Genomic DNA, 576716 nt, shown 5'->3' on the forward strand with positions numbered 1-576716 from the left:
GCACTCTGATTTTTAAAGGCTCTATTTTTTCCCCCTCCCGAGGCATCGTTATTAATAAAGAGGCGAATAGGCCTCTGCGCCGCCAACCGAGCAAGTGAGGAAATGCGGGCCCGCAGCCCTGGCCCGCGCGCGGATCCCGCGTCCGCCCCACGCCCCGCCACTGGCCCGAGAACAGAGCGTGTGCCGCGCGCTGCCGCCGCCAGGAGGCGCCCGAGCCCCGCGCTCCCGAGCGTCTCTGCGCCCCGGGCCCGGCCGAGCCCAGGAGGCAGCTGCGCATCAGCGGAAGCGCGGCCCGGGTCAGAGCCGGGTGAGGGGGCCAGGCGGCGGCGACGGCTCGAAATCCTGGGGAGAGCCGCGAGTCAGACGGCGGCGGATGCGCGGCTGCCTGAGAGGTGCGAGCGGACCTGTCCTCGGCTGTGGCTTTCCCGCCGTGCCCCTCCTCCACGTGCGTACCGCCGCCCGTCCCCGCCCCGGTTTCCATAGTGTTTGGGCACAGACCACAGCCGACTGGTCCAGGCGCCAGGGCGCGCGGTCTCCACGATCTCAGGGCCCCTGGCGGCGTCGGCCCGGCGGTGGACGCCGGGAGAGCGGTGCTGCAAAGGCCGGGGAGTGGGCGCCCGCGTGGGGAGGCGGCCCGGGAAGCGCGGGAGAGATGCGGAGGAGGGACCCGGTTTTGGTGCAGGTTTGCGGGGCAGTGGTTCTGGGAAGGAAAGACCCTCGCCTCCCGCCCGCCCTGGATGTGGGTCCTGCCAGACCCCCAACTCCTGCGGTTCCCCGCCTGGGAGCGGGGCAGGGGCACCGTCCAGCCGCCAGGGGGAGACGCCGCGCCAACCCCGACCGTGGGGTCCGGCCCGGGAGGCAAGAACCCCTCCCACACAGCAGAGCACCCAGGGCAACTCCCCACTCAGTGCTGAGGCCTCAGCTAGGGTGCGGGGGTGTCCGGGAATGGAAGGGACACTAGGGTGTGGGCGCCTCTCGCCTGGTGCCTGGTGCCTTTCTGAGAGGCTGGGCGTAGGGCAGCGGGTAGGGGACAAGGGAGTGACATTCCTCAAGGTCTTCCCCACAACAAAAGTAGGGTCTGCAGTTCCCGCGTGGTTCGTTGTTGGGTGGAACCGCTTCGCATCAAATGTATCGTGGCTCCAAACACTGACCCCTTTACTTTCCGAAGCCTCCGCTTCAAAACCAGCTGGCAGTGGGCCGGTGAGGGCGTCTGCAGTAGCCAGGCTTTCCGCGGGGCGGCGCGGTTGGATAAGAAAAGGCTTTCCGGCTGAGCAGTGGAGCGCAGCTCCGACACCTGCGGGATTCGAGATGTCCCCGCGAGGTGTCCTCTACCCCAGGGCTGCATTCCCCAAATAATGAAAACTCTCTGCTCTTGCACTTGGCGCCTGGAGTGCGATGAAGAGGCTGAAGGTATCCAGCCCAGCCCTTCTCCCCTCCCTCCTCAGGCTGCTAATGTGACATGTGTGTAACTGTCACCCTACGCAGGACGTGGAACACTTCCACCATCCCAAAATGTTCCCTTCTAATGGAATAACGTGTTCTGTCCTAACAAAAGAATAGATAGGTATCAACTGAAAGCTGCAGATGAAAAATCCTGTCCTCCCTTTGTTGCTCGTGGTATTTTTACCTTTCTTCATAAAATGGTACAAAAAAAGCCCCAGGTCGCTGACCCCAGCCTCTCTTGCACCTGAAGACAATGATCATCACTGCTCCCACATACCGAGCACCTTCTAGGGCAGGCGCCTTCTCCCTGCTTCTCATTGTCTAATCAGATCATCATAGCCAAGCTGTCCTTCTGCAGAGGAGCCTGTTTCAGAGAAGTTACGCACCTGATCTCATAATCAAGCCAGTGTTCTGACAAAAGCATCCTGGGAGCAGAGGTAGGATCTACCAGGACGTCCTCTCCTATTCCAGAATAGGGGGCAGGGGTGAGGGAGGACAAAGATTCCCTCCCACTCTACAGAAAGCAGTTGGGTGGCTTCACCAGGTGGATTCTGACAGCTCTTCTTTGGCAGCCAGTGCCCAGGTCCCGGCCTGGGTGGTGAGGGCTGGGCCAACCCCTTGGCATCCTCGGGGAAACCTGCACACCAGCATCTCCACTGGGTGTCAAGAGGCCATCCCAGCCAGCACGTGTCCCCTGAGAACTGAGGGGGAGTAGCCTGGGAGTCCACCTGAGGGGCACACTCTGGAACCTGTTCTCACTCCTGGGCCCGGGCTTTCCATGATCTCGATGGCATGAGCAACTCCCCTCTCCCCCCAGGATGATAAGGAGTACAAGAAAAATTGATTTTTAAATTGCCAACTGATCTTACCACTGTAATTAAATGATTACTTTTTTATCTAATGTGGGGAAAGATAAATAAGCTAACATGTTCTTTTGGGTATAGTGTTTCCCTAATCTGAGAGATTTGCTTTTTTTTGTTTTTTGTTTTTTTTTTTTTTTTACAGGATCTCACTCTGACACCCAGGCTGTAGTGCAGTGATGCTATCATAGCTCATTGCAGCCTTGAACTCCTGGGCTCAAAAGAGCTTCCTGCCTCAGCCTTCCCAAGAGCTGGGACCACAGGCGTGCACCACCATGCCCAGCTACTTTTTATTTTTGTGTAGCAATGTGGTCTCACTATGTTTCCCAGGTTGGTCTCAAACTCCTGGCCTCAAGCTATCACCTGGGCCTCCCACAGCACTGGGATTACAAATATGAACCACTGTGCCCAACCACAAGAATTATTAAGTATGTACTTCCACGTCTCTCCATGTTTCTTTGACTCTGCAAGCTACAAAATAAAAGAATTGCCTCATCAGCCTCTGTAGGGGAAGGTGAATTGTATGGAATGGGTATGAAATGAAGGATAGTGAGATGTAGAAGGTAAACAAAAGGAATCAGCTTTTTGCGTCTGTGATGGAGGATCTGATACTTGATGGTCTGATCACAAGGCACCTCTCAGAAATCTCCAGTCCTCACCCAGTGAGCAGCCAGCTGCTTGAGCAGAGAGAGCCGTGGCTGGAACTCCTGCTCTGTGACTGGGGAGGAGGCAGAGCTTGCGCAGGACGCAGCTGCTTCCCACAGCCCTTGCGCACTCCCTCTTCCCTTGTGCCGGCTTCCCACTGCCAGCATCTGCAAGTCTCTGCCTGGAGGCGGAGCACGAGGCTGCTGGGCCCCTTAGACAGGTGGCTAGTGCTGAGGAGTTCATGGTCTTCACCCAGTTTCAGGGGGAGATTGCAGGATATACAGCCCAGCTTCCTGGCTCCAGATGGAACAACCCTGAGACATGTGCACCATTTCCCACAGGCCCCCAGTGGGACTGAGCCCTAGTTGCCTTCAGCTGCAGTCTGCTCATTACCACTTCCTGTGTTGATTTTTTTCCCTTCACTTTCTCATTTTTCCATTTCCTTGTTGGTCCCAATTAATTACTTGCACATGAATCTTTGTCTCAGGGTCTACATCTGGAGGAGCCCAAAGGCATGGACACGGGCTCTTCCTCTGCCTTTACCTTAGACCTAGCATTGGTCTCCAGAGGTCACTCGGGACTTAATGGCCTCTTTCCCCATGTTTACACACCTTTCTGTGCTAAGTAGGGTTTTTGGGTGGCAAGAGGGCAGTTAGCACGGGGAACTATGTAGCGAGGGACATGGAGACTGAACAGCAGCCGGCCCATCACTCTGGTTCCTCGTGGCCAAGCCTGGGACGCACAGCTGCCCTTGTGCAGGTCCAGAACCATGGCTCTTCCTCCCTCAGGAGCCATCCTCAAAGCCAGTGACTTTGTCTTTTCCCATCACAAAGGAGCTCCCAGAATGTGGCAGTCCCCCTTCCTAGAGGGAGAATATGACTGGGTCAGGGAGGCACCTCTGGTTTGCAGACACCCCATTGGTCAGGTTCGGTGTCCAAAACACCTGAGGGGCAAGGGTTCCTGAAAGTCCAGCCCACATGGTTACTTTTGACTTGGACACTCAAGGCACAGGGACACATGACACAGGCACAGGGTGTAACAACTATGTGCAGAAAGAGCCACTCTCATTCCTCAGAAGAGCCTGTGGAGGTGGAGTGGCTGAGCCATGTGCCCCAAACTGCTTTGAAGTCCTAACCCCTATGTTAAAATATGACCATATTTAGAGTTAAGGCCTTTAAAGAGCTAAGTGGTTAAAATGAAGTCATGAGGTAGGCCCTACTTCAGTGTGACTGGTGTCCTTGTAAGAAAACAGGGTTCAGACACACAGAGGGGAGAGCATGTGAGGACATGGGGAGGAGATGCCACCTGCAAGCCAAGGAAAGAGACAGAAGAAACCGGCCCGCCCGACACCTTGATCCTAGGCTTCCAGCTTCCAGAACTGTAAGAAAATACATTTCTGTTGTTTAAGCCACCTGGTGTTACAGTTCTATCTTGAATTTCTCTCTGCTTTAGACCTTTCTGTTTTGTTTTTTAGTCTAAGTGCTATTGAAAAGTGCAGAGAAGATGGAATGCAGGCCCCTAGAGACAGGATGGAATGAAATTGCAGTACGTGTCTGCCTCCTGCTCGGCACACGCCCTTGGTGCCCACTGGTCCGTCTCACTGCTGACTGGCATCTCGAAGAAGCGGGCAGATTGCACAGAGGCAGCTCTTTCCTCCAAAGCTGCAACATGGTGCATGAAGTCCTCAGATTTGGGAACGCATCCAGGCACTTGAGCTCAAACATACAGTTCTGCTCTAAGACATCACAGGTGAAAAAAATCCACAAAGGTGAGCTTTCCCCCTGGAGACCGCGAGGATCTCCTCAGGAACAAGGAGAAATGTTGCAGCCAGGTATGGAGGCTTCCATGTTTTATGGTCAGGGTCGTGATGGAGCTGCTTCCGCTGCAGGTAGGAATCCACCACGTTGTTCTCCCTGATGCCTGCTGGCACCTTTCCTTCTTCAGTCTCACCACTCTGAAACAGCATGCTTGCGAGCACCGTGGGATGATCCGGACGTTCAGGATTGCGGACGATCCTGTTCTTCCTGTCTGTGAGGTGGGCAGATTAGGAACGTCCAGGTCTAGCTTGAATTTCACGTCCAGCCATTGGCTGCCACCACGGTCGGGGGCTCCTGCACATGGATGGCCGTTTCCCCTCCCAGGAGCAGGCAGGTGGCCAGCAGCCCCAGAACGCTCTGGACACCTGTCTCCATAGGCTTGGATGACATGATGATGCTCTCTGTGCCTTTGAGGATGGCGCCCTAGGTCTTTGTATAGTAAATCCCACCTTGTCCTCTAGTTGAAACAGCCATTTCCCAAATTCCAATCTGATGAAATCCTGTTCTTCCTTCCCTCGAGTTTCTCTAGGCCTCCTGTGGACTCCCAGGATGTGAAGTCAGCATTCCCTTGAGACTTTTGGGAACATATAAGCACACTGCCCAAAGTCCACCTAACTCCAAGTGTATCCTGTAGAACCAGTGTTCTAATTCCTAATTTTAAAGATCTTACAGGACACAGGGTGTGTGTAAAAAGCCTGCTGCAAACCAGAATGCTTGATTTGAGTATTAATGAGATGGAGGAAAGAAGCTGTGAGTGCAGATGATGAATCCCTAAGTAAGTGACTCCAGAGCCAAAGGTGTTCTTCACACAGAGAGAATTACTGTACCAGGGAAGGAGCTCAGACTCAGCTGGACAAGCCCTGAGGGGACAGCTGTGTCCCAGTCTGGCCAGGAGGGTTTGGGTCTCTGGGCACATGCCTCGTGTCTGCTTGATTCTCCTCCAGCCGAGTTCTACACAGATGAGTTGCGCTCATTCTTGCCTCCCCAAGGCCTAGATCAGAGTTCCTCAAGCTTTGGGATGCAAACAGATCACCTGGGATTTTCATAAAATGCAGATTCATGTTCAGCAGCCCCAGCGTTCTGCATTTCTCACGGGCTCCACGGGCTGCTGACGCTGCTGGGGCACGACCATACTTTGGGTGGCAAGGGCTTGGCAAGCAATTCCAGGTGTCGCCTTTGAGATGGGCTGCTATCGCACTGTCAGTAGGTAGCTGCCACAGTGACAGCCACTCCAGAGCAAGGGGGCAAAACCTCTTGAAAAGGGTCCTTGAATCATTTGGGAAGTAACCCATATGAGTAAAAAGTAATCAAAAAGTATGTTGGATATTAGAGCCAGAGGAACTGTTAGCATCATTTTGTAATGACTCCCTCCACGAGTTTTCCAGATGAGGAAACTGACAAAGCTGGGTGGCCTGTGGCTGAGGAGCGAGACGCCCAGCGAGGTCTCCCTGCTGCACTCCCGTGCACTTCCACAGTGATACCCTGCTGAGACACACAGGAAATGTTGAACGTAACTGTCTTTAAAATTAAGACTGTGACTGTCCTGAACATTTACAAAGCACAAACCATGAGAAAAAGGCCTGTACCAGAAAACAGAAGATGGCTTTTGTCCATGTGCAACCTCGGACAAGTTAGTTACTTAATGGTGCTCTCTGAGCCTGTTTCCCCACTGGTTACAGAAAAGGCTACGCCTGCCCTTCCTAATTCAAAGGGCACGGCAGGGAGGTAGGTAGTTAATGTGCTGAACCACTTCAAAACGGTGGAGCTGAATTCACGGTGGGAACACTGTCACACACACCTTTTCATTACAAGGATGTTGGTGGGCTGAGGGAGGTGGAGAGAGGCCTGATGATGGGAGGCAAAGGGGTGGGCTGGGGGGCAGGGGAAGGAGGAAGCCAGAGAGACAGGCCCAGGCTAGGCTCCGAAGTCAGCAGGTGAGCGAGGTAGAGAACTAGCAGCACACTGTCTGGATATTTGCAGGGATGGAAATGTACTGCGTGTGTGCTCTCCAATGTGGCAGCCACTAGCCACATGTGACTGTCAAGCACTGAATATGTAGCTAGTGTGATTGAGGAACTGATTTTTAATTTTTTTAATTGTTTGTTATTAATTTCCATTTAAATAGCCACGTGTCCAGTGGCTCCTGTAGCAAAGATCTAGATCATTTGTTTGAAGCAGTAAAAGGAGAAGTGTGAATACCCTCTTCTTACCTCCTGTAACATGCTGATTAACTTCATTGCAATTAACCACCATTCACAGGTCTTCAGCTGCTCTGTGGAACCTCAGCCCACTCTGAAATGAACAGCCACTGTGGCAGGGGTTACTGAATGGGCTGGGAGCGGCAATGAAGAGTCATCTCTTCACACACTCTTTATGCCCTCAATCAAAAATGCCTCAGGCTGTGTAAAATTCCATAAATAATAAAGAGATTTTTTTTTAATATGAGTCTTGATTGATTCCTTACTCTGTATCTGTCTGGAATTGGGGTGGGGGGAGGCAAAGAGGGGGGCTGAAAGCACTCAGAAATGGCCATTACTGCTAGCTGGAGGGAAGAATGAAGCCACCTTCCAGAGGTTCTTAACCCTTTGTGCCCCACGGGCCCCTTTGCCAGGCTAAAGAATTCTATAGAACCCTTCTCAGAAGAATGAGTTTAGGTTATAAAGTAAATTAGATTAAGATATAATTCTATCCCTTGGGAATGAGGGACTGCAGATTAAGGACTCTTACCCTAAGAAGAATGATGACGTCCCTTTGCTTAGGCACCCCGGCCCCTCCCCTACCAGCTGCCTTTTGTGCCAACGCTGGATGAGTTGAGGAGAGGACTAACCAGGACTTCTCCCTTTCTTGGGAGATGTGCCATGGAAGGCAGAGGACTGCTCTCTGTGTCAGAGTACCTGTGGTCACTGTGGGCTGTGACACAGTGAGACAACAGAAAGAACCATATTGGAGGAACAGTATTGGGGGTAGCATTTTGGTCTTAATGGACATATAGGCTGGGTGAGGGGCTAAGAGATGGGCTGCAGCATTTGCTCTTATGTTAACCCTTCCCCACTCCCATCTCACTCCTTTCTGTGAACATAATGGCATTTCATAAAATTTGGGATACTGTCAGCAACAGGAGAAAATAATTTAGCAAGGCAAATTAAAGTACCACTCTCGATGAAAACACCCTTTTAAAGTTTACCATCCTGATCCTGTGCAATTAGACAAAGGAATTATGAACACTGCTGTCCAGCACCTTCCCTAGACACCCTGGGTGAAATGAAAGAAGTTCTGGTGGAGACTTGGCTGGTCAGGCTGGAGAGGCTGCCTGTGCAGGGGCTGCAGAAACAATGACCGACCTGGGTTAATTAATCAAATGAGGAAGTGGATGAAAATCCCTGTTGCAGTCGTAACCCAGAGGGTTCACATGCAGAGCCCCACAGCATAAACAAGGCAATCCACACTTGTCTGAATCCTTACTGTTAATGAGTATAAAGTTGGAAGATCATGTTCTGATTTGAGTTCAACTATGTGGCTGAAAAGTATGAGAAGACAATACTAAAGATTGCTTTAATAAAAATACCAGAACAAAAAACTGGTAATGTTATATGTAACAGGAAGTTATCCATTCTTTTATTATTTTTACTTTTTGTTTCTCCAACATTTAAAATATATGCATTTATGCCACAATATAACCTTCACGAATTCTGATAAGGCTGGGCTTAAAAGCAAATTTATTTCTTTAAATATTCTAATACCCCATCAATTTAAAAGGTTCTTCAGATTTTACAAGGCATGAAAGTTATTCAAATAGAATTTGGATGAATATTTTAATGACTGCTTAGTAATGGAATGAAGCTATTCATTCATCGTTGTGGCATATACTAAAAACATACCTTTGCATTTAATATCAACATTTTAGAGATCTCTGCTGAAAATTTCAGTGAAATCTGTTTCTGAAATGCATTATGGGCCATTTCCTCTTCATAAAAGTAACACGATATGCCATACCGTTTTGTATACAATAAAACTCTTAATAAGCATTAAAAATATGTGTCCTTTCTGAGGTAAATAAACAATTTAAATGCAGTGCGAATAACCACCAGGATTAAAAGCAGTCTCTGAGGAGTAGGATGAGGCCATTTAAACTGCTAATTTTGTGCCTCCTACATTGTTTGAATGTCTACTTCTACATCCAAAACTCCAACAATAATGATGAACAAGAATAGCTAACATGTGTCTTTTCAGTTAATCAGAAAAATAAAAGGCAGTGATTTGAGACATAAAATTCTGAAACTATTCGAGATGACTTTTTAATATGAACAAAAATTCCTGCCTTTTATATCAGACTTCAGAAAATAAAGGATATTACTAAGCAAAACCTACCCATCTTTTAAAAATTGGATTATCTGGCCGGGCACTGACTCACGCCTGTAATCCCAGCACTTTGGGAGGCCAAGGCAGGTGGATCACCTGAGGTCAGGAGTTTAAGACCAGCCTGGCCAACACAGTGAAACCCCGTATCTACCAAAAATACAAAATTTAGCCAGATGTGGTGGCTCATGCCTGTAATCCCAGTTACCCGGGAGGCTGAGGCAGGAGAATTGCTTGAACCCTGGAGGCGGAGGTTGCAGTGAGCTGACATCACACCACTGCATTCCAGCCTGGGCAACAGACAAAGCAAGACTCCCTCTCAAAAAAAAAAAAAGGATTATTTATTCTTAATAATTCCAAACTCTCTAAAGATCACCCAATAATTGATTATACTCTTGAAAAATTGCAGTTTGAACTATTTAGATGAAATTTAAGGAGGCTGACCCTTTTCTCTTCATTTACTGTGTACAATCGTTTTCACCCTAAGACGAGGAAGTGGTCCCCAGCTTACTTAAAGCAAAACAGTGCCCCTTCCCCCTCGCCACCAGCTGCCCTCTTGGTCTTTCCTTATCTGTTAGCAGCACAGCCTTATCTTCAGGCTCATAAGCTGACAAAATATTTCAAGGACATCTGCATTCATAGGACTGGTTAATTTCTTCTCCATCATTCCCCTCCAAGTCCAGGCAAAGCATTGAGCACAGCACTGAGCTGCAAAGCACTGAGTACAGCACCTGTCTGTTGTGGGTGTTTAGTACAAATCACCTCCCTTATTATCTTCCTATTACTACCATTAAAATTATTTGAATGTGAAGTACCGGTTTAAAAGTCCTGGTCGGCCAGGCACGGTGGCTCACATCTGTAAATCCCAGCATTTTAAGAGGCCGAGGCGGGCGGATCACCTGAGGTCAGAAGTTCGAGACCAGCCTGGCCAACATGGTGAAACCCCATCTCTACTAAAAATACAAAAAATTAGCTGGGCATGGTAGCACACACCTGTAATCTCAGCTACTCAGGAGGCTGAGGCATGAGAATCACTTGAACCTGGGAGGCAGAGGTTGCAGTGAGCCGTGATCGTACCACTGCACTCCAGTCTGGGTGACAGAGGGAGACTCTGTCTCAAAAATAAAATAAAGTCCCAGATCTGTGATCAACTAACCTGCGTTTATGTTCTGAGGAATACTGGACTATATTAATGTGATTGTTCACACAAAGCCTTTAGCATGGTTTCTGGTTAAGTAACCTCTCAATAAGTATCAGCTAATTTTATTAATAACAGGTACCAGTTAGTCTTCTTTAGTTTTTTCCACCAGTCTTGGCTGGTTCTACATATTGTTTCAAAAAACCTTTGTAAATGTGGTTTTATACATTCTTGCTTTAAAACATGACTGGCGGTTCACTACCATTCACTTCTCTGGCTGGGTGCTTGCCCCTGCCACCTATTTCTCCACTAAAGGCCTAGAACAGCCTTCTGACTTAGCCCAAAAAAGCTTTCCATCTACCCTAAACGAACTACACCTCTTTCCTATCGTGGTGCCCAGTTTCTAGGTTTCCTTTCAATTAATGGAGGGGTTTAGTCCTGTGCATCCACCCCACTCCTCAGCTTGGCTGGTGGTGACTCAAGGGCAGAATCCGAGTCCCAGTCCTAGTAGGCACTCAGTGTTCACTGTTGCTGATGAAATAAAATGAGGAAATGCTACAAAGCCCACAAAGCATGGTAGAAATGAAAGGTGTTAATTAAAATGTCACTTTTACATAAGTTATGAATCATCACGGTCAGGTGACTCTGAAGTGCATTAACAAGGAATCCAGGATCCTTCCAGGTGATGATCCGTCTTTCTTCCTGGCATTTGTCACCTAATGAATCTTGAATGTGGAGCCTGTGAGAGCTCTGGTTTAATAAGGATCCAAGTAACAGGCTGTACTCAGCTCTCCTGAAAAAGCAGAGGAGAGAAGTGGCCTCCGAAAAGCCCCGGACCAACGCTGTGGAAAGCAAAGGAGTTTCTCAAATAAAAATACACACCCACACCAGTCTCCCCAATGTCAGTACCTTAGTGACTCTTAAAACTTCTTAATCAGGATGTATGAGCCTTTGTATATTTTTCTCTCTGGAGTTAAGGCAGCCTTATTTTTAATTTTTTAAAAAGATATATATTTCTTTTATTTTTTTTTCTCACCTATAATGCCAAATTCGATAACAAAGACAGCTTTAACCAAAGAAAAACACCACTAGGTTTTCTACAATGCTTTTAAAAGTCAGGATTTAGGATCTGCTACAAAAAGATGTCAGCTGGACAAATATACAGTTCTTTTCCACATACCCATAATTATGTCTTATAGTATGCTAGTGAATGTTTACTTTCATAATATCGATGGTACATTTTGTCAACAGGACAAGCTTTGATTTTTTTATTTTTTTATTTTTTGGTATTTCAATTATTCCATTAAGGTAGGAAGAATCTCTTTTGAATAGTTCTGAATCATAATTCCTTTTTTAAAAAAAAAATCGAGTTTATGGCTTCATATCTGCCAGGCCAATTAAACCTGCCAAAACAATTCTCTATATTTGGAGACTTCCTGCTGAAAAGGACACTTCTAAATTCTTTTTTCTTTAACTTCATATTTTGAAATTATTTTAGACTTATAGAAAACTACAAAAAACAGCTCAAAGGGTTTCCATCTACCCTTCACCCAGACTCCTCAAATATTAACGTATCGACATAGCCATTGTGTGACTGTCAAAACCAGGAGGTTAACTCTGGTGTGATCCTGCTAGCTACAGACATTACTTGGATTTCTCCGGTTTCCCCACTGCTGTCCTTCTGGCCGAGGACCAACTCCAGGACCCCTCTTTCCATTCAGTTGTATCTCCTCATTTCCTCTCCAATCTGGGACAGTCCCTCAGTCTTCCCTTACCTTTCATGACCCCGAAACTTGTGAAGAGTACTGGTCAGTTACCTTGTAAATGTCTTTCCGTTTGGGTCTATCCGACGTTTACTCTGACTGAGAGTAAACTGTGCATTTTTTTTTTTTTTTTTGTAAGAATACCACAGAAGTGATATTGGGCTCCTCTCAGTACATGATATCGGGGTGTATGATGTTAATGTCGTATCACTGGTGATATTAACCTTGATCGGTTGAATACGGTGCTATCTGTCTGGTTTCTCCACCCTATGGTTACTATTTTTCCTCTTTGTAGTTAGCAAATATCTTAGGATGTGGTACTTAGATCATGAAAATAGCCTGTTCCTCTTCAAACTTTTACCCTCTGGTTTTAGCATCTATTGATGGATTTTGGCTGCAGTAATTATTAGTGTGGCATTGGCCTATTGGTAGTTTTGTATTTCCTTCCTTTGCAAGGACCCTTTTGGATAGACCAGATGGTTTTCAAAACAGGGTTCATGTTCTCGAAGATTTCTTCTTAATGGTAACTTCCAAAGATGTTAAAAGCTATCCCAAGGTCAGCTCTGGGCATCTATTTACTTCCCCACACCCCAACAATTGTTCACAGTTGAAGTTTGGTCTTCATACTTAAAATGTGCTATCTGTATCTCTATAGGTATTTTAGTGTTCATTACCTGGAATCTTCTTCCAAAGGATACAGCAACCTGTCCTCAAAACAAATAAGACCATACCAAAGGTGGCCACAGACCTCTGCTTTGTCCTGTTTCTAGGACGGCACTGACCATCCATGTTCAATTAGAGTACCTTATTCTCTGATGGGTGTCCCAGAAGAAACATGGCCCATGTACAATGAGGGCTGTTTACCCAAGAGATGGAGGACTGAGCAATCTTCCATCCTAAAGTATAAGAGACTGTGAAAGGGTCAAGGCTGCCCAAGAACTATGAGTTATTCAAAATCCACAAGGAAAATAATAATGGCCATGATTTTCATGAGACGACATTTGGAAACAAGGAGATTAAGAAAAGCGTTGCTCAAAACAGGAGCTGCCCAACCCAGGTGAAATCCAAAGTCTTAATTCTGAAGCAATCCCCATGCTGTCCAAGTTATCCGTACCTGGCCAGGTGAGCTCTCAATACCAAGACAGGGAGTGCTGTGGATGCTGATTTAACTCCCAGTATCGTAAAATGGGGCTTTGTTTTTACAGCCTTTATGATGAGGAGTACTGGAGTCACAACAAGTCAATTTTAGATGATAACTGCTCATGACTCATTAACAGAAAATGAATTTTAATAATCATAGTTCACATTTGTTGAGTATTTACTATGTTCAGGTACTGTTGTAAGTGCTTTCTGTGTATTAACTCATTCAGTCCTGACAGTGTCTCTATGTGGTAGGTCCTACTTACTGCAACCATTTTACAGATGGGAAAACAGCATCGTGGAAAGGTTTAAGTTAAGCCTAATATTACACAGTAAGTAGCAGGCTTGGGATTCAGATCCGTGCTGTCTAAAGCTCAAGCTAGTATCTTCACCTTCTTGCTCTACTGGCTACAAAATTAATGACTCATTTAGTAGTATCAAATAAAAGGCAAATGCTATCTTTCGTAATGTGAAATGTCAGAGAGGTTGCTTAGAAAAATCACCACCAGCCACCATCTGTCAATCTACAGTCCAATCTTAGCTGTTACGATTACATCTCACAGACATCATATGTCGCTATTAGGGAGCAGGCAGCTCATCTGGGCCACAATGAAGGCAGGAAGCAAAGGTACCTCTCATACCTGAGTGCATACTTACCTGAAACCCAACTCCCATCCCTTCCTTCCCCACCTGCCTTCCATCGGGGAAGGGAATGGGGATCAGAATGGATCCATTTATCATCAGCACTCTACGTGCTAGGCAGCTCCAGAGAAAGCTAATCTCAGCTAACGTAAGAACTCTTTTCTTCATTTCTTTTTTTTCTTTTCCTTTTTTCAAAGATGGGTCTTGCTATGTCTCCCAGACTAGGGTTCAGCTGCTATTCACAGGCGCAATCATAGCTCACTGAAGCCTGGAACTCCTGGGCTCAAGTGATCCTTCTGACCCTCAGTGTCTGGTGTAGTTGGGACTATAGGCGTGAGCCACTGTGTCCACTCATGATGAATCTTTTAGTGAAAGTAAGCCTCGAAGCAAAGAAGAGGTGTTTTAATATCATCTCTGGGTAATTCTAGAAAAAAAGTAAGTCAAAGTAATGCTACTAGAAGAAATAGGTTTTCTTTATGTCAGACTGGAGTCTTTGGAAGAAAGTGACTAGGCCCTGGCTGTGGCTAGTGTGTTTTTGAGAAAATTCGAGCAGCTGCAGCATCGCTCTCAAGGAGTGAAAATGGAAAGGGCAGCACATCCCAGCCCATAGAACCACAGCTGGTGCTGCCCTCATTCTCGGAGCAACAGAATCCCGGGCAGGGAGAGCAATTCCAACATCCAAATGAAGAAAAAGCCACTAGAGTTTGTAAGAAAGAAAGGGGAATTGAAATCTGGGACTCCTTTTCTTCTAGGAAGGTGGCAAGTGTCCTAAGGGAGATGGTGGATAAAAGGAGACATTTAAAAGTGTCAGAGACTTAAAAGTGGGGAGAGGAAGGCACTCTGCCCTATTCTTCAAAGCGTTCTATAGAACTGTCACCTACATTTCCACTCCTGTTTCTTTCAAATTTTTTATTCCTCCCAGAATAGCAGCTCTCTGAGGTGTCAGGAGGAAAACAGTATTGAATTACATTGAAATGTAAATAACTGCAGGACTCAGTCTCCTACAGATCTTGGCATTTCAGAGGAGGATAAAGAGTCTCTATTTGGTTGGATTCCAGGCATGGTCATAAGTGAAGACCATGTATGTGATGTGTAGATGGTTACGGGCAGAATACACCAACACAGAGAGACAGCAGCTCTGTGCAAGGACCTTTCCTCAAGCTCCAGCTTCACGCCCCTAGTTATTACTGCTTTTCCTGAGCTTCCTTTCCTCTCCACTGCATTGACTCAGATCTCTTCACTGTCTCTCATACGTGCAGGGGCACCAGTAGCTTTTGGGCTGGGCTTTGGAGGCATGGAGGTACAGCAGCACAGTGACATTCTTCGTATGGTTGACTGATTTTTAATTCAGGTGTTCTGGTTATACGTTGATGCTTAACAAATCAACTGACATTTCATGGCATAAAACACCATTTGACTCTGCACACAGATTTTGCAGGCCAGGAGTTCAGGTAGGGCATAGTAGAGACAGTTTCTCTTTGATTCTCAGTGTCTGGGTCCTCAGACAATCCAAGCGGGAGGCTAGAGCCAGAGTGCTGGAGGAATCACCTCCAAGAGGGCTTCTTCATTCCCATGTGTGTCACTGAGCTGGGAAAGCTAAAAGTGGGCTCAGATCAGACTGTCATGGACTATCAACCGGATGACTACATGTGCCTTTCCCAGCATGGTGGTCTTAGAGTAATTGAATGTCTTACCTGGGCATCTTAGGGTTCAAAATCAAAGATTCTCCAAGGAAAAGATAGAAGCTTTATGACTTTTTATGACTTGGTCTTGATCACAATGTAACATTTCTTCCACACTCTATTGGTCAAAGCAGTCCACCCAGATTTAAAGAGAGAAGATAGGTCCCACCATGCTATGGTCTTAATATGTCCCTCGAAATTTATACGTTGGAACCTAAAATCCAATGAGAGAGTATTAAGAAGCGGAGCTTTCAGAAGGTTAAGTCATGTGGGCAGAGCCCTTGTGGCTGAGATTACGACCCTTACAAAGGCTTGAGGAACGGGCATGCACTCTTCCTCTCTTCCACTGCACAAGGACACAGCACTCATCCCATCGGGAGGATACAGCAACACGGCACCATCTCGGAAGCAGAAACAGAGTCCTCACCACACACCAAACTTGCTGGTGCCCTGGTCTTAGGCTTCCCAGCCTCCCAAACTGTGAGAAACAAATTTCTGTTCTTCATACATTACCCAGGCTCAGATATTTTTTTAATAGCAGCACAAATAGACTAAGACACAACTCTTGATGAAAGGAGGTTTAAAGAATTTGCAGCTGCATTTTAAAGCTACCACAATCGGGTCCTTATTGAAACCAAAGACTGCCTCTGCCACGTTTATTTCCCATGAAAATTTTCCAGGAAGCTATTTAAAATACTGCTCTGGCTACATTCAAGTGGTTCCTAAACTATAGTGTGTATAAGAATCACTTAGGAGCTTGTGAAAAGTGCACATGCCTAGGCTCCACTCCCACAGTTTCTGTCTTATGGGTCTGCTTATCACCTGTAACCTGCACCCAGATCAATTTGATGCTTCTCTTTATCGTTTGTACCCTTTCCCCTGCCCCTCTTAACTGATTCAGAAGTTATACAACCTGTTTCTATTCTTTTAGTGGAAACTGAAATTTTATCTTGTACATCAATAAAGTGTTACACTAATATCTTCATCAATAAAGTGTTACACTAATATCTTAACATTTCTCCTTTAATACTTTAGAACATTACTCTGATCACCCATTTCTCAAATGAAATCCTGTTGATGTTTAATATTTTAGTGCTATACATTTTGGATTCCAGTCCTGCCACAGACCCTGTTGAGTGCCCTGCCATATCTCCCCAGTCGAGCCCGGAAGTCACAAGCAGCTTCAGTGGACAGTTCTTACACACACTGATGGTTGCCTGTCTCAAGCACCTGCATGTCTCTTCTGAGGGTTTTCACTGATTGCAGGAGCATATTCTGCAGGCCAGAAAAGCTGACACCAAAAGGCAATGCTTAGTCAATAAGAAAGAGCAGATGGTAGATAAATGCCCCAACTTCTCCACTCTTTGGTGAGAAAATTCTGAAATGCTCAACATACAGATTTTCAGAGAATTGCCAGTGGGGTTGAGCCCTGTTGTCAGCAGCAAGCAGTTACTTGCTCATTGATGCACCTTCTCTTTTCTTCCTTTCTGTCATGGACCAAATGTTTGTGTATCTCTCTGAAATTTGTATGTTGAGATCCTAACTCCCAGTGTGATGCTATTAGCAAGTGCGGCCTTTGGGAGGTGATTAGGTGAATAGAATTAGTGTCCTTATAAAAAGACACAAGAACACTCTCTCTCCTTCTCTCTGCTCTCTGCCACATTAGGTACAACCAGAAGTCAGCTGTCTTCCATCCAGAAGTGGGTCCCCACCAGAACCTGGCCACTCCGGCCCTGTAATCTTAAACTTCCAGCTTTCAGAAAAGTGAGAAATAAATTTCTGTTGTTTGTAAACTACCCAGTCTATGGTACTTTGTTACGACAACTAAATTTTAATATTTTTCTTGAATAATGCTTTAGAACATTTAACTCTGATCACCCACTTCTCAACTGAACCCCTACTTTGTTTACCATTTTAGTGTTATACATTTCGGATTCCAGTCCTACCACAGATGCTATTGAGTGACCTGCTGTATCTCCCCAGTTGAGCCTGGAAGTCACCAGCAGCTTCAGTGGACAGCTCTTACACATATTGTTGGTTTCCTGTCTCAAGACTAAGACGCTTCACTCCCCTATTGATGCTTCCTGGCATCACTTCCCAAATAAAGGATTTGTATCTAAATATTTGTCTTGGGGTCTGCTTGGGGAAGAACCTGAACTAAGACAGGCCCCATAGATAGATAGAACTTTGTATTTTAAGTAGAACAAACTTTGGCCTGGCGGGGTGGCTCACGCCTGTAATCCCAGCACTTTAGGAGACCCAGGCAGGTGGATCACGAGGTCAAGAGAGCAAGACCATCCTGGTCAACGTGGTGAAACCCCGTCTCTACTAAAAATACAAAAATCAGCTGGGCATGGTGGTGCACGCCTGTAGTCCCAGCTACGTGGGAGGCTGAGGCAGGAGAATTGCTTGAACCCCAGAGGCGGAGGTTGCAGTGAGCTAAGGTCGCGCCATTGCACTCCAGCCTGGGTAGCAAGAGTGAAACTCCGCCTCAAAAAAAAAAAAAAAAGAACAAACTTTAGATGTACCATGCTTACTAAATTCATTACTCATCTTTTCTTCTTCTATCTCCGACATTTCTTCTAGTTTCATTTTCCTTCTTAAAGAATATGCTTTGGTGGAAAACTCTAAAGGGGCGATTCTGAACCACTCATCTAGCAGTGGCATGTTCCCCGTCCCACTGTTACGTATTCTGCAACGAAGATTTTTGTAGATTCCTTCTCTCGGTGCCTCCATGAGGAGTATAGGAGCAAGGACATCTTTGTACAGAGTGTCCTGCCATACTTCGTAGCTACAAAACTGGCTAAAATCCAAAAGCCAACTTTGGGTAAGCCCTCTTCAGAGATGTTTGTGAAGTCAGCAATTAAAACAGCAGGCCTGCAATCATGAACCAATGGACACCTGATCCATGCTCTTATGGGCTCAATAATCTCAATCCTGCCTTCTTAAATTTATTTTAAAATAACCATGGATATAAACAAGTCTACACGGGCTCAGTATCTGAAGAAAGCCAAGAAGAACTAAGCATTGATGACTGCGTTGTAACTCGGCCAGATGTTCCAGCCTATGCATGTTCACCACAAGGCACCCTGCTGGTCTTGAAAATCTGAAGTTCTCGTTTCAATAGTTATTAACATGACTAAATGTTATCTTAATTAAGAGGAAAACAGAAGTTACTTTTAGGGGTTTCTGCCATGTATTCTGGATACTACCAGAGGTAATTTTGAGGTTTAATATAAATGCTCATATCAAAGGAATATATAACTAATATTGTCAAGAACAGCTAATAGAAAGGAATACTTTTATAACAAATCACAGAATGATAGACTCAAACATAAAACTCAGCAGTTTCATCTGCTCCAAAATGCCATGATCATTATTCCTGTATTTTCTCTGAAACTGATTATAAAAAGCAATGTCCAGCTACTCTTATGTTTTTGACACTTTGAAGAAATGGAGATTAATTGATTTTATTTGTTTGACACACTACAATTTCCAAAGATCTCTTTAAGGTTTTATAAAATATTGTTCCAGTTTGTTCATGTATATGGAATTGTTCTTTATCAAGGGTAGCTAATGACACAAAAATAATTATGATATATGGAATTATTTCTGACACATGAAACCCCCTAATGCTTTCTTGTAATGCATATGTCTTCTCAATTTAAATGTATATAAATATCAAAGCTATATGGTATTATTTATAAAGATAAAGGGGCCTAAGTGTACATTGAGACTGGCAGCCATCTGTGGTACCACTGAAACCCTGACCCAGAAAAGTGGCCTGCTTGGACACCCAGCCTTCTTTGTTTCTGCATTGAACCAATATTGCTCACACATGTGACACAGGCTAGTCTTATAAAAGTAATGACATCATAGAAAAGGCATTATAATTTTTAAATTAGTCCTCTCTAGGTAGGTACTAATAGAATTAGTTTTAATAAAGCATGCTGTAACCATGGTATACAACAAAAATACATTACTTTAGTGACTGAAATTAAGGCCATATTTACACTGACTTAATATAAGACTGACTTTTATCCTGCTTCATAATTTGTATGGGGAACTCACCAAGAAAGAATTCAATACTGTGAAATGTGCAACAAGAAGATTGGCCTTTACCTAGACTGTGGTTCCTAAGCTCTGATGTTTAAGCACCAGTAGATTTGTATTTAAAAAAAAAAAATTGAGGCCTTAGTTTCTGGCTTTTAATTTTGCCAGCTAAGGACACAAAATAAAAACAAACAAAACAAATAACTATCTGCTATAGCACATTATGTGAAAGAAAATATATCTTAGCCCCTAAAATTAGGAAGAATATAAGCTCAGAATAAAGGTTGTCATTTAAATTGAAAAAATATAGCTTTATGAAAAAAATATGCTTTAGCAATGTTTTGATGACTGTCTGGTTTAGTTTTTTGTATGTGTCTTTATCTCATGTCCTTTCTTGAAGGATATTTTTTCTGCATGTAGAATTCTAGGTTGGTACTTACTTTCTTTATTCTGGCTTCCGTTGCTGATGTGAAATATACCGTATATTCCGCCATTACTTTTTTGGTGATCTAACTTTTGGTCTTCTCTTGGTCTTCAGGATTCTGCAGTTCCACTATAACTTGTTTAAGTATGTTTTTCCTTTTATTTATCTCAGTATGTAAGAGTTTCATTTTCTATACCTGTAGATTAATATCTTTCATCAGTTTCAGAAAGTTCTTAGGCACAATTTCTTCAAATATTACCTCTCATTCTTTCTATTATCACTTCTGGAATTCTGACTAGATATCTGTTACATCTTCTCATTTTATCTTTATCTCTTGTTCATGCAAGGGTAACTCACTCATGTACCTCTCAAGCCCAAATCTTGCTCTAGAAATTCAGATTTCCTATTTCTGATTCTATAAGATGTATATTCCTGAAGAGCCCATTGACTCCTCAAGTCAACATCTCCCCCACAGTCCAGCCTCTTGCTGTATTACCTTTTATATTTTTTATTGAAATAAAATTCACATAACAAAATTAAACATTTTAAAGTTTTACAATTCAGCGATATTTAGCACATTTGGAATGTTTATGCAACCACCACACCCGTCTAGTTGTAAGATATTTTCACCACTCCAAAAGGTAAGCCCATATTCATTAAACATTCAATCTCTACTTCTCACTTTCTCCTGGCTCACTAGTCTGTTTTCTATCTCTATGGATTTACTAATTATAGACATTTCATATAAACAGAATCATACAATATGTGGCCTTTTATGTATAATTTCTTTCATTTAGTTTAATGTTTTTAGGGTTCATCCATAGTGTAGCATGTATCAGTCCTTTTTACAGTTGAATAATATTCTATTGGATATACATACTACATTTTGTTGATTCATTAATCTGTTGAACACTTGCGTTGTTTCATTTGAGTATTGTTGATAGTGTTGCTATGTTCATTCATGTACAAGTATCTGAGTACTTCTTTGCTATTCTTTTGGGTCTATATCTAGAAGTAGAATGCTGAACCATAGGGTAACTTTTAATTTTTTGAGGAACTACCATACTTTTTTCCGAGGAACTACCATATTTTTTTTCCATAGTGGCTGCACCATTTTGATTCCTACCAGCAATACACAAGTGTTCCAATTTCTTCACATCTTTGCTAATACTTATTTCATTTTTTAAAGACCAACTTAGTGGATGTAAAATGGCATCTGGTTGTGGTTTTACTTTGCACTTCCCTAATGGCTAATGATTTGAGGATCTTTTCATGTGCTTATTGCCAATGGGATGTAGGCAAAAGTGACAGTGCCCCAGTTCCAAGCAGACAATTTTTAAAATATTGGAATTTCTGCCAGTATTTTTGAACTCCTACCCATTGCCACAAGAGAGTGTGTCCAGGGTAGCCATTGATCTCCCATCACAGGTCCCAGAATGAAAGACAAAGACCCACAAGCGAGAGCAGAGCCATTGCAGATCTCATCACAGATCGGGCAAGAAAAACAAATATTTGTTTTTGTGAACCACTGAAATTTTGGGGTAATTTGTTAAGCCACATAATCACAGAAAAGATGAATAATACTGTGAAGTAAAATTTGTGCGAAGCCACTGATTTGGATTCCTGCACTAAGTCTAGCAGATCAGATCAATACGGTCTTCTTCTGTTTCCTGAGACTTGGTACCCTAGTTACAAAGAAGAAAGATAAAGTGAAAGGGATCCCCATTTCAAAGGATGAAATGTGTCAGTCACCAGCGCTAGCCCCAGGAGAAAATCCTGTGTGAAGAACATAACCCAATAGACCAGAGGAATAGTAGTATCAAATATTCCATTCAAATCTTCCTTTTCTCTCCTTTGTAAATATTCGCAAGCATTTTGAGTTAGCTGTGTTTCTTTGAGAAAGAAATGCATTGCTTTGGGTTCATCCTTTGACACAAAGCATCCCTAGCAGCATGGCTGCATATAGAGAAGCAGTGATGAGATAGTCAGAGGAGAAGGATGTTGAAGCCCATGCAAGCAGCATCAAGTCCATCAAGATGCATTTGTAGAACTTGATAGCATTCTTGGGAATAACTAGGAATACAACATAAAAGGAACTAATGAAAGATAAGGACTTTCTGCTGAAGATGGGATTTCAGATATTATTACCAGTATTAAAGGGGAGGATGGTCCTTGAAGGATGAAGAGAGAACAAAGAGACGCTTATTTATTTCTCAACTTTTTAAAAGTTTAATATTCACCCACAAAAAGAACATACATAATAAGTATATGGCTTGATGCACTTTCACAAAGTGAACACACCTATGAAACTGGCATCGAGATGAAATTTGTCTAACCCACAGCCCACAGGCTGCATGCCACCCAGAATGGCTTTGAATGCAGTCCGATACAAATTCGTACACTTTCTTAAAACATTATGAGATTATTTTGCTGTTTTCTTTTGTTCCTCAGCTATTGTTAGTGTATTTTATATGTAGACCAAGATAATTCTTCTTTCAATATGGCCCAGGGGAGCCAAAAGGCTGGACACCCCTGCCTGAAACAGAACATTCCCAGCACCTCCTGAAGCCCCCACATTGTGCCTCCTCTCAGTCACTACCCACCCAAGAATAACCACTATCCTGACCTCTAACAGCATAGATTCGTCTTGCTGGGGTTTTATAAGTGGAATTATACAGTGTATATTTTATTGTGCCTAGCTGAAATTCAAGATTATAATCATGAGATTCCCCTGTATAATTCCATGTAGTTGTAATTCATGGCATTCTCATTGCTAAATTCCTTATGTGAATACCTTCAATTTATTTATCTATTGTACTGTAGGTGGGCATTTAGGTAGATTCCAGTTTGGGATTTCTGAACTGCTTTTACTCACAACTCTACTGACACAAAATGTGTTAGCTCTTGTCATACCACCAACCAGTTCTACAATTCTCTGGCACCAAACTGGGTGTCCTACAATTCAATTCTGGACACTACTTAGAGTGTTAGTGTCAGACTCTCCAGGTTTAGGCACTCAGTCCCACAAGACTGTCTTCACTTCAGAGGCCAGTCATAAGTATTATGTGCTCAGGCTACCCATGCTACTCTCTGACTTGGCTACAAAGTTGGGGGTTCCCAAAACATCCAGTCCTTTTCAGGTTCAATAATTTGCCAGAACTCACAGCACCCAGGAAATAACCTTACTTACTACTATCAGATTATAAAGGATACAACTCAAGAACAGCCAAATGGAAGACATGCATAGGGCAAAGCATGAAAGAAGCAGATGCATGGAGATTCCATGCCCTCTCCAGACACACACCCTACCTGCCCTTCGATGTGTCCACCAACCCGGAAGCTCTCCAAATCCTGTTGTTTAGGGAGTTTTACAGAGGTTTTACTACATAGATATGATTAAGTCATTGGCCGTTGGTGATGGACCTTAATCTCCAGCTCATCTTCCCTCCCTGGAAGTCTGGGAGTGGGGCTGAAAGTTCCAATTCTATAATCATATGGTTGGTTGTTCTGGCAACCGGCCCTCATCATGAAGCTGTCTTGGGCTCTCACCAAAAATGACTTTATTAACATAAACTCAGGTATGGTTGAAAGGGGCATGTTATGAATAACTGAAGATACGCCTATCACCCCTATCATGCAGAAAAGTTCAAGGTTTTTATAAGCTCTGTGTCAGGAACTGACGACAAAGACCAAATAAATATTTCTTACTGTAGCACAAGATGATTATGAATATTGTCGTTTGGGTGTCTTTTTTTTTTTTTTTTTTTTGAGACAGAGTGTTGCTCTGTTACCAAGGTTGGAGTACAGTGGCGGTAGCATGGTCTTGGCTCACTGCAGCCTTAACACCCCCCCGGGCTCAAGTGATTCTCCCACCTCAGCCTCCTGAGTAGCTGGGACTACAGGCATGTGCCTAGCCTAATGCCTAGCTAATTTTTGTGTTTTTTGTAGAAATGGGATTTTGCCATGTTGCCCAGGCTGATCTCGAACTCCTGGGCTCAAGTAATCCACATACTTTGGCCTCCCAAAGTGCTGGGATTACAGAAGTGAGCCACCACTCCCAGTCAAATATTGTTTTTATAAACATTCTAGTTTATGTATTTTGTTGGACCGATGTACACATTTCAGTTGTATATATACCTAGGAGTGGAATTTCTGGATTTGCTTAGGTTTTAAAATATCACCTACTTCCAAAAGGAATTTTTAACTAAAACAAAAATAAGTCACACATACAATAAAATTCAAAAGTATTTGAAAAATTAAAAAATACACTTCCTTCTTTAAGAAGTGTATTTTTATATATGCCAACAAGAAATTAACTATTGTCTCCAAATACGGTTCACCTTGCTTTTTTTAGTCAAAGAACTAAAACAAACCCTATCTCTAAATGAATTTCTGACCTGTATCATTTTCCTTCTCTCTGAAGAACTTCTTTTAACATTTCTTGTAAAGCAGGTATACTGGCAACAAATGCCCTCAATTTCTGTTTATCTGAGAAAGTCCTTCTCTTTCACTTTGGAAGGATAATTTCTCAAGGCACAGAATTCTAGGTTAGTGTGTTTTTTTTTTCCTCTCAGCATTTTAATTATTTCACTACACACTCCTCTTGCTTGCATGGTTTCTGAGGAGAAGTGTAATGTAATTTTATCTTTGCTACTCTGGAGGAAAGGTATTTTTTTTCCTTCTGGTTTCTTTTGGGATTTTATTCTTTATCCTTGATTTTCTGTAGTTTGAAAATCGTATGCTTTGGTGTAGTTTTGTAGCATTTATCCTGCTTGGTGTTCTCTGAGCTTTCTGGGTCTGTGGTTTGGTTATTGACATTAATTTGGGGGAAATTCTCAATTGTTGTTTAGAGTACTATTCTCTTTTTTCCGGTCACTCTTTCCTCTCCTTCTGGTATCTCTATTATGTGTATGCTACACCTTTTGTAGTTGTCCCACAGTTCCTGAATATCCTGTTCTTTTGTTTTTTCTTCTCTTTGCTTTTTAGTTTTGGAGGTTTCTATTGAGATATCCTCAAGCTCAAACATTTTCTCTTCAGCCATGTCCAGTCTACTAATTTGTCCATCAAGAGCATTCTGGATTTCTATTACAGTGAATTGTTTTCACCTCTAGCACTTCTTTTTGGTTCTTTTTTTTCTTTTATTTATTTATTTATTTTTTTAAGATGGGGTTTCACCGTGATGGCCAGGCTGGTCTTGAACTCCTGACCTCAGGTGATCCACCCACCTCGGCCTCCTAAAGTGCTAGGATTACAGGCGTGAGCCACCGCGCCTGGCCTTCTTTTTGGTTCTTATTAGAATTCCCATCTCTCTGCTTACATTGCCCATCTGTTTTTGCATGCTGTCTACTTTAGTCATTAGAACCCCTTAGGATATTCATCATAGTTGTTTCAAATTCCTGGTCTGATAGTTCCAACATCCCTGCAATATTTGAGTCGGGTTTTGATGTTGCTTCTGTCTTTTCAAACTGTGTTTTTTGCCTTTTAGTATGTCTTGTAATTTTTCTTCATGGCTGGACATGATGTACTGGGTAAAAGAAACTGCTGTAAATATGCCTTTAGTAATGTGGTGGTGAGGTGGGGGAGGGGAAGCATTCTATAATCCTACCATCAGTTCTCAGTCTTTTTTGAGTTTGTACCTCTGGACTGTGAACTTCATACCTTCTTCTCAGCAGTTTTTGGTTTTATTTTGTTTTTTTTTTTTCTTTCTCCTCCCCAACTTAGTTTGGGTAAGCTAGCTAGAGGGGGCTGGAGGTGAGTGTCTACCTCCCTACTCCCTGTGGAAGGCTAGAGGCGGCTGGAGTTCGGTGTTTCCTTTCCCCATAGCATTTAGGTTCTATAAAACCCCAGCAGGTTAGACTCCGGTTAAATAGTTTCTTCTGTAGAAATATCATCAGGAAGAACAGAATGCTCTGGTGTATTTCCAAGTGACTCTTTTTTTGTTGTTGTTCCCCTAACGGAAGCATGAAGGAATTCTTCTTTGCTCTTCACTGTGAGATCTCATAGAACTCCAGAAGGTAAAATCCTTAAGTGCGTTCAACACACCCCATGACAGGATCTTCCTAGCATTTGTTGACTCTCAGACTTGTCCACACTGAGCCTCCAGCAATTGTCAATTATTGTTCAGATTTCCCACAGCACTGGTTCCATAGAGGTTGCTGCTCATGGGTTTCTGCTGTGGCTCTGATAAGTGGCGATGCTCTGTATTTGCCTGTCAGTCCCTCCAATTTGGGAGACAGTAGTTTGTCCTGTGACTCACTTCTCTTATGGATCTAAGAAGAGTTGTTAAGTTTTTGATTTGTTCAGCCTTTTTTTTTTCTAGGTACTTATCTGCATATATGGTCATTACCCAAGTAGGTATCAGATTTAATCAATGCGTGTTGAAACTGAGTGCTTCAGAAGTGTATTAATAGTAATAAATACATTATACATTCTCATAATTAGACCACATATGGCTCTACTTGTCTTTCTTTGCATATTTGTTTCATTATTCACTTATTAATTCTCTTCTAAAGAAAAGACCCAGTTTAATACCTATATGGTAAATGATATTATAGTAGAAGTTCGAATTATTTGGGATTTTATTCTTAGGCTGTTGAGGTTTGTTCAGCTTTTTATTTGTAGGACAAAGTAGAGACTTCCAAGTTTCTTACATTCTCAGCAAGGAGCAGCCTACTATATAAACTGTATAGTGACTATGAGGTTGTCCCCTTTATGCCAAATAAGTTCTCACACCATAAACTTCAATAATATTTTACCTTAAAATAATACAGTAACAGGTCTATATTTGCTTTAGTAGTATTGTTCCATGAAGTAAGTACAATTTTGTAATTTACCTTTTTCCATCACATAATAGATTGCAAATATTCTCCAAGTTTTTTTTTTTTTTTTGAGATGGAGTCTCGCACTGTCTCCCGGGCTGGAGTGCAGTGGTACAATCTCAGTTCATTGCAACCTCTGCCTCCCAGGTTCAAGAGTTTCTCCTGCCTCAGCCTCCCGAGTAGCTGGGATTACAGGCATCCACCACCATGCCCAGCTAATTTTTTGTATTTTTAGTAAAGATGGGGTTTCACCATGTTGGCCAGGCTGGTCTTGAACTCCTGACCTTGTGATTCACCTGCCTCTGCCTCCCAAAGTGCTGTAGTGCAGTGGTGAGATCATAGCTTATTGCAGCCTCTGACTTCTGGGCTCAAGCAATCCTCCCACCTCAGCCTCCTGAATAGCTGGAATTACAGGTGCAAGCCACCATACCTGGCAAATTTCCCAAGTTTTCACACCAATGTTTTCTAATAGCTGCACCAAGTTTAATTCATTCTGACACTGGATGTTTAAGTTGCTTCCAATTCTGAGGCCAAGGTAAACCAAAGCTCTACTGCAGTTAACACAAGGCTCACTGGGGAGGATGGGTGAGCAGAATGAGCCCAAGTTCCCTGTGCATCTCCGGAGGACCCACCTTTTCAATGGTAACTTCATTCAGAGAAGAAGATGCACTGCCCGAGATACCTGTCCTGAAAAACCCCTGTCAGGTTCTTGTCAGTCAAATCCATTGCAAATTTTAATGCAACAGTTGTAAAAAATTGTATTCTGAGAACTATTCTGTGTGTAACAAGCTCCATAGTCTACTAAAGACAGAGAATCTAATATTTCACATAGATAATACCTATCATATCCATGTGATACCTATCAAAGTCCATGTCTTCTGACACAGCAGTTCTCTCAATTTGGGACATTCATTTAGCAGATATCATCACCCTTCTTCTAAATATGACACATGTGTGAGGTTGTTCTCAGTAGCACTGTTGTTAAAAGCAACCAGAGTGCCCACCAACATACACTAATTAGATAAATGCTGGCAGGTTCTTAAAATGCAATATCATACTGCTTTTAAAAAAAGAATGAGGCTGCCTTTGAACTAATGTGGAAAAATCTTCAAGATATATTATGAAGTATAAAAGTGAAAGTTGAAGTACTCTAGTATGCTGCCTTACAGGATGTCTCTTATACTTGTTTGCATTTACATAAAACATCCACGTAGAACATCGATAACAGTGACTGCCTACAGGGGGAAGTGAGAGCTGGGAAAGAGGTAGAAGGGGAAAATTCACTGAATATCCTTTTCGGTAAATTACTTCCTTTGAGATAAATGATATTTTCTGTTTAAAAATAAAGTCCCCGATTTTTCAAATGAGGGTGTACTTTTTACAAATAATTATTGGTACTGTGCAGTACTTGTGCAGTTTGTTACTCTACATTTGCTATATTCAAAACATAGAGTAATCAGGGAGAAGAAAAATCGTGAATTGTTACTCCATAACCAAAGCGTGTTAGAATATAAAGGTATACACACAACTGCATGTGCATACTTACACATACATCTTTAACTATGCCAACCCCCTTGAGAAAATTAAAATGTTATTAGTTACCAGGACCCTGAATCATGGACTGATGGGAATGGAGGCATCCTGGTTACAACAAATTCTCCAGTACTTCCATAAAATCATTGACAAACCAAAAAAAAAAAAAAAAAAAAAGACCATGAACAAAATATAAGTAAATTTAGCACTAAACATTTGTAAAACATGGGGGGAAAGGATTAACTATGAAAATATCTACACTGAAAACTTTGATCCATATAGCAGATCCAGGTGGTGGTTTGTTGAAAAGACATAGCGGTGGAATAAATTGTCTTAGTCCATTTTGTGCTGCTGTAACAGAATACCTGAAACTTGGTAATTTTAAAACAATAGAAATTTATTTTCCCACCGCTCTGGAGACTGGGAATTCCAAGATCAAGACACCAGAATTTGGTGTCTGATGAGGGCCTTCTTGCTGCATCTTCACATGGCAGAAGGTAGATGGTAAAAGAGCGAGTTAGCTGAATGCTGCATGAAGCCTATTGTATAACGGCCTTAATTCCATTAAGGAAGAAAAAGCCTTCATGGCCTGATAACCTTTAAAGGCCCAACCGCTTAATACTATCACATTAGCAACATCTGAATTTTGGAAGGGACACATTCAAACCATAGCAGTGTAACTCTTTGGAGGGTGTTCTGACAGGAAGCAAAGAAAAGCAAGCTGTTCTTGTCCAAGGTGATACGAGAGACAGATGATTCATCCACACTGCTCAATACCATGCAGACACAAACCGGAGGCCAAATGATAAAGAACTGACAACACCAATAGGCAAAAACAACCACATCACAACTGCAGGTCCAGGGTGAGAATGAAGCACTTTCCTTCCTCAAAAGAAACTAAATAATTCATGATGACTATGCAACTAGATAAAGTACAGGTGTTCAGAGGAAGCATGAACATAACTGTTGATAACTGGGCAAAGGGGAGGGTCTTTTTAGGCATGACATGAAAATCAGGAGTCCCCCACTAAAATTTCTGGTTGTAAATTTCTCTTTGTAATTTTGTCATGTTTTGCTTTATTTCAAGGCCGTGTTGTTAGGAACGTATAGTTCCTGAATTTTATATCCTTGTTGTAGATGATAACCTTTATCATCATACCTATCTATGTTTTCACTGTAATTCTTTGGCATGATTGCTACATGAGCTTTCTTTTGGTCAATACTTGCATGGTAAGTCTTTGTCCTTTTTCATCTTGATTTGTGTACTAGGATTGCTAAAATATTTGAACTGATATCTACCACCTTCTATTTTATGTTTACTATCCTTTCATGTTTATCTTTGCTTTTCTTCTTTTGTGTCTTCTGTTGTATTGCTAACATTTTACATATTCCCTCCTTTGATTGTCTGCTCATTTGAAAGCTTTATTTATTTATTTATTTATTTATTTATTTATTTATTTATTTATTTATTTTGAGACAGAGTCTTACTCTATCGCCCAGGCTAGAGCACAGTGGTGCCATCTTAGCTTACTTCAGCCTCCACCTTCCGGGTTCAAAGGAGTCTTGTGCCTCAACCTCCTGAGTAGCTGGGATTACAGGCACACACCACCACAGCTGGCTAATTTTTGTAGTTTTTTAGTAGAGACAGGGTTTCACTGTATTGGTCAGGCTGGTCTTGAACTCCTGACCTCAAGTGATCTGACTGCCTTGGCCTCCCAAAGTACTGAGATTACAGGCATGAGCCACCACACTCAGCTGAAAGCTTTATTCTTTTAATGGTAGCCCTTCAAATATTACCATTCACAATTATCTGTCCATTTTCAACAGTTATTCAATATGTCTCATTTCCTACAGACCACAATGACTTTAGCATATTTTATCCATTAAATACTACTCAACACTCTTTTCCTCACATTGTCATTGTTTAGAATTTGAGTTTTACCCTTCTTACACCCCAAAAGAGATTTCTCTTTTTTAGTTTCACACTCAATAAATAGTTAATTTTACCAATATACTTTACGAATTGACTATACATAATCACTTTTGTTTCTGATAGCCCATGATCTCCTGTGATTTTTTTTTTTTTTTTTTTTTTTTTTTTTTTTTTTTTTTTTTTTTTTTTGAGACGGAGTCTCACTCTGTTGCCAAGGCTGGAGTGCAATGGCACCATCTCGGTACTGCAACCTCCCCCTCCCGGGTTCAAGCAATTCTTCTGCCTCAGCCTCCTGAGTAGCTCAGACTACAGGCATGTGCTACCATGCCCGGTTAATTTTTATATTTTTAGTAGAGACAGGGATTCACCACATTGGCCAGGCTGGTCTGGAACTCTTGACCACCTCTTGATCTGCCTGCCTTGGCCTCCCAAAGTGCTGGGATTATAGGGGTGAGCCGCAGCGCCCAGCCAGTATCTTTTTGTAAAATTTGCTCAAGTATATCTTTAAAAAAATGCTATTTTAGAGAGAATCTGAAAATAATATCCGTATGACTAAAAGTATTTTTATTTTGCCTTCATTCTTGAAAGATAGGTAAACACTTATTTTTTCCTCAACATCTTGAAAATATTGCTCTGTTGTCCTTGACATTTATTGTAGCAATGAGAACTCTGCTCGGTTTAGCCACAGTTCTGAATGGGAAGCAGGCGATTCCCTCAACCCTGCCCTCAATACCCTTTATAAAGTAAGACAAAATTGTATCCAGTAAAATGCATAGGTCTTAAGTATGTAATTGGGTATGTTTTGATAAATGTCTACATCTATGTAACCCCTCCCTAATGAAGACCTAAAATGTCTCTATCACTCGGGAGTCAGAACCAGTGTACTTTAGGACTGTTGGTTCATCCTTGCTCTTCTGCAACCTCATTATGATAGGTCTAAGTGATTTATTTTTATTTATTCTTTCTGGAGTTGACTTGAGGACATGTGGCTTCTCTCAAATTCTGGAAAATTTTAAGCTATCACCCCTTTAAAGTTGTTCCTCTTCCATAACCTACATTCACTTCTGTATTCCTTATTTGATGACTGTTGGAGTCATTTAGTCTATCATCTATATCTCAACTAATCTTGCATATAGATGTGTCTGACATATAAAATGATTTTAAAGTCTTTCTCTCTGTTCCATATCTGAGTGAAATCCTTACTTTTAGCTTTCAATTCACTGATTTTTCTTCTCTTTATTTAATTTTTTCATATAAGGAACAACATGGATTAATCTCAAAATCATTATGTTGAATGAAAAAAGCCAGACATAAAAGAACACACATTGTATGATTCCATTTATATAAAGCTTAGAAGCAGGCAAAGAGTAATTTATAAGGGTAAAAGTCGGAGTAGTTGTTAACTCTGGTGGAAGTCTTAATGAATTGGGAAGGAACCTGAGAACCTTCTAGGGTAAGGTTCCATTCCACTCCAGACAGGAAATGTTCCCTGTCTGGAATGGAATGGTGGTTATACGTGTGAATGGTTGCAGATATATATATATAGTTTGTGGAGCTATAAACATAAAATTATGCACTGTATGTTAGAGGAAGAAGGAAGGAAGGAAGGGAGGGAGGGAGGGAGGGAGGGGGAAGAGGAAAGAAAGAGAAAAGAAAAAGGAAAGGAGGGAGGGAGGAATGGAGGGAGGAAGAGAGGATATGAGAGAGAGAGAGAACGAACCAAAGCCAGAAATATGTCACCTCTTAGCCCCTGAGGCTGCTAGGAGTGGTAGATTCAGTAATCCATGTCCTAAATAAGCAGTGAGGTGCTAAAAAAAATGGACTAATCTGAAAACAGGAGATGTATAGGCTATTATAAAAGCACTGGGCCTCATAAATACCCCCAAAGGTAATGACAGGGACCTCATTTATCAAGTGGCCAGAAAGAAAACAGAATTGGTTCGTTCATTTCCTATACAACCATTTGAAATTCATACTTATTGCCACTGAATGTAAGCAACACTGGCTCTGTACTAACAGTGCTCTCTTATGCTGCAGCAAGCTCACATTTGCCAGGGGCTGAAATAGGTGCCATGAGATGATCTGCTGCCCCTGCTCCTGCTGCCACTGCTTCAGAAGCAATATAAAAGCATAGCAATAAGGATTAGGTCTGTCTGGGAATGACAGAAAACCCTAAATGACAGTAGCATTTTGTGATGGTTAATTGTATGGGTCAACTTGACCGGGATAAGGGATGCCCAGATAGCTGGTAAAACATTATTGCTGGGCATGCCTGTGAGGGTGTTCCTGGAAAAGGTTGGCATCTCAATTGAATAGGCTGAATAAGGAAAATTCCTCTCACCAGTATGGGTGAGAATTATCAAATCTGTTGAAGGTGGAGAAGGGTGAATTTACTTCTGTCTGAGCTGGAGCATCTGTTTTCTCTTGCTCTTTAGCATTTGTACTCCCAGTTCTCAGGTCTTCAGACATGAATCAGGACTAAACTTTGGACTCAGATCGAATACCTACCGGCTTTCCTGATTCTCCAGCTTGAAGATGACAAATCATAACACTTCTTAGCCTCCATAATCATGAACCAATTTCTGTAACCTCTCTTTCTCCCTCTCTCTTTATATAAAGATGTATGTGCATTTGTGTATAGTCAGCCTTCAGCATGTGTAGATTCAATTAACTTCAGATTAAAAACTTTGCAAAAAACTGCATCTCTATTGAACACATGTAGACATTTTTTCCTTGTCTTTATGCCCTAAACAATACAGTTAGCAATTATTTACACAGCATTGACTTTCTATTATGTATTACAAGTAATCTAAAGATGATTTAAAGTATATGGGAAAGGGGCCAGACTTGGTGGCTCATGCCTGTAATGTCAGCACTCTGGAAGGCTGAGGGGGCGGACCACCTGAGGTCAGGAGTTCAAGACCAGCCTGACCAACACAGTGAAACCCCATCTCTACTAAAAATACAAAACTTAGCCGGGTGTGGTGGTGCCTTCCTGTAGTCCCAGCTACTTGGGAGGCTGAGGCAGGAGAATCACTTTAACTCGGGAGATGGATGCTGCATTGAGCCGAGATTGCGCCACTGCATGCCAGCCTGGACAATAAAGCATCTCAAAACAAAAAGTTATATGGGAAGATGTAAATAGGATGTATATACGTTACATGCAAATGCTATGCCATTTTATATCAGGGACTTGAGCACCTACATATTTTCTTACCCACGGGAGGTCCAGAAACCAATCTCCTGTGGATACTAAGGGACAAATGTATATATCCTATAACCAATAGGAAATGTGTGTGTGTGTGTGTGTGCACATGTGAGTGTGTGTGTTTCCTATTGGTCTGTTTCTCCGGAGAACCCTGAATAATACACTTATATAAGATAGAAATTATTTTTCTCTCTCGAAAAATGGAGGTATACAGTTCAGGACTGGCAAGGCAGCTCTGCAAAGTCATCAGAAACCTGGCTCTCTGAAGTTGTCTGTTCTACCATCTCTAGAATGACCACTTTTCTCATGATGGCAGTTGGAGGCTTAGCCACTCACATCTACATTCCAAACTAGCTGGGGAAGTAAGGAATAAAAAAAGATGTGCCTCTGCTCTTCAAGACACATCAAACACTTCTGCTTTAAACTCATTGGCCAAAACCTAGTCACATGGTTCAGTCACCTAGCTGGGACATCGGAAAATGTCGCCTTTTAGTGGATAATATGTTTGTCCTAAATAAAGTCAAGGTTCTATTAATATTACAGGAAGAAGGAAAGAAGAGATTGTGCTAGGCACGCAGCAGTCTTCAACAGAAATCAATAGACACATGAAGAATTCACAGTCATTTCCTCCACAACACATATTTTTGTACATGAATAATGAGTTTGATATATTTTTAAATACTGTTTGTGGCTGTCCATATTGAGAAAAGATGGTAATTATTATGAAAGCTGCTAATTATTGTTTTGCACTTAAAGTCAGTCTGTATAGTTGAAGCCAGGCAAATAATTGAGGCAATCAATTTGTTTACAGTATTGAGAAGCTGGATGTGGTGGCTCACGCCTGTAATCCCAGCACTTTGGGATGCCAAGGTAGGCGGATTACCTGAGGTCGGGAGTTCAAGACCAGTCTGACCAACATGGAGAAACCCCGTCTCTATTAAAAATACAAAATTAACCAGGCATGGTGGAGCATGCCTGTAATCCCAGCTACTCGGGAGGCTGAGGCAGGAGAATCGCTTGAACCTCAGAGGCGGAGGTTGTAGTGAGCCAAGATTGAGCCATTGCACTCCAGCCTGAAGGATGGAAGGATAGCAGAAGGATTATTTGTTGCAGAAGGATTACTTGTCTTTGGTGAACTCAGTGGAGAATTGAAAGTAAATTTGTTTAAACGATAGTAGAGTTTAGAATAGGCATAACAGAAGAATCATAAATAACCACGACTGAAATGTAAACTACAGCCAAATCTAAGCTTGCTCTTTGTCTAAGGATTGCATCCTTGAGGAAGGAGGGAGAATCAGTTTCTTGATTTGGGTTTTTTTAAACCATATTATGAGTCACTAGGAGAACAAGTGGGTTCTATTTAATAGGCATGTCCAAAGCAACATGACCATCATTTCAAAGCTACATTTCCCTGCATGAGCCTTCAAAAGTGGGGGAATGTCAGAGTTTTACTGATTTTGAACCTCACTATCGCCAAATCCTACTTCTTCCCCAAATGCATAGAAATAAGATAGCCTTGGACCTTAATAACACTTTTTTCTTAAAAAACATTTTTTACTGGCTGGGCACAATGGCTCATGTCTGTAGTCCCAGCACTTTGGGAGGCCAAGATGAGAGGATCACTTGAGGCCAGGAGGTAGAAGCTGCAGTGAGCTATGATTGTGCCACTGCCCTCCAGCCTGTGTGTCAGAGCAACCCTGCCAAAAAACATTTTGAAAGGGTGATATAAGTAGGTGGTACACTTTCTCTCAAATTATAGGAAAATAATGAAAATGAAGCCTTCCTCATACACTGTTTATCTTTAATCCCTCAATCCATTTGAGGTAAGTGGGGTGTCTTGTTCTTTGTGATACAAATTATCCAAAATGTACTGAAATATTAAATAATTCTTTGCATTGTTTGGTTTTTAAGATTTTGTGAGTACTGACATAAAAACGTAGAGATTATTTTCTCAATATTGTTTTTTTTCTTTTTTCTGAGATGGAGTTTCGCTGTTGTTGCCTCCCATCTTGGCCTCCCAAAGTGCTGGGGCTACAGACATGAGCCATTGTGCCCAGCCAGTAAAAAAAAAAAATTAAGAAAAAAGTGTTATTAAGGTCCAAGGCTATCTTATTTCTACGCATTTGGGGAAGAAGTGGGATTTGGGGATAGTGAGGTTCAAAATCAGTAAAACTCTGACATTCCCCCACTTTTGAAGGCTCATGCAGGGAAATGTAGCTTTGAAATGATGGTCATGTTGCTTTGGCCATGCTTGTTACTTTAAATAGAACCCACTTGTTCTCCTAGTGACTCGTAATATGGTTTAAGAAAAACCCAAATCAAGAAACTGATTCTGCCTCCTTCCTCAAGGATGCAATCCTTAGACAAAGAGCAAGCTTAGATTTGGCTGTAGTTTACATTTCAGTCGTGGTTATTTATGATTCTTCTGTTATGCCTATTCTAAACTCTACTATCGTTTAAACAAATTTACTTTCAATTCTCCACTGAGTTCACCAAAGACAAATAATCCTTCTGCAACTGGCAGGGCTGAAGATTAAGCCACCCTGGGCAATTAAGCGTATCCCAAGGTTCAGCTGGTATGCTGTAGTTTACATTCATTACAGCCATTTAGCAAGGTTCGACAGCTTTTTATGCCCCTGCTCTGAAGGAGGATTTGTATCCTTCATTAGCATTCTTGCATTCGGCTAGGATGTTGTGGCATAGACCACTGTCAGGCTGAGTCCCAGCATTACGAGATTAGGGCTGCAAATTTCACCCTTCTGCCACTAGTGGAACCCTCTAGGACGTGGCCTCTGTAACCAGCCGTGGCAGCTTTTAAAGGGAAAGCTGGAGTGTGCACCAATTAGAAAGTATAAACAACCAGGGTTGATTATCATGGCTATTCAATTTGAAATTGGGAATTCAGTTTTGAATCAGGACCAAAATGGGTACAAAAGAACTTAATAAGGATCTCCAATGTGGTGTCCTTAAAAAAAAAAAAAAAAAAAAGAGGTTCCAAATATGGTAGGAATATGGCATATCAGTTAAATATTGCTGCCTAATAAACATCCTCAAAAGAAATCTCAGCAGCATTCAACAATAAGAACCTCAACAGCTCGCAGATCTTTGGGTAGGATGAGCAGTATAGGTGACTAAAACTGGGCTCACTCACAGATCTGGGCATCAATCAATCCAGCCTGGGCTCGGCCAAGATGACTGAGCTCTGCTTCACATGACTCTCAACCTCCCGGTACTGGCTGGTTAGCCTGGCCCGTTCTTCTGATGATAATGATAGAGGCAAAAGAGCAAGACTTCACAAGTGCTGTCCCAGCTCTTTCTTTGTTATCTGCTGATATCCCACCAGCCAAAACAAGTCAGGTGTGCAAAAGCACATCCCCTCTTTGTAAAGTTGCATGACAAAGGACACAGATTCAGAAACGGATGAAAAATTTAATGCAATCTGCTAGATGGGACAAAGAGACTTGAAAATATTCATCTGATTAACCCATTTATGCCTGAGGTTGCAATTTTTTGAATTTGAAAAATCAGACCTTGGCAATGACCTTGAGCAGTAGGATATAAATAGCTCCCACATGCTTAGCGTTCCAATAATAGAACATTAGGCATAAATAGTTGAAGAATGAAGACAGAAAATGAGTTAATGAACAATTAGGTCCTTCATTGAAAAAGTTGCTAAGACTGCCGGCTATGTTCAATACCTGAAGAATCCTGAAATAGTACAGTTGAAACTGAATTTAGGGTCCTCTAGATCATTGGTTCTCAGCCTTTGTGAAGTCTGTATTCTTTAAATATATGCATAAACACACATTTTACAAGCATTCTGTGGACTCTCTGAAAGCCATCTGTGAGCCCCTTGGAAATCCATAAACCCACTGTTACAGGTGGAGAAGCTGAGTTACATTATGATTTATGCTCAGAGAGATCTTTCAGCTAGTGTGAAAACTGCATTTAGTTTAATTTGGTGTTGTATCAAAGTGAATATAAGCCAGACAATAGTTCACTGCTTAAGAACCTCCTAAAGCATTCCTTCACATAGCGTAAAACTCGTACTCCTTACTATGGCCTTCAAGGCTCTCCAAGGCCTGACCCCTGCCCACATTCACAAGCTTGCTTTCCCTCTTGCATCAGCATCTGGCCAGACAGGATTCTGTGCTGTTTCTTGCAGTTGCCAAGTTTGGGGCTTGTTCAATTGCTATTCCCTCTGCCTGGGATGTTCCTTTCCTGCCGATTCACACTTCTCTCTCCCTTGCTTCATTTAGGATTCTGTACAAATAAAGGCCTTCTCGGAACATGACATTTAAAATGCCACCCCTCCATCACTCTTGCTTTATTTATAATTTGGGCCATTTATTCTTTTTTCCCTACCCCTGTGGTGGATACAACTACCTGAGCATAGGGACTTGATTTATTTGTTCCTCCACATAGCCCCAGCATCTAGCACCAAGACTGAAACAGAGCAGTCACTTGAGTAGGTCTTAAGTGAGTAAATTGACATGTTACACTATAAGATATATATCCACAGAGAAACCCAGAGATGAAAATATACCAGAATACATTCTACAACCAAATTGTAAGAGATTTCATACAGCTCTGTCTTGCAAAGAAAGTGGAACCCTTCTACTAGGTTTCTGAATGGTTTTCATTTAAGAATCTTAATGTTTAACTTCAAATAATAACAATTCATCAAATAAAATAATTAGCCATGGCTAATTAGCCCTACCAAGGATTTTGTAGGGTTTTTATTACTTAGTAATAGATCCATTGGTGCAGGTGGGGATGTTGTTTGAAATAAAGCTTTCTAGCAAAAACTTGTAATTGACTGGTCAATGGGTGTGTTTGTTTCTTTACAGGTGGGCACCATAACATAAGGCTTAGTTTCTTGGTGAGCAGCTTTCTTCCATATAACCAGCCTAAGATTTGGAGCATCTTATAAAACACTGAATGGATGACGAGTTGGCTGTGAGGAGGTTATAAGCTGTCCTAAGCAGTGATTTATGGAGGCTCTGATTTCAGAGGTTAACAAAGATTTGCTTTAGGTTTATGCGCCGTTTTCCAAAGTCATTCTGAACTGACAGATAAATGTGTAGCCCTCTTTGCTGGTGCCTTTTATGGGTAGGTGCAGCTGGATGAAAATCAGCCACAAAAGAGATCCCAGTGTTATCATTAATGGTGACTGTGTAACAGATGTTGTCTACATATTAGGGGAGGCTGCTTAATTTGCCTCTTGCAAACATGAAGCCTCTTAAAACTATTATGTACTAAACATTGTCTGGAAAATTTCATTCTATTTTAACACAATCCTCCTTTAGTAAGAACAGCAGTTTGGAATTAAAAGAATAAAAGAAAGACTCAAATGAAGGAATACTATGTGCATGACATTTGTGTTTATCATGATTACAGTGAAGAGATGAAAAAAAAAAAAAGACATTACGGTATTGCCAAGGGAAAATACACGTATTAAAGACAAAAGTCTAAATGAATAGGTACTGAGCAAGTGATGAGAAATTAGGGCGGAGATGGGCTTTTGCCTCCTGTCATTTACAAGCAAGCATCCCCATCGACTTACTGCCTAGGAAGAACAGAGTAGGTGACAAAGAGTTAGAGATCTTGCCCATAATGGTAGGAAAGTGATTTCATTCCACTCACCATCTGGTCAGCTCAGCTTATTTTTCAGGCAAAAGATTAGTTGTTTGTTAGGTGCATTAAACCCCAATTCTCTACAAAGCCCACCTCCCCCGCCCCCCCCACACACACAGAGTTGTGATAGTCCTACACCATTTTTCTCTACCTTTTCTTCTCTCTAAAAATATGCATGAATTTCATTTTCATTTTAGAGAGACTTTGGGGAGTTTATCATGCATATGATAACACAAATGGCTTTCACTTTTTTCTCAGTAAATAAAAGAAGGCTTTCATAAGACCATAAAAAGAAGGTTGTGTATAGGACAGCTGTACATTGGTATAATCATTTTGGAAAGATATTTGGCAATTTTTTCAAGAATTAAAACGACTTCAAACATTGTGCCCCAAACTTCACTTTGGAGAATCTGCTCTTTAAAAGTTCAAAACAATAAAATGGCACATCATAAACATACATTTTATAATAGCAAAAATGGCATTTTTATAATAGTAAAATGGAGGCAAACTCAAATTCTTACATTAGGTTATATTTAAACAAATTATTATAAGTTACCTAACAAAATAATTTCAGCCATTAAAATTATAGATATGAATCCCTTATAACATGAAGACATTTATGCTACATACTAAATTTTTAAAAGGAATGAAAAATTGCACATAGATAATTTGTATCCCTGTAAAATATGAATATGAAAAAAATCTGTAGGGAAATATGCCATTAAGATAAATATTTTTGTAAAAAAAAAAAGAAAAAGAAAAAGGCAGCTATAGAATGACAGCATGTTGTAGCCGAAGAGTAATTGTTTCCCTCAGCAAGCACCAGCTACTGTATTTTAGAAGTGGTTTCCTGCATATCAAATTACTTTACTAAGTGCTTATCATTACTGGAAATTCTCCTCCCCCAGCCATATATTTTCAGATTAGTCATTAGATTATCAGTATAAATAAAAAGGTAAATGTTTGCATCAGCACTCATTTTAACACTAAAATGGCAAGTTTGTTTCTCCTCTTGATTTAGAGGGCCAAGGTGTAGAAGTCTTTCCATCCTATTCCCAAGGAACCTCCAGATTCTCAGAACAAAGATAGTATGGGAGAACTGAAGCAATAAAATGTCCTGCAATGTTTTATGTAAATTAATTCCCCAACACAGTGGTTTCAGGGTGTGTCATTGCAATATATACTCAATAAATACCTTTTCACTGTGGAATCCTTCCTGTATTCTAAGTGGAGAGAGGTTGGTTGACCTAAAAGATTAATAAAGACCTCCAGAACTACTTGAACTTTTGGGACCAGTACAAAATACTTGGGGTCCACAGGTCCCAGGCATTATCACTGGCTGCCAAGGAGCACCACAAGTTGGGGTCAGGGAATATCTGTGAACTTACAGATATCCAGCTTTAAAGTCAAATGTAACCTTCCAAAAATTTTTAAACATTGTTGTCAATGCCACATTGCTCATGTACTGTAAAATAATTTACCTGAGATATACCTTTATTTTATAATTAATCCCTGCCACAATGAGATGAGAAACCCCTAGTTTAAAACAAAACCTTTGTGCCACCAGTAGACCAAGCTGAATGTAAAATTATCCGGGATGAGGGGAGGAAAACCGCCTCTGCTCTATGCCCAGCGTAGGCCTGGATTTTGGTTGTTTCAAAAGCATCAGGTGTATTCCCTGCCCTCAAAGACTTTCGAATCTTGTAGAGGGACACAACGTGTGGGTAACTGATGCAGCAAATGGTCTCTACTTAGCAGGCAATAGACAGAAACTGGTGTCTATTTCTCTAGCCTCTGCTTCCAATTTGGCCACATCAGATCCGTTGTTGTAGTCCTCATCTTAGGCCTATCAGAGAACTTCTCCTCTAGTTGCTTTTGGTTATTAAATTCAGACCATAGAATTCCATTGAAATATCCTTTCCTCCTGTCCCCAGTGTGAGCTTCAACAGAGACCCCGACTGTATGGAGTGTAGGGGAATGGGATACACAGGGTTGGAAAAGGATGTTGGGATGAGGAGAGACGGAAGAATCTTGTCTCCTTCCTCAGCTGGCAGCAGTTGGCATTCTCTCTCCCCTGAAGTCTTTCCTGCCCTGGCTGCCAGTGCCTGGCCCTAAGGCCCCCAACAAGGCAGGCTCGATGTATCAGCTCTCCTAGGATATGTGGATAATTTGGGGAAGATCCAGCAGCAGTACCTCCTAAAGTTCCCTGCCGTGGGAGAACCACCTTGCTAAGAACAGTCATCATTCTCCCTTCTTGCAGGCCCTCTCTCTATTGGAGTCCTACGGAAGCCCCCTATGAACCCTCAGCACTCCCACTCCCCCATAGGGAGGAAGAGGATAACCCAACCCTGCTAACCTTCCCCTTCTCCAGAGCCCACTCTCCCCTCCCAGAGTCCTCCTGATGAAGAGATGAGAGGTAGGCTGCTTGTAGGAGTGTTTGCTGAGCTATTTCTGCCACCTCTTGGGTGACATGCGGAGGGGAGGTTCTGGCTTTAGTTGTTAGCTGCTTTCTTAAAATTATAACATTGGTTCCCAACCTTGGTTGCTCATTAGAATCATTTTGGGGAGTTTTAAAAACTACCAATGCCTGGGCTGGCCCACCCCATGCCAGTGATAGCAGAGTCTTGGGGGATGGGCCTAGAAGATGGGCAATTTTTCAAGAAAGGTGGTTTGAATCTGCAGTCAGGACCCAGAGCAACTACAGCATAAATATTTAGAGCAGAGGTTCTCAGCATTAGCTGCACATTGGATTAACCAGAGGGTTTTGAAAGTATACATGCTGGGTCCTCCTCCAGAGATTTTGATGTCATTGGCTGAGCACTTCCACTGCTGTGGGAGCTCCTGTTTTCTGTAGCTGACATCACAGAATCCCAGGATAAGGCTCCAGCGAGGAGAGGATCTTCAGGCCACAGAGGGCACCTAGGCCTGGTGTACCTCAGCAGCTCTGTACAACCTGAGTTTCATCTCCAGGAGCTTCTCCAACAATCCTCTTTCACCTTTATGCCCACCTTCTGCCCACCCAGCCGCTTCGGTCATACACTGGTCTGAAAAATAAATCTTCCCATCAAACTGCCTGGTAAGGCTTTTAGCTTATTGTGATAAGGAAGATTAAAAATACAGGCTGTACTAATAAAAAGAAATTTCATGTCATCCTTGGTTTACCTTAACACAAGTTAAGAACAGAGGAACTCTGTCTTGGGACATCACGGGTCTAGTCTACCTATAGTGCACACGTGCTACCCTCACAAACACTCAGAAATGATATTAAATTTTGGTCTGAGTTTTCCAATATTATCTTTTTTTTTTTCAGCTTACTCTAAAACAAATCCATTTAACAACTTTTCTGGAGGTTTCCGGTGGCAAATTATAAAGAAAATCTAAAAAGGTGCTGGATGGGAGTCAAGCTTGTGAATGCCTTTCATCTTTCCTTCTCTTCTTTTATTAAAATTTTGTTCAACCTCCAAAACTCCCCTTCACCTCCTTCTTGTAGCCATTCCTGACATCTCTTGCTTATGAACTCCTATTGCTACTAAATTCAAAATCTCAAACATTAATACACATATTTTGTGTATGTGTCCATATTTTTCTACATACATGAAACCGAATGTTAAGCAGGAACTTCTTTGTTGCACTAGAATCAATGGCTGGAGAAAACAGATTCTAAGTCTCAGGCTGGGCTACATCAGGATGTCTTGGGTCTCTCACAAGCCATCAGGTGCTCATGCAAAGGTCAGAGGCCTCAGCCAGACTTCTGGAAGATCTGGAGAGGAACATTCCGACACTGGCAAAGTGACTTTTTATCTGACAGACTCATCTGCTTTGGTCATAGAATCAGCACTTCTCAGGCAATGTGAGAATATGATCTAGGAGAGCAGTGGCCTCAGGGTGAAGGGCCCAGTACTGGGGGACAGGGAGAGGAAAGTGGAATTCAACAGCTGCGGACCCTGAGTCGTTGAAAACACAACCAGAATCCTCCCAGAAAAAAACTCCGCAGTGGCCTTTTGACACAGAGGGCCTTTAAGAGCAAAACTCAGTCATTCAGACTATAGATGAGTAAGAACAGGAGTGACAGCATTTATGTCCCCCGCAAAAACAAATTTTCATCTCCATAATGCGCAACTGTAGCCTAAAGATGCCAAAGACGTCTCTCCTTCAAGGAAAGAGTGAAGAAATGAAGTAGCTTCCACATTCCAGGCAAGATGCTAAGGATTTTCACAAATGTTATCACACTTAATTTCCACATCAATCCTTTTAGCATAAATATTAATATTCCTGTTTTCACAGCCAAAGAAACAAAGGCTCAGAAAAGTTAAGTAATTTGCTGACAACAGAGATGGGATTTGAACCGAGATCTGAACCTACATCCCTTAAGCCCACTTCAACTCCCAGTTTCCTTGGGGGGTCTCAAGTTACTCCTTTTATTCTTTCTAAAGTTTCAGGTAAAATACATATCCACAGTGTCTCCCATCCTTGTTCAGGTTACCGGGAGAGACCCAGGGCAGTGAATTTCCCAGCATTGGACAGCAGGCCTGGAGGGGCACATTGTCTGCATTTCATCCTGGCAAAAGGACAGCAGGCCAAGAATAAAGGACACTAGTGAACAGGAAAGTTGGGGATATTAGCAAACGTGTCCATTTGGGTGATGCCATTATTTATGTTGTCATGCTGTTACCCAGTTTAAAAATAAACTTTATTATGAAAATTTTCAACCACTCAAAAGAATGTATAACAAAGCTCCAAACACTCATTATGCAATTTCCACAGTTACCTAGATGCTGCCACATTTGCTTCATCTATCCCTCTTTCTTGCTGAACTGTTTTAAAGCAAATCCCAGACATGTCATCTCACCTCTCTGTGATATAATACACTTCTCTTAAAAACTACAAATATTTTGTTATGTAATCACAATGCCATTATTAGATCTCAAAAAAAGGTATAATACTTGACAGGTCTGAGACTCAGGTGAGGTAAGCAAGGCACCTAGGGCATGAAACTGAAAGAAGCATTTCTCCCTCGGCTATGCCAATGCAGGATCAGTGCCGCCTTAAAGTTTGTACCACAAAGCACCTTGTGTGCCTCACAGGACCAGTTCTGTTATTTGGTACTCAGTCCATAATTATATTTCCCCTATTGTTTCAAAATTTTCTTTCTACACTTTGTTGTTCAAATCAGGATTCAAAAAAAACCCAACTCTTCCTTAGGGTTGCCATGTATCCATGCCTTTCATTTAGGACGATCTTCACCCCCTTCCTTTCCAGATACTGATTTTTTGCAGATACTGGGTCACATTCTGCATTTGTGTCTTTACTGATACTTTTTTTTTTTTAATTGCATTTTAGGTTTTGGGGTACATGTGAAAAACATGCAAGGTTGTTGCATAGGTGCATACGTGGCAGTATGATTTGCTGCCTCCCTCCCCTTCACCTATATCTGGCATTTCTCCCCATGCTATCCCTCCCCAACTCCCCACACCCCCGCTATCCCCCCTCCCCCCCCAACAGACCCCCGTGTATAGTGCTCCCCTCCCTGTGTCCATGTGTTCTCCTTGTTCAACACCCGCCTATGAGTGAGAACATGTGATGCTGGAGAGGATGTGGAGAAATAGGAACACTTTTACACTGTTGGTGGGAGTGTAAATTAGTTCAACCACTGTGGAAAACAGTGTGGCGATTCCTCAAGGACCTAGAAATAGAAATTCCATTTGACCCAGCAATCCCATTACTGGGCATATATCCAAACGATTATAAATCGTTCTACTATAAGGACACATGCACACGAATGTTCATTGCAGCACAGTTTACAATAGCAAAGACCTGGAACCAGCCCAAATGCCCATCGATGATAGACTGGACAGGAAAAATGTGGCACATATACACCATGGAATATTATGCAGCCATTAAAAACGAGGAGTTCACATCCTTCGTAGGGACATGGATGAACCTGGAAAACATCATTCTCAGCAAACTGACACAAGATACTTTTTTTTTAATTGATTTCTCTCTTCTCTGTATTTCCTATGAGTCTGCAGTATATGGTGCTAGAAATACATTCAACTAACTATATGCCTACTTTTTAGAAAATATTTACTTCATCTATTATTTTTATTTTTGGTATAAAATTGCCCACAGCAATGTTTTCTAAGTCATGTTCTCTGCATCTGTAATTATATACCTTTTCTCATTTCCAACAGATCTCTGTTTTATAACCACAATTCTATTTTATTAATATTTCAAAGAATCAGCTTTGAATTTCACTGAACTACTCTTCTGGGTTCTTTCATCTTTTTTATTTTTTATTTATTTATTTTTTGAGATGGAGTCTTGCTCTGATGCCCAGGCTGGAGTGCAATGGCACCATCTCAGCTCACTGCAACCTTCACCTCCAGGGTTCAAGCAATTCTCCTGACTCAGCCTCTTGAGTACTTAGGATTATAGGCACATGGCTAATTTTTGTATTTTTGTAGAGATGGGGTTTCACAATGTTAGTCAGGCTGTACGAACTCCTGACCTCAGGTGATCCACCCACCTTGACCTCCCAAAGTGCTGGGATTACAGGCATGAGCCACTGCACCCGGCCCTTTTTACATTTTTAATTATGTTCATCATTTCCTTTTCTCTGTTTTGCTGCCTGACACCTCACAGAAGTACGGACAGGTTGGCCAGGCTCCCTCCAGTTCTAACCAGAAGTAGTTTTGCCCAGGACTCTCTGAACAGGTGCACCCATTCTATAGTAGGCCTCCCTAAGAATATCTTGGGATATTCCTCAATTTCACTTGTTTTCCACTTTTCAAGGATTCATCGTTGTTCCAGTTACTGCATACAAACTATTTCAAACTTGATGGCTTAAAACAATAACAATTATTTTTTTGCTCAGGAATCTGCAATGATGTGAAGTTGGACAGAAACAGGTCAGCTCTGCTCCATGTGGCATCACCTGGGAAAGTGTTACTGAGTACTGGGGATCTGCTCTTAGATGGCTCATTCACATGGTTGGTAGCATGGTAGAGGTTATCATCAGTTAAGAGTTCAACTGGAGCTGTGGGCCAGGGGTCTTGGGTCCTCTCCACAGGCTGTTTGGGCTTCCTCACAACATGGAGACTCTGTTCTCTCCAAGAGAACAAAGCAGAAGTATGTGACATTTTTATGACCTCTCAGACATAAATAACATCCGTTATACTATCTCTATTGGTTGACTCACAGAAATCTATCCAGGTTAAGTAGATGGGGGGAACGTCAAGATCACATTGTAGCACACAGGAAGGGAGATATTATAGCCAATGCAATCTGCCACTCATTACCACTGATATTTTTCTGTTTGCCACTACCATTGTGACTTTACATTAAATAAAACTTGCAGCTATTTCTGGGAGCAGGAGAATGTATTGATCAGTAATTTCATATTATTTTCTCTTTCTGATTGGAACTTTTCAAACAATTTATAATCATTTATTAAAGCTTATTAATGAGCTATTAGATGAGATTTTTTTGAGGCTTGGCTAAGTAGGTCTCAGACCTTACTCCCTTAAGCACTATGGATTAGCACTTTCTTCTTAAAGATGAGTAAGGTCTCTTTTGTGGCTGACACATGGGTTTTCTTTCCAATGGAGAGGAATGGAGAAGCAGCCCAGAAGTTTAGAGGTCACAGACACAAAGATTATGTTTCTGCCATGAATGATCAGAAACACAGTTTGAGACTGTACAGCTGAGCAGCAAGGAGCACAGTAACTGTGTTTGTCCATAGGGAATAGGCAGCCATTTTCCTTTATCTTCCTGCTGATAAGTCTCTGTGTGCCCCTCCCCTAGGCCCATTTTCCACCCTTCTCCACCCTGCTCTGCTCTGTGCCTGGGAAGTCTGACCTCTCTGTGACATATGCTCTGGCCTCCTGTGCCCCTCTGGCTTCCAGTTGGGAGATGAGGGAGCTGGAAGAGAAAGGAGCTGGGCTATTTATTCTCCCTTCAAAACTTCCTCTATCTGTGGTTAAAGAGAAAATCTAGAAGAAGGGAAAAAAGGAAATATAACTTTTTAAAAGTGAATCGCAATGAGATCCTTCATACCCTTAAATTTCATTAAATATTTTTTAAACCTATGGTTTACTAAAGTTGATACCTGGGTATACCTTTGTCTTTAATGAGAATTCTTATTTTTAGTCTAGATTTAAATATAGCCTATATAGTTAACTTATTAAATAGAATTCAAAGAAGTATGAATAGGTACATGGAAACTTTTAAGTGTTAACTGGGACTATGTGCATGGCTGTAAAATTTGCAAACAATTACAATTTCAATTTTCAAAAATTTGATATTTGGTAAACTACAAAAATTAGGTTGCATTTCTAATGAACTACATAACGGAACTTGCTGATATGAAGATAATGTAATACTGCTGTGAACAACTCTGTATTTCTTACTGCATTTCTGATTATTTCTCAGTATACACACCTAAAAGAGGAATTACCAGGTCCAAGGCTATAATAAACTTCTTCCTGCCCTTGGTCCACACTGTCAAATCCTCTTCCAGGTTGGCTGTACCAATTTGTGTTCCCACCAGCCATGATGAGATCCCCAGCCCCAACACATCCTCAGTGGCATCATCAATTTTCAGTCTTTTCTAATTTTATAAGCAAAGTGGTTTCTCATCGCTGTTTTAGTGGATATTTCTTTCATTATGAATGAGTCTGAATTTTTTCACAAACTTATTTGACATTTAGGTTTATTTTTCAAAATTACCTATTGTTCTTTGTCCATGTGTCTATAGGGATTCTAGTGCCATCATACTGGAAGTCACAAGTCACAAATTTTATTTTATTTTCTTTTCTTTACTTTTTTTTTCTTCTCTTTTTTGAAACAGAGTCTCACTCTGTTGCCCAGGCTAAAGTGCAGTAGCATGATCTTGGCTTACTGCAGCCTCCGCCTCCCAGGTTCAAGCCATCACGCCTGGCTATTTTTTGTATTTTTAGTAGAGACAGGGTTTCCCCACATTGCCCAGGCTGGTCTCAAACTCCTGGCCTCAAGTGATTCACCTGTCTCAGCCTCCCAAAGTGTTGTGATTACAGGTGTGAGCCACTACCCCCAGCCTGGATGTCATAAATTTTCATACCTTCTGTTTACTTTTTAGTACTCACAGAGATAAAAGTTTATAAACTCAAAAATGCTGATCTTTTTCTTTGTGATTATTTTCATTAGTTTTATGCTTAGAAAGTTTCTCCTCTTCTAGAGATTGGTTAAATATTCATCAAAATTTTTTCCAAATATTATTACTTTTTTACATTTAATCCTAAATGTATCTAAAATTTACATAAGATGTTTTTGTTTGTTTTTGAGATAGAGTCTCACTCTGTCACTCAGGCTGGAGTGCAGTGGCACGATCTCGGCTCACTGCAGCCTCCACCTTTCAGGTTCAAGTGATTCTCCTCCCGAGAATCCTGAGTAGCTGGGATTACAGGTGCACACCACCACGCCAGGCTAATTTCTGTATTTTTAGTAGAGACAGGGTTTCACCATGTGGTCAGGCTGGTCTTGAACTCCTGACCTTGTGATCCCCCTGCCTCAGCCTCCCAAAGTGCTGATATTACAGGAATGAGTCGCCGCACCTGGCCCATTGGATGTTTTTTTATTTCCATAGGTTTTTGGGGAACAGGTGGTATTTGCTTACATGAATAAGTTCTTTAGGGATTTTGGTGTACCCATCACCTGAGAAGTATACACTGCACCCAATCCCTCACTCCATTCCCACACTTTCACCTGAATCCCCAAAGTCCACTGCATTATTCTTATAAAATTTACATAAGATTTTGGCAAAGAAGGAAAAACTATGCTTTCCACCAAATAGCTTGCCAATTTTCTCAAAACATTTATTAAATTACTTGCCTTTTACCTATTGATCTGTGATGCTTCTCTAATCAAATCTGTTTGGAGGCTATCTATTCTGCTACATTTATTTGGTTCTTTTTATACGTTAATCACCCTGTTTTAAATACTATAGCTTTAATGCATGCTTTTACATGTTATTTAATAAGTGATATCCCATCACTGCCTTTAAAATATCTGCCTTTTCTCTTTCTCAGGTGAACTTTAGAATTATTTTCTAAAAGTCCTCAAAAACAAACCTTAAATTGTATTAAGTAAGTTATCTAATTTGAGAAGAATTGGGTCCCATTACCCAATTTAGCCATCCTTCCCAGAAACACAAGTGTCTTCATTTACTGGAGGTTTCTTTAATATCTTTTTTATTGCTGAGATTTCTTGCTAAGATTAGATTTATTTTTTAAATGGAGTGTGCTAATCCTGTTAACGATAATATTTTCAAATTAGATGTTATATGAATTGTCTTCAAGTGCTCAAAAGGATCAGTTAATTTGTTTTCCTGGCTGTTGTGCATGTGTGTATTTCCATATTAATTTCAATTATACCACCTCTAATTACTACTTTTAGGTCCTATCTATACAGGCAAACTATAATGAAGAAACAAACTCAAGACCAAAATAAAAATTACATGGCTATTTCAGATAAAAGGGAAAGAAAGAAGAGTGCTGCTTTTTGAATTGGATCCTTGGTACAGGTCTTACATCAGCTTTCCCTAAATAGACAAAGCACATTAAAACAAACTACTTAACTTTGTAATGGTTATTCTAGTTTACTATGAATTCATCTGTGCAGAATGTGAAAGGGTAAATGTTCACAGTGCTTGTTGCACATAGCTTTTCTCCACACTTCTTGGTTTCTGATACTAATTTGTCTGTCAAATAGTTTCAGAAGCATTTGGGTTTTGGCTTATTTGGACTGGCTGAATCAAATCTCAATTAATCTGGCTCCCTGTTATTAAAGTCACCAAAGAATCCTCCATAATTCAAGGATTCATATGAAAACATAACATTTTATGTATGTTTGCTATTATCGTATTGTATGAGAAATGCTCCCAAATGATTTTGTTTCAGAGTGACTCATTTTCTCTTGAATTTGGGATTGATACTGGTGATTTCTTCGTCTCATTCTCAGAGAACAGTTGTTAATATTGAATACATTTGTGTCATCACTACCTTATTTATAAAATAGGTGTATGAATTGCATTTCAAAATAAAAAAAATCGAAAAACATCTTTTAACTCTAGAAAATATTAGAAAGTTATATTAGAAAGTTTTCCAAATGCAGAACACTTTGCTGAAGATGACATGAGATTAATAAAAATAATGCAATGTGCCACCTAAGAGAAAATATTTTATAGATAACATTAGTTCTCAATCCCGAATGTTTGTAAGTGTACATAACCCAACATATGTGAAACTTAATTGCCACAGACATTCTCCCATATGTCTCTCAGTCTACATTTGAATTTTCTACTTGGAGTCTCAGAAAATTGCAATTCTTTCCTGATTAAGTAGCTGAGTGTGGTCAGTGATTTTTTAAGTTTTTCAACTATTTGCTTAAGTTCCACTTCAGGCACACCATGATCAACCTCTGAATCAACTTTCCCGTTTTCCTGCAGCAAATGCTTTCTGAAGGATGCTCATGAGGCCTCCATCACATCTGCTTCAGAGAGCACTGAACATCAAGCTATCTGACCTAAGTTCTGGAGAGTTGGACACTGCTTGATAGGTAGGAGTCCAGTAATACATTTTTCATCCAGGAGACTAAGTAATTCTTTTGAAGAATTTTAAAGAGGCCAAGCCACACAGGGATCCTTGTGACAGCTTAATTGACAAGCAGCTCTCCAACCAGATTGAAATTCCAAATCATCTTTCAGCATTTGTCATATTGATCAATAACATTTTGAATATCTGTGACTAGTTTTCTGAATTTCACCTTCACAAAATTCTGTCCATGAGGAATTCTTTTTCTTTCCCTTAACTTCAACCCACAGTCCCTGCCCCCTCCAGTAATATATAAATTTTTTTTCAATAATAACAGTGTTTTGGCAATTGGTTGCTTTTTTAAAGTACACATTATAGATCGAAGAATAGAGTACATATGTTTTCTTACAGCCAGGAAACAGATAATCTGTTATCATTACTTGGAGTACATTGACAGACTTTTGTCTATGCTGCATAAATTTTTGAGAAGAAACTAGAGAAATTAAATATTCAAAGAGGTAAAAATAAGAATCTTCCATGTAATTGCAGGAATCTTAAGGACAGAAAGAACTACAGGTCCTCTTTGAGGACTACAACTTTCCAGATATTATAACTACAAGTTAATTTATAAACAATTTCAGAATTAAAAACATCTTGGGAGACAGGCACGGTGGCTCACGCCTATAATCCCAGCACTTTGGAAAGCTGAGGCAGGTGGATCACTTGAGGTCAAGAATTCGAGAACAGCCTGGCCAACATAGTGAAACCCTGTCTTTACTAAAAATGCAAAAATTAACCAGGTGAGGTGGCGCATGTCTGTAATCTCAGCTACTTGAGAGGCTGAAGCAGGAGAATCGCTTGAGCCTGGGAGGCAGAGGTTGCAGTGAGCCAAGATCGTACCACTGCACCCCAGCCTGGACAACACTGCAAGACTCCGTCTCAAAACACACACACACACACACACACACACACACACACACACACACATCTTCTTAGGGTCTCGTCATCAAAATCATCAAGATTCACAAACATGTGTGCTATAGTGTTTCCTATGTGTTAGCCCCTGTGATTAATATTCACATGGATTAACTCGTTTAAGCCATATTTTTATTTTCTTAGGAAGATGCTATTATTATTTTACTTTGTAGATGAGGAGAAGGTTAAGCTATTTCCTGTAGGAAGTGGCAGCTGACATATAAGCCCAGAATGGATCCCTGAGCACTCGGTCTTCATCACTCACTATATTATCCTGCTTTCTGTCCTTGAGCTTCAGCCAGGAATCAATCTTTGAATCTCCTTTTCCTCCACCACCTCTATTCAGTTACTTATTGAGTCCCATTGATTCTAACTTGGCTCTCAAAACTGCCCATGCATGGCTCTCAAATTTCCATCCTCTCAATGACTGAGCTTGCACCAGCACACATCATCTTTCTCTTCCACGACGTCTACTGCCTCCCCACCTCAGTCTCTCTCCATTCTAATCAACCCTCTGTACTGGCAAGAGCAAGAACCAAACAAGACCAGGTTCCCCTTTCCAAAAGCAGAGATGTGACCATGCCATTCTCCACTAATGGCAGGCTAAAATTTCAAGTTTCCATCTTGCCAAAGATTGTTCAAAGTTCTTAATGTTCAGGTTACAACCCACCTGAATCTGCCATTCCTTCCCGTGAGCCCTATGTCCAGTAATCCAGGATTACCCCAAATTACCCACACAAATCAGGGACTTTCCTGCCCCTGCATCTTCACTCCAATTCTTCCCTTTATTGAAATGTCCTCTCTGGCACAAACAAATAGAAAAACATTCCATGCTCATGGATAGGAAGAATCAATACCATAAAAAAGAAATTTATAGATTCAATGCTATTCCCATTAAACTACCATTGACATTCTTCACAGAATTAGGAAAAAACTATTTTAAAATTCATATGGAATCAAAAAAGAGCCCAAATAGCCAAGACAATCCTAAGCAAAAAGAACAAAGCTGGATGCATCATGCTATCTGACTTCAAATTATACTACAAGGCTACAGTAACCAAAACAACACAATTCTGGTACAAAAATAGACACATAGACCAATGGAGCAGAATAGAGAACTCAGAAACAAAACCACATGCCTTCAACCATCTGATCTTTGACAAACCTGACAAAAACAAGCAATGGGGAAAGGATATCCTATTCAATATATGGTGCTGACAGAACTGGCTAGCCATATACAGAAAATTGAAACTGGACTCCTTCATTACACCATATACGAAAATTAACTCAAGATGAATTAAAGACTTAAATTAAAACCCTAAAACTATAAAAACCCTAAAAGATAACCTAGGCAATACCCTTCTAGACATAGAAATGGGCAAAGATTTCATGATGAAAACACCAAAAGTAATTGCAACAAAAGCAAAAATTGATGAACGGCATCTAAATAAACTAAAAACTTTATGCACAGCAAAAGAAAACTATCATCAGAGTGAACAGACACCTACAGAATGGGAGAAAATGTGTGCGATCTATCTATCTGACAAACGTCTATTATCCAGAGTCTATAAGGAACTTAAACAAATTTACAAGAAATAAACAACCCATAGACACATCTCAAAAGAAGACATTCATGTGGCCTACAAACATGAAAAAAAAGGTCAACATCGCTGATCATCAGAGAAATGCAAATCAAAACCACGGTGAGATACCATCTCACTCCAGTCAGAATGGCAATTATTAAAAAGCCAAGAAACAACAGATGCTGGTGAGGTTGTAGAGAAAAGGGAATGCTTTTACACTGTTGGGGGGAGTGTAAATTAGTTTAACCATTGTGGAAGACAGTGTGGTGATTTCTCAAGGATCTATTAGCAGAAATACCATTTGACTCAGCAATCCCATTACTGAGTATCCACCCAAAGGAATATAAATCATTCTATTATAAAGACACATGCACATGTATGTTCATTGCAGCACTGTTCACAATAGAAAAGACATGGAATCAACCCAGATACCCATCAATGATAGCCTGGATAAAGAAAATGTGGTACATATACACCATGGAATACTATGCAGCCATAAAAAGAGACGTGATCATGTCCTTTGCAGGGACATGGGTGGAGCTGGAAGCCATTATCCTGAGTTAACTAACACAGGAACAGAAATCCATACATTTCATGTTCTCATTGGTAAGTGGGATCTGAATGATGAGAACACATGGACACATGGAGGGACAGCACACACTGGGGCCTGTCAGTGGGGTGGGAGGAAGGAGAGCATCAGGAACAATAGCTAACGGATGCCGGGCTTAATACCTAGGTGATGGGTTGATCTGTGCTGCAAACCACCATGGCACACATTTACCTACATAACAAGGCAGCACATTCTGCACATGTACCCTGGAACTTAAAATAAAAGTTGAAGAAAAAAAAGAAATGTCCTCTCCTTTGTCCTACCTCTGATTCCTATTTTCTGCTAGTTGATAGCCTACACTTTCTTCAAGACCCTGCTCAAGTGCCATCTCCTTTGCAAAGCCTTCTTTGACTCCCCAAGTTGGAAGTTCTTGCTCTCATAAGACTTTCTACAGACCCACACTACTTTGTTCAGAGTTCAGAAATGTAAAATGCTCTGAAAACTAAAAGTTTTTTGTAATTTTGATGCAAACTTTTTTGGTGGCCTGACTAATCTGAACTGACAGATATGAGACTCTTTGTAGTAAATAGAGATATTTATGCTTCACTTTAGAAATATTGGCTTTACTTTAGAAATCAAAATTGGGTTTGATTACTGCATTCTGGCCCAGATCTCACTGGGGAGTTATGTAAAATATAGCATATATAGCATATTGCCTTAAATTCTGAATTTCGTAACACTTCTGCCTCAAGGCTTCCAGATGAGGGATTGTGGACCTACACTTAGCACTCACCACAGTATTTGGCACTAAAGTTAGTTATCTAATTCACTGCTCACCCAAAGGCAGGAATTATGATAGTTTCACCTCCACAGGACCAGGCATACATGTGGCTGACATCACCACATGCTTTATGGAAAGCAATGAGGAGGATCAGGTCTCAGTGAACCTCGGTACCTCCTCCATTCCCACTGCTCTCTCCCAAGTAGTTAAACCTAGCCCTGGCTCTTGCTCAAGTTCCAGAACCACATTATCAATAGCCTAATGGTAAGCTTCTCATGGATGTTTCCAACTTTACCCAAATTATCTTATTATCCCTCTCCCTTCAAACCATCTCCTCCTTCTTTGGGAATTTCACTAAAATTCCTAACCATTTATTCTTGCTTCCAACTGCAAGACTCATTTAACTCTTCTTTTTTCCTCCTTCCCTCTGCCAGCCCATTCTCTCCTCCACCCTTAGCCTCTAACAGGGGCTGGGTCTGGCTGGCTAGAGACCTGCCCAAGTAGCTGGTACTAATGACACCATCCAGTCTCTTACTGGATGGTGGCCCACATTTTTTAGCATGAGAGTCAGAGCCCTTCCCCATCCAGGGGCAGTGTGTCTTCTGGCTTTACCTCTACAACTTCCCTAGTGCTCCCTCCACTCCAGTTACACTCGGCTTCTCACTGGGTGGCAGACAGATTGTACCATCTCATTCCCTCACTCTTCTTCACGTGCTGTCCTTTCTACACTCCCCTAGTCCTTCATCTGATGATCCTACTCATTTCTCAAGGCCCAGTTTAAATATCACTTCCATTATCAAGTCTTTCTTTATCCTTCCTATGAGATTTAATTGAACCATATTTAATCCTCTGTACTCCCACAGCACTTGATTTGAATTGCTGTTTTGATGCCATCTGCAAACTAAAGGATAGCCTGGTTAGTGGCATACATACCTGTCTGTTCCTTCAAATTTTAAACTCCTAAGAGGCAGGGCTATGTGTGATTTAGTTTTTTGATTTCCAGCAACTCCCAAGCACATCATAGGCTGTCAAAAGATGTTTAAAAGGACTTTCATTTCTGCATGCTGCAATTACATTGGTTGCCCTGAGGCATCTCTAGCAAAGTCCGCCAATCTTATTTGAAGTGCCTTTGTTGTTAGCCCAATTACAGCGCTTCACTCTTTTCTACTGCTCATTTTCAGTTGGTTCCATACATAAAGGCTTGGCTTCCAGTTTGCTTAAAAGTCTTTCCTGACCTGAGTCCTGTCTGGTATCTTGCACTATCCTGACGTTCCACCTTCCTTTTCCTGCTGTCTTCCCTGGAAACTGACATTTTGGAAGAGGTAGGATTATACCCTCACTTGCAAGAATGGTAGAGGCAATCACTGAATTCTCTCCAAAGACTTTCATCCTATTCTTTTGTCCCCATTCTCCAGCCTCTGCCAGGCGAGCTGTGCTCTGCACTGGGTGTGACCCTGTGGGCTGCACGGCCACTGTATTTAAGATCCTTGAGAGACCTCACAAAGCATCCAGTATAAAGTCTTCAACTTGCAGGTGAGAAAACTGAGACTTGAAGAGGTAAGCAGACTTGTCTAAGGTCACTTAGGCAGTTGGCGGCAGCCTTTTGAGCCCACTGCTTTTTCTACTTTACATCACCTCTGTTAAAAGAGCTTCCCAGGCCAGGCACAGTGGCTCACACCTGTAATTCCAGCTGTTTGGGAGGCAGAGGTGGGCAGATTGCTTGGGCTCAGGAGTTTGAGACCAGCCTGAGCAACATGGTGAAACTCCGTCTCTACAAAAAAATAACAAAAATTAGCTGAGTGTGGTGTCGTGTGCCTGTAGTCCCAGCTAGTTGAGAGGCTGAGGTGGGAGGACGGCTTGAGATCAGGAGGTGAAGATGGCAGTGAGTCAACATCGGACCACGGTACTCCAGCCTGAGCAACGGAGCCAGATCCTGTCTCAAAAAAAAAAAAAAGCTTCCCGTATCATCACTCATCATTTTGAAACAGTCTTCAAATAAAAGCCTATTTCAGGCCAGGTGTAGTGTGGCTCACGTCTGTAATCCCAGCACTTTGGGAGGCCAAAGCAGGCAGATTACAAGGTCAAGAGATAGAGACCATCCTGGCCAACATGGTGAAACCCCGTCTCTACTAAAAATACAAAAATCAGCTGGGCATGGTGACACCTACCTATATTCCCAGCTACTCAGGAGGCTGAGGCAGGAGAATCGCTTGAACCCAGGAGGCAGAGGTTGCAGTGAGCCGAGATTGCGCCACTGCACTCCAGCCTGGCAACAGAGTAAGACTCTGTCTCAAAAAAAAGCCTATTTCACAGCCCTAGCTCATCTTATTCAGTAACAGGCAGTCATGTTCTAATTTTTGATTGCTGAATATATTCTATTTCTTCATGTTTGCTAAGTAGGTTTTCATGTATTTGTAAATAACACAGGACAATGTCTCACATATGGAAACTAAATATTGACCTCTATTTTGGCAGATAATTGTAAAATAATAACCACCTGAGGAAAAAAAGTCACATATAATTTTCTATGCCGTATTGTCTTCAATAACACTGGATTTGATTAACATGAAAAAAGGACACCAAAGCTGAAATGAGAAATAATGCTATTTACATACTGGTTTGTTTGTATGTCCTCAAAGACACTGTTGTGCAGCACAATTTCAATGATTGTCACAAAATTGGTAGTTCTCAGCAGCACCTAAGATGCTCCATTGACCTGATTGTTCCTGGAATTCATTATAAAAGAAAGATAAGGATAATTTTCATGGGATTATTGTCAAGCATCTGACTGTATAAGCAACTACAATTTTCAGGTGTTTTCTGAGCATAAAAGCATAGCAAACAGAAAGCAGTGATTAGGAAGAAATTCACAAAACATGTTATAGTCAAACCTCTTTGCATGTTTCTGTATTTGTTCTGTCTTCATTAAAATTAAAAAATCAGGCAGGGCACAGTGGCTCAAGCCTGTAATCCCAGCACTATGGGAGGCTGAGGTGGGCAGATCACTTGAGGTCAGGAGTTGGAGACCAGCCCAGCCAAAATGGTGAATCCCCATGTCTACTAAAAAATACACAATTACCCAGGCATGGTGGCAGGTGCCTGTAGTCCCAGCTACTCGGGGGATGAGGCACGAGAATCGCTTGAACTCAGGAGGCAGAGGTTGCAGTGAGCCAAAATTGCACCACCACACTCCAGTCTGGGTGACAAGATCCAAACTCCATCTCAGGGAAAAAAAAAAATTAATCTAAAAATAAAAGAAGACAGAAACTGTTACTTTTTGGTTTCACCTTTACTTAATACTACCTTCCCAAAGATCATGTAAATGTTCTTTCTACTTCTTGTATTTGGCATGTGTTAAGTGCTTTATTTTAAAAAATTCTTCTAAACAATCCATGAGCCATTTCCAAAATAAAATGTGCTCCCCAGCTTCTAAAAGAAGTATATCCAACTACAAACAGAAGTTTAATGATGCCTAATATGAGTCTAATTATACAACCATTCATGTGATGATACACCTCCCTCACTCTACAGCAGGGTGTCCAATCTTTTGGCTTCCCTGGGCCACACTGGAAGAAGAAAAATTGTCTTGGGCCACACATAAAATACACTAACCCTAGCGATAACTGATGAGCTAAAAAAAAAAAAAAAAAAAAAAAAATCACAAAAAAGTCTCATAATGTTTTAGAAAGTTTACAAATTCGTGTTGGACCACATTCGAAGCCTCCCTGGGCCACATGCAACCCATGAGCCGCAGGTTGGATGAGCTTGCTCTACAGTAGATGCCATTAAACACTAATGGTTTGGTGTGGTTTCTTCCAGTAGCAGTGCCCCTTTTAAATGAAATTCTCCTCATTTTGTGTTTGTCTGATATTTCCTTGAGACTAGACTGAAAATATTCTAATGACTGTTAGAGTGAGAAGCCTCTGAAAATACTCAGCTAGAATACTGCACAGGTGATGTCTTGTCCTTCTCAGGATATTGCATTTGAAGGCACACAGTGTCTGTCTTCCCCTTAATTGGTGCTGTTAATTTTGATCACCTGGGCAAGATGTTGCTCACATTTCTCCACTGATTAATTACTGGGGTTTAATTTTCTCCTAGTAATTAATAAGCAGTCTGTGAGGAGACACTTTAAGACCATACAAATATACAGTTCCTCACCAAAATTTCCCCCTAGATTTAGCACCCATTAATGATTCTTGCCTGATCTCATCTTTACCATAATTATTGAAAAATGATGATTTTCCAACTCCTATACTCCCTCCACATTTACAACTCAGCATTCTATTGCAAGCAAAAGACCTTCCTTTGCCTCTGTTTATTAATCCATCTATTATCAGCAGGGAATAATGATTCCTACTTAGAAAAATTCATTACTATACTTAATTATTTTGGTCCTCAAATTGTTCCAGAGTTGGCCAATGGGAACTATGCAAGGCCGGCTCTTGTGTCCTTGTGATGTGACTCATCATTTGTTTGAGCACTACCTTATTTGCTGGCATAACAAGGTGCTTAGGTGCTTCAGGATCATCTCGCAGTTACCCTGCCCCAGCCCTGGAATCAGCCATTTCTCCATAAAGCCCTGGTCCTTTTAATGGAAAATAATAGTATTAGAGACCAAGATTTAGGCTGTAGGTGTGCTCATTGCTATTGGGACTTCTTCGCTTCTTGGGCCTTGTAGGGGAAAGAGCTAGGAAATATATGTATTTACATATATATATATATATGTATTTATATATATATATGTAAACATACATATGCATACAACACACACACATATATACACATACCTATATATTTACTAATGCACATAAACATGCACATACCTATTTTAGAAATCGTGAGTTTACACCAATAATTCCAATTCCAATTCATCTCTACAGGGTTATTCCTTGCTTTATCTTGTTCCATATTTATATAGTTCTTCTCCCACAGTGAGAATCCTGGCTCCTAACAACATTAACACATTCGCTTATTTGCTCAATTTGAGAATATATCCAAAATGGATTCAAAACTGAGCAAGACACTTTTGACCAGATTACTTTTCAGCATTCCTCAAATTCAACAGATGCTTCCTATCAGAATCTGCTTTTATTGTAAGGTAGATGGAGAAAACTAAAACAGACAAAACTATCCAAGTTTCACCTACCAAAAGATATAATACCTGAAAAGAGGTAGGAGGGTACTTTTTTTTTTTTTTTTTTTAAGACAGGGACTTCTCTGTAATGCTTATGTCAAAATCTAAATGTCTGCAGAGCCTAAGGTGAGGGGAAGGCAATGAGCTGAGAATTTTATAACAAGCTAAGATGTATAAAGGCAACATAGAGTTACACTACAGAGGCCCAAAATGTACCATCCGTATACTCTTCTTTAAAAACAAATAAACAGCTACTCGGGAGGCTGAGGCAGAAGAATCGCTTGAACCCAGGAGGCAGAGGTTGCAGTGAGCCGAGATTGCGCCACTGCACTCCAGCCTGGTGACAGAGCAAGACTCCATCTCAAAAACAACAAAAAAAAACACATAAAGACACAAATATAGAACCAGCTGCATATTAAAATTTAGTATATGATAAAGGCAGCATCTTAGCTGCTTTAGGAGCAGAGAGGTATTTGATTTTAGGACTACTAGGCAGTCATATGGAAAAGTTTTTAATTGAATCTATTCTTCACGCTATGCATCAAAATAAATTATAAATTTATGGATGATTTCAATCTAAAAAATACGAAACATATAAATACTAGAAAAAAAACATGAATATCTCTATAACCCAGGAGTAAGGTTCTGATTTAAAAATTCAGAAAGGATAAGGGAAAGATATTAATTACCCCAAAATAAAAATTAAAAGCTTTACATGTCAAAAATACCATTAGCAAAGTAAAAAGACAAATGACAAACTGGGAAAATATTTTTGCTATTTACATCAAGGCACAGGGTTGACATCCTATGCAGAAAGAGCTTACAGACATAAAGAAGAAAAATGCCAATGCCCTTTTAGAAAAATGGGCCAGGAAAATGAACAGAAAATTTCAGAAAAAGAAATTCAAATGGTTTGTAACCATATAAAAAGATGCTCAACTTCACAATAAAAAAATACAAATTAAAACAATACTGAAATACTAGTTCTCATTTATCAGACTGACAAAAATTACAAAGGATGACCACACACTGTTGGCAAGTCTGTCTCATTCATTGATGGGTGATGAGAATAAAAACGGCACAATCCATTTGGAGGAGAATTTGGGAGCATGTAGCAGAATTACATATGTAGTTACCTTTGAGCCAGCAATTCCATTTAAAATACATATTGGCAAACCCACAAAATGATATATGCTATTCATTGCAGCATCATTTCTAATAGCAAAAGACCGGAAACAAATTTCTCTCAGTAGCGGACTAGTTGAATAAATTTGGCACATCTATACAATGGAGTACCATGCAGCTATTTAAAAGAATGGAGCCGGACTTGTGACTCTGTAATCTCAACATTTTGGAAGCCTGAGGCAGGAGGGTTATTTGAGGCAAGGAGTTTGAGACCAACCTAGATAACACAGGGAGACCTTGCCTCTACCAAAAAAATTTTTTTTTCATTAGCCAGGTACAGTAGTGCATGCCTGTCATCCTAGCTAACTGGGAGGCTGAGATATAAGGATAGCTTGAGCCCAAGAGTTTGATGCTGCAGTGAGCTATGTTTGCACCCACTGCACTCCAGCCTGGGCAACAGAGTGAGACCCTGTCTCAGAGAGAGAGAGAGAGAGAGAGAGAAAGAGAGAATATGGGAAATATATCTATATCTCTATAGAGTGATTTCTAGGATATGTTAGATTAAAAAAAAAGTAAAAATAAGTGTGTATAGTATACTTCCATTTATATAGAGAGGATATATGGATGGATGGATGATAGATAGAGAGATAGGCAGATACACATATATAGTCATATATGAACACTGACTGTATATTTTATATCACTGATTATTACTTTAATATCTGATAATATAGAGTATTATGGGTTTTTTAAAATATATATATATACCTTAAAAAAGAAGCATTAGAAGGTATACTGCAGTAGAACAAGAAATCAGGGGGGAAAGCAGAGCTAAAAAAATAGAGAAGTAGAACAGAAATGCAAAAGTCTTTAAAATGTATGAAATCCATTATTTTGTAAAAAGGATAATGCATCATAACAAAGTAAGATTTATCCCAATAAGGCAAAATTGGTTTAATATTCTTTAAAAATCAACATAATTCACCACATTGATAGAATAAAGGGGAAAACCAGGCCAGGCACCGTGGCTCATGCCTATAATCCCAGAACTTTGGGAAACTGAGTCAGCGGATCACTTGAGCTCAGGAGTTTGAGACCAGCCTGGCCAACATGGCAAAACCCTGTGTCTACAAAAAATTAGCCAGGTGTGGTGGCGCATGCCCGTAGTCCCAGCTACTCCAGAGGCTGAGTCACAAGAATCCCTAGCTTGAGCTCACAAAGGTTGTAGTGAGCCAAGATTGCACCACTGCACTCCAGCCTGGGTGACAGAGTAAGACCCCATCTCAAAAAAACAACAAAAAAAGAATAAACAAGAAAACCATATGCCTAAAAAGCATTTGACAAAATTCAACATTTATTGAAGATAAAAACTCACGGCAACCTAGAATTAGAAGAAAACTTTCTCAAAATGATAAAGGGCACCAGGAAAAGAAAAGTATAGCTAACATAATACTTACTAGTGAATGACTGAATGCCTTGCCCCTAAGCTTGGAAATAAAGCAAGGCTGTTTACTTTCATCACTTCTATTCAATATTGAGCCCTTATCCTTGCTATAAGTCACGAAAATGAAATAAAAGCAAAGAGATTGAAAAAAAAGAAATAACATTATATTCACAAATAAGATCATATATGTAAAAAATACCAAAGGAATCTACCAAAATACCCTAGAACTAGTAAATGAACTTAGCAAGATCACAGGACACAAGGTAAATATGCACAAGTCAATTGTATTTTTATATACTAACAACAAACAATCCAAAAATTAAATTTAAAATATATTATTTATAATAGCAACAAAACTATAACATATTTAGAGATACATTTAAATCTATGGAATACATACACACTGAAAACATTACTGGTAAAAATAAAGAAGACCTAAATAATGTTCATGAATTGCAAAACTCAATATTGTCAGAATGATAGTTCTCTGTAAATTCGTCTATAAGTGCAACATAATTGCAATCAAAACCTCTGTGGACTGTTTTGTTGAAATGCAGCATGTCTACTGAATGACTCTAGGCCCCTTGGGATTTTACACAACCCAAAGATCACTCTCAAAGAAAGTTGTATAATATTTGTAATCTGCCAAGCAGACACTCAATGAGAATATGACATTATTTGAAATACTTTTTTCCACCTTATATTAACTCTAAATTTTTGCTGAGAGAACTTGAGCTCACACCTAAATGATGTTGCTTTCCTTTGTCAGACAGACAAGTAAATTCACCTTATATTAAGGGGAGGAAAAGAGAGAAAGAGGTGACGGTATATGGATTGGTAGTTTATACTGTAACAAACTGAAATGGAATTCAAAATGTTGGTTATATCCAGCCCTTTGAGAGGCCAAGGCAGGTGGATCACTTGAGGCCAGGAGTTATACTGTAATAAACTGAAATGGAATTCAAAATGTTTGGTTATATCCAGCACTTTAGGAGGCCAAGGCAGGTCGATCACTTGAGGTCAGAAGTTTGAGACCAGCCTGGCCAGCATGGTGAAACCTCATGTCTAACAAAAATACCAAAGAATTAGACAGGCATGGTGACACCCACCTGTAATCCCAGCTACTCCAGTGTCTGAGGTACAAGAATTGTTTGAACCCAGAAGGCAGAGGTTGCAGTGAGCCAAGATTACACCAGTGCACTCCAGCCTGGGCAACAGAGTGAGACTTGCCTCAAAAAAAAAAAAAAAAAAAAAAGTTTGGTTATAAAACCAAAATTAAATGTAAATTATGTTATATATATTATGTTATATATGTTATATATATTACCATAATGAAAAGAGAAAAAATGTTAATCTTTTAAATTTATTTAAAAATTTAAAAATCTATAATGCAAATAAAATTATGCAACCACCCTTCACACAAATTATAATAAAATATAAAGTAAAAATGTACCAATTATTTGAATCTAAAACTCAGTACCATAAAAACAGAAATGAGGAGACAGAGGAATAAAATTATGCCAAATCTCTTGCTTGAAATACATATTTTCTTCTGTCTCTGAAGACTATAGAAATACGGGTTAAATACTATTTGTGGAAACTTAAAGGTAATCATTAGCAGAATTTAAAACAGAATATATTACTTTTTAATCACTGAAGAAGAATGCAAAATATGTAGTACACACACAGAGAACTATCTACAAAAAGCAAAAGCAAAAAAAAGATAAAAACCAGGAAACACAAAACAAAATGACAGAAGCAAGACAAGGTATACAAGTTATAATAATTATTATCAATTATAATAATTAAAATACATTAAAAGACAAATTCTTTGATTCAGTAACAACAATGTGATATCACAAATGCTAAAGATCAGGCCAGTGTCCATCAGACAGATTCAAAGAATAAAAAAGCAGGGGTACAATACTAATATCAAACAGATTAGTATTAAATATTAAATGGGCAAAGAATATCAGAGCAAATAAAAGAATACAATTCAAAATGAATTAGCTGCATGAACCTGTAATTTCTAAATAGAATTGCATCAAAACATACAAAAGTTATATATTTGTATCTTGCAGTTGCAAGAATAAATTTACCAGTTTTCATATGAGCAGGACAGCAGGAGGTAGAATAGGAGCAAGGAAAGAATCTTTTCTGATTCTCCCTCTAACTCTGAGAGATCAAATAAACAAAAATTAACTAACATAGGTCAGGTTCCCTGGAAACAGACTCTGAGACTGAGATTGTGTTTCATTTAAGAGTACTCTCAGGAATAACACCTGTAAGGGAATGGTGGCAATAGGATTGGCACAAAGGGAACTTCAACAAAGGCGTCAGTAGAGCCTACAGGGAGCTCTGGAGCCAATGTGGTGCTTCAAAAAATGTCCCCATTGAGGCAAGGAGGGCAGACCTTTGTATTCCTGTATCTATCAACCAGTCATTGGATGTAGACTCCCCCCAGGGACGAGGCTTAACACTTCTGATGACAACTTCTGGGGAGAGATTCAGCTCTGAGCTGAGTAACCAGGACTATAATAGTACTGTTCTCAAGAAAAGAAGCAGGAGCCAGAATCAAATGAGGCCCATTGGATCAGAATAAAACATATGGAAGAGAAGTGAACTGAGCATAAATTCCTGATTATTCTGATATACTTCTTCCAATCCAAATCAGAAGCATTGAAATCTATCTGAATAATATAAAGTTTGGTTTAAATGATAAACATCAAGCTTTTTACTTTAAAAACAGAACTTACCTTCTTATCCAGCATTCAGGAAACATTTATAAAATTCGATCAAGTATTTAGGTTATAGATAATACTTAAATACCTTAAAAGCATATTCTCTACAATGTTGAGGTGGAAGCAATAATCATAAAAGTTATAAGAGAATAACTAATCAGTAAAAAATTTTAAGTTGAGCCCAAAATAATAAAGCTAAAGTCAAAATGACAAAGAGAAATGGAGTTACTATTCCTAACAAAAGGTGCTAAGAAATTAAAAAGGAAATGAATAAACACCTTAATAGAAACAAAAAAAATTAACAGACAATTCAGAAAAATAAAGACTACTCATCACTACTTAATATGTTAAATATGTTGGGATTCACTTAAAAATTTTTAAATGAAAATGAAATAATATCAAGATACATTTTTTGCTTATTGGTTTGATAAAGATTAAAATGATTGAAAACTCCATTGCTGTCCAGTCAGTCCCCTGCAAGGATGGGGAAAGAGGATCTAAATTGGACCATCTTCCTGGAAAGCAGTTTGACATTTGAATAAAAATATGCATAACATTTTACTCAGCAATTCTACTTTAATTTATCCTTTTGTTGCAGCTTTTTAAAAGTTGAAGTATAATTTACGTATAGCTGTGAAATTTACCCTTTTTTATGTACTAGTTTTGACAAACCACAATACAGCACAGTTGATTACCCTTCCTTTCAAATTTCCTCATTTTCCTGCTTTCTAGTCAAACCCTTCCCCCAATCTTACCACTGATCCGTTGTCTGTCACTAGGCTGTCACCTTTTCCAGAATGTCATATAATGGAATCATATAAGATGTAGACTTTTGGGGCTAGCTTCTTTCACTTAGTATACTACATTTGAAATCCATCCATGTGGTTGTATGTATTTCACCACACAGATGTATCAGTTTGTTTATACATTACCCAATTGAAGAATATTTGGGTTGTTTCCAGTTTCTGACAATTGAATAACCTTTTTCTTTTATGGATTGTTATAGCTAAGAAATCTTTGCCTAACCAAAGATGACAACAATTTTTTTCTGTTTTCTTCCAGAAGTTTTATAGTTTCAGGTTTTATATCTATTTAGGGCTATGGTCTACTTTGTGTTCACTTTTTATTTCTTTCATCAGTGTTTTACAGTTGTAAGCATACAGATCCTATACAGAGTTTGTGAGGTTTATATTTGAAAATCTCATTTTTGGTGTGATTTTGATGTCAACTTCTAATTATTCATTGCTAGTATACAGAAATATAATTATGTTTGCATATTGACTTTATATCCTATTACCTTGCTAAACTCACTCATTAGTTCTAGTAGCTTTTTTGAAGATTCCTTGAGATTTTCTATGTAGTCAATTATGTTATCTGCAAACAAACACAGTTTTATTTCTTCCTTACCAAGCTATAAGGTTTTTTTTATTTCTTGTTCTTGCCTTTTTGCATTGGCCAAGATGTCCAGCATGTTAAATATGAGCAGTGAGTGGACTTCCTTGCCACATTCCCAACATTAGGCGAAAAGTACTCTTTTTATCTTTTATCATCAAATGTGATGTTACTGGCAGATTTTTTGTAGAGATGCTTTTTGTCAAGTTGAGGAAGTTCCCTTCTAGTCCTAGTTTTCTGAGAGTTTTTTTTTTTAATCATGAATGGCTGTTGAATTTTGTCAAATTCTCTTTCTGCATCTATTGGGATGATCATGTACTTTTTCTTCTTTCATTTGTTGACAAGGCAAGTTAATTACATCAATTGATTTTTTAAATATTGAACTAATCTCATTCAAATTCATAGCTTTGTTATGATGTTTTATAAGGCTTGAAAAGGAATAAGTAAAATATTCCTTATTCACAGACAATATGATTATATGTATGGAAATTTTAAACAAACATACAATAAGTTATTAGTGAATTTAGCAAATTTGCTGGATTTGACATATTTATATATGACTATATTTATATATAATCATTAGCAAATGAAAATTTAAAAATATACCTTATACAATAACATTAAAAATTATATTCCTAGAAGTAAATCACACAAAAGATGTATAAGAAGAGCCTTATAAAGTAAACTATAAAACATCATTGAGAGACTAAACAAGGAAAGAAACACACCATGTTTAGGATTTGAAAACTCAGCATCATAAATATGGTGATTCTTCTAAATTGATCTACAGAATCAATTCAGTCCCAAACAAAATTTCAAAAACTTTTTTTAAGAAGTTAACAAAGTGATTCTAAAATTTACATGGAAATGTGTAGGACCAAGAATAGACAGGATAATCTTGAAGAAGAACAAAGTAGGAGGACTTAATCAGGTATCCAAACTTATTATAAAGTTACAGTAAATAAGACAGTGTGGTATTGGTTCATGGAAAGACAAATAGATTAATGGAATAGAATAGAATTCAGAGAGAGGGATCTAAGATGGCTGAATAGGAACAGCTCTGGAGTGCAGTTCCCAGAGAGAATGTAGAGGATGAGTGATCACCGCATTTCCAAAGAAGTTTTTACTGCCCACAGACCAGGAGATTCCCTGGCAGAAAAGCACCACAAGTCTCCATCACAGCTGTTTCAGCCCATGCAGCAGGTCTCCACACAAAAACTCAAATGAATCTGGGCAGCCGTTTCAACTAGCGCCTGGAACACCTGGGAGACAGAGTCGCCCATTGAACTGAAAAAAAGGGGGCTAAAACAGGGAGCCAGGTGATGTGGCTCAGTGGGTCCCACCCCCACAAAGACCAGCAATCTGAAACACTCTGGATTGAGAGTTTCACAGCAAGCACAGCTGGACCCAGGACGGTTCAGCTTTGTTAGGGGAAGGGCATCCGCCATTACTGAGGCAGTCCGCCATTACTGAGGCAGTCCACCATTACAGAGACAGTCCACCATTACAAAGACAGTCCACCATTACTGAGGCAGATCACCATTACCAAGGCAGTTCTAACTATACCTCTATAAACAAAACCACAAGGAAGTTCACACAGCAGCTGGGCAGAGCCCAGAGCAACTCAGCAATGCCTCTGCCGGCAGACTGTGACTAGGCTAACTCCACACTGGGCAGGGCATCTCTGAAAAAAGGCAGCAGCATTTCAGGAACTTATAAATAAAGCCCCACATTCTCAGGACAGAGCAACTGGGAAAAAAAGGCAGTTATGAGTTCTGCTGCAGCAGACTTAAATATACCTGACCAGCAGCTCTGAACAGAACAATGGAGCTCACAGCTCAGCACTTGAGCTCCTGTAAGGGACAGACTGTCTCCTCAAGCAGCTCCCCAACCCCTGTATATCCAAGAGACACCTCATAAACAAGAGCTCAAGCTAACATCTGGCAGGTATCCTTCTGGGACAAAGATAACAAAAGAAGAAACTGGCAGCAACCCTTACTGTTCTGCAGCTGCCGCAGGTAATCCCCAGGCAAGGAGGGTCTGGAGTGGACCTCCAACAGACCTACAGCAAAGGGGCCTGACTGTTAGAAGGAAAATTAAGAAACAGAAATAAATAACCTCATCATCAACAAAAAGGACATCCACTCAGAGAACCCATCCAAAAGTCACCAACTACAAAGACCACAGGTAGATAAATCCACAAAGATCAGAAGAAACCAGTGCAAAAAGGATGAAAACACCCAAAACCAGAATGCTTCTCCTCTTCCAAGGGATCACAACTCCTCAACAGCAAGGGAACAAGGCTGGGTGGAGAATGAGTCTGATGAGTTGACAGAAACGGGCTTCAGAAAGTGGGTAATAACAAACTTCTCTGAACTAAAAGAACATGTTCTAACCCAATGCAAAGAAACTAAGAACCTCGAAAAAAGGTTTGAAGAAATGCTAACGAGAATAAACAGCTTAGAGAAGAATATAAATGAATTGATGGAGCTGAAAAACATAACATGAGAACTTCGCGAAGCATACACAAGTTTCAATAGCTGAATCGACCAAGCAGAAGAAAGTATATCAGAGACTGAAGATCAACTCAATGAAATAAAACGAGAAGGCAAAATTAGAGAAAAAAGAGTAAAAAGAAATGAACAAAGTCTCCAAGAAATATGAGATAATGTAAAAAGACCTAATCTATGTTTGATAGGTGTACCTGAAGGTGATGGAGAGAATGAATCCAAGCTGGAAAATACTCTTCAGGATATTATCCAGGAAAACTTCCCCAACCTAGCAAGGCAGGCCAATATTCAAGTCCAGGAAATACAGAGAACACCACAAAGATATTCCTCAAGAAGAGCAACCCCAAGGCACATAATCGTCAGATTCACCAGGGTTGAAATGAAGGAGAAAATGATAAGGGCAGCCAGAGAGAAAGGTCAGGTTACCCACAAAGGGAAGCCCATCAGACTCACAGCAGATCTCTTGACAGAAACCCTACAAGCCAGAAGAGAGTGGGGGCCAATATTCAACATCCTTAAAGAAAAGAACTTTTCACCTAGAATTTCACATCCAGCCAAACTAAGCTTCATAAACGAAGAAGAAAGAAAATCCTTTATGAACAAGCAATTGCTCAGAGATTTCATCACCACTAGGCCTGCCTTACAAGAGATCCTGAAAGAAGCACTAAACAAGGAAAGGAACAACCAGTACCAACCACTCCAAAAACGTACCAAATGGTAAAGAGCATCAACGCAACAAAGAAACTGCGTCAACTAATGGGCAAAACAACCAGCTAGCATCAAAATGGCAGGATCAAATTCATACATAACAATATTAACCTTAAATGTAAATGGGCTAAATACCCCAATCAAAACACACAGACTGGCAAATTGGATAAAAAGTCAAAACCCATCTGTGTGCTATATCCAGGAAACCCATCTCACATGCCAGGATACAATAGGCTCAAAATAAAGTGATGGATGAAGATTTACCAAGCAAATGGAGAGCAAGAAAAAGCAGGAGTTGCAATCCTAGTCTCTGATAAAATAGACTTTAAACCAACAAAGATCAAAAGAGACAAAGAAGGGCATTACATAATGGTAAAAGGATCAAGGCAACAAGAAGAGCTAACAATCCTAAATATATACGCACCCAATACAGGAACACCCAGATACATAAGGCAAGTTCTTAACGACCTACAAGGAGACTTAGACTCCCATACGACAATAGTGGGAGACTTTAGCACTCCACTGTCAATATTAGACAGATCAAGACAGAAAATTAACAAGGATATCCAGGACTTGAACTCAGATCTGGACCAAGAAAACCTAATAGACATTTACAGAACTCTCCACCCCAATCCACAGAATACACATTATTCTTGGCACCACATCACACCTACTCTAAAATTGACCACATAATTGGAAGTCAATCACTCCTCAGCAAATGCAAAAGAATGAAAATCATAACAAACAGTCTCTCAGACCACAGTGTAATCAAATTATAACTCAGGATTAAGAAACTAACTCAGAACCACACAACTTCATGGAAACTGAACAATCTGGTTCTTGAATGTTGACTGGATAAACAATGAAATGAAGGTAGAAATAAAGATGTTCTTCAAAACCAATGAGAATGAGGACACAATGTACCAGAATCTCTAAGACACATTTAAAGCAGTGTCTTAAGGGAAATTTATAGCAATAAACACCCATATGAGAAGCAAGGAAAGATCTAAAATCAACACCCTATCATAAAATTGAAAGAGCTAGAGGAGCAAGATCAAAAAAACTCAAAAGCTAGCAGAAGACAAGAAATAACTAAGATCAGAGCAGAACTGAAGGAGATAGAGACACAAAAAACACTTCAAAAAATTAATAAATCCATGACCTGGTTTTTGGAAAAGATCAACAAAATAGACCACTAGCCAGATTAATAAAAAAGAAAAGGGAGAAGAATCAAATAGATGCAATAAAAAATGATAAAGGGGATATCACCACTGATTCCACAGAAATACAAACTACCATCAGAGATTACTACAAACAACTCTATGCACATAAACCAGTAAACCTGGAAGAAATGGATATGATCCTGGACACTTGTACTCTCTGAAGCCTAAACCAGGAAGTCGAAACCCTGAATAGACCAATAACAAAGGCTGAAGTTGGGGCAGCAATTAATAGCCTACGAACCCAAAAAAGCCCAGGTCCAGACAGGTTTACAGCCGAATTCTACCAGACATACAAAGAGGAGCTGGTACCACTCCTTCTGAAACTATTCCAAACAGTCCAAAAAGAGAAAATCCTTCCCAAATCATTTTATGAGACCAACATCATCCTGATACCAAAACCCGGCAGAGACTCAACAAAAAAAGAAAACTTCAGGCCAATATCCATGATGAACATAGATGCAAAAATCTTCAACAAAATACTGGCAAACCAATTGCAACAGCCCATCAAAAAGCTTATCCATCACGATCAAATAGACTTCACCCCAAGGGTGAAGGGGATGCAAGGCTGGTTCAACATACGCAAGTCTATAAACATAATTCACCACACAAACAGAGCCAAAGACAAAAACCACATGATGATCTCAATAGATCCAGAGGAGGCCTTCGACAAAATTCAACAGCCCTTTATGCTAAAAACTCTCAGTAAACTAGGTATTGACAGAATGTATCTCAAAATAATAAAAGCTATTTATGACAAACCCACAGCCAATATCATACTGAATGGGCAAAAATTGGAAGAATTCCCTTTGAAATCTGGCACTAGACAAGGATGCCCTCTTTCACCACTCCTGTTCAATATAGTATTGAAAGTTCTAACCAGAGCAATCAGGCAAGAAAAAGAAATAAAGGATATTCAATCAGGAAAGGAGGAAGTCAAATTCTCTCTATTTGCAGACAACATGATTGTATATTTAGAAAACCCCATTGTCTGACCCCAACATCTCCTAAAACTGATAAGCAACTTCAGCAAAGTCTCAGGATACAAAATCATTGTGCAGAATCACAAGCTTTCCTATACACTAATAACAGACTTAAAGAGAGCCAAATAAATAATGAACTGCCATTCACAATTGCTACAAAGAGAATAAAATACCTAGGAATACAACTAACAAAGGATGTAAAAGACCTCTTAAAGGAGAACTACAAACCACTGCTCAACAAAATAAGAGAGGACACAAACAGATGGAGAAACATTCCATGCTCATGGCTGAGAAGAATCAATATTGTGAAAAAGTAATGCCCAAAGTAATTTATAGAATCAATGCTATCCCCATCAAGCTACCTATGACCCTCTTCACAGAACTGGGAAAAAACATCTTAAACTTCATATGGAACCAAAAGAGAGCCCGCATAGCCAAGTCAATTCTAAGCAAAAAGAACAAAGCGGGAGGCATCATGTTACCTGACTTCAAACTATACTACAAGTCTACAGTAATCAAAACAGCATGGTACTGGTACCAAAACAGAGATATGGACCAATGGAACAGGACAGAGGCCTCAGAGGCAGTGCCACACATCTACAACCATCTGATCTTTGACAAACCTGACAAAAACAAGCAATGGGGAAAGGATTCCCTGTTTAATAAATGGTGTTGGGAAAACTGGTTAGCCATGTGCAGAAAGCAGAAACTGGACCCCTTCCTGACACCTTACACTAAAATTAACTCCAGATGGATTAAAGACTTAAACATAAGATCTAACACCATAAAAATCCTAGAAGAAAACCTAGGCAAAACCATTCAGGCCATAGGCATAGGCAAGGACTTCATGATTAAAACACCAAAAGCATTGGCAACAAAAGCCAAAATAGACAAATGGGATCTAATTAAACTCCTGAGCTTCTGCACAGCAAAAGAAACAATCATTAGAGTGAACTGGCAACCAACAGAATGGGAAAAAAGTTTTGCAATCTACCCATCTGACAAAGGGCTAATACCCAGAATCTACAAAGAACTAAAACAGATTTAAAAGAAAAAAACAAATAAACCCATTCAAAAGTGGGCAAAGGATATGAACAGACACTTTTCAAAATAAGACATATATGAGGCCATCAAACATATGAAAAAATGCTCATCGTCACTGGTCATTAGAGAAATGCAAATCAAAACCACATTGAGATACCATCTCACACCAGTCAGAATGGCAATCATTAAAAAATCTGGAGACAACAGATGCTGGAGAGGATGTGGAGAAATAGGAACACTTTTACACTGTTGGTGGTAGTGTACATTAGTTCAACCATTGTGGAAGACAGTGTGGCAATTCCTCAAGGACCTAGAAATAGAAATTCCATTTGACCCAGCAATCCCATTACTGGGTATATAGCCAAAGGATTATAAATCATTGTATTATGAAGACACATGCATACATATGTTCATTGCAGTACTGTTTACAATAGCAAAGGCCTAGAACCAATCCAAGTGCCTATCGATGATAGACTGGACAGGGAAAATGTGGCATATATACACCATGGAATATATGCAGCCATAAAAAACGAGGAGTTCGCATCCTTTGTAGGCACATGGATGAATCTGGAAACCATCATTCTCAGCAAACTGACACAAGAACAGAAAATCAAACACCGCCTGTTCTTACTCATAGGTGGGTGTTGAATAACGAGAACAAATGGACACAGGGAGGGGAGCATCACACACTGGGGTCTGTTGGAAGGGACTAGTGAAGGGACAGCAGGGGTAGGGAGTTGGGAGGGATAACATGGGGAGAAATGCCAGATATAGGTGACAGAGATGGAGGCAGCAAACCACATTGCCACGTATGTACCTGTGCAACAATCCTGCATGTTCTGCACATGTATCCCAGAACCTAAAGTGCAATTATACATATATATATATATATATATATGTTTAAAAAAAAAAAAAGAATTCAGAGAGAGACCCAAGCCTATACAGACATTTGATTTGTGACAAAGTAGGCAAGACAAAGAAAAGAAAGGATGGTATTTCCATGGTTAATTTTTACAAATTTGTGTTCTAGTATTTGTCATGCTGTACTATAAACTGGAACAATCTATTCAGGGGAAGAAACTGGATTTTACTCATATTGCATAACACTAACTGCTAACACAAGCTCTGGCATATACCAGGTGCTTAATAAGTGTTTACAGCAGGCCGGGTGTGGTGGTTCAAGTCTGTAATCCCAGCACTTTGGGAGACCAAAGCAGGTGGATCGCCTGAGGTCAGTAGTTTGATATCAGCCTGGCCAACATGGCAAAACCCCATTTCTACTAAAAATACAAAAAAATTAGCTGGGCGTGGTGGCACATGCCTGTAATCCCAGCTACTTGGGAGACTGTGGCATGAGAATTGCTTGTACCTGGGAGGTGGATGTTGCAGTGAGCCAATATGGTGCCACTGCACTGCATTCTGGGTGACAGAGTTAGACTTTGTCTCAAAAACAAAAATGTTGATAGCAAATGGCCAAAGCACTAAGGAGAGACCACGTGAAGCTGCATGTCTTAGGGGTCCTATGCTGTTCCACTAATTGGCAACTAGGCAGTGATCAATCAAAATGATAGCAGGAGGATACTGCATTCGTCAGTGCTCTGAATCTATTTGACCCATAACACTACTGCCACTGTCATCATCAGAGAGAATACAACTGACTTCTTAACATCCACACACAAACTTCAGACCACATAAGTGTTCTGTGACTAATTTCCCCTTCTAGAGTAACCTGATTTCACCTTGTAAGTGAGAAAAGAGGGCATAAGGAGTATAATTCTCTCTGCATCTCAGTCCTAGCACAACAGGAACATTCATTTTATAACTTGCCTAGAGACATGAGAAACAGGGTGTTCCAATCCATGGAGAAGTCCCACAATGGAGCCATCTCTATCTTTTCAGGCAGGAAATTAATACCATAATTCTTCTCTCTATGGTTTATCACCACATATAAAAGCCATCTTTCAACATCAGTATGAGAATAGTACCTAATAGGTCTCAAAATGCAGAAACAGTTGTTCAGGACAAAGCAGAATTTAAAATAACCAATTTTTAAAACAGTATTTGGATATCCTTTATATAAAAAATAGGACTGGGTGTGATAGCTCATAGCTATAATCCCAACACTTTGGAGGCCAAGGCATGAGGATTGCTGGAGGCCAGGAGTTCAAGACTAACCTGGATAACATAGTTAGATCTTGTATTTACAAAAAAAAAATTGTTTTAATTAGCCAAGTGTGGTGGCATGAACCTGTATTCCCAGTTACTCAGGAGACTAGATGGCTAGACAGGAGAATTGCTTGAACCCAGGAGTTTGAGACTGCAGGGAGCTATGACTGCACCACTTCACTCCAGACTGGGCAATAAAATGAGACCCTGTCTCACAAAAAAAAAAAAAAAAAAAAAGCTGGTCAAAGTTTAGAAAAAAATTATTGAGAAGGTGATTTCACATAATGGGGTGGGGTTGTGGTCTTTAATATTTTTAGAATATAGCATCTTGGCTTGTCATGGTTTGACTTACTTTTTTTTTTTCTTTGAGATGGAGTTTTGCTCTGTTGCCCAGGCTGGAACGCAGTGGTGCGATCTCAGCTCACTGCAACCTTGGTCTCACAGGTTCAAGTGATTCTCCTGTCTCAGCCTCCCAAGTAGCTGGGATTACAGGTGTGTGCTTCCACACCTGGCTGATTTTTATATTTTTAGTAGAGACAAGGTTTCGCCATGTTGGCCAGGCTGGGTTGGAACTCCTGACCTCAGGCGATCCACCCACCTCGGCCACCCAAAGTGCTGGGATTACAGGCATGAGCCACCGCACCTGGCTGACTTACATTTTTCAAAACTTTTCTGATGGGTTTATCAGGACATTAAATGCATTTTACATTTATGATGTTTTCAACTAATGGTGAGTTTATTGAGACATAACCACATCATAAGTCAAGGAGCATTTGTATTCATTTTTTAATTACCAGTTAGTCAGGGTTGTCCATAGAAACAGAACCAAAAGGAGATGTATACACACACACACACACACACACACATATCGCAGCTCCCACGAGTCAATTCCTATATATATATGAATGAATTGTGTGTGTGTGTATATATATGTATATATACTATATATATAGTGTGTGTGTATATATATATACACATATATATTCCTATATATATGGTGTGTATATATACGTATATATATACACACACACACACAATTCATATATATATATAGGAATTGACTCATGTGGGACTCGTGTGTGTCAACATGTGTGTAATATATATGTATATATATACACACACACATATTGACTCATATATATATACACGAGTCAATTTCTATATATATACATATGAATTGTGTGTGTGCATGTATATATATGTGTGTGTATATATATATATACACACACACAATTCATATGCATATATGTAGGAATTGACTCATGTGGGAGCTGGAGATATATGTGTATGTGAGTGTGTGTGTGTGTGTATATATATACACACACACAATTCATTGTCTGAAATCTGCAGACCAGGCTGGAGGCAGAACTCCTTCCTCTGGGGACCTCGCTCTTTTCTCATAAGGTCTTTAACTGATTAGACGAGGCCCACTTACATTATGGAGCATAAGTCCATAATTTAGCATAGTCCATTATGGCCTACTTACATTATGCTTAGCTCAAAGTCTACTGATTTAAGTGTTAATTGATCTAAATAATACCTTTACAGCAACACCTAGACTGGTGTTTAACCAAACAACTGGGCACCATGGCTTAGTCAAGTTGATACATAAAATTAGCTATTATAAAGTTTTAGAATCTTTAGTATGAATTCCATGTATTAGAAACATGAAAACATCATGCCACTCCTAATTCCAGCCATTCCAAATGCTTTAAGATGCCTTGCAATCACATGCTGAAATCTGATTCACTGACCAAGAGGAATATGTAACTACTTACTAATACAGCATCCCCTGAACATGGTTCCATGATTTATTCAGGCCTCTTGAAGGATAATAGGAACATTCTAATGGTAAATGAGAACAATATTTGACATTGCCATACTTTCTTATGAACTTAAGCATAAACTACAACATTAAATACTAACGTTGGAAGATCATCAGATTGTATTGAAGTTTAACATTTTATGAGACTGACGTGCTGCCAACTGTGCCAACAGGATGATTGAAGTTTAACTTTTTAGATACTTGTTTTGGGGAAATTATGTCTGATAACATCATGATCACACTATTATAGCATTATTTCATCATCATGTTAGTATCATGTTTATTTTCATAAGGAACAAGATATCGTTGTCTTTCAATAGTTAACATGTAGGTATACTGAATATAATTTTGACAGAAGATTATAATAATTACATTGGTCATATTACAGTATAGGTTCTGTCAGGATTGTACAGTAATTGCTGAAATTTTTCTGAGTTCAGAGCTTACTGATTTAATTCCATTTGACTTAGAAAGCAAATCTAATCCATGTTAATGCTGACATTACAATTTCTTTGCATATTCCTACTGAGTTTCTAGTTTTAAGTACAAAAAGTATCACTCATGACTTGAAAATTATTGCCCCTATTTTAAGGAAAATTTTGGCCAATATTTTCCAGGAAAGCTGGATCAAAGATTGTTACTTTCCTATTTTTAATTTTTCAGAGCTTTCTACATTAATAATTTTTATTTCTGCCAAATATGTCTATCAAAGAAATCTCTCAACCTCATGAACTTGATCTCAAGTGTGAAATTCCTGTTGCTCTCTCAGAAATCTCTGGTTTGGAATTCTAACAAGCAGAGAAATGGAATAAAAAGGATTTCTGCAGTGAAAGGCACTTGAATAATGCCTTAACAATGAAAGCAAACCATTTGAATATATAACAAAAACCTATGTAGGAAACATGGATCAAAGGATTTAAAAAGACAAAGTAGTATAGAAAAAAATAACAGAATACTTATCATTTAAAAACAAATAACTACAAATGGAATTTATGACACAAGAGCCTGGTATATGACAAGCTTTACAGAATGCAAAAGTTAATCACATAGCATAGCATTAAGTGGTGAAAAATGAGTAATATTTGATTCTTCAGTTTTGCCAACCCGATCATTCGGGCCTTGAAAATTAGTATTGAACATGGAGTCCAATTTATCTCAAACTAAAAATGGTCACAAAGATATATGTAGTTAATCTAAGTCAAAGAACCCACTGAACTCAAATGGCCATTTATACTCTCAACAAAAGTAGGCATATCTAAGAAATAAATTTTCTGCTATGCCAGTTTGTACTGATCAAAGTGGTTACCAAGAAAGACAGAAAATCTGAAAAGCAAGCAGTCAAGAGCAGCAACTGCTGCCTAAAGAGCGAGAATAAGATTACTGACAATGATGGAATGGTTTCATGAGGAAATGAGAAAATCACATATCAACGAATGGAATTTTCACAAAGGAAAATAGCCACAGTTTACCCAGCTTTGATACTCTGTATGCTAGAAATAAACGCATTGCTGACATCTGATTCATAGGACATTGGTAACTAAATCACCAAGTAACGAAAAAACTCAGGGGACAGGCATTATTGTTAGAGGAGTATAAGGTAGTTGTACGTCCACGTGGTTGAGAGAGTCATTTAAAATCTGTCTCAAAATAAAAGTCCAGGCCATCCAGGTGCCTCAGTGTAGGTGTGATCGACACCTACATCATGATTATTTAAAGCTCCTGACACAAATGTTGAACAATGAAAACACATGGACACAAGGAGGGGAGCATCACACACTAGGTTCTGTAGCGGGGAAATAGGGGAAGGACAGCGGGGGGTGGGGAGTTGGGGAGAGATAGCATGGGGAGAAATGCCAGATGTAGGTGATGGGAAGGAAGGTAGCACATCACACTTCCATGTGTGTACCTATGCAACAATCTTGCATGTTCTTCACATGTACCCCAAAACCTAAAATGCAATTAAAAAAATGGTTGGTTGTGTGTCTCTGGCTATTAGCAACTACATAAACATGGGTGTAAAGTAGCACTTTGTGGGAGTGAACTCTCCCATATACCAGTGCTCCCACCCTTCAGCACTTGAAGGAGCCTAAGGATATGTCAATGTAACTGCTCAGTGACTGGCATTTATAAGGAGTCTAACTCTGGTTTTTGACATCTGACTGCTATCTGCTTTTGAGCCTCACCCTCCCGCTGCCACTCTGCCCCATAACTGGGTAAGCTGATAAGAAAGCCTGGGGGCAGGCCAGGTGCCGTGGCTCACAGCTGCAATCCCAGCCCTTCGGGAGGCTAAGGAAGGAAGATCACCAGATTAGGAGATTGAGACCATCCTGGCTAACACGGTGAAACCCCATCTCTACTAAAAATACAAAAAATTAGCCGGGCATGGTGGCACACATCTGTAGTCCCAGCTACTCAGGAGGCTGAGGCAGGAGAATCGCTTGAACCTGGAAGGCGGAGGTTGCAGTGAGCCGAGATCACATCACTGCATTCCAGCCTGGGCAACAGAGCAACACTCCATCTCAATTAAAAAAAAAAAAAAAAAAAAAAGAAAGGAAAAAAAGAAAGCCTGAGAGCTTCCTCCTTTGGCACTGGGTTAAGATTCCAACCATGCAAACCAATGCCTGCCTACAGGAACCCTTTCTCCAGCCCTAGTCACAATCCCAATAAAATCCCTAGCCAGGCTCTCCTTTCCTGCCCTCTCAAGCCACTTGAGACTAGCTTGGGATGCCTGCTCTGCTCTCTCCAGAGACCTTAATTATGTACATAATTAACCTTTTCACACTCTGTTGGTGTGTGTGTGTGTGTGTGTGTGTGTGGTTCATCAGTCTCAACATCTGAAACAAATTTTGAGAGGGTGTCCATTCTGTTTCTCAGAATGGCTAAAATAGTAATTAAAAACATATTGCTTAGCCAGGCTTCTTTCCCTTTATGCAGAAAAATCTAGCCCGACTTGTTAGTGGCTTACAGATTATAAAGCTGGTATAGATTTGATTAAGGCTGGAAATAAAAGGTTTGTTCAACTTAATAACAAGAGAATCACAAGTTCTACTTCTCACTTTTTAATGAAACACTTGAGGTAATTGTGTAAACCTCTGTGTAGACACACCAATGTCATCAAACTAGGCTCTAGGTTCTACCTAGTTTCTTTGGTGTTCATAAGATTCCAGATCTGCCAGAAGGTGACTTCAGATTACCCTTCTGCCATTTACAGGGGAAGTCATTCTACCATAATCATCCTCATAACAAGACAGATCCTCCATGTTTAAAGGATTTTAAAAAAACCATTTGGAGCAATAAAGACATTTAAATATTTTTATACTATTTGATCAGAAAAAGAATGAAAAACTAAAAGCTACAAAGAAACTACAACAGATTTAGTTGCATAAAAATTTCAAAGTCCATTTAGTAAAAGACGTTAGAATAAAAATTAAAAAACAAATAGCAAACTGAGGGAAATATCTGTAATGTATACACAAAACAAAGAGTTAACATATATCCTATATAAAGAACTCTTACAAAGCAACACAGAAAAGATGAACACCACAGTGAAAAAAGATATGAGCAGATAATGATGGAAAACATCTAAATGACTATTAAGTATATTAAGTAATGCTCAGTCCTATGAATAATTACAGAAATGCAAATGGAAACAATAAAATATCATGTTTTCACTGGTATGGGTATGGTCTTAGGCAGACGAAAAAGAAGGCTAAAGTTCATTGCTAGCAAGTATGTGGGGGAAAAGCTGATCCTTATGTACAGCTGGTGAGAGCATAAATGGTGCTACTTTTCTAAAGGGTAGTGTTATCAAAATGAAAGTTCTATCAGTTCCACTTCTAAGAAAATCATTTTTCAGGTGCACAAAACTATGTATACACTGATGTCCATGGGACCATTGCTCACAGCATCTGAAAACTGTAGCAACAAGAACAAGTCAATAAGGACCTGGTGAAGTAAACCATGCTAGAACTATACAATGAAATTTCATGCAGTGAGACACGAAAAATGCCATTAATATAGGAGTATATGAACAGAAGCCTACAGTATGTAGTATCACTCCCTGTATGTAAAAAAGGGAAATGTATAAAAGAGTCTAGAAGATTACATACCACATTTTTAAATAGCTGCTTACAGCTATTCCATTCGTGTCACTCATGTCCTGGGAAAGAGAGCAAGGGGAGGCATGACTATATGCCCTGGGATCATTTGCACAAGTGTCCCCCTGTAAGACAGAGACCTGGCAAGCCAGACCGAGTGATGGAGCCTGAAGGTTAAAGCAGCCCCCAGCTGGCTTCTGCTTGAAGGGGAAGAAAGAGAACTAAGGGGAAAGACAGATGTTCTCCAATTACAGGAGTCCCTATAAATAAGGTACTATAAGCACAATGAGTGTGGATGACTGAATGGGAGGCTTAGAATACATTTCATTTAGCACCTCAGCTAGTTATTACTGGCTGTAATGCTCTCAAGAGGGTCTGTTGTAACAGTGTGGTGGACTGGGGAGGAGGGAGTGTTGCAAAGTATTGAGGAACTCTGTAAACCTCCAAGCCTGGCATAATGAGTTGTGCTCTGACCTCAGCAAAGGGGTGATAAGGAGGACTACTCACTTTATCAGGGAGACAGGGAAATGACATCGAAAGGGCAATAACTTGCCTTTTGTGAGTCATCCAAGAGTGTTGGGACAGAGTCCCTTCAGAGGCACACTCCACAAGCAGTCAATTGGAAGAGGGGCCAAGGGCTTTAGCAAACAGGAAACACCACAGTGTAGTGAAGGCAACCTGGTGTGACCCCCAGCAAGTGCAGGAATGTTCCTATCTGTAAGCCCAGCTCCAATTTATTGGAATGTGGTGCTGAGTCATGTGCATGATACAGAGTGGGAGACAGTTTCAGTCTGTGAAGAGTGCCAGGGCAGAGATGAAAGTTACCAAAGCCGCAGAAAGCTGCCCAATGGTCCTTTGAGAATAAGAGCCACTGGGAAATAGAACAGATGAGATCAGGGTTCCCAGGATGGATCAAGGTGAAAAACTTCCCCTCTCATTCCTCTCCCCCAATAGCCATGGCTATGCCCAGGAGTGACTAATGCAGAATTCTAGATCCTGGAGGTAGACGGAGGGGCATAGTTTTGGTAGTTGGTGCTCTTCCTCTACTCCCTGCACCATCACTGCCAGTAGAGACAAAATCTACCTACAACTAAGTATAAGTTTGGAGAGAAAGAGCATCTTAGAAATAAATTATCTGGTGGACTACAGCTTTTGTCAAAGGAACCAAGGAAATCGTGCTTTGGATGTAGGCAAGGAAAAAGTCAGGGTACCCCCAATCTTGATGCCCACTTTGTAATTCAGACTCAGGGCAGGCAAGATGAAAAGATGAAGTTAGACAAAAACAAAGACTCTTTTACTAGGAGGTCAGAGAAATAACCACCTCTACTTTCCTAGTAATGTTTTCTTCTTAACTATTTTAAACATTGAAACGGATTTTCCAGAAACTAGAAAGTAATTATGGGACCAGAGACAACTCCTGACAAGGATGGCATAAATGGTTTCATTGTGACATCTGAAATATTTTCACATGACAGGTTTAAACATGTTAACATTCTCATTTCATTATACTGGCAACATAATTAGTTTCAGGATATAAGTACTGAAGGTGTTGATCCAAATGTAATCTCTGTATTTTAGCTCTGAGATATAAATGTCAATGAGTTACAGTTGTCTGCAGCATTTTAAAAAGTCAAAAATATAGAAATATACTTTATACTTTTTTGGCATGTCACAGCCCAAGTAAGTAGTGAAATAGTGATGACAGTGTTAGATCTTAACCACACTAATGAATTTAAAATCTGTGAGGTTTATAGACATACAGATCAATGAAATAAAAGAGAGAGCTCAGAAATTTTTGGTGTACACATATATTGTCAATTGATTTTCAGCAAAGACAAAAAGACAATTCAACAAATGGTGCCCAAATAATTGGACATTCATGTGCAAAAGAAGGAAGGAGAGAAAGAAAAGAAACTAGATCAACACTTCCTCACACTCTACATGAAAATTGACTCAAAATGGGTCATAGACCTAAGAATAAAATCTAAAACTTTAAGACACCTAGAAAAGGGTGAATTTGAGGGTTTAATGAAAATATTCTTTGTTTTTACTATGGTGATGATCACATGACAATACACAGTTCAAAATTTATTGAACTGAATATTTTTTAAAAGTGAATTTTAATGTATGTAAATTATATATTAATTTAAAAGTTTTCAATGGCCAAGTGTGGTGGCTTACGCCAAGGTGGATGGATCACTTGAGGTTAGGAGCTTGAAACCAGCCTGACCAACATGGTGAAACTCCATCTCTACTAAAAATACAAAAATATAAAAATTAGCTGGGTGTGGTGGCACATGCCTGTAATCCCAGCTACTCGTGAGGCAGGAGAATCACTTGAGCCCAGGAGGCAGAAGTTGCAGTGAGCCGAGATCGTGCCACTGCACTACAGCCTAGGCAACACAGTGAGAATCTGTCTCAAAAATAAACAAAATAAAATATTTCAAAATTGTAGTGTTAATAAAGGGATCAATTTACATAAAACCAATCAACTCTGCCACTAGCCATCAAATGTGACCTGGGCAAATACTTAAGTTTTAGGGCTCAGTTCTTTAATTAGTATGCTTAAGTCAATATAAGTAGCATCTGGAACACAGAAATATATTCACAAATATATATTGGATTGATTATAATAAGGAAAACACTGAATTATATACAATTTAGAAAATATTAACTATAAAAAATTCAGAAATACTATTACCTCAAAATCCTATTTCTTAGCCCTTGCAAACAACTTTTAAAAGAGTTGCTTTTTTTTAAAACCTTTGGGAACATAAATATTTCTTTTTTCTTTTTTTATTATACTTTAAGTTCTGGGTACATGTGGAGAACGTGCAGGTTTGTTACGTAGGTATACATGTGCCATGGTGGTTTGCTGCACCCATCAACCCATCATCTACATTAGGTATTTCTCCTAATGCTATCCCTCTCCATGGTCCCCACCCCCAACAGGCCCCAGTGTGTGATGTTTCCCTCCCTGTGTCCATGTGTTCTCATTGTTCAACTCCCACTTATGAGTGAGAACATGCAGTGTTTGGTTTTCTGTTCTTGTGTTAGTTTGCTGAGAATGATGGTTTCCAGCTTCATCCATGTCCCTGCAAAGGACATGAACTCATTCTTTTTATGGCTGCATAGTATTCCATGGTATATATATGTCATATTTTCTTTATCCAGTCTAGCAACCCAATGATGGGCATTTGGGCTGGTTCCAAGTCTTCGCTATTGCGAATAGTGCTGCAATAAACATACATGTGCATGTGTCTTTATATCTGAATGGTTTATAATCCTTTGGGTATATATCCAGTAATGGGATTGCTGGGTCAAATGGTATTTCTAGTTCTAGATCCCTGGGGAATCGTCACACCGTCTTCCATAATGGTTGAACTAATTTACACTCCCACCAACAGTGTAAAAACTTTCCTATGGCTCCACATCTTCTCCAGCATCTGTTGTTTCCTGACTTTTTAATGATCACCATTTTAACTGGCATGAGATGGTATCTCAATGTGGTTTTGATTTGCATTTCTCTAATAACCAGTGATAATGAGCTTTTATTCATATGTCTGTTGGCTGCATAAAGGTCTTCTTTCGAGAAGTGTCTGTTCATATCCTTCACCCACTTTTTGATGGGGTTGTTCGGTTTTTTTCTTGTAAATTTGTTTAAGTTCTTTGTAGATTCTAGACATTAGCCCTTTGTCAGATGGATAGACAGAAAAAAATTTCTCCCATTCTGTAGGTTGCCTGGGGAACATAAATATTTCTTCAAAATAAAACAGTAAGATCTAAAACAACCATTCAAGGTTTTCCCCTCTTTCATCATTAACAATAAAGCTTCCAGTGTGAAAAGCAATACGAAGTTCCCATACCATGCACAAGCTCTGTATTTTCAAAAAGCTTGCTACACATAGCAGTTTCCCAGCAATGTAGATAAATTCTAAGACACTTTAGGCCTGTCTCTTCCCTGCACAAAAGCTCCTGCAGAAGGAGAAAGTTGGCTTCTTTGGGGGTTGTGTACAGGCATATTCCTGCTCTTTGCCTTATAGACACACCTGTGAGCAATTTCCCTCTAGCCCAGCACTATACAGAAATGCATAGTTGGTGGCTGAGGTCTCCAAAGTCTTGTTAGGAGCATAGCTATGGGCTGGTCTGGTCTGGTCACATGTGTATAATCTCTTGCTGTGGAGAAGCTCCAAGCCTAACCTCCCCTGCAAACCTGAAATGCAGCTCAGGACACATCAGCTTCCTCAAAGGCCATCACCATTATCAATGGGTAAGTGGATTTAAACACTATTTAGACAAAAATTTGGACAAGAAGTAGACTTTTTCTCCTTAGGGAAATTTAAATAACACCTTGCAATCTGGAGAGACAGGTGAATCCAGAGAGTTACAGCCAGCAACTGTTGATTTGGAACAGAAGTGCTAGAGTCTTAATCTGGAAGAAACACTTAAATGGTGAGTGATGAATTGCTGGAGGCTGAGGGTGGACTAGTGTGAGAGTGAGAAACTTGTAGAGGATGCAGCCTTGGGATGGGGGAGTGTTGTGGGGGTTTCCAGAAATCCCACCAGGTTCTTGCAGTAAAAAGCCAGGAAAGAGCCCCTCTAAGGCTCTGTCAGGGGAATGAAAAAGTGACAACTGTGAAATACACCAAGAGCATTCCCCTACAAATGCTCACCCTCAAGGGAGAAGCACTGTACCAGAGATTTGCCCCATCTGGGGAAAGAACACTTCTCCAACTCCAACTCCAGCTAGTCTTTCTGACTCTCCAAAGGGCATAGGAGGTAAGAAACACTTGTGAAGATCACATCCAGGAACACAGACCCATGAAAAGACTAAGATTTCATCATTAGAATGAGAGTTCCATAATCATAAACATGACTTATAAGCAAGATCATATAATTCTATAATCATAAAATCATAAGATTAAAGAACTTTTAATCTCAACCATAAATTTAAGAGTTCTATATCACTGTAAGATTATAGAACTCCCCCACATGTTACCACTAGACCAGCAGGGCACCAGTATGATGGCAGAGGGTTATAACTGAAAGAGTTGCAAGATTCAGAAGGCAAAGAGGCAGAGTATGCCTGGCATGTCCATGGGGTAAAGAGAATAACAGCCTGACTAGATCAAAATATGTAACCTGGAAGTAGGATGGCTAGGAAATAGTCATCCACAGAGAGATATTACTGGAACCATAAGAACACTGAATTTGCTGAATATAAAGCAGGGGAATGAAATTCCTCTGTAAAATATTGGCTATTCACTTCCCATAACCAATGAGATTGCTATGATGGCAAAGTGTCCAGAATGTGGAAGCGAAGTGGCAGAGCCAATTGCACCCATCCTCTCCCTGCTGGATATTCAGAAAAAGTGGAGAGAGGGAAGGATGGTGGCAGCAACCAGTAGAATCTATCAATCAAAAGCTTGAGGTCTATTGCTGATCAGGATATGAAGGGCTCAGTTTTGAAATCAGTCATTATAAGGGGCAAAATAGGAAGAGGAGTCAATATAGGAACCACAGAATGAGCATGAAGCAGTCCCAGATGCTAAGGAAGTTTTCCAGAAAGCAGAGATGATCCTCAAAGCAATAAATCTTTCTATGGGTGCAGATCCACTGATATACTAATGTTACTTCTCAGCTATCTCCTTTGATCCTGGAGCCCACATGGAGCCCACTGCTACCAACACTGGTCACCTCACCCATCCAAGCAGTGAGGCTGCCTCATGCCTGTATGCAATGCACAGGGGCCCAAGAACTGGCCCACCTGGAGCCTGACACCTGGGACCAACCTACCTGGTACCCACTGCCTCCACCATCAGCGAATCTGCCTCCTCTAGCAGAGGAGATGCTCCCCACCCACATGTGCCCCTCAGGGGCCCAAACCCCAACCCATTCAATTTGTCCTCAGCAGACAAACAATCACAGCTTCTACAATCACAGCCTAAGCCACTGAGAGACTTGTGGATATTGCTGACACTGATTACAACATATGGAGAAATCATATGGAGACTACCCTACTGCACTCAACCAAACCAAAGCCAGAGTATCATAACCAACCAACACTATAGATACATCTGCAGAAAACAGTATCATAACCAACCAACACTAAAGATACATCTCATAGGTCTTTCCCTATGAGAGCTACTCCATAAAATTGGAAGAAGTGACTGCACATATATCAACATAGGGACAAAGGAAACATGAAAAAGCAAGAAAACATGACATCACCAAAGGAACACAATAATTTTCCAAAACAGATCCCAAAGAAAATGAAATGTATTAAATATCTTTTAAAAATTCAAAATAATGCCTGGTCAAGATCATGAAACCCTGTCTCTACTGAAAATACAAAATTTAGCCAGATGTGGTGGCAGGCATCTGTAATTCCAGCTACTAGGGAGGCTGAGGCAGGAGAATTGCTTGAACCCAGGTGGCAGATGTTACAGTGAGCTGAGATCACACTACTGCACTCCAGCCTGAGTGATAGAGACTCCATCTCAAAAAATAATAATAATAATAATAATAATAATAATAATAATAATATTAAGGAAATTCAGGAAGATAGAAGAGAACACAGACAGACAATACAAGAAAAGCAGGAAGACAAATTCATGATCTAAGTGAGAAGTTCAACAGAAGTAGAAATCATTAAACAAAAAAAAAATCTTAGAAATGAAATATTCAATGAATGAAATAAAAGTACAATTAAGAGATTCAACAACAGACTAGATCAAACAGAAGAAAGAAAAACAAAACAGAATAGAATAAGGAGAATGTGAGGGCAATCTGGCTGTGACATCTGTCACCCTGCTAGTCATCAGGGCTGATCGGTCCAATCTGGCGAGGCAGGTGTCCTTCCTCCCTCACCACTCCATGTGTGTCCCTCCCTTCATGCTTGGTTGAAGAAGATGACCTTCCCCAATAGAGGAGGACCATTATTTAGCCAAGGGTATACAAGTAGCTGTGCTACCCACTAGAACCTCCAAACAAGTTATCAAGGATGAAGAAAGCCTATGTAACATATGGGACACCATTAAGTGAACAAATAATCCAGAAAGGGAAGAGATAGGAAAAGGCATAGAAAATCTATTTAATGAAAGAGGTTAGGTGCGGTGGCTCACACCTGTAATTTTAGAAATTTGGGAGGCTAAGGCAGGAGGATCACATGATCCCAAGAGCTCAAGACAAACCTAAGCAACATAGGGAGACCCCATGCTATGATCTGGCTCTGTGTCCCCATCCAAATCTCATGTTGAATTGATCCCAAGTGTTGGATATGGGGCCTGGTGGGATGTGATTGGGTCATGGGGGCAGATTTTCCCCTTGCTGTTCTCATGATAGTGAGTTCCCACAAGATCTGGTTGCTTAAAAGTGTGTAGCACTTCCCCCTTCACTCTCTCTTCTGGTCCACCCTGTGAGGATTATGCCGGCTTCCCCTTCACTTTCCACTATGATTGTAAGTCTCCTGAGGCCTCCCCAGCCATGTCTCCTCTACAGCCTGTAGAACTGTGAGTCAATAAAACCTCTTTTCTCCATAAATTACCCAGTCTCAAGTATGTCTTTTTTTTTTTTTTTTATTGCATTTTAGGTTTTGGGGTACATGTGAAAAACATGCAAAGTTGTTGCATAGGTGCATTCATGGCAGTGTGATTTGCTGCCTCCCTCCCCCTCACCCATATCTGGCATTTCTCCCCATGCTATCCCTCCCCAACTCCCCCCCCGCTGTCCCCCCCACTCCCCCGCAACAGACCCCCGTGTATAGTGCTCCCCTCCCTGTGTCCATGTGTTCTCCTTGTTCAACACCCTCCTATGAGTGAGAACATGTGGTGTTTGGTTTTGTGTTCTTGTGTCAGTTTGCTGAGAATGATGGTTTCCAGGTTCATCCATGTCCCTACAAAGGACGTGAACTCCTCATTTTTAATGGCTGCATAATATTCCATGGTGTATATGTGCCACATTTTTCCTGTCCAGTCTATCATCGATGGGCATTTGGGTTGGTTTCAGGTCTTTGCTATTGTAAACTGTGCTGCAATGAACATTCGTGTGCATGTGTCCTTATAGTAGAACGATTTATAATCCTTTGGATATATGCCCAGTAATGGGATTGCTGGGTCAAATGGAATTTCTATTTCTAGGTCCTTGAGGAATCGCCACACTGTTTTCCACAGTGGTTGAACTAATTTACACTCCCACCAACAGTGTAAAAGTGTTCCTATTTCTCCACATCCTCTCCAGCATCTATTTTCTCCAGATTTTTTAATGATCGCCATTCTAACTGGCGTGAGATGGTATCTCAATGTAGTTTTGATTTGCATTTCTCTAATGACCAGTGATGATGAGCATTTTTTCATATGTTTGTTGGCCTCTTGTATGTCTTCTTTTGTAAAGTATCTGTTCATATCCTTCGCCCATTTTTGAATGGGCTTGTTTGTTTTTTTCTTGTAAATCTTTTTTAGCTCGTTGTAAATTCTGGATATCAGCCCTTTGTCAGATGGGTAGGCTGCAAAAATTTTTTCCCATTCTGTTGGTTGCCGATTCACTCTATTGACTGTTTCTTTTGCCGTGCAGAAGCTGTGGAGTTTGATTAGGTCCCATTTGTCTATTTTGGCTTTTGTTGCCAATGCTTTTGGTGTTTTGGTCATAAAGTCCTTGCCTACGCCTATGTCCTGAATGGTTTTGCCTAGGTTTCCTTCTAGTGTTTTTATGGTGTTAGGCCTTATGTTTAAGTCTTTAATCCATCTGGAGTCAATTTTAGTGTAAGGTGTCAGGAAGGGGTCGAGTTTCTGCTTTCTGCATATGGTTAGCCAGTTTTCCCAACACCACTTATTGAACAGGGAATCCTTTCCCCATTGCTTGTTTTTATCAGGTTTGTCAAAGATCGGGTGGTTGTAGATATGTTGTGTCGCCTCCGACGCCTCTGTTCTGTTCCATTGGTCTATATCTCTGTTTTGGTACCAGTACCATGCTGTTTTGATTACCGTAGCCTTGTAGTAGAGTTTGAAGTCCGGTAGTGTGATGCCTCCTGCTTTGTTCTTTTTGCTTAGAATTGACTTGGCTATGCGGGCTCTCTTTTGGTTCCATATGAAGTTTAAGGTGGTTTTTTCCAGTTCTGTGAAGAAGGTCATTGGTAGCTTGATGGGGATAGCGTTGAATCTGTAAATTACTTTGGGCAGTATGGCCATTTTCACGATATTAATTCTTCCTAACCATGAACATGGAATGTTTCTCCATCTGTTTGTGTCCTCTCTTATTTCGTTGAGCAATGGTTTGTAGTTCTCCTTGAAGAGGTCCTTTACGTTCCTTGTTAGTTGTATTCCTAGGTATTTTATGTCTTTATAGCAATGTGAGAATGAATCAATACAGAAAATTGGTACAAGAAAAGTGGGGCATTGATATAAAGATGCTTGAAAATGCGGAAGTGACTTTGGAACTGGGTTATGGGCAGAGACTGGAACAGTTTGGAGGGATCAGAAGAAGACAGGAAGATGGGAGAAAGTTTGGAATTCCTAGAGACTTGCTGAATGGCCATGACCACTATGCTGACAGTGATATGGGCAGTGGAGTCCAGGCTGAGATGGTCTCAGATGGAGATTAGGAACTTATTGGGAACTGGAGTAAAGGTCACACTTGGTATGCTTTAGCAAAGAGACTGGTGGCATTGGGCCCCTGCTCTAGAGATCTAGGAAACTTTGAACTTGAGAGAGATTATTTAGGGTATCTGGCAGAAGAAATTTCTAAGCAACAAAGCATTCAAGATCTGGCCTGGCTTCTTCTAAAAGCCTGCACTCATTTTCATAAACAAAGAAATGACCTGAAACTATAACTCATATTTAAAAGAGAAGCAAAGCATAAAAGTTTGGGAAATTCACAGTCTGACCATGCAGTAGAAAAGAAAAAACCATTTGCTGAGGAAAAATTCAAGGCTGCAGAAATTTGCCTAAATAAACAAGAGCCAAGGCAATGGAGAAAATGCCTCCAGGGCATTTCAAAGACCTTCACAGCAGCCCATCCCATCACAGGCCTGCAGGTCTAGAAGGGAAAAATGGGTTTTTGGGCCAGACCTAGGGCACTGCTGCTCTGTGCAGCCTCAAGACATGGCACCCTGAATCTCAGCCACTCTAGTTCCAGCCATGGCTAAAAGGATCAGAGTACAGCTTGGGCCATGCCTTCAGAGGGTGCAAGCCCAAAGCCTTGGTGATTTCCACATGGCGTTGGGCCTGCAGCTGAGCAGAAGGCAAGAGTTGAGGTCTGGGAGCCTCTGCCCAGATTTCAGAGGATGTATGGAAATGCATAGATGTTCAAGCAGAAATCAGCTGCAGGGGTGGACCCCTTATAAAGAACCTCTACTAGGGTAATGCAGAGGGGAAGTTTGAGGTTGGAGCCCCCACACAGAGTCCCCACTGGGACACTGTCTAGTGGAGCTATGAGAAGAGGGTCACTGTCTTCCAGACCCCAGAATGGTAGATCCACTGACAGCTTGCACCATGTGCTTGGAAAAGTTCACAGGCTCTCAGCACCAGCCTGTGAAAGCAGCAGTGGGGATGTACTCTGCAGAGCAATAGGAGCAAAGCTGCCCAAGACCTTGGGAGCCTACTGCTTGCATCAGCATGCCCTAGATGTGAGACATGGAGTCCCAGGAGATTATTTTGGAGCTTTAGGATTTAATGACTGCTCTGCTGGGTTTCAGACTTGGATGGGGCATGTAACCCTTTTGTTTTGGCCAATTTCTCCCTTTTGGAATGGGAGCTTTTACCTAATACCTGTACCCTCACTGTATCTTGGAAGCAACTAACTTGTTTTTTTATTTTACAGGCTCATAGGCAGAAGGGACTTGTTTTGTCTCAGATAAGATTTTGGACTTGGACTTTTGAGTTAAGGTTAGAATGAGCTGAGATTTCAGGACACTGTTGGAAAAGCAGGATTGTGTTTTGAAATGTGAGAAGGACATTTGAGGTCTGGGAGGGGGCAGGGAAAAATGCGAGGTTTGGGAGGGGCCAGGGGCAGAATGATAAGGTTTGGCTCTGTGTCCCCACCCAAATCTCATGTTGAATTGCTTTCGAGGTGGGGCCAAGCTTTGGAGGTGGGGCCTGGTGGAAGATGATTGGATCACAGGGATGAATTTCCCCCCTTGCTGTTCTCATGATAGTGAGTTCTCACAGATCTGGCTTATTTAAAAGTGTGTAGCACTCCCCCACTTCACTCTCTCTCTCTCTCTCTCCTGCTTCCCCATGCGAAGATTGTGCTTACCTCCCCTTCACCTTCTGCCATGACTGTAAGTATCCTGAGGCCTCCTCAACCCTCCCATCTGTACAACCTGTGAAACTGTAAGTCAGTTAAACCTCTTTTCTTCATAAATTACCCAGTCTCAACTATGTTTTTGTACCCGTGTGAGAATAGACTAATAGACCCCATCTCCACTAAAAATATTTTAAAAATTAGCCTGGCATGGTGGCACACAGCTGTAGTCCCAGCTACTCAGGAGGCTGAAGCAAGAGGATCACTTGAGCCTAAGAGGTCAAGGCTTCAGTGAGTTGTGAACACACCACTGCACTTCAGCAGCAGAGAGAGAGAAAGAGAGAGAGAGAGAAGGAAGAAGAAGAAAAGAAAGAGAGAGGAGGAGGAGGAAGAAAAGAAGGGGGAGGAGGAAGAAAAGAAGAAGGAGGAGGAGAAGAGAGAAAGGGAAGGGAAAAGAAGGGAAAAGTGGAGGAGAAGAGGGGAAGGAAGGGAAGGGGAGGGGAGGGAAGTGGAGAAGAGGGTAAGGGAAAGGAAGGGGGAAGGGGGAAGAGGGAGGAGGAGGAAAGGAAAGGGGAGAGGAGAGGGGAGGGGAGGGGAGGAAAGAAAACCTATTCGATAAAATACCTAAAAACTTCCCAAATCTTGAGAGCAATATAAACATCCAGATACAAAAACTAAAATATCTCCAAATAGCCTCCCAAAATCCTCTCTGAAGCACATGATAATTAAACTGTCAAAAGTCTAAGTTGGGGTACAGATGTAGTGACTCATATCCGTGAGTCCAGTGCTTTGGGAGACTGAGGCAGAAGGATCACTTGAGGCCAGGAGTTCAAGGATAGCCTAGACAACATCGTAATATCCCGTCTCTACAAAAAATAAAAATAAAAATTAGGTCAGGTGTGGTGGCTCACGCCTGTAATCCCGGCACATTGGGAGGCCAAGGCAGGCAGATTACTTGAGGCCAAGAGTTTGAAACCAGCCTGCCCAACACTGCAAAACCCTGTCTCTACTAAAAAATATTTTAAAAATTAGCTGGGAGTGGTTGTGCATGCCTGTAATCCCAGCTACTTAAGAAACTGAGGCACGAGAATTGCTTGAACCCAGGAGGCAGAGGTTGCAGTGCACTGACATCACGCCATTGCATTCCAGCCTGAGAAAGAAAAAGGAATCAAATGTTATCACTATAGAAAGCCACCAAACTGCAAAGATAAGCAATAAGAAGATAGGCATGATGGTTCATGCCTATAAACCCAGCTATATGGGAGGCCACTGCAGGAGAATCACTTGAGCCCAGGAATTGGAGATAAGCCTGGGCAACATTGTGAGACCTCATTTACACACACACAAGAGTGAGAGACTCTGTCTCAAAAGAAAAAGAAAGAAGAAAAAAGAAAGAAAGAAAGAAAGAAAGAGAATTAACCAGGGTGTGGTGTGTGGTGGCTGAGGTGGAATGATCCCTTGAGCCCAGGAGTTCAAGGCTGCAGTGAGCTATGATTATGCCACTGCACTCTCGTCTGTGAAACACAGTGAGACACTGTCTCTGAAGAGTAAAAAATAAAAGTTAAGACAAAAAAAAAAAGAGAGAATTCTAAAAACAGTAAGAGAAAAGCATCAAGTCACATATAAGGGAATCTCCATCAGACCAACAGTGGATTTCTCAGCAGAAACCTCACAGGCCAGGAGAGAATGAGATAATCTATTCAATCTCTTGAAAGAAAAAACCTGCTAGTCAAGAATATTACACCTAGCAAAGATATCCTTCATAAATAAAGGAGAAATAAAGTATTTTCCAGACAATTAAAAACTGAGGGAAGTCATCATCACTAGACTGGCCCTACAATAAATAATCAAGGAAGTTCTACATGTGGAAGTGAAAGGAAGGTATGTGCCATCATGAAAACACACAAAAGTACAACATTCACTGGTAGTATAGATACACAAATGAGAAAGAAAAAGGAATCAAATGTTATCACTATAGAAAGTCACCAAACTGCAAAGGTAAGCAATAAGAAGACAGGCATGATGGCTCATGCCTAAAAACCCAGCTATATGGGAGGCCACTGCAGGAGAATCACTTGAGCCCAGGAGTTGGATATCAGCCTGGGCAACATTGTGAGACCTCATTTACACACATGCACACATACACAAACAAATTAGCTGCATGGGGTGGTATGTGTCTATGATTCTAGCTACTCAGGAGGCTGTGGTGGGAGGATTGCTTGAGCCCAGGAGGTTGAGGCTGCAATGAGCCATAACTATGCCACTGTATTCCAGCCTGGGCAATACAGCAAGGCCCTATCTCCAAAACAGTAATAAAAATAATAATAAATAGCAAGCAGAGAAGAAGAAAGTATTTTCAAAGTATATTCAAAATGACAGGAGTAAGTCCTCATCTATTAATAACAACCATTTAAATCCCCCAATTAAAAGAAATTGGCTGACTAAAAGAATGAAAAATGAGACTCAACTATATGCTGCCTACAAGTAACTCATTTCACCTGTACAAACACAAAAAGACTGAAAGTGAAGGAACTGAAAAAGATATTTGATGCAAACAGAAACCAAAAGCATACAAGAATAGCTATATTTATGTAATACAAAATAGATTCTAAGTAAAAAAAAAAAAAACCATAAGAGACAAGATAATTATATAATGATAAAGAAACCAATTCAGCAAGAAGATATAACAATTTTAAATATGTATGCACCCAATACCAGAGCATCCAGATATATAAAGCAAATATTATTGAGAGATAGGCCCCAAAATAGGAAGTTAGGGACTGTAGCACCCTACTTTAAGAACTAGACAAATTATCCAGACAGAAAATTAACAAAGAAACTGCACTTAAACCACTCTATGGACCCAATGGACCTAACAGGAAATTACCAAACATTTCATCTAGTAGCTGCAGAATACATTATTCTTTTTTTTTTTTTTTTGAATTTGTTTTTATTATACTTTAAGTTCTGGGGTACATATGCAGAATATGCAGGTTTGTTACTTAGGTATACATGTACCATGGTGGTTTGCTGCACCTATCAATCTGTCATCTACATTAGGTGTTTCTCCTAATGATATCCCTCCCCTTGACCTCTACCCCCAACAGACCTGTGTGTGATGTTCCCCTCCCTGTGTCCATGTGTTCTCATTGTTCAACTCCCACTTATGAGTGAGAACACACAGTGTTTGGTTTTCTGTTCCTGTGTTAGTTTGCTGAGAATGATGGTTTCCAACTTCATCCATGTGCATGTGTCTTTACATATGAACGATTTATAATACTTTTGGTATATACCCAGTAATGGGATTGCTGGGTCAAATGGCATTTCTGGTTCTAGATCGCTAAGGAATTGCACATTGTCTTCCACAATGATTGAACTAACGTACACTCACACCAACAGTGTAAAAGCACTCCTATTTCTCCACATCCTCTCCAGCATCTGTTGTTTCCTGACTTTTTAATGATCGCAATTCTAACTGTCATGAGATGGTATCTCATTGTGGTTTGATTTGCATTTCTCTAATAACCAGTGATGATGAGCTGTTTTTCATATGTTTGTTGGCTGCATAAATGTCTTTTTTGAGAAGTACCTGTTCATATCCTTTACCCAATTTTTGACGTTTTTTTCTTGTAAATTTGTTTAAGTTCTTTGTAGATTCTGGATTTAGCCCTTTGTCAGATGGATAAGTTGCAAAAATTTTCTCCCATTCTATAGGTTGCCTGTTCACTCTGGTGATAGTCTTTCCTTGCTGTGCAGAAGTTCTTTCGTTTATTTAGATCCCATTTGTCTATTTTGGCTTTTGTTGTCAATGCTTTTGGTGTTTTAGTCATGAAGTCTTTGCCCATGCCTATGTCCTGAATGGTATTGCCTAGGTTTTCTTCTAAGGTTTTTATGGTTTTAGGTCTTACATTTAAGTCTTAATCCATCATGAGTTAAGTTTTGTATAATGTGTAAGGAAGGGGTCCAGTTTCAGTTTTCTGCATATGGCTAGCCAGTTTTCCCAGTGCCATTTATTAAATAGGGAATCCAAGGCTGGGCACGGTGGCTCACCCTTGTAATCCCAGCATTTTGAGAGGCTAAGGTGGGTGAATCATGAGGTCAAGAGATCAAGACCATCCTGGCCAACATGACCAAAACCTGTCTCTACTAAAAATACAAAAATTAGCTGGGCATGGTCGTGTGTGCCTGTAGTCCCAGCTCCTCAGGAGGCTGAGGAGGAGACTCACTTGAACCTGGGAGGTGGAGGTTGCAGGGAGCCAAGATCACCTTACTGCATTCCAGCCTGGTGATGGAGTGAGACTCCATCTTAAAAAAAAGTGGGGGAATCCTTTCCCCATTGCTTGTTTTTGTCAGGTTTGTCAAAGATCAGAGGGTTGTAAATGTGTGGTGTTATTTCTAAGGCTTCTGTTCTGTTCCATTGGTCTACATATCTGTTTTGGTACCAGTGCCATGCTGTTTTGGTTACTGTAGAGTTGTAGTATAGTTTGAAGTCAGGTAGCATGATACCTCCAGCTTTGCTCTTTTTGCTTAGGATTGTCTTGGCTATATGGGCTCTTTTTTGGTTCAGTATTACATTTAAACTAGTTTTTTCTAATTCTGAGAAAAAAGCCAATGGTAGCTTATTGGGAATAGCATTAAATCTAAAAATTACTTTGGGCACATGGCCATTTTCATGATATTGATTCTTCCTTTGCATGAGCATGGAATGTTTTTACATTTGTTTGTGTCATCTCTTATTTCCTTGAGCAGTGGTTTGTAGTTCTCCTTAAAGAGGTCCTTCACATCCCTTGTAAGTTGCATTCCTAGGCATTTTATTCTCTTTGTAGCAATTGTGAATGGGAATTCACTCATGATATGGCTCTCTGTTTGTCTATTACTGGTGTATAGGAATGTTCATGATTTTTGCACGTTGATTTTGTATCCTGAGACTTTGCTTAAGTTGCTTATCAGCTTAAGGAGTTTTTGGGCTGAGACAATGGGGTTTTCTAAATATACAATCATGTCATCTGCAAACAGAGACAATTTGACTTCCTCTCTCCCTATTTAATTACCCTGTATTTTCTTTCTCTTGCCTGATTGCCGTGGCCAGAACTTCCAATACTATGTTGAATAGGAGTGGTGAGAGAGGACATCCTTGTCTAGTGCTGGTTTTCAAAAGGAATGCTTCCAGCTTTTGCCCATTCAGTATAATATTGGCTGTGGGTTTGTCATAAACATACCATCTCTTTTTATTTTGAGATACATTCTGTCAGTACCTAGTTGATTATTTTTAGCGAAGCAGTGTTGAATTTTATAGAAGACCTTTTCTGCATCTGTTGAGATAATCATTTAGTTTTTGTCATTGGTTCTGTTTATGTGATGGATTATAGCTTTTGATTTGCATATGCTGAACCAGACTTGCATCCCAGGGATGAAATCAACTTCATCGTGGTGGATAAGCTTTTAATGTGCTGCTGGATTTGGTTTGCCAGTATTTTATTGAGGATTTTTGCATTGATGTTAATCAGGAATATTGGCCTTAAATTTTCTTTCTTTGTTGTGTCTCTGCCAGGTTTTGGTATCAGGATGGTGCTGGCCTCATAAAATGAGTTAGAGAGGAGTCCTTTTTTTCCTACTGTCTGAAATACTTTCAGAAGGTATGGTACCAGCTCCTCTTTGTACCTCTGGTAGAATTCAGCTGTGAATCCATCTGGTCCTGGGCTTTTTTTGGTTTGTAGGCTATTAATTACGACCTCAATTTCAGAACTTGTTACTGGTCTATTCAGGGATTCAACTTCTTCCTGGTTTAGTCTTGAAAGGGTGTATATGTCCAGGAACTTACTCTTTTCTTCTAGATTTTCTAGTTTATTTGCGTAGAAGTGTGTATAGTATTCTCTGATGGTAGTTTGTATTTTTGTAGGATCAGTGGTGATATCCTCTATCATTTTTTATTGTATCTGTTTGAATTTTCCCTCTTTTCTTCTTTATTAGTCTGGCTAGCAGTCTATCTATTTTGCTAATCTTTAAAAAAAAAAAAACCCAGTTACTAAATTCATTGATTTTCTTAAAGGGTTTTTTTTTTAATTGCATTTTACGTTTGGGGGTACATGTGAAAAACATGCAAGATTGTTGCATAGGTGCATACGTGGCAGTGTGATTTGCTGCCTTCCTCCCCTTCACCTATATGTGGCATTTCTCCCCATGCTATCTCTCCCCAACTCCCCACCCCCCGCTGTCCCCCCCACTTCCCCCAACAGACCCCAGTGTATAGTGCTCCCCTCCCTGTGTCCATGTGTTCCCATTGTTCAACACCCATCTATGAGTGAGAACATGCGATGTTTGATTTTGTGTTGTGTCAGTTTGCTGAGAATGATGGTTTCCAGGTTCATCCATGTCCCTACAAAGGACGCGAACTCATCATCTTTGATGGCTGCATAATATTCCATGGTGTATATGTGCCACATTTTTCCTGTCCAGTCTATCATCGATGGGCATTTGGGTTGGTTTCAGGTCTTTGCTATTGTAAACTGTGCTGCAATGAACATTCATGTGCATGTGTCCTTATGGTAGAACGATTTATAATCCTTTGGATATATACTCAGTAATGGGATTGCTGGGTCAAATGGAATTTCTATTTCTAGGTCCTTGAGGAATCGCCACACTGTCTTCCACAATGGTTGAACTAATTTACACTCCTACCAACAGTGTAAAAGTGTTCCTATTTCTCCACATCCTCTCCAGCATCTGTTGTCTCCAGACTTTTTTTTTTTTTATTGCATTTTAGGTTTTGGGGTACATGTGAAAAACATGCAAGGTTGTTGCATAGGTGCATATGTGGCAGTGTGATTTGCTGCCCTCCTCCCCCTCACCTATATGTGGCATCTCTCCCCATGCCATCTCTCCCCGACTCCCCACCCACTGCTGTCCCCCCAACTCCCCCCAACAGACCCCAGTGTATAGTGCTCCCCTCCCTGTGTCCATGTGTTCCCATTGTTCAATACCCGTCTATGAGCGACAATATGTGATGTTTGATTTTGTGTTCTTGTGTCAGTTTGCTGAGAATGACAGTTTCGAGGTTTGTCCATGTCCCTACAAAGGATGCGAACTCATCATTTTTGATGGCTGCATAATATTCTATGGTGTATATGTGCCACATTTTTCCTGTGCAGCCTATCACCGATGGCATTTGGGTTGGTTCCAGGTCTTTGCTATTGTAAATTGTGCTGCAATGAACATTCGTGTGCATGTGTCCTTATAGTAGAACGATTTATAATCCTTTGGATATATGCCCAGTAATGAGATTGCTGGGTCAAATGGAATTTCTATTTCTAGGTCCTTGAGGAATCACCACACTGTCTTCCATAATGGTTGAACTAATTTACACTCCCACCAACAGTGTAAAAGTGTTCCTATTTCTCCACATCCTTCCCAGCATCTGTTGTCTCCAGATTTTTTAATGATCTCCATTCTAACTGGCATGAGATGGTATCTCAATGTAGTTTTGATTTGCATTTCTCTAATGACCAGTGATGATGAGCATTTTTTCATGTGCTTGTTGGCCTCATGTATGTCTTCTTTTGTAAAGTATCTGTTCATATCCTTCACCTATTTTTGAATGGGCTTGTTTTTTTCTTGCAAATCTGTTTTAGTTCATTGTAAATTCTGGATGCCAGCCCTTTGTCAGATGGGTAGGCTGCAAAAATTTTTTCCCATTCTCTTGGTTGCCGATTCACTTTATTGACTGTTTCTTTCACTGTGCAGAAGCTGTGAAGTTTGATTAGGTCCCATTTGTCTATTTTGGCTTTTGTCATCAATGCTTTTGGTGTTTTGGTCAAAAAGTCCTTGCCTACGCCTATGTCCTGAATGGTTTTGCCTAGGTTTTCTTCTAGGGTTTTTATGGTGTTAGGTCTTATGTTTAAGTCTTTGATCCATCTGGAGTTAATTTTAGTGTAAGGTGTCAGGAAGGGGTCCAGTTTCTGCTTTCTGCATATGGCTAGCCAGTTTTCCCAACACCACTTATTAAACAGGGAATCCTTTCCCCATTGCTTGTTTTTATCAGGTTTGTCAAAGATCTGATGGTTGTAGATATGTTGTTTTGCCTCCAATGCCTCTGTTCTGTTCCACTGGTCTATATCTCTGTTTTGGTACCGGTACCATGCTGTTTTGATTACTGTAGCCTTGTAGTATAGTTTGATGTCCGGTAGTGTGATGCCTCCGGCTTTATTCTTTTTGCTTAGAATTGACTTGTCTATGCGGGCTCTCTTTTGGTTCCATATGAAGTTTAAGGTGGTATTTTCCAGTTCTGTGAAGAAGTTCATTGGTAGCTTGATGGGGATAGTGTTGAATCTGTAAATTACTTTGGGCAGTATGGCCATTTTCACGATATTGATTCTTCCTAACCATGAACATGGAATGTTTCTCCATCTGTTTGTGTCCTCTCTTATTTCGTTGAGCAGTGGTTTGTAGTTCTGCTTCAAGAGGTCCTTTACGTTCCTTGTTAGTTGTATTCCTAGTTATTTTATTCTCTTTGTAGCAATTGTGAATGGCAGTTCGTTCTTGATTTGGCTCTCTTTAAGTCTGTTATTGGTGTATAGGAATGCATGTGATTTTTGCACATTGATTTTGTATCCTGAGACTTTGCTGAAGTTGCTTATCAGTTTCAGGAGATTTTGGGCTGAGATGATGGGGTCTTCCAGATATACAATCATGTCGTCTGCAAATAGAGACAATTTGACTTCCTCCTTTCCTAATTGAATACCCTTTATTTCTTTTTCTTGCCTGATTGCTCTGGCTAGAACTTCCAGTACTATATTGAATAGGAGTGGTGAGAGAGGGCATCCTTGTCTAGTGCCCGATTTCAAAGGGAATGCTTCCAGTTTTTGCCCATTCGGTATGATATTGGCTGTTGGTTTGTCGTAAATAGCTTTTATTATTTTAAGATACGTTACGTCGATACCTAGTTTATTGAGGGTTTTTAGCATAAAGGGCTGTTGAATTTTGTTGAAGGCCTTCTTTGCATCAATTGAGATAATCATGTGGTTTTTGTCTTTGGTTCTGTTTATGTGGTGAATTACATTTATAGACTTGCGTATATTGAACCAGCCTTGCATCCTCAGGATGAATCCTACTTGATCATGGTGGATAAGCTTTTTGATGTGCTGTTGCAATCGGCTTGCCAGTATTTTATTGAAGATTTTTGCATCTATGTTCATCATGGATGTTGGCCTGTAGTTTTCTTTTCTTGTTGAGTCTCTGCCAGGTTTTGGTATCAGGATGATGTTGGTCTCATAAAATGATTTGGGAAGGATTCCCTTTTTGGATTATTTGGAACAGTTTCAGAAGGAATGGTACAAGTTCCGCTTTGTATGTCTGGTAGAATTCGGCTGTGAACCCATCTGGACCTGGGCTTTTTTTGGGTGGTAGGCTCTTAATTGCTGCCTCAACTTCAGACCTTGTTATTGGTCTATTCAAGGTTTCAACTTCTTCCTTGTTTAGGCTTTGGAGGAGGCAACTGTCCAGGAATTTATCCATTTCTTCCAGGTTTTCTAGTTTATGTGCATAGAGTTGTTTGTAATAATCTCTGATGATGGTTTGAATTTCTGTGGAATTTGTGGTGATATGCCCTTTATCATTTTTTATTGCATCTGTTTGGTTACTCTCTCTTTTCTTTTTTATTAATCTGGCTAGTGGTCTGTGTATTTTGTTGATCATTTCAAAAAACCAGCTCCTGGATTTATTGATACTTTGAAGGGTTTTTTGTGTCTCTATCTCCTTCAGTTCTGCTTTGATCTTAGTTATTTCTTGTCTTCTGCTAGGTTTTGAGTTTTTTTAATCTTGCTCCTCTAGCTCTTTCAATTTTGACGATAGGGTGTCAATTTTAGATCTCTCCTTTCTTCTCATGTGAGCACTTATTGCTATTTATTTTCCTCTAGAGACTGCTTTAAATGTGTCCCAGAGATTCTGGTATATGGTGTCTTCATTCTCATTGGTTTCGAAGAACATCTTTACTTCTGCCTTCATTTCATTGCTTATCCAGTCCACATTCAAGAGAAAGTTGTTCAGTTTCCATGAAGCTGTGCAGTTCTGGGTTGGTTTCTGAATTCTGAGTTCTAACTTGATTGCACTGTGGTCTGAGAGACTGTTTGTTATGGTTTCCGTTCTTTTGCATTTGCTGAGGAGTGATTTACCTCCAATTATGTGGTCAATTTTAGAGTAGGTGTGATGTGGTGCTGAGAAGAATGTATAATCTGTGGATTTGGGGTGGAGAGTTCTGTAAATGTCTATTAGGTTTGCTTGGTCCAGGTCTGAGTTCAAGTCCTGGATATCCTTGTTAATTTTCTGTCTCGTTGATCTAATATTGACAATGGTGTGTTGAAGTCTCCCACTATTATTGTGTGGGAGTCTAAGTCTCTTTGTAAGTCATTAAGAACTTGCCTTATGTATCTGGGTGCTCCTGTATTAGGTGCATATATATTTAGTATCGTTAGCTCTTCTTATTACATTGATCCTTTTACCATTATGTAATGTCCTTCTTTGTCTCATTTGATCTTTGTTGCTTTAAAGTCTATTTTATCGGAGATGAGAATTGCAACTCCTGCTTTTTTTTGCTCTCCATTTGCTTGGTAAATCTTCCTCCATCCCTTTATTTTGAGCCTTTGTGTATCCTTGCATGTGAGATGGGTTTCCTGGATACAGCACACTGATGGGTTTTGGCTTTTTATCCAATTTGCCAGTCTGTGTCTTTTGATTGGGGCATTTAGTCCATTTATGTTTAGGGTTAATATGGTTATGTGTGAATTTGATCCTGCCATCTTGATGCTAGCCAGCTGTTTTGCCCATTGGTTGATGCAGATTCTTCATTGTGTTGATGCTCTTTATCATTTCATGTGTTTTTGGAGCGGCTGGTACTGGTTGTTCTTTTCTATGTGTAGTGCCTCTTTCAGGAGCTCTTGTAAAGCTGATCTGGTGGTGATGAAATCTCTGAGTACTTGCTTGTTCACAAAGGATTTTATTTTTCCTTCACTTATGAAGCTTAGTTTGGCTGGATATGAAATTCTGGGTTGAAAGTTCTTTTCTTTAAGGATGTTGAATATTGGCCCCCACTCTCTTCTGGCTTGTAGGGTTTCTGTCAAGAGATCTGCTGTGAGTCTGATGGGCTTCCCTTTGTGGGTAACCTGACCTTTCTCTCTGGCTTCCCTTAGCATTTTCTCCTTCATTTCAACCTGGTGAATCTGACGATTATGTGCCTTGGGGTTGCTCTTCTTGAGGAATATCTTTGTGGTGTTCTCTGTATTTCCTGGACTTGTATATTGGCCTGCCTTGCTAGGTTGGGTAAATTTTCCTGGATAATATCCTGAAGAGTATTTTCCAGCTTGGATTCATTCTCTTCGTCACATTCAGGTACACCTATCAAACGTAGATTAGGTCTTTTCACATAGTCCCATATTTCTTGTTGACTTTGTTCATTTCTTTTTACCATGTTTTCTCTAATCTTGCCTTCTTGTTTTATTTCATTGAGTTGATCTTCGACCTCTGATATCCTTTCTTCTGCTTGGTCAATTCGGCTGTTGAAACTTGTGCATGCTTCGCAAAGTTCTCGTGTTGCTTTTCAGCTCCATCAATTCACTTATATTCCTCTCTAAGTTGTCCATTCTCGTTAGCATTTCGTCAAATCTTTTTTCAATGTTCTTAGTTTCTTTGCATTGGGTTAGAACATGTTCTTTTAGCTCACAGAAGTTTCTAATTATCCACTTTCTGAAGGCTGATTCTGTCATTTCATCACACTCATTCTCCATCCAGTCTTGTTCCCTTACTGATGAGGAGTTGTGATCCCTTGTAGGAGGAGAGGTGTTCTGGTTTCGGGTGTTTTCATCCTTTTTGCGCTGGTTTCTCCCCATCTTTGTGGATTTATCCACCTGTCAGCTTTGCAGTTGTTGACTTTCTGATTGGGTCTCTGAGTGGACGTTCTGTTTGTTGTTGATGAAGTTATTTCTGTTTCTTAGTTTTCCTTTTAACTGTCTGGCCTCTCTGCTGTAGGACTGCTGAGGTCCACTCCAGGCCCTGCTTGCCTGGGGATCACTTGCAGCAGCTGCCGAACAGTAAAGGTTGCTACCAGTTTCTTCTTCTGCTTTGTCCCAGAAGGATATCTGCCAAATGTCAGTCTGAGCTCTCCTTTATGAGGTGACTCTTTGGATATACAGGGGTCGGGAGCTGCTTGAGGAAACAGTCCTTTATATTAGCTCAGTTGCTGAGCTGTGAGCCCCGTTGTTCATTCAGAGCTGCTGGGCTGGTAAATTTAACTCTGCAGCAGCAGAACTCATAAACCCCCCCTTTTTTTTTTCCCAGGTGTTCTGTCCCAGGGAGTTACGGCTTTATGAGTTTCCGCTGTACTGCTGCCTTTTTTTTTCTTCAGGGCTGCCCTGCCCACAAGGAGGCAGCCTAGTCCCTCTCAGCCTGCAGAGGCTTCGCTGAGCTGCTGTGGGCTCTGCCCAGCTGCTGTGTGAACTTCCCTGCAGTCTTGTTTATATGGGTGTAGTTAGAGCTGCTTCCGCAATGTTGGCCCACCTCTGTAATCACAGACTTTCTCTGTAATGGTAGGTTGCCGCAGCAACGGCAGGCAGTCTCAGTAATGGCAGACGCCCCTCCCCCACAGAGCTGGACCATCCCAGGTTCAGCTGTGCTTGCTGTGAAACTCTCAACCCAGAGTGTTTCCAATTGCTGTTTTTTTTTGTTTTTGTTTTTGTGGGGGTGGGACCAGCCGGGCCTGATCTCCTGGCTCCCTGCCTCAGAGCCTTTTATTTTTTCGTTGAATGGTCAGCCCTCTCCCAGGTGTCATAGTCACCTGTTGAATAGGCACTGGGATCTGTGTGATTTCCTGTGTGGTGACCCACTGTGCTGCTGAAACCACAGCTCTGAGATTCGTGGCGCTTTTTTTGCCTGGGAATCTCCTGGCCTGGCTCCCTGTTTCAGCTCCCCTTGCTGGCTAAGTGGGAACACAGTCTCGTTTACTCTGCACCAAGAGTGGCTGCGCTGGGGCGCAGGCAAAACAGCCGCGCCGGCCAAAACAGCCGCACTGGCAACCCGTGTCGCTCCTCCGCCTGCGAATCTCCTGGTCTGTGGGCAACAAAATTCCGTCTGGAAATGCGGTGTCCACTCACCCTCTGCACTTTCACTCGGAGCTGCAATCCTGAACTGGATCTAACCAGCCATCTTGGAACTCCTCCCTCTTAAAGGGTTTTTCATGTCTCTGTCTCCTTCAGTTCTGCTCTTAATTATTTCTTGTCTTCTGCTACCTCTTGAATTTGTTTGCTCTTGCTTCTCTAGTTCTTTTAATTGTGATTTTAGGGTGTCAATTTTAGATATTTCCCACTTCCTCATGTGGGCATTTAGTTCTATAAATTTCCCTCTAAACAGTGCTTTAGCTGTGTCCCTGAGATTCTAGTACATCATGTCTTTGTTCTCATTGGTTTCAAAGAACGTCTTTATTTCTGCCTTAATTTCGTTATTTACCCAGTAGTCATTCAGGAGCATGTTGTGCAGTTTTGAATGAATTTCTTAATTCTTTGTTCTAATTTGATTGCACTGTGGTCTGAGAGACTGCTATGATTTCTGTTCTTTTGCATTTGCTGAGGACTGTTTTACTTCCAATTATGTGGTCAATTTTAGAATAAGTTTGATACAGTGCTTAGAAATATGTATATTCTGTTGATTTGGGGTCAAGAGTTCTGTAGATGTCTATTAGGACCACTTGGTCCAGAGATGAGTTCAAGTCCTAAATATCCTTGTTAATTTTCTGTCTTGTTGATCTGTCTAATATTGACAGTCAGGTGCTAAAGTCTCTGACTATTATTGTGTGGGAGTTTAAGTCTCTTTGTAGATCTCTAAGAACTTGTTTATGAATCTGGGTGCTCCTGTATTGGGTGCATACATATTTAGGATAGTTAGCCCTTCTTGTTGCATTGATCCTTTTACCATTATATAATGTCCTTGTCTTTTTTGATCTTTGTTGGTTTAAAATGTTTTATCAGAGACTAGAATTGCAAACCCAGCTTTTTTTTCTTTTTTTAACTTTCCATTCGCTTGGTAAATATTCCTCCATCCTTTTATTTTGAGCCTATGTGTGTCTTTGCACATGAGATGGGTCTCCTGAATACAGCACACCAATGGGTCTTAACTCTATCCAATTTGCCAGTCTGTGTCTTTTAATTGAGGAATTTAGCCCATTTACATTTAAGATTAATATTGTTGTGTATGAATTTGATCCTGTCACTATGCTAGCTGGTTATTTTGCATACTAGTTGATGCAGTTTCTTCATAGTGTAGCTGGCCTTTACACTGTAGCATGCTTTTGCAGGGGCTGATACCAGTTTTTCCTTTCCATAATTAGTGCTTCCTTCAGAAGGTCATTAAGGGTGGCCTGGTGATGACAAAATCCCTTGGCATTTGCTTGTCTGTAAAGGATTTTATTTCTTCTTTGCCTATGAAGCTTAGTTTGGCTGGATATAAAATTCCGGGTTGAAATCCTACAAGACAGAAGGGAGTGGGGACCAATATTCAACATTCTTTTCTTTAAGAATATTCTTTGATGTTGAATATTGGCCCCTACTCCCTTCTGGCTTATAGGTTTTCTGTTAGTCAGATGGGCTCCCCTTTCTGAGTACCCTGAACCTGACCTTTCTCACTGGCTGCCCTTAACATTTTTTCCTTTATTTCAACCTTGGTGAATCTGACAATTATGTCTTCAGGTTGCTCTTCTTGAGGAGTATATTTGTGGTGTTCTCTGTATTTCCTGAATTTGAATGTTGGCCTGTCTTGCTAGGTTAGGGAAGTTCTCCTAGATAATATCCTGAAGTGTGTTTTCCGACTTGGTTCTATTCTCCCCATCACTCTCAGGTACACCAATCTAATGTAGGTTTGGTCTTCTCACATAGTCCCATATGTCTTGGAGGCTTTGTTAGCTCCTTTTCATTCTTTTTTCTCTAATCTTGTCTTCATGCTTTATTTCATTAAATTGATATTCAGTGTCTGATATCCTTTCTTCCACTTAATAGATTCAGCTATTAGTACTTGTGTATGCTTCATGAAGTTTTTGTGCTGTGTTTTTCAGCTCCATCAGGTCATTTATGTTCTTTTTTAAACTGGTTATTCTAGTTAGCAGTTCCAGTAACCTTTTATCAAGGTTCTTAACTTCTTGCATTGGGTTAGAACATGCCCCTTTAGCTCAGAGGAGTTTGTTATTACCCACTTTCTGAAGCCTACTTCTGTCAATTCATCAAACTCATTCTCTGTCCAGTTTTGTTCCCTTGCTGGCAAGGAGTTGTGAACCTTTGGAGGAGAAGAGACCTTCTGGTTTTTTAAATTTTCAGCCTTTTTTGTGCTGGTTTTTCCTCATCTTCGTGGATTTATCTATCTTTGATCTTTGATGTTGGCGATTTTCAGATGAGGTTTTTGCGTGGGCATCCTTTTTGTTGTTGATGATGTTATTGCTTTTTGTTTGTTAGTTTTCCTTCTACCAGTCTGGTCCCTCTTCTGCAAGTCTGCTGGAATTTGCTGGAGGTCCACTCCATACCCTGTTTGCCTGAGTGTCACCAGTGAAGGCTACAGAAGAGGAAAGAATGCTGCCTGCTCCCTCCTCTGGAAGCTTCATCCCAGAGGGGCATCCACCAGATGCCAGTTGGAGCTCTACTGTATGAGGTGTCTGTCAATCCCTGCTGGGAGATGTCTCCCAGTCAAGAGGCACAAGGGTCAGGGAACCACTTGAGGAGGCAGTCGTCTGTGTCAGCAGAGCTCAAGCACTGTGCTGGGGAATCCACTGTTCTCTTCAGAGCTGGCAGGTAGGAATGTTTAATTCTGCTGAAGCTGCGCCCACAGCCACCCCTTTCCTCAGGTGCTCTATCCCAGGGAGATGGGAGTTTTATCTATAAGCCCCTGACTGGGGCTGCTGCCTTTCTTTCAGAGATGCCCTGCCCAGAGAGGAGGAATCTAGAGAGGCAGTCCAGCTACAGCAGCTTTTCTGGGCTGTGGTGGGTTCTGCCCAGTTCAAACTTCCTGGAGGCTCTGTTTACACTGTGAGGGGAAAATCACCTACTCAAGTCTCAGTGGATGCCCCTTCCCTCACCAAGCTCAAGTGTCTCAGGTTAACTTCAGACTGCTGTGCTGGCAGCAAGAATTTCAAGCCAATGGATCTTAGCTTGCTGGGCTCCATGGGGGTGGGATCCGCTTAACAAGACCACTTGGCTCCCTGGCTTAAGCCCCCTTTCTAGGGGAGTGAATGGTTCTCTCTTGCTGGCATTCCAGATGCCACTGGGTATGAAAAAAAAAAACTCCTGCAACTAGCTCAATGTCTGCCCAAATGGCTGCCCAGTTTTGTACTTGAAACTCAGGGCTCTGGTGGTGTAGGCACCCAAGGGAATCTCCTGGTCTATGGGTTGCAAAGACCATGAGAAAAGCATAGTATCTAGGCCAGATAGCACTATCCCTTATGCCACAGTCCCTCATAGCTTCCCCTGGCTAGGGGAAGGAGTTCCCCAACCCCTTGTGCTTCCCAGGTGAGGCAATGCCTCACGCTGCTTCTGCTCACCCTCTGTGAGCTACACCCACTGTCTAACCAGTCCCAATGAGATGAACCAGGTACCTCAGTTGAAAATGCAGAAATCACCTGCCTTCTGATTTGGTCTCACTGGGAGCTGCAGATTGGAGCGGTTCCTATTCGGCCATCTTACCAGCCACAGAATACACATTTCTCTTATCAGTACATGGAACATTCTCAAGGACAGACCACATGTTAGGCCACAAAACTAGCCTCAACAAATTTTCAAAAAGTGAAATCATATCAATTATCTTCTCAGATCACAATGGAATAAAACTAGAAATCAATAGCAAGGAGAACTTTAGAAACTTTACAACTACATAGAAATTAAATATGCTCTTGAATGACCAATGAGTCTGTGAAGAAACTAAGAAGAAAATCAAAAACTTTCTTAAGAGAAATGAAAATAGAAACACAACATACCAAAACCTATGGGATACAGCAAAAGCAGTGCTAAGAGAAAAGTTTATAGCAATAAACATCTACATAAAAAAAGTAGAAATATTTCAAACAAACCACCTAATGATGTACTTTAAGAAAGTAGTAAAGCAAGGGAAAACCAAAGACAAAATTAATAAAAATAAAAACATAATAAAGATCAAGCAACAGCCTAGGCAACATAGTGAGACCTCATCTCTACAAAATATCAAAATAAAAATAAATTAACCAGGCATGGTGGCACATGTCTGTAGTCCCATGATCCCAAGCTATTCAGGAGGCTAAGGTGAGAGGATCACTTGAGCCTAGGAGGTCAAGTCTACAGTGAGCCATGATTGTGCCACTCCACTGTGGCCCTGGTAACAGAACAAGAGCCTGTCTAAAAAAAAGAGGTGGGGGGGGACAAAAAAGATCAATGAAACAAAAAAATAAACAAAATCTGTAAACCATTGGCTAGACAATGAAAAGAAGAGAGAAAACCCAAATAAATAAAATCAGAAACAAAAAAAGATAAATTAGAACTGATACCACAGAAATAGAAAGATCATTAAAGACTATTAATAACTATATTCCAAAAAACTGTAAAACCTAAAGGAAACAGATAAATCCTGTATACATATAACCTACCAAGAAGAAATAGAAAGCCTAAACAGACCAACAAAGACAAACTGTTCAGAGAAGAACTAAAACCAATTCTTCTGAAACTATTCCAAAAGATGAGCAGGGAATTTGTCTTAATTCATTCTATAATGCCAGCATTACCCTGATACCAAAACAAGACAAGGACACAACCAAAAAAGAAAACTACAGGCCAATATCCCTGATGAACATAGATGAAAAGTCCTCAACAAAATACTAGCAAACCAAATCCAACAGCACATCAAAAAGATAATACATCACAATCAGGTAGGATTTATATCAGGGATGCAAAGATGGCTCAATATATGCAAATCAGTAAATGTGATACCTCTCACCAATAGAGTGGAGGACAAAACCTTATGATCAACAGATGCACAAAAAAATAAGTTTTAACATCCCTTCATGATAAAACTCTGAACAAATTATGTATAGAAGGAACATACCTACACAATAAAAGTTATATATGACAAACCCACAGCTAACATCAGACTGAACATGGAAAAGCTGAAAACTCTTCCTGTAAGAACTTGAACAAGACAAGGATGCCCACTTTCATCACTCTTATTCAACGTAGTACTGAATGTTCTAGCCAAAGCAATTAGGCAAGAGAAATAAATAAAAGGCATCCAAATTGGAAAAAAAGAAGTCAAATTGTCCCTTTGCAGACAACATGATCTCATAGATAGAAAAAACTAAAGACTCCACCAAAAAACTCCTAAAACTAGTAAATGAATTTAGTAAAGTTGCAAAATAGAAAATCAACATACAAAAATCAGTAGAGTTTCTACACACCAATAATGAATTATCTGAAAAGAAATCAAGAAAGCAATCCCATTTACAATTGCTACCTAAAAATACTTGGGAAGAAATTTAATCAAGGAGGTGAAAGATCTCCATAATGAAAACATCAAAACATTAATGAAAAAAATTAAAGAGGATACAAAAACATGGAAAGACATCCCATGCCCATAGACTGGAAAAATTAATAATGTTAAAATGATCATACTACCCCAAGCAATCTACAGATTCAATACAATCTCTATCAAACTATCAATGACATTCTTCGCAGAAATTTGTTAATCCTAAAATATATGTGAAACCAGAAAAGACAAGTAGCCAAATCACTTCTGAGCAAAAAGTACAAAGCTAGAGGCATTACACTACTTGACTTTAGAATATATTACAAAGCTATATTAACCTAAACAGCATGGTATTTGTATAAAAACAGACATATAGACCAATGGGGCAGAAAAGAGAAACCAGAAATAAATCCACATATTTACAGCAAAATTACATATTTTCAACAAAGGTATCAAGAATAGACACTGAGAAAAGGATACCTTCTTCACTAAGTGGTGCTGGGAAAACTGAATATCCATATGCAGAAGAATAAAACTGGACTCCTATCTCTTACCATATACAAAAATCAACACAAAATGAATTAAAAACTTAAGTAAGACCCAAAAGTATAAAGCTACTAGAAGAAAACATAGGAGAAATGCCTCAGGATAATGGTCTAGGCAAAGATTTTATGGGTAAGTCTTTTATGAGTAAGCACAGGCAACAAAAAACAGAAATAGGCAAATGGTATTACCTCAAACTAAAAAGCTTCTGCACAGCAAAGGAAACAACAGAGTGAACAGACAACTTGTAGAATGGGAGAAAATATTTGCAAACTATATACATGACAGAGTACTAATATCCAGAATATATAAGGAACTCAATAGCAAAAAACCTAATAATCCAAATAAAAACTTGACAAAATAGAAAGATAAATACCACATGTTCTCACTCATACAGGAGCTAAAAAGTTGTGCTCACAGAAGTAGAGAGTAGAATTGTTGTTATTAGAGGCTGGGAAAGGCAGGGGTAGGAAGATGTTGGTTAACAGATACAAAATTACAGCTAGATAGAAGGAATAAGTCCTAGTGCTCTGTAGCACTGCAGAAGGAATATGGTTAACAATAATTTGTGGTATATTTTCAAACAGCTAGAAGATTTTGAATGTTCTCAACACAAAGAAATAGATAAATGTTTGAGGTGAGATATGTTAGTTATCCTGATTTGGTCATTGCACATTGTATTTTGATAATTGTACATGTATTGAAATATCACTGTATCTCATAAATAGGTCCAATTATGAGGTGTTACCTGAAAAAAAAAAAAGAAAAAATATATATACTTTTGGGACATACAAAAAAGGAGAAAGGAATGATAAAAGAAATAATAAAGCAAATATTTTCTAGAATTGCTATGACAGGTGATTTCATCTCTTACTTAAACCTATTTAATCTAAACTCACATTTTTATTGATGAGAAAACTAAGATTCAGAAGGGTTAAGTGAAATTTGCCACCAAATTTTAGTTTGGTAGAATAGGATTCAACTGAAATCCACCAAACTTTTTTTTTTTTTCCGGATGGAGTCTTGCTCTGTCACCCAGCAGGCTGGAGTGCAGTGGTGCAGTCTTGGCTCACTGCAACCTCCGCCTCCTGGGTTCAAGCGATTCTCCTGCCTCAGACTCCCAAGTAGCTGGGACTACAGGCATGTGCCACGACAGCTAATTTTTGTATTTTTAGTAGAGAGAGATTTTCACCATGTTGGCCAGCTGGTCTCAAACTCCTGACCTTAGGTGATCCACCCACCTCGGCCTCCAAAAGTGCTGGGATCACTGGCGTGAGCTACTATACCTGGCCTGAGGTCCATCTAATTCTAAAGCATAATTGCTTTTTACTAAAGCATGTTCCTCTCAAGGAAAAGTAATAAGGATAAAAATAAAACTATGTTAGTGTGTAGGCTAAAATTTTCAGCTTGAATACTTATATATAATAGTGGTTTTTCTGGGTGTTATTTTCAGGGGACTTTCCCCTCACAGTTTATACATTTCTTGGTTACTTTTATTTTCTTTTTGGTTGTTTAAATGAGCAACAGTATTTTTTGTAAGTAAAAGAGTATTAAAGAAATATTAAAGTACTTAGTAAAACTGAATTTGGACTGGTAAAAACCTTTTAAATTATTATCTGGTGTTGGTGAGAGATTTAGGGAGAAAAGTCATACACTGGTAGCATGCAAACTAAGTCTTTTTAGAGGGCACTTTGGCAACCTCTACACCGATGTATAATAAATTTATCCTCTGACTGCCTGGACGCAGTGGCTCTCACCTATAATCCCAGCACTTTGGGAAGCTGATGTGGGAGGATAACTTGAAGTCAGGAGCTCGAGACCAGCCTGGTCAAAATAGCAAGACCCCCATCTCTACAAAAACTAAAAGTATTAGCAGAGCATGGCAGCATGCACCATGTATTGGCTACTCTGAGTAGTATTGGCTACTCTGGAGGCTGAGCGGGGAGGATTCCTGAAGTCCAAGTGTTCAAGGTTATAGAGAGTTATGATTGAGCCACTGCCCTCCAGCCTGGGCAACAGAGCAAGACTCCGTCTCTAAACAACAACAACAAAAAACTGACCCTTTGGTCCAATTTTAATTCTAGAAATCTATCCTGCAGAAATTTCCAAACCCATACACAAAGATCTGTATGTTCACTGCAATACCATTTATAATAGAAAGGAAGAAAAGAACTAAAGAACAAAAGAATGAAGAGAGAAAGAAAAAGAACAACTCCTTAGTGGGGAACTGGTTAAATAACTTACAGTAAAACCATATTATGGAATATAAATAATCATTAGAAAGAATGATGAAGATCAACTGGGCACAGTGGCTCACATTTTAATCCCAGCAATTTGGGAGGCTGAGGTGGATCACTTGAGTCCAGGAGTTCGAAACTAGCCTGGGCAACATAGGGAGATGTTGTCTCTATAAAAAAATATATATATTAGCCAGGTATGATGGTGCACACCTGTAGTTCCAGCTACTTGGAAAGCTAAGGTAGGAGGATCACTTGAGCCAGGAGGTCAAGGCTGCAGTGAGTTGAGATCACACCACACTCAGAGCAAGTAGACCTGGGCAACAGGAGACCCTATCTCAAAAAAAACAAAGAATTATGAAGATGTGCACTGCTGTGAAAACATGTATTTGTACTGACAAGGAACATATGTATAGGTACTGATGTGGAAACTGAAAAGTGTAAATATATGTTACTGATACACAAATAAAACTATAACATATGTATGGGTGTATATACACACAGATATATAGACATATAAAGAAAGACCTAGAAAAACAAAAAATACCCTCTTAATAGTGATTGTTCCTAGAAACAGGTGTGAGATTGGGTATATGTATAAGTGACTTTTCTCTTTTACTCTTGCAGAGGTTGACCCACATTTTCTGTAAAGGGCTAGTAATTAAATATTTTAGGCTTGTGGGCTATACAACCTCTTGCAATTACTCAACTATGCTACCGTAGCAAGAAAGCAGTCATAGACAAAGGATTGCAAGTGTGTTCACTAAAACTTTATTTATGAACACTGATATTTGAATTTCATAGGATTTTCAGACATCATGAAATATTATTAGTCATCTAATTTTTTTCAACCATTAAAAAATAGAAAGGCCACTCTTAGCTCCTGGGCTCTACAAAAACAGGTGCTGAGCCAGATTTGGCCTGCGGGTCATAGTTTTCTGATCCCTACTCTAGAACTATGCTGCTCAATACAGTACCCATGACTGGCACACCACTACTGAGCACTTTAAGTGTGGCTAGTCCAAACTGAGATGTCTAGTAAGTATAAAATTACAAAGACTTAGTATAAAAAGCAAACCTTCTTAATTTTGAGTATATTGTTTATGAAAATAATATTTTGGAAATACTGGGTTAAATAAAATTTATTTTTATTTTTAAATTAGAGATGGGGGGGTCTCACTATGTTGACCAGGCTGTTCTCCAACTCCTGGCCTCAATCCTCCCATATTAGCCTCCCAAAGTGCTGGGATTACAGGCATGAGCCACTGTGCCAAGCCTAAATATATTTCTATTTAATATCACCTATTTTTAAAATCATGTTTACTGTAGCTACTAGAAAATTTTGAACTATAATTGTGGTTCACGTTTTTCTACTGGATAGCATTGCTCTATACATATACATATTCACATTATTTGAACTGTTTTAAAACAAGCTTTTATTTATCACCTCAGTAATTTTAACAATATTGAGTTAATGATAATCAATGCCAGTGTTCTACAAATATTTGTAACTCACTGTATCTGAGAAACTATATTATTCAATTTTCTAAGAAAATTATTTCAAGCCAGGCATGGTGGCTTATGCCTATAATCCCAACACTTTGGGAGGCCAAGGTGATGGATTGCTTGAGCTCAGGAGTATGACTAGCCTGGGCAACATGGCAAAACATGTCTCTACAAAATATACAAAAAATTAGCAGGGTATGGTGGCACCAGCCTGTAGTCCCAGCTACTCAGAGGCTGAGGTGGGAGGATTGCTTGAGCCTGGGAGGTGCAGGTTGCAGTAAGCTGTGATTGTGCCACGCTGCACTCCTGCCTGGGAGACACAGCGAGACCCTATCTCAAAGAAAAGAAAAAAGCAAAAAAGAAAATTACTTCATTACTGTAGTACCTAGAGGAAAAAACACCTTTTATCACTTCTCCATTAACTCTACTCTAGCCACTTGAAACTTCCAAACCTGCTGTCCTTAAAAATAAAATGTGATACCAGTTAGAAAGCTGTCTTATAGGAAGATCCAAGATGGGTGATCACTAGCAGCTCGGGCACCTAGCTCCCAGTGAAAGCACAGAGAACGAGAGGATGCCACACTTTCAGATGAATATTTGTTGCTCACGGACCAAGAGATTCCCAGCGAAGGAGCCCCACGGGTCACCAGGGCGACTCTTGTGGCCGGTGCGGCGGTTTAGCTGGCGCCTCAGAGCGGCAGTTCTTGATGCAGAGTCCGGAGATTCCCGGGCAGAAAAGCACCATCAATCTTAACACCGCTGTTTTGGCCGGCGCAGTGGATTGCTCAGATTTCGGCGCTGGGAATCAAAAAGTTGGACGTCCACTCAGAGACCTAGTTAGAAAGTCAGTAATTACAAAGACAACAGACGGATAAATATATAATGAAGGGAAGAAAGCAGCCTAAAAAGGCAGAGAATACTCAAAATCAGAATGCCTCTCCCTCTACAGGGGATCGCAATTCCTCATCAGTAACGGAACAAGGCTTAATAGATTACGAGTGTGTTCCAATAACAGAAGCAGGTTTCAAAATGTGGGTGATAAGAAACTTCCATGAATTAAAAGAACTTGTTCTAACCCAATGCAAAGAAACTAAGAACCTTGAAAAAAGGTTTGACGAAATGCTAACGAGAATGGACAATTTAGAGAGGAACATAAGTGAATTGATGGAGCTGAAAAACACAACACAAGAACTTCGCGAAGTATGCACAAGTTTAAACAGTCGAATTGATCAAGCAGAAGAAAGGATATCAGAAGTTGAGGACCAGCTCAGTGAAATGAAACGAGAAGACAAGATTGGAGAAAAAAGGATAAAAAGGAATGAGCAAAGCCTCCAGGAAATATGGGACTATGTGAAAAGACCTAATTTACATTTGATAGGTGTACCTGAATGTGATGAAGAGAATGAATCCAAGTTGGAAAATACTCTTCAGGATATCATTCAGGAAAATTTTCCCAACCTAGCAAAGCAGGGTAATATTCAACTCCAGGTAATACAGAGAACACCACAAAGATATTCTTCAAGAAGACCAACCCCAAGGCACATACTCGCCAGATTTATTAGGGTTGAAATGAAGGAGAAAATACTAAGGGCAGCCAGAGAGAAAGGTCAGGTTACCCATAAAGGGAAACCTATCAGACTTACAGCAGATCTCTCAGCAGAAACCCTACAAGCTAGAAAAGAGTGGGAACCAATATTTAACATCCTTAAAGAAAAGAACTTTCGACCCAGAATTTCCTATCCAGCCAAACTAAGCTTTATGAGCGAAGGAAAAATTAAATCTTTTGCAAACAAACAAGTACTTAGAGACTTCACCACCACCAGGCCTGCTTTACGAGAGCTTCTGAGAGAAGCACTATACATATAAAGGAACAACCAATATCAGCCTTTCCAAAAATATATCAAAAAGCAAGAACATTAACACAATGAAAAATTTACATCAACTAATGGGCAAAACAGCCAGCTAGCATCAAATACCAGTATTAAACTTATATATATTCTAATTGGATAAAAAGCCAAAACCCACTGGTATGCTGCATCCAGACTCATCTTACATGCAACAATACACAAAGACTCAAAACAAAGAGAAGGAGGAAGATTTACCGACCAGAGAGTAAAAATAAACAAATAAACAAAAAGCAGGAGATGCAATTCTCGCCTCTGATAAAGTAGACTTTAAAGCAACAAAGATCAAAAGAGGCAAAGAAGGACATTACATAACGGCAAAAGGATTAATGTAACAAGAAGAGCTAAGGATTCTATAGATCAACGAGACAGAAAATTAACAAGGACATTCAGGACTTGAACTCAGACCCGGAACAAGTAAACTTAATAAACATTTATAGAACTCTCCACTTCAAATACACAAAACATACATTACCACCTCACACCTATTCCAAAAGTGACTACATAATTGGAAGTAAATCACTCCTCAGTAATCGCATAGCATTTCATAGGTTTAAATGAAATATTGGTTGGGTGTTTGTTTATTTTCTTCCCTTATTTCTTCCTGACTACATCATTAAGTATAATTATCAGTATAAAAGAGGTTTTCAAAACTCATTACTAAATTGCATTCTAGCCTGGGCAAGAAAGCAATACTCCCATTCTCTCTCTCTCTTTCTTTTCCTTTTTCCTCTTCTTCATTCTTTTTCTTTCTTTCTTTCTAAAAAAAAAAAAAATGTATACAAAACAAATATATCCAATTAAAATTGTCATCAAAATCATCTGGCAAAGTAAGAATGGTCTCATTAACAAGAGCTACCCAAAAATAGCACAAATCAGGCTGGGCACAGTGGCTCATGCCTGTAATCCCAGCACTCTGGGAGGCTGAGGTGGGCAGATCACTTGAGTTACTAATATTGAGTTAAAATAATTAGGAGTTTGAGACCAGCCTGGCCGACATGGTGAAACCCCATCTCTACTAAAAATACAAAAATTAGCAGGGTGTGGTAGTGGGTGCCTGTAATTTCAACTACTCAGGAGGCTGAGGCAGGATAATCACTTGAACCCAGGAGGTGGGGGTTGCAAGTGAGCCAAGATTACACCACTGCACTCCAGCCTGATGACAGAGTGAGACTCCATCTGAAAAAAAAAAAAAAAAAAGCATAAATCATCATCTATTAACCTTGTAGAGATGCAGGGAAGCAGCCATAAATAACTTTAAGATTTTTCACCCCTACTTAGAAGATTTTTACATTTGAACTCACTGACAATGTTGATGACACTTAAGTTCTCTTCTATTGTACCTATTAAATGAGATAAACACATAAAGCTGATGAAAGTACCTAGCATGTTAGTAAAAGATTAATAAATATAAGTAATTTTTATAATTTTTGCCTTATCTCCACCTTACAAATGGGATGTGTTCTGAAATGTTCATTAGTAAGTCAACTGTTTAGAATTTGACATGCATTTTCATTTAGATAAATATATATATATACACAGGATATATTCGCATGAACATAAACATCTAATTTCAAATAGTATATAAAAGTACATACAGTAATACATATTATGCATACATGTCTTAGTCCATTTGCTATAAAGGAATACCTTAGTCTGTTGCTCTAAAGGAATACCTGAGGCTGGGCAATTTATAAATAAAAGAGGTTTATTTAGCTCACAGTTCTGTAGATTGTACAAGCAGCATGGTGCCACCATCTACTTCTGGTGAGGGCTTCAGAGTGCTTCCATTAATGATGGAAGGTGAAGGAGGGCAGGCATTGCATGGCAAGAGAAAGCAAGAGAGAGAGAGAAGAGGGTGCTGCCAGATTCTTTTAAACAATCAGATCTTGCAAGAACTAAAGGAAGCAGTCACTCACCATCAGGAGGAGGGCACCATGCCCTTCACGAGGGATGCCTCCCCACAACCCAAGTATCTCCCACCAGGCCCCACCTCCAACATTGGGGATCAAATTTTAACATGAGATTTGGAGGGGTCAAGCATCCAAACTACATCAATATATATTTTAAAAATACTGTTCAAGGTCAGGATATGAATGCGAGGAATAAGTTTATTTTCTCTAATACCAGAGGGGGACCTTCCCCAATTTTCTCAAGCACTAAGACAATCTTAAGCATAATCACTAGATTAATTCTTAGTTAATATATGTGTTCATTCTAAATCTTTTTGCTCTGGAGGATTTTTTTTTAGTATAAAAAGGAGAAAACATAGGTAGAATAATATAATATTCTCATATTTGGAGACTTTGTGGGAAGGAACTAGAGTTATCGTTTGTCATCGAAGAACTGATCTAGGACTGTTACCTTCAAATCATGGTGACATATTTAGCCTTACTATCAGAACTTTCTAATAACCAGGATATCAAACGATGTCATGGTTTCTATGAAGTCATTTTTTTTTTAAGTATGAAGGATTCCTGAATCAGAAGGCTACAAACCTGAACCATGTTATTTTGTTCCTACATCTTAGAGTCCTTAATCGAGATGATTCGATGTTGAGGTCTCAAACATTTTAGGAATGGCCACTACAATAAGCCAATATTTAAAAATAATTCCATCTGCTATAGAACTATTAGGATGTTTATATTCAGTGCTCCCTCCATGAAGCCCCCCATGACAAATTTTTTTTAGAGCTGAGTGTTAGGAAAATGCCATTTTCCTTGAGGAATGTTGAGTGTATGTGTGTGTGTATTGGGAGGCTGTTCTTCCTAAAAGCAAGGAAAATATAACTGGCTTTTTCAATTGACCACGAGGAAGCTTACAGTCAAAGGTGAGGCTCAACTATAGGAATTCAGTAGGCTTTATAGCCTGTTGATGGTTTTTCAACTCATAACTTCCTACTCTTTTTTAAAATCCTTACTTATGAGGTCCTGGGTCTTACTAAATGTTTAAAGTGCACAAATACATTTATTTATAAACTGCCTCAGATTTTTTTATGAATCAAAGCAGAGGAAGAATATAAGTTTTTCTTTTTTGCCTTACGTAGGTCCTCTTGAGTCTCTGTGTCAAAATATCTATGTGAGAGAGATACACCTTGCTTGAACATATGGAAACAGGACAATCCACATACAGGAAACTAAGGACAATTCATGATTAGACTTTCTTGGGCATGAAACGTGTTTGATCTTCATAAGTGTGTTTACCTGTATCATTTATTACCTATAAATACAATCATGTGTGCATATTAAATATACAGAACATCCTCCATTTTTCCTTTAACATGGGTACAGAAGCCCTGATTTGTTCATGCAATATCCATGAATAATCTCTTTATGCCACATAAATTTTTTTTTCATGAGCAGAGCACTTAAACAACAATTTTACCTACTAAACCTGGGTTTTATGTGATGATTTCAGAGAGCACTGGAAACCCCAGGTTTCTCTTCAATCCTCCAGTTCTTTAGAAAGCAATTTCTAACCCACCAGTTCTACCACCCTTTTAATCTCTATAAATTGTTGGTAAGATCTGCATCAAGGCATTCTGCCATCAATTATGTTCACAACAGTAGCTCAATCATATATGCACTATCACTGATCATTCTGAAGAAATACTGCACTTAAAAGAACCAACTCTAAATCATCATACATTTCATTCCAGCAGGTGTAGCTAAGAAATAAAAATAATTATATATGCCACAATATTTATACAAAAATAAAATTTCATGTAATACTTTCCATTCAGATCTTTCAGAGTATTTTGTTTATATGTTTGTAATAGTATAGATATAAAGAATGTACTGAAACAATGGCCTTGTATTCTATTATCCAAATCCTAGAACAATATGCACAACATTCAACCTTAATATATTCTTTACAGTTCAAGATTTATTTCTTCATTAAAAAGTGAACTTTAAAAAATATAAATTTGCGACCATGTATGGTAGCACATACCTGTAATCCCAGCTACTTGGGAGACTAAGGCAGGAAAATCACTTGAACTAGGGAGATGGAGATTGCAGTGAGCTGACATGGCGCCATCGTACTCCAGCCTGGGCAACAAGATCTAAATTCCATCTCAAAAAAAAAAATTATTTGTGTGTGCGTGTGTGTGTGTGTTTAAATCAAATATATATATACACACACAATATATATTTGATTTGAAATTTTTTTAATGTTTTTAAAAATCACTCATTGAAGTTTGCCATTTTTTATGGTTTAGTTTTTTAAAAATTCGTCTTTGATATCTAGCATATGCCTTTTATTTTTGAAGAGGTAATCTACTCTAAATGTTCTATGTTTCTTCTGTTAGATAATTATACATTTTTAAAGACATACTACATGCCAATGATAAGCTGCTTTCATTTAAGCTGATTCTGATTTTCTCAAGCAATTCTCATTTCTCTGGCTTGGTATTTTGGGCCAAATTCCAATGGCTTGTGGTTTATGACATTTTTGTGTTATTTCCATTTCTAAAAGTAAAAACACCAGTTTGAATCACCTTTTCAATATTACCCCTACATAATTTCCTATACAGTGATAAGATCAAACTTCCTTTTACATTTAGTACTTCACTTTTAAAAACTTTATAATACACCCTAGATTTACTAGAGTCAGATCCCACAATTTATTTCATAAACTGGGTATTTTGGGGCAATATTCAGTAATTTTCAAGTCCATCTGACACATTTGTTGTGGTTTAAGGCTCTCATTTTGTTAGGTTTTTTGATTTTTGGTTTTCTTATTTGAGAAAATAGATTAATGAAATTGTTTCATATTAAGCTTTTTAATGCAAATTATTAAGCAATAATTAAATTGCTTAAAATCTACCAAAACTTTTATTGGTTCATGAAGTAAACATTAGCCTATTGCTTCCTTTTAAGAACAATTCTCAACCTACAATTCAGACAGATACATACGAATACAAATATCTGCCAATTATCCCCTCAACATTAGTACACAGAAGAACAAAAGGGGACAAAATTGGGCAAATTATTCTCTAATTACTATATTGTCATAGCTGTTCCTTCTAAAATGTACACAGTAAAACTTTTTATTAACAAATCCAACAACCTAATAATCCATTTATCAAAACATCAAAAATTGGAGTTCTCCTTCAAGTAAGTGATGGTGGCAACAAAAAACACAATTATGTAGCCCAGATGTTAAAAACTGATACCTTCCTTGATAATTACAAATTAACTTGTAAATGTAAGATGATACATCTTTAATGAGAGTTGTAGGAGAAAAAGAGTTTACATTAAATTCACTTTTGACAGTATGTGAGAAGAAAGTTATAAAACAATGTATTTTTAAAAGCTTTGTGTATTTAATTAGGTAGTGTTGGAAACATGGTAGAACACTTAGAAAAACTAACTCCTCACACAAAATAACCAACAGAAATATAGTTTTGCTTAAAATTCAAAAGATTCTTTTTTTCCCATAAAAGCCATTTAATGACATTCCAAAACATCTAAAAAATGTTGTTCAATGGGAATACCACTATGTTCTAAAATATTTTAAACTTTCCATATAAGAAAAATATACAAGTAAACTTGTCATTCAGAAATAAAAATTGTATTTCAATATTGCCATGGTTTTTCCTATACTTGTATTATTACTCTAAAAAATAATTTTTAACATAGAAAAATTTAAATTTGTAGCTCAAGCTCCTAATCCTAGGGTGAAAGAATTGGGCATACTGGATAATTTCTCTATTTTTACTCCCCTGTTATACCTCAATGTTATTCTCTACTCTGATTGTTAAAAACTAGTGTTACCAGCTTGGCCCTAGAAGGGGAGGTTTCTTGTTTGTTTTTAGGGGGATGGAAGGAGGAATCATTTCACTGGACCACATAATAATGATAATTTTGACAACAAAATGTCTTCATCACCTACCATTCATTCTCACACTGTACTAATAATTGTGTTTAGTTTAAAATGTGTTCATTGGTCCCAATTATCACTGGTCAGAAAACAATTTTCAATCTAAAATATCTAAATCTCAGGAAAAGAGTTACAAGATTTTTTTAAGAGTAATCTGCAAGGAGTTTGTATTTTGTGAAGAAAATATGAAAGGACTACTGTGTCACAGAGAAATAACAAAGCCTTATAAATGCAAGTGTAAAATTACCATAAGAAATGTAAAATAATTGAAATGAACATTATTGGGAAAAGGCCTATAGAGGGACTAAAAAGAAATGAGAATCAGATTTCAGAAACTGATGAAATTAGCAAAATAAAATAATTCAAACAAACTTTGTGTTTCACCTCTATGGCAGTTTTATTTCCTCTTTATAACCTCAAATTTTGTGGATATGTCGTAAGTTTCTCGACTCCTCCCAGGTCCCTTCCAGGGTGAGACCCACTGTTCGCTGAGCTTCTGTCTGCCAACAGCAAATCCCAACGGCAGAAGGCTCTTTTAGAATTTTTTTTGCTAAATATTTTTGGCGCTAAGGCTATCTAACACATCAGAGATTTTCAATAAATACCACATTTTTGCCAGAAAGCCAAGAGAATGCTTTGTTTCGAAAAAATTTGTCTTTTTGTCTAGAACAATTTTCTATATCTATCATAGTCCATTTTAGTCTATTTTCAATGTTGTAATGTGTGAAACTATAAAAACCTAAATTATGAAAGGCAAGGTACCAAATCACACAGAACATGCTATCCTTTGTGTGTAAAATGGTAGTGTGCTTCTAGATGGACAGGCTATTCTAAAAGACACAGGTAACACCAAATGCCTCTGAGGGGAAGAACAGGGAGCATGAGAACCATCTCTTTTCACTGTATTCCCCTAGGTAGTATTTGCATTTTATTCTATTTTTTAATTTTATTATTTTACTGAGTGCCAGCATTTTTTTAAAGGAAAACAATGAGAAAACACTCCTGAGAAATACATTTCCTGCGAAATGCCGTTTAGTCAGTAATATTTAAGAGTCTACTAAGTATAAATTTCCACACATAACTTAGGTATGCAATAATCTGATGAAATGAATACAAAGCTTCAATGGAATATCGATTGGGTTTTGTGTCTACATGTAACTGTACATATATATCCTTCAGACTACATCTATTTTCAGAATCATCCACAGACATCCAAATAGTGTTTCCGGCATGAAGATATGTAATTTCTAGAATGAGATACAAATAATTGACGGGGAGAAATGTCAAAGACTGTAGATTTTTCTTCCCCAGGACTATTCACCTATAGTAAAGGAATACGATTTGGGTTATCAAGTTGCTAACCAGTCAGAAAGGGACTCTCTGCAGAGAACCTTCAGATATGATAAAGTACTTTTTTAAAAAATTTAAAGATGGAAGTATTCTAGATGTACGTGCACTTGTAACAGGACCCAATGCAGTTGAAAAACAAAATAAGCAAAAACTGTAGCACAACCACTTGATGTAAACTGCTATGTCAAAGTTCTATAAAGAAAATTACATGAGATTAAATGTATAGCCTGAAAACAATAATCATCTGGAAAAAATTAAAATTGTAAACACCTTTCAATTTGGCCAACTAATCAATATGGAGATTATGATCATGGATTTCATTTTTGAAATATATTTGAACTTGAAAAACAAAATATAATGGTTCACAAATAACTTTTACATTCACAGATGTTATAACAATTATTTTTTACTTACCCCTGTTGTCTCTGAGAAACGTTTGAAATGACTTTCTACTATTTTTTATTTAAGCTAATACAGACAAGTAAACAATACAATTTAAACCAAAAACAAAATCCAAACTGTAGTTTTCAGAAGGATCTCAGCAATTGTTTAAATACATACATAAATGCTTCTTTGTGAATCATTTTTTTTAAGTAGGTAATTCCAGTGCAGGTGAGGATGAAGACCTAGCCCAAATGTTTCAAGTTCAGAAAAGACCTGTAAAAGTAGCATCATGTTAAAACTGTAGCAATATTAATCTTGCTAAGTCAATACTGATGTCTGCAAACATTTCTTGTAACCTTGCATTTTATTCTGATATTAAAGCATTACTCTGAACATTCGTCTGTCACTTCCTTCCCATAAGTGACCTATGGCTTTTTCCCCCCTAGAAAGGGCAGATCCTTTGCAAAACTAAACTGAAATGAACAAAACAATGATTTAAATAATAATAAAACCATAGAGAACAGTTCCATCAAAGGGCTAAAACCAAACAGAAAAAGGAATATGTAATACTGTTGTTGCCTTCAAGACATGTACTGTCAGGTTAAACTTAAATCATTTTCACACACCTAAAACAAAGTACTGCTTAAGAAAGCACTCTCCGTGTTTTTCTTTCTCTTGCTCCAGTTTCCACCAAAACTTAAAAATTATATCTTCATTTCCCCGTTACCATTATTTTTGCTGCAAGATTGTTTTCAAAATTTAATCAATATGCTTTGCACAGTTCTTTTGTCTTATTCTTTGTCTTGTTCAGTATTTAGTAGAGAGTTCATAATGTCTAAATTCTTTGCTATTTGGGTAAAATTGCAAGTCAAAGGATGACAATATTTTAACAATCTGTTTATGGTTTTGTATTTTTCCAGAGAAACTACAATTTTTCACCCGATTTCTGCATCCATTTTCATGTCGCTTGAACAGGTTATATTTTTCCCGCAACAACAAAAAGACCCATTACGAACAATTAGAAATACTTGGAAGTTTTGATGTTTTGTCTTTTTCTTCTTTTTGATCATGGTAGTGATAGGAGAATAAACTTAAGTCAGAGATATTTACTGAGAGGAGGAGAAAAAGAACACACAAAGGGAAAGAAAACAGTAAAAACAATTTTATAAGTGCAAACTGAATATGAAACATTTTAGGAAAGAAAATTGTTCCCCTTTTGGAGATTGAAAGCCTTGTTCAATCTCCATCCCCGCAGAGGAAAAACAGAATACTTACAAGTTAGCATCTGGGTATTTGTCAGTGTATGAGTGTTTTCTCTCTTCTTTGGGCTTGGATACTTCGAGCTAATTTGGAAGTGCCCGTTTGGTTGCCCACAAAATGATGTTTAAGGATCTAAAGATGCATAAATTAGGGAGCCCTACAATGGCAAAGGACGGTCATTGTACCTCCTCTCTTTATGCGCTCTTACGGTGGGACCCAAGAGCTTTTTTTTTTTTTTTTTTTTTTTTTAACACTTTAGGTGATGGAGCGAATGAGGGGCTGGTAGCCGGAAAGGACGAAGCAAGCCCCCACAACACCCTCCCCCCAAACTCAGCAATTCTACCGGACTTTGCTGCAAAGTCATTTTAGAAAACTGCGGTCTGGACAGGGCCAGGCGCGGAGTCCTTCAAATCCAGCCTCGACGCCAGCCTCCAAATTTCTATTTCTGGTGCTCCAGGGCTAGCATAACGGCCCGGATGGAGGCGCGAAGGATAGGAAAAGCAACAGGGAGTGATCTTTCCAAGAAACACCCAACTACCCCTTTTACCTTTTTTGCCTCCATTATGGAGAGGGGGTGGGGGGGAAGAGAAAAAGATGTCAATGACCATTGTTTGCTCGTTTGGGATGTTGCTCCGCCCCCCGAGTCTGTCGTAAACCTGGCGCCGGACTAAAATAAACCCCAGATCCCGCAGCCCCGGGGGCTCGCCGAGCCGCCGACTCCTCGTCACAGGCGCAGCCGCCGCGGCTGAGGTGGCGGCGACGAGCGGCCGCCACGTCCCGCCGGCGCGCGCCCCGGGCCCCCGTACCTGGCCGCCCGCCGAGCCATGTCGTTGAGCCCAAAGCACACGACGCCCTTCTCCGTGTCGGACATCCTGAGCCCCATCGAGGAGACCTACAAGAAGTTCGGCGGCGCAATGGACGGCGCGCCGCCCGGCCTGGGGGCGCCCTTGGGGGCCGCGGCGGCCGCCGCCGCCTACCGCGCACCGCCACCCGGGCCCTCCTCGCAGGCGGCGGCCGTGGCGGGCATGCAGCCCCCTCACGCCATGGCGGGGCACAACGCGGCTGCCGCGGCAGCAGCGGCGGCGGCGGCGGCGGCGGCGGCCGCCACCTACCACATGCCGCCGGGCGTCTCACAGTTCCCGCACGGCGCCATGGGCGGCTACTGCAACGGCGGCCTCGGCAACATGGGCGAGCTGCCCGCCTACACGGACGGCATGCGGGGTGGCGCGGCCACCGGCTGGTACGGCGCCAACCCGGACCCGCGCTACTCGTCAAGTGAGCGGGGCCAGGAGCGCGGGGCTGCGGGCAGGCGGGCGGCGCAGGCGTTTCCCGCCACAGCCGCGGGGGCGCGAGACTGGGTGCGCACAGTTTAGGCGGTCCTGGGCCGGGCGGGCGCGCGGGGCGTCCTGGGACGCCGCCTGGGACGCGCGGGGTTTCCTGGGCCCCTGGGCGCGCGGGGGGTCCTGGGACCTGATTGGCGACGCGGGCGGGGTCCTGGGACCCGATGAGGGAGCGCGGTGCTCTGGGATCCGCCGAGGGCGCGCGGGGCGTGCTGGGGCCGGGGGTCGCGGCGCTCAGGGGGTTCTGGGATCCAGCAGGGGCCCGGCGGCGTCGCGGCTGCCGGGGCGTGAAGAGAGCGGCGGCTGGACCGGCTCCCAGCGGGCTTGGAGCTCACGCGCCTTCCCCCTTGGGCCTCTTCCCCAGTCTCCAGGTTCATGGGGCCGTCGGCGGGCGTGAACGTGGCCGGGATGGGGTCACTGACCGGCATCGCGGACGCCGCCAAGTCGCTGGCGCCGCTACACGCGGCGGCGGCGGCGGCAGCCGCTCCGCGAAGGAAGCGCCGCGTGCTGTTCTCGCAGGCGCAGGTCTACGAGCTGGAGCGGCGCTTCAAGCAGCAGAAGTACCTGTCGGCGCCCGAGCGCGAGCACCTGGCCAGCATGATCCACCTGACGCCCACGCAGGTCAAGATCTGGTTCCAGAACCACCGCTACAAGATGAAGCGACAGGCCAAGGACAAAGCGGCGCAGCAGCTGCAGCAGGAGGGCGGCCTGGGCCCGCCGCCGCCTCCGCCGCCGTCGCCGCGCCGCGTGGCGGTGCCCGTGCTGGTCAAGGACGGCAAGCCGTGCCAGAACGGTGCCAGCACGCCCACCCCCGGCCAGGCCGGCCCGCAGCAGCCGGCCCCGACGCCTGCGCCCGAGCTGGAGGAGCTGTCGCCCAGCCCGCCCGCGCTGCACGGCCCGGCGGGCAGCCTGGCGGCCCTGGACGCGGCCGCCGGGGAGTACGGCGGTGGCGTCCTGGGCGCCAACCTGCTCTATGGCAGGACGTGGTGATAGCGCGGGCGTCCCCGGGCTAGGTCCTGGTGCGGCCGAAGGGTCTGCGAGAAACTGCTAGAACGGATGGGGGAGGCATGCAGAAACTGACTCGCGCGTGTAAACGGCGATCGAAAACGAACCGGTCTCAGAGAGGGGCAAGCTGTGAACCTCTTTGCTGGGGGCGGGGGAGAGCGACAGCCCCAAAACCGAGTTGTGTAACATCTTGCTACGAGGCTTTGAAGTGGTGACTTTCTCCTTCTAGAAGTTCTTAAATGACGCGAAAAGCTGGAGAAGTTCACACGGCGTTCAAAAAAACCACAGCTCTCAAAGTTTGTTGGCGTTTGTAACTCTAAAAATCAACCCAGCTTTAACAATGAGTCTTTTTTGAAGTGGAATTTATCTTGGGAGATTAATTTTCGAAGGGCCCCCTAAGTGCAATTTCATTAATGTTTGATTGAAAGTAAATTGAATTGTAGCTCAAGGTCGATCATGCACATAGCAACATTATTGCAGAGGAATTATTGCCATTTAGGTAATAGAGCAATGGAATCAAAATAATCAAAATACTGATTATATGGATTGATGGAGCTTTTTAAATTTAATGCTGATTTCAAAATGTTTTGATCATTATTTGGCAAATGAGTGTGTGTTACCCTAAAAGAGGATCTCCCCCCCAAAGATGCAGCTCACCATAAGAAAGAAAGGTTGTATGCTATTTGTATATGCAATCAGGTCTCCCAAAATCAAATGAAAAAATAACCCTATCCTTCTGTAGACATGGCATTTACTCTTTTTGAGGTACTTTCTTGTCTGAATTTGAATACCTTGATAAAGTACTAGAACAAACAAGTAAAATTCCTAAAATTAACATCAATTAATCTGTATTCAAAGCATGTCAAGAAGAGAGTAAGGTGATTTATTGAATTGTAATGAAGATATAAGGAATAAGTAACTCAAATATTTGTCATTTTTCCACCACATTTAGAACTTAGGAGTTGCACTGGTTTTGTTGGTGTTTTATTGTACAAATAATGTATTTACTCTTTAATATGCCAATTTATATTTCCTATGTTTCAAATGGATATTTAAATATAACTTAAAAGAAACTTAAGTACTTTTTTCTAAAAGTCAAGTGGTCATTTCTTTTTCATTAAGTTTATACAAGGCTTGATGTGTTTTTAAAATACTAGTTGGCATGATGTGACAACACAGCTCAGTTTACTCAGAAATGACTGGCATCGGAGTAAAAATACTAAAAGCTGAAGAATGTGTGCTTATAAAATTAATGAAAATTAAAGAAATAACACAGATAAAGCATGATTTGCAAATGATCAAAACAATTACCGGAGACCCCAAACCTCTTCTACATTTGAAATTTTAGAATTACAGCTTGGGGCTGAAACATTGTGGTTCACTTCATTGTTGGAGCATTTTTCTGAATGTGCAACATGAATTCATAAGAAGGAAGTTAAAGTTGCACGTTTTCTAGGCTCTATATAGTAATTACTTTAAACTCCAGTTTCTTTCACAGAGGGAGAAAAAACACTAAAGAAGCAAGGGAATCTCTATCAAGGGGCTGTAAAAGAATTTTTAGATAATGAGATCTAATTTTTAAAACATTTTATGTAAGAACAAATAATTTGAACAAATTTGTATGAAAATGGTACAATACACCCCAGGAAATTCAACTTGCGGTTTTGGGGGTATATTAATAGAAGTGACTTTAGAAATGTTAACTAAGCTAGCAAAACTATTACTGATGTGCCAGATTTCAAAATGTTTTATATTAGGTTGATTCCCTCACAATAGTACTATAATTCTGAAATTTTACTTCTAGAAAACGTTCTAAAAGTCCACATGGTTTGCAGTATTTGTTGTTACAGTCCAATACCTACAAAAACAACAGCTTATAGTCCAAGGGTTCCAGGTAACATTTAAAGAAAATGAGTCTTAATGGACAGTTTATTTCTGGAACAAAAAATCTTTTAGACTGAAGAAGTGCACATTCTTTCAAAAATATGTCACCATTAAGAAGAAACAACTTTTATATACAATATTTTCTGAAAGTGTATTTTGTGTGGGCATATCTTTTTCCTTTCAGCATATCTTTAAACAGGGAAAAAAAAAAAAAACCCAAGCCAGAAATAATTGCTGCAAAGGGCTTAACATTCTACACCCAAAGACTTACTGAGTGTATGTGTGTATATCCTGAAATTAGGGAAAGGTTTGATTCCTGAAACTTAAAATAGAAATATTTTTACCATAGAATCCCACCTTCTGAATAGTGCAAAACAAGAGCTGTTTTCTTCTTTTTGCAATTAGTGTTTTGCAAATCTTTTATAAAAACACAAACGGCCAGACTAGGTGAAACTCATTAACTGAAGAGGAGGATAAGTGTCTCCACAACCAACAGGGAGGACTGGCGCAGGGTCTGAGTGGAACAAAGGCCCCTCAAAGTTTGGCAGAGGCCACAGCAAACCTGTTTCAAAAATGCTTACTCTGCAGATGTGACCTTTTCCTAAATGTTTTTGGGTTTTACAACAATTTAACTTATCTTTTCCAATTGAGGCATGGAAAACCAAAACCCAGAATCAAAGTTGCAGAGAGGAACAGAAGAATTAATTGCAGGTACTTTTCTGTAATCTGTGTTGGGATGTAAATTGAAGTGCTGTGTGTGTGTGCAGTTTTGAAGGACACAAGAAGGGTGTTTTGTATATGGAAGGATGGGGGTGTAACCGAGTTGTCGTCTATTTAAGTTTGCTTAGAACTAAAACCTAATGGTCAGAACAAGTAGTCAGACTTCTATCAACACAGATGTTGTGTTCAAACTCCATTCGGCTAGCGACTGTTTACTTTCAATTTAAAACAAATCAGACAATCCTGTTCACTAAATGCAAGCTCCTTCCATACACTTGCTTTGTTAACTGCGTTGAATACTGTTGATTTTAAAAGACTTTTAAGAACAAATTTGTGAGCCATAATTATATAAAGACCTATCAATTGGATTTTTAGATGTGAATTTGTGCCAAAGAGAAAATAATGCATTATGTGGTGGCAACACAAATTTCAGACACAGTTCAAAGCATGGATAATACTTTCTCACTGCTTACCATAACACTAATGTGTTAATGAAACCCTGTATGTTAATTATTTGAGTACAGTCTTTTGAAACACTATTACTTGTTATCCTGCAACCCAGTGAGAGAACGACGATACATTTTATAAAATATAAATACCCTTTCACTACTAATGGGATTTGGTGAACATCTGGGGAAGTTTCAAAGAAGATGCCTAGACTGGTGAACTGCATTCACATCCCATAAGGAATTCACACTCTCCAGTAAGCATGGAGATAACTGTGATTTCAAGATCGCTTTTGTTTTTAAGTTTAGAGGTAATGAAAGTTTCTGGGAGAGATGAGTTTTGTTTTCGCTTTAGAATGTTTACCTGCAATAGAATGAAATGCCTTTCGTTTTTTAAAATTCCATGTAATCGTCAGTAATTGTTTAGGTGACTTCTAAAAAAAAGTTTAGGAACATTGCCTAAATTTAAGCTGTGCAAACTATTTTGCAGTAGTGAACAGCTGTATTCCTATTTCACACACATCAGTTAACACCTGTTCTCTTTTGGCCCTTATTTCGTAAATACGGCATGGAGAAACACCACAGGAGGAGTGCTTTAGTGAGTGGAGGAGAAATCCATCGAGAAAGGGCCGTTTGCTAGTTCATTCGTTTGTTGACCTTTTTCCTGATGGGAAATAGTAGAGCAGTCGATCACCAGGAATACAGTCTGGCGGGATCGCAGCTCCAGGACCCTTTCAGGGTGGGCAGGAGGCGTCAGTCAGCAGGACGGAGCCAGAGCGCCGCTCCGCAGTCTAGGAATAAGGGACTCTAAGTTTGACTCTTCAGGGAATGTCTAGGCTTTAGATTTCTAAGCACTGTGAGGACCATGAGGAGGGTGCGCCGAGGGGTGGGGGAAGGAGCTTTCCGCGCCAAGCCTGTGCGTGCGGCCGGCTCGCGGGAGGGGCAGCCGGGAGGTCTGCGGGCTGGGCCCGTCGGCGAGGGAGCCGCCAGGGAGACTCAGACGCCGGGCGCGTGCCCCACGTGCAAGGGTTTGGCGCTTCCCGACCCTGCTGGGAGAAAACTGAGCCAAGCACCTAGTACCTGAGCTCTGAGCAGCCTGCGGGTCCCGGGTGCAGCCACCATCTACCCCCACCCGCGGCTGCGAGGTCGCCGCGCCCCGGGCCCTTCTATTCGGTCCAGGAGCGCCCCGCCTCAAAGCGTCCGGTAAAGGGAGTGCTGGGCCACCAGCCTCACCCGGCCAGTTCCTGGCATCCCACGTCATCCTACGAAAATTAACCTATCGCTCATTACACCCAATTTGCCTTTGTAACGCTAAATGGCAATCTAAAGCCAGTGTGTAGACGGCTTTGTACATTAACATACATTACCCCATTTGATATTTAAAAAGAGAAGACAATTGCTCATTACGGGCCCTTAACACCACAGTAGTCAGGCTGTTTCCAGGTTCTAAGATTTTTTTTTTTTTTAAGAACTTTAATAAGAGACCCTGAAAAAATGTGTTTAAAGAGAATATAATCGCGTACAAGTAACTATTTAAAATTGGCCCAATTACTTTATTTTTACATAAAAATTTGGAGGAGGTATGTACAGCTTTGAACATTTCACATAAAGCTCTAAAAAACCTTTTACTTATTGAAATGAACAAGGCATTTTCCTGGAAGATTCCAACGTGGAGACAAGTTGGAAAGAGATGAAGACTAAGGATGGAGAGAAAGAAGCAAAGGTGAAGGAACGGAGCAGGGTCTAAAGCTGGCTCAGCGAGCTGGCAGGGACCCCTCAGAGAACACCTGCCTGTTCTGCAGAACACACCTACCATCTTCAATTTCTCCATCAGGTCTTGTGCTCAGACGTCTTCCAAACAGTGCTTTAAACCTTGTCAAAAACTGAATCAGTCTCAAGATAGCTTAAAATAGAACTAAGCCAAAACTAAAGATCTGAGAATATAGAGTGGAACTGTTGGTTTTGACTATGAACTATGAATAGTAAAGCATTTATTGCCGAGCGCGGTGGCTCACACCTGTAATCCCTGCACTTTGGGAGGCCGAGGTGGGCCTCGTCAAGAAATCGAGACCATCCTGGCCAACATGGTTAAACTCCATCTCTACTAATACAAAAAAATTTAGCACTCCAGCCTGGCGACAGAGCGAGACTCGGCTCAAAAAAAAAAAAAAAAAAAAAAAATTTATAAACTCCCTTCGAATATGCAATGCTTTACTGAGATAGCTATATACATTTTTATTTGAGAGAAAAACTTACAGAGAAATTTAATAGAAGACATTATTACTTGTTCACTGAAGTCGCTATGTAAGCGTTGTACTGGTAATTCCTAATGGAGGGACTGTCTCAACAATAAAGGATCCTGCTTTGGTCACCCATCATTAGCAATGAACTCAATAGCTACAAAACACCTTCCTACTCAAGGTTAAGGTGAGATTTCCTTCCCCCACAAAGTTTAACAAGTATGCTTCAGTTGAAAATTAAAGCAAAAATGTCCTAAGTCAGAAGGTCAAAGAGAAACTTTACCTCACAATCTTAGGCTAGGAGGGAAAAACTGAAACAAAGCAAGTCTTTATACATGTATCTAAATTTCTTTTGGCAATCAAATGAAAATGCATATGTAAGTACTGTATGTGAACTCCAAACACACATTTGAACAATTTATAGTGTGCTTGGTAGCAAGAAAAAACATGAGTACAAATTGCAATCTAATGAAATAACAAAAAATATGCTAAGGAACATAGACTATTTGACCATTAATTAAAATCTGTCAACTTGAAGATTTAAATCAAATCCTTAAAACTGGAGCACAAGTCTATATTAAATTTGTAAAAATGTAAATAAGTTATCTCACAAAGACTTTTTAGTTAGCCAGACCAGTCACTGACATACCAATACAACAAAATTAACGCTTTTGTTACGTCTTGCTGACCCTATTTTTTAAATCTACTTCTTCATTGACTTTATTGTCTTTTGTTTTGGACATGTGACTGCAGAAATCGTTTTCTGCAAATTTAGTTTTAAAACACCGTGCTTGGTCAAGATTTTCAAAGGTGAAATACTGCAAAAGAACAAGAACACAAGAACAGAGTTTTAAAAGTTTAACTTTATTTTTTTACTAAAGTCCAGTCCAGAAATTTCTGTAAGACAAGTACATTAATGAAACGTTTCCAAAGAAATACTGAACAATATATACTCTAGTTTGCTGAGGGTTCCAGCTCAAGAGTTCAAACCTAATTCTTGTGCAATAAAAATCAGCATGGATCTTAGATCTAGAATACACTGTGTTTTGAAATCCACAGCTGGCTTCATTTTTAATCATAATGAAAAACCAGTACTCCTCTTCCATCAAATGTGTTTTATAAGCAATAATAAATTCAGATCCACTGTATTATGCAACATACATCTTTGGAAAGCAACATAAACAGTGTGATCAGATCAGTAGAAATATACACAGTTAAAAGAAATACACAAAGTACTGTAGTTTTATTAAAAACTACTACTTGAGAAAGAAATCTTTCCACAAATAGCATAAAACTGGAGAATGATGAAAGGATCTGGGAAAGCTTTACAAAAGCTTAATTCCAATTGTATCTTCCTGAGGGTGGTGGCAAAGGGTATTTCCTTCCTTCTCTGGGATACCCCTGAAAATAAACGAAAGAGTTTTATTTTCTGGACCAATACTCCTGCAAGTCAGTTAATTTTACACTTCCATGGAAAAACACATCATAAGGAAGCTGAGTATGTGTTAAAGGTACAGCACGTGGAAAGGCCCATAAACAGGTGCCTTGATCCAGAGCTTTAACACAAACTTGCTGCAAAATTAGAGGCCAGCACAAATGCTGTTACTGAAAACGAAACAAAAAAACCTTAACAATCACAAATGAACTACAGTGTTTTGTATAAACAATGTGTACAGACAATGGTTCTCAATTTTCCCATCACCCTAGCAGTAGTAATTCAAGTCACATTGTGGTAAGATACCGACATCAATTTAGACTTACTACACAAGGAAAGTAACTTTGCTTTAACCAAGGCAAAAGCTTGCTAAGTCAGTTAAAGCCACATGAGCAATTTTTAGGGATTTTTTTTTTAATTTAGCAATAAAGAGTAGGGCATTAAGTGATACATTAAGGTTATTACACAATCCATTAGCGGTGACCTTTATAACATATCCTAGTATGCTTGCAAATAACATTTCTGTGTAACATAAGATAAACATGACACCTCTTCATTTTAAGTCCCTTTCTAGGCCTCTAAGGGTTTTGAAATGAAACCCCGCTCCCACCTCATTTTGCCACCCAGAGAGCGCTTCAGTACTTTAAATACGAACATGTGCAGACTCTTAAGGCCAGAATGTAGGCTAAGGCCTTGTTTGGTCACATAAAACTTTACTAAAAATACAATGAAGTAATGATTCTACGTTTTTAACAACAAACGTCTGCAATTTAATAGTGCTTCAACAACTGTAATGTAATAAAAAGTATCTCTGTGGAAAAAAGACTTGAGAAAGAAGAAATGTTATTTTCAAAAAGTCCTAAAATAATAATAAATTTACCAATTGGTTTCTATCTTCGAAGTAAATGAGAATTTTACCTCCTGTAACAGCAGAGAGTTCCTTTAAAGGGAAGATCTCCAAGGAGGGAGGAAATGGATGAACTGGGGTCAGCAGTCTAGGCAGTCAGCCCCAGCTCTGCTGACCAACTAACTGTGTGAGGTTTTCAGGGTGTCAGCTCCTGTCTTGGAAAATGAGGTAACTAGACTACACATTCTCCAGGGTTTCTTCCAGTTACAAATATGTCCTCACTTCAAAAATGCTCATCACTGAAATTGCCTACTGCTACCTAACCCCATAGTAATATAAAGAGCCTTAATTCACTGATAGGATTTTTAGAAGTCTTGGGTGGAAAAAGTTCAAACCAAAATTCTATAAACTGATTTAAATAAACTGTAACAAAATCTTCTCAAAAGACATTAACTATTTGCAATTTTCTTGTAAGGTGGACATATTTTTAAGAATACATCAAAAAAAGTATAAAAATGTGTGCCTTATCTGTGAGAAGAGAAGTCTTACTAATTAATATGTGAAGCACTGCAAAAGGCCTGGAGGCAATACCAGGTAAGCAATTTAAAAACCACTTCAAATCACTGCAGGTGCCAAACTCCATAAACATTACACTCTGAATCATAGCATTCCCATCTTGTTCTCTAGTAAGGATTTCATTAAGAGCATGTAAATACTGGCCAGGGTGTCAAATTGCTGGAGTAAATTATGTCAAATAGACCTCAGTCTTAAATGCTGCTAAAACTGGATGCTGTAAATAGAAGGAAATGAAGCTTACATATACTTCATTTTGTAATATTCACAAATATACTATATAAATTTGTCTAGGTATTATGATATTCATTCAGTGATACAGCTGCTTACATTGAGAAGAAAAATATGTGAAAGATTATCAAGCAGAGATTTCTTTTATAAGGAAGGATAGCAGATGAATCAAGATAGGGGACTTCTAAAATGAATAAAGACAACAGCTGAAAAAGTAGATAGACTCTTACTTTCAGCTCCCAAAAAACATCACTCATCATGAGGGATCTAGTTTCTCCTAAAGAACAATCTCCTTAAAGGAAAAACAATGTGTTTTGGTGACTTACTGTATTTGGAGGACTAATTATCACTGACTGCTAAGATTCAGAGGGCTTTGGGGTTAGAAATTCTTCGGCATCTTCAAGGCATATAACCTATTTGGTGAGGCAGGTATTCAACGCATATACGTTTTTTATGATAGGCCAAGTTCAGCCAGGCTACTCTAATATCTTCTCCAGAAATGTTAGTAAGAAAATACGGATTCCTGAGAGGCTTGTTTAAATAAAAGGTGAGCAGTATGCTTTTCATCCCACAGCCCATTTACCTGTCTCCCTCCACGATCATCTCGTCTGGGTGGATACCCACCAGGCCCAGTTAGCATCTGGTACTGGTTTGGCTGGAAGGCTGCATTTTGGGTTTGCAGCATCCGGTTCCATGGCAGCAGGGGTTCAGCCCCAACGCCTCTGTGGAAAAGTACCAGGTTAACATCAGTAGCCATGCCTATTTTATAGCACAAAGCCTAAAATCAGTAGGTATCATCCTCAAATTTTTATACAATCCAATTTGCCTGGATTTATCACATAAAATGCAGAATATCCAAATGGCCTTTGTGTCCCTTATATCCAGTATAATCTAACATGTTTCATGAAGCATCAGCATTTATTACAATGGATGTTTAAACTCCACCGAGAAGTTCTGCGTTTTAAAAATTATTTTGTTCATTTTCAATTGGAAAATTTCCTTTTTAGTCACTTAAAGATTTAGACCCAAGATCACCAGGTTGGCTACATTTAAGATGCTATCCAAAGAGTAAACATGTACAAGACAGGAGAATGAAGCTTTATTTTCAAAAATGTCCAGACTCATTCTTGGATCCATTCTTTCTAGTTAATTGCAGGTTGCAAATGAATTCTTACTGCTGAGTATTTTGAATCCAGGGTAGGGGACTTGGCTGTTTTTTCCCATCCATTATTCTGTTCAATATGTCAGAAGGTCTGATTGGGAGGAAACCTTTTCAAGTTCTATTGATGCAGCTTTCAATTGACCACGGTGACCTAGCAACATGAGCACTAATTGGCATGGGCTGACTGGCATTTGGTGTACAGTTTACATGGGAACACAGACTCAACGGCTATTATAACCCAGTTTGCTGTCCCAGATTACTAGTCGAAAGAAATGTTTTAATTGTCTTCAAGTGCCTATTTTAACTTTGCAGATGCAAAGCAACAGGTATAATATACTAAATCATAACTTAATTAAAAACTGTCATATAAACAATGTAGCAAGCATACACCTTCAAAGGCAATCACCTTTTAAGACTTAACTTTCTCCTTAAGGCACTTTCCATAACTTCCATTTTATGGAATTCACTACAAAGAACAGAGGCAAATGCTCCAGTATATTTTAACATTAGAAGCTTTGAGGCTACTGACCATGTTAGGAGGAATTCAATAAAACTTTAAATTCATTTTAGTGCTGACTAGCTGGTAACCAGTTATAACCATATCAGCATAAGAATTTCACTTCCGAGGTCTTAGGGAAAAAAAGCCCGGTACTGGGCTCATTGGGTAAAGCATTCTTCTCACACCTATTCAAGCCTGAATCCAACCTTTCTGCCCCCACTCTCCTCCCTTCACTTGGAGCTTGCCTTCTTTATATTAAAACAACACCAAAGATAATTATTTTTGTGTGATGGCTTGAAGAGAAGAACTGCTCTCTAAAGAACTCTAGAAAGGCTAAAGCTTTTCTTTACAGTTGGTAGCTGAAACCACAGCTCTATTAACAATATAAATAATTCAGAATACAATTAAAAAAGTATCTCAGAAAGAAAATGCATACGGCTAGGGATTTTAATTATTTTTCAGGATAATTACTAGCAAAAACATATTTTAGCAAGGATGCCTCATCTGTTTTAGCAAAAACAGCTCCATGTGCAGAGACAGGAATGGTCTCTCCAGTTTCTGCAGGAGTGAAGGGCTAAGGTTTGTGCTGTAACCAGTCTCATCAAAACTGGGCCAATTAATGCAAAACCCAAAGGCTAAAAATGCAATTCACATCTTATATTAACTGTGATCAGTTTTTCTTTCAAGTCTTACAATAATAAAATTCACTCAATTGAGTTTTAGGAAGATCTGCTGGCATAAATAATATACATTATAAATGCAATTCAACTATTTTATGTTCCAAAAAGTAGGTTAAGAACAAAGCCACAGTTTAAAAACAGAAAGTTCTCCTTTTTATTTGAATTACTTATACTGTTTTTGACAAAGATAATTTTTGTGAAAAAAAATTATCAATAATTAAAATTAAACAGAAGAACAAAGCAACAATGTCATGTACTACCCTCTTCTGACTTTTATGACAGAAAGACCTTTATTTTCCACAAGTTTATCATATGTGTAGACTAATTATATAATTTGCAAAAAAATCTGGGATGGAAGCACAGAGACTGACACACCCTAACTTTTAAAAATTAGCAGTTAGGCCAGGCACAGTGGCTCAGCCTGCAATCCCAGCACTCCAGGAGGCAGGGCAGGCAGATCACTTCAGCCCAGGAATTAGAGACCACCCTGAGCAGCATGCTGAAACTGCATCTCTAATAAAAAAAATACAAAAATTAGCCACACATGGTGGTGTGGGCCTGTAGTCCCAGCTACCTGGGAGGCTGAGGCACGAGAATTGCTCGAACCTGGGAGGCAGAGGCTGCAGTGAGCCAAGATCATGCCACTGCACTCCAGCCTGGGCAAGAGAGTGAGACCTTTTCTCAATTAATCAATCAATCAATAAAAATTCGAAGTTAATAACTAAGACAACTTATTTGAGCCATTGGGCATTGGAGATGGCAACAATATTCTTAAGTTTCCAAATTACTGTTTTGAAAAGTTACTGGTGATATGAAGTAATTACTATCAATCTGGATATTTTAAATGTATATATATGGTAAAATAAAGAGTTTTCAAATATTTGTCATGATTGAGTTTAACACCCATAGGTAAAAAACTAAATGGTTGACTTGCAGATGACAGAAGAAGAGAGGTCTCCACTGACAAGAAGAACCCAAACAATGTGGCAGAACTCAAGTCACAAAGGGAACTCCAATACTGGGCATCTATTAATTCTAGGCTGTGCCGGTGTGGGGAGGATGTTCCTGTTGTAATTTTACTACTTGATATATAGATTAAATACACTGTCTTAAGGTAGAAAATTATTCAAGAAATGCAATGTCATTTAAAAAAAGACACTCAAAATTCTTTTTTAATAAGACTCTCAACAAACACTCAGAATAGTGCCGTGGAAACATACTCAACTACAGGCTGGTAAAACCTAGTTGTGGAGTGAAATGGTGTATTTCTTAAATGTCTGTGATGTAAAACTTTTAAGATAGAACTCTATTATGCTCACATTTACCTTTTGATTTCAGGCAGGATTTTAGTATTTAACTAAAACTACAACAAAAAACATCCTCACAAAACTTGTCCCTAACCTTCTGGGTTCATAAAGTCAGTAGGGTGGAATAAGAACAAAACCTGATGGACAGGAGGGCAAGGGAAGGGACAATGATGATGATCTTAGGAAAACTTTTAATGCGAACCGAGGGAAGGAAAGCTGTTTGGGGCCTCAGAAGTGGAAACAGATCCTTTACTTCCTTTGAAGTCCCTACATCTTTATATTATGTTCTGAGTAAATATTCTGATGAGTTTTGTTCCAGTGAAAAGTTTCTTGGTAAAGAATGGCACAAAAGAGTGACCTTAGGTAAGCTGCTGAACTTCTGTGTGCCTCACTTTCTTCCTTTGCAAAAATCTAAAAATAACAGCATCTACTTCAGTGCATTGTAGGGAGGAATAAGTGAAATCATTCTTACTAAAGGATGTTAACACAGTGTTAACATTTTGTAAGCAGACAAACATTCATGATTATTCATACGGAAAGTGAGCAATAAGATAGGGAAACCAAGTATATAGTTTGGGAAACATTTACCCCTTACTCATTTAATTGTTGCTTAGAATTGGTGCTACTGAAGAAAATGAAACACACACTGTGTTCTTTCAGAACATACACTAAAAACAAAACATTACACACATTGCTAGTACTATTATTTAATAAGACTTGCACTAAGCTGATACTATTAGTAAACACTGAATAACACGATTCCTTTTATCTTGTTAAAGAAAACAGTGAAATGAAGTTTTGGAGTCTCTAAAGAGTTACAAAGTTTTCTTAAAAGGGGAGCTGCATTTAGAACCCCATATATAAAAACACTTTATTCATTTCAGATGTGAACAGATTAGAGACTGTTAACATGGCAGAGACCAAGAGAATAAAACAGATTAAGACTGGGAAGGCAAAACCTTCATGAAATGATATACTTTAAAGCTGGCCTTTAAAAATTATTCTACAGATGTTTAATTATTCATAATGTGCCTAGCTGTTTTATCATATAGAGTCCATCTGACTTAGAGGCACACAACTTATCAATGAAGAAATACATGTTAAACATCCCTTGTTATTAAACCATGTCACATTCTTCCCAATCCATGGTACTTATTAGACTGCAGATCCCATAATCCTCTTCTGAGTCCCTTCTGCATTTAATTCAGTTCAGTCTTAAGTAGTTAAAGAAACTGTTTTCAGTGGCAACTAATAACTACTGACCTACAGTGACACTGCCCTACAATAGGCTTGTCAGCCTTGAAAAAGTTGTACCAAAGAAGCTGATTAGGACTTCAAGAGGTTTGTAGCAAGAATCAATGGTTGGTCTGTACTAACGCTGCACTGCCCGCACAGAAATGATAAAAGTGGAACACCATTAGTTATGCCTCATTAAGCTGCACAACCCTTCTAAAAAGAAATTTGTTTAGCCTGACCAAAACCTAATACAGTTTTAAGCTGTGTTGCATTTTTCAGGGCATCTCAAAAGCATCAATAAAATAAAGGCCAAGAACCAAGAAAAGTAGGAAAGTATATTAAACACGAGTCTTAAAGTATTAGCTATGTATTTTCCTAAAGGATAGGTATGAGGGAAATTGTTTTTGGTGGGAAAAAGTACATTTCAAACCAGAGCTTTTAGCTTCCATAAAACCCATAAACCCCAAATGTTGGTGTGAGAAAGTATTTAAAAGTCATGTCTGCTTTAATATTACCTGTCAAACCTTTGCTGCTGGAAAAGGGGAGGAGGACCTCGCCAGGAATCCTGGGGCCTCATATCTGGAAAAGAAACAGAAAAGGGTTAAGAAGATTTTTCAAAGTAACCAATATTCAACTACTCATACATTTTATAATTAAAAGTTCTTGAAAAGAATCTGAGAAAGACTGCAAACCAAATAAACCAGTATCATAACAACACACACCACAAATGTAAAAAGCAACAAGGTCAGCAAATTTTTAGTATTTTTCCTTTGATAAAATAGTTTTAGTAACCCCTGGCCACTAAACTCACACAATCCTCTTGCTCTCTCTCTCTCTGTGTGTGTGTATGTGTGTATTATACACCGTTTTTACATTTATATTTTAAATGCTGTATAAAAGGTTTAGCTCTTTTTCATAAACAGAATACAAACTGAATTAATAGTATCTACAACAGAAATCCTGAACTTTTCCTTCTGAAGGCATAAATTGCTATCATTAATGTAAAGCACAGTACACACAATCTCTCCAACACAAACCAAGTGAACACATTAATGAAGGGACCACCCACTTCTCCATCTTTTCTGATAGTCTTCTTGTAACACAAAGCTGAACTAGCAACATCATCTCACTAGAAGAAACAGTTAAATGGCTCCTGCTCTTTTATATAAACTGACGGATAAATGGGATGAAAGAAACATCTGGACCTATCTATATCAACGAACCAGAACTTGCAGTCACCTCACCTTCAGCGGGGTCTGCTGTGACCTAATTAAAATTGCTGGCTCCAGAAGTTGTCTAATGAGTTCAGCGTGCGAGGACAGTAACCTCCTCTAGACTCCCGAGACCAAGGACAACAAGGCTTACCATAATGTATTCAGGCTCACATTTTAATAGAAATACAAACTAGAAAAATGCTTTTCAAAATTACTTTCTTAAAGAAGAGATGAAAGCTTATCTCTGGTTAGAAACCAAAAATATATACAGTTTTTACTTAAGAAAGAGAGAAAGAAAGAAAGAAAAAAGTAGAATCATGCTTTAAAAACGCCATGACCAAGAACACAGAACCAGTAAAATATCTGGCTGTGCAGAATGATTCTAACGCACAACTGGCAACCTCAGCCCTGGGCTTCCTTCCCATCTCGACATGATGAGAAGGCCAGAGTGAAGAAAGTTTTCCGTATGTGGACAAACTACCTGAAGAGGGGGCAGCCATCTGCAGCTGCCACAGCCCACCCACACTTCAGTCCATGGCCAGCTGGAAAAGTTTCCTGCAGTCATACCGATGGGAGCCAAACCCACCTCTCTCAGAAAGGTACAGGAAGCCCTTCACCAGTGGTCACTTTCAGGCAGATTCCCATTGTGAATTAAAAGAATCTTTAATCAATTAGAATTAAGTTCCTTTTTTATCTCTTAAAAGTCAAACTACTAGCAGTCAAACTGAGTAACAATGCAGAGGATGCTGATCACCACACCCTCCACAGAAAACAGAGGAAGAAAGTTCCCCACTCTAGGCCCAGAGTAAGTTCTGGGTCATTACTACAGACTATACACTAACAGAAAATCAATTTTCTGAAGAGGTAAAAGTAAAAAATTCTTACAATAATAGTAAAAACTTCATTTGTATGATTTATTTCTATGGGAAAACTTAAGATATATATTTGCATATATGACTTTCGATGAGTTACCATTTGTGAGAAAGTAATCTACTGAAAGTAAAATCAATGTTTGACCCACTTTTTCAAAATATCATGCATAAAATTAGTTCAGTGAGAATCAGTTAAAATGTTCCCAGAAGTATTTCATTTTAGTGCCTTTATATATACAAAATTTGCAAATATAACATAAGGCAAAAGAAATATTTTCTTCCGGACCTCTGTCTACCTCTGTACTTCACATGCCCCAGAATCCCTGCGGTTACCCTGGAAACACACCCTTTTTTCCCATTAAGACTTAATTCCATATTGTGGTTGCCTCATGTCTCTTTAGGTTTTTTTTCCCCCAGAAGCCCATTTTCATATTCCATCTTTATGTATGTTTTAATCACAGTATACCACATTCTCCATGGTATTCATGAAAGCTTCCACAGTGGCTCCCTAATAAATTTAAAATTGAATGAAGACAATACAAAGATATATCTACATTAAGCGAAACCTTCAGAAACACTTAACCTAATGTTTTAAGAAAAATAAAGATGGGGAAAAAAACTTAAATATTTTCTCCTAGAAACTGTGTGAATGGAGATGAAGCCATCACCACCCATAATATATATTCATTAGATTTAAACATGCTTTTTTTAGATTAAGCACAGTAATATTTTTAAGTAGAACTATAACGTAAAGTTTACTAAGTATAAATGCTTTTTTTCAGAGGAGGAAATACTCCTTAATTGTCTAACTTATACACCCTGAAGTATCTTAAAAAACAGCAAACGTTCTGAAGATATGACTTCTAGTGTGCCGGGTGCCTCTCCAATTTCCATTTTCTCTCTCTCACCTCCAGGACAATTTTTTTTCCACATAAACTCAGTACATACAAAAATTACAGTTTTTTGTTAAAACCTACGCAAATTTTCTCAAAGTTTCAATAAACTCTGATGCAATTATTAAAATACCCCTTGTTTTCAATCCAAAAAGAAAAATAAAAAGGCTCCAAGAAATACTTCAAGGCTACTTTTAACCAAATTTCTTCATATGGCTCTTAGTAACATATATAGCCTGGAAGTATTCATAAAGCAGAAATATTTCCTGGCTGATCAGTAATGAAGTAGATGGTAAAACAAACTTATTATCATTCATTTGTATGGCTCTAACAGGAGATCTATTTGAGAGGAAGAAAAAAAATTGTGAGATAGTGAATTGCACTTCAGAAAGGTACAGGCTAGAGTGGAAAAATGATGGTTAATTTTTTCCTTTGGTCTTTAAAAACTTATCCCTTTTCTAGAGCTCTAAGGCCACGTAAACCAAGCTTTGCCCATAGCTTCTGAAGTGACAATTTACCTAATCAGTATGGCAATCACAGAAAAGATCCCATGTTTACTGATTGTACTAATCAAAAATCACTTTTCAATGCAGCTAATGGACAAGTTTACAGACTAAAATGAAGAGAAGTCACATTTAAGGTTCTCTGGGCTACAAAAACCAAATGCTTTATTCAGACTGAGTACTCAGGGCTACACTCGACTCCAACAAGTTATCAGTATTCAGATAATTACTCATCAGCCAAAAACTGACACATCAAAGGCAAATCAAACACCAACAATAAGAAACACCCACAGCAGACACTTGACAGAGTTGTCAGTTTGACCAAACAGCCCTTCTTGAGTACAATTTCATACTACATGAAGATAATAATTATGATACTAAAAATATTTCAGATCGAATAAATGGCTTAGATCTCAGTTTTACTAAAATAAGCTATTTGACTAAATTTTAAAGTTCAAAATTCTATGAAAGGAAAGATGATCTTTTATCACTTATTTAATACTTTCATAGTACTTACTCTGTACAAGGTAGTATTTTAAGTGCTTAGCTACTTAAATTCATTTAGTCCGGTTATTCTGTGTGATAAGTAGTCTTATCCTCTATACTATTTTTGAGATGAGAAACTGGGGCAAGGACCAAACCTATCAGAGGTCACACAGCTATTAAGGATCAGAGTGAGGCCAGGGGCTATGTTCTCATAACCACTCTCCACTACACTGTGCAATTTCAAAGTTTCACAGGCATTTATGCTGTCAGTTGAGATGGCACTTCATGTTAATTTATTTCAGAAGAAGCAGAGAAGAACCACCCATGATTTTGTGCTTCCTAATAGCGAGCTCAGAAACTTAGGGTTTCAACAAGGCAGGATGGGAGGTTTAACAACTACACTCAACATCTTAAAGGTTTACAACTTAACATTATTACTCATATCCAATTAGGATAGGAAAGAAAAATAATACACACATTTTAGTTGTAAGCATCTAGGCAAATACAGGATTTATAGAGAAAAAATAAGAAAAGGTCTTGGCTAAAACACTGGAATCTCTGCTCTTTTTAAAAGGATAATACTACCCCTCAAAATTTGGCATTTAAAAGAAAATATAAACAGAAGGGATCCAATAAAAATTAGAAAAGGATATAGATAGATACGGATGAATGGATGAAAGATTGATACAAGGGTAAGGATTAGTTCTACATAAATACTGAATCAAGGTAACAAGATAAAAATGTCAGAAGTGTTAATGACAGTAACCTAAAAGAAAATAAAAACCAAATCATAGGTCAGACACAGTGGCTCACGACCATAATCCCAACACTCTCGGAGGCTGAAGTGGGCGGATCACTTGAGGCCAGGAGTTTGAGACCAGCCTGGCCAATGTGGCAAAACCCTGACTTTACTAAAAATACAACAATTAGCTGGGTGTGGTGGTGGATACTTGTAATCCCAGCTACTTGGGAGGCTAAGGTAGGAGACTCACTTGAACCCGGAAGGCAGAGGTGCAGTGAGCCAAGATTGCACCACTGCACTCCAGCCTGAGCAGCAGAGCAAGACTGTGTCAAAAAAAACCCCACAAAAAACAAAAACAAAACAAAACAAAAGAAAACAAAAATCGTATGTTGGACTATGTGTAATGATATTGGGGAAACATCACAAAACATCGGATTTCTTTTCTTCATCTTCTGCAGCATCTGCCTGAGCTTACCGTACTTTAATGACCATTCTAGATCAGGCTATACATTGCTTATCCAATACATTTCTTACAAAATTATCAGGGAATGACTCATTTGTGAAATGACATGGTTGCCTTCTAGGAAGTCCAACCTCTTAACCCAAGCCTTCCAAGGTTTTCTTACAACCAAGTGCAATTAAAATCCATTAACCTATTCAAATCTTTTTTGAGCTTTTACACGTCTGGCTTATATGCAGACAATCCCCGTATTTCTCTCCAACTAGGTCCTCTCTGTCTTGAGCAAAAACCTGACTCCTATTACTACCTACCACAGATGCCTTTAATGTCTTTCAGGCACTTTGACTTCCACAAAATCACTCATCACATTCTTTCATATTCCTTCACCCTCCTGGGTTTCCAAACTCTGTGAAAAGCCTCAGTAAGCACCCAGGCATCCAGAGTGGACACATATGGCTCTTCATTCCCTTCTCCCTCTCCTCCTCCCTCTTCATATTCATTTATCCAGACTTTCGGCCTTCTCTTCTTCCCACCTTCCAGACTTTGGATCTACTCTGCCATAGTACCAGACATTCATCATCTCTCCTTAACCCACAGTGCTGTGATTCTAGAATGGAGATGTACCTGGTTCATTCTTCTGCTGGTTTTTAAAAGCTCATAAACAAACAGACTAGTGAGTGCCCAAATTAAATCAGCAAGCAACAAGAACAGCCAACTTATGAGGAAAAAAAACTGGTCAGTAAAAATATGACCAAAGCAGGAACTGAAAAAAAAAAATCACATCTTAAAACAAAGACACATTATTCCTCATCAAATTAGCAAGAACTTTTATTTTATTTTAAAGAGACAGGGTCTTGCTCTGTTACCCAGGCTGGAGGGCAGTGGCGCTATCATAGGTCACTGTAGCCTCAAACTCCAGGCTCAACCAAACCTGCTGCCACAGCCTCCTGAGTAGCTGAGATTACAGGATACCACCATGCTTGGTTAAATTTGTGCTTAGATTAGAGGTGTGAGACACTGCAATTGGCCAAGAACTTTTAAAAAAATAACACCTGGTACTGGTGGGAGTGGGATATTAGACACTCTTACATGCTATTATAGGAAGTATAAATTGGTATACTCTTATTTGGAGGCTGTGGTGATACTGACCAGAAGTCCAGATATTCACCATACCTTCTGATCCAGCAATACCATTTCTAGAAATTTAGCCTGCAGTTAAGAAATATATTTTTAAAAGATTATTAGACGAGCCCAATACATTAAAAAATAATAATAAGCAATATACTTCTAAATAATCCATGGTACAAAATGAAACAAAATAAAAATGAGAAAATACTATGAACTAAGTGATAATAAATATGTGAGACAAAGCTTTGTGGGATAAGGCTAAAGTGATTAGAGGGAAATCTGTAACACTGAAGTGCATATATTAGAAAAGACTAAACTACCTAAGTCTCCATCTCAAAAACCTGAAAAAGAATACCAATTTAATCCCCTCAAAAGTAGAAGAGAATAATGAAGACAAAAGCAGAAATCAAAAGAAAACAAAGGTACATGGGAGGAGGGAAAAGAAAAAAAAAATTCAACAAAACAAAAGGTTAGTTCAATGGGAGAAAAAACAATAAAATTAAATAGGTTCTAAAAAAAAAATTAAATAGATTCTAGCAACACTAATCAAGAAAAGAGTGACTGTACATTACCAGCATCAGCACTTAATTTTGAAATCTTACAGTCATTAAAAACATATTTAAAAATCTTAGGAACAATTTCTGGCAATAATTTTGGAATTTTAGAATGGGCACATTTCTGCCAAATATAAAAAAAGAACTTATCAAAATCAACATAAGAATTACTGAAAAATCTGAAAAGCCAGTATTAAAAATTTTGAATCCATAATTAAAAACCTTTTCATAAAGGAATCTCTAAGTCCAACTGGCTTGATGATTGAATTCTTCTAAAAATTAAGAAATCACAACAATCTTATGATAATCCATACAGAGAACAAAAATTTAGAAAGCATTTTCTAACTTGTTTTATAAGGCCAGCCAGAAAAAAACCCTAACCCAGAACATGCAAAAAAGGAAAAGTAATAAAACTAATCTCTCTCATAACACATAGATTTAAAAAATACCACCATACATTGACACATAGAATGTAGTGACATATAAAAAGGATGATATATTTCAGAAATCAGGTTTACTCCAGAAATGCCATGTTGGTTTAACACTTGAAAATCAATCAGTGTAATTTACCATACTAACACAAGAAAGAAAAAACAAACAAAACCCCCAGGTTTTGGAGGAAAAAAGCATCTGATAAAATTTAATACCCACTAGAAACAAAGAATAGAAGAACTTCCTCAATCTGATAAATGTTATCTACAAAAAAACAAACAAAAACACTGCAGCAAACATCATATTCAATGATGAAATAGTAAAAGTTTCCCCCTTAAAACTGATTGGGAATGAAATGAGTATATCTATCATCATCACTTCTATTAATTATGAGCGGTCCTAGCTAAGGAAATAAAGAAAAAAAAAAAAAACCACAAAAGGCATTAAGATTAGAAAATAAAACTGGTCACTACTTGGAGATGACATAATTGTAAACATAAAAAATTTCAAAAGAGCATACACACTATTAGGAGAAATGAATCTACTAAGGATGTCAGATACAAATCTCCAAAAATCAACTTTATTTCTATATACAAACAAGCAATTAGAAAATGATAGATATTTAAGATATACTATTACTTAAAACATCAAAACACATCAATTATATAGTAATAATTCTTTTTGTACTTAATTTTTTATTGTGATGATTTCAGACTGAAAAGTTGTACAAGCTAAGTACAAAGAATTCCCACATCCCCTTCACCCACATTCCCTAAATGCTGGCATAAAAATTATACTGACTGATTTTCAAATGTTAAACTAACACGGCATTTCTAGAGTAAACTTAATTTCTGGAATATAACATCCTTTTTATATTCATCATATAACACCAATAAAAAAGCAAAAATGCAAATTGCCAAGTGGAAAGAGATATTTCCAATATAAAACTACCCTCATAACCACAATATAAGAATGCCTACAAAACAAACAGACAAAACCTGGTTTAAAAAAACCAGACAGGACCTAGAAATACAAATTCTATTTGACCCAGCAATCCCATTACTGGGTATATACCCAAAGAACTATAAATCATTCTACTGTAAAGACACATGCACACATATGTTCACTGCAGCCCTGTGTACAATAGCAAAGACCTGGAACCAACCCAAATGCCCATCAATGCTAGACTGGACAAAGAAAACGTGGTACATATACACCATGGAATACTATGCAGCAATAAAAAATGATGAGTTCGTGTCCTTTGTAGGGGCTTGGATGAATCTGGAAACCATCATTCTCAGCAAACTGACACAGGAACAGAAAGCCAAACACCACATGTTCTACTCATAGGTGGGTACTGAACAGTGAGAACACGTGGACTGAGGGAGAGGAGCATCACACACTGGGGGCAGTTGTGGGGGCTAGGGGAGAGACAGCAGGGGGTGGGGAAAGATAACATGGGGAGAAATGTCAGATACAGTATGCAGCAAAAATTAAATTAATTAATTAATTAAAATTTAGATTAAAAAAAAAAAAAAAACAGAGAAACCTGGAACACTACATCACACAAAAATATCCAAATGGTCAATAAGCATTTTTTTTAAATGCTCAACTGGGAAGATGCTAACTGAAAGCTCAGTGAGATACCACTCCCTGCTTAGTCAAATGGCTAAAAGTGAAAAGCCTGGTAACACCAAGGATTGGCTACAACATGAAACAAACAGAACTCTCCTAAACTGCCATGGGAGTGTAAATTCATACTAACTGAATGTAATTTGGGAAATGTGTCTGGCACTTTCATTCACTAAAGCTGAACATACACACTATTGCAATTCCATTCCTGTGGAGTACATATCCATTATGAGTGTTTACGTATGTGCATCGAAGGATACACAAGTTTCACAGCAGTCCAATCCAGTGATCCCAAACAAGAAACCAACCCAAATGCTATTCCTACTGGATAGGTAAATAAATGGTGACATAGTCCTGTGATTCAACACTATAAGCAACAAAAATAGATGAACTGCCGGGCACAATGGCTCATGCATGTAATCCCAACGCTTTGAGAGGCCGAAGCAGGTGGATCACAAGGTCAGGTGTTAGAGACCAGCCTGGCCAATGTGGTGAAACCCCATCTCTACTAAAAATACAAAAATTAGCCAGGCATAGTGGCACACACCTGTAATCCCAACTACTCGGGAGGCTGAGGCAGAATTGCTTGAGCCCAGGAGGAGGAGGTTGCAATGAGCCAACATTGCACCACTGTACTCCAGTCTGGGCGACAGAGCAAGACTGTCTCGGGTGACAAAAAAAAAAAAAAAAAGACAACGGATGAACTATTGCTACAAGCCATATAAACCTCAGAAACAAAGATTGAAAAAAAGAAGGCAGAAACAAAGATTGAAAAAAAGAAGGCAAGCTTTTAAAAGCGTAGCATGTAATAGCTTTTTAAACTATTAGGTAAAGTTTAAAAAAACCAAAAAGGTGATATATGATACTATGATACTGCAGTAAGGATAGCGGTTCCCTTTAATGGGCTGAGGGTAGTGCCTGGGAAAGAACTCATCAGTCCTTTAGCTTCTGAGGACTGATGCATTTCTACTGGATCTGAATGGTGGATACATAAGTATGTCCATTTCATAAACACTAAACTGTATAGTTCAATTTGGTACTTTATATATGTTACACTTCAGTAAAAAGTATATGTAAAAACACATGTATAATAACCTAATTTTCAAAACTTGCACACATGAAATAATGAAAAGAAACACTGCTTATTTCAGGACTGTGGAATTATGTGTGTTTTTTATGTTTTATTGCTACATGCCACATTTTATTCAATTAACATGTACTGCAGTTAAAGATATATTTTTAAATCACTAAAAATATTTTTAAAATTAGCTTTCCTCCCCTCATAATCTTTTCCAATGTATGCTCCCAATCTAATTTTGTATCAGTTATGCTATGCTTAATATCACCCAAATACTTGCCATGTACTTCAAAGCTCATTATTTTCTCTCAGCCTAGAGTAACCCAAATTCCTCACTTCTTGGCTCAATTTAAATATCACATGATTGCTGATTTTTTTGTCCATAAACTTTTTCACTCCTCCTATCCCCTTTGAAAAGATGTTAAATGTCATTAGAGTCCCAGCACTAATCCTGAGGTAACTCAATGTTTACAAATCATGAGGCAGAGGGTACTTGTTTCTTGCTCTAAATCAATCCCTACTTTACAAACCGTATCTCCCAATTTTTCATGATATAATTTAAATAAAGATATTCTAACTGGCATAGATTCTAATTAAAGTCTGTTTGTAAGTATTTTGTACTTTGCAAGTACACATTAACTCTAAAAACAGCCACAATGGCAATTAAGGAGTTATCTAACCAAAGTAATATTAGTAAAAGTAGAGAAGGATTCCACTATTCGAAATAAAGTGCACAGATGCAAACAAGAGTTGTCTATTTCCAAAGAAGGCAGATTAAGAACTATAGAACTGCAGGCCCCTAGGGCATGAAATTCTCTCCTCTGCTGTAAAGCTAATAAATAAAAAAAGAACCTTCTGGCTTCTTTCTTTCTGTTATTATTGGAATAGGATCTTGCAGGCTAGAAGCAGAAGGCCATGGTATCCATATGAATGGTAAAGAGCCGTAAGAAAAAAGAAAATGATAAGGAATATGTCAATAAACAGCTGACTTTAAAAATATGTTGGATATGCTTTGACCATTTATTGGTAAAATCTCACAGCAAAGTTCACTCAAAATGATTACTCTCCTGTTGTACACAGTATGACTTGATACTGAATATACAGAAATACCTAGAAATGTTATTTGCTAAATCTTAGGGAAAACAGCTGATAACCACTGCACGAATCAGATTCCCACAGGACCATTAACTCTGTACTCCTTCTGTGCTTCACTGAATAGAAGTTTAATTTTCATGATAGAGTCTCACAAAGCTCCATTCAGTGTCATTAAGCCATGCAGCAAAGCTATGCTGCTGGAGAGAGGGGCAGAGAGAAAGTGAGTAACACTAAAAACCGAGGGCTTTGAAAGAGTAAGACCTATAGAACTAATATCTTCTTGAGTAGTACATCAAAAAAATATGGACTTCTGGTTGGTAACTTAACTGGCATTAAAACAGTGCTAGGTGCATAGCACAAATATTTCCCATCCATTTAACCTGGCATGTTCTTTAATAAGTACAGCTTCGGTTTAAAAACAGTTCTGATGGATATGTATAACAAACTATCACTCCATTGTTTTTTTTTTAATTAAATTTTTATGAAATATTTCAAACATTCAGAAAAAATTGTTTTAATGATATGACACTCAGATTTAACAAATGTGAGCATTCTGTCACACTGTTTCTTCTCCTCCATGCTGCCCTTGTAGCAACCAGACAACCAGAAATAGACAAACAAAGCCTTCATGAAGACATTCATTTTGAAACGTTGGCACGACTTACACTTCTTTGATAAGCAGGTATAACAATGGAGCTTAAAAATAACATTAAATGGGAATACAATTTAAAATTAATGAAAAATGTAGAAGTCTTAACATTCAACTATTTTTTCCCTTTCCCACTGCAATCCAAATGCCATGTTAATTATTTTTGTGGTCAACATTTCTGACCTGTCCACAAAAGAGGTTATCAGGGGTTAAGGAAAGACTCAAGTTTCCCAGAACTATAGGGTTAAAGATATAGTCTACCTAAAGCAGTGCCTGGCTGTACTGTAGGTAGTATGGAGATATAATTTGGATCAAAAAAGGGACACTTTGTCTTTCAGGCAACTAAGTGATGACAATCCATATCTATTGCACCTGATTTAATTATACTTGTATTAATGAAATACATTGCAATCATTTCCACATACTTCTTTTGCCTGTGTTAACTGAGAATCAGATTTGTAAGTGAAGATTAAGGAAGAAATCCAAATTATCTTATTCAGCTAACTATATATATTCAAGATGAAAGACAGACCCAGAATAATCAAAGTTACCCTAAGCAAAAGGAACAAAACCGGAATAATCACATTACCTGACTTCAAATTATACTACAGAGCAGTAGTAACCACAACAGTATGGTACTGGCATAAGAACCGATAACATAGACCATTGGAACATAATAGAGAACTCAGAAATAAATCCATACATCTACAGTGAACTCATTTTTGACAAAGAAACCAAGAACATACACTGAGGAAAGGACAGTCTCTTCAATAAATGGTGCTGGGAAAACTGGATATATGCAGAAGAATGAGACTAGAATTTTATCTCTCACCATATAGAAAAATCAAATAAAAATAGTTTATAAAGACTTAAATCTATGGAACTACTACAATAAAACTTTGGGAAAAATCTCTAGGATATTGGTCTGGGCAAACATTTCTTGAGCAATACCCAACTAGTGCAGGCAACCAAAGGAAAACTGAACACATAGGATCACATCAAGTTAAAAACCTTCTACACAGCAAAGGAAACAATCAGTAAAGTGAAGAGACAACCCATGGAATGGGAGAAATATCTGCAAACTATCCATTTGGCAAAGGATTAATAACTAGAATATGTAAAGAGCTCAAACAACTCTATGGGAAAAAAAATCTAATAATCTGATTTTAAAGTGGGCAAAAGATCTGAATAGACATTTCTCAAAAGAAGACATTCAAATGGCGAACAGGTATATAAAAAGTTGCTCAACATCATTGATCATCAGAGAAATGAAAATCAAAACTACAATGAGATATCATCTTGACCCTGTTAAAATGGCTTTTATCCAAAAGACAGGCAATAACAAATGCTGGTGAAGAAATGGGAACCCTCACAGATCACTGGTAGGAATCTAAATTAGTACAACCCAATATGGAACAATTTGGAAGATCCTCAAAAAAATAAAACTAGAGCTACCATATGATCCAGCAATCCTTAAAGCCAGGTATATATACACCCCATAAAAGGGAAATGGAAATCAGTACATCAAGAAGACAACTGCACTCCCACAATTACTCCAGCACTATTCACAGTAACCAAAATTTGGAAGCTACCTAAGTGTCCAAAAACAGATGAATGATAAAGAAAATGTGATACATCTACACAAAGGAGTACTGTTCAGCCACAAAAAAGAATGAGATCTTACCACCTGTAACAACATGAATGGAACTGGAGGTCATCATGTCAAGTCAAACAAGTCAAGCACAGAAAGACAAACTTTGCATGTTCTCACTATTTGTGGGAACTACAAATTAAAACAATCGAACTCATGGAGACAAAGAGTAGAAGGAGGGTTACCAGAGTCTGGGAAGGGTAGTGGGGGAAGAGCTGGGGAGGGAAGGATGGGTAATGGGTATCAAAAAATAGTTAGAGGCTAGGCACAGTGGCTAAAGCCTATAATCCCAGCACTTTGGGAGGCCAACGTGGGCAGATAATGAGGTCAAGAGATAGAGACCATCCTGGCCAACATGGCAAAACCTCATCTCTACTAAAAACACAAAAATTAGCTGGGCATGGTGGCACGCACCTGTAGTCCCAGCTACTCAGGAGGTTGAGACAGGAGAATTGCTTGAACCCGGGAGGCGGAGGTTGCAGTGAGCTGAGATAGTGCCACTGCATTCCAGCCTGGCGACAAAGCGAGACTCCATCTCAAAAAAAAGTTAGAAACGATAAGATCTAGTATTTGATAGCACAGCACTTAAAAATAACTAAAAGAATATAATTGAATTGTTTCTAACACAAAGAATACACGCTAGCGGTGATGGATACCCCATCTACCCTGATGTAGTTATTACTAATTGTATGCCTGTATCAAAATATCTCATGTATCCCATAAATATATACAGCTACAATGTACCTGCAAAAATAAAGATGAGTATATGAAAGATTTTGCATAAGGTATTCTCTTACAACTCTTCTAGCTTACATGTTTTTAAAAGTTCACTGCACTGATAAAACCAATCTTTTTCAGCAATGAAGATTAGAAACCAACCTTTGCTGTGATATTTAATTTATAATGTAAAATAACCGATTAGTAAAAGCTTACTTGACATAAGTTTTGGAATCTGGGCTTGTCCTCTCAACAGCGGCCTGTATAAGTTTCCCTGGTAAGTCCCAGGTGGTGGTGCAGCATTGCTGTAAATGCCAGTTCCTGAGCCTCTTGGCATAACATGGCTATAAAAGGACCCCACACAAGAAAAAAAATTATATAGTGATATACCCATTATAACACAGCTGACACAAATAAAACAAACAAATGCTCACAGCCATATCTTCACTAACAGATCTGATTAAGATAATACAAAAAGAAGGTTTATAATTAAAGCTGGAAACTACATAATGGTAATAGTGACAGTAAATGTTCATCTGTCACACCAAGACTCTTAATTGATAATCATTTAAATACTTACAACTCACATCATACAAAAAATAAACTTGAATGTTTTTCTTTTTTTGCCTTATATTTCAGTTTTTTCCTTAAGGATCCATGTTCTTGCTATCACTGTATACATGACTACTCTATATCTTGCTTTTTAAATTTCCTGTATCAAATATTTACCTGTATCTTTTCTTCACCTTCATAACTGAAACACATACACCTATAGAATACTTCACTATGTTGATGTCTTATACTTTACTAAACCATTTCTCTCATTTCGTACTACTGGTATAGATTACAATGCAATAGAAATACTTGGGCATATAACTATGCTCATCTAAAATTATTTCCTCAGTACAAATCCAAGAAGTAAGAATTTGGATCAAAGGTTAAGAGTATCTTCTGAACTCACAACTCTATTTAGAGGAAATACTATGTTGCTTTCCAAAACAGCTGAAATAATGCAAAAAGTTATCTTAAGACGATTTTAAAACTACATTTCTTTTACTGCTACTAAGAATGAAGACTTTCCAAAACGGTAACAGCTAACGTTTACATAGGGTAGTTTCTAGGGCACGACCTAAGCACTTGACAGGTATTAGGCTCACTATAATTCTTACAACTTCATAATTTTAAGAATATGTAGGCATAATTACTGTCTCCACTTCAGACATAAAGAAATGGAGGCATAGAGTGGTTCAGTAAAGTACACAAATATATTAAGCGGTTAAAAAAAAAAAAAAGGTATCTGAATCCAGACATTTAAGATATAAAGCCCATGTTCTCAATCACTCTGCCAAACTATCCTCTTAATATCTGCTGTATAAATTACATGCAGACGGTGACCTTCTGCCTACATCACTTTTTGAATCTTAAGGTTTCCCCACTAATTGGAAATGTCTTATTTATAAGTTGTAATTATTAATGCATGAATCCTAACTCAATATTATGGCAACTCTGTTGTTCTTTTTATACCAGCTTTACCTGTTATTTCAAATACAAGTCCCCTTTCTCTATAGTATCTTCTACAGCTAGGAAAACAGCCAATTAGATAACTAATAAGGGCAAAGGATAAAAATCAGAAATTCACAGAAGAGGAAATACAAATGACTAATAAACATATTAAAAGATAATTGCAGGGAAATGCCAATTCAAGCAACTGTGAGATGACACTCTTCAAACACTAGGCAAAGAAAACTTTAAGAGACTGGAGGCTTCTATACTGGTTAACACTTGAAAAAGACTCTCCATCACACAATAATTAATTCAGCTAAAACTTTCTTGAGGGTAAAGAGGAGGTTTCATTCCCTTGAAATAACAATCAGAAAAATAGTAAAACGTCTTAGAGAAAATAATAGAATACTCGTGCAACACATACAGCAACATATAAATGGAGAAGTGAATTTTTAAAAAGAAAAGCAGAGCAGTATCAAAGTTATTAAAATATCTACAAAACAGTTGTATTTTGTGGTCTGTTAGATATTTGTGGCGTACAGTAATGTGCTGTCCAAAATGCCTGTTTAGGTTTTAAAGATGGAGCTCCACTCTGCTTGGTTTTAAGTATGTAAGCAATGTTATGAGAGGTCACAGTAGTTGGCGGTGGTCAGATATGGTGGTGAGACAAAAATATACATGGGAAACAAACTCAGTATTTTCCTAAAGTTAAAAAAAAATGATGGCATAAATACTGACTTATTTTGTGGGATGACTCAGAAAAAGTGAAATACATAAGGGCTAGAAACTGACAACTCACCCCAAAGTCCTGAAGGCTGCCTGATCCAGGTGCACAGGCCTCCGGTCACGGTTAAAGCCAAGCTGGGGCTTCCACTGCCGTCCATTGCTGGATTTTTCCCAGTCATGAGGTTTCAACACTGCTGATGGCTTTCTGACCATTTAGAAAGACAACTTTTAGTAACAGAATGAAAAGCACTTGTACAAAACAAACCTAGGTAATTTACTGTTGTTACCTTGCTCCTGGAAGCATTACAGCTTTAAAAATGTAATCTTCGGCAAACTGTGGGTCTTTAAAATTAATACTGGAAAAGAACAATAAACAATTTAATTATCTGATTATATTAGCCTATCTTAATTATCATGTAGACTGAGGTATTTTTCATGTTTAAGTCCTCTCCAAAAATTATTTTAGTTAATGGATTTGCCAAATGGCTAAATATCTTCCTCACCAAACTGTCTCTAATTCCTGGTACATATAACCTTCAGGTAACTTTCTCTGTGAGAAAAGTCATATTCTAGCTAACTGCTGGTGATGACAGAGACATAACAGACATTGGCCCAACTCAAATTTCGATGTGGTATTGTAGACAGGTGGAAGAGGTTTATAACAACAAAAAATAAAAATTGCCTTTCATTTTGTCCAGTCCATGGCAAAGACCCCTAGCATCTTGAGGCGGATTAGCTCCTATTTTAATAAAGAAAAGATGGATATACCAATAGAAACATTTTTGCAAAATAAAAAAATGTACACAGATAGCTAAGAGATCTACGGGGGGCAGCTATAAAAAATATTAAACTTCGCAGTTGGACCCGTGTACCCTTCTCTCCTAATATGTGATTTTTAAATAATAAAATAGTTTTCACAATTTGAAAACTACATAAATACACTTTTTGATTTTGAGACAGGGTCTCACTCTGTTGCCCAGGCTGGAGTGCAGTGGCACACTCACAGCTCACGGATACAGCCTCAACCTCCCAGGCTCAGCAATTCTCACTTTAGCCTCCCTCACAGTTGGGACTACAGGTATGCAACACCATGCCTGGCTAACTTTTGTATGTTTTGTAGACATGGGGTTTTCCCACATTGTCCAGGCTGGTCTTAAACTCCTAGACTCAAAAGATCCACCCACCTCAGCTTCTCAAAGCGCTAGGATTACAGACATGAGCCACCGCACCCGGCCAATATGCCAATTTTTAAAAGCTATATACTCAGACTTTAAGTATAAGCTGGGTCAAACTTCTTTTCTGGTAGTGATGGCAGTGGTAGTGGTATATATGTGTGTGTACCTATCCCAGAGGTTGGTAAGTACCTAACACTGTCTTCTGACACAGCGATGCTTCTTCCAGGACTCTGGTTATAAATCTTAAGATTTATACTTAAGGATGCTTATAACACTATTATTCACAATGTTTGAAAGACTGTAAAACCCAAGTGTATGAATAATAGTGGACTGGTTAAAAAACTATAGAGTTTTTCCTTTTTAGGAGAACTCAGATAATATTTTAAAAAATTTAGTTAACAGAATACTTAATGACATGGGAAATATATATATATATCCAACAGACTAGATATATTCATCAATAGATTATCAGTGCTTTTTCTCTGTAAGTTAGTAACTTGTTTCCTTTTTAAAAATATATTTTTCAAAATTCCTCCAATGATTATACTTACAGTTAGTTTAAAAGGTTTTATTGACCTGGTGGACAACTGCCACTTTAACTAGAGTCCATCGGCTTTACAGAAATTTTCATGTAAAATATGAAGTACACAAAAATGGATTCACTCATGGTAATAAATATACCATGAGCTCAAGAACAGCTGAACAATACTTATTACTCAATTGGTTCTTCGTACAACTCATTCTTCACTGGCAACTGTCTTTAGCTCAGATTTTCTCTACTGGCAAGATGGCACAGGGCAGGGCAAGGTAGGACAGGCAGTGACAAAGGTTTAAGAGGATGACAGAGAAAATGGTAGTTAAGTATTTGGGCTCATTAGGGCTTTGCAGATAAAAAGTCAAGAGAGAAAACTGGTAATAAAGCAAGACTTGCAAATAAAGTGTTCTGAAGCAGGTATCTGTGTTTCAGCGGGGCTTTTTTAGCAGTTTGCCAAATTGTTAGACTATCTATTGCATGCATGGTTCATGGTGGGAGGGGGGATTATGCACATTACCAGGCATCAAGCCTGCCTCCCCTTCTAATAAGGGAAATAAGGAAGAAAGTGGAAAATGCAACAACAGGCACAGAAAAGATGCTGAGTCAAAGCATGTGTGTATACACACCTTCCATACAAACATCTTTGTCAGTGTAGGCTAAAGGTGTGTGTGTGTACTCGGGGGAGGGGAGAAGGGAATTATTTCACCTGAGGAAGGAAAATATCATCCAAGAGAGGCTGCGGTTTAAGACGAGACAGGATTGGTTACAGGATGGCAGTGCAAACAAATGGAACAAAGATATGGAAAGGGGTCCCAGGACCAAGAACAGCTCAGTTTTACTGGAGCAGCCCTTCTCAACGGAGATGTGGTGGAAGGGAATTAAGCCCTACTGAGTACATTCTCAGTTCTCCCAAGGAAAAAACATAGCTAGTATCATTCTAGAGACACAGGACACAAACTGATAACGTATAATCTGATACATATAACAGATGCTTTAAGTTCTCAAGGCAGAATTCTCCCATGGAACTCCAGTTGAGAAGGGCTAGATTAGAGTAAAAATGCATATGAGCTGAAGTGGGCAGGAAGAAAGCGTAACTGAAGCAGGTTATAGTCATGGAGGGTTTGTGTGAGTATAATGTGATGCCTTTCCAAGTAGTCAATAAGGAAGTAAAAGTGATCAAAGACCATTTCAGAAAGAACAACCCAGCAGCAGTATACAAGAGAGCAGAGGGACACCCATAAAGAGGTCACCAACACAGTCTAAGCAACAGTCTTCAACACACATCTTGGATAGGAATGTTGGGAAAGTAAATAAAATGGTAAGGGTGGAACTAGAACGGAGATGGAGCTCAGATGAAGATCTGCAACTCATGCACACAAAGACCTGAAACTAAGAAAACAAAGGAAATAACCAAGATAATAAACTCGCAGGGAGAAGAGAAAATCCCAGGGTCACAGAGATAATCACTTTTGCAGGAGAACGGTTAGAAGACATTTAATAAGATAGCTGAAACTAAACTTTGAGAAAACAAATCCATTTATTTGCCAATTACTCCCTAATAAAATTGTTTTAAAAGTTCCATTATTCATGCTCATGCTCTGAAAGGGAAAAACTTTCCTTCCAAGACAATAGGACAATCTCCAAGATCATCCCTACTTTCTCTCAGAACCACACTCAACAAAAGGATCTATACACTTAGTACAGTACAAACCATTAGGAGATGGAAAAGGAGTATCTAAAAGTAAGTTTGTAAGTTTCCATTCAAAGACAAGGACACTATTTATGATATTAAAGGATTAAATCATTTTTCCCTTGGATCTCTGAGAACAATTTGAAGACATACTCTCCTAAAATGGGTTAAGCTTTCAAGGGTTGAAAGATTTTTCATATTTTAATTTGTTCCCAAAAATGTACACTAAGATCTCTTATGTTGTTAGAAATGTATTCCTCCAATGTGATAAAAGCCATGACTTAAACAAACTTCCTAAAAGTCAAACACACAGACTAAGCAAGAACCCATTAGGCAAAGACTGAAAAGGTAACTTTTTATATGAATCCAAACTTTTGAAGGTCTTTATTTTTTTTCATGTGTATGTCATTTAAACTCCATCCTCAGAAGCAAAAGGCATTACTTGTGGAGAGTTTATCTGGCAGAGGGAAAGTAGCAGTAACACTGAGGTAAGGAGAGAAGCACCCTCACGCGAGCTCTGAGAAGCAGAGGAAGCAAATGAGTTAACCAAGCAGCCTATGAACTCAACAGGCTGCCCAGCTGAGTTAAGAGATTTGTGTTTAGATTTATATAGCTTCATCTAATTCTGTAAACTGAAGTATTTTTAAACAATAGCATTTTTATCCACGCTTTCCAAATGCAGATGAAACACTGTTGACTCATCAAGCTTTTATGTACCAGACCAGCTTTCCCCTGGTAGCATAACAGATTCTTTCCTTGACAGGTAAACTCCTCACTATTTTAATCACTTGTCTTCATAAACACACCAAGGGCAAAGTAAGTAAAAATTTAAAACCTAAGCATGGTCGAAAATAAGGAAACTGAACAGTGTTTTTATTTATATCACAAGTAGCACTTTCAGCACTGTTGGTAACAAGAAAATATTGTAGCAAAGGCTCAATAGAAAAGGAATGGAATGTGGAACACCTTTTTTCTGATTCACTTGAAGAATTATCCTTAGAAATGCTATTTTAAGTATTATTGTTAGAGAGTGCTAGCACACCTCACAAAGAAAGCAGAAAACTCCAAATATCGTTTCATTTTTATCCTACCTTTCCCTGATACATGCCATAATTAATGCTGAATTGGCAAAGGCAAACTGAATGCAGAGGAAGAATTTCATGACTCATATACTTGACATTTTAAAACATTTAAAGAGTTTATAGGATTGTGACATTCTATCAGAAGAGGTTAACCAGTTCACCATCCCGTAACGTACTGCAAGCAGTGAAAGTGAAACCCTGTCAACTGTTTCCCACCATCAAATCCACTGCTGACTGCATGTATTCCACTTCCTTCGGGCTTTGGATTTTGAGTTATCTACTTGCCAAGCATTAGCCTTGCAAATGCTCCAGAAATAGTTACTTCAAAATATCCATTTCCATACACATTCACATTAAAACAAAAAATCTCCTTGAAGAGATAAAACATTCTATACCTTGTCTGATTCATCCAAAAGTGAATATGAAAAGTCTGAGAAACACTTCTCTGAAAAAAAAAAAGGTTAGGCTCTTCAAAGACTTTGGCAAACACTGGTTTCAACACTATGAACAACTGAGCTTTTTTCATATGGGTTTAGAACTATGCTAGGTACTATGAGAAAAAGAAAACCTAATGACACTACTGCTGGAAACAACATATATAAAAACTATATAAATTATGCTTTAGAAGAAAAGCAATAAACAGCAGACTATGGGCAGGTGGAGGAAAGAAAGGAAGAGCACTCCAAACAACAGGAGGAAGGGGTGGAAGTCAAAGGAGTATGGAAGGGATCAGCCTGGGCAGGAAGGAAACATCCTGAGGAACTGGGGGTTCAGTTACAGAGTCAGGGCCCTGCCAAGGTGGGTCAGGCCTTGAAAAAGCAAAAGCACACAAGTGTGTGCACCTACCCTCCAGATGACAGACTGGGAGGAAAACTCTTCTGATTTTAAAGTCATATGCAGAAGCTAATATGTTGAGTAATTTATGGAATTAGAAATGGGAAAAAAACTATGATCTCCCAGGTTAGAGCTGACTATAGTCTCTAAGGGTCTGTTTACGAATTTAAGGGACTTCAACAACCTGTATAACATACTTTCTGAGCACTATAGATAAGAACGAATGCAACGGGAAGAACTTACCTAAACTCAACTTGAGGAAACAATTTCTTAAATATCAAATGGGATACTAGATGTATTTAAATAAGGAAGGGGGAAAAAATGCCAGGGGTCAAAAGAGAAATAAATGGCAATTGATACTGGTGAGTATATTTTGAGATTTTTTTAATCTGAAAATTGTAAGTTAAAGTTATAAAGCAAATATAACACTGGAACATACAAGCCCTAAAACAAGCACGTAAAAATCTGCTATAAAACTGGATCTCAGCGTCAACATTGCCCTTCAGAGAAAACACTGAAAATTACTTTTACCTAAGGGAAAAATTAACATTGGTCTCCCATAAGTCTTCAGCAAATTAACCTAATTTAATTGATTTTATTATAAAGTTATTTTCAAAATATACCTGAATATGCATTTAGATCTGGGATTTGTTTTATAATTTTTTTATTTTTGAGATGGAGTCTTGCTCTGTTGCCCAGGCTGGATTGCAGTGGCATGATCTTAGCTCACTGCAGCCTGTCTCCCAGGTTCAAGCATTCAAGAGATTCTCTCATCTCAGCCTCCCAAGCAGATGAGATTACAGGCGTGCACCACCACCAGACAGAACAGTGGAATTAATTAGCCTGAAGCGCCAATACTTTAAGGCAAGCCAGAGATCCCAAGGGTTAACACAGTGTTCACAGTGAATCTGTCAGAGCCAGATTGTTTGTGATACATCTAGGAGCCTGGCTAATTTTTTGTGCTTTTAGTAGAGACGGGTTTTTACCATGTTGGCCAGGCTAGTCTCGAACGCCTGACCTCACGTAATCCACCCACCCTGGCCTCCCAAAGTGCTGGAATTACAGGTGTGAGCCACCGTGCCCAGCCTGTTTTATAAATTTAATAATCTTGTGAACATAGTGTGCACCAAATACCAACGGCCCCTTTAGGCTCAAAAACAACCAACCAGCATCATCATCAACCAAACAAAAATTCCAAAATGTGTCCGTTAATTCTGTAACTCTCCTCTGGGCAAGGCTCCCTATCCTAATTAGAAAGTTATGTAGAATTAACTATTTCTAGAGGACTAGGCAGGAAGGCCCTTGGATATATGCAGAAAAATTGAGAAGCACAAGCAAACATGTGACAATCCAAACACAGAACCATGGAATTAATATGCCTGAAGCGCCAATGCTTTAAGGCAAACCAGAGACCCCAAGGGTTAAAACACAGTGTTCACACTGAATCTGTCAGAGCCAGATTGTTTGTGATGGGTTTAGGAGCATGGCTTTCAATTCTTCTGTACCCACCCTTAACAAAAGAGCACAAAGACAAAGAACCAGGATAGGTGTAAAGATAAACAAAAAATTATATGTAAAGATAAACATAAGCAACTCATCCAGAAAGATTTTTCAAATTCACAATAGTTTTCTTTAAATAAAAGCCTTTCTAGAATGGCAATCATTTACTACCTGAATCCATTAAAGACAGGAAATAAACATGTTTATACTTCACAAAGGGAAATCTAAAGAAAACCTAAAATATTTCCTGAGAGGGAGAGAAACAAAAAAGGATGGAAAAGGGAGATTCAGGATTAGCAGGCTTTTATCAAATTCTTGAAAACCTGAGATGCGTTTGCTTTAGTCTTGCCTAAAGATTAGAGAAAATGAAAACTAAACTCTGCCATGATAATCTGTCATTATATTATACAAGTGAGTAGTCAACTTGTTGGATTAAACAGTCATATTACATTTTATATTATTTTTACTCAATAGAAAACGATGTCAGCACTGAAGAACTGAGATATAAATTAGTTTTCCAGAGAAGAAATTAGCCATTTAAGCTTATAATTGCTAATACAAATTTTCACAATTACATTCTATGTCATCTTAACTAAAACATACTACAGAATATTTTTGTTTTCAATCTCTGCAAGGCCATGATTATAAACATAATTAAAACAGTTTGTTGCAGTACAAGGAAGCTGTGTGAATCTTTAGGGTGTAGAGTTCTGTTTGCTCCAATATAACAAACTGCTAGATACTCCTACTCTTTACCTCCCACTTGCCTAATCCAGGAAGAATTACAGGTTGTCATGGGAAACCAGAAAACAGATAAGCAAGCATGTTAAATCAGTAACCTTAACAATACACATAATTTAAAGTCAAGAGGCTCTGCTCTAAGGTCTGCAACACAGGGACTCTCCAATCTCAAAGCAGTGGTGGATTAACAGCTGCCATTTCCTTGTGAATCAGAGGTCTTTTAAAATGGATTTGCAAGTTCAGAGCTGTGTTCCGGGTGAATGCCACAAATTTTGGAAAACTTACCTGACTACAGTGTTCTGTGTCAGATCCCTTAACATAGGAACAGGAGAACACACTATTCTAAAAGGAAACAAGAAAAAAACATCTATCTGTAAACTGCAACCTTTTAGGTAAGTGGAAATAATTTGTTGCTATGTTAGAAAAGAGATTAGGATGCACTAACAAAAAAAATAAAACCATTTTTATCTTAAAAAAAAAGTACCATATAAATGAAATGGTTAACTATCAGCCATAAAGCATTCAATCTCATTAGTACTCAAAGAACTGCGACTATAAACCACAATATGTCAATGAGCATCCACCAGATTGATAGAAATTAGAGTTGTGACAAGGGTTTGCCAAAATGTAGAGCAACAAGATCTCTCACAAACTGCCACTGGGATCATAACACAGTGTAACCACCTTGAAAAACCACCTAGAAATATTACCTAGAAAAAAAAAATGAAGATACACATACTCTATGGCCAGCAGTTCCATTCCTGGAAATCTACCCTTGAGATGTGGTTCACAAACTCGGGTCTCAGAACCCTTTTACTCTCTTAACTCTCAAAGGGCTTTTGTTTATAGTGGTTATATTTATGAACATTTATCCATTAAAAACTATGACTAAGAAATTTTTAAAATACTAAATTAAAGATAACCCTACATGTTAATATAAATAACATTCTTATGAAAAGCTATTTTTTACAAAGCGAAACAAAAATAAATGCTGTTGTACACTTTTGAAAATCTCATTAATATCTGGTTAGTATCTTTTTAACAGCTAGATACTCTCCTCTGCTTCTATCTCTTGGGAAGCCTCTGGCAAAGTCCACTCGAGAAAGAAAGTGTCAGAAAAGCAAGTAACACCATAGCATCTTAGTATCAGTATGAAAAGAGTTTTGACCTTCGGGATATCCTGAAAGGGACTCCCAGAGCTCCCTGCACAAGGTGATACAGCTACTTTGAAGAGCTGCACTTTGAATCCAAGCCTTTTTAAGTCAGCCAGGTTTTGTCTTATTTTAAATACAATTTTCTCACTATTATTAGAAAATAAACATTTAGACAAGGAAAAAATGCTAACTAAACTTCCTTCCAGTCACCTTAATGATATGCAAATGAAACTTACTGATCTGGAAGAATGGCTTCTTCATCCAAAGAAAACTTTCCTTGAATCCCATGACATAGTTCAGGGGGTACATCCACTGGCTGTGGAAAAATGTATTCCTGATCTTATATGCAAAGAATGGAAAATTGGGACTCAAGCAGATTCTTGAGGGTTCAAAGCAGCATCATTCATAAGAGCCAAAAGGCAGAAACAACCCAAATATTTACCAATAGATAAATGGATAAAAATGTACACATACGAATAGAGTATTATTCAGCCATAAAACAAGTATGAAATGCTGATACATGCTATAACATGAAGGAACCTTGAAAGCATTACGCTAAATGAAATAAGCCAGACACAAAGCCAATACAAAATACTGTATGACTTCACTTATATGAAGTATCAAGAACAGAGGTATCAAATTCATAGAGGTAGAAAGTAAAAGAAAAGTTACCAGAGGCTGAGAAGGGCAGAATGAGGAGATATTTAATATTATTTAAAAGGGAGAGTAATTCTATTTGGAAAGATGAAAAGTTCTGAAAAAGTGGGATGGTTATACAACACTGTAGCCACAGCATTAAAACCACTTAAAAATGGTTTATAAAATGGTTTAATGATGGTAAATTTTATGTTTTGCATATTTTACCAAAATGTAAAAAAACATTTCTAATTAACCAAATTGCATAACATACTTAAAAATGCTTAACAATGGTAAATTTTATGTTAGGTATATTCTACCAAAATGTAAAAAAAGTACATTTCTAATTAACCAAATTGCGTAACATACCTCTGTGGAACCTGTCTGGTACTGCTCTAAAATGAAGTCATGGAGTGGGTGATGTTTCCCCACAAATAAGACATCACCTCCAAGGCTGTTTCTTCTGGCTAGGGAGAAATAAAAGAATGAGACCTCCATATAAAAAAGTTGTATCTGCAAGACCAATTTTTTTTTTCTTTCTTTTTTATTTTTATTATAGTTTAAGTTCTGGGGTACATGTGCAGATAGTGAAATACTGTTACACAGGTATATACATGCCATGGTGGTTCTGCAAGACCAATTTTTATGAGTATAAAACAAGAGAAAGCATCTAAGTTTTAACAACTTAATTATAAAATTTATGAAAAAGAATTTTAAAGTGATAGGTTAGACAGAAGTTCTAGTATTTGATAGTACTGTAGGGAAATTAGTTAATAATTTATTACATATTTCAAAATAGCCATAAGAAAAAAACTGTAATGTTCCCAACACAAGAAAAGATAAATATTTGAGGTGGTGGATATTCCAATTACCCTATTTTGATCATCACATATTATATATAGGTATCAAACTATTACATGGACCCCAAAAATGTGTATAATTATATCAATTTAAAAACTTTTTAAAAATTATAGTGATAGACCTAAATGTGTGATGTGCCTCTATGGGGAAAAAAAAATTTTAACAAAAAGGTTTCAAAAAGATCAATAATTATCAGGAAAAAAAAAAAAACACTGAAATATATATGAATATATTAAGAGATAAAGGGTAATGTTTTCTTACTTATAATGAACTCATTTTCTTAGTATAAGAAATATATAATCATTCCCTGAGGAAACATAAACAAACTGTATCATTTAATGAAAAGATTGTTCTAAAGACAGTTGATACAGAAATTGTTTCTATAGGCTTATTATAATAGTATTTAACTTTTCAACAGAGCCCAGCTTTGCAATTTCCCAATATGAATACTTTTTACTGTCAGTACGAATTACAAAATGCCACCTTTTATGTCACATTTCAAGTTAGCACTCTAAGGGCAAATGCTTTTGTTTCACTCTAACCTTTCAAGCAAAGTAGTTATTATTGGGGGAAAGGGGTAAGTAGGGGAGACGGCAGATGGAGAGAATGAATAATGTCTTCCCAACAGGCGAAAAATACTTTCGTGTGTGCACGTCATATAAGAATCAAAACCTTAAAGGATATTATTTAAGCACTGCTTTTTTAAAAATTTAAAAATACTTTTTAAGTTAAAACATTTTATTTAAGTACTATTTAACTTACAGATAATGAATTAAGAAGTAAAGTAAACGTCTGTAATAAGGAAATAAAATCAATGATTTATGCCCCCTTTATGGAAAATTTGACAAATGTGGGGGGGAAGGTCTAATTTTATACAGAAATGTAAAGTGTATATTACACAGATCAATGTTGACTAAGAAGTATAATTCTTACTCTCTTCTGGAGTGAGGTCTGGGTATACCTCTTCTAGGGCAGCTCGTAGCCTTCGCTCATCCACGAATGGCAAGAGAGCAACACCTGGAAAAACAAGTGCACATGAACCACTCCTAATACCGGGATCACCTAAATTCCAACTTATCATTGGTCAAAATAAATGTTTCTAGTAGACTGTCCTTGCTGATATGAAAACATGTTGGAACTAAACTCTTATTGTCTCATTAAGCCAAAACTCAGATGCTACTCTTTTCCATGTGGCAGAAGAAAAAATTCTACATATTTTCCATTCTTAAAATCGCTTATATGGAAAATCATGTTTTCTGAATCTTAACTCCATGGTGATAAAAATTTTTAACAAATGAACAAATGGCTATCTGGATACCAGTGTATGTTCTCACTTTAGTTACTAAGCCGCCCCCAGGCAAGCCAGTTACTCTCCCTAGGACCTGAACATGTCCTTTCATCTTTCTAGTACTTGGTTTCACATCTTTTGTAAAATCAGAGCATTTCAACTAAAATACTCAATTCTGTTCAACCAGAGTGCACAGATCTCCTCCTGCTCTGAAATTCCACAGTATTCTTTTTTTATTTTAAAGCCTACTAATTAATTTATATATAAAAAAGACTTTAAAGACTTGCTTAAATAACTTGGGGGCAGGGGATAGAACAGAGGCTATTCATTTGGGGCTTAAAACGATCCTCTGGAGTATGATGAAAGTAAGGGCACTTATTTGGACCTACATGCATAATTTTTAAAGAAGCACATCACTAATACAATATTATAAGAAAAATATACAAAGTTATCGAAGCATATATATTTTCTGCTATACACAGTATAAGCATTTTGGCTAAATAAAAATTTTAAGATATATAGCAAAGACAAATGCTAAATAGTGTTAGATAATTCTGAAACTACTGCTACTCAAAACCACTGTATTTGTGATTATTCCTTTTAAAATTATGAGAAATGAAAAGGTTTCCAAGTCTTAATTATTTAGCTACTGCATTTTCAAAGTTAGGAAACATGTTCAATTTTACTACCTAATAAGAGAATTTTTTTTTTCTTTTTATAGAGTCTCACTCTGTCACCCGGATTGGAGTGCAGTGGCATGATCATTGCTCACTGCAGCCTCAAACTCCCAGGCTCAAGCAATCGTCCATTTCAGCCTCCTGAGTAGCTGGGACTACAGGCACATGCCACCAGGAGACCGGGCTAATTTTTAGAGTTTTTTGTAGAGATGGGGTCTCCTTTTGTTACCAAGGCTGGTCTTAAGCTCCTTGCTTCAAGCAATCCTCCCAACTTGGCCTCCCAAAGTGCTGGGAGATTCCAGGGATGAGCCACTGCACCTGATCTTTTTTTATTTTTTTAAAGGTAAAAAGAAATTAAGTTCTAGTATGAATTTTGAATGGACTAAAAAAGTGATTTCAAGGATTTGAATACCTAACATGTGAGTCAGGCTATTTCAATTACTGGTAAACACCTGAACAAAAACATAGGAAACTGCTCAAATATTTAGTCATACACTTAAGAGAAATATATCAAGGGAAAACTACAGCATTATCTAGCTTGTTTTCTACCCATTACATTTAGGATATAAATATATACATATCTGTATACATATGTATATGTCCTACCCATTACATTTATAAATATATAATATATAAAGCCATTTTAAGAATTATATATATAAAAGACTTTACTACATTATTGATTCCAGAAACTAAATCCAATCAGTTAACAATGTGAAATGCTACTCAACAGCAAAAAAGTTACTAAGCAATAAATTAGCTCTACTGGCCAGAGTAGAAAGGAATGCCTTATATCCAGATATGATAGAAATAGAGTGAGCTGATAGCAAACATGAGTATAGCAGCTACTGTTTTCTGAACACTTCTTATGTTACATGCGTTATCTCAATGAATTCTTTCAATACCCAGAGGGAGCCCAAATAGTGGTAATAACCTAGCTATTACACAGTCACTTCAAATGTGAGCTGTAGCATCAGACATTCTGAGTTCAAGTCTTAACTCTGCCACTGTGTTACTTGATGAAATTACCTAAATTCTCTATTCTTATATAAAATACGCAGGAATCAAAACTACTATGCTATGTATTTATATAGTACTAAGCAAACTGACAGAAACAATATTGCTTTTAAACTACACATATTGGGCCAGATGCAGTGGCTCAGGCCTGTAATCCTAGCACTTTGGGAGGCTGAGGTGGGTGGATCACCTGAGGATAGGAGTTCAAGACCAGACTGGCTATCATGGCAAAACTCCATCTCTACTAAAAACAAAAAAAAATTAGCCAGATGTGGTAGCACACACCTGTAATCCCAGCTACTCAGGAGGCTGAGAGAGGAGAACTGCTTGAACCTGGGAGACGGAGGTTGCAGTGAGCCGAGATCATGCAGAGCAAGACTCTGTCTTTAAAAAAAAAATTACATATAATGTTGATAAGCATGCATTCAAAAAATGTTGACGTACCTAGATATATTTTACCTTCTATTATTTTAAGATGTACTCAACCCAGGCAAGAACTTAACTAAGTATTATCATTACTTTCTCTAGTTTTAAAAACATGTATAAGGAAGAAACTGTATTTCCCAACAGTACTAAATTTTACCTCAGAAAATAATGTTCTCATTACTGAACTAAGTAAAAATATTTATATAAAATATTGCATAAAATATAAAAATATTTGAGGTCAAAATTTAAACCTATCCTAAAATTAATAGGAAATCTCAAAGGACCTTGAATAAGAATAAAGTTGGAAGACACAATTTCTGACTTCAAAACTCACTACAAAGCTATAGTAATTAAAACAGTATAGCACTGGCATAAGGACAAACACATACTCAATGGACTAGAATAGAGAGCCCAGAAATAAACCCCATAAAATATGGTCAATTCATTTTCAACAAGAGTGCCAACTTACTCAATGGGGGAAAGAATGGTCTTTTCAACAAGCAGTGCAGGAAAATTTGATATGCACATGCAAAAGAATGTAGTTGGACCATTACCTTACACCATATACAAAAATTAATTCAAAATGGATCACAGACGTAAATATACGAGCTAAAACTATAAAAGTTTTAGAAGTAAACACAGGGAGAAAGATTCATGATGTTGGATTTGGTAAAGATTTCTTGGATATGACACCAAAAGCACAGGAAACAACAAAGAAGATAAACTTCATTTCATCAAAATAAAAAACTTTTGTGATGATAAGACATCATCACAGGGTGAAAAGATATCCACAGAGTGAGAAAAAATATATGCAAATCATATATCCAATAAAAGACTGATGTCTAGAATATATAAAAAAATTTCTGTAATGCAACAACAAAATCAACCCAATTCAAAATTGGGCAAAGGACTTGAATAGACATTTCACCAAAGATGATGTAGAAATGGCCAAAAAGCACATGAAATGATGGTCAGTAACATCAATCATTAGGGAAATGCAAATTGCCACCACAATGAAATATCATTCACACCCATTAGCATGGTTATTACTAATAAAAACAAAATAACAAATGTTAGAGAGGATGTGAAGAAATCTGAACTCTTGTGCATTATCTCACTTTTCCCCTAGAGATAAGTTATACTGAATATATTCCATCAGTAAGAGAAATAATATATACCACAACGACAGAGTTGACAAGTCATCTTCATGTTTATATATTTAATTATTTACTTAATAAACTCAGGTAAGGATTTAATAATTTACTTATTTAACAAACACAAAAATATTATATGCTTCTTACTTAATTTACTTAGTATTTTTACTTTACATCCCTCATTGTCCTATGAATCTTCTCTCTCTACTTTAATCAAGACATCCTCTACAAAGCACCTTGAAAAACCCAAATCTCCAATCCATTTACATGTAATAATACATGACCATAAAGCAAAAAACACTTACATAACCTCAATGGGGTACATTTCCCATGATCATTCTACTGAAGTGATATGATATTCTGCTACTCCATAAATCAAGTCAATGCTAAAAACTCATAATTTTTCAACTTGTAAATTATATTATTTATTCCCCTTTGTTTCAAGATTATCTGTGAATCATTTTACTGGCCATTCCAACCACAGGGAACAATAATCAAGGAAAGAATGAAAATATAATTTTACCAAATGTGCTTATTACCCTAGGAAAATGTATGGTGGAAGAAAAGGTTAAATAATTTGCTGCAGGAGGGCTTTAGTGTGAAACAACAGCTGGTTTATTGTGTAAGAGAGATTTCTTCATTGTATTTTACATTCAATCATCATCATATATTGGCCAAGTGGTGAACAGCACCTAAAAGTTAGTACTAATTTTATATAGCTATTCTTACAAAATTTTTTAATAGAATGAAAAAGTAGTAGAAAAAGTAATGATCAGCGTCAAGTATTTAAACTAAATAAAAGTTTCTAGCATATTTTTCAGAAGTTTCCATGGAGTATTCAGAAATCTCCACATGGACACTACTGTGTTTCTGTATTTCTCAGCAATCCCGAAAGTTGTTAATGAGTTACTGACTGAATATAACAAGCCCCATTAATTAATCACAAAGGAAACAAAAGATATAATTATCAATCTATTTCAACCCAATTGCTGCTTCTAAGAATGCTGTTGGATACAATGAGTTCTAAATTTCTCTTCAAAGAATCAGTATGTCACTATGTTCAGTTCTTTGTCCCCCATTTTTAAGTTTAACTTCCTCGTAGTTTCAGTAAACAACCTTTTCCACCAGTTCTTATCAACAGTTCACATCTGTTCCCCTGGTCCCCTGCTCCATCCTGACTCAGCCTGGCCACTTGTTCGTCCTTACTCATCTTGGTCACCTGCTTTGACTTGAGTTACCCCTGGTCACCTGCTCTGACCTGAGTCAACTTTAGTTAGCTGTTCCATAACTAGTTTTCCCACCAAATCGCTCACCCCGCCACTCTGGCTCATACCCCTGCTCTCTTTAAAATAGCCAGTCGGAATTAGCTTAGACTGTGCAGTCTAACCCTAGCCAATAGGGGAACGACACAGCAATAGGGGCTGAGTCAAGGATAAAAACCTCTTCCCCTCCCCTGTTCAGGTGTGCACTCACCATTGCTCCATCCATGAGATGCACCCTTCTATAGAAGTAAATTGCCTTGCTGAGAGAATTTGTATTTGAGTGCTATTTCTTTTGTGGCATCAAAATTTTACATGTAACAATTTGGTGGCCCATACAGGGAAAAGCTGTTCCCCTCTGGGTAGTCTTGGGTCCTCTCTCATTAGGAGACACATCTTGCTGCCTCATTGCAGTGGCCTCAGGAGTAAGGAATCAAGAACCACCTGGTGTGACAAACAAGTCCGGACTCAGCAACGTGGGGAAAAAAAAAGGCTTACGAATACCAGGGCAACTAGGCAACTCTGTGCACAGACCAAGGAAAGAAAAGCCATGGGGGCAGTAAAGTATTCCTTGGTTGGAATAAACCTCCAATGGTAGGGGAGGTGAGAAATTTCCAGTAAGGGAAATTGAACCTCACCCTAAAACCATCAAGATGGGGAATACCCCAAGCAAGACAGGGAGCAAAAAGGATAAGGATGGTAACAAGGCTATCCCCCTTGGTAGCTCCCTAGGTCTCATGTAAAAGACTAGAAGGATAATGAAAGGATTAAACATAAGAAAAAGCAACAAATGATAAAATATTCCTGTTTTATTTGGACTCAGGGACCCATCCTCCACCCTCAATCTTCTGGCCAAAGTCTGGATTGAATGAGGATGTAATGTGTCACCTTCTAATCTGTTAACAATAAAAATCCAGTGTCTCAAAAAGAACTGGACTATGCTCTTTGCTGGATGCAGGGACCTGTTCTTTTTCCCTTAAAAACAAATAGGGAAGAATCCAATCTGTCACCTCAAAATGAAAAGTCAGAGGAGCCAATTCCCATGCCTAAAGACTCCAGTCCATGGGATCCCCTAGATTATCTTCCCCCACTCAGTGCCCCCAATCCTTCCCCTCAAGCGGCTGCTGACACCTCAGATCCCATTCCAAATCCTCTGCTCACGTTCTCTCTCCTCCTTATAACCCTGATTCTTGGGAATTACCATCCCATGAGCCTGTTCCGTCCCAACCTAAACACCCCTTCTCTAAAAGGACTCTAGCATGAGGTAGAACATAAAAAAGATATTCAAAATTTCCCATTTCCCTCCACACCTAAAGAGTCGGGCCCCGACTCTCTTCCCTTTGAAAGAGGTACCACAAGGAGAGGGAACCATTGGCTTTGTAAATGCTCCCTTAACCAGTTCAGAAGTCCAAAAATTTTAAAAGGAGCTTAAGCCACTACTAGATGACCCTTACGGAGTGGCAGATTAAACTGATCAACTCTTAGGTCCTTAGTTATACACTTGAGTCGAGTTATATACGTCTTGGGCATCCTCTTTTCAGGGGAAGAAAGGAATATGATTCGTAGAGCTGCTATGGCAGTTTGGGAACATGAGCATCCTCCCGCTCAACATGTTCCTACTGCAGACCAGAAACTCCCTGCCTGAGACCCCCAGTGGGATAATAACAACGAGGATCACTGGGAAAACATGCCAGACCTAAGGGAGATGATAATAAAGGAAATTCAGGAATCAGTACCCCAAACCCAAAATCTTTCTAAAGCATCTGATATACAACAGGAAAAGGATGAAGGGTCCGTAAGATTCCTAGATAGACTGAGGAAGCAAATCAGGCAATATGCAGGCCTCAATTTGGACAATCCCCTTGGGAAGGAATGTTGAAACTCCAATTTGTCACTAAAAGTTAGCCAGACATCTCAAAAACATTACAAAAGATAGAATATTGTGAAGACCATCCCCCCACCCCTGCTGCCCAAGTGAGCTTCTCCGGGAAGCTCAGAAGGTGTATGTGAGAAGGGATGAAGAAAAGCAGAAACAAAAGGCAAAACTTATGTTACCCACCTTCCAACAGATGGCTCCAAACCAATGTATTCTAAACAGAGCTTCCAGGGAGCCAGAAACTATAAGCAGTCCAAACCCTTCTTTAAAGGACCCCAGCCTCAATCTGGAGGACCAAAGCCCTTGTTTTTACCAGACCCCTTGAAGAGTATGGGGGAGCAAGATCAAAGAATCCCAGAACTAAGAGGGAGGAAGGGTAAGACAGATGCTACAGATATGGAAGAACAGGTCACTTCAAGCAAGAACGTCCTAATCTAAGAAAGGAGAAAGAAGCCCTTTCACTCATGACTTTCGAGGAAGGGTATGGAGGTCAGGGGCTCTGTCTTTTTTACCTTGAGTCCCACCAGGAGCCCTTGATAAATTTAGAGTTGGGACATAACATGAGCTTATGACCTTTTTAGCCAATTCAGGGCCGCTCACTCCTGTTTGTTTCCCCTGTCTAATGTCTGCTCCTCAAAAGAACTTTTAGTCTCTAGGGTAAAAGGGGAAGGATTTAAAACAAAAATTTTAGGAAGCACAGAAGTCAGATACCAGGATCGCTCAGCAACTACTCAGTTCTTGTTAATCCCTGAAGCACGGAGTAATTTACTGGGGAGGGATTTAATGTTAAAGTTAGGCATAGGTCTACAAGTCAGCCCAAGAGGATTCCTCACCTCATTAAATCTACTCACCACTGCAAATGAAATATATATTAATCCTAATGTCTGGTCCAAAGAAGGGAACCGAGGGAAACTCCGAGTTCCTCCAATCCACATCAAGCTAAATACCCCTGGAGAAGTAGTAAGAAGAAAGCAATACCCCATTTCCCTAGAGGGCAGGAGAGCGTTGAAAACTATCATTGAAGACCTTATCAAAGACAAGCCTCTCAAGTCCTGTATGTCCTTATGGCACCCCAAAACTGCCAGTTAAGAAATTGGACGGGTCATACAGCTGGTACAGGACCTCAGAGCTATCAACCAAATAGCCCAGACTACCCATCCTGCTGTCTCTAATCCCTACACCATTCTCAGCAAGATGCCATATAATCATCAATGGTTTATTGTAATAGATTTAAAGCATGCTTTTTGGGCCTGTCCCTGGCTGAAGATAGCTGAGATATACTTGCTTAAGAGCAGAAACAACAATACTGATGAACAGTCTTGCCTCAAGGGTTCATAGACTCCCCTAATCTTTTTGGCCAAATTTTAGAACAAGTATTAGAAAAAGTTGTCATACCAGAGCAAATGTGTCTTCTCCAGTACGTGGATGATCTTCTTATATGTGGTGAAGATATAGAGAAGGTAACTGACTTCTCTACACATATTCTTAACCATCTGCACTTTGAGGGACTACAAGTCTCAAATAGAAAGCTTCAGTATGTAGAACCCAAAGTTAAATATTTAGGCCACTTAACCACTGAATAAGTGCAGGCAAACAAAGAATAGGGCCTGAAAGAGTTGAGGGAATCCTGTCCCTACCCTTGACTCAAACTAAACAATAACTCTGGAAATGTTTAGGGTTCATTGGAAACTACCGTTTATGGACTGACTCATATGCACTACACAGTAAACTGTTATATCAAAAACTTGCCCAGGAGAAGCCTAACCGTCTCCTGTGGACTTCTGAGGAAGTTGATCAAGTCGAGGAGCTGAAAGAAAGGCTCATAATCACCCGTTTTAGCCTTAACCTCCCTGGAAACGCCATTCCACCTTTTTCTCGACAGTGGAGTAGCTTTAGGAATGCTTACTCAAGAACACAGAGAACGCCGGCAGCCCATGGCCTTCCTATCAAAGGTCTTAGATCCAGTCACTTGTGGATGGTCTCAATGCATACAATCCCTCGAGGCCACGGCAATATTAGTAGAAGCAAGCAGAAAGCTAACTTTTGGAGGAAAACTGACAGTAAGCACAACTCACCAAGTTAGAATCAAAAAGCAGGGAGATGGCTTACTGACTCAAGAATCTTTAAGGGTGAGGCCATTCTGTTAGAAAAAGATGATTTAACATTACCACTGATGATTTACTCAACTCAGCAGGTTTCCTAACAGGGAATCCAAAGATAAGGAGAGAGCACACATGTTTACATTTAACTGATTACCATACAAAGGTTCAACCAGACCTAGTCCTTCAGAACTGGACAGCACTTATTGATAGACAGTTCCTCCTGGGTGATTGAGGGGAAAAGACACAATGAGTATTCAATAACTGATGGAGACTCTTGTAGAAACAGAGTCAGGAAAACTGCCTAACAGTTGGTCTGCTCAAACGTGTGAACTGTTTGCACTCAGCCAAGCTTTAAAGTACTTACAGAACCAAGAAGGAACCATCTATACTGATTCCAAGTATGCCTTTGGAGTGGCCCACACATTTGGAACAATTTGGACTAAACAAGGTCTCATTAATACTAAAGGTAAAGACCTTGTTCACAAGGAGCTAATCACCCAAGTATTGAATAATCTTCAATTGCTGGAAGAAATAGCTATTGTCCATGATCCTGGAGACCAGAAATGCCTTTCTTTTGAAAGCTGAGGAAATAACCTAGCAGAACCACCAAACAGGCTGCTGATTCTTCTGAAATGTGTATTTTTCACTTAACTCCCTACCTCTCTCCTCCTACTGTAATCCCCATTTTCTCTTCCACTGAAAAAGAAAAACTAATTTAAATAGGTGCTAAAGAGAATTCAGAAGGAAAATGGATATTGCCAGACCAGAGAAAAATGTTGTCTAAACCCCTTATGAGGGAAATCTTATCCCATGACATCAAGGGACCCATTGGGGGGCCCCAGGCCATGTGTGATACAATTTTCAGAGTTTACGGTTATATGGGAATGTATACCTTGGCCACACAGGTTACAGATAGTCGGTTAGTATGTAAGAAAACTAATAAGCAAACCATAAAAAGATTACCCCTCAGGGGAAGGAATCCAGGCTTAAGGCCATTCCAAAGCATCCAAGTTGATTACACAGAAATGCCTCCAATAGGTCATCTAAAGTATTTACTAGTGATAGTAGATAACTTCACTTACTGGGTCGAAGCTATCCACTTTTCAAATGCAACAGCCAATAATGTAGTCAAGGCCCTAGTTGAAAATTAGTAACCAGGTTTGGACTAATAGAAAATACTGACTCAGACAATGGAACTCATTTCACCGCACACATCATTAAAAAGCTATCCCAAACATTTGACATTAAGATGGGAATACCATACTCCCGGGCACTCACCTTCATCAGGGAGAGTAGAAAGAATGAGTCAGACTTTAAAGAACCACTTAACCAAATCAGTCTTAGAGACTCAGTTGATTGACAAAGTGCCTTCCTATTGTCCTGCTGAGAATCTGAACTGCTGCGGAAAGATATTGGTGTTTCTCCTTAGGAGATGCTCTACGGATTGCCTTATTTACACTCCACTGCCGACATTCCTACCTTTGAAACAAAAGATCAGTTCCTTACAAATTATATACTTGGTCTATCTTCTACTTTCTCTTCTCTTAAAACTAAAGGTCTCTTAGCACAGGCACTGCCCCTGAAGTTCTTGGTGAATCAACATCAGCCTGGGGATCACGTCCTCATCAAAAGCTGGAAAGAAGAGAAGCTCGAGCCAGCCTGGAAAGGACCTTATTTAGTGCTCCTAACTACTGAAACCTCATTCCAGATGGCGAAGAGAGGATGGACCCATCACACCTGAGTCAAGAAAGCACCGCCCCCTCTGAAGTCATGGGCCATAGTTCCAGGAGAAAACCCTACCAAACTAAAGCTGAGAAAAATTTAGCTCTTTCATCTAGTCTATTACTCTTTCTTCTCTCCTGGCTCTATTGCTGATCATCCAGTTATTAATGTAACCAAGTCAATTTCGCCTCAAGCTATTACATTTGACGCTTGCCTTGTTATACCCTGTGGACACCTGTCAAGTCAAAGACAGCTCTCCACCTCAGAAAAGTACCTCTGTCCTTCCTGACTCTCCTCAGACTGGACATTAGTGAATTGGGATCATTTAGTCTGGGAAGATTTCGATGAAGACCCCATTATCAAGCGGGAATCTTGCCTCCGACCCCTATATAGAGTTTTTGTGCCATAGTTGGTCCAATGTTCTATGGACCACTAAAGAGCGAGGAGGGACTGCCCCAATCAGCAATTGTAATTTCCTAAAACCATACATTCATTTTATTAAAGGAACAGCTTCCTCTGTCAGCTAAATCAGTGTAATCCTATACAGGTTATCATCTCAAACCCTCAAAGTTCTCCCCCTTCTTATCTAAGCTGGTTCCCTTCTTCAAGTTGGTTTTATGGTACAGGGGCTGAGGTTTCAGGAAAAGAACCTATCAGAACCTCTGAAATATGTTTCATTGACCCCTCATTGCCTATACTGTCCTCTAAGCCTGCTTCTAAAACCTCTCATAACAAAAACAATTGTTTCTCTTCCATCTAATGAGAAGATCAAGGTAGCTATTGTAGAAGTTAAAGATTTAAAACAAACTTTGGCAGTTGAGACAGGATAGCAAGATGCAAATGTCTGGTTGGAATGGATCAAATATTCCATCTGCACGTTAAACAAAAGCAAATGTTATGTTTGTGTGCATGGCAGGCCAAAGGCCCAGACTGTCCCCTTTCCATTAGGATAGTCTTCTTCTAATCGACCAGGCATGGGCTGTATGGTAGCTCTTTTCCAGGATTCCACAGCCTAGGGTAGCACCTCAGACCAAACTCTCTGCTATATCCCAAAGTTCGACACCCTGCGGGTCAGCCCCTGAGGGCCATCCAGCTTCCATCTCCCTACACTAAGTTCACTTCATGTCTCTCACAACAAGGAGGAAACTTAGCGTTCCCTGGAGACCCAAAGGGATGCAGTGAGCTTAAGACTTTTCAAGAGCTTACCAATCAGTCAGCCCTTGTTCATCCCCAAGCAGATGTGTAGTGGTATTGTGGTGGACTTTTACTAGACACTCTGCCAAGTAACTGGAGCGGCACTTGTGCTCTAGTCCAATCGGCTATCCCTTTCACTGTGGCATTTCATCAACCAGAGGAAGAAAAAATAAAATGTCATAAAGCAAAAGAAGCCCCTTATGGGTCTTTTTGATTCTCAAGTCTATTTAGATGCAATTACAGTCCCAAAAGGAGTACCAGGTAAATTTAAAGCCCACGATTAAATAGCTGCAGGATTTGAGTCAGTATTTTGGTGGGTGACAGTTAATAAAAACGTAGATTGGATAAATTACATTTATTACAACCAACAGTGGTTTATTAACTACACTAGAGATGCTGTTAAAGGAATAGCTGAGCAATTAGGGGCTACTAGCCAGATGGCTTGGGAAAACAAAATAGCCTTAGACACGATATTAGCAGAAAGAGGAGGAGTTTGCATCATGATTAAAACTCACTATTGTCTGTCGGGGAGAGACCCAAGATGGCTGATCACTAGCAGCTCGGGCTCCTAGCTCCCAGTGAAAGCGCAGAGAACGAGAGGACGCCACACTTTCAGATGAATATTTGTTGCTCACGGACCAGGAGATTCCCAGCAGAGGAGCCCCACGTGTCGCCAGGGTGACTTTTGTGGCCGGCACGGCGGTTTTGCTGGCGCCTTAGCGCGCCAGTTTTTGGTGCAGAGTCCGGAAATTCCCGGGCAGAAAAGCACCATCAATCTTAACACCACTATTTTGACTGGCGCAGTGGACTGCTCAGATTTCGGAGCTGGGAATCAACAAGTTGGACGTCTGCTCAGAGACCTAGTTAGAAAGTCGGTAATTACAAAGACAACAGACGGATAAATATATAATGAAGGGAAGAAATCAGCGTAAAAAGGCAGAGAATACTCAAAATCAGAATGCCTCTTCCTCTACAGGGGATTGCAATTCCTCATCAGTAACGGAACAAGGCTTAATAGATTACGAGTGTGTTCCAATAACAGAAGCAGGCTTCAAAACGTGGGTGATAAGAAACTTCTGTGAATTAAAAGAACTTGTTCTAACCCAAAGCAAAGAAACTAAGAATCTTGAAAAAAGGTTTGACGAAATGTTAACGAGAATGGACAATTTAGAGAGGAATATAAGTGAATTGATGGAGCTGAAACACACAACACGAGAACTTCGCAAAGCATGCACAAGTTTAAACAGTCGAATTGATCAAGTAGAAGAAAGGACATCAGAAGTCGAGAACCAGCTCAGTGAAATGAAATGAGAAGACAAGATTGGAGAAAAAAGAATAAAAAGGAATGAGCAAAGTCTCCAGGAAATATGGGACTATGTGAAAAGACCTAATTTACGTTTGATAGGTATACCTGAATGTGATGAAGAGAATGAATCCAAGTTGGAAAATACTCTTCAAAATATCATTCAGGAAAACTTTCCCAACCTGGCAAGGCAGGGTAATATTCAACTCCAGGTAATACAGAGAACACCACAAAGATATTCTTCAAGAAGACCAACCCCAAGGCACATAATCGCCAGATTTATTAGGGTTGAAATGAAGGAGAAAATACTAAGGGCAGCCAGAGAGAAAGGTCAGGTTACCCATAAAGGGAAACCTATCAGACTTACAGCAGATCTCTCAGCAGAAACCCTACAAGCCAGAAAAGAGTGGGGACCAATATTTAACATCCTTAAAGAAAAGAACTTTCAACCCAGAATTTCCTATCCAGCCAAACTAAGCTTTATAATCGAAGGAAAAATTAAATCCTTTGCGAACAAACAAGTACTTAGAGAGTTCACCACCACCAGGCCTGCTTTACAAGAGCTTCTGAAAGAAGCACTATACATATAAAGGAACAACCAATATCAGCCTTTCCAAAAATATATCAAAAAGAAAAGAACATTAACACAACGAAAAATTTACACTAACTAATGGGCAAAACAGCCAGCTAGCATCAAATGCTAGTATTAAAGTTATATATATTCTAATTGGATAAAAAGCCAAAACCCATTGCTATGCTGCATCCAGACCCATCTCACATGCAACGATACACAAAGACTCAAAACAAAGAGAAGGAGGAACATTTATCAACCAATTAGAGAGTAAAAATAAACAAATAAAAAGCAGGAGATGCAATTCTCGCCTCTGATAAAGTAGTCTTTAAAGTAACAAAGAGCAAAAGAGGCAAAGAAGGACATTACATAATGGCAAAAGGATCAATGTAACAAGAAGAGCTAACGATTTTATAGATCAACGAGACAGAAAATTAACAAGGACATGCAGGACTTGAACTCAGACCCGGAACAAGTAAACTTAATAAACATTTATAGAACTCTCCACTTCAAATACATAAAACATACATTACCACCTCACACCTATTCCATAAGTGACTATATAATTGGAAGTAAATCACTCCTCAGTAATCGCATAGCATTTCATAGGTTTAAATGAAATATTGGTCGGCTGCTCGTTTGTTACTTTCTTCCCTTATTCCTTCCTGTTTACATCAAGTATAATTATTGGTATAAAAGAGGTTTTCAATACCCATTACTAAACTGCATTCTAGCCTGGGCAAGAAAGCAATACTCCCATTCTCTCTCTTTCTCTTCCTTTTTCCTCCTCTTCTTTATTCTTTTTCTTTCTTTCAAAAAAAAAAAAAAAATTCCAATATATGCAGTATGCCTGACACATAGTAGGCCTTCAGTCAATATAAAAAAAAATAAAAATAAAAATAAAACTCACTATTGTACCTTCATCCCAAACAATACTGCCCCTTATGGAAGTATAAAAAAGGCATTGCAAGGTCTAATGGCTGTCCAATGAGTTAGCCAGTAACTCAGGGGTAAATAACCCCTTCACAGGGTGGCTAGGAAAATGGTTTAGTAAATGGAAAGGAATGACAGCCTCAATTCTTACTTCTCTCACAGCCGTAGTGGGTGTACTCATTCTTGTAGGGTGTTGTATCATACCATGTATCCATGGGTTAGCGCAGAGACTCAAAGAAGCAACATTTACTAAAACCTCCCTTAACTATCCCTCCACCTTATTCAGAGAAGCTTCTTCTTTTAGAAAATCAAGCAGAACAACTAAGCCAAGACATGTTAAGGAAGTCTGAAGAGAAAGCTGTAAAGAAAATTCACAAGGAAATGAGTTCTAAATTTCTCTTCAAAGAATCAGTATGTCAGTATGTTCAGTCCTTTGTCCTCTATTTTCAAAGTTTAACTTCCTTGTACTTTCAGTAAACAGCCTTTTCTTTTTTATTTATTTATTTAAGATGGGGTTTCACCATGATGGCCAGGCTAGTCTTGAACTTCTGAACTCAGGTGATCCACCCACCTCAGCCTCCCAAGGTGCTGGATTACAGGCGTGAGCCACCACGCCTGGCCTGTAAACAGCCTTTTCTACCAGGTCTAATCAGTAGTTCTCATCTGTTCCCCTTGACCTGAGTCACCCATGGTCAACTGATCTAACCTTGAGTCACCTTTAATTACCTGTACCATAACGTACCATAACTGATTTTCCCACCAAACCACTTACCCCGCCACTCTGGCTCATATCCCTGCTCTCTCAAAAATAGCCAGTCAGAATTAGCTTAGATTGTGAGGTCTAACCCTAACCAACAGGGGAATGACACAGCGGTAGGGGCTGCATCAGGGATAAAAACCTCTTCCCCTCCCCTGTTCAAGTGTGCGCTCACCATTGCTCCATCTGTGAGACGCACCCTTCTATAGATGTAAATTACCTTGTTGAGACAATCTATATTCGAGTGTTATTTCTTTTGCAGCACTGAAATTTCACATGTAACGATGTTATAATTAAATTTACTACTAATCATTGCTAATCCCAAGTTGGATGGAGAAATATCAACATTTCACATACAATTCTTACAATATTTACCTTTTTAAATATTTATTTATGAGACAGGGCCTCATTCTGTCCCCCAGGTTGTAGTGCAGTGGCAGTCAAAGCTCACTGCAGCCTAGACCTCCCAGACTCAAGTGATCCTCCCATGTCAGCCTTCCAAGTAGATGGGACTACAGGTGTGAGCCACCACACCACACTAATTTTTGTATTTTTTTGTAGAGATGAGATTTCACTATGATGCCCGGGCTAAATATTTATCTTTTACAGAATTCTTTCATTTCAAAAATTATGTTTACAGTTTTACCAGAAAAGAACATCTAAATTTTACCTTGCCATGCATATTTCTTCCCATTCAAATCAATAGCAAAATCTTCAGGATAGAAGTCAATTATACTAGAATCCTGTATCGGGGAGAAAAGTAAAGAATTGAAACAGAAGTCACACATCTGTTATAAAGAATTTGATAGGACTTTCATTCAAGTTACAAGACCTGATGAGAAAATAAAGCGTATTTCTTTTAAAAAATGTTAAGACATATTAGGTCATTAATCGCAAATATACTAAAACAAAATGAACAATTTATTTTAAAAGATGAAAAGGAAAAGCATTATTATAGAAGAATTTTAGAACTGACAACTATGGGCCACGGACAGGCAGACAGTAAAGGGTTTACATACTCTAACATTTCCTATTTCCTTGCTGGGTCTCACTCCTTCTAGCTAGCATATAAAACAAGTTCACAGGTGACCTGGTGTAAGGTAGTCTCCTTATCTCTGGTGGCTACAATATACGGCTGGAATAAATAAAATTAACGTCTTACAGGTAGCCAGAGAACAAAATGGCTGTTATAAAAATTTCTCCCAAAAACAAACTGATTTTATTTACTGTGCAGGGACAAAGAAAGCAAGAAAAATATGTGTATGTGGAGTAAAAAACATGCAAAAAACTCAAAATACTTTGTTTCTGTACTTCACTATTTTAACTATCCTGTCACCCACACACTCAAAATACAGAGACTCACGGGATCACTCATAAGCTTCCGCCATGATGGAGGTAGAAAATTACCACTTGCAGCTGGAAAAACTCCCATAAGTTGTTCCAGTGGTTTAAACTGCAAAAATAAAAAAGTTAAATACCCAAGATTATTATCTAATCCAAAATTCTGTAAATTTTATGACTAAATAATTAAGCTTACCGGTTTTGTACCCTTCTCAAAATCAGATGGCATGTCTGCAATGCCTTCAAAGTCTGAAGCAAATGGTGCATAATGAAATGGATAATACCACTTCCAGGAAGCACAGCCCTAGAAAGATTAAGAAATAACAACAAAAAGGAAAAGCTATGTTAATGATGGAGACAATTAAAAAAAACAAAAATGAGACTGTTAACCTATAATATTCTATTTATAAAACACATGACTTCTGGCATATATTCCAAATACTATCTTTTCCATGACTCCTAAAAACTGTTTAAGTTTGAAGTTTTTAATTCATATCAATGGCTCTTTGACTTTAAAAATACTGCAAAGCATCTTTGAAAAATCAGTAGTTAATGTCAAACTTTATATTCACAAACAGAATCTGGTGAAGATTTTTATCTTTAAAATACATAGTGACATTTCTTTCCATCTCTAGAGCTACCATCATCAAATAAAACCAACAGCAGTCACAGTTGACATTTACTGAGCACGTAAGGTGGTTAGAGACATTATTGGAACAGTGGCTGAGAGTAAAATAGCCACGAGTTTCATTTTACAATTCACCATTATATTTTCACATGACAACTTTCTTTTGACTATAAAAACGTGAGTAAACACACCAAAAGAAAACAAAAGCAAGTTATACTCACAGAAAAGAGAGATCTAAGATGTGTTCTGACCGTGTCTAGTGAATTTAAATCTTGATAGTAGGAGTAAAACATGCAAACAGTGTACTTAACAGTCAATACTCAGTGCACTGTGCAACTTTCTACTTGTCAACAAACTTCATCTATTCCCAGGTCATACCAAATTTGATCTGGTTTGCTCTCTAAGCACAAAACCAGATATTAGCTATCAGTGTTAACAATCCTCAGTATGTCTACCTAATCTCTCACCAATCTGACATCTCAATTATTAAAAGGTAGAATACAGGTTATTCCAGTTAGAATGCACTTCATGTGTCATCGCTATATTATGAAGATGGTAGTATTCAAATTCCTTTAGAATTCTTACTGATATTTTTCAGGCTTTGTCCTTTTTTCAGTCATTTAGTGACTGTCAATTAATTACTCAGTTATTTTTAAACTCCAATTTAAAAAGCACTAAACTCTGATCATCTTAAAGACAAAGTACAGTCAACCACATTACTTAATGTTGAAAATACTTTTAACAAAAATTAGCTTTGTTTATATACTAATACCTAAGAAGCTTCAAAGTCTCCACCAACATTTACAATTATGAACCTCTGAACAGAAAACTTTAAAAAATGAGCCTGGGTTTGTTTTCAGAATACAGCTCAATAATATCTATTATTATAGAAATTACTAGGCCAGGCATGGTGGCTCACGTCTGTAATGCCAGCACTTTGGGAAGCCGAGGCGGGTGGATCACAAGGTCAGGAGTTTGAGACCAGCCTGACCAAATACAAAAATTAGCCAGGTGTGGTGGCATGCGCCTCTAATCTCAGCTACTCAGGAGGCTAAGTAAGGCAGGAGATGCTTAAATCTGGGAGGCAGAGGTTGCAGTGAGCTAAGATTGCACCACTGCACTCCAGCCTGGGCAACAGAGCAAGACTCCATCTCAAAAAAAAAAAAAAAAGAAAAGAAATTAGTATCTTTCTTAAAATACTGACTACAAATTCAGAGGAAAATATTCTTTTTGTACCTGGTAATAATATCTAAGAACCCAGCAAAGTCCTTCAACGTAAGACTGCACAACTTTTCGACGGAATTTCTCATCAGCCGCATCTACATCAAATTTGTTCTTGTAGTACCGCTGCTTCCAGCCAGCTTCCCATAACCTAAAACCAGGCACAGCTCATTTATGCTGAATTAACACACCTTCAGTAACAGTCTGTCTACCAATTTACACCCCAATTCACTTTATACTTAGTATCCAGGGGAAATAGGAAAAGTCAAACAGTCATGCTAACACAGATTCATTTCATTCTTTTTCATTATTTCTAAAAAGTCTAATTTCATAGGATTTATTATCAATTTAAAGACAGTTAAACACTAACATCCCAATCACTGATTCTGTTAAGACCATTATAAAACCACATTTAAAAAAATGTTATTGAAAAAGATACAGAACACGTTTGCTCAAATTTTAATACTGCTTTACATGTTTCTTTGTACAATTCTAAAGCTACATTTTAAGATTCAAATATTGAAGATATTTTATATAGTTCAAGTTTCTTAGTTTGTTAAAATATATTTAAACTATACAAAGAGTCAACTAAATTACTTAAGACTGCACAGGTAACTTTTTTAAATATAAAAAATAATTTATAAAAGAATAATCTAGACATTAGGCAGAAATTATGTGTATACCTACTCTCTCTATCCTTGCTTGGGCCTTATCCCTCTTTCAGCTAAGAGCTGTTGATGGCTTAAGGAAAGGAGATAGAGATATATATAGAGAGACATACACATTCTATATCTCTATATATCTATGTATACATATACACACACAAACATATGTATGTTATGGTAAAATCTAGAAGCAGGTCAAAGAATCCACTAAATTATCATTCATCACTGAAAATACAATGTGACCAACCACATTTTCACCCAATACATTGTGTTTTTTTAAGAATCCATTTCTTATTCTTTAAGGTTTAACATTTAAGAAACACGAAGAAGCCAAAGAACACTTTTAAAAACATCAGAACAGATCAAGAACATCAAGATGATTCTCCATTTAGGCCTCTTTTCCACGTATCAGATTTCAAATATTAATTGCAGTCATGTTTCAGAATATACCATATCAATTGTAATATACCCCTCCCACAATACAAAGGATTCAGACAACAATTAGAAATATCCCCTTATCCATAAGGTAGATTATCACTATTTTACAGAAAATATGAATGAAAAAATGCTAAAAGCCCCAAGCATTTTTTGGTAGAGGCATTTCCACTCTGATTATCCTCAGCACCAGGATTAAACAATAAAATACTAAACAAATCAAGTTACCTATTAAACTAGTATTGATCATGATGGCTACATAGTAAACAAAACCAAAGACATGCTCTAAGGGGAAAAGCCAAAGTACAGAAAGTAGAGGACAGAAACTAAAGATATACAGAGGAAATGTTCGATCACAAGTAGACATGGATCTGATATCAAAGGATGTTAGAAAAATGCAGAACCGCACATGACCCTTGCAAAGTTTAATCATAAACACAAATCACACACTTTCCATGTCCTGTAAAAGAAGCATGAGCTGTAGGTGACTACTGTCTTGTTTACCTTTGAAATAGATCGTTTTCCTAAATTCTTAATGAGCTACAATTATTGAGATTGTTGGCCTTTTGCACTTGGAGCCCACGGTTCAAATCTGGATTTAATTACATGAGAGGTTGTTAATCTTATTATATAATGATCTCAAACTTCAGGATGAATTAAAGAACCAGCTTCCTATTATAAATTTGAAGTATACAGTTAAAGGGAAACTCCTTTGTCATGAAATATAATTGTGCATATGCAAGTTTGTGGTTTTTAAAAAACATACATATTGATCTCTTAACAGAATGATTTCTGCATATTTCATTTTGAGGAAGAACTTTTTCAATTGAGAAGATTAAAGCAAACTAAATTAAGTGTCTAAGTACTAACTGAACTTTCTAGGTTAAGCAGCTTGAAAATTTAATCAGTCTCCAAACAGCAACATTCAGATCACATAGTCAGAGCTAACACCTCATGTCTAGCCGATCTTGTGCCTGGTCTCAGAGGGAAAAGTGGATTGGAGGACGAAAGCCCGCACGCATACTAATCTAGACACTTAGGTTTAACAGCTATAGCTTACCCATCTCTCTGGAATTTACTGACTTTTCTAACCCTCCACATTAATTACTGGTGGATAAAAAGATCATAGGCAAGCATCTGAAGGCACTGCTGCTCTAAGCTAAATAGCATTAATTAGACTGCATCTATTTCAGCAATTTGCTAACAAAGTGCTACCAAAAAATGGCTTCACCTGACGTTATCCTCTGGCTCAGGTTCACTGTCGCTGTCTTCTGCTTTTCGCTTAATTCCTCCTATTGGAGATGGGGAGCCATCAGATGTGAAACTCGTATTAGGAGATACTGAAGGACTCTGCAATTATAGAAGAAGGATTTCATTACTCATTTTACCTAAGAAGGTATATCCAGCTACCACTACTTAACCGTGTTTTACAGTAACATTTTTAAAGCTACTATGTAGATATGATAAACATATTTAGAAAGTACAGAGACTGATCTTGCTCCATTCCACTTTCCCTCAAAAGAAATAATGTAATACCCAAACTTCCTATGCTTAAACTGAAAAGAATTACCATTATTAGGGACAAAAAAAAAAATGTTTCTGAAGAAAAAAGTTTTCATTCTATAGATTTTTAAAAATTATACTACTTGAATTTTATTTTCCTTTGATGGTTCACAATCATTTGTGACAATCAATTGCAACAATTCCTGTTAGGAATTCACAATCATTTTCCACCTACCAAATGGCAAAGCTATGAGGGAAAAAATATACATATAACATATATTTTTTATATATGTATAGTTCTATATTATCTATAAAATGTATTACCTATATAGCATATAATATATAACAATATAGATGCAATAATATATAAAATAGTCAATGCTGGTGAGAATGCAGTTAAATGGTTAAGTGTTCGACCTAGTTACCACTGTGAAAAGCAAGTTTAATGAGACTGTGTTAAGTTATTTTATATGTTCTGTTTTAAAAATCAATCTAAAAATAAAAATCTATTAGTCGTCTTAGAAAAATACAGATTTTATTGATATTTCAAAGACTCAGCTGTCACTTTAAATTCAGTATTATCTTCCCTTTGTACCTAACTCAATTAACATTAATAGGTTAATTTTAATTAACTTATTTTAATATAACCCTAACATATTTTAATATTTAATTAAAATTTAAAAGAAAATCTTCTGCAACTTTAGTTCATTAGGCTAAAGGACAAAATCATCAAAAACATAAGTGGCAGAAACATTTCCACAGTAAACTTTTTCCTCTGTTACTCACAGTATTATTAGATATTTCAAGTAACTGAATTGTTTTAAAACTGAGAGCACAGAAGGTCATTTCAATGATATAACAATTACAATAACCACAGCATAAATGCAGTTCATTCCACAGGTCAAGAAAACTTAATACGAAATCATATATCACATAGAGCTTAGAGCATTTCTCTTTTAAAAACATATAACATCAATGTTATTCATGAAAAGGTACAGATAATATTGTAAAAAAACAAAAACCAATAAAAATAAATACAGGAAGGCACTGTTGTACTTGGAAAACAAGGTAGGTATTTTTAGTTAGACAGATCTAAGTCTAAAATTCCAAATTCAACCTTTACTGGGTGTGTGGCCTTGAACAATTTATTACTTAACCTCTGTGAGCCTCATCTTAAAATGGGGATGACACTGTTCTGTTTCCTTACATGTTATTGCAAGGATTAAATGCACCAATACATGTGAAAGATTACTGGCATGCTGCCTCCCTGGTGCATGGTGGTTAACCATTCAGTAAGTAATCACTATTGTTTTCCCACCGAACACTAATCCATTTGGATTAAATTATGAGAGCGACACTCCCATTAATTGTCTATATACAGAGAAGCTGTGTAAAAAGCAAACTTAAACAAAATTAATTCTTGACTAACAAGATATAAACTCTATCTTTAGAAAACAAAAATAATAATATACTTTCTAGAAAAAAAAGCTGTTCACCATTTAATGTTAAATCTCCGCTGCTCTGCCTCTACCAACAAAAATATTTTCTGAACATACAAGATTCATAGAAATTCATTCAAATTTCTTGAGCTGTTTTTTAATCAAATTAGATATAAAGAAACCATACTGAAGAATACTAAATATAAAACCACATATATAAGGAAACAGAAGCTATTTATTAAAACACTAAGAATGTTAATCATCAGTAGACAAGTACTAGAGACTACAACCCAACAGCTCAGAAAAATAAAACAACAGAAATCCCTAACTTTAATGGCTCCCTTTAAATGAACTGGTAATTTGGCTTCATAATTTCCTTAAATTTAGAACATTCTAGGTGAAAATCCCGCTTTGCAAAGATTCAAATTCCACATCTCCTCTATATAGAAATAATTGTGGCAGAGGAGTTAATTAAGACAGAATCAAAGAAGCAACCTCATCACCAATCTCCCCATTACTACTCCCCTGGCAAATGTTATTGATCAACAGTCTGGTCCTATGGGCCTAATCCTACAGCACCTGAAGATAACACTGGAATCCTTCTTGAAGCAACCAGAGCTGGCAAAGTTTAAACCTACCTGCCTCCCAAGATTTAAAAAAAAATATTCTATCAACAGAGCATTTGACAACAACAGTCACTCTCAGTTCTGCTCTGTAGGGATGGTAGTCAGTAAAATCTCGAATGATGGTCATCAGCTATTCCTGTTCCAAATGAGCATCAATAGGATAACTAACAGAATAACAACAATATCCAAGTTTATTCGATTTTCTTGGATATATCATATAAAAAGTGTATGTTCTTTCCTCTACTGTTAGATCAAGGTCTGTGTCCTCAGCCCTGCTACTGTCCCACTGGGTGCTGTGAAAGCTCATGGTCTATTTCCACTACAACAGGAAGGTGGTGGACAAAGTACAGCCTTGCAGGATAGGTGGATTTGCTTCTGGAGTTTGGATTACAAAGTTCAAATATGGAAGAATACCACAAGGCAAATAAATGCATACAGTTGCTGAGTTCACAAACAGGGAGCAGTCAGAGTTTAAATAGTAAGGGCTACCTTAAGATATTTATTCAGATCTATTCCATTCTGAATTGGAGAGCCAGAGTTTATGCCTAAGGAATACCATTTTGCAAAATGCTCACAACTACCCATTGAAGGAAAGGGGAAATAAGGGAATAAAACCCATCCTCCTCCTCTTGCCCCAGCTTTGAGACACATGGATGTCCCCTAAGGAGCTTCTAGCACCATCCATCACTCTATTATTTGGAGAAAGGGGAACCAGTGTGTGGTTCATCTGCATTACAAAAACACTGCAACCACTTAACTTACTTTTGAGACAGGGTCTCACTCTGTCACCCAGACTGGAATTAGTGATCTCTTTATATTCGAATGCATCAACAATCCCACGTGCTTTTCTTTCACATCATTTGGATATTTTTACATTGATAAAGATGGACTTAACAGAGTTAAAAATACCCTGAGGCAAAGCAATTAAGAAAACTATAAAACAAAACTCCAGGCTGTGAAAAATTTCATACACACACACCCCTACAAGAGGTATGTGATATTCACTACTCTTAAACGTCACATAAAAGTAAGCCACTTACAGAGTTATTCTGCATCCTCATTTCATAGGCTGCTTGTCTCGGATTATTGGCTACTTGAGAACTTGGTGAATTTCTTGAACCCAAAGCATGAGGAGTTAATATTCCAGTAGGAGTGAAAGCTGGTTGATCTCTCTAACATAAACGGAAATGATAGTAGACTTTAAAATTAAATCATAATGCAGTTAGATGACAGAAAGAAAAGCGGGCAATGGAATAAAATCCTAACTGTAAGCACTTTACTAAACTCACTAAAAGACCAAATCATCTTCATTAACATTACAAGGGTGTCTACACTGTGATGGTAATTTATACTTTCTGAACAATAGCCTATAATACTTAATAACTCAGCCCTAAAAGTACATATAATCATTGTCCTGAAACATAAAATCTATTCATATCTCATTATGCTAATCCCTACTGCTTATTTACAATTTCAGAAAACATTCAAGACACAATATTAGGCACATAAAAACAGTATCAGGATTTAGGTTAAAAAAAAAAAAGTTTAGTTTGAGTTATACTTAGGAAATACAATTTTTTTTTTCCCTGAGATGGAGTCTCACTCTGTTGCCCAGGCTGGAATGCAGTGGTGCGATCTCCACTCACTGCAACCTCTGCCTCCCAAGTTCAAGCAATCCTCTCACCTCAGCCTCCCAAGTAGCTGGAATTACAGGTGCACACCACCACACCTGGTTAATTGTTATGGAAATACAACTTTTATTTACCCCTCACCTTGCTAGAATTTAACTCTTTATTTCTAATTAGATATGATTAAAGCTAACATAGGATAGTCCTGACTGACTGATAAAAGATACTGACTGAAAGAAAATAATATATCAGTAGAAACCAAATATCCTCTGCCCAGTCTAAATGATTTTGAACCCACTACAACAATAAATAACTCTACTTTCCTCCTTTCTTGTTTCCTGAAATTGCTTAATTCTAACAAAACGCAGTAAAAGGCAGTCCCTAAACTCCACAAGCTTGAAACCCTAATAGCAAAGACAAGAAAACAAGAACTAAAGAAGTTAAATGACTATAAAGCATTATGCAATCAAGTAAGAAAACAAGTATCATAGGTAGGAACCACCAGAGTTAAAATAAAGGATTGCTCAACCTGTACTATGAGCATAACCAAGAAGGGAGGCCTTGTAGAAAAGGTAAGATGCAAGTGAGCTGCAAAGTCAGAAATCCATTCAGAGATACCAAATGAAGGCAACACTCTTAGCAGGGACATGGTATACTTAGAAGACAACAGGAGATATGCTGAATGGCTGGAATTCAACCAGATGACAGTGTACCCTGAACACCAAACTAAGACAGAATTGGATTCTGAAGGGATTAAGGAGTCAGTGGTGCTTTTAGAACAGAGAAACAAGTTTAGTGTGTTGTGTTCTAAGAAAGATTAATCTGACAAAGATGTAGAAATAAGAGTACAGTAACTTTCAAGAGGATACAGAAGACCATTTTTACTTAAAAAACAATACTTGACTGCTGTAAAACCATTCAAATAGCTAAGTGCCACCCACCTCTCACCACTCAAGTGTATCTCCTTCAGACACCAGAGCCTAGACGACCTTCTTTAAAATAGACACCAGTGTTCTTTCTACAGGTAAAAGGGCAACTGGGAGGACATTTATGACCCTGACCAAGTCCTACTGGATAAGGAATAAAGCTACTGTAATAAACACATTGTAAAATTATGCTATTACCAATCTCATGAAATTAATCACAACTCACCTTCATTCTCTTTCTTTTTTCTTTCTGTCGTCTTCTAAAACTGTCCTAAAAGTGTAAAATCCACATATTCTGTCATATAATTACACAAATATGTCAGAGTTAAGCATTACCAGGAATGATTTGGAAGACAACTTAAGTTTTAAAGGACAACCCCAGAAATCTAGGTACATGATTAAACTAGGCAATAAGACTAAATATTCAAAATGCTGCATCAGAACTTTAAAATGGAAGAAAGACTGAATTTAGATACAATTTAGTTGTTCTTCATAATTCTGACCAGAAAGCTTTTGAATCATTTCAGGAAAATGCAAAACTATTACAAAGACCCTTGGTTTTATCCTGAAGCAAACAGGCTGTAAAAAGGGAGAAGATACAAATAAATTTTTTTAAAAAACCTCAACAATTCTTAAAGTTTAGTTGAATGTAGTTAATAACTAAGGTAATTTTTTTAAAAAACAGCAAGACAATTTAGACTCTGTTACCTAAAAAGGGCTCTTACTCTGTAGAATGCATGACACAATAGAGAAAAGAGAGAAGTGGGAGTCTATGCAAACATAATCCGCCACCCCTGCCAGCTTCCAAAAACATCAATCTAGTGAAAAAAAGGAAGGAAATTCAGAGGTATGCACAGCTTACTACTGTGGGCCAATTTAATTCACAGGAGAGGGTCCAGCCTACATTGATTCTTTCCCCGCCCCAACTCATTTCCAAAATGCAGCCATGGTTTCAACTGGACATAATTTTGTGTTCATCTTGTTTAACCTACTAACTCTGGGCCATTTGCAGGCCTCCCATGCCGATGCCCACGTTTCCCTGAGTATCAAGGAACTGAAATGAGCTAGGGTGGCTGCAGCTGCCAATGCAGCCTAAAACAGGGGCCAATGGGTACCACACTAAAGGTCATCCTAGTAGGTGCACTGCCAAGTCATTCCTACCAACTGCAATATAAGGCCTTAAGGAAATATGAAATTGATGCTTTCTGCCAGGCAAACAGCTGAATGCTGGATACATAAGTTTCCTACTCTGACATGGAGCTCAGGTGATCAATGGTAGTTGATCTAAAACCTCCTCTGATATAGAAAACACTGATTTATTTAATCAAGCTTCTGTCCCATCTTCAGTGAAACTTCTCTTGTGTAGGTCACCAATGACCTGCAGATTATGAAATCCATTAGTCAGTTTTCAGTCCTTATCTGACCAGGATTCTTTCTTCCTGGGGTCAGTCTTCACTTGGCTTCCAATAGACTACACTCACCTGATCTCCTTCCCTCTTGCTATACTCCTTAACTCCCCAACCTTTTAATTCATTTATGCCAGAGGCTGCAATTTTTTTCTATGAAAAATCAGACCTTGGTGATGACCTTGAGCAGTATGACATAAATAACTCCCACAAGCTTATTGTTCCAATAATGGAACACTGGGCATAAACGGGTTAATGCTGGTGCTCCCCTCGGCCCAGTACTTGGGACCTCTCCACTTCTCTCTTCCCATGGGAGTCATCACCAAGTCTCATGGCTTTAAACACCATCTACATGCTGATGACTCCCCAACCAGGGCCTCTCCATACTCAGCATCTTCATTTAATTATCTCAAACTTCCTATGTCCAAATCCCCACCCCACCTTTGCACCTTCCAGTCTTTCCATGAAGGTTGCTCAGAACATCTTTCAGTCTTCTGATGCCTTTCCTTCTCTTACACTGTTTTTAACCCATTAGCCAATCTCACTGGTTCTACCTTCAAAACATGTTCAGACTCCAACTGCCTTTGATCATCTCCACTGCTACTATCCAGGCTCCCTTGGATTACTACAAAAAAGGCTCCTCACTGGGCTGGGCTCACTGCTTTGACCTTTCCCTCAATACAGTCATTTCAACATGGCAGCTAGAATGATCCTTTTACAGTATGTATCAAATCTTGTCACTTCTCTACTCAAAACCTTACACTGATGCACAATGAAAGCTACAGCCCTATGATGACCTGTTGGGTCCTACCAGATTGGGCCCTCCATCTTCTTTCTGATTTCATCTCCTACTGCTTTTCCTTTGCCTCCTCTACTCCTTCCACACTGGCTCCTTGGTATTCTGTGAACATCCTGGGTATGCTCCTGCCCCAGAGCCTTGGCACTGGTGATTCCCTCTGTCTGCAACATGCTTCCTGCAAACATCTGCAGTGTGCCCCCTCACATCCTTTATGTCTTCAATCAAAGTCAGCCGTCAGTGAGGCCTTTTTCGTCACCTTTTCTAGAAGTGTAATGCCCAACCTCTCCCTTCCCAGATGCTTCCTCACCTGCTTTAGTTTTCTTGGTGGCACTTATTGTCTAACACTTAACAAGGTTTACTTAGTTACTGTGTTTATCTTCCAGCTCTTCCAAAAGAATGTAAGCTCCATTAGGGCAGGGATTTCTATCTGCTTTTTTGTTTTTTTGTCTGTATCACTAGCACTCAGAACACCATCTGGCACATTTAACAAATAATTGCTTGTTTGAAACAAGCAAACACTTAACAAATAATTGCTTAATAAACGAACATTCCCAAGGTAAAAGGCAAACATCAAAGCTCATATAATAAAAAACACCACATTTCTTGCCTAAATGTTCAACTTTAATAACAATTCTTTTTTTTTTTTTTTTTGAGATGGAGTCTCACTCTGTCACACAGGCTGCAGTGCAGTGGCATGATCTCGGCTCACTGCAGCATCCACCTCCCAGGTTCAAGCAATGCTCCTGCCTCTGCCTCCAGAGCAGCTGGGATTACAGGCGCCCATCACCACACCCAGCTAATTTTTGTATTTTTAGTAGAGATGGGGTTTCACCATGTTGGCCAGGCTGGTCTTGAGCTCCTAACCTCAGGTCATCTGCCCGCCTTGGCCTCCCAAAGTGCTGGGATTACAGGATGAATCACCATGAATAGACAGTAACAAATATTAATGTATTCCTTTTCTACCATTTGTTCTGCTGGTCTGTTAAATGCCTATCTCTAAGGGTGGGAGTCACACACAAACAGAAGACCACCTGGGTGGACCTTATGGATCTCTCCTTTTTTTGTGCTATGAACTCCTTTGGAAACCTGTCAAATGCCGGGGACATACTTCCCAGAAAAAATATATATACCCAGAAACTTTCCTATTGCATTTCTGAGGATTTCCCCTGATGTCCAATCATGCTGAAGGACACTGTATGACTTCAGGGACACCAACAAAGATCCAAAGCTTTAAAATGCCCTCTCCTGCCAGGCCAGTTGAAAATCATATTAATTAAATCTGTAACACTATGGTATCTACTAAATCCCATACTTCCTCTTCTAATGCCAACTTATGGTGCAGAGTCTGCTAAAGAGACGTTAGAAGGCTGTTGTAACTCAAGGTTTTTAAACCAAGAGGTGCACAGTATGTAGCAGCAGACAAAGGGATGCCACCATAATTGTTGAAAACTTAGTTAAAAATGTCTGTTCCAATTGACATCTGATCTTCCAGACAAAGCTAGTTCTGTAATTTGAATTCTATATGCAAAACCTCTTGACAGCACATAAAAACATTACCAAGTACTGAAGGCTTTTGGTAAGTGCTTACAGTTGGAAAGAATGCTTACAGTCAACTGACTATGTTACATAAAAATAGACACCCAAAGCTCTAAAAATAAGAGATCACTAGCTACAGTATAAAAAGCTGATGAAAACAGAAAATAAGATTCAATAACACATTTCAATGTGTTGGGAGACCATGGAACAATGCAGCACTAATAATGTTGTTATCTGCTTAAAATAGCCACATGACTTTTACGAAATTAGTTTCTGAAAAGATTTCCTTACTGTTTCTAAGAAACTATTATCTGCTCATTTTGCCCACTGCTGGCCTCCCTTGCTACACCCCGCAATCACCCTCCAAACACTCTGCCTCCAGGCTGCTGTCCCTCTACTCCTATCAGCTCACCAAGGGGCTCCCAAACCTTGTCCACAGACGAAGTGCCTGTCCATCTCACTGTGACCCTTTGAGCAGTACCAATGGCTTCCCTTCTCTTCAGGAATTTCCTTCTACCTCTCTAGAACTGGCTCCTCTTTCTCCTTAAATGTCCATGGTTCCCAACCCAAATGCCCATCGATGATAGACTGGACAGGGAAAATGTGGCACATATACACCATGGAATATTATGCAGCCATCAAAAACGATGAGTTTGTGTCCTTTGTAGGGACATGGATGAACCTGGAAACCATCATTCTCAGCAAACTGACACAAGAACAGAAAATCAAACACCGCATGTTCTCACTCATAGGCGGGTGTTGAACAATGAGAACACACGGACACAGGGAGGGAAGCACTACACACTGGGGTCTGTTGGGGGGAAATAGGGGAGGGACAGCGTGGGGTTGGGAGTTGGGGAGAGAGAGTATGGGGAGAAATGCCAGATATAGATGAAGGGGAGGAAGGCAGCAAATCACACTGTCACGTGTGTACCTATGCAACAATTTTGCATGTTCTTCACATGTACCCCAAAACCTAAAATGCAATAAAAAAAAAAAAGTCCATGGTTCCCTAGGCTTCTGTTAAAGGTACTTTTACTCCATTACAAGCTCCCAGGAAGTTCAATTTCATACTCATAATTTCAAGGACCTTCCATCAGTTAATGGTTCTCAAATCTCTTTTCAAAAGACTTCTGCCCTGAGCTTTATACATATTCAACTGCTTAATGAACTTTTCTCTTCTCAGGTGACCTGTTGCAACTCACATTGAACATCTCCAAAATGAAACCCAATTTCTACTTTGTCCCCACCCCAACCCATTCTACCCCTTCTGCTTGCTACTTAGTAAACGGCACCAGCAAACTCCTAACTGCCCAAGCCAGAACCTGGACTTTGCATGTAAGCACTCACCCATAATATACAATCAATTTTCAAATGCTTTGCTATTTTATTTCCTTTTTGTGTTTCAATTTCTTAAGAGATGCAGCTCTCCACAGATCGTACATTCTCCCAACCCTCTGCCCTGGCTTATATAATACAACCCACAATCCCTACATTATAAATTCTTCTTAACCTGTCTTCCTGCTTTCAAAACACGGCAGCCACTAGTTCAATCCCAACAGTCTTCCAGACTTAGAACCCACATTTGAAATCCTATTAATTAGAAATGTGTTTAGATTTATATTCTGATTATGAAGACAGAAAAAACATTACAATGCAACTTAAACAGGGTACAATACACAGTTCCACACAGCAAGCAACACAACCTTTATAAAATAAAGCACTGACCGCTCATGATTACATTAGTGTTGACACACCATAATGATATAAAAACACACTCAAAGAGATTAAAAGTAATCACAGGATCATCATAGCCTATTAGAGACAGGAGCAATTTTAGCTACTGCAATAGAAACACTTTACCTCATCATCCTTTCTTTTTTTAAAAATGCTATCCTCAACTTCACCAACTGCTAACATGATCATCTGTACTCTTTGCAGATTGACATAACCACTTTCTGTAAGGTAACCCTGTAAGTAATAAAATATATGTAAAATGATCTTCTTGTAAAAGCAAATACTTCTGTTTTGAAATTAATCAAGAGTGAACTTACCCCAGTTTTGTGTACCACATTTTTGTATATGTTAACCAAACGGTCAATCGCGCCTTCCCTGTCAGCAGGAGACAAACATTATGCGTTAGAACCAGTAGGCAGAGTAAAGTCAAGAAGCCTAAAACAGCAGTTTAAAAAAATACACAAATGCACATACCTAATCTCTAATGATGGCAAGTGAGGGAGGAAGTCATTTCCCACAAAGAAGCACATGAAAACCCAGTCATCAATGCTCCTTTCAACATCAAATGTGAATGGTAGGCTGGCCATGGTGAGTTCTCTTTCCAAATACTACAACCAAAAAGGAATGCTGCCATTACAGCTATCAAAGGCACCCTGCTTTAGAGTGCTGATTTCAATGATTATTGCTACATACCTCACGAAGAACATTAAGCCGAAGGAAGATAAACTCTCCTTCTGCACAAGGAAGACTATCGGCAAGTTCATCATGCTGCAAGAATAAGAATGAAGATTCATCAAGCCTACTCTAAGCCCAGTAACTTTTTCCAACCAAGCAAATTTTAAGGCTTTTTCTAATGCAAGATCCATTTTAATATCACAAGTATTAAATTTTAAAAAGCTCGTCAAACCATTTTAAAATAAAAATTAACCATAAAATCAACCACACCTAGACCATGAGTCAGCAAACGTTTTCTGCAAAGGGCGAGACAGTAAATTATTTTGGCTACTGGGGGACATATATGATCTCTGTAGAATAGCCTTTCATGTTTTGTTTTTACCAACACTTTAAAAATGTGAAAAATATTCTTAGCTCACAGGCCAAATCTGTTTGCCCACCTATACTCAACCAATGAGTACCACTTCCCTGTGAACAGATGTGCATAGATACATGATACTGTCTTTGTTGTATTATATATCTGAAATCATACACTATATTTATCTTTTTTCACTTAACAATGTCTTTGAAAGAGGCATCATATTCTTTTTTCCCCCCTCATAAACTGTATGACTCAAGAGGCACCATATTATTGAAACAGAAGCCCCTTTAAAGGGGACTAGACATAACCAAGTAAACCTAAAATACATAAAGAGTGGGAGTAACTTAAAAGTCTCAAGAAGTTGTAGTTTCTGTTAAGAATAACTATTTCAAACAACTTTCACAAACAAATTACAAGCTATGGGCATTATTATCAATGGGAACTAAGGCTCATATAGATACAGGTGATGTCAGAAAAAGTGCTAGTAGAAAGGATGTGTGTGTGCATGTTTTGAACGCAGGTTTATTTTAAAGTGCTTTAATAGACACGTCTCTGTGAAGGGTAACAAGCACATAAAAAGCTAATCAACACAATCTTCTCTTTATCCATTTTAAAAACAAGGAAACTTAAATATTTAAGGCTATTTTATTGTATACTTTAAAATGGTTGAAATGGTATTTTATGTCATATACATTTTACAATAGATTTTTTTTTTCTTAATGAGAACTACCATCTCGAAGTTATTACCTTTCCCTTCTTTTCTCTTGGCAAACCTTCACAATCCTTGACTTCATGTCCAAACTGATTACAAAGACCACATGGTTTGGGCTTGTTTGGTTTGAATTCTTCTCTAATAATGGTAAAGTTGGGTTCATGTGTGGCAAGGCCAAGCATAATGAGATCAGCTATCAATTGTCAATGAGAAAAACACCAAACAGTGAGTACTCTGAGGATTCTTACCATAACTAAACTACTGAGATACCAACACAAAGAAAAGCCCAAATCAGCACCCAAATGAGCAGCAAAGCCCCAAAGCCTAACACTTCCTGGCAGTTTCCAGTTAATAGGAAGTCCTCCCGATACGTGGACCTACCACAAAGACGGCCACTAAGGATTAAACACTTGGGAAATTTTCTATTTTAAAGGTATGAGGAGTTAAAAAGTTGAAAAATGTAAAATAAAGAAAAAAATTAAAGATTAGTGATCACAGATTAAACAGCAACTCAATACTAGTTCCTTGTTGAACATAAAATAAGGCATTTTGGAACTTGCAGGCAACCATGAATAATCCATTACTGCACACCAACCCATCAACTTGCTATGGTTTAATCCAAGAGAAGTAAATCCCAAAGAAGAAACTTACCATCTGCTCCACATAAACAATGATGAGTATTTGGGTCATGGTTAGGCTGGGCTAAACAAGAGAGAAACACATATTTATATTAACATATACCACAAGAATATCGCTTCATATCAAATATTTTCTATTCAGTGGTCTTTTAAAAATAAAACATATAATCAAATATTGATAAATAAGATTTACCTCTTTGTCTTCTAATGTAATCCATGATTTTATGTTCTCCTTCACCAGGAGCACTAGCATCAGATAAAATAACCTATAAAAAAATTTTGCAATTTTTTTATGTATACCTCTAATTGAGGTAGTTGTCTCAAACCTAAAACCTAACACTTTTAGCTTATCCCCAATTTTCTATAGGCACAAAAATCAAAAGAATTATATGTCTCAAGAAAAACTGAGATAGTGTTATGGGAAATTTTTCTGAATAAGGTGGTGTGTGTGTGTGTGTGTGTGTGTGTGTGTGTGTAAAACTGAAATAGTGTTATGGGAAAATTTTCTAAATAAGGTAAGGGTGAGTGTGTGTGTGTGTGTGTGTGTGTGCATGTGTATGTCTTCAAAACGACTTCATTGATTAACTTACTACATGGAATGGAAAAGAATGCAATGTCTGGGCCAGACCTGGCCATCAGAAAAACTGATCATTCACAAGTTCCTACTGTTTTCACTACTATGCAAGAATATCGCGCTGAACCATATGTGCCCCAAGAATAATCAATAACAGATATCTATTAAATATAATTTACCACTTCTAATTAAAAGGGAAGCCAGCTTATGGATCTAAAATTATATACAAGTTCATTTAAATATTACTTAAATATCTGGGAACACAGCCATTTAAGGCAGCCCCATAATTTACTAATCTTGCTGTATTTTGATATGTAATAACGGAAATTTCCATTTAAAAATTACTTTTCTATATATGTTTTTAAAATTATGAATCCCATTTTATGGCTTCATAGTGATATAAGAGGACAAAATTGGCTTTAAAAGAAAATTCAGTTATCTAAAACTTAACTATGCAAGGGTACCCCATCTCCAATAAACCTGGAAGCTTTTCTTTCCTCTGACAGTCAACTAACATTTTATGGGGAAGAGCAGAAAAATAAATAATGTCAGTCATATCGAAGTACAGCCTCAAATGATCACCCTAATCTTTCTGAAGTATCAAAATGTGAAACTTACTGTCAAATTTTTCCATCCAGGGTCATTATTTAAACGATCAGCTATATAATAGCGAAGGCATTTAGCAAGATTGTCCATGAATTCAGTTCCCTAAAATGACAGAAAGAAATAAATTAACCTATCATTTAAGAGTTAGCAATAGCTAGCAAAGTATGAGACTACTTACCGGTGTAATACAGTTGCTGTCAAATCTTTCTTTTATTTCTTCTGGAGGAAGAAAGCCACCTAGAGAAAAGAGGCAACGTTTTGTTCTCCCCATAAAGAGTGGGGTAAATTATTCAACATTAAGCCAGAACAACAAAAACAAAAAGTTCAAATACAAAAGAAAGTAAAGTCCTTTGCAAGGGACACCTGTGGGGGGGGGGGGAAGTAAAGTCTTGTCATCTGAGGAACAATGTTCCCCCATTAGGAAGAAAATAAGACGCCATCTCTCAAATTTAAATTATTAATATTTGAGACAGAATCTTATTCTGTCACCCACGCTGGAGTGCAGTAGTGTAATCTTGGCTCAGTGCAACCTCTGCCTTCCCAGGTTCAAGCAATTCTCCTGTCCCAGCCTCCCGAAACACTAGGTTACAGGTACCTGCCACCATGCCTAGCTAATTTTTGTGTTTTTAGTAGAGATGGGGTTTCGTCATGTTGGCCAGGCTGGTCTCAAACTCCTGACCTCCAGTGATCAGCCCTCCTCAGCCTCCCAAAGTGCTGTGATTAAGCCACCACATTCGGCCTTTTAAATTATGTTTAAAAGACTGTAAAGTAATATATGGTACACAAAAGATACTACATTGTTACATAAAAATTATAAAGTTCTACACTCTGCAAGAGGATAATACACACACACACACACACACACACACACACACACACCCCAGTTAGGGGCCATATTTTTGATAATAGTTCCTAAAATAAAGGTGCCTTAGAAAAATAAAATTTTAAATGCCAAGTTCATCATAGATTTGCAGGATAAGAAATATAATTATCAGGTAGAGGAATATAAAAATCCCATTTTTTCCCTCTATATCACTATTAGCTGCTTCTCAAGAAACAAATATATTTCATCACATCTTCAAAAAAGAAGACATTCTTAAAATCAGAAACATTGTTATAAATACAAACAATTTTTACAGTCTTAATTATAAGTTGCGGCTAAAAGAACTATATACTTGTACACTTCCAGCAAAATTAAAGTAATATAAAATTTACTGTAATTACAGGACTGAGCTGACTATATTATGTCAACTTTTTTCAACTGCAGAGTGCAATTATCTGGAGCCAAGACATTATGGCTTTTCCAGTCTATTATTCACCCTTACATAGTAGAACACCAAACAAACCACCCTGCTACAACCATACCCTAACTCACACACAGGTGTGGTAGCAGAGAACCAGTCTCAACTGGCATCAACATTCCCTGACTTGCCTTTCTGAGGCTTAGTCAATTTCTACCCACGTAGTCATCAAGAATTTTAAGGTTTTGGGAAACTGCAAAAATGACGACAACCCACCCCAACCCCTCCAAACCTGAAGGAATCCTGAGTACTGTGCCTGCTCCATCAACCTATATTAAAAGTATGCAAATGACTTGGCAACAGCCTGTAAATGTGGATCGAATCATCTTTGGCTTCCCCAGATATCCTCTGAGTTTCAAAAAGTAAGCAAGCCAAAGCGGATTTGAGGAAAATGTTTACAGAACTATAGCTTTCTGACAACTGCCACAGAGAAAAGTAGTAAAAACTACTTACTGTATTTCTATTTTACAGAGACATAAATGTTTGTTAAAGAGCTACAGTGGCCCTGAAAGGGGCTGACAATCCACACTCTTCACCAGAATTCCCTATTCCCAAGGCTCACTTTTACTGGAGAGTTTGAAAATAAACAAGCCTATTAAGCCTATTGGTGGGATTTCATGAACTACTTTTCCTCAACAGTGAATACTGGATATTCTGAGATCTTCATTAAATTTAAAGCTTATCTATTTGTAAGAAAAATAGATATTATCTATTTTTTGTAAGAAAAATTCAACTTCAAGATGCATATTCTTTACCTTTTGCCAGTATTTCTTCCCTGACTCGCTGCTTCTCAACTGCTGCTTCCATTCCTTCTTTTGATGCTCTGAACCTTCTTGAACGCTGCTGGTTCATTTTAGCACGTGGTGCCTGAAAACACATTTCACATTCCGCATGAAATATGGAATACGTGAATTTGTGAGTATTTTGGAATGTGAATATTCTAAAATATTCACAAATAAATCTGAACATTATTTTGAATCAGTTGTTCTTATAAAAGTAGTACACTAAAATGGAAGAAAGGTAATTAATGTGTCTAATAATCCTTTCATGACAGATACCAGATCCCGATAACTTAAATTTGGACCAAGAACCTAAAAGCTGAGCTCAATCAGGTCAATGAGTGCCATGTCAAATGGACAAATATCCTATGAAGCCCTAGCACTTGTACTGCAAGGCCACCCAGTCTAACACCAGTTCCCCTGGGTTAGGGTACTCCAAGAAAGCAAGCTCACTTTACTGTAAAGACCCAGAGAGCATTTGATGAGCAGTTACTACTGAACTAAGATCAGAAAGACCCTCCCTATGTCCACATTTAAAAGGAAGAATGGTCTCCAATGGGATCCACAATGTCTCACGAAAGCAACAGAAAACTATTTATCTGCAGAATCTCTGTGCACTTCTATTTCCCACAACAAGGTTTATAATTATCACTCTGTCTTTTCAATAAGGCATAGCAGTTAGAAAAGGAACAATGCTTTAACCAAAAGTTAAATCACTCTAACCAAATGTAATTTCACTAGAAAAGCCCAAATAAAGTAAACTGGATTGTAAGATTTTGGAAGTTACTCAACTGAGTTTTGAGGTTGGAAGAAACTGGAATATCCTGTTTACATCTAAACATAAGTTACCTAATATTCTCTTTAAACAGTTGCCTTTTCTGTAGAATGAGACCATCTAATACAGCCCTCTCAAGTACCAAGTTCTGTATCTACATATACATATAAACAAAAAAAAGTGTGTATAAACATGTACATGCACATATGCATATAAATGTGTACATATTTTATACTTGATGCAGCAGAAAGAGCATACTGGAGTAAAGTTAAAAATTTTCTTCAAAAAAAATTAGCTGAATATAAATTGAAATGTGCTCTAAACAAGACATATTCCTGTTCTTTTTACTCTTTACTCCATTTTAACTGCAACTCAGCAAGTTAACAGGTGGCTAAGATTTTTCACTGAGTAAAAGGAATCTCACAAAAAAATTAATCTTGGATTCCAAGTTCTCTGGATTTCCAAAATTATTCCATTAGCCACTAGGGCATACTAAAATTAAAAGAAATAATCTACCTGCACATAGCTAAATAAACTTAAGAGTTGTATCTTACCTTAATTTTCCTTACACCCCTAACAGTTTCCTGATCATTTATAAAAGGAGCTACTTGGTATTCCTATCATAGGTCAGTAACTTACTCCTCTCAAATCATTTTCATGACTACCCACTGCCTATAGGATACAATCCAAACTCCAGATGGTGGCATGTAAGGCTTTCTCAACCTTTTGCTATACTTCCCTTCTCAATTCAAAGCACCTGTAGCTGCCAAAACATGTCAGTGTGGTCAAAGGCATGAAAAGTATGTTTACCTGCCACATTTGAGAAATCTGGAAGGTCCTCCCTCCCCAAACCCTGTCCCATCGATCCACCACCACCATCCCCCTAATCTCCCAATTATTCTTCATTGTTAAAGAAATGGAACAAAAGTCACCTCTTCTCTATTTCCTAACTTCCTTAGTAGCACTGACTTCCTCTTCCCTCAACACCCTGAATGTATTATCTAGTGCTTATAATGTCTATAAATAACTAAGCTCACTCATTTATCTATGCCTCCCCCACTAAGCCAGAAGTTCAAAACCAAGGGCAGTCGCCAACATCCCCAGTATTTCACAGTACTGAGCACAAAATAAGCATACATAAAAATCTGAAAGAATGACTTAAGGATGAGGCTTTCTATCTCAAGTTCATCACTGTCAAAGTTTTTCATTATTTAGCTGACTCTCCTTCTAGACACTGGGAAGACAGCAACAACCAAATGGAGGCTTCTAAGTTAATTATTTTAGCACTTACCACTCCATCTATTGCCATGTAGAGAAGTCGTCTTGGTCTTACAATACTGAAAAGTCTGTCAATGTACTCAAAAATTGCAACCATCATTTCATCTTCATTTTTTGGTGCTGGTCTATAAGGACAAGCAAACAATGTAATATAACATAGTGTTTCCTCTGTGATTTGCTATATCAGTGACAAAAACAGGTTACGTACTTGTCTTCAGGATGAGTACAGGGATGGATGATTCCATTCATATCCAAATACAGATTATCAAACTCCACATCATTTGGATTAGGTTTACTGGCATCAACTGGAATCTTTACACCATTGCATTCTTTTGGCTATGAGGAAGTGATAATAGTAGTTTGTTCAAGTTTAAAAATGACAGATCTTAGGCTCAGTATGAACTTGTGTTTCATTACTGAACTGGAAATAAAACACTTCAAGTAACCTTTAAATTTTATAAGAAGTTATTTTATTCCTTAAAGCAAACTGAAGCAGATATTTTATCTGTAGGAGGTGGATGGCTTCTAACACAAGTTATTTTTAACAATGTAGGAGATGTTTAGAAAATTCCCAAATCATTCGGGTTGTCCAAGTGAGAGATCATGGGAGTCATCTTAAAATTCATTTCCCTCACCACCCACATCAGTTAGTCCTGTCAAAGTACCGTAAAAAAAAGCTTATCTACTTCATCATCTTTCATTCCCACAACCATGAACAAGAAATTACCATCTCTAACCTAAAAGAGCACAACAACCTTCATCTAGACTGCCCCACCTCTAGACTCTCTGTTCTTCAGCTCACTTTCTGCATTATCAGAGTTCTCTTTCTAAAACATAAAAGTGTGCATCTTAATCTTACCTAATTTTTCTAATGATTCTCACAGCAGGTGTTGACCAATGAGCCTGGACCTTTCCTAATCTTCTATCCTGCCATACTATTGTTAAGGCCCACTTACTCTCTTTTAAGTTCCTTTTGATTTCTCAATGTCTTCACATGATGCTTCTTTCAGAATGCCTTCTTCCTCCCTTGCCAACACCCACTTCCTGAAATCTTATTAATTTCCAAGGTCTAGACTCAGATCAAATGTCACTCACTTTATAATACCTTGTACATATCTTCCAAGAAATTAATTGTTCCTTCTGAATTTCTTCATAATTTTGCTTATTCACTTGTAGCATTTCCACTGTTTCACAATTAATTTGTCAATCTATCGCAGCTACACTGAGTTCTTCAAAAGGGCTTACTCACTGCCAGAGATACTCAATTAATGTTTTTGTAAATGTTACTATCTTTTTCTCTTCCAGTGCTTCAGCAAAAGATTAAGACTATGAGATCTAACTTTTATTATTAACAGTAAAAGTCACTTAAAAAATAAGTTCCCCAAACACATACAAAGCATCACTTGTAACAGCAAAAACTGTAAGCAATTTAAAAGCCTATCATGTACACAATACATCAAGGACGAACCTCAAAAACATTATGTTAAGTGAAAAAAGCCAGTCATAAAGTACCACTACTATATAATCCCAATTATATGAAAAGTCTAAAATAGACATGTTTGCAAATATAGAAAGTAGATTAATGGTTGCTTCAGGTAAAGGTGGAGAGAGGGGAGGGAGATGGGTGGCAACTGCTAATTACTTTTGAGAATAAAGACGTTCTAAAATCAGATAATAGTGATGACTGCACAACTCTGTAAATATACTAAAAACCACTGAATCATATACTTTCTGCAGGTCAATTTCATGAGATACAAATTACATCTCAACAAAGCTGTTAGAAAAAGAAATAAAAATTTTAAATCAGGCATGGTGGTATGTGCCTGTAGTCCCAGTTACTTTAGAGGCTGAGGTGGGAGGATTGCTTGAGGCCAGGAGTTCAAGGCTGCCGTGAGCTATGATCACACCACTGTACACCAGCCTGGGCAAGAGAATAAGATCTCATCTCTTAAACAAATAAACAGATCAACTTAATTAGAGGAGAGGAAAAAAGCCCATCAGGAAAAGAATAAACTTATATAACATCCATATACTTACTTGCAAGACGCAAGTGAAACTGGAAGAGCTAAAGCTAGATGGTCACAAATATACTGCCAAGCCAAAAAAACAAGAACATATACAGTATACCATTTACAGAAAGTTATGAATAGATAAGAAAGCATTCAATATTGTTCAGGGATGAATACATATGCAATGAAAGGACGGTGAAAAGCAAAGGAATGATAAACACCAACTTCAGGATACTGACTACTTTCGAGAAGGAATCAAGAGAATGCGACTGGGCTTCAAGTTGCATTTAGAATTGCAGGGAAAGAAGAACAAAAAAGATTTAAGGCAGAACAAGAAGCGATTAGACAATGCTCTGTACATATATGCTGCAAATCAAGAAAAAAGGCTTGATCAGAAGCAGTGAGTGGAATAAATGGTAAAGAAGAAAGCAGGTCAATTCTTGGGTGTGGGGGGTGAGAGTCTATAGAAAAAGATTGGACGACTCTAAAATTAAAACAAATTCTATGATGGCAAGAGGCTCTCTGCCTCTCCAACTCTATACCCCGAAGTCCATATCTACCATCATCCTGTCCAAGCGGCCACCCCACTCAGAAAAATCATCAAAACTCATTCTTTGTGCCCCCCAGGACAGTAAATATTTCACACCTGCTGGCCATATAATCTCAGCTACAACTAGTATCTGGAACATGGCTGTACTCCAATAAAACCTGACTCACAAAAACAGGACATCACTAGCAGACTAATCCCCACCCTGGTGCCTAGCGCAAGAAAAGGCACAGCTCTTCATATGGAGTATAGCTACATGAGAATTTCTACTTCCACTACCTAGAAAAAAATCAAGTGGATCCTAATTTTAAGAAAAGGGCTCCAGGTATTCCCAATAAGAAAACTGAATATATTTTCCCTCAGGCATACTGTAGACATGCCCAACACTTACTATATAACTTCAGAATTCCTTTCAACAAGAGAAAATTTTGATGCTCAACAAAGGAACTCACTCCTCAAGAACCTTGTCCAATGCTATACCAACATGTTTCCTCTTCAGTTAGAGAGAGAGCCTTAATCAAAGGACAGCTAAAAGGAGAGCCACTCTGAACCCTAAAACCAGTGTATTTCAAGTAATGATTTTTAATTATTTTTTGGATTCCACAGGTAACAGACTGAGCACACACTGCAGTCTTCTGTTTCTACCCCAAGACCACATGAAAGACCAAACAAACAAACAAATCTACTGTATAACTATGATGGAAAACCACAAGCAGAACTTCTGTGGCTGAGAAGTGATGAGGGATGGCTCAAATATGGGGAAGCAATAGCCCTAAGTGAAGATGAGTGCAGTACCTCCAACATGTGAGAAGAGATACGCTGCCAACGGTGGGCTAACACAAGAGGGCTCCAGGCCCAGAGAGGAGACTCAAGGGACAGCTTCAGGATGATCCATCACCACCAGTCACAGGAACAGCCAGGTGGGCCAACTCCTGCCCTCTCCTCTCCCTCCATCCACCCAGGTTCCATGTGAGCCAGGCAACTTGAGAAAGGAGCTCCCAGACAATGTGAGAGCTTGGGTTAGAAAGGCAGTGCAGTGCCCTGGCTGAGTAGCAATTCCCAGGAAGGAACAGAGAGCACTGGCAGTCAAGGTCGCTCTGCCTAGCAGGAAGCCTGCTCCTTTGTGACATCATGGATAAAGGAGGGGATATATCTATTCCAAATAGGCAGTTGGGATTTCATTCTATTTGTTGCATGACAATGCCAAGAAATCAAGATAAAGTATTTAAAGATGTAAATATAACATAAATATACAAAGTGATGTCTGTATAAAAATACATTACGCAGGTTTTGAAGTAAATGGCTAAAATGAATTTCATGCCAACCTACTGTTCCAGTCAACCTTATAAGGAGAAACCACTACCAATAGCTCAGTAGATGCATTATTTTGTTTAAACCTACTAAAGATTTATTTAACAGCAGCATTAGAAAAACCATGAAATCATGTCTGACGTTTCAGGGCAAGAGCAGTATCCCACTGATGGAAGTCATATGCCAAACCATACAACCCGGTTTTAGATTTCCCTTAAAGCAGCTTGGAACTATGAAAAGAAATTCAAAACATGGGTGATACTTTAGACATTAATGGCCAAAGGGCTAATGAAAAATTTAAATTACAGTATTTTGCTTAAAAATTCAACCTATAAGATATTTTAACGCTGTGGGTGATTAGTATTTTTTCAAGTTGTACATGTGTTAGATCTTCATTTTTATACAGTTATTATATGATGTTAGTGAATGAGGAGTAATAATTACCGCTAATATTTATGGAGCACTTAACGTGATAAGCACTGTTACAAGGGTTTTTACTCATGGATTATTCCATTCTATCCTCACAACAACCTTGTGAGGTCTGGAGTATCCCACTTAGAATTGTGAACACAAATGCTTAGAGAGGTTAAGTGGCTTTTCCAAAGTCACACTACTGCCAGGTTCAGGAATTAGGATTTAAAACCATGACTCAGAGCTGGTACCCTAATAAGTATGTTAGACAAATTAATTGTTAATTTCACTAGATTGAAAGTGATGTGTGCTGAGGTCTATAGCAAGTACTACAGAGGATACAAAATAGGCAAGGTGTGTGAAATTGATTATCATTGCCTACATAAAATCTTATTAGATTTGCAAAAGAAAGCACAAAGGAGAAACAGAGGAATAAAAATGACATGAGACACACAGAAAACAAAAAGTAAAATGTAACTCCAACTATATCAATAATTACATTAAAATGTGAATGGATCAAACAATCCAACAAAAAGGTAGCTTGTCAAAGTGGATTTTAAAAGCATGACCCAATTATGTGTTATCTACAGGAGATACACCTGAGATTCAAAGACCCAACAGAGTAAAAGTAAATGGATGAGAAAAGATAATCATGCAGACAGCAACCACAGAAAGCTGGAGTGGCTATACTGATATCAGATAAAACAGACTAAACAAACAAAAAATGATACTGAAGGTAAAGAGGGTCATTTTACAATGATAAAAAGTAAATCCATCAAGAAAAAGATGTAATAGTTAAAAATACAGACACACCTAATAATAGAAGACCAAAATACAGAAAACAGGACGAGGCAATTCAACAATGACAACTGGAGACATCAATACGCCACCTTCAATAATAGAACAAAACAGAAGATCAATATAAAAGTGGAAGACTTGAACAACACTATCAACGGAGATCTAACAGATGTTTACAACACAATCCACCTAACAATAGAATATACATTCTCAAGTGCACATGAAATATGCTCTCAAAAAATTTAAAAGCATAGAAATAATACAAAGTACATTCTCTGACCACAACAAAATAAAATTAGAAACCAGTAAGAGAAAAAAATTGGCAAATTCACAATTATGTGGAAATTAAATAACACAGTCCTAAATAACCAAGGGGTCTAGGAAGAAATCAAAAGGGAAATCAGAAAATACTTTGGGATCAATACAAATAAAGACACAATATATGACATATTACAGAATACATATAAAGCAGTGTTCAGATGGAAATTATAGGTGCAAATGCTTAGATTAAGAAGTATCTCTTCAGAAGTATTTGGCTTTGAAAAAAATTAGTTAAAAAAAAATCTCAAATCAATTTACCTAACTTTCCACCTTAAGACCCCAAAAGAAAGTAAACTAAACCTAAAGCAAGCAGAAAGAACGAAATAAAACATTAGAGCAGAAATTAACAAAATGAGAATAGAAAAACAATAGAGAAAAATCAATGAAACCAATAAAGCTAATTCTTCAAAAAGATCAACAAAACCGACAAACCTTCAGCTAGGTGGATGAAAGGGAAAAGACTCAAGTTACTAGAATCAGAGACGACAGACAGGACACTACTGCCAACTTATAGAAACAGAAGGATTATAAAGAAATACTATGAATAATCATCTACCAACAAATTAAACAACTTAGATGAAATGGACAGATTACTAGAAAGACACAAACTACCAAAAATGATTCAAGAAGGATAATCTGAATAAACCTGTAACAAGTTAAAAAGATTAAATCAGTAATCCAAAAACTACCCACAAAGAAAAGTTCAAGCCTAAATGGCTTCACTGCTGAATTACACCAGACATTCAAAAGAATAATTTAGTATGAATTCTTCATGAACTCTTCCCAATACATTTTATTGGGTCAGTATGACCAATACCAAGACCACACAAAAACATAAAAGAAAAAAATGCAGACCAGCATCTCTTATGAGCATGGATGCAAAAATCCTCAACAAAATACAGTCAGTACTCCGTATGTGTCAATTCTACATCTGCAGAATAGACCAATCATGGATCAAAAATATTCAGGAAAAAAAATGGACAGTTGTGTCGGTACTAAACATGTGCAGACCTTTTCTTGTCATTATTTCCCAAATGATACAGCATAACAACTATTCACATGGCATTTACATTGTACCAGGTATTTAAATAACCTAGAGATGATTTAAAATATACAAGAAGATGTGCATAGATTATATACAAATACTACATTATATAACAGAGATTTGAGCCTCCGTTGATTCTGGCATCCACAGGAGGTCCTGGAACCAATCCCTCACAGATACTGAGAGATGAATGGATGAGCAAACAGAAGCCAGCAATATATTTTTAAAAATTATACACTATGACCAAGTAGGATTTATCCTAGAAATTCAAAGTTGCTTGAATATCCAAAAACCAATCAATGCAACACATCATATTAACAGATTGCAAAGCAAAATGGCATTATCATCTTAGTACACACAGAAAAAGCATTTGAAAAATCCAACACTCATGATTTAAAAAAATACTCAAGTAGAAACAGAAGGGAAATTCTCAACATAAAAGGCATCTGCAAAAACAAAAGCAAAACCCAACAGTTAACATCATACTTGGTGGTTAAAGCTTGAAAGCTTTCCCTCTTAAAATTAGGAATAAGACAAAGATGTCTGCTCTTGCCACTTCTATTCTGGTGGTTCCAGCCAGCGCAATTAGGCAAGAAAAAGAAAACTTATTAGTATAGAAAGAAAGACGAAAAGAAAGAAAGACAGAAAGACAGAAAAGAAAGGAAGGAAGGAAGGAAGGAAGGAAAGGAAAGGAAAGGAAAGAAAGACAGACAAAGACAGAAAGAGAGAAAGAGAAAGAAAGAAATTAAACTATATTTGCACATGACGTGGTTTTGTATATAGAAAATACTAAGGAATTCACTAGAAAATTATTAGAATATATGACTTCAGCAAGATTACAGGATACAAAATCAATATATAAAAATCAATTGAATTTCTATACACTTGCAATGAATATTCCAAAAATAAAATTAAAACATTCTACCCACAATAGTATCCAAAACTAGGGCTAAATCTAACAAATATATGCAAAATTTGTATTTTGAAAACTACAAAACATTGTTGACAAAAATGAAAATAGCTCTAAATAAATAGAAAGCAAGCCATATTCATAGAACAGAAGACTCAACATTAAGATGACAATACTCCCCAAACTGACTGACTAATTCAATGCAATCTGTACCAGAATCCCAGCTGACTTATTTGTAGAATCTGACAAGCTGTTTCTAAAATTTCATATAAAATTGCAAGGCACCCATAATAGCCAAAATAATCCTGGAAAAGAATAAAGTAGAATTCATACTCTATTTCCTGATTTCAAAACTTACTACAAAGCAACAGTAATCAAGACTGTGTGGTACTGGCACAAAGATAAACATTTAGATCAATGGAATGGAATTGAGTCCAGAAATAAATTCACGTAGCTATTATTAGCTGATTTTTGACAAGGTGTCAAGATCACTTAATGGGGAAAAAAACAACAAATGGCGTAGAACAACCGGAGACCCAATGGAAGAAAGCAAAGCTGCACAATTACTTCACACTTAAACTCAACTCAACTCAACTCATGCACCTACATTTAAGAGCTAAAACTATAAAACTCTTTGGAAAAACAAGTGTAAATCTTTGTGACCTTGAATTTGGCAATGGAATTCTTAGATATGCCACCAAAAGCACAAACGGTAAAAGAAAAAAAAAACAGATGAACTGCACTTCATCATCAAAATTTTAAACTTTTTTTTTTTTTTTTTTTTTTGAGATGGAGTTTTGCTGCCCAGGCTGAAGAGCAATGGTACAATCTCAGCTCACTGCAACCTCTGCCTCCCAGGTTCAGGCAATTCTCCTGTCTCAGTCTCCCGAGCAGCTGGGATTACAGGTGCCCACCACCACGCCCAGCTAATTTTTTGTATTTTTAGTAGAGACAGGGTTTCACCAGGTTGGCCCGGCTGGTCTTGAACTCCTCTTCTCAAGTGATCTGCCTGCCTCAGCCTCCCAAAGTGCTGGGATTACAAGCGTGAGCCACCAAGCCCGACCACAATTTTAAACTTTTATTCTTCAAAGGACATCATCAAGAAAGTGGAAAGACAATCCACAGAATGTGGGAAAATATTTGCAAATCATTTATTTCATAAGGGACTTATATTCAGAACATATTTTTAAAAACTCTTATAATTCAGTAATAGGAAAACTCAATTTTAAAAGGGCACAGAGGCCAGGCATGGTCGCTCATGCCTGTAATCCCAACACTTTGGGAGGCTGAGGCAGGTAGATCATCTGAGCTCACAAGTTCAAGACCAGCCTGGGCAATATGGCAAAACCCCATCTCTACCCAAAATACAAAATGTTAGCCAGGCATGGTGGTACCTGCCTATAGTCTCAGCTACTCAGGAGGCTGAGGTGGGAGGATAACTTGACCCTGGGAGATGGAGGTTGCGGTGAGCCAACACTGTGCCACTGCACTCCAGCCTGGGTAACAACAGTGAGACCCCATCTCAACAAAAGGGGGGAGAAGAGACAAAGAACGTAAATAGACATTTCTCCAAAAGATACACAAATGGCCAGTAAGCACATGACAAGATGCTCAACATCACAGTCATCAGGAAAATGCAAATCAAAACCACAGGAGATATCACATCACACACCACCAAAATGGCTAAAGCCAAGTCAGATAACAAGTGTTAGCAAGTGTGCGATAGCTCTTTGGCTGGCTTTGGACTAATTCAGTTCTCTTCCTTTTTTTGCTTATAGTTCTCAAAAGTGACTGTAGAATGTGGTAGGAATGCAATACCCTGAAATAGGGAAGAACTGCCTGAAAACGTCCAGCCTTGCTCCTCTCTCTTCCAGAAATGTAACATCGTGAGTGAGGGCACAACTGCCCAGGACAAGATGGGCTTTGTTCCTTTCACCCCCTGGAAGCAGGAAGTTTTTCAAAGATTAGCCCAACGTATCACATGAACCCTGAGGTGTATAACCCAGAGTGGGCTGCCTTTTGTGCTTCCTCAGCTGCCATGCAAGTGCAGCACTTGTAGCACTATCTGCCCTGGGCATCTTTCCTGAGCCATGGGGGACTCCTTCAGAATCAATCAATCCTAGGTTTCTGTTGTCCTTTACTGTCTATTTGTAAATAATAAACCCTATTCATGTAACATTGTATATGGATGTCCTTGTCTTACCAGACTCAGAGAAGTTGGTAAGCAGCACACAGTAAACCTGCTTCACAACAAAAATGTGGAAAAATTGGAACCCTCCTCATACACTACTGGTAGGAATATAAAACAGTGCAATCACTTGAGGTTAGGAGTTCAAGACCAGTAGGTAACACAGGGAAATCCCATCACTTAAAAAAAAAAAAAAAGATTAGCCAAGCATGGTGACACATGCCTACAGTCCTAGCCATTTGGGAGACTGAGGCAAGAGAATCACTTGAACCCAGGAGTTCAAGGCTGCAGTGAGCTACGATCACACCATTGTACTCCAGCCTGGGCAACAGATCAAGAACTTGTCTCAAATAAATAATATAGTGAAGCAAATGTGGGAAAGCAGCTGGTAGTTCTTCAAATGATTGAACCATATAATCCAGCAACTCTACCCCTAGGTATATACCGAGAAAAATGAGAACATATCCACAGAGAAACATTTACATTAATGTTTAAAACAGCATTATTCATAATAGTCAAAAGATGGAAACAGTTCAAATGTTCATCAACAGACAAATGGATGAACAAAATGTGGTATATCCACACAATGGCACATTACTTGGCCATAAGCAAATAATAAAGTACTGATACATGTTACAACATGGGTGAATTTTGAAAACATAATGCTAAGTGAAAGAAGCTAGCCAGAAGTAACCATATACTACAGACTCTTCGCATGTGAAAGTCCAGACTTGGAATATCTATACAGATACAGATTAGTGGTTGCTTAAAGCTGGGAGAAAAGGGGACAGCAGATAGACGAACAATAGCTAAAGGGTACAAGTTTCCTTTCAAGGTGATTAAAATGTTATAAAATTGACTGTGGTGATGGATGTACACATCTGTAAATATGCCAAAAATCACTGAGTTGTACACTTTAAACAGGTGAATTTTATTGTATATAAATCATCTCAACAAAGCTGTTTAAAGAATGTGGTAACCAGCTCCAAAAAATGATCATATTGGAGAAAATAGAATGTACGGTCAAGAATAAATTTTTTTCTCCCTTCCCTCAGAGTGATGCCTGTCACAAAAGAATACTCAATGAAATAGAAGGAAGACAGAAAAGAGGCAGTGGAGGAAACCTGGATTTCATTACATGAAAACAGTAAGACCATAACTATACACTACAATGCAGTGTTACCAAGAGTTAGACTCAAAAACATCTCTGCCTTTACTTGGACACATAAACTACTAAAAATTAATTTACCAAATAAAATTCTGAAATCAGATTTTCTGAATAGATGCCATTTAGCAAATGCTTCTGTTCCAGGAATGTAAATGGTATGAATACATCTAATCCACACAACCACCCTCTGTGATACATACATAGCTAATCTTCATTATTCATGAATCCCATATTTGCAAATATGTCTACTCATTGAAACTTATTTTTAACTCCAAAATTAATAATCATGTCAATTTCGCAGTCATTTGTGGACATGCGCAGATCAACGAAAAATTGAGTCACCCAACACACACATTCCCAGCTGATAACAAACGAGGATACACAAGGAGGTCTGCATGAGCCAAGCAGTTAAAGTGTACAAAGTGAAGAAGCTGATGACTGAATCAGTAAAGAGTACTTAATAAGGGAGCAAAGAAAATAAAATGAAATCGTAAGAAACAACCCAAAAGAAGGCATAAGACTTAAGAAATGTAAACAATGAACAGATGAGACAGAAAACAAATAGTAAGATGACAGATTTGAATCTAACCATATCAATAATCTTTTTTTTTTTTTTTGAGACAGAGGGTAAGAAATGGGAAAGTTCTTCTTCAAAGTTTCTATCTTAGACTACATTATAAGGAGTTATGATCTCTTGCTCTATGGTCATTATCCACTATTAGCATAAACATATACCCATGTATATATATTCTCTAAATCAGCTACGTCTTAAATCAACTACCTTGACTCAATCCAGCATATCTGAACAGAACTGGGCAAGCTCCAAACCCTGATGCATGCCATTCCTTATCTGGAAACCCTCCTGACCTTCTCCTGACTAGCTTCCTCTTCTTCTTCATCTTCTTTCGCCTTGTCTATCCAGGAAATTTCCAAGTTTTTAGCCAATTGGGTGAAGCATAGAATATGAGGTCCCTTCCAGCCAATGAAAACTGAACACAGCAGTAGGGCAATTGCATCAGGTTATGAAAGTTATAAATATCCCTGCCTCCTTTGTTCAGGTGTGCTTTTGTGGCAAGGCTGCCAGCCAGTTGCACCCTTCCTGCAGGAAGTAAACTAGCCTTGCTGAGTAATCCATTGTCTCGGTGTCAACTTTTCCAGACGTTATAAACCCATTTCCAACACAATGCCTCGCTCTTTTGACCAGGCTGGAGTACAGTAGTGTGATCTCAGCTCATTGCAACCTCTGTTTCCTGGGTTTAAGCGATTCTTGTGCCTCAGCCTCCTGAGTAGCTGGGATTACAGGTGTGTGCCAACACGCCCAGCTAATTCTTTTTTTGTTATTTTTTTTAGTAGAGATGGGGTTCTGCCATGTTGTCCGGGCCGCTCTTGAACTCCTGGCCTCAAGTGATCCATCTTCCAAGGGCTAGGATTACAGGTGTGAGCCAACGTGCCTGGCCATGAATAATCATTTTAAATATAAATGTTCTAAATGGCCCAATTACAAAGCAGACTAGAAAAACAGTTTAGTGGTTCCTCAAAATGCTAAACGAAGAATTACTGCATGATCCGATGATTCCACTCATAGGTACATACTCAAAAAAAAATTGAAAGCAGGGACTAAAAAAGACACTTGTACACCAATGTGTAAAGTAGTGTTATTCACAATAGCCTAAAAGTAGAACTAAACAAAGTGTCCAGAGTGTGACATATGCATACAATGGGAGTATCATTGAGCTTTAAAAAGGAATGAAATTCTGAGACACACAACATGGACAAGCCTTGAAAAGGCTATGCTAACAGAAATAAGCCAGACACAAAAGGAAAAATATTATTATTTCATTTACATAAGGTAACTAGAATATGCAAATTTATAAAGATAGAAGGGGGGACAAGGAGTTACTGTTTAACGAGTAGAGTTTCTGTTTCGGATAATAAAATTGTTTTGGAAATGAACAGTGGTGACAGTGGCACAACAATGTGAGACATACTTGGTTCCACTGAATTGTACACTTACAAACAGTCAAAATGGTAATTTTATGTTATGTAGGTTTTACCCCAAATAAAAGGGGGGAGAGATTCTCAAACTGTATTAAAAAGCAAGAAACTGTATAAAAAAGCAAGACCCAACTGTCATGTTACCTACAAAAACGTCCACTTAAACATAGAGATGAAAACAGGCTAAGATAAAGGGATAGAAAAAAATATACCATGCTTGGCGCGTGCCTGTAATTCCAGCTACTCAGGAGGCTGAGGCAGGAGAATTGCCTGAACCCAGGAGGCGGAGGTTGCGGTGAGCCGAGATCGTGCCATTGCGCTCTAGCCTGGGTAACAAGAGCGATACTCCGTCTCAAAAAAAAAAAAAAAAAAAAAATGCACCATGCTGACACTAGCCAAAATAACTGGCTGTATTAATGACAAATAAAACAGATTTCTAAGCAAAGACTATTAACCAAGAATAATGAAGGTCATTTCATAAAGATAAGTGTATTATATTCATCAAAAAACTAGAACAACGTTAAGCATTTTCGTACCTAATAAAAGAGCTTCAAAATACAAGGAGCAAAAAACAATATAACTGAAAGGAGAAACAGAAAACCCAAAAATTAGAGTCAAAATTTCACAGCAGCAGAAAATATATCCTTTTCAAATATATAAAACATTTATGGAGACCATATTCTGAACTAGTCTGATAAAGTTTGACAGAACTCAAATTATGTGATGATCTCTGATAAGGGAATTAAATTAAAAATCACTAACAGAAAAAAATACCTGGAAAATCTCCCATGTGTGTGAAAACTAAGGAACACTCTTAAATAACCACTGGGCCAAAGGGTGTTTTAGAATATATTTTTAAATGAATGAATACATAACATGTCAATATTTGTGGCACACTATTTAAACAATATCTACAAAGCAATTTATGGCACTCAAGATCAGAGAAGAAATGTCTCAAAACAATGACCTCAGCTTCTACCTTAATAAACAAGGAAGAGAAAAACAAGTTAAACCCAAAGTAAGCATAGCAAAGAAATAAATATAAGCGCAGAATCGAAGAAATAGAAAACAGAAAAACAAAAGAGAAAATTAATGAAACCAAAAGCTAGTTATCTGAGAACAATCTAGCCAGGCTGATAATGGGACAAAAGAAAAAGGGTAGAGTTACAAGTATCAGGAATGAAAGAGGTAACTAACATCACTACATATTCTAACAATTTCAAAAGGATAGTAAGTTAATTGTGAGGAAGAAAAAAGAAAGAAGTAAAAGCAGGATTGAAAACATTTTAATAACAAAAAACAAGGATAGTAAGAAAATACTATCAACAACTTTATGTCAGCCAATTTGACTACTTAGAATCAGGGGTGTCCAATCTTTTGGCTTCCCTGGGCCACTCTGGAAGAATTGTCTTGGGCCACTAATACAAATGATAGTTGATGAGCTAAAAAAAATAAGAGGTCTGTGCATAAATCTCATGATGTTTTAAGAAAGCTGACAAATTTGTGTTGGGCCGCATCCAAAGCATCCTGGGCTGCACGCAGCTCGCAGGCCACAGGTTGTACAAGCTTGACTTAGAGCAAATGGACAAAATCTGTGAAAGATACAAACTACAAAAGCTCATTAAAAAAAAAAAAAAAAAAAAAGAGGTAACCTCAATAGTTCTAGATCTACTAAAGAAACTTAATTTGCAACTGAAAGCCTTCCCATAAAACTTCAAGTCCAGATGGTTTCACTGGTAAATTCTATCAAATATTTTAGGAAGAAACAATACTAACTCTACACAAACTCTTCCAGAAAACTGAAGGAACTCAATTTGAGGCCAACATTATTCTGACATCTAAACTAGACATTACAAGAATGCTACAAATATCTTTTGTGAAGAGAGACATAAAAATTCTCAAGAAAACTTTAGCAAACTGGATTCAACAGTATATAAAAATAATACATGACCAACTGGGATTTATCCAAGGAATGCAGGGTGGGTTTAGCATTTAAAGACCGATAATTCACCATATGATTACACCAAAAAATGGAAACCACAGAATGAACTAAAACTATAAAACTCTAAAACACAGGAGACCTTGGCTTTGACAAAGGATTTCTTAAATACAAAACGCAGAAATATAAAGAGAAAAAAATTAATAAATCAGACTTTATTAAAATTTTTAAATGTTTGCTCTCAAGACATGTTAAGAAGTAAAAAGACAAGCCACAGATTAAAAGAAAATATTTGCAAAAGCTGTATCAAAGTAAGGACTTCTATCTAGTATATGTAACAAATGTTACATTTAAGTAAGACAAGTGAAGGTAACAATGGGCAAAAGATCTGAACAGATGCTTCACCTCACATGTGATGATATACAAAAGGCAAATAAGCACCTGAGGGAAATGCAAGTTAAAACTACAATACGATAACAAACAGTACAATGAAATACCTAAAACTAAAAGGACCAACTTATATCAAGTGTTGGTGAGGAAGCTGAGCAACTGGAACCCTGATATGCTGCTGATGCCAATGTAAAATACGACAATGGGTGAATTTCAAAATAATTATGCTGAATGAAAGTAACTAAGGCAAAAAAAAAAAATGAGTATTTACTATATAATCTCCTTTATAAAATTATAGAAAATGAAAACTTTAATCTATAGAGTCAGAAAGCAAATCAGTGGTTGACAAAAGACAGGTGGCAGAGAGGGATGGTAGAGAGGACTACAAAAGGGCAGAAGGAATGTTTTAGAGGTGATCTTCACTGTCTTGGTTGTGCTGGTTTCACGAATGTCTGCATTGTATTAAATTGTACACTTTAAGCCCAGGAGTTTGAGGCTGTAGTGAGCCGTGACTGCACACTACATTCCAGCCTGGTGGCAGAGCAAGATGCCACCTCTAAAAAAAGTTTTTTAAAAAAACTGTACACTTTAATTACCTGCAGTTTATTCTATGTCAAGTATACCTCAACAAAGCTGCAAAAAGGCCAATTGTTGGGGGAGGGGAAGGGAAAGCCAGAGAATGAGAGAGAAAAATAAAAATACATGTGTCGGCAGGACACTGGGGCTCACGCTTGTAATCCCAGTACTTTGGGAGGTTCAGGTGGGCGGATCACAAGGTCAAGAGATCCGAGACCACCCTGGCTAACAGACTGAAACCGCTGTAGGGCTGTTGGGCCCCACAGGGTTGTGCGGTGTCCCTTAAGCTGTGCTGAAGTGCAGGATTTGAGAAGTAAAGAGACAGGACACTGAAGAACTGGTGAAGAGCATCTGGACTTGGGGGACCACGCCACGTATGAGTGCAGACAGGTGAGGCCCCGAACGCACAGAAGTGTCTGTATTTATTAGGTACAGGCGGTAGGAAGGGTTTTAAGTGAGGTTATCATCTATAGGCTTAGTAATAGGGCATACATAATCACGTGAGTCACAAGCAAGGGGGCCAACCCATTATGTCGCCTGGGCAGAGAGGGGGGCCATGCTATGCACAACAGTAAAGGGTCATGTACAAAAAAGGGGTCCACCCCCATTAGGTCACCAAGGCAAGGAGGTGGGCTGTGTGCAACAGGTATCGTGCGTAACACTTTTTATCTGGGGGCTGGAGACTTCAAAGGATTTCTAATAGAAGGATACTGTAAGCCAATGCAGTGGGAGCTGACAGACCTGTGCTCTTAAGATATTTATGGGAGGATGATTTGAGCTAGCACAGAAGCAAGAAAAGAATGACAGGGTGTATAGCCACTGTGACTGGGCACACCAGAGGGGTTCTTCTACCTCGGTTATTTTCAGGATCTCAGGCCTGAGGTCTACTTTCCACAGGAACTGGATGCAAGGTACTACAACTCCTTTATCAGGAGGAGAGGCTCTTGCTCCAAGCCTGCCATACAGCATATGCCCTTTCAGGCAGGACGCCACCGCCTGGGTCTTTGGTTCTTGTCCTGGTCTGGCTGTTTTCCCATGTATTGCTTCTATTCTGTGACTGCTCTAGGCATTCCTCCTACTACAACCTACTATATGGTTATACAGAAGGACTATATAAATCAGCACTAAATGTGTCAGTACAGCTCCGACTACAATACCTATATGATTATATAGAAAGATTATATGGAACTAAGTATGATTATATATATAAGCTAGCTATAGTAAGCAGTGAGTTATACTTTAGGCACTAATTGTGCCCGGGGTCTGCACAGTTCTCCTTCCTCTGTGCCCATGGAGGGTATTACCCACAAACCCCGTCTCCACTAAAAATAAAAAAAATTAGCTGGGCATGGCGGTGCGTGCTTGTAGTCCCAGCTACTCGGGAGGCTGAGGCAGGAGAATCGGAAGTGACAATGGGCCGAGACTGCGCCACTGCACTATAGCCTGGGTGACACACCGATACTGCATCTCAAAAAAAAAAAAAAAAAAAAAAAAAATACATGAGTCTAGGAGGACCAGTATCCTGAGTCTGAAAAGGGAACAGAAAAAGGTCAAGAAATAATCAAAGAGCATTCCTAAAAGTGAAGAACATTAAGAATCCGACTCAAAGAGTGAGCCACGTACTAATCAAAATGAATCTAAATTTAAAATACATACCTAGGTACCTAATAATGAAAGTTTACACTATCAAAAAAAACTTTTTAAAATCCAGAAAGAAAAACTGATCACAAAAGAATGAAAGAATACATGCATTAAAATTAAGGCCTTCTGGTTTCTACACCAGCTCTGACATTTAACAGCTGAGTGACCTTGGGTATGATACTCAACCCTGCTGTGTTTCCATTTTCTCATCTGTAATAATAATAACAACAATAAATATAATATTTTTTTTTTAGATGGAGTCTCACTTTGTCACCAGACTGGAGTGCAGTGGTGAGATCTTGGCTCACTGCAACCTCTACCTCCCAGGTTCAAGCAATTCTCCTGCCTCAGCCTCCCAAGTAGCTGGGACTACAGAACCGTGTCACTATGCCCAGCTAATTTTTGTATTTTTAGTAGAGACAGGGTTTCCCCATGTTGGCCAGGATGGTCTCGATCTTTTGACCTCTTGATCCACCCGTCTCAGCCTCCCAAAGTTCTGGGATTACAACACTGAACCCAGTCAATAAACATAACAATAATTATAACATAATAACATTATTGGTGGTCCCTAAATATCATGCTTCTATTATTTTTACGTAATAAAAATAATTATAACAGCAGGAGTCATGTGGTTTTGAGGATCAAACAAGTTAATAAAGTGTTTAAAACAACGGTAAGTGCTTTATAAGTGCTGGTTAAATAAATATATCACATTAACACCAAACTTGTCAGCAACAATACTAGATGAGAGAATACAAAAGAACAAATTCTTTCAAAGTTTTGAGGGAACCTAATATTAAAACTCGAATTACTGGCCCAGCGTGGTGGTTCACACCTGTAATCCCAGCTACTTGGGAGGCTGATGCAGGAGAACAGCTTGAACCCAGGAGGTGGACGATGCAGTGAGCCGAGATCACACCACTGCACTCGGGCCTGAATTAACAGTGCTAGACTCTGTCTCAAAAAATAAAAAAAAAAAAAAAAAAAAAAAAAAAACACCTCAAATTCCATGCCTAGCTAATGATCATTCACATGTATAAGGGTAGAATGGAGCTATTTTGGGGCCTACAACGACTCAGAAATCTCACAGTCCACACAGCATTTCTTAAGAATTAAGAATAAAAGCTAAGGAAAGGATTTAAATGAAGAAAGATGGGCCGGGCGCCATGCCTCATGCCTGTAATCCCAGCACAAGGGAGGCCCAGACAGGCGGATCACGGGAGGTCAGGATAGTTAGAGACCAGCATGGCCAACATGGCAAAACCTGGTATCTACCAAAAATAAAAAAATAAAAAGGCCAGGTGCAGTGGCTCATGCCTGTAATCTCAGCGCTTCGGGAGGCTGAGGCAGGCAGATCTCCTGAGATCCGGAGTTCGAGACCAGCCTGGCCAACATGGCAAAACTCCATCTCTACTGAAAAAAAAAAGTAGACCTGGTGGTTTATGTCTGTAGTCCCAGTTGTTCAGGAGGCTGAGGCAGGAGAATCACTTGAACCAAGGAGGCAGAGGTTGCAGTGAGCCCATATCGAGCCACTGCACTCCAGCCTAAGAGACAGAACAAGATTCTGTCTCTAAATAAATAAATAAAGGAAGAAAGATGATGATGATTCAGAAAACAATACCTCCTAGTGAAGAAAAATATAATAGTAATAATAATAAAATCCCAGATGCAGCTTTCCAGCAAGCCTACAGAATCGCCAGGTATGACAGCGACAAAAATAAATAAGACAAAAATAAATAAGAAGAAGATGACTTGACTGATACCTGGTAAAATAGAGTTTGGGTGCAGAAAGACGTAAAGTGGAAAAAGAAAGGCAACCTCAGAAAAAAGACAAAAGCAGCACACACAAAAAAAAACAGAATCACAGTACATAACCGGAATCCACACCTGGAATAAAAACGGCATATTACTTAGTTAAAAAGCTTACCAATAGAAAAAAATACAGTGATTTACTCCATTAAAAGTATAGAGGGAGGGCTAAATAAGTGACTAAAACCTCTATTACAGCTAGAATTCAACAGATGTAAAACTTATAAAATGTAAGTATGATATTCAGAGACAGAACCAACACAGTCAAAGGTGAAGAAATGGGATGGGAAGGAGTAGTTTTACAAAGGAAACACAAGCATTCGATTTAGCAGTTGCTCTTTGAGAAAAACACAAGAAATAGTGGGAATGTCACCAAAACAAGGCTTTTGGTTCCTCCTTGTACAGAAGCCAAGAAAGTTTAAAAAAAAAGAAAGAAAAAAGAAGTTCACAGTGACAGGCGAGCACTGCCTTCAAAAACCAAGGAGTGTGCATGATGTGCCCCCGAACCTTTCCGGGGAGAAATTCCAATTAAGAGTACAAAATCGAATTCGCACGAAATGACGAAGACAAGAAAAACAAAACTCAATGATGGCCAAAAGTCTAATATATTAGCTAACAACAAAAACTGTACTGCTCGAGTACATCCAGTAATCTTGAAAATTTCAACAAGCACCCACCCTATCCAGTAGTCAGGGCACAGAGAGAAGGGCTAACTTCTCAGAATTCTATAGAGCTCGTCCTAGACCACACATGCTGCTTTCGAAAAGCTCGCCGACAGGGATTCTTTTTTAAAGCTGTTAAAAAGCTGGCCTCAGAATCCGTGCACCCTTAATCTGCTAGCTCAACCGACCTGGCGCGCATTGCTCAAAAACTACAGCCTCTGAACCTCTTCCGAGACCCAAAATGCGCGGTCTCCGGAGGAAACAAAGCAGTGGGCGGGGCCTTCCGGTGCCGGGAAAAAGCTGGCAGGCAAGGAGCGGCCCTTCTGCTAGTTGGAACCGGCTAAGCCCTTGCCCCGCCGAAGGTCCCGAATCCCTCACCGCCGGGGTCCTGAATCCCACTGCCCGCATCTCACCGCATGTGGGGCTGCGACTGCTCGCGGGGCTGGCAGCGGGGCGCGAGCTTCAGCAAGGCTACCCGGGGGCAGGTGGCGGAGCCCAAGGGCCGCGGCCTAGAAGTGCCGGGGCCCCCGGCTGGAGCGTGGCGGCAGCCTGTCGCCTCCTCACCTTCTCTTCCACGCAGTTGACTATGATGGACGGGTACTTGCGGCTGAGCCAGCGGAAGAACGCCGGGACTCCCATAGCAGCACACGGCTGGAGGCGGCGACCTGCCGGCTGACGAGCGTAACCAAAGAGACGAGAGCAGCGGCTGCGAGCACCAGCACTTCCTCCCACGTGCACGCGGGCGACCGGAGGTGACGTCACGGCGCCGCTGCCGGGGAAGCTGGGAAGGAGGCTCGGCTGGGTGAGGGAGCGGCGGAAAAGGGCGTTGCCGGGCTGCTCGTGGGAGGTGGGAGTCCCGCGCGGACCGAGTGGTAAAAGTTGCGGCTCGCCCTCGGTGGTCCCAGCCCCGGAGCGCGAGGCCGAGCGCGTCTGAGTCACGGGAGCTCAGGGCGACTGCTCTGCCGCGGCTCCACCAGGATCTCCCCAGCCCCAGCCCTCCGGCTCCCTGGGCACGGAATTCCGCGCTCTGCAGACCCCGGGGGAACTCTCCCTTGCCCGTTTGGTCACCTCTTTTTTTGAAGAATATGTCTTCTTTTGCCTCCATTGTCACCTGTCTCAATCTAGGGTAGAATCGAAGCATCCAGACTCACTCGTTATTTCCATTTCCTGGTTTCTCCCGGTTTTGTGCCACAGTACGTACCCCGACTATCAAAAGGAGCATTTTAAAGTATTTTACAGTAATAATGACTGGTTTGCAGAAATAATTTGCTTGTTATTTATGCAAATAAATAATTGTAATAGTTATCGAATGAAATGTTGCCGGCATTTAGCATCTTCAGCTACATTTATGGGTGTAAAGTAATTGCTAATGTGATTCTCTAGCGTTTACTGAGCGTTTACAGTGTACCAAGGCATGACTAAGGGATTGTCCTATGTAATCATCACTTGAGCCTTGTGAGGGTACTGTTACCACCCTCGTGTAAATGATAAGAAAGCCACTTAGCTTGTTTCAGTTCAAGCAAAGGTCATTTTTAATTCTTCCTCGTTCTAACGTGATACTTTTATCGTTTGTTTTCTGGTCGCAAATGAATTTTTTTCATATGGAAGGATAGGTCTGGAAGAGGAGGTGTATGTGTCCGTTTGCTCAAGCTTGGAAGTCTCCCTGAATCCCCTCTTGGTTTGACACACATCACACTCAATGTTGAATGCTCACCTCAAGAGGCCTCTGTGAAGGTACTTCTCCAAGTTACCTGGCAGGCAGTATTTATTGTCCCCTCCTCTGTGGTCTGATGATTACTTTGTTTAAACTACTGATGTGGAAATTAGAGAAGTTGTCATCCCATATTTTACTTAAGGATAGCCAAAACTATTCCAGAGTATTATGTCTACGGTGAAATTCCTCCTTTTACCAGAAACAGCCTGTCTGGTTTCCCTGGGAGGTGCTGTTGTAGGAACATGCACACCATAGGCTGTTCAGGGATAGAGAGCTGGCCAAGTTGAGCCATTTACAATCGTTAACCAGCATTTTTGGGGGGTTTTGTTTTGTTTTATTTTTGTTTTTTGAGACGGAGTCTTGCTCTGTCACCCAGGCTGGAGTGCAGTGGCAGGATCTCGGCTCACTGCAGTCTCCACCTCCTGGGTTTAAGCTATTCTCCTGCCTCAGCCTCCCAAGTAGCTGGGATTAGAGGAACCTGCCACCACGGCCCACTGATTTTTGTGTTTTTATTAGAAATGGTGTTTTACCATGTTGGTCAGGCTGGTCTCAAACTCTTAAGCCTAGGTGATCCTACCACCTCGGCCTACTAAAGTGTTGAGATTACAGGTATGAGCCACTGCACCCAGCCTTAACCAGCATTTCTGAGCTTTGAACCATAAGAAATTTAAAACTATCTTTCCAGTGGGTAAACACTAAAAGATAAGGATTGGGATTTGTTGCCAATCAGCAATGAGAGAAGCAGGGTTAATTCCCTGGTTCCAGTTAAATCCCTCTCTTCCTGCCGTTTGATTAAGTCTGTCTTTTGATTCTGTGAGCCAAAAAAGTTTCCTTTTGCCCTAAGCTGGCTTGGGCTAAATTCTTACCCCTTGCAAAGGAAAGAGTTCAGTAACAAAATTTGGGGAGTGCAAGCTAATTCACTTGGGTAGTGAAATTGGTTTGCGTAGAAGTACAAAAATTGGAGTTTTGGCACTCAGAAAAGGGGAGGGTAAAAGAAGAAACTTGAAAGGTGGCAGGAGGGTATGGACTAAGTATTGTGACACCTTCCCTGGCCCAATGTATTCAGTAAAGCCTGTCAGACTCAGGTTTGGTATGGATTTTTCATGTAGAAATCAAAGGAAAAGTCTCCAGTTGGGGTCACTGGTCTGGAACCACCACGGGGTGGACAACATAACAGAGCTCTAGAAGCAGAAGAGGTGAGAAGAATTTATTAGTGTTAAAAATTAGCAGGAAGGCCAGATGTGGTGGCTCACATCTGTAATCCTAGCAAATAGGGAGGCTAAGACAGGAGAATCACTTGAGCCCAAGAATTTAAGGCTGCAGCGAGCTATGATTGCACCACTGTCCTCCAGCCTGGGTGACAGAAGAGACACTATCTCAAAAAAAGAAAGAAAGAAAGAAAAATTACCAGAAATATTGAACCTGACTTTGGACTTCTGCAGGCTGAGAACCCAGAGGTTTTGAAACATTTTTGCCTAGATCTCAAAGGGGGAGAGGAAGGCCACAGCTGATATCTGGATTATGATATGAAAAATACATAGAAACTATGATGTTTTAAAATATCCATCAATTCATTTTTAAGCCCCATTAACAATGTAATTATCATAGAAAAAAAATCTCAATTTTTTTTTGCCTACTGTTCGTCCCTCAATTACCAAGTGCTTCCTTTCCCTCTTTGTCGTTACAAAACTCACTGTGAATAACCTAATGTATTTAAAACAGTAATTTAGTTGAGATAAACATTTTTAATCAGTAGAGTAAAGCAGATTCCCCTCCATAATGTGGGTGGGTCGCATTTAATCAGTTGAAGTCCTGAATAGAACAAAAAGACTGGCCCCCATGCAAGAGGGAATTCTTTAGCCAACTGCCTTGAGATTTAATCTACCTCCTGAGTCCTGAATCTGCTGGCCTACACTGCAAATTTGTACTTGCCAGTCTGTATAATTATGTGAGCCAAATCCTTATAATAAATTTCTTTGTATATGCACACCTGTTGATATCTCTAGAGAATACTGACCACTACAGATTCTGGTACTGGAAGTGGTTCAAGTGGAACAGAATCTTAGGGATGCATTTTTGCATTTGGTTCTGAGGTTTCAGGAAGTGGTTCTCTAATCTGATTAGATTAAAGACAGGAATGACTGTTTCTGGAAGTAAATAAAACACCGATAGCCTTATGGCATCATGAAGTAATAGAAATATACAAAATAGGCCGGGTGTGGTGGCTCACGCCTGTAATCCCAGCACTTTGGGAGGCCAAGGCAGGCAGATTACCTGAGGTCGGGAGTTTGAGACCAGCCTGACCAACATGGAGAAACCCTGTCTCTACTAAAAATAAAAAATCAGTTGGTCATGGTTCACATGACTGGAATCCCAGCTACTTGGAATGCTGAGGCAAGAGAATCGCTTGAATCTGGGAAGCAGAGGTTGTGGTGAGCCAAGATCATGCTGTCATACTCCAGCCTGGGTGACAAGAGTGAAACTCTGCTCAAAAAGAAAAGAAATACACAAAATATTACCAATTGGATAATCCTCATCAAAACTAAAAAGAAGCAGGATCTGGATGACCATGCATATGATACTTTATAACATATTTTTCAAAATAACAAGTATAGGATTGGTTGTCCCTAATGTTACTGGACAAAATGGGAAAAGAAAGGATGAGCTCAGGGATTCAAATTGCCAGCTAAAGTATAATATAAGTGACCTGAAACTTTCTGCCCTGAAGAAGACCCTTATCTCCAGTAGCTGCAGTGCCAAGATTGTTAAAAATCAACTCCGAATCACATCCTGTAAGTGGCTGAATTAAAATGCAGATTGATTTCTCTACTTTGCAGGTTGTCTACTTCTAAAGTGAGGGCATTGATTGGGAATGAATAGGATCCTGAAAGTTGGAATGGGAGCGTATGGGAAGACCTTGATGGCCCTGGGGATACTGAGTCCCTAAATTCCAGTGAGTCATCTTTGTCAGTAGAAGCAGTTTCTCCACTCCAGTAGATGTATCCTCTCCACCCCGACCTGAGGGAACTAACCTTTTATTGCTTAAGGCTAATCATGACCTCCCTGATGCACTTGGAAGCAAGACAATGCTGATTCTCCTCAGGGCACATCCCCATTACCTCTCTTGGCTTCTAGAACTATAACTAGACTCAAGTCCTAGCAGTCCCAAAAGGTTAGGCACAAAATGTGATCCACGAGTCATACTACATTCCAAAAGTACTACTTGAGTTTTCTAATTTAGTCAGAAATCCAGGGAATATGTGCGGGAATGGATATTAAAGGTGTGGGATAAAGATGGAAGAAACATAAAATTAAATCAGGCTGAATGTATTGATAGGGGCCAATTGAGCACCATTTTTGCATTTAATGTTGCAACTCAGGGAGTTAGTGCTATATAACTGATTGGTTGGTTGACTGAAACATGGACCAGAAGGTGGACCACAATGAGTGAGTGAGAAATGCCAGGCCTACCTTGATTTAATGTAGAGAAGAGGAAACTCAAGCCTGGTTTATAGGTGTTTCTGCATGATGTGCAGGTACCACCTGAAAGTGGACACTGCAGCACTACAGCACCTGAAACTGACCTCCCATGAGCAAGAATGGAATCTGCCAGCAGACGTACCTCTTCCCTGGGTCTCCAGCCTGCCAGCCTACCCCATCAGATTTTGGACTCATCAAGCCCCCACAATCATGTGAGCCAATTTCTTCAAATAAAACGTTCTCATATCCTGTTGGTCCTGTTTTTCAGGAGAATTCTAATGCATTTTCAAGATGCATCACCTCTCTAAGCTTCAGTTTCTTCATCTGTAAACTGAGGATCATAGACTTCATAGGTTTTCTCTGAAGATTCAGTGATACCATGCCCAGTGCATAGCCCAAAACCTGCTAAGATCCAGGAAGTGATCACCATTGTATGGCTATCTGTTGTGTTTCACACTGCTTTGAAGAAGCCTCACAATTTTATTAGCATGTTCTACTTAAAGTATTTTGGACAATTTAATAATCTAGCAGAGCCTCATTTTGTCACTCCCCATCTAGTATTAACTTTCTTTTTTTTTTCTTTTTTTATTCAAATAGGGTCTTTCTCTGTAACCCAGGTGGAAGTGCAGTGGCGCGATGCACCCTCCACCTCCCAGACGCAAGCAATCCTCCCGCCTCAGCCTTCCAAGTAGCTGGGACTACAGGCATGCCACCACACCGCTATAGTGTTAACTTTCTAATATTGAATATGTCTTCATTTTTCCGCATTTATATTTCCTGCTTGTTCTCACTTTGCTGAGTTTACGCTCCTAGTCTTCCCACCACGTTTTTGCCAGTTCAAATTCTACTCATTCAAATTATCTCATCCCCTCTTCTCCATAAAGTCTGTCCTAGCACATGAGCCCAAACTGGTTCTTGCCCACTCTCATCTTCCACATCACTCCTGACTCTTTTCGTACATAGTATTGTGTCTTACATTATTTCCTATTTCGTTTGCGAACATTCTTTTTCCACTAATACTCCAAGATAAGGTAGGCTTTGCTGCAGTAACAAGTAATGCCTGAAACCTCATTAGCTTAGTTTATGTGGTATCAGGCTAATCTCCAGAGCTGTCCTCCATATGGTGACTCAGGAATCCTGCTGCTTTTATCCTGGAATTCTGCCAGCTCAACATGACTACCACAGTCACTACCAAAAGGGAAGATAAGGCAGGAGGGCTGCACTAGGTGTTTTTATGGGCCAGGCTTCTTGGTGACTTATATCTACTGACCCAAACCCAGTCACATGGCCCCAACCCTACTGCAGGAGAGACTGGAAAAGGGTCTGAGTGCTTAAGAATAGGAAAAGGAAATAGGATTGGTGAGCACATAGCCTTGTCTCTGCCACTCTCTGTAGCTCCAAATCAAACTACTAAATACTAGTGTAAGATCCCTAGTCTTCACTACTTACCTTGGGCACCGTAAGTAAAATAAGTTACTAAGAGCCTACCATCAGTAGCGAGGACAAAATATAACCACAAAATATGAACTATTAATAAGTCACAGTTTGATCGATAATAAACAAGTCTCCCTCTGCAGTGTATGATTAAAATCCCAGATGAATTGCACAGATAATAATTGCTACAGAAACTTAGGAAAAAAGTAGAGCTCTTGTCATCTAATGAGATAAAAAATGGCAAGGAGAAAGTATCAGAATGATGCTGAGTCTCGTAATACTAAGATTTGGTTGGAAATAAGGAGGTGTGAAAGGGGACACTGAAGGTTCCTTGGAGGTGAGGACATGTCTTTGTATTTTGTGGTGGGCACCCAATAGGTACTCAATAAATTTAATACTCTTGTTGAATTTAATTCTTAGAGCAGTAGTTCTCAAAGTGTGATTCAGAGACCCCAACGGCCTCAGAGACTCTTTCAGAGGGTCTGTGAGATCAAAACTATTTTCATCATAATATTAGGATGTTATTTACCATTTTTGCTGTCATTCTTAAGTATAACAGTGAAATTTTTCAGAGGCTCTGTGACATGCGATATCAGCAAATTGAATCAGAAGCAGATGTGACAATCCAGTTGTCTTCTATCAAGCCAGACATTAAAAAGATTTCCAAAAATGTAGAACAGTGCCAATATTCTCACGAATCTTTTCTGTGAAAATATTTTTCAGTGAATTAATAAATTTATATTTCTAAATTTTCTCAGGTTTGGTTTCTAACATAGTAAAAGTTAATAGATATAATCCACTTAAACAAAAGCTCTATGGGATTTTAAGAGTATAAACGAGTCCTCAGACCAAAAATTTGAGAACCTCTGTCTTAGAATGTAAAACTGGAAATGGAATCTATGAGTTTCTCCTCCTAGAACCCATCCCAAAGTTAATTTTTCACATTTCCAGGATTTTGTTATATCCTTGTTATAAATCTTGTTATATCCTTGTTATAGATCTTGTCTCAAATGTTCCTTGTTACCTAAAACAGTCTGCAGTCATTATTACCAAGTATAATTCACAGGTACAAATGAACACGACACTAGCCTCAATAAACGTACATTGATAAACATAGATTAATTCTGGTTTGGTGCAGTGGTTCACAACTATAATCCCAGCACTTTAGGAGGCTGAGGTGGGTGGATCACTTGAGCTCAGGAGTTTGAGACCAGCTTGGACAACATGGCAAAATCCCATCTCTACAAAAAATGCAAAAATTGCCAGGCATGGTGACACATACTCAGCTACTCAGAAGGCTGAGGCAGGAGGATAGCTTGAGCCTAGAAGGTCAAGGTTGCAGTGAGCCGAGATTGTGCCAGTGCACTCCAGCCTGGGCAACTGAGCAAGACCCTGCCTCAAATTAAAAAAAAAAAAAAAAGGCCGGGCGCGGTGGCTCAAGCCTGTAATCCCAGCACTTTGGGAGGCCGAGGCGGGTGGATCACGAGGTCAAGAGATCGAGACCATCCTGGTCAACATTGTGAAACCCCGTCTCTACTAATACAAAAAAATTAGCTGGGCACGGTGGCGCGTGCCTGTAATCCCAGCTATTCAGGAGGCTGAGGCAGGAGAATTGCCTGAACCCAGGAGGTGGAGGTTGCGGTGAGCTGAGATCGCGCCATTGCACTCCAGCCTGGGTAACAAGAGCGAGACTCCGTCTCAAAAAAAAAAAAAAAAAAAAAAAAGTAAAGATTATTTCATTCTAAACTTTCTCAATCTATGTTCATGCCGTAAGTCAGCCAAAAACATTTTGTGAGTAGTATATCCAAAAATAGGTGAAAAGGAGGTTCTGAGGTCAAATAACTTTGAGAATTCTGGATTAAATTGGGCTAAACAGACTATATTTCTGCAACCATCTTAGACCCTTTATGATTGCCCATTTCTAAATCTCTAACCATGAAAATCCTTTTTCATAAACCATTTAGTGGGCCTTGTATACCTCAGATACTGAAATGTATACGTGTATATACAATGCTACTGACCATCTAAATCCATACTTGTTATTACATGGATTTAGATGACAAATCCCATGCTCTAAACCGTAACTCCAAGCAACCAAAGCCTGCTAGAACATGATTTGCTTGTAAGGCAGGTACAAGGTGTCCTAGATCATTACTATGAAAGGATCTTCCTACATTTCATTCCCTAATATGACATTTGAGAAAATTCTGGCAGATTTCTGTTAAAGGCCACAGGTTGTATTGTCCCTTAAAGGAAAAGACAGGGAGTTGACAGGAGCCACGTTTCAAAGAGCTGAACAGTAGTAATTCCCTCTGTGGGTATAAATAGAAGCTGGATGGAAAAGACTTCGTTTAAAGGATAATAAAGTGTAAAGCACTCTGAGAAGGGTTGAAGTTAAGACCTAACCCTACAAGCTGATAAGCAGGCCCAGACTTTTATTTATAGTGACATGAGTGACATTTATCTGCCTTTCACTAGAACATGTAATCCACTTGTCAAGGTGTGTCTTAAATGGAGACCTGATCTCTGGTCAGAGTTGACAGGCTTCAAATACAAATGCTACTGCCCTGGCTGAAATTCCTGAATGGCAAAAAAAAAAAAAAAAAAAAAAAAAACCTACAACAACATTGAGATATAAAATCATGGGATGGGGTAATTATATCAATTCAATTTCATTTTGCCTCACAGAGGACTTTTTCTGAAGAGGATCTTGGCTTTGTGATAGAAGAATGATCTGTCAGTTAAAGGAGGAGTGGAATGAATTAAGGGGTTCACCAACCACAATACCTCCCTACTTAGTCCCTAGGTGCAATCATAATAGAATTGTAGGTTTCTCTTCCTTACCCCAAATTGTTAACCCAGTCCAGTTTTAGGAATTGAAAATTGGTGAATCAAGAACATCTGCAAAAACTGCCTAGTTGCTATAGTTAAGGAACTATGGGAGGCCTAGGGTACAGGACTCTCTTAAGGAACTTATGTTCTAGATACAAAATAAGGCATAAGCACATTTGAAATGAACTAGCAGTAAGCAATTTGAATAATAGTCCAAGGGAAAAGAGACCATAGCTATTTACATATAAATTAAACAAACAGAACTTACTATAAGAGCACAAAAGAGGGAAAGATGGAAAGGTTCTGTGGGTAGGGACTCAAGCAAGAATTTGTGGAGGAAGTGGGATTTGAACAGGCCTTGATGGAAGAGTAAAATAAATAAGACCTCTAAAATAATGTATCATTCATTAACTCCAGGCCATGGTGGACCTACTCCCCCACCTCTCTCTCTCTCTCTCTTTCTCTCTGCCTCTTTCTCTACTACTTGTCCATAGGTTTCTTTGGCCAGTTAATCCGTTTTGCCACCGATTGTTCCAAAGTGCAGGGCCTTGTGCTATGGCTCTGAACCTCAGCTTTGTACCAAATCATAAACACTTTAGGAAAGTCTCTTCTGTTTCCTCCCCTTGGCCTTGTGTAAAGCTTTGCCCAAATATAGTTCTCTTTTTTTATAACCAATCAACTTTATTGTAGTATAATTTGCACATATTAAAACATCCATTTTAAGTATACGGTTCAATTAGTTTTGACAAACGTATACACTTGGGCAACCACCACTGCAATCTCAGTATAAAATAATTTTGTCACCTCAGAAGGTCTCTTCTGCTTCTTTGTGGTGGAAATTCCCTCCCCAGCCCTACCTTCAGGTGACCATTGATCTGCTTTTTGTCCCTATACATTAGTTTCATTAGAGTTTCATGGAAATTAAGTTATGCTATTTATAGTCTTTTTATTTGGCTATATTAAGTATAATGTTTTTGAGATTCACCCATGTTGTGTAAATCAGTAGGGATTTTTTGTTTTTGTTTTTGTTTTTGCTGTGTGATATCTCATTGTATAGATGTAACACAATTTCTTTACCTAGTTACCCATGGATGGATATTTGGGCTATCGAACTTCTGGAATAAAGCTAGTATAAAAATTTATATACAAGTCTTTTTTTGGAAGTACATTTTTGTTTCTTTGGAAAAAATACCTAGGAGTAAAGGTTGCATGATAGTGTATATTTAACTTTGTAAAAAACTACCAAATTGTTTTCCAAAGTACTTGTCCCATTTTTCCTAAATATCTGCTTGGTGATTATAGGACTGGCCTGCATGAGCATTACTGCCATTGTCAAAAACTGTGGAAGCCTCTCTGGTTATCTGTAGGGGGGAATTCACACTCCTCAGTCTAGCTTCCTTGGCTCTCTACTGTCTGCTCTTATTTCACTTTCCAGACTTGGCCTTCCACTGACCTGGTAAATGTTTGCTTCACTTGCTCACTCACCATTGAACCACTTGCTTGTCCACAACTGAGCCATACGTCACAGTGCTTCCGGGGCTGCAAGTGGACTTAGCCTGGCCTGGTGCTGTCTTTTTGCCTGGCTTTCCAGGTGGCCAGTGACACACAATGACCAACCAAAAGGTTAGGGTTAGGAACAACAGGATCTTCAATGGGACCTGGGTTAGGCATCAGCATGGATATGCGACTCACTACATTCTTAAGATGAATTTCACAGACATTATCCATCTTGAAATTTTATTTGTCTCTAAGGAGAGTCATACCAACATGTTTCTAAGATTTTGGAAATCTTTTTTTTTTTTTTTGAGACAGTTTTGCTCTGGTTGCACAGGCTGGAGTGCAGTGGTGAGATCTCAGCTCACTGCAACCTCTGCCTCCCAGGTTCAAGTGATTCTCCTGCCTTAGCCTCCCAAGTAGCTGGGATTACAGGTGCATGCCACCACACCCGACTGATTTTTTTATTTTTAGTAGAGCTGGGATTTCACCATGTTGACCAGGCTGGTCTTGAACTCCCGACCTCAGATGATCCACCCACCTTAGCCTCCCAAAGTTCTGAGATTACAGGTGTGCGCCATCTCGCCCAGCCAGAAATCTTGTTTTTTGAAAGGAGGGGAGTACAGAAGGCATTCCCTCTTCAAAGATTCATTCAACAAATATTTGGTGAGCATCTACGTGGGCGATACAAACATGTACTGTCTCTGCAGGATGGCCGAGAGTTACTGCAGTTGAAAAGGGAGGAAACCAGCAGAAGATCTTAGAGACCCTGAAGAAACTAAGTGGACTGATGTGATTTTAACTGAAGCACAAACTGGAAAATTGGAATGTACAGTTCATGACAATTACAAAGAAGAAGAAAAAGAAAAATGCAACCCACCCTGAAGTCTGTGCCTATTAGTAGCATCGTCATGGGCAAGATTTGGTTCCGTAATGTCTCCTGGGCTCATCTGTGGTTTCTTCAAGGTAATGCTGGTCATGAAGATGAAAACAAGATAGGAAAGGGTGACGGGAGAAGAATTACGCATTTTTAAAATCACCAATGGCCAATTTTGCTTAGTAAGACGATATCAATTTGAAGGTGAAAATACATTAGGAATTTCGTATACAATATGTGCAAGCATCATTTCTCATTTCTTCTGTTTTTTAAAACCTGAGTGCACTGTGAATCCCCATACTCTTTTCTGAAATGAATCTTCCACCTGGACTAGTGTGTTTCTTTGTCCTAACATGTGTTACTTAAATAGAGTCAGTCAGTAAACTTGAATAAGAACTAAAACAGGGAATTGGACATTTGTGTTATGCAAAAATCAGTCATTATCTGGCTATGGTTGACAATGTGGGAGCTGCTTATACTCTAGAATTTAGTGCAGCACAATAGAAAAATGCCTTAAATTAATTAGTGCTCTCAGAAATGTAACATAGGTAAGGATCAAAAAGCTTTTCTTCCAGTGAATGGCAGGAACATGTTTCTATCTATTTATCATGGAATCACTTGCTTAAAGAGAACCAGCTTAGAAATCACTACCTTTTCCAGAGAGCACTTTAGCATATAGTTAGGAAAAAGGGGGATATTATGACACCCAAAGATGAGGAATATTTTTATGTGGCTGATCCCACCACCAAAGGTAAATCAAATGACCTAAAACTCCAAAGAAAATGCATTTTCCTTCTATCGAGTGCAAAGGGAACCCTCAAAATGTGAACCTGGCTTTTAACATCCAATTCAGAGTAAGTGTCATTTCTGACATCTCATTCGTTTCTATCTAACTGCACTGCCAGGCTAGGAACACTCCTTTCCTAAAAGATGCTGCACTGGGCAGGGGAGGCAGCCCTCCTGCAGCAGACCAAGAGCCTGGAGCTCTTGCTAGTGACTCACGTCATGTGGCCTGTCTTCTAAGCCTGTTGTGTGGCCTTGAACGAACCTCTCATCTCCTTTAGATTTTCACCCAGAAAACGAGAAGCTAAATGAAGCCACCTCTAAGGAGCCTTCCAGCTATCATGGGTCAGGATGAGATGTTCTCTCCCTTGTCTGAATGCATGTGACATTGGTGATCTGCATTTAACACACTGATAACTGTGTTATTTCTCAATGGTCTGATTGTCACTTGTTTGCAGCGTGTAGGCTCTGCCTCCCTTCCTGGAGTTACTTCATTCGTTTAATTACCTTCGACAAATCCTGACTGAGCAGCTGATGTGCACCAGATGTGGTTGTAGGTGCTGGGTGGACAGCACAAACTGCCTGCTCATCTAGATTTTACAGTCTTCTTGGGGTGGCAGGTGGGGGAGAGAGAGGGACAGCAATCAGGTGGAAAAGACAATATGTCATGCTGTGACGGGTTGTGATAGGTGCTATGAACTAAATAAAACAGGGCAAAGGGATGGCAAGTAACTGTGGCCTGGGGACTCTATTTTGGGGTCAGGGAAGGCCTTTTTTTTTTTTTTTGAGACAGGGACTTGCTTTGTCACCCAGACTGTAGTGCAGTGGTGCAATCACAGCTCACTGCAGAGTCGACCTCCTGGGCTCAAGCCATCCTCACACATCCTGAGTACCTGGACTGAGGCATGCACCACCATCCTCTACTACATTAAAAAATATATATTTTTTGGTAGAGATGAGGTCTTGCTTTGTTGCCCAGGCTGGTTTCAAACTCCTGGGCTCAAGCAATTTTCCTGCCTCGGCCTCCCAAAGTGCTGGGGTTTCAGGTGTAAGCCACTCTACATGGCCCATTTTTCGATTTTTATTTATTTATTTATTTAGATATGGAGTCTCACTCTGTCTCCCAGGCTGGAGTGCAGTGGCGCAATCTTGGCTCACTGCAGCCTCCACATCCCAAGATCAAGTGATTCTTCTGCCTCAGCTCCTGAGTAGCTGGGACTACAGGTGCCCACTATCCTGCCCAGCTAATTTTTGTATTTTTAGTAGACATGGGTTTCAACACGTTGGCCAGGCTGGTCTCAAACTCCTGACCTCAAGTGATCCACCTGCTTCAGCCTCCCAAACTTCTGGGATTACAGACATGAGCCACCATACCCAGTCCCATTTTTCTGTTGTTTAAATTGGAGTATAGCTGATCTACCATATGATGCACAGTTCTTAAGTGTTCAGTTGATAACCTGTGACAATTGTACAGACCTGTGGTGATTTTAAAACATGTCTGAAAATTCTATGAGACTGTTCCCATCTTTCCCACTGTTTCCATCCCATCCATTTTATTTTATTTTATTTTTTGAGACGGAGTCTCACTTTGTTACCAAGGCTGGAGTGCAGTGGCACAATCTTGCTCACTGCAAACTTCACCTCCCAGATTCCAGCAATTTTCCCTCCCCAGCCTCCCAAGTAGTTGGGACTACAGGTGCACACCAGCATGCCCAGCTAATTTTTTTGTATTTTTAGTAGAGACGGTGTTTCACCATATTGGTCAGGCTGGTCTTGAACTCCTGACCTCAGGTGATCCACCCACCACAGCCCCCAAAGTGCTGGGATTATAGGCGTGAGCCCCCATGCCCAGCCCCATCGCTTGATTTTAGACTGGCCTTGGTGACTTGATGTCAATGCATACAGTGTGGCAGAAGGGGCGTGATGTGATTTCTAAGACTAGGTTAGACAAACAAAACAGCTTCCACCTGGCACATGCTTGCCTGTGCTTTCTCTCTCTCTCTCTTTCTCTCTCTTTCTCTCTCTCTCCACCCCCGCCCCCACCAACCTCATGCTTATCCTCAGAACCCACACAACTGCACTGTGAGGAAACCAAGTGACCCCAGACAGGCTATGTGTAGGTAGGTGTTCTAGCCACAGCCGAAGTCAGCCAACAGCTAACACCAACCGCCAAATATGGGAATAAACGAGGCTTTGGATAATTGAAGCCCATAGCCTTCAAGTTTTCTAGCTGAGACCCCAGACATCACAGAACACTCTGTCCCCACTGTGCCTGTCCAAGTTTCTATACTGCAGAAATCCCCACATAATAAATAATGGTTTTCTTCAACTAAGTTTGGGAGCAATTTGTTACGCAGCAATAGATAACAGCAAAAAAATCTGTGTAGTTGACACCCCAAATGTAGAACATTTTCATTATCCCAGAAAGTTCCCTTAGGCCCTTTCCAGTCAATTTCTCCTCCACCCAGAGACACCGCATTCTTCTTCTACTGGCATTAATTAGTTTTGCTTATTCTAGAGAGGAAAGGCCCTTTGGACAAAATGCTGTTTGATTGGATGCCTGTGAGAAGTAAGGAAGTGATTATGCATGTCAAGGTCCATGGGATCCAAGCAGAGGAAACAGCCACTGCCAGGGCCCCCAGACAGGAATGTGAATGGTGAGGTTGAGAAACAGTGGAGAATAGCATGGACTACATGGAGTGAGCACGAGAGAAAGGCCAGGAGAAGGGGCAAGGATCAGATTAGGCTTTCTAATTTGCCAGGAGAGGAGAAGCTGTTCATGAGCTATAAGATTTATGTTTTGTTTTTGTAGGTTTTTTTTCTTGAGACAGGGTCTTGCTTTGTCACCCAGGCTGCAGCAGAGTGGTGTGATCGGAGTTCACTGTAGTCTCAAACTCCTGGGCTCAAGTGATCCTCCTGCCTCAGTCTCCAGAGTAGCTGGGATTATAGTGGTGCACCACTGTGCCTGGCTAATTTAAAAGAAAAAATTTTTTTGTAGAAATGGTGTCTTACTATGTTGCCTAGGATGGTCTTAAACTCCCAGGCTCAAACAATCATACCTCCTTGGCCTCCCAAAGTGCTGGGATTAGATTACAGGCATGAGCCACCATACCTAACCAGGAATTTATGGTTTTAAAAGGAAGTCTCTAGAAGTTATGTGGGGTAATGGTGGAAGCAGAGAGGCCTGTGTGGTGGATGAATGATGACCACAAATTCTTTGCCACTCTTTTCCATTGAAAGGTGGATACTATTTCTCATTACTTAACTTTGAACAGATCCTGTGACTGCTTTGACTAAAGGAATATACAGAAGTGACTCCCTACTCTGTGATTTAAGAAATACGCAGTTTTGGGCGGGCACAGTGGCTCATGCCTTTAATCCCAGCACTTTGGGAGGCTGAGGTGGGCAGATCACGAAGTCAAGAGGTTGAGACCATCCTGGCCAACATGGTGAAACCCCGTTTCTACTACAATACAAAAAATTAGCCAGGCATGGTGGTGGGTACCTGTAGTCCCAAACTACTTGGGAGCCTGAGGCAGGGGAATTGCTTGAGCCAGGGACGTGGAGGTTGCAGTGAGCTGAGATTAAGCCACTGCACTCCAGCCTGGTGACAGAGCAAGACTCTGTCTCAAAACAAAAAAGAAAAGAAAAGAAAAGAAAAAAAATCCAGTTTCCCTTTCAGTGCCTGGAATGTTCCCACTTAGAACCTACCCACCACGCTGTGAGGAAGCCCAAGCAGTTATGTGGAAAGGTGAGAACCAGGTGGAGAAGAATCAAGGCCCCTGGCCAACAGCTATAGCTGAGCTTCCACTGGGTAGTCGTCCCCAAATCCCAGCCCATGGGAGTGAGGCCATACTCATCCTTCCAGCCATCCTAGTACCCTAAATGACATCACATCAAGCTGTGTAACTACCTGATCAACCCACAGAATCATGGGAAATTATAAATGAAGTGCTGTTGCTTTGAGCCACTAAATTTCAGGTTGCTACACAGAAACAGAGAACTGAAACAACCTGTGAGGAGACTGTTAGTCCTGGTGGGAGATAATGGTGGCTTGGTCTAGGTTAGTAAGGACAGAGGCAGTGAGGAAAAAGATGACAGCATTTGTAACTGGAGTACGAGAGAAAGAAAAAACAGGGATGAAACCAACAATTTAGGCCTTGATACTTGAAGGAATGAAGTTGTTACTTATTAAGACAGGAAGAATGACAGAGGGACAGGCTTGGGGGAGAAATCAGGGATTCAAATTGGAACTTGTTAAGTCTGATATTTCAATTAGACTTCCAATGGAGATGCTGAGTAGGCAGGCGGTTCTGTGAGTCTGAAATCCAGGGGAGAAATCTGGGCTGGACACTTAAATTTGGAAGTCATCAGCATATAAGTGGATTTAAAGCTACAAATATGGAGTTCTGGAGCCCCAAGATACTGGAGTGCCAAGGTACATGTTAAAAAAGGAAGAGAAGAGTTCTGAGCCCCAAGGTACTCCAATATTGTGAACTCTAAAGGATAAGGAGAAATCTCAAAGGAGATCGACAAGGACAGCCTGTGAGATGGGAAAGAGCATGTCCTGGAGGCCAAGAGAACATGTTTCAAGAAGAGTATAGGCTGGGGGTGGTAGCTCATGTCTGTAATCCTAGCACTTTGGGAAGTCAAGGAGAGTGGATCACCTGAGGTCAAGAGTTCAAGACCAGCCTGGTCAACATGATGAAACCCTGTCTCTACTAAAACTACAAAAAAAAAAAAAAAAAAAAAAATTAACTGTATGCTGTGGCGCATGCCTGTAATCCCAGGAGGCTGTGGCAGGAAAATCACTTGTCATTTGTAGCACAATTCAGGAGGCAGAGGTTGTGGTAAGCCGAGATCGTGCCACTGCTTTCCAGCTTGGGGGCAACAGAATAAGACTCCATCTCAAAAAAATAAATAAATAAAAATTAAAAAATAAAAACTAGCCAGGCTTGGTGGTGTGCACCTGTAATCCCAGCTACTCAGGGAGGCTGAGGTGGGAGGACCGCTTGAGCCCAGGAGTTTAAGGCTGCAGTGAGCTTTGATTCATACCACTGCACTCCAGCCTGGGCAACAGAATAAAACTCCATCTCAAAAAAAAAAAAAAAAAAAGGGGAATGGTTAAGTCAATGTGGTATGTTAATATAGAAATACTCTAGCAATTTTTAAAGACCAAGGTAGATCTATAGATAGTAACATTTTGTAATTTGTAGCACTTTTGTAACTAAAACCATGAAACTTTAAATTCCTAAATGTAAGCATATGTTTGTAAATGCACACCAAAACATCTCTAAAGATACTTAGCTATTTATCATCTGAATATTATAGAACAAGAATCTACTCATCTAATACATGGGCATTTAGAACAAAATTTGGTAGAGAAACTAGAAGAAAATGAAGCTAAATATTTACAGCACCGACTTGGAAAGGTAAGACTTTAGTGTTCATTTTCCACTGTGTTTTTATTTTTCCACTAAAAACATTTTTAGAATGATTATTTCCACCGGAAAAAAGACAATGGTGAAATAACAGTGGGTCAAGAAACACACAAACACACAAAGATGTGCTCATTAAAGGAGATAAATTGCACAGTGAGAGTTCCTGAGCATGTTCTAGAATCTTCTCCTCATTAAGTATAAATCCTTCCCGGAGAGTTTGTATATGGCAGCAGGGGTAGAAAAGGGGCCAAGGGTCTCTGAAATCAATGTTCTTTGGGGACCCAGAATTTGAACAGTAGTCTAATATGGCCAGGTGGTAGGAACATCTCTGTGGGGCCAGTTGTCTTGATCCAGAGAGAAAACAGGTTCCACAGACAACAACTGTGTAGCTAGGACCAGCCTTGCTACAATCCGAAGCTGTTGGCCACAGGGAGGACTGATCAACACCCTCAACTTATTGTGGGTGGATGGAGTTGCACTTCTGCCAACTGCCAGGCTGCTAAGGTTTCCCTTCCTTCTCCCTCTGCTTCTGCTCCTGCCTGGCTGCTCAGCAGGCAGGGTTGGTATGCAAGCCAGCAAACTGCCTGCCCCTGCACAGGGATGGCATGCTCTGTCTCTCTCTGTCCCCTTTTTGTAATGCTGATCTTCTGAGACCAGGGGAAGTAAAGCCACAGTCCTCCCTTGAGTGAGGGCTGCCCACTTTTTCACTAGTGCTAGTTTGGGGTCCAGGCCTCACATTCCCATCTCTAATATACTCATCCTCTGGATTTTAATGGTCCTGGTTACACATTAACTGACCAATGGCCTTGGACCCTGGCAGCCCTCAAAGGTGAGAGTGCAAGACTATGGGGTGTGTCTGGACAGTGTAAACAGAAAGTGAAGTCTGAACATTAACACCAATTTGTTAAGACCTGGTTCCCAATCCAAGCCAAAGATCCTGGATGGGACCAAAAGAAAGAAATGCTGAGATTAAAAGAGAGCTCACACTCAAGGCTAGAAGATTCAAGATGGAAGGAGAACAAACAGTGCCCTGGGGCAGGGGGATGGGGGAGGCAAAGAAATTGCTTTGCCATCTGAATAAAATAGTTTACACATTGATTTTATTTGGGAGTGAGGAGATACTGACAGTGACCTCTCAGCACACAAGACGGTTAGTGGTGTCCCACATCAGGAAAACAGAACACCTATGCTTTTAAAAAACTTGTTTATTTTGAAATAATTTCACACTCTCAGAAAAATTGCAAGAATGTACTCAGAATGCCCAGATACTCTTTATTCAGTTTGATGATGATGCGCAAACATTTTGCCATATTCGTTTTATCATTCTCTCACACATACATACACATATTTTTCTGAACCATTTAAGTAAAATTAGTGCTATACTTTGGATGTTTTCCCCTAAACTTCATGTTAAAATTTGATCCCCAAATTTGATCCTCAAAGTTGTTGGAGGTGGGGTTAAACCGGAGGTGTTTGAGTCACACACGAGGGATCGTGAATAGATTAATGCCCTGGAGGTGGGGTGAGTGAGTTCTCACTGTTAGTTTCCACTAGGTCTGGTTGTTAAAAAGAGCTGGCCCCTCCCCTTCTCACTCTCTCTTGCTTTTTCGGCAGCCGCGTGATCTCTACGCAGCCAGCTCCCCTTTGCCTTCCACCATGAGTGGAAGCAGCTTGAGATCCTCCCAGAAACTGAGCAGATGCTGGCACCATGCTTCTTCTACAGCCTGCAGAACAGAGTCAAATAAACCTCTTTTCTTTATAAATGACCCAGCCTCAGTCGGGTGCAGTAGCTCATACCTGTAATCCTAGCACTTTGGGAGGCTGAGGTGGGTGATTGCTTGAGCTCAGGGGTTTGAGACCAGCCTGGGCAACATAGTAAGACCCTATCTCTACTAAAAAAATAAAAAATAAAAAATAAAATTAGTCTGGTGTGGTGGCACATGCCTGTAGCCTGTGGTCCCAGCTACTCAGGAGGCTGAGGTGGGAGGATCACTTGAGCCCAGGAGGCAGAGGTTGCAGTGGGCCAAAATTGCACCACCCTAAGTGACAGAGTGAAACTCTGTCTCAAAAAATTATCTGGCTTCAAACATTCCTTTATAACAACTCTAAACAGACTAAGACAGAGAGATCATGCGCCCCTTTATCCCTGAATATCTGACAGCACTAGTTTGGGGTCCAGGCCTCTACATTCCCGTCTCTAGTTTCCTCGTCCTCTGGATTTTAATGGTCCTGGTTACACATTAACTAAGAACAAATAAATTCACGTACATAACTTCTGTTCAGTTACCAAAATCAGGAAAACTACTGATACATTGTTAGTACTAAATAAACAGTCCATATTCAATTTTTGTCCTTTGTCCCTAATAATGTCCTCTACAGCAGTGTTTCCAGTCTGGGACCCCAGGGTCACACATTTACACTGAGGCTGTTGGGACTCTTTACCATCCCTCCATCTGGGACTGTTCCTTCTTCCTTCTTTGCCTTTCTTGACCTTAATTTTTTTTTTTTTTGAGACAGAGTCTCGCCCTGTTGCCCAGGCTGGAGTGCAACGGTGTAATATTGGCTCACTGCAACCTCCGCCACCCGGGTTCAAGTGATTCTCCTCCCTCAGCCTCCTGAGTAGCTGGGATTAAAGGCGCCTGCAACCATGCCCAGCTAATTTTTTTGTATCTTTAATAGAGATGGAGTTTCACTATATTAGCCAGGCTGATCTTGAACTCCTGACCTCATGATCAGTCCGCCTCAGCCTCACAAAGTGCTGGAATTACAGGCATGAGCCACCCCGCCCGCCCGACCTTAATGTTTCTTAAAAGTGCAGAACAGTTCTTTTGTAGGCTGTTCCTCAATGTGAGCTTGTCTGATATTTCCTCCTGATTAGTTTTAGATCAGAACAGCACAGCAGCAAACCTGCTCTCTGTATAGTGTGTTGAAAGTCAACATGTCCCATTGCTGGCGGCACTAACTTTGATCTCTTGCTTAAGGTGGTGACTATCAGGTTTCTCCACTGAAATGTCATTATTTTCTTCTTTATAATTAATGAGTAATTTGAGAGTGAATATTTTGAGAATATGTAAATGCCCTGTTCTTAATCATACGTTCATGCACTAGTTTTAACATCCATTGATGATTCCTGTGTGACTCAATATCATGATGGTTGCAAAACAGTGATGTTTCTTTTCTCTTCCTTTTCTTTTTTTTTTTTTTTGAGATAGAGTCTCACTCTGTCACTCAGGCTGGAGTGCAATGGCGAGATCTCAGCTCACTGCAACCTCCTGGGTTCAAACGATTCTCCTGCTTCAGTCTCCTGAGCAGCTGGGATTACAGGCATGTGCCACCACACCTGGCTAATTTTTGTATTTTTTAGTAGAGATGGGATTTTGCTGTGTTGGCCAGGCTGGTCTCGAACTCCTGGCCTGAAGTGATCCACCTGCCTTGGCCTCCCAAAGTGCTGGGATTATAAGTGTGAGCCACCACATCCAGGCCAAAATGGTGATGTTTCTAATTTCATCATTCTTTCTACATTTATTACTTAAATAGGAGAGACACAAAAGGTTTTTCTTTTTTGTTGTTGTTGCTGAGATGGAGTCTTGCAGTGGTGCGATCTTGGCTCACTACAACCTCTGCCTCCTGGGTTCAAGTGATCGTCCTGCCTCAGCCTCCTGTGTAGCTGGGATTACAGACATGCACCACCACACCAGGCTAATTTTTTTTTTTTTTTTTTTTTTGAGATGGAGTCTCCCTCTGTCAGCAGGCTGGAGTGCAGTGGCGTGATCTCAGCTTACTGCAACCTCTGCCTCCTGGGTTCAAGGAATCCTCCTGCCTCAGCTTCCCAAGTAGCTGGGACTACAGGCCCATCCACCACACCCAGCTAATTTTTTGTATTTTTAGTAGAGATGGGCTTCACCGTGTTGGCCAGAGTGGTCTCAGACTCCTGACCTCAAGTGATCTGCCTGCCTTGGCCTCCCAAAGTGCTGGGATTACAGACTTGAGCCACAGTGCCCGGCCAGAAGGGAAAGCTCTTCATAGGAGAATGCCAACTAATAATGTATAACTGCTATATACAAATTCACACACATATATACATATTCATAATGTACTAAAATAATGTATACCATATATACTTATATATAGTATATGTATACTTATATATGGTATACATTATACTATGTAGTATATTTACTACTATACACACATATGTAATATACTAAAAATATATATTTACATTACCATTTATATATAGAATACATTATACTATGTAGTATAATGCAGTGTATTAACATATGCTACTATACACACATAAATACACAATATAGTAATAATGTATATGTATATATACTTTATATATATTTGTTATTAGTTACTATATATAGCTAATATTATATATAAATTATATATTACTATATTATAGTTATATATAACTATATTATATATAGTTATATATTATATAGTTTTTTATATACATACACACACACACACTATGTGTGTGTGTGTGTGTGTGTATAATAACCATGGACAGATGGATTCTTCTTTTATCTATAGGTTATAATCCTTTGCTATCATTGTTTTTCTGACTTATTTTATTTTGTTTTTTTAAATAGAGACAAGGTTTCTCTGCCATCCAGGCTGGAGTGCAGTGGTGCAATCATAGCTCACTGCAGCCTCCAACTCCTGGGCTCAAGATATTCTCCCACCTCAGACTCCTGAGTAGCTGGGACTACAGGCACTCATCATCATGCCTAGCTAATTAAAACAATTTTTCTTTTGTAGAGATGGGGTCTATGTTGCCCAGGCTGGTCTCAAACTCCTGGCCTCAAGGGATCCTCCCACCTCAACCTCTCAAAGTACTGGGATTATAGGCATGACCCTCTGAGCCTAGTGTTATTTTGGCTTATGTTAATGTTCATGTTGCCTCAAATGTGGTCAATGGGAGCCCCTTCACATTAACTCCTGAATCCTTTTGATGTTTCCAGCCTTTTTAGAATTTGCCCTTTTCTTCTGGCACAATACGATGTTCCAGGCTCATCATGAATTTTCCCTGTGCCAGCTCTGGAATCAGCCATTTCTCTAAGTTGCCCTGTAAGTCTGTATGTTCAGAAATGAAATTAGTCCCTGTCTAAAGCTCTCAAAAGTGTGCTGGCTGTTCTGGTGGGATATCCACTAAGCTCCCCACCAAAATGCCATATACAATTAAATTTTATCTCATTTATTTTATCTTATTTGTAATATAACATATTGTAAAATGATTGTTTACTAAAAAAGAAACTTTTTCTTTCTTTCTTTCTTTTTTTTTTTTGAGATGGAGTCTCACTCTGTCGCCCAGGTTAGAGTGCAATGGCGTGATCTTGGCTCACTGCAACCTACACTTCCCGGGTTCAAGCAATTCTCCTGCCTCAGCCTCCTGAGTAGCTGGAATTACAGGTACCTGCCACCTCGCCCAACTATTTTTTAAAATATATATTTTTAGTAGAGAAGGGGTTTCACCATATTGGTCAGGCTAGTCACGAACTCCTAACCACAGGTGATCTACCCACCTTGGCCTCCCAAAGTGCTAGGATTATAGGCGTGAGCCACCACGCCTGGCCTAGAAGAGAAACTTTTGATTTACTCTATATGTTTAAATGTTTTATAAAAATTAGAATAAAATTTAGTTTCCTACATTTTGTTTTTGTGCAAAATTAGTAATTGCAGCCACATTATGGGGTGACTAAACTTTTGTGAACTGATCTAGACACTCAGTTAGCCATCATGTAGAATGTTGATTGCATGGGAAGATGTGTTCTGAGCATGAAACAACCAATTTATAAATGGACTTTGGAAGATGGGTTTTATAAGATGGGTTCACAGGTAGTTGAACTAGTCAGTGAAGTTTAAATGAATTCTCCTTCATTCCTAAAATTCTTTTTTTTTTTTTTTTGGAAACATAATCTTGCTCTGTTGTGCAGTGGCATGATCTTGGCTCACTGTAACCTCTGCCTCCCAGGTTCAAGTGATTCTCCTGCCTCAGCTTCCCGATTAGCTGGATTACAGGCATGTGGTGCCACACCCAGCTAGTTTTTGTATTTTCAGTAGAGACAGGGTTTTCACTATGTTGGCTAGGCTCGTCTTGAACTCCCGACCTCAAGTGATTCACCTGCCTTGGCTACCCAAAGTGCTGGGATTACAGGGGTGAGACACCACACCTGGCCACAGAATTCTTTTGTTTCTATTTATCTATGATTGACTTTGATCAGAAACCAGTTGAAAGCTCAACTCCTGTGGCTAGTGGCAAGTGTTATTTTAGTACACAACTCAGCACTTGTATTCCTTTCCACATTCCACCAGGAGTCAATTCAGAAAATACCTGTGAAATAAACTCCTGAGAGAAAAGGGTCCCATGGTTTGGGATCATAGTTTGCCCACAGTGTAAGGATGTGCTCAGAAAACAATGAGACAGAGGGTAATTAGTTGACACCACAGATATCTAAGGCAGTGGTTGTCAAAATGTGGTCCCTGGTGCAGCATTAGTATTTCCTGGGAACTTGTAGGAAATATTCATATTCTTAGGCCTCAAACTAGACTTCTGGATTTAAATCTCTGGGGTGGGTCCCAGGGATCCAGATTTTAATACACTCTCCAGGAGATCCCGATGCCACTCAAGTTAGGGAACTGCTGATCAAAGAAGTGGGCAGGGGCAGGGCTGCACCCTCTAATGAGCCAGCTGCCATCCCAGCTAGCAGCCAGCCAAGGATCTGGAAAGGGAAGCATCTTCTACCATGGGGACAGGGACTGTTCCTGCCTCAGGTCTTGGCTGCTCACAGGTTTGCCGAGAACCAGGTGTTCAGGTGGCCCAGGACTTGCAGGAGAAATCACCAAGAAGAGGTTATGTTCACAGAAATTCACACTGGATGGGGTGAGCCAAGACGCGTGACTCTCTGCTGTCCCCAGGGGTTCCCCATGCTACCCCGATTCTGTTTTCAGAGCCATCTTCTTGGGATATTGGTTCTTTGCCTGATTGTGTCTCATCTGACAGGTGAGGAGGCAGGGAATTCAGAGCAAACAATTATGCAAAGCCCTGCAGAACATCCTTATGGGGAGAGGGTCAGGGGCTCAGGGATGGTAGGTGGGGGCAAAGAGGGAGGAGCTTCTCCTGGACCCCCACCCCACAGTGGGAATGTGGCCACTTAAGAACTTCTGTTTATAACCACTAAGGTGGCCATGATCTCAAACTGCAACTATGATAACATCTGACGTCTATTTTGCAATCTCAGAACAAAGCTTTGGCTGCCTTAGAAAAGGGACTGGCTGTGTTCAGCAGATGGAGGCAGAGTCAGAATACAGGGTTCAGGAGGGGTCACAGACAAGCCTTGTGATCAAGCTATGCAAATAGGCACCCATGTGCTAGTCTGTACTGAGGGCCAACATCATTTCCCATTTTCTGAAAAGAGAGCCTTGGCGTGACTTCCACCTTAGCCTCTTTGGAAATTAAAGCGTGGAGCTGTGACGAATGCCTTTCTGACCAGGGCAGCACGGGCAGCGTAAAGATCTATGCGCTTCTTATTTAATGATGAGCTCAGGCCAAGATCAGCCTTCAAGGGGAAACCACTGTGTCTCCTTTCTGCTCACTCCAGAGCAGGGCTTGAAAGTCCTAATAGGCTGAGAGGCTCTTCAAGGATCTCAAGTTTACCCAGCAGAGATGATATTGACCTTCCGTTTTTAATCAATGATTCATCCCCCGAGGCCACACAGAAGATGGAGACTGCGATCTGTCCTTTCTCCTTTTCTCTCTCTAAGTCCTTTCCCAGTTCTGACAATGCTGTTTCCTTGGGAAAAAAAATAGGTAAACATTTACATCAGACTCCCAAGGACCTCGTTAGAGCCAGTGGGGTCCCACAGCTTCTGTTTTCTTATGGTTTCCTGAGGGAGAGAGTGGAGGAGGGAGCCATCTAAACCAAGGGTCACGGTTCCTTTCCCTCCTTAGAGGACTGGGAGAACGGGGACTCACAACATAAAAGGATTGAGATCACCAATCAACCTTTGCGTATCTTTGTGAACAGTTTAACATTTATTACAGTAAAATAATGAGTTCCACACCATGTAAAGGTAGTATAAACTCACCAGTAACCGATTATTAGTCTACCAATCTCATCTAATATCCCTACTATGTTTGGAAGGCATAATATTATCACTATTCATTATAGCTACACTCACATTGCTGTGTTCGGATTTGCTTTCTGGGTTCCTAGCACATAAGACATAGTATCATACACCATTGTGGAACTGGTTTTCAAAGCTGGCATTAAGAAAATGGAGGATTTGACACAATCTTCAGCGTCCTCCCCTGTAATGTCAATAAGAAGCTCATGAATTTATTCAGCTTGGGAGCAGATAATGCACAAACCAAGAAGGATCAGCACGTGTATGCCTGGTTCTTCATCCAAACAAAAAATTGATTTCAATGCTATGACTAGTGTTTCTAGACTCACATATCCTGGACTCCTCTGGGTTTCTGGAAATGTCCTACTGCCTTTTTCACCAACAGGGGCAGGAAAGCCCTGTGTTGACTTACTATCCCTCTCTCCTGATACCACACTGCAAAAACTGTTTTACCTTCCTTTTCCCTTCTCCCACTCCAGGTCTCACTCCTTCTAAGCAAGCCCCTGCAGAGCGATGCATCTCTACCTAGAAGAGGTCCACTGAAGGAACCAGATGTTTCCATAGGAGAAATGCACAGCATGGAATTACTATACAAAGAAATACATGAGCCATCAAGAAATTAAGTGAGAACGTGGATGAGGCTCATGAAGAAGCCGATATGCCAAACAGTGAGTACACCAGGTGTGTATGTGTGACCAGAAATGAAAACAGTTTCTGTGAATGCACGTTATACCCTAGACAGGACCAGTTAGAATAGCGTTCGCCATAAGTAAATGACTTTTACTGAAACTTATAACCTGGGAAGTAGGTAGAACAGGTGTTGTTCCCAGTTCAGAGAGGAGCAAAGAGTTGCCCAGGTAATCATCACATCATGAGACAAGGTCTGGCTCTGTCACCCAGGCTGGAATGCAGTGGCACTATCACAGCCACTGCAGCCTCAACCTCCTGGGTCCAAGCAATCCTCCCACCTCAGCCTCCTGAGCAGCTGGGATTACAGGCACATGACACCAAGCCTGGCTAATTTTTGTATTTTTAGTAGAGATGGGGTTTCACCATGTTGCCCAGGCTTGTCTGAAACTCCTGGGCTCAAGCAGTCCTCCCGCTTCTGCCTCCTAAAGTGCTGAAATTACGGGTATGAGTCACTACTCGCAGCTGGCTTCTAGTGAGGATCTTTTTTCTTCAGTGAAATAAATGTGTTTCAGGAATTCTTCACATTCATGAAAGCCAAATGCAATGAGGAAGACTTAAGTAGCTCCTTGAGTTAAAAAAAAATATGCTAGAAGAGACGATCTTTGTACAAATTGAGAAATTCGAATGGACTGTGTATTAGATGGCATTCTTGAATTAGTGTCAATGGTCTTCATGCAATGATAGTATTGTGACAAGGAGCTGTCCTTGTTCTTTGGAGATGCTGGATGGGGGATTTAGGCCATAAGGAAAAAAGTGACCACAGAGGAAAGGAGAGTGAAGGCATCAGAGCACCTAGCTGGTCTGCTCAGGACTCCACTCAGCCAGATGGAAAACACAGTTATGAATATCTGTTGCTGAGTAATAGACCAGCCCAGAACATGGAACATAAAAAAACAATTGCTTCTTTGCGCCCAGTCTGCACTTCGGTCAGACGCTCCTCTCTGGTCCTGTGGCATCACCTCTGGTGCTCCAGTGCTGGGGGCTAAAAGGAGTCACTTGCTGTTGCCTGGGTTCCTGGGTTCTCTCCACATGTACTCTCCATGCTTCCTCACAGCATGGCGGTCTCAGAGTAGTTGGACTTTTTACATGGCAGCTGGCTTCCCCTAAAGTGCAAAAGTAGAAGCTGCCAGACCCTCACAGGGCGAAAGCCTAGAACAAGCACTGTGTCACTTCTGCCATGGTCACAGAGCCAGGCCAGCTTCAGAGGTGTTAGATACAAGGAGAAGCTCATCAGGGTGGGGGTCACTAAACAGACAGTTTACCACACATAGGGATGAGGAGCTATGGTCAGTGGAAATTTACTATAGGCCAACATCCACAGGAACAGAGTACTTGATAAGACATTGCCCTAAACAATTCACCTTGAGATGATCTCGTTTTCCCTAGAAGACAGTGAAGTCCTTGAGGTCAGGGATCATGCCAAATTCATTTCTCCATGTATCCAGTCTGGCATGGTTCCTGGGGCACAGAAAGTACTCCCCAACGATGCTCCTGGTGAATGTGTAAATGAACAAAGTGCTACTTTTTTTTTTTTTTTTTTTGAGATGGAGCTTTGCTCTTGTTGCCCAGGCTGGAGTGCAGTGGCGCAATCTCAGCTGACTGCAACCTCCACCTCCGGGTTCAAGCGATTCTCCAGCCTCAGCCTCCCGAGTAGCTGGAATTACAGATGTGTGCCACCACGCCCAGCTAATTTTTTTGTATTTTTAGTAGAGACTGGGTTTCTCCATGTTGGTCAGGCTGGTCTCAAACTCCCGACCTCAAGTGATCCGCCTCCCTTGGCCTCCAAAAGTGCTGTGATTACAGGCGTGAGCCACCGTGCCCATACAAGTGCTACTTCTTATATTGCTGCAAAAATGCCAACGAGAAATGTTTATGCATTGAGACTAAATGCAGGTATATCTGAACAGAGAGAAAGGCTGGTCCTTGGTGAGAATTGGGACCAGGAAGCAAGACTGACAGCATTCCTAGGGGACTGGAGGGAGAGATGCGTCTGATTTCAGTTGATTTCATACTGTGGCCATGAGTGTGCTTGCGAGTTCCAGGAAGGCGTAGCCAGTGGTATCCTGTGAACACCATTTCATGAACTACCATGATGATTAAACTGCAGGGTGTTGCAGAGGGGCTTCTAGCCCTTTTTCCTGGCACATCCCCTCACTTGAGTAATGTCTGGCTTTAAATTTGGGAAGGCAGAGGATGGCAGTCAGGCTGTCTGTCAGTGTCATCATCTGTCATCATCTTCAGGCTGCCAGTGGGACAGCTGGGGAAAAGCAGGATCAAGTTGACTGGCAGAGGGTTTTACATCTAATGAGTTTGTGTGCAGTAATAGTATAATAAATAAGGCTCTGGAGGAACGCAGCTATCACTCGCATTCCAAAAGTGAGATATGGCCTTGCCAGAAGCTCACGGAACCATCTGTCACCAAATATTAGCCTGTGTCAGTGGCTGGACTGGCCTGAGGACAGGGAAGACATCAGTGGAAGGAGGCAATTGACAACACCATGTCATTCAAAAAGATTTAAAGGGAACTGCCTTAAGGAGCTGGAGATTTCCAGGTGATTTTTGACATACACATATAAAACCACCACCAAAAGCAGTTAGACTTGAAATCTCGGCTGCTGAATGCTAAAGAGTCTTTCCTTTGGAGGAGTTCAGTTTCTGTCTCTTGGGGAAAATTCTCGAGTCATTTCATCCTTATCTGCTTGGATTTGGGGCTGGAATTAATGCAGTCTTCTTTAATGTGTTTTTGCCAGTGTGATCCATCAGGATCTGATTGTCGCCAAAGAACTCCACCGATGACACAGCCATTAGTGACAGGAATATCGAGAGTGGATGAAAGCTTGAGGGTTGGATAAAAGCCATCAGGATTGGTAGTTGTTTGGTTTCCTCATTTTTGTTGTTGAGGAGAAGGAGGAGGAGGCTTACAGGCTGTCACAAATAAAGAACTGGGACCACATGGTAATGGGGCAAGTCAGGAGGACAGAGGGCCATGGTGACCCTTTGAAAAGGAGGCAAAATTAGGAAAACAATTCCTTGTGCTCACTTGAGCTGCACATATACTAAATTTAGAAAAGCAATTCATTGGCTGGGCGCAGTGGCTCACACCTATAATCGCAGCACTTTGGGAGGCCGAGGGGCATGGATCACGAGGTCAGGAGATCGGGATCATCCTGGCTAACATGGTGAAACCCCATCTCTACTAAAAATGCAAAAATTAGCTGGGGGTGGTGGCACGTATCTATAGTCCCAACTACTCAGGAGGCTGAGGCAGGAGAATTGCTTGAACCAGGGAGGTGGAGGTTGCAGTGAGCTGAGATCACGCCACTGCACTCCAGTCTGGGTGACAGAGTGAGACTCTGTCTCAAAAGGAAAAAAAGCAATTCATTGAAATGAAAAGTTCAAGGATAGCCAAGTCCCAGGGCAGCAAATGCAGGAGATGTTATGGGTCTTCTCTGTGTAAGGTAAGGTAAACCCACCAAGATTTGCCCTGGTGTGTTCATGCCTGGCGAAAGTGTGATTTCCCATGTTGATGGAAGACCCTGGATTGGCCTCTGCTGGGGAGTTGCAGGGATGGGTTCCTAAGGACAGGATTCAGTGAGGTCGATTTTAGTGCTTCAGACTCACAGAATTTACCCCTCATTCCCTGTCGAGAACAGTCCTTCTCAAATGTATTCCAGGACTAGTACTGGCAGATTTTTGTGGTGGATATGGTAGAATGGTACTCCATATCCATTCCAGCACCTTCTGGTATGTCTAGCTATACTGCAGAGGGGCTGGAATGGATAGTGAGTACCATTCTACCATATCACCATATGGAAAGCAAATCTCTACATTTCCTAGACTCCTTTGCAGCTAGGGTTCTGCTGTGCTCTAGGTAGGTCCTACTAATCAGATGTGCTTGTAAGAGATTTGGAGAGTAGGAAGCAGGCAGAGCTGTGCTGCTACTCTTGGGCTGCAAGCTTGCTTGTGGTAGTGTGAGTGGAGGACCCAGGGCATTGAATCAGAGCACACAACATCCATTTTGTTCTGGACAGCTGTGACAGTGATGCTCAGCCGCTCACCTTGGGTCACCCTGGCACAGGAAGCCCAGTCGTGTGGGCAGGCCTGTGGCTTTGGTTGTAGCCCTCATACACCAGAGCTTCTGACCTGAATCCTCCACCTCCCATGTGCACCTCAAGCCTGACTCAAGACTCTGTATTCAGTCTCTCCTTTCACTGACTGGGGTCCACATGCAGTTATCCTTGTGCTTAGCTTGGTCCCCTCCCCCGGTTGCCTCCCATCAACCTGGTGCCAAGCCATTCTCCCAGAACCGGCCCACTGAAGCCTCACCTCAGCACCCCCTCCAGGCCAATACTGTCATCTCTCACACGCTTCAGCACTTTATCCTGTCTTGTCACCTGGTGCATTCTGTCATTTGTGTGTTTACATGTGTTTGTATCTTGCCTCTCCAAAGACCCTGGGGGGCCTGCCTCAACCTTGTTCAGCAGCCCCTGGCACAGAGCTAGGTTTCTGACAAAGGCTCAGCTTGCTCTTACTTGGATTCAGTGTTGGACCTGAAGCCCTGGCCCATCAACACTGGGATCTGACCAGGGAAGCCAGCTGCTGTTTCCTCCAGCATGAGTGGTGTGATGAAAGATGAGGTGAGAGCTCCAGCTGAAGACCTTCCCACACTGGGCACTGGGTGCAGCGATGGAATTTCTCCCCACCGTGGGTCTGCTGGTGCGCCAGGTGGTTGGAGCTGCAGGTGAAGGCCTTGTGCAGTCAGAGCACTCATAGGGCCTCTTACCTGTGTGGCTCCTCCAGTGCACCAGGAGGCAAGAGCTGTCTGAGGCTGAGGTCTTGCTGCACTCAGGGCACATGGATGGCTTCTCACTGTGTGCACACCTGGTGCACAGTGAGGCTGGAGCCCTGACTGAAGGCTTTGGTGCATGTGCTGCTGACCAAGGGCTCCTCCCCTGTGGGCATCCACTGGTGCCACCTTCAGTATGCATAGAGATTCCTGCTGCGGCGGCCAGGCTGGGGCTGTAGCGGACAACTTCCCCAAGCTCCAGATGGTTTTGGCCTCTCTCCTGGGAGACAGTTCTTTTCTTTTGCTGGGGCCTGCCTGGTGTCTTTTCGTTTCTCCCCATTTGCTCACCTACAGGCTGTTCCAACAGCTATGCTCCTGTTCCCTGCTTCTCGGGCATCCCCAAATGCACAGGCCTCTGGAATCTCACCCTGGAGTCTTCTGGAGAATTCTTCTTTCAGATTTGTTTATTCCAGAATCGAATCCTCCTTTTCAACTTTGTTCTCAATATCCAGCCTGGCTGAGGCCTCTCTACTCAGCCTTAGCAGAATGTCCCCAACAGCGGCCCTCGGGGCAGGGAACAGATGGGTCCCAGGCAGCAGGTGGCCTCAGAGTGCTGAAGTCAGAGGAAACCCAGGTGCTGCTCTCACAGTGGCTTTCTCATCCAGAGCTCATACTGCTGTCACCAGGCCAGTTCTGAGACTTTCCGCTGTGGCACACCAAGTTCCTATGGGAAATGCCCACACTCTGCTTTGGTGGGGGAGTTGATAACTTTAAGTCAACTTCATAGAGGCACCATTTACATGTAATAAAATGCTCCACGTTAAGTGTACAGTTTTGATAAATGCATACACCCATGTGATCACCACCACAATTAAGAATGGTGGTGAAGCCCGGGGCTCCTCCAGGCTCACAGGGCTTTCTCCATTTGTGTACATCTCAAGCAATTGGAGAGAGGAAACCCTGATGTGTTCTAAAGGCTCAGCAAGTGTCACCTGAGCACGCCTGGCAGCGCCCGAACCCCAGATCCTTAGCGTCTGTCCACTGCTCTGTCCAAAAATTATTTAAGCCACGTTATGGCCTATCATCGTAGAGAATCTCCAAATACAGCTCCATGATAGTTTCTGTTGTTGTATACACATGCAACTCCACTCATTAAGAGGTGAGGTCTCACACCCCTCCCCTTGCTGGTCTCAGTGACTTGCTTGACCAGCAGAATGCAGTGGAAGTGACTTCCAAGGCTAGGTCATAAGAAGCACTGCAGCTCTGGCTGGGCCTCTTGGAAGGCTTGCTCTTGGACGACTGAGCTGCCACATGGAAAGTCTCACTGCCTTGAAGCCACCGTGCTTTAAGGAAGCCCAAGATGGCCACATGGAAGCCAATCAGTCAGGAGACACCTTGCCAAGCAAGAATGGAGCAAGGGGAATGAGTGGACGGCATTTCTGTGATGGCCTGGTGCATTTTTCCCATTACACCTAATATCCATGCCAAACAAATCTATTTTATAGACTGGCTGGGAACACAGAGGAGACAAATTACAAATACTTGCTTGTTGGGCTCCTCTTTCTAAGAGCTCATGCTGACTGTTCTTAATTGTGGTGATCACATGGATGTATGCATTTATCAAAACTGTACACTTAACATGGAGCATTTTATTACATGTAAATGGTGCCTCTATGAAGTTGACTTAAAGTTGTCAGCGATCTCTCTGGAGGCCAAGTTATGCCACATGTCTTGAAGGTGGTTGGGGTGTGTGGTGACTTCTACAGATGTCTTTGATGCCTGGCTTCATGGAGCCCAAATATTATAAATTATCAGAGATCTTTAGGGGAAAAAAAATCTCTTGAGCTACAAGTGTCTAATGTATTAGGTTGGAGCAAAATTGTGGTTTTTGCTATTTTTAATCCCCAAAATCACAATTACTTTTACACCAACTTAATAATCAGATTATATACTGTACTCCTTGTGTGATTCATTCAATGAATCCTTTGAGAATGAAGTCGATGTATAAGTAAATCTTCTCCTTTAAAAACTGAGGGAAAACTTCATAATACAGGCTCAGCAGAGCCACTTGCATTCAGAATGGATGACAACTCCTATTTGTCCTATCTTGCAAAAGATAACAGGCTCTCCTGTAACAAATGATGAATGGGGACGTTTTGTCTACTCTGGCCTTGGTCCCCTGCTTTGTCTGGTTCCTTTTCTTCCTCTAAGTTGATGCCTCCTTCACTTCAGATGTCCAAGAAACCCCAGCCTCTTCTTGGGACACTGTCTTATTGAAGTTGGGAAAGATATAAAGTTAACTGTTATATTTATGCTTTTCTCTTCTCCTCCTCCTCCTTTTTTTTTGTTTGAGACAGTCTTACTCTGTTGTGAAGACTGGAGTGCAGTGGTTGCAGCCTCAACCTCACAGGCTCAAGTGATCCTCCTACCTCAGCCTCCCTAGTAGCTGGGACCACCATGGCCAGCTAATTTTTTTATTTTTTGTAGAGACAAGGTCTCATTATTTTGCCCAGGCTGGTCTCAAAACTTCTGGGCTCTAGTGATTCTCCCTCCTTGGCCTCCCAAAGTGCTGGGATTACAGGCATGAGCCATCGTGCCCAGCCTATTTATACTTCTTGATTCATTGTTTATATTTCAGCTTCAGTTTCAATCCAGGAGTTTGGAAGCTACTGTTAAGTTTGCCAACTTAACCCACATTCCTATTTCAATCCCTATAGGATTTGCCTTCCTATGTCATAGAGGTGAGAGTTGCAATATGATCTTTTCTAGACTCCTATGCAGCTGTTATGCTAACATGTGACCTAGGACCTCCCGATCATATACACCCCTGTAAGACCTGGATGTAGAAACGAACTACAGGATGATCCCTCTGTAGAACTTGGCCTTCCAGCAAGCACAGTGGCAGAGGAGTCAGGTTCTCCCAAGCAGTTAAGGCCGAGTTTGTGACATCACAGTTGGCAGGCAGTGGAGGCAGCAGCATTTTCACTGGAATGGGAACTGGGCATTTTTTTCTGGTTTCATTGTAGCGACTATATGAACACACAGCTTAGCTGGCTAGTTCTCCTGGAGATTCTGGTGTTGTCAAATATTTCTCAAAAAAAAATTCCTTTCTTAGATTAAATCATTATTTAATCTAAGCTAGATTGGACACTGTTGTATGCAACTAAGGACTCTGACCATTACAAGTGAGGCTGGTGACCAGGCAATTGTATTTTAAGTGTTATCTCTCATCATGAACCAAGAACCTTTTTATTCAGTGAAAGAAATTTCAGGCATCTGCTACCATGTAGGAAATTACTTTGCTCCTCATTTGCCTTCTGCCATGATTATGAGGCCTCCTCAGTCACGTGGAACTGAGAGTCCATTAAACCTACCTCTTTATCAATTACTCAGTCGTGGGTATGTCTTTATTACCAATATAAGAACAGACCAATATAGATAGATACTGTTTTTTTTTTTTAAGTGTTGGTGAGGATATGAAGAAATTGGGATCTGTGCACTGTTGAGGGGAATGTAAAATGGCACAGCCATAATGAAAATCATTGATAGTTTCTCAGAAATTAAAAATAGATATGATTCATCTGATGCTGCAATTTCACTTCTGGGTATATACCCAGAAGAACTGAAACCAAGGTCTCAAAGAGATATTCGTACACCCATATTCATAGCAGCATTATTCACAATAGCCAAAGGCAGAAGCAAATCCAGGTGTTTATTCATGGATAAATGGATAGGCGAAATGTGGTACATACATTCAAGGGAATATTTTTTAGCCTTACAAAGGGAAGAAATTCTGACACATGCTAAAATGTAGATGAACCTTGAGAACATGATGCTAAGTGAAATAAGACAAACACAAAGGAACTGGTATTGTATGATTCTACCTAAGTGAGGTACCTAGAGTAGGGAAAATCACAGAGATAGAAAGTCAGGGGGCCGGGCACGGTGGCTCATGCCTGTAATCCCAGCACCTTGGAAGGCCAAGGCAGACAGATCACCTGAGGTCAGGAGTTTGAGACCAGCCTGGCCAACATGGTAAAACCCGGTCTCTACTAAAAATATATATAAAAAATAGCCAGGTGTGGTGGTGGGTGCCTATAATCCCAGCTACTCAGGAGGCAGAGGCAGGATAATTGCTTGAACCCAGGAGATGGAGGTTGCAGTGAGCCGACAAGGTGCCACACTGTACAACAGAGTGAGACTCGGTCTCAAAAAAAAAAAAGAAAGAAAGAATGTGGTTGCCAGGGGCTGGAAGAAGAGGGGAATAGGTAGTTATTGTTTAATGGGTACAGAATTTTAGTTTTACAAGATGAGAAAGATCTAAACTGGATGGTGGTGATGGTTACACAACAGTGTGACTATGCTTAATGCCACTGAACTGCATACCTGGTAATGGTTAAGATGGTACATTTTATGTGTATTTTACCATAATTTAAAAACAACAAAGAAAAATTTTTCACTCTTATGCATATAGAAAAAAAGAAAATACAGGCCAACTAAATGAGTTAATGCTTTTCCAAAACTCCTCCACATATCGAATTTGCCTCTTCCAAATCACTTTTTGATTCTGAGCAGCAGATGTCACTTTCCCCATGTGATGTCATCCATGGTGCCATGAAGCACAATGGTGATGCAGCATGTCCGAGTTCTCCACTATTGTCCCCAGGACTTCCATCAAAGCAGCTGACCCCCATTCTGCAATGACAACTATGCCATGACCGTTGTGTGGCCAATGAGATGCATTCCAATTTCAGAATTGTTAAAATGTGAAAAAAAAAAGTCTGCCGGAAGCAATAAAATATGGTGATTTTTGTTCTTGACTTATATTAGCTTGTGGACTTGACAAGCCAAAAATGAGATTGTCAGAATACAAATGCTCTCTCAACATGGAAATCTCATCCCCTGTTTAAAATTCTTCAATGGCTTCCAAATATTGGCCAATCGAATAAAGTTCAAATTCCTTAGCATCAATAGAAAACTCTTCATGATCTGTTTCTTTCTTTCTTCTTCTTCTTTTTTTTTTTTTTTTTTTAATGAATGAGAGGTTCTTATGTTGCCCAGGTTGGCCTTGAACGCATAGCCTTGCCTCCTCAAGCACCAGGACAACTGGCCCGAGCCACCGCGCTCCTCATCTGTTTCTTTTTTAAAATTATGAACTATTTTAAACACACAAAAATGCAGAGAACAACATAACAAATAACATGTAGCCACTACCCATATTTGACAAATATTTGACAAATGCTGATATTCTGCCATATTTGCCTAGACCACATGGGTTTTTTTGCTATGTAAACATAGGTAACATTTATAACACTAGGTTTTAAAAAGTCAGGGTAAGTGATAAGTACAACATATTAAAACTGTTCCAAAAATATACATTGGAAAAAAGTCTAAGAGAAAATAAACTAAAATTACAGGGTGAATAATATATACCATTTTACATTTTTACAGCAATCATTGGAAAATTACTTAAAAATTAGTGGTAATCAATGACATAACAGAAGAATATCTATGTCTTATGTCTTTCTACACTCACAAGTACACGGAGTTTTGTTTTGTTTTTTTTGACAGGGTCTCACTCTGTTGCTGAGGCTGGAATGTAGTGGTGCAATCTTGACTCACTGCAACCTCTGCCTCACAGACCCAAGCGATCCTCCCATCTCAGTCTATGGAGTAGCTGGGACTACAGGCCTGTGCCACCACGTGTGGCTAGGTTTTGTACTTTTTTGTAGAGAATCGGTTTTGCCATGTTGGCCAGGCTGGTCTTGAACTCCTGGGCTCAAGGGATCTGCCTGCCTCAGCCTCTCTAAGTGCTGAGATTTCAGGTGTGAGTCACCATGACCAGTCAAGTTGCTTAAAAAAAAATAAGCCCCTACTGAAGCACTGAAGTTCTCTGTGTACCACCATTCTATTCTTTTTTCTTACTCAGAGCTAATTGCTTTCTTGAAGCACTCACAAATCTCTTCCATCCATGTTTTTATACTTTTGTTCTATATGAGTCCTTTCCTAAGTGACACACTGAATTACTTTAATTGTACACATTATTTTTGTTTTTTATTTTTTCACTTTTATGTATGTTTCACTAACTGTATAAATCCTCCAGCAATGTGTTTCTTATCATTTTCCTGTCCATAGGCCCAAATGCTTCCAAATTTTTCCTATTTCAAATAGTTCCACAATTAAAATTTGGACATGTCTGTATACAATGGACAGAATTCTCTATAGCAGCTTTGGCCAATAGAAACGTAATAAAAACACAAATGCAAATCACATGTGTAAGTTTACATTTTCTAGTAGCTACATTAGAAAATATACAAAGAAACTGGCAAAGAAGAAATTGGTGAAATTAATATTGATGCTATATTTTAACCCAATGTATCTAATATATCCATTTCAAGATATGAACAATATAAAAATTAATAAAATAGACTGGGTGCAGTGGCGCACGCCTGTAATTCCAGCACTTTGGGAGGCTGAGGCAGGCAGATCACAAGGTCAAGAGATTGAGACCATCCTGGCCAACATGGTGAAACCTCGTCACTAAAAAAAAAAATTAAAAAAATAAAATAGTTTACATTATTTCCTGCAAAGTCTTCAAATCCAGTGTGTGTCTTTTAATTTGGACTGGCCACGTTTCAAGTGTTCAAGTTATACGTGGCTGGTGATGACTGCTGGGGACCGTGGCTCTAGAGTGTACATTTAGAAATGGAGTCTCCAAGTCAGGACACGCCTGTCCCCAACTTCGCTTGATGTTGCAAACGGACTCTTCACACAATGCAGAAGTCCCTCTTCCCTAAAGTCCTCCTCAATCGTCAGTGAGGCCTGCCTCTCACTCTCTGCCGGTCTGCTGGGTATGGAATGGCACCTTATTGTATGTCATTTTAGTTTATGCTAATGAGTTCAAGAACCTTTTTACATTTACTGAACATCTGGATTTTGTTTTCTACGAACTTCTCATTCCGATCCTTTGTGTTTTTCCACTGAGTTGTAACTTTCTCAACATGTATTTATGTATTCCAGAAACAGGTATCTGATGGATATATATCCTAGAAATGTCACTTTCCAGCCAATTATTTGTCTTTTTTTGTTGGTATTTTTGTCACACAGCACAGAGTTTAAAAACCCCTTTCTCTTCCCCCTCCTCCCTCCCCTCCCTTTCCCTCCCCTCCCCTCCCTTTCTCTCTTGATAGGGTCTTGCTGTGTCACCCAGTCTGGAGTGCAGTGATCTCAGCTCACTGCAGCCTTGACCTCCCAGGCTCAATGGATCCTCCAGCCTCAGACTCCCTAGTAACTGGGACAACAGGAGTGCATCACCAAGCCTGACTACTTTTTCTATTTTTGGTAGAGATGGGGTTTCACCATGTTTGCCTAGACTGGTGTTGAACTCCTGGGCTCAAGCTATCTACCCGCCTCAGCCTCCCCAAATGCTGGGATTATGGGCATAAGCCACTGTGCTCAGCCACAGAAATTTTAAATTTTAATGTTGTACTTCTTCCGTCTTGGCTAAGAAATTCTTTCGTGCTTCAGAGTCATAAAGATACTTGTTTTAGTTTTTTCTTTAAAAGTTTTAAAGATTTCTTTTTCATATTTGGTTCTTTATTCCAGCAGGGATTTCTTTCATGTTAGGGATGAAGTAGAAATTTAATTTTCTACTGGCTAGCCATATGCAGAAAACAGAAACTGGACCCCTTCCTGACACCTTACACCAATATTAACTCCAGATGGATTAAAGACTTAAACATAAGACCTAACACCATAAAAACCACAGAAGAAAATCTAGGCAAAGCCATTCAGGACATAGGCATAGGCAAGGACTTCATGACCAAAACGCCAAAAGCATTGACAACAAAAGCCAAAATAGACAAATGGGACCTAATCAAACCCCACAGCTTCTGCACAGCAAAAGAAACAGTCATTAGAGTGAATCAACAACCAACAGAATGGGAAAAAATTTTTGCAGCTTACCCATCTGACAAAGGGCTGATACCCAGAATTTACAAGGAACTAAAACAGATTTACAAGAAAAAAACAAACAAGCCATTCAAAAGTGGGCGAAGAATATGAACAGACACTTTACAAAAGAAGACATACATGAGGCCAACAAACATATGAAAAAATGCTCATCATCACTGGTCATTACAGAAATACAAATCAAAACTACATTGAGATACCATCTCACGCCAGTTAGAATGGTGATCATTAAAAAATCTGGAGACAACAGATGCTGGAGAGGATGTGGACAAACAGGAACACTTTTACACTGTTGGTGGGAGTGTAAATTAGTTCAACCATCGTGGAAGACAGTGTGGCGATTCCTCAAGGACCTAGAAATAGAAATTCCATTTGACCCAGCAATCCCATTACTGGGTATATATCCAAAGGATTATAAATCGTTCTACTGTAAGGACACATGCACACGAATGTTCATTGCAGCACAGTTTACAATAGCAAAGACCTGGAACCAACCCAAATGCCCATCAATGATAGACTGGACAGGGAAAATGTGGCACATATACACCATGGAATATTATGCAGCCATCAAAAACGATGAGTTCGCGTCCTTTGTAGGGACATGGATGAACCTGGAAACCATCATTCTCAGCAAACTGACACAAGAACACAAAATCAAACACTGCATGTTCTCACTCATAGGCAGGTGTTGAACAATGAGAACACACGGACACAGGGAGGGGAGCACTACACACTGGGGTCTGTTGGGGGGATATAGGGGAGGGACAGCGGCGGGTGGGGAGTTGGGGAGAGATAGCATGGGGAGAAATGCCAGATATAGGTGATGGGGAGGAAGGCAGCACATCACAGACTTAAATGAAATATTGGTTGGCTGTTTGTTTGTTATTTTCTTCTCTTATTCCTCCCTGTCTCCGTTGTCAAGCACAATTATTGGCATAAAAGAGGTTTTTAATACCTATTTTTAGATTGCATTCCAGCCCAGGCAATAGAGCAAGAATCCTGTTCCCTCTCCCCCTTTTTCTTTCTCTTCTTTCTTTCTCTCATTAAAAAAAAAAAAAAAAAACTTATACACCAAAAAAAAAAAACAACACAACACAAAACAAAAAAGCCACATCCAGTTGCACTGGCACTTGCATTAGAGATTTATCAAAGAGGTAGTCATCTAAAAATAGAGTTCAGTAAAAGCTCTGCATCCAATCTTCTGAGAAACAGATAAGCTTTAGCTCTTTAGAGATATATAGTCAAACCTTTTGTCTTGAGTTTTTTTGTTTTTTTTTTTTTTAATCTAACAAAGGCAGGGAAAATGGAAAAATACAGTGCCTTAAAGCAGGGGTAGAGAAGTAGCATTGCGATAACTTTTATCAGAAATATACGCTTTACCTTTGTTAAAATGGGCTCTTCAATTTTGAAGAGTGGGAGAAACAGTTGTCTAAGTATTTCCACCTTTAAAACTCATTGAAAGGTAACATTTGCCATGCGTGCCCCGGTAACTACAATGTGGGCTGATGACACTTCAGTCTTCAGTCTGTTGCTGCAAGGGGACAGTGTATCCATCAGGTTTCAATTCAATAAGTAAATAAATATGAGTTTACTACAAGTATGGATTTGGCCTCATGCAATGATGGGAGCTGGGCAGGCAGCCTCTCTAGGCTGCTGTCTGAGACTGGTGTTGACGTCTGCTAGACAGGAAGCTGGGTCTGGGAAGGAAAGCTGGATGTAGAATCAGGAAAAGCAGGGACAAGCTGGAAACTACAAGCTGGATCTGGAGCCCACAGAGATAGAAACCCACATTAGCTGTTAAAAAAAAAAGAAAAGAAAAGAACCCACAAAAGACCTCTCAGAAGAAACATTGCAGATCAGCACAGTTCTCAGCAGAAACATTACAGATCAAGAAAGAGTTGGATTATATATTAAAAGTGCTGAAACAAACAAAAAAACCTGCCAACCAAGAAGATTTTATCTGGCAAAATTGTTTTTTAATAATGAAAGAAAGATAAAGACTTTCCCAGACAAACAAAAACTAAGTGAATTTGTCATCACTAGACCGGCCTTACAAAAAGTGCTAAAGGAAGTTCTTCAAGTTGAAATAAAAAGATATTAAACAATAGCATGAAAGTATAAGTTACATGTATAAAGGTATATATAACACAAACATATAATATTATAATACTGTAACTGTGGCAAGAAAATTACTCTGAACACTCATATATAAATTAGAATACAAAACTAGTCAGAATAACTATAACCACAGAAATTTGTAATGAAAACACAATATAGAAAGAGGCAAAATCTGACATCAATTCCATAAAGTGTGGGGAGGGGAAATAAAATATACAGTGTGTATGTATATGATTGAAGTTAAGTGGCTATCAGGCTAAAACAGATTTCTACAACTAGAAAAAGTTTAATGTAAACTCTATAGTAACCATAAAAATAAGTACAATAGATAGACAAAAAATAAGGAGAAAACAATCAAAGCATACCATCACAAAAATGTTATCAAACCACAAGAGAAGAAAGACAACAAGAGAAAAGAGGAACAAGAGAACTACAAAACAGGCAGAAAACAATTCACAAAATGGCAAGAGTAAGTCCTTACCTATCAAAAATTACTTTAAAGGCCAGTGGGCTAAAATACCCCAATCAAAAGACATGGAGTGACTAAATGGATTTAAAAACAAAAACAAAAACAAGACCTAACTATATGATGTCCATTAAAGACTCACTTTAGATTTAATGACACACAGGCTGAAGGTGACGGGGTGCAGAAAGATATCTCATGTAAATGGTAACCAAAAGAAAACAGGAATTGTCACACCAGCATCACCATGATACCAAAACCAAGATCACCATGATACCAGACCAAAGACTCTAAGAAAATAAAACAATAGGTCAATATCCCCAATGAATGCAAATGTAAAAATCCTCAAAATACTACCAAACCAAAAGAAAATGATTATGCAATTACATATTTATAAAATTTCACTTGAATAGCAATGTAGTCCTAAGTTCTCCTATGAAACAATTAGAAAACTTAAAAGAACATACTTATTTTGGCTATCACATATGAACACAGGATTTCAGTTTGTTTAAAGACTTCATTTCCAACAGATGTTACAGCATATTAGTCATAAAAGTCATCAGAATCGTCGGCGTTATAGTTTCTAGGGCGTAACGCAGCCTCAATTTCTGAGTTACTGTCGTCAGACTCATCCCAGAGGGCTGGAAAATAAAACCAGACAGCCTTTTAACATTTCTGCACTCTAGTTAAGAGCTTACAAAACAGCACAGCACAGAAGGACTGGTTAAGCAGAGTGTCAGTTTGCAAAACGCCTAACAGGGACACCACATGATGCCCAGATACATCAGGTGACCAGATACATGCAAATGCATGTCCGTATTGCACAAATGTACACATTTCAAAGTGTGTCCTATGCAGTGTTATGGAAAACACTTTGTAGAATAATTCTTTTTCCCTTCTGTTGTGCCCAACTCTTTATTATAGGATAGGGATTTAAAGTCAGGGTTAATGGCCGGGTGCAGTGGCTCAAGCCTGTAATCCCAGCACTTTGGGAGGCCGAGGTAGGGGGTATCACCTGAGGTTAGAAGTTCGAGACCAGGCTGACCAACATGTAGAAACCCCAACTCAACTTAAAATACAAAATTAGCCAGGCGTGGTGGCACATGCCTGTAATCCCAGCTACTTGGGAGGCTGAGGCAGGAGAATTGCTTGAACCCAGGAGGTGGAGGTTGTGTTGAGCTGAGATCATGCCATTGCACTCCAGCCTGGGCAACAAGAGTGAAATTCCCTCAAATAAATAAATAAATAAATAAATCAGAGTTAACATGGAAGCAGGGTTCCCTGGGGTGTTGTATCATCCTGATGCTGCCCCACCCCAGCTGCCCCTCCACTTTTATCTCCTTCTCTTCTTTATGAGAGCAGAGAGAAGGGAAAGATATGGCAGAGGAATAAGCAGAGATGTTTGGCCTGAGACAGGACTTTGGTCCACACTGTTTACTTGAGAGGTAATCCCAGGAACCATGGGGACAGTGACACAAGGAAGACGGGAAGCCAGTGAAGGGTATGATGACAAGTGGCTGCCTAGCAGTGAGTGGATAGGCGAGGCTCAGCCTGACGGGGCCCCCTGAGAGCCTGAAGAGCTCTCCCCATATTGTCCCAAGGAAGAGCAAGGGAACGGGTTTACCGATCACCAACTCGCCTCTGTTGGCTGAGGGTTGCTCTCAACCCAGGGCATCAACTCCCTGGCACTTTGGGCTGCCCTGTGAGGGCTGAGTCTGCTCCTGCAGACAGAGAAAGCCCTCAGGTAGACAGACACAACTACCCAGTGGAGCTGAGGTGCCTTCAGGTGGCCCGGCAGGATGTGGTGGTGGAGCTGACCACATCTACAGCAACAATCTCTTAACTCTGCTGACACCTGCATGCACCGCCTGCCAGCTCTGTGCTGACTTCTCATATGTGACCCCATCTCATCCTCACACCAGCCTGGCAAGGTAAGTATTAATGTTTCCATTTTACTGAGCAAACAAACGGGCTGAGGGGGTTAAGTAACTGGCCACAATCACGATGCCAGTGAGTGGCCAAGCCAGGAGTCCCACCAAGTCATCTGACTCAAGCCCATACTCTGCATCACAACCCACTGGGTACTTGTCTCCCCAACAGTAGGTAGCTGTCCTTCTAGAAGAGTGATTCACACTGGAGTACTTGCTAAAAATGCAGATTCCTAGGCATAGGCACTACAGCAGCTCTGAATTCGTTTCCATGCTGGGTTAGCAAAGTGGGACACATTGGGTGCTTAATAAATATTAGATATTTTTGTTATTAGCAATAAAACTATTAATCAAATTATACCTTTAATTTAAGGTATAAGGGGGTTTAAGGAGACGGGTTGAGAAAGCCCAAGCTGGGCAACGGGTATGCCACAGTGTCATGGTAGAAGGAGGGCTGGATCTTTCCTGTGAGCTGGGTGTTGAAGGATGAATAGGAGCTCACTGGGCTGAGAAGGAAAAGGGACTCCCTACAGAAGGAACAATATGGGCAAAGATAGAGGCAAAGGTATGGTATAGCTGAAAAAAGCTGACCGTGGCTTGACTCAAAGAGGGCAGGACCTTGGGAGGAATAAGCTGGAGAGCAGGGCTGGGGCCTCCCGGGAATGGAGAAAGCTCAGACTCTGCCCTGCAGGCGGTGGGGAGACATCGGTATTCCTTACATAGGAAGGTGCAGGAAGCCAGGGTTTGGAGGCTGGTGGCCAAGTGGAGGACAGTCAGGAGCTGGGAGGGACTGGGTATGAGGAAACCAGTTAGTTACTCCAAGAGCCTGTCCGGTCATGAGCAACGGGTACTTCTGAGGATGGGGAGAGAGGCAAGAAACATTTTGTTGGTAAAATACACAGTGCTGGTAATTAATTAGATGTGGGGGCCAGGATCTCCCGCAAATTCATACTTGCAAATTACAATGCTCTGCCCCTGTGGTCCATGGCACCTGTGTGGCCCTGTCTATGAAGAACTGTGCCTCCAGAAGCCCTCAGGTCCCACCCCAGGGAGAGCAGCAAGGGCAGTCCCTGTGAGCATGCCCGCTTCAGGACTCACAGGAGGGTGTAAACAACAAATGCATGTCACAGAGTTTTTTGGTTAAAACAAAAAATGAAAATCTGGTGTCCAGTTATTTCTCTTACCATTAGATATTAAATTGATCATGGGTTTCTTTTTGTTTTCATGCCTGCAAAATAAAGAAACAGTCTAAGTTCTGGGGAAAAAAAGACAATGAGACTAACATTTTCATAACGAATGCATTAGCACTTTGAGTCACTGGAGGCCAGAACTTTGCACTTACTTCCCAGATTTTAAAAGTAAAAGGAAGATACTGGGATGCAGCGTGGCCTTGTTGGGAGGGTCGCTGCTCAATAGCATCGTTCCTGTCTTGTGTGTGTCCCCTCGGCAGGTCAGCATGGCCCACCCCCCACTGCTGAGCTGTGCCTGCGTGGGGCCATGTGTTCTTGGGGGAGGATGATCGCATGGGCCCCTGAGGCAATGGACCGGTTTCCCTTCAACAGACTTCTGGAAAACACCAATGTGTAAAGCTTTAGTGCTTTTAGGCAAGCTAAAAATGAAACACTTCCAGTAGGGAATTCAAGATGTTGGTGAGGAAGTTAAAATACTCAGTCAAACCAGTGGCAGCAATACTAACAGCTTAAGAAAGGATTCCAAAATAAACACCTGGTAGAGAGCACTGCAAATGTCACATAAAAGCTAGTGTCCATGACATCCAGGACTGAGTGACTTCTCGACTGAGGCCAATACAGCAAGAAAACTGGCTCTAAATGATACGATTTCTCCATGTGCCGTTTCAGGAGCTTTCGCAATTTTAATAAATTTAAGATTCTTTAAGACTTGCCTGAATGGTCACAGGAGATGTCAGAAGAGAAACCATTCTTGGTGTATGGCTTGACACTTTGCCCTACACCACGCACCACCACCGCCCTTCTCACGGCCGAAGCCTTGCCTTCCGGACACAGGAAACCCTGCAAATACATCTTTTCCTTCCCTTTGGACCAAGTCTGGTTGACTTTTGGCTTAAAAATCTACCTTTTGCTATAATTGCCTTCTTTTTTTTTCAGAAAAACATGCTCCACTAAGATATCATTTTCTAGGCTATCTTTCAGTGTTCCCTGTAAATTTAGTGCTTGTTTCAATTGCCATGACTCAGTAGTGCTCACAGCCATTTCTCCATGAAGCATGGAAGACCTCGATGAGCATCTGGAAGGGTCAGCAGCTGACTGACAGTCCTGGAGCTGCCAGGATTGTGGGGACCTGCCAGTGAGGTGAGCCTGCAAGAACCCATTTTACAGAAAATGACACACACACACACACACACACACACACAAACGCAACTGTGGGGATGTCTATTATTTCCCCACCTCCCCCGATACCTGAGGACACAGGGCTAGGTGCCGCAGGGGAGGGTGGATTATAAAAGTCTAGGCGGAGTAGAAAGAGCCTAATTTGCCAGCCGTGGTCCACACAATAAGAGCCACAGCGAGAGGGGAGAGATCTTTGCTGGCTGGGAGGACTGAGAGCACTGTGGCGGCGATGGGGGGAGCTGCAGGACCACAGAGGAAGCCAGGAGCCTCCAAAGGCAGAGGCCTTCACAGGCTGGGACTGAGGAACGAGGTGTGGTGGGGTGGGGCAGCAGGGAGCCCAGGACACAGGAGAAAGGACAAGTGGCAGGAGAGCTCAGCCAGGTGCCCATGGCCTGGGTCACTTCTCTGAGCTCCAGAAAGAAACACATTCAGTGCCCACTTGGTGGCTTCATGTAACTCCTCCAAAGTGCCTCATGGTCAACACTCCCATCCACAACCAAACTCACCATCCTCTCTGCCAAACCAGGCCCTTCCTCCCATCTCAGCAAATGGCACCCCCAACCCACTGGTCCTCCCAAGCCTCTCTCCAGTCTCCACTCCTCTTTTCTCCACACTGTCTGGCCCTTGGTCCTGCCATTCCTCCCCAACTTCCACAAGACTTCCTGCAGTCCTCACCAGTTCCCTGGGCACTGCCACCACACTGGTCAACAAAACTATCAGCTCTTACTTCTGTCTCTGCAACAACCGCCTAACTGGTGACACACTCATCTTGTCCCCTACAATCCATTTTCCACTAGGCAATTAAGAGTGAACTTTCTGAAATGCAAATCTGGTCACTCCACTTCCTCACTTAAAATTCTTCAATGCCTCGCCACTGATTTCTGCTCAAAGACCTAAATCCCAAGCAGTGCCTCCAAGGTGGATCCCCAGGAGTGTCGTGCTGTCCCGCTGGAGCCTTCCCACTTCCGGCTCCCTGTCTTCACCACTGAGTCCTCATCAAGTTACTGTTTCACATTCACTTGTGCAGTGAACTGATGGGCCACCCCTTCCCCTCTGAACTGCAAGCCCCATGCGGGCGGTGACCACACCTGTTTCAGCTCCCCTGGGTAATGCGGTGCACAGCACTTAACAGGTCATTAATGAACATGTTCACTTGGAATGAACAAGTGATCCTCACTAAGCTGAGGGCCCTGATTAAAGGCATTTGATCAATATTCAATTATACAATACTTAATTTGCCCATTTCTACTTAATATTACACTTCAGAATCAAGTTCAAGTTTCTTTGGCTTTCCTGCTGACAAAAAAATAAATAAAAACCCAGAAAAGCTAAAGGGATAAAAAAAAAAAGGAAAAAAGTCACGTACAATGCTGTAAACACAGACGCATGAGAACCATCTATGCGAGTGTGTGTTAGTAGTCACTTAACTCATCAAAAGCAATCAGCCAGCAACGCTGAGTCCTGCCATGGAGGTGACCCACTGCGCATTTCAGGGACCTCACTTCTGCATGTGGCACTCTAGGAAAAAATGATTTCCTGAAGCCATGTCTCTATGAGGCCACTTGAACTTGCTTTTTCTGTCTGTCCTGTGGTTATACAGTGTGGCTTTGAGAACATTTAAGCCACAGGGAGCCAGTAAACATCCCAGTGAAATGTGAATTAATTGTGTAATGGTCCCTAATTGTCTGTGTTATTGGTTTTCCCACAGGAAACATGTTTCCGAGCTAAATGTGCGTAGTGCGTGGTCTACCACGGGGAAGGGCAGAGGGCGCTTTCCAGTGTTTTGTTCTCGACTCTCACGTCGAAGGGGCAATTATTGTTCCTTTTGAGAAAATCTCTGAAAGTCAATGTGACCCTGCAATTCAAGGTTGACTTTTTATTATACAGAATTCTTAGGGTCAACATTTTTTTTCTTTAGGTCATACCTAATACGTAAAGCTAAGGCAAGGCTGATGGAGAAGCCTGAGAACTCTCTATGGTGTGCTGGATAGTGCCAACGACTTTGGCTACTAGAGTAGATGAAATAAAAACAAAACTGCATTTCAGAAAGAAAAAGAAATCAAAGAGTGAAGGGTGTAGGCCATGGGATATGGTCACCATGTGGTCTTATGTGCTTGGAATCTGACTGCCTAATCTTTGCTGAGAGTGTAGAAGTAATGTTTCCATCTTGTAAGACAGAGGTTGGCAAAGGTTTTCTGTAAAGAATCAGACAGTAAATAGTTCGGGCTTTGTGGGCCATGTGGTTAGCTGCAACTACTGAATTCTGTGGTTGTAGCATAGAAACAACCATGGACATTTTGTAAACTAAAAGATGTGGCTGTATTCCAATTAAACTTCATGTAGAGACACTGGAATTTCAATTTCATATAATCTTCAGATGTCATGAAACATTATTCTTTGAATTTTCTTCCAACCATTTAAAAATGTGAAAACCACTCTTCGCTTGCGCGCTGCACAGACCCAGGCAGTGGCCTGGGCATGGCCCAAGGGCCATTACAGCTGTCAAGAATTGCCTCACATGAGGCCCATGCTGCAAGCCAAAGAGCCTGCCTTTCCCCTGCACTGTGGCTCAGGGGTGACTCTTAGAACCCCAGAGAGCAGACTTGGTATTTTTTCCCTAGAAGTTTACAATTGGACTAGAGGTCCTACTTCAAAATAAACCATTTTCAGGTAAGACACTAGAGATCATTAACTGAGTAAATTAAAATATAACTATGTTCCACTGGTCTCATTTTAATGGGACAATCAGCTGGGTTCGGTGGCTCTCGCCTGTAATCCTAGCACTTTGGAAGGCTGAGGCAGGTGGATCACCTAAGGTCAGGAGTTCAAGATTAGCCTGGCCAATATGGTGAACCCCTGTCTCTACTAATAATACAAAAATTAGCCAGGCACGGTGTTATGCGCCTGTAATCCTAGCTACTCGGGAGGCTGAGGCAGGAGAATCACTTGAACCTAGGAGATGGAGGTTGCAATGAACCGAGATCACACCACTGCACTCCAGCCTGGGTGACAGAGCAAGACTCTGTCTAAAAAAAAAATTATTTTAATTAATTTAAAAATGATATGACAATTATCTCTGCAGAATTTCCCAGTAGGTTTGGTCATTTTTTTCTCCCAGCTGTACCAGGAGTGTCCCATTCCCGTTAGGGAGATGCCCACTAATTACCATTCTGCCGTATCGACTTCATCACATCTCTCCCCTCTACCTATCAATTAAGCCATCTTATTTTGGATGCATTTTGATAAATGCTTATCAATTCCCCTGCTATTGATAAACCAGATTAGGACAATTCTAATCAAAGTCACTTTTGTTCTCAACCTTGTTAAGAAGTGAAGGCCAGCCAGGTTTCAACAGAATAGATTTTATCTGAGAGCAGCCCTGACACACGGTGAACACCCTATGCATGGGGTCAGGATGACACAGTGTGCGATGGAAAACAGTAACAATTACGTGTCAGTTGTTCATTTTGTAAGAGCAAAAGGCTAACGTAGCTAGAATTGGTCTACACAGCCAACATCGATATAAAGTTAGATCGTAAGGATTATTGACAATAATAAGTTTTGCTTTGTGGAGCCAACAAGTAAAGACAAAAATGAGACACAGCATACCCAAGGCCAAGAAGGCCACTATCAAATTAGAAGACAGCATGTACAGATTATCAACCCAGAGCCTTCGCTCTACAGTGGTTGAGCCCAGAGAGGTTGAGAAATGTGTCCTAAGACACACAGAACGAGCCAGCAGTAGAGCAGAAGTGGAACAAAACACTCCTTTCGGGACACTCCTAAAATGCACACATTGTAGACACCCGCCCCACAGGACCTCCTGAGAAGCAGTAAAACACTAGGACAAGGAGAACCCTGCCATAGTGTGTGCCTCGCTATATGAGCTGCTTTCAAGAAGCTGAGACAGAATCAGCTCTGGGGCCAGACAGACTCTGCTCACCGCAGGGTCTCGGGCAAGTTCCCTACCTCTCCAAGCACCAGATTCCTTGTCTGTAGAATGGGGACAGTAATGCCTTCTTGGAAGTGTTCTGATAAATTTACAGACAATCCTGTGTGAGAGCCTGTAGACAGCAGACCTCAGTAAGCAGTGTCACTGCAAAGTCATCACATTTGGCTCAACAAAAGCATGTGCTCAGTTTGGTGATGTGCAGCCATGGGTTCTAGGTGGGGGTGATCAATACTCAGGCACAGGGGCCAAGGAATGGGAGGTTTGGGGACAGATGGAGAGAAGATAGGCCTGAGATGCGTGAAGTTTTTTCCTCGAAGAACCTGATGGGTGGGTGCCCTTGAAATGGGAAGAGATGGGGAAACTGCCTCAGCCAGGCCTTCCAAGAGCAGGGGCAGAGCAAGGCACCAGACTTTGTGCTGGGGCTCAGCAGCAAACAAGACAGACTCGCTCGATGCCCTTGAGGTGCTCGTGCTCCAGTAAAGAGACTGACACCAGAATAACCACCATGACATGGGCTGAAAAGGTAACTGCAGGGTTGGCTGAGAACTGATAACAGTGGAATTGGGGGATGATGTTCCAGGCCTTCAACATGTGCCAAGAGCTCTCATCAAGGTCAGGGCCCGAAGCCAGACACCTTTCCATCAGCAGACAAGACAGCAGCCAGGAAAGAACCCCAGTGAGGCTCTCTGCAAGTGTGTTCAGCCAGGTCCTACTTCCTGAAACTGGATGCATTAGCAGAGGGCATGTTCACAGTCACCACCAGTCTCCCTTTGAAAATGTATGTGTCTCAACACATAAACATACACATACACATACACATTCACACATACTCTCTCTCATACACACACAATCTCTCACACACTTATGCAGATAACTGTAGAAATGCATGATTCCCTGCAGCTCAAGTACATGATGCCATACAGAAGGGAGGGAACTTGTACAAACTGACTTTCATAAAAAACAAAACAAAAACTGGAGTGAATGGTGGAGCTATATATCCATGCTTACTCACTCAGGAAATGCAATGACTATCTAGCGCTGGTGATTAAGAAACCCACCGCTGGGCATGGTGGCTTGCCTGTAATCCCAGCACTTTGAGAGGCCGAGGAGAGAGGATTGCCTGAGCTCAGGAGTTTGCAACCAGCCTGGGCAACATGTCGTTTCTACCAAAAACACACAAAAAAATAGCTGGGCATGATGGCATGTGCCTGTGGTTCTGGCTACTTGGGAGGCTGAGGTAGGAGAATTGCTTGAGCCTGGGAGGCAAAGGTTGCAGTGAGCCAAGATTGTGTCACTGCACTCAGCCTGGGTGACAGAGCAAGACCCTGTCTCAATAAATGAATAAATTAATGAAATCTGCCACACTGTGGGAGGGAGGATACCAGGAAATGGCTTCTATCCCTGCACTACAGATGATAACAGAAATAGCTAGGGCGACCACAGGAGGGGTATGCTGTACAGCCAGGTCTCTACTTAGGAAACTTTCAGAAGTTTGAGTTAAGCCTTGAAAAATCTAGAGGGCCTTAACCAGGTAAAAGAGTGGGGCAGGAGCATTCCAATGAAAGCCAGGGACATGAAAGAGTGGGTCATATGCGGGCACGACACGTGGTCTGGCTGTTAACTATTCATGAGCAGGGGGACAAGGGGAGCTGCCTGGTAAGGGTGTGCAGTGTGCAGACCACCCATGCTTGACAGGGTGCAGGTCCTCCTGAGAGATTCATGGCAGCAGAGGTGGGTGTCGGACACTCATTCCTGGCCCAGAGCAGGAGCGGGGGACAGAGTTTGGCAAAAAGAGCAGAGGGAAAGCCTAATGTTTGTAACACATTGACTCAATTTCATGATCAATTTTTTTTTTTTTTTGAGACAGAGTTTTGCCCTGTCGCCCAGGCTGGAGTGCAGTGGCATGCTCTCAGCTCACTGCAACCTCTACGTCCCAGGTTCAAATGATTCTCCTGCCTCAGCCTCCTGAGTAGCAGGGATTACAGGCCCCTGCCACCACATCCAGCTAATTTTTGTATTTTTAATAGAGATGGGGTTTTGCCATGTTGGCCAGCCTGGCCTCGAATTCCTGACCTCAGGTGATACACCCACCCTGGCCTCCCAAAGTGCTGGGATTACAGGTGTGAGCCACCACACCCGGTCGTCATTTTTTCTGAAACAGTCTTGCTCTGTTGCCCAGATGAGTGCAGTGGTACAATCTCGGCTCACTGCAAATTCTGCCTCCAGGTTCATGAGATTCTCCTACCTCGGCCTTCCAAGTAGCTGGGATTACAGATGCACACCACCACAACTGGCTAATTTTTTTTTGTATTTTTAGTAAAGATGGGGATTCATCATGTTGGCCAGGCTGGTCTCAAACTCCTGATCTCAAGTGATCTGCCTGCCTCGGCCTCCCAAAGTGCTGGGATTACAGGCATGAGCCACTGTGTCCTGCCTGTCAATATGTTTTAAAAAAGAAAAAACAGTCATGGTCCATTAACAAACATACCCAAGTTATTGTGATTTTGAGGACACACCAGTTGAATGTGGCAATGAGACTCAGAGGGTCCTGCCAGGAGCACTGTCTATGGTGTCCAGGATTAGGAGGAATGGCTCCTGGCGGGAAGTGTCCTTCCAGTTCTGGAGTCTTAATAGAAGGATGAAAATAGCTAATTTATGAGAAGACATGGTCTTTAGACTCCAAATTCTAAAATTTTTACTGGTTTTTGACTGCTAGCAGAAATCAGTGTTACAATTTCTAAAGGAGCAACTTCGGCTGGAATGTTCCTCAAAACAGATATATGTTTCTGAAAAACAGAAGGCAAAAAATAATCCAGAAAGAAAAAAATCCCAATGACTATGCCAACAAATTTCTGTAAACACTAATTTTAGGTTTTAAAGGCCAACCAGTAATTTAACAAAGTCTGAGCGCCCCCTGATGGTTAATCAGGGGTCCTACAGAGGATGCCACTTTCAGCGGCCTGAGGTCAACCTGTTAACTTTTTCTCTTCAAATAAGCAGTGATTGTTCTTATTTGCTTTGTGCAGAAAAAGAAAGTATGTGGGCTTGTGATAAGAAACATGATATATTTAGGAAGCTGCTAATTCAATGGAATTTAAGAACAGAGATTTGCCAAACCCAAGACAGAGAAGAGTGCTTTTATATAAGAACCTAAAGGACTTCCAGCAAAAACTCATTTTTATTTCATTGGACTATTGGTTCCTTATAATCTTTATGTTATCCCGGGGAATATGCACAGTGACCAGGCAAAGACAGAAAATGCCACCGCCCCCACCAGAGCATCAACTGCAGGCTGGCGCCCTCCACTGGCCACTCCAGTGGCTGCAAGGTTGGCACAGAATGCCACCCACGGTGGCCCTGCCAGGGTACAGTGGCTGGGTGACTTCTGCTACCTTTCCCCCAGGCAATTATGTTGCAAGCACACACCCTTTCCTTTTGGTAAAACATTATCTGGTCCCATCAGTAAGCTGAAGTTACAAGACAGGAACCAGTAAGCTAAGGGCAGGCTGTTAAAATATACTCTCCACTGAACAAACGGATCCGGGAGAGTGAAAACCACTTGCTGGGGAAGGTAAAGCGAGACAATGTTTGCAGACGAGAGGAAGCTCTGGCATGCACCCCCGAACAAAAGGGAACAAGTGGTCTTTACTCGGAGAACGGCTTCCTATTAGGACTCACTCCTTCGTACATTATGCCTTTCATCCCCACTCAACCACAAAATGATTTTGCTGAAGCAAATACAATGGTAGAAAAAGATTTACACTGAAAGAATCTTTAATAATAAACTGTTGCCAATCTGCCTACTTGCCCGTGATTTATAATACAATAAACATCAGATTCTATTACGGCTCATGCACTGAAGCTGCTGCTCTGAAAAACGGAATATGAAAGCACCCAAACCCCACCACCATCACAATGAAATGAGCATGTATAAATGTGCTAAGAGTATCTCTTTGCATCTTTTATAGCTTGTGTGTATTAATCTGTAACGCTTATTAAGAAAGTCATTGCTATGCAAAGCAGCACCCAATCCCTTTCTCTGGCTTTTCAACAGGAGTGCACTGTTTAGCCAATAGGACGGACCCTCTGGCCCTCATTCTGCATTCATCACAGGCAACATTTGCACAATGTATCTCTCAAAGGCGGCTGAAAAGAAGGCCTTAATACTCATGTAAACAACTGCAAACCAATTACTTAATGAATCAGGCCCACACATAATGAGGTGCAGACAAAGAGCTATAAATGCATTTTTGCGCCCAAGCCGCTGCTTTAAAGTAAAATCCCTCAGCTGTAGTTTGGGCTTAACTAGCACATCATAATTATTGTCTATAGGACATCAGAGGAAGCCATTTTTTTTTTTTTTTAGGTCCAGCGGGGTTTTTTTTTTTTTTGAGGTTGCTCATCAGCTCACTGACAAAATAGAGTAAAGAAGAATTTTTAAAGTGCTACAGCAGCACTGCACTGTTATGTTTATTCTCAAGTACCGGGTTTGAGACCACTTGTAAAAGCAATAAAGCACAAGGAGTGACTGCAGTAAGTGGGATCCTTAAATGTAAGCCTCTAAGAAATTTCAGTGAATCCAGCACAAACAGCAAAACTGGAGCTCTCCAAAGCCCAGGGTGGCGTATTAACAACACCAAACCCAGCACAAGAACCAAACCGTGACAAACAGCACGCCAAACCCACGCACTTTGGGCCCAGACCTTTTCATCACTGGATTATTATCAAGTGCCTAGAACCAAGAGTTCCTTGAAGGCCTTTTTGTGTGGTATTTTTTTTTCCCTTTAAAGGGGATGATGAGATTACTTGTAATTTATTAGGAAATTAATTTCATACAGAAATAATACTAATAACAAAAGGCCTCTGCCTGAATTTGAAGAAGAAAAAAAGTTTGACTTTAGTTTAGTGAAATATAGACAAGATGTGAAATTATTAGACTGAGAATTGTTCTACAAAATCCAATTGCTTTCTCAATGTCTTTAAAATTTTCCCAAAGAACCTATGTAAAGACTGTTTAGGAAGAACTGAGTTTTTAGTGCCTTTATATATTATTAAGCCAAATGGTAACATTCGACCCTAAAAATGATCTGTAGAATTTATTGTCATTTAAAATTTGTTTTAGAAGACCTAGAACTTGAATTTATAAGCTAATCATAATAACATAATACTTTAACACTCTTCCTGTCCTGTTTACCGCCCCCTTCCTTCAAAAATAAGGATGAAAACCTGGGTACCAAAAATAATAATTTTGATAATTAAATGAGTTGTTTCCCTAAAACTGAATTTGTCAAGCTTCTAAAACCATTTTAGAAATTCAATCTCATTTTAATACATTCCACTCTAAAAACATTCTATTGTTTTATAAAATATGAATAAAAATAGGATTTTTTCATTTAAAAAATTCTACACTTCTGGCTCAAATCATTTTCTCTTATGGAACATTACATGTTATACTAGAAATGTAAAGTTCCTGTTCTAAAATTTCATCATGGACAAGCAGTTAATTCAAATGTAATATAATCATCTAAAGGACAACTTTTTACTGAGCAATACTGTTACAAAAGGAAACTTTGCTATGCTATTTTAAACAATATTTAGCTCAAAGTAAAACAGTAGGGTGTTTCATCAGATGACTGCTTATATTCCCATCTATAAATTCTAAGTGACCTGAAGCTTCTGTGATTAGTATTTTATGTTAATGACAAATTCAGCACACAACTCTCTTATGACTGCTTACAAAAAGCTACTGCTACAGTTTAACAAATGTGAAAAGATAAATTTTGTTCTTTACGGAAAATAAGCAAGAAAGTATTAGAAAAGGAAAGAATCTAGCCTAAATACTTGGTTTAAAAAAGAAGAAGAAAATAAAAATGAATATCCACCAATTACTAGTTTATATATTAGCCATCACAAAAAGAAGAAACATGCCACTTTATTTCTTTTAAGGCCTGATGTTTTCTCTCTGCCCTTTCTCTGACAACCTCCATTGTGTGGTCTCTAAGAAGTCCTACTGCGAGCAGCTGTAGACGCTAATTTGTGGTTCACTGAGGTGTCAATTGAGTCTTAAACCAAGGAAACAACAGCTGCAAAACAATACTTGGCTCTGGTGCAAATATTTTCAAAGGTAGACTAAAGTTTCAACTGTTATTTTAGATAAACAAAAACCCAAACCATAACCCTCCAAGTCACATAACAAAATAATATGCAGCCAGACTTTAATTCATTGCATTGTGACATTTCTCATCTTGTTGCCACTATTCAGAAAGCCTTTCACAACTTTACCTTGACAAAGGACTTCCTTCGCTGGATGAAAAACTAGCTTCCGAAGCAATTTTGTTAGTTGTCTTTGTCTCGAATGCACCGCTGCCAATATTCAAACCTGCGATAAGTGTAAACATGGAGAGTTAGCGTTAGCTGTCATGCAGCCATGGGACAAAATGAACAAAGTGGCCTCACAGTAAGTTTGGTGAAACAAGCGCCAACAGAGGAAGATGCTGTTCAAGCCACAGAAGGCAAGGGAGCTTCTGAGGCAGAGAATGAAATGTTGGTAGAATACTGAAAGGGAGTGGGGTGTTTTCTTGTGATACCTAAATAGAAATCACAAAAAGTAAAAATTGAAATCATCCGAACAGTACAGTTTAAAATGACCAAGATGCACATGTAGGCATATGGATCTTTACTGTGTCACAAAGCACTGGATAATTCCCATTGTTAAAACACACGGGCAGCAAACCAGGGCTCAGAAATAATTGAGACCCGTGGATAACAGTTACCCACCTTATCCACTCTCAAGCCCCTCTGCAAAATGCTCTATTTTCCATCCCACAGAGGAGACTGAATCTCCACTGAAAACCATCAAGACCACTCTTTACCAGCCTCTAAAGGTTGAGAAGGAGGATACACACTCCACCTCTTTTCCTGAAGCCAGATACCTGGATATTCCCACAATGCCCCCAGTTTGCAGGGCAATCCCTGATGTTTGCCTCCTGGGAGTTCTCAGCCTTGGATGTTTCTGCTACAGGTCTGCTTCTTAACTGGCAATCAAAATCACAGATACAGCATGCATGGGCATCTTTGCAAAAAGCATTTGCTGAGTTTCTAACCTGTAACCTGACTGCTTGCATGTACGCTCTGCAGCAAAGCAATTATTTTTAAAATGTGTCCATATTCAGCCCAATGAGGGTGTCCACATGCTTAACAGGAGGCAGTCTTTTCAGACATGAAAACTAAGGCTGGAGTTTTAAGTGGCTTTCCTCAGGACAGGTCCGAAGGCTCAGGAGTAAGTGAAACGTGCACTGCTTCTTCTAGTTAGATTTGGGGTGGGCTCCTTGAGTGCAGAGTGCACCACCACCTCCCACCCCTGTGACTTGAAACAGCGCTGTGAAGCTGCCCTCCACCCTCCCAGCCCACTTTCTGCTTTTCTTTAGGGCTCAGATAAGTCCTTAGGATCAGAATAAGAGTAAGGGTGAAAAGACAACACACAGCCAAATGTAAGATGAACATCTGACTACAATGACAATGACAGCAAACATAGGCAGGAGCACTTCCATGATTCTACTGCCAGAAACTCTGGAATCTTGCAAAACACGTAGTGCAATTTTGAGTATGGAGTAAGGAAACTGAATTCAGGGGTGCTTGACTATACAACCTAGAGCGTCATTTCACTTATGAATAAATTAATAAAAATGCATTAAACATGAGATTAATAGTACCATAATCTATAATTTCTGATACACATCCAAGGGACTACAACTTACATGTCAAATTTACTCATCTTTTGTTTTTTTGAGACAGAGTCTGGCTCTGTCACCCAGGCTGGAGTACAGTGGCATGATCTCAGCTCACTGCAACCTCTGCCTCCGAGGTTCAAGACTTTCTCCTGCCTCAGCCTCCTGAGTAGCTGAGGCACTAGTCACCATGCCTGGCTAATTTTTGTATTTTTCGTAGAGACAGGGTTTCACGATGTTGGCCAGGCTGGTCTCAAACTCCTGACCTCAGGTGATCTGCCTGTCTTGGCCTCCCAAAGTGCTGGAATTACAGGTGTGAGCCATGGCCCAGCCAAATTTACTCATCTTTTGCACCTGTCCAATTAACTACTGAAAATAACACTTACTAGAAACAGATGTGTGGAGTCACTTTTCGGATATGTGTCAGCTATCCAGCTGTAAGGCTCTGAGCAAGGTGTTACTCTCCTGGGGCTTCATTTGTGAAATGGGGGTGCTGGGTACATTCTAATATCCCTCTAGATTCTAATTCCATGACTCAAATGTGAAGAAGGTCATGGAAAGCAAACAGTTAAGAGTTTGCAAGTGATGACAATCTCCAGCAGGACAGAGACGTTGTTGTTGTTTTTTTTTTTTTTTTGAGATGGAGTCTCATTCTGTCACCCAGGCTAGAGTGTAGTGGTGCAATCTTGGCTCACTACAACCTCTGCCTCCCGGGTTCAAGCAATTATCTGTCTCAGCATCCTGAGTAGCTGAGATCACAGGTGTCCACCACCATACCCAGCTAATTTTTGTATTCTTAGTAAAGACGAGGTTTCACAATTTTGGTCAAGCTGGTCTTGAACTCCTGACCTCATGATCTACCCGCCTTGGCCTCCCAAAGTGCTGGGATTACAGGCGTGAGCCATCGCACTCGGCCAAAGGCCCTGTTTTATACCTAACAAACTGCAAGTCTTATGTTTGCAGAGTTCAAATCACCACTACCACCACAATGGCCGGCTCTCCCAGGGGGCTTTTCACTATCAGACACTGTGCTGGGCACTTAACGTGCAGTGGGTCACCAAATCCTCAAAACCACCAAAATAACTGAATTTTGCCGCAACTGACTCTACCACTAGTATTATCTAGGAAACAGCTCTCCAAACACAGACAGCTAAGTCTGATGCACCATGTCTCTCAAAAATATCTGTCTGAAGAAGACATTTTTTTGTTTCCTTTTTTAGACAGAGTCTTGCTCTGCTGCCCAGTGCAGTGGTGTGATCATAGCTTGCTACAGCCTCCAACTTCTGGGCCCAAGTGATCCTTTTGCCTTAGCTTCTTGAGTAGCTGGGACTATAGGAACACACTAACAAGTATGGCTAATTTTTAAACTTTTTGGTAAAAACAGTGTCTTGCTATATTGCCCAGGCTGGTCTCAGACTCCTGGCCTCAAGCAGCCCTCTCACCTTGGTCTCCCAAAATGCTGGGATTATAGGCATGAGTCACTGTACCTGGCTAAAGAAGACATCCTTGAGACAACTGGGAAATCTGAATATGGACTGGGAATTATATGGTATTTAGAAACCACTGTTCATTCTGCTAGGTGAAATAATGGCATGGTAGCTAAGACAGTCATTAATGTTCATTTCCTTCTGTATTAATCTATTTACTCTCACAGAGGAGGTTAAGGTGATTTATACTTTAAAAACTGGTATAATAAAAGGAAAATCACTGAAAATAATAAACAATAACAAAGTAGAAAGACCAAAATTACAATTAAAACAAAATCCTAGATGGAAGGAACTATAATCAAGTTTAAAATTTAGCTTTCCTGGCCAGGCATGGTGGCTCACGCCTGTAATCCCAACATTTTGGGAGACCAAGGCAGGTGGATTGCTTGAGTCCAGGAGTTCAAGACCAGCCTGAGCAACATGGCAAAACCCTATCTCTACAAAAAAAAAAAAAAAAAAAATACAAAAGTTAGCTGAGTGTGTTGGTGCGTACCTATAGTCCCAGCTACATGGGAGACTGAGGTGGGAAGACTGCTTGAGCCTGGGAGGTTGAGGCTTCATGAGCCATGATCATGCCACTGCACTCTAGCCTGGGAGACAGAGCAAGACCCTGTCTCAAAAATAATAAATAAATAAATACATACATACATATATACCAAATAATTAAAATTTAGCTTTCCTGGGATTTATACACCTTTTAGTAAAAGAACTCAAAGTCCTCCAACATTCTGGTGAGGGAAAGCAGCCCAACACAACACTGCCACTGAATGACTAAGAGACCAGCAGCCATGGGGAAAAGAAGGAATTTGGGTGTGTCTTCTCAGGGTCACTGGTGACAAGTCACTATCATGACATGCCTGGCAGAATCCAGGGCCTGGGAGGGCTGTTGCCATGCTGGCCAGCACACATCTAGGACACAACAAAAGGGCTTTTCCACATGTCCATCTGCTAAGAATAGAAAAGTACTAGCTCATTCTGACCTGGTGACAGCTCATTACAGAGCAAACTTCAGAAACCTTCAAAGAATAACCACCCTTCCCTGAACACAGCCCTGCCTTGCCACTTTGGTCCCCTGGACACTGCCATCTGCCCTTACTTACCTGACAAGTGTGACCCAGGAGCATCTGCCTTTTGACACCTGTTTTCAGTTTGATTTGTATTATCCTGAAGGGTAGCCTTCTTCAGCAACTGGTAGGCTTCTGTTTCTATTGATTAAAGAAAAACCCAAAAACACTACATTTTTTACTGCCCAGAAAGAAGCTTCTTAAATTCTTCCTATGAGATTAACACTTCTCAAATGCATGCAAATTATTATTTTTTGAACTGTTGCTTTTTAGACATTCTAAAAAAAAAACAAAAACAATTTAGTTGAACCCAAGTTTCAGGACTCAAAGACAAGCAGTATGAGTTTATTTGAGGCAAATTCTAGTCATTGTTTTGAGTGGATCTGTGGATAGGTTCACTATCACAGTAGTAGTTTCTCTTCCCTCTGGGCCTTGTAGAGGCAGCTACTGGAATGAACCAGAAGAGAGAGCCAGTCTTCCTAAGTGGTCAGGTCACTCAGAAACACTCTTTCCTCTGGCTCTTGGACTCTCACACTTGAGTGCAGGGGCTCTGGCACAGGGCTGGGGGAATGGGGAGAGGGTCAGGAAGGGTGGTGATGGCTGGATGAGCTCAGAGTCCCACAGCTGAGGAAATCTAACCAAATCTTGCCATGGGAAAGGAGTGAGAGTGAGTTTGCAGACAGCAAAGCCAGGTGTCCACAAGGATCAGCGGCAGCCTGCACCTGCTCATGTTCATAGGATGCCCTTGGCCATGCAGGGCTTCTAATGGCATCTGCTGTAGATGAAATTGAGGAAGACTTGGGAAAAACAGTAAACAAAAATATGTAGAGAACCTGAGTGACACAACCTTCCCCATTACTCTAAGTTTCAAGGGCACCTAGATGAAATGGAGAATGGAGAATCAGAGTTTCAGCACAGACATAACAAAATAGCATCTATGTCTACATCTTCAACATGGGACAAAAAGAGTCCCACTGTCAATGTCAGAGGCTGGCAATAGGTTGCATTTCTGCTTTTGCTGGCTTCATTTAAGAACTTAACCATGAGACCCTTATTACGAGTACTTAAGATGAGCATTATACTTTGGAATATTAAATTCTATATAATTAAAATATGTACAGATCAGGGATTCTTCGCTCTGAAGATAAAAAATTCTAAGGTAACACTTGCTGCATTGTGAAATCAGTTTAGGTCGCTGAAACTAGTATTTTGAAAAATCTAACAAAGAAAACATCAGACACAGTGCATACAGAGGGGAAAGTACTGTTTTGTGTAATGTGTGTCTGTGAGTGTGGGCGGGGGGGTGGGGGCTGGGACAAAAGTGTTTCCTGATGAGGCTGGTCACATTGTCTTAGGAAGGCTCTGATGCGATGGTGTCTTGATGCCCTCTGGCTAGTCCTTACATCCGTGTTACTTCAACTATACTGTAAGGTAACTGTGAAAGAGGGACAATATTAACAAAATCAAAAACAGAGTGTCTGAATTCTAAAGGTAAAGAATCAGTGCAAAAGAGGTAAAAATGCCCTGTTTCGTTTTTATTTTATAAAAATCAACCAAAAAGTTTTTCAGCTCTCAGGATACAAGTCCAGATCTTAATTACCATATGTTATTTCTGCATTAAATTAAACTTATTTCATCAAGGAAAAGATAGCAAAGATGAAATTAAAAAAAAAAAAAAGGAGCAGCTTCTTGATCAACAAAGCCTCCTGGCCACTGGAAGCTGGAGCTGCGCACGGCAAGTTCTCTTGTCCTTTGTCTGAAGGTAAATCACTTGACTCCAGTGACAGCTCTCCTGCTTCTCAGAAACCAGGAAAATGTGTCACTGGCAATCAGAAGAGGATTTCTGTGAGAAATATCAAGCTAGTAGTCTTGAGGTAATTTCAGATTTGGGAGGGATTAAGCATTCTGCCCAAACAGAGGAAGGACTGATAGTATTACTGGTTTGAGGTAAGCAAGGGAGGAAATTACCAATGTGAAGTGAAATCACTTATAGCAACAAGGGACCATTTTGATACTCTGGAAAAGATGAACCCTTTCTATGCTCCACATTTTCCATTCTGGTACCCCTCCCTTCTTTCCTGAAGAGTGTGGGCTCTGTCATCGGGCTTTCGCTCCATGGCTTTTGGCTGACCACCCAACCTGCGATGGCTCTCTCTCCTGCCCCATGCAACCAGAGCCCACCACTTCCCAATCACTCTCCTCACCGGTGTTTCATCCTTAACCTTCTGTGGCCCTTCTCCAAGCAGAGTCAGCGAAGCCCACCTGGATAGTTTTTATCTGGGATGCAGATGCCCTGACATGAGTCATAAAGGGGTGGCAAGATCAGGCTGAGGACTGTTGGGCACATCTCTCGCCCCCAATCCCAGGGTGCACTCCCTCCAATTGCTTAAAGGCAAAGTGAAGTTTAAAAGGAACAAAGATGAAGTGTATTCACCTGGAGGAATGACACTCACTGAGGCAGGACCACAGACATCAAAGCACCTGGAGATGGCAGAGCACCCAGCACTGCTGCCATCTGATTGAGGATCAGATGCATCAGAGCTGGAGTTGTTTTCCCCACGGCATGCATCACACCTCTATTTAGTCAGAATTGTTGAACAAAACTATTTATCAAAGACTAGGAGATTATCCACATAGGAAAAACAAAATAAATAGGGCTGGTTAAAACAAATTAGAAGTGGTTAAAGGATACACAGCCTGCATAGAACAAGGTTGGAGAAGGGAAGGAAGGTTCAAGGACAGGTATTGCAAACAGACTGGACGGGGTGGGCATTGTGGATGCAGATGCCTCTGGGGCCAAGCAGGTACCTCCAGTAAGTGACTATGGCCAGGCAGGAGCAGCAGGAAGGGCCTGCCTTGTAGCAGGCAGGGAGGCACATGACCTGTCCATAGAGCACAGCTGCTCCTTGGCTCCAGCCAATTGCTGCCTGGTGGGAAAGTGGGCCTGGTCTTGCCAGACTTCTGCCTTCTCTTTCTTCTTTTTAAAAATAAAACACTGCACAGACAAAACAGAACATATTTGTAGCCTCAAAACTAGATGGTAGTGAGCAACTTTTTGTGTTCACTGAAAGTGGTACAAGAATACTTAGGGAAAAACTGCAGCCAAAGAATACAAGTTAGATGTTAGGAAAAGCTTTCTTGTTGAAAGGGTTGTTGGAACACGTTACCCAGGGAGGATGCATCGCTGTATGAAGATTTTTAAGGAGCTGTCTGTATTAAACAGATCAGGTTTCAGACTCTGGAGGGAAGAGTGTACTTTTTGCTAGAAGTTCTCAAACAAATCAGACATCCTCCCGAAACAGCCCAGAAGACTTGGCCAGGATGCTAACTTCATCAAGCAAGAGTGTAAAGCTATGGACATGAGGTTTGTGGCGGATTTTTTAGAAGGAAGAAAGACAGTGATGAACCAAGCAGTTAAAAGCTGCAGTTTGGGCCGGGCGCGGTGGCTCACGACTGTAATCCCAGCACTTTGGGAGGCCGAGGCGGGTGGATCACGAGGTCCAGAGATCAAGACCATCCTGGTCAACATGGTGAAACCCCGTCTCTACTAAAAACACAAAAAATTAGCTGGGCATGGTGGCGCGTGCCTGTAATCCCAGCTACTCAGGAGGCTGAGGCAGGAGAATTGCCTGAACCCAGGAGGCGGAGGCTGCGGCGAGCCGAGATCGCGCCCTGGCACTCCAGCCTGGGTAACAAGAGTGAAACTCCGTCTCGGAAAAAAAAAAAAAAAAAAAAGCTGCAGTTTGTTGCTGCTCTGCAAATTCACAGTTATCAAATGAATGAACAAATAAAGAAGCAAAAGTAATGAATCTAGAAGTTCAAGTTAGTCTGTTATAAACAAGGTAGAGACAAAGTTGATATATTTCCAAGGGGAAAAGAATTTAGATTTTTCAACTGCAAGTAAACCATAAGTCTGAACATTTGAGGATTGGGGGACTGCTTTAAAGGCTTCACTTTCTAGCCTCACTTAGAACCCCAGGGAAACACTTCCTAGCCTAAAACACTCAGAAAATACTGAGTAGTAAAAGTGTTTCGATAAAACAAACATTTCTAAAGAATACAATCATTTTTGGTTGGAATGTTCTGATACACACAGAAACACACACACGCATGCTCAAGCTTTCAGTTCTGAATCTTTTGTTCAAGCATCAATTATATACTCAAATCGGTGCCAAGATTTAGTTTAAAAAGTAGAAAATATTGCAGTTTAAAATGTAAGGCAAGGCAAGGGGGGGCCACCCCATGCAGTCTACAGCTCCAGAAGGTGAAAATCTATCCTTGTCTATTAACTCTTCACTGATGACATGAGATAAATGTATTTTCTTCTACTTTGTTACATAAGCTGCCTGAACCCAATCATCTATCTTCCTGCAAACTGCTGAAGAATCCGAGACTGTTTTTTATTTTTTGACATGCGTTTTGTGTCTAGAAAATAGAAATGGTTAGAGAAAGAAAGTGAAAACATGCTGAATAAAGAGAGGTGAGAGAGAAGATGTTGAGAGGAGAAAGAGAAAGTCTCAACTTCTTATCTTTTTTCTCTTTTATATGCAAATGTACACCTGCTAAAATACTTCTAAATCTACAAATGGAAAGAAAATATCTGATGAACAAGTGCTTTTAACACCCCATTACAAGAGCCAGACAAACACTTGGTTCACCAGTCTCTAAGGGGTATCTTGGGGGCAGGGAATTTGCCCATTGCTTTTGCAGAAATCCTTAATGAAAAAAAGAAGAGTTGGGCCCGGAAAAAAAAATAACAAAGGGAGATGCAAACAATACTGTCACTACAGCTAAAAAACTGACCTTGAATCGACAGAGAACTGGACATGTTTGAGTAAGGGAGGATAACTGCTATTTCTATATGAAGTTAAAATGAAATCTGGAAAATATTCTCTGTCCACTGAGTTTTCCAGCATTGTTACCTTTCACATATTTCTACACTTATGTGTTTTTCCTATTGTACTAGATGTGTTGCTGACACAGCAAACTCGGTCATTTTTGCAAAATAAAATAAAAATTGTGAGATACATTTCTTAAGTTACTTCTAAAAGTAAATATTATCATTAAAAATCCAGAAATCATTTGCCTAGTAATCTGCTTAAATAAAAATATGGGCCGGGGGCTGTGGCTCACACCTCTAATCCCAGCACTCTGGGAGGCTGAGGCGGGAGGATCACCTGAGGTTGGGAGTTCAAGACCAGCTTGACCAACATGGTGAAACACTGTCTCTACTAAAAATACAAAAATTAGCCGGGCATGGTGGCGCATGCCTGTAATCCTAGCTACGTGGCAGGCTGATGCAGGAGAATCACTTGAATCCAGGAGGTGGAGGCTGTGGTGAGCCAAGTGCCCTTGCACTCCAGCCTGGGCAACAAGAATGAAACTCCATCTCAAAAAAAAAGGAAATAGGGCCAGGTGCAGTGGCTCATGCCTGTAATCCTAGCATTTTGGGAGGCCAAGGTGGGTGGATCACTTGAGGTCAGGAGTTCAAGACCAGCCTGGCCAACATAGTGAAACACCATCTCTACTATGAATATAAAAATACAAAAATTAGCCAGGCATGGTAGCAGGAGCCTGTAATCCCAGCTACTCAGGAGGCTGAGGCACGATAATCACTTGAACCCTGGAGGTGGAGGTTGCAGTGAGCCAAGATAGCACCACTGCACTCCAGCTTGGGTGACAGAGCAAGACTTTGTTTCTGAAAAAAGAAAAAAGAGAGAGAAAATAAGATATGGCTGCTTTTGCAATTCTCAAAATATAGAAAAGTCATCTATATTTAGGATTTTTTTAAAAGGCAGGAGGATACACAAATTTGGGTCCATAACAAGAATCACTTTTTACGTTCAGACTTTCTGCAACAAACTCCACTCCACCAGTAGACCTGGACCTGCAAATTCTATTGCCAAGGTTGCTCTCTGTACTCCTAGGAAGAGGGCTGATGCACGAGAAAAGACCGGCCTAAATCACATGGGTTACCTGGGGCTGCTTCAGGAAACAGAGATTTATATTACAAATTAACTTCTATGGGGCACTTAACAATTAAACCTGAAAACAAATTCCAGGCTTGAAACTGACCTTTAACCAACATTCCCCAAAGGAGCTGAAACACTTTTGCTGGTATTACTTCCTACATATACAACCACAGTGCTTGCCATCTAACACTGTTCAGTCATGAGAGGTGAATTTTCAACTCTCAACCTCATGAAACCTTTGACTTTTCAAAGCTTGAGTAATCTTAATCAGAAAGCTGTATTTTATTGATATAATTAAATAGCTTTTTAAAAAACACTATTTTTTAGCCATTTGTACTCAATGATTTATTTAATGAGAGAAATTAGAAATAATGACAATATTATCTTTACCAATATTTATAGTAGGTTCAGGAATAACTACTGTAGAAGATGAACTAGATGCTAAAAATGTAAAATATGAAGAAGTCTGTATTCCCTGTAGTTAGTTGAATACTGCTGTTCCCCTCAACCCAACAAACTCATGGCCTCCCAGAACCTCAGAATGTGACCTTATTTGGAAATAGGTTCTTTACACATATATTAATTAAGGTTCTCAAGATGAAATCATTCTGTATTCACAGTGGGCCCTAAGTCCAACTTCTGGTGTCCTTCTAAGAAGAAGAGCAGACCCAGAGACACAGAAGAGAAGGCCAAGTGAAGACAAAGGCAGAGATGGGGCTTATACTCCCACAAGCGAGGAGCCACCAGCTGGCACCTTCAGAGGCAAGAGCCCTGCTGACACCTCGATTTCAGACTTCTAGCTCTCAGAACTGTGGGAGAGTGCATTTCTGTTGTTTTAAGTTTCTGATACTTTGTTATAACAGCCCTAGGAAAATAATACACTCCAATACCCGATTTATTAAAATATTTAAAGCTGGATTTCGTCTCTCTCTTAGTCTCCTCTGTAAAATGAGGGAGCTCCACAACAGGACCTACAAGGGCTCTTCTGAACCAGGACCCCAGCTCCACAGTTCTCAAACCTAAGAATTCACCTGGATGTGTTATAAAGTAGTTACGCCTGGGTCCTACCCCCAGAGGTGCAGAAATAATTGGCCAAGGGTATGGCTGGGTCATGGGTATGTTCTAAAACTCTACATGGGATTCTACAATGAACCACTGGGGAGAATTTCTCTTGGCACTTATGAGTTCATCTCCTTGAACACAGAAGCATCCAGTCAGGAAGACACTTCAGAAAGGTATCTTTTATCCTTTAATGCCCATGTTAAATAAACAGCACTGCCCTGCAATATAATGAGGAATGTTTTACTACTGCAAGTAGCAGGCAGCAGGCTCCGTAGGTGAAGGCCCAGCGGGCTGACCCCTGGCACAGAGACGGCCACGTGGACTTTCAATGGACAATCCAGCAACATATGGTGCATTCCTCTGGTTTTACACAAGCTGGGCTTCCCTGTCTCAGGGACAACAGATAACATGTTTTGACCGATTCTTGTCAGGAAAGTGCTTCTGGGACAGGACAGGTGAAGCAGTCTCAGTAAAGCCTCAGTACTTGCGGTGTTAAGCCACTGTGCTTTCCTCTCAGGATAAATCCAGTCACCAGTGACAACCTAGCCACTTATATCTTTCCAGCCCCTTTCCAAATTGATGTAAAACTCAAACAATCATGTTTTGAGAAGCACTGCCTAGAACTCCAAGTGGCACCCTCTAAATCTATGCTGACCTACTGGAAAGAGTCTAAATGGATGTCTCAGCATTACCTTGCATATTTCAGCTTGCCAAAGAATATCCATGAGGAATGGCACAGTCAGGGAACCACTTTCAACACAGCTTGACCAAGAGAATTGGTGTCAAAAGAATGAGAGGCTGAATGGACATTCTTAGAGGCTTAATCTTCTTGAGATAAAAGCTGAGAGCCCTTTTCACATGGAGCTTAAGGAGACTAGTTTTGCCAGGATGGGCACGTGGGGTGGGAAAAGTATTGGTGGAGTGAATGATGGAAAGAGATAGTATTCTGTCCTGAATTAACAAGCATTTAAGAAAATTCCTTAATATCCCTATTTTTATTCATTTGACAAATTAAGTGCCCACTCTGTGCCAGATACTGTGCTAGGTGCTGGATTTTTATGACATTTAGCATAGTTGCATCATCTGCTGAAACTAAAACTCACTTAATGCTGAAAGGTAAATTTAGTGTGAATACAAACAAAATTGTCAATGTGGGGAATTTTCACTTTGGAGACATAAGTAGTTCAAAAGACAGACTTTCTCTCCCAATCTAGATAAGTACCACTTTCCTCATGGCCTGAGTGTTTCAGGAAACTGACCTACAGTATTAGGTCAGGAAGTGTTTCAGGGAAACTGACTTCTCAACAGCCCAGCTGGGCTCAGGTTTGCCCTAATTTATAAAAGGCATACCTCTTGGGACAAGCCGCATTTGAAAATCCTTGCAAGCTGCCCACCTCTCCAGGCCTAACCCAAGAGAAAGAAAAGGCAATCTTTGTTTATCATTGCTCTCAGAAGCAGCCTTGCAATGCTCATCTTCTGTTATAATGTACACTGACGTTTAATTGATCCTGATATCCTGATGCAGTTGTCTTTTTGGTAAAATAAAAGAGGCAGGGTAGGCCAGGCATGGTGGCTCATGCCTGTAATTCCAGCAGTTTGGGAGGCCAAGGTGGGTGGATCTCTTGAGGCCAGGATCTTGAGACCAGCCTGGCCAACAGGGCAAAACCATCTCTACTAAGAATATAAAATTAGCCAGTCATGGTGGAACACACCTGTAATTCCAGCTACTCAGGAGGCTGCAGCACGAGAATTGCTTAAACCCAGGAGGCAGAGGTTGCAGTGAGCCAAGATCATGCCACCACAATCCAGCCTGGGTCACAGAGCAACACTCTATCTAAAAACATATAAATAAATAAATAAATAAATAAACAAAATAAAACAGGTAGGGCAGTGAAATGGAAGAAGTTCAGGGACCCAAATCCCAAAGTCTGAGTTCAATTCAAAATCTAACACACTAGCTACACGGCCTTGAGCAGACACCTTTCTAAGTTTCTGTTTGACCACTTGTAGGGTGAGTACTAATGTTTACCCTACAGGACTGTTGTGAAGGTTAGAGATGAGGGAGGCTTAGTGAGGGCAGGAATCCCATCTTTTGTGGTCCCTGGTATCCCAGGATTCAGCCCAAGTAAAAGTATTAATTATATTAATTAATACAATTAAGGATTTTATATATGATTATATATAACTAATATATATCATATCAATACATCTAATTATATACAGAAAACCATACATTTAGAGATATAAAAATTCATCTTTGATTTCCACCAGATTCTTTAGTGAACAACAACTAGACTAATAAAAGGGGTAGATTATATTCACAACAACAGATCATACAGGCTATGGAATACTGACTCTGTGTGTGCAGTTGGGGCAGCAGTGTGTGTCCAGGAGAGTTTCTATGTAAATCTCAACACAGAAAACTCGCATGTTCCATAATAATGATTAACAAGGCAGATGCCTTCAAAGTGATAGCTGACCCTTTAAGGAGGAGCCCCTCGGCCAAGATAAACTCCATTTGGGGTGATGAGCAAATGAGAAAGGAAATGAAGATACGAGAATGCTGGCACACTGAATTCCATTTAGCACAGAGTAAGAAGCACAGTCCCTTGTTATTAGAAGGGATGTCAGGGGTCACAGAAACAAGAATTCCTTCCAAAATGCCTCTTTTAGCAAGTCACAGGGCCAGGCAAGGTAGCTCATGCCTATAATCCCAGAACTTTGGGAGGCCAAGGCAGGCGGACTGCTTGAGCTCGGGAGTTAGAGACCAGCCTGGTGAAATCCTATCTCCATAAAAAATACAAAAATTAGCCAGGCATGGTGGTGCATGCCTGTAGTCCCAGCTACTTGGGAGGCTGAGGAAGGAAGATCACTTGAGCCCAGGAGATAGAGGCTGCAATGAGCTGTGATCACACCAATACAGTCCAGCCTGGGCGACAGAGCAAAACCCTGACCCTGTCTCAAAAAAAAAGTCATGGTTCCTGCCATGGTTCAAGCACTCACACCTGGAAGGTACTGAACTTGGTTTTGCTGAAATGAAGAGCTAGAAAGTTGTTTTGTTACTGAGCGACTCTCTATGATTAAGCTCAATATTCTGCCTGGTATATGGCAGCTCCTCAAATATTTAAAGAGCTACTGTGCACTTCCCAGGTTAAACATCCCCAGGACCCCCTCATTCTGATAAAGGTATGACTTCACAGCTTCCCACCCCCAACCTCCTGTGACTTCCCAGATTTCACCTCAGCCACGTCTTCTCTTATACTTCTTCTGAAATGGCTAAAAAGCAAGTAAAGACACACAGAAGGACCCCACACTGAAGGACAGCACCTTTAGTTACTTTAGTTACTATTGTAACCTCCTCGTCAATTCAAGGAAAAGCAGTAATAAGCAGCTGTCAGTCATAACATCTGGGTGTAGTTACACTAAAGTAGCCCCAAATCTCATTACAAAGCAATCCCACCCACAAAGGAGATTCCCACAAATTGAAACCATAGGAACATTTTGAAGATAATTTTAGTGTATTGAGAAAACTGGTGCCCCCACTGGACTCACTGCTTTAAAAAGTGTTCCACATATATGTGTGTATATTTTACAAAGCATGCTCCACAGAACATTAATTCTGTTGGATGTTAGGAAGAATTCCATTTTCAAAAAAATAAGTTATATCAAACTCTAGGACCACACTTTAAAACAATTCCTTTGCTGAAAGTCTTCTAAGTCTTCACTATGCTTCTATGCATTATGCGTACTGCAGAGAGAGAGAAGGATCACACAGGGCTTGACAACAAAATATGTGTTAATTGATGTATTTTCTGAGTGGAGCATTGCAAAAACACATTTTGGGAAATGCTGCATTAGCTCATCAATACTTGTGGGGCAGCAGACACATCAGGGGAGGTCTGCCACCTGGTGCCCTACAATGTCTTCCACTGTGAGTCATAGGGGTTACTAAGGGCACATAGGCACCCCCAGGCAGAGGTGTCTGGGCCTTGACTAATGAGATCTTCAGGAGTACTTCAGCAACTCTTTGGGATTTTTCTCAGCGGATTTCCTCATGGGACTAAGTGGAAGTTGGAAAAGTATCATCAAACTCTCCTTGAGATTCCTTTTTGATAATGTAAACATCCTTCTGGATTTGAATCTCAATTGTGTTCTCAAGTGGCAATTTCTTGCAGAAACTAACATAGCAGGACCATCGGGAAGTACTGTCTTGCAGGTATTGCAGCAGCACTGTGCTTGTGTGGGTCCTGGTCCCAAGTGGCTACCACAACTCAGGGAAGGTATGCAGGTCCACAAGAACAGACTGGAAGTGTCCACTCTTCTGGGGGTTCATCTCAGGACAGCACTTCTGTCATGCTGCACCCCCATTCTCCCTACTTCTGTTCCTCTTTCAGTTTGCTTTGTGAGGCTCCTCATAGCTGGTATGGAAATGCTGGGGATTGTGGGGGCCAGCACAGAAGACCGAGAACTCTAATAATGTTCACATGAATATTATTATACATCACAGATAAAATTGAGTGTCTAGTATCTGCTCAGCACTTTCATAAATGATTTCATTTAAACTTTAAGATAATTCTATTGGGCAGTATGTCTGCTTTCCCAATACAGAGGCTCAGAGAGGGTGGAGAAACAGAGCAAGGAGTAAAAGAGCTAACAATGATGGCTCGTTCCAAAGCCCCAGCCCAATTGCTACATTTCCTCAACCCCTAGCAATATTTCTTTTCTTTGGAATATTCTAGAAGGAATGCAGCCCATACATACACAACCAGCATGCACCCACACAAACAGGAAACCCCAACAGAACTATTATAAAGAGGCAGGTAGACTCTATCTTAAACTACGTACTTGCTTTACTCTATCAAAAGCCAAATCTCCCAAATAGTTATGCCAGAGTCACAAACATTTACTAAAGGGATGATAGTCAAGAACTTAGAGACCAAAGTAGCCACAATGATGGACAGAGCAACAGTATTAGTAGTGCCAAGGTGCATGAGGCCCTTAAACATGAATTTCACGGGAGGTCCCTGGGTGGGGAGAGTGCACTGGCAAGGACAGAACAGCAACACTTTAACAAAGTATACGGCTTTGCTAAGTTTTCTTTTAATTTCCAAAGGTTTTCTTTATGTCTAATATTTTGGCACAAAATAGGCACAATGCATTTTTTAAAAATTGCCAACTATTGATTAATCAATGGCAGGTTGTTAGAATTACAATTTCTTTTAAAATCTTAATGGCAAATAGCCCAGCTTGCTTCTAGGCATATTGCACATCTTTTTGCATAATGGAGGATTTGAAACCCTGGTACTTAACTATCGGTTTTCTTATAAAGAAAGTCTATGAGAAAATACATTTGCATTACCTTTGGGGAGAGTCAACTACTCCCAGCAAGGGATGATTGTAAAGAATAGTGAAAAGAGAAGAAAGAATGAACAACTAGGTCATTTCCTGGTTTCTCCTCAATAAGCTTTTATAATTTTAACTGAAATAAATTCAGAGGCCATTAGATACTTCTGCATCCAAAAGTAAATGCAAGGGAAAAGCATCCCAATAACTTCTTGGCTATCTGTAGTTTGGGATCATCTATATTTTTATTAATAAAAATAACAGGAAACCATACCAGATTTTTCTGAAAATGAAAACTAAGAACACAATAAACACATCATTGGGGAAAATGTTTAGAATTATAAAAAACACCTGCATTTTGGAGTGAAATATTATCTGGATGCATAATATATTCAATAATTGTTCTACCATAAACTCCGTTTTCAAAACCAGAGTTCATCACAGAAACATGAGTTTAAAAAATTAATCATCATGCCAGGAATTGCACTACCATAAAAGCAAGTCATTCTTTTCTGCTCATAAACAAAAACAAAACTACCACATATGCAGATGCATGCCTCAGTACCTTGGTGCAATGGTGTATTTACTTGTATAAATATTTAAAGTCAGATCTTTGAATTTATAATGAAGTAGTACACCACTTTACAAAATAAGGTACTAGTAAATTCAGATGTATGACAAATAGAACTCTGTACAGAATACTAATTGCTGCTGTTGCTATTCTAAAAAGAAAAAAAATAATGATATCATTCAGATTCCACCTAAAAAAGCCTAATACATGTGCAGAAATCTTAATAGGTCTTGATGAAGCCTGATTGGTACAATTTTTAAATTATCAGACAGGCTTTGTAACTGAGGCAAATGCAAGCTTCCTATCTGGCATTTTTTTTAAATTTCCTGCTCTTATTTTAATATACATACTCAATTACAACAGGAAAAAAAAGACTAAAATCAGATGCATCTATAGTTTGCTATGTAATGACTGGGTGTTCCCCAGGGAGACGGACCTTTTTGCACAGACGCAGGTGCTGAAAGGGTTCGTGCTGGAGGATGTTACAGATGTAAATATATAACATGTTGAGGAAGAATTCAATAGACACGGTGATTTTCCACCTCAGTTTATGTTAACATAAGCATTTACGTTCTGCCCTTATGATTAATCTCCTGCTCCAGCATGCAGTAGCTAAATACACTTGCTCTTAGTAGGGTCCAAAAACCACTAACCAAAAATGTTCTGATGATACAATAATGCTAGATTCTGTGTTTCAAACTCTTATACAACCATAGCTTTACCTGTGATTGGGATATCTGCAGCCACATTTTCTTTCTTGCTCCTGTCTCCACAGCCACTTGAAACTTCTAAAAATTGATTGTATAGTAATAAAAATACATGTCAAAGTTAAGAAATAGATCCTTTGGATGTTTAATTGCCATTCCTTTTATGTTCACTTTTTTTGTTGTTGTTAATGTATTTCTTGTCTGAAATAATACTGTTCCTAAAAGGAAACCTATTCTAAAATTAAGGTATCTCATAAATGAAAATTTAAAAATAAAATTAAATTAAGGTACTCTATGTTGCTTTCATGCAAAATAATTTGCCCTGACATCTATCAAATTTGGGTGAGACATAAAATAAGTGAGTCTCACATCCTGCACTTGTACATCAACTCGAGCAATTCCTGAGGAATTCATAGCTGTCTTGGAAAACCATTAAAGCAGTTAAATGGCATGTCTTAGCAGTAATGCTAAAATAATCACAGTTTCTGGGTACTCAAAATTGGTTATTAAATTTTGGGGGCATAAATTCATTGATTCTTAATCAACTGGACACTGACAAGGTTCTATTATAACTAAAAGGTATGTTTACAATTATGAGCAAATTCTACTAAGTGATATCAAAAACTTCACAGTATTTTATGGAATCATCTTCATCTTTGTGGGAAAAAAATTATCTACTGACAAGTGATTAGTTTTGTCAAGATTTCCTAATTTCTTCCTACTTATTTTATTAGAAATTCACTAGAACTACAGACTTACAGTTAGATTTCCCATTCCTGTTAGACTAAAGAACATACGTATTTATTGGAAGGTGGTATAAAACGAATAACATATTATGCATATTAAAATCAGAGGTATTATATAGTCAGTGATAGTCTATAGGTATACCTCAAGATGATGATCCTGAATGCCTTTTTACTGTGGACACACATTTTAACAATAGTTACCTTGTTCCCTTGTAGGAACACTGTTGAGCCATACAGCAGGTTTGGCTTCCTTTACTCCATTGTTGTCATTCAGAATAGATGACAAGCTGCAAGATGATTCGCTACTGTGAACAGTTGACCTATGGCCACACTCTTCTGTAAGGGCTTTTCTCAATAATGCTGTTGCCTACAGTATTAAAAAAAAAAGAAAAGCAGAAAGAAATAAAAAACTGTAGCCACATTTCCCTTGGTCTCAAAGACATAGCCTTCAAATATAATTTTAAGTTAAGCTTTACTTAGGATTTAATTTGTTTCCTACATTTAAATAAAATTAAAATGTCAAGATAAATAACACCTGGTTATTTTCTATTATAATCTAATTCTTTGCAAGTTACCCTCACAATAATACACTTTTTGAGGGCTGAATCTTATATTATGCAGAAATGTTTTTCTGCTTGTGAAGTATGTATAAGAAATGTGACTACCTCTGTTAATCTGGGCAGGTTTATCCTCCCTTTGATATATACAAATGGTAGAGCCTCAGACCTCCTTTCTGAAGGAAAAATTTATTCTGTCATTACATGAATCCTATTTTCTAGGCATGTCAGACAGAATTACTCTGAACTGGGAAAGAGATTTGGAAAGATGTGACCTTGCAATATCCATATCCTCCTAAAAATGACCCATACAATTCCCCTAAACAAGAAGATTGCAGAAAAATTTGTAACTGAAGAGGATGCATTGAGCAAAAAGATAACTGCCTTATTCTAAATCCCAATCTTCAATCAAGTACTAACATGGTCTGCACTTTGCCTCTAAGTTGGCTGGGGATCTGGGGGAACTCACCCACCACATTGCTTATCTTTTTTCAAAGGCATTGTCTTACTTATATACATCATGTGTCCTGAGCAAGGATAAGGACACAGGTTTTTATCAGAGCCAACTTTAGAGGTGGAGAAAAAGGGGCAATTCACGGGACCTGGGTTAGTAGTAGCCATGTCTCTTGATTTTCAGGTCAGTACTTTCCCCCAAGAAATAAAAATATGCTCATAACAAGAGTTAAACTTTCAGTAGATAACCACTGATCACATTATCCTGCTGCCAGAGTGTACATTTCTCTCATTTCCTATTGACAAGTGGCGATTTCCTTAGGTAGCTGGAGAGGAAACCTCAGTGGTGGTGGTGGTGGTGACCAACTGCTATCTGATAATGACAGTAAATACTAGGTAGTGTCCAACCCAATTGTGGGAAATGCACATGAGAGTTTAAAATTAACATGAAGAGCAGAACTGGACAAATGTTCACAGGTCATCTTTAGTCCAAGAGTGAAGTGGTAACAACGTAACTACCCAGTGAACAAGGTGGGAAAAATAACCTTCCTTGTTAACATGAAAGAAGGTGAAGACACGCTGACGGGGAGAATCACTAAAGCAGAGCATGGATGGTCTGGCCTTGCAGGTTTGGTGTTTCAGACACTTCAAGGCAACTGCCTTTAGTCCTGACATCCCTGCAGAGTTCTTGCCTTCTGCCCTCCCTAGGACTGGCTGACCTCCTGGACCCATGGCCTACCCTAGGAGCTGGAACAGCCGATTAAGGGAATTTAAGGAGTTCTAGTCCCCTTGGCCAAAGAACTTGGTGTCAAGTTAGCCTTGCAGCCAGGACCTTTCTGTGGTACAGTTCTAGTGACTAGGGGCTTTTCCTCTGTTTCTAGAAACTACTCCCGGGATTTCACTCCACTGTGATAACTCTGTTGGGATGACCTGCTCAGTATCCCCATTTCTGCAGACTAAGGGGAAGGCATAGGGTCCTGCCTTTGAAGCCCAGGTCAAGGCTGGTTACAATCAATGCCCCTTCTCCCAATTGCATACAAGGACCATTGCACTGTACCTGCTTCTGGAATCTACCATGAACACCCTTCCAATGAGTCCTTGTATGCTTGATAAGAATACCGCCATTGCTAGTGGTTCTACATTGAGCCCTCTTTTCCATGCTGAGGTAAGTAATGTGGTGAGCATACTGCATTGCTAGTTTAATTTATTTTGTATACAGATGCTCCTTTATGAAGGAGTTACATCCAATGCATCCAATACACCCACCACAAGTTGAAAAAACTGTAAGCTGGAAATGTATTTAACACACCTAACCATCTGAACATCACAGTTTAGTTTTGCCTACCTTAAACTGCTCAGAACACTTACATTAGCCTATGGATGGGTAAGACAAAGCCTATTTTATTATAAAATGTTGATTTTCACATGTAATTTGCTGAATACTATACTAAGAATGAAAGATACAATTGCTGTATGGGTATTTGCAGTATGGTTTCCACTGAATGCCTATCACTTTCACGCCACTGTGAAATCAAAAAATTGTAAGTTGAACCACTGGAAGTCTGGGACTATCTGTATTTTATCCCATTTATCTTTACTACTCAATACTTATCTCCAGGATTTCTGTTACTTTTTTGATAGAAATGTTTATAAAAGAACATATCTTTTAAGATAATTCTATAGATAATTCATCAAAGATGATAAGCAGGGACAAAGACAAAAGTAGCCTGAGACAAGGAGAGACAAGAATAGGTCATAGATTTTTAGTCAAAAACAACTTCTTTTTGAGACGGACTCTCATTCTCTCGCCCAGGCTGGAGTGCAGTGGTGTGATCTCAGCTCACTGCAACCTCTGCCTCCCAGGTTCAAGTGATTCTTGTGCCTCAGCCTCCCAAGTAGCTGGGATTACAGGCGTGTGCCATCACACCAGGGTAATTTTTGTATTTTTAGTAGACATGGGGTTTCACCATGTTGGCCAGGCTGGTCTCGAACTCCTGTCTTCAGGTGATCTGTGCTCCTTAACCTCTCAAAGTGCTGGGATTATAGGTGTGAGCCACCGCGCCTGGCAAAAACAACTTCTGCAGTCAGGAAAACATCTGTAACACATTCTCAAGATGTACTGTTAGCAGATGGTCCAGAAAAGTATATTTCAGGGGAAACCTCCAATATGAAGGTTGCAATCTGAGACTGATGACACTAACCCACAGAGAAGCTCAGAGAAGAGTTAACAGGTTGCTTTATTACATTTCATGCTGGGACTGAATGGGTTCTGCAAATTGGCGCTAATTCTCTGAAAAAATATCACCAGACAACAATTTTACCACAGGCTTTCTGATAGTGCTTATGAATGAACAGCGCATGGGTTTCAACTTACCTGTTACTAATAAAGGCTCTCTTTGAATCATGTACATTTGGAGCCCAGAAGAGATAACTAGAGATTGTTTCATTGTTCTCAGCAGTCTGAAGCCTAAGTCAATACCAACAAACCACCCTCTCACTTTTCAGCCTTCCCAGGAGTCAGGAGAAAGCGCTTGGAAATTAAATGTCAGGGCACACACTACTTGTGGAATGACTGATGTTGATTCCTCCATATTTCAGACATTATGGCAGATAAATCGTTCAACGAATTACACCCACAGTGCTCTTCCTTTAATTATTAGCTCAGTTCTACTAGAATTTTCCTCCGTGTTCAGTTTAAGTATTAATCTTGCTATGTCTAGAACCCCAAGAATGATCTAGGCTGACTCTTAAATTATATCCAAAAATTTAATGGTTGTGATATTCAAACATATAAACAGACAGATGAAGATATTAATGGAAACGACATTATGTCCAAAACACCACTAAGAAAAATAAATGACAAAAGTTAAACTGCTAAAAATATTGCAACAAAATGTCCAAATTTATATTCAAAAAGTTTTTGCAAGTCAATAAGAAAACATATTACTAACCTAATAGAAAAATGAGCAAAGAACATGAGCTGGCAGATTATGAAAAAAGAAATACAAATAGCTAATAAATAGGTAGAGAAAAAGTTTGATCTCAATTGTAATAAAAAGGTCAAATGAACAAAAAAAAAATTGGATGTCATTTTCATCTCTCAAATTGGTGCCCCTAAAAAAAAAGTTGATAGTATCTAATTTCATAAAGAACTCAGAGAAATGATATTTTCATCCATTGCTGGTAACTCTGATGACCCTTCTAGAGTGAGATCTGGCCATGCATAGCAAAACCCTGAAAGATATACCCACCTTTTGACCTAATAATTCTACATCTAGGAATTCATTCTAAGGAAATATTATAGATATTTGTAAAATCTGAATTGCACAGATACTCTTCTAAACTTTTTTACTAGAGGAAAAATTAGAAACAAATGTTGAACAACAGGTAAATGACTGAAGTGACAGTAGACAGGGGACCTCTAGAAAGCCATTTGAAATGATGTAAATAGGACATGTAATGGTATGAAAGAGAGTTCACCTTGAAGCATATGGGGATATAAAAACAAGGTGATGTGTACAAATAATGCAATCTATGTTTTTCAACATACTGAATTTTTTTTTGTTTTCTTGAGACGGAGTTTCACTCTGTCACCTAGGCTAGAGTATAGTGGCGCAATCTCGGCTCACTGCAATCTCTGCCTCCCAGGTTCAAGCAATTCTTGTGCCTCAGCCTCCCAAGTAGCTGGGATTACAGGTGCGTGCCATCATACCTGACTAATTTTTCTATTTTTAGTAGAGACAGAGTTTTGCCATGTTGCCCAGGTTGGCCTCGAACTCCTGACCTCAGGTGATCCGCCCATCTTGGCCTCCCAAATAAATATATTAAATATTAAAAACCATATATCATAATGTTAACAGGGTTATATATAAATAGCAGAATAGTAGGATCATGACCAGTTTTCTTCTTTTTGTTTATCTTACTATTTCAAGACTTTTTTAATGCTTGTTTTTAAAAGAAAACATATGCTAGCTCTAAAGAAATCCAATTTCTGCTATTTGTGGTACAAATACAAAGAGAAAACGAATGCAAACGCACCTGACAAAACTAAATTCCCTTCTATATGCAAACCAGTGTTACTAACACAGACACAGAAAAGTAAAATAATTAAAAATCATGGATGTGGACAGCAGATAATATTTTCCCCTAATATGCAGATTTAACTGACTCTTCCTCAAGGTTCAAGAACATTCCTTTTGGACACTGGAAGTAATTTCTTGGTCTTTAAAGAGCAAGCATCATCACTTGAGTTCTAAGTTAAAGGGAATGAAGGGATTTTATCTGTGCAGCAATTTTTTTAAATTGGGAAGATATTTATATGACCCAGCAAATGAGTATGCAGGAGATAAGAACGAGAAAACAGTCCAGCATTTGGGGAAAGCATCTTCCTGGTGAATAAAACTGGTCTGTGTGTATGGTGAGGGCAGGACCCGATCTACTCTATGAGTGTCACCAGCAAGTTGCTCTGCTGTGACAAAGTTCTCCAGGGTGGAAACAGATATCCATTGGGAGAAAAGTAATATTAAGGCATTTTGTATTTTAATGAAGCACCCAACTCATTTTTTCTCTACAAAAAGTAATTACGAATTTTTCTGATTTAAAAGCATGCAGCTCAATTATGTAATTGCCTAATAGGTTATGCGGGCACTGCGGACCTTATCTGGTCTCCAGGGGACATAATCTGAGTTTCTGTGGCTTTGATGATGTATTTACTCAAGAGAAGGGATTGACTCGCTGACAGCACAGGGACCCACAGGTAAACATCATTTACATGCGGCTTTTTAATTAGCCATTTACCCAAGAGATCAAAGTAAGTATTTCTGAGCTTCATTAGACTCTTAACAAAGTAGTTTCTAGTAGAGCTTTTTTAAACTTTGAAAATCACTTACTTTCAAGATTTTATCTAAAGAGAGAGATTTAACCTTAGCATTTACTAAATGCGTACATGGTTTCAATACACAGAAACAACTCGAAGACACTTTATTTTACTAATTGAAAAAGGATGACACGTAAACCAAAACAGTTCTAGGACTTACAAAAGCATTTTATCCTTAAGTTCACAAGCTTGCCCTGCTTGCATCATTTTGTTAATATTGTTCTTTGGGGCTGTGCATTTCTTCAACCACAACCTAACTGTATGAGAAATTACCAGTTTACTTCCATTTTTAAGGCTAGATTTTGTCATTAATGTATTGGTAATTTTTATGATTGTCACTAAAGTGAGATCACAATGATTTAAAAACGAACAAAGATCTATTATGGAGGCAGAATATAATTTGATTCATTAGTTATTAGTTGGACAGCACCCCCTCTCATTATTGGAAAAATTATGAGTAGATTGATTGATTGGGACTTGGACCATGTTTTCTAATATAAACAATACCATTTTTTAAAAAAAGATTAGATGGCAAAAGACAGCCAATCAACACTTATTTTACCCTTAAAATGCCTGAGATGTGATATACTTGCAGTGAACAAGTATAAAAAATAATGATGTTATAAGACAGTGCTAAATCAAAGGAACAATAAAACCCAAACAATATCTTTCTTAACATCTACGTTCATCAGCTGGGCATGGTGGCTCACACCTGTAATCCCAGCACTTTGGGAGGCCGAGGGAGGCAGATCACCTGACGTCAGGAGTTTGAGACCAGCCTGGCCAACATGGTGAAACCCTGTCGCTACTGAAAATTAAAAAAAAATCAGCCAGGCATGGTGGCATGTGCCTGTAGTCCCAGCTACTTGGGAGGCTGAGGCAGGAAAATCGCTTGGACCCAGAAGGTGGAGGTTGCAGTGAGCTAAGATCATCACTGCACTCCAGACTGGGCAACAGAGCGAAACTCTGTCTCAAAAAAACAAACAACAACAAAAAAGATCTACATTCATCAACAGAGAAGGAATTGATCTAGGTTATCTTTGAAAAGGGGCGTGAAATCTATAAGAGGCATACAGGGGGCTGTATCTATCTTTTTAAAAATTTATTTCTTCCCCCTAAAGCAAAGGGGAAGGGAAGGAAGTTTGAGGAGAAGAAGGAGAAGAGAGAAAGAGCAGAAGAGAGAGGAGGTGGGTGAAGTTGAGGGAGGACACGAGGAGGAGGAAGGGAGTGGGGTTCGAAGATGAGGGAAAGGTGGACCATGAGGAGAAGGGGTCTGAAACAAATACGGTGCAATGGTAACAACACATGTGAATTGGGTTGTGCGCATGGGATTAGTGGGTCCGTCCTATTACTGAATATATGTATTTTGAAATGCTAAAAAACAAAAGTCCTGCTACTGTCGTAATTGGAGCGGCAAGTAAAGAGGTGTCTGAGTAGGACTAAAGGTGCTCTGGAAGGCTGGGGGGCAATGCTAGAGGCTTTAGATGGCATAGCTACGTGGGTATGTGACTTTAAGACAGATGCAGCAACGCTTGTCTCCAGAAGGTGCAGATATATAATCCTTGAACTATGAGCATGGTAATAATAGTTTTTAAAACACCTTAAAAAGAATCAAAGCCAGAAAATTCTATATTATGTATAAGGATGAAAAAACATGCTTTGAAGCAAGACACATTCCCAAGACATTCAACCTAGAAGAAAGGCTGTTTCCCTTGGTGTGGCTTTTCTAGGGAATGAGGACAGAATATGCCAAAGGACATGCTCTAAACTTGGGCTTCTGGTTCCTCCCTTCACAATTTCCTTGGGAACTTGCTCCATCCATTTCCATTTTCTGTTCATCTTCAAACTCTCTCTTGGCACCAGCTCCCAAATCAGGACCCTTCTTCCTCTTCCCTGAACCACTGCAGGGCTCTCTCCTTCAATGTCTCAGTCCCAAACCAAACATGAAGTTCCCTAAGGCACTGCAGAAATCCTATCACAGCTCTATTCAAAAAGCTCCAGTGGCTTTTCAAAAGCTACGAAACTAAACACAGTCTCCCTGGCCTGGCATTGGATGCTGCACAGCATGGCAGGAAACTACCTCTTGTGCTCCTTCTTACCATCCCCAGACTTGAGCCCACGCTTCGGCCTCAGGATGGCTCTGTTGCCTGAATATGTGTTGGGCTCCGCAGTGTGTTCTTTGGCTCATGGCAACCCTTTCTTGTCGCTTCTGCCCCCATGCAACTCACACCATCAAAAACCTGTCATTTAAGCGTTCTCTAGGAGTCTTAGCTTGGCTCTCTTTCCTGAAAGCCCATGTTTTTGCCATTTTCTTGTTACATGCATCCCATGGTGTCAGACCCCAGAAGGAAGGGCCACATTTCATTTGTCCCTTTCCCTCCAATGGATCTGGGCTGATATCTGTGTACAGTGATGGATCAATACGTATTTGCTGAATTGACATGAATGACTACACAGTATTTCTAAAGTATGGCGTGGAGATGGAAAAACAGAGTGTTATAAGATGCCTCGATATTTCTTGGAAAATGAATTCCTATATAAAACATTATGCAGAAGGCCTGAGATCAGAAAGTTAAAAACCAACCAACCACAAAACCTCACTTACTACTTTTCTTATCGTCTTTTTTTTTTTTTTTTCAAATATAACATTTCCTCAAATTAGTAACTTGCACATCTGGAGATGTATTTTTTTTTTAAGTAAAAATTACTAACTTTGCCCTCTGGTCCACATCTGCGATTGGGAAAACTTCATATAGTTTAGCTACTTACCTCTTCTTTGAGAGAATTATCATGTTCTTTCAAGGTGGCAACATGCTGACCCACCTGTGCCCTCGGTCTGCTTGAGTCTGGTGCTTGTCCAGGTCTATAAAACAGAAACAGGACACTCACTATAGATTTGTAATATTATAAGATTCCCACATTTTTAAAGGCCTCAATTATGTTAGTAGAAGACAGTTTATCCAGAAAAGTCTGGAACTCAATATATTCTGGACTAAGGGAGTTTTGAGATCCAAGTATCTTTTTTTTTTAATTTTTAAAAACTTTGGTTATTATTTCATTGCTAAATGAGTATTCTCAACTTTTGCCGCACACAGAACAACCTGGGGAGCTTTGCACAATCTGGGTGCCTGATGCTACCCCTACAGAGTCCAGTAAAATTGGTCTGGGGTGTGGCCTGGCCAGTGGGATTTTTTCAATTTTATTTTAAAATTTTAATCTATTTATTTATTTAGAGACTGGGTTATGAGACTGACTAATTTTTGCATTTTTAGTAGAGGCAGGCTTTCACCATATTGCTCAGGCTTGTCTTAAACTCCTGAACTCAAGCAATCTACCTGCCTTGGCCTCCCAAAGTGCTGAGATTATAGGTGTGAGCCATCACGCCCGGCCTGGTCAGTGGGATTTTTAAGGCTCACAGAGTGATTCTAAAGAATAACAATGGTTTTGAATCACTGCATAGATGATCAGTCTCCTACATGTAGTTAAGAGAAATAGACCACATCTTCATCTCAACAGCAGTTGTTGTTACACTCTTACCATGGTCTACTTACAACATTTTAAAAATTAAGATATTAGGAAAGAGTTAAAAAGAAAGCCCATGTTGTTGCCCAGGTTTGGGTATTTATATACTAAAAGGAACCAGAGTTCTTTAAAGAAACGCCCTACTCAGGGCTGGGGCAGGAAATGCACAAGATGAACCTGAAACTTCTTCTTGTATCAGAAAGTAAAGAAGCTCTCCAAGCTGTGTCAAAATAACTGAAGATGGGGAGGGGGTATCTTGAGGAAGCTCCCACTGTCAGATGGGACAATTTAAACAGCAATAACTGTAATGGACTGAAATACAGGGAAATACATAAAAATCCATGAGTTCATCTAAAAATACATAAACAAAATTTAAAAAATAAAAATAAAAATCTTTTGATTCAGCCTTAAAAGGAAGGAAATCCTGTCACATACTACAACATAGATGAATCTCAAGGACATTATGCTAAGTGAAATAAATCAGTCAGAAAAGGACAAATACTGTATTATCCCACTTACATGAAGTACCTAGAACAGTCAAATTCATAAAGACAGAAGTTGAATAGTGGGTGCTAGGGCCTGGGAGGAAGGAAAAATGGGGAGTTGTTTAATGGATATAGATTGTCCAAGATGAAAACATTCTGGAGATCTGCTGTACAACAAAGTAAAGATATTTAACAATACCGAACTGTACAGTTCAAAATGGTTAAGATGGTTAATTTTACATGTTTTTAAACCACAATAAAGACAAAATAAAAATAAACTCTAAAGCTTTTGGAGGCTGGTAGGGCAACAATTCATTATTCTGTAAATTGGTAAAGAAACAGAATCAAGCATTTCTCCTGCTTTTGTGGCTAAATAAACGCATTTCAGAGTCACCAAGTAGTTTATAAGGGAAAGTTCTTCCAATAAATGCAGAAGAAATAATCAAATTAGAAAAGTCACCATTTTGTAAGTCCAAATTAATGAATTTGTTTAGGAAATGGTCATAATTTTATAAAAATTACATAATAGTAAACTTCTGTACTGAAGTCATCAACCTTCCAACATCTGAACCTACAGATCGGTCTTAGTATCACTAACCATGGGGTGACCAAGTATCATGAGCTGCCCGGTTTTAAGTACCAGCACTACCCAAGACATTTTCTTGCCAAAATAACTGGCCTGGAACTTAATCACATATTTGGATCTAACCACCAGTTTACAGGTAATAAAGAGTAAAGAGGAACTGGTTAAACATACCAACCAAATAAAGAATGTAAATTCTCTCAGGTAAATGACCCAATTCCTTCAACAAATCAATAGTATAAAAAAAACAGAGGGAGGGAATGTTACAAAATTAAAAGAGATTTCAGAGACATAGCCAATTGCAATATGTGGACCTTATTTGAACTCTGATTCAAACAAAACAAATGTAAAAAAACATTTTTTGAGATAAGCAAGGCAAACTGACAAGGACTAGGTATTAGATAAACTGAAGAATTTTGTTATGTTAAATAATAATATTTTAAATCCTTATATGTTAGCGGTGTAAGTATTTGTGAGTGAAATGATATGCTGTCTGTTTTAAACTACTCAAGAAAAAAAGGGTTAGAGAAAGAGATAAAACAAGATTAATGAAATGTAGCCAGTTGGTGAATCTGAGTAATGGGTATATGAGACTTCAAATGTTTAAAAATGTCGAAGTAAAAAGTTAAATGTATGCTAGTATCTGCAACTTACTTAGAAATGTATAAAAATAAGAGATTGATGGAAGAATGGATAAACAAATATAAGAGTGCAGCAAAATGTCAGCAGTAGAATCTGGGTGGTATGTATACAAATGATCACTGTATGATTCCTTTTCTTTACGTTTGAAAAATTTCATAATAAAACCTCTGGAAAAAAAAGTAAGCCTAGGTATAATTCAGAACCTTCCTTAATAAATCTTAATTGTTATAACTGGTGCCTGACCTAACCCTATTTTTTTCCAGGACTTTCATAAAGTGAGATGAGTCACTAGAATCCTTTAACGTATTTAAAAGCTTCCAAAGAATGATTCTAAGGCTTCTGATGAGTTTGATGGAAAGACCTTTCAGCAACTTGCCTTTCTTGGTTAATATCATACAGCAATGATGTCATTAAACTACCCAATTCCTTTATCTTGACCTTTGCATCTATATTCGGTTTCTTAACAGACTGCCCTGCATTTCAGGAAAAATGCACTGACCAGTCATCAGCAAATTCTAGCCTGTTCCGCAGGTATATTTCTTATAATAAGTAAGACAACTATGCTTTTGGCTTGAAAGCAAGTTTAATTAGGATGAACTAAATTAGTTAAATAGCTAAGTGAGTCAAATTAGCAGAGAACAGTCCCTCTGGTGGCTAATGCACGTGAATTTCTGCAGAAGCAAAACCAAGGCAAGACTCTGGTTACTAATACGCCACTCAATTGCAACAACCCTTGGGTCCTAGCAAGAAAAACTAGTTAAGGTTTCCTATAATTATTATACTTTTTCCCACAAAAGGGCAAAATCAATTAATTGACTTGCACAAGGTCAAATGAAAAATGAGCTGTTGAAGGAGGTACAGCACCTAGGGTTTGTGACTTCTGAACAACTAACACAACCCCTAAAGCACAAAAGCAAGCTGACTTGCAGATTTATTTCAGGACAGATGAGGCAAGAGGACAAGAGCCATGGCTTCCTTAAATGGAGTTTTGCCCATGGCACTACAAAAACATGCCATATCAGAAAATTTGCAAAGTGGTACAAGGATTTAAAGGAGATTTTTTTGTTTTGTCTACTTTACATTGGAAAATTTATAACATTGATGACACATAGAAAAAACAAAGTTTGATGTCACGTAATTCTTTAATAATGTAATAAAGAAATATACTTTAAATTGTCTATAATTAATTTCACGTACTTGAAAGGCCTTCCAATCACAAAACAATAGCTTGGTCCTCTACATGATAATAGTAAACATCGCATATGAGACTTTTTTTTTTTTTTGAGACAGTGTCTTGCTGTGTCACCCAGGCTGGAGTGCAGTGGCACAATCACAGCTCACTGCAGCCTTGACATCTTGGCCTCAAGTAATCCTCCGGCCTCAGCCTCCTGAGTAGCTGAGACTATAGGTGTGTGTCACCACACCATGCTAATTTTTTTGTATTTTTTGTAGAGACATGGTTTCTCCATGTTGCCCAGGCGTCAAACTCCTGAGCTCAATCCACCTGCCTCAGCCTTCCAAAGTGCTGGAATTAAAGGCATAGGCCTCTTGGCCCATATGAAAGTCTTAATCCTTGATATAATATAAACCATTAATGATGACAAGAGTGATTTGTTCTTTTTTTCTCTCAATATGCTTCATTTTGTGAGCAGAAATTCAGAAATCTTCACATTATCTTCTAGAGCAGGGGTCCCAACTCCTGGGCCACGTACTGGTACTGGTATGTGGTCTGCTAGGAACTGGGCCACAAAGCAGGAGGTGAGTGGCAGGAGGGCAGAGCATCAGCTCTTCCTGAGCTCTGCCTCCTGTCAGATCAGGGGCAGCATTAGATTCTTATAGGAGCATGAACCCTACTGTGAACTGTGCATGCAAGGGAGCTAGGTTGCATGTTCCTTATGAGAATCTAATGCCTAATGATCTGTCACTGTCTTCCACCACCCCCAAATGGGACAGTCTAGTTGCAGGAACACAAGCTCAGGGCTCCCACTAATTCTCCATTATGGTGAATTATATAATTATTTTATTATACATTAAAATGTAATAATAATAGAAATAAAGTGCACCATAAATGTAATGTGCTTGAATCATCCTGAAACCATCCCCCTGCCCACACCCTCATAACCCCGGTCAGTGGAAAAACTGTCTTCCATGAAACCGGTTCCTGCTGTCAAAAAGGCTGGGGACTGCTGATCTAGAGTATGCTACCGCGGGTGGTGTCTCATTCTACAGATCAAGCTTAAAGAGATAAATGTAAGCTGCTGCTATACCACACACTCCTTTAAGGACTTTGTAACCAGTCAAAGCCTTTCCACTCTGCTTGGATTAGAATTCTATGACACTAGGCCAGGTGTGATGGCTCACGCCTGTAATCCCAACACTTTGGGAGGCAGAGGCAGGCAGATCACTTGAGGCCAGCAGATCAAGACCAGACTGGCCAACATGGTGAAACCCCGTCTTCTACCAAAAATACAAAAAATTAGCAGGACGTGCTAATACAAAAACCCAAAATACAAAAAATTAGCATGCACACTTGTAATCCCAGCTACTCAGGAGGCTGAGGCACAAGAATCCCTTGAGCTCAGGAGGAAGAGGTTGCAGTGAGCCAAAATCATGCCATGGCACTCTAGCCTCAGTGATAGAGCAAGATTCTGTCTTAAAAAAAAAAAAAGGAAAAAAGAATTCTATGACACCAGAGCTATTAACCATTAAAGAACAATAATAAATCAATCTCTCCAAACCAGTGTTTTTGCAATGGTTGATCAAACTGGCCAGGTGATGATCACAAAGCAGACAGGTCTATTTCACTTAGACTTGGAGTCCCCAGCAGGGACTTCTGGGTGCTAAAGGGCACAAGGGGAAGCTAGAGTAAGGAGGGCAGCAGGGGAGCCTGGTGAATAAAATCCATTAGAAAGAATCTGTATTTAAAGACCTGACTGCTGTTCTCTCAAAGGTCACAAATACTTGGCACTTTTTCAAGGCTAGAGAGTGAACCAGTGACAATCAGTGTGCATTAAACTCCAGTCACAACGTATGAGGCAATTCTAACTGCAGCAGAATGTAATGCTGACAGCAGAAAACATTCTTGACTTCTTTATCTGGCTCTAAAACATGATTGTGGTAAAGAAACAATTTTGAAGGCTCCAGATATTAATTTAAATATTTGTGGTGGTCATAAAGAAAGATCATTTCTTATGGAAGGCTGATTTACACATAACTGTAGATCAATAGTCATGTAAAACACAACCTTTCATAATGGAAATCAATGCTCTATCATGAATGATGAGAAACTCTAACAATCATAGTCTAGCACGTGCAGACATCATGGCTTATCACCCATAATCACAGTTTGGCAGCCTAGGTTAAGAGAGTCACAAAATGAACCATTTAGTTTAACAACTCAGTTTGCACAGAGAATTATAAATGCATATATCCTTCCCATGCTACACCACAACTGTGGTTTATGCCAAATAGTATATAAACAGATATAAAAGGCAGTGAAAAAGAAACAGGAGATTAAAGAGCCTTCTAACACATAATCACCAAATGACCTAGAGAGCTCAGAAGGACTCCTCCCAAGCCAGCTTCTTCCACGCCAGCTTCTTCCACCACGTTGTAAAGGAGTATTTTAAGACTGTGGTTTTTATTTTGCATGATAAAAATGGAAAGAGGGTTTTCTTGAATTGCCCTTTACTGCCTTAGGTTGAAAAGCTACTGACCGGGAAGGTCATTTCCAGCATTTTCCATAGCGTCAACATTACAAGTACAGATGCAGAAGTTAATGTAAAACGGAGCCACTTAATCTGGTGAAGTTTTCTTGTGACAAGGTCCCTTTAAAGACTATTATCCTGGTTTCTATCCACCCTTTGATAGAATCCAATGTGTACTAGATTTAAGCCGAATCCTCTAAATATCTTCCCTATTTATATCATTAACATAAAACAGCCTAAATGGCACATGACAGGTGAGGAAGACAGCACCATTTGTAGGCTAAGCAGACCCAAAGCCACGTGCTCACTTGGCCAGCCAAACAAGGTCCCTTCAGAGGAGCTTTCACAGACATGCATCTACTGACCACTTCTGAGTAGTAATCTGTTCTCTGCTAGTAAACAGTGCAGATGTATTTTAATAAGAGGATTGCAACTTGGCGATCTTTTTGATTTTGGAGCATTTAGGAACAAGAATGGCCATCCCATCACGACAGCAATGTCAAGCCAGTAAGACTTGACTTGCTTTTCATTGCTGTCACCCCCAGGTAGGAGTCCTGGGAGCTAGTAAGGATGGCTGCTCTGTGAGCTTCAAGGTCTTCTTTCAGAATGTCACTGTGATTACAGAACTTATAAAATAAAACAGGTGCTGCAGGAGTTGCTTATATAAGCACAGATTGCCAGCTTCTAGAATCTATGGTGGTTCTTCATGGTTTACTGCAATATATCTGTAATGTAATCTGAACATTAAAATGCAGCAACTATACTCTCTCTCAACAAAGATATAAAATGGGGCAGTTTGAAAAACTTGTTTGTTTGTATGCGGCAATTTTAAATCCATCAGAGGAAGTAACTTTTAACCCTTTGTTGACTTTACTGATGTTCAAATCCACAGCTGGGCAATCTCATTCCACATTCCACCTGACTGATAGGTATGCTAGATAATCTTAACAGCAGAAAAGGCTAATTTTATATTGTCAATCATAACAAAGTTAGATCCCCACAACTCGTATGAAATTTACTTAAATTGTCACTGCTAAGAAATTGAAAACTTCTGGCTGAAGTATAGGTTACGTCCTCTATTTCTGAATGTAGAAAAATGACTATCAGTTTTTCATTCAGATCCTATTGTAAAATTTTCTTTATTCTTAATAAGAATAGGAAAGTATGGAAAGAGGGATTTATCCTTTATTATCTATATCCAGTCTATTGGGTAAGTGATAAAAGTCTAACAATTTGGTCACTGTTTTAGGTTAGGTCTGTCATTGCATCATAGTAGCCTTCGAACAGATTGGTTAGTTACTATCTTTAAAAAAAATGTCTATTTTGGGGGATGCATGATTCTAAAAAGCTACAAGAGAAGATATTAAAGACAAAACAGTGTTTCTACTTTAAAGGGGCTGTTCACATTTGTAGTTGGGAATATTCAACACATACCCCAAAAAGAAAATGAAAATTAGTTACAAAGCAACTTATAAAGCAATATGTTATTTGCAAAGTACTAATCTGTAAATAGTACTTCAGTTGGTGAAGTTACTGGACCTAGTTGATGGCCATGTGCCTGATGCGATAAGGATGAAGGAGACGTGGTCCATCTATTGCAGGGTGAGTGACAACTGCAGACTCAGGCCTACCCCTACTCTGAAGTGTATCTTTACACTGGGAAGGAAACGGTAACAGGCACACAGGATTCAAGTGCTATTCTTGACTCTTACCCACACTGTTGGTGCTCCAGCTCCTTGCCAAGTCCCAAGCTTCCGTCTAAACTCTAAGCCTGGATTCTTAGTTCTTATAGGTCAGACCTGAGTTGGGTCCTTCACTCCTCCACTCTGCTGCCCCAAAGCTTCCAGACTTCAGGCCTATCTGACTTATTGCACCTATGAATACCGCTTATTGCCTAGGCAAAATTTGGATCCTAATTCCTCCTGGAAGCCTTTATCTTGTTATCACTCAATTCCCAGAATAACACCTGCCCTTCAGAGGCCCCACCAATGATGAGCTGATTTCAGGGCAGTAAAAGAGAACATGTAATCAATGGTGAGAGGTAAAGAGCAGGCCACCAATCAGGAATTATGAAGCAGTAAAGACACAGAGAGATCACTGGAGTCCCAGGGGCTCTAAGGAGGAGGAACCTGAGACAGGCAGGTTTTTAGGGAGAAGGGGAGATGATGTTTGAAACTAAGGAGAGACACAGGCAAAAGTGATGGGAAATGGCAGGGTAAGGAGGTGTGGGGACCAGCAAGGGAGACTAGTTTGGCTGGGTGGGGGTTGCTGCTGGTGACAGGATAGTAATGGAGAATTAAATTCAATATGAAACATTGGAAAGAATAGAGCAATAAGCTTGCAGATTTCTGAGCCATCGCTGGCTCGAAAGCAGTGTTTTTCAGAGGGTTAGCCTGGCAGCCCTGCAAGGATGGAGTTGGTGAGTAGAGACCCGAGGCCCAGAGACAATTCAGGGTACTGATCTTGTGCTATAGATGGCAGAGGAAGAACAGTAAGTAGGTGAGGCAAGGGAGAAAGAAACAGTCCTTCACTGCTCACTAGGATGGCAGAGATAAAATACACCTTCCCATGGAGGGAACCTGCTCCCACTGCAGCATCCGCCAGCACCGGCAACAGAAGGCAGACTGACTTTTAGTGGTCTTATTATTGTTTTCAAATTCTCCCACAGAATGCACCTACTTATTACCTGCATCTGCACTCCTCCAACATCCCCTCACTACCACCATGCCATGGCACATCAGTGCTCAGTAATGCTTGATTGTCCTGTCAGGACAAATGCTAGATAACCTTTGTTCTTTGCTGATCTGATCAATCTAAGTGTCAGACTTACTTAGACTAGCTCATCTCACAGCCCACTAGAAGCTTCCCTGACTACCTTACTCACAGGAATCTTTCTTTCCCCTGAATTCTTTAGCACAAAAGAGACAACATCTTACCTTCTTACCTTGTGCTATTCCATAGTTGAGTCATGCCTGCCGAGTCTTCTCAACAAGAGCAAAAGCCTGGTGAGAATAGCAACTGTATTTCTGAATTTTTATTTTACTTCACATTTCTCACAGCACTCACCACAACACTGAGCATATAACTTAATGATACTACATATCGAATGACAAGCCAAAACTTAAACCCAGATAAAAGAAATTCACATGACACACTTATCTTTACAGTATATATATTTTATAAAAATGAGATGGGGTCTCGCTATGTTGCCCAGGCTGGTCTTAAACTCTTGAGCTCAGGCGATCCTTTCACCTCAGCCTTCCAAAGTGCTGGGATTACAGACATGAGCCACTGCACCTGGCCGACAGTACTTTTTGTAATGTTGTTGTTACACCAGTCCAGGGCTTTCCCCCTTGGTACTAGGTGATCAATCAGCTGGCCACAAGCACTATGCACAGAGCTTATGATCTACTCTAACTCAGAACTTTCTCTGGCTAAAAGATGAGCTGGCTTATGCTGAGGATTTCTAACAGTGCTCTTCCCAGATACCAGACTTTAGTTTATAAAATATTCATCAGTTCTTTTGCTGAAAAGAACTCAACTAAAGAATTCAAACACTGTATGGAGTTAAACAGTAAAGACTATGTGTTATAAAAACCCTGTAACTATTTTAGAACTCAAGACCTCAATTCCTTTTTCTATGTGCATTCCTGCCAAAATCATTCCAGCTAGAAGGGCACTGGCCTGAGGAACTCGTGTCCAGTCTCTGGCACCAACACACTAGCCCTCCCATCACCTTGCTCTCTGTGAGGTCTGACAGGTGAATGACAAGTAACCTTGGGATGCACAAGTGGCACTTTAAAGATGTAGATCTTATCTAACAACAGTTAAAGCATATAATAAATTTTTTAAAATTTGGCCAAATTAAAAATAGTTGTTCTCTAGCTTCATTTTCAGTCACACAGAATTTAGGAGACAACTCCATTCCAGGCTATTGTGAACACAGAAATTAAGGCACAGAGTTTTTTTAAAGTGAGTAAGAGAGTAAAGGTGCTATGCTCAGAACTGCAAACTGAGAATTACTTCTTGGCAAAAATGACCCTGTATGAGGGCTACAGAAAATAAACTTTTCCTTGTAACTCTACCAGGTAACTTTTACACATTCCTGCCATTGTTATCTTTTTGGTGAGTTAACTGTGTTTCAGTTGTGGCACAATAGGCTCGATTTGCGGATTTTATTTTCTCCAAGGAACAGCAATCTCAAAATGGTGTGGTAATCCCTGATCATAAATAGTAACAAGTTTGCCAACATTGGGGCTTAGAAGCGGATATCCCAAAATACAGCACTTTGAAATGCTGGGCTGAAGCAGTGATGCAAGGTCTCTCTGATCTTCCTCACCTTCCTGTCTCTCAATTCTCTGTCTCTCCTAAAGCACAGGATGCAATTGTTCTCCGAAGTTCCCTTATCTGCCTAAAGTCTGGACCTGCTGGAAGAAGAAAACAATCACCTCTGGTCCCTTCTCTGAATTTTCATTCACTTAACTTACACTGCAGGAAGAAAGACTAAGTCTGTCAACACACCTGGACGGGTTTTGTCACAAACCACTGTCTACTCTGCAGGGCCAACAGACTTTGTCCCAGGCCACTGTATGTTCTTCAAGTCCATTCATTTTCCCCTAAAAATCAGTTACTATCCCCCAAATTGCCAGTTTTCAACATCTCCCCTCCTCTATGAAGAAGGGTAAAAAAGTATCCATGCCCCAATGGGTTATTGGGTAATCATTCTCCTGTAATTCCCCTGTGCTGTGCACATAAAAATAAATGTCACAAGTCTTTTCTCCTATTAATCTGCCTTGCATCAGCTGATTTTTCAGGGAAGCCTATGTGTTCCCTAAGTGATGAACACGTGATTCAGGAATACCCTGTATTCAGAAAGGTGGGAAGAGGCAAGGCAGCCAACCTTTGTTATTCAATTCCGATTGTTTTCCAGTGATGCAAAAAAACTGGCTAGGAAACTCAACTTCCATCTTATGGGATTAGCCCTACCTTCCATCCTGGTCCTGTTCCTTGAAGCCCTGGTTTCCTTTCTTTCAATCCCAGTGTACTCCCTGCCAGCAGGAGCTGGAGTTGGACATTTCCCAACAAAGAGGGTTTGTGAGTGGAATAAACTAAAACATTCTCCCTAAGGGAGCTCTGAGCTGCTTTAATGCCTTCTCTCACTAAACTCCTTTTACTGGTAGAAGTCTGTGGCTGCTTTTTTTTTTCTTTTAAACAACCCCCATCTCCTCCCCACAAAAAAACAAAACAAATTTGTTGTTTAACCTCATATACTAAAATTCTTTTCAGGTACAAATCAACGAAGATAAGTTCCCTCTTGGATGCTTCCTCGCCCTCTGTTCTCTTTTAGCGTGTGAACAAAGCAAAATGAACAGGCTTCCTTATTTCGTATTTTAATTTTTAAACCATGATGATTTCTTTAGCCTCTGTGAGGATCAACAAACATCCAGTCACTGCCTCAAAATTTTCCAAAGTTAAAATATAAAAAATTATTTAGTTGTGGTTGCTTTCTTGGAATGCCAAAGCCTTTGCCGTGGCTCACCTCTCCAGGAATGCCTGGCCACCATGCTTTCCCCATAGGCTCAAAACAACCTTTCCTGGGGAGTACCCCAAAAACCCTTCCACCCAATGCATTCAATTTCTTTAATGTTTCTTAAAAGGGCAATATTCATTTATAAACAGTTGTATCTACTTTCCTTCTGCCTGGCATATCTATTACATGGAAAACTTGCAGGCTGCAAAGTCTGTTTAAATTATGTTTACCATCCTGACCACTCTCAGCAACCACAACAATTCTCCTTACTCCACATGCAATATCACTAAATTTGGTGGCTGACACCATGCCTGAGATGGATACTTAATAACTGTTTAATAAATGAACAAATGCTTTATGAGGGAAAAATAGTAGAATTGGTGATAAGGTGGTCATTAAAATGCCCCAAGCTTTGTTTTCATTCCAACCAAGCATTCCAAACTCCCATCAATTTTCATCCATTTAATGCAGTTTAAGTTTAATACCATCTCTTCCTGCCAAGTTCCTGACCTGCTAATTTCCCTCCCTGTCCACCCTCCCCCCTACCACCACTCCGTCTTACAATTAGAACTCACTCAGGCCTAGGCTGGGCATCTGAAATTGATGTGCAGTTCCAGCTTTACACTATGAAAAGACAAATTCATCTATTGTTTATTGACAGGGCAATTCTAAACATAAACAGGCTTTGATCTTTAAAAATACATGGTCTAGATAGAAAAACATTACTTTTAAAACTATGATGTTCTGGTTTTGGTTTTTGCATATAATTCCCAAGGAAATTTGTTGCTTACAATCAAGAGCATTTAGAATCCTCCTAACACATGGACACAGAGAGGGTAGCATCACACACTGAGGTCTGTGGAGGGGAACCAGGGGAGGGACACGGGGGGTAGGGAGTTGGGGAGGGATAACATGGGGAGAAATGCCAGATATAGGTGATGGGGAGAAAGGCAGCAAACCATATTGCCATGTATGTACCTATGCAACAATCCTGCATGCTCTTCACATGTACACCAAAACCTAAAACGCAATTATATATATATATATATATATATATATATATATATATATATATACACACACACACACACATATATATATATAAAGAATCCTCCTAAGACCCATGAAAATTTTTACTTGAAACAGATGTAGAATAATGCATCCAGGTACTAAACACTCAAAGACCACAACTGCTACAAAATATTATTAATGAACCAAAGCAGACTATTGCCTGCCAGTTGGAACCTGAGAGGCTAATTCAATATTTGTGACATACAGGTTATCCCGAAGCAATTTAGCACCCTCATCAATAAGAGAAATCTCTAGTGACTCTCCCATCCACAGGTACATAAATCCAACTGGGAACCAGAGAGGTCTGTAGAAGCTCTACCTCCATAAGGATGCAAATTAAGATTTAAACAGTGTAACAATTGGCTAGCGATAATCCTTTTACAGAGGTGTAAATGGCTATTGAGAACTGAACTCCGGGCTGCTAGCTTTTGTCAAGTAGCATTACAGGCAAATTTCACCCAAGAGCAATACCCAGCCGTCAACTCTGAGGACTACTGATAAAAAAAAGTTTAATAAAGCCAGTGTAATTTGCTTGTTTTGATACCACATTTCTTGGCCATAAATCTAAGCATGTAACTAGAAACCACATCAAGAATTAGTGTCCTGGGAAAATAAACTGGAAGCGACTATCTCAAGGCTGACACCCGATGGCTGGAACAGCTGTATGTGAAGCCACAGAGAAGTTTGTATACAGGGTTTTGTTTGCCACACAAAACAGTTGTAGAAAGGACAAACACATACATAGTTAAACGGTATTTTTCTTTTAAAGGTCTGTCTTACAAAACCTGTGTTTTGGTGGCTACCTCAGTCTCCATTGTGCAGCCCCCTGGGTGGTCCCTTCCAGGGGGCCACTTGAAGGGAACACAATGCCAAAAAAGAGGGAAGGAGGAGACAGCGACACAAAGGCCAGCAGAGCAAGGCGACCACGGCAAGCTGTGGACCAGGGGTCAGCAAACAACGCTCCTTCCCTTTACCCAGGAAACAAGGGCTCCTTCTCTTTACCTGGAAACAGTGTGATGAAGCTGACAGCTTGAATGATGGGCTACATTTGGTAGGGTGCCGTCTGTCTGCACTAATGTCCTCTTCATTGTAGCACAGGCTGCACAAGCAAAACCCTTGCCTTTTCCCCACTTTGGCCTCTGAACAGACCTCATCATTCTGCTCCATTTTAATTTTCAGAACTAACCCCCTCCTATGTGACTTTTTTATAAGTTTCTTAATTGGAGAGCCGGAAGGCCTGGGAGGATTTATAATACATATTTCCCTCCACCTTAAAGAGAGAACCCACCACATGTTTTTCCCTACATCCTTAAATTGCCTGAACCCATCACCTATTTTAAATAGCCAAGAATCACTTGTAATGGTGGCAGACATCCTTTATGAAATGAGTAACATTCCCTCTTTGATAACTCTATGGATCCCAAACTTAACCCTTTCACAGAACAGGGGTTCTGTTTTTTTCAGGTTGAAAAAAATCCTGAGCCCACTGGTACCATCTGAGGCTCGGGCAAAGCCAGCCTGAAGACTGTCTTCCACTGGACTGCATTGACATGTGCAATGAAAGAGTCCTAGTGCATAAAAAGAGAAAATACACTTTAAAAAGAGGTGAAAAGGACCAAAAATAAATCCTGTAATTTACTGTTTCTGTATCAGTTTTATTTTCATTGTAAGCATGCCAACTCTTTGATTATAAAATACAAAATGTTTTGCACGGCCTGAAGAGTATTTAGCACATATGTAAAAAGAAACGGTCATTAAAACATCCCCATTATGGGAAGATTTCCAAGGCCATCTATGAAAGCCGTGAAGCTAGCCCCACAGCCAAAGGTGCCCTTGCCTCTGCAGGGCAAGCACCACAGAGCTGCGGTACATGCTTTTTAAGCTTTGGAATTCAAATTTATTTTTAAGTGCTCTACCAAGATATGATTCACTGATCATACAATTCACTAATTCACTAACACTTTAATAGTTTTTATTAGTATCCTCAGAGTTGTGCAGCCATCACACAAATGAATTTTAGAACATTTCTGAAAGATGATTTTAATTTTTTTTCTGATTATAAAAACAATATCTATTCATCCCAGACAACTTGCCTGTGGCATTCCCATTTTAACCCACCAGACACAGGTCAAACACCTTGCTGGGGTAGAGTTCTGTCTCTAGACTCAGTCCCTTTGGCTGTTTCCTACATCCACTAACCTTCCTTTGGACCAAATTTAGCAATGCTGTGGTTGCCTACTCAATGTCCACCTCCCTTCTTCCTTTTTGTGGAATCCCATTTTGTTCAGTAATCAACTTCTCTCTTGTATAACTCATGGGGGAATACCCCTTGCCTGATTCAGAAGTAGACTGTGATTAGTCAGTAGACTAATAAGACGAATCACTAATAAGGTGTGACCAAATCCAGCCAGGGGTGACCAAATCCAGTCACAGCGTGATGTTGTATAGCTCTTAAGCATATACTGAAAGAGAAGACAGAGAGAGGGAAAAGGAGGAGAAAAGAAGCCTAAAATATTTATTGTTACTATTATTATTTTGGAGACTCTCTCGCTCTGTTGCCCAGGCTGGAGTGCAGTGGCACAGTCTCAGCTCACTGCAACCTCCATCTCCCAGGGTCAACTGATTCTCATGCCTCAGCCTCCTGAGTAGCTGGAATTACAGGTGCGCACAAACACACCCAGCTAATTATTGGTATTTTTAGTAGAGACGGGGTTTTGCCGTGTTGCCCAGGTTGGTCTCGAACTCCTGAGGTCAGGCAATCCACCCATCTTGGCTACCCAAAGTGCTAAGATTACAGGTGTGGGCCACCACGTCCAGCCTTACTATTTGGTCTTTTACAGAAAAGGCTTCCTTAGTCTAGGCCAAATACAGTAACTCTTGCCAGTAATTAACTTAGGAATGGGTCTCTGAACAAATTTTGGTCAACGAGATGCAAGGGGAAGTCTACTGAATGCTTTCCTTGCTTCTAACAGAGACCCAAGAAGAGAGTCTCTTCCTGTCTTTGGAAGCTATTAGGCTGTAGGGTTTAGATGGGGTCCTTGGTACTTACCCACCTTCTCACTCCTCACTGTGTCCTCAGATGGTAGGAGAGAGAGAGCGTGCTCTTGTGTCTCTTCTTATAAGAGCATTTAATTCTATCATGACAGCCCTACCATCCTGACCTCATCTAACCCAAATTACCTCCCAAAGGTCCCTTCTCCAAATATCATCACACTGAGGGTTACAGCTTTAACATAATGAATTTTAGAGGGACACAAACATTCAGTCCATAATAGCACTGCTGCTGTCACTTTGCTCCTGGCCATAGCAAGAGGTCAACACTGAGGATGTCAGAGCAGGGAAATGGAAAGGATCTGGGTCTTTGACAACAAAAGTGAAGGGCAGTACCAAGCAACTCCATGGCCTGTTCTACTTCTGGACTTCCAGAAATGAGGCATAACAAATGTATTTCTTGTTTAAGCACATGTGTTTGAGACAGTGTTCCTGTTATTGGCAGCCAACATCATCCTGATATATCAAGATAACTAATAGCTGCATGTTCAACATTGCCAAAAAACTAAGTTTTAAAAAAGAACTCTGAAGCCAGGTGCAGTGGCTCACACCTGTAATCCCAGCACTTTGGGAGGCCGAGGTGGGTGGATCACTTGAGACCAGAAGTTCAAGACCAGCCTGGGCAACATGGTAAAGCCACATCTCTACTAAAAATACAAACATTACCCAGGTGTGGTGGCACATGCCTGTGATCCCAGCTACAAGGGAAGCTGAGGCATGAGAATCACTTGAACCTGGGAGGCAGAGGCTGTAGTGAGCTAAAATCACGCCACTGCATTCTGGCACAGGTAACAGAGTGAGACTCTGTCTCAAAAGGAAAAAAAAAAAAGAACTCTGATAGATAGCTTTTCAGTAATTCAAATGTATGTTTCACTGAAAAGAATTTAAGGAGGTATTTTAAAATGACAAATGAGTGTCCTGCCCTTAACATGTCTCCTCTTTGCCCTTTTAAAAAATCTGAGTTAACAACAGAACCCTTGCCTTTGGTGTGGCTAAGGCAGCAAGAGGCAAGACGAGGTGGCTGCTCTTGTGTGGGGACTGGAGAGATGAGGAAAAGACACTCTGCAGACCCTGACTGCATCCCCTGGGCCTGCAGTGCTGCTATTTGCTGGCATGTGAGCCACTCCTTCAGTTGGAATAACAACAGTTCCCAGGTATGGGCATGCTGGCTTATCTCCAGGCCTCTGCTCAGATGCCATGATATACAGAAAACTCTAAAGATCACATACACACACACATGCTGCACACTGTTAGAACTAATAAATGAATTCAGTAAAGTTGTAGGATACAAAATCAACATACAAAAATCAGTTGTGTTTCTATACACCAACAACAAACTGTCTGAATATGAAATTCGAAAAATAACCCCATTTACAATAACACCAATAAGGATAAAATATAAAATACTTAGGAGTAAACTTAAGGAGGTAAAGGACTTCCATGCTAAAAACTACAAAACACTGATGATAGAAATTAAAGAAGACACAAGCAAATAGAAAAAAAATCCATGTTCATGGATTAGAAGATTTAATATTGTTAAAATGTCCATAGTATAAAGCAACCTTCAGATTCTATGAAATCTCCATCAAAATCTCAATTGAATTTTTTTTTTCAGAAATAGAAAACCAAGACTAAAATTCAAATGGAATCACAAAAGACCATGAATAGTCAGGACAATCTTGAGAAAGAAGAAAAAGTTAGAAGCATCACACTCCTGATTTCAAAACATATTACAAAGCTACAGTAATCAAACAGTATATGTTAGCATAAAGAGAGACATATAGATCAATGGAACATTCAGAATAGAGAGCCCATAAATCAATCCATGCAAATGCAGTCAACTGATCATCGACAAGGGTGTCAAGCATCTATGATGAGGAAAGGACAGTCTTTTAACATATGGTGTTGGAAGAAACTGGAAATCCATATGCAAAAGAATAAAATTGGACTCTTATACCACACAAAAAAATCAACTCAAGATGAATTAAGGATTTAAATGTGAGACCTGACGCTTTAAAACTCCTAGAAAAAGACATAGGGAAAAAGCTTCTTAACACTGGCAAAGATTTCATCGATACAACACCAAAAGCACAGGCAAAAAAGCAAAAATGTCTAGACAAGTGGGACTACATCAAACTAAAAAGTTTCTGCATAGCAAAGGAAACTATTAACAGACTAAAATATGGGCTAAAGACTTAAATTAACATTTCTCCAATGTCTCCCTAAAACATACAGATGGCCAACAGGTATATGAAAAGATGCTCATCACTAATCATCAGGGAAATGCAAATCAAAACCACAGAAAAATATCAGTTCATATCTGTTAGGATGGCTATTATCAAAAAGAACAAAAGATAACAAGTGTTAGCAAATATGTGGAGAAAACTGGAACTCCAGTACACTGTTGGTGGGAATGTAAAATCATACAGATGCTATAGAAAACAGTATGGAGATTCCTCAAAAAATTAAAAGTAGAATTACCATTTGATCCAACAATCTCAATTTTGGGTATTTATCCAAAAGAATTGAAATCAGGATCTCAAAGAGGTATCCTTAAAGAGGAACACTTAAATATTCATCATAGCACTATTCAAATACTGAAGATTTAGAAACAATCAAAATGTTCATCAATGGATGAATGGACAAAGAACACATACATACAATGAAATACTATTCTGCCTTAAAAAGAAAGGAAATTTTGAGACATGTCCTACCATGGATGAATTCTGAAGACATCATGATAAGTGAAATGAGCTACGTATCATTTCTCTACCAAGTCCAATCTACTGATAAGCCCATCAAAGGCATTCTTCATTTCTGTTAGTTTTTTAATTCTAGCATTACTTTATTCTTTATTATAATTTCCATCTTTCTGTTTATATTATCCATCCTTTCCTACACATTGTCCTTTTTCCTTTAGAGCTCTAGCTCCCTAGCATATTAATCAGTTATTTTAAATTCCTAGTCTGACAAATCCAACATCTGCCATATCTGAGTCTAGTTCTGATGTTTGCTCTGTCTATTCAAACCGTATTTTTTTTTTTTTTTTTTTTTTCCTTTTAGCGTGCCTTGTAATTTTTTGTTGAAAGCCAGGCATGACATACTAGGTAAACAGTCCTTTAGGGTGACTATGTAAACAGGCCTTCAGGGTGAGGTTTTATGTCCATCTGGCTAGAAGTTAGGCTGTGTTTATTGTTTGTTGTAGCTACAAATGTAGGTATCGGAGGCTAACATTTCCGTGGGTGTCCTTATTTTTGTCTTCTTCCCTTGTCTTCAGGTTTCCCTGAAGACTTATTTATTTATGTTTTTTTTTTTGAGACGGAGGTTCGCTCTTGATACCCAGGCTGGAGTGCAATGGCGCGATCTCGGCTCACCGCAACCTCCGCCTCCCGGGTTCAGGCAATTCTCCTGCCTCAGCCTCCTGAGTAGCTGGGATTACAGGCACACGCCACCGTGCCCAGCTAATTTTTTGTATTAGTAGAGACGGGGTTTCATCTTGTTGACCAGGATGGTCTCGATCTCTTGACCTCGTGATCCACCCGCCTCGGCCTCCCAAAGTGCTGGGATTACATTATTTATGTTTTTGAGAAAAGTCCCACTCTGTCACCCAGGAGAGGGTGCAGTGGTGCGATCTCGGCTCACTGCAACCTCTGCCTCCTGGGTTCAAGTAATTCTTGTGCCTCAGCCTCTCAAGTAGCTGGAATTACAGGCATCCGCCACCATGGCCAGCTAATTTTTGTATTTTCAGTAGAGACAGGGTTTTGTTCTGTGGGCCAGGCTGGTCTCGAATTCCTGATCTCAGGTGATCCACTCGTTTTAGTCTCCCAAAGTGCTGAGATTATAGGCATGAGCCACTGTGCCCGGCCTACTTTCTTTTTCCGACAGGGTCTTACTCTGTTGCCCAGGCTGGAGTACAGTGGCATGATCTCGGCTCACTGCAACCTCTGCCTCCTGGGTTCAAGCGATCCTCCTACTTCAACCTCCTGAGTAGCTGGGACTACAGAAGGACCACCATGACCAGCTAATTTTTGTATTTTTTGGTAGAGACTGGGTTTCACCACATTGGCCAGGCTGGTCTCAAACTCCTGACTGCAAGTGATATGCCTGCCTTGGCCTCCCAAAGTTTTGGGATTACAGGCATGAGCAAGCCACCATGCCTGGCCTCCTAGAGACTTCTTAACTAAGGTCTGAGACATGTGGCTCATTCAGTTGTATAATAGTTTTCTGCTACTATACAGGATCCCTATTGATGTGGTGGCAAAGTATGGGGGAGGGGAAGCCTTTATGGTCCGTGGATTAAGTCTCAGTCTTCTAGTGACCTGTGCCCTGACCTGAGCTGTGACCTTTAACAGTGCTTCTCAGTTCCTATCTAACCCCTGCCTTTGCTCCTTGTCACTCATGTTCTTCTGACTGAGGCTAGAAGCCTATATGGTGAGATGGCTGGCAAAGGATGGGGAACTGGGTTCATTCAAGTTGGCCAATGGAGACTAATTTTAACATTTCCTATACAGATATCAAGTAACAATGACTGTGATTATGATTATTGCCCATTTTGCTGAGGATCATGTCTCAGGACTATTCCCTTCTTAGAACCCTGGTTTGGACTTTTAAAAATTTAAACCAAAATAAGGATAATGAAAGTCTTAGATTTTTCAGATCAAACTAGATGAGCTAACGGGAAAAGCACAGGCAAGATAAGAATGAAGTGACAGGTAGAAAACAAAGGGAATACTCTGATGGCCACACCTACTGGCACTGGGTTATTTTTCCAGAAGTATAATGCATAGCCTTACTTTGGGAACAAAGGCCAGAATCTGTGTGGTGGCAAGAAAAGGCTCAGGGGCCACCTGTGTTGAGTGAGGGGCAAAGGTCATGTTCAAGAAAAACAAGCAACTGTGCTGATGAAAACAGACAGCTGAGAACAGACATTTGAAGGCATCAGCACATCTGCAGGAAAGCTGAATTTCTAAATATGCTTCCAGCTCCTTATAAAGTGAATTTAGGGTCAATTCTAAAAGAACATAGTACAAACCTATTATTCCAGGCACATGACTTTCAGCAACAAATTTTTCTCAGATGCAATAACTTCTTTCCTACATTTAACTTTGAAGAGGGGCTAAATTAAAATCACTGGATGGGATTCAATCTATGTGATCACATTTTTATGACCTTGAGAAACCAAGGCTTTCATGTGACTTAGTTTAAAAGACAGCATTACATTCTGTTTTCAGTCACACTCCAGGGGGAGAGAGAACAAAGCAACTTTGCAAGTACTTTGTTCAAGCTTGAATAAAGGCACATAGCACTTCATCGGCCTATTTGAGGCTGGAAAGCACAAAAATCAATATGGACGGAGCAAAAGGTCAAATTGCCACTGTTTAATTTCTTTTCTTTTTTCTTTTTCTAATTAAAGAATCTAATTTGCTTCTTGAGCTTCCTATTTAACCTTATAAAATATTATCCTTGATGATACTACTACTATCTAGGTAGTAAAGATTTACTGGGAGACAGCATAGGGTACCAGTTAAGAACACGAACTCTGGACACAGAGGGCCAGTTTGGCACACACACAGCTGTTTTATGACTTTCCATATATTACATTACTCCCTGTGCCTCAGTTTCTTCATCTGTAAAATGATAATAGGATTAAATTATTATAAATAAAGGTGTTAAAACAGTGCCTGGCATGGAGTCAGTAATATTGAAGGGTATATCACCATTATGGTTGTGATTTAGGTGGTAGAAAACAGAAAATAAGAGCATGCATTCTGGCATCAGACTGTTAGTTTAGACCCTAGCTGCACCTCTGTGACGTGGGCAAGTTATTTAAGCTTTCCAAACCTCATCTGAAACATTCTACTTGGCACCTGCAACACAAGACCCCCTCTTGGTTCTCCTCATTCTTCCCTGCAGCATCTTCTCAAGACTCCTTTCCTGATTCCTTCTGATCTTCCCGACCCTGAACGCGGAGTCATGCCCTGGGCCGCTTTCCTATTTATATTCACTCTCTAGTGTTGTTCTTAGGGCCCATGGCTTTAAAATGCATTTATACCCTGATGATTTACAAATTTATTTCTCTAGCCCTGACCTCTCTCTGAATTCCAGGTTCATGAAATCCATCTGCCTACTCAGCACCTCCCTGTGAATGTCAAAAAGTCATCTCAAATGTAACATAGCCAGAACTTCTTTCTTTTCTTTCCCTCAAGTCTGTGCCTCCTACATGTTCCTTATCTCAATAAATAACTCAATGGTTACTCTCCTAGTCACTCTGCCCCCAAACCTTGGAGTCATCCTTCTGCTCCCTTTTTCATAACCCACACCCAATCCATAAAGAATCCAGCTGGTTCTTTTATATAAAATATATCCAGAATCTGACCACTTCTCACCACCCCACTGCTGCCACCATTGTCCAAAGCAACAGCACCTCTCTACAGGATCTCTGCAATATTCTCCAAAGAACACTCCCTGCTCCCACCCTCTCCCCCAGTTTATTTTCCATAAGTGGCCAGAGTGATTATTCATTCCACTTGAGGTTCAATCCGAAGTCCTTCCTTCAGCCTACTGACCGTTCACGATGTGGCACACTGATACTCTCTGACTCCAGCCTCTCCCTTCTCCCCATCACCTGTCCAAATTCAGGTGCACCAGCCACTTTACTGTTCTAGGAAACAGTATGCTCCCACTGCATGGCCTCTGTACTGTGGTTCCCTGTGCATAGTCTGCTGTTTCTCAAGACATATCCCATCCCGCTCTCCTCTCTCCCCCAGAGAAGAGAGGAAGCACGAACTGAGAAACAAACACATAGGCTGAGCACAGTGGCTCACGCCTGTAATCCCCGCACTTTGGGAGGCCAAGGCGGGTGGATCACGAGGTCAGGATTCGAGACCAGTCTGTGTGACAGAGTGAAACCCCACCTCTACTAAAAATACAAAAAATTAGCTGGGTGTGGTGGTGTGTGCCTGTAATCCAAGCTACTCAGAAGGCTGAGGCAGGAAAATTGCTTGAACCTGGGAGGCAGAGGTTGCCGTGAGCTGAGATCGCACCAGAATAGATCAGGTTAAGTGGATAGAGAAGGCATGGGCACAACTGAATGTGGCTTACCAACTCTCTCACTTCAGGTCCTACTCAACTACCATCTTAACACAGAGACCTTTCTCCACCATCTTACATCCTGTATTAAAATGCACCCATGCCTTCTCTATCTACTTAACCTGCTTATTCTTCATCATAATACTTTTTTTTTTTGAGATAGGGTCTCACTTTGTCACTCAGGCTGGAGTGCAGTGGCACGATCTTGGCTCATTGCAATCTGAACCTCCTGGGTTTAAGTGATCCTCCTGCCTTGGCCTCCCCAAATAGCTCAAGCATGCACCACCACACCTGGCTAATTCTTTTGCATCTTTTGTAGAGATGAGGTTTCACCATGTTGCCCGGGTTAGTCTCGAACTCCTGAGTGCAAGCAATCCATCCTCCTCAGCTTCTTAAAATGCTAGGATAATACATTAGTCACCGCGCCTGGCCCTTTGTCATAATACTTTTCACACAGATTGTTTACTGGTTTATAATTCCTTCCTCTCCTCCACATGCATGATCATAAACACCATAAGAGCAAGAACAATGCCCAGCACAGAGCAGGCGCTCCATATTTAATGTTAAAAGAATGTAGCCCTTTTCACATTTTCTATAGACTCATAACAAACTACCTCAAAACTTAGTAGCTTAAAACAACAACCAAGTCACTATATCTCATGCTTTTGTGGATTAGGAAAGCAGGCAGGGAGTGGCTGGGTGATTCTTCTGTTTCACATATTATTTTTTTTTTTTTTTTTTTTTAATATTTCAAGAGGTTTATTCTGAGCCAAATCTGTTTCACATATTATTAAGAATATTTAGCCTGTAGATGGACTTGTCTGGAGAGTCCAAGAAGGCTTTACCAACATGCCTGGCACCTTGGTGATGACTGGAAGGATAAGGCTCAGAAAGGACTATGGACTGGGGCACCTACACATAATTTCACAGCAGCCCTAGAATGATCAGACTTCCAATATGGCGGCTCGTGGTTCCCACAGTGAGAGTTCCAGCGAATAGCGTAGAAATTGCAAGGCCTTTAAAATATAACTCAACCTCAAAAGTCATATCAACAGGCATGGTGGGGTGGCTCACACTTGTAATCCCAGCACTTTGGGAGGCCAAGGCAGGTGGATCACCTGAGGTCAGGAGTTCGAGACAAGACTGGCCAACATGGTGAAACCCCATCTCTAGTAAAAATACAAAATTAGCCGGGCATGGTAGTATGCACCTGTAATCCCAGCTACTCAGGAGGCTGAGGCAGAAGAATTGCTTGAACCCAGGAGGCAGAAGTTGCAGTGAGCCGAGATCGCACTACCGCACTCCAGCCTGGGCAACAGAGCAAGACTCTGTTTCAAAAAAAAACAACAACAACCAAAAAGAAGTCATATAGCAACAATTTTACCATGTTCCATTCTGTTGAAACAGTCATAAGCCCACCCAGATTCAAAGGAAGTGGACGGAGACCCATCTTTTGACAAGAGGATACTGAAGAATTCACATTCTATTTTAAACTGCTATAACCTCACAACTTACAGACGAGAGCTTTTGGCACAGCAGGTGTCCAGGAAATTTTGGTTGAACCAAAAAGAAATTATAGAATGGTATTTTCAATTATGGTACTCTAATTGGAAGGGAGAGTACTTTGATTATTTAGTATAAGGGCTTAGAAAGAATAATTAATTTACATGGTCTATAAACTTTGAAAACAAAAGTAAACATCAAACTCAATACAGAATGCCTGTGGTGGGCACCAGCAGACTAGACATAGTTAAGATAAGAATCAGTGAGTTTGAAGATACATCAATACAAACCTCCCAAACCGAAGTGGAAAGAAAAAAATTTAAAACTGGAACAGGATATCCAAGAACTGTGAGACAACTTCAAAGGGTGTAAATATATGCAATGGGAATACCAGAAGGGGAAGAAAGAAAAAGGTGTAGAAGAAATATTTGAAGTAATAATGGCTGAGAAATTCCCAAAATCAATGACAAATCCCAAATTATAGATCCAGGGAGCTCAGAGAACACCAAGCAGGATAAATTCCAAAAAATCAATAACTAGGAATATAATTAACATCCTTAATGTGTATGTGCCTAATAAAGGAGCATCAAAATACTTAGGCAAAAATTAGCAGAGCTGTAAGGAGAAATAGGTAAATCAGTCACTACTACAGTTGGAGATTTGCACACACTTCTATCAGTAACTGACAGATCCAGCAGGCAGGTGGACGGTAAGGATATGGTTGAACTGAATAGTACCATTAATCAACTAGACCTAATTGATATTTATAGGCTATTTCATCCAATAACAGCAAAATACACATTCTTCTTAAACCCACCTGGAACATCCACCAAGACAGGACACATTTTGGGCTATAAAACACACCCCAACAAATTTAAAAGAGTAGTCACAGGAAGTATGCTTTCAGACCAAACAAAATACCATAGACTGGGTGGCTTAACAATCAAATTGTATCTCATAGTCCTCGAGGCTGGCAGTCCAAAGTCAAGGTGCCGGCCAGCTCAGTTCCTGCCGAGGCCTGCAGATGGCAGCCTTCTTGCTGTACTCTCACATGATGGAAAAAAGAGATCTGGTGTCTCTTTCTCTTCTTTTTTTTTTTGAGACGGAGTTTCGCTCTTGTTACCCAGGCTGGAGTGCAATGGCGTGATCTCAGCTCGCCGCAGCCTCCACCTCCTGGGTTCAGGCAATTCTCCTGCCTCAGCCTCCTGAGTAGCTGGGATTACAGGCATGCGCCACTATGCCCAGTTAATTTTTTGTATTTTTAGTAGAGACGGGGTTTCACCATGTTGACCAGGATGGTCTCGATCTCTTGACCTCGTGATCCACCCGCCTTGGCCTCCCAAAGTGCTGGGATTATAGGCGTAAGCCACCGCACCCGGCCTCTTTCTCTTCTTACAAGAGAACGAGCACCTTCTTATATGGGATCTCACCTGTGTGACCTCATTTAACTTTTATTACCTGAATTTGGGGGGTTGGAGAGAGACACAAACATTCAGTCCGTAACACCAAAGTAGCTAAGAAAAAAGACGAGAAATATCAGAAGATACAAATACCAGCAACGATCATCGTTACTAATCCCAAGGATAGTAAAAGGATAATAAAGGAATACTATGAGCAACTCTATGCCCAAATTTTGATAACTTAGATAAAATGGACCAATTCCTTGAAGGACACAATCTACCAAAACTCACACACAGAAACAGATAATCTGAATAGGCCTATATCTATTAGAGAAATTTAATCAATATTTAACCTTCCAAAACCAGACCTAGATGAATTCAGTGGTGAATGCTATCAAACATTTAAGAAAGAAATTATACCAATTCTTTATACCCTCTTCCAGAACAATAGGAGCAGAGGGAATACTTCCTAACTCATTCCATAAAGTGAGCATTATTCTGACACCAAAACCAGATAAAAATATTACAACAAAGGAAAACAATTGAACAATCCCTCATAGAGGCAAAAATCCGTAACAAAACATTAGCAAATTGAATCTAACAACATATAAGAAAATTATATACTGTGACCAAGTGGGATTTATCCCAGGTATACAAGGCTGATTCCACATATGAAATCAGTAAGTATAATCCATCATATCAACAAGCTAAAGAAGAAAAACCATATGTTCATATCATTAAATGCAGAAAAAGCACCTGACAAAAGCCAACATCCATTCATGATAAAACTCTCAGCAAACTAGAAATAGAGGGGAAGAGGGGAACTTCCTCAACTTGATAAAGAAAATCTACAAAAAGGCTACATATAGCTAACGTCATATTTAATGGTGAGGAACAAGATGCTTTCCCTATAAAATCAAGAACAAGGCAAGGATGTCCCCTCTGATTACACCTAGTCAATGCAATTAGTCCTAGCTAAGGCAATAAGACAAGAAAAGGAAATAAAAAAACATACAGATTGGGAAGGAATAAACTCTTGTTTGCTGATAAAATGTTTTTAAATACAGAAAATACCAAACTGACCAAAAATCTCTTGGTGCCAATAAGCAATTACAGCAAAGTTGCAGTATATAAGGTCAATTGCTTTCACATATGCCAGCAATAAACAACTGGAATTTAAAATCAGAAGCACAGTATCTTTTATTTACTACATTAGCACCAAAAAACCTTAAGGATAAATCAACAATATATGTGCAAGAGCCACATCAACAAAATGACAGAACTCTGATGAAAGAAGTCAAAAAAGATATAAATAAGTGGAGAGATGTTCCATATTCACGCACAACAAGGTTCAATATTGTTAAGATGTCAATTCTTTCCTAACTTGATTTCTGGACTCAATACAATCCAAATCAAAATTTCAATAACTGTTTTGATATAAAAAAAAAAAACTAGTTCTACAGTTTATATGTAAAGGCAAACGACCCAGAGGAGACAACACTGTACTGAATTAAAGTCAGAGGACTGGCAATATATATGACATCCAGGCTTACAGTAAAGTTGCAATAATCAGGAGGGTGTGGTACTAGTGAAAGAATAGACAAACAGGCCAATGGAACAGGATGGTGAGCTCCAAAATAGATGTACACAAATATAGACAACTAATCTTTTACAAAGAGCCAAGAAAATTCAATAGAAAAAAGACAGTTTTTAAGAAATGGTACTTGAAAAATGGACATACACATGCAAAATATATATATTTTTTGAATCTAGACAATGACTTTATATCTTGCACAAAAATTAAGTCAAAATGAATCATAAATCTACATGTAAAATGTAAAACTATAAAGTCTCTAGATAATAGTATAGGAGAAAATCTAGGTGACCTTGGGTTTGGTGATAAGTCTTTAGATACAACACCCAAAGCGCAATCCATTAAAAAATATTTATTAAAATTTTAGTCAGGTGTGGTAATACAAGCTTATGCCTGTAATTCCAGCATTTTGGAAAGTCAAGGCAGGCAGATTGCTTGACCCCAGGAGCTCGAGACCAGCCTGGGCAACATGGCCAAACCACATATCTACAAAAAATTTTTTAAAAATTAGCCAGGCATGGTGGCATGCACCTGTGGTCCCAGCTACTCAGGAGGCTGAGGTGGCAGGATCACCTGAGCTCGGGGAGGTTGAGGCTGCAATGGGCCATGATCCTACCACTGCACTCCAGCCTGGGCAATAGAGTATGATCCTGTCTCTAACAAAAAAACAAAATACATTTTTAAAAATAAAATTTAAAACTTCTGCTCTGTAAAAGTCACTATTCAAAGGAAAAGACAAGCCATAGACTGGGAGACAATATCTGCAAGACACACTATCCCCCTGATAAAGGACTGGTATCCAAAATACAGAAAGAGCTATTAAAACTCAACAATGAGAAAATAATTGCATTAAAAATGGGTGAGAGATATGAAAAGCCATCTCATTAAAGAAGATATACAGATGGCAAATAAGCATATGAAAAGATGTTCCACATCACATGTCATTAGGGAACTACAAATTAAAACAATCGCATACCACTAAACACCTTTTAGAATGGCTAAAATTTTAAAAACTGACAATACCAAATGCTGACAAGATAGAGCAACAAGAACTCTCATTCATTGCTAGTGACAATGCAAAATGGCACAGCAGTTTCTTACAAAGCTAAACATAGACTTACCTATTTAGCCATAGAAAAGAATGAGATCCTATCATTTACAACAACATGGATGGAACTGGAGGTCATTATGTTAAGTGATATAAGCCAGGCATGGAAAGACAAACTTTGCATGTTCTCATTTATTTGGGAGAGCTAAAAACTAAAACAATTGAACTCATGGAGACAGAGTAGAAAGAAAGATAGTTACCAGAGGCTGGGAAGGGTAGAAGGGTTTGGGGTGAGGGGAGGTGGGGAAGGTTAATAAGTATAAAAAGGTAAGTTAGAAAGAATGAATAAGATCTAGTATTTGACAGCACAACAGGATGACTATAGTAAATAATAATTGTACATTTAAAAATAACTGAAAGAGTATAATTGGATTGTTTGTAACACAAAGGATAAAGGCTTCAGGGGATGGATACCCCATTTACCATGTGTATCAAAATATTTCATGCACCCCATAAATATATATATATACACCTACTATGTACACACAAAAATAAAAAATAAAAAAATAACCCCAAACCAAATACAGACTTACATATATCCAGCAATGACACTCCTTGGCATTTACTCAAATGAGTTAAAAACTTAGGTTCACACAAAAACCTGCAGAGATATTTATGGCAGCTTTTATTCATAATTGGCAAAATGTAGAAGCCACCAAGATATTCCTCAGTAGGTGAATGGATAAACTGCGGTACATCCAGACAATGGAATATTATTCAGCGCTAAAAATAAATAAGGTATGAAGCCATAAAAAGACTTGGAAGAACCTTAAATATACATGACTAAGTGAAAAAAGCCAATCTGATAAGACTACTTGTTACATAATTCCTACTACTTGACATTCTGGAAAAGACAAGACACTAAAAAGATCAGTGCTTGCCAGGGGTTCAAGTGGGGTTAAAGGAAGAGGGGTGAGTAGATGGAGCACAGGTGATTTTCAAGCAGATAAACTATTTTTTAATGATACTGTAAAGGTGGACACATATCATTATGCATTGATATATAAAACAAAGCAGGCCAGGTGCATGGCTCATGCCTGTAATCCCAGCACTTTGGAGGTGGGCAAATCTCCTGAGGTTAGGAGTTTGAGACCAGCCTGGCCAACATGGTGAAACCCCATCTCTATTAAAAATACAAAATTAGTGGATGTGCTGGCACATGTCTGTAATCCCAGCTACTCAGGAGGCTGAAGCACGAGAATAGCTTGAACCAGGAGGCGGAGGTTGCAGTGAGCCAAGATCATGCCATTGCACTCCAGCCTGGGTGACAACAGCAAAAACTCTATCTCAAAAAAACATATATATAGTGAAACAAAAAACCCACTAGCATGAGAAACGGCTTGTTGGTTAATGCGGATAGGCACACCCACTTTTAAAGTCCCTATCAGTCTATAATGTTCTACCACTGCTTACCACAGTGTGAAAACGCACTTGCTCAGATGGTGAGGATACAAGGTGAGGGGAAGCACAGGTTGCCTTGGCTGCTGTATCACTCACTCAGATACCTTGTTACCATGTGTTCCCACAACGAACCCTGAACATGTCCAATTTAGCTTGTTTCCAGTCACGGGTAGACACTTCAATCCATACAATCCTAGCTTCCAATTCTTCAACTGAGTTGTATTAATTATTGCTGTATCACAAATTACCATAAATTTATTATTTAATAGTTCTCATGAGACAGGAGTCTGGATCTGGGTGAGTGGGGTCATCTGCTCAGGGTCTCACCAGGCTGAAATTAAGGTGTCTGCTGGAGATGCAATCTCATCTAAGGCTCAGTGACCTCTTCCAAGCTCACTGGTTATCAACAGAATCAATTTCCTTGGGGCTGCAGAACTGAGGCCCTCAGCCCCTAGAGGCTGCAGGCCATTTCCTGTCATGTGATCTTTCCCACAAGATGATAGTTTGCTTCTGCAGGCAAACAGGAGAGTATCTTAGCTGTTTTAAATCTCTCTGGCTTCAGGCTGGATGCAGTGGATCATACCTCTAATCCTAGCACTTTGGGAGGCCAAGGGGGTAGACCACTTGAGGTCAGGAGTTTGAGACCAGCCTGGCCAACATGGTAAAACCAGGTCTCTACCCAAAATACAAAAATTGGCCAGGCATGGTGGTAGGCATCTGTAATCCTAGCTATTTGGGAGGTTAAGGAGGGGAATAGCTTGAACCTAGAAGGCAAAGGTTGCAGTGAGCTTAGATCATGCCACTGACTTCAGTAAAGGCCCAGTCTCTTTTAAAGTCTCATCTGATTAGATAGGTCCAATTGGGATAATCTTTATTTGACTAGCTCAAAGCCAACTGATTTGGGACCTTCATTATATCTGCACTATCCTTCATCTTTGTCATGTGACATAGCTTCGTCACAGGAGTAAAATCTATCAAACTCTCAATCCTGCCCACTCTCAAGGCAAGGGGATTACACAGGGCACATACAACAGGGAATGGGAATCTCGGGGCCATCTACACTTCTGCCTACCACACGGATAATTAATCCTAATAAACTAATGCTGTCAGGTTAATCCTCCTAAATCAAGCCTCATCACACTGTCCTTCTCCTAAAATAACCTTGAACAGCTCTACAAAGCATAGAAAGTGAACTCCAAATTCATCAACCTGATATTCCAGGCCTTTCTTAACCTCAACCCAGGTGGCATTTTGAACCTTAACTCCAAAAGGCCCTCCTTGCCCACAGGGTCTGCCCCCACCATGCCCTCTGTGTTCTCTGCTCTGCATTCCTTCTTGTGTTTTCCTCCAAACTTGATTTGCTCTTTCCCTTCTCCTCCTCCTCCTTCAAAGCCTATACAGCCTTCAAGGAGCTGCACAGATTCTACATTCTGAATCATATGCTCCTATATGTCCTTCTTTGTCCCATTTATGCATTTTTGCTAATTAAATTCATTCAAGTGATTTTTCTGCAGGCCCCCAACAGACCCTAAAGTAAACTGAAATACTAAACTGTTGGGGTTATAGTGTTAGCTCTATAAATATGATGCTATGGTGTCAGACTAATAACCCTCAGAGTGCAGGGGAAGAGCGTCAGCTAAACAATAAATTAAGAAAATGTGGGACCTCAAATGCAGTGGTGATGTCAGCAAGTTAACTAGCATCATTTAAAACCACCTTCAACCTATTCTTAGAGAATATTTTTACCCAGAAAATCAGTAGTCTCAAATTTGATAATATAGACACAGAAACAACCACTGCTGACTGACATTTTCATTCTGGGAACATTTTATTAAGAGAAATATTCAAAATTCCCCACATGCCCATATTTTCCACTAACTATTGGGAAACAATATGCCAAAACTCCAAGGAGCTTGACTTTATGCCTCGAAGATCATTTAAAAAAAGTCATCCAAATGGAGACAGAATGAACATTCTTGACTCTTAGAGAAATGTTAAGTAGGAATTCCATATACATACTCAATTTTTTTCACCTCAGAAAAAGACTGAGTCCTGGGTAAGTATATTATGTGTTAGCCTACCAAAGTACTAACTTCTCCATGATGATGTAATATGTATTACCTGTGCCTCTCTGATGACAGAAGTATTATTATTAGAAAAATCCATTTGGCTTGCCTCCCCAATAAATCAAATTTCCCAAAGACAGGAACCATGTCGGTTCTTTCATCCATAGTGCAAGAACTCTGATCAGTAGCACAAAAGGATATATGAGCTTTTATCAGTTGGATATTATAAGTTCTCAAAATGTATAAAGCTGATGTTCCCATTTAACATTAGAGATTCCAATGTTTCCTATTTACATTCAAAAAAGGATGGCTTGTAATATATACAACTAGAAGAACTTATTAACTCATATTTAATCAGATGACAAAAATGATACTATGGCAAGGAATATAAGGATTAAGCAAATTAATTAGGTATAAAGTTCTCAGGCTCTGACGCTGCATTCCTAGTAAGTTTAACTGTCACCTTCTGTGGTACCAAAACTTCAAAACAGATTTATTTTCTGAAAGGCTGGAGAGTAGGGGGTTGGGGAATGCCTTATAAGTTAAACAGGGATTATGTGTATATAAGCTGTCAATCACCATGATTCAATGATATTCAAACTTTTAAAGCTATTTTGGCAAAGAAAGAAAGAGGAAGGGAGGGAGGTAGGAAAGAAAGGACAGAAAGAAAGAAAATTAGTTCTTACCTAAAAGACTAGTTATGAGACTTAAGAAATTTACACATTCATGGCTGAGTGCTCAACAACACATTCCCAGTGGAATGGTCTCTAAAAATGTCTACAATTAAAAACAGAACAGTAGGAAAAAAAATTGAGTGTCTTACTCTCTTATTGGTGCGTTAGTGGAGGATTCCTTTTCTGAATCAGGAGAGCTTAGGGTTTGCAAAATACAATTATTTTTTTCAGTAGATAGGGCATCTCTTTCTTGCTCAGAGTGGATTAATTTTAAGGCCTCTATTCCATCTTCTCCCTCCACCTTGCCATCCGGATTTGGCTGTGGTTCTGGGCTCTTTAAAATCAGATCATCTTCACTTATAGAAACGGTGAGGTCACTGCTGGTGCTCCAACTTTCCTCCTCCTTCTCTTCCTGCATTTTTCTGAAGGGCTTTTGTGACTCTGGGTCCCCATGAGCAAGATGATCTGCAAGTGGGGACATTAATCGATTACCAATCTCTGACTTCAGGGGGAAGCAAGGTTAACACACAGTAGAATTATTCATTAGTTAAAAACATGGAGGAGCAACCCACAATTCATTACAGAACTTAGAAGCTTAAAAATGTGTTCAAATGCTTTTTAAAAAATCAGTGGGTTTAAAAATCAGCAAATTCACTTGCATTTAAGAGTTCATTAGAATGGAATTTGTTGGCAAAGACACTATTTTATCACAAAGAGATATAATTCGAGAGTATTCTTTTGTCCTTACATAAGATCATTACCACCCAGAAAAAGTAAAAATCACCGCCACCCAGAAAAATCAGCAACCAAACTCAGTCTCTTGTCCCACCTGAAACACCTTCCCAAGCAGAATGCTTCTCTTGAGACCACTTATTTTCAGATCCACGGTATTCTGAAACTGATATCGGAGAGACTGGTGGGCTGGCTCTTTTTTCCTCAACTTCAATATGTTCCCGTGTCAGTATTTCTCCCTCTGATTCCCCTGATCTGCAGGAACTGTCACACTTTAAATCAGTGGTTCTGTTCTCTGGACTTAATCTTTCCTGTAATGGGGAATTGAGTTCAGCAGACTTTTTGCCTTCAGATAAATTACTCTTGCCATGACGTGTGTTACTTCCTATCTCCAAGCAATGAGTTTGTTCCTCCTCAGACAATACACTGGCTGTGACTGGCGTTTTCTCACCAGGCTGAAGAGATGCCTTTCCATCTATGTTGTCAGACTTATTTAAGCACTGTGTGTCACTACTAGTTTGTACTACACAGCTGTCTGTCACATTACTGCTCTGGGCTGTCTGTCGATGTGAATGTAGGTCAGGAATTGAAAAGTTCTTTGTGGGCTGGGGAGATTTGTACTCTGTACTGAAATCTCCCATGCTTGAGTCGACTGACATTTGGCGGCCCATAAAGATTGCTGCTGGTTGATACAATCCTCTCGACATGGCTATTCCTGAGTTAATTCCCTCCTGCACTGCAACCTGCAACAACAAAAGAGATGTGAGCTAAACATACTGTGTATGAACAACTAGGTGGGTTGTTTTTTTCTTCAGAAATAAAAGGAGGTCAAACAAAGCATGAATATTGAAATCAGCACCTATCATGTTTTATAAAACTCATGGCTTTCTACATAATGAATGAGAAAAAAGCAGCAAAATCAATATGATTTAATTTTAATAATGATGATAGTTCATAAAACAAATATAGTAAAGATAGCAGGCCAGGTGCAGTGGCTCACACCTGTAATCCCAGCACTTTGAGAGGCCAAGGCCGGCAAATCACCTGAGGTCAGGAGTTCGAGGCCGGCAAATCACCTGAGGTCAGGAGTTCGAGACCAGCCTGGTTGCCATGGTGAAACCCTGTCTCTACTAAAAATACAAAACTCAGCGGGGCATGGTGGCGGGTGTCTGTGATCCCAGCTACTCAGGAGGCTGAGGCAGGAGAATCACTTGAACCCAGGAGGCAGAGGTTGTGGTGAGCCGAGATCACGGCACTGCACTCCAGCCTGGGCGACACAGCGAGACTTCATCTCAAAAAAGAAGAAAGTACAGAATATATGTTTTTGAAAAAAGAAATACATGCTTTGAAAAGACATCATTAGGAAAGTGAAAATATAATCTACACAATGGGAGAAAATAAATTATGTATCTGATAAGGGTCTAGTATCCAAAATACACAAAGAAGTCATGTAACTAAATAATAAAAAGACAAACAGCCCTTAAAAGTAGGGAAAAGATTTGGATAGCCATTTCTCCAAAGAAGATATATTAATGGCCAATACACACACAAAATGATGCCTAATATCATTACTCATTAGGGAAACATAATTCAAAAGCACAATAAGGTATCACTTTACACACTATGATGGCTATCTTGGTCTGTTCAGGCTGCTATAACAAAATACCATGGACTGGACAGTGCATAAATAACAGAAATTTGTTTCTGATAGCCCTGGATGCTGGGAAGTCCAAGATCAACACAGGAGCCAGCAGACTCTGGGTCTTGTAAGGGTCTGCTTTCTCTCAGACAGCATCTTTCTGCTGCGTGCTCGCAGGGTGGAAGGGGCAGACAAATTTCCCTGGGCCTCTTTCATAAGGAAACTAATCACACTCATGAAGGCTCTGTTCCTCGACCTAATAACTTCCCACAGTCCTCATCCTCAAACACCTTCACCTTGGGGATTAGAATTTCAATATATGAATTTTGCGGGGGGCACACAAATATTTAGTCCACAGCAATGGTTATACTTTATACTAAGAATGGCAGGTGCTTTAGTTTAAGATCTTTAAGATGGAGAGTACTTCTCCACTAATCAGGAGAAATATGAGATGGAAATAAAGACATTATCACTTACAGGTTCTGGGAGTACACAGCATGCCTGCAGGCCAAACACACAGAGGTCAGAGAGTACAAGCAGAGAGAGAGAAAAGGGACCCATGTCCTCACATGGTAGAAGTGGGGTTTGTGGGGAAGGACACATGAGCCAATGTCTTATTTGGGTCCCAGGTGTTTCCAAACAGATTTTCCACAGGAAGCATGGAGAGTTTTTTGTGTTTTTGAGATGCAGTTTTGCTCTTGTTGCCTAGGCTGGAGTGCAGTGGCGTAGTCTCAGCTCACTGCAACCTCTGCCTCCTGGGTTCAAGCGATTCTCCTGCCTCAGCCTCCCGAGTAGCTGGGATTACAGGCATGCACCACAACGACTGGCTAATTTTGTATTTTTAGTAGAGATGGGGTTTCTCTATGTTGGTTAGGCTGGTCTCGAACTTCTGACCTCAGGTCATCCACCCGCCTTGGCCTCCCAAAGTGCTGGGATTACAGGAGTAAGCTACCGTGTCCGGCCGGGGAGTTTTAACTGGTGAGTTTAAAGCAAGCAGGCATGAGTTCTGGGAGGTTACCCAGTGATTGAGAGGTGGCCACTGTGGCATATCCGTATGGTCTATGGGGGATGCAAAGGTCAGAAGGGCCTGTCAAGCAGGCTGCATCCAGCTGTCCCACAGGGAAGTGGTCACCAGAGAGTAGCTATGTAAGGCAGGTATCTGGATCGACCACACTGAGGAACTGGGGAGGAGGGTGGAACTGCAAACTGTGTCAGGGGTGACTGAGTCTTGCTTCTGGTATGAGACGGTTCAACTTAGATTTAAAATGGATGCCGAGGCAACATAAGATTGTAAGAACTCACTACAACAGGTAATAACAAGTGTTGTCCAGAATGTGGAGAAATTAGAATCATACATTGCTGATGGGAATATAAAATGGTACAGCCACTTTAGAAAAGTTTTTCAGCTCCTGAAAAAGTCAAACAGAGTTACCATCTGATCAGTAATTCCATATCTAGGCAGAGGTATGGAGAGTGTAAACATATGACTATACAAAAATTTGTACAAGGATATGCATAGCAACATTATTTATGATAGCCAAAAGTGGAGATAACTCCAATGGCCATCATTAGATGACTAGATAAAATGTAATACATTCGCACAAGGGAATAATTTTCAGCTACGAAAAGAAATGAATTACTAATACCTGCTACATCAGGGATGAACTTTGAAAATATCATGATAAATGAGAAGCCAGTCACAAAAGACCAATTACTCTAAGATTTCATTTACAGAAAATGTTCAGAATAGCCAAATTTTTAGAGACAGGAAGTAGTTAACTGTTTGCCCCAGGCTGGGGACTGAATGGAAGGGGTGGGTGATGGAGAGTAGAAGGAATCGGAGGAGGTAAAGAGTGATTGCTAATAGGTGTGGGATTTCTTTTTCAGGAATGAAAGTATGCTCACATTGATTGTGATTATGGCTACACAACTCTGAATATAATAAAAATTATAAAGCTGTCACCAAAACAAATGAACAAATGAATAAAAAATTCTCAGAAAAGAAATTAAGTTATGCAGTTAATCTGAGATTAGAAAAAGTTCCCAGCACTGAGGCTGGGGTAGGAGGATGGCTTGAGCCCAGGAGTTTGAGACTAGCAAGACTCCATCTCTACAAAATAAAAAGTTGAAAAAAAAATTTTTTTTTTAATGAAAGGATATTCAGGCACCTGTAATCCCAGCTACTCAGGGGCGCTGATGCAGGAACATCACTTGAACCTGGGAGGCAGCGGTTGCAGTGAGCCGAGATCACACCACTGCACTCCAGCCTGGGTGACAAGAGCAAAACTACATCTCAAGAATAAATAAATAAATAAATAAATAAATATTAGCTGGGCATGGTGGCACACACATGTGGTCCCAGCTACTTGGAGACTGAGGCAGGAGAACTGCTTGAGCCCAGGAAGTCAAAGCTGCAGTGAGCTATGCTGGCACCACTGCACTCCAGCTTGGGCTACAGAGTAAGACCCTGTCTCAAACAACAACAAAAAAGATTAGAAAAAGTACATCTCTCCTATCTCTCCCCATAGATGGAGGAGGGACAGGAAGATCCAGCAGGATAAAAAAGTACAGAGGAAAAAAGAAGTTCTACCTTCATGATCCTTTATTCCTCTAGCTGTTCTCCCCAGAGAAAGCAACTCTAGTTTCCTGCAGAAAGGACCTGGACACACTAGTAAGTATGTGCGTAAAGGGTGACATATTTTGCATTATATAATTATAGTTTTTATTATATTCAGTTTTAACAGCTGCATATTATCCTATTCTATAGATGTACCGTAATTTATGTAAACAGTCTGCTATTGAAGGACATTGGTTTGTTTCCCACCATCTTCCACTCCAAATCATGCTGCAGTGATTACCCCTGAGTGTATGTCTCTCTGCACACAGGCGAGTGTATCAGTAGGATACTTTTCCAGAACTGAAATTGCTGGGTCAAGCCTGCCTTATAGAATAGTGTCATTTCACCATCCAAAGAGGCCATTATGTCATTTTAAAGAATTTTCCATTATTCCATGTGGTTTAAATAGCAAAATGATATTAATCAACATTCTAACTCATCAATGAATAGTACTTGTAATACATGTATATGTCTTCTATTCTTTTGTAATAAAAAAGCTTATATACATTATACTGATATAACAACAAAGACAAATTTTAAAACAGGCCTGTAACAAATCAGGAGTTATAAAAAGGTGGCCCTTAATGATATATAAAAACAGAAGTCTGTGGACGATGCAGGGCCCAAAAAAGGCAACGTGTAATCTAACAGTGACTTTCATTTTTCCTGCAAATAGATGGCTCTGAGTGTGGAGACTTCAGCAGGTTGGTGGGATGGGGGCGGGCGGGTCTCAGAGTGGCTGTGCAATAGCAGTCATTTGGTGGAGACATGAGGCAAATCACTCTCAGACTTGTAGGTCTGAGAAGGCTTTAATTTTTCATTTTCAAGACCAGTTTACGAAGTGTTAATGCACCAACACCAGAGCAATGACTAACCCAGTACAGGGAGGACACAGGAGGCCTAAGCACCTTACTCTTTTGATCTGCTAAAGGCCAAGCCAAAGCATAAAAGAAGGCACATTTCAGATATGAGAAAGCCACCTGAGGAGGGCCAAAGGAAGTGCCCCTGAGTTACTACTTTCAACTAGTGATTCTCAAATGTTTCTGACCCACTAAGAGAGGCAAAACTTAACAATGAATCCAGAGCCAAGGACTAGAGAGAAATAACAATCAGATTGGTAATCTGTGCAGTCAGGAAAAGTAGTGGGGAACCATGATGCAGCATATAGTAAATGCTTCAGAACTACAGAACGTGAAAATAAGGACCCAATTCAAGAGACAACACTGTTAGCAGAGGTTTATTTCCCAAAAAGAGGAGCATTTACCAGTCTCTGTGACAGCAAGTAGTTATTAACTGTTTTGATTGCCAAACTTCTTGGAATACTGAACTCTGGGTTCTCAACAAACTCTAGTAATATACTAATTAATAAGTACATGGCACGTTAGTGGCCTGTAACAAGTCAGGACTTATAAAAACATGGCCCTTAGTGATGTGTAAAAATAAAAGTCTGTGGACGATGCAGGACCCAGAAAAGGCAACGTGTAATTAAGGATCCACTTCAATTCAACAGGAAGGTCATCTTCATCTTCCTGCTGTATTTCTGGTGGTTGCCAGATTTATTTTTAGGGAGAAGTAACTTTTTATTTTGACATAATTTAAAAAAAATTTTTTTAAACATAGAGAGATCAGGCCTATGTTGCTCAGGGTGGAATCGAACTCCTGGGCTCAAGTGAACTTCCTGCCTCAGCCTCCCAAGTAGCTGGGACTAAAGGTGTGCACGAACATGCGGGGCTTTATTTTGATATAATTTTACACTTACAGAAACATTACAAAAATCGTACATAATATTTCCCTAATAGTGTTTAGCCAGATTTACCAATTGTTTACATTTTATCTCATTTATCATTTTCTCTCCCTCTACATATATGAGTTTCTGTCTATATGTGTGTATACTTAAATATAAGCATACTATTTTTTTCCTGAATCATTTGAGGGTAAGTTAGGACATCCTGCCTATCTACCACTAAGCAATTCAGTGAGCATTTCCAAAGGCACAGGGACATTCTTGTTCTTGAGCAAAGTTCATGATCAAAATCAGAATATTTAACACTGATATAATCTTGTTTTCTATTCCACAGCCCATAATCCAATTTTTTCAACTGGCCCAATAATAAGCCAGTAACAAACTCATTTGTTATTATTATTCCAAGTATTACATACTATACATTATTGTTTGTGTTATACTTTTATACAACTGGCAGCACAGTAGGTTTGTTGACACCAGCACCGCCACAAACAGGTCAGAAATACATTGCACTACAATGTTAAGTCATTAGGCAACAGGAAGTTTTTCAGCTCCATTATAATCCTATGTCTAAGATGGACAACAATGTGATACCATTCTATACACATTATAATAAATTTTTAAAAATTAAAATTGTAAAATCCTGGATTGGGTCCTGGAACAACAAAAAAAGAAGACATTAATGGAAAAATTGGTAATATCTGAACAAAGTCAAAGTCTAGAGTTTAGTTAATAGCAATGTACCTGTGTTGGTTTCCTAGATTTGACAAGTGTGGCATGGTAATGTAAAATGGTAACAACGGTGAAAACTAGGTGAAGGATCCAAGGGAACACTCTGCACTATCTCTGCAACTTTTCTGCAAATCTAAAATTATTGTAAAATAAAGATGATTTTAAAAAATTATAAATCCCCAGTACTGAGGAAGGTTAGGTGAAATAGAAGCTGTAAAACTATTGGTAGCTGAATAAATGGGCAGAATCCTTTTAGGAAAGAATCTGGCATCAAGAGTCCTAACCATGCTGTTGTCTTTGATTCAGTAATTCTACATGAAAATCCATCATAATAAGGAAATAAACCTAATAGAAAAAACAGCTATGTGGACAAACAAGTTCACTTGTAGCATTATTTAAAATCATAAAAAGTTGGAAACAACCTATACAACTATAAAATAGGGAAAGATCATGAAGTCATAAAAACGAGGCAAATAAAGACTATGTCATAACAAAGATACTTAGATATGATAAACTTTAAAAAATGATATACTCAGTATGCTTCTACCTATATAAAATAAATTCTAAATGCAGGAAAAAAATATTTACCAAAATGTGTTTATACAGAATTATGTCAAGAATATTAACATTGCTATTCTTTTTTTTTTCTGGTTTAATAAATTCAACTTGATTTAAACTTTTTAAAACCATTTTACTGAGATATAATTCACACACCATAAAATTTATCCTTTTAAAAGCATATAATTCAGTGGATTTTTAGTATGTTCACAGAGTTGTGTGACCATCACCACAATCAATTTTAGAACATTTTTTCATCACTCCAAGAAGAAACCCCGTACCTTTTAGCAGTAACTTCCCATCCTCCGCAGTCAGTCCTCAGCCCTAGGCAACCACTAATCTACTTTGTTTGTAAAAATCCGCTTATTTTGATAATTTTATTAATATGTAAGTGGAATCATATAATATGTTGTCTTTTTTGATAGGTTTCTTTCACTCAGCACAATGTTTTCAAGCTTTAGCCATTTTGCGGCATTTATCAGTATTTTTTTTGTGGCCGAATAATATTGTGTTTTATGGATATAGTGTATTTTGTTTATCCCTCCATCAGATGAGGGTATGTGAACTGTGTCCACTTTTTGGGTACTATGAATAATGCTGCTACACTTTTGTCCACTTTTTGTGTCCAGTCCTGTACACAGCAACCTGTGACTGAAATTGTTGCCTCATATGGTAACGAGATGTTTAACTTTTTCAGGAACTGCCAAGCTGTTTTCCAAAGTGTTTGTACCATTTTACATTCCCACCAGCAATTACATACACTTTTATAACAAAAAAATGAGAAAAATTGTAAAAATTAATTGTGCTCACTATAAGTCAATGCTACATTTGAACTAGCTCAACACTTGCAAAGTAAAATAATGGCTCCAGTAAAATGCAAGCTGGGCTTCTGCAGGCTGGCAGGTTTCCCATTTGCTGAGATCAGGCTCTAAGACAGGTGTCTCTTTTCTTTTTTAAAAGTCTGTCATTTTATTAGCTTAGCAACAGGAAACAGAGTGATCTTTAATCTTAAATTCTGAACATTATTATGTGTCTTTTCAAAGCAGTTTCTGAGCCAGAGAAACTGAAAAGAGAATGCCATGTTTCACAATATTGTTGACATAGGAATAATATTAGGAATTCAAAAGTTTTTGAGAGACAGGTGTTATTGCCAAAAGCAGCAGCATGTATCAGTATTTAGGGATTTGACATAATGACCAACGCTTCCACACCTTCCTGTTACTTTCTGTAGTTGAGTGCTAGAGATAAATCTATAATCCAAGATTTTAGTTCAGTTCTTCATTTCTTGTCACAGTTATTCATCTGCAGTCTTAAAAAATGTTGGGAGTTGGGGGAAGCAATAGCAAAGCAAGTGAACATGACTGAAAATATTTATTAGTGAACAGAAGGTAACTTTTAAGTTAGGAATTCATCTTTACTGGGGAAAAGAAGAGGAGTGAACATAAGAAGATACCAACAAGTTTAGAATTCTAATGATGTCTTAATCATTATGAACTACAGTATTTAAAGGCAGACCTTAACCATTAATATACTTTGAAAAAAATGTTATGCTTCGTGGTTTGCAAAATGCTAAGGAAATCTTTATTTTTTCTTCTTATCATTATTTTCACAGACAAGGGAATGAAAAACAGCAAGTTAAATGCAGAATGGAAATGAAGCTGTTAGGCCAAATTTTCAGCTTTTCACATGGTACAATTATTGTTTTTAATTTCTATGTAAGCAAGTTCTTAAGTCATATTGAGAAGATTTTTAAAAAATCCATTAACGGTAATTTACATGCAATAATCCTAAAGAAATTATTTTGCTTTACCACATATCATGCACTGAATTACGTCCAATTCATACATTGAAGCCCCAATCCCCAATGCGGCTCTATTTGGAGATAAGGCCTTAAAGGAGGTAATTAAGGTTAAATTAGGTCATAACGGTGGGCCTTTAATCCAGTAGAATTGGTGTCCTTATAAGAAGAGGAAGAGACACCAGCGATCTCTCTGTTAATGCACACAGAGAAAAGAGCAAATGAAGACACAGTGAGAAGGCCCCTTCTAAGACTCAAGGAGAAAGGCCTCATCAGAAAGCAACCCTGTTGGCACCTTGATCTTGGGACTTCCAGGCTCCAGAACTTCAAGAAACACACTTTTGTTGTTTAAAACACCCAGTTTGTGGTATTTTGTTATGGCAGCCCTAGCAAACTAATACAGCATGCCATTGTGATTTTTAAGTCTTCTTACATATTGCCACCATGATAAATTATAGTCACCACCAAAATCTCACAACTTAGACCATAAAGAGATAGCTCTGGTGATGAAATTCGACAGTTATTGGAACTATCTAAATTTTTAGATGTATCTGTTAAATTAGGCTTTAACGGTATATTCTGTAAATTATGTTGCACAGTAAATCACTACGAAATCAATCTTCATGAGGTGTCACCATCAAGTGGCATTACCTCCTATTTCTTCAATTCATCTCTATGCTCACACCAGCCTCTTCACTATCTTAAATAAGTGGCAAGAATCCAGGATCAAAGTAAGGCTACCCTAGTGGAGAACAAAAATGGTGATGATGGTGTTGACGGTGGCACCAAGAGCAGTGAACATTTATCAAGCACACACAAGGTGATAAGCAGGAGCTAAGAGATTTATATTATCAAAACAACCATTATTATTAGCCCTACTCTTATGGGACATAGCCAGGTTGAGGAACTTGTCCATGTTCACAGAGCCAGGATTCAAACCCAGACACCAGGACTACAATGCAGATCTCTTATGCTACAATATCCAAAATGGAGTCAGTCAAACTCAAATTGCGTTACTTAACCAGACTTTTTAAAACGAACAAATCTAAAAATTCCTAATAATGATTCTGAAGCCTGTGCCTAATTTCTAACGTCAAATAATTCAAAATCTGATCTCACTAAAATAGACCCTGAATAGAACTTATATATGATTAATAAAACCCAGCCTGTCATGGGGCAAATGGAAGAGTAAGAGAAAAGCAAGTGTGAGCTTTCAAGAGAAATCCAGCATTCCAAAATAATGCCAGTAGGTAACTTTCACAAAATAAACATGTACACCCCAGAACCACTCTTTCTCTCAACATCTGTAGGCCTATCCAACTGTGTTCGTCAAAGAAATACAAAGTTAAGTCATGGTTTTCAAGTAACACTTCCTAAGAGGCTTAACAAGTACCTAAAAATGTCAAGGTAACAGCCCTTTTTTTATAATACAATTCATATTCCCTGTATATGCCCCACCATCCCCAAATAGGGTAACTTGGGGTAGAACTCTCTTAAGAGATCCCCATTCACAAAAGAAATACACAGAACTACATCAGAGGGATAGAAAGGCACCTCCACTTTCTATAATTCTGAGGGATCTGAGTAAGGACATAAGCAATCCACACTCCCCCACAATTAAAAGAACAGTCTCAACCACAAGCAGGCTCCTTCTTCCTAAAATGAACCAACCACCTGCTCATCCCTTCTTCATATGTTTAATTTTTAAAATTGTATTAAAATTATTAAATTATAGAAATGAGACACAAAGCAAAGATATGTAAAGAACAAGTTACTTATTTTCCCCACCTCATTGCCTCCCTCTCCCCTCCACGAGGTAACTGAAGCAAACCAGTTAGGATGCCTGTTCACACCTGCCTTCAAACCCATGACAACAAATTCCATACTGGTAAGGTTTGGCTACTTGCACAAAGTGGGGGCGTGTTGTAAGCAACCCCTTGCAACCTGCTTTTTTCTCTTAAGTATATTTCTTGGACACTGCCCAGATCAAGAGTAATGCACTGGATTCTGGGTACCATATGCAGAACACTTGATCATGAGGATGCACTCTCTCCCTAGCTCAGCCTCTCCTCTGCAGCTGCTCATTCAGGCTGCTTCCATGTTTTTGTTACTACAAACAATGCTGCAACAGACAGACTATATTTTTGCTGTTTTGAACCAAAGATTTTCTTTCTAGGGGACATACTGCCAAAAGGGGGACTGCCAGGACAGAACATATGTATGTATGCATTGTGATCATTATTGCCAGATTCTTTTCCAAGAAAGTTCTAGGCACTAACTTTTTTTTTCAGACTGCATGAAGTATATCTTTTTCTAATAATACAGTATTTCATGGACTATAAATATATGAATTTGTAAAGTCTTCTAAAGAACAAGAAATCAATACTTGTTCTCCTGTGGAACTTCTATAAACCCTTTTCTACTATCAAACGGAAAAAAGAAACAGTGTTTCCCCACAAAATTTATCTTCATCTTGTTAAACTGACTTATGTTTCTTTTCCCCTTCTCATCCACTTTTTTTTCTTCCCTCTCACTCCACTATACCATAGGCACCTGTATCTGTGAATACAATTTTCTCACTTGTTAGAGCCTTTGTCACATGATAGACTTGCACAGAGGAGAGCAAAGGAAGATAGCTGGCTAGCCAAATGTCCCCATAAAAGGTAAGTTTTAAAAATACTGTTTTTCTTTCATTCTTGACTATAAGAGAGTAGCTAATCCCTTTTTAAAAAGGTCCTCTCCCACCAAGTTAATCCTTTCTTCCAGTAACTGAAAAGCAGGCTGATGTTTATTAAAACTTCAGACCAGTCTGCCACTTACCAGCTGTGTGACTGAGAAATTAAGTTACTTAATTTCTTTGAGCTCCCATTTCCTAATCTGTAAAACAGGCATTAAAATAGTTCTTATTTTGTAAGGTTGCTGCAACCAATGTGTATTTGTATATGCCTATATATACAAAGTCCTTAGTACAGTGCCTGAAAGACTAATGGGGGAGCTGTCCATCAGAGCCACACTCCCCACTTAGCTCCTTGGAAGGCACCCCCAAAAGCAGGAGTGGAGCGTCCCAATGTCATCTGCCCTTGAACACCACATGAAGTGGGGAGCACCCGTCACTCAGACAGCAGCTCTCTCCTCTTCCTCCTTTCAGGTCAGCAAGCCATCATCACTCACTAGGTGCAGGGTGCTGTGGGGTGGCGCGGCAGGCAAGAAGGGGCTGGGCCCTGCTATGTGGAAGCTTACTGTCTAGTAAGCTGGGAAAGAGTATGTTCTACCCACTCCTAAAAAAAAGGTCTGCAGATGTTAGGGACAGGACTTGAAACACAATTTGTGAAACTCTTGGCCCAAGTGTTTCTCTTAGCTGCTGTGTAGCACCAGAAGAGGAGCCAGGCACGGCACTTGGGCAGTGGCAGACCTGGAGGGGAAACACCTCCCTTTCCTACTCCTCAGATGGGATATCCCTGATGCATGCCCTACACAGTCATCCAAGTTTCCCAATGGGACTAAGCACCGGGTGCTCTGAGTGGTAACCCACTCAATCACACACTCCTACAGCCTGCTTTCCTTTCCCCATGCCACCTTCCTCCCTCTTCTATCTGTTTCCTGGGACTGCCTCCCAAATAAACTACTTACACTCAAATACTTATGTTAGGATCCTTCCTGGGGGATTCCAACCTAACTCACTTGCTCTTTCAATAGGGACACTTCAGTATAGTTTTAGGATTCCTTTCCCCTTGCTGTGATATTTATTTCAATCAGGTTTCCCCCACACAAGGTATCTGATTCCTTTACTCCTTGGAGATGAGCCAGGCCCTACAGTAGCTGCCTTGGTCTTATGAATGGTGCTCAGATCCTGGGAACAGCAGTCTATCTCATCTGGAATGTAAGAACCCTTTCCACCATCTCACAATGGGGTGTCATCTTCTCTGTCTTGTGCCTCTCCTGCAGTGGCACTGGTCCTGGGAGCAGCTTGGACATCTCTCCGGACATGCTCATTTCTGTGGCAAAAGCCACCACACAGCTCATCCCTGCACACCACGCACACACATCTCCTGTGGCTGTGCAGGCTTTCTCCCTTCAAGTTCTTCTTCAGTCGAGTTGTAAGGCATTTCTTCTGCCCAACAAAGCCAACAGAAACAGATGCTGCTTTTATTGCAGACGTGGGCAGTTTAGCGGGTGGGTCCTCTGCTTGCCACGGCTCACCTGATTCAGTTTCAAATACTACAGCACCAAGGAAGATCAAGTAAAAATGGAATACTTAAAGTTGATTTTATTTCACCAGGAATTTCTCCAACATTTGAAGAGCTACTCCTACTACCTTAGAGGGCACTGTTGCAAGGTGGTTAATAGCATGGACACTGAAGTCCGATGGCCTGGGTTTGAATTTTGGCTCTGCCTGGCTGTGTAGTTTTCGGTGAGTTAACTAACTTTTCTGAGTCTTACTATAAAATGGGAGCAACAATATCCTCTGCTTCCAGGGTTGTTGAGAAGATTAAATGACTTGATACATATAAGGTGTTAATACAGCACCTGGCAAAGTAAAAGTGCAGTGATTATTACCCATTGTTACTACTAGTGTTAAAAGTGGAAGTAACACCTTTATAACCATCCTCCACCTGATCCTTGCAGGGAGGGCTACCACAGTGGAAGTGACACTCCCCAACAAGCCTTTAGCTCTATGATGAAATTCCCTGGTCCTCCACACCTATCCACCCTGCCAGAGTATAATCAGTTCACTTCTACTTCTAGTACAATATATTTCACAGCATAATAGTTCAAAAAAACCACACAACCCCCATCCCCAAATGTACACTCTCATTCACAAACACCATCTTATCTTTCTTTGTGTATATTCTCTAGTCATTGTTCTTCAACCAGAAGAACATGCCTGGAAAAAAACAGAATTTGGCTACAAAATAAAAAACAACAATATATACAATAGGGGTGAAGAATTATTATAGTAAAATTTTTGAGGATTCAAGTGGGGCTTGAAATGTGTCTTTTTGGTATCTATTTTTTGTTAAAGTTGACTAAATAAGTTAATAGTGGAAACAAGCATGGCGGATGAATAGACTAGCTATTAAACCTTCTATGTGAATGCATGATTCTCAAGAGCAACTACTGGATGCAAGTAAACAATGGATGTCCTACACCAAAACTGAGCCAGAGTTTTATATTTAAAAAATGGACACCCACCACTTGATGACTTTTCTTGGCATCCAACTTACTGCCTATGGTTGAAAGCTATACATCCAGTTAAAAAATATATCTTTTTATAATTCAGAATTATTACCAATTTGATAGATCCTCTCCCCTTTATTAGTGTTTTCCACCTCAATGGCCATCACCAATACAGGCCCTCCATTCTATTAATTCCTCCTGCTTGAATGGAGCCTGATTTCCTCAGCTCCATGTTCTCCTCCCCAGGCTCATCCTGCACAGTATTGCCAGCCTCATCTTCCTTGTGACTGCTCTGCTCACAAGTCCTTCCTTCATCTGCTCCAACACACACACACACACACACACACACACACACACATATTCTCTCTCTCTCTCTCTCTCTCTCTCTCACTAATTAGAGAAAGAAATCTCAGTTCTTAGTCTGGTACCATAGTTCCAGGCACCAAATCCCACAAGGTAACTTTCCAAGCTCATTTTTCTCCCACTGACTGGCACCCTGCCCATCCTTCAATGCCAGTTCACACACCACCTTCTCCACCAGGGCTGGGGCTACCCAATTCACAGGAAGCAGGACCTTCATTCTCCTCATCGCTCATGCTTGTCCCATATGACTGGCACTTTATCACACACCACTGTCTGCCTTAGAAAATTGCATTGTAAAAAGCACCTTGAAGGTAAGAAAATTGTGGCATTCATATAGGTACCTACTGTGGCTTCTCAAACAGAACAGATGCTTAGTAACTATTTACTGATTCAACCAGTGACTTGCACTATGCTTCAGGAAAGGCCCTGGAGACCAATGACCAAGACCAATTCATATCACTTCCCAGAGAAGAGGAGCTTGGATTTCCCCTAAACAATAAGACATAACTCATATGATAAGGAATTGTTCAGGAATTAATATATGATAAGGATTAACTAAACATTACTTCACTGAAATGTATTTACCTTTTAACTGGTTGAACATCAATGGAAAATTAGAAAAGGCAGAACATAAATTTCTCCAAATTTTACCTAATTGATTCTTATATAGCCAATAGTCAAAGCATTTAAGGAGATGACACCTTTCCATATAAATGAAAAGACTTCTAATTATTATATGTAACATTTTAAAGGGTTGTCAACTATATGTCTCTTGCTCTAATTTTAAATATGTCCTAAAAGGAGACTCCATAACTATATGTAAAGAACCAGTAGTGTAAATAAAGGAAAAAAACCTTCCATTTTACTGAAGTACCATTGACACTGCCATACTAAGAATATGTCTATCAAGAATGGCATAGAAAGAACTAACTGGCTTATAGATTAAAAACACATCAATTATTTCATGACCGAATGTCAAACGGAAAAACTGTCTGAATGGTTTAGAAGTCTATCACATCATACCACATTTGGCCCACATCGAATGGCATATACATCATTTATCATTAAAGGCCTTTTTATATAGGTCAAGGTTGCTGGGGCTTGGTGTTTTGTATCTTACAGTTTAAAGAATGCTCTAAATTCTAGTTTTTTTTTTTTTTAACTTTTTAATCTGTGAGAAAGGAAAACTAAAACTTCCTATAAACTCAGATTAATGCCTGCTAATGCAGGGAAGAAAGAAAAACTAAACCTTCCTCCTACCATAAAAACAAAATAGTGTGGCCTCTGTTTCTTTTCTGATAAGAGTCTTAAATACCAAACAGTTAACTGCATAATAACATTTACTGGCAGCCAGGCAGCCTGCTTAGCAGATATATAAAGCAGGTAAAAGGAGAAAAAGTTAATTTCTTGGCTGAATGATTCCATCGGTAGCTATAGGGCAAACCTGAAAGTCTTTTAGTAAAGTAGCAGTTGATTCTTCTATCAATCTGTAGCACACATACTCTTCCAAGGAAAGCATTAAATATGAAAATCATATCCCGTTATCATCTGTTTCCAGCTTTCAGCCCAGTAAGCTTTTCTTAATGAATGCTGCAGCCTAAGGAACAAGCATGCTGTTGGCTTTTCTGAATAATGGAGTGATGCTACCATTTTTGCTTATTACAATATCGACTGGCTGAGGGGGTTTCACATATAGTCACAAGTGACTACTCTTGCCAGCATGCTCCAAGTTATTACAAGATGTTTTTAGACATTTCATCTAAAAGAGCTTTACTGCTTTTAGCGAAGAAAACATCTATGGTCTTGAACAGAATCATTTATATGGAGATAGGCAGGAGGATTAGAAGCCTGCATTACAGCAGATACATAACAGAATTTATTTAAGTATTCCTTGCCGATCTTTTTGTCTATTGCTTAAATACGCAATCTTTTTTTTCCACTTTTTCTGTGCAAAGGTTAAAATGTACAAAATTATATATATTCACACAAAAGAACCAAAATGCCATATTTTGTTTACTTTTCATTCAAAACTCTTCTCAAACTAAGAAAAGAGCAGCTAGAAAGCATGATTTAGAAAAACAATTTTACCTATTGAGAACACTGAGGTTTTCTTTAGAGTCCATCCTTTTACCCCAAAGTAACTCCTTCCTTTCAGCAAATTTAATTAAATTAGACATTAAAGCAATACACTGTAAGCAAAAATCTTTAAATAATCACTTAAGGTTTAATCAAAAGGATCTTACCAATAGGATGATTTTTTTTAAAACAATATCTTAAAATATAAACACTCTAGAAACTCTCTGTTAACAGAAAGTTTATCCATTTAGTTTATTACCTTTTCTCTGTCTTCATCTTTCAGTTCACCTTTTGGTCCTAGGCTATCTTTTTTGAGCAGCATCTTCTTAATTTGAGTCTCATATTCAATCTAAATACAAACAAAGTTTGATTTTGTGATAAATATCTTTACAACTAGCACCTGTCTCTATATTGCAGTCTTTGCAACATACAGGGAGCACTGAAGTAGAAAGTAAAAGCTGATGTTGCCAAGAAATTCACCTTATCTTAGAAAATGAACAATTTTGCAAATAACACATATCAAAAGTTGAATTTTACAAAATGCTACAATTTTTAAATAAAATAAGATTTGGGTTGGGCTCGGTGGCTCACGCCTATAATCCCAGCACTTTGGGAGGCTGAAGCGGGCGAGCTCAAGAAATCGAGACCATGGTGAAACCCCATCTCTACTAAAAAATACAAAAATTAGCTGGGTGTGGTGGCGCGCACCTGTGGTCCCAGCTACTCTGGAGGCTGAGGCAGGAGATTTGCTTGAACCCGGGAGGCGGAGGTTGCAGTGAGCCAAGATTGCGCCACTGCACTCCAGCCTGGCACCTGGCAACAGAGTAAGACTCTATCTCAAAAAAAAAAAAAAAAAAAGATTTGATAGATTTTTACTTTCATCAATTTAGTGAATAAAATTTATATATATATACACACACACATATATATATACAGTTTGATACTTTAAACTATCACAAAAATATAATTGCTTTATTAGGGAAGTAACACATTAGACAGTGTTTCCTTTGAAAAGTTTTGCCCAAACAAAAGAAAAAAAACAATCCTACTGATTTCTTACCTATATATCTACATAACATCAATTGAGTATACCTGCTAGATCATCAACTTAAAACAAATTCCATTTTCTATGAATAAAAATATACTGCAGACATCAATGATCAGAATCCAGTTTGCTCTGGCACTAATAACTGCATAAAGATGTCTGCATCATTACTACACTATAATTGGTGAAAGTGATTCAATCTTAAAATGACTTTTTCTTAAAAGCAAGGCATAAAAAAGCACTTTGATTCAGTACGCTAGTAATTAAAGCCTTAAAAAAGTCATGGATTGTGGTCCATCACAGATAAGTATCAGAACATTTTCTAAATTAGGCAGTTATGCACTGCGATTAGAAACACACCTATGAGATGATGAAATTAGAAAGCTGTTTTCTTAGTTCTCTGATAGAACATAAAATAGGACTGAGCTTTGTTTTGACACACAAAAAACAAATGGGCAATAATAACCAAACTGATTTGTTTCCCTCAAAATATTTTAAGAGGTATTATTAATATATGCTGTCTCATTTTTAGTAACAGTTAGGTATGGATTTTTTTTTCCTCCAGCAGAGTACTATTAATATGATAGATGGCAGTAATTCTCTAAACAGATACCCAATTAAATGAAAATTTTATAAGGCCAGTACAAATGATAAAATAATACACTAAGAATGTATAAAGCAATAACAAAGATACAATTTACATCTCTCTGTACTATATCTATCCCTTTGAACTTAGAGATGTTCAAATTTTAACCCCAAGGGCTTTAAAGAGGCATCCTTTACAGATTCCAAGGAATAATATCTCAAAAAACAAATGGGGGATGAATTACAATATAAACATACAATTACAGGTTAAACGAAATTTTTTTTTCCTGTGACACAAGTGTTTTCTTACACTCTTTGAGATCAATGAATATTGTACCTGATTTCCTTATTATAGGATCATTTCAGAGTCATACCTTCCAAAGACAGAGCACTTTCTCATAGAAATATGAGAGATTTGTTCAATTCATTTTGCTGAAGGAAAAAGGAAGTGATAACTGCATAAAGGCTTCCTAAAGAACAGAGAGAAGTATCTTTAAGGGCCCAACTTAGATTGCTCTCAATACATCTGAAAAAGTCACTGAACTGTAGATATTCTAAAATAGAAATGGCAGAATGAAGTCAGGGAGATACTATGATAAATTAATGACTGATACAGACTGTACGTGGGTACCCCCTAAGTCCATTGGATTTCCATCAAAAAATGCTTTGTTCTCTTTTTTTTTTTTTTTTTGCCTTTTATTTTTACATGCAACACTTGGTTATTATCCATATCGTGAACACTGGAGAGCAGGAGTTTTCCACAGTGCTCTTTAGAGCCTACTCATGCCCCAGTAACATCTCCTGGTCTAGAGCCCCTCTAAGGATAATCCCCTCATCTCCCCCGCCCCAACCCGAGAAATCTGTTTTAATAAACCCAAGAGCACTGAGTTAATCCATCAGGTAACTTGTTCTGTCTGTCACCGTATCCCTTCACAGCATTGGCTTGATGCTCCCTACCTAAACTTAGGAGGACCTTCCCATTTACTTTCTCACTATGCACAAGCAATTTATTTCAGCTTAATTACTGAAATCTGTTAACAATGACTGGGGGTTGATGGAGGTTCTGGCAGAAGTTTCAGGTCTCTGGGATCTCTCTCCATGTTCACAAACGCTTTCCATTATGTTTCTTTCCGTATTCTCATTTCCGTCAATTTCCTCTCCATCGCTTCACTGTTTGCCTGAAAGTGCCACCACTACCTTTTTTGTCACAGACTTCCTTTTTCATTGTTCTCCAGGGTTGCAGAGCTAATTCTCAAGTAACAGAATAAGTAAATAATTGAACCGAATCGACATTTAAGATCTGCTGGCCCTGTCTCCTCATGTTAGAGTTGAGGAAATGGGTACAGAGAGTTACATAATGGGCTGATTTGATCCTTGGGTGAGTATGAGAGATGGGACTAAGATTCACAGTCTTTTGTTTTCTCTTCTTTTTTTCCAATATCTGTGCTTCGTCTTAGATCATGAACTGTTACCAAAAGATATGGGTGAACTTTTATTTGTTCAACTAATGCATATTAACAGGCAAGACACTCTCATTGAAGCAGGAGAATCACTTGAACCTGGGAGGTGGAGGCTGCGGTGAGCCGAGGTCGCACCATTGCACTCCAGACTGAACAAGAGCGAAACTCCATCTCAAAAAAAAAAAAAAAAAAGGCATTTGCTACACACTTTGTCCTCCAGGGGCCTGAAGGTTGTGCCCTGCCCACAACGTCTGTCGCAATCCTTAGTAGAAATCAAATCAGACTTCAAAAGATTTGTTCTCCTCAAATATTAGCCCCTAATAGCCATACATAACCTAATGACTGAATTTTCATGGAGAATCACATCTATTTTATTTTACTTTATTTTTTTGAGACAAGGTCTTGCTGTCACCCAGGCTCTATTGCAGTGGCATGATCACAGCTCACTGCACTTCAACCTCCCGGGCTCAATCAGTCCTCCTACCTCAGCCTCCCGAATAGCTGGGACTAGAGGAGTAGAGCTAGTGCCACCACGTCCAGCTAATTTTTTCTATTTTTTGTAGAGACAGGGTCTCATCATGTTATCCAGGCCTGGAGAATGACATCTTTAAATAATGAAATTATATATTCAGAATATCTCTGCTATTAAACAGAAATGCTAACTGGGAAGGTATAATAAAGAGTATCATCAATACCACATTAGTTCTTACACAGTTGTTCATGGTCCATAAGAGAATAAGGTAAAAAATATGGGAGAATTAATTTCAGTCAAGGGGAAAGTCTCAATGCTTACTGAGTGCTTATTATGTGCCATATTCTGGGTCAGATACTGAGAGCACTGAAATAATAAGACAAGGAGCTCACAGTGAAGTGGGAAAACAGACATGTAAACAATTATAATACCATGAAGGAAGTGCTTACTGAGATAATTATGACACAGACCTAAGGCAGGGCAGGCGGGGAAAAGGCCTTCTAATTGAAGGAGGTTATGAGATAATGTGGTGCTTTCAAGGAAATGCAAATTGTGCAGCATGCTTAAAGTACTGTGGGTGCATGTAAGAATGTGTGTGTGTGTGTGTGTGTGTGTGTGTGTGTGTGTGTGTGTATGTGCAGGAGATAAAGATGTAGAGAGACAGTGGTAAGATCGGGGTGGAAGAGTTAGAGGATCTGGAGGAGACAGATTTGGGGGTAAGGAGAGGCGGGGAGATAGGAATAGGAGAGGGGAAAAAATAAGAGGGAGAAATGGGGATGGCAGGAGAAGGTGGAGGGGGACAGATTAGGGAGAGATGGGGAGAAAAAATGTGCATGTCTGTGTAGTTGTGTGAGAGAGACAGCAACAGAGAGGGAGAGAGAGAGTGAGAGTGTCTGTGTGTTGAGAGGAGTAATAATGGTGAGGCTGTTCTGTGCAGGCAGAGACCAGTATCTGGGCTTTGTCCTGAAAAGCCTGGTCCAGCATTTCAGGCCAAAGAGAGACCTAACCAGATGAAAGCTTTCGTGCCTGCCACGGGGATCCTCCCTGAATGCCCTGACATGTCGGCCCCATGCCTGGCAATGCTGCCATGAGGGAGGCTAATTAAGGCAGATGTTGGCAATGTTCCACACACGTCTCTGGGATCTTTCTGGCCACTCCTAAGTTCTGGAATCAGGGCTCTGTGCCTAAGGCTTCTCAGAACCCGGGAAGGCTGCTGTGGAGAGCATATGGTTTACTCCCTACCACCTACAACCTCACCCATCTGTCCTCAATCAATGTTGCTTAGGAGCTGCTGGACATATATCCCAAATGTGCAAACCACTTGCCAGAACTTCCCTGTAGGATTCAGCACTAGAGGCTGACTATGGTAGCTGGCTTAATAATATACCTAGTGCTCTCCCTGCCTCCCCTCCCTGCTTGCCTACTGATATTCCTTATCTCCCAAATAAACCACTTAACGTCAAATCCCTGTTCTCCAGGTCTGCTTCAGGGAGAACCCAACCTGAGACAAGGATAATGGGCACCTGAGTGAAAATGCTTTAAGTTAGGACCAACTGGGGACCCTTCTACAAAAGCAGCTAATACAGGGAATGGAGGCAGAATGAGGGAGAGAAGGGCACACTCCTCACAGCGTTAATACAAATATTTACATTCTTGGATTTTTAAAATTTATTTTATTATTATTATTTTTTTTACAAAGACAGGGTCTTGCTCTGTCACCTGGGCTAGACTGCAGTGGCACCATCATAGCTCACTGTAGCCTCAACCTCCTAGGCTCAAATGATCCTCCCATCTCAGACTCCTGAACAGCTGAGACTACTGGTATACACACCCAGAGCTCACTAATTTTTAAATTTTTCGTACATTTGGGGTCTCACTACGTTGGCCAGGCTGGTCTCGAATTCCTGGCCTCAAGTGATCCTCCCACCTCAGTCTCCTAAAGCACTGGAATTAGAGGCATGAGCCACCATGGCCAGATCTAATATTTATATTTTTGAACTGTGTTTATTCAGGCTTTTTATCCAACCGACAAATAGCAACATAGATACACCACCATATTTTCAAAACTACATAACAGGTCAATAACCTTTAAAAGCTTTAAAAATTATTATAGGCCTCCAAATAAAGTATTATGAGTCATAAAATCAGTTGACAGTGTTTTCAGCATTTAGCCCATTTTAAGAGATTTTAACATGATATAATGAACTGGGCCCAGCCCACCTCTACAAAGTGGGAGAAACTCACCTGGTTTTAATCTGGGCAAAATCCCCACTTCTCTCATATTGCTTCACTTGGTTTCACTTTCCGGAATTCCACCAATTTGAAGTTCATTTGTATTAACTGTAGTCTATTCAAGGTGAAATTCCCGTGGCATTTTGGGGTGTGTGGGCAATGCACTCTGAACACCTTTCTCCTAAGACTTATGTGAGGTCAGTCAAGAAAGGAGGTAAAGATCCGATACCCGGATGGGCAGCATTAAGAGGAGACAAGTGGTTCTGGCATACCTGGGCCATCACTGGACACTGTCCCAAAAGGAAGAAGAAGAAAGAAATGGGAAAACACCAGAGACAAACATCCCCTGTGTTGAACCTCAGCTCACTGCACAGCCTGCTGAAGAAGGTGGGATCACTGGTGGGGTCTCTGACATTGCTGTCTGGGTTTGTAGGCACACAACAAACATTGGCTTTGGACTGAGGGTGACAGCCAAAGTCCAATTCTCCATGGAACTCACATCTTTCCAGAGTGTAGTGCCATGATTTGGTCTTTTATGCTATCAGAAGATTTTTTTTTTTTTAAGACAAAGTCTCGCTCTGTTGCCAGGCTGGAGTGCGGTGGCAGGATCTCTGATCACCTCTTGGGTTCAATCAATTCTTCTGTCTCAGCCTCCTGAATAGATGGGACTACAGGTATGCACCGCCATGCCAAGCTAAATTTTGCATTTTTAGTAGAGACGGGGTTTCACTATGTTGGCCAAGATGGTCTCGATCTCTTGATCGAGGGTTGGGCCTGTTTCATACTTGGATGGGAGACTTCCTGAGAATACCAGGTGCTGTTGTAGACTTAAAATAAAAAAAGAGGTTGAAAGAAAAAAAAGGAGGAAAATGCTCTTCATTACAGAGGAAAGTCAGCTAACAGAAGATACAGTAAAACAGAAAATCACCATTTTTCATAACCTCCGCTAGAAATAACTGATTCAGGCAAGGCTCATCTACAGATTCTAAAACCATTAAGTAAAAGGATATTGAGGAACACAATAGTCCCATGATGCCAACCCATTACTCCATAGATTAGTTACTAATATGCAAAGGGGAAAAAAATGTACCTTACAATAGAGACATCTAGAGATCATCACCTTAACCAAGGGATCAAAGTCAGTCTCACTCAGGGGCCACCTGACATCATGGGCCTCCTGATGGGATACAGTTGGAAGTATAACCTCAGCTGTGACTATTTAACTTAAAATTAATTAAAATTGGCAAAATTAAAAATATAGTCCTCAGTGTCACAAATCACATTTTAAGGGCTCAACAGCCATATATGGGCAGTAGCTGTATTAGATAGCACCAGAATAGATACAGAACATTGCCATCACTGCAGAAAGTTCTGCTGGACAGCGTTTGTACAGACCACATTTCCAGTTCACAGGAAATACAGGGGATGCTGTGCAAGTTTAATGATGCCTTAGATTCAGAATGTGCATCATTCTACAAGCAGATGGACTGCCCTTTTTCAAAATAGCCAATGACATGGGGGGAAAAAAAGGAGAAATAGTAGGAGACTAAATGAGATTAAAAGAGACAAAAAAAAAAGGCAAAATAACCAATAACATAAAAAACAAACAATATGTGTGATCCCTAGTTGGCTTCTGGTCTGGAAAAATAAATTACTTTTTGGGAGAGGTGGGGAAATCTGAATATGAGCTGAATATTAAATAATATTATGTCTGGGTGCAGTGGCTCAAACCTATTAATTCCAGCACTTTGGGAGGCCAAGGCAGGAGAACTGCATGAGACCAGGAGTTCAAGACCAGCCTGGGCAACATAGTGAGACCTTATCTTATGAAAAATAAAAAATTAGTCAGGCATGGTGGTGCACACCTATAGTCCCAGCTTGAGGCTGAGGAGTGAGGCTCACCTGAGCCCAGAAGGTTGAGGCTACTGTAAGCCGTGATCACGCCACTGCACTTCAGCCTAGATGACAGGTTGAGGCCCTATCTAAAAAAAAAAAAAAAAAAAAAAAATTATGGAATCACTTTTTTTTTTTTTTTTTTTTTTGAGATGGAGTTTCGCTCTTGTTACCCAGGCTGGAGTGCAAAGGCGTGATCTCGGCTCACCACAACCTCCACCTCCTGGGTTCAGGCAATTCTCCTGCCTCAGCCTCTTGAGTAGCTGGGATTACAGGCACGCGCCACCATGCCCAGCTAATTTTTTGTATTTTTAGTAGAGACGGGGTTTCACCATGTTGATCAGGATGGTCTCGATCTCTTGACCTCGTGATCCACCCGCCTCGGCCTCCCAAAGTGCTGGGATTACAGGCTTGAGCCACCGCGCCCGGCCGGAATCACTTTTAATCTTCTTAGATGTGATAATGATATGATTATGTAGGAGACTGCCCCTGCATTTAGGAGATCCATGCTCAAGTGCTTAGGAAAGAAGTGTCATGATGCCTGCAGCAGACTTGCAATGGCTCAGAGAAAAAAAATATATACATACAAAGCAAACATAACAAGATATTTACAACTATTGTAGCTAAGTGAATTATGAGTGTTCATCATATTAATTATGGTAATTCTTCTGTGTATTTGAAAACTTTACAATAAAAGGCTGAAGAAAAACTATAGAGCAAAAAAAAAATGTTGGGGGCTCAGTAGCAGGGTAGCAGACAGAATACTGAATCCAACTCCTCCTGTGACCAGTGTTCAACTGGGTTAAATTGGACAATACCTGACCAGTACAAACAGTGAGGATAAAGGCCTAGCTCCTGGCCTTCCACATTTGGCATAATTTGTAGAGCAGCAAGTAGCTAAGCACCTCCACCTTAAGGCGAAGAAGGTGCCAGAACCAGAGAGGGCTGCAAGGGCAGTCACTCTGGATCGCACAGTCCAGGAGCATGAAGGCAAACTCCTTAGGGACAGTCCTACCCTTACTGCTATCCCAATGCACTGTTTGCCAGAGAAGAGGGGCCCAGACTATAGAAAAACAACCCTTTCAAGACAGAAGCAGTTTCTAGAGAGAACCCCAATGCTGCTCAAATTCAGTCATTCAGCCAACAAATTCCATGTGTCACACTGTGCCAGGTACTGGCTAGTGATCTTGCCTGTGTTATAGATATCCCATTGATTCCTCAACTAAAGAAGAATGTTGGAAAATGCAGTATCAAGTTCTCTGATAAAATTTAGCCATATGGTAATTCACAGAAAAGGCTAATACTTAATCCTAAGTATGAACAACTGAACATTAGTGACTACCACTGATCTGAAACTTACTACTCATTATTTCTCATTTTAGCAATAAAAAAAAAAAAAAGATTAGAAACAAAACATAAACCTGGGGTGTGCACCTCTAATCCCAGCTACTCGGGAAGTACACAGCTACATGGGGTGCGCATGTGTAATCTCAGCTACTCAGGAGGCACACGGCTGTGGGGTGTGCACCTGTAATCCCTGCTACTCGGGAGGCTGAGACAGAAGGACGACTTGAGCCCAGGAGTTAAGTCTAAACTGGGTAACACAGTGAGGCTCAATCTCGTAAATAAATAAATAAATAACAAGAAATACAATAAAACATAGTAAAAAACAAGATGTCACCTTCAGTTTTTGAAGCTTCTCTGTATTTGTGGTGAAGTGCCCAACATGAGCTTGGACACGCTCCAATCGCTTTAAATAGTCTTGATTTCGAGTATGAGCCTTCTTTTCAGATTCACATATTTCCTTCAGATAATTCTTTAGTTTCACACATTTCAGCTTAACTCTAGAAAAATAAAAGCAGGTTTAAAACAATGGACTAGAGTTGGACAATCTAAGAAAGAGAATTTTCTTTATCAAAATTGTTAATGAGACAATGTATTCTATGATATTTTACCCAAACCACTGAAACCCAAAGGACAAAATATATATATATATTTTTGGAGACAGAAAATGAATGCGGTACCGCTGAGGTATTATACTGGTTTCCTCTAAAGCATAACTCTCCTGAGAAATATATACAAGACCACATTCTAACATTCATACAGTAAAGATTTCTATGGATTTATTTCTCAAAATTAAATGTGATGTCAAGAGTGGTGTTTACGTGGCTATGTTCAACAAATGTCTCACTAATATTCTGATATATGACAGACAATTTCAAAAACAACTCCTCATATGGAAATGAAATCAAACTACAAATCACAATCCATAAAATTAAGAAATTAAAAAGAAATTTAAAAATTTAAAATACCAAAATTTCTCATTTAGTGAATATAAACATATTTGTTAAAAATTACAATATAATTCGCTATTAAAATATTTTTAAATAATATATGAACTGTAACTACTCCAACTGTGAAAAAACCTTTAAGACTCTTACCAAAGTGTAACAGCAAAAACATACTCTGCATTCCAACTTTCCTGTACTTAAAAAAAAAACCGGACTGGATAGTACAACTTATGCAGTCCACTTTTCTCACGGTACCAATGCTGTTAATTCTAACTCTTCTTCCCTATTATACAGTACTTCTATTGTTGGCTCAATAAATTATTCAACATTCTTTCATCAAACAAAAATAAATTTAAAATGACAAAAATATTCACCCTTAAAACAAAGATTTGCAAAGATGCTGGAGATGTCCAAAACTGTTTAGCAACAGACCTTAAAATTCCAACCCTAGGCCAACAATTTTCAAGAAAGTCTTTATCGTGTTAATAATTCTGTGCTTTGACCATGGTTGGCTGTCTTCATTTTCTTTCTGAACAAAAAACTGAAGGCTGGTCTTATTGCTGCCCATGTCTCTGCATTTTTGAATGCAAGTAACTGTAATGGAGGTGGAACCCAACATACTGTCTTTCACACTCAGGCGCTCAGTAAAGCTGCTGCTGGTGCTGTCTACCTGGAGTGGGTATAATAGTACCATGCCTTTTCCATCCAAATTCTAGTTCCATTCCGGCCACCACATTAACCTTCAAAGTGGAACACATGAGTGAGTAACTCATCTGCCCAAGAAATCATCCATATATTCAGCACTCCAAATATCAACGTCTTTCAGCTAAGCTCAACAAAGAAAACAATGAAATAAGTAAATACATGATGAATGAATGCTATGAGGGAAACTAAAAAGGTCTTCTACATACTGGGCAACCTGACCTAGCTGAAAGAGTCAGGGAGGCCTTCCCAGTGGAAATAATTTTCAGCTAAGACCTGAAAGGTGGGTCAGGCACAGTGGCTCATGCCTGTAATCCAAGCACTTTGGGAGGCTGAGGTGGGAGGATCACTTAAGGTCAGGAGTTCAAGAGCAGCCTGGCCAGAATGGTGAAACCCTGTCTCTACTAAAAATACAAAAATTAGCCAGGTGTGGGGACATTGCCTGTAATACCAGCTACTCAGGAGGCTGAGGCAGGAGAATCACTTGAACCCAGGAGGCAGATGCTTCAGTGACTCGAGATCACACCACTGCACTCCAGCCTGAGCAACAGAGCAGGACCCTGTCTCGAAAAAAAAAAAAAAAAAAAACCTGAAAGATGAATGAGAGTCAATCAAAATTGGTAAAATCAAAAATGAAAAGATGAGGGTAAAACATTCCAGGCAGGGAAAACAGCATGTCAGAAAGCTCAAAGGCAATAAATAGGAACAAGGATGTTGATAAAATTATAATAAATAATAATTGACTCTAGGTCAGACACTGCTTTAAGGCTTTATATGAATCTTGTTGAGTTCTCACAGCTATCATTATTCCCATTTGACAGAAGAAATGGAGGCACAGAATGTTGGAGTAATTGCCCCAAGGTCACAGGCTAAGAGCTGGTGAGGCTCACATAGAACTGAGGTAAACTAACCACAAAGCCTAGAAGTCTATACTATATTACAAAAGATCCCATCATGCTTAATAACCTGACGTTTCAGTCAGTGTCAAATCTTAGGGGGAGGCTGGAAAGAGATGGTGATGGTAAATTAAAAAGGGTATACATAATGGCGGGTCTGGTGGGCTGCTGGATGGGACACCGCTTGTGCCCACCTCACACCTCTTGGCCCAAGCTTTTCTCTACCAGCCACAGTCACCATAGCTGCCACAGCCTGCTGCATGTGGCATAACATCACCTGAGAACATCTGCCTCTGCCTCAGCTGCACTTAGCATCTTGCTATCTCAGGGACGCCTTTCTGAGTTTGCAGCATGGAAAAGCCTAGATATAAGAAGGAGTTAATGCCACCTGAGGCTGCCCTTACCAGTGGGGGTCAGGAACCAGTAGGAATGTAACCCCCTCTCCTTTCGCAGGAGTCACTGTGCAAAACAGAAGGGTACATTGCTCCTCTGAAGGCTCCTCTGAAGGTCTGGAGGGGCTGAGCCCCAGGTGCTCACTGCAGTGAACAGCTCTTATTTTGTTCTGACCAGCTCTACTCTCCAATTTTAGGTGATCACCTCGTCAAATAAATTACCACCTACACACAGACCCTCATCTCAGACTCAGCCTTCTGGCAGGTACCAGGTGGAAGCAGCCTTGTTTGGATTTTCTCCTACAGGCAATCTAAGCAAGCCTATTTTTAGAAAATCATATCCTCAGTAAGAGACTGGGAGAGAAGCAGCAGCTCAGTGAACTGATAGCTTGGAAAAGGTGCCCATCCTCTTCTCCCACCACCAGAAGGCCAGGAGGCTTTCCAAGAACAGACTACATGAAACGTCTACACACAAGTCTTCTGCCTTTTTAGCCATGGGCTAGAAAACTGGCAGCTGCCAAGGATTCCCTCAGACTTCAGCCCACTCCTGAGGCCACAGCATCCACAATGCTGGCTATTTCTTCCTCACACAAAACAAGTGAGTTCTTGTCTCTTTCAGAGTTACTAGACACGTATGGCTGCTTTAGAAGCCATACATCTGGCTTTAGAAGTACACTAAATCTTAAAACCAAAGAATGATTTTGAATACAAGGAAAAGAACTGACCTAAGAGGTAATTTGATTTTAAAGGATTCTTAGCCTTTCTCTTCTGGATGAGATCTTTTCATTTCTCACTCATAGTGTGACACGGATAAATCACAAATTTAACGCTATCAAAGCCAGAAGTTCTTCATATGAATAATACAAGAGGTAATGCCGTACTTTTAGCTTAAGGATAAAGTTCAGTTTTTATAAAATAGAAATTAAAATATTTAAAGTCTGCTCTTAATAGTAGAGGAAGAAACCTAAAAAGGATAATATGTACAATATATTATTCACTGCTTATAATTTTAACAGTCATTCTCATATATCCGTGAACAAATGAGATACCAGGTAACCCTGCCTACAGTAGTACATTAAAAGATCAACCACAAAATTATGTCTTAATCATCACACAAGCTCAATGTGTTTAAATTGCAACCAAAAAGATAAGACTATGTCTTCTTTTAAGATTTTTAGGCAAAACAGATTCTTGAAATAAAACAAGTATCAAATAATGAAAATAAGATATTTTGATCTCATACTAATTTTAACCAAATTTATTTGATAGTAATTAAACTGCAGTATTTTATTTCAAATTATTACACACTAAAAATAAGAGAATGGTTAAGAGTACTCCAATTAGGCTGGGCATAGTGGTTCATGGCCGTAATCCCAGCACTTTGGGAGGCCGAAGCATGGGGACCACTTAAGATCAGGAGTTTGAGACCAGCCTGGCCAGCACAGTGAAACCCAGTCTCTGCTAAAAATAGAAAAATTAGCCAGTGTGGTGGTGGGTGCCTTCCCAGGTATCTCAGCTACTTGGGAGGCTAAAGCAGAAGAATCGCTTGAACCCGGGTGGCAGAGGTTATCATGAGCTGAGATCACACCACTGCACTCAGCCTGGGCGAAAGAGCAAGACTCCCTCTCAAACAAAACAAACAAATAAACAAAAAAAAATCAGTCTTTAGCTACAGTATTTTTGATATAACATTAGGGTTAAATTTTTTATGAATATATGGAACCTGGCTTGAAAACTGTCCCCACTGTCGTCTCTTACCTGTATGTATCAGACAGATGATATTCATAAAGTTTCTTTTCCAAGTCCAATCTCTTCTTTTCACTATAATAAAGAAAGAAACATTTTATAAGTAATTATACTGATAAGTAATAGGGAGTTGGATTTAGACCGTGCTCTCCTTTGAAATCATGACTTTGTTGCAAGGTGTTGATTAGAGGTAAAAAAAACTCCAAATACCAAATTACTCCTTTATGAGAATGTTTCTCTGGTCTAAGAAGAAAATGCCAGATACATCTAAAACAAAGACATAGAAGTATGCAGCCGTCACCAGGGAAATCTAAAAAACAAAATGAACACCAATATGAGGCAAAAGAACAAGATTCACAAAGTAAATGGGGAAACACAATAGGAAAAGGCTGGGAAGCAGCTACCTTAGTTTAGCAAGCATTTCCTGAGTGCCTATGATGACCCAGGCACTGTTCTAGGCCTGGAAACTAATATGGTAAACTAGCCAGCCAAGATCCCTGCCCTCAGACAGTTGACATTCTAGCGAGAAGGACAGACAATAATAAACAAGATAAGTATATAAAATGTAATGTGGCTAGACTTCTCTGAGTCTCTGGCATTTCAGTGATAGAGTCCCATTACATCTTGTATACAGACTGAAGACTGGTGGTTTGCTCTGCTTTCAACCAGACAAGCCTGGGCACAGCCAAGTGCATGAGCTAGAGAAAGGCCTCTGAAAAGCAAACCTGGCCTCACTTACATGAAAACCAGGTCTCCTAACACTATCATTTCAAATTTGGAAGAATTTCATTTTATAACTCTGTAATGGTACCATTATTTGTCACAGGTTGCTGTTTTCCTGGAGCTACTATCAGTAAAGATTGAACCTGTGCTGTTCAGCTGAGTGCTAGCAGTAGGGAGAGGGGAACCGGGCAGCAAAGGAAGCAGAGGCAGCCAAAACCAGGGGGCTGGGAGGTAAAAATGATGAAGTCATTCAGTCCCAAGAAGAGGGCCTGGGAGGTTTAGCCACAGAGGGTTTCATTTGAGCACCACCTTGCTTCAAACCCACTGGAGCTAAATTGCTAATCTAAGTTAACATTAAGTAAAGGCTAAAAAAGAAACCATATTATCCGAGTGGAGAATCCTAAATAAAAGGCTGTGAAACAAAGATAAAGACTCCAACAGAGGTGATCTCAGGTTGGCTTCCTGAGGGAAAGGGGCTGGCCTCATGTTCCATTTGTGAGCTCTTAATTATTAGTTTCTATATTTCTTCAGATAATTTTTTTCCTTTAAAAAAAGATCATCTCCAAAGTCACTGTTAGCTACATTACAGGTTAAATAAGTTTCTTTCTTTTGCATAATGTTAAATGGAAACTACTATTTAACCAAAATTCATTTAGTGAGAAAATGGGGTCCAGACAAAGAATCTTCACTTGGGGAACACAACCTATGGGCTGGAGTAGGCCTATGTTAAAAAGGGAAGAAAAAAGATTAAAAGGAAAAAAATGACAAAAACACACATTTTTAACTAACAGCATCACAGATTTTTACTTTCTCACTAAGAGTGAACTTAGAATAGAAGTGGAGGACATATAGCATAATTGCTTCCACATTAGAAATGTGTATTAGTTACCACTCCCCCTCTAGAGTTTCACAATCAGTTGGGTCCTTAGTTCATGAAGAATGAATGACTGAATAGTGTGAGTAACTTGTCATTACATTACAAGGATAGGAAGACCTCTAAATACATCTAAGACCTTGCACCCTGGGGTAGTGCTTCATTTCTGTTGTATTCCTAAGAAAGCATGACTGTAGTCTGGTAATGAGACACCATCAGACAGGCTCAGCTTGAGGGTCACCCTCTAGAATGAAAGCTGTACTCTATGAACTTGTCAAGAACATGAAAGACAGGGAAAGATTGAGGAATCATTCCAGATGTGAGGGGACTGAAGAGACATGGCAACCAAATGCAACCCAGGTTCCCAGATGAGCCACTAGACCAGGACAAAAAAAAAATGGTGTAGGGGGGCATCATTAAGATAGCTGGTGAAATCTGATGGAGTCTATGGGCTGGTTTCACCACTAGGAGGGCTGTACGGTAATTGTGTACAAGAACATCCTTGGTTTTTGAAAATACACATTGAAGATTTCAGGAGTGATGAGGCATCATACATGCACTTCTCATAGCTCAGAAAAGGCTAACGGTTTTAGATAGAAAGATTTATATAGATACTGAACTGATATCTCAGTATCAATGAAAGACAGAATGAAAATCTAATAAAGTGATAACAGTTGAGGAATCTGGGTGACAGGAATATTAGAAGTCTTTGTCCTACATTTGCAACTTTTTTGTAAGCTAGAATTTACTTTAATATATAATTGCATTAATTATATATAATTAATATTTAAATTATATAATTATATTAATATTATACAATTATATTTCTCTCTCTCTCTCTCTCTCTCTCTTTTTGAGATGGAGTCTCGCTGTGTTGATGGAGTCTTGCTATGTTGCCCAGACTGGAGTACAGTGGTGTGAGCTTGGCTCACTGCAACCTCTCCATCCCAGGTTTAAGCGATTCTACTTCAGTTTCCCAAGTAGCTAGGATTATGGGCGTGTGCCACCACCGTCAGCTAATTTTTGTATTTTTAGTAAAGATGGGCTTTCGCCATGTTGGCCAGGCTGGTCTTGAACTCCTACCCTCTGTCTCTCAAAGTGCTGGGATTACAGGTTTGAGCCACCACACCCAGCCACTTTAAAATAATTTTTAAAATTCATCTATGACTTCTAGTGAAAAAGAACCACAGTCACTTTGGAAATCTATCACCTCCCAAGCAGCAAGTTCTTAGTAATGAATGTAAAACTTCTTCAGCAGATGCAGACATCTGCTGCTCACACTTCTTCTCTATCATAACACTTCATACCCTGACAATCAAACACCTCTTGGCTTTCTCTCCCAGGCAAAACGGCACTAATCTTGTTAACTCTTCTTCACAGGTCTATTTTCTAGCCCCTCATCCACACTGCAGCACCTCTGAATGCTGAGCCCTCCATGTCTTTTTTTAAATTTAATACTAAAAATCAGGTATTTGCCTCAATGAAAAGCTTTTCCATGATTTGCAATTCCTACATATTAAATCTCTATTTCAGAATCTTTGAAACATCCATCCCTGGGATGCTTACCCATAGTTCATGTTTTCAGTCACCTGCACCCCTCACTTGGACCTTTCAGTTTTACACAGCTGAGTGGTCCTTATCTGGCTGAGTTTTCTACTTTTAAGCCACTTGTTATTCTGTTTTTGTCTCGATACCACAATTCTATACCATCTTCAGCTTACTCTACTAATATCTCAGTATCAGTTTCTAGACTATTATGATATTTTACTCTGAATCAATATAGGCACTGAAAAAACCATGGCTGGCTAATGGGTCCTTTTAAAGGGATGTTTTTATATAACTATAAGAGCCAATTCCACTTATAAGTTTCTATCATGCTTGTGGGTGTTATACACACTGTAACAAGTCACTCCATTAGACTCTTTTAGATTCAATTATTGACTTTCACCACAATGCAGAGAAAACACTGTACACATATAGGAAAACATTCCGACTATAAAATTGCATCTACATGTAATTACAGCTAAGATGACTTGGGCTAGAAATATGCTGGTTATTTGACCAGCTAACATTGCAATGACCACCTCTAAAAGGGCTGAGAAAGAGGGAGTTTTTTTGTCTCTCACTTCCCAGAAGTTTCTGGATTGATAAAGCAGCTGTGACTACCGAAGGTTGCAACCTATGAAATGACTCAGAAATTTAAGAGCAGTGGTTTCTGTAGTCACTGGGATTGTTTGTGTTTGTTTAAAAAGGTATATCTAAGGCTGGGTGTGATGGCTTACACCTGTAATCCCAACACTTTGGAAGGCAGAGGCAGGCAGATCACCTGAGGTCAGGGGTTCAAGATCAGCCTGGCAAACATGGTGAAACACCATCTCTGCTAAAAATACAAAAACTAGCTGGTGGTGGTGGTGGGTGCCTGTAATCCCAGCTACGTGGGAGGCTGACGAAGGACAATCACTTAAACCTGGGAGTTGGGCATTGCTGAGATCACGCCATTGCACTCCAGCCTGGGCAACAGAGCGAGACTACGTCTCAAACAAACAAAGGTACATCCAAACACTCAAATTGGATACAGACAATAATAATGTTTACACATTGCTTTGCAAAACTACAGCTTTCAGCTTTTTTTTTTTTTTTTTTTTCTTTAAGGCCTATTATTCTAGCAAAGAGAAAAAACAAATCTGTGGCTAATCTGTGGCTTACTTTTGCATATCAGTCAAGCCCCCTCATTCCGGTAAAGAACCAAGATTCAGAGAGATGGAACAACCTGCTCAAGGTCACACAGTTGTTCGTAACCTAGAATCCAGATTTTGATGTTTCTACTGCAGCCTTTTCTCTATCTAGAGTTATTTGCCTCTATAACTGTGTGTAATGTGCATTAATTTGAATCAGTTGTAAATTCTTAAAATGAAAAATGAACGCACACAGCAACAGATTGGTACTGACTTAAAAATAAAACAAACCTCCAAATGCAGAACCATGAACAGACTATAAAATTTGACTCAAATTCCTTATATGTTTTCAACAGCCTCACCTTGTTTAATAATTAAAGGAATAAGTGTTAATCATAAAGTACATAATCATTATACAATTATTGTGCCATAAGGACTATAAACAGCCAGGTGTTCCTAGCACAGCAAACAAAAATAACTTACAACTAATAGTTCAAAGAGAATGCTATTTATGAGTGCTGTAAGAATGCCAAGAGTCACAAAAGTTAAGGAATGGGTTGAAACAGGGAAGGCTCTGCAGGAAGTGATTTCTTTCTAAAGTTAGAAATTAAAAGGTCACTGATATGGGTGAGTGATGATATGTCAGAAAGAAAATAGGAAGTAGAAAAGGAGCACAAAGGAAAAAAATGATAAGGACAATTAAGAAAGCCCGTTGTAGATGCTCTATAAACATCTGACAAGAATTAAATCTAGCATAAGATAAATGTAATTCCTTTTCAAAATCACTTACTTCTGCCTTTATTTTCCATGTAATTAGTTATCATTTTAGCATTGTCACACACACAGCTCTCCTGTTCACTAGAATGGTTTTGTAACTTTTAACACTCAATAAATGTTTTATTTATCAAGAGATCCAAAAATCCATTTCCTTTCTTGTCAACTAATGAGATTTACAACTCTAATTAACTTAGCAGCTAAATAAGAGGTCCAGCAATTTATTTTACGTGGTTATTTACAGTGCATTGCGGTATAATTTTCTCTTTCTATGCACTCTTAGATCTAGCTGTTTTCGGTGGTTCCCATCTTTCACATCTTAATCAAAGGCATCATGAACCTTCTGGAAGCTGGACTTCTCTACCTGGAAATTCATCCCTTCGCTGGAAACCTAGCCAGCCCTCGCTCCCCACAAAAGTCTCCAGAGTTAAACAGGGCACATGTTTGACAAACACACACACACATTCCCGTCTGCGTTCCAGGACCTGTCATCATTGATGCAGTGCAGCTGTCACGGCGGGATGACAATTTGAAGAGAGTTGGGAGGGGGCATGTAAAGGGGACAAGAGAAACTCACAGGGCTTGATGGAGAGTGACAGGTAGAAGAACTCCCACTTTCACTTCTGGGCAAATTCTGTGACGCGGCCGCATCCTCAAACCCGAGACCAGGCTTTAGCAGCTATTGAGAGGGACGGGGGGCGGTCTCTCACCTCTCTCCGCTCCCATCCCAAATACAGGGGGTGTCTCTAGTAAATGTTGTCCTCTAGGCCCCACTGGAAGCCTGGGGGGCGTTGCGCGCGGGCCTAGGCCCCGGGGAACCTCGGGCCGGGGAGCGGGAAGGACAAGGGGGCAGGGCACGCGGAAGACCTTCGGCGCCTGCCGACTCCCCACCCCTGCCCCAGTGGACGTACCTGTCCCGCAGCCCGTGCTGGAGTTGGCCCAGCCTCTCGTAGTAGTCGGGACCCGACTGGGGCGCAGACGGTGCGGGGGTCTGGCTCATGTTGCAGCCGCCGCTGCACCAGCTCAGCACAGCCTCTGGGCGGCTTTTGGGCCGGGGTTGCCCGAGGAGACCGCCCCACGATGCACCGCGGGTAAACACCGCGCCAGGCCTGCTGCAGGAGGCGGGGCAAACGCCGTAGGGGGCCGGGCGCCGAGGAGGGGCGGGGCAAAGACGCCACGGAGGGCGGGGCGCCGCGGAGGGACCGGGCGGAGGCCGGCTGTGTTGGGGGCGGGACGGAGACCTGCATGGGGCGGGGCAGAGGCGGGGCAGAGGCGGGGCGTCGTGAGGCCGGGGCGGGCCACGTCGGAGGGGCGGGGTCTCGGTGCCCTCTTCTCTCTGCTTCGGCACCCGCGTCTGTTTTCCCCTCACCTTCCAGAATTCGCACAAACTACAGTAATGTTTACGAGGCGCATTCCCTTCCTTTCTCCCGCCTCTCCTGGCTTACTTCTTTTCCTCGGCCTCCTTTCTTGGCAGGATTTGCTGAGTGCCAGGCACTGTGCTAAGCTTGTTCTATTATATCAGCACTCGAAAGCGACACAAAACACCACAAAAAAAGACAAACCCTCAAATTCTAAACAGCTGTGCTCAGCCCCGACAGTGCACCAACCTTTTACTCGAAAATCCTTGCTGAATCTAAGGATGTGTTTAGTGCTCCAGCTGCCAGTATCGTTGGCGAGAGGGAAAAATTACTAACTAGTCGCTTGGGAAGCAGAAGTTTGTGAAGACAGCTCTAATGGACAATGCTCCTAACGTCCTGTAGGATCCTGTAGCAGGAGTCCTGGGGCCAGACTGCCTGGGTTCACATTTCCTATCCGCTTCCCATCTGCCAGGCCATGTGCAAGTCACCCTTTGAAGCCCAGGTTTACTCATATGTAAAGTGGGAGGCTGTTAACAAAGGATTAATTCGATTGGTTAATATGTGTTAGTGTTTATAAGAGAACCCAACACATAGAAAGCATTAGGTTTTATCATCACCAACTTGGGGAAAAAGCTTCCTGAAGGAAGCCAATCATATTCCAGAACCCACTGGGCAGAAAAATTAAGACTTTGCCTGCCTGTCTGTCTGCCTGCCTTCATTCGTTCATTTCTTCCTTCCTTCCTTTTTTTTTTTTTTTTTTGTTTGTTTGTTTGTTTGAGATGGCCTCTCTTGCCCAGGCTGGAGTGCAGTGGTGCAATCTCAGCTCGCTGCAACCTCTGCCTCCCAGGTTTAAGAAATTCCCATGCCTCAGCCTCCTGAGTAACTGGGATTACAGGTGTGCAGTACCACAACTAGATAATTTTATTTTTGTATTTTTTGTGTTTTTAGTAGACACAGGGTTTCACTCTGTTGGCCAGGCTGGTCTCGAACTGCTAACCTCAGGTGATCCACCCGCTTCGGCCTCCCAAAGTGTTAGGATTTCTGGCATGAATGACCACGCCCAGCCTGTAGAGTTTCTTTAGTCTCTTATTTTTCACTTCTTTTGTTTTCTTTTCTATGCCATTGATTTTACTTACACTTACAAGATGCAAGGTTGACAAACTAAAATTGTAAGAGAGATGGAACATTCAAAGACCAACAACACAAAACTATGATTTAACTCAGTCTTCCATTCACATTTGCCAGGTCCACGGCAACAGCGTGAATGGAGGCCCCCATACCATCTGCCTAAATATTAAATTATAATTCAAGATAACAAACTGTAGGTAAAATAAGTGTTCTCCTCTCTGCTTTGACCAATATGCCTTCTTAAGAACCTGGAACACTAGGGTGGAATTTAGTTTGCCTCCTTCTCTAGCTCCCCCCAACCCCATTTCCCACCCCAGGCTCAGTCTTGCATTGTGAGGGGTCTCACACACAGGCAGGGATGTGTGTGCCCTGCCTCTTCTCCTCCTCCTCCAGCCAACAAGTCTTAACTCTGCCCACATCCCCACCTCAGCCTCCTCTTGGCCTGGCACTGAGCCATGCCAGTTATGGTCACCCTTGCAGGAAAGACTCAGCCAAGAGGTCTTTTAAAACCTTAGAAAGCAGCTTGGGCCCCTCTGAGCAGGGAATGTCTGGGTGTTGGGTACTTAGAATGTATTCTAGAAGAGCACGTATATGTGCACCCCAGGTGGGCCTGTCATCTGGCCCTGGGAACTCCCTGCCTTGCGTGGAGCACCATGGGCAGAGAAAGGCTAGAACAGACCCTCTAATATACAGAAGCCGGGGAAGAGGCCTTGTTGCCCTAGTCTAAGGGTAGCACTGATGTGACTTGTATTTAGTTATTCAAGTTATATCCAATTGATTCAGTGGTAATGTGCAAAGGTTTATTTTAATGAGTTTAGTGTCACTAACATTTTACTAATATTTTACTACAACCCAGGCAAAAAAAAAAAAAAAAGCATTAAATTTTTAGGATATTTTCTTTAGGACCTATGCTCCCAGATTAGTTTTTTTTTTCTTTTAATTATCCCAAACAATCAATATAACTATTTTCAGCAAGTAGCACAGAGTAAGCAGATGAGGCAGTCATTTAACACCCCCAAATTTTTATTAGGCAATTTTAGGAGAATCTAAAATTAAATGTAATTAAGCAGTAAATACATAATTCAAAATAATTGTAATTTGCATCCTACGGTTGATTCATTAATGACGTATGACAAATTTAGATGTAGGATCTCCTTTATTAACAATAACACATAGCAAACAAAGGGACTATTTCTAGGGAATTTATGCTAAAATTATGCATTTTAAATGGTGACAGGCTTTTATTAAATTCCAAGTTCTTCATTTTGAATATTTAATTTGCTGGAGCCCTCTCTTTTAATATTTTTCTTCAAACCCTTATTTAGCTGAGATTATTTCTGTAAGCAGCCCTGCTTTTAGCTCTCTGGCCGGAGTCATCAAGTCTGCTTAGATCAAGGCTTCTTTTAAGTCCCAGAATGTCTTAGCTATAACTTAGAGGGAGACTAGCCTCACTCCCTTGTTTTACATGGGAGGAAAAGGGTTCAGGGCAGGTAAGGGACTTGGCCAAAGTCACATAGCTGGAAATCTATGTAATATTAGCGAGTCTAGTTCAAAATATGGATCCCTAGTGGTCCCATTAAGCAAACAGTAAGGGAAGCCAGCGTCTCAGCCCAGAAATCACATGAATCTTAGGGTGCACCAAATGAAATTGATGGTTTTGTAGCTCAAAAACAGTTAATAAATGAAAAATTGATTTTGGAAAATACATTGAAATTAGAATTTCATATGTATTCTAATACTGGGAAATTCTAATTTCAACGTATTTCCATATATATGTGTGTGTATACACACACACACACACACACAAACACACTCCATTTACAAGTTTATTATAAGAATACCACAAAGGATACAGATGAAAAGATTAATCAGATGAAGTCTGGGGGAGGGGTTTAAAGCTTCCATGCCCTCCATGGGCACACCACCCTTCTGGAACCTCCTATACTTGTTCAGCCAGCTCAGAAGCTTCGTGAACTCTGTCCCCTTGGGTCTTTTATGGGGACTTCACTGGATAGGCATGATCGACAGTTGTGTAGAAATGTGACTGGACAAGGGGGGCATGATCTAATACTAATTGAGTGGTGTTGGAAATAGATGTTCGAAATAGATGCTTGGTGCCACAAAGAAAAATTAGCACTGAGACAAGGGATCTTTCAACAACGCAATTTTTACTTCCTGGGCTGCAGGAAGGGTACTCTCACCAGCCATCTTGCCATGAGAGTACAAAGAACAAAGGGAATACATACAAATTTATTCCTTATGCATTTGGGGTTGTCCTTACTGCACCTCTAAACTAAAACCCAATTGACTAACAACTTAAAATTTTTCTAAACGGGTAAAAGAAATGGAAAGCTGGGACATGCCTGTGAGCACATCCAGCACAGATATCCTGTTTAAAGTACAAGCACATAGAATGTACTATGTGCCTATAAGCACAGCATATCTAACTGCTACATAGGATAAAGCTTAACAAAGTTATTAGCACACTTATTCTTTAACAAGAAAGAAAACTTAAAAAAGGAACTTTTCTACTTTCCACAAGTGGAGAAACCCAACAAGTCCTGTTTCGATTCCTCTGGGCCTTTCAATGCAGTAGCATTTTATATTTTAAAAGGTACACACCATATTGCCTTTAATGAAATCATGTATATTTGAGTTAATAACTGCTTGGATATCATATTAGTTTGCTAGGGCTGCTATAACAAAGTACCACAAACTAGGTGTCCTAAACAATAGGATTTATTGTGTCACAGTTCTGAAGGCTAGAAGTTCAAGATCAAGGTATCCTCATGGTTTGTTCCTTCTGAGGGCTGTGGAGAGGAATCTGCCACACACCCCTCTCCTGGCTTCTGGTGGTTTGCAGGCAATCTTTGGTGTTCCCTGGTTTGTAGACACATCATCTTGACTTCTGCCTTCACGTTCACATGGTGTTCTCCCTGTGTATTGTCTCCAAATTCAGCCTTTTTATGAAGTCACCAATCATATTGGATTAGATGCTCACCCTTCTCTAGTATAATCTTAACTAATTACGTCTGCAATGACCCTGTTTCCAAAGAAGACTACATTTTTAGGTACCGAGAGTTAGAATTTCAACAAATGTATTGTGCACAGGACACATTTCAACCCATGATAGATAAGACAGTAGGAAAAGATTTCATTTTGCAGTCCCTATGCAGAAATATAAGACCTTGCTTCTTACCCCATTAGAAAATTTGATTTAAAAGTAGAGATGAGGCTGGGCAAAGTGGCTCATGCCTATCATCCTAGCACTTCAGGAGGTGAAAGCAGGAAGATCACTTAATCCCAGGAGTTCAAGACCAACCTGCGCAACATAGTGAGATCCCCACTGTCTACCAAATTTTTTTTTTTTTAGTTAGCCAGCCATGGTGGCACACGCCTATAGTCCCAGCTACTCAGGAGGCTGACATGGGATGATTTCTTAAGCCCGGGAGTTCAAGACTGTAGTGAGCTATGAGCCATTGCACTCCAGCCTTGGCACCAGCCAGCCTGGGCAAGACTCTACCAAAATAAAAAAGCAGAGATAAATTAAATGTAGGAAGTAGGGGGGAAAGCTGTGATGTCCCATGTGTGAATATGTAACCCCTTCTGTCATAGCCTCATTTAGATCTACAACAGTTCTTTGAGGGTACCACAAGTCTAAGCAACTAGCCCAAGATCACACTACCAGTGTGTTCTTGCCAAGCTAATGGTAGTGGTAGGACTAAGAGTGGTAGAATTTGGACACAGGCCTGTTCCAATTCCAGAGTCCATCCTCTCTTATATATATTCTCTCTCTATATATATATCCTTTGCCTTGATACTCATCATTTGAAGCTACCTATATTTTTTATTTTCCTTGTATGAGATGGTAAAATAAGTACTATGTGACCCAGAAGGGTTTTTACAGATACGTGGTTCATGTATTGGGAATAGCATGCATAGAATGCATTTTTCTACGTGCTGTGATACAGCACGATGTGTTCACCATTCTGGTTAATTTTCCTTCTTGGAACTCAGAAAGACTGCATTTATCATCCTTGCTAGCAGTTAGGTGGGTCTGCATGACCAAGTTTGACTAGTGAAATGTGAGCTGCGGTGATGCAGCCACTTCCAGGCCTGACCCCAAAACATCCTGCACAATCTTCCTGTTTCCATTAGTTGCCTGGCTAGATGCAAAGAATCCACTGGAGAACTCTGAGGCCCTGGAATAAGAGTGACTGACTGCAATAAGCACGGGACAGTGACTTGAGCAAGAAAGCAATCTTAATTGTGTGGACCCACTTATTTTAAGGTTGTCTCAGCAGCTGGCATTGATTATCCTAATACACAAGCATTCCATGCAGAAGTTACACAAATGCATCAAAATATATTTCCATAAAATTCTCAGTGAGAATTTATGTGACTATTCAGATGGTAATGAAAACCTGGAACAGTAACATTAAGAGCCAACATTCAAGTAAAGAATCCCAGATAATGAAGCCAAGGCTATAATAAAGAACCATTCAGAGCAACACTGTCCAATAGGATTTTCTGCAATGATGGAAATGTGCCATTCTGTGCTATCCAGTCTAGTAGCCATCAACCACACATGGCTATTGGGCAATTGAATATGGCTAGTGCAACTGAGAAACTGAATTTTTAATTTAATTTTATTTTAATAATTAAAATTAAAATTTAAGAGGCTACATGTAACTAGTAGCCACTGTGTTGAACCACGCAGTTCTAGAGATAAAGTGGAAAGATGGGAACAAGGAGAGGGAGGACATAAGTCACTGGGAAGTGGAAAGGTAAGAATAGAAGGTAAGATGCCATTTTTGGTGGAAGGTTGATATGATTTTGCTCTGTGTCCCCACCCAAATCTCATCTCGAATTGTAATACCGCTGTGTCTAGGGAAGGACCTAGTGGGAGGCGATTGCTGTTCTTGTGGTAGTGAGGGAATTCTCATGAGATCTGGTTGTTTGATAAGTGTTTGGCAGTTTCCACTGAGAGTTCTCTCTCTTTCTCTCTCTCTCTCTCACCTGTTGCCATGTAAGACGTGCCTTGCTTCCCCTTTACCTTCTACTATGATTGTAAGTTTCCTGAGGCTTCCCCAGCCATGCAGAACTGTGAGTCAATTAAATGTCTTTTGTTTATAAATTACCCAGCCTTGGGTATCATCTATATAATAGTGTGAAATGGACTAATATAGAGGTGATGGTCATCAAGAGGAGAAGTGTGCTGGTTAATTTATTTTGTGTGTCAACTTGGCTAGGCCATGGTGGTCAGTTGCTTTATCAAACACCAGTCTAGACATCACTGTGAAGTTTTTTTTTAGATGTTAATATTTGAAGCAGTAGGCTTTGAGAAAAGTAGATTACTCTCCAAAATGTGCATGAGCCTCATCCAGTCAGTTGAGGGCCTTAGGAAAAAAGAACAAAGTCCCTCACAATCTCATGAGCCAATTTTTAAAAATAAATCTCCCTGTCTCTCTCCATCTGTATGTGTGTGTGTGTGTGTGTGTGTCCTACTGGTTCTGTTTCTCTGAAGAACACTGACGAATACAGGAAGACATGAGGTTACTAATAGCACTTTGCTCAAAGACATTTGTTTTTTAATTAAATTAATTTTATTTTAAGACAAGGTCTCACTCTGTCACCAGGCTGGAGTACAGTGGCATGAACATAGCTCACTGCAGCCTTGAATTCCTGAGTTCAAGTGATTCTCCTGCCTCAGTTTCCCAAGTAGCTGGGACAACAGGTGTGTTCCACCATGCCTGGCTAACAAAGACGTTTGTAATAGCTAATTTAAAGTAATAAGAATTGGGTGCAGATTCCAATAAATAAAATAAAAACATAGATTTCCTCATTTTATTTCGTATTACATAAAGCAGCAATTAATATATAGGTCCTAGCTGGGCACAGTGGCTCACGTCTGTAATCCCAGCACTTTGGGAGGCTGAGGCAGGAGCATTCCCTGAGCTCAGGATTCAAGACCAGCCTGGACAACATGGTGAAACCCTGTCTCTTCTAAAAATACCAAAACAGCTGGGCATGGTGGCACATGCCTGTGAGGCAGGAGAGCTACTTGGGAGGCTAAGGCAGGAGAATCACTTGAATCTGGGAGTAGTTAACTGCCTCTAGTGAGAGACTCACTACTTAAATGAGATGGGCTCACTCTGTCTCACAGCTCTTATATGCCTATGATTTCCACTGAAGTCCTTGAATTGGGCTTCCATGAGGTCTCCAGGATTATCCCTCTGTAGACAAAGAGGAATTCTCAGAGGAGACAGACTCGAAGCAACAAATCTTCCCACTCTTCTCCCTGCAGGGCTGGCCCATGGCATGGTGTGCCAGGCAGGAGCAGCTCAGCAGCCTTGCAGCGCTGGGTGCATGAGTGGCAGACTGTAGGTGGTGATGTCACATGTGAACAATATTTGAATGCCAAGATTCTCCTCAAAAATCATTTGGTAAATTTCTTAATTGTTTGCCACTTGGATGCACTTCTCATCAGGGTTCAACAAGTACTCCTAACTACAAGGGTTGGAAACAAAGGGACGCTCTAGACCTGTTCTTACAACTCGCAGGCAGGTTAAAACCAAAGGGTTTGCATAATAAATACCATTTATTTGATGGCTCTGTATTTATGTTTACAAGATGATAGGGCACCATGTGTAGAATGTTCCACTTCTCATTGTCTGCAATTATCCACAGTCTTTGTAGAAATGTTGGCTTCATTCATTCCTGGGGCACACCTCGAAGGTGACTGCTATACAAATCACCTCCCTACTCTTAATCATCAAACACTTGCCATTGCGTCCTTGAGAAGCAGTCAAATACAAGGGTTGGGAATTTGGGCTCAGGTGCCCCCTCTGCATGTATACTACCACTTCTTTTGCAATCTGTGTAACCCTGGGAGATTACTTACCCTTGCTGTGCCTCCAATTCCTCATCTGTGAAATGGCGATCGTACGAGTGCCTTCCTCTCAGGGTCATTGGGAGCCTTAAATGTAATGATCTGTGTGGTGCACTTGGAATCATGCCTGGTAGAGTTACCCCTCAACCAACACAAGCTAGCATTGCTTCTTAGGGAGGCAAGAAAAATATCCCTTTGGGAGGTAAAGCAAGTCATCAGAGGTAATGGCCCAAATTCTGCATTTTATGACTTGTTGCTTTCTCTCAAAGGCATTTTCTGAGCTTCCTCTTTGTCCTTTTCATCAACCCTACTGGCTCTGCAGTCACCTGCCCACGCAGGGTCAGGTTCTGGTCATCTGAATTCATCACTGATGACTCGGTGACATTCAGTTGGGAACCTCAACCTGGGATTCAGTTTTACTGCTTTTGTGTCAACCCTGGCAGTTGAAGAGATCTCAGTCCATCGGGCTGAGGGGTAGAAATCAAGGTCATGCAGGCAGCATCATGTTGTCTAAAGATCATTTGCTTCAGAATCAGTAGACTTAAGTCCCAGTCCCAGCTCTGCATCTTAGTGACCGTGTGACTCTGAGCACGTCGCAACATTTTGAATGCCTCATTTTGCTCATTTCTAAAGTGATGGCAATAACACTTTTATTTATCAAGTGATTGCAAGGAGTAAATGAAACAAATATCTAAGATGTTCTCAGCACAGGCCTGGCCACTAGAAAACACTCAATAAACAAATGGTTCCAACCTCTCCCTGAGGACAAGGAAGCATTCTGAATTTTCTAGGATTTCTAAACGTAACTGAAAAGGAATGGTGACAGATTAATTTAGTTAGAGGTTGTGCACGTGTGGTTACGTGCATGTGTGTCGGTAAATACCAACCAATAGCTAATGTGATGGAGCCTCACTTTGTGCCTGGCTCTTTACATGTATTGGCCTCATTTTCCAGATGAGAACCTTGGAGCATGTCAAAGTTAAGCCACTCCATCAAGGCTATATGGCTTGTCAAAGGAGGGGTGGCGTTATAATCCATACAATGTAGCACCAGAGCCCTAACTCTCAACCACTGTATTCTACTGCTTCTCACAATGGCAAGTGTTTGTTGGAGCAAGGAAACTGAGGCATGAGAGGCTGTGTCATATACAAGGTGGGCCACTCCTCCAGGAGTGGAAGATGGGTGGACCTGTGGAGGTGTTATGGAGGGATTGCGTCTTCTTCCCAGTGGTGGACCTTTTGGGGATGAATTTAAACTGGAATCTTTTTGCAAGTTTTTTAACACCATGTCCTATGACCACAACTTGATTATAGGCCATCTTCGGGACAAAGACTGCCATATATTTCTTTAGCATTCCTTAGCTGAGTTCAGAGACCAGAACCCAGGCCAGAAGACCACCCCAAAGATACTGGCTGATGATCAGGTGTGCAACAAGAAGCCAACAAGATGTTTGTTTGTTTGTTTGTTTGTTTGTTTGTTTTGAGATGGAGTCTCTCTCCATCACCCAGGCTGGAGTGCAATGGCACGATCTTGGCTCACTGCAACCTCAACCTCCCAGGTTCAAATGATTCTCCTGCCTCAGCCTCCTGAGTAGCTAGGATTACAGGCACCCACCACCACATCCAGCTAATTTTTGTATTTTTAGTAGAGACGGGGTTTCACCATGTTTGCCAGGCTAGTCTCAAACTCCTGAGCTCATGATCCACCTACTTCAGCCTCCTAAAGTGTTGGGATTACAGGCATGAGCCACCACAGCCAGCCCAAGATGCTTTTAAAAATTGAGATGTAGTTCACATGTGATGAAATTCATCCTTTGACAGAATAAAATTCAGTGATTTTTGGCCTATTTACAAAATAGTACAACTATCACCACTATTAATTCTAGAACATTACATCACCCCCCAAAAAATCATATACCTCTTGGCAGTCATTCCGCATTCCTTTGTACCCCCAGTCCTTGGCTACCAGTAACCTACTTTCTATCTTTATGGGTTTATCTATCCGGGAAATTTCGTATAAATAGCATTGTACAATATGTGGTTTTACAGCTGAAAAAGCCATTATTTTTAATGCAATAAGGTGGTCAGTATAGAAGCCAGCTTCCATTATGGCCCCTGTATTACTTTGTAGGGCTGCCATTACAAAGTACCACAAATTGAAGGGCTTAAACCACAGAAATAAATTTTCTCACAGTTCTGGAAGCTAGAAGTCTGCAATCAAGGTGTCAGCAGGGTTGATTTCTTCTGAGGCCTCTCTCTTTGGCTTGTAGATGGCCACCTTCTCCCTGCGTCTACATGGTATCCCTCTGTGTCTGTGTCCCAGTCTCCTCTTATAAGAACACAGGTCATATTGGGTTAGGGCTCACCCTGATGACCTCATTTAGCCTTTGATATGATTTGGATCTATGGCTTCATCCCTCAAATCTCATGTTGAGACGTAATCCCAATATTGGAGGTGGAGCCTGGTGGGAGATGATTGGATCATGGGGGCAGATCCCATATGGCTTGGTGCTGGGTGCTGTCTTCGCAATAGTGAGTGAGTTCTCAGAATATCTGGTTGTTTAAAAGTGTGTGGCACCTCTCTGCCTTCTCTTTTGTTCCTGTCCTGGCCACATGACATCCTGCTCCCTTTTTGTCTCCCATGTGATTGTAAGTTTCCTGAGGTCTCCCACGAAGTCAAGCAGATGCCAGCATAATGCTTCCTGTACAGCCTACAGAACCATCAGCCAGTTAAACCTCTTTTCCTTATAAATTACCCAGCTATCGGTATTTCTTTGTAACAATGTAAGAACGGCCTAATACAATTTTAATTACCACTGTGGAGAGCCTATCTCCAAATATAGTCACATTCCAAGGTACTAGGGGTTAGGACTTCAACATGAATATTTAGAGGATACAACTCAGCCCATAATAGTCTTCCAATATTCCTTCTGCTGGAATTCATGCCCTTGTGTAGTCCCCTCCTGCTCTATCAGGGCCAACCTGTGTGATGTTATATGACTTTCAAAGATGGCTCACTTGGGGGTAAACCAGCTACCATATTGTGAGGACACCTGAGCAGTCCTGGAAGTACCACTGGGAGAGCAACTGAAGCTTCCCGCTAACTGCAATACCAACTTACCAGTTCTGGTAAGTCTCCAGCCCTGTCTGATTTTCAGATGACTACAGCTCTAGGCAAAATCCAACTGCATCCTCACAAGGGATCTCAAGAAAAAACTGAACAGCCAAGCTGCTCTTGAATTCTGACCCCCAGAAAGCGTGAGATAATAAACTATCATTATTCTCTTAAGTCTTTAAGATTGGGGATGATTTGGTAGACAGCATTAGATAACTGATACTGTTGGGGTGGGATGGTGGTGGTTCAAAAAGTCAATGATTATTATATACCTACTCTCTTTCAGCCATAGAATCATGTGTGGGAGATTACTTCTTCAAGCCTTACAAGAGCTCTGCAAAATGTGTGTTATTATTCCTGTTTCATTGAGGCTCGGGAGGTTAAGGAACTTGCCAACAATTTAGATCTAGTCCAGGCTTTCTCCAAGGTCTGTGTGTTTTCAACTGTATCATTGGGTCCCTGTCATAGGAGACCACCACTCAGGGATGGTGTTGTGTACACAGTTAACTACCTGCTATCACTTAGCAGCAACAAGAGTCACCTAAAATGTGTCTCATACTTACGTTAGAATTCTACTTTGGAAAAGTCACCATTTTGCATCGAACTTTTTCTTCTCTCTTCCTTTCCTTTCTTTTTTCATGTGTGTGCATGTAGGTTTTAGTGACTTATTATAATCACATGACTTATTATATCACATGAATCTGCGGGTCGCCTTAGCTCATCTGGATAACCTGGTTCACATATTAAGCACATTCAACCTGGAGCTTTGCTAAGGCTGAAATGTCCAGGATGGCTTCACTCTTGTATTGGGGCCTTGGTATAGACGTTGGCTGGGCCTTTCTTTCCGCATGTTGGCTGGGCCTTTCTTTCTATGTCAGTCAGTGGTCTAGTTTCTTTCTCTGGTGGCTGGCTTCCAGGACAGCTCTCATATATTACTTCATTATTATAATATTTTTGAAACAATACATTATACGAAATTCAATTGTAAAAAAAATAGCAAAAAATACCCCTCTCATTCCGCAAGCCTTCCAGTTTCCTTTTCCAGAGGCAATGAGTTACCAGTATCTTACTTGGCCTTCCTGAGTCATTCTAAGCACATCTATGTCTGTTTATCTGTGTACCTCATTTCTGAACCCAGCTATTATAGCATTTAAAATATGTAAATGGCAACACTCTTTACACACTGTTCTGCATCTTGTGTTTTTGCTTAACATATCTTGGAGTTCCTTCTGTATCCACATATAGAAAGCTATAGATCTACCTCCTCCTTTTAAACCGTTATACAGAGTTTTGTTTTGTGGCTCTTACATAAGGCAGTTTATCTAGTCAGTCGTTTTTTTGATGAGCATGTTTTCATTTCATACACTGTAATATTAACAATGGTGGCATTTAATATAGTCACTTCTATTTAACTTTTAAAACTGACTTAAAATGTCATGGGTGTAGGCATCTTTCTGGTATATCACAGCACCATCACACTATAGCACTACTAATAAGTCGTTTGTCAAATGTGTACCTTGCTTATGGAAACATGTGGCCTAGTAAATGCTGCTGACTGGTACCTCTGGGCTTTTTAAAACTTGCATCATTAAGTCATACTTACAGCTGTACACCACTGCTGTAGACTCCCTTCCCCCATGAGATTTTAAAATATAAAATCCCTTATAACTACTATTTCATTATCTTAAAATAATTATCTTTTTCCCCCATGAGATTTTAAAATATCCCTTATAACTACTATTTCATTATCTTAAAAAAATTATCTTCAGTGATCCACACCTCAGTCCCCCCTTCAATCATTTGCTGATTACATTGCTACTTGAACCCACTCAGAAGAACAATTCCCAATTCCAGCCTTAGGATACTAGCATGGCATGCAGAGTCAGTGCTGGGCTATTAGTGTCCAATTATATACTGCTGGATGCTGTGTTATCATTGTTTCAAGTGCATTAATTCCACGTCTGGTAAGACTGAAGAACTCAGTCTAGAACCAGAAGACCTGGGTTCTAATTCTAGTTCTGCGACTAACTACCTTGATCATTTGTCAAATGACCTTTCTTGGTTTTGATTCCCCAAAGCACTTCCCAAGACAAGTCTGGGGGCACAGCTAGTTTATTTTAGAGGTTTTCCCAGGAAGTGGTTGAGAGAGAGGGGCCAGGAGACAGAGAAGGAAAGGAAGCAGATTTAAGAGGCCTTAATGAGCAAGTTACCACTGAGGACAGCTGTGACTCAATTCAACTGGGGACCTCTATGGAACTATGTAGGATGGAACAGAATCATCTTGACTGAGGGATGAGAAAGTAGGCTTTTGAGTCTATCCACTCCCACCATTCACTGATGGAGAGTTGCTCCTTAGGTTAACTCCTGCTGTGGTCTGAATGTTTCCATTACTCCAAAATTCATATGTTGAAATTGAATCCCCAGTGGTTTTTTTATTTTTTTGAGACAGAGTCTGGCTGTGTTGCCCAGGCTAGAGTGCAGTGATGCAATCTCAGCTCACTGCAACCTCTGCCTCCTGGGTTCAAGCGATACTCCTGCCTCAGCCTCTCGAATAGCTGGGATTACAGGCCTGCACCACCACACTCAGCTAATTTTTCTATTTTTAGTAGAGACGGAGTTTCACCATGTTGGCCAGGCTGGTCTTGAACTCCTGACCTGATGTGATCTGCCTGCCTCAGCCTCCCAAAGTGTTAGGATTATACGCATGAGCCACCATGCCTGGCCCCCAGTATTTTGATATTAAGTGGTGCTTTTGGGAGGCAGAGCCCTCATGAATGAGATTAATGCTCTTCTAAAAGAGGCCTGAGGAGACCTGTTTCCCTCTTTTGCCCTTCTACCATGTGAGGATGCAGCAAGAAGATGCCGTCTGTGAAGCAGAGAGCCCTTGCCAGACACTGACTCTGCTGGTGCCTCGATCTTGAACTTCCCAGCCTCCAGGACTGTGAGCACTCTACTTTCCCGTTGTTTATAAATTACCTACTCTAATACATTTTGTTACAACAGCTTGAACTAAGACAACTCTCTAATATTTCCTGCGTGCAATCTCCCAAGCAGTCCCAGCACCAGAGAACACCCTCAAGCAGAGACATGGAGGATGTCCTGGACTGTACAGAAACTATGACGGTAACCTACAGGGTGAGAAAAGAGAAATGAATACTGACAGCATCTGCTATTTAGAAACAGCATGTGCATTAACTAAAAACATAGCTCTTGGCTCCTTAATGGAGCATGTCATGATAGGCCAACAAGTTGAGGATGTTTTGAACACCTGGACATAAAGGGTATTTAGCACTTGGGAGCACAAAAGAAGTTTCCGTGGAAAACTTAGAATATTAATCAAAGGACACTGATATGTTCTGAGTGCTATGATTCAGGCCTTGGCTGGGCTTTCAACATACAGGATCTCATTACTCCTAACTACAGCATGGCAAGGTAAGCATTATTATTCTGAGGCTTGGAGAAGTTGCTTCTCTTGTTTGAGGTCCTGCAGAAGACAGAGAAGTAGAGGGCAACCCATGGTCATCTGCATGACAGATGTCCTCTTAGAGGACAACGGGCAGAGAGGGTGGGAAAGGAAACCAGGCTGTGTCATTCTGGTTTCTACTGCCTAGCAGAGAACTAATAAGTGAGTTTAGCAAGGTTGTAGTACAAAAGATCAATATATAAAACTCAATTGTATTTCCGTATACAAGCAACAAACAACAGGAAATTGAAAATTTTAAAATACCATTTACAATAGCATCAAAAACCATGAAACATTTAGGGGCAAATCTGACAAAAGATGTGAAAGAACTACACGCTGAAAACTGCAAATATTGCTAAGAGAAATGAAAGAAGATCTAAATCAGTGGAGAGAAATATGAGTCAGGACACTCAATATTGTTATAATGTCAATTCTCTCCAAATTGATTGATAAATTCTACAAACTCCCTATCAAAATCCCAGCAGGTTTTTTTTTTTTTTTTTTTAAAGAAATTGACAAGCCGATTTTAACAGCCAAAACAACTCTAAAAAAGAACTGTGGAAAGAATGTTGGAAGACTAAGACTGATTTCAAGACCTATTATATAGGACCACTAGAATATACTACCTTGCTTAAAGGGAAACTGTTCAACTTCCTCTCCATGCTCGAGATTTGCATTGAAGAACTGGGTGGATACACTCAGAAGCTCTCAGATAGAGGGCTTCGGGCATGCACGGGTCTCACCCTGAGCCTGTCTTAGGCCAGTTGGTTGCCTTGTGATGTTAGTACTCCAGTGCCTTCAACAACAGATAAACTTATTGACTTTCTGGCTTTTGTTGTAAAATGAGAGCAATGCTCTTTTCAGCTCTCTTTTATCCCCAAGCAGAACCTGAAGTCAGTGGGATGAATTTGAAATAAAAAGTAGAGGGGCCAGGTGCAGTGGCCTGTGCCTATAGTCTCAACTACTTGGGAGAATTGCTGAGCCCAGGATTTCAGTGTTGCTGTGTGCTATGATCACGCCTGTGAACAGCCCCTGCACTTCAGCCTGGCCAACATAGTGAGATCCTATCTCTTAAAAACAGAACAAAACAAAAAAAAGTAGAGAGAATGAAACTGTAGTCTAGAATTGATGATATGAAATGAACTGAGAGCCTCAGGCCAACTGGATATTGGAAGGTGTGTAGAGCAACGAAGATAGCAATAAGTTGAAATTTTCTACCACTTTGCGTTCTAACACTCCATGAGATTCCTTCTCCAACATTCTTTAATTGCTTCTCTTTCTTAAGATTCCTTGAATATTTCAGAGCTGAATTTCTCTATAGGAATAAAATTCTAATAAACATGTTGAAATTGTGAATCATTATCTTTGGTCAATTAAAAAAAAAACCAGAAAGAAAAAGAGTTATCTGCTGCAGGGAAGGAAAAGAAATACAAAGACTCCCATGACCCCTCAAATCTCAGAAAATGCACCTAGGCATTCCAAGAGTAGGAGAATAATTGAACCTCATTTTTTTTTCTATTACAATATTCAACTTGATTTCTAGAATATTTTGGCTACATCCTTGATGAAAATGGTTACCTCTTATTCAGTAGAAAGCCTGTAGACAAGGTCATTGCCATTATTTCACAACAGCACCAATAAAAACTCTCTCATCATAAAACCACAGAAATATTTCAGGTTTACTTAAGCAACTTAATAAAGAAGAATAAAACTCCTTTTACCTTAACCTGCCTAACTTTTTAACCTCTTCAGGTGCCACAATTTTTATAATTTAGCAATCTGTCCATCTTATCTTATTAATTCTTTGTTCATTATTTCTTTTTTCACCTTGGCATTGACACAATATGTATTATCAATTTAATGTCAGCAAAATAGTTCATCTCATTGATGAGTCTTGGGGATTTGAGAGCAAGAAAGTTCAAAAAGAGCTAAAATGTCCTTCTAGGACAAGATGTTCACTACAGAGATGATGAAACTGAGGTACAGAGAAGCAGAGTGGAGACTGTCACTTCCTGTTCTGATTATTCTCATTATCTATTGCTGTGTGATAAATGATGGCTTTTTATTACTTTTATGGTTCTGTGGGCTTATTGGGCTCACCTGGGTGGTTCTTGGCTTGGATCCTTTTCAGCCAGAGTTCTCCAGAGAAAAAAAGCCAATTATAGACATAGGTACCATATACATATGTGTCTATATGCTGTCCTCAATGGTAACTTGCTCATTAAGCCTCTTAAATCTGCTTCCTTTCCTTCTCTGTCTCACGTATATACTTAAAGGAATTGGACCATGTAATTGCAGGGGTTGGCAAATCTGAATTTTGTAGCCTAGGCTGGCAGGCTGGAAATACAGGCGGTAGTTGATGCAGCAGTCTTGAGGTAGAATTTCTTCTCCAGGAAACTTTAGTTTTTGTTCTTAAGGCTTTCAACTGATCAGATGAAGCCCATTCACATTATTGAGGATAATCTCTAATACTTAAAGTCAACTGATTTTAGATGTTAACTACATATATAAAATACCTTCACAGCAAATTACTGGTTACCATAGCCTAGCCAAGCTGATATATAAACTAACCATCGCAGGATCTCTTATGTGGTTAGAGTCAGATGTGGGAGCTGCAGTCTTCTGAAGGCTCAGCTGGGCTGGACATCCAAGATCACTCATTCCCATGGTGGTTGCTCACTCCACATTAGTGGTTAATGCTGGCAGTCTATGGAGCTCAGCTAAGGCTGTTGAATTGCACGCCCACCTGATCAGTCTCCAGCATGGTGGTTGGGTTCTGAGAGGGAGTGCCCCAAGAGCCAGCATTCCAAGAAACAAGAAATGGAGGCTGCTTGGCTGATTAACACCCACACTGATGTTAGTACAATGTCAATTTCACTGTGTTCTATTGGTTAAAGCAGTCACAGGGCCCATCCAGATTCAAAGGGTGGAGAACTAAGTCCCACTTCTTGATGGGAGAGTGGCAAAGTCAATTGCAAAACAACATGTGGGCTGGGAAATACAGATGCAGCTATTTTTGGAAAATACAATGGGACTCACCATTTCCATGCACATCAGCCCACCATCCCACTGCCAGCATCTATGTCCCTTTATCTAAGGGCTTTCTTTGGCCAATGTCTTCTTCGCCTCCTATGAGGCAAGTCCACAGTGTAGGCAGATAATGCTCACCCCAGAAGTCCTCAACCAGTAATTGGACACTACATTTCCCTTGTCCCTAAAGTAGGCATCTACATTACCTCCCAAAGTTTCTCTAGCAGTATAAAGTTCCAGTTGCATAAAATGATAACGTGCTTAGTAATTCACTCTGTATTGCTCCCTGCCCTTCCTTGTTTCTTTTCCCTACTCCCCCTACGGTGTTGCTTCCTGAGATCACTTCCTGAAAATCTGTTTGCACTCATCTTGGGCTCAGGGCTGGCTTCCAGGGGAACCCAACTAAAGTAAGAGAGTGACTTGTTCAAAGTCACAGAGCTATAATTAAGGGCTGAACTGACCTCTAGTCAAGAGTGCTTTCCAAACTTGCTACATTCTGACAGAGCTTCAGAGAATTAAAGTGTTCAATCTTATTTAGTGATGGGGAGGGCCTATTAAAAAGGAACAAATTAGGGCCGGGCGCGGTGGCTCACGCTTGTAATCCCAGCACTTTGGAAGGCCGAGGCGGGTGGATCACGAGGCCAAGAGATCGAGACCATCCTGGTCAACACGGTGAAACCCCGTCTCTACTAAAAATACAAAAAATTAGCTGGGCATGGTGGCGCATACCTGTAATCCCAGCTACTCGGGAGGCTGAGGCAGGAGAATTGCTTGAACCCAGGAGGCGGAGGTTGCGGTGAGCCGAGATCGCGCCATTGCACTCTAGCCTGGGTAACGAGCGAAACTCCGTCTCAAAAAAAAAAAAAAAACGAAAGAACAACTTAGATCTTTATGTTAGCTATTGTTTGGAAAGAGCACTGGACTAGGAGTCAGGAAATGTGGCTTCTTGCTTTTGATCTAGTGGTGAACAAGTTCCGTAACTTGAGCCTCAGGAGTGGAGATAAATTCTCATCTCGAATTCACACTTGTAGCATTCCAGTGAGCATCAAATGGGTGATGTGGGCAAAAAAGGTACAATGAAGAAAATAGGCAAATAAATGGAAGGAATTTTTTTTTTCACATTTTTAGTGACTCTACTCAACAAAATTATGTTTTAATTTTTTTCAAAAGCTTCTCATACAGTCTTGATCCTCATTCTACATTTCAGAAGTACACAATTGCCAAGTTCACCAATCCATGTGGTCTGGATAATTCAGGTTATGTTCAAAATCTCCAGTTTTAAAACAAACTCTTCAGATACAATTTTTTAACCAATGGCTCACTTTTACTAGAAAAAGCTCCTGGTATAGAAAGACATCTCTCAGTCCCTGACAACAAATGCCCCGGTCATTGCAGAACATATGTAGGCATGAATTGCCTGGATAAAGATAGTCAAGATATTTTTCTCCATCGGCTTATGAAAAAACATCACATCCATATTGCGGCTTTCTCCCCTCTGCCCTAGCTTCTTTAGGATATGTGAATTTCACCTCGCAGTATGTGTGTGTGTGTGTGTGTGTGTGTGTGTGTGTGTTGAGTTTTGATACCCATCTCTTCGTGTGTTAGTGGACAGGATAGAAAAATGCAGACAACAGATTAATAGAAGAGAAAATAACTCACGAATGGTCTTGGACACATTCAATATTATCAATGATATTCTGAGATAAAACATAAGCAGGGGGTAGGATTTATGTACTTATTAGCTTACTAAATAGATCACACTTTCTGGTAGAAAAGTTAAATGCAATTTAGCTGCTGAGGATTTGGAACATGGCCCGGTTTGGTATTTGTTTATACTTCATATTTTTAAAAGGGAAAACAGCTTGATTTGATCTCTGATTTGTGTAGAAAACTTGGCTTGCCAACTTAGTGAAATTCACAGCCCTTGACCAGAGGAACTGGTCTTCTGCTAAAAACTAGCCTTGGTTTATGCTAAGGTGGGAAGAGACTTAATTTGGGAATTACATTTCTTTCAAAGACTAATTTCAAACTAGGTATATTTTTTAAAAGTTGGTTTGCAGATTCACATCTACACCAGGATGCTTTCCCTCTTGTTTATCGTTCTGCTTGTGTGAATGCCGAGAACTAATTACTCTCCTTTGTGCCATTAAGACAACTTTTAAAGAGCATTTGTTTCTTTTATTGTATGGAATGAAATAATAAGAAGTTTTATTTAATTGGTTTATTCATTTAAAGAGATTCCTTTAATTGAAATAGAGAAAAGGAAAAATAAAACCCTAGAAAATAAAACCAGGTTCTAAGCACTCCAGGGTGAAACTTGTAGATCATTTTTAATATGAATACCCCAAATTAAGAATTTAATTTTAAAAATTATTTATTTCTCTCCCTCCACATATGTAGTATGTGAAAGGCAAGAGAGACCCTTTGAACTAGGGAAAAGTTTTCTTTTGAAATGACTTCAGTGATCTCACTCCATCTGTATTTCAACCGCATTAACTTCAAACCGTCCACACTGGGCAATGAAGACACACAGATTCAGGTCAAAGTCACCCTCCTGAAAAACTGCAAATTAAGATGCTGTTGATTACGCACCGCCGGCTGTTTTAATCATCGTGATCAAAATCCAAATATTCAGGAAAGGGGCCCAGGAGGGATACGTTTGGGCTTTTGACAGATCCTCGACCAAACTCTGACGCCCAGACTTCGCGTTTCCACATCTTTTTCCAGGCAAGAGTCTCCAGCAGCCTGCGTGGGGCTCGCAGTGTTTCTCAAGAGTGGCTAGCTATCCCCCACCCCCCAAACCCAGACACACCCCGACCCCCGCGAATGGTTCCGGGCTGTCAAAACAAGCGGCGGCGTGTTCAGTCCCAATAACTCGCTTGATGATTAATGAGCAGCTTGATAATTTAATATCGCGTGTGATTAAATTATAAGGCGTGGGGGAGGGGAGCTCTGCGCCGCCTCTGCAGCCCAGCCGACGCCGACTAGCCGGCGGGTCGGGGCTGCGCGCGGATCCCGCTCTTCCCGTGCGCAGTGCCCGGCGAGGCTCGGCGAGCGGCGGGTCCGCGCCTTCCCAAGGTCAGTGGGTCTGGAGAGGGGAGGGCGGCGGGGTCGGGGTGGGGGAAGGGGTGTCTTGCAGAGGGGAGGAGAGGTGTGGGCAAGGGGTAGTCTGATCTGAGCGGAAGAGCAGGGCGAGCCATCGACTCTTTCCCCGGCAAAGGCGCGTAGAAGGCTGGAAAATGGCCTCAGGCAAGGGAAGATTTGTTTTTTAAAATTCCTATTTTCTCTGCCCTGGGGTCTTAGAGAGTCCCTAGGATCCCGAGACCCCTGGGGGGAAGGGACGCCCCTCTGGGTCTCTCTCTGGCTCCCATCCTCCGCCCCCACCCCGCGCCTTGACTTTAAGGTGTTTCCCCGCATGCCAGGCCGAGGTGGCGGTCGGTTTGGGACACCCGAAGCCCCTTCTCTTCCCCAGCCCGCGGACCCCGGCCTTGCCTAGTATTCGGCAGGGTTCAGGCAAGTCCAGGGGAAGAAGCGGGTGGGTGAAGCCTACGAGAGCCGGAAGCTAAGGGGAGGCGGAGAGACGCCCACAAAACTCTAGGCGCAGAGTCTCCGGGGGTTCCAGCCGGATTCCTAGGAGAGGCGCGAAAACCCCATCTAAACTGAGGTTATTGTAGGAAATCTTAGCCGTCACTCTTTTCTCCTGAAGGGGTCGGATAGAGGGGTTCGGGCGTGGCCACTTCTTCCCCTGGGAGAAGTGTGAGCGCAGGACCCGCGCCGGGTGAGGGGGCCCGCGGCGCTTCTACTGTCCCCGCCACTGCGGCGCAGTCCAGCCCCGGGCGAGAGAGGCGGCTCCTTTTGCGGCGGTGCGGAGCCAGGTCTACGCGCGGGCGGGGGGGGAGGCAGCCTCACAGGGGTACCCCGAGAAGCCACTTGCGGGACACAGGGAGAGTCGCCTCTTATTCCATGACAGCATCGAAGGACTGAACTTTTAGCCTGGGGAGGGCAGGCCCTCGATAGGTAGGGATGTCCTCAGAAGACCCTAGGAAACAACCACCTGGGGGGTTGCTCAGACCTAGAGAGGGAGAGTGAAAAAGAAAGCGTTCTGACCAAGGCTGCACCGAGCTCGGCGTCCAGGCCTTGCTGGCTGGATTTTCATCTGGGTAATGGCATTCTAAAGGGGACGCCGCGGGTTGAACCCAAGCTACCCGCGTTCCTTCTGCCAGAGAGGCCCATGAAAGCGCCAGGAATCGCGCGCCCGTTGTCCGGTGCCTCGGGCTCCAGGTGCAGTGGCCGTATCTTCCTCCTAGACAGAGATGGAAGCTTCCTAGGCTGGGCTCCTTGGATATGCAGGCATGACCATTTCTCTCCCAGCTTCTCCAGATATTTGGAGGTAACACCAAGGAAGGGGAAAAATCATGAACAACCAAATGGGCTTGTAAACAGAGGAAAAAATGTGTGTGTGCGTGTCTTCTCTCAAAACACCGAGAGACAGTATGTAGACAAAACCTGCCTAGCTAGAGCAGAAACAAGCCGGCTACAAATTGGTTCTAGGAGGCTCAGCCTGAAATGCCCCAAATTAGCAGAGGAGGTAGGTTGTGACAGCAATTTCAGGATATTTGGAACACACAAAACCCTTCTTAGGAAAACACACACACACACACACACACACACACACACACGCACACACAATAAGGGGAGGGGAGGCATTGACGTGCTGGGAAGCCGCCCCGCGTCCTGGGCCCCAAGCCGCTGCAGAACTGGATGCGTCTTTCTCCCGCACTTCTCTGTCCTGGCCCGCAGGCTCTAAAGAGGAGGCCACTCCCCTCAAGGTGTGTTAGTAATAACTAATGAAGGTTTATAGACAAGGCTGTTGCTTGCGGCCTTCTCTCCATCTCTGGAGCCGGGAGTCATTTTAAGGAGAAGCAGCCTCTGGTATTACCCGTGTGCACGCTAGCGCTCCACCTCGGGGTATTGACGAGACCAAAGGCCAACGCGCTGGTTTCGGCAAGCCGCTTTTGTCCTTGTTATGAAAATTATTCCTTAAATTTGCTCCTCATCTGTGCTTCTCTCAGACACAAACTGATCCCCTTATATCTGGTTCCACCAAACAGTGGCTGGGCCCACGGAGAACAATGTAAAAGCCCAAGACCAACCTGTTTCTCCCAAAGGTGCCATGCATTATAAATAACGTGCGCCTGGTGGACATACTATCTTTCCCAGGAATTACATTTGTTTTCCAGAAGCTGGACTGGAAAGGTCCTACACAGCAGTGAGTCATTGGAAGAAAGGACTGAGAGTGTCAGTAACGACTTTGAGGTGCGGGGGTGGAGTGGGATAAGGGGCGCCAAGCTGGGTTTTATTTCCCAAATTGTCGTCAGTCTGCTGCACGACTGAAGGAAGAAGAGTTAGTCTTATACTCCGTCCGTCCACAAGTTCACTCAAATCTAATAATGATTTCGGACACCTGCAAGATGAGTCGAACGGTGACTCGTGGGATGGCATTGTTCCTTCGACGTGCCAGGATGCGAGCGGTACTACCTTTTCCTGTCTCCTGAGCGCGAGTTGGCGCACACTGATTTCACCCCTTCGCTCTCCGCCCCGCTACCGAACACCATTTAGGCCAAGATCGGGTATAATGGGAAACACCATCAGCAGACAATTACCCTTTCAGAGGATTCACTTCTCCTCACAGACACTGTTATTTGAGAAATAGGATCATTTGATTTCATATTGCACTAAACAACACCCAGCAGATTCAAATTGCCAGCTTCTTAAAAACCGCCCATTGGAATAAATTGCAGCGGCCTCTTTTGCTTTTCAGGGCAATATGATGGGCACCAGGCAGAACTTGGAAAAATAACTACCAAGCCAGACCCGAGCCGTGGCTATTCGTAGGAACAACCCTGCCACCCCAAGGAAGCGCTTCGAGGCACGAGGCGCTCTAGTGTTGAGCAGAGAAAGATGGGCGGGTGCGCGAGACACGCATTTCGGTTTGTCCTGCCACCATTGCTTGCAGCGTTGGCGCCTTTGGAGAGCGCCGAGATTTGGGGCTCTGCGCCAGGGGAGTGCACCCTCCAGCTTCGCGGGTCTGGTGTTCCTAGCGCCAGACCAGCCGCTGCACGGTGCACACCCATGCGCCCTCCAGGCCTCCAGGCCTGCGGGCCGCGACGTCCTTCTCCGCTTTCAGTACAGGCGCCAAGCCGGGAGTCCGGGCTCCCGGGTCCAGCTGCAGACAGAAAAAGGAGGGAGCCGCACTGGGGCTTCAAGCACCGAGTCCAGGAGAGAGAGGCGAGCGGGGTGAGCGGCGACCGGCGAGCTGGGGTTCGCTGCACACCCACCACCACAGACATTTCAAAAAGAATTAAGCCTTTTGAAGTTCGCCAGAGCTGCGGTTTAACTGACACTGTTCAACTGCGTGACAATTGTTCCGCTCAATGGGGGCTATCCACTCCCTTCCCTCTCCTTTTTTTTCTTATAAAATAGGGGTTGACTCCTTGGTTCTCCGTTCTTCTGTGCCAAGGATCAGGATTTATTTAAGACAGAAAGGGCTTTGGCGATTCTGTGCGTTGAAGTCTTTCTTACGTATGTGAAGGCCGCATTAAATTCTCTCCAGGTCTCGGAGGCTTGCCGCTGCACCCCAGTTCGGTGCAAGAGCTGGAAAGACCCTTTTAGTGGGTCCCGTGACCTGGAGCGAGTTAGTCTGAGACTTTGGGGACAGGATGGGAGTCTTTCCCCCTCCTTGGCACTGGGAGGAGCCAGGGAGCAGGGGGTTGTGGGTACAGGGAAGGTTCCAGACACGTCGAGAGTGGGAAACTTAAATTCCCCCTCTCTGGTGTAGGCGCAGGCTTTAACTCCAGGGTCTTTTCCGGGTAAGGTGTGGTGGCCGCTTAAGATATGATAGGCAGCAGGGGGCCTCATCGTGCCCTCAGTCTCCACTTGGCCTTGCGGTGGAGACACTGAGCCGCGCCGCTCCTTGGCGATTCGCCGGGGTCTCTGTTCGCAAACACCCCACTTGCGAGGCCCAAGTATACCTAAAGCAAAATCTTGGCCGCGGGCCTTCAGCGCTGCCCTCCAGGCCTGAGGAAGATACCGCGATGTCCAACGTGCCACGCCGCCAGATCTGGCTCGGCGTATCCGCTTCCAAGGATCCAAGGCCGGCCTGGGGCTATCCAACCGAGCCTAGGGAGAGCCCGAAGCCTGCTCGGTCACGGCCCCTGCCCCAAGGCGGTCGCGCCTTCACCCCGAGCTGCACTCCACCCCCACCCCCGCGTGCCCCCCGAGAGCCTCCAGCCCCCTGCACGCAGCTAGGGCGCTCCGTTCCAACTCCCACCTCCTCCCGACAGTCGCGCAGCCGAGGAACCCTTTCTTGCCCAAAGCCGACCCCAAGCCCAATCGTGGCAGCTTATCTAGGAGGCAGGAATGGGGCGGTTACATTAGAAGGAGCGGGAAAACACTTCCTGCCCGGCCCCAAAGTTCGCTGCCTGCCCAAATGGAAGCGCCGAGCTCCCGGTTGGAAAGGCCGCGCCTCTAGCGTCACGATTCCGACCTGGGCAGCCGCGAACTGCGTCCCTGGGGCATTTGAGGGGACTCCAGGGACGGCGTGGGTGGGCCTCTCCCCCCGCACGCGCCTCTGTCACTCTCTTTCGGGGCCAGAGCCGGGGCAGCGTTTTAAATTAAGGTTGACCTCCAGCGCTGGGTGAGGTCCGTCCGGTCCCGGCCCGGGATCCCTAGGTGAGGGTGGTCGGCGTTTGTCAGGGGCTAGCAGGTCAGCCCCTATGCCCGCGATTCCTGCCCCCACCCCGATCGCGTCTAGGTGCCGGCCCCCGCGCTCCCTCCTTCGCCCGCGCTCCCTGCACTTCGCCGCCTTTACCAGCGCGTTTGTTCTCCTGTCGGATTCCCGGCCGAGGGGCTGTAACCGTGCTCTCCTCCGACGGACGCTAATCAAGTAATTTCCCCATCCCAGCCCCATCAAATTGCTCTTTAGCTGTTGAACTGCGGAGTTTTGCTCGCCTTTTCACATGCTAATCACGCCCATTCAGCGGCTCTCGGTGGGGCTGTTTGTCGCGGGATAAATCTCCTTGTTTGCCCGCTGCATGATTAATTGATATTGTTGTCTGGCTTTTGTGGGGGCCACGAGGAGCTGAAAGGCGGCGCGTCGTGGCTGCGCCGAGGCCGCTGGCGACAACGTAGGGCTGCCGAGGTCCCGGCGAGGTCGGGCGGGGGCTGCTGACATTATGGGCCTGATTTGGTTTTCCTTATTAGAAACGATGAAAGACTGGAGATCCCCGGTCTTACAACCCACCAACTGGGTGCAGAAACCGCGCGGCGTTTAAGCCACAAGCTCAGACAAAGCCCTGGTGTTTGCTCAATTTCAGGGGAAAGAGTGGGTGTCACTTCTCCACGCAGGAGACAATTAAATCTTATTTCGGCCCACCCGGGATTTCAATAGAGTTGAACTTGAACGCACAGCATAGTGGTTTGGTTTTACAAAGAACAAAAAGAAAAAAAAAAAATGTTTTTTTGGTAAGCGATTGTAAAAGCAGGAACCTTCTAAGGTTAAAACCCCCCAAATGTAAGTAAATGGAAGCCAGAGCTCAGGGAGACCTTGTAGGCAGCGGTGGAAGAAAGCCGCGCAGAGGCGCTTCCACGCCGGGTCCCTAGCGATGCAGTTTGCGGAAACGCGCCTCACTTCGAATCGCCGGCCTCAGTGAAACCCGGGCTAACGCTGAGCTCGCGCGATTCCCTAGGCCCGTGCCCGCCTACAAGCCAATGTTTTATTTGACATCACTGGTCCCTGCTCTTGGCTGTATTTTCACGCCGTCCGCAGGTGTACAGTCAAACCAACAAATTCCTCCGCCCCCTGTCTCCTCCCACCCTCTCCCCTGCGCCCTGGGGTTTTATTCTCCACGGACATGCTAAAAACTTGGAGATTCAATTAAATAATTCCAGTTACGAAGTGCTCCTACCGCCTGCTTATTGCAAATATTTCCTTTTTCGAGTTCTTAAAAAAAAAAAAAAAGCAATGCGAAGAAAAGAAACTGTCGCTTTCGCTTTCACTGCGCGCGGGATAATTGATAGGCGCCATCAGAGGTCAGAATTTGCATAAGAATTAAGAGCAGTAAATTAATTTAATATTCCGTGCACATCTCCAATTATTCCTGGAGACCTTTGTCTCCGCGGCTGCCAGAGAGGGGATTCAGCTGCTCTTCAGCCAAACAACATCTGTGCGGTTAATAATTTGATAAACAGCTCATACAAATAGTTTCTGAATTATCTGGCAGCCCAATGACTATTTCTTCCATATATAAGTTTGGAAACGTTTTGGCAGGGTCTGCCGAGTCCTCTGAGAGACTCAGGCGCCCGCCCTGACAAATGTCTTCTTATCTTTTAAACATCAGCAGACGACAATGTGTAAAATAAGTAATAATCATTAAGTAATAACTCTAACCCTTATATAAAAATCACCAAAAAAAAAAAAAAAAAAAAAAAAAGCGCGCCTGGGTCATCAAGGTGTCAACAGATCTTCCGTCAGGTACCCCGAGATGAAGAAGCATGTTGGGGAGTGGGGCTGAGTAAAGAATGACCTGAGGGAAAGAGAAGACTTGGTGCTGGGAGGGGCTGGATTGGAATGAGGAGCTGTGTTTTTCAAGGTCATGGTTTGAAATTGAGTGACAATTTGTGCGTGGAAATATCTGCAAGGAAGGCTTACAGTTACCACTGGAGAGGAACCAAGGTAGTGGGCTACAACTTTCCACTGTGCTGTTTTTTGTACCTTTAGCTTTTCTCCCCACATACAGGTATTGTTTATTTCAAATATAAATTCGTAAAAATAAATTGCATTTACCAGAAAGCAGGGGTAAATTATTTTGGCTGGATATTGCCCTGCCTATCCTTCTCCTGGCTATCCTCCTTCTGACCACTGTCCTTCCTTCCTAGCTTCACCCTCAGCCAGGGCACCCTCATCCTGATGGCAGCTTCCCGCAAAGCACAGGTTTATCGAAAACCATGGAGAGGGCACACATCCTGTCACAGACTCAGCCAAAGCACTGAGTTGGCCCAAATTGGGAAGGAGGCACTTGTAGAATGAGGCCGTTCTGTCGTTAAACACTTATCCCTTGCTCTCTTTGTCTCTACACTAAAGATTGTGTGGCTGCGATTGTGTTCTTTTATCTTTCTGTAACTCAGAGCAGAGCCTGTTCCTGATAAAAAGTCTAGAAAGGAACCATTTGATCTTGAATGAGTCTCAGGCTGCTCTAATTCGTGCAACCTGCACATTGCAGCTCTGTTTACTCCAAGTCTGCGTTTACCCTGGAATTGTTCTGCACCCTCTGCTATATAATAGGATGTTCGTGGAGGATCTTTATCTCTCTGTCTATACATTCCCACATGTTTGATGTATACACCTCACGCATTCAATATTCTACTTTCTATTTCCTATACTGCTGACAATCTAAGTACTTGAAGCCACTGAAAACTACCTAGAAGTTCTGAGGAGTGTCAAAGCAGTAATATGCTAGAGCTTTGTCCTGGTACGCTAATGAGCCCCGGGTAGCATTGAGCTTTAAATACAGGCAAACCCTTCAGACTACAGGTTTAAATATACAACTTTACAATGAATACAATGCTTGCCTGGGCTCAGTTGAAGAATTACTTTTCCAGAAAACAAGTCATTGTGTCACAAGGATACAACAATAGCATTTCTACCAGGCACATTCATTTCTATTTTTAACAATTTCTTCTTGCATTTCATTAGGTTTTTTTCCCTGTAGAACTATAGACACTGCTAGGCCATGCAGCCTTTTGTACATATAAAAATCATCTCTGTTATTTATGATTGGGGGCCCTCTGTCTACATCCTATTATTAATTTCTGACTTTGATTCAGACTTCTTTAGTCAGCAGAGTGATTTGAAAACGTTTCTTTTCTTAAATGGAACATTTTCAATCCTTTGGGGAACCATTCTAATTTTAAACACCAACATATTCAGTTTCTTAATCCGCAGCCACTGGTGTTGCTCATTTTTATGTACAGAACCTATCCCCTTTGGCACTAGTTCATTTATGCTTGATATTTATCGTCTTTACATTTGTTTGACTATTTTTCAAGGCAGTATGTAGGCAGAAAATGGCTATTAAACAAGAAGGCAGAGAACTTGGATTATATTTTTGACTATGTAAGTAAAGCTACAGAACATGGACATTTTGAGATTTTTTTTTTTTTTTTTAACTAATGAGCCCTCTCCAGAAAAGCTGTCTGGATACCATTAAAGTTGATGAGTTTGGAAGGCCTATCCTGATAAATACTTGGCTTTTTTGGTGATTAAACACATATTTTCAACACAGTCTACTAACTGAGACTGAGGTTTGCATTTGGAGGGAGGTTTGTTGAGCATAACAGGAAATTGTTGCAGGGAAAAAAAATCCAAAATACCACCTTCCTGTATAGAGTTCAAATCAGAGGTAACTGCTTCTCTTGTTCACTTGCACAAAAATATTAGAAATATAGCAATGAGTTGTGTCCAATAACTTAAATGGCACAAACCTTGGTAATTTTCAACCTAAGTGTAAAAAACATATACCTTATATCTTGGGGAAAGTTAAAGAATGTCAAGGCAGAATAATGATTTTAAAATTTAGTGCAATGTCTATTGAGGATAAAGGATTTTTTTTTAATTGACAGGACAGTGCAGAGTCATTAAACGAATTTTTCTAGTAAACAATTCATTTGCTTTCATTGTCCTTTTTTTTTAAAATGACGATTTGTACACATATGGTGAGCATAACCCCAAATCCAGTCAAAAAGTGAATTTGAAAAATTCAGATTAGCATGTAAAATTTATGAATAGGATCCACTTAGATAAACCTGTCTCCTCTCATTTTCTTCCATATATAAGTGAGCTGTGCTGGGTGGGCTTAACCTTCTAGTATTTTCATCTGTGATAATGGGCTCAAAAAGAAAGAGCTTTGTCAGCCTGTGGATAATTGGAAGCTGCTGAAACAAATTCAGATTCTTCAGAGATGACTACAAGTATCTCTGATCTCCGTAGCTTTCAGCTAGCTGCCTGGTTCTTTCCTCTCCCTCTCCTGGCCAGGATTCCAATCTGACAGGTTGAGTGTCATACAGGTGTACCCTGCCCATCGTTGTTGAATTGTGTGGTTTGTATGGTTTCTAAGACATTGTTTTGGTGTTTGTCAGTAAAGTAACAGGTGCATTTAAAAATCTGTACCATGGGGTGACATGGTCTAGCAGTGAGACTGGCTGGCTCTGTTTGAAAGCATAGAGTCTCTATGCTATTGCTTTGAACACAGAGTCCAATCCAGAAACCTCATGTAGACTGAGCCTGAGAGGGGCTTCAAGGGCTTATTCTGCTTTGCTGCTTCTATGATGAGGGGAGATGGACCTTGCAGAATACCAGACTCTTCAACATGACATTTGAGCCCTGCCGCAGTCTGGTTAGAATCCAAGTCGGGAGTAAGGAAAAAGTAGTATGCAGAAAGGTTTATAGTTCCACTTGTCCACTAACTAGCTGTCGGCACTTTGGCAACCAACTAATCTTCCAAGGTCAGAGACTCCTGTCTGCTACTTGTCATCATTTATTCTCTTCTTGCTGGGCACCCGCCGACCAGCTGAACTACGTTTCCCAGCCTCCCTTGCAGTAACATGAGGACCATGTGACTAAGCATTCACCAGTGGCATGCAAGCAGAAGTAATGTAATCTCATACTTGCACCTCCCTGTTCCTTCTTGCTGGCTGGGAATTACACTAATGAGAGCCATGTACTGAGGATGGCAAAGGTTCCCCAATGGTCTGGGTCCTGAGAAGACTTCTGGGAGCAGAATCTGCCCTCCCATCCTGGACTGTTTATATGGCAAGAATAAATTTCTGTTTTGTTTGAAGAGCTGCATATTTTGGTTCATTTCGTTATAACACCTGCTCAAAGTAGTCTTCGTCCTGGCTTTAGTTTTCTTACCTGTAAAATGAAAGCATCTTAGTTTGGGTTTCTCCAAAAGCAAGCAATTGAAAGGTGATCTCTGGAAACACCAGTGCGGGGAATGAGGTTGAGAGACAGAGAAGGGAAGGCAACCATTAAGGTGTATTATAAAGCAGGTTGCCATTGTGGACACCTGGAATTTAATTCTACTGCAAGCTCTGGGAAACATGTAGCACACACCTGAGCTGGAATATTTATACACCAATTCCATCAGTCACTGGTTGAGGGCTACTCCGCTGCCATTATTTCCCCAGCACTTCTAGCCTGTTGCATAAGCAGAATGAGCTTCAGGGACCAAAACAAAGTTCCCAGGCAATGAAACACACAGATGCTGGTGGTTGGACATTGAGCTGGTACATACTGATATAGACAGTTAAGGAGCTATTGACACTGACAGCACCTCCTTTAGAGGACATCGCACGGGCTGCTTTAAAGATCTCTTTCCCACACTAAAGCTATTTGGGCCTGATTTATCGATCTGTATTCTTCTAGTTGTTAACCTGAAATACTTGCTCTAGCCAGGCTGGTTTACTCAGTGTAGGGCTCCCTAATAGCGTATGCACCCATTTTCATTTCGTTTATGCCATCTTCACCTGTGGAAAGCAGTTCACCACTCATGTACTCCTCTTTATTTTACTGTTTCACTTGTCTGTTGCTGCTTAATGAACCACCCCAAAACTTAGTGACTTAAAACAATAACAACTTATTTTATTTTTTTCACAATTCCATTGTTCAGAATTTCTAGCAGGATTTATTGGGCACTCTCTATGGAGGGTCAGCTAGGCTTATTTTTGTGGAAAGTCCAAGACACTCTTTCACCTCCCAGGGCCTATCTCCACATGACCTCTAATCATTCTGTACCCTAGTGTGGACTTCTTTGATGCATGGCAGCTGGGATCCAAGAAGGAGACAGTGGAAGCCGCTAGTCCTTTTATAGTCTATGCAGCCAGAGCAAGCTGCCAAGTGCAGCCAGATTCAAGGGGAGGGGGAAGAGGCTCCTCCTCTTTTTATTTACATTTATTTATTTATTTTTGAGACAGAGTCTCACCCCATCACCCAGGCTGGGGTGCAGTGGCATGATCTCTGTTCACCGTAACCTTGCCTCCTGGGTTCAAGTGATTCTTGTGCCTCGGCCTCCTGAGTAGCTGGAATTAAGGTGTGCACCACCATGCCCAGCTAATTTTTTATATTTTTGGTAGAGATGGGGTTTTGTCATGTTGGCCAGGCTGGTCTCAAACTCCTGATCTCAAGTGATCTGCCCACCTTGGCCTCCCAAAGTGCTGGGATTACAGATGTAAGCCACTGCGCCAAGCCTATTTATTTATTTAACAGACAGTGTCTGGCCATGTGGCCCAGGCTGGCGTGCAGTGATGAGATCACAACTCACTGCAGCCTCCAACTAGGGCCACGGTGTGAGCCGCCACTCTTCCTATCAGTGGGAGGAGCTGCATGGAATGCAGAAAACTGAGAGTGGTAATATTTGGATACTATCATTCTTACCCACCCCTCTTTCCACTTATTCAAATCTCCAAGACACACTCTTATCCTACTTCATGTAGAAAGCCTTTCCCATCATGCTAGTCCATGGGAGTCTTTTATGCTAACCCAACTCTTAGGGCACCTCTTATTATACACGCTTGTTATTTTTGTCTTTAATCATTTACTGTCTTGTGATGCTTTTTGTCACAAGTGTCACAAGACACTTGTTTCTGCCCTGTTGGCTCTTTGAGGGCAGAAAATGCAAGTTAGAGCTCCAAGAATACTCTGTACAGTTTGAGTACATAGTGGAGTCCCAACATGTGTGTCTGTGCAAAGCCGAAAGACCCAGAAGTAAGGGCTGGGTGGAGAGAGTGACCAGCATACATCTGCCCTTTGGTTAATTTTAGATCAGTAGCCCTTGGGTTAATATTAGATCAGTAGAGCTCATTTCTAGTAGAGTTCTCTAGAGTCTCCAACTGATCATTCTGAAAATTAAATAATTCTGACAGCCTGAGTGAGGCTTAGGTGATGTAAACGTCTACATCAGGAATGGCCAAATTTGTTCCCACTGGAATAGATCACCTGGAAGGCTTCCCCTCCCCAAATACCACACCTCCCCTCCATCCCCATCATGACACACGATTGCTTTGGGTCAAGCATTGCCCTCTTTTATGGTACAAGTACTACTGTTGGAGATGGAATGGGAAGGATAGGGTTTACATTTGAATCTCTGGTGCCTTAGTGCAAATGAACTGATAAGAGCAGTGTTTCTCTTTCTCTTACAGAAGAGACTGGGGAAGCATAAACTTGCTGGAAGATTAGAGGCTACTGATGCTGAAGGAAGGAGAAATGAGGAGGAAGGGTCCCTGTGGACAAGTCATCTCCCTTAATTTTAGCCAGGCCAGTAGTCCAGGAGACATTCTGAATGATACATTATTTTAGGCACCAGAAAGTGGCTAACATTCCCATGGACAGCAGGGAAAAATGAACACATGAGACAGGAAGATTCCAGCACTTGTGAACCTGTTTGTGTAGGTCTGTAGTCAGTAGATGAATATCCTTCAAGCCTTTGGAATCCAGTCTCTTGTGTTGCGATTGGAACTTTCCTCATTAGGTTTCCAATGGTAGAATAACCCTGTGGGAGAACTGGCTATGATAGCCACCGGAAGTGTATTAAGTATTGTTTTTTTTTCAGTAGAACCACTAAAGGAAGATCCAAAGGCAAATGGGATGACTTTAAGAGCCACAGACTGACAAGACATCCTCAGATACTCCTACTGACCAGTGGGAGCATTGCTATAGACCCCCGAATATGTTCTCCCTGCAACCCCCACCACTTTTTAATTAAGTGGCCAGAATCGCCTTTTGTATCAAAATTTACTTTATTCTATTAATTAAGTGGCCAGAATCGCCTTTTTATATCAAAACTTACTTTATTCTATCAGTCAAAGAAGGCTTCCACAGCCCACCTCACGGCAAAGGATATAAGATATGTAAAAGATGATGGCTTCAACACATTCATTATCGCAACTAGCAACTCTTTCTGCATTCATGTTGGCTGGCGTACAAAAAAGGGTGCTTTATAGGATTCTTGGAAATGTGTAGCGGATGCTGGCTGCAAGGGCGGTGGAATAGAGTGTGGGCTCTGCCATGGGTCCCATCGAGTTTTAATTCTGCCTCTGCCACATGACCTTGAGCACACTGGAAAACCCTACTAGATGTGCAAGAAGGCTTCCTCATCCGTAAAGGGGAATAATAATACTTACGTCACCGGGTTGTGAGTAATACATCAGTTAATATATGCCAACTTTCTAGAAAGTTTCCTGGCACAAAGTTGTATTTAATAAATGATTTTTAAAACAAGCTTCTTTTGTGGGGTTACCATCTGATCATCTCATCACACCACGGTGCTTGTAGACCATGTGTATGCATTTTCTATTCAGTATTAAAAAATATATGTAGGTGCCTGTGATTCCTAATGATAGGGAAGCAATCCACAGGATCTAGGATGACTGGCCATTCTGTTAATTGAAAACAATTTTTTGGTGCCAGTTTGAGGAATTCATAAAGATGAGGCATTTAAGCCATAACAGAGAGGGATTCTCTTTTATCATGGAAAAAACAGACGAGCTGGTTATAAAAATTGGCAGAATCTCCTGGATGGAGCTCTCCCTTCTACCTAGAGCATTCAACCCCAAATTGCCTACTGTCTGGGCATTCCCACTGCTACATCATTACAATCTCTTGTGAATGTGTAAAGAAGTCCCTTTTTTTGGATGACTCCTGGTTATTGAGTGTTACCCTTTTTGTCCTTCTCTGAGCTCCAACCACACTGATACTTGCTCCTCAGATGGGAACGTTGGTAAACACTCCTTGTTCCAGCTTTATCCTTTGATCAGGCTTCTTGTGCAATAGTGCCCCCTGAAATAAACCATGAGTAATTCTTCCAATCATCTCTGTCTTCTAAAGGCTACTTATTGGTTGATAATACTACAGAATTTGCAGCGTCCTTAAACACTGGGTTTAGCAAGTATCTTCAATGGATGCTTTGAGTTGAAGCACCCTGATGAGGGAGTCTTAATCAGTCTTTTCCAATTATTAATTGTGATTTGTCAGAAAGCCAAAACTGAGGGATTTTGGAAAGAACCAAAAGAGCTTGGTGTCATTACAAAACTCCTCTCTCAAAACTGGAAAGAAAAAAATACCTGGAAAAAATTAAAGAAAGATAAATCCCAAACAAATATAGGAAATTGCTGGAAATGAATGTGCTTACAGATGTCACTTTCCTAAAGGCAGTTAGATTCTTGATTTCACTTCACTCATTATATTAATATGTGCCCATTGCCAAGATGTATGCTTCCAAGAAAAATAAAGGCAAGTTTCTTGACATCTGTATCGCTGCACCCTGCTCTGAAAAACTCACTAGAGTCATTCTTGATGGCAATAGGAGATGTAAATGAAATGGCGCCCCTTTTAGTATTTGGTTGAGATGGTCCTAACGTTTGGTGGAGTCATTAAACCTTCTCCAAGTAATATTCACAAAAATCAACAAGTTGTCAATTCTCGGCATTACTAAATGTCTGTCAGTAGCCACCATCAGAGGGAAATAGAAGTCCCATTTGCATTGCAGAGTGGCCTCAGTAAGAAATTAGGGCTGTAGCCCCACTTCTGGGGGGTGGGAGGGTTTGCCCAATCTCTTTACTGAGTTTTTAATCAAGTTGCTAGTCCACTCTTTCTTTTATGGAGTCATAGAAGTGTCTGTAATGAAAGATTAAAACGGTCCTGTGCGGGGGTTTGCAGTAGCTATGCCCAAATAAAATATGACAGCTTTCTCGTAGGGCCTATATGTAAGCAGAGGGAGCTGATAACAAGCTGCATTATGCTCTCTGTTGTGCATACTGATTGCAAATTGTGTGGGTTACCCTGGATGCCATTTAAAAAAAAGTGTGTGTGTGTGAGTGTGAGAGAGAATTTCTTTCCCCCAAATGATTATGAACTTCATGAATAGCAAGCAATGGAGCATCGACGCTCAGATTTCCTGTAGCAGAGGTAACACACACACACACACACACACACACGCACATTTACACACTGACAGGCTAATGGCTACTTTCCCAAAGAGTGGTTAGAAAGAAGTAGTAAATGGGACTGTGTTGATGCCAGGAGAAGACCCGGGCAAAGATCAAGATACCCAGCAACATATCGGATAACACATAATTGGCGGGTCACAGCCAAATGAGTGTAGTCATGCATCTCCGGGCAGGCCTTTGCTGGCGATAAAGACACTTGTAAACAATTCAGTCCCAGAACACGGCAATAATATGTTGATCCGGCGTGTAATGAGGTGTTCCTGGAATCAATAAGCAGTCATGGAGAGCAGGGAGCAAGGGCAGCGGCTGTCTTTTTGATGACCTTTCCTCACCACCAAGGACCTCATCTCCCCTGAAGAGGACTTTTCTCATTTTGCAGCAAGCTCCGAGTGTCAGAACTTCCATTCGCAGCCGGCAAATGAACAGCCAGGCCCTGCATGCTAATGAAGTCCAGGCTATTTTGCACCTTTTCATCCGCACATTATGCTCTTGACTCTGGAGAAGGTGGGAATTAGGCCGGACCCCGGTGTCAGACTGCCTGATGGCTCGGCTCCGGAAAACTGGTAATTGAAGCTGATGACTGATGCGAGGGAGGCCTGAATTTGGAAATAAACAGTTTCAAGCACTGCATGTCATTTCTAGAGAGACTGCTGAGAGAATGGAAATGAGCTTCGTTTCTTGAATCTAATGCAGTTTCTCAGCAGGAAAAACACCGTCTTTTAGACAACAATGCCAGTCATTAAGATTTAAATGTTCTGGCGATAATAGAAGAACTGGCCTTCCAGTTCACAAACAGCACTTATGTAAATGTCTTTCAACACCCAGATCTTCATTTAATCCACGCCCAAGAAGATAACTGTGTCGGAAAGCGGAACCAAATGCAATTCGGAGTCTATAAATATCGTTCATAAGAAGAGAGAGGAAAACAGTAAAATTGTTTGCCAACATATCACATAGCATTGCCTGTCAGCTCGGGAGAAAACAGCAGCTCTCTGTTGAAACAATGAAAGGACATTCAGAAATCTACATAAAAACACCCTGACACTGCACTTTGACTGATTATTTTTGCACTGCTGTATTTCATTCCAAATAATATGCCACCCTTTTAATGTGGAAATGGCATATTTCCTACCTTATCTGCAGAACCCATGTTTGAACAGTGAATCCTCATGTTTTATGTTGTAGGAGAAGCCCAAATCTAGACCCCTTCGCTTGTAATCTTTTAAAAGAAGCTCTTTTATCGAGTATTTAATTTTCTCTTAACATCACTAGGTTGTCACAAAACCACAGACTAAACACGGCAGATTGTCGTAGTCCCATCTCCCCAGTCTGCTGAGATTAATTGGACATTGTTTGTTGTATGCAAAAAGAATGACTCAGAACCCAAACACAGGCTTTTGCGTTTTAAGAGGCTTTAAAAATCATTTTTACTAGATAATCCCTCCAGCCCAATTCTTTCTGGGCAGGTAAAACACCTTCAGGGAGAATATTACGAGCCCAGCGAAGAGGAGAAAGAGGCCACTGTTATTTATCATGGCAGGCCGGGAGTGATTCATGAATAACCATCGGTTTGCTTTTTTCTCGCGTCCCTTCCCTACCAGAAGTGAGGTTTTGATATTTCAGGCCCTTTTCAATTTAATGGTGACATACAGGATTCTCACAGGCAGTCTCTGGTTTGTTAGAGACATCAAGGATATCAGCACAACTTGAGAGAAACCGAGGACGGCTTAGGTGTTATTGTCACTTTAGTTTAAAGGGAGCAAACCTATCTTGCAAAGGATCAACACTGAATTATTTCAACATTTCAAAAATATAGATAAGTAATACATTTCTAATATCATACTTGTGGTTACTAGATAGATCAATGAATATTCAGCAATACTTTGCATGAAATGTATGAAACTCAATGAGAAAAAGGTTAAATCTTGCACACACACGTGCCCACACACACAGGCACACCTATTCCTCACTGCGACAATGTTGCTCCATTCTGACATTATTCTTGTGTCTCATGAGGGCTCCTACGACTTAATGGCTAAAAAAGAGGTAGAAAATTGGGGCCACTACAATCTGATAATAACCATAGGGTTTTCTGTGTATAGGTCACACATACACTAGGAATGCAATGTTCGTGTAGTGATTCCCTCCGGGTTCAGAGCACTGAACATGTTGATTTTTTTTGGAAAAGCTTTTATGTATATTTCATCATTGGATTCTCATCACAAGCACATGGCACAAAGATCTATCTTATCAACATTGCAAGAAAAGGAAAACAGTAACGATGTGATTTTTCTAAGGTCAACAGCAAATACGACAGTGAGGCCAGAGTCAGAACTTTGTTTGTAAATGTTTGTCATGTTGTTCTTTTCTATAAATCCATGCTTCCCTGTGTAGATGCTGTCAATACAGAAAGTTATGCTGTGTCAGGCTATTTCTACTTTTATCTATCACGAGTACCACCTTTTCTATTACTGTTATGAGGTTGAAATTATTCTTACTTCCAAGACTTGCAACTCCCAATCGTCCTGAGAAAGAACAGCTGGAGCAAGATTTTTCCAGTGTTTATTGGGCACAGATGGTGACTTCTGCAGTAATAGCATTGTGTTTGGGTGGAGAGCGTTACCTGGACAAGAAGGAATGACTCAGCATAGCTTTGGTTCAAATCCTGGCTCCATCATCGTATCAGTAATAACAGAAAAGCAGACTGGGTTTGCTCATGTAACCAGAATTATAGACGTAAATAATCTAGGGTAGAGAACAGGCCCCACGATGTTGTCAATGTCCTGGATTCCTTTTATCTTTCCACGCCACCTTTTTTCAGGGTCCTCCCACGGCTGCTGCAGGAGGAGGAAGGGAAACGCAAAAGAACTACTCCTCCTTTCGAAGAGCCTTTTGGGAACCAGCTCCACCCTCAGCCTGCAGCTGTAATGCATTGGTAACAATGTGATCACATGGCTATTCTACCTACAGGGAAGGCTGGGGGGTATGAATTTGAAGCTGCACACAGTTACTGCTCCCATTAAAGTTTGGATTATTTTACTGAAGAAGAAGAGAACAGATACTGTGTAATTAATTGACAGGAAGCGTTTGCTGCCACAAACACTTACTGGATGTATGAATCCACTCTAGTTCCCTAGCTTCTAAGCCTCAGTTTACTCATCTGTAAGCTGGGAAAAATATTGGCTCCTTCCTCACTATTATATTAGGGATGAATTGTGAAGATAAAATGAAACAGTTCACGTAAACTGCCTGTTATAGTTCTGGGCACATAAATGTTAAGAAATGGTAATTTAAGAATTAAGGCGGGCCGGGTGCGGTGGCTCACGCCTGTAATCCCAGCACTTTAGGAAGCCGAGGAAGGTGGATCACGAGATCAAGAGATCGAGACCATCCCGGTCAACATGGTGAAACCCTGTCTCTACTAAAAATACAAAAAATTAGCTGGGCACGGTGGCGCGTGCCTGTAATCCCAGCTACTCAGGAGGCTGAGGCAGGAGAATTGCCTGAACCCAGGAGGCGGAGGTTGCGGTGAGCCGAGATCGCGCCATTGCACTCCAGCCTGGGTAACAAGAGCGAAACTCCGTCTCAAAAAAAAAAAAAAAAAAAAAAAGAATTAAGGCATGAAAATATGTTCAGGCTTGCTAGAGACTGGGGGAATGCAAACTAAAACACACCAACAAGATGTAATTTTTTATCCTTTCCAAATGACAAAAATTAAAGTGAACAATATGTTTCATGTTGGCCGGGTCATGGGGAAATGGTACTTTCCTAAACTACCAGTGAGATGTAACTGGGATGACGTTTTTGGAGGGTAAATTTGACAGCAGTCCTTCTTCTTTGTCCTTCCTCAATCCACTCTAAGTAGATATTTGCACAAATTTATAAAGAGACCTGTCTAACAATGGTCACTGAAGCACTGTTCGCAATAAAAGAAAGAAAAAACTGAACCCATTCAAAAGGGGAATGTTTAATTAAACCATGGCACATCCATGTCATGGCTCTCTAGGTAGCAGTTTAGAAAAAGGAAGATCTGTTGGCATATAGTGGCAGGGAAAGAAGGAAAAGAAAAATGCCAAGATCCTTTTATGTGAAAATAAGTTGTAAAATAACATGGGGAGAATGATGTCAAATTTTTAATTCACACTCCATACTGCCCCCAAGTCACTTCTCTTTGTCTCTATCTCTGTTTCTTTGTCTCTATCTCTGTTTCTCTCTCTCTCTATATATATATAGAGAGAGAGTCTTAGTTTGTTGTCTGGCTTTTGTGGGGGCCACGAGGAGCTGAAAGGCGGCGGAATTTAGTTTGCCTCCTTCTCTAGCTCCCCCCAACCCCATTTCCCACCCCATGCTCAGTCTTGCATTGTGAGCCCCGACAGTGCACCAACCTTTTACTCGAAAATCCTTGCTGAATCTAAGGATGTGTTTAGTGCTGCAGGTGCTCTAAATATATATATATATATAGAGAGAGAGAGAGAGAGAGAGATAGAGTGTACACATGTAGGTATCGATACATATGTAAGTACATATGTAGGTATCAATACAGATACGTATCTATATAGATATAGATATTTGTGATTGTATAGCTAATAGTCTGGAAAGGTATGCACCAAACAAGTCATGATCACCTCTGGGACTTGAAGAAGTGGAATATCAAATTATGGCCTTGTCTGTAATGATTTACCTAAAGACTTTGTAAATGTACGTTTTGATTGCAATAGTGTTGAGAGGTAATTCTCTACAGTGTGAGCAAAGGCACTAACAGGTTTTGTTCTAGACTATCTTTTCAAATATATTCATATAGTGAATAGCCTTGGAAGATAGAAACAGGGTCTCCCTCTGAGGTGGGGCAGATTTGTTTGCTGTGCAGTATAATAAAAATAATGTCTCCTTCCAAGACAAAGTTTAAGCAGGGTTTGCTTAGAGTCCCTTCATGAGACTGGGGTTTCCTAGGCTAGGATTTCTCAGGTCTGATGCAAATGCACAGAATGTGCAGCTTCCACCAGGGATAATCTCCACGTCACCCCTGTGGGTCTTGAGGGTTAAAGGGAACTGATACAAACATGAAGCTTATGATTCCTGTGAATAATGAAGTCCTTTGTCTCTGACCTAGGATCCTGCAGCATCCATGAGATGCTGGGCTATTATTTAGTGGCAGGCTAAAATCACAGACTCTTCAGAGTTTTGATAATTATAATGTAAATATTGCAAAGTATACATACAATAAGTGTACAAACGATGAATCTTCACAAAATGAACTCACTCATGTAACCAGCACTAGATAAAAAGAAAGAACATTAGCAGCATCACCGAAGACCCCCCAGATGTCCCCTTCAGTCAATAGCTTCCCAAAGATAACCACACTCCTATCTAGCAGTGTGGATTAATCTTGCTTGCTTGCTTTTGAATTTTGCATAAATTGAATCATACGACATGTACTCTTTTGTGTCTGAGTTCTTCTGTGCAACAATGTTTATAAGATTCACTTGTATTATCTCATGTAGTTATGGTTTGTCATAATCATTGCTGTATAGTATTCCATTGTGTCAATAAATGACAATTTATGTGTATTTTGTTGTTGATGAACGTTTACCTTGTTTCTAGTTTTTTACTAGGTAATTATTTTTTACAGGCAAGTGCATTTACATTTTACTTGTATGATTTTTATTAATGGAATTTTCAAGCATGACCATAAATAATAATAATGGTATAATGATTCCCGAGACAACCATGGCCCAGATTCAAGTATTAACTTCTGACATTTTGTTATAATGAAATTGTAATTGCAGTTTCAAAATATTTAAGAGGGAATAGGCCAACTTTACTCTCCCCTGAATTACTTTTAAGATGAAAGTATTTTACTTTCTTCTCTATCTTGAAATCTCTGTGATGAAAGAATAACACCAACTCACTCTCATGGTGACGTCACCCTGTCTCATAGCTTTAAATTCCATCCACGTCTGGTTGACATCCAAGTTTATTTTTCTAGCTGAAACACCTCTTATGAGCTTGACATCTCTGCTTGGATATCACTTTGGATCTGGTTCCTCAGCAGGAGACCTTAGATGAGGATTTGTGTACACGTGATCCATTAGGAGCTACTCTTAGGAAACTAGCACGGGAATGGGTGAAGCAGGACAGGACAGAGAAGGCGAGGAAACCAGACAAAGAGTGATCTCAGGCAAAGTTCCACAGAGAGTGGCTTTAACCTGATCTCGCAGGGCTGTTCACACCACAATGTTGGTAGTTTGTCCCAATGCAGGAAAGTGGGAGCTGGGCTATTATATTCCTGCAGTTATCAGTCATTGGTCAGCTGTTGCTCTGGAGAAACATAAACTCCCAGACACCTCTACCTTGGCAGCAGGGCACCGGTGGTCTGCTACAGAGTCTATTAGACATCGCAAACTTAACACAGCCTAAACTTCTGGACTCCTTTCCTCACTCCCGCTGATCTCCCAAACCCATCCACTTATACTTCCTAGATGCTGCAAACAACGGTTATACCTTGGAGTCATCCGTGAGTCCTCTCTTTTTATCACACTCTTGTCAATACATCAGGGGATCAGGTTGGCTTCACCTTTAAAATGTATCTAGGATCTTCTCATCACCTCCACTGCCACCCCTGACTTAAGCCACATCATCTCTTGCTTGAATTATTGCCGGAGCCTCCTAGCAGGGAGAAAAGTCCTCTTAACATAGAAGTGATCATATTAGTCTGATCAAAACCTAAACTACAGCTCCTGGTAACATAGCTATCTTGAGACTGAAGCTGATACTCATCTTTTCCTTCCCCCATTCTCCGTTCTAGATTTCCCTCAGAAACTTACAAGAGGAAAGTTAGCGGGATAAACTACAGCTTCTGGTAACATAGCTATCTTGAGACTGAAGCTGATTACTCAATTTTCCTTCCCCCATTCTCCATTCTAGATTTCCCTCAGACTCAGCCAGCGACTGTCCTGGTCTAGGTACCCTCCTTGTTGGGGTAACCCAGACCTTTGTCCCTGAGGAGTCTGAGCCTCAGGTCTCCATGCCCTTCTGTGACTATGGCTGCTATACTTGTCCATTTACCATTAAAACTGGGCAAGGGAATACCTAGAGGCACTCAACGGATGCTGCACACATTCCTCCCTGCCCTCACTGCTTACCAGCAGCCCTGTCTCTTTGTGATGATCAGGGTTAACTGATGCTTTCCAAAATGGTGACTCCTGTCCTTGCTTGCTGGTCTCTTGACATGAGGAGCCCAAAGTTGGCATTCACAGCTTAAAGTTTAATGATACACTTACATCCTCTGGTGGAAGTGTTCCCCTTCTAAGAAGCAGGATGTCTACACCCACAGAAACTAAGTTTGAAGAGATGAGCAGCACATATTTCTAAATAAATTACTGGAAGTGAGGATATGTGAGGCTACTTGTATATTTAGCCCTTGGTCCCCAAATCTATTTCATCTACTGGGGACGCAGTACCATATAAGGGTCATTGACTTAGGGTGTGTGCCATATTCTGGAAAACAGCCTCATCCTTGTAAGATATTATCTCTCAGCCAGCACATTGGCTTTGCCTTGAGCAGGTGATGTAACTCCTTGATCAGGCCGGCAGCTTCCTTGTGGTGTTGAATGCAGCAGGACTTGTAGACCCCATGGGCGTAAAACTGCTGCTGCATCACTTTTGCTGTAATGTGGACTGTATAACATTTTTGTGTTGCTATAACGGAATATCTAAGACTGGGTAATTTATAAAGGAAAAATATTTAGCTCAAGATTCTGGGGTTGGGAAGTCAAATATTAGGTGGTTGCATTTGGTCAGTGTCTGCTGAGAGCCATGTGCTGCATCATAACATGGTGGAGAAGTGGAAGCAGAAGTGTGTGCATGCAAAGAGGACAAAACATGAGAGGCAACCCCGTGTAATTTGATTTTGTTTTATTCTTATTGTTTTCTTTTTTTTTTTTTGTTTTTGTTTTTGAGACGGAGTGTCTCCAGGCTGGAGTTCAGTGGTGCAATCTCAGCTCACTGCAATCTCCGCCTCCTGGGTTCAAGCGATTCTTCCGCCTCAGCCTCCCGAATAGCTGGGACCACAGGTGTGTGCCACCACGCCTGGCTAATTTTTTAATTTTTAGTATAGACGGGGTTTCACCATGTTGGCCAGGATGGTCTTGATCTCTTGACCTGGTGATCTGCCTGCCTCGGCCTCCCAAAGTGCTGGGATTACAGGCGTGAGCCACCGCGCCTGACCTCTTCTTATTGTTTTCTGAGCAGAGTTTTGCTCTGTCACCCAGGCCATAGTGCAGTGATGTGATCATGGCTCACTGTAACCTCAAACCTTGGGCTCAAGTGATCCTCCTGCTTCCCCTTCCTGAGTAGCTGGGACCAGAGGCATGCACCACCATGCCTAGCTCATTTTACTTTATTTTGTAGGAACTGGGTCTCACAATGTTGCCCAGGCTGGTCTCGACCTCCTGGGCTCAAGGCAATTCCCCTGCCTTGGTCTCCCAAACTGCTGGGGTTACAGGCATGAGCCACCATGCCCAATGACTTCACTTTGTTAAGCTCTTGCTGCCACTAATCCAGTCTCAGGAGCATGAAAACTCACTCAGTCCTGAACGGTTGCATTTATCCCTTCATGAGGGTGGATTCCTCATGATCCAAATACCTTTAGATTCCATCATCTCTCAATATCGTTATAGCCATCACCACCATCCATCTCCAGCACTCATTTTATCTTGCAAAATTGAAGCTCTGCACCCACAAATAAATAACTGCCCATTTCCCTCTCCCCCAAGTCCTAGCAACCACCATTGTACTTCCTGTCTCTGTGAATTTGACTATTGTGGGTACCTCACATAAAAGTAATCATACAGTGTTTGTCTTTTGTGTGACTGGGTCATTTCACTTAGCATAATGTCCTCAAGATTCACTCGTGTTGTAGTACCCATCAGAATTTTCAATGTCTCAAGTTATGTCATTGTGCTCTTTAGTTACATTTCCCTGACGAGTAATTGTATTGAACACGTGTTCATATATTTATTATCCATTTGGATATTTTCTTTTGGAAGTACCTATTCGAGTCTTTCGTCCATTTTAAGAACTGGGTTATTTTGACTTTCTCTTCCTGATTTACAGGAGTTTTTGTAAATTATGTACATGAGTCTTTTGTTAGATACACAGGTTGAGAATATTTTTTCCCAGTGTGTGGCTTGCCTTTTCACTATATTAATAGTGAGTATTTTTGGTTTTGTTTTTTGTTTTTTGTTTTGCTTTCCTCCAGGCAAAGTCTCACTGTTTTCCAGTTTGGCCTCAAATCCCTGGGCTCTAGAGATCCTCTCCCCTCAGTCTCCTGAGTCGCTGAGACTACCGGTGTGCACCACTGAACCTGGCTAACGGTGTGTGTGTGTGTTTTCTATGAGTAAAAGCTTTACATTTTCATGCAGGCTGATTTATTATATTTTTTCTCTAAAAGTCTCTGTAATTTTGTGCCCTAAGAAATATTTCTCTACTCTAAGATAATGAAGATAGTCTCATATATTCATATATATACACACATGAAATATACATATATACACATACATATGTACATATATATGTACATATACATATGTGTATATATATACATATATATGTGTATATATACATACATATATTTTTTGAGACAGTTTCACTCTGTGTATGTATATGTACACTCTGTATATGTGTATATATATACACATATATATATATATATATTTTTTTTTTTTGAGACAGTTTCACTCTGTTGCCCAGGCTGGAGTGAAGTGGCGTGATCTTGGCTCACTGCAAACTCCACCTTCCAGGTTCAAGTGATTCTCGTCCCTCACCCTCCCAAGTAGCTGGGATTGCAGGTGTGCGCCACCACAGCAGCTAATTTTTGTATTTTCAGTAGAGATGGGATTTCACCATGTTGCCCAGGCTGGTCTTGAACTCCTGGTCTCGAGTGACCCGCCCGCCTCAGCCTCTCAAAATGCTGGGATTACAGGCATAAGCCACCACACCTGGCTGTCTCCTACATATTTTTAAAGGAACTTTATATGTTAACTTTCACATTTAGGTTTATGATTCATCTTAAAATTTCTTTGCGTGTGTGAATGGTGTGAGGTAGGAGGTCAAGGTTCATTTTTAAGATACAGATTTTAAATTTCTCCATACTATTTATTGAAAATATTTTTCTTTCCCCTTTGAGTTGTTGAGCATTTTCACTGAAAATTAATTGATGGCTGGGTGCAGTGGCTCATGCTTATAATCCCAGCACTTTGGGAGGCCAAGGCAGGTGGATCACCTGAGGTCAGGAGTTTGAGACCAGCCTGACCAACATGGTGAAACGCCATCGGTACTAAAAATATAAAACTTAGCAGGGTGTGGTGTCACAGCCTGTAATCCCAGCTACTCATGAGGCTGAGGCAGGAGAATCACTTGAATTTGGGAGGCAGAGGTTGCAGTGAGCAGAGATCACCATCGCACTCCAGCCTAGGCAACAAGAGCAAAACTCTGCCTCAAAAAAAAAAAAAAAAAAAGAAAGAAAGAAAGAAAGAAAGAAAGAAAAGAAAATTAATTAACTTTATGGGTCTATTTTTTAACTCTAGTCTATTACTTTGATTTGTGTGTGTCTTTGCACAGATGTGCTGCTTTGTTTGGTTTGTTTTTTCTTGGCATAGATGCACTATTTTAATTCATGCAGCTTTGTAATGAGGCTTAAAATCTGCTGGTAGTATAAGTCCTCCTGCTTTGGTTTTTTTCTTATGATTGTCTTTGCTAATCTAAAGCCTTTGTATTTCACATACATTATAAAATCAACTTGTTGATTTCTAAAATAAAGCTTGCTAGAGTTTTGATTAGAAACATGGTGAATTAATAGCTCAGTTTAGGGTGAATTGCTATCTACAATATTGAGTTTGCCACTCCATGAAAATAGTATATCTCTCCATTTATTTAGGTCTTTAGTTTTTTTCAGTAATACTTTACGGTAGTTTAAATGCCTTGAACATATTTTGTTACAATCATTCCTGGGCATTTGATGTTTTTGATTGTAAATAGCATTTAAAATTATTTTCTACCTGTTTGTTGCTTGTATGCAGAATAAAATTAATTTTCCATATTGATCTTGTATCCAGCTGACTTATTCTATTTATTCATTAGTTCTAGTAAATTTTTGTAGACTTTTTTGATTTTTAATATATACAATCATGACATTTGTGAATGAAGACAAATATTTTGTTTTTTCAGGTGTTTGTTCTTTTGCTTCTTGAATTTGCCTCTTCTATTTTATGGTATTTATTTTTCTCAAATGCATGGTACTTCTTGAATATCTTCTGTTTTACAGGTTTCCTGTGTTTGAGTCCTATATGTTTTAATGTAATTTGTTTCCAGTGTTTCATGAGTGAGATGCATAAATCGAGGACAACTCCCTAGTCTTCGGCCTAGGTAACAGGCTAGAAGCTATTCACCAAAATAGCAAATGGAGAGTGAGAGCAGGTTGGAGAAGAAAAGATGGAGACCTGAGATTTGGACACATTGAATTTCAAGTGCCAATCTGATCATCTGTAATGTTCAACAGGCTGTTGGTAGATAACTAATACTTTGGAGAGGACAGACTGGTTTAGTAGCCATCAACATAGATGTGGAGTTGCGTACGTGGGTAGGAATGATATTACTCACAGAGAGTGAATAGAATGAAAAGAGAAAAGGAGAGAGGATAGGGCCTTGAGGAACACAACTTGAATTATGTCCCTTCGATTTGCTAATTAGGATGTCATTCAAGAGAGCAGATTGAGTGACATTACAAAAGTCTTCTTGTGGTTGCAAGCGAAACACGGTGGGATGGAAAGAGGAAAAGAAAGAGGACGGGTGTTTTAGGCGAGGGTAGGGTAGTGGGGTGGGGAATGTGAGGCAGATGACAGTGGGTGAGAAGTAAATGAGAGATTTAAATGCACAATGTAGATTATTTCTCAAATGGAAAGATATTCTGAAAGTAATATTTGTGTATGTGTTAAAGGAAACCAAAGAGTGCCAAAGGTCTCCAGAGGAAAGCAAAATCTCTTCAACAACTTTAAACTTTCTTTGATTTTCTATTTTCCAGTAGTTGCCTCCGTAACTCTAATTAACGTGGCCTCCCATTAGTTCTTGATTTTTTTTTTCCATATTTTCCACTGAGCTTGTTATATCAGATGAGGACTTGATTCATGTACACCCTTTCTTCATCTTCCCCTTCCAAGTTTTGGTAAGTAGATCTTTTGTATCTGTCTGCTGGCTACATTTACAAATCTTTTTTTCTCTTGTATTTTCTAATGTAAGCGATTCTGCAATGTATTACTGTTATTATATACAGTGAAAAACATTTGCTTTATCTATATGAGACCAGACACTTACATGTTACTTTTCTGGCTATAAATATTTTTTCCTTTTTTGGGCTGAATGCATTCTTCATGTTTGATTCAATCTGCATCACTTCAATTAAAGGACAAAAAGAAAAAAAAACCCACATGGGAATTCTTGTGCGTGTGAAATAGAAGCCTTATCAAATATTAAAACATAGACACACATACACACAAAACCAAACTCAACACCTGAGTCTTCCTTTTATCCGAGTAACAAGGGAGAGAGACTCTTTGAAACCCTCCCTGTATTCCATGTAAATGACCAAGATAGTTAGGTAGCAAATGATCTTCAAAGTAGGCATCTTACAACAAACGTGTTTGCATTGATTTTGTCATTTCTAAAGACTGACTGGTGCCAGAAAGAACAAAGTGAAAAGGCAAAAACTGTCTTTTTGATCACTCCCCTTGTCCCATATATTAGAGTGATGACGTGACACTAGACCGATTCTCCGGTCATTTAGGGAATTTTTAGAGATTCCCCATCAGGGGCTAAGAGGGACTGGCAGGTGGGGAAGGATGAACTGCGTCATGGGGTCAGGTGTCCAGAAGTTCTGTGTCCTGTTTGTTAGTTGTTCTTTATGACATTTGGGGATTAAGCTGCTTAAGAAAGGGTTAGAGAAAACCAACCAGTTATTCTGATCTTGTATCTATTACCTTATTTTAATTTTTAACTTTTAATTCTTTACTTTTTAATGCTGTAATATTAAGTAGAGTAATTTACAAAAATCACCCACAAAGTCTTCTATAAACCTTAGAATTCAATTCCTACAGCCCCTCAAACCCTCACTGCCCCACCACTATGTCAGGCCTATCTAAAAGTTGTACCATAACCAGAGACCCCATGGGCTTTCTTTTCTCTTTATGCTGCAGATGAAGAAATTAGAGTGAGTTTTCAGCATGTGCTAAATAGAAGAAAGAAAGGATACAGATGCCTTTATTTATTTATTTAGAGCAGGCTGGAGTGCAGTGATGCAATCATAGCTTACTGTAGCCTCTAACTTGTGGGCTCAAGTTATTCTCCTGCCTCAGCCTCTTGAGTAGACATCACACTTGGCTAATTTTTAATTAAAAAAAAAAAGTTTTTTTTTTAATAAAAACAGGACAGGGTCTTGCTTTGTCGCCCAGGCTGATCTTGAATTCCTGGCTTCAAGTGATCCTCTCTACTTGGCCTCCCAAAGTGCTAGGATTACAGGTGTAAGCTGCTGGGCCTCATCAGACATGAGATGCTTTGCTTAGGAATTTCCTAGTAACTGAGTCAGGAGGGTAGAAAAAAACAAGGTAAGTGGGATGGGAAGGCAAATTAAGCCAAGGCGTTTTGAAACACACACACACACCCCCCCACACACCCACACACACACACACCAGGGTACCAGGATAGAAGGATTAGCTTATGAGGAAGAATCTTTTCATTATTTGGAAAATTATTTCTGATTCCTAAATACAGGTGCGTTTAACAAGATTTTAATGTTGAAAATATTATTGAGAAAACTTACAAATATGGCAAGTAATGGAAGATTTAATAATATATTAGTATCCAAGAATAAATGGTTGGTTTCAATTATCTTAATCTTTGTAGAGAGGACACAAAAGAACCTGGAACTTTAATCCTTTTGGCAAAAAGAAGTCATATTTTAGTTTATTTACTTACCCACCTTTGGTGAGTAATGAGTTAAAGCTCCAATCCAATGTTGTTCAACAGGAATCTAGTGCAAACCAGATCTGTCATTTAAAATTATCTAGTAGCCACATTATTAAAAAAAGAAAAGAAACAGGTGAAATTGAGTTTATTAATATATTTCATTTAGCCAGACATATTAAAACTATTTTCATTTCAACACATAAAATAAAAATTATTAAAGAGATATTTCACTTTTTTCATTCTAAATCGTTGAATGCCAGTGTGTATTTTACACTTTTAGCTCGTCTCTATCCAGACACTAAATTTGTAATGATCGAAATTAAATGTATTTCTACCAACCCGATAAAGCTATCTTTAGCAGAAAAATAGTTTTACCCTTCTTTAGTTTTTAAATTTAAATTAGTTAAAATCAAAGTTTAAAAAAATCAGTTCTCACCACATGTCAGTGTTCGACAGTCACAATGGCTATTGAACATGGTAGTCATAAGTGGCTGTTGACTACCATTTTAAACAATGTAGCTCCCTGCAAAGGACGTCCTTAAGATATTTATGTAGTCAAGCCCATTGCCAGTCTTCCAGCAAGAACGTCTTGGGTTAGAATATTTGTAGTTTGTAAACATCCTGCTGTTGTAGGCAGATTTGTGTTCTCCCAAAATTCATAGGTCAAAGCCGAAGTCCCTCGGAGTGTGACTGTATTTGGAAATAGGCCCTTTTTTTTTTTTTTTTTTTTTTTTGTGACGGAGTTTTGCTCTTGTTACCCAGGCTGGAGTGCAATGGCGCGATCTCGGCTCACCGCAACCTCCGCCTTCTGGGTTCAGGCAATTCTCCTGCCTCAGCCTCATGAGTAGCTGGAAATAGGTCCTTTAAAGAGGTAATTAAGGCCAGGCGCAGTGGCTCACACCTGTAGACCCAGCACTTTGAGAGGCTGAGGTGGAAGGATGTCTTGAAGCCAGGAGTTTGAGACCGGCCAGGCCAACAAGGCCAAACCGTCTCTACTAAAAATATAAAAATCAGCTGGGCGCAGTGGCACGCGCCTGTAATCCCAGCTACTCGGGAGGCTGAGTCAAGAGAACCGCTTGAACCTGGGAGGCAGAGGTTGCAGTGAGCCGAGATCACGCCACTGCACTCCAGCCTGGGCGACAGAGTGAAATCCTGTCTCATAAATAAATAAATAAATAAATAGGTTATTGAGATAAAATGAGGTCATCTGGGTGGGCCCTAATTCAATCTGACTGTGTCCTTATAAGAAAGGGAAACCTGGACACGCACAGAGACGTCAGGGATGCCCTCCCACAGAGAAAAAAACCATGTGGAGATGCAGCAAGAAGATGGTCATCTGCAACCCAAGGAGAGAGGAGGCCTTAGAAGCAGCCAAACTTGCCTCTGACTTTCAGCCTGTGGACTGTGAGAAATAAACTTCTGTTGTTTAGGCCATCCAGTCTGTGATATTTTATTACGGCAACACGGCAAAACGAATATAATGGCCCAATGTATGGAGGGTTAAATAAAATTCAGATAAACTCACCATTTCAGAGGTGTTTCTCCTATTTAGTCACCAGTTTTATATTCAAGTGTCCCACAAATTCTTAAAGCTTGGCTTTCTGAAAACCAGTTTAAGACAAATACAAATCCACAGGTTTTTAACATTTTTTTAAACTGACTTTGTGCGCAAGTTATTTATTGGCTGGGTGGCCAAGATGTTGCGTGCAGTTTCCATTTGGAAGGTGAGGAGTGAGTGAGTCACACCAGAAAACCACAAACCCAGGGCTCATGTTCAAAACGAGTATCTGTGCCCATCAAGCAGAGTCTCTTGCCTTTGTCCATCACAGGCATCAAGCCTCTTCATGGTCGCCAAAGTTCGTTAATAACGTTTGTATCTATGCTAATACAATCAGAAAATTATGCAGACCGTCTATTTCTTTCCAGAGAGAACAGGGTGATCAGCCATTAGTGATTCACACTGATGAGCCTCCACTAATTGCACAGAATGTAATTAGTGATTATATAATATTTGAGCTCTTGCAACTGTCATTAATGTCCACGATTCACCAGAGATGGGCCCTGCTGAATGGAGTATGATTGCTGCATGCTAAATCTAGTTAATCCGAGGCATGTTAATCAGCACAGGGTGCTCTTCAGGCAGTGGTTAAAAGCACTGGTGACCTCAGGAAAAAAAACCCTGCCATCCACCAAAGTCCGAATTGCATACAATAGAGATCCCTTTCATAAGGGAAATTTAATAATTAAATGGCCTGGAAAACTTGAGGACAGAGTTATCAGATGGTTTTAACACATTTAGATTTTTTTGTAACAGATATGGTGATCAAAATGTTGTACTGGTGCTAGCATTAATTTATGATACATTAGACTACTGATTCAGAGTATACGATGTGTCAGAGTTATGATGGATTTGTCATGTGGCTAAGGAGAACTGGATTAAGAAGCAGTTATTTCTAAAAGGAAAGATGATTATATATAATTGCCCAGAGCCCTATTCAATGGAGCTTAGTTTCAAACTTTCATTTTATGGAACAAAGCTTTAGAAGTAATAACATTACAAATTATTCTGCTTCCTGTAATAAAAGTTGAGTTCTAAAGTAGATTCACATAATCATACATTTCACCATGTTCTGAGTTACAGTACATTTTTAAGACATTTGTAGCAGATACTACAAATATATATGTATATATATATGTGTATATATATATAGTCACCTAGGCTGGAGGACACTGGTGCAATCATGGCTCACTGCAGCCTTGCCCTCCTGGGCTCAAGCAATTCTCCCATCTCAGCCTCCCGAGTAGCTGGGACTACAGTGACCACAGGTGCGTGCCACCACCTCAGCTAATTATTTGTTTGTTTATTTTGTAGAAATGGGGTCCCACTATGTTGCCTGGCTGGTCTTGAACTCCTGGGTTCAAGTGATCTTCTGCCTTGGCCTCTCAGAGTGCTGGGATTACAGGTGTGAGCCACTGTGCCCAGCCCCTTCCCTTCTTATCCTCCATGCTACCCAGCCCCCATCACCCTAAGAGAAGGTAACCAGCTGCAGGCTTCCGGCAGCCTGTTTATATGTGGGGCAAACCCTGAGTGGTTCTCTCCTAGATATGTGGTTTTTACCAGTAAATTTATGTGAATTAAAATCTTTCACACCAACCATAATTTCTGTTTTAAGTGACAGTACATATAAACGGCTGTTTCCAATGAGGAATTATACAGGTTTACAAATTTCCAAGGCCTGAGCAATTTAATATGGTCCAGTTTTTCATAAAAGAATATGGTTGTTGTAGATTCTAAGGAAAATAGCAGCTTGTGATTTATGTGACTTCCTCCTGTTTATGTATTTTATATAAATAGTAAATACGTTGACATCTTTGTTTTGTAAGGTGCTTTCTAGTGGTTGTTTAAGCAGCTCAAAGTCCTTTAGGTCTTGTTTGCCAGACACTGAGAAAAGTTCTGCTAAATAATAGGGCCAACCGAGGTGACTCTCATAGGTGATCACAGCACTTCGGGAGGCTGAGGCAGGAGAATTTCTTGAGGCAAGTAGTTCAAGACCAGCCTGGGCAACATAGTGAGACCCTGTCTCTACAAAAAGTAAAAATAAAAATTAGCTGGATATGGTAGTGTGTGCCTGTAGTTCTAACTATTTTGGGAGACTGAGGCATGAGGTTGGCTTGAGCCCAGGAGTTTGAGAATGCAGTGAGCTATGATTTCACTACTACACTCCAGCCTGGTGACAAAGTGAGACCCAGTCTCTAAAAAACAACAACAGCAGCAAAAAACAATTGTAATAATGACAGGAACTTGTATTGCCACTTACTGTACATCGGCACTATGCTGAGCTTTCTGCTGTAAGAACTAGTGTCATTCCCAGTTATAGATGAGGAAAATGTGGCTTAAAATGGCGGAAAGATCACTTGAGGTCAGGATTTTGAGACTCGCATGGCCAACATGGCGAAACCCTGGCTCTGCCAAAAATACAAAAATTAGCTGGGTGTCGTGGCAGGCACCTGCAATCCCAGCTACTCGGGAGACTGAAACAGGAGAATAGCTTGAACCTGGGAGGCAGAGGTTGCAGTGAGCCAAGTTTGCACCATTGCACTCCGGCCTGGGCAATAAGAGCAAAACTCCATCTCTCTCTCTCTCTCTATATATATATATACACACATATATATATGTTATGTATATATTTTTAAATTATATATATATATATAACTAATTAAACCAAGTTGAAAAGGAAATCAATCAAGTGAAAGAATATTTAGGACTGACTGATAATGAAATCCTACTTTTCAAAAGTTTAAAGTTGTGATTCATAACTAAACATAGCACTTACAAGGATTTTTTTTTTTTTAGCTTTTAAATACATTAGGAAACTAGAAAGGTTAATAATAAATATATGAATGTTCAACTTACAAATTTTGAAAAGGCACAACAAGGCAAGTCCAAAAGAAATGAATAAAGGACAGACATTCATAATATAGAGAATAAATTAAATTCGAGTTTTCAAACAATAAACTAGTTTATTGAAAAAAATTGGTAATGTAGTCTGACTTTTGATCTCTGCAAATGAAGAATGAGAAAGAGCAAATAACTACAGACACTCTAGGAATCTAAATAAAGTAAAATAATAATATATATGTATGCCAGTGGATGAAAACTCTTACAGAAGTAATTGAATTCCTAGAAAATGTGTAATATCCCTAAATTAGTGCAAGGAGAAAGAGGTAACTCATAAAACCAATAAATATCAAGTAAACTAAAATTGGCCAAAGACTTATTTTTTCCCAAACCTCATGATGCAGTTTGGCTGTGTCCCCACCCAAATCTCATCTTGAATTGTAGTTACCATAATCCCCATGTGTTGTAGGAGGGACCTAGTGGGAAGTAATTGAATCATGGGGGCAGTTTCCCCCATGCTATTCTCATGATAGTGGGTACGTTCTCATGAGATCTGGTTGCTTTATAAGGGGCTTCCCCCTTCTCTGGATTCTCATTCTTCTCCTTGCTGCTGCCATCTGAAGAAGGCTATTTTTTCCCCTTCTACCATGATGGTAAGTTTCCTGAGGCCTCCCCAGCCTGCTGAACTGTGAGTCAATTAAACATCTTTCCTTTATAAATTACTCAATCTTTGATATGTCTTTATTAGCAGTGTGAGAACAGACTAATATACCTCACATGCCTAGATGGTTAAGGTGAATTCTAAAAATAAAAATTCAAGGAGCAGCTAATTCCTCTTAAATGTAAGGTATTCCAGAAAATAGTGGAAAGGAAAAAAGCTGCCTGATCCATTTTATGGCATCATTTTGGCTACACAACTTGATTGAGGACAATTCAAAGAAAGATTATAGGCACATTTCGCTAATGAACATAGATGCAGAAATCAAAAACAAAATCAAAAAAACAGTGAACTGAATCTAACAGTATATAAAATATTTGGGAATCAAGTAAGGTCTATCCCAGGAAAGTAAGGATAGCAGCTTTAACATAATAATGAAGTAGAGAAAATCATGTGATTTTTCTTAGTTGATTCAGAAAAAGCGCTTGTTAAGTTTCAATACCCATTTATAATAACTTTAGGAAGTTAAGAACAGAAGAGAACATCTCTTGGCTGATACAAGTTTTATACCCAAAGTTGTAGCAATCATTATGCTTAACAGAGATATTTAAACTAATTCCCTTTAATATAAAGACATTGTGGAATGAGTAAACCAGGGGTTTATTAAACTGGAAGATGCCAGGTACAATTAATACAATAATACTGTAATTAACACACCAGGATTAATCTACTAAATGCCTAGATGAATGCTACATGCTGAGATTCTCATTCTTCTTTTGAAGCCTCCCAGAAAGCTAGAAGTCAAATCTTCACCATCCAGGTAGAAGACTGGAAATCTTCTGGAAATCTGAGCAGCACAAAAAGAAAAACCCAAAGATGCATAATTGGAAGGTTTGTCAACAGAGAACCTACCCTGATCACTTCGGAGTGAGGCTGAAAGTCAACAAACTCCATATCAAAACACCAAGGATATATAGGACACCGTGAACAATTCTAAGCATATGAATTTGGAGTCCCAGAAAGAGGAGGAGAAAAGAATGGAGCAGAGGCAATATTTGAAGAGATTGTGGCTGAGAATATTACAAAGCTGATCAATGATATTGAGCCACAGATTTAAGAAGCACTATAAACCTCAGACAGGATGAATACAAAGAAACCATACCTCAGGATAGCATGCTGAAACTCTTGAAAACTGAAGACAAAGAGAAAATCTTAAAAATAGCTGAGGAGGATGGTGGTGGTGGATTAACAGTTCCATTCCATAATTTCTGTTGAAAAATTAACTATGTCTAATTGTTGCTTTTTTGAAGGTAAAACACTTAAAGGAAATAACAGCAAATCAGAATTCTATACCCAACGAAAATATCCTTAAGAATGAACATGAAAGGACAATGTTTGAAGGCAAACAAAAACTGAGATAATTTTTTTTTTAACCAAAAACACCCTTGAAGGCAGGAGGAAAATTATCTCAGAGAAAAACACAGAAATGCAGGAAGAAATGAAAGATAGAAGAAACAAAGCATAAGAAATAGTAGATATACCTGGAAAGTCTAAATTACTGGTTCTCATCCGGAGTCAGTTTTTCCTCATGGGTGACGTTGGCACTGACTGGAGACGCTTTTGAGGCCCATAACCTGGGATGGGGAGGATGCTACTGGCATCTAGTGGGTGGAGACTGGGGATGCTGATAAACATTTTACAATGCCTAAGGCAGCTCCTACACAAAGCAGTATCTAGCCTAAAATGTCAACAGTGCCAGGTTTGAGAAACCCTGATCTAAATGAATATTGAACGTATAAAACATCAAAAATAATATTGTCTTGTGAGGTTAAAATACTTAATTAAAAGCCAACAGTAGCATAAAAGTTCAGAGAGAGCAAACGGAATTAGTGATCTACAATTCTTTGATTGTCTGAAAATTGTATGATACTGATTTATAGCATTTTGATCCTGTAGATTTATCAGAATCTATTCAGGTGCATGTTGTAATGTGTAGGTTTTAGTCAAAAAACAAATGATGAAAGAAGGTCTAACTTAGTAATAGAGGATAAAAATGGAATAATTTCTGTTTTTGAAAATTCCATTTAATGGAAAAACTTTCCATTAATGGAATCCAAAAGAAGACAACAAAAAAAGCCAAAAGAAGTAAACAATAGGTAGGAGAAACAGAAAACAAATACTAATATGATGGCCTTAAACCCAAATATATTAGTGTATACGTAAAATACAAATAGACTAAATGTCTTACTTAAAAATCAATATTGTCATAGTGCATCAAAAATTCAATGTTCTGGTGCTTAAATAAGACATAGCTGTAATATTAGGACAGAGAAAATTTGAAAATATAAATCTGGAAAAATATATCATGCAAACACTAACAAAAAATGAGCTAGTATAGCTGTATTTTTAAATTAAATTAAATTTAGTTGAATTAAATTTATTTCAAGTTCCAAGTTACCTGTACAGGATGTGATGGCATCTCATGCCAATCAGAATGATGATTATTAAAAGTCAAGAAAGAACAGATGCTGGCAAGATTGTAGAGAAATAGGAATGCTTTTACACACTGTTAGTAGGAGTGTAAATTAGTTCAACCCTTGTGGAACTCAGTGTGGCAATTCTTCAAAGATTTAGAACCAGAAATACGATTTGACCCAGCTGTATTAATACTGGACAAACGAACTTTAAGAAGGAGGAATTATTCAAGATAAAGGGGAAACTTCTACAGTGATAAAATGTTTAATCAAACAGGAAGCCATAATAATCTTAAATTTGTATGTAGTTAATAACCCAGCTTCAAAATATGTAAAGTGATAGAACAAAAAAAGATATGATAATCATAGTTATAAATTTTTAAAAACTCTCTTAGTAATGATAGAACAAACAGAAAGAAAAATCAGTAAAATTCTAGATTTGGACAACCAACATGGCCTAAATAACATATATAGAATACTTCAAACAAAAATTGAAGCTAGATATACTTTTCAGGTATATTATATGAAACATTTAACAAAAATGATGATAAGTTAGGGTCATAAATCAAGTTTCATTTCATAATATTAAAAACATAGGGAGCATATTCTCTTACTTGAGTGGAATTAAGCTAAATATCAATAACAAAAGATAATTAGGAAAATCTCTATTGGAAATAAAACAGTATTCTTCTTGATCTTCTAAATAACCAAGAGGTTAAAGAAAATAAATCACAATGGGCACTGGAAAATATTATGAACGGAATAACAGTTAAATATGGCACATGAAACTTGTGAAAGGTAGGTAAAGCTGTTCTTAGAGGGAAATGTGTAGCTCCTGATGCATACTTTATAAAAGACAATTTGTGATCTAATTCTCTCTGTCATGAAGTCAAGAAAAAACATTGAATTAGACCTAAAGAAAATGGACAGAAAGAAGAAAGATAACATCAGAAATTAATTAGATAGAAAAGAGGCATAACAGAGAAAATCAACCCAGAAAAAAGATAGCTCAATGAAAAAACTTGATGAAAGTCATTAGACTTCTGATAAGACTTAATCAGAAGAGAAGAGCCACAAATTACTACTTATCAACAATGAAAAAGAAACCATCACTACAAATCTTTTTCATATTAGAAAGATCATAAAAGACCATTTTGAACAACTCACACCAGTAAGTTTGGAATTCAGATGAATTATACAATTCATCTAATTTTTCAATTTCTTTGAAAAACACAAATTACCAAACATGAAGGACACATGATGAAATAGAAATCTCAATAGTCTTCCTAGATTTATTAAAGAAATTGAATTTGTAATTCAAAAACTTTCCAATAAAATGCCAAGACAGATGACTTCACTGTTGAAATATTTCAAATGTGTAAGAATGATGTAACATACATTTACATAAACTCTCTCAGAGATGAGAAAAAGGTGAGACACTTCCTAACCTGTTTTATGAGGCCAGAATAACCTTGATATGTAATAGGAAGAGAAAATAGGACAATATCTACCATAAATATTGATGAAAAATCCCAAATTATTAGCAATTCAAATTCAACTATATATATACACATATATATGTATATGTATATATATGTATATGTATATATATGAGAAATTCAAGCTTGATTGAATATTTGAATCAATTGATGTCACTTACTATGTTAACAGAGAAAAATGAGAAAAATATCAAATGATTATCTCAAAAGCAACAAGAGAAGCATTAAGTTAAATTCATCGTTAAATAACTCACAGCATACTAGGAATAGATGAGAATGCAGGAGGACTGGTTCCTGGACGACCTTGGCCAGTTAGCTCATCCCCGTCTTGCCTGCAATTCTTAGGCAGAACGTACTAAAAATGCAACATTTTGAGATGTCCACAACAGTCCAGGCTATGTCATGATTCCTCCTAGAATAGGATGTTCTGCAATGCTTGTACTCAGTGAGCCAAGCGGTGCCCAGGGTGGAGTGCTTTCGATTTCCTTCAGTTGCAGTGCAATGTGGGTTATGTGCAGATGAGACTCCATCCACCCTGAGCAGCTTTCCTGAGCCTTAGAGAACTGGCTGGCCATGGAGCCTAGGCTTCTGTTTGCTTTTGCTGTCTATTTGTGAGTAATAACATTGTTCTGCCCGGCTTGTTGTGTCACTGTTCTGCCTGAAATAATGCAATTTGTAGAGAACCTTTGCAGAGAACCTCTAACAATAAAATGTATTTGTATAAGCCCCACGGAAAACATCACACTTAATGGTGAATTATTAAAAGCTTTCCCCTGGTGATTGAGGGAAAAAGGAGGATGCTGCTACCATCCCATGTATGCAACATAATATTGGGTTCTGGTCAGTGTAAATTGGGAAGAAAAAGAGGGCCGGGCGCGGTGGCTCACGCCTATAATCCCAGCACTTTGGGAGGCTGAGGCGGGTGGATCACGAGTCAAGAGATCAAGACCATCCTGGTCAACATGGTGAAACCCCGTCTCTACTAAAAATACAAAAAAAAAATTAGCTGGGCATGGTGGCGCACGCCTGTAGTCCCAGCTACTTGAGAGGCTAAGGCAGAAGAATTGCTTGAACCCAGGAGGCAGAGGTTGCGGTGAGCCGAGATCGCGCCATTGCACTCCAGCCTGGGTGACAAGAGTGAAACTCCATCTCAAAAAAAAAAAAAAAAAAAAAAATTGGGAAGAAAAAGAAAGAAAACATATGAATGCTGGGAAGGAAGAGAGGAAGAAAAAAAGGAAGAAATAAAAAATGACATGTACATAAACATGTCAAAGTAAGTAGGATACATGAATGGACTTAGCAAGGCTGCAGACTATAATGACAAATAGCAAAATCAGCGTAATTTCTATATGTTAGCAATAATTAGAACATGACATTTTAAAAAACAATGTGATTTCTGATAGCATTAAAAATGAAATATTTAAGAATGTGGATGTGCAAGAGATTGACACAGAGAATTACACATTACTGAAATATATTAGTGAATTGAAAAGCTTAGTATTATATAGCTGCTAAGTTTTTCTAAAGCAATCTATAGAGTCAATGCAATCATAACAAAAACCAGCAGGTTTTTTTGTGTGTGTGTGCAAATCTTAAAGTTGATTCTAAAATGCACATGAAAATGCAACAGACCAGAAATAGCCAAGGCAGTTGTGAAGAAACACCAAGATGATGGATTCATTTAATTACTGGTGCTTCGTAAGAAGACAGTATGGAACAGATGCAAGATAGACAAATAGACCAGTGAAATCAATGGGCCAGAAGCAGATTCATAAACATTTAGTTTCTTGATTTTATCACAAAAGCGCCACTACAACACAGTAGGGGAATGGTAGTCTTTTCAGTAAATGATTCTACTTACATCATACACAAAAACAAATTCCAAGGGGGTTGTGCATCTAAATATTAAAGGTAAACACATTTAGAAGGTAGTGTAGCAAAATATCTTCATGACCTTTGGAAGGCAAACATTTCCTCCCTCCCTCCCTCCCTCCCTCCCTTCCTTCCTTCTTTCTTTCCTTCTTTCTTTCCTTCCTTCCTTCCTTTTCTCTCTCTCTTTCTTTTTTTCTTCCTCTTTCTTTCTGATGGAAGGTTGCTCTGTTGTCCAGGCTGTACTGCAATGGCACAATTTCACCTCACTGCAACCTCTGCTTCCTGGGTTCAAGTGATTATCCTACCTCAGCCTCCCAAGTAGCTGGGACTACAGGCATATGCCACCATACCTGGTTAATTTTTGAATTTTTTAGTAGAGACGGGATTTCACCATGTTGCCCAAGCTGGTCTCAAACTCTTGAGCTCAAAGTGATCTGCCTGCCTCAGCCTTCCAAAGTGCTGAGATTATAGGCATGAGTCACCGCACCTGGCCTTACATTTCTTAACCATCACACTAACCATAAAAGAAAAAAGTGAAAAGTCAAGCCACAGAGTGGGAGAAGATACTTGTAGTAATATGTATCACCAGATAATGATACAATGAACATGAAAAATATTCCACATGTCAGTTAGAATAGAAAAGACCACACAATTCAAAAAAATGGATAAAAGGCTTTTAAAGATGTGAAGAGCTGCTCGACTTCATTAGACAGCAGAGAAATGCAAATTAAAATCTCAGTGAATTATCATTACATACCTACCAGATGCCTACAAGTTAAAAAGAAAAAGGACAATATCAAGGGTTGTTGAGGATGTAGAGCAATTGGAACTCTTATACACTGGTTATGGGAGTGTAAATTGTTACCACTAGTTTTGAAATCCATGTTAACATCTACTATAGGGGAATATACACACACCTTATTGAGGTAGGAGGTGGGACTCAACTCCAGAGGTAATGCTTGGACACTGGACCAAATTGAGGACTAGCTAGAACAGAAATGTGGCTGGAGCACTGAAAAACATCCCTACCAGTGTGCCATTCTGGTTTACCATTGCCATGGCAACACCAGAAAGTTACTGTCCCTTTCCATGGCAATGAACTGATGACCTGGAAGTTACCACCCTTTTCTGGAAATTTTCTGGATAATCCATGTGTACATAAACAAGTTAAAGCAATCTACAGACAGATAAGTAGGATAAATTTATACCTATTTCAAAAATAAATTTTGATAAGCCTTTGGTTCACATTGACCATGTGCTGAAGAAGTTCCTGCCCTGAAACCTTGCAGCCTGGACCGAGAGCACTCATCTCAGCTTACAGGTTCTTCTGCTTGAACCTATACCTGCAAGACCAAGGAAGGGCATGGTGTATTTAGAAATAGAAAATACAGAGTGACCCATGCTCACTGACCATATTCTGGGAAGGCGTTCAATACTGGTCCCATTGAATTCCTTGCAGACACCCTCATTGCACAAAGCTTCAAGTTTTCTAGGTTTTTATTCAGTCTTGCCCTCTGATTTTTTTCAAAAGGGACTCTTCTAATCTACATGGATAGCTGATGACAAACTATATCCCAGAAGATCTCTTCAGTTTGTTTTCTCTAGAAGCCTTCATTTCACAGCAATAATAGTGTCCCTCCTTCACACAGAGAAACAAGTACTTCTTACCTAGTTAAAAAATGTGGTAATGTATTGTTTAGGAATACAGACTCAGGTGTTAGATGTATTTAAGTGAAAAATCAAAACAAAATATAATTAATACTGAACTTCTGTTGTTTGTCTCTGGGGAGAGATGAGACAGGAAGAATAAGAAGATATGAGTTGTACAAAATTGATTCAATTTCTTAATCTGGGTGGTAGGTATGTGGATGTTTATTTTTCCTAAAACTGTATGTTTTAAACTTTCTGTTTATATCATGCATTTTATACTAAAATACTGTTTTCTTTTTTTTTTTTTTTGAGACAGAGTCTTGCTTTGTTGCCAGGCACCAGGCTGGATTGCAGTGGCTCAATCTTGGCTCACTGCAACCTCCGTCTCCCAGATTCAAGCAATTCTCCTGCCTCAGCCTCCCAAGTAGCTGGGACCACAGGTGTGCGCCACCACGCCCAGCTAATTTTTGTATTTTTTAGTAGAGATGGGGTTTCGCCATGGTCTCCATCTCTTGACCTCGTGATCTGCCCGCCTCGGCCTCCCAAAGTGCTGGGATTACAGGCGTGAGCCGCTGTGCCCGGCCAATAAAATACTGTTTTAAAAAGAGATCTGCCAATGCCTGTTATGACCAAAAGGATGAGAACCAAGACAGTATGTGCTTCCTGGTAGAAATGCACACTCTACTATAAAGTAATTTTAACAACAACAAAAAAAAAGAGCAACTTGTATATGCAGGTACAATTTTTTTCTCCAGGAAATACAGAGGATTGAGGAACTTTATAGATATTACAAAGGAGATGAACCCAGCAAAATCCAGATTAGATGAAGTCATATGGGCCAATCAACCTACTTTCCTCAACGAATAAATTACAAAGAAAGGAGAGATGTGAGTAGAAGAACTACAGAAGAAAATAGATCCGATAGAACAATCAAATGCATCGTATGGCTTTATTTAAATAAACACACTTTAAAGAAACAAACTAAAAATTATGACATGTATGAAACAATTGGAAACTTGAACATCAATGGTTATTTGATGATATTAAGGAATAATTGATCTCTGTGAGTAATACGATAAATTTGAAGGTCAGATTCTAAGTTCAGCTTATTTCAGTTCTTGCTTTTAATGTCTCAAGAAAAAGAAACCTCATATAGTTTTATATATTCAATGGGAGAAGCGCATCAATGGCTAGGCTAAGTGACAAGACACATTTGTAATCACATCCTTGAATTTTCAAAACTTGTTACTGGAATTTGGCTAAGGATCTTCCTTGCTATCAGCCTTACAAAATGATTGGAAAGTATTGCATTTTTATATTTTCAAAAATCTGCTCAGAATGAAGGAAAACTCTATGCTTATTAGACTTTATAACAAGTTAAAAACTCTGTGAGGGTGAAAATATGGGAGCTTTGGGTAATAAATATATTTGTGTGACAATGGAAATATTTCCAAACACACACTGTTCAAAATGCCTCATTATGGCATGTATTTTCTTTTAAAAGCAGCTACTTTTCACTCCGTGGCAAATAAAGAAAATTTTCCTTCTCTTTTACCCTATAGTAATAGATTGTGTGCTTGCTTACTTGAAAAATATGTGTGAGGTCACATACTAGTGACAGCTACTTGTCATCACAGAAAAGTCTGGAAATTTGGAACCCTTTTAATTTCCCTGTTTTTTTTTAGGTACATTGTCCAAAGGACAGTCTGTGTAGACCAAAGATTTCTTAGGGTCATTTCTACTCTCATTATAAAATGTGTTAAAGATTCAATCATATTTGGCAAGTCTCGTTTTTATAAATTTAACCTCATAGGTGACATCTGTTTTTCTCTTCATCTTGCTTCACTTCTTGCTAAGAACGACACAGTAAATGCATTTGATGGTTGTGCTTTCTTTGTTAACTTAACTGTAATTTTTTTCTTAAAAAACAAACAATAATTCAGCCATTCCACCACTAGCGATTACACATACACATTTCCACCCTAAACACTTTTCAGTCATTTACTATTGAGACTATAATGGTTTAGTGGCTCATAAAAAAAATGGCCTTTGGTGTATTTCATTATTGAAATGGAAGCCAGCAAACACCACAAAGCGAGACATGTTGGAAATATCTGTACTTTCGTTCAAGTCTCTGGCAAACCTCGGTAAAGCATAATTTGTTCTAATGTGTGTATCTTTAAATCTTCAGCATTGTTTGCTATGCATTTCCAACCGCGTTGCTAATAAAAGCAGGCAGTTTAACTTGCCTCTGTATTGTCGTCTCTGTATTACTGCAGCCATTTTTACCGGGGCATAAAGAGAAGGGTTTACCCAATGGTAGGTAGGTTTTTTTGTTTTTCTTTATTTAAAAACTTCAATATTTTTCAGTAAGCTGTGTGAAACTTTGAAAATATTGGATTGAGTATCTCACAATTATAAACATTGCTTAAAAGTCTCATAGATATTTGCTTCTGCACACCGAATGCTTACTATATGTAGGTCTTGGTTATCACCGTGACTTTACATCACCTTCAGCTCAAATCTTTAAACCGCCGCACACGGATGGAATTCACAGTCCATGACGATGGTTGTATATGTTCATTATCAGTAGTCTTCATTGTAAGTTCAATATTTTGGGCTGAATTCTTCTCACTAATTAGATTGTTATAATTTTTACCTTGTCATGAGGCTAACGGGAGGTATTGGGAATGGAAGGGTCAGTTCTATCATTGATTTTCATCCTTTCTGCTTGTGATATTCGGATTATCTTCAATCCGTTGTTTCTTGGCTAGAATATTTTTAAGCCACTTTCCCAAGTTGAGAAAGGTATTTAGTTAAAGCTGAATTCATATAATCTGTACATTCATTTAATGAGGCTCATAAAAGCCACCAAGTGGGCATGCCACTCTCAGCTGGAGTGGTGGAATTCCTATATTTCCTTAGGGGGACCTCTGGTACCAGTTCTAAGAGACTGACACACAGACCCAGGGAGGGCACTATTGTCAATTAGTATAACTTGTTTCAGTAAAACTTAATCACTTTGCAATTTTTACATAAAACTTACAAATAGATGTTCTGATATTTTCTTTTTTACCCAATGGATTGTCATGCATCCCCCATGTGGAGACTGTGGCTTAAAGTTGTATGTGTGTGTCTGTGTATGTACCTCTCTAGTAAGAGAACTTAATTAATATTTACAGACTATCTTCTAGTGCCAAGAACTGTATTATGTGAGTTCCTTAATAATAAAACAGCAGGTCATAACCAATTATCATGGGTGCCACCAGGCTAAGCCCTTTGCACACACACTCTGCAGCTACCCTATGAGTTAGGTATCATTACTTGCCTATTGCTCAGGTGAGAGAGGCCAGGTATTTCCTTGGTTCATCAGGGGACCTGCTATGGGGAAGGGATGTCTTTCACTACCTGGAAACACACAATCTTGCTCACTCCTCAGAACCCTTCAACATCTTAGCTTTTGATCCTATTGATTTTTAACTATTAAAATCCTTTTAGTTTTTAACTATTTTTGTTGTTACTGTTTGTTTGTTGCTTTTTGTAGGGGCAGGGTCTAGCTTTGTAGACCAGTCTCAAACTCCTGGTTTCAAGTGATCCTCCTGCCTTGGCCTTCTGAAGGGTTGGGATTACAGGCACGAGCCATTGTGCCAGTCAACTAATACCTTTTAAAAATAGTACTCATCCATGTACAATATGAAGTCTCTCTCCTATCCCCTGTGGCCAAGATTGGTAACCTGAAGGGGGCAGAAGCCCAGCTGCTATCTTGAGCACTGTTACATCATTAGTGTCTAGCAGAGTGTCTAGCAAAGTAGTCATGCAAATCTTTGTTAAAAAATATGTGAATTGAAAGTTTTACTTCTGAAAGACAGTAAACATAAAAGCATATCTAAAATATGGGATAACTTTTGTTTTTCACTATATCTCTTGCATAAGCATCCTTTAAAATGTTTTCGCAATTAATAAAATCTTCATGTGATCTTGAAAATGATAGTATCCTTCTCTGTATTTGACTAATTTTATTCGATGCTGTCTTGAGGGAGGCTTCTCTTCATAACTTTGCAATTTCTAAATAGGGATTACAATACCAGCTGAAGCACCAGGCTTTGCATCCTGGAAAAATTAAATCTCAGCTCTAGGCTGTGTATTAATCATATAGACATGAGCAAACAGTTGGTTAACATTGGGAAACCTGGATATTTTTCTGAGCATTCATTTAGAATTTTAAATGAACTTTTCATGTGTGTTTATGAAAGGCTTTGCAAAAATACCTTCAACCTTTTCCGAACTGAGGCTCAGCTTATTTTTCTTTTCTCACTATAAATGCAATGCCACTGGCTCATTTCTGGAGTTTATCTGTCAGTCGGAGAGGCTGTTAATTTCAGCAATGTTGCATGATTTTCTACCAAATTGAGTTGGCTTAAATTCACTCAAGAAGTTTTATGGGTACTAAAAGTTCTTAAGGGGTTCCTTTTAAAGTCAGCTGAGACCAGAAGGATCACTTTGTGGCATACACACGCTCTTGTTCCTTATGTTCTCCTTGCCTTTGGGAGAGATCCTGTGTGAAACCTCCCTGCAGAATCACAGAGGGCTCCATTTCACGACCCCCACAGCTGCAGCAATTGTTTGTTTATAAATCAGATGGATCCCTGGGGAGAGTGCTTTCCCCTCAGCTGGCCTAGGTTTCTACCGCATATGAGCTATAGCTGAATCTAAAATTATGAATAAACTGATAACAAGCAGAAGGATATATATTTTTGGCATAGCATCTTCAAGAATGGAGGCATGCCACGTAACATGGAAATGAATGTGTTAAAATCCTTCCTACTAGATGAGGGTCTCCTGGCCAGGGAGTTCTGCCAGCAAGAATCTTTTCTTTGTCTCAGCATGCCCCCAGCTGGCAGACGGGGCTCACAATTTGCTTTCCAATATCTCAGCCTGGCTATAGGATCTGGTGTTTAAAAGAAAAGGGGTACTCGAAGATTTCCCCAGCCTGTAACACTCTGGGCAAATAATAGCCTTTGCGGGGTGATCTTGGGCTTTTGCAACATGCGAGGCTTAACTGTTCAAATAAAGTTCCTTCTCTGCTGGAGAACAAGTCATTCATTCAAGCTTGGTTTATCTGCTCCAGGCCTTGTTTTTTTGCATTTTTGCATCAACATTTTCCCACTCTCTCTACATCTCCTCCACCCTCTGTGGTGACAGAGGAGGGAACATAAATTATGGTCAGGGTCCCACTGGCTGTTCTATTCTAATCTGTATGGTTTAGTCAGTGGGCCTACTAGGGGCAGGGGAAACTCTTAACCTCGGGTCTAGGGAACGTAGCAGGTGCTGACAGTAGCCAGCCGCTACTCCTCGGTGGGCTACACCGGGGAGATGTCCTGCAGACACTCCTTCCCCGGTCAGTTTCCTGTTACTCTCTGTCCAAGGGTGTTGTCTGTGGACTGTGCTTATCCATGGACAAACCAGAAGTGCCAGGGAGTTAACACCCAGCAGTGACCCTCAATCAATGATGAGTGGGAATTAATGGAAAAACATTCAGCATCCTCACTTCTCAGAGGGACAATCCCTACAGCCTCCCAGACTGTCCTGGGGATTCTATCCTGGGTGCCTACTGCAGTCACCCACTCACTGACCCGTACCGGGTTCCCTCCTGCCTGACTCTCTCCACTTCCCCACAGGGCTTCCTGAGGTCAGCCCCCAAACAAACCACCTGAACTCAAACCTTCATCTCAGGCCCTGCTTTGGGGAAAAGCCATGCTAAGTCAGGCACCCTGTGTGGTTGGTGGGAGGTACAGCTGGACAGGCCAGTCAGGGTTATGAGCCAGGCATGGGACTCAGTCAGCAGAGGAAGGGGAGCTTTTTGTGAACTGGTCCATCACAGAGGGCACTGGTTATCACCCCAGAGTGGTGACTTTTCTAATTTGCCCACAGTTTCTTTCAATGCAGCAGCCTTAGCCAATAGAGACTCACCAGTTGAGTTGCTGCTTGTGATCTGTCTCTGCTTTCTGTCTTCTTGAGGGAGGTGTTAGATCCTGCCCTGGGTGACCTCCCAACTCAGCCCAAGGCCCTTTTCCCAGAGGATTCTGCCTCCTAGAGATCACCACCTCCACGGAGCTTGTTGACCAGGAAGTCATAGAAAAACTTTGTGAGAGCAAGGCCACCACTCACCATGAAAACATAAGAACAGTTGCAATTTAGGACAACTGATGACATTCAGGTGTGTAATTGGTTTTGATTAAATTGATTTGTATAAACTCATATCAACATCTTACTAAAAATAAATCGTGTATAAACTATCATGCAGTTTCTACTGAAACTAAATATATGCATACCAGCAATTTCACTCCCAGGCATAGTTTCAAGAGAAATGATTGAATGTGTCTACAAAAAGACATGTTAAGACATGGTAACACTCATTTCAACATTCCGAATCTTACTACAAAGCAACAGTAATCAGAACAGTGTAGTACTGGCAAAAGGGTAGACGTGTAAACAATGGAACAGAATTGAGAGTCCAGATACACAATCACGTGCCTATGGCCAACTGATTTTCAACAAGGGTGCCAAGACCATTCAGTGGAAAAGAATAGTCTTTACAACAGATGGTGCAGGGAGAACTGAATCGCCATACCCATAAGACTGAAGTTGGGCCTTACCTCATGTTATATACAAAAACTAACTCAAATTGGACCAAAAATCCAAATGTAAGAGCTAAAACAATAAAACTCTTAGAAGAAAACATAAAGGGAAAATTTCAGAGTTTGCAATATATTTTGAGATATAATACGAAAAGCACAAACAGCTCAATGATTGGCCAGTGCAGGGTGTAAAGTCAGTTCCCTTGTACCAACATCTTGGAGGTCCTGGTGGGATCGCCTGATACCTGGAGACCTCACTCCAGTCCAGAGTTTTTTAGCCTCTGTTTCCTTCACACCTCACAGGTGTTGATACCAAGAGCGCTGCCTAAAAACTCAGCTTCTGCCTTCTGGGGAAATTGACCTGTAATAATGAAGTTCAAACTCAAGTAAAACTACTTGATGATGGCATTCAGAATAGCAGTTCCTCAGAGTTGGGAGCAGGGGTGTGTGGTTATTGTCTGGATCTGGACGTCCTGCTCTTTCATCTTTGGTCCTCATGGGACTGCACCACCTGGTCTGCTCATGGTCATCTCTGAGCTGCAGCTGCGTAGGTAACACCCTTTACATTCCCAGGGCTGGTGGGGCCATAGCACTGTGCTCACACTGCAGACAGCTCCCAGCCACGAGTCCATGAGCTCTGCTCCAAACCTGACTCGCTCACCTATAAAATGAGGGAGTCAAATTCGATGATTTCTTCTTTTGATATGGCTTTTTTTTTTGCAAAAATTATATACTCGTTATGAAAAAACCTAAACTGTTCTGGAAAGCATAACGAAGAGAATAAAGAATCCTGCTTCCCAGGGATGACTGTCATCAACAGTTTGGTAAATATCCTTCTTGACACTTCTCTATGTGGACTGTATACCTCCTGTGCCCTCTTCATAGCCCCTTGACCCACCTTTCAACTCCAGTTGTTGCCACGGCCACCAGCTGTGCAGGTATAACTCCAGCTCCCCGGCTATCTCTTGCTGTACGCCCCAGGGCACCCCTGCCACTACAGGATGGAGTACTTGCCACCATTCTGGTGTAGGCGATTGCTGGAAAGGGAAGGGAATGAACACCTCACAGGCAACTGGCAAACCAATGGGGCCTGTATCTAATGGATAAAAATGCCCCTGTCCTGTTCCTCAAGCGAACGATTCTGAGGCTGTCTACATAGTGCCCCAAAGGGTCCCAAACAGGCCTAGGTCCAGATGTTGACAGTAGTGACTATCCCTCTTTCCCTGTCTCTTTCTTCTCTAGCCTCCCTTTCACGTTTCTGTGGTCTCTTTCCAAAATACACTGCCCACGTGTAAGCCTTGTCTCAGCCTGATCTGGGGATAACCACATACACGAAGACACTGTGTGTGTGAATCAATCAGTCAGTCAATGATCAATATAAAATAAAGAAGCCATGCTATTCACATGGCTCTCAGCCTGAATTTGCACTTTTTATGCCAGAAGATATCTACATCTATACCTGGATTTCTGCCATCGGTGGAGTGCTATATTATTGTATGTGTCATGCTTTACCTAACTTACTGGGTGGTTTCTAAGTTTTTGATGTCTCACACAGGATTCCACCCTGGATGAAAATGGGCTGGCTAATTTCTAAAGTTTTGTTTAGTTGAAACTAAGTCCTATGGAGAGTAGAACTCAAAAACCCCTCCCTGCTGGGTAAATGGAAATGTCATTTCTACTTTATCAGTTAATGTTGTGCAAAGGTATGATCTGTGTCTAGAATTCAGCTCCAAGAGCTCTGGAGTGTGAATTGCACTGTGGAGTTCATGTCCCTTTAGGCATCTATGAGCCCTGTAAGGTATGGTCATTGGGCTCTGGCAGCGCATGGGATGCGCTCATAACCCCCTAGGCAAGTAGCTTCCCTTTTGGCCTGAGTGCAATTCCCCAGTGAGGGAGGCGGCTGACATCCCTCAGCAGCCAACACTCCCAGCAGCTGGTAAGGGGCTCTGGGCGGGGCACCAACAGTGCACTCTACAGGTCCCAGGCAGGACAGTACCTTACTGAGAATTACACAGCACGTTCTCTTTACGCTATGTGTGGATTACCAGTTTTCAACCCACACCTTTGTTTGCTATATACTCAGCGGGGCTGCCTTGCCTGTTCCATTTCCAAATGTTCTGATGAAGATGTATTAGGATACATTTCAATTAAGTGACAGCAAAGTGAGCTCTTAAGACAGCATGCACCATTAGGCATATCAGAGTAACTAATAGTCCTTATTGAGCCACAGTCTCTCAAAGCTCCACAAAAACCAGTTACCAAAGACACATGAGGCCCCTGGGCACTCTCGTACCTCACCTGGACCATGGGACTTTGTCTCACTTCCCAGTCCCCTCTGGCTGCAACAGCACCAGCATCCATTCTCCCTCCACCCTCCCAATGCCTTTTGTGCCCTCCTCATTCCCCTCTGCTCACTTCTGCCCTCTAGTGGGTGCTCTGACGGGCTTGCCCTCTGGGAAACTCACGGGGTATCCCTAACCCGGAACTCCGAGCTCTTCTGTAGCCTCTGGGGACTAGTGAAGGAAACATTTTCTCTGCTTTCACTTCTGGGCATCCCAAGGGCTGTGGATGCTGTCCTCTGAGCAACTTACCTCTCCTGACTGTTTCTTCTCCCCATCGTGATCCGAGCTGGTTTGCACCTTTGTGAATTGAGGAGAGACCCAATGAGATCAGTCTATTAAGAGAAACAACTGCAGACCCTCCCAATTCCATTCTGCTTTGCCTCGCTGATATGACTGCATGACCGGAAAAACAGCACGGCTGACCTCCTTGGGCTGTGATGTGGCTTCAGGAAGCTGACATCCAGAAGGTTCCCAGAACAGTGCAGTCTGTGGTAGGGACTTAATAAATATGTGCTATTATTGGTATAAGTTCACCAGCCACTACGTCTTCCTGCTTCTTATCACATTTCATGGTCAAAACGGTTTTTCCCTGCATTTTCCTTTTTCATATTGAATTAAAGGAGTCTGAGTTGACAAGGGCGGCTTTGATATGTGCTGGAATAAGTCTATCTTGCTCCTGATGCAGCCAGGAAATAAGATGCAGGCAGGATGCAGCCGAGCTGAATGCAGGCATATGGGTTTTAGAGCTGGAGAGAATCAGGCTGGAATTCTAGCTAACCCACCTGAGTCTCAGTTACCTCATGCAATATGCCCATCTAGGGCCATTGTGTGTTTTGATGGAGGAAATAGAGGCTGGTGGTGGAGAGTGTAGTAGGTTCTAGAGCTGGATTGCCTGGCATGGAGTCCCAGTTTTCCACCACCTATCAGTTGTATAACTGTGGGCAAGTTACTTAACCTCGCTGTGCCTCAGTTTCCCCCAATTACAAAATGAAATAATGGCAACGTTTATTTTGTAGCAGATTGAATTAACATCTCTGCTTGGCTTATGGTGTTTAAAAAGATGAAGCTCTTTATGAATTATTATGTGAAAAGTTAATAGCAATGTTAATTAATACATATTGGCTTTTAATTATTAGGAAAATCATGAAGATGACAATTATGTCATAATGATATATTTTTATGAGAATCTAATTTAGTGTTACATAAAATATTAGTTATTTTATATTTTTGCTATGAATTTGAAATAGTGCGAGTCTCTATGAAATAAAAATTAATCTCGAATTGGGTCATTTCAAAACTGCTAAGTTGAGTGAATTGTATACTGGTTTATGCTGTTTCCACATGGCTGGTGATCAGAAATACTCATTGCGTATTAAAGCCCTCGACCACTGGCTGCCATACATAGAGGAGGCACTCCACGAATGACAATTACCATGGAGGTGTCCTCTGCAGTCAGGTACCAAGAAAATAGCTCAAGTTCCTACGAGCTTGGCCGGTTAAGTCATCTTCCACCAAGCACAATGGCTCCCTAGGAATGGGAAGACGAGTGATATCACTACCCTGATATTACCACCCAGCGTGGACGTTGCTTCTCTGCAAGCCTCTCACCCGTCACTGTGAGCCATTTCTGTGGTTTTGCTATGAATACAGCACGCTGCTTCCTTGACTGAATTCTTAGTACTGTGACATTGGGGTGGACCTTTTCTCTCACGTTTGTTACCTTGTCTCACAGAGCTCTAGGCATACAGTCAATATGCAATACATCCTTACCAACTTCAGTATTTTTCAAAATTGGGGGCAAGAAAGGGGAAAGGCTGTATGTGGCAAAATTACCCACTCAGGATACATGCGTGATTTGTCAATTGTGTGGATGTTTGTTTGTACATCTTCCTGGTGCTAATAAATCCGAACGAACGAGGGTGTTTATTCGCTTTCAGAATCCAGTTTCAGGTGGGGCACAGTGCAGGCTCCACTCTGAGCATCCCTTCCACTCTTCATGGGATCTGAAGCAGCAGTTGAGGAGCTGGGGTCTCAGTTGACTCAACTGACCTTCAGCCTGGTTCCCCATTATCTTAGTCTTCATTCCCTCTGGAGCTGCCCCTGAAATAAGAATTTGCGGAAATGTTGCTGGGAAGCACCAGTAGGGAGGAGGCAGGCAGAGCAGCCCATGATAGGTGTTAGCAAGTCGGGCTGCTGTGAGCCGCTGGGAGAAGGTGCGGAACCTCTGTAGATGGTGTGAACATGCATTGGAGTTTTCCGTCTGAGTGGTAAGAGTTGGGCTACCTATCTAGAAATTTCCATTTCCATTAATTAAGGGCTTTTCTGGAGGCAATAACTCCTTGGTACTTCGTGCCTGTCCCTCACCGGCCACATGGGCTGAGCCAGGAAAGCCTCCAGGCAGAGAGTGACAGTAGCTTTGAAGTTGACAGCTGGTATGGGAATGATGAATACTAGGGGGCTGTAGACAGCACTGATAACATCTGCTGCATAGGCTAAGGAAAAGAATGTGTATAGAGAAATAGTCTAATTACACTCAGGCTCTAGGATGTAGTGTTCTGGTTATGTATTGCTGTGCAGCAGCATTCCAAAACTTACCAGCTTAATCTCTGTCTACCATTTTATTCCTATTTATGGTTTCTATTGGTGAGGAATTTGGGAAGTCTCTGCTGGGCTGTTCTTTCATGTGGGTGCCATCAGTCGGTGGCTGGAGCCGGCACAGCAGCTGGAGATGGCCAGGAATCTCTTTCTCTCTCTATGCGGTCTTCTTCGTGGGCTTGTTTGGGCTTGCTCACGACATGGTGGTCTCTGGGTCCTTGGGCTTCAATGGCAGCTGCAGTTTTTAAGAGCAGGCATTCCAGCTCCTAAGGTGGAAGCTACATTGCTTTTTATGACCTGGCCTTGGAAATCACTTCTGCTAGACTCTGTTGGTTGTGGGTGAGTCACAAGACAGTCTAGATTCAAGGGCAAGTGAATTAGACTGCACTTGTTGACAGGGAAGTTCTAGAAGACACTAGTGAAGTCATCTTTGGAAAATGCACTCAGCTATGTGTGTGTGCACATGTGTGTGCATGTGTGTGTTAGTAAATGCTGCCATCTCTCAATACCTATGAAATAAATAACATCCACAGAATAGCAAATGAACGTGGGTCAGCACAAATGCTTTTACAGATAAGATATGCAGAAATGTACAAATTTTGTAACTGTCCAAGGCTGTCTCCCCCACAGGCATTCTCAGCAGGCTGAAGTGTGTGTGTGCATACACACACACACACACACACATGCACGCTGTGCATTCTTAGATGAGACAGTATTGGCTAATGATTATCAGCAACTGCGGAAATGAAGGAAATCAGTGACACAATAAAAACTCTAATTGCTTGGCAACAGTGTTTAGGCCTCATTAGGTAGATTTGTAACAGCTTCAAGAGAAATAAACTCCTGTGTCATTAGATAACAAGGCAAGAAATAGGTTATTTCCTTTTTGAAAGGTATGAAAGCTTCCAATTGCCTGATATATTCGCTTAGTAGATTATTTTCTGTCATCTCAATTAATTGAATTTTATCCCTTGCTCTTAAGATGCTTTCCTTCAAAATAAGGTTATAAAGTTCAGAGAAGTCATATTTGAAATCACAGTCAGAGAAGGCAGGAATCAACCTTATCTAGACAAAGTGCTCCAGGAGAAAATAAAAAAAAACCCAGACCTTTAGAAGACCACCCTTTTCCCATATAGTTGGGTGACTTGGCATTGAAGATGTATTTTGTGGAATATATCTTTGTATATTAAATTTAAATTTTAAAATGAAAAGTAAAAATTATTTATGGTTTCATCTATATTCTTTCTATGGAAATTACATAAAAGCATTCAATATTGAAATGTTTTTTATTTTAGTTAAAAGGAACGAAAATCAGAATTCAGGTTTGGTTCCAATACAAATTCGGCTTGCAATGTATTGGGCAGTAGCACACTTTCAATCTGTCTATGACATATTTCAGGCCCGCCCTCTCCGTCTTGGTAAACTCTTGAGTCTTTCTTGATTATGCATAACACAAACACACACACACACACACACACACACACACAGTCCTCCACATTACACAGTCAGTTATAATGTGGTGTAAAACTCATTTTTCCTTTTAAGTGCTAAAAAGTGGAGCAAATCAATGTAGCAAACACACTCACAATATCTTATATCTGGATTTCCAAGGCTAAAATATCCCTGACCATGCTGTTTATCACCTCATTCTTTCACTACGGACTCTTAACTCCTCTCTCAGGAAATAGAAATCTGAGTATGCAATACTCTCCCTGCCTGCCTTGAATATTTCCCCTGGTTTGTTTCACTCGCCCATTTGTTCCAGCCCCTCGGAAGTTTAGAGATGCTGATGAGGAAGGCAGGCAGATGTTACTGCCTTGGGAAATCTACAGCATGGACTTGGACTCTCTGATGCCAAACAAAGCGTCATGAAGAGGGTGTCTAACCCTCTCCTTTCTCACAGGCGAGCACCTGGAGGGGTCTCGGAGAAGAGGGATATTCTACCTCCAGTGCTCATAATTCCAAGCCCTTGGCCAGAGCAATTTCTTAGAACAATGCCTTTGTGAGAAGGTGAAATGACTGTCAAATCTGAAGCCAAAACCACCTCCTGGAGACATATATGGTGGAGCAAACACTGTCAGTGCTCACGCATATCCCTTGCCCTCACCAGCCTTGTACATGCCAGCACCTGTATCAGGCAGAGAATCTGTACAACATAAGCAAACAACAAGCCTCAAATGCTCAGAAATGAAGGCCACCAAGAGGGGCCCTGGACCATGGGCCAACAGGAGTGGGTGGATAAATGATGCAGCTTCCTTGGCCCTTGGGTGGGACAACTCTGAGGCGTGTTTAACATGGTCACCCAGATGTCCCCCTGGGCTCAAGCACATTGCCCACAATAGTGAAGCATTCATTCGTCTGCCTTGAAGGGGTTTCCTTCTCTTCCCTGTCTCATTTCCCCAGCTTGCCTCCCCATCCCCTCACCAGCCTTCCTGAAATCACTTCCCAAGTAACCTACTTGCACGTAAATTTTTGTCTCAGGGTCTGTTTCGGGGGGATCCCTGTCTATTTTCATCTCTAAGTGTAGTGAAATCTAATATTGGATGATTTCACTTAACAAAGATGGGAGCCAATCCATGTGGAACAGATTTGGATTGGCTGTGAATTTCTGGTCTCTCATTCCCCTGCACACCTGGTCCTACCTGGTTTTCTTATATGCTAAGAGTTCAGTCTCTGAGCTCAGACCATCATGTGCTTGTTTCCAGTCTCAACCACCAAGAACCGGACAACCCTGGGCAAGTTCCTTAACCTCTGTAGTTTGTTTTCTAACCTGGACCTGGAGAGGAAAATAATTCCAAGATCGTGGGACTGGTGTAAGGAATGTAGGAGATAGTGTTTGCAAGAGGCTTAGTACAGTGCTAACACATAGAAGGTGTTAATACATGCTAAAATACTATTATTATTACTACTGTTGTTATTATGATGCCTAACTTCCTAAAATACATTTCTGCACATAACTGAGAAGTTTGCTATTTATTTCTTTGGTGCAGTGATAAGATAGATATGCCACAAATAATCCAAATTGGCAATGTGGATTCAAATTGGCAGTGTGAGTTCACACTGCTATAAAGATACTACCCACGACTGGGTAATTTATAAAGAAAAGAGGGCCAGGCACAGTTGCTCATGCCTATAATCCCAGCACTTTGGGAGGCCAAGGCAGGTGGACCACTTGAGGTCAGGAGTTGGAGACCAGCCTGGTCAACATGGTGAAACCCTGTCTCTACCAAAAAATGAAAAAATTAGCTGGGCATGGTGGCAGATGCCTGTAATCCCAGCTACTTGAAAGGCTGAGGCAGGAGAATTGCTTGAACCCTGGAGGTGGAGGCCGCAGTGAGCTGAGATCGGCGCCACTGCACTCCAGCCTGGGTGACAGAGTGAGACTCCGTCTCAAAAAAAAAAAAAAGAAGAAGAAGAAGAAAAGAGGTTTAATTGGCTCACAGTTCCATGTGGCTGGGGAGGCCTCAGGAAACTTACAAGCTTGGTGGAAGGTGAAGGGGAAGCAGGGCATGTCTTCACAAGGTAACAGGGGCAGGAGAGAAAGAGAAAGAAGACACTCCAGACACTTACCAAACAACCAGATCTTGTGAGAACTCTCTGTCACAAGAACAGCCAGGGGGAAATCCACCCCATGATCCAATCGTCTCCCACCAGGCCCCTCCCTTGACACGTAGGGATTACAATTCAATATGAGACTTGGGTGGGGACACAGTCAAACCATATCATAGTGAATGAAATTTTGGTCCAGAATATTCCTATGGCATAAAATATCTGAATTCCAGAGCCTGGCATTTGCAGATCCTGAACTGTATAGTGACAAGTCACTTAGTTCCTTTTAAAAGGAGAAAGTTTTATCTGACAAACTCTCTAGACCTTTTCTTCGTATTTGCAACTTCATCTTTTGGGATATTTCTAATTGTGTTGACAGTTCAGTGGAACTGCCTGAATGCTTGAGCTGAAACATCCCTTTCCTCTTGCCCTAAGTGCTCCTGGTTCTCAGGCCTTCAGACTCAGACTGGCATCTATACTGTTGGCTCTCTGGCTCTCAGGTCTTTGAACTGCACCACTGGCTTTCTGGGTCTCCAGCATGCAAGTAGCAGACTATAGGACTTCTCAGCCTCCATAATTGCATGTACCAATACTTTATAATAAATTTCACATCTAAATACCTATGTATGTATGTATGTATGTATGTATGTATGTATCTATCTATCTATCTATCTATCTATCTATCTATGTATCTATCTATCTGGCTAGCTATCTGACTGTCTGTCTCTGCCTGCCTGCCTGTCCATCTATCTATCTACCTATTATCTATCTATCTATCTACCTATCTATCTATCTATCATCTCTCTCTGCCTGCCTGTTTGTCTCTACCTGTCTATCATCTATCTATCTATCTACCTATCATCTGTCTCTGCCTGCCTGTCTGTCTCTGCCTGCCTATCTATCATCTATCTATCTATCTATCTATCTATCTATCTATCTATCTATCTATCATCTGTCTCTGCCTGCCTGTCTCTGCCTGTCTATCTATCATCTATCTATCTATCTATCTATCTAATCTATCTATCATTTCCTATACATACTATTTCTCTGGATAATCAGGAATAATACAATAGGTGCCCTTTTTTCCTGGGGGTGCAGTGTGGGAAGGAGGAAGGTGTAGAGTACAGAGATAGTGTGATGAGAGATCCCCATCTCTAGAGTTTAAATTCTAAATTGTGAATTTAAATCCGTTATTTCTCTCTTCTAATGTCATTTGCATTTTAAGCTTCTATCAAAGGAATTTCAGGCGTCACTGAGATAGGGAAGAGGAAATGGGGCCCATTGATATAAGCTTCCTCTGTCTTGGAGGTGTCAATAAAGGCCCAATAGTCAATAAAGGCCCATTTAGTGACTTACAAAGCCGTGGCTGAGGCTGTGAGCCTGGAAGTGCCTGGAAGGGTGAACAGATGAGCTCCCCTTATCTCAGCATCAGCTCATGTGGGAGCTGAATTGAAGGTCAATACCTCGGATTCTTCTGCAGTAAGCAGGTGTCTAGAGAGTATAGATTTTCTGCTATGTAAGCCCAACTCTCCTCTTATTGTTGGCCTGCATCAGGCCAATTTCAAACCCGTCAAAACATATTACAGAGAAGCCAGGCCTAAGCAAAACCCTCCACATGGCACTTTTGGAATTTAAGGCTGTTATCGTGCAGGGTGGATATTGTTTTTCTCCTCCCCCCACCACCTCCATCCCTTCTCTCTTCATTTCATGAGGGCAACAAATGCTGACCACCAGCAGCGTAGCAAAGATGTAACACTCCAGAAAGAGTCACATCCTTTTTAATTCATCCATTGCCACAGGTGTTCTAGAAAATGGCAGGTGGTGGGTGAGCCACCTCTGCTCTGGGGACTCACCACATAGAAAGAGTACATTAAGCATGTTTGGTGTGTCAACATGGCTGGACTGATGGGCACCCAGATATTATTCTGAGTGTCTCTTTGAGGGTGTTTTGAATGTAATTAGTTTTTTTTTTTTTTTGAGATAGAGTCTTTCTCTGTTGCCCAGGCTGGAGTGCAGTGGTGCAATCTCGGTTCACTACCATCTCTGCCTCCCAGGTTCAAGTGATTCTCCTGCCTCAGCCTTGCAAGCAGCTGGAATTACAGGTGTCTGCTACCATGCCTGGCTAAGTTTTATATTTTTAGTAGAGATGGGCTTTTGCCATGTTGGCCAGGCTGGTCTTGAACTCCTGACCTCAAATGATCTGCCTGGGATGCAATTAATGTTTAAAATGAGAGACAGAGTTTAACAGATTCCCTTCTCTAATGTCGGTGAACCTCATCCAGTCAGTTGAAGGCCTGAACTGTCCTTCCTTCAATAAGAGAGAATGTTTCCTGCATGATGGCCTTCAAACAGGAACATTGGCCATTTTTCTAGCCTTTGGACTCAAACTGAAACATCGGTTCTTCCTGGGTCTCGAGCCTGCCAGCCTTAGGATTGGAACTGTACCATCAGCTCTTAGTCTCAGGCCTGTGGACTTGGATAGTAACTAAACATTGGGCCCTCCTAGGTCTCCAGCTTGGTGACTCACTCTGCAGATCTTGGGACTTGCCAATATCTATAATCATCTGTGCGTGTAAATCAGGTAATAAATCAGGTACACAAACACACACACACACACATATATTCATTACACACACAACATATCTAAATCCTATTGGTTCTGTTTCTGTGGAGGACCCTAATAAAACTAGCACCCAAGACAGGCATTGAGCTCTTCCAGTGTTTTCCTCCAGTTGTTAGCATTCATTCATTTGTTCAATTATCTACTCATGAAACAATTATTCTTTAGTATTATTATTTGACAGACACTGTGCTAGGTGCTGGTTATATAACAGTTAACAAGACAGAGTCTCTGCCTTCACAGAATTTGGAGTTTATCTATGCCAATCAAAAATTGCCACGTATGCTATGTAGCTCACAACTATAAAATGTCTGGGGTGCACAACAATAAGATTCATTCAACTCATCTGTTTGTGGGTTGGCTGGGGATAGGCCGATCTTGGCTGAGTGGCCCTGCTGGTCTTGGCTTGATTGGCTTACATGCTTATCTGGTAGTTGGTCTGTTAAACTGTCTTGGCTGGCAACTTGGATTAGTTAGCTTGGGCAACCATAACAAAATACCATAGAATGGATGGCTTAAACAACAGAAAGTTTTTCTCACAGTTTTGGAGGCTAGGAAGTACAAGATCAAGGTGTCAGCTGATTTGGTTCCCCATGAATGTTCTCTATTCCTGGCTTGGAGATGGCCTTCTCCTTGCTGTCCTCACACAGAGGAGAGAAAGAGGGAGCTCTGATCTCATTCTTTTTTTCCTTTGAGATGGAGTCTCGCTCTGTCACCCAGGCTGGAGTGCAGCGGCGAGATCTTGGCTCACTGCAACCTCTGCCTCCTGGGTTCAAAAGATTCTCCCACCTCAGTCTCCCAAGTAGCTGGGATTACAGGTGTGTGCCACCATGCCTGGCTAATTTTTGTATTTCTAGTAGAGAGGGGATTTTGTCATGTTGGCTAGGCTGGTCTGGAACTCCTGACCTCAGGTGATCCACTCACCTTGGCCTCCCAAAGTGCTGGGATTATAGGCATGAGCCACCATGCCCGGCCTTCATTCTCTTTTTATAAGGACATGCATCTCATCATGGGGTCCCTGCCATCATGACATCATTTAAACATAACTACCTCCAAAGGCTCCATCTCCAAATATCGTCACACTGGGGGTTAGGACTTCAATGTCTAAATTTTGGCAGTGCACAACTCAGTCTATAGCATAGCTCTATTTCATGGATCTGGTTGGGCTTGGCTCCTCATCACCTTGCATCTGCTCTTCCTGTGTCCATCTGGAACTCAGACGGAAGGGGAAACAGCCACCCGGGGGAGCGCTCCCATGATGGCCAAGGTTCATGCCCAATCATCAAGACCTTCCAGGCAGTCATGTTGCCCTTGCTCACAGTCCATTTGCCAAACCAGTCACATGACCAAACCTGATGTGAAGAGGGTGGGGAATGTCCTGTGCTGCTCTAGTGGAAGGAGCTGCAAAGTCACGTGGCAAAGGGAAAGGCGAAGAGTCAGGGCCATCTGTGGCGCCTATCACACCTGTGCTGCTGGTGTTATCTCTCAGAGGGCCCTCAAGGATCAGGCTGAAACTTCTACCAGAAGAGGTGGAACATCCGCAAGTGGCTGGTTTGGGAGGTGGAGACGGTTGGTGTCAAAGCCAGGGGTCTGCTGGTGAGAATGGCCCCAGGGGAGTCAGGAGGAAGCCCAGTGGGAAGGGTGGTGGCAGATGGAAGAATGGATGAGCCTCAAGTCAGGGGAAAGGCTGAACTTACCTAACGACATGGGAAATTTGAGATGTCATTGTATGTGTGTATGTGTGCCTGTGCTTGGGGTGTGTGCCTGAGTGAGGGGGGCAGATTGAGAGGGACATCCCATAATACCTAGTTTGGAAAATAATTTATGGAGAAGGAAAATGATAACAATGAGTCAGTTTCTTTTTACCATGGCCATGTATCAGAATGTTAAAATATCTGGCTGTGTCCTAGCTATGAGGTTTCTGTTTTAGCAGTGCAGGGTGAATTCTTTAGTCAGATTAAAAATATTTATACGTAGTCATGCACTTCATAACAATGTTCAGGTGAATGACAGATTGAATATACGACAGTGGTCCCATAAAATTATAATGGAGCTGCCCTATACAGGTGTACTGTTTTTTCATCTTTTATACCATACTTTTGTACTATACCTTTTCTATGTTTAGATATATATTAGATACATAAATGATTACCATTATGTTACCGTTGCCTGCAGTATTCAGTACAATAACACATTGTGCAGGTATGCAGCCTCAGAGCAATAGGCTATGCCACATAGCCTAGGTGAGTACTAGGCTATGCCACATAGCCTAGGTGAGTACCAGGCTATGCCATCCAGGTTTGTCTAAGTACACTCTATGTTTGCACAATGGTGAAATCGCCCAGTGACACATTTCTCAGAGTATATCCCCATTCTTAAGCAAGCTACAACTGTACTCTGTTCTAAAACCATTTTTATGCATCTATTTGAGAAGGGTAAAAGTTACAAACCAACAACTGACATTTATACTATTGTGATTATGTGAGTATTCAGCATTCACCAAACTGTTAAATATAGGATGGTCTATTTCTTTGTCTACATTGCCAGTGCCTCTCAAAATAGACTCTTCTTTGCTTCGAGGTAAAGCTGTAGGCTGGTGGGGGTGGGGGAAACACTGGTTTCCATACAGACCTTAAGCCAGTGGTTCTCACCCTGGCTGCACATTAGAATCACCTGGGGAGCTTTTACAAATGCCAACACCCAGGTTGCACCTGAGACCAATTAAATCAGAATCTGTAAGGTAGCATCCAGGCACTGCTACCCTTCAAAACTCTGCAGACCTTCCCCTCTGCAATCAGGGTTGAGAACTACAGCTTTATTCCTCCAGTGTCTGGCTTGCTTCTTGTCCCTGCCCCTGCTGGGCCTGCAGGGTTCTGCCAGGCCAGTGGGCCCCCTCCACCTCAGCGCTGCCTGCAAGCTTCTTGCCTGAAGTTCCTCTAACCCCCTTCTACCTTTCACTGTCTTCCCAAAATGTGTTGAATTCTCACTCACTGCTAAGGCTTCCTCCACTCCATTTGCTTTGCTATTACTGGGTTTTATTTTTAAAAATCCATTTTCACAGGCCAAGGCTGGCAAATCACAAGGTCAGGAGATTGAGACCATCCTGGCTAACACGGTGAAACCCCGTTTCTACTAAAAATACAAAAGTTAGCCAGGCGTGGTGGCAGGTGCCTGTAATCCCAGTTAGTTGCGAGGTTGAGGCAGGAGAATTGCTTGAACCCAGAAGGTGAGACTCTGTCTCAAAAAAAAAGTTTTTAATAGTTTTTTTTTTAAAAGTTATCTGCCTGATAGTGACTCACAGCCATGAGCTCACTTGTGTGCATTAGCAAACAGTGGATACACCAGGTTTCTTGAGAGAGTGTTGATCGTGCATTGATGACATCCTCTAGCTGGGTAATGTGGCTGTTTAACCACAGGGCGCTGTAGTAGGAGAAATATTGGTTTGGGACTCACAGAGTTGTGGGTTCTAATTCCAGTTCTGGGCAAATTATCATCTAAGTTTTCCAAGGCTCAGTTTCATTATGTAGAAATTGAGAATTACACTTGCCTGGCAGAGTTGTCATGAGAATTTAATTATAGCTCCCAGGGGAAGCTCCTGGTACAGTGCCTGGCACAGATAATTTTCTTTCCTACTTCAAAACTGCCCTGGCATGGTGTGAGTAAACTTAAACTTTCTGCCTAAATCAAATGTCTCCCTATTTATTCTGTGATCGTGCTGCGTGTACCAGTGTAGGAAACTGTCTGTATTTTCAAAGGAAAAAAATGCAAATGTAGGAGGAAATGGTAATGTCGTCGTGGGCAGCGCCCAGAGGTTCCTCTCCTATTTTGAGGTATGCAGGGCCACGCGCTAATTGTGTTAGTAATGTGATTTCTCGCCTTTTCAGGCAAACCTGGGCAGACACTTTTAATTTCTTGGTCATCTTCGGCAAATGCTGCTCCTTCTATTGGTTGGTTTTCCAGTAATACCTAAAATATTCTTTCTTCCATCCCACATAATTATAAAGAAAATTTCCAAAGCAAACTTGAGAGTATTTCTAACCAATATCCATAATTTTCTTCCCTCCCTCCCTCCCTTCCTTCTTTCCTTCCTTCCTTCCTTCTCTGTCTATGGAGTTTCTCTCTTTCGTCCAGGCCGGAGTGAGGTGGCACAATCTCTGCTCACTACAAACTCCGCTCCCCGGGTTCAAGAGATTCTCCTACTTCGGCCTCTCAAGTAGCTGGGATTATAGGTGCCCACCACCATGCCCAGCTAATTTTTGTATTTTTAGTAGAGATGGTGTTTTGCTATGTTGACCAGGCTGGTCTTGAACTCCTGACCTCAGGTGATCCACCCACCTTGGTCTCCCAAAGTGTTGAGATTACAGGTGTGAGCCACTGTTCCTGGCCCTTTATGCATAATTTCATGAGGACCCAGCTGTTGCTCTTGATAATATGTTCATAAGAGCACACCTTTACCAGAGAACTAATGCGGAGAGACCGCAACCTTAGCAAGCTGACATCTTGTATATTCTTCCAGCCAGGGCTGTGTAGACAGGACCAGGGGTGCAGTGAGGCAGGAGTTGGGGCATACCCAGACAGCCCAAACTCCAGTTTTCTTGTCTTAGTTATGGTCCTTCCTCTTCTTGCTACTCAATAGCACTGAGTAGTGTTTTAGCCCAAAGCCTTTGGAGAAATAGATGTTGGTTTGGACCCTGGTATGAGCTGCAAGCATCTGAGCCTTGTCGGCAGCCTGGATGTGGCCATTCTTATCCCGTGAGGGTGAATGCGGATCCCAGCACAGGGCTTGTCACATATTGCTATATAGTGCCCAGTGTCACTGTGCGACTGATGGGGTCAGAGAAGAAAAGCAGCAGGAAGCTGGGTGCGGGAGGATTCCTTGAGCTCAGGAGTTTGAGATCAGCCTGGGCAACGTGGTGAAACCCCGTTTCTACAAAACAAAAGTAAAAAATTAGCCAGATGTAGTGGTGTGTGCCTATAGCCGCAGCTACTTGGGAGGCTGAAGTGGGAGGATTGCTTGAGTCTAGGAGGTTGAGACTGCAGTGAGCCGGATCAGACCACTGCATACCAGCCTGGGTGACAGAGCAAGATCCTGTCTCAAAAAAAAAAAAGCAGAGAGAAACATAAATCAGGTAAGTTTCCTGTGTAAGCACTGCTGAAGAAATGGTTAAGGAAGAAGAGGAGACTTCATAGCTAACATGCGGTGTAGGAATTTGGTCTTAGTAGCTGGTGTAAATTCTGCTTGAGAAAATGGGAGCTCGGGTTTTGTGTCTAATGACACTGTGGACTTTCTTATGCACAGCTCCATTTTGTCCTCAAACATCCCCATGGAGCCAGGACGGTAGGAATCACCTGCACTGGCCCCAGATTTTAGCAGCATCAATGGCAGCTGATCTTTCCCTGGAAAATGAAGAGCTGCATGAGGGCTGCAATGCTCATGTCTTGATCAAATGCAGTGCACAGGAAAGTTAACCTAACACATTTGATGAAACGGGTCATCATCTCGGGGCTGGGGATAAATTAGGCCCCTGGGTAAGTTAGGGAAGTGATATTCTGTTTTTTTTTTCTGAGTGACTTTAGAGGTGACTCTGTATGGACCAAGGAAAAGAGTGGAGAGACATGAGTGGTGCATCAGACTCTTGTGTCTTAGAGTACTTGGATCATAACCTGAGGGGCCTCAGCTTCGCCCATTCTTCCAGGAGCACCAATGGCCAGGTGTTTTTGGAGCTCGGGCTCAAAAGTTCACCACCTCTAGATATGGAGAATGCTGAATCCACAGGGTGGCTATCAAGCTTCAGACTGGATAGTCAGTGGCAACAATTTGTGCTGGAAGATGACCCTGCTCATCAAGGAATGAGGAGCAGACAGGGCAGATGAGACCAAAAGCTTATGAGGGGCCAACTTATCCACTTGGTGGGGGAAAGAGTTTGTCAGGGAGGTCAGAGGGAGTGTGTGTGGTGGTCCATTCCTATTCAGATCAATTTTAAATTTCAAAGAAAGCCCATTACTGTGAATTAGGGAGAGACTTTCACCAGTGTTCACACATTCCCTCCTTGCATGGCTTAAAACACAACTAATTAAAAATTGATTTTAGTGAACAGATATCCATCTGAGAATAGATAAAGGCTTCAGCAAGGCCATTCCCTACTGAGTGTGAGTGAGTGTAGCTGGCTTGTTTTCCTAGAGCCTCTCAGAAACCTAAAAAGGGGACCGGGGTTTTGTTAGGGCCTGCGGTGGTTACGGCACCTGGAGGTTGTGTATTGAGGCTGCAGGACATGGCGGGACTGGGCTGGGTGGGTGGAGGGCTGTTTACACCCCAAGCCAAGATCGCTGCAGCATGTGTGTGTACGTACGTGCGTGCATGTGTATGTGTGTGTGTATGTGTGTGGCAGTGCTGATGGTGGTACAGGTATCTAATATGGGGGGATGGGAGGAAGAGGCGAAACTGAGACCAGGAAGCTGAAGTAAGGGAAGAGAAAAAGAGAGAGCGGGGAAGAAAACCTATTTATTCAACATATTAATCACCCACTGTGTACAAAAGAGCATTTCAGGTCCTGTAGGGCTGTAGTTCTCAAACTTTTTAAGTAAAAAGATCATTTTTGGTATGAAAATCTATTATATAGTGGGCTAATGCATATATAATGATTCATGTTTTACTACTTCTTGACTTAAAAACAACATAATGACCCAAAGTTAAAGCACCCCTGATCTAGGCCTGCACGGTTTGAAACAGTTTATGGGTGGGGAGAAATTAATTAAATGCAAATGAGCGTAGTTCTGGCAGGCAGTTAATTTCCTTGCCGATGAGTTTGATCCTTTGGAAGCTTGTTTTTTAAGCTTCGTTAGGGTGAGTCTGGAGTAGTCTTTACTTTAGACCTCTAGTTGAGTCCTACTCCCAAGGCGTGGCTTTTTGGGAGTCTTGACTCAATGCCTGGGACACTCAGTGATGTCTCTCCACTCTGGCTGTTAGAAGTCCAGCGTCTCTCCATCCTCTGTAAACTCCAGAATCCCCATCCAGCACACAGCTCCCCAGTGATTGTTCTCATGAATTATTTCTTTGCACAGGTGCAATTTAGTTTTGAGCCAAAGGTTTAAGAGGATGTTTATGCAGATTCTGGAGCTCTTTTTGTGCACAATTCCATCCTTTTCAGTCTCCTGACCTCATACTCCAGCCAGTCCAGCAGGCCCAAATCTGATGTTTGAGTCCTCCTCCCAATGCAGCCACCATGGTCTGTTTGGTCTCCATCTTTCTGTACTGTGGTCTGGATAGTGTCTCCAGACAGACAGCTGGGCCATCATGGGTCTCACCTTGTGTGTTTCTCTTCCCTCAGGGCCACAGTCTTGTGTTGCCTTCCAATGTCTAAAAATAGTTTTGCTGGTGGCCTACTGTTAAAGGGCTAGTTTGGAACTTGGCGTGCCGTCATGGTCGGAAGCAGAAATTATCTTCCCATTGTTCTCATGCTTTTAGATTTGGAAAGAGTCAGTTGCCTCTTCTATACCCTTCATACCTACTTACTGTCTGTTTGCAAGCAGGCTGGAGGGTACTTCACTGGGGGGTCTTGAGGGAGATGTCCTCTGTGCTGTGGATGACATCAGGACCTCAGAGGGGCAATGAGTGTGTACACCAAGGGGTTATGCCTTGCTGGCTGGAGTTTCTTATTCAGCCCCTTTGCTTGGCAGGATGCAGGCTGCCTTTCTCTTTTCATTTTAAAAAATAGGGGAGTGGGAAGGAGCTAGGAGGAGTAGGAGAAGGTCCAGACCAGGAGGTCTGAGGACCATACCCAGTCCCATCACTTTTATGCTGTGAGATGCTGGACCAGCCATTTAGAAGGTCTTGACTTTCATTTTCTCATCTGTGAAGTAGGAGAAATGGCCGTAGTGCCATACAACATCAGTGAGCTCATGGGTGTTGAATGCATCTTGTAAACCAGGAAGTCTCATAAACACGAAGAGTTTTTTCTCTCAAGGAATCCAGGTGTGGTATGTAGTGTGTGGTTTGCCCAGGGCCCCAGGATCCTTTTGGAGAAATCCCAGATTGTGGAAAGAAGCAACCAAGAGAAAGAATAAGGGAGAAATCTCCTCTCTCATCAGCCCCCTTCCGGCCTCATTGCTCTGTTTGTCGCTCAGCCCGTAGTGAAATCACATGTGTCCCCTTGGTGTGTGTAGTGGTGCTTTTGGTCCAGGAAACAAACAGGCAGCCCTGAGGCCTGCGATTGCATCCTGCCTGGCCTATGTCTGGATGCCAGGGCTGCTGGTCCCCAGGGCTCAGGTTGGGTGGCTTTGGGGACCCGCAGGAGAGGCAAGCCCTTCTTTCTGTGAGGTTCTGACTTCTGTCCCATTCGCCCACCCTACCCCACAGGCTGATGCAGAAGATCAGGTATACAACTGTCAGAGAGGCTGGGTTTGGTAATCTCCTGGGCCCTGAGGCTGAACAATGGGGACCACCAGGGAGGGGTGCCAGCGTGGCCTCCAAGGCTGACCCCAAGGCTTTATCAGCAGGATAAGGCCATATGTCCTCGTTAATCCAACATTTGGGTCACAGGGTGAAGAAGCGTATAGAGCCTGGCTAATACCACGGCTTAACTCCCTCCCAAATTATAATTCTCAGTGGTAGGGGAAATTTAGTCATTAAGAGATGGTAGTGAGGAAGGCAGAAAACAAAGCAGGTTTTGGAAAACAAACACATTTAATTTGCATGTAGTGTTCTTGAGAGCATAATGGGTTAATTTTAACATCACTTCTCCTTGCTGTCACCCCAAGATTAAACAAGAAAGAGGGGGTGGAGTGAGAGAGAAGACGGTTTCTTTATGGAACTTTAGGCTGTGATGCGGGAATCTGGTTTTCTCATTAACCTTTATGAATCCAGGTTATATCCACACCCCACTCCTCGTTGCATTTTTTTGGTTGTTGTTTGAAAAGTGAAATTTAAATCCAACTTAGCATAATTAAACACCCTTCCCAGTGTTCACAGCACAGCCCCAGAGCAGCTAGCTGGCACTCTTGGCTGGGCAAAAAATAAATAAACAAAATCTGCCTTTGCAAATTAAAAAGATAATCAAGACGTGAAAAGAACAAATAATTGAGTGGGGGTTTTCAGATCTTGTTATTTTAATTACAAAATCACTCTCCTAAAGTTCACTGATACATTTTCAAGTTCATTCTCCACAGAGTAGAAGTTCTACGTTCCAGGAAAAAAAAAAAAAGCACTTTCCTCCTTACTGATTTAACAGACAAAGGTGAACTGGTCAAAATTCAGCTGTTGTCCCCCCAACCCCCACCCCTATCCTCACAAAGCCTGAGCTGTGAAATGTTCTGACTCATGCCACGCATGCGCTGGCAGGAGTGGGAGGGTGGGGGCTTCGGGATGTGTGGGTGGCCCAAGGTCCTGGCCAGAGGCATGTGAGTGTAAACACACGTATGGTTTGCTCTGCCTTCCCTGAAGACACAAGAAGACAAGCTTTGAGCTACTCGTTGGGTGGGTAGAAAACCTAGGATTTCTATTTAATTATAAACAATATCCTTCCATTTTGGGAAAGAGTCACCTTTGCTAAATCGGAGACTTGATCTGCAGAGCAGCCAGCAGGGCAACGAACAGGGGCTGACGACTCTGCCACCCAAGGCTCCACCATCATGAGAGATGGCTCTGGAGTGGCAACGTCTCAATTACTTTTTTTTTTTTTTGACAGAGTCTCTATTGCCCAGGCTAGAGTGCAGTGGCAAGATCTTGGCTCACTGCAACCTCTGCCTCTCGGGTTTCAGAGATTCTCCTGCCTCAGCCTCCCAAGTAGCTAGGATTACAGGCTCCCGCCACCATGCATGGCTAATTTTTGTATATTTGTATAGTAGGGTCGGGGTTTTGCCACGTTGGGCAGGCTGGTCTCAAACTCCTAACCTCAAGTGATCCTCCCGCCTCAGCCACCCAAAGCGCTGGGATTATAGGCATGAGCCACCACTCCCGGCCAGGATCGCAGTCACTTTTGAAAAGGCTGTTCCATTTTCTGCTTGACTATCCACGAGGCATATTAGAATAAATTGCACAGTATGTACTATATTGCTACAAATTTCCCAACTGTTTCAAAATTGTTTCTTCTCGAGCCCTTTTTTCCTGGGCCAGTGGGCGTAGAGCAACCCCAGGAAGCAGATGCAGCAGCAGAGGCCAGTGCAGCCTTCTGGATCCCAGGTACCTGCTGGCACACATTGGTACAGTACTTTCTCGGGCTCTGCCTGTAAGTAGTAAAGGGAAAAGTATTCAAAGGCTGAGAGAGACACTGCAACACTGAATTCCAGAGAAGCAGGTGGACATTGAGAAAAGACGTCTTGGCCGAAACTAAAACTTGCCCAATGAAAGGGGGAAGAGGGATAGCGGTGGCACTTTGAAAACATCACCTCTGAGTACATGTTGAATGTGAGGTCTTCTGTGTCCAGAATGTGCGATTAGCAGCTTGGGATCCTTATTAAATAAATGGTTATGAGCTGTAAGAAAGCTCATATACTAGTGTGAAAATTCTGACTAAAAGAATCGTGACGAAGCAGCTGTAGGGCTAAGCAAATGTGCCAATCACTTCATGAACTAGAATGAGGTGACCAGGGAGGGAGATTGAATTGGGAGGGGACTAGACTGGGGTATAGCTCGGGGCCTGTCTCTGAGGAAGAATGCACCCACCCTATGACATGTCACCATGATTGGAAAGGCGACAGCTATAAATACAGGTTATCTTTAGTTTGTCATTAACTTGTCTGCTTTCCTGGGGGTGCCTTTTTGTCCCAAGTAAGTTTGAGGTATGTTTCTGTCACTTGCAACCAAGAGATCTCTGGTTGACTGACACCTCTGGACTCCTGGTTTCCTAACACTCTTGGTCTTATATAAAATCCACTTGCTGAAGCCACCATTAGACCCAGACTAACTGGTCCCTCTAGGACATATATTGGATATGGTGTTTCCCCTCAGGGTTTCTGAAGTCTGTTCTTTGTCCATGGTCCCAAGAAGAATAAAAACATGAAATTCACTGCACTGCCGAGAACAGCGTCAGCCTTTACCTAACTAAAGCTCTTACTTTGTTAGACATTAGCGCCACTAGTGACCAGAATTAACCTTGAGGCTGTATATATATTTATATATTTTATATATATAAAATATATAAAATATATTTTATATATATAAAATATATAAAATATATTTTATATATTTGAGCTCAATTGATTGCCACAGAAAGCCTCGGAAGTAGGCACTCTTCGTATTCCCATTTTATTTTAGAAATGTGGAATATGAGGCCGAGAGAAGTACAGAGTTAACAAATGCAGAGCCTGGATCTGCAGATACATGTCCACAGATCACTAGGCAAGCTGTGGTAAGGGCTGCTGGAGAGGTAGAAATCAGATGCAACGGTGGTTGAGAAGTGGAGGTCAGTCACATTTGGCTAAGGAAAGGGCAGGCCTCAGGGAGGAGGTGGCAGTTCAATGGGGGCTGAGAAAGGCAAGACAGATTTCATCAGGTGGGGACCAGGGTCTGGCAAAGGGGGCAACTGATGGTAGACGCTTCCGTGGGTGAACGCTCAGGCGCTGCCACCCTGTTCCTGAGGACCCTGTCCCAGTGCTCAGGAGGGAGGCCTTGCTGTCCGACGTGTCCTGTTCACATTCAGACTGACGTTACCACTGATCACCTCATCCAAAAAGGTGAGTTTCTGTAATAAAAACAAATATTATTCAAGATAATATCTACATGGAAGAAAAGGTAAGTGGAAGGTTCCCCAGACGGCAGTGGGACTACAGGTGTGCACCGCCAATGCTCGACTAATTTTTAAAATCTTTTTATAGAGAGAGGGTCTCGCTATATTGCCCAGGCTGGTCTTGATCTCCTGGGCTCAAGTGATCCTCCTGCCTTGGCCTCCCAAAATATATTTCTTTTGTTGAGAGTATGTTTGGGAAAAGAGTGAATAATGCTCCCTGTGGGTGAATATTTGACAATAAAGATAGAAAAGGAAGAGAGAATTAACTACAGTGAGAATGAACAGTTGGGGGCCTGTGGGGCAGACCTACGAAGTTCCCAGTATCTTTACCTACCTTACGTCATTTTATCCTAAATAACATCTACAGCGTTGGGTAGAAGCGTAGAAAGTACGAGGTAGATATTACTGCTGCCATTTTATTGATGTACAAATTAAATACCACAAGATGAAGTAACTCACTCAAACCACACAGCTAATTCAGTGCAGGTGCCAGGGCATTGAGTGCAGGCCTCCCTCATCTCAAAGCCTCAACTCTTTCCATGACATCACTAAAGCCAACTCAGCACGTAGCGAATGCCAGGCAACTAACCTTTTCTTCATTTTTATTCATTGTGGTAAAATACATGTGATATAAAATTTGCCATCTTCCCTGTTTTTAAGTGTGCAGTGCAGTGGTATTAAGTGCATTCCTATTGTTGTGCAGCCATCAGCACTATCCATCTCCACAGCCCTTCTCCTCTTGTAAAACCGAAACCCTATACCCATTAAACAATAACTCCTATTCCCTCTGCCCTCTAGCCCCTGGCAACCACCATTCTACCTTCTATCTCTATGATTTTGACTATAAGTATCTCATATAAGTGGAATTGTACAATACAGATACCAAAATCCATGGATACTCTAAAGTATCTTATATAAAATGGTGTTATATTTGCATATACCCTGCATACATCCTCCTGTATACTTTAAATCATCTCTAGATAATTTATAATACTGAATACAATGTAAATGCTATGTAAATAGTTGTTCAACTGTTTTTTATTGGGATTACTGAAAATATCAGTAATAGGAAAAAGTCATAAAAAATAATACAAATAACAATAGTGAAATAAGCCAATTGCCAAAGGACAAGCCCTCCATATCTGCAGGTTCCGTATCTGTGGATTCAACCAGACGTGGTATTTCCTTGTGTTTTGATTTGCATTTCCCTAGTGATTAATTATGATGAGCGTCTTCCCATGTGCTTTTTTGGCCATTTGTTCATCATCTTTGGAGAAATGACTATTCAAGTCCTTTGCCCATTTTTGTGATCAGGGGATTTGGAAAGCTCTCATTTTTAACCCACTTTCAAAGCCTGTATCCAACTGGTCTGGGTAGGGACTCCGGTATCTTTAGATTGAAAAAGCATCACAGATGTTTCTGAAACAAGTAAGGCTTGAGAGCTGCTGTGCCACATAGCAAGAGCGTTGTCTCTGTCAACTTAATGAAACATGCACATATTCATATGAATGATCCAATGTTGTCCAATTTCTCTCTATGTCAGAGTCACTATGATTTTGTTTTGGTCACGAATTATCCAGCTCTCTTCCTTCATCTTTCGACAACCTCAAGGTTAATTCTGGTCACTAGTGGCGCTAATGTCTAACAAAGTAAGAGCTTTAGTTAGGTAAAGGCTGATGCTGTTCTCGGCAGTGCGGTGAATTTCATGTTTTTATTCTTCTTGGGACCATGGACAAAGAACAGACTTCAGAAACCCTGAGGGGAAACACCATATCCAATATATGTCCTAGAGGGACCAGTTAGTCTGGGTCTAATGGTGGCTTCAGCAAGTGGATTTTATATAAGACCAAGAGTGTTAGGAAACCAGGAGTCCAGAGGTGTCAGTCAACCAGAGATCTCTTGGTTGCAAGTGACAGAAACATACCTCAAACTTACTTGGGACAAAAAGGCACATTGGTGTCTCATCTCATGGGAAAGTTTCATGACATATTCTCCATTGGTCTCTTTTTTTCTGCCTTTCTGAATATCGGGCTGGAAAGGAACACAGTTGCTGAGAGGTCCTTGTTGACAGGTTAACCCCCTGTCTTTCCTAGGCTCTACTTTGAAAATTCCAGGCCAGGATTCTGGTTGGTGTGATTCGGGTCACTTGCGTGTTGATGGATCAGTCACCTGTGGCTGAGTGGACTAGGACTGTCAGTCCATGAGAGCCTCATGGTTGGGTTGGGTGAGGAATAGTTTCTCCCAAAGAAAGGAGGTCCTGGCTGCTGGAGTGAATACACACACATCAAAATGACAAGAACGTGAAGGGAATGGGGACAGAGCACAGATAGCATCTGCTACACACACACACACACACACACACACTCATTCAGTCCTCAAAATATCCAAAAGTGTCATTTCGAATACAGTTGCCTGTATGGTTAAGAGCAGATTTTGTCAGATGGTCTGGTGCGATTGGCAGACAATAAGGCACACCAGGAGAGTCATAAATATGCCATCCACACTCCATGACACCACAATTACATGCTTAGCACAATTTTGGTTGTTCAAGAATATTAAAAAAAAAAATTCGGTGGTTCAATAATAAAAGGGAATTTTTAGGAAAATGGGCCTAAGTCTTAGACTCTGTGCATATTTGCCTACACCTTGAGTGTTATACTTAGCTCATGATTCTAGCTTGTCTGGGTGGTTTTCTGGGCTGGGTTGGCCTGGCTGAGCCCTGTTACACTCTTAGCAACATACATCTGTGGGGTGTCTTGTGACTGGATGACAGAAGATGGCCTCACTCGCAAGTCTGATGGTTGGGCAGGTTGTCAGTTCTTCTCCATGTGTCTCTCGTCTTCCAGCAGGATAGCTCGGGCTTGTTCACATGCAAGTGCATCAAGAGGGCCATGCTAAATGCTTTTCAAGTCTCTGCTTGTGTCACATTTGTTGATGTCCATTGGCTGATCAACAAAGTCACACGGACAACCTCAGAGTCAAGTCTAGAGGGCATTACCAGGGGGTGGACATGGGTTACTTTCTTATCATAGGTGGTCATGGCGCATATTCAACAGCTCCCTTCATGGTCAGCTTTCCCTGTATTTTATTTGATTTTTTTTTTTTTTGAGACAGAATCTCGCTCTGTCACCCAGGCTGGAGCGCAGTGGCATGATCTTGGCTCACTGGAACCTCTACTTCCTGGATTTAAGCCATTCTCCTGCCTCAGCCTCCCAAGTAGCTGGAACTATAGGTGCCCACAACCACATATAGCTAATTTTTGTATTTTTAGTAGAGATGAGGTTTCACCATATTGGCCAGGCTGGTCTCGAACTTCTGACCTTGTCCCCAGCCGGATCCGCCTGCCTCGGCCTCCCAAAGTGCAGGGATTACAGGCATGAACCACTGTGCCTGGCTCATTTGACTTTTAATTCAGTTTTGGGATTAACCAATTTTGAGATTATAATATTTTATTTCGTTTATTTTTCTGAGATAAAGTCTTGTTCTGTTACTCAGGCTGGAGTATAGTGGTGCAATCACAGCTCACTGTAGCGTCAACCTCCTGGGCTCAAGTGATCCTTCCACCTAAGCCCCACAAGTAGCTGGGACTACAGGTGTGCACCACCAACACCGGACTAATTTTTAAAATTTTTTGTAGAGAGAGGGTCTCATTATATTGCCCAGGCTTGTCTTGAACTCCTGGGCTCAAGTGATCCTCCTGCCTTGGCCTCCCAAAATATAGTTTTTTAATTAAAAAATAAGAGTATCCTTTGGATCCCAACCAGATAAGGACTCTTTTCTCACCTGGTGTTAGATTCCAGCATTCTTCACTCAGGAGGGTTGTTTGTCAGGCATTTCCTTTCTCTCTGTACCTTGGCTGAAGATGTATGAAGAGCTCACATCAATGTGGTTCTTGTTCTGTCAACGAACAGACCAGAATCCGCAAAACAAAATCATGTGGAAACGAGGTCACTCAGGTTTTGCGAGCGCTGCTTCACTCCCTCAGGTATGCCCTCTATTTTCCCCATGAGTACTCCTAAAAATAAATTTTCTGATTAAAAAAAGGTCACATTTTAACAAATGTGTTAACTAGTAACATTCAACGGGAGGAGTAACCCAAAGAAGCTGTTTATGATGGCAAATGTAGACCCGTGTAGTAAGAACCTTCTTTTCCTTTCTCCCTGATTAAGCACAAATATTTTTCTTTTAAATCTCTTCTTGAGGAGTAGCAATGTTCTGGTGCTTTCCCCACTAAGGGAGGAGCAGTTTCTGTTCATGTGGCCTTGCCCAAAACTTGAGCTTGTATTTTAAAAATGAGAGGCCCCACCCCACCTCTCCCAAACACACAACCCTCAGATTCTACCTTCCCGTTTTCTCTATGTTGAGTCAATGTACCTACCCGTTGTGGAGCTGGTGTTCAGGAATGAATGATATACGGACTATCCTCAGTCAGCTTTGAATCTGAAGTCTGGGTTAGCAGTTAGGATCAGGTGGTGGGGTGGACCCAGGACACCTGCACACAGTGACATAGATACTCAGTGGTAAGCTGGTTTGGGCTATTACCAGAGCAAATGCCACCTGGTTCTGGAAAGATGGCAGGTAGCAAAAGCCCTGCCTCCCCTTAAGGACGGGCTTGGGAAGTAGGGAAAAGGCTGAATCCTAGACAAGCCAGGCAACCGTGGACTCTACAGCCCTCAGCTATCCTGGCAGAAATGAGCCAGTGAGCTCAAGACCGCAGTTTGTGACATACAGCTCCTTATTTGTAAGTAGTTAATGTTTCTTAGCAAGCACTTCTAAAAGAAATTGGTATGTAATGACAGCACTCACTGGAAAACAGGCCGATTAGAAAATGCACTAACTTATCTGGTATTCATTTGAAAAGTAAATGGATGCACGGCAAGGTGAGAGTTCACTATCAATTCAAATATTTTCCCTTAACGGGCTCTAGCACTCCTGCTTTAATTCAAGCAGAAACACAAGTATGAATAATCAAACTAGATGACGCTCATCAAGAACCTTTGTGCCTTGCACCATTTCAAATGGTCATTGAAGCTTAATGGCAAAAAATTTACATTCTTCCTTTAATTTGTATTCTATTCCTTTCTTCTGAGTGATGTGATTGTGGCTTGCTGTTGCCTGCTGTATTATTTTGATGCAAATGCTATGTTGTGTGTGCCTGAGTCCAATTTCCTGGCTTTTGCTAGCAAGAGGAGTGACTGGAAATAGTTGAAAATCAGGGTTATTTAAAGAGTTTATAACTACTGCTCCTAATGAGTGAAACAATACAATTGATGAGCCCACTGTTTGGAGACACCTTGATGGCCCTAGGTTAACAGATGCCCGCAGAGGAAAAGAAAATCAACAGGAAAATCACTGTTTGCTTGTGTCTGTTTCCCCAGCCGGAATATTAGACTTTATTCTGGCTGCTGTCTACAAAAGAATTAAAAAATTTGTAATCCAAGCGAAACTCCCCTTCCTGCGACATACTCACCCGGGAAGGAATGCTTTATTGAGATACAGAGGGTTGCTCGCCAAAGACTGCAAACACCGGGCCCCAAGGGCGATCCTTGAACGTAATGTATGCACAAACTAATTTGTGATACTGTGACTAATTTCCATTTCTTGTGCTTAGAGTTGCCTGGCTAATTACAGGGATGTTTTCTTAACTTTAGCAATTACGCTCTGTGCTTTCGACAGGCAACGGAGCAAATGAGTGAGGGCGAATTGCGCAGTATTGGAGACAGGCACGTCCAGGAGAGAGGGGACTGCGCGCGGCCCTCGCAGGGCCGGCAGCCCTGATCACAAGCCTCGACAGCTTTGACCAGCGCCCGCAGGCTGCATCGGAAGCATCTGGAGAAATATTTGATGGAACACCCTGTAATTAGATGGACTGGCTTAATTAGGAGAAGTTTGCGGGCAGAGGGAAGCCGGGGGGTCTGTGCTGGGATCTGAAGGTTTGCAGCCTCGTCCCAGGAGGCCCAGCGCACAAAGCTCTGCCTGCTGAGCGCGCGCGCGCTGGTGTGTCTGCACATCCAAGGCGGCCCCGTGGGGTCTGCGAATCCAAGCGGGGGGCCAGAGGCCTGCCCCCTGCAACAGCCTTGCCAAAACGACAGCAGCCACGCTCATCTGATGCCCCCACCGCCCATGTATTCTAACAAGGCGGACAGGATGAAAACTTGATGTGGTAGCCCCGTGGAAGCTGGCTGTGGGAGGCATTTTTCTGAGATTGGGAGGAGGTGGGTAGTGGTAGTGGGGATGAGGGGACCGTAGTATTTCACTCACTGTCTGGGGGCCCCTCCCACAGCACAGAATTCAACATTCCAAGCAAGCACTTTGTTCTTTAGAAACCAGGGTCTCAATTGTCTAACTCCATCAGTCAGGGCTTTCAAGCAAACTTAAACGCCAGGCGCTGCCCATAGAATCAGGCTCCACAGCATGGCAGAGGAAGTGGGCTGGGCAGGGGCTGCGGGAACAGCGCACATCTCGTAGACATCTGCCCACTGTTTGGAACAGGTATGTACTAAACACATCGCTCAGGAGTCTAGGTATTGTGGCTTCAGCACGCACGATATTAGGGAAGAATCAGATGGAACGTTTCCACCATCTGGAACCACAGCAGCCAAAAGGAGAAAGGAGAAATAATTGTCACCAAAGCATCACAAGCTCTCCATGTTTACTTACTCTGCTCACACTCCTGGAGACATCTTTTCTTCCTCCCACATGGGGAGACAGCAAGGGAAAAACTGAAGGGGTGTGTGTGTTGGGGGGTGTAGAATTGTTTTTCCTCAGCTCAGAGATTTTTGCTTTCTGGGACATCAAGGCTATTTATTGCTAACATGCTATTAGAAAACATGAGAAGATTCCAATAATTTGTTCCCCCTTTAGCAAATTAAAATGATTCTCCTGCCTTATGGAGATGAGGTGATTTTATATACCAGGCCATTCAAGATATAAAAAATGATCTGTCCCCTAAATATCTCATTAGATATAAACATTTGATGAAATGCACTTCAAGCCACTTGTGCTATCAATTTTAAAGTAAGCCAACCAGGTGAAAAACATTAATAGGGCTGGGTGTGGTGGCTCATGCCTATAATCCCAGCACTTTGGGTGGACAAAGGGGGTGGATCACCTGAGGTCAGGATTTTGTGACCAGACTGGCCAACATGGCGAAACCCCGTCTCTACTAAAAAAATACAAACATTAACTAGGCATGGTGGCGCCTGCCTGTAATCCCAGCTACTAGAGGGGTAGAGTCAGGAGGATTGCTTGAACCTGGGAGGCAGAGATTGTAGTGAGTGGAGATTGTGCCACTGGACTCCAGCCTGGGCAACAGAGCGAGACTCCATCTCAAAAAAAAATAAAATTAATGGACTTTATTCTGAAATTCTAAAAATGATTTTCAAATGCATTCGAACAGAATTCTTCACAAAATAATGAAACCTACATCTGAGCTACTACTAAATCCCTTTTTAAAGTTTGGTTTCTGAGTTGAAGAATGAATGTTTCAGCGGATGTCACCTTTAGTAAAGGAAAAGAACACAGTAGATGCAATTTGCTAGAGTGGCAGGAATACCCTCAACCTTGCAGACATCAATCACATGGGACATTCACAGGGCAAATATTCCTGACAGCGTGGCTTCCTTGTCACCTGAGAAAGAAGAGGTAAACCAAATCCACAGTGTTGGCTAGAATTAGCTCCTGCAGTGTCTAAAATCCCAGTTAGCCATGATGGAATGGGGGCCCTCTCACTGCTGGGCGTGTGTTCCTCTCAGAACAGCCCTCACTGAAAAAACCTCCTTCTTTCATCTGTTCAAGTGAGGCTGATGTGCTTGCTCATGTGATGTGGAAGAAAGGAAAGCAACAAGAAACGTAATTATTTTGACACATTCTTTTAGACAAGGTTATTATTCCTACTTAATGCAAAGTGGTTTACACCGCCATTATGAAAGAGAGTCCACTGTCCTTGGTCTCTACACTGTGGGCACGCTGAAGATTCAGTGCCAGATACAATCGGCAGTCGCTAATAGTTTGATGACAAACTCTGGGGAATGATCATCTCGGGCTGTGAGAAATGCAGAGGTTTCCTCCTCCTTCCAGCATTCCCTATGCCCGACATTTTACCCCCTTTTACCAGGAAAAGTTAATTTTTACCATGTGAGAAGAAACAAACAATTTTGAGGGGTCCATCCCTCATGATTCTATTGTTTACTCCCCAAGTGACTCGTTTACCCTGGAACACCATTGCATGAGGCCTCAGTGGTGTGATTCTTTTGAAACAAGTTCTGGATGAGAATTGTACCTTTGAGTCATCATGACACTGTCCTGCCTGCTGCGAGAGCAGTTGTGGGTGCCTGTGAATCATTGTGCTTGAACAGTTGCTCCTTTGGGGGAGAAATTGGCTCGTTTCTGTCCCATCCCATTTTGTCCTGAAGGTGGTTTGATGCTAGGAGGTGGACATCCTACAAACCCCAAACTCTGCTCAGCTTCGACCCACACTGCAGCTACAGAGGGGCTCAGATGTTCCACCACAAAATGCCATTTGCAAGTAGGAGATCAAAGCCACTCCGATAACTCGCCCGTCTTCTCATGCTCCTTGGGCATCCGGGGGAAGGAAAGGATCAAAGTCATAAATAGAGGCCATATCACTGATGAATAATTTACATGCACAGTAGGTGGGAGTGAGTTCGTACATTAAGGTCCCTTTGAAGAGGAGAAAAAAATTGCTGCCTTTCCTAGCGAGCATTGGCTTTGGCAGAAGCCTGTGAGAGGGAACCTTTTCGTGAGAGGATTTGGCTTTGCTCGGACCACGGTCCAGTGCTCTGAGAGTCATACATGCACACTAGGGCAGGCCTAGCAGGCTGCAGAGGGCTTTTAAACACTCATTTATTCATTCATTGCCCAAGTAGTGAGAGCGCTCAGACTCCATCGCTGAGTTAATAAGTCCAGCCAGAAGCCTGCAATGAAGGAATTCTAGCATCCCTGGTTTTCCTCATCATGATAACTACCTTTCCCTACTGTGTCCACTCTCATCTCTAGGGGTTCTAATAAAGTTATTTTAAATTAAAGACAGGTTTAAAACTCCACCAAACCAAGAGAATCACACCAGATTTTCCTGCAGAGTAATAATTATATTTGGAACAAAAGTGCTTTTAGGTATATGTGTATCTGGATTAAGTGAGGCTGCTGGTATTCTACTATAAATGGAAATTTCATCTCTCTTTACAGGATGTAGGCATAACAATTGGCTTTTGAAAGCAGTCAAATTCATGTTTCTGAAAAGAGGGAAAGAAAAAGCAGAAAGAAATAAAGATGCATTTAGCTTTTTACTCAAGAGCAGCCCCGTTGTCCTCCCAGTCTGTCTTAATTTCAGATGCTGACATCATTTATGCGTTTTAAATTATTAGATTGATAATCACTTCCTTAAAATAATTTCTGCAGTCAGCTACAATAAAATAGATTTCTTTCAAAGACCCCTTAGTTAAATGCGCTCAGTGCTACTTTCTGTATCATGCAGGTCAATTTAATTCAGCTCAGCTCCTCTACCCAGCTAAACAATTGCTTTTCAGTCTCTGGAGAGCGTGGTGAATACAGCCAAGAATACCCATCTAGGGACGGCCTTGGACACTTTTGCTCATAAAAACTTGACATCTGAAGTCCCACTCTTTATTAATCTCTTGTCAAAGAGTTAGTCAAGATTTCTGAAAAAAAGTCAATGTCATATAAATCATTATTAATGATTCAATAATGAGTGAGATTAAAATGGAAGAATGAAACATTTTAAGAATGGCTGGCTAGGCATCCTGCCTACAAGCAGCTCCTCCAACGACGGCTCCACCTTGCCATCTGCAGCCTGCTTTTCTCTGTAGCTCCAGACTATGGGAAGTAGCCTCCCATTGCATCTGACGGTTTCAGTAAGACCAACATGTCAGGTATCTGCATCTGTGAGTCTCTCTCTCCAGGCATTTGCCCCATGCTCCTTTTTTTTTTCTCTCTCTCTTATTAACATGGCCTCACTACTTGCTTTTCTTGCAAGGCATCTTTGTTCATGGTTCTCCAGAAGCAGATCCTCAGAAAAGGTGTTGAGGGCAAGGTGTTGAGTGTTATATTTGAGAGGTGACTGCAGAAGTACAGGTGGAGGACAGTGCAAGTGAGACAGGGGAGGGAAGGAATCAATACGTTTGCATAATGAGCAGGTTACAGGTGTGGGCAACTGAGACTCAGTCCTGCTGGGGACCTCTGGGAGGCGATGTGGGACATATCTCAGACTTGGCCTACCCAAGGGGTGTGGAAGCTGGGGTTTGTACCCCCAATTCTTGTTTGTCTTTAGTTGCGAGGTCAAGAATACCTCTTCAGCCAGAGAAAGTTCTCTCTGAAGTTGCTGGCTACATGGGAATAGTGAGTGTCCAGAGGAAATGGAAGGGGCAGTGACTGCCTCAGCCACACCAGTCAGGCTGAACTCACACATACAGGATGCTCATATAAGATGCTCACACCTGGCTCCATACCCAATGTGTCACTAACAGGCTGTGTGTGACTTCCAGAAGTCGTGTACCCTCCTTGGGCCTGTGTAGTATGTAATTGACTAAAGGATTCTTTGGGGTTCTCCAAGCTCCTACAGGAGTCAATAGTGGGTCTCCCACATCTTTAAAGTACTGTGCTAAGGACTCACACCAAAGCTGCTCATCGTTGATTGCCCCACAGCCCTGCTGTCCATGTGGGTTGGGTCCTGGACCCATCTCCTATCCTAGAATACAGTTGGTTGGATGAGTGACCACCTGATCCTAGGAAACCAATCAGAAAGTGAGTTAGAAACATTCTGTGGCTTGATTTGAAAAGATAAGCTGGGCTAGAGGGCCCCTTTCAAGGATCTGAGCTAAGAAGCAGGGAAAATGTGCCCCTGAATGGTGGGAGCATCTGCTAGAAGTTCATAAAGTAAAGTAGAATTTAGCTGGAAAGAGCATGATCGAATCAAGGTCGATGAGGAAAGGGATATTTGAATGACTGGCACAATGCCCAATTGATTGATTTGTCTCATGCAACCCCAGAGCTTAAAATAGCACCTAGCACACACTAGGTGCCAAGTAAACATTTGTTGAATCAATGAATGAAGCAGCTGTACAAGCCAAAGTAATGGGGGAGCAGTAACTGTGAATCACCAAAGGAAGCCGGGTGGAAAGAGAAGAGTCATTCATGGCAAGTCGTATAATGAAGATAAAAATAATCAACCAATCATAGATTACAACTTACATCCTAGACTACAACTTCCTATAATAGGTGCTGGGACTTGAATACCATGTTTCCCCTATGTTAAAAGCTGCGGACTCCCTGCATTCAGAATAGGTCCTAAAGTCAACTGCCAAGAAGGGCAACCATATTTCCTATAGACATATTTCTATTTCTGGCCTTAGATTTCTTCTTGACTGCATCCCTCTTCTGTTCCAGAATATCCCTATAATAACTTTTTCCTTAAAAAGTTATTTTAAGGAATAACTTTCCCTAAAAGCAAATTCCTGGAGATAGCTTCAGTGGATCCCATTTCTTGCAATCAAGGAACAATATTAAAACAGAACACAGATAGCACTGAATATGCAGTCTCTGCAACACCCTCCCAAATGTTTTGCATGTGGCCTGGACTGGGTCCTTTGGGAACCGACCCCAAATGGTATAGTCCTGATGTCAGAGAACATTTGTTGAATAAACTCTGAGGTAGTCACCAGAACCTGAGTCTCGAAGTCAAGTACTTTAGCACATTGTTGTCTTTTGCTGCGTTAATAAACCACTCCAAATTTTAGTGACTCAAAACACTGGCACATTTATCTTGTGCAAGAGGCTGCAATGTGGATGGAGGCTCGGCAGGTATTATGGGCTGACTTGTGTCCCTCAAATAAATTCATGCTGACGTCCTAACCTGCAGTGCGTCAGAATCTGTGTGTAGAGACAGAGGTGAGTTAGTGAAAACAAGGTCATTAATTAGGGTGAGCCCTAGTCCAACGTTACTGGTATCCTTATAAGAAGAGAAAATTTAGACATAGGCAGTGACAGAGGGTGACATAAAGATACACTGAGAGAAGACAGCTATCTGAAGCCAAGGAGAGACACCTGGAGCCTGTCCTTCCCTTCTGGCCCCCAGAGGGGACCAACTCAGCAGATACTTTGATCTTCAATTGCTGGCCTCCTGAACTGTGAGAAAATAAATTTCTGTTGTTCCAGCCACCCAATCTGTGGTTCTTTGTCATGGCAGCCCTAGCTGACTAGCACTGCAGAGGTAGCTCATCCACGTTGTATGTAGTGTTAACTGCAGCAGCTCAGAGGCCGGGGCCTAAATGAATGAAAAGAGTGCTTACTTATGCCTCTGATGGTTGATGCTGGCTGCGGGCTGGACCTCAGCTGGGGCTGTTGGCTGGAACACCTGCCTGTGACCACTCCACTTGCCTGGGCTTCCTCACAACATGGTGGCTGAGTTCTGAGGGTGGGGCCAGTCAGGTGGAAGCTGCACCTATTATGACCTAGCTCAGAAGTCACTCAGAGACACTTCTGCTGCATTTTATTCATTAGAAGTGAGTCCAAAAGGCCAGTTCATATTCTATAGGGGGAGAATTATACTCCACATTTTTCAATGGGATGAGTTTTTAAAAATTTGCAGACATCTTTTAAGATTACATTAGGCAAACACAGCAATATTCTTGCTTAAGCAAGGGCCTCAAGATACCATAATTCACACCATCTTGGACTCCCATCAAGATTCTTTGTAATTTATTCACATAAGTACAGTTTGCAGAAAGGATGCTCCAAATATGTGCATAAGGGACGTCATTGTCATGTGGTAGATGTCCATTGAACTAGACATTCCCAGATATTTAAAGCTAATACAAACCACATAAAACGTACAAATTCTAGGATTGTTAATTCATTGAATTGTGGGTACCTCAACCTCCTCTGTTGTAAAAATGCATCCCCAGGTGATGTTTGAACTGACGGGTCACAGGAAATTTCGCCACTCAGAAATTGGCAGTGCCCTGACTCCAGCTCATGGAATTGGTTTTTAAAAACCAAGCTGTCAGAACTTGATAATGAAATCAAAGATCAAACTTGCTGTGACATTTTACAGGCAGTATGGACAAGTGAATTGCCCAGGGATAATAACTAGCAATACTTTACTAAGGTTTTACACATTGAAGAAAAGGTGATAGGAAGGAGACAATTCCAGTTCCATGCAGGGGCAGGAACTGGAATCTGGGTGCATTAAGGAGGCGAACTCAGAATGCTTTGGATGTGCAGCCTGTCTCTGGAATAGCTTCTGCCTCTGACCTCACAGCAAGAGGGAAGCTTCTGGCTGAGGGAGACAAAAAGGAACTCTCTTCTATCCACCTGGGGGCATCAGCTACTCCTCCACCTTTTCTCCAACCTCTCCCGCAACAGTATTTCAAGGCAGCTAACTGGATAGTTGGGGACTACTCTGTGGATATTCCCTCGCCAAGCCAATTCCTATGACAGGAAGACTGGAAGCTGCTATTCCTCCAGAAGTGAATGCTACTTATTCTTTTAAGGGTCCCTGCCCATGACTGCAAATCACCAGGACACCTATAACTTTCAAGAAGCATAAAAGTAAGTGGGTGCTTGGCCTATGTCCTGGGGGGGGTCACATGACTCTCATTACAACAGAGACGAGATGCAGCATGATAGTGGGAAATGTCATTAGAGAGGCATGTGGTGTGTGCATTAAGCTGCGTTCTTCACCGGGGACCTGGCTGGGGAGGGTAAACTTGAGAAGTGAGAGCATTATAGGCATTCCGCTGGTTCCAGAACTGTAATCCCCAATTGCAAAAATCTCTTTCACCTCTGCCAAGTCTTTATACCTACTAATAGTAGCACTGTAGCATCTTTGCTCTGCTCTTCTTTTAAACTCCACCTACATTAGCGAAAGGACAAAAGTTAGAGGGAACATAATTCATCGTCAATGAAGTACACCCTGCCACAACATCACACCGCAAACTGCCACATTCCTGGCAAATATGAGGAAATCGAGGCCAAGAGGACACATGCTGCCGCAAACCTGAGAAGCGTAAGTACCTCTCCAAGAGCATTTCTCCACATCAAGAAAAATATATCCAGGGATTCTTAGAGGGTCAAGATCCAGTTTCATGGGCGGGCCAGGGGAGAGATAAGAATGTCATTTGTCCATTGCTCATAGCGAGGTCAGGGATGAAGGGGCGACTAAAAAAAGCAGTTGCTATGTGGGTTGTCTGTTTCTATTGCCTGTGACCTGGCCTCCTGGTCAAGGAAAACTTCCAGAGAGGAAGAGAGGGGAGGGAGGGGGAAGGAAAGCCAGAGCCTGCTCATAGCCCTGAAGGCACGTACCCTGAACAGCTTTGCTATGATCAACAGTAGTCCAGGACACAAGACCGGAGATAGGATGTGTCCTTGTGATAAGGAAATTAAGGGTTATGAGGGAAAATACCCAAAAATAAAGACAGCCTTGAGGTAATTGCACAAAATGAAATAGCTACGTCAACTATAAGCAAGTGCAAAGAAAATGATAGATATGGTGGACTGAGGAGACCCTCACATCCATGATCACTGTTTCTGAAAAAGAGAACGGGAAAATGGAGAACTACTCAAAGATAGAATAGATGAGAACTTTATTAAAATAAGGAAACGTTGATAGAGCAAAATGCCCCAGAAAAAGATTATACACGACGATCAACACTGAGATATATCCTGGGGAAGCCATTGAACCCCAAGGTTAAAGAAAGAATCATGAGGACATCTAAGAAGAAATACTTTGTAAAATTTTTTTAAAGAAATCTATTTTAGAGACAGCATCTTGCTGTGTTATCCAGGTTAGAGCGTAGTGGCGTGATCATAGTGCATTGCAGCCTTGAACTCCTGGGCTCAAACAATCCTCCTGCCTCAGCCTCCTGAGTAGCTGGGACCACAGGTGTGCAAAACTGTGCCCTTCTAAGAAGAAACATTTCAACATTCAACAAATGTTTTTTGAGAGCCTGCTATATGCCAGGCACTGCACTAGGCTCAGAGGGTTCCATGATGAACAAGATAACTAAAGTTCCTGCCTTCATGGACTTCTCCAGTATAGGGTTTAGGATGGGAGGGCTGGAAAACAAAAAATAAACAAGTAAATGAATAAGGTAATTAACATGACATTTTCCCCCTGGTTAATTACCTCTACCTACATTTTGCTCATTTGAGTTGCGTGAGTCAAATACAGAGGTTTGAGATGGTGCCCATCAAATGTTGAAAATCATGATTTCTGGACAGAAAGCTTTTGCTCTTTCTTTGTACTTTTAGGCATCACTCGAATATTTCATAATGAGCATGTATTTTAAAAGTCAAGATAAAAGCAGTATTCTAAAGTAAATAAATAAAAGCGTAGGGTCAGGGCCTATGGTGTAATAAGAAACATATATTAGGTCTCTCCCCCGGTTCCTGGCATAAAGCTTCTGAAACCTTTGTAACTTCCTGAGTGATTAGGGTGACAGGAGCATTTCTTGTTATAATATTTGTTTTTTTGTCCCCAAAAACAGAGCTTCTAAAATCCTTGGAATTTTGCGAATGAGTGGAATGGGAGAAGTGTTCTTTCCATAATGAGTCCCTTTCAGCTGTACCTGAGTTTATGCTAATGGGGTGACTTGCTGGGCCCCTCGATGGCTTCAGGATGGGAGCTGGTTGCCAGAGGAACTCACCATGTGATTAGAGAGTTGGAACTTTCAGTCCTATCCTTCAACCTCCAGGGAAGGGAGAAGGGCTAGGGATTGAGTTTAATCACCAATAGTCAACGATTTAATGAAACATTCCTATGTACCGATGCTTTTGTAAGAAACACGAACTCCTGGGTTGGTGACAGGAGGGTGGTGCGCCTGGAGAGGTCATGGAAGCCCTGAGCCCCTTCCCTATACTTTTCCCTATAGAGCTCTTCATCTGGTTGTTCATTGTATCCTTTATGTTAAACCAGTAAATGTAAGTAAAATGTTTTCCTGCGTTCTCTTAGCCATTACAGCAAGTCATCGAACCTGAGGAAGGGGTTGTGGGAACCCTCAATTCGTAGCCAAGTTGGACAGAAATGTGGGTAACCTGGGGATCAATTACTTGGAGTTGGCATTTGAAGTGGGGGACGGTTTGGTGGAACTGAGCCCTTCACTGTGGCGTTTGTGCTGACTCTGCGTCATTAGTATCAGAATTAAACTGTGGGACAACTGCAGTCGGTGTCTGCAGAGAAGTGACGCACTGCTTGGTGTAGAAAACCCGTGCATTTGCTCTCAGGAGTGTGTGTGAGTAAACAGTTTTTCCTTTTAGGAACAGTTGATTCCCTTTCCATCCCTGATCTGCTATTCCTCCTTATGCAATGCTCCACAGCTGGAATGGCCGAGGTGGTGGATAACTTACAAGTCCAGGCTTGGGCAAAATCCCAACACTTTGGGAGGCCGCGGGGGGTGCGGATCACCTGAAGTTAGAAGTTCGAGACCAGCCTGACCAACACGTTGAAACCCCATCTATACAAAAATTAGCTGGAAATGATGGTTCACACCTGTAGTCTCAGCTATGTGGGAGGCTGAGGCAGGAGAATCACTGGCACCTGGAAGGCAGAGGTTGCAATGGGTCAAGATCATGCCACTGCACTCCAGCCTGGGCAATAGAGCGAGACTCCATCTCAAAAAATGAAAACAAAAATAAAAAAACAAAACAACGATCAAACAAACAAAAAAAAACCTTACATGTCTACAGATCATCTGGACTGAGCCAGAGGCGAGGAAATGAGACATCATCTGGTGATGTTACTAAGGGTCACAGGAATATGTTGTCTTGCCTTCTGGCTTTTTATTATTCACTAATAAAACCTTCAGGCCAATCTCTCCATGCCAAGGATGGGGACCGAATTCAGATAGTAGGAATCACAATCAGTTGCTATTGCTGAGATTAGAAAGCAAATGCTGCTGTAGCAAGCCAGAGAGCAGGGAGGGCTTGCAGAAGACTGTCTTTTTCACGGTTCCTTAGACACATCACAGGCCTGGCTCTCCCAGGAAAGCACTAAGTGTTCTGATGATGGAAATAAGGTTGGTTTAAGGAGCAAATGTTCATTTTTTTTGTTGGCCTACTATGTGGCAGGTGCATCATTTCACTTCAGAATCTTATACCATTTTATAGCAGAGGAAAGTGAAATTCAGAGAGGGTAAGTAAGTTGCCCAAGGTCACACAGCTACTGAGTGGCAAAGTTAAAAACTGAAACCAGGACTGTCTGAAAAACCAGTATTTTCTCCAGAAAGGAGAGACTTCTTCCCACAGATGGAAAGTTTGTGGGATGTCCAAATCCTTCTGATTTTGTCATCAAACCAAGTTAAGAGGACAGTGGAAGAACAGAGACTTCGGTTGGTGTTGCCAGCGTCCCTTATAAATATCAGTCCTCAAGTCTTGTGACACATAAGCCAGTTACTGAGGGGTTCCTTCATGGCTTGAACCTTTTTGGGAGCCAGAGGACCATGAGGCAGGAAGACAGCAGACTGGTCTGACATACACCTGGCCGCCTGTCTGCAGATGCCCAAGTTCAAATATAGTAATTCATTATTATATTTTCATTTCATTATTAGATTTGTAATAATGAAAACTGGAAGCAAGCCTAAGTGTACATCAAGAGGGAATGGTTAGATAATCTGTAGCCCTACCTAGGCAATCATAAATAAGAATAATATCAGGCTCTATGTGCTGATGTAGAATGACCTCTAGGATATATAGATAAGTAAAAAATCCTGGCTGGGCACTATGATCATACCTGTAATACCAGCACTTGGGAGGCTGAGATGGGAGGATTGCTTGAGTCCAGGAGTTCAAGACCAGCCTGGGAAACACAGTGAGACCACATCTCTATAAAAAATTTAAAAATGAGCTGGGCATGATGGTGAATTCCTGTAGTCCCAGCTACTCGGGAGGCAGAGGCGGGAGGCTCACTTGAGCCCAGGAGTTGGAGCCTGCAGTGAGCTATGATGGTGCCATTGCATTCTATCCTGGGAAATGGAGTGAGACCCTGTCTCCAATAACAAACAAACAAAAAATCCCAAGATGTAGACCAGTTTATTTGTTATGTTCTCATTGATTTAAAAATATCAGATTGATTGATATGACATTGTTACTTTTATAGATCAAACATGTTTCCACAGTGGCAATTTCATATGCTTCGATCTACTACACAGATGCTCCTCAACTTAACACGAGATGATGTCCCAAAAAACTCATGATTAATTGAAAATATCATAAGCTGCAAATGCACTTGATACACCGAATGTAGCAAACATCATAGTCTGATCTGGCCTAGCCTACCTTAAATGTGCTCAGAACACTTACGTTAGCCTACAATTGGGCAAAATTATTTAACACAAAGCCTATTTTACAATAAAGTGTTGACTATCTCATGTAATTTATTGAATACTGTGTTGTATGCGTACTCAAACTATGGATTCTAATGAACATGTATTGCTTTCGTTCCGTTGTGAAGTTGAAAAATCATGAATTGGGGAGTGTCTGTATATGTGTAACACACATGTACATATGTTTGCATGTATAAGCGTACAGGATATAAGAAACTAGTCATAGGGGATGCATGTTGGGCAGGTGACTGGAAACTAGAGGTCTGGGGTAAGAAGGACAGGGAATTTACTACTAGGAGAGTATTATTTCTATGAAATATAACTAATAATAATAATAAAAGAAATGTTCTTGACCCCGTTAATCTGTGGTTATGGGTTTCTCAATTTATTGCAGATTTCTTGATCCAGATAATAAAAAGAATCATATTTTTCATTTCCTCAAATTCTGATGTGAGAAACAAAGTATATTTACTCTTTTATTTCAGAACACTTTAAATAGGAAGGATCATTAAACCAAAATGGGGAGAACATAGTTTGGATTGGAGATAGGAGCAGATGTTAAAACATGGAAGAGGGGGCTGGGAACAGTGGCTCACACCTGTAATCCCAGCACTCGGGAGGCCAAGGCGCTTGGATCACCTGAGGTCAGGAGTTTGAGACTGGCCTGGCCAACATGGTGAAACCCTGTTTCTACTAAAAATACAAAAAATTAGCTTGGCTTGGTGGCACATGCCTGCAATCCCAGCTACTTGGGAGGCTGAGACAGGAGAGTCACTTGAACCTGGGAGGTGGAAGTTGCAGTGAGCCAACATCATACCAATACACTCCAGCTCCATCTCAAAAAAAAAAAAAGGAAGAGGGAAGCCAATTCTGCAGTTTTCTCTCTCCCTTACTTTTTCCTCTCCAGTGGCACAAACGTCTTCCAACCCCTTCAATTTTCTTAGGACCAGAAGAAATGATGTAAGATGACCATCAGAAGAGGTAACACAAACCACAATGGCCAACTAGATTTCCACCTAGCTGAGTCAGAGGGAAAAAATGGTGATTTGGATGCTGTGGTTTTGTGGATTATAAAGATGGCCGACTGCTGCTAGGGTCATAACTGAGGCTCAATTATGTCAGTTACACAAATTCAACTCTTGAGAATGTTTGGGCATCAGAGAGGGTCTGGGATGTTAAGCAATCTCAGAAGAACCATTATCTTCATATAGAATTATAGCCTCCGAAAGGATAACATCTGTAGTGGATTCATTACAGGTATGGTCCCAGTTTGTTCATTCCTCCCTCTATACATGCCTTTTGGTAGATCCCTCTCACATAGACTCTAGGCTAGATCATGGAACTTGCTTTGGTCAACAGGACAGTAGTAAATGTGATGTGAGCAGAGACATGTAAAGCTCTTGAGCGTTGGCCCTCTCGCTGCTTTTGAGGTCCTGCTGAGCCACCATATCAATAAGCTTGCTGGAGGATGAGAGCTCCCATGGAGCTGAGACAAGCCATCCCAGCTGAGCCACCCCATGCCAGCCAGTCTTCAGCCGCCCTGGCAACTGACAGCAGAGCATGCCCAGCCAAGATCAACTGTGTCTGGTTCAAATAGGCAAAATTGCCAAACTAAGCCCAGCCCAAATTGCTGTTACTTAGGATAGTGACTAAATAAATGATCGTTGTTTTTATCATTATTGTTATACTTTAAGTTCTGGGGCACATGTGCAGAACGTGCAGGTTTGTTACTTAGGTTTACATGTGCCATGGTGGTTTGCTCCCCTAACCCCCCAACCCCCGACAGGCCCCAGTGTGTGATGTTCCCCTCCCTGTGTCCATGCGTTCTCATTGTTCAAATCCCACTTATGAGTGAGAACATGTGGTGTTTGGTTTTTTGTTCTTGTGTTAGTTTGCTGAGAATGATGGTTTCCAGCTTCATCCATGTCCCTGCAAAGGACACAAACTCATCCTTTTTTATGGCTGCATAGTATTCCCTGGTGTATATGCATCACGATTCTTTAAAGTGATCATTGTTTTAAGCCATTATAGCAGTGGTTTATTATAGCAATAGCTAAATGATACATCTTTGTTTTTTAATATCTAATTTCAAAGGTACTAAAAATAATGAACATTTTTGGTGTATACAAACCCACATTTTGGTATACAATATATTTTATATATAATATAAATTATATATAATACAAATTATATATTATATATGATATAACTATAAAATATATTTAAAATTTATAATTTATATTACTTATATAAATATAAATATATGATATGTAACATGTATTTAATATAAGTATATTATATAATAAGTAATTAATTATATATTAAATATATAAATTATATATTATAAATTTTACATATAAAATAACTAATTTTTATAAAAAGGAAAATTTTTTGATTTGCAGTAGCTTTGGAGGAAAAAATTATTTAAAAAAAGAAAATTTTTTTATTAGCTTTCCAGAAGTGACATTTTACTTAATCCAGTCAACTCTTAAAATTTGGTATATGTGTGTGTGTGTGTATATGTGTGTGTATATATATACCAAAAATGTTCATTATTTTTAGTACCTTTGATATCAAATACTAAAAAGCTATGTATCTTTATATCTGTATATAGAGAGAAAGACAGCATGGAATACCACTCAGCCATACAAAATAATGAAATTGTATCTTTCGCAGCCACATGGATTTCCTCAGTGAAATAACTTAGAAACAGAAAGTCTAATATTGCAGGTTCTCACTTCTAAGTGGGAGTTAAACGATGGCTACACTTGGGCATACAGAGTGACATAACAGACGATGGTGGAAGGGTAGGAGGGGGTGAGGGTTGAAAAACTACCTGTGGGGTACAATGCTCACCATTTGGGTGATGGGTTCACTCAAAGCCCAGACTTTTCCACTAGGCAATATATATGTGTAGGAAATCTGCATTTGTATACCCTAAACATATAAAAATCAGTAACTTATAAAAAGGAACTTTTGTATTAGCTCTCCAGAAGTGACAACATACTTAGTCTAGCCAACTCTTGAATTTCTAGATAGACATAACGAAAAACCAAACTTCACAGACAACCCAAAATCTACAATCTGTTGAAAAGTTCTGGAGGTGATGGTGGTGACGATTGCACAACAATGTGAAGGCACCGAATGCCACCAAACTGTACACTTAAAGTTAAGATGGTAAAGTTTATGTTTTACATTTTACCACAGTAAAAAAATGAAAAACTTATATTCTCTGTTGCTTCATTCAGGCAGGCCTGAATCAATAGAAACAAAGGACTCATGTGGTTCTGATCCCACCACTGTGCCTTTGCCATGGGTGCTAACGAGCAGTGAAAGGGAAAAAGGCGAGCAGCTGGTGGGGGTGGGAGGCGAAGCAGGAGATCTGGATCATCAGTTTCTGGTTAATGAGTCAACGAGCACCAGGGGTCTACTGGAGGTGAGCACGTTTCCCTCCCGCCGTCTTTTGATCAGCTTGAATCATAATCAGCTGAGATGCACCTCGGCTCCTCCATTACACAAATCCAAGGTTCACTTCTTAAATACACTCCAGTGTAATATGTGACAAACCCTAATGAATGAATCTTGTTTTTGAAAAATAATGGGTACTCTGCCTACTTCTAAAAAAGAATTTGAGGTGGCGGAAAGTCTGCTATGGTAGAGACGGGAGAGGGATGTTTGTACTGGGAGCTGGTGGTTGAGACACTGTGAGTGTCCTGCCATATCTCCTTGGCTTGCCGTTGGGGTCTCCTGTAGATGGTCCTGTATGTGCTGATGGCTTTCTGTGTCTCTCTAGGTCGGCAGCCCAGAAGTGCTATATAGTGAGTACTCCCAGGAGTGACCCCCAGCCAGTGAAGGACCGGAGATGGTGGACAAGGACCCAAGCTTCCTTGACCACGGTGGGGCAGCCAGGCATGACTCTACCCAGTCCCAGGTTGCCCTGTGATAACCTGTTCATTAACACAGTTTCTGTTAGCTTTTCACCCTTCTCTTCCTCCCTTCCCTGTTCCCTCATACTGCTTTCGGGAAGCATTTGACAAGTAAGCCACTTGCACACATTCCTCATTTTAGAGTCTGCTTTGGGGTGGGTGGGGGGACCCAAATCACAGCAGAATCACCACAACTGGCGTCCAATATACTCTTAGCTTCCTAGCTAGCAAGAAAGGTTAAGAGAAACACAAACTCCATTATGCAGTGGCACCAAGTATAAACCGGTAGTTATTAAAATATCGCCCCTTTTCAAGGAATCATCTTGGCCTTATAGGGACAGCTTACTCCTTCAGGTCACTGTCTCAGAAGACTTATCCTGCTAACTGGAAGGAGTTGCCCCAGGGTTGGGTACCATCTTGGGCCCTAGAAAGGTTTCTCAGGGCTGGAAGAGTTTATAAGCATTCTGAAGAGGAGACCAGCTCTCCCAGTAAGAATAATGTGGGAAGTCATCGTGTGGAGGAACAAACAGTAGGACCCAAAAGTACTAGTTAGGTTGCTTGTGGTGGCTTAAAAACACATCCAAAAATTATTTGCAACTCCTACCATCAAGAGGTGAAATCTACGTTCCCTCCCTTTGAATGAAGGGCCCACCTTTGTAACTACATGATGAATAGAATTTGGGAAAAGTGAGACTGTGTGACTTCCAAGGCTGGGTTAGAAAAGGCCTTGCCTGTACTCTGGGAACATTCTTTCTGGAGGCCTTTGGCTACCATGTAAGAGGTCCCACCTGATTTCCCTGAGGCCATTAGATGGATACATGAATGACAGTTAGGATAGATGATAGGTGACTGATAGGTAGATAGATAACTAGAATAGATATAGGTGATAGGATCAATATGACAGACAGATGGCAGATATACGATAGATGATGGCTGGACAGAGACAGATAGAGGTAATTGGGGAGCCCCAGCTCTTCTTGCCCCCTAGGTCTTCCTAACCCCAGATGCTGAGTCTTCTCAGCCCAGGAGCCAGACATATGAGTAAAAACACCTTCAAAATGACCCTAGCCACAGCCATCATCTAAATGCAACCACATGAGAAACCCATGCAAGTATCATCCAGTTAAGCCATTCAACCACCAGATTCGTGAGTAAAATAAATACTTGTTTTTCTTTTAAGTCACAATCTTAGGAGGGTTTGCTATACAGTAACAGACCTAACTGGTGGCAAGTGACAGGACATCCGACTAAAAACTGAAGCTGAGTTTTCTTTCTGGCAGCAAGTCTGGAGGCAGGTTGTTCTGGGGTTCATTCATTCAGCTGCTCACAGGTGTCAGGGCCCTGAGTTGGCTTCTCTGTGGACATTTTTGCTTTCTCCTCAGATAGCAAGACAGCCGCTGCAAACCCAAGTAGCATATTCTCACTCAAGATCCAAAGGTGGGGTGGCGAGGAGTGGGGCGGGGGAGTGGGGATGGTTAATGGGTACCAGAAATAGTTAGAATATATGAGACCTAGGATTTGCTAGCACAACAGGATGACTATAGTAAAAACTAATTTAATTGTACATTAAAAAGTAACTAAGAGTATAATTGGATTGTTTGAAATACAAATGATAAATGCTTGAGGTGATGGATACCCTATTTACCTTGATGTGATTATAACATATTGCATGCAAGTATAAAAATATCTCATGTAACCCATAAATATATATACCTACTATCTACCCACAAAAATTAAAAATTAAAAAAAAAAAAGGTCTAGAAGCTGGCACAACGGGCATTTTGCCCTACATGGTGCTCTTTTTATGAAAAACCTTTCCAAAAACCCCTTTTGCAGACTGCCCCGTGGGTTCCATTGGCCGTGACCTAGCTACTAGGAGGCAGGGAAAGAGAACAGCTCATCATTATCGTCTCTGAAGTGGCAGGTGAGCTCTGCATCAGGGAAAAGAGGGCTGGATAGCTGTTGGATAGACAACCAATAGTGTTCTCTAAAAACAAATTACTAGATGATTGAAGTTACCTTAGGTGAAGTTTTATTTTAATCATTTATAATAAACATCTGTCTAAAATTTTTCTTGTTTTACATTTACTCCTGGTTCCTTTAGCCACCTGGAACCCGTTCTGTCCCCATTTGGGGATGAATCTACTCAACGGCATGGGGAACGTTTCCAGCCCCTCGTGGACTCCTTGGTTGTTGACTCTGTCCCTGTATTTTCACCCTGGCCTGGTTCTGCACTTCCTTTTAGGTTTAGTGTCTGGATTTGCTTTGACTCTAGCATTTGGTACCACCCACAGGCACACAGAATCATGCTTTGAAAACATGCTTCCTGCATTAGTTATCTTTTGCTGCATAACAAATTATGCCAGAAATTTGCCAGTGGCTGAGCTGAGTGGCTCTCAGTGTCTCTTTAGAGATGGCAGTCAAGATGTTGGCAGAGGCTGTGGTCTCCTGAAGGCTTGGTGGTGGCTGGACCATCTGTTTCCAACAGCTCACTCACACAGCTGTTGGCTGGAGGCCTCAGTTCCTCACCTTCCACAGGGCTGCCTGAGTTCCTTAACATGGCAGCAGGCTTCCCCCCAGTCAAGCCATCCAGAAAAGACAGTCAGAAACCAATCTATCTTTTGGAACCTAGTCAGAAGAAGTGACACGCCATCACTTTTGCCATATTCCATTGGCTACACAAACCAACCGTGATTCAATGTGGGAAGAGCCTCCACAAGGGTGTGAATCTTCTAAGAGGAGGGTTGTGATGGTTAATACTGCCAACTCGATTGGACTGAAGGGTGCAAAGTTTTAGTCCTGGTTGGGTCTGTGAGGGTGTTGCCAAAGGAGATTAACATTTGAGTCAGTGGGCTAAGGAAGACAGACCCACCCTTAATCTGCTGGGCACAATCTAATCAGCTGCCAGCCAATATAAAGCAGGCAGAAAAACATGAAAAGGCAAGATGGGCTTAGCCTCCCAGCCTACGTCTTTCTCCTGTGCTGGATTCTTCCTGCCCTGAAATACTGGACTCCATGTTTTTCAGTTTTGAGACTTGGACTGGCTCTTCTTGCTCTTCAAGCTTGCATACAGCCTATTGTGGGATCTTGTGATCATGTAGGTTGATACCTGATAAACTCCCCTTTATCTATCTATCATCTATCTACCTACTTACCTACCTACCTATCTATCTACCTATCTATCTATCTAGCATCTATCTACCTATCTATCTATCTAGCATCTATCTACCTATCTATCATCTATCTATCTATCTATCTATCATCTATCTATCTATCTATCATCTATCTATCTATCATCTATCTATCTATCTATCATCTATCTATCATCTATCTATCATCTATCTATCTATCATCTATCTATTATCTATCTATCTATCTATCTATCTATCTATCATCTATCTATCTATCTATGTATCTATCTATCTATGTATCTATCTATCTATCTATCTATCTATCTACCTACCTACCTACCTACCTACCTATCTATCCTATTAGTTCTGTCCCTCTAGGGAACACTGACTAATACAAGGCCATGTTGGAGGCTGCCTCCCCAACTTCATAACAAGTCTAACAATCCTACCTGCCCCCTGTGATGTTTTGAGCTTTTGTCCTGATTTTTGAAAAGAATATTTAATTGTTTCCCCTGTTATACTTTCTCCCAATTTTTACTACTTTTTTCTCCTTTCTCTTCATGCCACATGCCCCATAAAGGTTTCCACCATTAGAAGATGCTGCTAGCACTTTGCCTATATCCCCTCAGACAGCTCTTCCCTTCTCATGGGAGGGTCTTCCTCTGGCTTTGAATCTTTGCTTCAGGTTGAGAGAACTGTGAGGTGTAATCCAGTTTCCGGAGTTCCCCTGTGAGATGACGCTCAAGTTACCCTCGTGCATGACTTTGCCCAAGACCACTCTCTTGTTTGGCTTTTTTCATTTCCTTTTTATCTTTTCCTGTCCCCTTTCTGTCTTCTCTAGGAGCACTTCCATAAGAAAATACCTGCTTAGGAATCCAGTTCTGGGTCCGCTTCTAGGGAACCTGCCCCAATATAGCTATTGTTCTGAGAAGAGACAATGTCCTTGTTTTATAAGCTATGCATATGTGTTTGCAAACTTCCTCTGAGGAATGAGAATTTCTTTTTAAGATTACTCAAGATTTTAAAAGAAACAACAAGACATTCAAACTAGACATATCTATGAATTTTAATATACATAGAAAGGTCTGGTTTAAATGAGTTTTGTTGTTTCTTTTGTTATAGTATGCCCAGGTAACAGAAAAAATGTCTTGTGCCTTTTTTTATCTGCTAAACCACTCCTCAGTGTCTTCTTTGCTCAAGCTTCGAGTATGCTGAGCACCTAGAGAGAGTCAGAGAGCCAGGCATCCTGTGCTGATGACACACGAGTAGGGTTATTAACTTTCGAAGGGCATATGCTAAACCTACTCTGCAGTAAGGAGCGATTAAGCTCACTTAAAACCTTTCTCTAGGAGCCCTCTTGGCTGCTCCCGAGTCTCTGGAAATATGAAGAGGGCTATCAAAATTGCTGTCTCCAAAAATAGGCATGCACTTGGTTGATGACCGAGAATCCTTTGATCATCTGGCACATGTTTAATATTAAGATTCCAGCTTATACAATGCACAAGGTAAGGCTCTAAAGATGCTTTCATTAGCCTTTGATTGGAGTAGAAGAGACTTGTCTTGCTTTTCAGATACCTGCAATTTCTAGCTTATCTACCGTGTTCATGAGTCGCTGGTGAACTTTTTTCTAAGGAGTAGAAACCTTGTAGACACCTTGTTCAGAGGAACCTGCTAACATGGCCATGCTGGTTGGTCTACAGCAGTCTCTAGTCTGCAAAGACTTAGAATCTCACTCCTGTAGTCACTGCTTTTGATGTTTGGGTGTGCATTTTAAATGTGTGGTTTGTCCTGGGAGCCATATTTTCTTCACATACCCTTTAGCTTCGTTTGGGACCCCATTTGCAAACCCCATCCTGGGATACATCGCTCAGCAATGAGACACGTTCACCTGGAGTAGATGTCTGTTCCTTTTGGAAGCATAAACATTTCCAAGGACACTGTTGACATTCTTCATTCCCAGCACAGCTCTTCCTTTACAAAGGTTTCCATGTGTATAGAAGGCTGCAAACAACAGCCTTTTATCCAGACCTACTGGGGAGCCCCTTTCTCCCCCTCAGAATGGACTCTGTACTAGTCTCCTTCCCCTCTAACGGCATAGTTTCCACTTTTCATGGTAAGTGCAAAAATGACTCCATCTTCACTAATCCTTGTTTTTGCTGTTTTGATTGTTTCAATGATATCCGGAAATTTAAATTCCCATGAAGAATACCTTTTCTTCCTGTTTATTTCACCTCTTTTCTAAGATATATAATACTTTTTTAATGTCTTGTTTAAACCAAATCTCTCTGAAGTTAACCCAATTGATGTTTTGTTTTCTTTAGGGGTTTCTTAGACCAAGATTATAGCTGGATCCACAGATAATTTGTCCACCAAATAAATAAACTCACAGTTAATTCAATCAAACCAGGGCTCACTCTTTTCAATTTTTCATTTTTTTTGTGTCAAGTCAGATAAAATAATCAGGGTTCTCTGAAGAACCTGAAACAGTCTCTCTCTGAATTTTTCGGAAATGTAAATGAAAGACTGGCCATCATTACAAACGATTATTTTATGTATAAAGAGGTTGTAGCTGCAAGCAGTGCAGAACAGAAATAAAATGAAGGTACACAAATGTCCCCTGCACTGCAGGAATTTCCCTTCCTCTCTATGCAATAATCTGCACAAAGAGACAGCAGCACCATGATGCCTTGGGCTTAGCTTTGGTAGAAATCCATCATCTGTACCCATTTGACACATGTGGACTCACTAATGAAAGGAATTAGACACACTACACACATAGGCACACATGCTGTCACTCCGGGGAGAGCTGCATTCAGAAAAAAACCGCCACCACCATTTACCTATTCAAATTCACAAACTTTCCAAAAATTATGGTCCTTGATTACTTACGTCTCAACCAGTAAGGCTGAGAACAGTCTCAGAGGGAAGGGGGAGCCTGGCACAACATGGGACAGCTGGCCGCAATGGGGCTCTGTGGTGCTGCTGCACACACAGCTAGCTGGGAGCTATCTTAGGGGGTTCTTTTACTGAAAGAGAAGGCATTCCTCAAGCTGGACAATAATCATGTTTACTATCATGTTCAGGGAAAAATATCCTCACTTAAAGCATCACCTTTACCCATTCGAGTTTGTCTTCATTCAGAAACAAGGGAGGCACAATCCATTCAATAAATATTTCTGAACTCCCACTTAGTTCCAGTACATGATAGGGGCTGTGGGAGAGGCCACGATGAAGCTGACTTCTCTAAATCTAGGAGCATACAGTGTTGTTGGGAAGAAAGTTTGTGCATGTACTTGTGCATGCACACACACACACATCTCCTAATTGCTACAAATACAGTGCCTAATAAGGTAGCGATTCTGAGGGATCTGTGAGCATGGAGGAGGAAGGTCTACTAACTAGGCTTGGCTACTGCGCCAAACTACTATGTCAGTGGTTTACGCAACAAAGGCTTGGATACCATCCCCAGGTAATCTGAGGCTGTCCTCCACTCGCTTAGGGACCTGAGCTGATAGCAGTGCAGCCCTCCTGTAGCTGCCTCGTTGGAACCATGTGACTTCTGAGGTTGCTGTAGCAGGAAGTAAAGGACTGAGCATGGGCTTTTCACAACCATATCCTGGAAGTGTTCACCTGGTTTCTGCTCACATTTTATTGATCAAAACAAGGGAGGCTGGGGTGTGCAGGGGACCAGGCAGGTAACAGCAGAGTCACTCTATTAATCTGCCGCAGAACTATGACCCTACCCAAGGGAGCAGAGCGTTTATGAAAGAAAGAGCTTCTTGACTGTGCCTTGAAAATATTGTAGGGTTTAAACTGGAAGAAATTGATGGAGGAAAAGGAGGAAATTCCATCACAGTTGCTTGTGGGAAAGGGGTGGAGAGAGGGAGAGACAGAGCAGGTATGGAAAATGGGGAGGGATCTGATCTATTAAAGATCTCAGGGCTGTGCAAGGGGTCAGGTCACAAAGGGCTTTGAATGTCATAGTCAAGGGTGGGTTTTGTTTTCCAGGCAATGGAAGCCTGTTGAGTTTTGCTCAAAGAAATAGCATCATAATCACCAATGTTCTAGGAGCCACCATTTATTCAGTATGTCCAATGTATTCTGGGCTCCATTCTGAGTGCTTTACATGGATTATATCATTTTTATCCTCATAATAACCCTTGCAGCAAGTACTTTTCTTATTCCTATGATACAGATGAAGAAACGGAAGTTCAGAGAGTTTAATGAACCTTCCCAAGATCACACTGCTAGCAGACAGTGGAGAAAACCCTATTTCCTTGAAAATAATTTAGAATTGGGTAGATTCATTGATATTATCATACTTACTGGTATTATTAAAAACAAAAGCATTAATCTGTTTCCATGTTTTAAAAAGACTAAAAGCCTGCTAAGAATCTTGTGTAATAAGAAAAATGTGTATGCTGTTGCCTTTTTTTTTTTTGAGATGGAGTCTTGCTTTGTTGCCCAGGCTGGAGTGCAATGGTGTGATCTTGGCTCACCGCAACCTTCACCTCCCGCTTTCAAGCAATTCTCCTGTCTCAGCCTCCCGAGTAGCTGGGACTACAGGTGCTCACCACCATGCCTGGCTAATTTTTGTATTTTAGTAGAGACAGGATTTCACCATATTGGTCAGGCTTGTCTCAAACTCCTCAGCTCAGGTGATCCATCCACCTCAGTCTCCCAAAGTGTTGGGATTGCAGGTGTGAGCCACTGTGTCTGACCTATGCTGTTGACTTTTTTGATAGCTATAAGCCAGTGAACACTAACTTTAATAAACCCTATGTATGGACAGATAAGATGAACAAAACAGATTCCAAGAAGGAACAAATGAAGGCAGAGAGTGAGTTTGAAGACTAGTTAACTGGCTAGGGGCATCTCCATTTTGCTTTGGAAACAAGCCAAGCAATTTACATTAGAGCCAAATCTGATTGCACGTGACTTTGCCTGATGAATGACGGCTTGTTTCTGTACACCTTTTATTTCCACATTAACAAGGAGCTTAGGACCTCCCCTTCTAGAAGGATCAGAGACTCAGGGTTGTATGTCCTGTGAGCTGCTGTCCCTCTGGGATATGATTACTAGAGATAAAAATGCTTTCCTTGAGCTTTATCGTTCAGATGGAGAAGCTATGTATAAATAGTAGTTCCAAAAGAGAGCTCTTTTCATTCACATGACTTGATTTGGCAAATGCATCAGAAAAGCTACGGTATGAGGCAGGGCAGAAATAATTTGTTACATGTTTGTAGGAGTTTGGGAAGCAGCCCTGGGCATCCGATTCTTCACCCCTATGGTGGTGGCATCTGTAAGCAGAGCTGGTCACTAGTGAGGTCCATGAAGTGATTTTTTCTATTCTTAGTCCCCTCGTACTATTTGTTTTCAAATTTCAACATTTATTTTAGCTCCAGGGGTTACATATTCCGGTTAGTTACATGGGTATATTGTGTGATGCTGAGGTGTGGGGTACTGATCCCATCATCCAGGTAGTGAGCATAGTACCCAATAGGTAGTTTTTCAGCCCACACCCCCTCCTTCTCTCCTGCCTCTAGTGGTCCTCAGGGACTACTGTTTCCACGTTTATGGCCATGTATGCTCAATGTTTATCTCCGACCACTTGTGCTACTGAGGCAGAGAGATGCACAGATTCCTCATAGATTGCTTTAAAAACATTAAGGCTTTTATTAAAAGTATGCATTATACTTTTATTAAAAGCATAATGTACACACAGAAAAGAATATAAGTCAGTGAATTTTCCAAAACCAAATACAATACTTATAACCAGCACCCAGATCGAGGACAAAACATTTTACCAGCAGAACATTTTACCAGCCCCAAGCAGCTCCTCATGTGTCCTCTCCCAGTCCTTACTTCCACCAAGGCCTTCTCACACCATAGAGCAGTTTTACTTGCCTCTGAACCCCTATAAGCGGAATTTTTTACATATGCACTCTTTCATGCTTGGCTTCTTACATCCAACATCCTGTTTGTGAGATCCATCCACACAGTTCCTTCATTCCGATGACTGCATGGTACTCCACTGAAAACCAGTCCCCAATCCATTCTACTGTTGTTGGGCAATTGGATGAATTTCAGTTTGGCATTGTCATGATGGATGCTGCTATGAACATTCTAGTTCATGTCCTTTGTCAGGTACACACTTGCATCTCCGTTGGGTATCTACCAAGGACAAAATTGCTGGTTTTGATATTCTATGCATGTAACAAACACTCACATGCACTTCATAAATATGCAAAATATTCTGTATCAATAAAAAAATTGCTGGGTTTATATATGTCTGGCTTTAGTGGAGACTGCTGCTTTTCCGAAGTGGTTTTAGAAATCAACATCAGCAGCGGGTTCTGGTTGCTCCAGATTCTCACTGACCCCTGCTGTTTTCCAAGTTATGTGTATTTTTTGGTTCTACAGCAGTGTTATTCTCAAATAACCACGAAAGATTAGGCCTGCCGTAAGAGTAATTTGATTTGGTTAATGTCCTGAAGAAGAATTCCACAATCCACACACCAAAAGCCCCAGCCAATGATGCTGGTAGTGTCACCACAATTATTTATAAGCTCCAGCCACTCGGCCTCCCTGAACAACACAGGTGTCCTGGGAAACCCTTCTGGAGACAAATTAGTGTAGACAACTGAGAGATTAGCCAATGGCTATGCTTCAGCAGCAGTGATCCCGCCTCTTCCCCTCCCCATCCTTCTTCCCTCCTGCAAGGCCACCACGGAAGGCTCACAAGGAAGCTGACTTCTACGTCTAAATCCTAATAATAACTCAGCATCTTCACTGCCTGCCCGACAGCCAGAGCCCGCTCTCCTGGCGTGCACAGTGCCTTGGTTTGCTTGCCAAGACAGAGCACTGTGAAGCTTCCACATAATCATTTCCAAACATTAAAATGGCCCCATTGTCATTACAGCAGGGAGATTGAATTCGCCTCATCAAAGCGGAGTGTGACAGGTGACTCAATAGGACAGTGCCAAGCGCAGAGGCAAGAAGATTAGCAGGGCACTGATATCATTATTTCCGCCTATCACAGATTCGGCAGGGAGGCAATTGTAATTTCTGGGCTTATTAGTCTACATTCGGAGGGAAAAACCGAGTGATAAAACTCACGGTGACAGCTAGGCATTTGTGCAGCAAGTGCTGTCACGGTGACACTTAGAAAATGCCAATGTGGCTACGTCCTCATAATCCTCACTAATAGAGGTTAAAGCCGGGCACAAAGGCACCCTTATCAGTGATCAGTCCACTAATAACATTTGCATTTTTAAGTTAAATATAGTAAGTAAAGGAGTAAGTCGTTCTTTGCAGTTGGGACAATTAATTTCACACTGGAATTAGAAAGCAAAGCCCAAAATTTCCAGCCGCTCCTATCTCTTTGATCGCTTGCAAGAATCCTCCGAGGAAAGCGATGAGTGAACGGTGTTAAGAACAATGTTACCCGCAGTATCTATTGGCTGTGAAACCGTCAATAGGAGAACATCACTAAACTCCTGAAATTAGATTTCTGCACCCCTCCAGCCAACAGACAATGAGGCTCAAGGACTTAAAACTAACAAATGCAGCGGAAAAGATCTTCGCATCCTTAACATATTCCCGTCTTAACGCTTTCTATTTTGCCAGCCAGAGGTATATTAAATCACATAATCCAAAATCCAAGAGCTGGGGAGGGAAAGGCAGTAAAACTGGTGGCAACGGGGATGGATTGCTGCCTATTCTAAGGGCCACTTCCAGGAAAAGCCTTCCTAGCCCAGCTGATTTGCATAAATCTCTCTAATTAATATGTGTCTATATAGGCATTTTTTCACGGCATTGGCAGTGAAAAAAATTCAGAGAATTTTATTTTTGGATATCATAAGAGAATGGTATTTTCATGGCCAAACCCTTCCCTAGCATGGGGAAAAATATTAGAATTCCAATTTTATTTTGTTGAAAACATATTACAGGTGGCAAGCCGTTACTTTCTCACATTTAAATAAGAGACCAATTAAGAAGACTATGTAATTCAATTCTTGAGTGAGTGCCACTGAATTCAATTTGTTTCAGGTCAATGAATGCAACGCAAACTTATTAACGAAAAGGTCAGGGGCTGCGTAGAAAGCGTACACACAGGATACAACAGGGGTAATTAGTACACATTTCAAATGTGCTGTTGTGCTGGCATATGGTGGAGAAAATCTTAACTGGATTAGATGCTAATAAATTTTTAAGTCTGTCTTTCCTCCCTACCCCCTTCATGAAGAAGGCTTGAGTTGGATCCTCTGTCTCTCTCTCCATCGCACTGGAGATTAAATACACAGTAGTTGGTTCCGAAGGCCACACCTATCCATGAGCAGCCTTGAGAATCCCTGCTGCTCACAGCAGGGTCTAAATGAGGAGTCTTGGACTCCGTATTGAAGACAGTTCTGGTAAGGCAGGTGCCACCCATGCCTGTCCCCATTCTGAGTTCAGGAATCTAATCTCCCAAATATACCAGAGGAGGCCAATGGGAAAGGGCACGGCGTGACACGATTTTGTGTGGGAAGGAGGAATGTGGACCAGGGAACCAGGAAGATTTGCCTTTCCAGACTTTCCAAACACTATATAAAAGCCTCTGCAAGTAGAGCACATGGAAAGACACAGGGCTACATCCTGCGGAATACCAAGCCCTCCCTGCAAGCATAGTGCCTGTGTCCCCCAAAAGGCACAAGTCACCTTCTGCAGGAAAGGAGGAGTGGCAAAGGCTGCCGGGGCCCCACATGATCCCCCCACAGTGCTCACCGCCACCTCTAACAACAAACAGGACCTCGGGGAGTCTGGGGGATCAATTCCCCAGAGTGCCCGGTGGGCTACATGTGCCCCTGCTGGCTGGCATCCCTGGCCTGTCTCATTTCCCCGCTCCCCACCAGGATTTCCTTGTTACCTCCTGTAGAAAATACCTACTCGCTCCTTGTCTCAGGGTGTATTTCTGGGGGAGTGCCATGATGGGATAAGCAGGAAACCCAGAGAAAGGAAGAGAGAAGCTGTGGCTGACCCTCGGCCTGGTGTGGGAGCGGCTGGCCAGCTGCCGTGCCCAAGTACAGCATGTTCTTAGCACAGAGTGGCTCACTGGGAAAGGGCCTCTCCACCAGAAGCTCCGGCTGGCTTGATTCCTAGTGCACCCTGGATTGGCTCCTTCCTCTCCCTGCCTAACTGCCCCTCTCCCCAACGGCGTTTCCTGGGATTGCCTACCAAGGAAGCTACTTGAACTTTGTTGTGGACAGAATGCTTCTGCTCCCCCAAATTCACAGGTTGAAACATAATCCCTAATGCGATGGCATTTGGAGGTGGGGCCTTTGGTAGGTGATTAGGTCACAAGGGCTCCATCCTCATGAGTGGGATTGTATCTTTATCAAAGATACCCTGGAGAGCTCCCTCACCCCTTCTGCCGTATGAGGACACGGTGAGAACACGGTTTTCTATGATCCTCACCAGAACCAGAGTCTGCCCACACCTTAACTGTGGACTTCTCAGCCCCCAGACTGAGAAATAAATTTCTGTTGCTTATAAGCTACCCAGTCTTTGGTGTTCTGTTACAGCAGCCTGAGTTGGTTGAGACACACCTAAATTCAGGTGTCAGAATCTGCTTCTGGGAGAATCCAAATAAGGCAGGTGGTCAAGATTGGCCTCAAGAGCTCGGACACTCCAGATCCTTCTCACAGTCATACCAGTATGGCATTTTAACAGTAAAAGTCTCATAAAACAGCCTTTCAAATAGTTATAAAATGTTTATCAGCTTCTGTGTGCAAATAATTAAAAAACCACAAACAACCAATTTTCCCTGCCTGAGATCATATAGGGAGCAAAGAAAAACATGAGTACAAATTCTATTTTCCCCTTTGACAAGATGTTATCTATAAGGCCACTCTAGATACAACTGAATGAGAAATATGAAACCAGAATATAAGGCTAGTACCTGTTGCTGACACATGGCTGGGGTATTATCTGAAAATAACAACTTGACTTTCATAGTTTTAGGTAGGAACCACCATTCAGGAAAATGCTTAGTGCTAATGTAATCTAATTTCTGGCTCTGATTACGTGATATGTGTTCAAACTTCCATTGCGCCCACTGAAGGACGCTAATCTTGAGTCAGGGGAGGTAAAATGACTCTTCTCTATAGTTGAGTTGAAGACCTTAGTAGTATGGCAATTAACATGCCCGTATACGTACCTACGCACACACAGAAGGTTGGTAAACACAATCCTATAAAACGGACTACCTAGAATCAAAAATGAAGAAAAGTGTGCTTGGCCTGTCCTTCTCAAAATTACAGGGACATCTGTGACATTGAGCAAGGTAATTCATGTCTCGGTTTTTGCATCTGTAAAATGAGCATAAAAGATCTAACTTTCGGGAGTTGAATCAGTTATTGCATGCAAAATGCCCAGAACGTGGTAAGCTCAGATTGATGAGGGCTATAGTTAATATTTAGGGGTTTGCATCAAGAGCTTGATTCTCAAGGCAAAAAAACCCTCTCCCTTCTTTAATACATATTTAATAACTTAAGAAATACGTATTTTAAAATTAGAAATTACAGATAAGCAAAACACCCCAATGCAATTCTATCATACCAAGAGGAATGCTCACATTTTGATTTGTATGTTCTAGATTCCTTCTTCAGCCCATATTGCATGTGTATTTTAACAAATAAGAGACTGTACAATAATGCTGCATAGTAAAGTGCATTTTAAAAATTAACAGTCTTTGTATTTTAGAGCAGTTTTACTTGTACAGAAAAATCGAGCAGAAAGTCCAGAGAGTTCTCGTGTGCCCCTTTCCCACGGTTTCTCCCATTATTAATATCTGGAATTATTGTGGTAAATTTGTCACAACTGATGAACCAATAACTAATATTGATACGCTGTTAACTAAATCCTATAGATTACATTGAGATTCAGTATTTGTGTTGTGCAGTTCTATGGGTTTGGCAAACGCACAATGTTATGAACCTACAAATACAATATCATACAAAACAGATTCACTGCCCTAAAATTTCTCTGTGTTCTACCTATTCGATCCTCCTCTTTTCCCCCAAAACCACTGGCAATCACTGGCTTTTAAAAACCGTCTATAGTTCTGCCTTTTCCAGAATGTCATATAGTTGGAATCATACAGTGTGCAAGCTTTTCAGATTGACTTTTTTCACTTAGCAATATGCATTTAAACTTCCTCCATACCTTTTCATGGCTTGTTGGTTCATTTAAATATTTTTTCTGCATAATATCCTATTGCATGAATGTATGACAGTTTGTTTGTATGTTCACCGATTGAAGGACATCTTGGTTGCTTCCAAGTCTTGGCATTTATGAATGAACCTGCTATAAACATTTGTGCACCGGTTTCTGGGTGGACATAAGTTTTCAACTCATTTGGGTAAACACCAAGGAGCATGATTGCTGGATCACATGATAAGACCATGTTTAGCTTCATCAGAAACTGCCAAGCTTTCTTCCAAAGTGGCTGGACCATCTTCCCATTCCCACCAGCAATGAATGCGGATTCTTTTCACTCCTCATCCTTGCCATCCCGTGGTACTGTCAGTGTTTTGGATTTTAACCATTCTAAAAGGTGTGTAGTGGTATGTCACTATTGTTTTAATTTGCAGCTCCCTAGTGACATATGATGTGGAGGACATTTTCATATGCTGATTTGTCATCTGTATATTTTCTTTGGTGAGGTGTTCATTCAGATCTTCTGCCCATTTTTAAATTGAGTTGTTCCTTTTCTTATTGTTGAGTTTTAAGAGTTCTTTATATGTTTTAGATACAAGTCCTTTCTCAGATACGTATTTTGCAAATAATTTCTTCTGATTTGTGGCTTTTTATTTTCTTTATGGTACCTTTCATGGAGCAGAAGTTTTTAATTTTAATGAAGTCCCACTTACCAATTTTTTCTTTCAGAGATTGTACTTTTGGTGTGGTATCTAAAAAGTTACGAGGCTGGATGTGGTGGCTCATACCTGTAATCCCAACACTTTAGGAGGCCAAGGCAAGAGGAGGGCTTGAGGCCAGGAGTTTGAAACCAGCCTGCACAACATACTGAGACTTGTCACAAAAAAAATTTCAGATTAGCTGGGAGTGGCGACCTGCATCTGTAGTCCTAGCTAGGGAGGCTGAGGCAAGAGGGTAGCTTGAGCCCAGCAGTTTGAGGTTGCAGTGAGCTATAACCATGCCACTGCACTCCGACCTGAGTGACAGAGCAAGACTCTAGCTCATTAAAAAACAGTCATTACCAAATCCAAGGTTACTTACATGTTCTCCCATGTTATCATCTAAAAGTTTTATGCTTACATTGAGGCCTGTGATCTATTTTTCATTAATTTTTGTGAAAAATATGAGGTCTATGTTAGGTTCTTCTCTCTCTCTCTTTTTTTTTTTTTGGCATACAGCTGTCCAGTTGTTCTAGCACCATTTGTTGAAAAGATCATCTTTCTCCATCGAATTGTCTTTGCTCCTTTGTCAGAGATCAGCTGACTCTATTTACAGAGGTCTGTTTCTGGGCTCTTTATTTGGTTCCTTGGATCTATTTATCTTTCCCTTCACCAATACCACACTGTCTTAATCACTGTGACTTTATGGTACGTGTTGAAATCTAGCAGCATCACTCTTCCAACCCTGTTCTTCGTATTTATGTTGGCTATTCTGGGTCTTTTGCTTTTCCATATAAACTTTAGAATGAGTTTGTTGATATCCACAAAATGACTTGCTAGATTTTCATTGAAATTGCATTGAATCCATAGAGAGTCAACTGTATTTTACTCATATTGACAAAGCATAAATCACTTATCTTATTATTATAGAATCTCCTACATAATGAATTTTTAGGATTCGATATATTTCATTATATGTAGGGTGATCATATAATTTATAACTTAAACTGAGATACTTTAAAGAGTAAAACAGGGGTGCTAATTCCAATCGCATGGGGACCGCAGAAGTAAACTGACATGCAAGGCTTTCCTACTGGCTGGGGTCCTCCTGTCTAATCTACCCTCTATGGCTGAACATTTTAGTGCAAACTTAATTGACTGTTTACCATTGCAAACAATATGGTGAGGATGAACATCCATAAAAATGCAGTCACACACTTTTTTTGATGATTTCTTTGGGACTCATTACTAAGTATGTAACTGCTTGGTCAAAATGCATGAACAACTTTTGAAAAGACCAACTTGGAAAAATAAAATCTCACTTTATTTTAGAACAAATTGGTTTAAATGTACACAAAATAGATGAAGAAAAAGATCTTTTCTATTTTTGATGTTTTAAAATATCTCTTATAGTAACCTACCATTTATTTAACAGCTATGGGATGCCTGGAATAAAATTGCACTTCCTTGCTGTTGTTTAAGAAACATGTTGATGTTTTTTGTTTTTTTTATTTTAAGATTACATTGAACTTGGTTACACCACAAGTACAGTCAGAAAGAAAATAGAAACATGTAAAAATATGATGTCATTCAGGATCACTTAAATATGGCCAACTACCATTTTAAAATTTCTTTACAAATGAATATTTGAAAGTAAATAAAACTCCCATTTAAAGTATTTTAAAGTAAACACTTACAAGTTTGGGTTCGTTTTCTCCTCTGTTTCAAGTTCTTACTGCAGCTCATTTTCGTGTCAATAGTTTGAAAGGTATTTATATTTTACAGATGGTCGATACATATTGTCAGCATGGCAGAGGTAGCTAGCTGTGGACCAACAGCAACATTTCCATAGTGTTTGATTGTAGTTGGAAGTGGCTGCCCATGAAGGGACATTTCGAGTTTTCCTTACAGAGAAATGTGGGCATATAATCAACTCTTGAGGGGGTGTCACTCTACACCAAGGCTGAGGAAGGAGGAGCTTTCACTATTCTCTTCTCTTGATATCAACGGAATAAAAACAGAGATGAGGACTTAGGAAATGGAGGAGCCACAGAAGGAAGGAACCTAAATTATGGCATGGATTGGAGAAGTCAGCTAATTGTCATATGAGTGAGAAATATGTTTCCACTGTATTTTAGCCTCAATAGATTTTGAGGGTACATGTGTTATAACAGTTGTATGTCTGTTACAACAGTTTGGCTTACCCTAACTGATACAGCAAGGAAACTTCCTAGAATAACACAAATCTGATATGAGATATTCATGATTCCTTGTAGCAGGATTCTTCATCAGCCAACTGGTTAGATGTCCTTGGTATGATGCCTATGATTTTTAGAAAAATCCCATTCATATGCTCTGTTTGGAATTCTCTATTCTTCTAGGTTGCCCTGGGAAACTCCGTTTCACATCCACAGAATCATTTCAAATGTCACCTCTCTTATGAATTATTCTCTAAGCTCTATACCCTTTCTTGAGCACAGTTAATAATTTCTTTCATTGTGCCGTTTAATTCTATTTTTGTATCTTTCGTATGCTATTTCAACTACTTGCTTACATATGTGGCCACAACAGATATAAACAGAGAACTGAGTTCCGTAAATGCAGGAATGACATAGTATTTAATTTTGCACCACTTGAATCTAGATCGTACTTTGCTCATAGTAGCAATGTAAAAAGACTTGTAGAATGAATGACTAAATGAATGAATGAATGGTGAATGGCTGCCATATTGCTAAAGATTTATTGATCTTATAATCCATAAAGGTAAAGAGGATCAGTCTACAGCACTGATTTGGAATTTTAATTACTCTTGATTCCCATGGTTCTCATCTTGGGGGCAATAATTTCTGACTCGGAACAAAGGCAATCTCAGCTGGTAGGATTTTTCAGTTGGGTATTACAGTGTGCCCGAGGGAGCTGTTTGTAAGCTTAAATGTGTAACAACTCATTGAGTGAAAAGCCCTGGGATAGAGGGTACTTGGCAGCATTGGTAACTGGGGGTGTTTCAGATTTCATTATGGCAGCCTCTGCCCTTGGCTGGGGCAGATTTCCACCATGTTTGGGAAACACACAATTATTGGCTCCCTTGAACTCAGTGCCTAAGTCAACCAGTGAATGCAAGCTGGGCTATTAAAGCTGGAAGGAACCTTAACAATTAGTGGGCCTAACTCCTTTATAAGAGAGAATGATGATTTGACTACCTATGATCTCCTTTTTTACTGGGGACTTTGCCATACTATTACCACCATGGTTATAGAGGGATCCACCATGTTATTCCATGACCATACTAGACAGTATAAAATAAGTCAAGTAGAGTCTTCCTCTGGAAACTTTGGAGCTGACCATCTAATCTCCTCTTGGTGGCTGAGCTTTAGAACATAAATCTTGGAAATTATCTAGGCTGTATTTTACCTTATGAGCCAGAGGGACAGGAGAATAAATTCACAGTAGAGAGAAGAGTAACACAGATGTATGAAGAAGAACACATCCAAGAAGTGGCGCGAGTACGTACCCAGGGACTGCGCGTGTCCCCTGAATCTAGTTGCTCCCGAGGCTGAGCCCATTCCTCTCACAGCTCCAGGTTGCTGCCCTTGTTCCTGTGAAACAGCCCAGGACCATTATGATGGGATCCCCTTTGTATTTAAGCCAGTTCCTGTTGGGTTTCTGCCACTTGCAACCAAAACTGTCCTAACAAACAGGCGCCACATTTTAAAGGGAAGGGAAACGATTCTGAGGAAGAAGGATGTATTTCAACACGTGGTGTTGGATGTGCATTCTGTCCTGAAAAAAAAGAACATTCTCTAAATTGTAAAAGTATATACCAAACAATAGTGCATGTTATTAGCAGCTTCTCTGGAAGGATTTTACAATAAACATTTCATTCAGAGGAACTCTACTTCTTTTGTCTTTAATTTTTGGTGGTGTGGGGGTTGGGTAATCTTGGAGAAACTGGACTGACATGGTGGCTTCAGCCTGCTTTCACTCTGCCAGCCTTCTATTATTGCCCCAAAGGCCAAGGTTCTGATGAAGCAGAGTGGACCCCTGGCCTTGTGTACATCCCTTGTAGGGTCAGCGAAAACCAGAAAGTCAATCACCATAATATCTCGTTCACCTCCTGAAGCTGGGAGGCCCAGACCAAAGACTGATTATAATTCTCTCCAGAATCAATTAAAAGAAAGCTGTCTCTGTTGTACACGGGCCTGAAATGGGAAATTGGGAAATTTCTGGGGTAGAGCCAAATGAATTTGCACATAAGCTTTGGAGTTTTGTTCAAATTGCAAGAAGACTTCTTATCAGCGAAAGGAAAATAGGCACAGCTTCTCTTAAAATAAAATGAAATTTATGGACACAGGATTATAGCTGCTCCAAGCTGCCAAAAATGCAATGTTTGTAGAAACCAAATCTTTTAGACACTCTTCCAAATCCAAGTGCTATGTTTTGCCCCTGACATCTGTGTTGGACCTGTTACCCCATGCACGCTGCTTCCTGCCATGTATAGTGACTACATATCAGGGAAGGCCACCACATTTAAAAAATTCTCAAGCAAGCTCTTGTAGTACATTAGACATCCTTAGAAGCAAATGCCAGAGAGCCATAGAGCAAATGTGAGATCATTATGGTCTTTCTTGAGACCACTGGAGAAGGGTAAACTGAAGATAACAAAACAAAACATCTCAGTAGCTTAGCCAAAAAATAATAATGAAATCTGAAGATGTAAGAATGGATGTAGGAGACTTTTTTGTGTTCTGTGTGACATGCCCTTAGCTGGCCTCTGATTTTAGCTATGGCAGACATCTCCTAAGTGTATGTTACTCTCTTACTTCAATGACCTATCACAATACTCTGTTTTCCTTGTTTAGGTTCTCTGGAGCCGTAGAAGCTTGCCCAGTTAGGCTGGAAGCAATGCCTCCTGGGGTAATCCTAAAACGATGGCTGATAGCAGTTAAAAGATGGATTTTCCAACTTCTAGTGTTTTGAAGGGATAATAGTGAAGTGCATTCGATAAGATTTACCAGCAGAACTGATCCTCAGTTGCCCACAGCAATAACAAACTTAATAACACATATTTAACTAGGTTTTCTTCTTCTATAACACTTCTCCCATTCCCTCTCTGGAATCACCTCCCAAATTAACCATCAGCACCCAAGTACCTAACTAAGGCTGTGCGTTAGTGGGGTTCAAACTAAGATGATATATAAATCTAGCCCTTGTTTTTATGACCATATCATTTTAGACTAAATTCCTGCTCCTTGGTAAGATCCCGTTGCCCCAAAGACACATTTCCTTTATTATACGCAGATGCTTATTGTTCTTTTACCTCAAAATCACCAGGTGAAACTGTTCCATATGGCAAGTTTCCATATAAAGCTCTCATTATTTACCCAAGACTGTGCTGTATGAACCTCAGTGTGGAATATTCCTTTGATAATATTAATAGAACAGCTACTTATTTAATGAGAGCCTGCTGTGTGTTGGCCCTTTACTGAATGTATTTATTTGGAATGTTCCTGGAAGGTAGGCTTCAGCAGTCTCACTTTTCAGGTGATGTTGAATGTTACCCAGCTAATGAGTGGTAGAGTGGAAATCCAGCCCAGATATATATGGATCCAAAGTCCATGTTCTTTCTATGGATGTAGATTTTTTGAGTTTCTCTCAGTTTCTTCTACAAACATTCCCTTTCAGCTGTTTTTCAGTCAATTAGACTATCGTGGCCATTGCTATGGTAACTGTGCACTAGGAGAAAGGAAATACACAGATCTTTACAGAGCTATTTGATATAGAACTGAGCTGACATGGATACTAGTGGACCCAGAATAGCATTATGGGCCCCTATTAGAGTGGGTTTTATGGAGGTAAGATGACCCATGGAATTCTGGACAAATCATTCTCACAGTGTGTCCAACGAGGCCTCACACCCATCTTATGTTTATTTTCCAGGACTCAGTTGCATAATTAGGATTGGCAGTCATTAGCAGCTGAAAGAATACTCACATTGATTTACTGTTATGTGGATGAAAAGGTATTATGGAAGGAAGGGCCAAGTAGAATCCCATTAAGCTGCTCCTTCCCTGCTTTGGCCAAAGTAGTAAATCAGAAGAACATATCTCAGGAGGCATTGTGCCACTCTCAGAGACTTTAAGAATGAAATGTTGAAAGCATTACCCCTAAAATCTGGAACAAGACAAGAAGGGCCACTCTCACCACTCCTATTCAACATAGTACTGGAAGTCCTAGCCAGAGCAATAAGGCAAGAAAAAGAAATAAAAGGCATCCAAATTAGAAAAGAGGAAGTCAAGTGATCTGTTTGCTTATGATGTGATGGTATGCCTAGAAAACACTAAAGACTCTTCCAAAAGACTTTCAGACTTGATAAACAAATTCAGTAGTTGCAGGATACAAAAATCAATGTAAAAAAATCAGTAGCTTGCTCTACACCAGTAACGTCCAAGCTGAGAACCAAATCAGGATGCTATCTAATTTATAATACACACACATACACACAAACACTACCCAGGAACATATTTTACCAAGGAGGCAAAAGACCTCCCTAAGGAGAACTACAAAACACTGATGAAAGAAATCATAGATGACACAAATGGAAAAACATTCCAAGCTCAGAGATAGGAAGAATCAATATTATTAAAATGACCACACTGCCCAAAGCAATCTACAGAGTCAAAACAATTCTTAGCAAATGATCAAAGGCATTTTCACAGATTAGAAAAAAACTATCCTAAAGTTTATATGGGACCAAAAAGACCCCGAATAACCAAAGCGATCCTAAGCAAATGAAACAAATTTGGAGGCATTGCATTGACTGATTTCAAGGCATTATACTATTAAAATGGCATATAAAAGTAAAACAGCATGGTTCTGGCACAAAAATAGACACATAGATCAATGAAATAGAATCGAGAACCTGGATATAAAACTACATACCTACAGCCAACTGATCTTCTACAAGATTGATAAAAATAAACAATGAGGAAAGGTTATCCTATTCTATAAGTGGTACTGGAAAAATTGGTTAACCATATGCAGAAGAATAAAACTGGACCCCATCTCCCACCATATACAAAAATTAACTCAAGGTGGATTAAAGACCTACATGTAAGACCTAAAACAATAAAAATCCTAGAAGAAAACAGGAAAAACTCTTCTGGACATCATTCTAGGCAAAGAATTAATGATGAAGACTCCAAAAGCAAATGCAATAAGAACAAAAGTAGATAAATGTGACTTAATTAAATTAAAAAGCCTCTGCACAGTAAAAGAACTAATCAACAGAGTAAACAGACAACTTACAGAATAAGAAAAGATATTTGCAAATTATGCCTCTGACAAAGGACTAATATCCAAAATCTATAAGGAACTCAAACAACTCAACAAGTGAAAAACAAACAGCCCTATTAAGAGCTGAGCAAAGAACATGAACAGATATTTCTTGTAATCCCAGCACTTTGGGAGGCTGAGGTAGGTGGATCACCTGAGGTCAGGAGTTCAAGACCAGCCTGGCCAACATGGTAAAACCCTGTCTTTACAAAAATTATCCAGGCATGATGGCAAGTGACTATAATCCCAGTAACTCAGGAGGCTAAGGCATGAGAATCACTTGAACGCAGGAGGTGGAGGTTGCAATGAGCTGGGATCATGCCATTGCACTCCAGCCTGGACAACAGAGCAAGATTCCACCTAAAAAACAGAAAAAGAAAAAGAAATAGCCAATAAACCATATGGAGAAGTACCCAATATCACTAATCATCAGAAAAATGCAAATTAAAACCACAATGAGGTATCATCTTATACCAGTAACATGATACAAATGGAAATGTCTAAATGCCTATTCTTAAAATATCAAAAAACAACAGACGTTGGTGTGGATGCAGAGAAAGGAGAAAGGTTACACATTGTTAATGGGGATGTAAATTAGTTCAACCTCTATGGAAAACAATATGGAGAGCTCTCAAAGAACTAAAAATAGAACTACCATTTGACCCAGCAATCCCACCACTGGTATCTACTCAAAGGAAAATAAACCATTATATATAAAAGACACCTGTACTAGTATGTTCATTGCAGTACTATGTATAATAGCAAAGTCATGGAACTAACATAAGTGTCCATGAGTGGTTGACTGGATAAAGAAAATGTGGTGTATATACACCATGGAATACTATGTAGCCATAAAAAAGAGTGAAACCATGCCCTTTGCAACAACATGGAAGGAGGTGGAGGCTATTATCCTAAGTGAACAATCTCAGAAACGGAAAACCAAATGCTTCGGATTCTCACTAATAATTGGGAGCTAAACAGTGAGTACATATGAATGTGGAAATGAAAATGGTAGACAATGAGGACTCTGGTTGGGGGAGGAGACAATGGAGGGTTGAGGGATTGCCTATTAGGTGCAGTCATTACTATTTGGGTGGTGGGTGCACTAGAAGCCCAATCCCCATAAGTTTGAAATATACCCGTGTAACTAACAAGCACATGTACTCCCTAAATCTAATAAAATCATCAGAAAGAAAATATAAAATACTGCCAATAGACTTAGATTTTATTTTAAAATTTATTTTTGTATTATTTGGCAAATGTATGAGGTGTACGTGTTAATTTTATTGCATGGATATGTTGCATAGTGGTGAAGTGATGGCTTTCAGTATATCCATTGCCAGAATGACGTATATTGCACCCATTAGTTTGTCATCTTCTGTCCCCCTCCCATTCTCACCCTTTTGAGTGTCCATTGACTATCATTTCACACTCTAGGTCAATGTGTATATTTGACAATTATTTACAAGACATTTGGAAAATTTAACTAGAGAATTAATTAAAAAGTCACTTTTTTCAGTAAAAAAAAATTAAACATATATGTGTGTATTAGTCCATTCTTACACTGCTATAAAGACATACCTGAGACTGGGCAATTTATAAAGAAAAGAGATTTAATTGACTCACAGTTCTGCATGTCTGGGGAGGCCTCTGGAAACTTGCAATCATGGCAGAAGGTGAGGGCGAAGCAAGGCATGTCTTACATGGCAGCAGGAGAGAGAGCAAAGGGGGAAGTGCCACACTTTCAAACCATCAGATCTCACGAGAACTCACTCCCTATTATGAGAACAGCAAGGGGGAAATCCACCCCCATGATCCAATTACCTTGCACCAGGCCCCTCTTCCAACACATGGGGATTACAATTTGAGATGAGATTTGGGTGGTCACACAGAGCCAAACCCTGTCAATGTGCTTCTGCAAAAACCAGGTGACTTATTGCAGATGAGAGCGAACTACTATAAACTTAACAAAATAATCGCTCTAATCATAGATGCAATGCTGCAGATGGTATCTTACTGGAACAGATAAATATAGCCTCTGGAATTTGGCATGGATCTATTGTACTGTGAGTGTGTCCTTTTCAATCCCCAACAGGATGAACATCAAAAGCAGTTCCCTTCTACTCGGGAAAAACCGTAGTATACATTTCCCTCTGGAAATGTTAACTATCTGGCTGTCAGTCACAGTGTAAGCCACAGGAACTTCTATCGCCAGGATCTGGTGAGTAGGAAGTTGCAAGTATTCTTGATGATTTAATAAAACACATGTTACCAGAAGGTGGACACAATCCTTACAAAAATTTGGAAGCTAGCCGCATCGATGATGTTTTCAGGGGTTCAGTGATCTGGGGACATGCAAAACAGTCTCTCTAAAGTGAAAATCAAATTTCTCTACCTCACACCTGCTCTTAGGAAAGAGGCATTTTCGCATGAAACTGAAGACTTTCGCTCAGGTCACACAATCCGTCAGACCAGATGTTGTTAGAGATATTGGTGGTGGATAAGGATGCCATCTGGAGTTTCTAGAAAGCCCCAAGAGTAGAGCGTTTCAGCACATATCCTTAGGGTTCTGGAGTAAGGCTATGCCATCTGCAGCAAGGAACTACTTGCCATCAGAAAAAGCTTTGCCCATATGTTTCTAGTTCTTAATAGAGACAGATCACCTGACCATGGGATATCAGGTGACTATCAACTGGAATTGGCCAACATAAACTGGTAGTCACATTGGCAGCTCATAAGTTTGGTAGGTAGACACAGCATCATTCTAATATATGTTGCAAAGGTCCATTAGGACTGGGCCTGAGCAGGTTCGGAGGGCACAAAGTTACATAAATAGGTGACCCAGACTCCCATGTGGATTGATTCTATAGCACTGATACCTCAGCCTCAATTTATACCTTTTGCCTCATGGTGAGGCGGAGCCAGGGAGGGGTTCTCCATTATGCAGGAGAAAAATACATGGGTTGAGTCATAGGTAGGGCATCTTGGCAAGTTGGTGCTGGCTGAAATGGACTGCTGCTACTGCACTGCAGCCCCGCTTAGTGGTGTCCCTGAAGGACAGTGGTGAAGGGGAGGTTTCTCAGCCGGGATGGCCAAAAACAGCGGTTGTTCACTTTGTATTGAGGGAAAAATGACCTGACACAAGAACATACATGGATTCCTTGACTGTGGTGAATAGTTTAGTTGGTTGATTAAAGGTCTGGAGAGAATAAGATTGGCAAACGGAAGACAAAGGCATTTGGGTATGATTATGTGAACTGACCTATGGTGGGGGGCAGGGGTGGGAAATACTGTGTCTTATTCTAATGCTCTGAGAGGTGGGGATCTTCCTAATGGATGACTTGTCCTATGAATATCCCCTAACTTCTTTCCTAGGCTACTCCAGTACTTCTGAAATGGGTTCCTGAGTAGATGACCATGGTGGCAGGGATGGAGGCCATGTGTGTGACCTCTTGCCAAGATGATGCTAGCTCCTGCCACTGCTCGATGCCCAACCTGCCAGCAGAAAAGGCAGAAGTTGTACTCTAAGTATGCCACCATCCCTCAGGAACGTCAGCCAGCCATTAGATAGCAGGTTGATCAGATCAAACCCCTTTCATCCTGAACTGGGAAACAATTTGTTCTTACTTGAATTGACACTACTCTGAAGCAAACCTGGGAAAACCTGGGAAAGCTGGGTTATTAACACTTCATGAGGACACCCTTGACCTGTGGGGGATGAAGGCCCGGGATAAATATTTCCCTCTTCTGTCCCTTGGAGGGCTATTCTGAGGTTGGGTAGAGCCCCATTGCCTTTGTTTTATGCATCGCTGTATTAGCTTTCTTTGTTTCACTGTTTGCAGCCCCTGCTCCATTCCCTGGGAGCACTTCCCAAAATGAACTATCTGCACCAAGCCCTGGGCTCAGGTTCTGCTTTCTAGGGGAAGCCAGGTCAAGACAGAAAACCACTCCTCTCTCTTTTTCTTACTCTATAAGATTTGGATAAAGTTGATTCCTCTGCCCTACCAGACTTAGGATACATAAACCATGTATTCCCTTCCCATTGCCACAGTAATTGTTTAAAGAAATAATCTAGACGTTTCTTCATTCACTGGGTAAATATCTATTGCCTGAGCACTGTGATAGGCTCTAGGAATTTAGCAGTGAACAAAACAAAAACACATGCTTTCTCTTATATTCTAGTAGTGGGGGCAGCAGACAAATTAAGAAAAATAATAAGTGCATCATGTATCAGGTGCTGATGCGTACAATAAAAAAAAATCAAGATAGACTGGGGATAGGGCTTGATGGGCATAGCTATTTTGGATAAAATTGTCAGGGAAGGCCTGGAGACCTTTGATAAAGAGACGTCTGGCCAGGCACGGCGGCTCACGCCTGTAATCCCAGCAGGGTGGATCACTTGAGGTTAGGAGTTCGCAACCAGCCTAGCCAACCTGGTGAAACCCGGTCTCTACTAAAAATACAAAAAATTAGCTGGGCATGTGGTGAGTGCCTGTAATCCCAGCTACTCGGGAGGCTGAGGCAGGGGAATCCCTTGAACCCAGGAACAGAGTTTACAGTGAGCCGAGATCATGCCACTGCACTCCAGCCTGGGTAATCGAGCGAGACTCAGTCTCAAAAAAAAAAAAAAAAGAGACATCTGAGCAGAGACCTGAAAAATCAGAATTATATCTGGGAAATTACCTCAGGCAGAAGGAATGATAAGAGCAAAGATCTGGAATTGGAAGCATGCTTCACATCCTGGAGGACTAGGAAGGAGGCCAGCAGTAAGACTGGGCTGAGACAGGTCATGGGAAGCCGGTGGCCAGATCAGACACGGCTTTGGTGAGGACTTGGGTTTCACTGTGTCCTAGATGAAAGCAAATGGAAATTTTTGAACAGAGGAATGATGTGATCTGACAAGGTTTGAAAGGGTCACTCCAGGGATTGTATAATAGTAGACCATAGAGATCAAGGATGACAATCAAGAAGACCCATTAGAAGGCTATGGCTGGGCTGCAGATGAGAAGTAAAAATGGCTTTGGTAGCAGAGGCTGAGTGGTGGAGGTGGTGATGATTTATCAGATTCAGGATCTAATTCGAGGGAAGCTGATACAATTTGCTGACAGTGTGGGATGTGATAAAACAGAGAGGCGTCGAAATGGTAAGCTAAATATACTGATTCTAAAATCTGTTGGAAGTGTTGGGATCTGAGAAAAGTATAGACCTGGGGGCTTCGAAGCCCGATCCATGGAGGGGGCTTCCTAGAATGAAACCAAACAGAAGCCACCAGAGCTGAGTTGTAGAAGGACCGTGGGTCCAGTCAAGTTCAAAGCCACATCTGTTAACGTGGGCTCTTTTTCTTAATCCAGTTTGAGTGGGTTTACTTTATTGGTAACCAACTGAAGACAATGAGTAGTAATGTCAATTTCTGACAAATAAGTCAATTATTAAGCAGATTACTTATGAGAATTAAGAGAGAAACTATAGTTATCAAGAGTCTATTGAGAGGTGCAAACATGTTGACAAATACTCTTTTCTCTTTTGTAGCATTTAACAGGTCAAGTCAGGAGGATTCTGTTCACAGAGTACAACCTAAATTCACCCTAATGTTGGACAGGCTCTTGCCACGGGGAGGCTTTCTCTGACCTCAAATGGTCAGGTGCTCCCTCTATGATACTTGCAAGCTTGAGTACTTATGGGACCAAGCAAGGAGTGGTAAATAAGCATAGCAGGTACTCAGACAATAGAGAGTGGTGGGGTCTGTGGCAAACTGGAGAGTAATAAATAATAGAAAGGCAATACTATAGTATTAGTTTAAATATATTTCCTCTCATGAGATGGAGAATGTCTCTCTGGGACTAAGACTTACTCATCTTACTATAAATTTATAATTGGAGCTTGATAAATGTTTTTTTGAGTGAATGAATGGAAACAGTAGGCCCGGAAAGTATTTGAATTTCTACAGCTCAGGTCATCAGCTCTGCTCTTATCCTCTGGATCCATATGTTGGTTCATTAGCTCAGTTTCAGAGAGAAATAACATTTCTCCCCAACATCCTTTTATCATAGAATCATAGTGGCACAGAATAGCTTTCTTTTTATTCTCTATTTTAACACAACTTCAGACTTACAGAAAAGTAAGAACAGTACAAGGAATCAAAACCTCATGAGATACCAATGTACACCCCCTAGGATGACTAGAATACAAAAGACAGAAAATAAGTGTTGATGGGGAATGTGGGGAAACTGGGACCCTCACACACTACTGGTGAGAATGTACAATGGTGCAACCACTTTGGAAACAATCTGCTACTTTCTCAAAAGGTCAAAGATAGACTTACCATATGACCAGCAATCCCACTCCTAGGCGTACACCTGGGAGAAATGAAAACATGTCCACAAAAACATTTGTGTATGGATGTTCATAGCAGTATGTTTTTTTTGAGATGGAATTTCACTCCTGTTGCCCAGACTGGAGTGCAGTGGCACAATCTCGACTCACCACAACCTCCGCCTCCTGGGTTCAAGCGATTCTCCTGCCTCAGCCTCCTGAGTAGCTGGGACTACAGGCATGCGCCACCACACCTAGCTAATTTTGTATTTTTAGTAGTGATGGGGTTTCTCCATGTTGGTCAGGCTGGTCTCGAACTCCTGACCTCAGATGATTCACCTGCCTCAGCCTCCCAAAGTGCTGGGATTACAGGCATGAGCCACCATGCCTGGCCTTCAAAGCAGTATTATTCTTAATAGCCCCAAAGTGAAAACTGATGTAGCGCTAAACAAAATGTGATATACCCAAACAATGAAATACTATTCAGCAATAACAGTAAGTGAAGTGTTGACGTAGCTACAAATCTTGAAAACATGCTAAGTGAAAGAAGCCAGTCACAAATGACTACATATTGCCTGATTCCATTTATATTCAATATCCAGAAGAGGCAAATCTTTAGAGGCAAAAATAGGTTTGTCGTTTGCGTTATTGACAGTTTTGAAAAGTATGGGTCACCTGTTTTACAGAACATCCCTCAGCTTGGGTTTGTCTGGTGTTTCCACCTGGCTGTATTGAGGAGATACACATGGGGCAGGAAGACCCCAGGAAGGCTGCTGTGGAACCCCTCTCAGCACATCCTGTTAAGAGGTGCGTGATGCCAAGTTGTCCCATGACTGGTGATGTTAGCTCTGATACCTGACTAAGGTAATGCCCACCATGCTTCTTCACTTGAATTAACTATTTTTCCCTTTGTAATTAATAAGAATCTTGCAGTAGCTTTCCAGAGGCTGTGTAAATATTCTTAGTATAGGACCTTTTGGTCATGGAAGCTATGCAGTCCACAAGTCCAATCAGAAGTGAGGGAAGGCCAGGTGTGTTGGCTCATGCCTGTAATCCCAGTGCTTTGGGAGGCTGAGGCAAGAGGATTGCTTGAGGTCGGGAGTTCAGGACCAGCCTGGGCAATATAGTGAGACACTCCTCTCTACAAAAAATTTAAAAAGTAAGTCACACATGGTGGTGCATGCCTGCAATCCCAGCTACTCGAGAGACTGAGGTGGGAAGATTGCTTAAACCCAGGAGTGCGAGGTTACATTGAACTATGATTGTGCCATTGCACTCCAGCCTGGATGATAGAGTGAGACCTTGTGTCAAAAAACACAAATAAACAAAAAAAAGCAGAAGATGGAGGAAGCTTCTGCCGACTCGCCCTACCTTCCTCTTACGCCCTGGGATCCTTTGCCCTTTCAAGAAAACAGCAGAAACATTAATGCTCACTTATAAGAGGGCTCTCAGCTTTGACCATAGTAGACATTAAAAATCATTGTCACTGCAGTTAAATGCTTCTCCTCTAGACTGACAATTACTTGAAGCTTGGATGGTCATTTAGTCTTTGTGGCTTTTTCACCTTTCCCTAACCTCTTCCCCCGGCAAAGTCCTACCCTTCCCTCAGGCCCGGCATAAACATCACTTTCTCAGGGCTGACTTTCTGGAGACAAGTGCCCATCCCAGGCTGGATGGGTTCCCTGTCACCTGATCTCTGCCACCCACTCTCTGGATCTCATGCTTCACAACATGAAGACTGTCCTGCTCTCGGCTGCAATCCTGGGGCTGAACATGATGCTCACAAACTCATATTTGCAGCTGGATGAATGAATGAATGAACAAATGAATAACAAGCACTTTGCCTCTCTTCTCGGGATCGACTGCATGTTGTAGACTGAATAACCCACTCCCTCCTCCCCTCATGCCCTCCTGGAACTATGCACATTACCTTCTATGGCCAAAGGGACTTTTCAGATGGGATCAAGTTAAGGATGTTGAGATAGGGAGATTATCCTTGTTTTCCTGGGTGGAAAACCATATAATCAAAAGGACCCTAACAAGAGAGAGGTGGGACATCAGAGTGGGAGAAGGTGACATGGACAGAGGCAGAGTAGAAGCAGAGGTTGGAGTGATGTGGCCTGGTGCCAAGGAATGCCGGCAGCCTCTAAACCCTGGGAGAGGCAAGGGAGGGACCCTTCCAGAGCCTTCGGAATGAATCAGTCCAGCTGATCCCTTTAAGACCCATTTTGAACTTCTGACCTTCAGAACTGTAAGAAAATTTATTTGAATCATTTTTAGCCACTAAACATGTGGTAATTGGATACAGCAGCAATAGGAGACTGATATGCTTATCAAACATCGCCGGCACCTCCTGGGCATTCAGTGGATATTGAGGGCCATGCAAATGGGAATGGCCTTCACCTGTGTCCCTGAGAGGCTGTTGTGGGAGGTCAAAAAGATGTTTGGCTTTGCGAAGACGCATCACATTATTAGAGAGAAATGAGCCCAGTTGAATTGCTAGAAAGAGAAAATAACTTACGTGTGAGTAATATAGAATTCAAAGAAGTATTTTTTGAAAAAAGAATTTGTCTCAGCTTTCTTAACTCCACTATTCATAGAGAAAGCAGATTTAATTTACTGAAAGATAATATCAGTGTTTCATAACCATAGTTTTGTTAACATTCCCACACAGGTATAGTGATCCTGTGATATAAAGCGGTACAAAGACTTCCTGGAATGCTATCAGATCCAGCCAGAAAGAAAAGAGCCCGTCAATTTTGTGCAATGGGCTGGAGTTATGGAAGAACTCACTCCAGGCAGAGATTATGGCTCCGTGCCGACAGCCTATCCAGCGTGCGTTGTGCTCCATGATTAGATCCAATTGCTGTCTTCTCCGAATGAATCCGGAGCCACAGCTCATCTCAGGGAACCAGAGGGGAGGGTGCCTTTCAGCTGAGCAAGGGGAAAAGGGTCAGTTCACAGCCATTGTCCACGGTCCAGATAAGTTGCTGAAGCGCGACTCTTCGTCAGTGATCTCTGCTGACTCGGGGCTCAAGTGTCACTGTGGTCTGAGAGGCCTAAAGGAGGCCTGGATAATCAAAATTTTTGTCCCACCTTCCATGAAAAGATGCTGTGAAAATGGAGTGGGACTGTGTTACTGAAAACACTCAGTCAATGGGACTGTGTGAGCCGGGCTTGCGCACCATTTCTGCCATTGTTGTGTCTTAAGCTTTTCTTTTCTTTCTTTTTTTTTTTTTTTTGAGGCAGAGTTTTGCTCTTGTTGCCCAGGCTGGAGTATAGTGGCACAACCTCTGCTCACTGCAACCTCCACCTCTCGGGTTCAAGCAATTCTCCTGCCTTAGCCTCCCTAGTAGCTGGGATTATCAGGTGCCCACCACCACGCCCAGCTACTTTTTTGCATTTTTAGCAGAGACGGGGTTTCACCACGTTAGCCAGGCTGGTCTTCATCTCCTGACTTCAGGTGATCCACCAGCCCTGGCCTCCCAAAGTGCAGGGATTACAGGCGTGAGCCACCCCACCCGGCCATGTCTTGAGTTTTTCAAGGAGTGAAGGAGAGTTCAGTAGAAAGGAAGGAAGGTGTCCAGGAAGGGGACTCTGGTGGGTGCTTAGGGTGCAAAATTTAAGGAGACACTGGTTCTCTAGGCCTGCTGGCCCTGGACTCTGGGATCCAGTGGTAATGAAGAGCCTGTGGGACTGTCTAGGTTCAAGGTGTGGCTCTATGGCCACTGCTTGAGTGAATTTAGGCAAATTATTCTCGGGGCCTCAGTGACTCATCTGTAAAATGGGCCTATGATAGCAGCATCTCATGGGGCTTGGGGGGAAATCAAATATTCGGTGCCTAGAATAATATCTGGTATGTAGTGAATACGCAAATATTGTAGCTTAAATCATTTTATTACCATTAGTGTTAATGGGAATTTAACGGAAACTTAAAGGCAATTTGAGGGACTAAAACAATTTGAGACACTAAGACTTCTCAACTAGCAAGAGGCAACAGAAATAAGAGGAGGGCTGCACCCCCAGAGGCTTGTAGTCAGCTGAGCTTCCTGGGAAACGGGAAAGACAGGCTGGCACCAGGGCAGGAGAGGAAGCTCCTGTCTCTTCAGTGCTTCTGTTCTACCTCCCTGGCATTGGAAACCTGGTCACAAATGCCTTGTCATTTGCTGGGTTCTGCCTTCCTCCTCATCCATCAAGGTTTCTCCTTGGCTCTCCAATCCAGTGTTCTTAGACCTTTAACATGCCTTTATTCTCCAGCCAGTGCTGTTGGCCTTTGAGGTGGCATTACTGTTCATGTAGCTGCTCCGGTGCCTACACAGTGGGAAAAACCATCAAGTGCACACAGATAAACCCAGGCTGCCAACCTCACACCCTCAGCAAGTCCCCTCTGTGGACAATTAGGGTCAAAAGACGAACATTGACCCATTAGACTCCTTCCTCATTTATTTTCTGTTGATTGTCTGGGCAATCTGATGGGGCAAAATTCCACTTTTCTGATAACCGATTCTTGACTAATAGAAACAAATAAAGTAAAAGCTTCTGTCCACAGTGGGCTGGGCAGGCCCATTTTGTGGAACTGCTAATCGGATTAAATGGACTCCCAGCTCTATTTGCAGCCACCAAACTCCCTTGAACACTCTCCACATCTGAAGGGTACCCATCATGGTGGCTGTCTTGCTGTTGACATCAAATGGAGAGGAGCACGCAAAGGCTTGAAACTGCAGCAAAGCCTTCCCCAAGCAGAGTACAGGGATGAGGAGAAACACACGCCGAGTCCTCCCAATTAAGTGGACAAGCAGAGAAAGTGGTTCTGGCCGATGAGCTGCAGAAATCTATTTTCCTCCTTATAAACACATTTTTCCCTTATTTTTCTTTTCTTTTTTTAAAAACTGATAACAAAGGAGAGTAGTGGAAATATAAACTTCCCCTACTGCGATCCACATATCTCCAGGAAAACCAGAAGTCTTGCAAAAGTCGTCTTCATCCAGCATTCTGGGGGGCAATGCATCTTTCTGATTCTGCCAATTTATCCAGAAAATATTACAATTTAATCTATGTTAATAAAAGACCAACAAGGTAACAACGCCTGGGGTTTTATGTGTCTGGCTGGCGTCTATTAGCATTTAAATCTGCATCCATTACATTAGTCCCTTAAAATAAACACAAACATTTATGCGAGTGACAATTCGAGTTAGCCTTAGTCAGTCTTAAATAATGTCACTCAACTCGGTATTTGGACCGAAGTCTGTGAATCATGAGGTATATTTTTGCCTACAGTCTGATAATTTTCAAAGCTATTGGCAACCTGGGAATTTTCCTTCCTTATCACCAGGGCTCAGCTAACTTCACTAAGACTAATCAGGCCAGGAATCATTCATTCAAGGATTGCATGATCATGTTTTTCTTTAGCTGTGACAGCTGCCTCAGTCACATTAGCAATGCAGATTAGCCAGCCTAATAGGTTAATGCAGAACACGCGAAAATTAGGTTTAATCCCCAGTGAAATAATCTAACATTTTCACATTTCTTGATGTTGGGATAGAGACATTGCTGGTGACTCAATTAGGTGTAATGTAGATCAAAGCAAATTTACCTTCTGGCTGAACCTTCCCAATAGTTTAGACAGAAGAATATAGCAAGGGTCCTCTACTAATTGGTGGATAGCTGTGGGGAAAATTGCATTAGGAACATGTAGGATGTGAGCAGAACTCTTCGGCCGAGAATAGACAATTGACATATTTTGCAAATATCCACATCCTTCACTTTGCCATGCCTCCCAATGATGCTGCAGCTCAGCGCAGATGCAAACACCTTATGTACCAACCCATTCATCCTTTGGGCATAACTGTGATAAGTGGGAACACACACACATACACACACACTCTCTCTCTCTCTCTCAATCCATACCTTTTTCATGTCCTGTCCAGGAGTATCACAATTGTGTTCTGAATGGGCCTGCATTGTGGGAGGAACAGAAAGAGAACGAGAGGGTGTCTAATGTTTTCATTCTGGCGAATAGCGTATCAAACACCCATCTCTTTCAATCATAAAGGGAAGGACACAAAAAATTACATGCCCTCAGTTGCCAAATTATTTTTTTGCCTTGACATCTTAATTCTTAATCCTTGTGTGTGGTCAAATCAGTCTACTATAGGCAACCAATCAAGCAATTATTTCTAAATTATATTTGCCCAACTCACATTGATTGGCCATTCTTTTCTTATTGGGTTAGCTCATTAATTCTGAGCAGCTCGCTTATTATGCCTTCCACATCATTTTCCTTCCGAGCCTATCTGCTCCAGCCAGCCTGCTGATGTTTCAAGATGCCATGGGCCGGGGGGGTGGCAAAAAAAAGCAACCAGCGATCTACGCATTGTCTCCTCTAGCAATTACAATTCACATTGCTGATTAACTTTGATGTGAAAACTAATGAGATAAGACAAGTTATCAAGGCGGGCCTGATCGTCATTCCATTTATACAGCATTTGCCACCGGTGAATGACAAAAAACTAATGAAGACGTATCTGACAGCAGGCTGAGCAGAGGCAGGTTTCGGTTCCCCATCAGCCAGAGCTCGGCTTCTCGTGGTCTATCTGAGACACGTCGGAATTAGCTTAATAATGAAAACACTTCATCTGAACAGACACGTGTTTACATTAAAATAACTACATGATAAATAGATGGCGGAGATTTTATGCCTTCTTGAGTCTAAACAACAAAGTAAAAATGTGTTCTAGTATTCACTAAATCATTCGAAGGAAAATTCCATTTAAGCTATTATACTTATCACTGAGCGTCCCTCCTATTTATGGGTAACAAATGTTGGTTTTCAGAGGGCGGGGGAAGAGATGCGATCTGGGAAGAGCAGGAGTGATTTACTTTGTTAAGATGGTAATGGCAGATAAACAGAAGTACAATATTGGTAAAGCTAATGAACATTGTTCACACAGTAATAACTTCGTGGGAGGGAGATTCACTGGAATGACGTTCCCAGCTGTACATTTTTACAAGTTTTCTTCATTTTCTGAACTCCGACACTGAAGATCTCCGCTTTCCACTGACGTGTGAAGATGGTTCCATTCCTCTCTACACAAACATCTATTAGGAAAAAAACCCATAGCATTTCTCTGGATAGGTCTGTTTAATTTTTTTCTAATGAATTAAGGAGGCAAGGCAGATATTACACAGGAAATACACATTTTCTTTGGATTCAATTTTTGGTGCTGAGCATTAAATATTTTTAAAAAGTACATGCTTCATTTAGTTGGTTAAATAAAGTGGTTACATAGGAGCTCCGATAAAATTCACAAGTGTTCATATGGTTAAAAGGATTTGAGTGCGTTTTTGCCTCTGCAACATCTTGTTACATTAGCCTTCGAAGTATGAAAGGAAGTCAAATGCGGATTGCTTTTATAGATAACACGGCTTTCCCAATGAGACATTTTGTTACTTTGATGAATCATTTCCTAAAACATAAAAAAAGGAAAAAAAAGTTCATTTTCCTAGAAGCAGCTTTCTTCCTCATAACATATGCAAGTGTATTCTGTTTTTCATACATAAACATCATATCATATTATTCCACTCCAATATCATGGGAAAAGCCAGAATAAAAAAGCAAAAATAAGTTCCGGCATTCCTTTTTTAAAAAACAGGCGGTCGTTTTTATTTTCTTTAGGCAAATATGATTTGAAATATTGTTAAGGCAACCGTCCACAAATATCATTTCCAGTTATGTATTTTGAATTTTTAAAAACAGAACTACATAAATAATATCAGCAACCATCATCAAAATCTCCACACCCTGTTGTTCTCCCAGCAGTCACAAACAAAAACAGCCACAAAACAAAAAAAATTAACGCAAACCTACGTTTCTCGAGTGGCCATGCTAAAGAAATCTACCACATCTGATGAAAGTTAACCGAAAGTACTGGTTTAAGGATGAAGAAACAAATTAGTACTCCAGCGAGGGATTAAGTTTAAAAGCTCTTCTCAGAACCGAAGATAAATCCTGTATATTAGAAGACACTATAAAAGTACTTGCGTAAGCGCTAAAGGCACAAGTGGAAAGTTGACCCCCAAGATGGTTTGATGATGGTGTGCTGTTTATAAAATTCTCCTGCAATGAAAGGAGCCTGCAAGGACAGCACCCACTAAACACAGAAGTAATTGTACTAGAAAACAGGTTTCCAGTTTTGACTCAAGTGACAAAATTAAACCCATCTGAACAAGGGCGGACAGATTTCTTCTCTCCAACCCGTCTCTTCCCCCTCCCCTCTACACATCGGCTTCTCTTTTTAGCCCATTTCTCTCTTGAATTCTCTCCTGGATATGTTTACCACTCAATTCTAATGTTAATTAGAGACACATACATAGGTGTTAGTAACCCACGTTCTCATCAGCACAGCCCACCCTGCGAAATGAAAAACCCGGGCGTGTGTCTGCGTGTAAGCCAACAATGCAGGCATGGCTGTATTCTTGAAAGCACATATCTAACATTCTTTCCTCCCTGGTGTTAATTTTCCCTTTCTATGTACTCTTATTATGCTATCTCTAACATGGGTGGCGGATTCCTTTTTAGCCTATTTCTTTAATCTATTTTAATAAATAATTACAGGCAGGCGGCAGGATTTATTCATTCCAGAGGGCTACCTCCTTCACATTTTTTTCCAGAGGCGCAGCTCAAGGAGACATGGTGATAATCACAGAGGCCTGGAATCCCTTCCTCACAATGTCATTATGAGCTCCCATTTAAAATGAAAAATGTATATTATACTTAAAAGCGATGCAAGGTTAGCGCCTCTTTCCCGGGAATGCTTCACAACGAGGGACACTCTGGTTCCATTTCAGGAAAGGAACTGGAGGAAAAAGGAACGAAAATAAAAATCACTACAAAATATTTTTAAGACATTAAACAGGATCTTTATTGAGAAAAAAAAGGATCATACCCATTGTTTTTGCTACAACAGGGAATACTTATTTTTCACCAGGTTGTTTGAGAATTTTATTTCTAAACCAATCAATCTACTTTGTTGTATAGTACTTGGGGCTTAGAATTGTTATTATTAAAAGCAAAAGGAGATCTTATTCTGTTTTCCACAATTTCTGCCATGTTCCCTAGGATGTATTATAATTTCCAATGATTGATTTAAATGCTCACAGAAAAGGGTTTTTTTCCCAGGGCTGAAGTCCCATTCATCAGCCTTCATGACCCTCATACTACAAACAGGTTTATATAGAGCTGAGCCTGTAGCTGAATGTTTTTCTTCATTTTTTCAAAATGCCCCCCCTAGATGAGCACCCTGGGTATTTTTCACTGATGAGCTTCACTTCTTCAAAATCAATTTTACCCCCATCTTGTTCATGAGAACATTTAAGAGAGTCTGCAACAGAAACTAACTTCCCAGCTTAGCTGTAGAGTGGGTTTGTAATATTAATCTTTGGAGGACTGGGAATGAATTCCTTTATTAAGTGCTTGCTTGCTTGAAGCGTGTTGCTAAACAGTTCCTCCAACGTGTATCCTAAAATTTAACTGAGCTCCCTTCACATAAATGATTTGATAATGAAAAAAAGTCTTGCTTTGAATTTATATATATTTCAGTCTTGACTAATGTTTTATTTAAAACAGTTACAGTGCACCTTTTGATTTGAAGTTTAAAGTAAATAATATTTGTACATCTGAAACATACTCAAGACAAATGAAAAGCCTCTAGATGCTTTTGTGTGAGATGCTGAAGGGCCCTACAAACTTAAAAGGACAACCTCAATTAAGCTCATCTTCATCTGGAAAAAAGTAGCAACTGAAAGCTGAATATATTAGATAATACACACTTGCCGAAGAGCATTCTCTCAGCTATTTAAAAAAAAATTTAAAGGAAAAAAGGAAAAGGAGAAAAGAAAGAGAAAAATATTCTTGATAACCAACCCAAAGCTGGCCTGAGTGTGGCTCGATGCTAATTTTGTTTGAAACTGTTCAACTAACTCTGAATAGATATCCATATTCAACAAAGACGTAATTAATGGCAACGTTTCCTTCAACCTCAAGACATCATAACAGGCTGCAAAGTACAAAAAGATTTTTATGGGAACTAATTTAAGGACAAAGGGTTGACCTCTCGCATTTCATTAAATAACCGGAGGGAGGAAAAGAAGAATGACCGTGCTCATCCCCGTTCATTTCAAGCAGCCAATTTCAAAATGCAAATCGCAATCTGCAGATGTTGGAGGCTGATATAGATATTTTTAAATATCATTTGTTCAATTTAAGGACATCAGACATTTGAATTTTAAATAAAAATCAAAACCAATTTTGGGATTCATTTTTAGTCAGGGAATGAATGTATTCATGGTGCATTGAAGGTCTTCAGGTTAGCTATGTTTTCAAGTGTCTAAAACTATTCTTGTAAACCATTAATTTTATATATTATTTCCAAAACCTTTTAATGGAGAAGCTCCATTAAGATACACATTATTTCTGATTATTGTACCTAGTGAGAAGTGGCACATTTTGAGTACGGAGTTGAGAAGGATAAAAGCAACCGTTCAAATCAGACACTTGATTTATGGATGTATTCAGAAACTATGTGCACTAGACTCTACAGTTTGCTTTCGGCAGTACCTAAAATAAAGTCTGAGAGGTTCACCTTTACATGACATTCACTGGGCATGAAAATCGTCCAGTATGTCACCCCTTTCAGAATTCTGACCTTTCCTAACTTGATTCTGGCTTTACTGCTTTTTTTCTCCAGCACTTTCACTATCTAACTCACCACATATACTTATTTATCTTATTGTCTTTCCCCACTTTCTTTTAATGGAATATAAAGCTCAAGAAAGCGAGGATTTTTAGCTGTTCCGTTCATTGCTGATTCTTCGGTGTCTAGTCCCACGCTGGGCGATACGGTCGTCACTAGTCACATATGGTTATTTAAATTTAATTTAAAATTAGTTAACATTAAACAAAATTAAAAATTCAGTTCCTCCATCACACTAACCACATTTCAATTGCTCGCTGTTAGACAGTGCAGATACAGAGCATTCCCAATCACAGAAACTTCTATGGGATAGTAATGGTCTGACGATGCCTCGCACATAGTGGGCACTTAATAAATATTTGTTGAAATTGAGTTTTAAGGCCTGGAAAAGATTATTTCCAGGGGTAAGGGATGTCTGATACTTCCCCCTGATCATACGCTTAGATGGAATGAGGGAAGCACAGTGTCCTGGAGACCTCACTGCACACTGTCCTATGTTGTCATGTTTATTCCATCGATGATGGTAGATTGTGTTTCATGGTTTGTTTTTTGTTGTTTTTGTTTTTGAGACAGAGTCTCACTGCGACACCCAGACTAGACTGCAGTATCGTGATCTTGGCTCACTGCAACCTCCGCTTCACTTCCTGGGTTCAAGTGATTCTCCTGCCTCAGCCTCCCAAGTAGCTGGGACTACAGGTGTGCACCACTATGACTGGCCAATTTTTATATTTTTAGTAGAGATGGGGTTTCACCATATTGGCCAGGCTGGTCTTGAACTTCTGACTGCAAGTAATCGGCCCACTTTGCCTTCCCAAAGTGCTGGGATTACACGCATGGGCCACCTCGCCCAGCTGTTTCATGGTTTTGAGCAGGAAAGATCGGTTCCCTTTCTCATCTCTTCATGTAGGGCTGATGAGAGGGTTGAGGAGATGGGAAATAAAGGCTCTGGGGGAGTAATGGCCCCATGTGAGGAGGTGGAGAGTTCACCACGGTGCTCCTGCTCTCTGGCTCTGTCCAGAGTTGTCCTCACTGGCACAGCCTTCACCCACATATAGGCACCCACATACATCACAGAGAGGCGCGCAGTAAATGCTTCCTTGGAATGAATTAAGCAACACTGTGAAAAATAATCAAAATTGGCTTCCAGTCATACACTGTCATCCCCACCACCCCCATTTATTACATGTGACTACGTGCTGGGCATTGTGTGAGGGTTTCACACATATGTTTTCATTTAATCCTGACAATCGTTCTGTAATGTAGACAATGCTTCCCCAAATTTATGCCTGAGGAAGTGGAGACTGTGAGGAGTTGGGGAGATGAGATGCAGGAGAGCATTGTACTCCCATCTAGGAGAACAGCAGTGGGGGCCTTTGGCCAGAGTCCAGCATGCTGTGAGGCACTCCTTGCATAAGTGGTGACGTCTACAGCCAAATTTACTCAGGTTAATATACTTTATTTCCTTTCACCTCAAGCCATCTTGTCTTCATTTCCCCCTACAGACAAGCAGATTTTATGGTACAATAAGACCTGTTGGTGCTGGATGTGAGGAAAGGCGCCCAGATGAGGAGGGAAGTGAGCATTTGCTTGGGCTTGCGAGTGGTCTGTACAGAATGTGACACTGAGAGCCTGAAAGACCGGAGGCCAAGATGGGATGCAGGCATCTCCCCATTCTTCTACCTTCACTCCCACTGCTTGCCATGGGGGTAGGTTGTCATCATGATGGGTGCAGCTGAGTGGGCACAGTGGCAGTTGCAATGGGAGGAGGGGCTTGGACTTACATAAACCTTGACAAAATGGATTCCCTTTCAACCAGGCTCAAACTGTCCACACTCCCTCATGCTAGAAGGCATTAGAACACCATTACACCCAGATCGGTCAGTCTCTGTGTTCTCCATGTTATTCTAAGTACCCCACAAGTGCAATGACTATAAAAATGGGAGAAGTCAAAAATGGGATGGGAGTTCATGTAGAAATGTAGCTCTGAGCTCTTGAGTTTCCCAGCCCACACTCCTGACTAGTAAACTGGACTTTTGGATAGATACGGAAGGTATCATCATCAGAGTTGCTCAGGAAAGCTCCATATTTATACCCAAAGGAAAGATTCCACTAGCAAAGGACAAGGGCTTGTAGGAACTTGGGCTTCATGACTCCAAGAACCAAATAGCTCCTTGGGGCTTCAGCCTTTGCGATTGTTTCCAAATAAAGAAGTAGAGAGGCTCAAGTATTCTTGAGGACTCAAACTACAAACGGACATCACACACACACACACACACACACACACACACACACCACTTCTCCCATGATCACATATACAAAGCTAAAAATTAGGACATCTGGTCACACCTGGTCAGTAACTGCTTATCAGGCTACTTCTGCGGGTGAATGACAGGCTGGAAGATGAAGTTTCAATTTCTAGTGTGTGGTAATGTTGTCAGAAATAGCATTTTAAAATCAAGGCAACCTCAGAAATTGGGGATATAAAAATCTCATCGTTCTCATCCATTTTTAGTTTTATTTATACTACTTTATTTCTAGTGAACTTATGATTTCACAAATAGCACTATCGATACAACTTTTGCCAAGAAAAAATATTAACATGTAGTATAATTATTAAAAGGTGTAATGGCCCAATAGTCAAAATGAAACAAGCCTGAAAAATAACAATAATAAGGTGTCATAGATGTAGGTTGATTCCTGGGGACAGTCAGTTGTCTAGTATAAACCCAATCAGGAATAAAATAAAATAAAACAAAACAGTATCTAAAAGCTCATTTGGAATTGTGTTTTGGGTGAGATTCTGAAATAGAAGGGATCAGCGTTGGGTGTGGGTCCCACCTCTGTGCTAACTCAGCAGGTAAGTTTGCAACCTGTTTCTGCCCCAATCTGCTTTGATCATCATCAAGGCTTTCTAACTCTGTGCCACCATCTCAAAGAATCTCCATCCTATTCCTTCACTCTGGGAATGTGCTGGGTTGTCAGAAGCTGGTGGCTTTCGCAGAATGAGTCTTGAGGGACTGAAAAGAATCTTGTGGAAGGAGACAAGTTCCATTCCAAAGTCAGCCATGGATGGGCTGTCTACTGGGAACAGGGGCACTACTGGATAGCTGTGATGGGCCATGAGGCCACACTGCCTGTGCGCTCTCTCCCTTACCTCCTTCACGGCTTGGCTGCCATCTGGCTCAGTGAGGCCCACTGCTAAATAACTCCCCCATGCCACTCGGATCCCCTACCCCTCTACTTTTCTCTCATTCCATCCCCTAAGAGGCTATGCATTTTGTTGATCTCTGCTTATTGTGTACTGTCTGTCTTTTCTGTTGGGATGCAAGCTCCATGGGGACAGGGATCTTTTCCTGTTTGGTCCATGGATATATCCCAGGTGCACAGATCAGTAACAGGCATAGCCCAGGCATTCAATAAATACCTGTGAAATGAATGCCTGAGCAAATTCCTCGCACCTCCACACTATGGCTTATGGAAGGCAAGCGTGCTCTCTCAGCCTCACCCTCTCTCGGCCCTGTGGTGTCCTTCCCTCCCCTATGTGCTCAGATCATGGTGGCAACTTTTGTTTTGTTTTTTTTTAATAGAGATGGGGTCTCACTATGTTGACCAGGCTGATCTCAAACTCCTGGCTTCAAGTGATCCTCCCATCTTGGCCTTCCAAAGTGCTAGGATTACAGGCGCGAGACACCAGGCTCGACCAGATCATGGCAACTTTTATCTCCTCTCTTGGAGCAGGAAAACTCTGCAAGCTATGCCTCCAAATCTTTCTGTTACATGCCATAATCTTCAGCTTGCCTGTCTCATTTACCTCCTGTTCCCTAGTAGGCAATATCTATAGATCTGGTTTCTGATTCATAAGTACATGATTTCTCCGTAGGGACTGGAAGAAGCTCTTGGGTTTCAAGTAAAAGGTTTCTGGGCACAGTGGCTCACACCTGTAATCCCAGCACTTTGGGAGGCTGAGGCAGGCAAATCACGTGAGGTCGGAAGTTCGAGACCAGCCTGACCAACATGAAGAAACCCCGTCTCTACCAAAAATACAAAATTAGCTGGGTGTGGTGGTGCTTGCCAGTAATCCCAGCTACTTAGGAGGCTGAGGCAGGAGAATTGTTTGAACCAGGGAGGCAGAGGTTGCGGTGAGCCAAGATCCCATTATTGCATTCCAGCCTGGGCAACAAGAGTGAAACTCTGTCTCAAAAAAAAAAACACACCAGATTTCCGTTGTTAATCCTATGAACTACTACCTCATCACATTAGCTTCAGGCCAATGGCATGCTGTCCACCACGTGGACCAACTCACTCTCTCCCTTTGACTCCAGTGTGAGACATTCTCCTCTGTGGCTTCCTTTTGACACTGTCCATCATAATAGTCTCTCTACCCCACTGCTGTCACTGCATTCTCATTGCATATGCCAACGGGCTGCCCCCTCTTGCCCTCTTCCCTTGAATGTGCTCTGTAAAAGCCTGGAAGGATTCAGCTTGATTGGGGAACAATCCTATTTGACATCCTTGTTCCTCTTCCTTGGCCATTTAAATTCCTTCCTTGAGTCTTCAGCAAATCAAGCCCTTGTTAAAATTATGTAATAAGCCACACCAGTCTTTGGAGTTCTCTTCCCAACCTGTAGCTCCAAATATCATTCTCATGCTCTCTATTTTGTCCTTCCTATCAAGTTGCAGTGATAGTAACTCTAAGAATTGCCCTTTGCAGAGAGATTTTCATATTCAATGAGGCTGCTGGGAAAGGACAATTCTGGCTGCTCCCAGAAAGGTCTAATATTTTGCCTAAATCAAAAGAATTTTTCCTTTATTTTCTTCTAGGATTTTTATAGTTTCAGGTCTTACATTTAAGTCTTTAATCTATCTTGAGTTAATTCTTGTATATGGTGAGAGGGGTCCAGTTTCAATCTTCTCCATATGGTTAGTCAGTTTTCTCAGCACCATTTATTGAGCAGGGTATCCTTTTTCCGTTGTCTATTTTTGTCAACTTTGTCAAAGATCAGTTGATTGTAGGTTTGTGACTTTATGATTGTGTTCTCTATTCTGTTCCATTGGTCTATGTGTCTATTTTTTTGTACAAGGACCATGCTGCTATGGTTACCATAGCCTTATAGTATAGTTTGAAGTCAGGAAATGTGATGCCTTTAGATTTCTTCTTTTTGCCAAAAATTACTTTGGTTATTAACATTCTTTTTTGGTTCAGTACGAATTTCAAATCAGTTTTTCTAATTCTGTAAAAAAATGAGATTGGTGATTTGATAGAAATTGCATTGCATCTGTAGACTGCTTTGGGTAGTGTAGTCATTTTCATGATATCGATCCTTCCTATCCATGAGTATGGGATGTTTTCTTCCATTTGCTTGTGTTGCCTACAATTTCTTTCATCAGTGTTCTCTGTAGTTCTCCTTACAGAGGTCTTTCACCTCCTTGGTTAGAAGTATTCATAGGTATTCTTTGTGTGTGTGTGGCTATTGTAAATGGGTTTGAGTTCTTGATACTAGATGCCCAAACCATAGCATTATACAATATACCCACGTAACAAACCTGCACATGTGCCTGCCGAATCTGTAACAACAGAATAAAAATAAAGCTCTAAGGCTCGCATTTCAGGCTAGGGAGTGAGATGGTGGTGGGGAGGTCAGTGGGGCTTTATACATCTCTCATCCTATATTCAGAGCACAGTGCTCATTCTCAACATGGCACAGCCCTGCAGTTTAGCCGTGACTTAGAGATGCCGACTATTTTCATATGCTCTGAAAGCAGAGGAAGAGATTCCAGCTGGCTACATCAACAGATACACTTTACCTTTCCAAAGCATCCAGCTCTGTGCTTCTGATTTGTGCTCCTAGATGTTTGCTAATGACAGACTCCCAAGGACACCTTCTGACCAATGAGAATACAAAGGAGTCAAAGCAGCCATCACATGGAGCTATTTCAAAACAAGATTTCAACATTAAACATCAGTTTATACACACACATACCTCCCTGCCTGCAAAGAGATATTTTCTGCTTATGCCCATTAAGAATGAAATCCCACAGAGAGCTGAGCCAGACATGTTCCTTTCAGGTCTCCAATTGAAGGATTCACTTTAGCAACACAAATTCTTTATTTTTAAGAAATGGTTTTTTTAAAGCCCATTCAACTGGTTTCTTAATTGGCCAACCTGTACTCATCTCCCAGTTGGGAAGTGGGTCCTCTTCTTGAAAGCCAGGCCTCACCAAGAGTGATGGCGTCCATGGACTCGCCATGCTTGCCAGCTCCCCTGCCTCCATCGCATGTCAACAGCCTCTGCAGATGTCTCAGGGCAAAATAAATGACTTCCAGATGTGAAGAAAAGAACTGGACGCATTCATGCAGAAGTGAAGGGGACATTGTTTGCCCTATGTTGGGGTCTCTTGGAAGGTATCAATGAACAACAAATTCATTCTTAACATATCACAGGAAATCTAAAATGGAATGTATCACCCAGCAAATAGTTTCCTATTTTCCATGCTGAGAAACCCCACTAATTTCTTGTTAAGTACCAAGGCTTACATTCTCTAGAAAAGCATCCGAATGCTTACCCATCAGTCTGATTTGACAGCAGATCATTCCAGTTTAAATCTCAAAAAACAAATGCAAAAGTTTGCAGGAATGGCTTTACATGAATTTCATAAATGAGTGTTTCTTTTTTTTAGTGCTGCTCTCTTCACTGGGGAAGGTCTGTCATTTTCTTCAAAATACTTTCAAAGTGGAAGCCCAGATTCATACCATCTGTCTGTGTCATAAATAGATAATGTAAATTTCAATGTTCAGGAGAAGAAAAACGACTTTTTTTTCTCTGAGGCTGCTACCACCTACACTTTTCCATTTGGATATGTGTGTATGTGATGCTGCTGCTGCTGATGTGTTTGTGTGTGTATTTTTATTTTTTTTTTCTTTTTAGAGACAGGGTCTCACTCTGTTTCCCAGGCTGGAGTGCAGTGGCTCAATCATGGCTCCCTACAACCTCAAACTCCAGGCTCAAGTGATCCTCTTGCCTCAGCCTCCCAAGTAGCTGGGACTGTAGGTGTGTGCCACCACATGAGCTCATTTTTAAATTTTTAGCAGAGACAAGTTCTTGCTATGTTGGTCTTGAACTCCTGGCTTCAAGTGATCCTCTGTTCTTGGCCTCCCAAAGTGCTGACATTACGGGCATGAGCCACCACATTGTATGTGTGTGTTTTGAGATGCGAATCACAGGAACCATGAACCAAGTTAGAGCAAGGATGAAACCAGCATCCAACCTAAGCCTCTCTCTCACCCTCACCTCAACCTTCTATAAGCCCCTGCCCCAGGATATAACTCAGAACCTTGAAGTCCATGAGGATGATTAGATTGGATCCTTGGTTTTATACTTGTATTTTAAATAGAATGCTTTTACTAAAAATCTGAGTCATAAAAAGAAAAGGGGCCGAGCACAGTGGCTCACACCTGTGATCCCAGCACTATGGGAGGCCGAGGTGGGTGGATCACCTGAAGTCAGAAGTTCGAGACCAGCCTGGCCAACGTGGTGAAACTCTGTCTCTACTAAAAATACAAAAATTAGCCAGGTGTGGTGGTGCATGACTGTAGTCCCAGCTACTCAGGAGGCTGACCCAGGAGAATCGCTGGAACCTAGGAGGTGGAGGTTGCAGTGAGCCAAGATGGCACCACTGCATGATGAGTAACACCTGGCGATAAGAGCGTAACTTCATCTAAAAAATAAAAATAAAAAAAGAAAGAAAAAGGAAAAGGGACTGCGGCTTTGCACCAAAAACTTGGCTTATGACAAACGTTCTCAACTGACACTAAATCACCAGAATCCGTTACACATACCTCCTCAGAACAGGATTATATTTTGAATCAGAAATTTCCTGTATCTAAAACCAGGCAGTTGAACCTGGCCTTATCTAGGATTCCCTCAAAGATATGGGCTCCACCACCTGTCTTTTGGGAGCATTGATTTGTCTTGTTTTCCACAAGAGTAAACACAGGAGTCTGAAAAGCCAAGTAAAACATTGGCACGGGGACATCCCTGCATTTTTGTCCTCTTCTGAAACGACCTTGTTCATCACTTGATCATGCTCAGTGCCCCTGCCTTCCATAGGAATGAGAACTCACAGCAGCAGGGACTGAATCTGGTTCACGGCTGTGTCCCTAGTGCCTATAGTAGCATAGCATTTAACACTTTTGTAGAATGAATGAATTGGGGCAGTTTCGACTCCTTCCTGTGGACACCAGGAAGATCTAGATGGTTTTTGTTTGTTTATTTTTTTGTTTTTCTTTATTTTTATTTATATTTATTTATTTCAGAAGTGGGATCTCACTCTGTTGCCCACACTGGAGTGCAGTGGCATAATCATCACTCACTATAACCTCGAAGCCTTGGGCTCAAGCAATCCTCCCACTGCAGCCTCCCAAAGTGCTGGGATTGCAGGTGTGAGCCACCACGCTCAACTAATTATTTTTCGTATTTTTTTTTTTAGAGGTGAAGGTCTCGTCATGTTGCCCAGGCTGGTTTCAAGCTCCTGACTTCAAGTGATCCTCCTTCCTCACGCTCCTAAAGTGCTGAGATTACAGGCATGAGCCAGCACGCCCAGACCCCAGGTGTTTTTTAATAGCTTTCACTAATGACTAACTGGTTGGCACAAATGTAACCAAATAATTTGGAAATATTGGCTATAACATAGGATGGGCATGGCCCATTCACTCATATCTATTTAATAGAATGGAAAGGAAATTAATGTCTTCTTACAAGGGAAATAACCAAAAGAGAAAGCAGCAAAACCCTAAGAGATGTATGTCAGGTTATGAATATTTTAACACTCCTGCAAATGAATGTTCTTTAAAACCAATTAGGCCTTTTAAAGAAAACAACCTCTAACTATGTTGTGTAAATTAATTCCGATCACATCTTCAAGTCCATTTACAGCCAAGCTCGGAGGCCTCCCCTTCCGTCAGCTGTTGACTTTCTAAGTGTCCCAGGCAGCTGCGTGTCTGTCTGTGGTTCCCTGCGATGATTTGCCAAACCTAGGTTTCTTAGGACGGCTGACTTCTATGGAGCGCCCTGACAAAGCCTCCACTCTATGGAGGCTGCAAAGCCCAGGCATCCAGCCCGCCTGCGGCAGGAGTTCAGGGAGAAGGGGAGGCCTCTTTAAAACCATGTCACGATCCTGTGACAACAGCTTCTCTGTGCTTATTTGAACTGTCCCTCCCAATTAGCAGTAATAAGTGACTCTGTAAAGATGAGCAAACACTGTGCCTTCATTAGTCCGCACCAGCTCTCCTCGCCCCTCCCACGTCTGCATTCCCTGCCCTGTGCCAATCAGCCCCCACAAGTCCCCAGAGGATACCTCCAATAGTGTTCCGAGAAGGCTAAACACATCTTACTCTGAGGGAACGAGGACCAGCAAAAGGCAAATTAATGACAACCCATTTGAAGAGTTTGCTTGAAATTATTGTATTCTGCCCATCCACCGAAAAATTGATTACTCCCAGGGTAGGGGGAAAAATCCACATCAATAGACTAAAGCAAAATGGTCAAAAGGCATGCACCAAACCCATTAATTTTATCTGTTTACCCTTCCCTGCTGCCCCCCTTCCCTTCCTCCTCCCTTGCATCCCTCTGCCCCTTCTCCATCCACACACATTTTTTTAAAGAAATGAGATATAATTTACAGGGCAGGAGCTGCTTGGCCTTTTCAGATAAAGAGCTAATGGCAGCCCCGGGACGGCTGCATGGTTGTACATCTCCCAGATGAACTAGGGCCTGGGAACACCTCCAGTCCCAATTGTCACCAGCATAGTGTCAGGGGTGATGTGGACGATTCCCTCCGGTGGCAGGGCAGTCCTGCCTGCCAGAGAGAGATGCAAATGAGGCCTTTGGCTCCCGACTCCAGCCAGGCACACGGTGTCAACTGTGATGTGCCCTGGCAGACCAGGAGACAGGAGTAGGCACTGCTTCTCCACACCTGTTAAACCGCACTGTGATCTTAGGGTGTGTCCCACAACTCTGGGTGTCCCCTTCCTCAATGGAAAAACGAGAACCGTAATAACAAATTTCGATTTTGCCCTTCCTCTTTCAGAAAACAGCAAGGATCTTCTCCTCCTTTATTTCATGATAAAATCCCAGCTCCTTCACCTGGAATTCAAGCCCTGCAAAACCTGGTGCCTTGAAGCCTCCACACGTCATCTCCCACTCCTCCAGGGATCCAGCCCCCCCATTCCTCTGTGCCCTGGCTTACGTCATTCTCCCAGCCTGGCAGGCTCTCACCCTAGTCCTCTATCTCTTAAGATGTTTCCAGTCTTCTAAGGCCCAACTCAAATGCCACATCATCTTCTGTAATGGTCCCTAATCACCCTCTCCTCTCAGCACATCGGTGCCTTTGCAGACACAGATGGCAGATTAATCAGCAGGTACATTTCTAAACACAAAGGGTCATATTTAATGGCATCAAATGCTTCTCTGCTTGTCTTTCTCTAATACCTATCTAGCCCCATCATCTAGTTACCCCCCTCCACATCTCTGTTAAGCTTTTCAACCATCTCAAGCTCTCAACACATCCAAAAAATGTAACAGTATCTTCTGGCGCTCACACACTTGTGGTTCTGCCATTTTCCCGTCTTACAGGCTAGGAGAACATCAGGTTGGTGCTGCCTATACCTCCCGTCCAAGAGTTAGATGGCATTTTCCTTTTCATCAGTTTGAGTAATGCATGGACCCATCTTAAAGGAAAAACAGTTTGTGAACCCCCAGGGATAACTTATTTGTATTAAGACAAAACTGTTATTTATGTACAAATGCATATTAATCTTCTAGGATTATAATTTTTATGGAACTATTAAAGATTTTGCAAATTCAAATAAAAATATCTCTACAAAGCCAAAAACATTCAAATTGTTAAAGCTAATTTAACATCGAGAATCGACTTGGAAAATCTGACTCTCCACTCACAGCCCCAATAGGGTGCTGGCCACGAGGGGGCACTGTCTTTAAGTCTCAGCATGGGTGCACTAATCTGGACTCCAAGATGCCTAACTCCTCTTCCCATCCCACACTTTTCCCAGTTGAAGCCACTATCAATCTTCACTGGTCCAGCCAGGATGCCATGATGCTTTTGGGTATGAGTTGGGGCGGTAGGGATAAAGGATAGATTGGAAAATGAGGAGTGAATTAAGAGAGCTGTTTAGGAAGCCAGTGACTGTTAATAAGATCTTGTCTCTTTAGCTCCAAGCTCATTCCTCTATATGGTGTTTTGTGATCCTTGTGAGGCAAGATATCAGAAGGACTTGTTTTCATGATTCTGCTGATCTGAGCAGGATGCGACAAAGAAACCGGCCGAAACCAGCTAGGACTAGGAATTATAACGCATTTGCATAAGACACTCTCATCAGCTCCATCACAGTTTACAAATGCCATGACAACGACCTGGAAGTTGTCCTAAATAGTTCCAAGAATTCTCCATCCCTTTTCCAGATGGTTTGTGAATAACCCACCCCTTATTTAGCATATAATTAAGGTATACAGTTTCTTATACTGGGTGTAAATAGAGCTAGCCAGCAACCCACACATGCTACTGTGTGCTCCTCTGCCTATGGGATAGCTGTGTTCCATTCATGAAGCAGCCATCTTGCTGAGCACGGTGGCGCTAATAAACTTGCTTTCTTTCCCTGTCGGCTTATTCTTGAATTCTTTCCTGAGTAAAGCCAAGAACCCTCCTGGGCAGGACCCCAATTTGGGGGTTTGCCCGTATCACTAGGGCTGAAGCCTCATTTCTGCTTTACTAGCTGCTTCTTTGGGGCTTTGACAACACGGGGTGCTTGCGGGAACTGCAAGGCTGAAATGAGAAGGGACCTGTGCCCTTCAGTTCACCTCCTGTTCACATGAGCATCACCCAGCCACACTTCTGGGTGCTTCCTGTTCCTGATTACTTTCAGTTCTTGACAGCAACTTCCCAGCCTCGCTTCCTCACCTTGCAGCAGCAGTTCCGTCCACTGCAGCAATTTGCCGTCGTTTTAACACATACCAAGTAACTTCATTTCTTCTGTCGGGAGACACCTGCCCAAAGCTGCCCAGGGCTCCTCTTCAGGGGTCTGAACTTCAACTCCATGGTGCCCTCTCCATGCTTCTAAGTTTCAGTAGTTCCAGCCTTTTCCTTTTTACTCCCCAGTCTTAGACTGGTAGCTGCTTTCTGAAGTTGCTACCTCTGTGACATCTTAGAGCTCGTGTTTAACAATTTCAATTACAAAATTAACAACGTTTATATGAACTTCTCTCTGTTAAAATAACAGATTAGGTTTCTGTCTTCCGACTGCTATTGAAGGCTTGCCTGGGCATGATCAGGACCTGAGCAATGGGAATGGAGGGAAGTGGCTGGATTGAGAAGATTTTTAGGAGGACAATTAATAAAAGGATCATGCACATTGAAAGAAAGAAGACAGAGGAAGAGGAAGGACTTAAGCTTCCTAGAATGAGCAACTGGTAGAAGGAGGTGCCAGAGACTAAGGTAGGGGAGGTCAACATTTTCTGGTGCCTTTGGCCACCAGCATTCATTCCTTCTTCTCTTGCAGGCAGCATGCCTATTTTTATTCCCATGTCCATCTGTAATCCTCCTAAGGATGATTTGGTGGTCTGTGGGGTGGACAGGAGGTTCTGTCATAAACCAGTCAGCACTATTCCCTCCTCTTGGCCATCATGATTGGTCTGGAAATGAGCGGATGGACTAAATTGATCCAATCAGGCTAAAGCCCAGGTATTGGTTTTCTGTGGAAGAAACCTCACTAGCACCAGATGGGAAAGAGCACATAGTCAATGCCGGCCCACAAGGGTGTCTCTGTCATGAATGAATGTGGAGAGAGCAGAGCCAGGGCATGGAGAGAAAGATATAGGTCTGGAGCCACTGGGCCCACTTGGCCCAATACCAGCCCTCCCAGGATGTTTCAGTCACAAGAATTGATTGATTCAAAAACTGACTTCTTGTTTCAGCCTTTATTTCATAGACCAGTGTATTAGTCTGTTCTCACACTGCTGTGAAGAAATACTTGAGACTGGGCAATTTGCAAAGAAAAGAGCCTTAATTAACCCACAGCTCTGCATGGCTGGAGAGGCCTCAGGAAACTTACAATAAGGGGGAAGGCACCTCTTCACAGGGTGACAGGAGAGAGAATGAGTGTAAGCAGGGGAAATGCCAGACGCTTATAAAACCTCAGATCTCATGAGAACTCACTCACTATCAAGAGAACAGCATGTGGGAAACCTCCCTCATGATCCAGTCGCTTCCCAATGGGTGCCTCCCATGACATGTGGGGATTACGGGAACTGTAATTCAAGATTTGGGTGGGAACACAGCCGAACCATGTCAGCCAGTTTGGGTTGATTTAAACAATTAGCAGCTAATCCTTCCAGGGAAGACAGTGGATTGAAAAATGGGTTTGGGGGAAATTAGTGAGCTCAGCTTAGGACCAGTTCTAGGCTTCCAGGAGGAGACTTCCTAAATATAAAAGCAAATAGTATTTGTTGGACGTTTGTTACAGACACTGTTTTAAAAGTATTAGAACACTTAATATTTATACAACCCATGAGGTGGTTACTATTGTTACTGGCACTGTACAGATAAGAATACTGAATCATAGCAGTTAAGGGCCTTGTGTGGGGTCCACCTTGCTCCCTGTAGTCTTTATTACCTATTAGTATGGTAATAAAGACTTGTGGGCCGGGCACGGTGTCTCATGCCTGTAATCCCAGCACTTTGGGAGGCTGAGGTGGGCAGATCACAAGGTCAGGAGTTCAAGACCAGCCTGGCCAACATAGTGAAACCCCGTCTCTACTAAAAATACAAAAATTAGTTGTGCGTGATGGTGGGCACCTGTAGTCTCAGCTACTCGGGAGGCTGAGGCAGGAGAATCGCTTGAACCCAGGAGGCAGAGGTTGCAGTGAGGTGAGACTACGCTACTGCACTCCAGCCTGGGCCACTGAGACTCTGTCTCCAAAAAAAAAAAAATTGTGACCCTGCAGCTTGAAAGGGAATTATCTAAATATGACTGTTTTTGGAAACTGATCACCATCTCATGTAAGACTGATTATCCTAATAAGCAAGCTGGCCTGAGATTCCAAGTCTTATTTGTAGGACATCCCAAGCTGTTAGATTCTTCTGTCTACCCCTTCCTTTTTTTCTCAGGAATGTACATTGTACATTTAGGTTGGGATCCTCCAGAAGCTGACCCTAAAACTGAGACTTGAATGCAAGTCATTTATTCAGAAGCAATGCCAAGCAGCACTGGTAAGGGAGTGAGGAAGTGGAGTGGGAAAAGAGGGACACTTGATCCTGCCTGGGATCCTGTGTGGAACATGATTTAGACTCATCTATGGAGGTAAAGACCAACTCCCAAGGGTTGAGGGTTGCTCCTAGGCATTAAGTCCCTGGCACTTGTGGCCTGCCTCAGGCATGGGCTGAGCAGGTTCTGGGGCAAGAGGGGGCTCTGTCTGACAGCTTTAAATGGCCACCAGCATCGTAAGTGCTAACAGTAGGGGACAGTAGGGTTGGCCTGTGCAGGAAGGGTGGGTGCGAGGCATTGTGAGCAGGCATGGGCAGCGTCTGTTAGAGAAGCAAACATGGGCAAACATGGCATCAGTTTCCGCATCCACCTGTAATCCTCCCCTCAGAGAACAGCTGTTGCATCTCTGAAATTATTGCTGTGAGGAGGAAGCACAGCTTTTGCCATCGTTATGATCTGGCCATTTCCTAACACCCCCAAACTTGGTCTCCTGCATACGGCCTGTGGTTTGTTGGAAGGGCTGTGGCCAGAGCATAGCATCTTTCCGTGAGTCACTGTTACAACACCTCCATAGGCTTCACCAATCACAGTTTGGGTCATGGGCTCAAGTTAGGAACCGGTGGTCTACATGAGGTCAAGCATCAAGAGGTTTCCAAGCTTGTTTTAATGTTTTTACTTATAAGACACAAATATTTGGCTATTTCTCATTATCCATCAAGTTTTTCTTTTGAATCCAAGGTCACTGATATAGTTTGGCTGTGTCCTCACCCAAATCTGGAATTGTAGCTCACACAATTCCCACATGTTGTGGGAAGGACCCAGTGTGAGGTAACTGAATCATGGGGCGGGTCTTTCTGGTGCTTTTCTCCAGATAGTGAAGAAGTCTCATGAGATCTGATGAATTTATAAATGGGGGTTCCCCTGCACATGCTCTAGTCTGCTACCAGGTAAGACGTGACGTTGCTCCTCCTTCACCTTCCACCATTATTGTGAGGCCTCCCCAGCCATGTGGAACTGTGAGTCAATTAAACCTCTTTCCTTTATAAATTACCCAGTCTTGGGTATGTCTTTATTAGCAGTGTGAGAACAGACTAATACAGTCACTTAGCTGGTAAATGGCATCACCAGGGCTCAACCATAGCAGCTTCATATCCTGGACTCTGAATTCCTACATTCACAGCTCTTCATAGGCCTTGTGGCTAGAATGCTGCTTGTAACCACAGTTCCTCAAAGGCAAATGAAAGGATTACTTGCAGCAGAAAGAAGAATGGAGGCTGGGCCAGGAAATACAGCAGATGCCTAACACAGACCCTAACGGTCCAAGGGAGGAAGAGGAGGCTGTTTGGAGACAAGATCTGGATCCTTGAGAGGAGGGTAACTCTTAGACCCACGTGGAGTACTAGCGAGCCAGGACATGGCTCTGGCCAGAAGATGTGTGTATTCGATACAGACGTCCCTGAATAATTCCTTTACAAAGGGTAACTACTTACCTTGGGGCCACAGGCATGAGAAGCGCTTGTGGACTGGTGTCCACAGCTGCCTGGGACACTCACCTCCCTGACTCCTGGACACAGCTGGAGTAGAGGCTCTCCTGTGCAGAGCAGAGCCCCTCATGGCGGCGTCAAGGGTATCACTGCACGTATTGCTCTGCCTGCGTCCTTTTGTCCTCTAGATCTGAACCTCCTATGTAACTAAACTATCTTTCTTTCAATGGCCTTGAAAACCACTTACGGGTAAAATCCTCCTTAAACAGACATTAAAACATGTCCAGCATGCAATTCAGCGAGACACACATAACAGGTGCTCGATGCATGTTTACTGTTGATAATAAAAAGACAAGATGCTGGGAAAAGTCATATTGTAATGTAGAGGGTCTCACCCCCTCAATCTACAAAGCAATTTCACCAAGAAAGATTCTTCCTGGAGAACTTGCTGGTTTCAGCCTGTGCTCACTCAGCTTAATTGCAACGGGATTCATGAATTAGTCCCAATCCAAATGAAAGAGAATTTTGTTTAAAAAATTATAATCTCTCCTCTTTTTGTGCTGGTGCTGTCCTTAACTCCTTAACACAGCACATTTACATTCTTGTTCTTGTTCCCAAAGGACCAGGCATAGGAGCTTCCCAGATGTGACTCTCATTTGAATTGGTGTGGAGATAATTCTGAGTGATTTTCTGATATTCCAAACAACAATCCTTTTTCTCAAAGATAAACAAAAGCAAATTTACTAACAGGAAAGATTTTTGTTGTGTGTTTTTTTTTGTTGTTGTCATTTTGTTTTGTTTTTAAGACAAAATCTCACTCTGTGGGCCAGGCTGCAGTACAGTGACACCATCTTGGCTTACTGCAACTTCCTCCTCCAGGGTCCAACAGATTCTCCCGCCTCAGTTTCCCAAGTAACTAGGATTACAGTTGCTGGCCACTATGCCCAGCTAATTTTTATATTTTTGTTGGAGATGGGTTTTCACCAGGTTGGCCAGGCTGGTCTCAAACACCTGACCTCAAATGATCCACCTGCCTTGGCCTCCCAAAGTGCTGGGATTACAGATGTGAGCTACCACCGCCTGGTCAAGAGGAAAGTTTTAAAACATTTTAGGTATGTACACAATTTTCTCCACCTCTCATTTTTTCTTTTTCTTTTCTTTTTTTCTGTTTTTGAGATGGAGTCTCACTCTGTCACCCATGCTGGAGCGCAGTGGCGCAATCTCGGCTAACTGCATTCTCCACCTCCCGAGTGCAAGTGATTCTCCTGCCTCAGCCTCCCAAGTAGCTGGGACTACAGGGGCCTGCCACCATATCCGCCTAATTTTTTTTGTATTTTCAGGAGAGACAGGGTTTCACCATGTTAGACAAGATGGTCTCAATCTTCTGACCTTGTGATCTGCCCGCCTTGGCCTCCCAAAGTCCTGGGATTATAGGCATGAGCCACTGTGCCCAGCCTTTTTCTTTCCTAAAATTCTGGGGAGCCCAGCAAATGCTTTGTGATCCTGAACATTGGTTCTGCCCTGTAAGCCAGGCCACAACTATGAGTATTCTGCAAAGATGGTGACAAAATCAAGCATGGTGCTGTCAGGCAAAGTCATGAAGAAGGTGACCAGGGTGGGCTCCAGCAGCACAGGGCAGTTCTCTAAGCAAGAGGCTGGCCCCTGTAAGGAAAAGCGTATCAAAACCAAGGACCCACAAAAACAGTAGAAAGTGACCCCAGGGAACCTAGGAGAAGCATCAACATTATCCATGGCACTTTTTTTTTTTTTTGAGACAGAGTCTTGCTCTGTCACCTAGGCTGGAGTGCAGTGGTGCAATCTTGGCTCACTGCAACCTCCGCCTCCTGGGTTCAAGTGGTACTCCTGCCTCAGCCTCTCAAGTAGCTGGTACTACAGGCACCTGCCACCACACCAGGCTAATTTTTGTATTTTTAGTAGAGGCAGGGCTTCACCATGTTGGTCAGGCTGGTCTTGAACTCCTAACCTCAAGTGATCCACCTGCCTTGGCCTCCTAAAGTGCTGGGATTACAGGCGTGAACCACCGCACCCGGCTGGCCCATTCTTAATGAAGACAGAGTAACTTCTATGAGGATGGCAGTGGAGGAGATAAAATGGGAGTCTAGAATGTAGGGGATCTCCAAATCTTTGAATATCTTCCAGATACCCCATGTTTATTAGCAAATTCTCAGTCTTTATCAATCAGATACTCAACCTGGTTCATAGAAAATATTAACATTGAGAATTTTGCCCATGCTGCAATTCAGCAAGGCATATAGCCATTTTTAGACTTGCTTTTCAAGGGACTTATTGTGTCAGTTCTAAGCATAAAAGTCATTACTCAGTAGGGTCACATTGTGTTCCCAAAGGTCTGCGTTCAGCTGCACAACCCAGTTACAGAACTTATTCTTCAGCCACTGGAAATTGTTCATGGCTGTTTTGAGCCCCCACCTGATATCTTATCTCCTTTCAACTGCTCCATGGCTAAGCAAACCTCCAAAGCCTCACCCGTGGAGGTAGTCTGAGTCATAGGCAACCCACAAGCGGTAGCTTAATGTACCATTACATTGCTCTTTATAATGGAATGATAGCGTTTGATCCCAGGTTATAAAGGCTGTCTTGCTGCCCTGATTACCATTCCAAACACCCTGCGCATCTTCTGAGTGTCTGGTTCGATGCAATCCCACTCCCGGCACTAACTTTGTTATAGCAAGTCTTTTTGGTCCCGAGAAACAGAGACTCATTCAAGTGAATTAGGAATGAGGAAATTTATTGTAATTTATTACAAGAGTACAGTTGAACTTGGAATTACATCGAAAGCTGACGGGGATTTTTGAATTCTCTTGGAATCCCTGCTCCTTTCTTTATCTCTCCTGTTTTTCCTCTTATCGGTTGATTCCATTTGTTTATTCTCTCGATATTTTTCTCAATCTCATAGTTTCTGTTCCCTCATAATTTCAATTTGAATTGGCACATGATGACCTCTTTTAATGCCATAAATGTTCTGCTTCCACTGATGAATAGCAAAGTTTCTCTATTATTTTACTGATACAAACAGAGGTTTCAAAAGTGCTTGTCTGGCTGGGCGCAGTGGCTCATGCCTGTAATTTCAGTACTTTGGGAGGCCAAGGTGGGCAGATGACTTGAGGCCAGGAGTTTGAGATCAACCTGGCCAACATAGTGAAACCCCGTTTCTACTAAAAATACAAAATAGCCAGGTATCGTGGTGCATGCCTGTAATCCCAGCTACTTGGGAGTCTGAGCCAGGAGAATTAATTGAACCCAGGAGGCAGAGGTTGCAGTGAGTCAAGATGGCACCACCACTGCCCTCCAGCCTGGATGACAAAGCAAGACTTCATCTGGAAAGAAAGAAAGAGAGAAAGAGAGAAGAGAAAGAAAGAAATGAGAGAGAGAGAAAAGTGCTTCTCTCTGTTGCTCTTGGAGCCCTTTGAGCACTCTGTAGATAAGTCCAAGTGAGCCAGCTGGAGAGGCCCACCCAAAGACAGCTTTGCCCATTGGCTTCCTGTCATGTAAGTGAGGAATTAAAGACCATCCAGCTTAGTAGAGCCCCAGCTGACTGCAGTCACAGGAGTGAGCCCAATATTAGTCCAGGCAGGATCAGCAGAAGAACCACACAGTGGAGCCTACATTAGGTTACCCACTGACGGAATCATGAGCTGCCACATCATGGCTGTTTTCAGCCACTAAGATGTAGAGCTTTTTGTTATGCTGCAGAGGCTACCTGGACCACCAAGGAAGTCAACGGGCCAAGTCTATTCGATCAATGGATCATGTCAGTAGATACGATCTTTTCACAGACTGGGGAAGTGTGTATTTGGAAAAAATAATATAACCTACTATAGTACCTGTTTTTATACTAAATATGATTATGCTTAGTGGCAGAGCTCGTGTCTTGTTTATTTAGTCCCCTCATTACTCTGCACAATAGATGACATGTAGTATATATGCTCAGATGTTGGTGAATAAATGTCATAATGAGAAAGGAACATTTTCTGCCCTCAAGCTGCTTACTGTTTAGATATGGAGATAAGACACAAATTCAGTAACTATGACAGAAAAACAAGAAGAAATAGTGCCACAGAAAGTGTCAAACTCTACCAAGGCAGATGACAAGTATTTCCACTTGGAGCCAGGTAAAGGAAGAGAAGAAAATCAGGGAAGGCTTCCTGTAAGTCATGGCATTTAAACTTGACTTGAAGGATGGACAGAATTTTAAAAGGAGTTGGTGAACAAAACAATTTTTGTTCATTGTGTAAGAAACAAATGAAGATGCTAGAGCTACTTCTCCTGTTTGGGATAAGGCGAAAATCCTGACATGATGGAGGCCTGCTGTGATGCAGAGGGACTTAAGGCCGGAAAGGAAGAGTGCTGACAGGCTGAGCTGTGTTTAACACAGTGACTTTCAAATAATCCAGGAGCAGCTAAATGATTCAGATATGATTGTACTATTGTGGGATGGGATATTTGTAACCATAAAAAGTTTGCTTTTGAAGAATGTTTAATGACATAAGTTGTAGTTTAATGACTAAAAATAGTACTAATCTTTTTTGATCAAAATTCCTATATTAATTTTAATATATAATACATATATTTATATATAAATTTAACAATTTTTGAACTCTAAACTGAAAACGTTCATAACTAAAATCAACCCACTAATCAGAGAGGCAATCAATTGCTGGTAGGATTGCCAGCAACTGTCCTAAGTGCCCTACACACATTAGCTCATTTATTCATAACGAGGTCATTTATTCCTTCCCTCGTAGGAAGTTAGATGCCATTATTATTCGCCTATTGCCAACACAGTGAAATAGCATGGCTTGTAGGATGTCATCTCAAAGTAACCTCCTTTGTGCCACTGCCTTTTAAAATGATCCCTTTGGACTCATTTCCCTCTTGCTCATAGATTTAAATTAGCTTGTCTCATTTGTTTTCTGGTCATTTTCTTGTCAATAGCTAATACGTCTAGTCCAGGATAGTAATCAATACTTTATACATCATTCATGGTTGCCATTATTCCCAGTTCCCAGCTTGGGAGAGTGATCTACCTGGGAGTAGGTGGGAGGAGCTGGGCTGAGGAGGAAAGGTGGGCAAGGGGTGGGAACATTGTTACTTGGTTCCTGGAGAGCGTAGAGAGCTGGTGTTGGCACTCTCTGGGTTTTCAGGTGTTTAGGGCTCATCATTTTTGCCAAGCGCAATGTTTATGGGTTCTCTTACTTCCCTAGGATCTGCCACCTTCGGTTCCCTTATTGCTGATGAAAGCATCTCTCTTTAGATGGTCAGATATGAATTCCTTCTCCAGCCAAAAAGCATCTGGTGGTATCTCCATCTCCTTTCAACGGTGATCTTTTTGCTTCTTCAGATGACTCCCAGGCAGCTTCTGGGATGACTCCAGGATGATGATGCTCCTTCATGCATAACCTACAGGAAACACTTGTTTATCCTTTGTCCTCAGAGACTCTGATAGTGAAGGCTGCTGAGGACAGCCACTTTATTTTGCCTTTTCCCATCACAACAGTTAGCTTGTTTCTTTCCATTTAGGGTCTCAGGCGTGGGTCAGAGCAGTCCACTGTGTCTTCATGAGTGCAGGAGATGTCATCATGCCCTCAACTTCTCTGGAAGAACTACTCCCTTGACTTGAGGTGAACAGAAAAACATCTAATCCTTTCTCTTCTGTGAGAGTACAGGACTCAGAGCAGAAAAACTCTTCTAAAAATTATATTCTTTCTTCTCCAGTAGCCTCCAGTACTTTTATTCGATTTCTGTGGGTAAATAGTGAAGTTACGAAACGAGTGTGAGTCACTTCGTTTATAAAACCTATATAATGGACTTGCAACTTACTCGGAAAGAGCATCAGTTGTCTTGCGCTGAGACCCACTTGAACGTCTTGTTAGATTTCATTTGAGTAGCAGAGATGGATTACATAGTTCACTAAAGGTAAATACTGTGGAATTCCAAACTGGACAGTCAGGATACAAAACCCAGACTCTTAAACAGACATTATCTTTGATTGAAAGTCTTAGAAATAAATTCTATTTCTCTCTCTGTGTTTGTCTGTATATTATATATTTTTCTATATATATGTATGCATCTGTATATGTACAATAAGAAACGTTATAGTTTAAAGAGTACTCAAGCAAAAGCATTCAGGGAAGTTTAGTGTGGGGGGAAATTGCAGACAGGAGTAGTAGATAAGAGATTGTTTAAATAGTCAAGAATTAACACTACAAAGGTATCAGTCATAATAAAACTCACTCCCCATCCCCTGCCTTTTCACAGAGCATCCCCAACGATGTCCGTATAGCAGATACAAACACAAGTGTCATGAAGCTTTCCCCTATAATTTCCTCTGTGATACTTTGACGGGATCATGCCAGAACACAACCTGATAGAAGCTGTTCTGAGAGAGCAAAAACAATTTAGTCCTAGGACACAGCCCTCTGCCACCTGCGATTAATGCGGCAAGGTATTTTACGGGATTCAGGCAATGGATGGACAGCATAACTTTCAGACAGTCCTTTGTAAATATTGTTTCTTTTAATCAAGCCTTTGATAAATATTGAGTGGCAAGAAGTTCAAGGTTGCCTGAAGTAGTTAGAATGAAGCTATTCACTGTGTCAGTTCACGCTGACTTTAGCAGGCAGTCCAGCTGGGAATGGGGCAGTTATGCTTCTAGGCAGTTTGACGAGTTTGACAAGGACACCTGGCTCTATGGTGGCAATCAGTCACTGCCACAGTGATGCTGTGTAACAAATCATCCCACAATCCAATGGCCTAAAACAAGGATCACATATTCCCACAATGTCCAAGGTAGCTGGAATCCAATGTGTTTGGCTCTGAGCAGCTGTTTGGGTCTGGTTCTTCCCCACATCTTCCCTCCTTTATTGGTTCAGTGGATTAGCCAGGATATGTTCTTGTGGCACTGATAGAAACATAAGAGGGCAAGACTCACAGCACAAGGGCAAGCATAAGAGGGCAAGACTCACAGCCTTTGCTTCCATATTGTTCATTAACCTACCACTGGTCAAGCCAAGTCACATGGCTAAACCCAGTATCAATGGGGTGGGAAAGCCTACGTTTTTCACCATGGGAGGGAAGTCAGTAAACCATAGTCATATCATCACATTCTCCTTAAAAAGCAATTTGGGTACATTGATGAGAATGTCTATAATTAAAAGAGAGTGACAACATCAAGAAAAAGGAAGAAAGGAAGAATGGAAGGAAGGGAGGGAGGGAGAGAGAGAGAGAAAGAAGGAAGGAAGGAAAAAGAAAGAAAGAAAGAAAAAAGAAAGGCAATGGGTGCAGGTGTAATCCCAGCACTTTGGGAGGCTGAGGCTGGAGGATCCCTTGAGCAGGAGTTTGAGGCTGCAGTGAGCCATAATTTCATCACTGCAATTCCCAAAAAGAAAAGAAAATCATAAGGAAGAGAAAATATACGTATTATTCATGAAGTGGAAGTAGATCATCACTAAGGTCTTTATCCTGGTACATTGTCTTCACATTGAATAAGCTGAAAAAGAGGAAGGATTGGTTTCTCAAGAGTGGCAGAAACAGAAGAAAATCTGCACATAAGTGGATCCATGCAGTTCAAGTTCATGTTGTCCAAGGGTCAACTGTATAATCTTAATGCTTACATGGAAAAGATTGCTTACTGTTCTGTATTTATTAAGTGGGAAGTGGGCAAGAATCTGATTTGTCCAAAAGTAACATTCAATCATTAAATGTATAAACTTAAGAGATGATGGGCAGTGGAGGGGGAGAGGCGAGAAGGCAGCAGGCACATCTGTGCCCCCTCTGCAAACCAGCTGCTGGAAGTGCTGGGCTGACATCCATGCCCCACGCAGATGCTCAGCTGCAGTGAGAACTGGCTTCTCACAGCAGAGAAGATCTCTTTCTCCAGATAATCATCCTTAGCCTAAGGGACCACCGTGCTTGGGAGATGACACCCAGGGAGGCTCATGGCCAACGATGGAGTGACATGAGGGTAGGAAGCTGGTTCCCGGGCCTAAAAATGGGACTGACTCTATGGTAGAATTCATTCTTCAGAGACCCCATGGAGTCAGGCTGAGGCTAACCTTCCTCTGAGACCACATCCTTGCTCCCCTCTGCCCCTGCCCTCCCCTGATTCTCTCACCTCCTTCTCTGGAAGGCACACCTTCAATCCATTGCTTGAACAAGAATCTCATCTCAGGTTCTGCTTGGGGAACTTGACCCAAGATAGAGGGTGTTATGGGTTGAATTGTGTCCCCACAAAAGATACACTGAAGTCCTACCCCTCAGAACCTGTGAATGTGACCTTACTGCAAATAGGGTCTGTGCAGAGGTAACCGAGTTAAGATGAGGTCATTAGGAAGGGCCCTAATCCAGCATGACTGATGTTCATATAAGAAGAGAATGCCATGTGAGGACAGAGACCCACAGAGAGAAGGTGATCATGGGACGACAGAGGCAGAAATCATGGCGATGCCTCTACACACTAAGGAACACCAGGGACTGCTGGCCACCAGAGCCAGGAAGGGGCCAGGAAGGGGCCAGGAAGGGTCCTCCCAGAGTCTTAGGGGAAGCATGGCTTGTTGCCACTGTGATTTTGGACTTCTGACCTCCAGAAATGTGAAAGCCGACATTCCCAATGTTTTAAGCTACCGTATGGTGCTTTGTTATGGCTGCCCTAAAAATCTTATAAGGGCGGTTGGTCCAGCCCTGACACCTGGGGTCATTGTAAGGCTCTGCTTCTACGTGAGCTTCATGAACAAGGGGAAGGGAGTGCTGGGCATGAGCAGCCATCCCTGACATCACGACTATCCGTGGTCTTTAGTCACAGGGTGAGCAGGATTATCAGACTAGGAAGAAATGTCTTTTTTGAGTAGTCAAGGAAACTGCATAGAGGGAGTGAGTTTGAGGTCCTTTGAATCCCCCAATGCTATAGCTTCCTGCCACCTTTCTGGACCTTTGTCTTTCCCGATCCAGCAATGTAAGACTATTTCCTCTGCCTAGTTCTCCATCCACTCTCCATCTTCATTTTTATCCATCATTTATTTAAGAATAAACCCTTCCATGAAAAATCAGAGGGAAAGTATAGAATTGAATGCTCACCAGCCTGAAGAGATAGTTCTATTTCCATAGAGGGAAACTCAGAGTCATCAATATTTACTGCTGAGATTTGCTTTATTTTGATTATATCCACGCCCATCAAATGTTATGCAAGGAAGCCTGGACACCAAGTTCTATTAGAAATTCATTTAATTTTACGGCCCAAAATCTAATTCATATAAACCATGAGCTGATCCTTAAGAAGAAAATAATACACTGTATGATTTTTTATTTGTTTGGTTTTTGCACTCTCTGAGTACTCAGATCATCTTACCAGCATTCAATATGTCTGACTTTCTAATTGGCCATTGAGGATGGAGCATCACGAGACCATAGTTAGAGGAAAACACACATAATTCCTAGCCTTCCTTGCCTCCTTCCTTAACAGGCAAATAAACAATGAAATAATTAGCACACCTTGGACTTTGACGCTGTTCAGTGCTCAACAGGCTAAGCCTGGGTCTGGGAAGGACAGTGGGCGATGAGTCAGAAAATCACAAATATGTAGGCAGGAAGAAAAAGCAACACCATGCACATGTGAGAGTATTGTGGTTATGCAAAATTGCAGGTGAATTATGATGGGAATCTTGGTTGGTACAACCCTTTAGGAAGCCGTTTGGCAATATCTACTAAACTGAACAAATGCATACACTATAACCTCAAATTCCACTCCTGTGTATATACCCAAGAGAAATGAGTATCTCTGTCCACCAAAAAACGTGTACCAAAAGGTTCAGAAAAGCCTTTTTCATAATGACTCCAAACTTAAACAACTCAGCTGTGTCCATCATCAGAAGAATGAGTAAGCAAATTAGGGCACATCCACACAGTGGGCTCTGAGACAACACTAAGCATGGAGAAACGATCACTAAGGCAGCAACAGGCACGGATCTCACTGGCATAATGCCGAGCCAAGGAAGCTGAACACCAAAGAGAGAGAATTTGTGATTTCATTTATATACATTTCAAAACAGGCACAACTACCCTCTGTAGTGCTAGAGATCAGAGTAATTTTTCTTGGTTGGCGGATGGCATTGCTGGGGTGGGGAGAAGGTTTGGCAGGACTAGGTGCTAAGTACGTGGGTGTGTTCACGCTATGAAAATTCACTGGGCTGTAAACCTGTAATTTGTGCATTTTTCTCCATATTTGTTAAACCAATTAAAAGTTCACCCCAAAAAAGTGAGTGGAATTTCTTTACCCTACTTTTGAATGCACACAGACACACACAGCCAACACACACACACACACATACGCACACACATCTCTGTAAAGCATCTTTTATATTATTTAAAACATGCTGGAAAGTGATAAAATAAAGAATAACAAGTTAGTGTCTTCTAACTTCAAATCTTTCACAAAACAATTACAAAAGCATGTTAAGAAGTATACCTGGTTTGTAGCACCAGCCACTGCAAAAACATATCAAAGTGTAAAGACCATCGACGCTATGAAGAAACTGCATCAACTAACGGGCAAAATAACCAGCTTGCATCATAATGACAGGATCAAATTCAAAAGTAACAATATTAACCTTAAGTGTAAGTGGGCTAAATGTCCCAGTTAAAAGACACAGACTGGCAAATTGGATAAAGAATCAAGACCCATCAGTGTGCTGTATTCAGGAGACCCATCTCACGTGCAAAGACACACATAGGCTTAAAATAATGGGATGGAGAGATATTTACCAACCAAATGGAAAGAAAAAAAAAGCAAGGGTCGCAATCCTAGTCTCTGACAAAACAGACTTTAAATCAACAAAGATCAAAAGAGACAAAGAAGGGCATTACATAATGGTAAAGGAATCAATGCAACAAGAAGAGCTAACTATCCTAAATATATATGCACCCAATACAGGAGCATCCAGATTCATAAAGTAAGTTCTTAGAAACCTACAAAGAGACTTAGAGTCTCACACAATAATAGTGGGAGACTTTAACACCCCACTGTCAACATTAGACAGATCAATGAGACAGAAAATTCACAATGATATTCAGGACTTGAACTCAGCTTTGGACCAAGCAGATCTAACAGACATCTACAGAAGTCTCCACCCCAAATTAATAGAATATACATTCTTCTCAGCACCACATTACACTTATTCTAAAATTAACCACGTAATTGGAAGTAAAACACTCAGCAAATGCAAAAGAACAGAAATCATAACACAGTCTCTCAGACCACAGTGCAATCAAATTAGAACTCAGGACTAAGAAACTCACTCAAAACCACACAACTACATGGAAACTGAACAACCTGCTCTTGAATGACTACTGGGTTAATAATGAAATGAAGGTAGAAATAAAGATGTTCTTTGAAACCAGTGAGAACAAAGACAACACATACCAGAATCTCTGGGACACATTTAAAGCAACATGTAGAGGGAAATTTATAACACTAAATGCCCATAAGAGAAAGCAGGAAAGATCTAAAATTGACAACCTAACATCACAGTTAAAAGAACTAGAGAAGTAAGAGCAAACAAATTCAAGAGCTAGCAGAAGACAAAAAATAACTGAGATCAGAGCAGAACTGAAGGAGATAGAGACATTAAAAACCCTTAAAAAAAATCAATGAATCCAGGAGCTGGTTTTTGAAAAGATCAACAAAATAGATAGACCACTAGTGAGATTAACAAAGAAGAAAAGAGAGAAGAATCAAATAGACGCAATAAAAAATGATAAAGGGAATATCACCACTGATCTCACAGAAATACAAACTACCATCAGAGAATACTATAAACACCTCTACACAAATAAACTAGAAAATCTAGAAGAAATGGATAAATTTCTGGACACATACACCCTCCCAAGACTGGACCAGGAAGAAGTTGAATCCCTGAATAGACCAATAGCAAGTGCTGAAATTGAGGCAACAGTTAACATCCTACCAACAAAAAAAAAGTCCAGGACCAGACGGATTCACACCCGAATTCTACCAGAGGTAAAAAGAAGAGCTGGTACCATTCTTTCTGAAACTATTCCAAACAATAGAAAAAGAGGGAATCCTCCCTAACTCATTTTATGAGGCCAGCATCATCCTGATACCAAAACCTGGCAGAGACACAACAACAACAAAAAAATTTCAGGCCAATATCCCTGAAGAACATCGATGCAAAAATCCTCAATAAAATACTAGTAAACCGAATCTAGCAACACATAAAAAAACTTATCCACCATGATCAAGTTGGCTTCATCCCTGGGATGCAAGGCTGGTTCAGTGTCTGCAAATCAATAAATGTAATCCATCACATAAACAGAACCAGTGACAAAACCACATGATTATCTCAATGGATGCAGAAAAGGCCTTCAATAATATTCAACAGCCCTTCATGCTAAAAACTCTCAGTAAACTACATATTAATGGAATGTATCTCAAAATAATAAGCGCTATTTATGACAAACCCACAGCCAATATCATACTGAATGGACAAAAACTGGAAGCGTTCCCTTTGAAAACTGGCACAAGACAAGGATACCCTTTCTCACTATTCCTATTCAACATAGTATTGGAAGTTCTGGCCCAGGCAATCAGGCAAGAGAAAGAAAGAAAGAGTATTCAAATAGGAAAAGAGAAAGTCAAATTGTCTCTGTTTGCAGATGACGTGATTGTATATTTGGAAAACTCCATTGTCTCAGCCCAAAATCTCCTTGAGCTGATGACCAACTTCAGCAAAGTGTCAGGATACAAAATCAACATGCAAAAATCACAAGCATTTTTAAACACCAATAACAGACAAACAGAGAGCCAAATCATGAGTGAACTCCCATTCACAATTGCTACAAAGAGAATAAAATATCTAGGAATACAACTTACAAGTGATATGAAGACCTCTTCAAGGAGAACTACAAACCACTTCTCAAGGAAATAAGAGAGGACACAAACAAATGGAAAAAAAATTCCATGCTCAGGGATAGGAAGCATCAGTGTCACGAAAATGGTCATACTGCCCAAAGTACTTTATAGATTCAATGCTATCCCCATCAAGCTACCATTGACTTTCTTCACAGAATTGGAAAAAACTACTTTAAATTTCATATGGAACCAAAATACAGCCCGCATAGCCAAGACAGTCGTAAGCAAAAAGAACAAAGCTGGAGGCATCAGCCTACCTGACTTCAAACTATACTACAAGGCTACAGTAACATAAACAGCATGGTACTGATACCAAAACAGATATATAGAGCAATGGAACAGAACAGAGGCCTCAGAAGTAATGCCACACATCTACAACCATCGGATCTTTGACAAACCTGACAAAAACAAGCAATAGGGAAAGCATTCCCTGTTCAATAAATGGTGTTGGGAAAACTGGCTAGCCATATGCAGGAAGCTGAAACTGGATCCCTTCCTTACACCTTATACAAAAATTAACTCAAGATGGATTAAATACTTAAATGTAAGATCTAAAACCATAAAAACCCTAGAAGAAAACATAGGCAATACCATTCAGGACATAGGCATGGGCAAAGACTTCATGACTAAAACACCAAAAGCAAAGGCAACAAAAACCAAAACAGACAAATGGGATCTAATTAAACTAAAGAGCTTCTGCACAGCAAAAGAAACTATCATCAGAGTGAACAGGCAGCCTACAGAATGGAAGAAAATCTTTGCATTCTATCCATCTGACAAAGGGCTAATAACCAGAATCTACAAAGAACTCAAACAAATGAACAAGAAAACAACAACCCCATCAAAAAGTGGGCAAAGGATATGAACAGACACTTCTCAAAAGAAGACATTTATGCAGCCAACAAACATGAAAAAAAGCTCTTCATCATTGGTCATTAGAGAAACACAAATCAAAACCACATTGAGATACCATCTCATGCCAATTAGAATGGTGATCATTAAAAAGTCAGGAAACAACAGATGCTGGAGAGGATGTGGAAAAATAGGCACATTTTTACACTGTTGGTGGGAGTGTAAACTAGTTCAACCATTGTGGAAGACAGTGTGGTGATTCCCCAAGAATCTAGAACTAGAAATACCATATGACCCAGCAATCCTATTACTGGGTATATACCCAAAGGATTATAAATCATTCTACTGTGAAGATATGTGCATATGTATGTTTATTGCGGCACTGTTCACAATAACAAAGACTTGGAACCAACCCAAATGCCCATCAATGATAGACTGGATAAAGAAAATGTGGCACATGTACACTATGGAATATTATGCAGTCACAAAAAAGGATGAGTTCATGTCCTTTACAGGGACATGGACGAAGCTGGAAACCATCATTCTCAGCAAACTAACACAGGAACAGAAAACCGAACACTACGTTCTCACTCACAAGCAGTAATTGAATAATGAGAATACGTGAACACAGGGAGGGGAACATCACACACTGGGGCCTCTCGGGAGGTGGGGGGCTTGGGAAGAGATAACATTAGGAGAAATACCTAATGTAGATGACAGGTTGATGGGTGCAGCATATCACCATAGCACATGTATACCTATGTAACAAACCTACACATTCTGTATACGTACTCCAGAACTTAAAGTATAATAAAAAATAATAATAATAAAAGAAATATACCTGGTTTGAAAATTCAACTCTTCACACAAAGATTATACTCCAGTTCACTACAAAGGCTCTTGGAATAATCTGGTGAAATTTTTCCCCAGTAGATGTTATAAACCTTTGTCTTCTCTTAAAAAGTTCCTTTCCAGGGAGTGAGCGATAAAGGCTACAAATTGGGTACAGTGTATACTGCTCGGGTGATGGGTGGACCAAAATCTCACAAGTCACTACTAACGGACTTACTCATGTAACCAAACACCACCTGTTCCCCCAAAAACCTGTGTAAATAAAAAATTTTAATTTTAATGAAAAAAAATGCTTTCCCAAACAGAAACAGCAGGAAAAATCCAGCTTTATCATTTCAGAACATTTAGAAAGCTGAACCGGAAAGGAGTATCCAATTGGCTTTCTTAAGCGCTTGGCTGAGACTGATGATCCTGGGATTTGCAGAATATGTCACCTACCATATAAGCACAAGGGAGTTTTTCCCCCTTACTCCTTTAATGAGGATTTTGATGAGAAAAATAAATTCTGAAAACTCAAATCAAACAAACTTTGCATTTCTCAAGACTAACAGGCCTTTTCTTTCCTCATCACACCCTAGCAACCACCAGCTTGAGACCCCGCCTAAAATTGAGCTAAAGTTTACCAAAATATTTGACCTCCAGAGAGGTTTGCGAGGTGTCGCTGGCGGATGTTTGTTTCTGAGGCGTTTCGTCTGCCCTCGCTGTGGGCAGCTGACACTCAGAAGCAGGATCCTCTGAGACATGGAAATACTTCAAAATAAAATACCCAAGCTATGATTGTCTGCATCAAGAAAAACCAGTGTGTCTTCCACAAAAAATCAGTTGTCTTCAGTTTCTAGGTATGGAAATGTGAGGAGGCTTGAGAGACAGTGTTCTAAACACCTGGTAGGAAAAATGAAATAAATCTTTTGAAATGAAAATGTAAAAAATATAAATAAAACAAAAGGAGAAAGCCAGGGCATAGCAGGGAGGGTCTCAATGACACCTGATTATGGCACACCTTCCCTGAAGGAACTGCAACGCTTGGTCCAAAGAGTGTTTCTCCTCTGCATGAGCTGAACGGCGTGTGGAATGAGGCTCTCAGGTTGTAAACTAAGGAACTCTTCTCCCATGCTTTTTCCACCCCAGGAAGCTTTCTGTCTTTTCCTATTTGGCCTGAAGTCAGTTCTTGGTGAGGAACTGGATGTATCATTGACAATGGTGTTTTGACTCTCAATTCTGAGGCTTTTCCCAGGCTCTTTTTTTTTTTTGGCCATATCTTTTAAAAAAATCTTTACCCTTTTTATTAAGTATACCATACATATAGAAACATATAACCCTGTATCAATTCTGATGAATTTGTGCAAAGTGAACACTCCCATGTAATCACCATTCAGATCAAGAAATAAAATATGACATCCCCAGAACCCCACCTTGCACCCTTCCTAGCCATTAGCCCCCACCAAGGGTAACCGCTCTCCTGATTTCTCCCCACGGACAGCTTGGCCTGTTTTTGAACTTTAAGTGGAAACGTGCACTATGTGTTCTTTTGTGTCCAGCACCTTTCATATTTGTGAGACTCATTCACGTGGCTGTGAGTAGCTGTGAGTCCTTTACTCTCATCGCTGTAGTCTTCTGTTGTGTGACTATGCCATAACTTGTTCATTCTATTGGTGGGCACGTGGGTGGTTTCCAGTTTGGTGCTTTTATGAATAGTCTAAGTCATGTTCTTTGGTGAATCTAGAACACATTTCCAAAGGGAATGTCCTAAATGTTCATCTTGGCTGGGGTAAAATCAAGGCCCCTAGGAGATTGGGTTGTGTAATGGTTAAGAATGTAGTCTTTGGGTCAGACTGGTTCGTTTTGAGTATTGCTACCCAAGTGCTCCTGAACATTGTAATGAATGCCTCAGTTTCCCAGTATGTAATAGGGGATGACAGTAATAATAGCTACCTCATAGAGTTTTAGTGAGACTTGAATGAGCCAGTGCCAGAAGAATGCTTGACACATATTAAGCGCTAGTTGAGAGTTTTCTTATGTTGTCATTATGCCAGCAACTTGACCTCTACTTCAGTAACATGGGGTTGTCCTGGGTACTCAATGGCATGTAGTCAGAGGATCGGAAAGGCCCTCAGTAGCAAACTGCTGCTCAGAAGCCCGCCTGGCATGAGGAGGATTGGCCCACGTGGGCGCCAGCCTGCGGAAGCCATCCAATCTCCAAGCTCACCATCTGTCCAGGGTCTCATCTGGGCCCTCACTGCCTCCCACCTTCCCTCCTGCTCACCCTCCCCTCCTCCCCTGCCATTTTGTACCCCTCCAATGTTCTCCTAATTCCTTACCCACTGGGGATGTTTTTACCCTGCATAGAATACAGATTCTTTTCCACATGACGCCATTAGCAGAAAGAAACCCAGACCCTTAATAACTGACTGCTTAAAACGGCACAGCTGCCTCAATCAGGGGTCACCACACAGACCAGAAAACAAGGCAGCAGTTTATAAAATATAGTTTTATTTGAATAAGACCAGTCCACATGGGATTAATTAAATACATCCACTGCGAGTGAAAGGATGTATGTTGGTGGATTTGCACGTCCGCCTTTCCTATCACGGCTCTGGAAGGTTTAGCTTCTATTGCTTTTGTCTGCATGGGATTAAGAAGGAGGAGGTTGGACAGGGTTATTAAAAGAAAAAAGAGCATGCCTGGTGACCTAATTCCCTTCTGCATCTTTATCATGTACTGTGGTGTACAAATCCCCATATGGGACAGCAATGCAAATGAGTTGTACTAGAGAATAAAACATTTGAGACAAAAAAAAAGAGAAACACGAGTTTGTCATACAATATCACTGCAACTAATAATGCTCAGACTTAAAAAATGACATTCTATTATGGAATTTTATTTGCTGTCCCGGTGGGCAACCAGGCATAGCAATTCAGAATTCAAATACTGTACAAGGATATACAGTAACTACGGTTCTCTGAGGATTTGAGCAAATGTCAGAAAACCAAGCTCCGAGTCAGATTTATTAGTTGGTGCAGATATCTAACAATTTTACGTAGACGCTGATAAGGCCATCTGGGAACCCCTTTCACCATTAAGTGATTTAGAGGCCCCTACAGAAATGTCCTTGCCTGCGACATCCCACCAAACCACCACCTGCCCCCACAATAGCAAACCATGCTAAAACAGCAGTACTAGTTATTTACTTTTTTAGTGGACATATTTTTCTTTAAATGCTTCTTTCTATAAGACCCACAGATAGAGGGATTTTTCATGAAATCTGTCAAAGCCAGAATGAGAGATGTGAATGAAAATTTTTAAATTTCAGTGGAGGCCTAACAAAGAACAGTCCCTCTTCCAGACCTGCTCTCTCCCCTGGTGCATGTTTCCGGTTGGGTTGCTAGCGTTCCAGGGAAGAGAAGTTGTTAGTAACGGATGGAAGTTTCTGGCTTCATCTGGAAAAAGCTTAGCTCCTGAAGGAAGCAGAGAGTAGAGCTGAGACAGGCCTGAGTGTTCACGTCCAGGCCTCTATTCTAGACTGGCCACGGATGGGCAGGATGCACTTGGACAAGGAGCTCATCAGTCCAGAGCTCCATGTTCTGAATCCACAATTGACACTTGAACCAATGGACCCAGAACATTTCCTTCTGGGTATAAGGATTTCAAATCTGAGGTCCACAGTCCTATCCCCATACTGTGGCTTTCTCATCTCTCCCTAGATGTCACCTCTCTCTTGCTTCCTTGTCTATCCATCACTCTAATATTGTCTCTCCCCTATTGCTGGCAGATTATTCTTCAAACCATTCCTAGCAATGCCAAGAAATGACAAAATACAGTGATTTTTCCTGCTACACATGCCCTCCATATTTGTTGAAGTTGGAAATTATCTCAGAACTTGGGAATAATTTTGAAAAGTTGGTCCCTCAAAGTTTTGATGAGTAATAGAGACAGAGAGTAGGTTCTGGAATGTAAAAAACCTGGATCCCCATTTTTGGCAAGCATGCAGGCTGGTATGGTTGGGAAGAGGGACTGGGGCTCTTGGTGCACTGGAAGGAACTCCCAATGAGGGTGCTAATGCAGCCTGGTGGAATGTTCAGACAGCTTCTTGTCCAAGTCAAGTCTTCAAGAACTAGCAGGAACCAATCAGCTGGCGAATTCGAGGAAGGACTGTCCAGGTGTGAGTAAGACAGCAGACGCTTCCAGGGAGCTGTAAGTAGTCAAGAACTTCTGGGTCATAAATTACAAGGCTGAGAGTGGTTGGGGGGGGGAACTTTCGCGCATGCAGGGCTCTTAATATGCTGGGAAAGTTCACCTTTAGCCAGTACTTAACCGGGCACGGGAGGTGTTCAAGACTCTTCAAGAACAGAGGGGTACAGGGTCAGATTTGAATTTCCATTAGGTTGCTCTATTCTGGTGAATAGGTAGAGGGCAGATCTGTGATGGGTGGGGAGGATGGAGACTATGTCAGGAGCTAATGCAGGAATCCAGGCAGGGACATTCCCAAATGAGTAATGGCAGCAAGGATGGTGTAGTAATCCAGGGCACCCCAGCAGCCATACAAACACGCCCTCAAATTTCAGCACTTTTGCACTGTAAAGACTTCTTTCCTTGTGCAATGGGAGTGTGCTTCGGGCCATGGGAGGGCTTCACCCATGGGTAGCTCAGCAGCCCCAGACCTTTCTTTCTCGTAGCTTCACAACCTTGGGGACCTCAAGTCTTCTGCATCTAGGCAGAAGGGAGAAAGAGAAAATGGAAGAGGCCCACCCACTTTTTGACGACCTTGGCCAGGAAGAGACACCCGTCACTTCCATTGTTATAGGTGAGAACTGCTCAGTGGCAAGGTCCTCAGCCCAGTCTTGACTAAACCCCAAATCATGAATGGGAAAGTTTGAAGTCTGGAGGGCAGGTAGATGTCCCTGCAACAGATGGAGCGGAAGGGTCGATGGTGAGGATAGGGAGGGGTTGTACTGTCAGGATCTGGGGAGCATTTCCATTTGGCTAAAAGTAGCAGGTAAATGGGGAAGGGGAGTACTTCTTTTCTGACTTAGGCAACGGTGATACCAGTGGAGAGCTGAAATATAAAAGAAGGAACTATTTTTTTTTCATTTTATGGGGAGAAGATGATGCTTTTTGCTTGGTGTATATGTTGGGGCCGGTTAGTAGAAACAGAACTTGAGATGAGGTCTGGGTACAGGTGACTTATTAAGGAAGTGCTCCCAGGGGAGACTAGTAAGGACGTGGAGGAAGGAGGATGGGGAGGAAATAAGCCCAGCAGGGATGAGCTCTCAGGTAAAGTTTCACCCTTGGCCTCACCCAAGAGGGAAAGTCTGGTATTTCTGGCACTCTGTATTATGCGGAGAGCCCAGGTTCATCACCCAAGAGAGTGACAGGTGCAGGCAGGTAGAAGCAAAGCCACAGAGAAGCTGGAGAAAGAGAACACAGACATGACACAAGGGACCCCGGGGCATCTGGGCGGAACATCAAACAGATCTGCTACAGAGTCCCTTCAGAACATACAGGAAATATGAGCAGATGATGGGATACCTGAGTCCGAAGCCTGAGAGAGTCAGGAATGAGGTCACAGACCCAGGATCCTGCACGTGGTGGAGGTTAAGACCACAGCAGTGGATGAGACCGTCATGGGAGAGGGTGCAAGATAAAAAAGATGAAAAGACTAGAACATTAGGGAACCCCAATGCATATGCATTAAGAGAAAGAAGAGACAATGAAGAAAACTGAGACTGAGTGTCCACAGAAGTAGGAGAAACAGGAAAATAGGGGGTCACCTTCCCCAGACAGACAATGACTAAAATCGAATCTGGCAATGGGGAGGCCATTCCCTATTTTGGCTGGAACAAAATCAGTTTCATTCTGCCAAAAACTTTCGTATTTTATTTGGCAACGAGCATTGTGGATTGTTATGGAAACGCCACAGGAAAGGGTTAAAAGAACATTTGAGCTTATTACTAATACCCACAGGAGCTCACTTCTGACTCACTCTCACACCTAAGATATTGTATCACCCTGCGAGATAGGGGCTCCTCATTTCAATTAGTGGAAAGCTCGCCATTAGCTAACTAATTAAGGCTATTCTCTCACATCTATTTTCTAATTACAGTCACCACTGAGATATTTTCACCCAAGTGGCCAGCAATGCTGTGGATTTATTTTAAATTTAGTTTGACAATAACAAACAACTAATTAATGTTTATAAATATAATAAAATCCCTCCTGACGAGTTGTGGGTATTGCATACACTGGCAACCAGTTTATTAAAACATTAATTGCAGTTGGATTTGTTTTGGGATTCATGCATAATCCATTTAGTACATAGCGGGACTAACTCATTTTGAAGGGATTATGAATGAAATCCTCCACAAAGTCTTCCGTTTAATTCACATTGTAGTCAAGGAAGGGGAAAGTTTGCTTTCATCAAAATTCTGTGGCTCTTCAGCATTCTTCAGTGTGGTTCTTCATTCATTCATTCCTTCATTCACCCACTTAGTATTTATCAAGCATCTATTGTATACATAGCTCTGTGAATACATGAAAAATGTGTTCATGGGATATGCAGATGAAAATTGTAAAATTCAATCAATCAAGTGTCTACATTTCAAGGTGAGGTGTAAATTGGTACCCCCACTTTGGAAAACTGAAAGTATCTTCTAAAGCTGAATACATCCCTACCTTACAATGGCAATTCAACCTCTAGGTATATACTCAGCAGAAACATGTCCATATGTTCACTGACAAGACACATACGATTGTTCACTGCGGCACTATTTGTAGTAGCCTCAAACTGGAAACCACCTGAAAATCCATCAACAGTAGCATGGATATATAAATTGTGGCAAAATCCCATAATAGAACACTATGTAGCAATTAGAACAAATAAGCTGGAAAGTTCAAAACAAGCAAAACTGGCCAGAAGCAGTGGTTCATGCCTGTAATTCCAACACTTTGGGAGGCTAAGACAGGAGATCACCTGAGGTCAGGAGTTCGAGACCAGCCTGACCAACATGGCAAAACCCTGTCTCTACTAAAAATACAAAAAATAGCTGGGCGTGGTGGCAGGCACTTGTACTCCCAGGTACTCAGGAGGCTGAGGCGGGAGAATTGCTTGAACTGGGGAGGCAGAGGTTGCAGTGAGCTGAGATTGAGCCATTGCACTCCAACGTGGGCAACAAAGCGAGACTTCATCTTAAACAACCAACCAAACAAACAGAAAACAATAAAAACTAATCTATGGTGCTAGAAGTTCAGATAGTGGTTGTCTTTGGAGGTAGGTAGCAAACAAGAGCTTTGGGAGTTCTGGTAATGTTTCTTCATCTGGGTTCTGGTTACATAAGTGTGTCCAGGTTGTGAAAAGTCATCCATTGATTATAATTTATGTACTTGATACGTATGTTATATTTTAATAAAATTTGCAAACACACAAAAATAAAACTCATTCTATCCACTAGAGGCTTGCCTTTGTTCTTGTACATCTGTGCTTACTCTAATGAAAGTGATTACCTAATTATTTATGTCTGATCATTGATTGATTGGTTCATTCATTCCACAAGCATTTTGGGAGACCTAATTGATTTGTAATGCTGGTGGGGATACGTATGTATGAAGATATAAAAGCACATCAGTCATGGCCTCTGTCAATCATTGCCTCTGTCCCTAAAGTTTTACAGGGCATTGGTGGAGAAAATCACATAAAGCAACCATTACAATACAGCATGGCAAATGTGAGAGTCACAGAAAAAGGACATTTAAATTAAACCAGGGCAGGAGGCAAGTAGGTGAGATGTTCAGAAAAGGAATAGAGGACATTTGCCACCTCATGTCCCTCAGTATCCCATCATCCTATTTAGGCAGCAGCCCCTGAATTTTATGTGTGGACCAATCCAGGTGAGGCCCCAGCCTTTGGTCCTAGGACTACAGGAGATGAGCCAGGCTAAAGGCAATCAGCATACTTCTTCCTCCAGCTGCTTGGACTTGTTCAGAGATGAGCATGTAACCTAAACTAATGCTAGAAAACTGCAGGAATTGTTTAAGAGCCTCTTCTTTGAAACTGAGAAGATTATGGATTAGAGCAGTAGCAGCAATCCTGCCACTATTTGGAGCCTGACAGTGTAGTCACTACACAGAGATGAACAGGGCTGAAACCAGAGGCCAAGAGAGACAATGTGTTTTGGTGACATCAACTGAGTCTTGGTCAAACTGAGCCTGAACCCTGCCCTACTTTGAGACTTTGCAGTTAACTGAGTTAATACTTTCTATTTTGCAGAAGCTTATTTGAGTTGAGTAGCTGTTTGTTTTTTTAATTTGTAACTCAAAGATATTTAACTAATACTGAAAACTTCGGAGAGGAGGTGGTGTTTGCACTGACCTTTGATAGTAAATAGGAGTTAGAACGATGAAAGGGGAAGGAGCATTCCAAGAAAAGTGCTTCATCATTCCAGAATGCAGGGATAGGTGAATCTTGAATCTGATAGAATTGACGCCAGGAGGACATGTTGGGTGTGAGAAGCAGAAGCAAGTCAGGAGGTGCATGCAGGGCCGGGATCTCGTTGCCTGTGCCACCTGCCACCCTGCTCAGAGCCCCTGAACCCTCACAGTTACCATGCATGGGACAACTTCCTCCAGTAAGCACCTGCATCCCTCTGGCTGTAGGAGCAGGCTCTGCTCTGGCTCACATGGAATTAATACCCCAATGAGCAGCCCTTCACCCAGGACAATGGGTGTTAGTGAGAAAATGTCCCAGCTTCTTCATCCTTAAGTGAGACATCTCAAGGTGTGTTGAACAGCCTCAACGGAAGCCCAGTGAGACTGAGCCCAGGTGCCCAAGCAGTGACCTGGTCAAGAATGGCCTGGCATTGACTTAGTCACTTGTTGCTGTAATAGATGACCATCCCAAATGACAGGGCTTACAACACTTATGTATTATTTGTCTTGATTCTGTGGATCAGGAGCTCAGGTCAGACTCAGCCAGGTGGTTCTGCTGCTCCACATGCTGTTGACTGGGGTCATCACTCAGCTGTGTTCAGCTGACTGCAGGGCTGGGCTGGAAGGTCCAGGAAGATTCCATTCACACCTGGTCCTTCAATGCTGCTGCATGCGGCTCTCTTTCCCATGGTGTTTCACTGTCAGTGGTCAGTCCAAGCTTCCTTCCGGTGCGGTGGTGAGATTCCCCAGCAGAGAGAAAGCAAAGCTACTAGCCCACTTGTGTCCTGAACTCAGAAGTGCCAGAAAAATGTCTCTGCTACATGCCATTGGTCAGAGAAGTTACAGAGCTGGTCAGAGCTGTGAGAGGGACGCAGAGCACAGCAAGGCAGCGTGCTCACCTGGGAGGGGAGAGGTGTGGCGACCATCAGAGGACAGCAATGGCCACTCCCCCACCCCCACCCATGCTTCCTGGGGCCACTTCCCAAATAAACTAGAGTGCTTGTCTTCTGGGGAACCCAACCTAAGGCAGCCTAATTTTGTTTTCAGTCTTAGTCTTTATTTTGCTAGTCTTTAACTTTTGAATGCATATTTTTTTTTAAAAAAAGCTGATCCTAGCATGATATACAGGCTATAAGGCAGAGAGTCTGCACACACCAGGAGGCTGAATTTATAATCTGCTCAACACTGGGCTCCTAACCATGGAGGTACCTGAAATGCATCTTGAAGGCCCTAAAACGCATCTTGATGGCAGCTCCCCTCAACCTCCACCCACTCTCAAGAGCATTTCACATACAGCGAGTCTAACTTCCTGAAGGTGGAAATGCATTTTTCTTCCCTTTTTTTTTTTTTGGTCTGTCTTGCTTGGTTTATTAATTTTATTAGTTTTCCAATAGCCAGCTTTTGGCTTTATGGATTTTCTCTACCATGCATTTATTTCCTATTTCATGGATTTTTGCTCTTGTCTTTCCCTCTACTTTGTGGTTCTTTTCCTGGCTTCAGAGATAGTAGCTTAAATCACAGAATTGCAGCTCTTCTTTTTTTCTAATACATCAGCTAAAGGCTTTAGCTATATCCTGTGCGTTTAATGTATCTGGTTTTGTTTTCAATGCCACCCAAAGTAACTTAGGTTTCCCAAAGCAGCTTTCTAGGATGCAATTTTACCCACAGAGAGTCCTGTAGCTTACATCTGGAAGGCATCAAAGGAGGGTTCATTGTCCTGATTTCAGAATGGTGGAATGTAATCTAGAGCACATTTTATCCATAAGATCCCCTTTACTTAACATAAATGATAATGCCATTTTTTATTTGTGAGAATGAACTTTCATTGGTACAGCCTTTTGGTTTTCAGACTGTTTTGTGTGGACTTATTGGACTCCACTGCAATTGTTCTTTTTAATAGTCTGGGCCAGCCTGCCCAGGGACTAGGCCTGCCTCATGCATGCCTCAGCCTCAGCCTCAGCTACTGCTCTAGAGTTTTTCTGCCCTTGAGATGGGCTCTGGATAACTTTGGCCTGTGGTTGGCATAGCTGATCTGGAGCTGACTTGTGTCTGCTCACTATCCTGTGATACCACTGAGTTGGACTTCCCTTTGTAATACTTTGCATCACCCAGCCCAGCTCCCTGGACCTTTCAAAGGTCCCCACAGCTCATAGCAGGCCTGAGTTCAATCCAGTCTTTGGAGGTAGTGTCAGACAATGGCAATGTTATAAAATAGGCAGACCAGGAATTACATCTCTCTTTTAGGTCAGGTCCTTGAGAAGCAAAGCCTGAGGCAGGGATTCTGGTGCATGTAAAACATTGAGGGATGGTTCTCGGTAAGGAAGGAGGTGAAGCAGGACAGGGCAAGGAAAGGAGCCAAGCAAAGAGGTGGTCTCAGTAAAAGTCCAGCTGGGGCCTGATCCATGGGACAGGGATGAGGGCTTCAGAGCAAGCACTGCATTGCAGAGTGGCCCCTCTTGGAGCAAGAGGTCCAGCCTTCTGTTCCTCCAAGGCAGTCAGTCATTAGCTGAGGGCTGCCTGCAGTGGGAGGAGGGGCTGTAACTTCTCAGGTGTGGCAGATCCATTAGTTGAGGGCAATTCTCTAGAGGAGGTAGGCAGCTGTGAGCAGTGGGAAGCCATATTCCCAACAGCATGGAAGGCAGGCACTGGCCCATACCAAGGATCAGGGTGGGTGATATGGTTTGACTGTGTCCCCACCCAAATCTCATCTTGAATTGTATCTCCCATAATCCCCATATGTTGTGGGAGGGACCCAATGGGAGGTAATTGAATCATGGGGTTGGGTTTTTCCCATGCTGTTCTCATGATAAATAATAAGTCTCATGAGATCTGAGAGTTTTATAAAGGGCAGTTCCCCTGCACATGCTCTCTTGCCTGCTGCCATGTAAGACATGGCTTTGCTCCTCCTTCACCTTCTGCCATCATTGTGAGGCCTCCCCAACCACGTGGAG

The 576716-nt window shown here is 40.8% G+C and overlaps 3 protein-coding genes and 3 long non-coding RNA genes across 16 annotated transcripts; 4 read left to right on the forward strand and 2 right to left on the reverse strand.

The window, feature by feature from the left end:
- The first annotated feature begins 126446 nt into the window (after window positions 1-126446).
- NKX2-4 (NK2 homeobox 4) lies at window positions 126447-128619 on the forward strand. The gene is made up of 2 exons (XM_021673560.2): window positions 126447-127024; window positions 127454-128619. Exons 1-2 carry the CDS (start codon window positions 126574-126576, stop codon window positions 128077-128079), a joined length of 1077 nt encoding a protein of 358 aa, XP_021529235.2. The 5' UTR covers window positions 126447-126573; the 3' UTR covers window positions 128080-128619.
- Window positions 128620-134229: 5610 nt separating this feature from the next.
- On the reverse strand, window positions 134230-228228 carry XRN2 (5'-3' exoribonuclease 2). Its single transcript, XM_012463437.2, has 30 exons — window positions 228050-228228; window positions 207974-208101; window positions 207779-207890; window positions 205689-205800; window positions 203811-203869; window positions 203645-203734; window positions 202646-202718; window positions 202466-202516; window positions 201850-202007; window positions 200760-200834; window positions 200541-200674; window positions 200384-200441; window positions 200193-200300; window positions 194815-194859; window positions 193075-193206; window positions 189698-189816; window positions 187382-187517; window positions 185714-185821; window positions 185540-185629; window positions 184847-184919; window positions 168831-168914; window positions 167406-167503; window positions 166637-166716; window positions 165532-165588; window positions 157977-158045; window positions 157763-157894; window positions 155677-155804; window positions 141870-141933; window positions 137054-137192; window positions 134230-134785 (listed from the first exon to the last, which is right to left on the reverse strand). Exons 1-30 carry the CDS (start codon window positions 228122-228124, stop codon window positions 134720-134722), a joined length of 2853 nt encoding a protein of 950 aa, XP_012318860.2. The 5' UTR covers window positions 228125-228228; the 3' UTR covers window positions 134230-134719.
- Window positions 228200-238097, forward strand: LOC105724669 (uncharacterized). Of its 6 annotated transcripts, none has more exons than XR_010342072.1 (6): window positions 228200-228287; window positions 228611-228678; window positions 229094-229219; window positions 230309-232152; window positions 232736-232891; window positions 233277-238097. It is a non-coding gene; the product is annotated as an uncharacterized LOC105724669 (long non-coding RNA). The 6 variants fall into 6 exon arrangements; XR_010342074.1 differs by having other exon boundaries at window positions 228278-228357; XR_010342081.1 differs by having other exon boundaries at window positions 228286-228332.
- Window positions 238098-245222: 7125 nt separating this feature from the next.
- On the forward strand, window positions 245223-267239 carry LOC135274277 (uncharacterized). The gene is made up of 4 exons (XR_010342139.1): window positions 245223-245531; window positions 250837-250958; window positions 254153-254354; window positions 266340-267239. It is a non-coding gene; the product is annotated as an uncharacterized LOC135274277 (long non-coding RNA).
- A 793-nt stretch (window positions 267240-268032) lies between these two features.
- On the reverse strand, window positions 268033-381176 carry KIZ (kizuna centrosomal protein). 4 transcript variants are annotated; one of them, XR_010342097.1, is made up of 14 exons: window positions 381050-381176; window positions 375105-375167; window positions 370747-370909; window positions 361638-361727; window positions 344771-345416; window positions 344091-344406; window positions 311285-311378; window positions 302831-302996; window positions 301899-301964; window positions 288265-288369; window positions 284233-284329; window positions 272814-272857; window positions 270169-270342; window positions 268033-268651 (listed from the first exon to the last, which is right to left on the reverse strand). XR_010342097.1 is itself a non-coding variant. In XM_012463438.3 (13 exons), exons 1-13 carry the CDS (start codon window positions 381136-381138, stop codon window positions 270245-270247), a joined length of 2037 nt encoding a protein of 678 aa, XP_012318861.2. In that variant the 5' UTR covers window positions 381139-381176; the 3' UTR covers window positions 268033-270244. The 4 variants fall into 4 exon arrangements, 3 of the variants coding, with proteins under 3 accessions (XP_012318861.2, XP_012318863.2, XP_064231219.1); XM_012463438.3 differs by having other exon boundaries at window positions 268033-270342; XM_012463440.3 differs by lacking the exons at window positions 375105-375167; window positions 381050-381176 and adding an exon at window positions 367185-367999 and having other exon boundaries at window positions 268033-270342; window positions 370747-370837.
- A 20941-nt stretch (window positions 381177-402117) lies between these two features.
- Window positions 402118-421332, forward strand: LOC135269264 (uncharacterized). Of its 3 annotated transcripts, XR_010337687.1 has the most exons (4): window positions 402118-402201; window positions 414379-414493; window positions 420154-420485; window positions 420802-421332. It is a non-coding gene; the product is annotated as an uncharacterized LOC135269264 (long non-coding RNA). The 3 variants fall into 3 exon arrangements; XR_010337754.1 differs by lacking the exons at window positions 420154-420485; window positions 420802-421332 and adding an exon at window positions 414993-415456 and having other exon boundaries at window positions 414379-414941; XR_010337765.1 differs by lacking the exons at window positions 402118-402201; window positions 420154-420485; window positions 420802-421332 and adding exons at window positions 406759-406854; window positions 414993-415456 and having other exon boundaries at window positions 414379-414941.
- The last annotated feature ends 155384 nt before the right edge of the window (window positions 421333-576716 follow it).

Source organism: Aotus nancymaae, unplaced genomic scaffold, assembly GCF_030222135.1.
Source record: "Aotus nancymaae isolate 86718 unplaced genomic scaffold, 86718_ANA_hifiasm-v0.15.2.pri h1tg000001l, whole genome shotgun sequence".
NCBI classification, from domain to species: Eukaryota; Metazoa; Chordata; class Mammalia; order Primates; family Aotidae; genus Aotus; species Aotus nancymaae.

Coding starts and splice junctions, on each gene's coding strand:
- NKX2-4 (XM_021673560.2), top strand. CDS start 126,574: ATGTCGTTGAGCCCAAAGCACACGACGCCCTTCTCCGTGTCGGACATC. Junction 127,025..127,453: donor GGACCCGCGCTACTCGTCAA/GTGAGCGGGGCC, acceptor CCTCTTCCCCAG/TCTCCAGGTTCATGGGGCCG.
- XRN2 (XM_012463437.2), bottom strand. CDS start 228,124: ATGGGAGTCCCGGCGTTCTTCCGCTGGCTCAGCCGCAAGTACCCGTCC. Junction 193,207..194,814: donor AAAAAAGAAAGAGAATGAAG/GTGAGTTGTGAT, acceptor CGTTTATGTTAG/AGAGATCAACCAGCTTTCAC. Junction 155,805..157,762: donor GCAGCCTTCAGGACTTTGGG/GTGAGTTGTCAG, acceptor GTCCTTTTATAG/CCATGTTATGCCAAGAGGCT.
- KIZ (XM_012463438.3), bottom strand. CDS start 381,138: ATGAGCCAGACCCCCGCACCGTCTGCGCCCCAGTCGGGTCCCGACTAC. Junction 344,407..344,770: donor TGCTTGGGAAGGTGTTTCAG/GTGGGACAAGAG, acceptor CCCCACTTGCAG/ATCATCTTGCTCATGGGGAC. Junction 288,370..301,898: donor TGCAGATATCCCAATCACAG/GTAAAGCTATGG, acceptor TTTAATCAATAG/AAACAGAAGCCTACCAGTTG.